The sequence below is a fragment of the Panthera tigris genome, chromosome D3 (assembly GCF_018350195.1).
Source record: "Panthera tigris isolate Pti1 chromosome D3, P.tigris_Pti1_mat1.1, whole genome shotgun sequence".
Taxonomy (NCBI): domain Eukaryota; kingdom Metazoa; phylum Chordata; class Mammalia; order Carnivora; family Felidae; genus Panthera; species Panthera tigris.
In genome coordinates this window covers 4501004-5005231 of record NC_056671.1, presented here as the reverse complement: position 1 = coordinate 5005231, position 504228 = coordinate 4501004, and the positions used below count along the sequence as shown (strand labels likewise).

At 50.2% G+C, this 504228-nt stretch overlaps 1 protein-coding gene, 1 long non-coding RNA gene and 1 other non-coding gene across 6 annotated transcripts; 2 read left to right on the top strand and 1 right to left on the bottom strand.

Moving 5' to 3' along the window:
* Positions 1-43912: 43912 nt before the first annotated feature.
* TRNAQ-UUG lies at positions 43913-43998 on the top strand. The gene has a single exon. It is a non-coding gene; the product is annotated as a tRNA-Gln (tRNA).
* A 16946-nt stretch (positions 43999-60944) lies between these two features.
* Positions 60945-387939, top strand: LOC102961648 (transmembrane protein 132B). Of its 4 annotated transcripts, none has more exons than XM_042961913.1 (9): positions 60945-61362; positions 168890-169781; positions 214545-214691; positions 294640-294826; positions 343499-343642; positions 375325-375530; positions 379120-379390; positions 381434-381625; positions 382553-387939. In XM_042961913.1, exons 1-9 carry the CDS (start codon positions 61311-61313, stop codon positions 383699-383701), a joined length of 3240 nt encoding a protein of 1079 aa, XP_042817847.1. In that variant the 5' UTR covers positions 60945-61310; the 3' UTR covers positions 383702-387939. The 4 variants fall into 4 exon arrangements, with proteins under 4 accessions (XP_042817847.1, XP_042817848.1, XP_042817850.1 ...); XM_042961914.1 differs by lacking the exon at positions 60945-61362 and adding an exon at positions 152040-152109; XM_042961916.1 differs by lacking the exons at positions 60945-61362; positions 168890-169781; positions 214545-214691; positions 294640-294826 and adding an exon at positions 324143-324440.
* Positions 242863-245402, bottom strand: LOC122232504. The gene is made up of 3 exons (XR_006209823.1): positions 245273-245402; positions 243097-243137; positions 242863-243020 (listed from the first exon to the last, which is right to left on the bottom strand). It is a non-coding gene; the product is annotated as an uncharacterized LOC122232504 (long non-coding RNA).
* Positions 387940-504228: the final 116289 nt, after the last annotated feature.

Here is a 504228-nt window from a genome sequence, read left to right as displayed (position 1 = left end):
CTCAGCACAGAGCCCGCTTTGGGTCCTCTGCCCCCCGTCTCTCTCAAAATAAATACATAAATAAAACTTAAAAAAATACTGATTCCCAGGTCCTACTCCTAGAGATTCTGCTTTTCATGGTCTGCAGAAAACGCATTGATGTTTTTATTTTCGTAGAGAGCACGAGCAGGGGAGAGGGGCTGAGGGAGAGAGAGAGAATCCCAAGCAGGCTCGAGGCCGAGTGTGGACCCCGATGTGGGGCTCGATCCCATGATCCTGGGACCTGAGCCAAAATCAAGACACTTAACTGACTGAGCTACCCAGGCGCCCGCAGGCGTTGATGTTTTAAGGAAGACTTGCCGTGAAAAATTTATGATCTGGAAAAAGGGCAAAACCCAGGCGTAGAAAGCCCTCAAGAAAAAGGACGGAGAGATCCAGGTTGAGGCTGTGCGGTCTGTAAAGGCCAGTAGGTCACGTCCAGGGCGGTTTGCTGCTGTAGGGCCCGCCCCCCGAGCCCCCCGCCCCTCTCACCTGGCGGCTGGCCCGTCAGTCAGCGGGGCGGGTCCTGGGTGGTTATGATGGACAGAGCCTCTGCCCTCCAGCTTGCAGCGGGCCTGCGGAGTGAAATAAACACCGACAGGTGGGCTTGACTGTTCCCGCAGCGGAAAAGTCTGCCCTGGCTGGTAGAGGGGCCCCCTGTGGGACTTGAACTTGAACGAGGGTTGGGCCTCCCACAGGCGGAGGAGGGGAGGCCTTTCGAGGGCCGGAAGCTGACAAACCTGGGGCCCGGGACTGTGTGCCGCACGATGGGGACAGGCAGAGCCTAGTAGGGGAGGAAGGGGAGGAGGCCTCCGAGGGGGAGGGACAGAGTGGAGAGGACCTCAGTGCTTGGTGAAAGGTCGTTGGGTGGAGGCATTAATATTTGCCAGATGAAGTGATCTTTTTCTTCATTTATTTCACTCTTTCCTTGACCCTTTCCTGCCTGCCCCCCCCCCCCCCGCCCCGGCAGCTGGGGTCTGTGTGAACCAGAGCGGTGAACGAAGAAGGAGAGAGACAGAAAGGGAAAGGGAGCTTGGGGGGCGGGGGGCAGAGAGAAGAGTTATTTTATAACTTTTACTTAAAAATTTTTTATTATTTAAATTTTTTATAGCTTTTACTTTTTTAATTTTTATTTATTTTTTATAGCTTTTACTTTTTATGTTTTTTTAAAATCTTTTTTTATTTTTGAGAGACAGACAGACACAGAGTGTGAGCAGGGGAGGGGCAGAGAGAGGGAGACAGAATCCGAAGCAGGCTCCAGGCTCTGAGTTGTCAGCACAGAGCCCGATGCGGGGCTCGAACTCACAGACTACGAGATCATGACCTGAGCTGAAGTCGGACGCCCAACCGACTGAGTCACCCAGGTGCCCCTGTAGCTTTTACTTTTTGAAGTCTAGAGCTGGGTGTACAGGAAGACAGACAAAAAATAGGGAAAAAAGCATGATGAGGAGCAGGGTTTCCCTGCCCCACCCCCAGCAGACCAGAAGATTCTCTGGACTGGAGGAGAAGCCGAGAGAGAAGACATTGCTGGGTATGGGGTGAGGGGAGCCTGGCTCCCCGGGTGAGTCCTCTGGCAGCAGATTCCTTATTGGTTCCCCAGATTCCTTATTGGTTCTAAAAGCAGAGGGGCTCTGGTTTCCTGAGGGACGGCCTGGGTGGGTAGCGAGCGGTAGGAGGGCTGGGATGCTTCGACAGCAAGGAACAGAATGCCTAGAGAGTAGGGATTTAACGAGCACAGGCATTTAATGATCTCCTGTAACCTCCTAAGCCGGGATCACTATGAGGCTCTCTGGGCACCGTCTTTGCGAGTTACTTGGCCTTCTCCTCGCGGTCACAAGGTGGCTGCCACGGCGTCGGCATCACGTCCTCACACATCTGTGTCAATGGCAGGATGCGGGGCTGTGGGGCGGCCAGTGCAACAAGAAGAATGTTCGTGGCCCTCCCTGTGGGAATGTTTTCCCCAGAAGGTTCCCCAGCAGCCTTCCCCTCTAATTGATCGGCCAGGGCCATTTCTCAGGGCCACCCCTAGCTACGAAGGAGGCTGGGAAGCAGGTACTGCAATCCTTCTTTTCTCCCCTCATTTTTTGCTTTGACATAATCTCACTAGAAGAAAAGTTGCAAGCATTGCACAAAAAAAATACCCATATCCTTGACTCACATTCTCCAAATGTTAGCATTTGCTTTATTCTCTTTTTTCTCTCCCCTCACATGGGCGTGCGCGCGCACACACACACACACCTTTTTCTTCTGAATTGCGTGAGTCAGTTGCAGACATAATGTCCCTTTATCCCTAAATACTCCATTGCGTGTTTCCGAAAAACAAAGGCATTCTCTTACGTAACCGCGGCGCAATGATCAGAATCGGGGAATTAACATAGAAACAATGCGATGATCCAATCTGTCGACCTTTTTGCAGATTTCACCCGTTGTCCCCGTAATGTCCTTCACGGCAGAACAAAACCCCGTATCACACCTTACACGCAGTTGTCATGCCTCCTGAGCCTCTGTTAATCGCACACACTGCCCGAAACTTCCTTTGCCTTCCGCGACACTCGTCTGTTGAAGAGGACAGGCCGGCCGCTTTGCCGCGGGGCCCCTTGGATGGAGCTGCCTGGTGTGATTCGGTCGGGAGCTTGCAGCAGGACCGCATGGAGGTGATGCTGGACGCTTCTTGCCGCGTCGTATCTAGGGCCGCGTGCTGTGGACTGGTCCCATTTCTGGCAGCGTTAGCTTTGGCCCAGTGTGAGGCCGGGTCTGCCAGGGGGCCCCGCTATGAACGTGCTGTTGTAGCGGTAGGCTTTCCACCTTGAGAGTGGGAACGGGTGTGGGGGTGGCCAGCGCGTGACATGACCACGGTCTTGCACGTCTGACTTTGTGAACTGCCCCCCCCCCCCCCCCCCGCAGTCATTGCGGATCTTGAGTTGACGGGGAGGAAGGAGGTCCTCAGGAGACGCAGAGTTACGTTCTCTCCTCTTAGCTACACTTCTGAGGACCTACTGTGTGGCAGTCTCCTGGGCAAGACCCCATGGGAGGGAGGGAGCTAATATTTCTTGCACACCTACTATGGGCCACACTTTGGGTGAGGCGCTCACATCCACTCTCTCACTGAAATTAGCATCTCAGCTCTAAGGGCTGGTACTGAGTAGTGATTTGGGGGAGGGGGTGGGACTTGATTCATTTCGAGAACCAGAGAAACCATTCACAGCTTCCCCGATTTCTCAATCTGCCTCACCTCACTTGAGTACAGTTTTTTTTTTTAAAAAGCATCTGAACTATTTTCCATATCAAGTGTTTCAAGGACCTAATTATGAACTTCATTATAATTGTTCATTAGTTATATTTTGTTCAATTACTTTAACAAGTTGCCAAATGGAACACAAAGCCGGCAATTAGCATTATATAATTGTAACGAGGCACTCAAATTGGGTTATAGAGCGTTGTTTTTGCCTGTGTGTTTTCTCCCCAGAGGAAGACAGACTGACGGAAGGTGATGGCTGGCCGTCTGTCCGCTCATCAGCTTCGTCCAAGCTATCAGGGGTGGGAGCAGCCTTTTCTTTTGTACAAAGGTCAAGTTTGGAAAAACGGCGATGTATAGGGACGGTGCTCAAAATGTTCCAGAGCACGTTCTATTATATTATGTTATCGATGATGATTATATCATCGATGACGAGGTTTATATGACGTTACGTGGCAGTCACTGTTTTAGGCACGTCTATATTCAAGAATTCGTTGAATCTTCCTGTCAGGTGCCTGAGGGTGAGTGCTGTCATTTCCCCATTACACAGATGGTGAAATCGAGGCACAGAGTCTGGGCCACTTGCCCGAGGTCACACAGCCGGGAAGTGCCTCCAGCTCCAAGGTCTGCAGTCTTGACTACGACTTTCTATTGGTTATTGAGTCTCAGAAAAAATCGTATACTTGGAAAAATGTTGGTTACCCACTTTCTCCGATGGGAGACCATCAGCGAGAAAAAAAGCGACACTGAATTTTAGCCGCGTAATTGTTAATGTCTGAATGTATTTTAGAGGTAGGAACATGAATGCAGCCTTCTACAGTGTGTCCTAGAACGAGTCACACGCTGTCTCCCGTAGCTGCCCTTGACCCAGCGGCTGTGGCTGAGGGGATGGACCGGGCTGTGTCTGCAGGCTCTGTCCCCTGCTCACTTTGATCTGTGAAAGTTTCCACAGGATTCCATTAACTAAAATATTCACTTATCAAACTTAAAGGAGCTGGCTTGACCAAGAACTTTAGATTCTTTGGAGAGCAAGTGAAAACACCCAACCCATCTGGCTTTAGAAAAGGGAAGATCTGGGGAGCCTGGGCGGCTCAGTCGGCTAAGCGGTTAAGTATCCGACTCTTGGTTTCGGATCGGGTGGGTCAGGATCTCATGGTTCCTGAGATCGAGCCCTGCGTTGGGCTCTGTGCTGGCAGTGCAGAGCCTGCTTGGGATTCTCTCTGTCCCTGCCCCTCCTCTGCTCATGCACTCTCAAAACACACAGACAGACAAACAAACAAACACACAAACAAGGGATGCTCTGTTGGCTAATGCCACCAAGAAGTCTGGGTATGGATTTCAAGCATGGCTGTATCCAGGACCTCAGACCAGGTCCTGGGTGCATCTCGTCTGTCCCACCAAGGGTGCTGCCGCCCTCTGTGTCCAGTCACCGTCAGGCCACTGTCCTTGCCAGGTAGCAAGAGGCCACCGATGTTCCGTGTGCCCTGCCCCGGGGCCACTGCTGTGTCTCCCTGCGAGGAGACCTTCCGTGGCAAGCGACAGGTCAGTGGGCAGCCTGTGGGGTCTCCCTGTGCCTCTGAGCTGCACCCCGCCAGCGACCGGGACTTGCACCAGGATGGGGCAGCAGAGGGGAGGGTGGTCGGGGTGTGGGCACCTCTGCTCAGCACCTGTGCAGGTGTCTTGTGCAGTCATATCCACATGGGGGGCTCGAAGCCCCGCCCAGCTCCGCCTCTCCCCCCGTACCTTCCGCAGGGGCCCCCCAGTCAATCTCTTGCTTTCCATCAAGTCATGTGGAAACGCCTGATTTCATGTCAGCGCCCGATTCCCCGGTCGCCCGACGTGCATCCTTGTTATCTAGGAAGCTGGTCTTCGCAGGGCCTTTCCCAAGAGTTCCGGCAAAGTCCGCGGGCCTGACTCCCAGGGCTTGATATTGCAGGAGCCTCCCTGTGGAGGATTGGCCAGGCTCGGGTCATGTGGCCCCTTGTGGGTCTGCAGCTTGACTCCAGGAGGGAATGTAGCTCCCCAGAGGAAAGCCTGGGCCCTCTGCGCGGAAGGGAAGGGGAAACGCTTCTGGTCAGGCTCAGATAGCAGACCGGCCTTGGAAGGCCGTGAGTTCAGAGGGCCCGGCCCTTAGCCAGCTTGTCCCGTGGGACTCAGTGTCCACATCTGGGAAGTGGGCATATGGCACGCGGATCTCATTCTGTCTCTGTCGCTCCGTCTTTGTGTCTTTCTCTCTCTTCCTCTTAGCTGGTCTCCGCTCACAGCTCTCCTAGCAGCGTCCATCTGGGCTCCGTGCTGTTAGCAACAGCCTTGTCCAGATGGCCGGACGGGTTTAAGTTGATGGCCCGGTGTGCTAATGACGCAGAGCTAATGCCTAATAATGATGAAAGGCAGTAAAACCTGCGTCTGGATCAGATCGAGATCCCTGGTCAGACCGTACTGCCTGCTGCGGTCCTGGCCGCCGTCACCAGGACGGTAAGGCCTCAGACTTTAGAAAGCCAGGGTTATCTGAATCCAGGTTGCGAAGACCAGACCCCCTGGATCTTAGGGATCAAGTCACAAGGGAGCTAGCTTATTGTCAGCACAGCGGCCGGAGGGCTCGGGTCACAGATGCAGCGGTGCCTCGGACGGAGCTGTGTCCGCCAAGACACCCGGACGTGCACGGAGACTGAGTCGTGGCCTCAGGCCGAAAAGGGCTTTACGGAAACGATACCGGGGGTGATTACGGTGCTGTTGGGAAGTGGCAGAAAAGATGCTCCCCGAACGGGTAGATCGAGGACGTCCAGACCGAGAAGCAGGCACAGAATTAGCCTGCTGAGGCTGCCGGCCCCTGAATCCCTGGACAGCGGACACGGCTCCGTCCCCGGGGTCGCGTCTCCCTGCCTCTCTGCCGTCAGGTCGGCCCAGGCGCACAGCACTGTCACGCCCTTGTCATGACTCCCGGCTCGGCCGGGCAGTGTCTGTGGGACAGTGTCGGTGCGGCCGGGCACATGTCTGTGCAACATGTGTGCCCCAGTTTGCTCACTTGCATTAAAACAACTGTGTCCACCTCTGCAGGGCTGTGTAAATGACAGCATATGTGAAACGTGTTGAAGGAGCTCAAGCATTCTGAGTTTTAGCTCTCACCATTCTTCGTTTATTTACTTAAAAAAGTTCTTTAATGTTTATTTTTGAGAGAGACAGACAGAGACAGAGTGTGAGCGGAGGAGAAGCAGAGAGAGAGGGAGACACAGAATCGGAAGCAGGCTCCAGGCTCCCACCTGTCAGCACAGAGCCCGACGCGGGGCTCAAACTCACGGACCGCGAGATCATGACCTGAGCCGAAGTCGGACGCTCAACCGACTGAGCCACCCAGGCGCCCCTCACCATTCTTATTTTAAACTGATCACGGGGCACCTGGCTGGCTCTGTTGGCAGAATGCGTGACTTGATCTCCGGGTTGTGGGTTCGAGCCCCACGTTGGGTGTAGAGATTGCTTAGATTAATAAAACTTATAAAATAAAACGATCAATTAGCATTTATTGGTGCGAGGCAGCTGCTGTTTTTCGTGAGGACGCACCCAGCGGGGAATCCCCCACATGCGGACAGGGGACTCACAGGACAGGCGTCTACCACGATAATTCACGTTCCTCTTTCTACTCAAATTTCCTTTTGACCCGAGCCCCGATTCCCCTGTGGTTTCCCGAAATCTCGTTCAGTCCTGGGATGCACCCGCCTGTTCACCAGGACCGCTTCTTAAAAATAAAACCTGGGGGGGCGCCTGGGTGGCTCAGTTGGTTAAGCAGCTGGCTTTGGCTCAGGTCACGATCTCGCGGTCCGTGAGTTCGAGCCCCGCGTCGGGCTCTGTGCTGACAGCTCAGAGCCTGGAGCCCGTTTCAGATTCTGTGTCTCCCTCTCTCTCTGACCCTCCCCTGCTCATGCTCTGTCTCTCTCTGTCTCAAAAATAAATAAACGTTAAAAAAAAAAAATTAAAAAAAAAAATGAAACCTGGGGGTGCCTGGGTGGCTCCGTCATTTAAGCATCTGACTTTGGCTGAGGTCATGATCTCGCGGTCTTTGAGTTCGAGCCCCACGTCAGGCTCTGTGCTGACAGCTCAGAGCCTGGAGCCTGCTTCAGATTCTGGGTCTTCCTTTCTCTCTGCCCCTCCCCAGCTTGCGCTCTGTCTTTCTCTCTCTCTCTCTCTCTCTCTCTCAAAAATAAATAAAACGTTGAAAAACATTAAAAAAAAAGAAAAGAAACCTGCATGTCTGTATACGGTGTGTGTGTTCTTCCATTTGGCTGCAGTCTGCACCACTCCCTGCTGCCCCACACCTGCCCTATCTTACTCCTTTACGTGACTTAGCTTGGCCCCCGTGGACATCTGTGTCTATGATCCCAGAACCATAGAGCCGGGGGTTTAGGAAGACAAGACATGAAAAGTTCACACTTTTGCATGTCTTTTCACGGAAGTCACGTTCCGCCCTGAAATTGTAGACCCAGGGACTATGGTCTGTTAGGTGGGGCACAGAGGGTAAGACAAGTACGCAGAACCATCCAGCCCCCTGTGGATACAGGGGCCTCTCCTGGGCCCCACATGCAGGGCGTGGGGTTGGCTTCGTGGGCCCCGCGCGGTCATGGCCGCTTTGTCTCTGCCGCCGGTTTCTTGTCTCTGCCCCTCTCGGGGCCGCTGACTTTTTCCTCGTCCTTGCAGCGAATGCCTTGGGCTGCCTCTCCTTTGCTGTGAACTGAGGTGCTAAGCTCTACTCCGGCAGGCTTCCCATCTACTTGATTCCCAGGGGCCCTGGGACGATCTGTCCCTGTCAAAGACCCCTGCAGACCAAGGCACGTCCCGCTGCTCTGTATGGCAGACGGGCTCACACCGTCCACGGTGGTTGAGAGCTGATGCTGGCTTTCCGCGCTGGGGCCCCGCTCGTTTCTGAGCCTGGGCCACCGGATCCTGGGTTGGTACGTGAATCCCAACGGTTTTCTCTTAATCTAAGAGACATAATCTAAAGCCATAGAACAGAGGTTTGTAATGATGGCTGGGGTTCTTTGGTTTGTTTTGTGCTTGTTGTTGTTGTTGTTGTAGGGATCCTGTTTTATATCATGGGTTCTTGTCTTCCCGTGTGTCGGACTGGGAATCTGGAAGTCCAGTTTTAGTCCTGAGTTCCAGCTGTCGCCACAAAGCCGTGTGAGGCTCGGCAGGCCCCTTGACCTCTCTCTGAGTCTCAGAGTTCTCATCTGACAAGTGGGGAAACTGAAGTCTGCCCATCCAGTCTCTCAGGGGTGTTGAGTCGATGAGATGAGGTCGTGGCCGTGAAGTTGCTTCGACAAGAGACAAAAGTTTGTTCGGTTCTGTTGAGCTAACAGGAAACTTCAGTCTTGTGGCTTAAGAAGGATTTACTTTAAAAAAAAAAAGAATATATCTATACACACACACACACACACACACACACACACACCCCACAATGTGTATTCCAGAAGTGGTCATCTTTGGGTGATGATAAAGCTGCTCAAGGAAGGGCCAAAAGCCTCTGTGATTCTCCTGGTCTTCTCTTCACAGCCACAAGATGGCTGCCGTAACTCCAACAATCACAGCACTGTTTAAGGCCAGAAGAAGGGCTGGGGCCCGATTAGGCTCCCCTGTTCCCTTTCTGGTAGGCAGAGGCACTCCCAGACCATTTCCAGACCATTCATCTCACTGGACAGAAGTAGGTCTTCAAGAAGGCCCGGGAAAATAAGTGTTCAGCCTTCCCGTCTCTAGGCGGTGAGGCGGCAAGGCAGAAGGAAGCTGGTCATGAGTGTTGGGTTAGGTCGGGCACAAACGGAGATTGTTCTGCAACGGAGGGTTGCAGAGCAGCCCCCGAAACCTCCAGGGAGGTTTTGATCTGCGCCCCTGTGACTGCTGCCCCCTGTTTAGCTGAGCCCTTTCCTGGGGCCCGGCCCCATTTGAATAGCTCACATTTTACTTTGGAGGTGGAATTATATTAAAAATCAGATGCTTGTCATTATGCAAATGGATGTCTTGCTATAGCTCAGGATTTTCATTTTTCTATGAATTATTCCTTCTTCACTGCTTTCCACCCTCCTTCCCCCCCCCCCCCCCCCATCTCTGGGAGGAAATAAAAACAACCTCTGACTGATCAGAGGAATTTTCCAATCATTCAGTCAGTGGATATTTATTGAACGTCTCTTATGTACCGGGAGCTGTTTTCGGTTCTGGGAAATGGCAGCGAAAGGCACGGTGTCTGCAGTATTGGAGCTTACGTTCCGGTGGGGGAGACCGGCGACGTGTAAATTAATAAGGGAGATAATTTTTGAGAGTGATACCCGCGAAGAAGACAATAAAACATGGCGGGCAAATAGACGTGCAGGTGGGGAGGGCTTCTTGGGGGGGGGGTGGTTGGCAGAGATCTCTGAGGAGGCGATCCTGCGGGAGAAACTGGATACATGAGAAGCCAGGCGTGTGATGAAGGAAGTAGCAGGTGCAAAGGCCCTGAGGTGGGAACAAGCGTGGTGTGTTGGCAGAAGAGGAGGGCCAGAGGCCTCGGCACAAGGAGAGAGGAAGAGAGCGGCGGGAGACGAGGGTGGAGGGGTGGGCCAATCCCACAGGGCTTTGGAGCGGCCACGTGGCTGAGGCTTCTGCCTGGTGGGGGTTGGTTTGTGGCACGGGCCCCACTGGCTGGAAGCCTCGCCCGCGGTCCGGGTCCCAGGGCCCCATCTTTCAGGGATCAGCATTGCCGCCCCCCGACATCATCCGGTTTGTTTCCTTGCTCGCCGTCTACTTCCCTAATTTGAATATAAGCCCCATTTGCGGAGGGACCTGATCTGTCTTGTCCACGGCCGTGTCTCCAGCACATAGTAGGTAGGTCCTCAAAAACACTTCATGAGTGTTCCTTGGTCTCCTGTTGTCGCATTACAAATCACGCCAGACTCAGGGCTTAAATGACTTCCTCACTCGCAGCTCTACGGGTCAGGGACCAGACACAATATGCCTGGGTGCCCATCGGGACCTCGGAGCCTCTTCCAAGCTTAAGCGGCGGTGGTGAAGTTCAGTTCCAGCGGCGGCAGGCCTGCGATCCCCCTTCCTGGCTGACCGTTACCTGGGAGCAGCTCGTGGCGGTTAGAGACCATCCACATCCCTTCTGGGGCCGCGCCGTCCAGCTTCACAGCCGGCGACGGAGAACGGCTCTTGTTCCAAATATCTGACTCTGGGAAGAGCCCGGCCTCTTCCAAGGGATCACGTAACACCGTGTGCCTTTCTTAACGTCAAGGGCACCACGTAACATAACCTGTCCAGGAACAAAATCCACCACAGTCACAGGCCTGGGGCTGCGCAGGGTGGGAATCTCCGGCCATCTGAGAATTCTGCCTGCCAGACACTGCAGGGATGAAACAGCTCTCACCCCCATCCCTCCTCCCCCGGAAGCTGTCTCCCTGCCCCGCCAGCCCAGCACATCTGCTTCCTGGCAGCTGCATAGTTTGTCTTCTGGCCACGGAGTCTGCGAAGTTCCCAGTCCGGGCCGTGGGTCTCCATTTATGCCTTTCTGCCTGTGGCACCATCCGACCCCAGGGCCTTGGCACTTGCTGTTCTTACTGTGTGTCTCCCCGGTGTGGCTCATTCTCTCATCCCTTCAAGTGTTTGCTCAAATGGCGCCTTTTCAGGGGAGCCTTTTCTGACTCTTTTTTCTTCCGCTCTAAACATATTTTCTTCGGGGGCACCTAGACGACTTTAGTCAGTTAAGCATCTGATGTCGGCTCAGGCCATGATCTCGCGATTTGGGAGTTCAAGTCCTGCAGTGGGCTCTATGCTGACGGCACAGAGTCTGTCTTCCTCTCTCTCTGCGCCTCCCCAGGTCATGCTCTCTCTCTCAAAAATAAATAAACATTAAAAAAACCCCACAAAAACCTTTAAAGATACTTTGTTAGGGCTCAGTCAGTAGAACACGCATCTCTTGATCTCAGGGTCGTGAGTTTGAGCCCCACACTGGGGGTAGAGTTTACTTTAAACATTTTTAATTAAAAAAATAATCAAAACAACACATTACAAAAAAAACAAACAACTTTTGTTTTACTTTTCTTCGCACCGAGTTTCGTCTGACCCGCCATAGGTTTTGCCTGCTGACTCGGTTTACGATCTTTCTCCCCACACGAGAATGTCCGCTTTTCCACGAGCTTTCCAGAATTCGGTCTGGTTCTCTGGCCCAGCCCCGGAACGTATGGCGGTGCCTGGCGCATACGAGGGGCTCAGTAAAGATCCGTCCAGAGAATAACGAATGAGTGAGGCTTGAGGAGGGCAGGTTTACCTTTTTTTTTTTTTTTTTTTAACCTGTTTTTCCTTTTTTTGCAAACCCTGAGCAGGCACAAGCGTTCCTTCCCCGGGCGGCCTCATTACATAACCAAGGCCTTCGTTCTTCAAGGAGCTGTCAGCACAGCTTCAAGCGGTTTTGCTTAGTGTTTATAGCTTCTTCTCTTAGCTGCGTGCACAAGCTCCCCAGAAGAGCCCTGGAAACAAGCCTCGCTTCAAATGGGACAGAGGGGTCCTGACACGGCGTGAGGAGGCCCCTGGGGGCCGATGGGGCACCTGCGGGCGGCAGTGGACCTCAGGGTGGGCCCGTGGCCGGTGTCACGCTCTGGGCACCCACGTCTAGGGACGGAAGCGTAGCTTCGTTCCGTAAATCACAGAGAGACGCCCCTAAGGGATTCAGGTAGGACAGCATCCCGCCGAAAAGTGCCTTCTGTCTTGGTGGGGAACTCGTGCACCCTGCCTGGGGACCCACCCGGGCAGGAGGGTGGGCGCTGGCCTCAGCTGCCCGCCCGGTCCTCGGGCCCCAAGGGTCACGAGTGCGCAGCCTGCTTCCACGGCCCAAGTTTCTTGGAGGTCGGCAACAAAGTCAGCCTGGTTTGTTGTATTTATTCACTGTTATTATATACTCTCTGTTTGGTACAATTAATAAAAGATTTCCACTTCAGGTGAGCTCATTATACGTTATGAATTTGCAAATGTCAAGATGATCGCGGTGAAATGTAGATGGTGTGGTTCCAAGGAGGCGATACCCAGGGGGCCTTTAACCGCTGCATTTAATAAACTCAGCGGCACCCCCTGCCCCCCCCCCCGCCCCCCGGAACAGGTGCGGGCTGCCTGGGGGCTGCCGCGGAGCTCAGCACTGTGGTATCTCGACCGCGCATGAATTTTCATGGCAGGGATCCGAATGCTTTGGGGCCCCCGCCCTCCCAGACACGGGGTTTCTGTACGCGAGGCTCTATCTGTTGGTCCTGAGAGCCCGGGTCTCACCCCCCAGTTCCAGTCCGGCGCTGGTGGGAGAAGCCGGGCAGCTGGTTGTCCCCACAGCCGTGTGGCTGTGCCAGCCGGGCCCCTCATCTGGGAGCAGCCTCTCTGGGGAGGATGTGACAGAGGCCGCAGTTTCCCACTGGCAGGCAGCTCGGCATCTCTCCGTCAGGAATGGCCCTCTGAGGGGCCCGAGGAAGAACTCGGAGAGCTTTGGGGACAGTCTTGCCTCCAACCCCAGCGGTGCCATTTTCGTGATTTCAAGCACACGGATTCACCCCCTGAGCCTCAGTCTCCTGATTTGTGAAATGGGGGTGAAAGCACCCCCTCTGATTTTACTGGCATGGTTCAGTGGCCCATCACACACCGGAGGGTCTTAAGCAGTAAGAGAAAGAGGCTCACATTCAGTCGATCAGGTGTTCAGGGGCGCCCGTAGCCGGGGACCGGAGCTGACGCCGCGGCGTGTCCTTCCCTAAGGCGGGAGCATAATGTCGGCGCCTGGACATGCTGAGGACTCATTGGTGATGCTCCGCGTTGGGCTTCTGCCCCCTTACTTAGAGGTGTCGACGGTGAGACACTGGGGTGCCCCGGCTCTAGGGTCCAAAGTGCAGGGATTTGTTCAGTGCAAACGTGCTTGAGGAAACGTGATTGCATGAAAAATTTTAATTTATATTCTTTTTTAAAAATGTTTTTATTTTTGAGAGAGAGAGAGAGAGAGCATGCAAGCAGGGGTGGGGCAGAGAGCGAGGGAGACACAGAAGCCCAAGCAGGCTCCAGGCTCCGAGCTGTCGGCACAGAGCCCGACGCGGGGCTCGAACCCACGAACCGTGAGCTCGTGACCTGAGCCGAAGTCCGACTGAGCCACCCAGGCGCCCCTAAATTACATTCTTAAAGGCATAAGCATCATCTGTGTCTTCTGCCTGCTGAATGAAAGTGTGTTTTGGGGCTCCTGGGTGGCTCAGTCGGTTGAGCTTGAGCGTCTGACTTCGGCTCAGGTCATGAGCTCACGGTCTGTGGGTTCGAGCCCCGCGTTGGGCTCTGCGCGGACAGCTCAGAGCCTGGAACCTGCTCCGGATTCTGTGTCTCCCTCTCTCTCTGCCCCTCCCCCGCTCATGCTCTGTGTCTCTCTCTGTCAAAAATAAATAAACATTAAAAAAAAAAAAAAGTGTGTTTTGGGAACGTCCAAGGGCGAGGAGGGCGCTCTCTCATCGGTGGAGCAGTGTTCTTTCTGGGTCTGTTCTTAACATTGAACCCACTTACCCTGGACGTCTGCCCTTGACTCCCCAGGTACCCGGCTCTCAGGCTGTGGGGTTTGGGCAGGGCTGATGCTCTCCCTGAGCTGGGGTTGGGCACGTGACTCCAGCCTGGCCAGTTAGCTTATCCCATCCCCTGAGCCCAGTGATTGGTTCAGGGATGGGCATATGACCTCTCTGAGGCCAATAATACTTTTTTTCTGACATTCTTCAAAAATGTTTTTAATGTTTATTTTTGAGAGAGAGAGAGAGAGAGAGAGAATGAGTGGGGGAGGGGACAGAGAGGGAGGGGGAGTCACAGATTCCAAAGCAGGCTCCGGGCTCTCAGCACAGAGCCCAACGTGGGGCTCAAACCCACGAACTGCGAGATCATGACCTGAGCCGAAGTCGGACGTTCAAGTTCAACCGACTGAGACTGAGCCACCCAGGCGCCCCTGCCGTTCTTCTTCTGACACGGAGTCCTGAGGACATTGGGTTCCTGGAAGCAGCCAAGCCTGAAGCCACGAACACTGCGGTCATGCAAACCCATCATCCCTCTTGGCTTTGGTTTTTGTCATTATCAACTATAACACTGTTCTGAGCCCTGTGGTTCCAGACAAGAAGACATCTCTTGGTCCTTTGTAGCTAAATGCAGTGGTTTAACAAGCGATCAACTCCAGTTTGGGTGCCTCACCCTGTCCTGGAGAAGCTAATGCACACTAATCCCAGCGTGATCTGGAATGCCCCCTCGTTTTCCCACAGGAAGCTCCCCTAAACAAAGACCAAAGGATACATATAATTTGTGAGATAAATAAAAAACATTTAAAACTGTAAAGGCAGATGTGCTCAGAAGAAAGAGCTCTGCAGATGGGAAAAGCCCCCCCCCGCCCCGTTTTGCTGGCAATGGCACAAGACCATCCCTCACACCCCTGGTTTACCGAAGGGCTAAACCAAAACAATTACGGTAAGTGATGGAAAGATTGTAACTAGTGATGATTTCATTGAATTTCTAAATTTCATTGTGACAGTCTCCTGGATATTTACAAATTCATAGTGTATAATGGACTAACCCAAATGGGAAATCTTTTATTAATTGGATAAACCAGATTGTATATTAAAAATGAATAAAACAGATGAGGTTGAATTCATAGACCTCAAGTTAAGATTTGCACGAACCGCTACGCACTCCTAGGAATTTGAATTGGCACAACTTTTCCGAGAGGCCCTGGATGCGAAAATTCCTGAATTGTACCTGCTTTCACTTGGTGATCCGTCCTTCAGGGACCTACCTTGAAGAACTACACGTATGAAGGTGCAGGGACAAGACTGTTGCTTTTTGAAAAAAGGTTTTATTTTGTTAGGTGATGTCTAACACCCAATGTGTTTTATATATATATTTATATATATATAAATATAAAATATTTATATTAAATATTAAATATTTAAATAAACAAATATTAAAATATTTATATTAATATTTATAAAATATATATTATATATATAATTATATTTATGTTTATAATATTCTAATATTTAATTATATATATATTTATGTGTTTGTATTTTCCACCTGTTGACTTGAGATATTTTGTTGAGTGGTAAATACATATCACGGTCCACTCAGGGCTTTTCCTAGGCCTACTTCTATCCATTAGGCTGCTTTTGGTTACCGGTAGTTAATATCCGAGGTGCTGTGTTTAAACAATTCAGCTTATCACCTCAGTGAACAGAGCCTCTGGACTGGAGGCTGGCGCTGTGGCTCAAAGATGTTGTCAGGAGTTCTCTTTCTGTTCGGCCATCTGTAGTCCTGTGATGCCTCAAGGCCAAAAGAGGCTGCCAGGGCCCTCCTATCACACCTTCACTTCCTAAGATGGCAAGAAGGAAGGGGTGGAGGGCAAAACAGGCCCTTTGCCTCTCTCATCTGTTCTAGGAAAGCAAGCTTCCCACAACTACCTTCTACATGGATCGCATTGGTCGGCACTGGGTCACAGGCCTCCTCTAGCGTGGTCCCTTGCCAGGACCGAAGGTGATTGGCTGACACCTATCAGGACTCCTCCCCCTGCCCAAAGGCTTGAGGTTGCCACTTAAGCCAGTTGGGAGCTTGCTGGGAAGGAGAGTAGGCTGCATCTGGCAGTTCTGGGGGTCTTGGGCTGTGCTGAGGCAACAGTGGGTGGGAAAGACACATCCCACCCACCCCGGGCGGCTAACAGACCCCAGAGTCAGACTGGATCAGATCTGATCGTGCCCCTAGCTGGCCGGCAGTGTGCCCACAGGTAAATTGCTTCAGCTTTCCGTGCCTCAGTTTCCTCAGCCTTTTGTGGTTTATGGAGCAGATGGTTGTGAGGGTCCAATGAACTAAAAATGGGTTTCAGCCCAAACCTGGACTGAAAACAGGTGACAAAAGGTTGTAGACAAGTGTTCAGCCTAGCTCTGTTCACAGTAGCAAAAGGTGCCGACAACCCAAACGCCCAACAGCGGATGAATGGATACAAAAATGTGTCCTACCCACACAGTGGAGCATTCTTCAGTTAGAAACGAGGAGTGAGGTACTGATTCATACCACAACCGTGGATGGGCCTGCTCTGGGTGCGGAAGCCAGGCGCAAAAGATCCCGCTTGGATGAGACGTCCAGGAGCGGCAAAGCCATAAAGGCAGAAAGTCGCTCCGTGCTGGCCGGAGGCTGAGGGGAGCGGGGGAGTAGCTGGGCACAGGGTTTCGCTTTGGGGCGACGAGAAAGTTCTGGAACCGGATATGGGTGATGGGTGCACGGCACCATGAATGTCCGAAATGCCACGGAATTGTTCATTTTGAAATGGTCAAAAGGGTCAGTTTTATGTTATGTGTACTTCACAGCTATAAATTAGAAAACATTTACTTTACAGCAATAAATATAAGCAAATAAAAAATAAATTAAAAAACCCGAACCGTGGAAAGCCCTTAGAGCAGTGCCTGCCTGGTGTGTGTTAAATGTTTGTTCTGCCCCAGAGCGGTAAAACTTGTTCCAAAATCCCCTGCTGGGGGGTGGGGGAGGGCGGCTGGGGGGTGGGGACCAACCACCCCTGGAAGCCACTCTTCCCTGGGGCCTCCCCACCCATTGGGGCTCTATCCGAAAGTGGACTCAAGCCCCTTCTGCCCTCAGTTTTCACCGGCTTTTTGGGGTTTCTGCCACCTCCCGAGGGCTCAGCTCTTAATCGCGTGCCCTTTCACTCGCTCACCAACTTCACCACCATTTACTGGACTTTCCCCTTGCGCCCAGCCCTGTTCTGTCACCAGCCATTTGGTGAACAAGACAGGGGCTGACCTTCCAGTGGGGGAGACCAGCACTAATGAAGTTCGTCCTCCTGGACGCATGATGCCAGGTAGTAACAGCTGCTGTGCAGAAAATACGGAAATGGGACGGAGAGATACGAGGTACTTGCATTGGGGGGGTCCCGGGAAAGGGACCCCCTTCCTTCCATCACTTGTCCATACATCCAGGTGTGCTAGCAATTGTATCCTTCTTGACTTCCTATTCAAGGGAGCCCAGCTGCTATTCTGAGAGGCCCTCCTCACCCACCACGCGGCCCGAGGTGGTGGAAACCGGAGGGTGGCTTTGAGGGTGTTCCCCGGACCATCCCAGCTAAACACGAGTATTTGCATTGGAAAAGGACAGTCCGTCTTGGCAAAGAACATCTTAACTGACGATGGATGGGTCGCTGCATGTGTGCTGGAAACGTTGGCGGTGCCAAGGATAAGGGGGGGTGGCGTTCCAAAGCCGGGGCAGGGGTGGGGAAATCCCTCTGCCCAGGGCCCCTCGTATCCCCCTTCCTTCTGCGGTTCGGGCCAGGCCCGCAGTGCCAGCATAGCCACGAGATGGCAGTGTCGCTCTACGCTTGCGGCCGGGCGGGCGCGTGGGCTGAGTTGAGCAGAGATGGGGGCGGGGAAGCGCGCGAGAGGGCCCGCGTGGGGGCACCTGCCGGGCGGGTAGGGGGTGCGGGACCTGGGGGAAGCTAGCTCGGAGCAGAGGGCCTTGGGCTCGCTTTTAATTGGATTGGCCTCAGTTTCCCCATCTGCACACGGCAGGGCGGGGCGGGGGTTTGGCTGCGTAATTCTTACGATCTTGTCTCGGGCTATGAGGCCAGCAGACTGGGGGTGAGATTCTAGGTTTGCTGAGTGGGGCTGTGGGGTAGGCTTGAGAGGAGGGCTCTGCCGGGCTGGGGGGGGGGGGCAGTGGTCTTCTAGGTCACTGCTGCGGGTCGCTCCTACCTTCTCTGACCCCTTCAGGAAGTCCTTTTCCCTGCCCAGAATAATGCTGGAAATACACCCATTGTAATACAGACTCTGGGGCCTGGTTAATATGCGGAGTCCTTACCCAACCACAGGACAGGTTGAGGGAGGGCTGGAATTCTCATCTCACATAAGGAGCTCAGAGGGGTTTAGGGGCTTGTCCAAAGTCACACAGCCGTGTGGCAAAGCCACCCTCAAAAAACAGATCCCTGCCCACAGCCATCATTAGCAGCGATCCGCTGTGGGGGGGGGGGGGACAGAACTATGCCTGTCTACTTTAGCTTTGTAACAGCAGTACTTAGAACGATATATGACCAGAATGGAGAGCTAGGGAGGGGTCCATTTTATTTTTCAATAATTTTTAATTACTTCTAGAAGTTTTTTAAATTTACGTTTTAAAGTAACCTCTACACCCAACATGGGGCTCGAACTCAGGACCCCGAGATCTAGAGTCTCCTGCTCTTCCAATGGAGCCGGCCAGGCGTCCCGGGAGGGGGTCTGTTTTAGATGGCTGGTCTGGTCTGGGAAGGCCTCTCTGAGGATGTGAGGGACTCACCAGACCTATTCACCCCCTCCCCGTGCATCCCGGCCAGAAAATGACTTGTCTTTGGTCACAGACCACCCCCCCCCAGACCTGTCGGCAGTCAAACACGTGGGCACCTTGCCTAGAACACCCCAGGTCTCCCTGCTGTGAGCTCCCCAGAGATCAGCTCTGTATGCATTTCCTCCTTTTCCTCCTTTTGGGGGCGGGCAGGACCTGCATTCCATTCATTTTTTGTTTCCCCATCTCCCTCCCCAATCCCCAAGGCCTGGCACATAGTAGGTGCTCAGCTCAGCAAACACGAATGAGTGAGTGGGAAAGAGAAGACACAGAGGACGCAATCTGGGCTCAGAGGATCTCAGGCCGTGCTGACAGCATGTGGGGATCATGCTCCCAGTCGGGGGAACCGTCATGGGGGGGGCAGAGGGGCCCTTCCCAAGGGCCACCCCAGACCCGAGGAGACCACCCCTTGTCCATCCTGGTGTTTGGTTCTCCACGTTTGGATCGCAGGCCTTGCCAGGGAGCCCAAGGGGGTTTGGCCAGCACTTGGGTTCCTTGAAAAGGAAGCTGTTAGTTGCGACGGGAAATTCCCTTTCTGTCTCGCAATTAACCTGGCCTAGAGACTCGTCACCTGCCCCCGGCTCCTTCTTCCTTCTTTTATCTAAGAAGAGCTGAGCGCTGCCTCTGCTAATGAGCTTGTCTGTACTAATGAAGCAGGTGCCCTGTCCCCCGCCGGCCCCCCTCGCCAGCTGGGAGGGGGAGGACTGTTCTTCAGATGTGAGCTCTGGGCCCACAGAGGAAAATCAGATACATGAGAATAATGACCATAATGATGAGAATGATCATGTGGACAGTGGATCCCTTTAAATGAGCTCTCCCTTCATAGGTCGGGGGCTTTATACGCCTTATACGGACCCCAAGTGGAGGGTGCGGTGGCTTCCATTTGTCAGATGGGGACACTGAGGCCGTGGAGCCTAAATGACGGGGCCCAGGTGGCATAACTGGGGTGGCAGGGCCGGGTTCTCAGCCAAGACTCTGGGACTCGGTTTGCTCACCCCACTGCTGCCTTATTGACGTTTCTAAACAGTTTGACCCACTTTTTTTATGGGAAACCTAGACACTGGAGCCAGTGGCTGGTACACGGGAGCCGGGACGGGGGTGGGGGGGTGGGGGGGGGGGAGGACTCCCACCTCAGGTGCCTCCCCACCGGCCCCCAGCTGTGTAGGGCTAGTGTCCGGGCATCTGACGACTGCAGGAGCCCCCATGTGACCCCAGCCTGATTCATTCAATTGCTGAGCCCCCGTCGCCCGGCCCCGGGTTGGGGTGAGAGGTGCCCCTCGGGGGGATAATAGCTACTGTGACCCCCCAGTGAGGCCCGTCTCCCAGGCTGGAGGAATCCGACCACCCACCCAGTCCCGGTCCCTGCCTCCATTACACCCTGGCGCAGTCGCTGTGACCCTGCCCCCAGAGCCGTCCCTCGCCTGGTCGTGTATGCCTGACGCCTGGGCCTCCTCCCGCTCAAGTAAATAAGGGCCCCCGAGGGCCCCTGCCTCACACCTGGGTAGACAACCCCAAGACGCCTTCGCTTTCTTTCAGGGCCCCGGACCGCGCCCAGCCAGGGCACCCCCATCCCTGTCCTAGTGCTTGGTGGAAATTCCTCAGGTAGCCCCCCCTCCCCCCCCCCGACTCCCCGAGGCGACCCCACGGGGACCCCCAAGCTGGGCCGAAAGTATCCCAGGACCTCTCGTCCGCACTCAGCCTCGCAGTCCCTGTCCCCCGCGGACACCCCTCCCCCCATTCCGAGGACCATCCCCCCCCCCCCCCCCGCGACCTTGGGAACTCCCGCCACTTGGCCCGAATCCGCCCCATCTATCTGCTTTCGGCCGGCAGGTGCCCCCTCCCGCGGCCCCGTCCGCGCGCCCGCCCCAGACCGCCCCCGCGGGGCTCTCTGGGCCCGTGCCGCCGGCGCCCTCCCCCAGGGACGCCCGGGAGTGGCACGTCCCGCCGCCTATGGCTGGGCGGCCGCCTGGGGCCCCGTCTCCACGGCGGGCCCGCCCCCTCCCCGGCCCCGCCCTCCCGCCGCCGCCCCGCCCTCCGCCCGGCGCTCGCCGCTCGCTCACTCTCTCGCGGGCTGCGGGGCGGCCGGCAGCTGGCGCGGGCAGAGGCGGCGGCGGCGGCGGCGCCACGGCGATGGGACGGGCGCTGGGGCGCAGGAGCCGCGGCGGCGGCGGCGGCGGCGGCGGCGGCGGCGGGGCCCGCGCAACTCGGGCCAAGTGCGGGGCCGCCGGCGCGGGCGCGGGGCGCTGAGACCCCGCGGCCCCCAGCTCCCGGGCCGCGCACCGCCGAGCCCCGGAGAAGCGCGCAGGGGCGAGCGGAGGAAGCGCCGCCAGCGCCGGCCGCCTGCGTCTGGGGAAGAGCGGCGCCCCGGGGGCGCGCCATGCCCGGCGCCCGAGCGTAGCCGCCGGGGGCCGCCCCCCACCCCCGCCCCCGGGAGCCGCGGGCCGGGCCGGGCGCGCGACAGGAGCAGCCCCGCGCCGCGCCCACCGCGCGCCGAGGACCATGCCGCCCCCGGGCCGGGCGCCGCCGCTCGGGCTCCTGCTGGCGCTGACGGCGCTCCGGTGCCCAGGTAACGCGTCCCCGGACCCCATCCCCGACCCCGGCCGCGGCGCACAAAGTTGGCTTCCGCGCGGGGCGGCCACCTCCTTCGCAAGTCCCCGGCAGCTCGCACCTCCCGGACTCGGGTCTGGGGAGACCCCGGGAACCCAGGGGTCCCCGGCACGTACCTCTCTGCCCGGCGCGAGAGCCCGCCAGCCTTCCGCCCCGGCTCCCCTGCGGATGCCTGCAGGGCGCACGGGGGCAACAGACCGGAGGCGCTCAGCGTCTCGAGGCGGGTGGGGGCGCGCCTCCAGGAATCTAGCACCCCCCCCCCACCGCCCCGCCTGGTCCTGGTTTCCCCGGGGTTTCGCCGTGACGGGGCGTCGGTGGACCCCCTTCTCCCGGTTTCCTGCTGCCCGCGGACGACGCACGGCCGCGCGTTCCCAGGACACCTGCGGGGCCCCAGCCTTGAGGTCGTCTCGGTCGGCGCAGTCTGTCTGGCTTGTCCGCAGCCTCTCCCCGCTCCCCGCCGCACCCTCCTGCTTTTACACCCCACCCCCCCCTTCCCCGAACATGTCCCCTCCCCGAGTGGCCTCCCCTTAGCCCAGGCGCAGCCTGCTGCTCGCTTTCTGGAGACGCGTGCTGCCCCAGCGCCCTGACCCCAAGGCGGCCGGGCAGCCCCGCGCGCGCAGGGCCGCCTGGAACGCGGTGATGCCCAGAGCCATTGCCTGGGTACCATGGAGCCGGGCTCCCTGCTGGCACCGGCGCAGCTGTCGCCAAAACCCAGTGAGTGGGAAAAGCAGAACAGTCGTGTATTTTCTCTCTCTGCTGGAGTTTGGAACGCTTTTACCGCCTTGGCGTGGCTACATGTTGGTTCTAGAGGAAGGCCACCCTAAAATGCCAGTCCGTCCCCTCCCCTTCCCCCACCCCCAGCAGTAGAGACCGTCCTGAAGGCTCCGATGAACCCGGAACCGTCACGAGCAACCTGCGTGTGCATTTGGAGAGCTCGGTTCTCCTCCAACCCTTTCAAAATCAGGACCCATGATTGGGGGAGCAGAGAGCGTTCTCTTTAGAAAAAAATTCTGCTCCTTTTCTTAACAAACAAACCGCACAGACACCCAGAATGCAGGAGAAAAATAGAACTTTAACTTTTCAGCTGCAACTGCCTTAGGGAGGTTGCATTTAGGAACAAACCTCGTATGCCAACTTAACGGGTGATGTATTTGCGTGGAAAAAGTAAACATTGTCTGCCTTCGAGATGCCCTGAAGTGACCCAGAATATTTCATAAAACCTTCCACTCGGAAAAAACCTGGTGTCGGAGATCTCCGTCGGCGTTCAGCTCTGGCTTCACGTGTGGATGGGTCTTCCCTCTGCTGGGCTAATGAGCAGCCATACCGACCGTGTCACCTGCTCTCGGTGTCCTTCCGTGGTTCATAAGGGGGGGGGGGCTGTTGCCGGGGTCAGGGCTGTTTCCTCTTAGCTGAAGCCCTCCCTGGGACCTGTTCCCCAAAGTGCAGTTCCCTGGACTTGAAAATTGCAGTTGTGTCTCTATTTTGTTTCTCCACGGGGGTCAGCCTTTGCCTGGATGTGCTCGGAAGCCGGTATTGGAAGTCTCTCAGAGAAGCTGCCTGCCTGCCGCTTGTAGGAGAACATGGAGAACCCCCCCCCGCCCCCCCTCCCATCCCCTAGCAACGGAAGAGCTTGTGCCTGGCTCTGGGAGGAGGCCGGGTCCTGGCAGGGAAGGTGTACCACGTCTGAAACCTGCTGTTGGCCCCGGCTCCTAGCCCTGCTGTCCCTGCCGCTCCCCGAGGGTCTCAGCTGGGCAATGCCTCATGCAGGTGCCATGAGGCAGAGGACCCCCCACCCCCCCTTGCCATCGTCAGGTTCTCGGGAGCACATGTAAGTCTTTTCACCGGTCCCTACCAGGGACATAAAGAGAGACAGTTTGATAACTCTATATTTAGCACCAGTTAGGAGAGCTAGGAAAAAAAACAAGGCTGCGATTCTTGAAAGATACTTAGCTGCCTACTGTCGGTTGAAAGGTTCAGAGGAATTAGCTACAGTTTCCTTCCGAGCTGGTTGGATCTTCTGGGTCATTTCTGGCATGATTTAGCGATCGCATGCGGCTGAGGTTCGGGAGAGGGGCTGGAAGGGTGCTGAGGGAAGGAAGGACGCCCTCTCCCCCGTCACACGCAGGGACTGTCTGCTCTGTGCCCCCCCCCCGCCCCCCCCGCGTGGGCAGCTGCCATGGTAAAGAGCGAGGTGGGCGTACTCAGCCTTGTAAGCGCTTAAACATATGGAAGTGCACTGGGTAAGAGCACAGATCCCCCGGCTTAGCGACTAGGGGGCCCCCATTATTCAAGGCACTTTTGTGCGAGCTACGGCTTTGCAAATTAGCGGCGATGTTACAGTCCCTGCTGGGGAAAATGGACGCGCCTTGCTTCATTGACCCATTGTGCTCAGGGTCTATAAAATTGGGGTGGGTGGAGAGCCCCCAACAGAGGGGCCTTGTGACTGACAGGGACTTTGTGTGTGTGTTGGGGGGGGGGGTGGCTTTGGCCCCAAAGCGGAGATACTCGTCGCCCTGCCTGGCACCTTGGCATGCAATGTGGTATATTTCTTTCTCCTGACAATAGTGATTTGTGGGGGGGGGGGGGGGGGGCTTGCCCGTCTATGGTGTTGCTCTGCAGAGAAGTCTCGTCCGGAGGTGCTGGGGGGTGGGATGCAACTGCTGTCACCTCCCCTGAGTGATTTAGTGGCGGTACGGTGGAGGTTCCCAGAGTAAATCATTTCAGCACCCCCCCCCCCCACTACCGGATGCGGGGGACTTGGGAGGCGGGAGGCTTCTGTGTGAGCTGCAGCAGTCACAGCCAACAATGAGCACGGTGATTGCCATGACCCAAGAGAGCAAAAGGACCCCCTCGCTTGTCGATGTGAAGTCCAGGAGGGTGGTCTCTGGGCTGGCAGAGCCCTTCCAGGGGCCTTGTTCCTGGATGAGCCCCCCCCCCCCCCCCCCCCCCCCGCCGGTTGTACGCGGCTGGGTGGCTCCTTTCTTCTCTCCTGGGTCTGACATCGAATGGGCACAGAGAGGGGACTTTCCCTTTGTTGCCGTGGGGTTGAGCAAATGCACGCGGCCCGTCCCCTTGGGGATATGGAGGCACCCGGGCGCCACGGACGGCTTCGTGGGGAGCTTGGTCCCCCCAGATCTTTCTTGGAGTGAATGAGTGGTTTTGCAGAGCAAGAAGGCGTCTCGGAGCACCTGGCCCAACCGCCCCCTGTGCAGATGGGAAAAAACGAGACCCAGACCAGGGGAGAGACTTCCTCAGGGCCACACGGGTGAATTGGTGTCAGGTCAGGCGCGTGGCTCACACAATTGTTCTTTGTAAAGAACGTCCCCCAGGGGTTTCTCACTGTGCTCAGGGGAGGCTGAGCTCTACTGGATGGGCCTTTGAGGGACTGTGGCTCCATTTAAGGAGCCCAAGGTCAGGAGAACGACAGCGGTTTGGTGATGCTCACAAAAGCAGTGAATCATCCCAGTGGTGCTGATGGGACGCGGTGATAGAAGCAAGAGCTTCTGAAGGCGCCCCCCCCCCCACCCCCCGCCGTGTCGCAGGCCCCGGCCCAGGCCTTGCCTTGTGTGAACACAGTGGGAGACACCCAGCTCCCTGGCGGGTGGACACTCTCACTATTCACCGTTTATAGGTGAGGATATTGAGATCCAGAGATGCCAAGTAACTTGCCTGAGGCCACACAGCGTCAGATTCTAGCCCAGGTGCTGGCCTGTGCCTTACCTACCACCTGACGCAACCAGGTACCCCCGCGCAGAGTGGTGTGGACGGGCCTCCGCGGACGTCCACAGAGTAGTGTGGACGGGCCTCCGCGGGCCAAGCTGGGGGGTGGTGATCGAGCCCCGTCCAAGTGCCAGCCTCTGCTGGGGGCTTGTACTTCTGTCCTGCAACACATGCGTCTGTGAAGGGGAACTAAGGTTGCGAGCCTTAGGAATCGACCAGACTGGGGGGTCAACTCTGCAGGCGCCTGGGAATCCTTTACGTTTGGTGCCCTCGAGGGATTAGATGGTTACGTTCAAGGCCGAGACTTGGGCGGACAGACTCCCCCTCTTTTCCCTTTGGTCTCCTGCCCTGGTCCTTCCATTTCAGTGAGCCTGGGAGTCTGAAACAGCTCCGTAACTAACCCCCGTCGACAGCTGTCTGTGTGTTCTGAGCCCTTCGCGGATTTCGCTTCACTGGACCCTCAACAACCCCATGGGGTAAGGACTGGTACTTGTCCCATTTTACAGATGAGGAAACTGAGGCCGTGGCTTATGTGAGGTCACACAGAGGGAAGGGGGACGGATGTGAACCCACAGCGGGCCTGGTTCAGAGTCAGTGCTCTTGAAACTGTTACCGTCTGCGTGTTCCTGGCACCAGGGTTTGTGGGCGATGGATTGGATTTTGAGGCTCATCGGGGCCCAGGGGATTCAGGGATTTGGTTCTTTTTTGAGAAAATCGTTCTGGGAAATGTTGGCAACTCTAGAGCTGTCCCCCTCAGTCAGGAGCCCTGGGGTGTATCTGCAGGGAGGGCTTGGCGTTTTGGGTAACTGAGCCTGCGTGGACATCCAGTGGAGGACGACTTCTGTCGCCCTTGTGGCATGTCTGGCCTGCAGACTTCACTCGTCAGTTGCCAGCATTTAAAAAGTGGGACGTGTCAGTATCACGTTCCAGGTTTCTGGCTTCTCTCAAGAAATTGGGAGATCTCGTCTAACCCTTGACCGCTCTGAGACTCAGTATCCCCATCTGTAAAATGGGCCCTGTCTCAGTCCACCCGGGCTGCTGTAGCAAAATACCCCAGGGTGGGTGCCTTGTGAACAACAGACCTCTGTTTCTCACAGTTCTGGAAACTGGGAAGCCCAAGATCAAGGCCCCGGCATGGCCACGTTCTGGCGAGAGCCCTCTTCTCCTCTCCCCGTGTTCTCATGTGGTGGAAGGATGCGGGAGCCCGCGGGGGCAGGGGGGTCTCTTCTGTGAGGGCACCCACTCCACTCCTGAGGCCCCCCCATCGTGACCTCATCACCTCCCAAAGGCCCCACCTCCTGATATCACATCGGGGGTGCGGTTTCAACCTAGGAAGGCCAGATGGGCTCTTTGCTGTAACAGTCAAAGCTGTGAAGTGAAGGTTAACGGAGCCTTGGTGCTTACCGTGTGGCTACTCACTTCGGATTTCCCTGGATTCTTGGGCGGCCGCCCAGGGAGAGGTTAGGGGCTCAGATGTATCCCCGGTGGGGATACTAAGGTTCAGAGGAACACAGGGACCCGATCAAGACAATGCAGATTGTGAGTGGCAGGGCGGGGTCTCCTCCCCAACGAGCCTGACTCCTGTCTTTCCTGCCTCTACGGTGCCCTCTTATCCTGGAGTTTTCTCTCATTTCCCAATCTCTCTGGCTTAGGTACCTGCGATCTCAGGGGCTTGCATTCTAGGACAGGTTCGTGTGATGGAGAGACAGGGAGCCAGCAAATTCACAGACAGGAAAGTCCTAGCCAGTAATTTGTGCCCCTCGTGTTTAACACAAGGCTATGGGATGGCGAGTGACTGGGTGATCCAGGAAGACTTCCTGGAGGAGGTGGCAGTCATCTTGTCCAAAGACCTACATGATCAGAAGGAGCCCACCTGGAGAAGGGTGTTCCAGGCGGGAGTGGGAATACTTGCAAGGTGGTTTGCTCAGTGCCTGGCACACAGCAGGTGCTCACGGACCACGTGTTCATTCACTCACTCACTCATTCGTTCATTCATTCATTCATTCATTCGTTCAGCAAACATCTGTTCATCAGCTCTAAGCTCTGGGGACACAGCAGGGAACAAAGGAGACACGTTCCCCATTCTGAGGACTGTCATTCGGGCGGAGCGAGACAGTAAGAAAACAACAGACAAACAAATACATAATTTAATGGCAGGCGGTGATAGGTGCCAAGGGGAGAGACAGAGCCGCCGTTGTCCCCTTTTCTCCATCCATGCACTTGTTTTGCTACTTGAGTGCAGGATGGACCCGTGATGCCCGCTGCCTGCCAAGGGAAGGAGAGAAGAAAGCCTAGGTTCTTTGGACTTGAATTCCGACGTCCTCCTTTGCTTAAAGCACCTGGGTCCACAGTCAGGCTGCTCCGAACTCCCTTCCCTGACACCTGGCTCCTTACCTGATCAATACCCTCTCCTTACACTCCAGTCCGAAAATAGTTACATAAAAAATCAATAGAGTCCAATTTGATTTGCTGTATTTTATTACCGAGGGTGATGGAGTGTGTGTAGCCTCCTGGTGCTTCTGAGCGCGGTTGTTTTGCGGTGTTAACCTGAATTCACCCGTTGGGGGACCTAACTCATCGTGGCTGTGCTTTGGTGCCCAGAACGCAGCGCCCAGGAAGGGTGACTCAGTAAATAACGCATCTCTAACGTCTGCTCTGTGCTCGGAATGTCTCCCACCAGGGCTCCTAACGCACCGGACAAATGGACACGTAAAAATAGCGCTGTGGCTGCAGCCGGCGCTCCCGGGGCCGACCCCGCGGGCCTGCTGCAGGGTCCTGTCGTTCCTTCCAGAACTCCGGAGCGGCAGGCTGGCTCTGCCTGGTCCCCCGGCTCTCGGATTCCGTGGCTTCCTTTGTTTGCCTGGTTCTCTTCGTGTTGTGTGCTGTCGACGTATTTATATCCTTGGCTCGGTATTTTCCCCTTCTGTGGTCGTGCCGTCTGCCTTGCCGGTTCCCCCGGGGAGCCGGGGGGCCAGATTGGGGGGGCTGGGGGGCGCCCGGGCACAGGGACGGGGGCTCTGCGGGAGATGAGGCTGGAGGGGGTGGCCAAGCGGGAGGGGACCCTGTCCTCGGGCCGAAATATGGGGCAGGGGCAGTGGACGGGGAGGGGCACGGTGTGCGTGGAAAATGCCATTTCGCCAAATAAGTTTTCTGGGGTGGCGGTGACTCGGAGCTTTTCCAGGCCAGCGGGGAGCCTCTGGCTGCCTTTGGGCCATAACTGGCCTGCAGACTCGTCTCGTTAGTTGCCAGCGTTTAAAAAGTAGCAGATGTCGGTATCCAGGTTTCTGGCTCCTCGCAAGAAATCGGGAGGTCTGGGACCCCGGTCTAGCTCCTTGAGCTCTCTGAGACTGTTTCTCCACGGGTAAAACAGGTCTCGATCTCCCCTCCTGCCGATTTTCTTCCTTGAAACTCCACCCCAGTCTGCTTCCTTCCTCCTTGCCTGCCTTTGTTTATTCTAACACATTTTTCTTGTGCGCCTGTGCTGCGATGGCACTGTTCTCAGAGCTGGTGACACAGCAAGGACAAGACAGACAAAGGTCCCCGTCCTCGTGGGATCCGCGTTAAGGTGGAGACAGACAAATACTGAACTAAACAAATAATCGAAATGCAGTTTCTTAAATGGTAGTGAGTGCTACAGAGAAGCACGGAACAGGGCAGCAGAGAGGGAGCGCCGGGAAGGGGTGTTTTGCAGTTTTATTTTATCTTAGTTTTTCAAATATTTTTGCTTTAGTACGTAATCTCTACACCCAACGTGGGGCTCGAACTCACAGCCCCGAGATCAAGAGTCTCATGCTCCATCAACAGCCAGCCAGGTGCCCCTGCAATTCTCAATAGCAGCATCTGGCAGGGTGACATTTGAGCAAAGGCCTAAGCAAGTAAGGGAGTAAGCTATTCGGTGGCTTTCTTGGGGAAGGGTGTTCCGAGCAGAGGGAACAGCCAGTGCAAAGTCCCTGAGGTGCTAAGGACTGTTTCCTCTGCATGAGGAGGCAGCTGGTCCAGGTTTGACAGAAGAGGGCTGTGCTCTGACTCCCAGGAGCAGAAGCAGGGAGAGCTGAGAAAGTCTACTGCACGAGTCCGGGCTTGGACCACGAGTGGTGGCTGTAGACGAGGTCGGAAGCGGGATTCGGGTGCAGTTGGAAAGTTACGCCGCAGGACCGGCTGACTGATGGATTCGTTCGGTAAATCTTTACTGGGTGCCGACTCCATGAGTATCACTGTTCTTGGAACTGGGGCCAGATCAGTATTTGTCAGCGATGAAATTAACAAACAGAACTTACATCTGTGGGTTGGGCCTTTGCCTTTTGTGAGTTCTTCCCCGACGGCCCCGGGGAAGAAGGTTGGGGTGGACGACCCCGTGTTCCTGCACGTGTGAGATAATGCACACGACTGGCGAGAATCCAGTTAAGGGGATCCGAGGACGACCCTGGATGCAAAATGCTTACAGCACAGTTTTCCTGAACGCTCAGTAAATGGTGGCAGTTATTAAGAACACTGTTAGGACAGTTGGTGGAGGTTGGATTTGACCTATGATCTATCAGACTCACTTTGGTGTTCATTTTTCCTGCCGGAACCAGCAGTGTTAAAAGGAAAAAAGTTTCCGTGCTCACGATGTGATTCTTCTGGCACAGTTTATTGTCCGTGGCCACTATGGGTATACTTGCTTTACCTGGTGATGTGTAGGCGAAACGTGTGTCAATCAAATTCTGTCTTCTTCATCAACGTCCACTGCACTTTGGAGATGTGTTGAAGCTCGATCCGACCCCGGGCTGGCTTTGGCTCCTGACAGATTGCTGGCCGGTTTCTGCAGCCCTTAAAGCGGCATCACCAAACTATGGCCCGTGGGCTGAATCTGGCCCTCCACTTGTGTTTGTAAATAAAGTTTTATTACAACAGGGCTACGTCCATTTGTTTACCTACTGTTCGTGGCTGCTTTCTCACGACAGTGAGAATTGAGTACTGTCGGAGATCATCTTGCCTGCAGAGCTGAAATGAACGATGCACCACCTAGTCCTTTTGCAGACAAAGCTTCCCTTAAATGAAGGTCAAGCAGCGAACGCTCCGTAAGTGTGTGTTAATAACACACATTTGTGGTCAAGAACGAGTGTCCCTTCGTAATGTCAGGAAAATTGTCCAGCTCATCTGAACGAGAAGAGTTGTGGGTATGGTATCTCTTGGTTGAAAAAAACAACACAAAACATATTGATTGAAAATTGCCATCAATTCAGTAATGCTTTTGAACGAGTGGGTTTGGGTAATTACAGTCGCATTTATGTAACATTTTAAAAATAGTAGCACATGTGTGTGCAAGATATTTTTACTCTGTAGGCAAAGCTGGGTGGCTTACAGCTCAGGAGACCCTTGTAGGGATGCTGTTGGAGATAGCCAGGATTAAAGGAGCCCGTTGGTTAATTATTTTATACTTGGAATGGTGCTGATCAGTGGATCTCTTTTATGGCCTTGTGTTTTTTCTTTTTGGGTTGTAAAAAAAAAATTTTTTTAACGTTTATTCATTTTTTGAGAGGCAGACAGGGAGTGGGTGGGGGAGGGGCAGAGAGAGAGAGAGAGGGAGGCATAGAATCCGATGCAAGCTCTAGGCTCTGAACTGATGGCACAGAGCCCGACACGGGGCTCGAACTCGGGGATCATGAGATCATGACCTGAGCCGAAGTCAGAAGTTCATCTTTAACACAGTCCAAAAGGGGGCGCCTGGATGGCTCAGTCGGTTGGGCGTCCGACTTCGGCTCAGGTCGAGATCTCACGGTCTGTGAGTTCGAGCCCCGTGTCGGGCTCTGTGCTGACAGCTCAGAGCCTGGAGCCTGCATCGGATTCTGTGTCTCCCTCTCTCTCTACCCCTCCCACACTCACGCTCCGTTTCTCTCTGTCTCTCAAAAATAAATAAACGTTAAAAAAAATTAAAACAAAAAGATGAACATAACCTTCTGTATATTTACTTGTGACACTCAGGTCCGTGATGCATTAAGTTTTCAATGCTAAGATTTTGAGTTCACTTACGGAGATGAATGTGCCAAATGCAGAGTGTATGTCCCTATAGTCGTCTGGATTCTTATCGCAAGGGACAAAACTGGGCATTTGCTGGACTCTGGAGCTAGGAAGTTCAAGGAAGCAATGCCTTCAGGCGTGGCTAGATCCAGGTGCTTAACGCTCCCAATGAGTGAGCGCTTCTGCTCTCTCACTCTGTCTCTTGGTTCTCTTTCCCTCTGTGTTCATTTAATTCTCAGACAGCCTTTCTCCACCTGATGGCAAATCTGGCCACCGTCAGCCCCAGGCTTTCCTCCAAAATCACTTGTCTCTTCTCTCATTGTACCAGCAAGGACCCCTGGACTCACTTGCATCATGTACGGAGCCCTCACCCGGGGACTGTGACTGTGGATGGAATCCTTTATGTGATTAGCCACACTTAAGGCAGAAGCTCGTCTCTGGAGTTGGAATCGGAAGCACGTTGCCAGAGAGAGACAGGAGATGATTTCCCCAAGAAGGAGTTGCCTCAGCAGCCTACCGAGCAAGTGAGGTGGGGAGAAGCCTCCCAGGCCGGGAGAGCCCTCACCCGTGGGCTGAGACCTCTGGTGCCTGTCCCGCACGGAGCCGAACACTCCCTGCCATCGTTGTGCGTGCCCTTGGCCGCCGCTGGAACCGCTGGGCTGCGTCCTTGTGACTTCAGTCCGGTGACTTCACACGTCTTCCGGTTGCTTTGATCGAAAACACGGAACATTTGGGATGCGCTCTGCGCGTAGCTCTGAAGAGAGAAGCTGGTCTCTGACCCCGCGATCCCACTTCTGGGCCGCCTGTGGTTTTCGAAGTGAGAGCACCACTGTTCAAGGTCGTAGGGTCAGGGGTGTTTCTAGCAGCGTCTTCGCTGGCGGCAAAAAAGAGAACCAAGCGGCCCGACTGCCCCATCGGTAAAGTAGCTCTTGACTTCGTGGCATTTCCACGTGCACGACCGTGTAACTGCTAAAAAGAGCAGCTGGGACGTATAGTCTCTTCCCCTGGAAGGATGACGTGGGCTTGCCAAGAGAGAAGAGCGAGTTGCGTGGTAACTTACGCTGTGCGATGCCATTTCAATAACCACCGTGAACCTGGGCGCCTGGGGGGCTCAGTCGGTTCGGCGTCCGACTTCGGCTCGGGTCACGATCTCGCGGTCCATGAGTTCGAGCCCCGCGTCAGGCTCTGGGCTGACAGCTCGGAGCCTGGAGCTGCTTCGGATTCTGTGTCTCCCTCTCTCTCTGCCCCTCCCCCGCTCACACTCGGTCTCTCTCTCTCTCTCAAAAATAAAAAGAAACATTAAAACAACAACAACAATGAACGAAAAGTCCCCTCTGTGTATAAAATAGTTAGTACTTACATGGTGCTTTCTACATGCCAGTCACAACTTTAAGTAATTTGCATGTGTCAGCTCACCTAATACGAGTCTGGGTGTGTGGGTGTTATTACTATACCCCTTTTAAAGAAGGGAACATCGAGGCACTGAGAGGTTAACCAGAGTTACATGACCTGAATGAAGGCGTGAAGGGGGTGGGGTGGTGGGTGGTGGGAAAGGAGGGGGCAGGAAAGGCAGGACATCTGGAATGTTCGAGGTATTTTAGCCACACTAATGCAGAGTTTTATGTAGACAGCCCCACTCTTTCCTGTAGGGTTTCGGGGGCCCTGTTGGGGCTGGTGAGAGTGCCTTAGTGGGGATCCTCTGAATTTGCTGCTGGGCTTTTCTGGTGCTGGGGGCTGTGGTGCATGGAACTCGGGTCACCCGGGACGGAAGCTGCTTTCACTGGGGGAAGGGAATCCCGGCTGTGTGGTGTGATGGGCGTCTGTGGAGAATGGGTTCATCAGCGAGTAGCACACACTTACGTGGTGGTGGCTTAAAAAGTAGGAGATTGTTTCCATCCCAAATCAGATTCTGGTGCTCTGTACTTCAGCTGTAGGTTGGCTCTGTTCCGTGCAGTCCTCATGGGCCTTTGCTCCCTTCTGCCATTTCCAGTTTGTGGTCTTTGTCCTCACGGCCCAAGATGGCAGCTGTGGGTACAGCAGTTTCGTCTCCATTCCAGGCACCAGTATGGGGGTGCAGACAAAGCGAGGGTGAAGGATCAGTTGTCTTTTGTGGAAGAGTCCTGGTAGTCCCACGATGCCTCCACTTGTGTCCCATTGGCTGTGACTAAATCACACGGCCCCATCTCGCTGCAAGAGAATCTGGGAAGTCTTCATTTTAGATCGCCAAAAATCAAGAGTTCTGTTACTGTGGAAGGACAGAGTGGATGCCAGGGGAATAATTAGTAGTTGGTGATAAATACCTTAGCAGGGATAACACAGTGTTTGGAGAGAAGGCATGAACCATCAGGATCCTTTATAATCGTGTGTGTGTGTGAGAGAGAGAGAGACAGAGAGAGAGAGAGAGATTGATTTTATTCTGCGTCTTAAGGGGGGCCTGGGAGACATAGTTTTTCTGGGTGCCAGGAGGAAAAGAAAGCAGTTTCATGAGTGTGTAACACCATCTCTGTGAAAGATATAAATATGGCTTGAAGAAATATTACGGATCAATCTGAAGTGTCTTTTGAACAGTTTCATATCCTCCCCAAAGGTGACCATCCATATCAGTTTGCTGTGTATTTTTCCTGTGGGAAATACACACACACACACACACACACACACACACACACACACACACACACTTAAATGTTTATTTATTTTGAGAGAGAGAGGGAGAAAGAATACACACACGTGGGGGAGGGGCAGAGAGAGATGGGAGAGAATCCCAAGCAGAACCCCGACGTGGCTCAATCCTACGAACTGTGAGCCGAAATCAAGAGTCAGAGTCACAACCGACCGAGCTACCCAGGCACCCCAGAAATAAATATGTTATAACATAGTTTTAAGTTTGTTTTAAAAACATGCTTCTGGGGCGCCTGGGTGGCTCAGTCGGTTAAGCGTCCAACTTTGGCTCGGGTCATGATCTCGCGGGTTGTGAGTTCGAGCCCCACATCAGGCTGTCTGCTATCAGCACGGAGCCTGCTTCAGATCCTCTGTCTCCCTCTCTCTCTGCCCCTGCCCCCTCCCAAAATAAATAAATATTAAAAACATTTAAAAACATCTACTTCTTTGTCTCTTCCCCAATATCGACCTGCATATAGAACTGTTTTTTTGAATTGTTGCTTAGCAGTCCATGGTATAGAAATATCAAGGAGTATTTGGTGATTTCCCGCTGCCTCATGAAATGGGGATTCTCCAAACACAGAAAAGGGGGTCAGAAAGTAGGCGTTCGCCCACCAGGAACACTGTGCAGTGATCAGCACCCAGTCAGGATCTGCAGACATTCAAACAAAGCCGGGGAGGGGGGAGGGACTGGGGGAGAGCAGACAGAAGAGCTGACACCTGAGGAAGTGGAATTAACACAGCAATGGGGACGGTGGGGGACTGGCTGTTGGAGACCTGCCGAAGCTTCCCAGCGTCCTGTTCCCGGTGGCTCCCACTGTGGGTGATTCCCGAGGACTTGGAATGCCAGCCCATCTACTCACGGCATTTCTCCAGATCGTGGGAGCTTCAGTCTCAGAAGAGGGACGTCCTCCCGTTCTCTGGTGTCTGCCTCTGCAGCCCGTGATGCAGACCCATTTGTCTCTAATGGGAAAGGCTCTTGAGAAAGCCCCATGGATTTATGATGAGATTTTTATTTCCTTACGATATCCTCTTCTCCTTCCACCCACCACCCCCTACGCCCAGGCCGGTTGAAGTGTTTTTCTCTTAAGTTTATGGGCTGAGCTGTTGGGAGGGTCTGCGTGTTTCAGGAAAGGTATCGGGGGAGGAGGTGTCAGCCTTGCTGTTCGCACCAGCCTCACTCACGCAAGGTCTGAAGTGGCCTCGTCTTCCCACTGGACCAATTTGCCTGTCAGCTCAGATCGTTTTGGGAGGGCGACTGCATTCTGCTTCTCTGTCACCGTGGCATAGAGACACCGTGAGGGAGGAAGGTGCTGGGATTCTTTTCCCAATATTTCCCGTCCCTCAAGGGTCCCTCCCTCCTCTCGTTCGGCATCTTGCTTTGTGAGTTTTTAATACGTGTTCGAATCAGGGGGTGGACGTGTATCACGTCTCTCACTGCTTAGTTTCGTACCGTTTGCGGCTTCCCCAGCTGCTTTCTTCTTGCTAACCGTTTCAAAGGACCTCACTGAAACTTAGGGCATGAGCTCAGGCAGGCTGACTGCCTGGGTTTGAATCCCAGCCCCGCCACTTGATAGCTCTGTGACCTCGGGTTGGTTGCTTAGCCTCTCTGTGCTATATAACGTTCTCTTCCATGAAGTGGGGACGCAGGGGCTCCTACTCCTTGCGCTGCCGTGAAGACGAAGAGAGATGTTGTGTAAGAACTCAACACAGTGCTTGAATTCCCAGGATTCCTTAACGAATGTTCGCACGGCTTTACCTGTTTCTCCATTTACTGAATGTTTAATTGAACACCTACTGTGTGCTCTGGTGCTCCTTTTTGTGGTTTGGCTCATCTCTGCTCCGACATCATTTCATCTCCGAATCCTGTCGCGTGAGAGTGGTGGTCTGCTATCTTTGCCTTCCTCGGAGAGTAACACCCATCTTTTTAAAATCTATTTTTAAAAATTAAGATGTAATTGGCAAACAATACTATATTAGTTTCAGGTGTACAGCACAGCGATTCCTTATTTATATACATCATGAAACGATCGCCATGACCGTTGCAGTTACCATCTGTCACCGTGCAAAGTTTTCGCAATATTATCGACTGTCTTCTCTATGCTGTGTATGGTGTCCATGTGTCTTATTTATTTTATAACCAGGGGATTGTACCTCGTGATGCCCTTCACCTATTTTGTCCACCCTCTGTCCCTCTCCCCTCTGGCCACCATCAGTTTGTTCTCTGTATCTGTGAGCCTGTTTCTGTTTCGTTTGTTTGTTCGTTTCCTTTTTTTAGATTCCACGTACAAGTGAAGATTCCGCAGATGGGTGAAATCGTGTGGTGTTGGTCTTTGTCTGACTTATTTCACTTAGCATAGTACCTCTTAGCTCCACCCATGTTGTTGTAAGCGGTAAGATGGTAAGATTTCACTCTGATTGTCGAGTAATATTCCAGTGTGTGTATGTGTGTGTGTGTGTGTGTGTGTGTGTGCATACCACATCCATCTATTCATCTATCAATGGACCCTTAAGTTGCTTCCACACCTTGGCTATTGTAAATAATGGACAGTGAACGGAGGGGCGCATATATATCTTTTCCAATTAGTGTTTTTGTTTTCTTTGGATAAATACCCAGAAGTGGGATTGCTGGATCATTTGGTATTTCTATTTTTAATCTTCAGAGGACCCTCTGTGCTGTTTCTAGCAGTGGCCTCCACCCATTTACGTTACAGCCAGCCGTGCATGGGGGTTTCCTTTCCTCCACGTCCTCGCCAACATGTCATTATTTCTTGCCTTTCTGATAGTAGCCATGCTGACAGGTGTGAGTTGATATCTCATTGTGGTTTTTACTTGAATTTATTTGATGATGAATGATGTTGAGCATCTTCTTGTGTGTCTGTATGTCTTCTTTGGAGAAACATCGATTCAGGTCCTCTGCCCATTTTGAAATCGGATCTTTGGTTTTTTGATACCGAGTGGTGGTAGGAGTTCTTTATATGTTCTGGATGTTAACCCCTTATCGTATATGTCATTTGCAAATATCTTATCTCATCCAGTAGATTGCCATTTCACGTTGTTGGTGGTTTCCTTTGCTGTGCAGAGGCTTTGTATATTGGTGTAACCTCAGGAGTTTATTTTTGCTTCAGTTATCCTTGCCTGAGGAGACAGATCTAAAAAATTATTGCTGAGACCAGTACCAAAGAGCTTACCACCTATGTTTTCTTCTAGGATTTTTATGGTGTCAGGTCGTATCTTTAAGTCTTTAATCCACTTTGAATATCCTTGATGTAAGGAAGTGGTCCACTTTCATTCAGATGCGTGTAGCTGTCTAGTTTTACAGCACCATTTATTGAAGGGACTGTCTTTTCCCCATTGTATATTCTTGCCTCCTTTGCTACAGATTAAGTGACCATATAAGTGTGGGTTTGTTTTTGGGATCTCTGCTCTGTTCCACTGATCTATGTGTCTGTTTTGGGGCCAGTTCCGTACTGTTTCGATTACTATAATTTTGAAGCATAGCGTGAACTCTGGGAACATGATACCCCCGACTTTGTTCTAATTTCTCAAGATTGCTTTGGTTATTTGGGGGCTTTAGAGGTTCCGTACAAATTTTAGGATTGTTTGTTCTAGTTCTATGAAAAATACCAGTGGTATTTTGATAGAGATTGCCTTGAATCTGTAGGTTGCTTTGGGTACTATGGACATTTTGACACTATCTATTCTTTTTTTTTTTTAATTTTTAACGTTTATTTATTACTGAGAGACAGAGAGAGACAGAGCATGAGCAGGGGAGGGGCAGAGAGAAGAGGAGACACGGAATCTGAAGCAGGCTCCAGGCTCCGAGCTGTCAGCACGGAGCCCAACATGGGGCTCGAACTCTCAAACAGCTAGATCATGACCTGAGCCGAAGTTGGACGCTTAACCGACTGAGCCACCCAGGCACCCTGACGCTATTTATGCTTCTAAATCACGAGCACAGTGTATCTTTCTGTTTATTTGTGTTGTCTTCGATTTCTTTCCTCAATGTCATATCTAGTTTTCAGAGCACAGGTCTGTCACCTCCTTGGTTAAATTTATTCCTAGGTGTTTTATTCTTTTTGATGCAGTTGTAAATTTTATCTTAAAATTTCTCTTTCTGACAGTTCACTCTTTGTGTGTAGAAACGCAACACATTTCTGTATACTAATTTTGTGTCTTGCAACTTTATTGAATTCACACTTATTCTAATAGTTGTTCGGTGGGGTCTTTTGGGTTTTCTATTTATTGTACCATGTCATCCGCAGATAGTGGCAGTTTATTTCTTCCTTTCCAATTTGGATCCCTTTTATTTCTTTTTCTTGCCTAATTGCTGTGGCGGAGACTTCTACGACTATGTTGAGTGAAAGTGGGAAGAGTGGAGATCCTTGTCTTGTTCCAGATTTTATAGGAAAAATGTTCAGCTTTTCACTGTTGAGTCAGATGTTAGCTCTGGGTTTGTCATATATATGGCCTCTATTATGTTGAGGTATGCGTGTTTCCTCTGCACTGAGTTTGTTGAGAGTTTTATCATAAATAGATGTTGAATCTTGTCAGATGCTTTTTCTGCGTCTGTTGAGATGATCATATGATTTTTTTAAATGCTTTATTTATTTTTGAGAGAGTACAAGTGGGGGAGGGGCAGTGAGAGGGGGACAGAGGATCTGAAGTGGGCTTTGTGCTAACAGCAGCTAGCCCGATGTGGGACTTGAACTCACAAACCGCCAGATCATGACCTGAGCCAAAGTCGTCGCCGCTCAACTGACTGAGCCACCCAGGTACCCCTAATCATATGATTTTTATGCTTTGTTTTGTTAATGTGGTGTATTATATGTTGATTGATTTGCAGATGTTAAACCAACCTCATATCCCTGCAATATATCCCAGTTGATCATGGTGTATGATCTTTTTAATGTCTTGTTGAATTTGGTTTGCTAATACTTTGGTGAGGATTTTTGCATCTATGTTCATCGGAGATACTGACCTGTAATTTTCTTTCTTTCTTTCTTTCTTTCTTTCTTTCTTTCTTTCTTTCTTTCTTTCTTTCTTTCTTTTTTTTTTTGTAGTGTCTTTGTCTGGTTTTAGTATCAGGGTAATGCTAGCCTTGTAGAACGAATCTGGAAGCATTCATATGTCTCCAATTTTGTTTAGAGTAACTTGAGAAGGATAGGTATTAACTATTCTTTAAATGTTTGGTAGACTGGAAAACCAATCAAGACAAACCCAAAGCAGAAACAGACCCGTAAATATGGGGAACAAACTGATAGTTGCTAGAGGGGAGGAGGGCTGGGGGGATGAGCAAAATGGGTGAGGGGAAGTGGCAGGTAGGGCTCCTGGTTGTGGAATGAATAAGTCACAGGGGTGAAAGGTACAACATAGGAAATAGAGTTAATAGTATTGTGGTAGCATTGTATGGTGACAGATGGTTACTCTTGCGAGTATAGCATAATGTATAGACGTGTTGAATTTCTAGGTTGTGCACCTGAAGCTAATGTCACACTGTGCCAACTGTATTTCAATAAAAATAAGTAAGTAAGTAAGTAAGTAAGTAAATATTTGGTAGAATTTACCTGTGAAGCTATCTTGTCCTGGACTTCTGTTTGTTTGGAGTTTTGTTTTTTTTAATTAAATTAAATAATTGAATTAAATTAAATTAAATTTAACTTAATTTAACTCAGTTCAATTCATTTTTATTTTATTTTATTTTACTTTACTTTATTTTATTTTATTTTAATTGTTTTTTTAATGTTTGTTTATTTTTGAGAGAGAGTATGAACATGAGCGGGAGAGGTGCAGAGAGAGAGGGGGACAGAGGACAGAAGCGGGCTCTGTGCTGAGAGCAGAGAGCCTGATGCGGGACCTGAACTCAAGAACCGTGAGATCGTGCCCTGAGCTGAAGTTGGATGTTTAACTGATTGAGGCACCCATGCGCCCCACGGGGAGTTTTATTTTAATTGCTGATTTAATTTCATTGCTAGTAATCAGTCTGTTCAGATGTTCTATTTCTGTACATGACTTAATCTCGGAAGATTGTATGCTTTTGAGGAAGGTATCCATTTTTCTAGGTTGTCCAGTTTGTTAGAACACCCTGGTTTTCATTTGGGAAAAACTATGGCTTCCCTGCTTTGAGGCCACGTGGTTTGGATCCTGCCGATTTCCTCCTCCTCCTTCAGGGGCTGGCTTCTGACTTTCTGACCCATCAGAGCATCTCAGCAAGGCCTCATGGATTGGATCACGCTTGGGCACATGACCCGAGCTGGGCCAGTGAGGGCTGGCCCTGGGATGTTTGTTGCAAACATCGGGTAAGAGGTCCTTCTTTTCTGCTGCTAAGCTCGTAGGAGGTGAGCCTGGCGGTATCGGTTAGCATTGCTGTGTAACAAATTATCGTAAGCTAATGGTTCAAAACAATACACTTTTATTATTGGTTAGGGACCTGCGCGTGGGGTCTCTTCTGCCTCCAGATCTGTCGCAGGGCTGCAGGTAAGATGTTGGCCAGGGCTGGGGTCTCATCTGAAAGCTTGCCTGGGGCGGGGGCAGTGTCCTGTTTCCATGTTCACATGGTTGTTGGCAGGATTCACTTTTTGTGGGTTCTTGGACCCTGGTCCTCAGTTCCTTGCCACGTGGCCCTCTCTCCATATGGCAGTTTGCTTTATCAAAGCCACTACATGACCGTCTCTTGCAGCCTAATCATGGAAGTGTTCTATCGGTCAGAAGGCATTTACTCAAGGGGAGAGGACTGTACAAAGCTGTGCATGCCAGCAGGCCGTCTTAGAAGGTACCGACTGTTCTGGATCTGCGTGGGAATGAGGCGCCACGGGGCAAAGATGAAACCGAGAGACAGAGCAGGAAGCTTTCCTGGGGACCATAGCCGAGTGCCTCGAAGTAGCTATTTCTGAGATGAGCTTGATCTTGAACTTCCCCGGTACGTGACCCAGGGTACTTTTTTTTCCCTGAAGCTACTTTGAGTCGGGTTTTTCTCGCTTCCAACCGGAAGCGTCCCGACGGAAGTCCCGCGGAGGCTTCTCAGATTCCCTTGCCTGGCAGTGACCGTCCTCCTTGGAAAGCCTTTGGCATTCTGTGTGCTCTAGAAAGTCTGCACATACCTCACCTCCCCCTCCAGACTGAGCTCATCGAGGACAGAGTTGTATGGATACATATTTTTTTAAACCTTCCTTCCTTGCTTTCCTTACAGTGCCTAGAATGCCGTCAGACACAGTAGATGCCATCTGCCAGTAATTACTGGTATGAGAGGTTCTTCCTTGTGCCTCCCTCTCCCCCTCCCCTTGCCAATCAAAAGTGTTTCAAAAATGATCTCAATCTCCTGCACCTGGCGTAGGGTTGGAACGCTGAATGTCAAAGACGAAAACGTCGATGCCACCCACGAGAGGTAGCACACAGCTGCGCACAGAAATCTTAGCCGAAGGGTGCATTCCACAATGTTGGGTGGGGTCATCCTAACAGCAACGAAGGGTCACAAGCGACAGACCTGATGGGAGGTGGTGCTGGCCTAATTGCCTTAACATTCTCGATTTTAATCCAATACGTCTGTGACAGCCCTGCCCTTCGGAAGCATTTGCTGAGACCAACATATTTATCTTTGGTGACAGGGCTTTATAGTTTTTTTTCTAGGCTTAGTGGAGTTTTGTCGCTTCTCTGGAACTTATGATCTCTCGGACGCCAATATGTACCGAAAAAAAAAAAAAGTTTTCTCCACGAAGCCACTTTAAAACGCTTTTCATTAATGCATTCAGTCGCCTGCAATGACCTAGCCTCCGAAGTCACTTGGGGTGACTTCACTGCATTTTATTCATCAGATGTCAGCCCATAATCAAGGGAAGGGGAATTTGACTCCCTCTCTTGATCAGAGAAGTGTCAAAGAATTTGCAGACATGTTTTCAAGGTCCTCTGACCAAGGACAGAGTGGAGGGGGTGGGGAGGGAGGAGCTCCTTGGCTCCTGGATTCGTCAGGAAGGCTGTGAATGCTGGTGAAGGATGGCCGACCCCCCAGCTGGCAGGTGGGGGTCTCGTGGGTTCACTTTCCCTTTAGTTTCTTCCAAATGTAGTGATGTCCTTCCTACTTGTCTTCCTCAGGGGCACCGGATGCCCCAGGCCCTCTTCTGATGCCTGGCCTTGGGGCCCTGTGGCTTTTTAAAGAAGTGATTTATTTTGAGGGAGAGAGAGAGAATCTCAGGCAGACTTTGCACACAGAGCCTGACACAGGGCTTGAACCCACGAACCGTGAGGTCATGACTTGAGCCGAAACCAAGAGTTGGATGTTCGACCGACTGGGCCACCCAGGTGCCCCAGGGCCCAAGGATTTAAAAAAAAATTTTAATGTTTATTTTTGAGAGAGAGAGAGAGAGAGAGAGACTGAGTGTGAGTGGGGGAGGGGCAGACACACACACACACACACACACACACACACACACACACATGCACAGAATCTGAAGCAGGCTCCAGGCTCTGAGCTGTCAGCACAGAGCCTGATGCGGGACTTGAACCGACAAACCGTGAGATCACGATCTGAGCCAAAGTCGGACGTTCAGCTGATGGAACCACCCAGGCGCCCCTGGGGCCCTATGGTTTAAACGTGGCCTGTCACACAGTCCGACCTGACTCCTGGACAGCAGGTTCGACGTGGGCTCCTCCCGGCATCGGGTCCTGCCGCTGGCCTTGGTGCCCAGATACTCCTTCCCCACAGCCCCCGCCTCCGTATATTTGCCCCTTTACTCCCTTGAAAAGGGTCATCGCGGGGAGTCAGCATTCCAGGACAGCGGCAGTGGCTGCCTTCATCGATGTGAGATGTGAGACACTGGGATTAGAATATTAATTCCACCCGGGGCTTCGGCACATTGTTTCTGCGCTGGCTTCTTCCTCCCGTGTCTCTTCTGGATGCTCCTGGGGAGGTCAGTGGGAAGTTTTAGAGTTTCTGTGACCTGCTGGGTTCTCTGTGTCCGCGAGCCCCTCTCCTGATGCGCACAGGTGGAGGGAACCTTGGCCACCTCTTCATGCAGCGGTTGACAACCAGCACCTGTCTCGTGGCCGTATCCTGGCCAGGGGCAGACCCGTTTGGCCAGCGCAGTGCCGTGATAATTTTCGAGCTCATGTTCCAGAGATATAGAAGATTTAGTGTGATAATTTGGGTGTTTGGCTTCCTCTTGAAGAACCGCAGGGCTGGGACCACTGGTTTGCAGCGACGTGATCTCTAGTTTATGCATAAGATAGTCAGTGAGCGCCCACTATGTGCCGGGCGCTGTTGTAGGGACTGAGTTTATAGCCCTTCCTGTCAAGGGGCTTACAACATTCCATCTAGAACGTGTTGCCTGTCCAGCCCTCCGGACCAGCGCTGTCCAACTTTCTATGACCATGGGGACGTTTGCTATGTGTGTTCTTCACTGGGGTAGCCACAGGCTACTGTGGAGCATCTGAGATGTGGCCAGAGAAACTAAGGATCTGAACTTATGATTCCAATTCATTTTGATTCACACATATTTAATTTTTTAAAAGTTTTTGTTTATTTTGAGGGAGAGAGCACGTGGGGGAGGGTGAGAGAGAGAGAGGGAGGGAGAATCCCAAGCAGGCTCCGTACTGCCCGCGCAGAGCCCGATGCAGGGCTCGAGCTCATGAACTGTGAGATTGTGGGCTGAGCCGAAATCAAGAGTCTGGTGCTGAACCGGTTGACTGAGCCAGCCGGGTGCCCCTGATTCATGTTTGCTTGTTTGTTTGTTTATTTCATTTATTATTATTGTTTTTAATGTTTATTTTTGACAGAGCGAGAGACAGAGCATGAGTGGGGGAGGGAAGAGAGAGAGAGAGGGAGAGAGAGACAGAACCCGAAGCAGGCTCCAGGCTCCGAGCTGTCGGCACAGAGCCCGACGCGGGGCTCGAACTCACGGACCGCGAGATCATGACCTGAGCCGAAGTCGGATGTTCAACAGACTGAGCCACCCAGGTGCCCCCATGTATATTGAAATATAAGTTTCAGCTTATATTTGCAGCCACAGCTGCACGTGGCTACTAGCTGAAGTGTTGGACAGGGGCGATCAAGATACGTGAATCTGCATCTCCCATGTACCAGCTGAGCCAATGCCCTCATTGAACAGTTGGGGAAACTGAGGTATGTGCATTGTGCAGACCCAGGACTGGAACTCCTTGATGGCTCATCTGGGATGTCCAGTGTAACCAACATCAGCGAGGGAGCAAATGGGCCGAGGTAACATTAGATGTAGCCGGAGAGATGGACAGGGCTCAGGTTATGCAGGGCCTCGCAGACTGAGAGAAGGAATTTGGATTAAAACAAACCTACGGGGCGCCTGGGTGGCTCAGTCGGTTGAGCGTCTGACCTTGGCTCAGGTCGTGATCTCACGGTTTCGTGGGTTCGAGTCCCACGTCGGGCTCTGCGCTGGCAGTGTGGAGCCTGCTTGGGATTCTCTCTCTTCTCCCTCTCTCTCTCTCTCTCTCTCTCTCTCTCTCTCTGCCCCTCCCCCACTTGTGCGCTCTCTCAAAATTAAATAAACTTAAAAAAAAATTAACGGAGGTGAGATTCACATACAGATGAATCATTTTAACAAGTCAGTGGCATTTCGCACATTCAGTGCTGTGCAACCACAGCCCTGTTGAATGGCAGAACATTTTCATCCCCCAAAGGAGACCCCATACCCGTTACGTAGCCACCCCCCTCCCCCCCAGCCCCTGGCCACCGCTGGTTTACTTTCTGCCTGTGGGTTGCCCGTTCTGGACATTTCCCAAAATGGAATCATACCCTTCGTGGCCTTCTGTGTCTGGCTTTCACCCCGCATGGTGTTTTGAGGTTCGCCCATGTTGTAGCAGGCGTCCGTGGCTCTTTCCTTTTTCATGGCTGAATTGTATTCCACGGCAGGCATCAGGACTTTGGATCTTACCTAAGAGCAGTGGGGAGCCGTGCAGGGTCTCCTTTCTGAGCGTCGCTGGAAGGAAGGCCCCCTTCCGCAGCCCAGTGGTAAACAGGGTCTCCTCCTCTGGCTGCCACAAAGCTGGTTTTCGGCTTCGTGTGGGGGTTCAGGGCGCGGGCTGCCCCACCTCCCGCACCAGGTACTCGATGCCCCTGCCTGCCATCGCCGTGAGCACCCTCCGAATTAATTTGGTCTCTGGGGGGAGGATCCCCGTCCGGGCTGCAGCGTCTCTGTCTGACTCAGTGCCAGGCTGGCTCGCTCAGGGCAGCGGCCATCTCTCAGCAGGGTCCGGGCTCGGGGACTGCTTGTCTCCAGGGGAGGGGGTTGGCCCAGTGGCCAGCTGGGCTGTGTTGTCCCAGCCTGGACAGCAGGTGCCGGCCAGGCAGAAGAGCAGCCTGGTCACTGGGACAGTGCTGCCCAGGGTATGGGAGGCTGTCCTGTTTCTGTCCCTTGTCACCCTATGCTGTGGGTGGCCCCGGGAGGGGCATTTACTTGGTTTGCTGTGCTGTGCTCCAGGGTCTGACCGCAGGGCCAGGAGCAAGGACGGCCGTCTCCTCTGGGGCCCCTCTCGTAGCCCGCTCCTCCCGGCCACCACTGCTCTGGACACGCCCGGGAGCGTGGAGACACTCGTCCCTTGTTTCTCAAGCCCTGTCGGTCATTGGCCTGAACCATTTGGCAGAGCTGAGTCCCAGTGACTCAGACAGGCTTCTGTTTTGTGGCAGCTCTTTGTTCCATGGGTTTTCTTTCCTCTTTTATACTATGGAATACAACGGCTATTGATTTTATTTAAGAAAATGTAACGATACACGTTGTACATATATATTCTCTCCTAGTAGAAAATTGAAACGTTCCCCTGTACTGAATTCTCCTCTCCTTCCCTGGAGCGAACTACCCCTAGAACTGTCGTGAGGGTCTTTCCAGACTTCTTTCTGTGGATTTAATCTGTACCTGCTCACTTGCTTGAACACCCATTTTTTTCATTCAACACGTAGTAATTTATTGAGCGTCTAATGTCCATGTCAGGCACCGTTCTAGGCTCTGGGGACATATCAGTGAATGAGGTAGACAGAAATCTTGGCTCTCTTGCGGGGTGGAGATTCTCATGGAGGAAGCGAGTGCTATGAGGGAAGATTACCCAGGGAGGGTGTTGGGAATTCTGGGTCGGGGAGCTGACTTTGTACGGAGGGTGGTCATGGTCAGAGGAGAGCTGGCTGAGAAGACAGCGCTTGAGCAGAGATCCCAGGAGCAAATCTCGAGGCTTTCTAGGGGGAGGGGTGCTCTAGGCTGTGGGAGCAGCAAGTGCAAAGGCCCTGGGGTGGGAACAGGGGTGTGTTAATGGAACAGCAGAGAAGCTGGTGTGGCCTGAGGAGGACACACTAGGGCCGAGGAGACCCTGTTGGTGATGAGGGCAGATCACAAAGGGCTCAGTGGGTCGCTGCAGCGCTTTTGGCTTTTACCGTGAGTGGAATGACCACCGGAGGGGTTGAGCAGCGAGTGGTCTGGACCGATTCCCACTCTAAAAGGTTCCTTTCCCATGGTGTCGAAGACAGAGCAGTGCCTGGTGGGGTAGGATGGGGGGTCAGGGTAGAGACCAGAGAGGAGGCCAGGCCAGTGCTGGGGACTTGGATCTGGGGCGGTGCAGGTGGGGAGGAGGGAGGGGCCAGAATTTTGGGCTGAGCTCTTAGAAGGGCTGATTTGCACCAACCCTTCCGGGGTGGCCCAAGAACAGGTGCAAGGGCATGTTTGACTTGCGACGCTTGCTTTCAGTGGGGATCTCAAGTGCCCGGCTGGATTTCTGGGTCTCTGTTGGGAATTTCAAATGCCTCCTGCTCCAAATATTCGTCCCCCAATCAGCTGTCCACCGTGTTCCTGTCCCCTGCCCCTTCCCCAAAGACAGCCTCAAACTCCCCAGACTTCCCTGAGCTCAGCACTCTGTGTGCCCATCCCAGCCCCCGGGAGTGCACCTGTTCCCTGAAGACCTGTTCCCTGAAGTTCCTCTTGTCTGGGTTTCCGAGCTGCCTCCAGTGCACAGCCCGTTGGTCCAGCGGCCTGGAGGCTGAGTCCTGCTGGGAGAACTCTGAGGAACAGGATGGGAAACCAGGGGATCCAAAAAATAGGAGGGCAGCATGCACATCACCCTCCGCCCTCCCTTGAAACTGCCCCGCACCATCCACCTTCTGAGCGCTCGGCCTGGCTTCCTCTGTCTCCAAATATGAACCAACGTCTTGTTTTCCTGGCTTCTAGCTGGCGGGGGTGCGTGAGGGATGGCCCCTCTCTTTCCTGTGCCGGCCCCCGTCCCCCTTTAGGTCACCATCGTCTCTGGGAATCTGAGCGAGCTGGGTTCCCCTGCAAAGCGAGCCCCGGGGGTGGGGGCGCCGCGGTGAAACGCGGCCGCTTCCTTCATTCACGGCCGGTAACGACGCACAGAGGAACGCGCGAATCACTCGCTCGTTTCAACAGGAGAGCGGATTCACGGGTTTGGTGCTCCCTCTTTCCTCTCGGGGGAAGCCCCTCCCCCAGCCGCTCTTCCTCCACTGTTGTTCTTAAAATCGAGGTGAAATTCGCGTCGCGTAAGATTAACCATTTCAAAGTATACATACAATCTAGTGTTTCCCAGGACACGCACAGTGGCGTGCAACCACAGCTTCTGTCTAGTTCCAGAACGTTTTCCCGGTTCCCGCCCCCTGCCCCCCCCCCCCGCCGTCTCCTCTTTGCCTCTATTCTGGACTTTTCCTATAAAGAGAATCGTACGCTGTGTAACCCTTCGTGTCTGGCCTCTTTCACTGACACAACGTCCCCGAGGCACATCCACGTTGTAGCAGGTGCCAAGGTGGGTCCTGCTGGGCTAGGGTCGAGGTGTGGGCCGCTCTGTGTTCCTTCCGGAGGCGCCGGGGGGTCCTCTGGGGGAGCTTCCTCGTCTCCTCTGCCCTGCGCTGGAGCCCGCGTTCCGTGGCCGGGGGCGCTCCCCTCCACCTTCAGAGGCAGCCCCTTCCGACCTCTGCTTCTGTCCTTGCCTCTCCATTCTCTGGCTGACCTCCTGCCTCCCTCTTACAGGGACCCCTGTGATCACACGGCCACCCTGATAATCCGGGACAGTCTCCCCACCTCAGGATCCCTTTCCCTCCATGAGGTCATGTTCCCCGGTCCCAGGGAGGAGGGGTGGACGTCGTTGCGGGAGGCGATCACTCTGCGCGCCACAGCCCCCCTCGTCCACTTCTTACAGACCTCTCTGACCTCTGACCCTGGTCTTCCCTGGAAGCCTGATGCCACCTGCCTGCCCCGTTAGTCGACTTGGGCCGCCTTAACAAAACACCACGCAGGGTGGTTTAAGCCTCAGACGTTCCCTTCTGGAAGCCGGGTGTTAGAGATCAAGATCTGGTTTCCGGTGAGGACTCTCTCTGGCCTGCGGGCGGACACTTGCCCTCCATCCCTCGTACGGGGAGAGAGAGCGAGACACAGAAAGAGCTGCAGTGTATCCTCTTAACAAGGACACGCGTCCTGTTCGCTCGCATCCCACCCTTTCAGCGTCATCCCCCCTAATCGGCGGCGTAAAAGCTGCCGTCGCCAAATGCTTAACACTGGGGCTGGGGCTCCCACATATGGATTTTGGGGACACAGAAGTCAGCTCTTAACACCCCCCACCCCCCGGCTTCCTTCTCTAGCCCTCAGTCTCGAAGGCCTCTTTGTGTCTTTGCCGAGAAAACGAGAGCTGAGATCCTTTCCTCCGTCCTGCGTCGCCCCTGAAATTACTCTATTATCGCAGCCGGATTCTCTCTGCTCTGTGAGTGTGGGCAAATTGACAGGATGTTAAAGGATGTTCCAGAAAAGGTCACCGATAACACGCCTTTCTTTGCTTAGTTCCCGAGAAAAGGAGCCGGTGACTCCTTCCCTGGACGGGAATGAAGGGTGCGGCCCGGGGACCGCACAGGTGTCTGCACAGGAGGGGCCCGGAGCCCACGGGAGCCATCGCCTGCCCACCCTCCCTGCCCCATCACCCACACGGGCCTGCCTCGGCGCCGTGGCCGCTGGCTGTGGTCCTGCCGTGGCCGCTGGCTGTGGTCCTGGCGTTTCACAAGCCGGAGCCGTCGGGCCCCTGAGCCGCCATGCGGATGCCTTCCCCGTGCGCTTCAGTTTGTAATTAAAACATGACTCGCCATTCTGATTAGATCGAGTGGTGACCTTCATCTGGAAGAGTTTTGTGTAATTAGCGACATATGATGCTTGTATTAGCGCAATTAAAAGTTATGGTGATTAATACGGGTATCAGAGCAGAACCATAAATCAACAGATTCTGGGCACTTGGAGTTCACGGGCTGGAAGGCAGGCTGCCAGCTGTGGCCCGGCCCGGCGCTGTCTGACTTCTGTGCATCCTGGCAGGGCCGCGGGGATGGAGAGGAGAGCCCGGCCTGGGGGTCGGGTACCCGACCGGGTTACTCGCTGACATCTCTGAACCTCAGTTTCCCTGTCCTGAAAGCCGGGGTATCAGCACTTGCCTCTCGGATGGTTCTGAGATTCAGTGCTTGGGATATATTTTACATGTAGTTGATCTCTTTCCCCCACAGACTCTCCATTCCCTTCCCTTAATTCCAAAGTGGGCTGAAGGGGTGCCTGGATGGCTCAATCGAGCGTCCGACTCTTGATTTTGGCTCAGGACATGATCCCAGGGTAGTGGGATCGAGCCCCACGTCAGGCTCTGAGCTCAGTGAATACCCTGCGTGAAGTTCTCTTTCTCTCTCTCTCTCTCTCTCTCTCTCTCTCTCTCCCTCTGCTCCCCTCCCTGAGGCTCTCTCTCTCTAATTAAAAAACAAACAAAAAACACAAAATGCACTAAAGGTTATTATCTGTTATAACTAACCCCATACATACCTTTGACCCAGGATCCCACCCTGAGATATTTATCATTTAAATACATTTTCCATGTATGCAAAATGTGCCAGTGCAGTCATTGTTCCTACCAGGAGAGATTTGGGATAGGTCTAAGCTGATTACATAAATTATGATGTATTCAAGTAAGGAAATATTTTGCAGCTGGTTAAAAAAAAAAAACAAACAAAAGAGGCACATCTATTTATAGTGATAAAGCCCTAAGGGTGAGCTGGTAGGTGGATAAAGAAATGGAGAACAAGGGGTGTGTGGACAAAAGGAGAAAACATCTGTCTGTTTGCAGATGTGCGGTCAGGGGTTCCTGTGACCCTGGCAGGTCCTCTTGGCTGGGGGACAGGATGGGGGTGGTCATTTGTGCCTTTCTCGTTTTGTGCCACATGCGTTTATTATTTATTTAAATAGTTTAACTTAAAAATATTTTATTGTTTAGGGGCATCTGGGTGACTCAGTCGGTGAAGGGTCCGACTCTTGATTTTGGCTCAGGTCATGATCTCACGGTTTGTGAGTTGGAGCCCCGCACCAGGCTCTGTGTGGACAGTGTGGTGCCTGCTTGGGATTCTCTCTCTCTCTCTCTCTCTCTCTCTCTCTCTCTCTCTCTCTCACCCCTTCTCTATCTCTGCCCCTACCCCGCTTGTGGTTGCTCTCTCTCTCAAAATAAATAAACTTAAAAAAAAGTTTTATTTTTTAATTAATGAGCTTAGAGAGAGGGAGAGATTGAGGAGGATGAGGGGCAGAGGGAGGGAGAGAGAGAATTAAAAAAAAATTTTTTTTTTTAATGTTTACTTTTTGGAGAGAGACAGAGACAGAGCGTGAGCAGGGGAGGGGCAGAGAGAGAGGGAGACACGGAATCTGAAGCAGGCTCCAGGCTCTGAGCCGTCCGCACAGAGCCCGACGCGGGGCTCGAATCCACGAACCAGGAGATCATGACCTGAGCCGAAGTCAGACACTTAACTGACTGAGCCCCCCAGGCGCCTCAGGAGAGGGAGCATCTTAAGCAGTTTCCATACTCACTGCAGAGCCTGATGTGGGGCTCGATCCCACAGCCCTGGGATCATGACCTGGGCTGAAATCAACAATTGGACACTCAACCGACTGAGCCACTGAGACTCCCTTCAAAATCTTTTAAAAGAACAATAAAAAAGGCAGCCGCCCCACCCACCTTACCCACCCTTAAAACAGGGAAAAAAGAGCCTGGTGTCGCACTTTGTATAAATTCTTTCTCATGTAGACCTTGTGACTGAGAGCTTCCAGAGTGATTTTTCTCTGCTGGGCTGTCGTAGCATTTTGTAGCTGGCTTCTGGATTTCTAGTGCAGAAATGAAGTCTAGAAATCTCAAGCACCCACGCCATGGCGTTCTGGGGCGGGAGAGAAGGAGCCCTCGCCCTGACCGTGTCCCTCCTGGTCGGCCGTGCCCTGGATTTGGGCAGAGACTGAGACCGTGATTATCGAAAGGTCATCCTGAGCTTTTGCCATCAGCCTGTGCAGCTGGGTCCCTGAGGACCAGGGCGACGCTCTACAGAGCTTTTTTTTTTTTAAATTAGAATTACTCAGCATTTCCACGTGTAGGTTTATACCGAAGAGAATTGCAAACAGTTGCTTAAAGAGAACCCTGTCTGTGGATAGCCACAGTGGCACCACTCGCAACGCCCAAAGTTGGAAACGACCCAGGTGTCCATCAGCCGATGGATAGATAAACAAATCGCGGTCTGTCCACACAAAGCAATATTACTGAGCCTTAAGAAGAATGAAGTAGACTCATGTTATGCCACGGATGAGCCTCAGAAACATATCACCGAGTGAAAGAAGCCAGAGCCGAAAGGCCACATACTGTAGAATTTCATTTATATGAAACGTCCACAACAGGCAAATCTCTCGAGACAGAACCTAGATCGGGGCGGGGGGCGGGGGGTCCCAGGGGCTGCGGGGGGGGGGGCAGCCACGTGGGGAGGGACAGCGAATGGGCGTGGGGTTTACTTTCGGGCTGATGAAAATGCCCTGGTGATTCCAGGACACTGAATGCGCGAAATGACACTGAAACGTTCACTTTAAAATGCTTAACTGTATGTAATGTGCATTTCACCTCAATTAAAAAAAACCGAAAGCCATCTGTAGCGAGAGGCCCTGACCCTTTTGATTATTCGGTCATTGTTCAAGAGATCAATATTTGGCATGTTGTGATAAATTGAACTGTAAAAAAAATTTTTTTTAATGTTTACTTATTTTTGAGAGAGAGAGAGAGAGAGAGCATGAGCAGGAGAGGGGCAGAGAGAGAGGGAGACACAGAATCCGACGCAGCTCCAGGCTCCGAGCTGTCAGCACAGAGCCCGATGCGGGGCTCGAACTCACAGACTCTGAGATCATGACCTGAGCTGAAGTCGGACGCTCAACTGACTGAGCCACCCTGGCCCCCCCCCCCTTTTTTTTTTAAATACGTGTCGTGAATGCTAAGGTTTCCAGCAACCCCAGGGACTTGTAGCACCGATGTGAAACGCGTCCTCAGAGTTGGGACAAATGTCCTGGATGGCCTTGGCAGCACGTTACAGTCTTTGCTCCGTCGTATGTGGTCGAGGGTGTTTGTCACTCCTGTTTCCCCGTAGCGTTTATGCCCATCCAAGCAGCTACTAATGCATGTTTTTATTTACTTTTCTTCTAGGAAAAGCAGTAGGCTTTACGTGTTGTCCTTGGCGTGCTTAGCCATACGTCTTGGCAGATGGCGGTGTTTTGCATCAAGGTTTGGGAAGCGGCCTCCTTCCTTCCTCAGGTCACCTGTTAGGGACGGAGGCCGTTCTTTGCGCTAGACCAGGTCGGTGTGGGCACCAGGGGTGACCCAGCCTCACCGCCTGGAGGTACGGAAAGAAGTCTGTGGGATTTTGTTTGGCAGTGAACCTTTCCCACGCACCCAAGATGATGCTGTTTCATGGAGGCCCAGCCGCTGCTTAGACAAGTGCAGAGCAAATCCCTGTGCGTTCAGTATCGATTCGGTCTGGGCGTCCTGCGAGTCTTGGAGAAGGCCACGATGGGGACGCAGACTCTTCAGTCCCGGCACCTCCGAGAGGTCTAGGAGTCAAAGCTGCCCGGGCTCGTGTTTTCTGACAGTGGGCGGGGGCACCACTGGGCTCCCGGCTTTGATGTTTTCTTGGTTGACTGGTCGATCAGCAGGTTCTGGAAGCTGCAGCAGTCTCCTAGTGGGTCCCCATGCCTTTTCCCTTGTCCTCCTGTGTCTGTCTTTCAGGATGTAGCCAGAGTGAGCCTTTTAAGATATTAAACCTGCTCCTGTCCCTCCTCGGCTCTAGGCCCTCCCATGGCTCCCAGCTCATTCAGATCATTCAGAGTAAAAATCCCCTTACCTGGTCCCCCTGGCCTCCTTCCTGGCCCTGAGAGGCCGAGCGCACACCTACCACAAGGCCTTTGCACGTGCTGTCCCATATGTCTGGAATGCTCTTCCCTGAGGTTTGTATGGCTCACTTCCTCAAGGCAACATGATTGTCACCATCTGTCGTCACACCAGAGGGCATTTCTGGCCATCCTGCCTGTCATAGCACCCAACACCCTTTCTGCCTTTGTTCCTGCTTTGTTTTTTCTCATAGCATCGACGGCCACCTCACGTAGGGATATAATTATCCGCTTATCTGTGTTTTGCCCTGGAATATTAGCTTCAGGAAAAGCAGTGGTCTCCTTTGTCTGATTCATGGATGTGTCCCCAGGGCCTGGTACGCTGCCTGGCACAGAGGAAGTGCTCGTTAAATACCAGTTGGGTGAATGTTTAATGAGCACTTACTCTGTTCTGTACTTGGCACATAGGGATTCAGGGAGAATAAGGCATGTTCCTTCCCTTCAAGAAGCACCAGATCTACTGAGAGAGACGAATGAGGTCATTTTGTCCATTAGGTTTTCAAGGTATAGTGTTTAGGCCCATGAGTGTATCTGAGATTATACCTCAGTAAAGATGCAAAAAAAATCTTGCAAAGTGCGTATTCAAATCTTACCCTTGGTAGACGCGTTGTCCTTGTAATCCACCCTCCTTCATTTTAATGAATCGGTGGACATCAAGGTTCTTTCCAACTTTCTGCTATCCTGCATGCAGAGCTGGAAATAACTGCCTGGAGATAAATTAGAAATAAAGAGCAAAAGGGGCGCCTGGGTGGCTCAGTCGGTTGAGCGTCCGACTCCGGCTCGGCTCGTGATCTCACGGTTTGTGGGTTCGAGCCCCGCGTCGGGCTCTGTGCTGACGGCTCGGAGCCCGGAGCCTGCTTCACCATCTGTCTCTCCCTCTCTCTGCCCCTCCCCCACTCATACTGTTTTTCTCTCTCTCTCTCAAATATAAATAAACGTTGACAAAAATTAAAGTTAAAAAAGTAAAGAGAAAAAGAAAAGTTTGAGATCTGAGAAAGTTATTAGTTTCCAAACAGTGAAAGAAAGCGGTAATCCCGAGACTAGTGTTCAGGAAACCGCACAATAAAATATAATGTTGACCAGCCAACCTCAATTTGCCTTAACTCTCTTATAAAATAATTCGATGTCATGTGAATGGTGGGAGCGTTTCTGTATGTTTGGTAGCGTGGAAGCCTGTAAAAGGAAGATTGCCCGGGACCTGGGAAGCTCCTAACACTGATGTGGACAAGACTGGATTGCCGGAAACAAGGCGATTCCACAGGAGGGGGAACAGTAGCGATTCAGAGGAGAAGGGAGAGCCGTGGGCAATTCTGGGAAGACTTCCCGGAGGAGGTGTGACTTGATTTGGGCCACGAAAGTCTGGTAGAATTTGGAAACTTGCGGTGGGAGGGGAGACTGGAAGGAAGGCTCGGTTTCCTGACTATGGTGCAATCCAGGGAGGTTGGGAACATGGGGCCCTCCCTGAGAGCTCACTGAGTCCACCAAGGGCTGTGGCTCGGGCTTACGGGGCGACGCGGTCTTTTGAGGTGAGTGAAACTGCCTTGAGGTGGACCCCCCCCAACACCTTCCGAACTCTGAACATCCGTGTAAGAAAAACCGGACTGTTGCCAAAGCCTCGCTGTTATTCTGTAACCGGGCACCTGCTCTTTTGGGCAGAGGGGGAGGAAGCCACACCACACAGCCTCTACCGGGATGGGGGTGAAGGGGGCGCTGGTGTTTGTGATTCTGAGGGGGAACGTGCTTCTCTCATTCCGAGCTGCTTCTCGTTGCTTACGTATCCCGCTTTCCTCCATCGTGGACTCGGCGGTGCACACGAGTAAGATGAAAACAACTGGGGGGAAAGGAAAACGAGGGACGGTTGCATAGTTAGTGTAATGGTGGGGTGGGGCTGTGTTAGGAACGTATTCCAAGGGACTGACTGTAAATTTGGCCCCGGGCATCCTGGCAGCCAGAGCAAGTAAGGAAAGTGTCACAGCAACCAGGCTTTCCATAGATGGCGAGCCAGTAGAGCAGCTTGGGGGTCCCTTGACATGGGAATATTCGTTATCGAATTCCTGCTGTTATGTGGCCATCTGGAAATTCAAAATTGTCCCAACATGAAGTGCTCTCCAATGAACTGACCATCTGTACATTTGGTTCCCGCCCCACCGTCTTTGTAGGAGTGTTTCTCAGCCTCGGTGCTGCTGACGTCGCGAGCTGGATAATTCTTCGTTGGGGGGTCCGCTCTTTGCACCACAAGATGTTCGCGGCATCCGGGGACTCTGTCTTCCAGAGGCCAGCCGTGATCTCGCGCTGCCCCGACCCCCCAAGCTGTGACAGCTAAAAATGTCTCCAGGCGTTGACCAGGGTTTCCTGGGGGGGCAAAATTAGTCCCCATTTGCGAACCACAGTGAGAGGTAATGTCTATCCCTGTCCATCCCATTTTATTGATATTTTTGAAAGATCGGGCAGGAACTGTGGATTCAATAAATTATAACGAACTGTAACTTCAGTGCAGATCATAAAGCGAAATCGCGGGTCTTGCAAGAAATGTAGGGTTTCGGAAAGTCAATGAAGGTGATGTTGGCAACCTGCCGGACCCGCGGCAAGACCATTGACCGAGGACGGCCTCTCAAGAGTTAGAGCAGTTGGCACTTGAGGAAAAGGAAATCGACCACACTGCTAATTTAATGGATGCCTCAAAATAGAATGATTTGAATATCAAAGGATTAGCAGATGACCTTGGCGAAATCAATGATGCCCTGATATATTTTAGCAAAAACTGTGCATCTTTATGGTCATGTTCCTGAAGTCAGACGAGGAGGGAAGGACATTGCTTCCTGTTCCTAATGATTTTGTTGGATGAATTACATGGTTACTCTCAACATTTTATTCGCCTTTCATCTAAGGATTGGGATACAGTCGCGGCTCTAATTTGCGTTTTGTGAACGGTAAGCAAGTCTTATTTGCAAAATTTTTATTTTACTTTTCTAGATCAAGTCCTCATTGTGCCTTTATTAAAAAAAATTTTTTTTTTTGGTGGTAAAATTCACATAACCTAAAATTCACCATTTAAATCATTTTAAAGCATACAGTTCAGTGGCATTTAGATTTACCCTGTCATGCAACGTCACCTCTATCAATGGTCACCAAAACATTCTCATCACCCCCAAAATAAGACCATACCCATATTTCCCCTTCCCTCCAGCCCCAGGCAACCACTACTCTCTAGACTTTCTGTCTTTCTAGATTCGCCTGTTTCATATTTCATATGGCAGAGATCATACGCTACGTAGTCTTTTGACAAGCTTCCTTCACTGAGTGTGTTTGCAAGTTGATTCATGTTATAATGTGGGTCAGAGCTTCATTCCTTTCTGTGGCTGAATAATATCCCATTCTATGGACGGACCATAGCCTTATTTATTCATTCATCCGTTGACAGACCTTTGAGTTGTTTCTACCTTTTCGGCCATTGTGGTCAATGTTGCCAGGAACATTTGTGCACAATGTTTTGTTTTGTGTAAACACTTGTTTTCACTTCCCTTGGGCGTATCCCTAGGAGAAGAGTTGCTGGGTCATATAGTAACTCTTTGTGAATCATGTGCTATGTTAACTGCGTGTTTATTATAATGGGGTGAGGCTACAATAATTCTAAGTCATGCCTTTAAAAAGTTTTTTCCCCCATTTTATTTATTTGAGAGAGAGAGAGAGAGTGTGTGAGAGGGGAGAGGGGCAGAGGGAGAGAAAATCCCAAGCAGGCTCAGCGTGGAGCCTGATGCGAGGCTTGATCCCACAATCCTGGGATCATGACAGGAGCTGAAATCAGGAGTCGGACACTCAACCGACTGAGCCCCCCCCGGTGCCCCTACGTGTTGCCTTTTTAAAACTGTGGTCGGGGCGCCTGGGGGGCTCAGTCGGTTGAGCGTCTGACTTCGGCTCAGGCCATGATCTCACGGTTCGTGGGTTCGAGCCCCACGTCGGGCTCTGTGCTGACAGCTCGGAGCCTGGAGCCTGCTTCGGATTCTGTGTCTCCCTCTCCCTCTGCCCCCATCCCCACCCCTGCTCATGTCTGTGTCTGTCAGCCTCTGTCTCTCTCAAAAATAAATATATAATAAAAAAATTTTAATATGCCAAATGTATAAAAGAGGTATTTACCAGAAGGTAGGTTTTTCCTCCAATCCTTGACTCCTACTTCCCCCATGCCTTCTGGCTGTGCTATGCCTTTTTTATATTTTGGATTTCTTTCTTTTTAAAAAAGGAATTTTTAAAAAATCTGTATTTGTTTTTGAGAGACAGAGAGACAGAGCATGAGTGGGGGAGGGGCACAGAGGGAGGGAGACACAGAATCCGAAGCAGGCTCCAGGCTCTGAGCTGTCAGCCCAGAGCCCCACGCGGGGCTCGAACTCACGAAACGTGAGATCGTGACTCGAGCCGAAGTTGGGTGCTTAACCGACTGAGCCACCCAGGCGCCCCTATATTTTGGATTTCTATCACGTTTCCGGAAGAACTTACTCTATTAGGGTGGGCTTAGGCCAGTAGAACTTGATCTCTTTCCTGTGTGAGGGTTCAGCCGGGTACGAAGCCGGCCTTCCATGTGGTGATTACAATCTATGGCTCATTTACCACCCTCAGTCTCTGCAATGGGGAAAAGAGCACGAGAGCATCACAGGGAGTTTTTTAAGGGGCAAGCCCTGGCGGGAACTCACCTCTCTTCTACTGGTATATTATTAGCTGGAATTCAGTCACGTGGCCACTCCTAGCTGCAAGGGAGGCTGGGAAATGTAGTCCAGCTGTGGACCCAGCACAAAGGACCAACGCATCAGGGAACAGCTAGCTTATCTATAGCAAAATTACAGTAGCACTGTGCACTTTTTTCTCAGGCGATGCCTACAAAGACTGGGCTCCCCTGGTTTTACACCAGACTCAGGGTTAGTGTGGCCAAATCCCCATCTCAGGGGAGAAAATGCACACAGGGTCTGGGTTTTCCAGTACAATATAGATTTTGTTTTTATTATTTATTTTATTTTATTTCTTAAAAAATTTTTTTAATGCTTATTTATTTTTGACAGAGAGAGAGAGAGAGAGAGAGAGAGAGAGAGAGAGAGAGCATGAGCAGGGAAGGGGCAGAGAGAGAGGGAGACACAGACTCTGAATCAGGCTCCAGGCTCTGAGCTGTCAGCACAGAGCCCGACGCGGGGCTCGAACTCCCGGACCGTGAGATCATGACCTGAGCCACAGTCGGATGCTCAACGGACTGAGCCACCCAGGTGTCCCTAGATTTTGTTTTTAAGTGATCTCTACACCCAGTGTGGGGCTTGAACTCACAACCCCAAGATCAAGAGTTGCATACTCTACCGACTGAGCCAGCCAGGCACCCCTCCAGTACAATATTTCTGCTCTTAGCTTGCTGTCAGTCCCCAAATCCCACTTTACCCTGTGATGGACATTTGGGCTGTTTCTAGTCTTTGCCTTATGGGAAAAAATGTAGCAGTGTGAGAGTCCTAGTATGTGCATCTCTGTGTGCAAGTTCAAACATACCTATTTGGTTCTGATTGTAACGCAATAGGGTCAACTCTCCACCCGTTTCGTAGCTTGCTCCCAGCTCAGGGTGGCAAAGTTGCACGTGACCGTGGAGTCCCACAGAGTTCTGTCGGACCACATAAAGGGCCCAGACCTGGGAGTTCGTGCCCTGGCTTCCAGAACCAGCTCCTCCTTAGACCAGCTACTTAACCTCTTCACGTTTAATGGGATCGATGGAACACGAGCTGACGTTTCCTATACCTGTTGCGTCAGGCTCTGCTTTTAGCTCTGGTGCACATCCACACATTAAACCCTCGGCACCACCTCCTGAGGGAGGTGCTGTGGTCCTTGACATTTTGCAGATGAGGAGACAGTCACGGAAAAGCTCAGCAACTCGCCTAAGATTATGTAGTTAGTGAACGTGCTCTCTGTCTGGTAGGGTGATTGGGAGGGTCCCGTAAGAAGGCTACATGGGTGCAGTAGAAACAGCCAGACTTTGGAATCAGGCCTGCCCTTCCCCCAGTCTCAGTTTTCCCCTCTGTAAAATGGGAGTAAGATCTACCTATTAGGGTTCCTTGGATTAGTCATTCCTCTATTTATTTAGCCAGCCCTACGCTCCATTTAGCATTGGAAGGTGATGGAGAATCATTCCAACAAGGTCCTGGCTCTCAAGGTCCAGTCTAGAGGGAAGGTTCTCTAGGGTTAGAGTGAACGTATGTTTGTTGCCTGACTGTGCCCAGTGCTCTGCAGGCCTTTGGGGACTGGTAATCATAATAATGGATCATCATATGCATCATAAAGTGTTAGAGCCTGACGCGGGGCCCAAACTCACAAACTGTGAAATCATGACCTGAGCCGAAATCAAGGGTCAGATGCTTGACCAACTGACCACCCAGGCACCTCATCTAAAGCTTGTTTTTTTAAATTTTGTTTAACATTTAAAAAAATTTTATTTATTTGAGAGAGAGAGAGAGAGAGCGTGAGCACGTGAGAGGGCATGGGGGAGGGGCAGAGAGAGAGGAGAGAGACTCCCAGGCAGGCTCCTTGCTGTCAGCTCAGAGCCCAATGCAGGGCTCCAACTCATGAGCCGTGAGATCATGACCTGAGCCAAAATTGCTGTAATCAAGAGTCGCATGCTTAACCGACTGAGCCACCCAGGCGCCCCTAGAGCATGTGTGTTTAATCACTGCTCTGTGGGGCTCCTGTGATGGGGCTGGAGATGCCGGGACCCCATCCCTGGGGTAGGGTCAGAGATGGCTTCCAGGCAGCAAAGGGCAAACTCCTTCCAGGCCAGTGCAAGTGGTGTTGTGGGTGCTGCAGGGACCCCTTCCACGGTGGGTTCTTCTTGATCCCATGGTGCCCTTCTCACAGGATCATGCAGAGTCAGCAGCTTGGGCACCAAGGCAGATTCCGCGAGTGTAGAAGGCACCCACCCCTCGCCGTTTCTGTGCTGCCCAGTGTCCCACCGCTGACACCTGTGGGCCATTGGAGCCACCGTGCTTGTGTGCAGGGCTGTCACTTTAGTGACAGGAATTCCAGGAGTCCTTGAGTTCTCCTTGGGGTGGGATAACTCCCAGTGTTTTGTCCACCGGTCCCGGGGCTGTCCGGCAGGATGGAAGGGGGTGGCCCCCCGTGTTGTGTGCGGCAGGGGTGCCCTGGCTGGATCACACACCCTCTGTGGACTCCTTGCCTGCTTCTCTCCTCCACTCCCTGCCTGATGTTTCCTGGGGTCACCTCCCAAATCGGTTACCTGCACTCTAGTTCTTTTCAGATCTGTTTCTGGGGGCCCCCTTGGCTGGGGTCAGCCACCTGGTCATCTGGAGCCAGGGACACAGGAGGCCCACCTCTCCCTGCCCTTGGTTTCCGAGCCTCATGACACGGACTGTGAAACTTCGTTGAGCTGGACTGGCCAGGATTTGCACGGCCCTGTCCCCGGCCTGCTGCCTTCATTAGCGCGTCGGGGGCTCCCGGGACCGGAACACATGTGTGCGAACAACTGCAGATGGTCGGCGGGTGAGGAGGGATTTTGCTTCTGGATCGTGATTAATGGAGAGTTGTGGAGGTGGGCACCTCTGGGGCGGGAAGGCTGCGGCAGCTCTCTCAGCTGCTGACCCCGAAGAGATCTGGGGGAAAAGTCGAACAGTTTGGGTCACGACGCCCTCCCGACCTCAGCATTTCTGACACGTGCCGTGTCCACCGCTGCCGCTCAGGCGGAACGGAGCTCAGCTGCTTTTGCAACTGGGCTCGTGGTCAGGGCGGAACCGTTTCGAGCTCGGAAGGATCACTTCCGTGGTGGGAAAGCTGTGGTGGGTACGCGGTGCGCGGAGGGATGGAAGGACAGAAGGAATACTCTCGACAGCAGCCGTCACTGGTCCCCCGCCCAGCAGCCAGGTGGCTTCTTTGCTAGAGTAACTACATTCGTTCTGGAGGCGCCGGGCCTGGCTCCAGCGGTGATTGGTCCTCGCGGATGTCAATCAGCTCCATCTTTGCCAGCGATTGGTCTAGACGCGGCCATGTGACAAGGGTCTGGCCAATGAGGCGAAAGAGTGGTGTCTTTAGAAATGTTCCCGCGAGAGGAGAGCAGTGTGGTGGAGAAAATCCTTGTGCCCTCGCTTCTCTCCCGCTTGGGACGCAGTCGCGTGAGGACTCGAGGGGTGGCCTCCGGGGCCCGGATGACGCGAGTGGGCCTCCGAGGCAGCCCCGCTGCCGCCCGCGCCTCGGCCTCTCCTAGGAACACGTGTCCTGCTGGCTCAAGCCGCTTGCAGGTGGACTTCTGCTATTTCAGCCGGAGGCATGAAGGTCGCCGTGTCCGAAAAGCCTTTACTATTTTAACTCCTGATCCAGGACCTGCTTTTGAATTCTGACGACTTTGCCAAGTAAGAACTTACACATTTTGCTCCTGTGATGTGTAAGTGCATGGAGCCCTGACCTAAGGGGCCCTTGATGTCACTTGGTCCATCACCCCTCTTGAGGTCCCCTGCTTCTTGGAAGACCGTGTTGAAATGTGTATTCGGAATCCTGTGGTTGCCATGGAGAGAAACCCCAGTCCAACCAGTTAAGTCAATTCCCTGTCTGTCTGTCTGTCTGTCTAGGAATCAAAAGATTTGACTGGGTCTGCAGTGGAAAAATCAGGGCACAGAGTTTCTACTATGCAGCTTCAGGTGTAGCTGCATCCAGGGGCTCAGACGGCAGCACTGGGAATTTCCTCCACAGCTCCTGGCTTTGCTGTCCTGTGTTGACGGCGTCCCTGGGCAGGCTTTCCTCAGGAGGTGTCACAGAAGCTGCTGGTGTCCCCAGCTTGCTATGCTCCCGTCTGCCCAGCCTTGCAATCCTAGGGGAAAGAGAACTGCTTTTTTTCAATAGTGTCATCCTTCTCCCAGAGTCTCATCTCAGGGGCTCACCAAGTGCCCATCCTGGAACCAGTCGCTCTGTTCTGTTGGCCCGGATCACGTGCTAGGTGGCATCCATCGTCCCCCGTGGGGTAGGGGTGGAGGGAGGAAGGCTCCCCAAAGGAAAGCCGGGAGAGATGAGCAGAAGGAGGCCTGGAGCCCGTGCAGGCAAAAACAACAGATGTCTCCTACGCAGTCTAAGGTATTTTGGGAGGAGAGGAGACACTGTAGATTTCCTGAGGTTTCTTTTTTAAATTGCTGGTTGTAGAACCTTTTGTTAAAAAAAAAACAAACCTTGCACGTGAGGCTAACCTGTAAAGGAGAAGGAAGTGTCGGTTCTCAGGCGGCAGCTTCCGGGAGGGTCGCCCTGGGCTCTCATCTGTTGGCAGCCACAGAGCTGGGCCTCTTAAAGGGCGGTCCCTGGGCCTGCAGCTTCTGCCCCTGGAGACCTGTGCAGGGTCTCGGGCCCCCTCCCCACACCCAGGCAAGCAGAAAGCCTGCAGGTGGGGCCCAGGAATCTGTGTTTTAACAAGCCCTCCAGGTGAATCTTGGACAACTGTGCGATAGAGAACGTAAAGGTGGAAACCTCTTTTGGTTTGGACGTCGGTCCGTGGCCCGTCCGCATGGTTCTTTTCCTTCCCTCTTCCCCTTGCGAGCGGCTTCGCTTCCAACACGACCGGTTGTGACAAATCTGGTGCCTCTAAAACTGGGGTCTCTTCACTTGTTGGCGCATTGCCCCCATCTCTGCCTCTGTTGTCACCTGGCTTTCTCCCTTTGTGTGTTTCTGTGTCGTGTCCTCTCCTCTTCTCCTGAGGTCACTGGTCCTTACATTCAGGGCCCACGCTCATCCCGTAGGACCTCATCGTAACCAATTGCATCTGCAAAGGCCATATATCCAAACAAGGCCACATTCCGAGGTTCCAGGTACACATGAGGGGTGTGTGTGTGTGTGTGTGTGTGCGCGCACGCGTGTGCGCGATGCATGCGTGCGAGGGAGAGACGCTGTTCGTCTTACTACTGGATAAACCTCGGTGATTCTAGCCATGTGCATTTCAGATACGTGGACAGCAGTTCCTGAGAATTGAATAAACAGCCTTATTTTAAGTCTGTGCTGGAAAACTTGGGCACATTTTTCTCAATAAAAACAATGTAAATAACCTTGCACGTTAACGCTGCCCTTGTCCCAGTGGTTTTTGAAATGTATTTTTTAGTGGTGGAACTCTTTTGTTCCTGCAAGAAATATTGCTCAGGAACATAGGCTGTAAAACACAGCTGCTCCAACTGGTACCAGGTTAGCAGTCCTGCCCACTCCTTGCCCGACATATTTTTAAAATTCTAGGATTCCAGGGAACAGAGTTTGAAAGCAGTTGCTGATACATTTTTTCCCCTCAAAAAACAAGTTAAAACAAAAAAGGCTTATAACTCTTGTACCAAACCCTGTTAATCCTTAAAAAAAAATACACGTATTTGGTAAAAACAGTTCAAATAGTACGTAAAGATACAAAATGAAACGTCTTTTGTGTCCCCCTCCCTCAACCAAAACTTGGTCTTTCCCTCTAAAGATACCAGCTGTCTGTCTTGCCAGAAAGATCTTATGTGCACATCCTACTCTCTGTGTGTGTCTTCTTTTTAACTCTGTGGAGGAAGGCATAGTGCATGCAATACACTCTTTTGTACTTTGATTAAAAAAATTAGTTTATATTCCAGCGCTCTTTCCACGAATGCACATAAAGATCTGCCCTATCCTTCAGTATAGCTACGTCATATTCCACTGCCTGCATAGATCATAATTTACTAAAAATTCTCCCTGTTGATGGGTAATTATGTTTCCATTTTGTTGGTCCATTATATACAATGCTGGTGTGAACGTATTTGCATTTCTCATGCATTATCATCTCCGCAGTCCCTTGCCTAGATCCTGTCTTAATTCTGTCTGGGGCTTCCCCATAAGGGTGTTTCCCGTTAGAAGGGGATGGGAATTGGAAAGAGTCCAGGCACTTGATTTTTAAAAAATTTCCTCTTCCAAGGATGTCTTCTCAAAAACAAAAACAAAAACAAAAACAAATAAACAAACAAAAAAACCCCCAGCTTGCTTTTTAAGCTTCTCACTTTTTTTTTTTTTCTAGACAGATGCCTGCAATAGACTACCCCTGGTCATGGAATTTTCCTGATGAATTCCCAGCCAATAAACATCTCCTGATTAGGTGAATGATAAATTGGCTGTAGGAGAAAGTTTCAGGCACAAATATAGAATTGACACCTGCTTGCCAAGACAGACAGGAGCACACTGTAAATATTGGGACAGGGTTAAGTGTGCAAAGTCACATTATGCCTTTTTTTCCCTTCTCATAAATATATAAATAGATTCCGTGTTGTTCCTAAGGACCCGAGCTTGACTTCTTTGGGCAATTAATGAATTGAGATGTTCTGTGAAGTTGTTTTGTTGTTCTTTTCTGTTTTTAGATCTGGCAGAAGTATGAGGATGGACTCCTTTAGTCAGTGAGCAGATCTTTCTGATGAAAGTTACGTTAGTATAAAAAGTCCTAGCCTGGAGAGGTTGGGAAGAACTCTTTCCTGCTGAGGGTCTCGACTTCTTCCTCATCTGTCAAATGAAGTTGCTAGGATCAGAACGTCTACAAGACTTTTCCAATTCCATAGCTCTTTGAGGATCCCCCTCACGAGTACGTGTCTGTGATATCACCAGCTTTAGGTGTTTTTTGTCTCTGTTGGGTCAGTGTGTTAATCTTGGGAGAGGAGACTTATCCAGGCCAGGGCTGGGATTCTTACTTAACCAAAGTGTCTGGTAAAACTGGTTAATTGGCCCTCAGGAGTCATCCAGGAGTAGGCTTGGCTATGTAGAACAGAGAAGACAAAGAAAGGGGGCTAAACAAGACAGCAGCTCATTTTCATCTCTTACCACTGGTGTGGTGCCTCCATGTGTCAAAACCCCAGGGGCTCCTCTGTGTTTTTGCTTTGCCTTCCTCAGCTTGTGACCTCTGTCCATTTGGTCACCTCGTGGTCCCAGGTGGCTCCCACAGCTCCAGCTGTCACCTCCACCTTCCAGGCGGCAGCTGTGGGAAGCAGGTGTCCCCACTCACTAGCCGTTTGAACTCTTTTTGAGTTCTGAGAAGCGTCACCCTGAGCTGATTACGTTCAATGCTAAGGGTCGTCTTCAAGCAGACATAAGCGCGTATCTCCAGGTCAGGGAACAATGGTCTCCCTACAGAATTAGGCACGGTGCTGGCCAGCAGCAGCCATGTAGGGAGCACTTATGGTTCGGTAATTGAATTTCTGCTCGTGTTACAGTGGCTAGGAACGTCTTTTACTGACATTGTCGCAGAAGTATGTGGAAGGGTCTTTTCACTCACGGGAGACCAAAGGATCTTTGTAGTCAGGGATGTGGACCCTTTCCCCGGCAATCCCTTAGCACAGTTCCTGGCCCATGGCGAGTCCTTTGTAAAAACTGCTCGGATTGGATTCTGTTTGGGGTGAATGATTGTGACCAGGGACAGTCTGGGCCACCTGTCCAGTGGGTGACGTGTCTTGTGTGCCCTCCTCTTGGATCTCAGCCTTGGCTACCTCCATTGCTTTGCTTTGCTTCTCCTGATCACGAGGTTCGTGTTGCTCTAGTTGAAATCCTGCATTCTGGGAGGCCTGGGGGGCCCAGGCGGTTGAGCGTCCCGACTACGGCTGAGGTCGTGATTTCACGGCTCGTGAGTTCGAGCCCCACCTCGGGCTCTCTGCTGTCAGCACAGAGCCCGCTTCTGATCTTCTGTCCAACGCCCCCTCCCCTGCTCATGCTCTCGCTCTCTCTCTCTCTCTCTCTCGCTCTCAAAAATAAATAAACATTTAAAAAAAAAAAAGAAAGAAATACTTCATTCTGTGTCTTCACTCCAGAGGACCAACACTCTGTATTCTGTGGAGCTCACTCACCAACCCGATTACATCAACCCGATGACTTCATCCCTGTGAATAGGAGAAGGTGGGTGTTCCCGCCCCCCCCCCCAGGGCCTTCCCCTCCCCTCTCCGCAACCCCCAGCCCCCACCCCCTCCGCCTCCTGCTGGTTCCGACTCCTGATAATATAGCACAGGGCTTTCTCAAAGCGCTGCCCTCCCCAAGCCAGCAGCTTTAGCTTCTCTGGGGAGCCTATTAGAAATGCAGAATCTCGGGCCCCACCTGCTGAATCAGGAACGCTGGGGCTGGGACCCAGCGACGAGTGTTGTGACAAGACCTTCAGGGGATTCTGGTGCTCAGGTGTGAGCGCTGGATGGCTTCTAGGTCCACCTGTCACTCTGGGAGCCTGGCAGCGGGACGTGGGCACTGATGAGCTGTTTAGGGGACGAGCGTGGCCAGCAGGCTGTTTTTCAAGCAGTGCCGATCTGTGCTCCCCTGCCCGGGTACTCCCGGGCGAGAATTTCCACCGTTCCGTAACATTTGTGGACAGGTGACAACGGTGCTTCCCTTTTGGCTCAGAGCTGGGATTATTTGCATCGTTCTCATAATAAATCCGTGGATTTGTATCGTTTTGGTCTTGCCTCAGCTGCTGAATCTGCACGTCGGGGAGGGAGCCTTGTGATCAGGCCTGTGGTTCTCAAGCTTTGTTGTGCAGTGTCTTCTCTGAGGTACCTGCTGAAAAATGCAGATTCTGGGGGGCCAGCCCGTCTGACTCGGAAGGGTTAGGCCCGGGAATCTGTATTTTCAAGCAGCAGCACAGGTGATTCTGACGCAGGTGGTCTGGCGGTCGACAGCCCGAGGGACACCTATCCCGGTGGAGTCTTTGGTCTTGAGGAGGGATCATGCGGACCCCTGCGACGTTCAGGAGAGGGTTCCACGTGCTGCGTGATGCCAGGATCCCCCGAAAGGCGGCCTCTGGGTAGACTTTCCCGCTCCGTGGGAGACGAGGCTCCTCTTGGAGTCTTGATGTTACGGGTTCCCGTTGCTGTATCACGGGGTGCGGGCTGTTACGGTGACGGACGTGGCCTAATTCCGAGCCCCCAGGCTCCCGGGAGGCTGCAGCCGCGCGTCAGTGGCAGCGGTGGTGCCCCCGGGGGCGGGGACGTTGGGTCTCTCCCCCGCCCGGTAAGGAGTTAACGGGAAGTTCGGCTCGGGAGAGAGCGCCCTGCTCCCTCACCCGCCTTCTGCCCACGTCTGAGGCCGGCCTGGCACTGGCGCGGTGCGTCTCGGTGGCCCGTTCGCTGGTTCCCGGCTGCCGGCTGCACCCCGGCTGGCACCACGTCGGGCCTGGAGCTCCTGTCCCTGCCTCCCCGCTTCCCTTGTCCACCGGGGAGCCAGCGGGGCCCCCGTGCCCTCCTCCTGCTCCTCTGAAATCCACGTGAGCCTAAACATGTCACGCAGAACAACTCAGTGGCGTTTGATTCGTGCGTAGCATTGTGCGGCCACCGCCTCCGTCTCGTTCCAAACGCTGTCATCAGTCCAAAAGGAAACCCCGTACCTGTTAGCTGTCCCTCCCTGTTCCCTCCCCCTGGCTGCGGGCGGCCACCGTCTGCTCTCTGTCGCCGTGGATTTGCCTACCCTGGACCTTTCACGTGAGCGGTCCTACAGATAAGTGGCTCTTTGTTCTTTCAGCTGACATCATGGGTTTTGAGGTCCATGTTGTAGCGTGTGTGAGCCTTATTCCTTCTTTTGGCCGAATAGCATTTCATTGTGTGGACGGGCCCCTTCTGCCCATCTGTCTGTGGGTGCAGACCTGGGGCCAGTGGGGCATTTAAAAATTTTTTTTATTAAATTTTTTTAATGTTTATTTATCTCTGAGAAAGAGAGAGAGAGAGCAAGAGTGAGGGAGGGGCAGAGAGAGAGAGGGAGACACAGAATCCGAAGCAGGCTCCAGGCTCCGAGCCGTCAGCACAGAGCCCGACGTGGGGCTCGAACTCACAGAGTTTGTGAGATCATGACCTGAGCCGAAGTCGGTCGCTCAACCAACTGAGCCACCCAGGTGCCCCCTGCATTGGGATATTTTGAAGAGGTAGTTGGATCGTGTCCCCCTCCCTGTCCCACCCCCCCCATGTTACCATGGTGCTCTCCTCCATTGTCCTGATCCTTCACCAAGAAGCCTGACCAGCCTGACCCCAGGGGACCCATCTAACCACCTTGTGCCACCACCCCGGCTCACTCCTTGTCTGCATGTGGCCTTTCTGTCCTTTGAAAAGCTGAGTTCTCTGCCCTAGAGGCCTTTGGACAGGCTGTTCCTTTCCGCTCTTCTTTGCACGGCTGCCTGGGTTTGGGTCCCCCCAGAGCCGACCCAAGACAAAGATTTGGGTGTGGGTAGGTGGCAGGCAGTGGGGGCACAGAGAAGGAAGGTGAGAACAGCAATCAAGCTGTGTCAGAGAGCAGGTCCCTGGGGCTCACTGCCCCCGAGTGGCTGGCTGGAACGCACCTCCACACAGTTCTGCAGGCGCGAGGAAGCGGGATCTTCATCACCGCCTGTCGGCCCCTCTCGGTGGCACTGCCTGCATCAGGTAGGGCTTGCTCCAGTGGCGAGGGAGAGAGAGAGGTGCAGCTTCCCGTGGAAGTTGTCCGTGTCCAGGAGCCGGCCATCAATGCTGCAGGTGACCTCCGGGGGCACCCAGGGGATGGGGCTTTTCTTTGATGTCCCCATTTCAGACAGGCTTTCTTGGGCCACCCGGACGTTCTCTGTCTGAGGACCCTGTTCATCTCCTGCGCAGACATCATCTCAGCTTGTCGGTGCAAAGCTGGCGCACTTCCTTCAAGTTGAGTTCACGTCCCGCGTGGCGAACTTCACCCTTGCAGGGCGGCGCCCACCGTTTGCGCACGGAAGATGCTCAGCGTGTCCTGTCTGGTGGACGAACCCGTGCTGCACCTGCCCGTTGCCCTCCCCCGTCAGTTCTCCGGGAGGGCGTGGCTCCAGGAGTGTGGGGGCCCCGAGGACCACCTCTTGGGCGCCGTTCACCCGAGGACGCCACCAGAGGCTGAGATGCAAAGACCATAGAGCGACTGCTCGTGTTTATTTTTCGAAACCAGACTTGATCGTGTTTGGATTTTGTTCATCTTCTTGTTTCTCCTGAAGGGGCTGGTGGAGGAACGACAGGTCTAAGAGGAACGACGCGGGGGAATTTCTGGGAGGTTATTACCGGTTTTCTCTCACGCGGCCGCCTGTGTTTGTCAAAAGCATCTCAGATTCAAGCTTTTGCTTTCTCTGCCTCACGCAATTTGGTTTTCTCTCCCTGTTGTTTCTCCTTCAAGCTCCGGGCTGTACTGCGGAGTTAATTCTCAGGAGCATTAGGTGTTGATTTTGTATTTGTTCATTTATTACAGTGCATTCAAAGAGCTATTTTTATAAGTCTGGTGGAGTCTGGTGGTTGTGTTTTCTGGGCCTCATTTTTGAGAAAGATTTTCGTTTGGGAAGCTCTGAAAGTCAGCGAAATGACTGGAAGGAAGGGATGAGGAAAGGTGACGGACACAGTTAAGAGAGACGCAGGGCTGGGCCCACGTGGGGGCTTTACAGTTTCACAGGCCAGAATTGATTGGTTTCCTCTCAAACCTCAGGCTGCTTACGTTTGAAAGTGCTGAGAGTGGGGCATCTGCGTGGCTCAGTCGGTTGGGTGTCCGACTTCGGCTCAGGTCATGATCTTGCAGCTCACGAGTTGGAGCCCCGCATTGGGCTCTGTGCTGATGGCTCAGAGCCTGGAGCCTGCTTCCGATTCCGTGTGTCCCTCTCTCTCCGACCCTCCCCCATTCATGCTCTGTCTCTCTCTGTCTCAAAAATAAATAAACGTTAAAAAAAAAATTGAAAAAAAGAAAAACAAAATCTTTCCTTTTGGGTGTATCTGAAGGAGAAGTTCAGAGTTCTGGCTTCAGGCACAGTTGGATCCAGGAACTCAGGGCCTTCCGTTGGAGCTCAGTTTCTTTGTTTTAGTCTCTTGGCTGTGCTTTTCTTTTTGTTCTTCTCACAGTGGCAGGATGGTTGTCAGGAGTCTGAGCTCCTGCGTTTCCATAGGCCCAACAGAACAGCATTCCTCTTCCTCGATGGTGCCAAAGCCCCAGCATTGAGAGTGAGTTGGCCCAGGTTCACACACACACACATTTGGAAAGTGGAGGTGAGGCCTGGCCCCCCTACTGCCGTTTCTGTTGTGGAGGTGCTGGGTTTCGGGGGCGGAGTCTGCTGCTGTCCTGCTTGTGGCCTTGTGGGGTGGAGGGGCGGGCCGTGGAGTACCGGCTTGGATGGGGCGGACTGTGGCAGGCGTGGCACCTTAGAGGTGGCGCGTAGATGGTGGCTTCCCGTGGAAGGTGGTGGCTTTCGTGCGGCGCTGCCTTCCAGATGGTGTGGAGTCAGCAGCTGCGATGGCAGCTTCCCAGTTCAGCTGGCGGCTTCCCGATCCCACCGGAGACAACCAGTCCTTTGTGGCCTGGCCGTGCACGGCACCCGGAGGACCCGTTATGAAATATCGACCTATAGAGCTTGTTTCTCCAGCCTCCCCAGTGATCCCTCAGCCCTTTGCTTCCCGTGTAAGGGCTCCAGCTCGGGGCGCCTGGGTGGCTCAGTCGGTTGAGCGAAAACTCTTGACTTCGGCTCAGGTCATGATCCCGGGGATCAAGCCCTGCTAAGATTCTCCCTTTCCCTGCCCCTCCCCACCCCTTAAAAAAGAAAAGAAAACAAAGCACTTGCACCTCACGCTGATTTATTTCGTTTTACTTTTTATATATAGAGAGAGAACGAGCAGGGGAGAGGGGCAGAGCGAGAGAGAGAAAATCCCAAGCAGGCTCCACACTCAGCGCAGAGCCTGATGCGGGGGTTCGACCCCACAAGCCCAGATCAAGATTGGGACGCTCAACCAACCGAGCCGCCCGGGTGTCCTTGTGCCTCACTTTTACAAAGACGTGTTCCTGGGAAACTGAAGGCAGATCTTTTCAGTTCAGAAGCCACATCCTGGACTGTCCATCATCCCTCTCCCAGACTGCGTTCGGTTTCTATACGGCAATCTCCCTTGGCCCCTCTGTGCTTTGTATTCATACGCTCATTGTAGTTCGCAGTTAGGGAGCGCTTAGTGGGATGGCGTGGTAAATGTCTGCCACTCCCACCGGGCTGGAGGCTCTGAATTGCCAGGCCCTTGATGCTGACTCGAGGCAGAGCGTGTGCACGTTTGCCGAACGAGTGATCACACGAGCGAACGGGTGGGTGCGAACCTGTGCAGAGCCCCAGAAGCAGGCGGCTGGTGGTGGGCTGGATGGGGTGGCCCTTCCTTTAAAGCAGGGTGTCTTAACCCATCAGTGGCTTGTCAGAGCTGTCCCAGGACAGTCTCTTTAAGTGCACACAATAGGGGCGCCCGGGTGGCTCCGTGGGTTAAGCGTTCGACTCTTGGTTTGGGCTTTGGTCACCTTCTGACGGTTTGTGAGCTTGAGCCCCGTGTAGGGCTCTGTGCTGACAGCGCGGAGCCTGCTTGGGATTCTGTCTCTCCCTCCCTCCGCCCCTCCCTCCCTCTCCCTCTCCCTCTCTTTCAAAATAAATAAATAAACTTAAAGAAAGAGAACGTTTTATAAGCACACATAATAAAATAGACGTGAACACAAAGGCACCAGTTTTATTGAAATCCAGATACCAAAATATAAGGGCAAAGAGTTTTGTGTTCTGGCACTTTGCTTCTCTGACATGTTAAATACTGAAGTGCGGCTGTGGATGTAATACGTGCCATACTTCTGAAGTCAGGGGACGTGTAAATGATACTTCGGGATCGTGGGGACACGGTCTGGAAATCCCTGTGATTCTCTCGGGGGCAGGAGCACGTGGGCTCCGCCACGTACGTCATGGTGGATGGCGGTGCTCTGTTTCCGTTGGGGCTTCGCGTGGTGTGAGGTTTTCCCAGCCGTGTTCCTGCCTCTGTCCATCCATGCACCCCGCCCTGCTCTCCCTGTCTGCAGGGACGTTGCCTGGACCTACCCTTCCCGCCCAGTCTCTGGAGGCTGTTCCAGGGGCTGCTGGGAGGCGTGTGCGTGCACCCCTCTCCCCTGATCTCTTTGATAAATGGGGGGTGGTTCCTAAGAGTTAGTTGATGAAAAGAATTTGCTGCTAAACCGAATAGTTAAAAGTCACTGCTGTGGACCCAGTCATCTGGGGATGATGCCTGTTTCCCGAGGGAGGGAGTCCTCTGGCTGTCAGTGTTCCCACCTGCCCACCTGGGCACTGGATGATCTCTGTACTGGGTTATCCTCCCCCCCTGCAAAATTCATGTCTACCAGGAACCTGAGAGTGCGACCTTATTTGGACGAATGGATGAGGCTTTTGTGGAACAGGGTGGCCCCGAATCCTGTGACAAATGTCCTTATAAAAGCGAGATTTGGGGGCACCTGGGTAGCTCAGTCGGTTGAGTGTCTGACTTCAGCTCCGGTCACGATCTCGAGGTTTGTAGGTTCAAGTCCCACATCGGCTCCCTGCCGTCAGTGCTGAGCCCGCTTCAGGTCCTCTGTCCCCCTTGTCCTCTGCTCCCCTGCTCGTTCTCGCTCTCAAAAATAAACATTAAAAAAAAAAAGTGAGATTTGGACACAGACACACGGAGGGAAGAAGATGTGAAGGCTCAGGAGGAGGCCGTGTGAGGACAGAGGCAGAGACTGGGGTAACACCTACGAGCCCAGGAACCGTGTGCCAGGGAGCTGGAAGGGGCAGGACGGCTCCCCAGAGTCTCTGCAGGGAGCCCGGCCTGCCCACACGCGAATCTTGGACTTCTGCCCTCAGCATCAGGAGAGGACGCCTTTCTGTTCGGAGCCACCCAGTTCATGGTGATTTGCTACGGCCGCCCCAGGGGACTTGCCATCTCCAGGTCCTTCTGGCTCTCAGCGTTGACGAGCAGAGATTGATGACTGAGGCTTGCACGCTTTTCTAAAGTTGGCTGCACTTGGGCCTATCTGTGGCCTGTTAATCTCCTTCCTGAAACATGAGACTCGGGGAGCCTGGGTGGCTCAGTCGGTTAAGGATCCGACTTCGGCTCAGGTCGTGATCTCACAGTTCATGAGTTCGAGCCCCACGTCGGGCTCTGTGCTGGCAGCTCAGAGCCTGGAGCCGGTTTCGGATTCTGTGTCTCCCTCTCTCTCTGCCCCTCCCCTGCTCATGCTCTGTGTCTGTCTCTCAATAAACATTAAAAACAAAACAGAACACGAGACTGAACTAGAGGGCAGACGTGTGAGGAGCATCAGAATGTCTACAAGCTCCAGTGTGACCTTCTCTTTAATGTGCGGTAGGTCCTCACGATATTCATTGTCCGTGAACATAGCGACAACAGACGTTTGTTGAGATACCGTTAGATGCCAAGTCCAGTGCTGGATTCTACAAGAATTCCCTCTTTTTTTTTAAGTTTATTTATTTATTTTGAGAGGACAGAGAGAGGGAGAGTGAGAGAGAGAGAGAATCCCAAGCAGGCTCTGCGCTGTCAGTGCTGAGCCCGATGCAGGACTCGAAGTCACTAACTATGAGGTCATGACCTGAGCCAAAACCAAGAGTCAGACGCTTAACCAGCTGAACTACCCGGGTGCCCAAGAATTTCCTCTTTTAATCCTCATAACAACCTGGCCGAGTCGGTTCTGTTATCGTCCTCACTTGACTCTTCAGGGGACGGAGGCCCAGAGAGGTTGAGTAATTTGCCCCAAATCACACAGCCGGTAGATGTCAGAGCTCGGCCTGGTTAGGTCAGCTGCGGGACCCATCTTGGTTTTGGTGGAGATGTAAAGTCTAAGGCCACACCAGGGCTGGGGTCTCCCGTTCTCCTTCCTCCCCCTGCCCTCACTTTGAGGAAGAACTCAGAGCATGGGAGGGTGTCTGTCTGGGGCATCTGCACCGGACAGGGGAGGCATCAGAGGGACCTCCAGCAGCTTCTTTGTCCTTCAGCGTTCCCGGGTAGGTGGTCCCAGGTGCCACCAAAAGGCACTGGTCCTCTGCTGCCTGTCCCAGAGGCCTTTCCAACGCTCCACCCTGTCAACGTGCTTTAAAAGAAGAAAATCATGGCAAAATATACGTAACAAAATTTAACGCTAGTGACACTGCATCCACACTGTTGCGTAACCATCGCCACCGTCCAGGTCCAGAATTTCTCATCACCCCAGAGGCCATCAAGGACTCCCTCGTCGTCCCCCCCTCCGCCCGGCCTCTTGACAGCCATCTGCTCGCTGTGGATCCGCCTCTTCTGGGCTTTTCCTACAGAGTGTCAGTCCCTTGTCCTCTGGCTTCTCTCACCGAGCGCCACGTTTCCAAGGTTTATCCGTGGCGTATCGGTTCTCTGCGTGGCCGGACCGTGTTCTCTTGTACTGACGGACCACGGTTCCTCGGGGCGCGTACGCAGGCACAGAGCCGCTGAACTTCCCCGGGGGCGCCGCCTGCTTCCGAGGTGAGGGCGGGCGTGGGCCGAGGTGGCTTCGGTCTCTAGAAGGCGAGAGGCCTTCGAAGCCCTGGTCTGCCCGCGAGCCGCTCTTGCCCGGCGAGCTCCCTCGGGCGCTGAGTCGGTGGGCTGGCTCCCGGTCCCAGGCCGCATCTGTCCCCAGCGCTGTGCGTCCTCTCCGCCAGCCTGGGGCCGCTGAAGACCTCCCTCCCCCACCTCCCTGAACAGAGGTCCGGCCAGCCAGGATCGCCGTGAGCCCCCCTTGAAGAACACGTTCAAAGCCGCAGGGACCGCGGGATGGCTCTAGACTGGGGACTCCCCTCCTGGATGAGAGCGCTGGTTACAGCTCCTTAACTGTGAGGGAGGCTCCGGGAGCCCCCAAATGCCCCGCCAGCCAGCTGCCAACCCAGGCTCGCGCCTAACGTCCGCACCAAGTTTCTGGTTCCCCGTTTGTGCAGCGAGGGGGTGGAGCGAGATCCGTGTTTCCCAAACAACGGTGAGCGCCAGCTGTCCCGACCAGTTTTTCACTTAAATATACTTACTGACAACAACAACTGTATGGTGCCAGCACTGATGGAAAACCAGTCCCCCCCGAAACGATTCAAAGGCAGCCACTACAGCCCTTTTGTTGGCTTCCTTTTGTTTCGCTGGATTTCATTTTTATCCTCTCATTTTGTTGATTTCTCTGCAGAATCCTGTTATGGACGAACAGTGTTGAAAATCTAGGCCCTGGAAAGAGGATGGAAAGAGGGAGCGGACGCTTCCTTATTCCCAGGAGCCCTGCCCCGCCCCCAGCTGGGCCACCGTGCAGTTACGCGGGTGGAAGCCTTTCTCCTCTTACCCCCCACATGCTTGCCAGGGAAAGGCCCCCCCCCCCCACAGACCCCCCAGCCACCCCTGGCCCTTGCCTCCTGTCTGCAGGTTAATCCTGGTTACAGGAGGCCGTGGCAAGAACCGGGGTCTGTCAGAGTTCTCCCCAGGAAGGCACGGGCCCAGGGCACAGCTAGGGACCCCCTGGCAGCTCGCTGCCCGAGGCCAGTCTCTGGGCCCAGACGGGGGCCTTACTGGGAGCTGGTGCAGGTCTGTGTGACCAGACTTGGAGGGTGGTAACCGGCCCCGCAGCGTGAAAGGCCAGCATCTGGTTGGCTGGTCCGAGCTTGTGAGTTCAAGTGCACTGGCATCCTGCTTACTTGGAATGTCCGGGGGACGCGGCCTTAATGTTGCTTCGCCATGTGCGCGGACGGCCCAGGCGGCGGGCCTGGGGGACGGTGGGCAGTGTGCCACGGACCAGCTCAGCCTCTGGCTCGTTCCACGTCGTGTCCATCCCACTGCCCTGCCCCCCAGCTGCACCTCAAGGTCTCGGCTCTGATGGGGGGGTCATCGGCCCCGGGTCCAGGCCTGCCCTGCGGTGCCTGAGTCGACTCACCCAGACCCCTCTGCAACCCGACGCAACCTGGGGTAGCCATAACAGTGATCGAGGTAATACCAAGTAGGATGCTTGAGTGCTTCCCCCACAAGGCGGGCCAGGCATCCCACTGACCACAGGCAAGTGCGCTGACCGGCAGGGGACCCCGGTCCTGGCGGTGACCAGCGGCCCCTCTCCTGTGATCCTTGCGGCTTTCTGCTTGGCGACAGGCGATAGCTCAGTATCGATTGGAAATTGCTCTGTGCCGAATGGAACGTCGACCGTGTTATATATACCATGAAGCACGTGCGGCTGTCAGCACGAGCCTGGGCGGTAGGTACCCCGCCCCCTGCCCTTGCCCCCCACAGGGGCTGAGAGCGGTTTGGAGTTAGGGAGAAAGTTGATCCGTGTGGACGGTGCATAGGGTTACGGATAGGGTTAGGGCACATTAGATTCGCGAGGAAGCCTGCTTCCTGGGCTGTGTCTCGTGCCCTGTTTATGAACGACGCCACACCAGCTCGGATGCCGTGTTTCGAAACAGGATGCCAGTGTTACAGTTGTGATTACTGTTATTATTTGTACGGCATTTGCATGATTCTTATTAAGTGATTCCCAATTACCTCGGCATGAACGCACAACACTGGGGACGTCAGGACATGTTCAGTGTCTCCAGTGCACGAGGAGGAAGCCCCAGATTCCGTTCCTTGGTGTGCATCCTCCTTTTTCCATTTTGGACCCTTTTGTGACACGTTGGAGCCCCTTGATTCTTAAACCAGAGACGGCCCAGGCATGCTGCATATTGCCCTTTGTTCGTGGGTAGGAGTGATGGATTTTGCAGTCTCGGGGAGTCCGTCTGGAGGGGTCTGTCTGTCATTTTCGCTCCATCTGCTTGTTAAGGCATCGCCAGGGTCTCTGATGTGACACTGGGGTTTTAGCGTTTCATCACGTCTTCCACTGGGAGAGCCTGGCTGGATGGCAAGACGAAGGGGGCAGGATTTTCCACTTGTTTAAAGTTATTACAGTCTTGGGCTTGGGATGCATAACTTTATTTATTTATTTTATTATTTTTAAAGGTTTTATTTATTTACTTTGCGAGAGAGAGTGCATGCATGAGCAGGGGGGAGGGGCAGAGAGAGAGGGAGAAAGAGAATCCCAAGCAGGCTCCACACTGTCAGTGCAGAGCCCGCTGTGGGGCTCGATCTCATGAACCATGAGATCATGACCTGAGCTGAAATTGAGAGTCAGATGCTTCACTGACTGAGCCACCCAGGCACCCCAAGGATGAATGTTTTTAGGACGCATTAAATCCAGTGAAAGAAATACGAGTGACCCTCCCCCTGTGCAGGGATGTGCCTTCTGTGTGCTGTTTGATTACTCCCAGTGATGAGGCACTCACTACTTAAAAAGGTAACCCATTGCATCAAAGCTCAGGTCTGATTGTTAGAGTTTTTTTCTGCTTCCTTTGTGTCTCTTCTCACCCACAAGTCTAAGTATGCTCACCTGTTTGACAAACAAATACTACGTTACGTCTTCAGGCTAAACATTCTCTGTTCCTTCTGCCTGTAGTTTGATGACAGCTTGCCGGGGGCATGTCATACAAAAGGCTTTAACTAGTCCAGAACCTTCTCAGAGATAGGTTTTGGGGGATCCCTTCAGAATCCTGCCTGTTCACAGAAGGTGGGATAGGAGCTAAGTCAGAGAGAACATCCTGGCCAATCAGAGCATCGTCTCCTCTTGCTGTCCTTGGCTCTGTCTGGGACGGGCCTGACTTTGGTCCTAATCTCCCCACTGTTGCTGGGACGATGTGAGAATGTGGTCCTCCGCCTCCAGGGGGCATCATGTAGGACGTCCCCCTTACCTTCTCATTTCCTTCAGCCAAGAAACTCCCCTTTTCCACATAAGCCACCTCGAGTTAGTTTTCTGAGATTTGTAACTAAGAAACATCCTGAGACACTTAATGCTTCAGGGCACATCCTTCAGAGTTACTTTGGATTTGCACATAGACTCTGTGCAGCCGAGACGCACAGCAGAAGACTTTAAATAAAATCCCAACCAGCATGATTTGGATTCCCAGAGGCACATCTTGAAGGTGGTGGCCAGGGAAGGGGATCTGGAAGGAGAGTGTAACTACCCCCCGCAGGCGTGCTGATTGATACTCGCTGCTAGTTTGAGCAAGGGTTTTGGAGTTCCAGGGTCCCCCGATCTTATCTTCCTCCAGGGGGGGAATTAGGAGCCGTGAGAGACACATCCAGGAAGACGGAGCCTTAGAAACGCCTGAAGAAGCATCTTTATGAGTGTAAACCAGATTAATTCAATCTAGCCTTATTTAAATATCTTAAAGCTCAGAACAGGTTTATCTCAGGGGAGAAAAAGAGAATGAACTCTCTGTGTGGAAACCTGAGTTACTGTAATATTTTAGGTGGGTTACCAGGGGGCACCAATTATTACATCGCCTTTGGTCCTTTTACTACACTAACTTTATTACCTTTATCTGGGTTTATATAGCGTTTGATAGAGTTTATATCGCCAGATGCATAAAAAACATTTGAATGTGTTCACAGCTTTGTATCTGAGTGTGCCCCATGGAAGGGCCAATAAATTATAAAGCAATCTATCAATTCCGCTTAAAGTTATAAACCCAGTTGACTCAGGCTGCTTTATTTATGTGTTGGCTTGTGCTCTAGACTGTTGTTTTGTGGGAAGGCATCTGACTGCGGGGAGGGGGGCCTGAAGTAGGGGAACGTCTGCAGAAGTTATAGTCGGTCGTGGGCTTGTACTACCGTTCACCCCTGCCTCTGCCCGTTCCTGCTTCCCCTCCCTCCCTCCTTCCCTCCCTTCCTCCCTTCCTCCCTTCCTTCCCTCCTTCCTTCCTTCCTTCCTTCCTTCCTTCCTTCCTTCCTTCCTTCCACGGCACTGTGCCAAGGGTGTGTGCAAATGTCCTGTACTCCCATGTCCGCTTCTGCCTCCTTCCTGGGGAACCCAGCCCGGGACACCTCCCTCTTGTTAACCACCTGCTTAGCCCCCCGACTGGTAATCACTGGTTTAGGGCAGAGGTGAGGTCTGGGCGCCACTGAGTCCCTTGAGCTGCATGCCTTCGAGGTAGAGCAAAGGGGGGGGGAGTCCATAACCCCTCGCGGCTGTGTTTCTGGTACTGTGAGGATTAATATACGTGCCACCCTTTCCCATCCTCGGACCCCAGGATCTGAAGGTCTTAGCAGGTAAGGGACAGCGGTGAGGCCTCCATCAGCTCAGTGCTTCTCACACTGGCATCAGAGTCACCTGGGGGGCTCGTCAAAGCGCATCTGCTGGGCCCCGCCCTACGCGTTTGGATTCAGTGGGTCTGGGGTACACCTGAGAATCTGCATTTCTGGCAAGTTCCCAGATGCTGCTGGTTTGAGGACCATCCATGGGGCACCACTGAGTCAAACAGAAGGAAGATCCACACAAGGGCAGGAGCTGTTTGACCTTTCTTTGAACCGTGTTGTTGAGGAATTGTCTCGAAGGTTGACCTATTGAACGTGATGCGGTTGGGAGGGGGCACAGAATGCTCTGCCATGTCACCGTCAGCCAGATGCCACAAGAGGCTCCTTTTGCTGTGAGATGGTGATAGAGACGAAAGAGGGTGTAATGATTTCGAGGCCTTTCAGACTTGCTTTTCCAAACGGAACTGTCCCTGACGTTTTGAGGCAGTTTGACCGCTGTCTTCAAGCATTGGACGACCGGTTTATCGGGTTAGGAGCCTGCAAGAGCCCCTCACACCCTGTGGCCTGAAAACAGGAAGAAGTGGGGCAGGTGCCATGAGGCCCGTGTCACAGTTAGAGAAACAAACCAGAGAGGTTGCGGGGGACCCCCTGGCCCCGGGCCACACAGCTCACAGGGAGCTCATTAGCACCCAGACCTCACCCTTGCCCTAAACCAGTGGTTACCAGTCTGGGGGCCAGGCCGGTGGTTAATAAGAGGGAGATGTCTTTTTGTTTAATCTTTTTTTTTTTTTTTTTAACATTTATTTTTGAGCGAAAGGGAGACAGAGCGCAGGCGGGGAAGGGGCAGAGAGAGAGAGAGGGAGACACGGAATCCGAAGCAGGCTCCGGGCTCCGAGCTGTCAGCACAGAGCCCGACACGGGGCTTGAACCCACGAACTGAGAGGTCAGGACCTGAGCCGAAGTTGACGTTTAACCGACTGAGCCACCCAGGCGCCCCTAAGAGGGAGATGTCTTCAGCTCAGGCTGCTGTTGGCTCCAACAGCAGACATGCATTTCTCATGCTCGTGGAGACTGGGTGCCTAAGGTCAGTGTGCCAGCACAGCCGGGTTCTTGGCGAAGGCCCTTCTGGCTTGCAGAGGGCCACCTTCTCATTTATCCTCAGAGGATGGTGAGCAGAGAGAAGAGGCAAGCTCTTCTATGCATGCTGATCCCATTCGGGACGGCTCAACCCCATGCTGCGATCACCTCCCAAAGCCCCGCCGCCTAATATCACACTGGGGGGTTCGGATTTCAGCATATGAATTTCCGGGAGACACAGACATTCAGTTTGTGAAAACGGGAGGTGTTGAGGTTGGGTTCTGAGGAGGAAGACTCTTGGAGGTCGAGGTTAGAGTATGGGCTGTCTGGTTGGGAGCGTCTCCCTTTGGGCCGGGATGGCTGGGCCTTCACTCCCTGACCTCCATCAGTCGTTGGCAGGGGCCCACCCCGAGAGTGGGCATGACCTCAGGCTCTTTGGCCTAATGGAGTGTGCACCCCACATGCACGGCAGCTGGGGCAACAGGGCCCATACAGAGGGGGGCACCTGGGTGGTGCATTCCCATGTGAGAGCCTTAGACGAGGTCTTTGGTGAGCTAGTCTTGATATTTCAGAAGCCTGCAGGAAACTGGCTCATTTGCCTGCGGTGACTCCCCACTGCATAAGGAAAACGTCAAGTTCCTCTGCTTTAGATGGAAATAGTTTACCTGGAAGTTCTGTCTTGTGCTCATCAGACCTTCTCTGGACCCTCTGATGCGCTGGTCTTGGGCCCGGCTCACCTCCGCCCTCGTCCTGCGCCCTCCCCCTCTCTTGTCCCCACGTCTGGGGACCTTGTGCGGTCTCCGGGAGGGAAGCTTCGCTCCTGCTCGTTACCTATTCCTTCAAATCTCCTGTCTAAATGCAGGAGTACTTAGTGCGCCCCGCGAGGCTCAGGCTTTGAAACTCAGAAGCCAAGCCTCCATTCTTTTTTCAGCTCTCTCTGGGTCCCTCCTTCCCCGAGGCAGTGAACACAGAAGGCCCAGAGGACTGGATGGGAGAGGGGCTGAGAGCGCAGAGAACGCGCTGGGCCTGGCGAGCGCATGATTTCCATTTCAAAAATACCATCCCAGCTTTTCCTAAGAATGTAGGTGTTGGGTGTGGCGTGGTAATATCAAAATTGGGGCCATGGGAAGAGACAAGGACGAGGCTCGGAAATGCTCACAGGAGGCTCCAGAGACGGGCTCACCTCATGCCTCGCGGGGCCAGGGGGTGGGTGTGTGTGTGGGGGGAGACCAGGGTGCTCAGGAGGCAGACAGGAGCAGGGAGAGGGCCTAGGCCAAGCCTTTATTAGGATTTCCGTGGGAAAGGGCAAAGTGAACCAGTAAACAGCTTAGCACTGGCTAGTTTGACGAACTCCAGGGGGGCTCTCATGGCCTGGCACATGGTCCTGGGATTACTTAGGGCAGGGACGGTATTGGCTGGGTGTGTGGGAGGCAGATGATGAGGTGGCCGGGGTTATGGATCAGGGATTGGTTGCTTTGGGTGTGAAAGGGGTGCTCCTGGGCAGGCTGTGGTTCTCTTTAGGAATCAGCTAGTCCGGGGAAGGACAGCCTCTCCCTGGGTCTGTAGGACTCCCAAATCCAGAGCATGAAAAATCTAGAATATAGGAAAAGGTAGTTAATATCAGTGGCTCTGTAATGAAACAGATGCCAAGTAGACAGAGACAGGATCCGAGTTAAACCCACCTGCACTCATGATCCGGAAGGACCCTGCCTGAGGTCTGCTGGGAGAGCGTCTGCTGGGTGGCTGTCCTCACCCCTTCCTTCCTGGAAATCTGGGTCTCCATCCGTTCCCCTAAGAAGCCCACACTTGCCAGCAACTCCCAGGGTGACCTTCAGCATTTCCTACTTGAACGCCTCCATATCCTTATTTGATTTTGTAGTGACATTTAATGAGATTTCTCTGTCTACGAAGAAGAGATCATTTCCAACTACTGCTAATTTAGTACTAAGTGCAGCGGCAATGCTCAGGAGTGAGGGGGGCCCCCTTTGATTTCTTTAATTCCACATTGCCGGTTTCAACGGATTTCACTCGGGTGGAGGTGTCTTCCTGGGCCTGGCCTGGAAGAATCAGGATTCAGTGACACGGAGGAGGGACTTGAGAGTTTTTGGTCAGGGATGGGCCTGGGTCCGTTCCTGGAAGTGGTTCTATGAGCCTTTAAACCAGGAATTGCAACAGTAGAACGTGCAGGGCTTAGAGAACAAGGGTTCGCTGGAGGGAATGAGGCTCAGTGTAAGACATTTGCTATACTCTGCTTATCTTAATTCTTCTTTTGCTTGGAGCTTGGGTACAGGGAACGATTGCCAGAGGAAGAACAACAGTGCCAGCGTGACTCGGCAACTGATACCCAGATGCAGGGTCGATGGGGCAACAGGGAGTAGAGAGGATTGTGGCAAACCGCAGTCTACATGCTCCAGAAAAGGGTGATGGTGACAGGTCAGCCCTAGCTGACTGGATTCACGTGGGCATAAGGGCCCGATGTTGTCAGACCTGATTTTCCGAGAATGGCCCTACCTTTGGGTTTTCGTGAGGAACTTCCTAATGATACGTAATATTAACAGTTCCAAAATGTAAAAAAATAGGTGGGCAAAACAAAGGAATAACAACAACATTCAGAACACATCTGTATACCACGTCTGATCTGAGACCTGTATGTGTGCATGTCTGTGTGTGATCTCTATGCCCCGTGTGGGACTTGAACTCAGGGCCCCAGGCTCAAGAGCCACATGCTGTACTGACCGAGCCAGCCAGGGGCCCCTGATCTAAGGTCTCTATATATGATCTCAAGTTTTCTAAAATTTGCAAGGGGAGGGTTTCTAAGGCACACTGAATTCAACCTGCCACCTAATGGAGGAGAATTATTTGTGTGGCCTTCTTACACAGAGGTGTTCTGACTCCTGGTGGACCCACCGCCTAATGAGATGTGATTTCCCACCATTGCCTGGCCAGAGTTGGAAGAAATTCTCTTGGGTGGAAAGGAATGGAAACCAAGGCAGACCCAAACGAGTCTTGGAAAACCACAGGGTAGAATGCAGCCAGCTGGAAGGGACTGGAGTCAGGAAATGGGAAATCATCAGAATGCCTTGTCTCTTTGCCTTGCTTCTCTCCACACTTGCTTTCCTCTTCTCTTCTCTCTGGGGGAATGCTCTGCAGTCCCCATGGTGCGATGTGGTCACCTCCTAGCTTCTTCTCTTAGGCACTCCTGTTCCAGCATTCTGTAGTGACCCACACAATCTCTGCTTCTCAGTGCCGTAGGCCTGGGTGAGGGGATCTGATTGGCCCGCCTGGAGTCAGCTGTCCGGTGCTGGTCCCATCAGCTATGGCCAGGGCCAGGTGGCACAGAACAAAGAAGGCTCTGGCGTAGAGCTGGCCAACTCCATGGTGGGATCATATTTGTGGCTCCCGGAATGGCCAGGATGGTTTCAAGCCTCATAGAACTGCTTTTCAGAATGGCCAGGAGGCCCAGAACGTGTCCATACGATTCTGTGGAGCTGAACTTAGTTTCGGGGTGATCTTCTTAGTACTGCCTCCCAGGTAGGCTCACAGAGATGCACCTGCCTGTTGCTGAGGGCCCGCGTCTCCCCCAAATGTTTGCCTCCTGGCTTGATGTTCGTGGCCTTTCCACCTGTGTCCCAAACAGTGAGGTCCCAAGGTCCTCCTCTGCCCTGGGCGCCCCCTCAGGAAAAGCTTTCATTGGTCAAAACAGTCTTTTCTTTAAAAAAATGTTTATTATTTATTTTTGAGAGAGAGAGACAGAGTGCGAGTGGGGAAGGGGAAGAGAGAGAGGGAGACACAGAAGCCAAAGCAGGCTCCAGGTTCCGAGCTGTCAGCACAGAGCCTGATGTGGGGCTCGAACCCACGAACCCTGAGATCATGACCTGAGCTGAAGTCAGATGCTTAACCAACTGAACCACCAGGCCCTCCCCCCCCCAAATTTTCTTCAACTGTGTTGTCCCATTCCAGCCCTGGGTACAGTTGTAAAAATAGCAAGATTCCTAAGAACTCAGAGGGGTAACCAGAAGATGAAAGCAGCTCTAAAAAAAAAAAAAAAAAAAAAAAAATCCCCTGCTCTGTGTCTGGAGCCTGTGGAGCTAGGAGGGAGCCTCCTGCCTCCCCTGCGAGCTGGGAATGTGAGCTGAGTCTGAAGAACCCATCTGTCATCACCAAGGAGCTTGGCAGAGGAAGTGGCCCTCTGGCGGAGGCCATCTCTGACCCTCTCCTCCCCAGGCAGAATGACCCCCATGGTAGGGTAGCTGTGATCCTGTGGAAGCATGGCCGCTCGCGGTCACGGTTCTGGAGCGTTCACCGTGAGCCGGGCCCCGTGCTCCGTCCCTCTCAAGGAGTGGCTGGTTTCTTGGCCAAAATGTGCTAATCAGATATTCGTAGCAAGAACGACAATTTTTCGAACACGGTGCCAAGCGCATTTCATACATCACTTCATTTTCTCTCCCCTCGCGGTAACCTCCCGGGGTTGAATTACTCTCTCCGTTCTAGAGCCCCAGAAAGATAAAAGAGTGCACTCCAGGTCACCCAGCCATGGAGTGGTGGGGCTGGGATTGAACCTGGGTCTGAGCCGGGCGTGTGCGTGTGGCGCGGGTGGCTCTCCTGCAACTTTGTGTTCGTCCTCGTTGCTGCGGGTCTTGGGCCACAAGGAGGCGCTGGAGGGAAGTAGGTGAAGGGGAGGAGCAAGGGGAAGCAGAAGTCACTTTGGGAAGAAGGGCGAGACCCAAAGCTGGCGGGCGACACCAGGGGGCGTCTTGGGGAGACCCTGGCCACCCCCAGCCCTGGCTCAGAACGGCGGGGGCGGCCGCGGAGAGGGCCGGCAGCTTGAGCGCGCGCGTGTGTGTGTGTGTGTGTGTGTGTGTGTGTGGGAGTGAGTGAGTGGGTGTGGGATTGTGAGTGTGTGAGCGTGTGCGCGTAGGTAGTCAAGCCACAGTTGCCCACGGGGGCGGCATGGCTGTGCTGTATGCTTTAGGCAATTACCAGTTCTGTCTCTAATTCTGTTCAAGGTGACTGTCAGAAATCCACAGAAGACTCTCCTAATGAAATGGAAAAGTGTGCAAATTTATCCTCCTGCATACAGATGCCTTTTCTTTTTATCTCCTAATAATTGTTCCCCGAGGTTCAGCTTCATGATATTAAAGGGTCTTTTCTTGTTCGACAATTAGTGAAAACAGTCCACCTCATGTGCTTTCTGGAGTCTGGATTTTGGAGGTTGGCCGGCGGGGACTGGGGGCCTGGAGTGAGGTCTCGCCCTGTTTCTTCCTTTCCCTTTTTCGTTTCATTTTTTTTTTTTTTTTACTTTATCTTACAAAGCGGTCTGAATGCAGGTGAGCTGAGATGTTCTCGAGAGTAGATCTATCTGAGGGAAAAATAACTGAGGGAAAAATAACATCTTTCAACAAGTAAAGATGAAAAGACGGCTGTGATAGCACATGTTCTGGTTGAAGTTGTCACAGAGGCTGACGGTGAATTTGATGGGACTCGTGTCTAATGCTGGGGAACAATTAGCAGATTCACCTGAGCTCTGTTTCAGGCGTCTGTTGTCAACCTGAATCACTAAGTTTTAAGTCATCCGGGGTTGTGTGTGTGTGTGTGTGTGTGTGTGTGTGTGTGTGTGTGTGTATTTAAAGCTGCATTTGAATTTCTCCTCTCTTGGATTTCACAGAAGTGATTCTGGGTCAGTCGGTTCATTCATGTCCTGGCACCTGTCATCAAACCCCGAAGATCTTCCTGCAGCTGAAAAATGATGAGCTTCCTCTGCAAGGAGGCAGAGGCCAGTTTCAGGAATTCGCTGCTCTTTTTTCTCCAACAGCCCTGCTAGGAAACAGAGGTGGTTTGAAATCACAATAGAGTCTGTAAAAGAGGGGGTGTGTCGACCTCCAGGATTCACGAATATTTAATACAACCTCACGAAGGAAATGCAGAAGCGTCAGCGTCAGCGTGTGGGGTCCCGCAGAGCTTGTTTTTAGGTTTTATTGTCTGTCAGGTTGGAAGACAAAAACTTTGACTTAGGGCTCAGGTTGGCAGACTCAAATCTGGCCCCCAGCCTGGGTTTGTAAATAAAGTTTTATTGGAACACAGCCATGCCCATCATTTACGTATTATCTGCAGTTGCTTTCCGGTTAACCCCGGGGCAGAGTTAAATGGATGCGACATGCAAAGGCTGGAATACTTCCTACCTGGTACTCGACCCACTGCAAAACGTTCACCCTCCCCTCTGTTAGGGGATTGACATGCGCGAACCTTCCCCAAGGTGAAAATGAAGGCAGAGGCAGTTAGGTGGTGCAGTCGGCCCAGGGCTGTTGAGGACCTGGTCACTTACCTTTGTCTCACCTCTTGCGGGCAACTTTTCTCTTCTCCCAAGGGGGGAGCAGGTGACAAAACGGGACACTCTTTTACAGGGATTTCTGCTTCTTGGTAGCGGTTCTGACGAGAAGCGTCTGGGGCAGACGTTGGACGTCTTTGTGGTCGTCGGGCCTGGGGTTGATGAGAAACTGCGGTATTTGTAGGTAAAAAATTGGTCAGATAGCAGCCTTTTCACATGGTTCCAGCTTATACTTGTGCATTTTATACCTAGAAGCTCCCATTTTTGCCAGAGGTCGGTGGAGGGAGAATAAGCCTCCGAGCTGGCTTTCTCTGCACTATTTAGTCCCCGCCCTGCTTCTGCAAACACCAGGGGTTCCGTGTTTCTGGGTGTGGTATCTGCCAGCAGGTGTGGTGCTGGTGGTCGCGTGGGGTGCTCGGGGGGCGCTGTGTTGCCAGGGGTCTGGATCTGCTTCCTTGGGTGTTGTGGCGGGCCGAATGATCCCCCTCCCTCCCGAGGTGGTTCTGGCTCTTGGGACCTGTGAATGTTCCTTTACCCAACGGAGACTTTAGAGATGTGATGCAGTAAAGGATTTTGACATGGTGAGATTATCCTGGTTATGTGGGTGGGCCCTCAATCCCAGCACAAGTGTCCTCAGAAGAGGGAGGCAGAGAGAGAGGTTGGACACAGAAGAGAAGGCAGTGTGACCCCGGAAGCAGAGCCTGGGGTGGTGTGGCCACAAGCCAAGGAATGCAGGCAGCCATCTGAAATTGGATGGACTTTCCCCCAAGAGCTTCTGGAGAGAGTGGGGCTCTGCTAATACCTCGATTTCGATGTAGCGATGCTAATTTTGGGCTTTTGGCCTTTGGAATTAGGAGAATAAATGTGTGTTATTTTAAGCCACCAAGTTTGTCTTGCCACAGTTTGTCCCAGCAGCCGTAGGACATTAATACTATGGTTTTCAAACTGTGTTTGAAATGGCCTATGTTGGCCATTGTTTCCCTCTCTAGTTGTTCGAGAAATAGGTACTGAGAGCCCTGTGTGTGCCAAGCACTGTTCAAGGGGTGTGTACAAAGTGCACAGTTCCTGTTTTGTGGAATGCTGCACCCCGTGCACAAGGCAGAGAATCAACAAATAAATGAGGTGATTTCGCATAGCGGTAAGTGCTGTGTTCCAGGGACGCTGCTGCATAAGAAATTGCCCCACACTCCGTGCCTTAGCAACAACCGTTTCGTTACGTTAGCAGCTTCTGCAGGTTGGGAGCTTGCGCAGAGCGCATTGGGGGTGACCGCTCTGTCCCACAGTGTCTGTGGCCTCGGCGGAGAAGGCTCAAAGGTTGCGGGTGACTCTGGCTGGGCAGGAGTCACCGACGGCTCGCTCAGTCACACGTCTGGCCCCTGGGCTGCGATAACCTGAAGACCAGGACTGCTGGATAGAACATAGTCATGCGGCCTCTGCCTGTGACGGGGCCTCCTTACGACATGGCAGCCTCCAGCGTCCGTGTCTGAGAAGCTGCATGAATGGCCTTTGAGGACCCTGCCTCCAAAGTCACACAGCGTCACTTGTCCTGCACTGTGTGGTCGAAGCAGATACGAGCCCACCCAGCTTGAAGGGGAGGGGCGGACATAGAAGGAGTGACAAGACTACATTGTAGGCGAGCATGTGGGGAAATGGTGTTGCTGCCATCTTTGGAAAACAATGTGTAAGTGATAAAACAGGAAATGGGAAAAATAGTGGCTGGGATGTGGGGGCTGCTGTAGATTGTTGGATGGTCAGCACTTCAGCCTCTCTAGAAGGTGATGTTTAGCTTGAGTTCCGAATGGGGAGAAGGAACCAGCCTTGGCAGGGTCCAGGAGGAGGACTTGTCCCGGCCAGGGGACATATTCATACCCTTACCAAAGGTATGGTATGGGCATTGGCCAATCGGCAGGAACACCTTGGCCTTTTGGATTGGATGCCTGCCGTGTGCTGTAGGGTGACTGCAGACAGTGTCCCACGCAGAGAGAAGACCACAGGCGAAGTCCCTGCCATGGCGATGAGCTCTGCTTCCCCTCGCTCTACCTAATCATCTCTGTCGTCCTGTTGTGATTGCCGTCTACGCAGTCCACTTTCTGAAATTATCCACTTCCTGATAGTATTTATTTTTGCACTTTTTAGGTAGGTGTCACACCCAACATGGGGCTTGAACTCACGACCCTGAGGTCAAGAGTCACATGCTCTACCACTGAGCCAGCCAGGCTCCGCTGAAATTATCTTAATTTTCATCTTGTCGATGCTTTGTTTTCCCCACTAAATTAAAGCTCCATGAGAATGGATCCCTTGTCCATCTTGGGACCTGAGTGCGTGGCAAAAATAAGGTGTCAGGTAAAAATTTGTTGAGTGAGTGGTGTGTTTCAGAGGGGGCTCATCTCCTAGGCACGGGCTGCCTGGCACAGAGTGTCTCCTTGGTTTCGATGTCGGTAGCTGCAGTAATTGTCTCAAGATTAAGTAATTAGAGAAGAGCCCGAGAATGTCATCAGCCTTCTGGACAATGGAAATTTGTCATTGGGTCGAATTGGAGCCAGTAATGATGCTACTTGTATGGGCCATTGGTCTTTTAAATGAAATTCTCTTTCCTTGGTTTGAAAAATACTCCAAGAATCAGGAGTGAACCCAGCCTAAGGAGCCCCTCGTAAACGGTTCCTGTAATTAATCCCCCGAGACTCGTCGGCAATAGCATCGCGTCCATTACTTACGCACAGAAATAAAGATAAATGTGGCTGGATAATAGCCCTGGGAAGGTATAAATCTCGCTTGTTTATGGGGGAAGGCAGCCCACGAAGACGTGTCGCTGTGATCCAGGTTCCTTTCGATTTATGAGAACACGCAGACTGGTAGGAGCGGAGACTTGGAATGTTACAAGAAAGGATGGGCGTGTCCAGCCACTCTTGTGGCTTCAGGCCGAGTTCTCTGCGGCGCCACTGTCCTTAGGAAGGACTTCTTGGAGCCACAGGAATTACGTTTTGCTTGTGAGTGAGCCGTGGATGCAGGCTAATTTGGTAGAGCTGTGGATACCCATGGAAGACACGGTGTCAATCAGGACGGAGCTGTGATAGGGATCAGAGTGGACGTGGGTGTCCAGGGACGTGTTTTGTTTGGTCATCAGCCGTCACGCATTTACATGCCGATCGGTATTTACTGAATTCCTGCTCTGCGCGGGCCTCATGCCGGATGCTACAGTTCCTTTAGAGTGGGTGTTGGTCTTGTAGCTGAGACACATGCAGGAGGCCCTGACTCCGGGGGTCCCAAACAGACCAGACTCGGCCACGCGCCTCTGATAAAACCCAAAGACAGAGAAATGAGTGCTGGCAAAACAAAAAAGGCATTTATTTCAGGGAGGCCAACCCTGGGAAGACGGCGGACTAGCGTCTCAAAGACTGTCTCCAAAATGCTGCAGATACTTCCAGGTTTCCGTAAGGAAAATGTGGGACAGAGGTGGGTACATGAAGCTCAAATCTGTCCCCGTCTTGGAGTCCATCACGGGTGGGGTCTTGGTGGCTCAGAGAGCTCCTTGTTGCTTGAGGGAGTAGTTTTGGCTCAAACCATCAGGGAATGCTTTGCCCTCAAGGTCTTCTGTCTCAACCAAGAGACAAGTTGGGAAGAAGAGCCCAATAAAAAGTTTGAGGTCAAGATGGAGGGAGCCGGAAGTCCTGTTTGGGTCTGGGGAGTGCCTCCTTCCTCAGATTGCGTCTGGCGATTCCCCAAACTGCTGTTACTTCCCAGCCGCCTTGTCAGCAAGTACTGACGTTACTGTGACTTAACATTTACCTTTAAGTTGACCTACCTGTTTGGAAACTTAAGTGCCACGTTTAGCTTTGTCCAAAGTTGCAGATCCTACTGGTTTGTTCATGCAGTCTGTTACGTCAGGTCCATTTCTTTCTAGCTCCTATTACAATAAATGTGAATGTTAAAAATTTCCCTTGTTTCCCACCTAAGATGTTGTGTCTCACCTAGCCAACCTTCCCTAGTGAGGGTAGTTTGCATACCTCACTTCCAGAAACAAAATGTTTGCTTTGGCGGAATGTCTTATTTTTGGCAACTCCGTGAAACGTGTAACTTCTACCCTTTGTTTCCTGGGATGGCTGATTTTATGCATCACCTTGACTGAGGCTGTGGGATGTCCCAATAGGTGGTAAAACATTATTTTCAGATGTGTCTGTGAGGGTGTTTCTAGAAGAAGTTAACATTTGACTGGGTGAACTGAGTAAAGATTGCCCTTCCCAGTGTGGGCAGGCATCATTTCATCCATTGAGGGCCTGAATAGGACAGAAGGTGGAGGAAGGGTGAATCCTCCCTCTCTGCTTGAGCTGGGACATCCAGCTTTTTCTGCTCTGGGACATTGATGGTTCTCAGGTGTTTAGATCAGACTGGGACTTACAGTGTTGGCTCTCCTGGTTCCCAGGCCTTTGGGCTTGGACCAGAACCCTACCACCAACTTCCCTGGGCCTCTGGCTTGCTGGTGGCAGATTGTGATGGCTCAGTCTCAATAATCATGCGAGCCAATTTCTTATGATAAATCCCTTTCTGTATATCTGTTTGTTTCCTTCTGGTTCTGTTTCTCTGGAGAACACTAATACCTATCCCCAGTGAGAGGTTTGTGGCCTAAGGTGTTTTGGGGGGCAAGGATAGGCCTTAAGTTATGTGATTGTTTTCATTGCCCGTTTTCTGTTTCTTTTTCTGCAAAACGATGGAAGGGCATATAAAAAAAATACCTTCTCAGGTCAGTGTTGACTACTGACTTCCAGAAAATTCGAAGTGATTCTTCCCAGATGATGACACCTTCTCAGGTCAGTGTTGACTACTGACTTCCAGAAAATTCTAGGTGATTCTTCCCAGATGACGACACCTTCTCAGGTCAGTGTTGACTACTGACTTCCAGAAAATTCGAGGTGATTCTTCCCAGATGACGACACCTTCTCAGGTCAGTGTTGACTACTGACTTCCAGAAAATTCGAGGTGATTCTTCCCAGATGATGACACCTTCTCAGGTCAGTGTTGACTACTGACTTCCAGAAAATTCGAGGTGATTCTTCCCAGATGACGACACCTTCTCAGGTCAGTGTTGACTACTGACTTCCGGAAAATTCAGAGTGATTCTTCCCAGATGACAGATTGGTTTTCATGGACCTGAGATGCAGTATTACCTTCTTCATGCTTCTCTCCTAGTGCTTAGAATGGGACCATGTACTAAATGGTCTTTGTTGTTCTAATGTCATTGTCCGATTTAAAGGTCTGGGGGAGCAGACTAATAGTCAACCGAAAGGTAGAAATGCTGCTTACTGGTGATATTTGGTGAAGACGTGAGCTAGTATGCATCATGACTGTGTTTTCTAGACAGACCCCTGATATTTTCAGGGTTTATTATCTGAATTTATTAGCATGTAATGCCCCATGACAGTTGGAAAACCAAATCATCATCAGCTGTGTGCTTAACCAATGGATTTTACTGGAAACATGACGTTACACGAAAATGTGATGTACGTTCAGAATGTATATTCTGAATGTAGACTGAGCGGAGGATTTGTCGCACCAGGAGGCCAGGGAGGGAGGGTCCTGTGTGCTCCCAGACACTGAAATTTGTTTCTGTCATCATAGCTCCTATTTCTCCCAGGCAAAGGATGCAAAATGATGCTTCTTGGGCTGAATCTGGCCGGCAGATATTTTTTGTTTTGCTCAAGGAGCACTTGGGAAAAATGGGGGCCACCATAAAACATTGGACGTTGCTTACAAGCATCTGGATTTTTGGTCTGTCTTGAAAACAGAAGTGGCTGGAGATGTTGGCCCTGCATTCCCACTTGGGCATAGACTCTTGGAATGAGGCCGATGAGTGCATGTCCCCTTTAGACAAGGCCACTTTGCCATAGGTACCATCTCTCCTCTTGTACACACACACCAAGGCTGTCGGTGACCATTTATAATCCTCCTGGAACTATCGTTTTTCTTATGGTGGACAGTAATTCTCAGACACTGTAAAAAATGGGAGACAATCCCAGAGGGTTGTTTGTGTGTTTCGAGAACAATAGAAGAGAACGTCTTTGCAGAAGTGGAGAGCATTCCTGCATACTTAATACACAAGCAAAGTGGCATTGGCCGCCTCTGTTCATTTACTGTTGTTGGCTGGTCCCTGCAGGCATTTGACTTTCTGACCCCTGCATCCAGCCAAGGGGTCAGGGAGGAGCCCTTGGAGGCAGACAGTCTATTGGGAAGGCCCTTGCAGTGTCTGGTGCCCCCACATGCAGTAAACTGGTCTCCGTGCCCCTTGGGGATGGAGCGGATTGGAGTCTGTTTCATCCTTAATGAGTGAATTGAATAGCTCACAGCAGGGGGAAGCTTTTACCCGGCAGTTTTCCACTTAGAACTATTCTTTCCTTCTCTCCTCAGCTAAACAACTGAGCTTGCTTTTGTATATTATCCCGTGGTATTGGAGGTGTTAGTTTTACATCTGTGGGGACGCTCATCTCCCCAGTTTGAAGTCAGATTTTCCTTCCATCATGTCTCTGTACCCTCTGCTTCACCTAATGCAGAAGGCAGCACAGAGAGGAACGAGAAGCTGATGGGAGCAGGTCCTTTCCTGCTGGACTGTGTAGAGAGGGGAATGAAGGCAGACTGCTCGGGACATCAGGCAAGCTCTCTAACCTTTCTGGGCCTCAGTTTCCCTCATGTGTATAGGCGTAATAATGGCGACACTTACCTTCCTAAGATCGGTGGTAGGTTCTTACCTGTAAAGTGCTTAAGTGCCTGGTGCTCAGCAAGAACACGGTTCGCGGTGGTAACCCTGGCGCTCGGAGCGCTTTGTTCTCTGTGTAACTTCAGCACCTAGAACAGTTCCCAACCCTTGGTTCCTGGTCCATCAATAATTACCACAAGAAAGAATGGATGCATGGTTTCAGGATAGTTTTTGAAGCCAGTGTGCATCTGAGATATGGGTACCAAGACACAGCCTCCAAACCAGAAGTCAGACCAAAAGGGATTTGGGTGTCCCTTCCAGATACAAGAGGTGGCCAGGGACATATAATTTGGATGCGAATTTGGGTGTATTCATGTTTTATGGGGAGATGGGACTTTTTCCAGAAAATTGTGGGGTAGGTTTGCCCCAGACGTGGCCCTGAGTGCTGATGTTTGGGGACCCTTGTCTCGTGTATTAGTTTCTTCTACCCGCTGACAGGCTCTGGGGAAGAATCTGTTTCCCTGCCTTTTCCACTTCCAGAGACACCTGCATTTTCCTTGGTTCGTGGCTCATTCCTCCAACTTGAGGGCACATCACCCTCAAATCTCTCTGACTCTGACCCCCCTGCCTCCCTCTTGGAAGGACCCTTGTGATTACATTGGGCGCTCCTGGTAATCCAGGATAATCTTTCCATCTCAAAAATCCTTAACTTTAACCACATCTGCAAAATCCCTTTTGTCCTATATAGTAACATTCACAGGTTAGAATGTGGGCATTTGGGGGGCCATTATTCTGTCTGCCATGCTAGATGGGGCCCTGGGGAGTTAGTGAGGGTATGGTGCTCTGGTGGAGCTGTTGCAGTCAGGAGGGGCCCATGCAAAGCCAGGGGGACCATTCTTGCAGGTGGGGTGCCAGGCCCAGGATCCGGGTGCACATCCACAGGTGCCAGGTGAGGGCTCCGATGGTGGCTGCTGGCGTAGGAGTCCTGACGCAGCACCTTTCCCCAAGCCGGGGAATGTTCACCCTCTGCACGCACTGCCCGAGCGAGTGGTGCAGAAGCACGCAGGGGGTGAGCTATCTTGGGCAGGTGGAAGGTCTTCGGTCATTCCTAGCCCGGGTCTGCGGGGGTCTGAGGAACAAGGAAAGGGAAGCAGTGACAGCCAGGGCAAACTTGATGGGTGCCAAGCACATTTTAAATAAAAGCTGCACACCTTATTCTCAAAACATGGTGTTAAATGGCCTAATTCATCTTCCAGTCTGTTTTCCCCCCTTTGATTGTAAAGGCCATCTGCATTCATTGTGGAAATTTAGAAACTGCAGCAAAGTAGAAAGAAGAAAATAAAAGTCCTCCAACACTCAAAATCCTAGAGATTACCACTTACGGTGTCTTTGTTCTTTCTGGTCCTTTTGTCCTGTGTGAATGCATGTACCCACATGCATGCACATAACTCACATGTTTCCCTGTGAAGTGCATTGATTCTTCTTATTATTTTTGCTGAACTCTAATATGTATACAGAATACACAGATCAAAAGCACGTAGCTCTCTCTATAACTTGTACAAAGTGACACATAGATGTGTCCACCTCTCTAGAATCCTCTGCAGCCTGCTCCTAACCACTACAATGCCCTGTCCCCAACCCCTGGTGACTCCAACCCCAGGTAACCACTATTCTGATTTCTAACAGCATTGATTGCTTTTGCCTGTTTTTGAACTTCATACACGTGAAATCACGCAGTAGGGCCTCTTTTGCTCAACTTTATGTCCGTGGGACCTGTCCACAGCGTTACCCATTCATAGCTGTGGTCCATTCATTCTCTCTGCTACAGAGCAGAGGTTTGCAAACTATGACCTTGTGAGCTAAGAATGGCTTTTACTTTTTTATTTATTTTTATTATGTTTAAATTTATCAAATGTATATTTATTTTTGAGACAGAGTGAGACAGTGCAAGTGGGGGAGGGGCAGAGAGGGAGGGAGACAGAATCCGAAGCAGCTTCCAGGCTCTGAGCTGTCAGCCCAGAGCCTGACGCAAGGCTTGTTCAAACGAGCTGAGAGGTCATGACCTGAGCCGAAGTCGGATGCTTAACCCACTGAGCCAGTTGCCCTGGTTTTTACTTTATTTATCTTGAGAGAGAGAGATAGAGAGAGAGAACAGGGGAGGGGCAGAGAGAGAGGGAGAGAGAGAATTCCAAGCAGGCTCTGCACTGTCAGCGCGGAGCCCAATGCGGGGCCCGAACCCACAAACCGTGAGATCATGACCTGAGCCAAAACCAAGAGTCGGACACTTAACCGAATGAGCCCCCTAGGTGCCCCTCTATGGTTTCTTATTAACATATCTGATATTTGGAATTTATTTTAGTGTTAGGGTGAATTAGGCAGGGCTCCACGTCTGAATCCCAGTAGCTCCTCAGTTGCGTCGGTGTGAATGATCAAATCAGCCTTTTCTGTTTTGAGTTGGTCATTTAATCTGCAGTTGAATATGCACATGGCACCTGGAATGAGCTACCTCGTGAGGCCCACACTGGCGAGGAAGCCTGTAATCAGGCCTGGGGGTGGACAGACGCCCTACAAACCCAGGGGCCTGCAGAGGCCAGGCAGGCAACCTAAATGGTGAAGCAGGCGGGGTATTTGCAGGTTCAGTGCTCTGGAATATTCTACCTGTTCCCCAAAACATGCTTTCTCTCTGTCTTTGGGAATAGGAGAAGCTGCCAAATCATGGAGACTTCAAGTCCAGTGGCTCAAACAAGATGGAGTTTTTTCTTTTCCTTTAACCATCCTGATGTAGGCGGGAGGTCCCGGGTAGACAGTTGCTCTGGTCTCTGAGGTCATCCTGGGACCCAAGGGTTTCCTATCCCTGTTCCGTCATCTGCCAGGATGGTGTCTGTATCTCATGGTGCCGTTTGCCATCCCTCCCCCCCACCAACATTCCATGTAGGGAGGGGAAAAGAAATCGGAAGTGGAGCGTGGGAAATTTCCTTTTCAAAGGTTGTGGCGTAGGAATTACGCACATCACATCAGCTTATGTCCCTTATGTCCCAGAGCCCGGACCTGAGTCACGTGGCCTCGCTTGGGAGGCTGGGGAAAGTAACTTCCGGCCTCGTGCACAGCCCAAGCTTCAGGGGTTCTATCACCACAAGGAAGAAGGGGAGAAAGGAAACTGGAATTAGCCATCTTCTGCCCTATCCTCTCTTTTTCGCTCTTTCTGATAGGCACACGGGTATAGAGGAGTGTTTCTGTAAGGGAAGTAGCTCTACAGGTGGGGTGATGAGAGGTTACTGAAACTTGCACTTGTAGCTAGGGACGCAGTTGGGGGCCGTGGCCGTTGTATCTCCTCGGAGAGCTTGAGCACGGGGTGGGGGCTGGCCTCTGCCAACCAGCCTCTGCTGCTTTTTGCCCTGCGGGAATGCAAGTTGAGAGTTAACAGGTTTCATTTTTCAAGAGACGCCAGACATCGGACTTTTGTTTTTAAATGAGAAGTTGCGTGACTTTTCAATCTTAGTTCCATTTAAGAAATGCTGTGTTGACCAATCAATATAGGTACGTGAGACACATTTGGCCTACGGACCTCCGATTTAGGATTTCTGCCCCAACTATGCCAAGTCCAGACAGTACTGTCGTCTGGACCGGCAGAGCCTGGGGATGCCCTAGGACTCTCAGCTCCATAAGCGGGGAAGTTGAGACTTTTACACGCCAGTGATGGCCGTGCTGGTTCACTTTCTAAGAAAGGGCAATTTGATATTGTCTATCAAAATTACACGTGTGCATACTCTTGGACCGATCAGTTCCTCTCTTGGGAACATACCATTCAGGGAGACTGTACATATGTACATGAACTTATGTACGAGGTGATTCATTGCAATCCTGCAGTAGCAAATGGGCTGGAAGCTACCCGAATGTCCCATCAGGAGGGACTGGTTAAGTAAATGTCGGTGCATGCGTACAATGGAGTGGTATGCAGCATAAAAAAGAGCACGGGGCACCTGGGTGGCTCAGTCGATTGAGCCTCCTACTTCGGCTCAGGTCATGATCTCGCGGTTCACGAGTTCGAGCCCCACGTCGTGCTCTGTGCTGACGGGTTGGAGCCTGGAGCCTGGAGCCTGCTTCCGATTCTGTATCTCCCTCTGTCTCTGCCCCTCCCCTGCTCACGCTCTGTCTCTCTCTCTCTCTCTCAAAAATAAATAAAAACATTAAAAAACAAAAGAGTGAAAACACTCTATATTGGCTGTAACCATGGGATATTGCTAAGTGAAGACCAAAACAGAACAAGACTCAGCAGGGGGGTATAGTATGCTGCTATTTGTGTAAAAAAAAAAAAAATACAGGGATGTGTGTGTTGTACGTGCATGCTTCTGTATGTATAAAATATTTCTGGAAGTTTCATTAGAAACTGGAAATTCGAAAGGCTGTCAGACAGCAGTGGAGGGAGATGTTTTACTCGAGAATCTCGGACTTTTGAAGTTTGAACCAAGTAAATGTTTTACTTAGTTAATCAATAAAAAAAGCTAAGATCGCCAAACCAGCAAGATTAGTGGGTCCCAGGGAGGGCAAGACAATGTGCCGAATGTCACGCAGACGACAGCAGGTCGGACTTGGAATCCGCATCCATTTCTATGTCTCTCCACATGTGTCTTGTTTCCCTGGCGATCTTCCCAAGCTGCTGGTTCCTGCCCTTCCAGGCTGTTCAGAAGAATCTCTACCGTATTAACCAGCAAGTTGCAGTTTCGTTCGCCAGTTTATATAATTCATTTGGTTCTGAGCTGCTCTTTGCCTCTGCCTCAGTAAGAACAGTCTTGAAGCAAGACTGTCTTCTTCAGGATCTCGGGCTCCCAGGTACCCCTCAGATTTTATCCACAGCTACTCTGCCGTTCACAGAACAGACCTGAGCCAGGTTCTCTGTGTTGCCTTCACCACCCGAGTGCCAGCCGCCGTAGCAGCTGGCTAGGGGGTCAGGCGCCGCTGAGTGTTAGAATTCCAGTACCTTGGAGGGTCTCTCTCTGCCCCTTCACCTTCTTCCAGTGCTGCCAGGAAAAAGAGTGATTTCTCGGCCGCGGAAGGCGGGGGGGGGGGGGGGGTGGGGACAAATGCAGGGCCTTTGTGAAGTGAGGCGGGCAGCCTTTCTGGTTCCTGGTAGGGGCGCGGTTTAAGTGACACGTGTCGCGGAGATTAGAGAGAGATGTTGGGAGCTGCATTGGGACCGGAGCCTGCTAATTAGCTCCTTACCTGTGTCCTGAGGATTCTCAGCCCAGTCGCTTGTCAGGGGATCTGGGGAGAGGATGTATTGTGTTCTGACCCAACATGAATTAGAATGTACTTCTTGTTTAAACAAAGCGAGAAATCCAGGTGTCTGGGGATTGTACTGTCACCTTAAATTTCCCTAGTGCGCTGGGACCCAGCGTGGAGCATGATTGATCACTCACATTGTATGCGTTAGCTAGAATATAAGTTTGGCCACAGATAACTGGGGCCTTAAATAGCAGTGGTTTAAACACAATAGAAGCGTGTTTCTCTCTCATATAAAAGGGCATAAATAAGCAGCCAGAACTGGTACAGCCGTCAAGTTCAAGTTCCTTTCTGTTCACCATTCCTGAGGGATGGGTCTCTCTGCATGGTCCGAGCCCCAGCCATCCCTCCCACGTTCCGGGCAGCAGGACAGGGAAAGGCCGTATGTCCGTCACTTTTTCAGAACTTGCCGGCAGACCCTTCCTCGTGTCCCGTTTCCAGAACTTAGTTATGTTAACTTGGCTTCCCCTTGAAAGTAGAACCTGATAGAAGGACTGAGGAGCAGGTGACCTATTTTGGGAATGGATTCGGGGGGAAGCGCCATGCGGTACCTGGGAAGAGGAAACAGGGACGGCGGGGACAACCGAGGCAGGGCCCCATACTTAGCTGCTCACCACCTGAGCAGGTGGGGCTCGGCCCTGCGGAGATGGCTTCTGAGAGCAGCGTGGGGGACACCTTGGGCTGTTTGCCTGAGATGCAGCGGAGGAGAATATTTACCCCACTGGTGGAGGGCTGCTCCCAGATGGCTAATTCCCTTGTACCCGCAGTTCCACGCACGTGCAGAATGCCTGGAAAGAGCCTCTCCTGAGACGCTGGCCAGCGAGGGATCCGCGATGCCACTGGGGTCTGTCACGCTACCTGTGTGCTCACCTGTGGCTGCGCGGATGCGTGACGGGGTGTGTGTGCCTCCCTCAGCTGCAGAGGAACCTGGGAAATGTAGTTTTTGCTCGTAGTGGTCACGAGCCTCCACCCGACCCCAGCAACAGGGGGGGTGATTATTGTCGAGAGGATGTTGGAGAATAAGCAGTGGAAGCCAGCACACCGTGATCCGTATTTGTCCGTGAGTTAGGGATTTGTCATTCTCAGTGGTCGGGAACTCAGCTGGGGGTAGACGGAAGCCCCGAGTGGCCAGCGTAGCCGTCCAGGTTCTGATGCACGTGTTCACAGGGTGGCCTCCCAGACCCTGCTTGAGACCTACTCTTACTTCGGACGCAGTTCTGACGGGCATCGTGGTCTGTCTTCCCGGGGGCAGCACGTGGGAGCGGATTGACTCGGGCAGGTTCCGGAGGGTCTGTCCACGGATGGACGCTAGCATCTCCCTCCAGCTCCTCTCCGTCCTTTGTGACTTCTCTTCTTCCTTGAAAACTTCTCAGTGCCCTTGGGTGCTTGCCGCCTCCACTCTCTTGTCTTTCTCCCTTGGAGCCACGCTCCACGCAGAATTTCACGTCTTCCACTGCCCTCCGCACATCACGTTTCCTCTTGTCCAGACTCTTCTTCCCCATCCTGCCCCCTGGCCACTCCTTACCATCCTTCAGTTTTCTGCTGAGAATTAGATCGTCTAGGCCCTTCCAGCACAGGCTCTGATGGCACATACACAATCATTATTTCTTGTTCAGTGGTCTTTCCACTCGACTGGACTGTGTGCTCTGTGAAAGCAGGGATGAAGCTGTGTCTGTCCTGTTCGTTGCTGTATTTCCAGGACCCTGCACACAGTTGGTGCCCGTGAGTCTCTGTGGAGTGGATGGAAACACACTATATCTCTTTCCAGTGTGTGCCCTTGATTCCTGGGTGAGAGAGGGTGTTAGAGTTCATGCCAAGCCTCTCCTACTGTTGGGGTGCCATTCTGAGCTCATGCTTTATTGCGGGGGTGGGGTGGGGGGGGGCGCTGAAAGGCCAGCGTGTGGCTCTCTGTTAGAACTGTTCTTAGTTGCTGCTGGTACCCAGGGCTCCACACAGATTTACACAAGAGGGAGCTGAGAGCAGGAGTCAATTATCTAACAAGTCAGTGGGACTCACAGTGGGACACTGCCTCCTACTGGCTCTTGGGTGTGTTGGCGACCAAGGTGCTGGGCGTTTGCAAAGCGGGTTTTCTTCAGTTCTTACTGGCATCTCTTTTGCTTTCATTTAAAAATATCCACAAACTTAAGCTATTTCCCCCCAAATATAAAACAAGCCCGGTGAATATTAAAGCTAAAATTTGTAGAAAACTTTCTTCCTCCCAATCCTGGTTTCGAAACTAGTATTGAAAATTTAGAGAGGGGCACCTGGGTGGCTAGTCAGTTAAGTGTCTGAGCCTTGATTTCAGCTCAGGTCATGATCTCACAGCTGTTTGATTGAGCCCCGAGTTGGGCTCTGTGTTGGGCGCGAGACCTGCTTGAGATTCTCTCTCTCTCTCTCTCTCTCTCTCTCTCTCTCTCTCTCTCTCTCTCTCCCCCCCCCTCCCCTGTCGCCCCTCTCCCCCAGTCATTCTGTCTCTCTCTCTCTCAAAATAAATAAAGAATAAAAGGAAGAAAAGAAAAAAGAAAATGTAGAGAATACAGAAAAATCTGGAGTAAAAATAAAAGTCATCCAGGGAAAGTCACCATTAATGTACTTCTCCAATCTCATGTAAACACACACACACACACACACACACACACACACACTTACTCACACACCCTGAGATGATTATCCTAAATGTAGAGGTTTATACCTTGATTTTTTTTTTCACTTTTCATGAGATTTTGAAATATTCTTCAAGAATGACTTTTTTCCTTCAGGAATGACTTTTGAAGATGGCAGAGTACTTCTGTGTAGGGACATACCCTTCAAAACTTAACCACCCTGTGTTTTTGAGCAGTTAGGTTGCTGTGGGCTTTCCCTCACTGCCGTGGGTTGATTGGGACGAATTGTCTCGTTATCTCTGAGTGTTTCTTATAGATGCTTAGGAATATAGTTCCTAGGTTAAGGGTATAATTATTTTTCAGTCTTTCGATTCGTGTTGCCAAATTAATCTTTAGAAGGATTATCTGTTGACATCCACCAACAATGTGTGTTTTCTTCTTTAAAACTGCACCTTCGGCAGTAGTGATTATTATAAATTGAAAACAAAGTCAACTTGATAGTCTCCAAATTACCTTCTAAACCTCCAGGATTGGATGGGTTTCCATGGAGCTCTGATCAGTTGTGAATAAGGCTGCTTTCTCTCCTTATTAAAGTGTTTGCATGTCACCTGTTTCCAAAACAGGAGGGACAGCAGTCCACAGCAAAAATACAGAGCTATGGCACGATGGTTCACTTCACATTTTATGAAAACGTTTCGGGGTGTGAGAAATAGTCACATACACGCCGGTGTGAGGGGTGGCTGGTGTGGGAAGGGGCTCCGTGACTGGGTGGCAATGTCTGCCACAGGTGTGGCCGTTGGGGGTGGGGGTGGAGGGTAAAGGTTGTGTGGAAAGTCTGCTGGTGGTGCCCGTGGCCGAATGCAGCCACTCACAGCTCATCAGCTTGGAGTGAAGAGCGTTTACAAAATTGGTCAGAGTGAAGTGGTAAGAGACCCCGAGCTGTACCTCTTGTTTCTAATGTCTCTGGTCCTCCTTTATGTTTTCAAGTCTTGAGCTGCAGACCTACTGTGTGCACAGTCGGCATGGGGGTAGGTAGAAAGGACAGAGGGTGCACCGAGGAGGCTCTGTTTCTCCAACGTTGGTCTTTGACGTATATTACCTTTGCGATTTTTCTTCTTGTTGTTGGTTGGGGTAGTCCTGTGCTATTTTTAAGTTTAACGTGTTATCCTAAACTGGACGCACGGATTTTACTTAAATACACGTCTTTTAAAAAGCAGTCTCTAGGGGCGCCTGGGTGGCTCAGTCAGTTAAGCGTCCGACTCCGGCTCAGGTCACGATCTCGCGGTATGTGGGTTCGAGCCCCGCGTCGGGCTCTGTGCTGACTATTCAGAGCCTGGAGCCTGTTTCAGATTCTGTGTCTCCCTCTCTCACTGACCCTCCCCCGTTCATGCTCTGTCTCTCTCTGTCTCAAAAATAAATAAATGTTAAAAAAAAAAATTTAAAAAGCAGTCTCACTCGCACAAGCAGAAAGCCATTGTGACTGGCCATAAACAGATGAAAACCTTCAAAACAATGACAATGACAACAAAACAGTGGTCGTAAATTCCAACTAGATATGGTTGCTTGCCAAAAGTTTTCAGCTCAGACAGAGGCGTGCTGTCTCTTGGCTAACAAGGGCGATAAGCCACGTGTTAGAGACTCATTAGCACGAGGCTTTCTCTCTTTAGGGGAAGGGTTGCAGAATGAAGGAGGGAGTGACTTTCTAATTGTGGGGTTCCGTGTTCCTGAAAACATTTGATAAGTAGCCCTCTGCACTGGTGGAGGGGCCTTGGTAAGGGCCGGGGAGGGCAGATTGGGGAGGACATTGGAAGCCAAGCCAAAAGAGAGTGGGGTGCTGGCACAGAGTCTTCTGGGATACTTTTGGGGGATCGTGTGGGGGCACGGGAGTAGTTTGTTTCAATACCACAACTATTGATGGATGAGGCTCCCCTGTCCCACGGTGGGGTTGTTCCCATTCTGGCAGACGGCTCCCCCTTCGATCCAGTGGTTGGTGAGAGGAAGGCCCGCCCGATGGACGTACACCTGTCTCTAAACAGGCACCAGACAGCATCCGTTCCGCTGGAGGTGTCCCGTGTTGCTTGAGCTCCGAAAAAAAAAAGAACAGAAGCGAGTTGGCACCCCGTGCCAGTGGCATGTGGCAAGGGTGTGTGCTCTTGGATTATTTTTATTTGTGACAGCTGATTCACGACCGTGTCTCCATGGCAATGGGGGAGCCGGAGGCTGAGGGAAGAAGTCATTTGCCACATTATTAAATGACCCAATGAAAGGAAAAAAAGCCCTCCAACACATTAAGGATCAATTTAACGTCGTGGCCTTGCCTGGTGGGCCGTTACCCGTCCCTGCTGCAGATGTTGGCATTTCTATTTCCAGAGTGTTCTGAACAGAGTGTGGCTCGTCTGTTTGCATTTGAATGTCACTCTTAGCTCAGATGCGGCCAGATGCTCAGGGTCAGGTGGGTCACCAGCGACCTCATCGGGAGATGCTCTCTGCCAGAGAACATTTGGGAAGATGTCATTCTCGATGCGTTTGTGCGCGCGCGCGTTTCTCGGTTCACTGGAATGCATACGGAATCATATGTGCAAATTATTTGTAAGAAATACAACCATAGCTACCACACGGGGTAGAAGGGTGACTGTCTCTTGATTCCCCCAGGCACTCCCAGCTCTCTCCGGTCTTACCGCACTCCTGAATTACAGCCCTTTGCACTCTCAAAAAGCGTATTCAACGTGGGGTGGTAGAGTGTGCGTCTGCTGTCCTTTGAAGCCTCCTCTGTGTTTCTCCCCAGCCTTGTTCCCTCTTGCCCCCCACAAACAACCTCTCTACCTACCAAGTGTTGCTTTCTCCTTCCTTTGCCATTCTGTGTTTGCATCCCTCACGGATGCGTTACTTTGTCATACCCGCGTGTTCTCTCGTGTCACTTCTCGCTCACCGAGCCCTCGCGCTTGGGAGATTCCCCCACGTGGCCATGGGTAATGGTAGCTCATCCGCGTGTACGGCCGGGTCCTACTCCACGGGTACTGACGCAGCCCAACTTGTCCATTTTGCTGCTGGCAGATGTTCTGGTGGCTTCTCGCGTTTTGCTCCGGTGAACAAAGCCGCTGTGACCATTTTTGTGCGTGAGTCCTCGGGCGCTCCCGTGCGCCTCTTCTTGGCTCCGCGTCCAAGTCGCCAGTCCAGAGTCGCCGCGTCGTGTGTTTGCCGCGTCTTCAACTTGCCTGGGTGACGCCGAACTGTTTCCCCAAGTGGCTGCACGGGTTTGTGTCCCCGCCGTCCACGTGGAGGTGTGGCGGTTGCTCTGTGCTTGGCCCCAGCCTGGGCAGTTTTTCCCGTTCTCGTGGGTGCAAAGTGGTGTCTCATTGTACGTTTACATCTCCAGCACGAGTACAAGCTGTCGCCAGCTTGCCCGGCTCCGGGGTTCCGATGACAACGTTCGCCCTCCTGTAAATAGGAGCCCAGTATTCGCCAATGTTACCTTTATAGCAGTGAAGTTGTTTGGATGTAACCAGCTTTACTCTTGAAAACATGGGTGGGAAAGGGGGGCGCGTTTACAGGTGTTGAGAAGGAAAAGCTTTCGTTTTTCTTTCTCCCAGAGCACTTCTAAATTTCTTTTACTGTAGTTATATATTTTTGAGAGGGGAGGGGAGGGGCGGAGAGAGAGGGAGACGCAGAATCCGACGCAGCTCCAGGCTCCGAGCTGTCAGCACAGAGCCCGACGCGGGGCTCGAACTCATGGACCGCGAGATCCTGACCTGAGCCGAAGTCGGACACTCAACCGACGGAGCCCCCCAGGCGCCCCTACTTTCAGAGCACTTCTGACATCTGATGTTTGGGACTTTTTCCTGCACTTGAACTCCGTTCTGACCCTGGCCACCAGGGATGGCGTCAGATCCCACAGGTTAAGGACTCAGCCCCACAAGACTGTCCCCACTGCAGGTTCCAGTCACAAACTCAGACGGTCCCCTGTGCTTCTGACTGACTGATTGGAGGTTTCCCCGACCCCCTCCTTGCGTTCCGCTGTCGGCGAGAATGGCTCCCGGAACCCAGGGAGCCAGTTGGGCGATTAGCCTGCCAGTTGTAAAATGATAACAGCTCACGAACAGCCGGATGGCAGAGATGCAGAGGCCAGGGTCTGTGGGAAGGGGTGAGGAGCTTCCCGACCTGTGCTGGGCATGCCACCCGCCCCCCCCCCCCCCCCCAGGAGTTCCCCGAACCCTGTCCTTTTGCATTTTTATGGAGGCTTCATTGTGCAGATGCAGATGAAATCATTGGCCACTGGAGGTGAATTCAACCTCCAGCCCCCTCTCCTCCCTGGGGGTCAGCGGTGGGGCTGCAACATCCAACCCTCTGATCACTTGGTTGGTTCCCTTGGCAACCGGCCCCCAACCACTGGTGGTTCTAGAGCTTTCCACCTTATTAACATAAACTCAGGTGTGGCTGAAAGGGGCTTGTCTTCTTTACCAAGACACTCACCTTGACGCTCTTAGCGCTCAAGAATTCCAAGGGCTCGGGGCGCCTGGGTGGCTCAGTGGGTTAAGCGTCGGACTTCAGCTCGGGTCATGATCTCACGGTTCGTGGGTTCGAGCCCCGTGTCGGGCTCGGCCGTGACAGTGCGGAGCCTGCTGGGAGCTGTCTCTCTGCCCTCTCCCACTTACACTCTATCTCCATCTCAAAATAAATAAATATACTTAAAAAAGTTACAAGGACTTTAGGAGCTCCGTGCCAGAAATGGGGAAGAAGACCAAATGTATATATCTTATCGTAGATGACGTCGCAGGTGTCCCAGAGACCACCACACACAACTAAGAGCACTGTCTCTTGTCACTACAATTTTCCCGTGCCTCTGAGCCACCTGTCCCAGACCTAGCCGGCCTGGAGCCCCAGCTGGAGTCTTCACCCCCTGCGTGGGGCTTCGTGGACTCCAGCTACTCCAACTCACAAAGCGGGCCCTGCACTCTGCGTTTGTAGGACTCGTTTGTCCTATTTCATGATGCTCTGTTGGCCCTTTGTGGGCTGTTCGTCCTTAATTTGAGGTCTTCCTAAGGTTTCCTTGTCTTGACACTTCCCTCTGAGACTCGCACAGTGTTTTGTCCAGGCTCATTCTTCTAGGAAATGTTCGGCACAGCCCGCTGTGTGCTGCTGACGGTGGCTAAGTGGTCAAAGATAAAGCAACTGAATTCCCTGCGCTTGTCAGGGACGTGCTTTCCAGAAGAAATGAAAGAAACAAACTGGGGCAACATGATGTGACTTTGGGCAGGAGGAGTCTCCAGATTATTAAGGAGACTCTTACGTTGCCCGGAGGAGTTGGGTGAAGTTTCCCAGATGAAGGGGAACTCGGAAGTAGGTTTTGAAGGATGAGTGGGAGTTGAACAGATGGCCAGATAGCTGGCAGGAATCTGCATTGGTAAGTTAAGCATGTCCCGCCTCCCCAGCTTTGGGGATTATCGTGGTTCTGTGACTTTGCACCCTTGAAAACCTTTGGCTGGAAAGTCCTCTTAAAGATAAATACTAATGAAAATGGAAGGCTGTCCTTTCAGGATCTATGGGGTCTTGACTCTGGCCATTAATGCAATGGAAATGAGGTAAGAAATCGGTTGCTGGTGGTGACTTTTATTCATTCAGTCCTTTACCTGAATGCAGACTTTGCATCTGTTGGATGTTTGAATAAAAGATCAAGGGAAAGAGGGGCGCCTGGGTGGCTCAGTCGGTTAGGTGTCCGACTTCGGCTCAGGTCATGATCTCTCCGTCCATGAGTTCGAGCCCCGCATCGGGCTCTGTGCTGACAGCTCAGAACCTGAAGCCCACTTCTGATTCTGTGTCTCCCTTTCTCTCTGCCTCTCTCCCACTCGCATTCTGTCTGTCTCTCTCAAAAAAATAAATAAACATTAGAAAAAAAAATCAAGGAAAAGAGAAGGAACCACATTCTCAGAACTGTGAGTGCTCCCGCTTCTGCTCTGACCTCACTGGGGTCCGATGACTCCAGCCGGTGGTGGCAGCTGTCACCACCGAGGTGGCTTCTCCCAGCATTTGCAGCCACTTAGATCAGACTGTGGGTCTGATTGCAGTGGCCGGGATTGCACACAGTCATTCTGGGCATTTGGCTAATTAGAATGAAACCATCAGGTGAAATGAACTACTTGTCCCAGACTTTGTTCTAATGATCATTAGACAGGATCTCTGATGAGCTGGCCCTGGGCTGTGCTTGGTTCTGGGCGTCTCAAGGCTCTTTGGGGGTGTTAGTCAAGCCTGAACGGCTGGGCAGGAGTTGGGAAGGAGACGTTTTTTCTCAGTGGGGAAGCTTCGAGAGAACGTCTGGATGGGTGTTGCGTCCCTCAGGCCTTTGGGGGCTGCCTGTCTGTGAAGCAGGGCTTGCTGCGTCCTTGGCCTTGACCTGACCCTTGGTGCAGCTGTCAGTCAAATAAACAGAAGCACCGGCATGTCCCCTGACAGCTGGCGCGGTAACGACTGTCAGAGAGCTGGGGACGTCGGCTTGCCTTCTAAAAGGCTCGTGTGGTGTTTAAATCTGGAAACAGGACCGACTGAGGGATTGGACTGGTGGAGAGCAGGCAGGGGTGCAGGTGCAATCTGGGCACAATTTAGGGTTCTAGTAAAGTCTGGCTTACCGCATTAGATTTTTAAAAATTTGTTACTTTTTAAAAACATTTATTTATTTTCGAGGGGGAGAGAGAGAGAGAGAAAGAGAGACAGAGGGCAAATGAGGGAGGGGCAGAGAGAGGACGACAAAGATTCCGAAGCAGGCTGCAGGCTCTGAGCGGTCAGCATAGAGCCTGGCGCGACCATCAACCGTGAGATCAGCCATCAGCCCCATCAACCACGAGATTGTGACCTGAGCCGAGGTCAAGAGTCGGTTGCTTAACTGAGTGAGCCACCCAGGCGCCCCTAGATTTTAATGTAGAGGTTGCAAACTGGAAAACCCTGAACTAGGTTTGCAGGTGTTGTGGGTTGAATTGTGTCTCCCCCAAAGAGCTGCGTCCAAGCCCTAATCCCCGGTACCTGGAAATGCGACCTTCTTTGGAAATGGGGTTTTTGCAGATGTGGTCAGGTTGCCGTGCGATCGTTAGGGTGGCCCTGATCCATATGGCTGGGCTCCTTATGGGAAGAGGACAGAAGCACAGGGAGGAAGTCTGTGAAGGAGACAGAGCTTGGTTGGAATGACGCGGCCACAAGTCCAGGAGCACCGAGGGTGGACAACATCGGGAGTCAGAGAAAAGCACGGGACAGATTCTCCCCTGCAGCCTTCAGAGACAGAAGGTCCTGCTGCCATCTTGCTTTGGGACTTCCAGAACACCGAGAAAATGAATGCTGGTTGTTTTAAGTCACCCAGTTTGTGGTGATTTTTTGTGGTCGCCCTTAGGAAACGAATACAGTGGTTTAAAAAAAAATTGGACTAATTTGAAAGCAGAGATTTCATGTAAAAAGTGGGATTTGTGTGGGTGCCTGGGTGGCTCAGTCGGTTGAGTGTCTGACTTTGGCTCAGGTCATGATCTCGTGGTTTGTGAGTTCAAGCCCAGCATCGGGCTCTGTGCTGACAGCTCAGAGCCTGGAGCCTGCTTTGGATTCTGTGTCTCCCTTTCTCTCTGTCCCTTCCCCCCCGCCCCGTCACACTCTGTCTCTGTCTCCCTTAAAAGTAAGGAAACATTAAAAAATAATTTAAAAAAAAAGTGGGATTTCTGGCATCTCTAGAAAAATCCGCTCTGCCCATATGGGGCCGGCATTGTGGAGGGGTCCATGTGGATGCCTGAGGCTCACCCAGTCACCACCGCTCCCCACGGTCTGCTCACGAACTGGCTTCTGTTTGGGTTTCCCTTCGAGCCCCCGAGGTATCTGAGTATGTGGCCCCTGCTTTTGTGACAGGTCTGCGTGAAGGGTTGACAGGGGCTTCAGGTCTGCGCGAAGGGTTGACAGGGGCTTTCCAGCTTCCAGAGCTGGGGTTGGCCAGCTGTGGCCCGTGGGTCAAATCCAGCCCGTTGCCTGTTCTGATGAGTTAACTTTTCCTGGAAAACGGCCACGTTGTTTGCTCATGGACGGTCTGGCGTCGCCTTCACATCAGCACAGCACAATTGAGTAACAGCAGCAGAGATCACGGGGCCTTCAAGGCGGAAGATTTCCTCTGGCTCTTTATGGGAAGATGCTGCGATCCCTGTTTTAGAGAACCGAGGAAAACAGATTTTTATGAGATTTCCCCTTGTTTTTAAGCGAGGGCAACTAATTCATACTGGTTTTTATTTATTATTGTTTAACTTTTAAAAAATTTATTATTAACTTTTTAGTGAAAAAATTTAATTTAACACAGTGTTAGGGTAGGTTCAGGCATACAACATAGTGATTCAACTTCTTTGTTGTTTTTTCTCCATTTTGAGTTTTAGATTCAAAGAATGTATCTGAAAATCCAGGGTATCTTTCCATGTCTGTAAATACGAATCTCACTGGAAAAAGATTTTTTTTGCTAGTGTTTATTTAATTTTGAGAGAGAGAGAGAGAGAGAGAGAGAGAGCACGAGTGGGGGGAGGGGCAGAGAGAGAGGGAGACACAGAATGTGAAGCAGGCTCCAGGCTCAGCTGTCAGCACAGAGCCCGACGCGGGGCTCGAACTCACGAACCGCGAGATCCTGAGCTGAAGTTGGACGCCTAACTGACTGAGCCACCCAGGTGCCCCTGAATCTCGGTTTTTAAATGCACCATGACTTGTTGAACCAATTCTTGACTAATGGGTACTTGGGGGTTATTTTTTAACTTCACGTGAACCTAGTCAGGCCTGGCTAAGTAGTCCCACACTTGGGCGTTGAGCTTTGATTTTGGGGGTGTGGAGGGAGGGTGTGATGGGGGTTAGTTAGCCAAACTGTAGACAGCCAGAAGACTGATCACTCTTGCAAGATGCTCTCATTTCGTTTTTTAGGGCAGGATCTCACACTGTGGTCCTCCCTGTCCACAGAGGACCGTGCCGGAGAAGCCAGAGCTAACAGCAGGAAAGGGCCCGTTTGGGTGTAGGGAGGGAGCTTTTGTCAAGCTGGTAAATTCTAGAAAGAGTAGCTGAGGAACTCCACAGACTGCCCCCCTCTCTGAAAAGTGTCTTTTTTTTTTTTTCAAGTTTATTTATTATTTATTTTGAGAGAGAGCGAGAGTGGGGAGAGGGGCAGAGAGTCAGAGGGAGAGAGACACAGTCCCAAGCAGGCTCCATGCTGTCAGCACAGAGCCCCATGTGGGGCTCGAACTCACGAACCCTGAGATCATGACCTGAGTCATGAGTCGGATGCTTAACCGACTGGGCCACCCAGGCGCCCCTCTCTGGAGACCTTCTAAGACGAGAGAGCTCTGTCCAGTGTGGATAGAGCCCAAGGCTGGAAGGTGTGGTTGGCACAGAAGGCTGCCAGCAGCCCAGCACTGGGCAGAAGGCTGCGGCTTGACTCGCCCACCAGGAGGGAGAGCCGTGCCGGTTAGAGACCCGGGTCACTGGAGGTGGGAACATTCGGGCATGCAGTCATTTGCTTGGAGGGTAGCGGCTAGCTCAGTGGAGGCCGTGTCCTTCTGACCTCTGGGCTCCTCACCTTGGTCGGCTGGCTCCGTCCCTCTGTACAAGGCCAGTTAGGTCCACTCCAGGCTGTGTGGCTGTTGAGAGGGTGTGAGTGCCAGCAGACAAGGGCCAGCACTGCAGACCTGAGGCCATATCCTTAGAAGGGCCTGCTTGCAGGTGGGACCGTTGGCCGGCCTCAGGGAACTTGGCACTTGAGCTGTTCCCTAAGTGCTAAGTGTGGTCGTGATCCTAGACCACACAGACAACGGAGTTGTGGGGGACGCTTGCTTTCCTTGCGAGCATCCGGAATTTGGGCGCGTGCTAGGCAGAGCGCCTCCGGGCCCAGCACCCAGCAAAAACCTGAGGTCCTGAGTCTCCCGGGGGCTACTCTGGGCAAGGCATCACGTGTGTCAGGCTGTGTTTTTGTGGCTAGAGAAGGGTGCGGTGTGTGTGATGCCCGCTGGAGGGAGAGAGTTTGAGGAAATGCCTGCAGACCCTGCCTGTGTCTTTTCCCCTTGCCCATCCTGTTGTATAATAAACCTTGGCCACCAGGGCGGTGATAGGCCGAGTCCCGCGAGTGCTTCTAGTGTATGGCCAAGGGTTCGTGTGTTCTCCCAAACAGGGTGTCTCACTGTGAAGTCTGTGCAGGATGACAAAACAAACCTTGGAGAGCGCATGCCTCGATGATAACGATACTGATGAGAAGGGCCAGTGATTACACTAACAGCCAATACCTACGTAACGCTCACAGGGTGCCAGCTGCTGTTGGAGCCGCAGGTTAACTGAATCATCCTCAGACTGTAGATACCGCCTTTTCTCCCCAGTCGACAGATGGGAGGTCTGTGGCACAGAGGGGCTAAGCAGCCTGCCCTTTATCACCTAGCTCATAAGTGGCAGAGCTCAGCCTAAAGCCCCCAGACGGTGTTTGGCAGATCGCTTGGGAGCCCCCGGAAACACAGGACCCTCCTCGGCACGGTACCTGGTACTCTTGGAAACAAGCCTCAGTCTAAGGGGACTAAATACCTTTTTCTCTTCCTTCTTTGATTGGGGGTTGGGGGACGTATCGGTGGGGACAAGCTGGGGTAACCACTCATCTCAGAATTTCAGTGGTATAAAACGGCAGCGCTGAGGTTGTCTGTCCGTCCCGGGCTGGCTGGGGACTCTGCCGCGGGCCGCCGTCACTCAGGGACCCAGGCTGCTGGAGCGCGTGCCGTCCTCCCTCGCTGCCGGTGCCCTGGCAGAAAGAAGGTGTCCCATCTGCCAGGCTGCTCCAGGCCAGCAGGGACCGCTCCTGCCCCACTGGCCAGACGAGGCCCAGGATGCTGCCCCCACGCAAGGGAGCCAGGAAGTGAGTCCTGCCCGGACCCGGAGGCAGAAAGAAGCGCGTTTGGTGAGCAACAGACAGCACGTGCAAGACTCCAGCGAGCCCGAGAGACTCTTCACCGGGTTGGGGGAAGATTACCCACCGAAGGGAGAGCCAGAGTTGAGAGCAGAGGGGTGGGAGGAAGCTGGATATTGTCAAAGGCAGAAGTGAGAAAACAGGGGGCCAGAGAGTTAAGTCCTTTGAGAGCAAATGAAAGTGATTTCCATGACAACAATTCAATTAGAGAGCGACGTGAAGTTCTCCTCTGTAAGGGAACACGGGGGAATTATCGCCACAATGAACCTTGGGGGGGTGGAGTGGGGAGAGAAAGGGCCCCAGCAGGGCCCCCCCCCCACAGGGTCCCGGATGCGGGAGACGCCCCCGCCCCCACCCCCTCTTTGGAAGCCACCCCCGTCACTGAGGAGGAGGCCCGGGCGCACCACCGAGGAGGAGGCCCGGGCGCGCCGAGGGAGAGCGGAAGGGTGTTGGCCAAAAAAACAAGCAAATGGGAGAGGGGGCGAGAAGGAGGGGGGCGGAGAGGGCTGGGATGGGTGGGCGACTGGGGGGGCACCTGCGTTTGGCTTTTGACGAAAAGTGGGGTGGCTCGGGCATATGGCTGGGCTGGTAGGGTTGCAGAATAGGTGTTGAAATGTTTCCCCATAGGATTAAAATTCAGACTCGGGGGTGGGGTGGGGGAGAGCGAACGAGGCCCCAGGCTGGGGTGGGAAGAACCTGGCTTTGCAATCAGTCCCACCCTCGCGGTGTGGAATCCGCGTTTTCTTTTGCTTTCTGTGTTGGACGTTAAGCTCCTGAGCCTAATCCTCTGAGCTAAATATGCCTGTTAGTAGGATGATGCCCAGGCGCACAGTAGGTCCCGCGTGTGACGTGCGCCTGCTTCCCTCTCTTTGATCGGGGGTGACGTGGGAGAGATCCCGTCTCTGGTGCAGACTCCCACCCTTCAGGGGTGGGCTCCCCGGAGCCTGTGTTCGGCAGGACTCTGAAACTCGTTGAGAGAGGGGGCACCAGTGTTGATGTCCCTCTCGGGCACTGGGGACGGGAGATGGTGGCCTGTGTGCCGCGGAGTCGCCATCCTTCGTTTAGCTGCCTCTCCCTCTGAGCCTTATCCTCACCACCTCCTTCCGCGCACCCTGTGCTGCAAAGTGGGCGGTGGGCCACTCGGTGCCCCCCTCCTCCCCCCCTCCCCCCCCAGCAAGCTGTGTGCCGACTTCTGGCCTCTGGGCCCTGGTGCCCCTGCCTTCTCTGGCCTGGAGCCGCTCTCTCTTCCTCCCCATCCCATCCAGAGGTGTCCTTCCCTTCAAGGATCAGCTCAGACTCCTCCCCAGGGAAGCTTTTTCCCACCCAGTCCCTGCTCCGTCATCCCAGGACCAAAGGATGTCTTCTTCCACATTTGTGTTAACACTCGCCTCTTCCTTGGTCTGTGCACAGACACCCTCACAGCCTCCCATGTGGGCAGTGCTGTCCTTTCCTCGTGAGTGTGGCTGGCCCCTCTTGACTGTAAGCCCCCCGGGGCAACCCCGTTGTCTGCTGGTCCTCCCTCATCCCCGTGCCCCACGCCCACGGACTCCCTTCCTCTCCCTGTTCAGGGGATGCGATTTGGGCCATTGCGCCGGCAGAGTCTGGAAGTATATGAGGGCCCGGGTTTGGCCGTCAGAGATTCTGGTTAGGACTCTGAGCACTGCTACTTTAGGCCTGTGTGACCTTAGAGAAGTTCCTTGACCTCTCTCAGCCTCGGCTTCCCCTTTTTTTTCTTGTAAGTTTCTTTATTTATTTTGAGACAGAGAGAAGTGGGGGAGGGGCAGAGAGCGAGGGAGAGAATCCCAAGCGGGCTTCCTCACCGTCAGCGCAGAACCCCACGTAGGGCTCGAACTCGTGAACCGTGAGATCACGACCTGGGCCGAAATCAAGGGTCAGATGCTTCGCCGACTGAGCCGCCCAGGCGCCCCCTCCGCTTCCTCTTCTAACAACACTGAGCATCATCAGGAGTGTTCGGTGAGATACCGCGTGTCTGGTGCTGTCTCCCTTCTGGGCACGTAGCAGGTGCCTGCCGAGTGGTATCAGCCACGGCTCTTCTCCCGTCTCTCGCCTTCCCTCTGCTCCCTCCTGAGCCCTGTTCTAGGACCACCATTTCAATGTGGTCTTTTCATCTTCTGTGCGGCTGGTCCTGCAAGGATCGCTTGGGCATCACCGGAGTCCAGCTGGTACAGCCTGGGTGTCATGGGGGGCTTGGTGCCGGAGAAGGAGGATGTTTTGTCCCCAAGTCCAGGGCACTGGCGACCCCTGCCGTGGGCAGCAGCCGCACTGTGTTCTCAGACAACCGTGTGCAGTTTCAATTTGATTGGCTTCACCATGAGCCCCTTTTCCGACTTGCCAATTAAAGACTTGTCTGACAGGTCCTTTTGTAAAATCCAGAGTCACCACATTATTCTGCTTTGTGATCCTGGATTCGTATGTATTAGGTTTTTCTTAGTGCAGGTACCGTTTTAGCAGCAAAACTTCCTTATCGTATTCCAGCCAAGTTTTTGAGCTTCAGCAGTCAAAATTAGTATTTATTTCGACCCGTTGAATATGTATATTCCGGAAAGATATTTCCAACTCAGGAAAATTAAGTGAGAAAACTAGAGTTAGCAGGGTTCGTCTTGTGTCCCCGCTATGTGCTGACTCTCGCTGGGGCATTACTGGCAGATGCTTGGCTGTCCTTGATAAAGGAGCAGGGGCGATAAAAAAAAAAAAAAAAAAAAAAAAAAAAAACCACCCAGGAAGAGGCTGTGGATGAATAATCTGGCCGAGGAAACACATAATTACCACGAGTGTCAGTCTCCATAATGAAGCATTGATAGGGCCCAGTCCAGAGCCCAAGTTCCCGGGGAAGGGGGCGAGGTAATATGTCAAGGACAACGATTTAGCCTCTGACTAGCTCCCGACAGCAGTCCTGTAATGCGCCCGGTGCAGACCAAGGCCAGCGTCACAATGCAGAGATTCAGAGCTCCCCACCTCCCAGGGAGCCCACCCAGACTGCTGCTCCCTTCCGGGGAGATGCTAGGTTTTTAGGACAGACCCTGAGATCACGGTCTGTCTCGTTTTACAGATGAGGAAACTGAGGCCTACAGAGGGGGGTGGAACTGCCAACATCTCCCAGGGAGTCAGCAGCCACCGTTGGTCCCGAACTCCCCTCCCTTGGCTGTGGTTTGCCTGCACCACCCGCACTGTTCCACCCTCCTCCCAAGGATGCAGAGCCCAGACCAAGCTTGGCTCACAACCCCGTTTCCTAGGGGACGTCGATCTCTAGGGAGAGACGGGATTTTTCCCTTCCACGAATAGATGGCATTTTGTCTCGTTATTTCCTTAGCTAATTTCTCTGGCTGGATGTCCATGGACATGGTTCAAAAGTCGAAAGGTGTATGTTGAAAATTGGGTCTCCCTCGCTCCCATCTCTGTTGCCCAGCCCGCCGGGTCCCCTTCTCAGAGGCACGGAGTATGATCGGATGTTTTATGTATCCTTTCTGAGACTTTCTGTTGCATATATGGACACACGCATGTTGGCTGGTTCATTCACTCATTCAACAAGTATCTCGTGAGTACCTTCCACGTGCCAGGCTGCAGCCTCAAACAAAGACTTTGTTGCCACGATGCTGACACTAGACCTCAAAATGTCCGCGCCCCCCGCCACCCCTGCCCTGCCGTCTCACTCTTTGTAGCATACACATGTACACAGAGATCTGTGCTTTTATTACCCCGTAACTTTATAGCTTTGAGAGTATTCCATACCAGGGGCGCCTGGGTGGCTGAGTCGGTTGAGCGTCCGATTTCGGCTCAGGTCATGATCTCACAGTTCGTGAGTTCGAGCCCCGTGTCGGGCTCTGTGCTGACAGCTCGGAGCCTGGAGCCTGCTTCAGACTCTATGTCTCCCTCTCTGTCTGCCCCTCCCATGCTCATGCTCTGTCTCTCTCTGTCTCTCAATAATAAATAAATGTTAAAAAAAAAAAAGAGTATTCCATACCGGTTCATGGCAAGTTATCTCTCTCTTTTTAACCATGCTGTTGCATTTCATCCTATGGATTTACGGTACTTTTTTCAGTCCGCCCCTGATCGAGACATTTACGTGGCCTCTGTTGTTTCTTCGCTACTGTAAGCAGTACGGTAGGGTCCTTGTACACGTGTTTCGATTTGCACACGTGGGAGCACATCTGGCAATTTATCGACCGACGTGGCCATAATGCCCCAAGGGGTTGGTATTCAGGCACGGCTAAACCCAGGTGCACAGACCATTTGGAACTGTTCTCTCAGTCTTGCTCCGCTTAAGTTGATGCTTCATCCTCGGAAATAAGCCTTGTGGAATTTTTATTCGGTAGTGTTATTTGCACGCCTCCAGGTGTCCTAGGCCCTGGGGATACAGCAGGGAAGAAAACACTGACATCCCAGGCTTAGGGAGCTGATATTGCCAAGATACTCCGCCACCATCAAAAGTTTCTATTCTCCCACGTGTTGGAAGAAGAAACCTCCTTCCTTCCAACAGGAACAAGCATCAGGGTCAAATCTCATTGGACCGGTTTGTGTCATGTGACAGTTTCTAGCCCAATCCTATTGGCTGGGGTGGGTGGAACACAGTGATTGGCCAGGCCTGGCTCTGGGAGAGAGGGGCTGGAGTTCTGTTCAGGAGAGACCATGTGGTCTGGGTTCCTCGAAGCAAAGAGGCTCGGTTATCCGAAGGAGGGCAGTACTTTCCCGGGGCGGGGTACCATGTTCGCCGCAATGGCAGATAATATGCAAAGACGGCCGAAACGCCACAAAAAGAGCCAGAAGGGGGAGAAGCCAGCGCCGTGTGTCTGCACAGGAGCTCAGACCAGGCCTTTGCTGCTTATTGTGTGGGGCCTAGGGAGGTGGAGGAGGCCGGGAATGGGGATCCTTAGACCTTACAGAAGATAAACATCTCGTCCATCTCCTTGGGTGCATTCACCATTATTCACACTTGCTTATGGCAAGAATATTCCATTCGGCACCCATTTATGGAGTAGCAGTCACGGGAAAAGACCACGCTAAGAGGCTGCATTACCTGAAATTAATTATAGTAATGATATTCACTTTTATTGAGATCATTTTAGTGCTGGGACTTCACAGGCATGAATTCATTTTTGGAGGCGAAAAGAGTCACAGAGAGATTAATTAACTTGTCCAAGATCACACAGCCCGTGAGGGGCAGAGCCAGCACACGAGCCCAGGCGGCCTGGCCCCGGAACCGTCCCGTGCATACAGCCGTGCTCCGTCTCTGTTCCAGTCTGTGTATCGGGGAGAGGGCTGTAGGCAGGGGATTGAGCTCCGGTGCTGGCCGTGGTGCCAAGCTGCATGGCTACTGACCTCTCTCTCTCTCTAATAGTTTGGTGCCTCAGTTTCCACACATGCAGAGTCGGGTGTCAGCCGGACCCAGGGTTCTTTAAGAATCAAGTGAAGTATTTGGCAGGGGAACCTTTTCTTAATTTAATTTAATCATGCCTGCAAAGCCCCCTTTGCCATGAAAATATTCACAGGCTCTGGGGATAAGGATGTGGACAACCTCGGGGGGCATTTTATTCTGTTTACCACGGGACACTTGCTAATCTCAATTATATCATTGTCTGGTCCGTGTGTCATCCAAGTGTACCATTTTTCAGGCTTTTAAGACACATGTAGATTGATACTCAGAAGAAAACAAAAACAGGCCTTCATCTCCCTGCCCAGATAACCCCAGGGGATAATTTCTCCTGTTTTGACATTTAAACAAAATGCAGGTAATGTTAGTAGAAGGGTAAAGGATGTGAATGAGGGAACCATGCACGATACAAAGTAACGCTGTCCTCCCTCCTCCCCCAGGTAACCAAGCCCTTCACAGTTCTAGAGGAGTCCTTCTAGAAAAACACCACAAACACACAGACCAGAATAAACGCATCTGTGGACACCTTCCCTTCGAAAACACAGTACAGACTACGTTATTCACACCATTAACGTATCTTGCTTTTTCACAGGCTTTTCTACCTTTGAGATCCTTTCGTCCCAGCACGTACGGCTTCTTTCTCTTTGAAAGAATTCTCAGCATTTCCCTGTAGGGACAGAGCCCCATTAATTAATTAAGTGATTCATTAATCATAAAACTTACTTATTTATTGTTTTTGTAACGAGTCCCCTATTGTTGGTTACTTTGGCTGGTCCTGGCCTGTTAATACAGACGATGCTGTATGAGGATCTTTGAATCCCACATCTAAGACGACGTCTGTGATTATATTTGTAGCATTTCGGGTTCCTCAGCTGTTGGGGCAGGATACTTCTCGGTTGCAGGGACTGTCCTGGGCTTTGGAGGGTATTAAGAAACATCCCTGGACTGAACTCACTAGGACCAGTAGCATTCCCCCCCCTTCCCCCTCATTGTGACAACTAAAGATGTCTGTGCCACTGTCTCCTGGGCAGAAGTCACCCCCTTTGAGAACCGCTGTCTTAGGGGCGGGCATTCCTCCAAGAGGGTGGTAGAGGGGAGTTAGTGTCATAAACCTGCCCCAAGCTGCGGACGGCAGGTGGCCAGGTGGGCGAGCCCACAGGGCAGGTGGGGCCGTTCAGAGTCAGCAGGAAGTTTGGAAGGGAGATCTGCTCGGAGTTGCCAGGGGTATGATGCTGAGCCTCTTTAACCTGGCTGCCGGGAGGCAGGCAGTTACTGGCACCTTGCCTGTTCCCGAGAGAATTTGTTCAGACTGTGTCTGGCTTGATCTGGAATGTTCTGTGGGTGATGCTTCCCACACTCCCGGCTCAGGAATCCACCTTCTCTCCACCTGCCCCAGCTGAGCCCCTCTGAACTTGATGTATTTGTATACTAGCTTTATGTAATAAACAACTCCAAACAAACATGATAAAGCTAGGCCCTTTGAGAGGGTTTTTTTTTTTTCCCCTCCTTTTTGAGATCAGGATAGACTAGACCTCCCAAAAGGAGTGGCACTAGGCACCCTTGTGTGGGCTTTGCTTGTATTAATTTATTTAATCCTGCTGTTAATCACCACCCCCATTTTACAGGGGAGTAACTGAGGCTCGAGAGGGCAGGTGATTTGCCCTGGGCCCCTTTGAGCCCAAGGAGTCTGGCTGTGGCGTCACTGCCCTCAGTCATTGTGTGAGGACTACACTGTTTTGCAAGGAACCTCGGACAGACAATAGCAGAGGCCGGCACCCACACGTGTCCGCCGCGGGCCGGGACTATTCCAGGTGCTGTACGCGGGTTAACACGTTCAAGCCCCGAGCAGCCCTGCGAAGCAGTTACTTTCATTGTCCACGTTTTGCAGACAGAGAACCCAAGGCTCAGAGAGGCGAAGGAACTTGATCAAGGTCACACAGCTAAGAAGTGCCAAGTGTGGATCCAAACCCAAGAGGCTGCAGGATGCGTGGGTACCACCATCAGACTACCCTGCCTCCGGACAGATGGAAGCAGATTTCTGAAGCTTCGGTCGTCGTCGCCTTGAGAAAATCCCCGAGGCTCTTGGAAAATCAATCCCTTAGCCATGCTGTTGACGTATCTGGGCACTCGTCGACCCACCCCCACCGCCCACGAATTACAACCCATCCTGCTTTATGCCCCGCCTTAAATCACGGATGCACTCTGGTGATTGTCTCTTAATAGAATCGGCAAAGTTGGTTTGTTTTAAAATCCCAAACAAATGCAACAAAACGGAAGCCGTCGGTGAGTCTTGGCTGGCGTGGGGCCGTAATTCATTCAGGTGGCTCGTTACGCATCAGAATCACCCAATTGCCGAGGCTTCTGAACAGCAGGCCGTTCTGGAGTTTGGGTTTCAACTTTCTGTCCTCACTGATTTATGAAACCTCACTGCCTTGAAAATCATGAACTTATTCCAGACATGCAGGCAGAGCTTGAGAGTAGTTTAACGAACACCATGCACCCACCACCTAACTGGAGAAATGAAACAGTGGCAGTTACCGTCCTTGATTCGGCACCCTCCTCCTAGTTCTCCCTGCCTCCTCTCTCTCCCCAGAGGAATTTGCTGGCGAATTTTGCATTTTTCTCTTAAGTTTGCCATCTATATGCAATCACGAACTACGTGAATCATTGTGCACGTTTTTAAACAATATAAACAGCATCTTACTACACACGCCCTTCTGCAGTGTGTTTCTCTTGCTACGTTTGTGGGAGTCACCCGTGCCCAACACGTGTGGCTCCTTTTCACGGCTGTATAGTATTTCGTTGTAGGAATATGTCACGGAGTATCTGTCGGTTCTCCTGTCGGCGGGCGTTTAGGCTGCTGTCTGTCTTCCATCATAATCAGCAATTCTGCAGTGAGTGTGCTCGTCCATCTCCTTGGGTGCATGTGTAAGAATTTCTCGGGACAGGAAACGTGAGATTGGAATTCTGGGCTTGAGGACACGTGTGGTTGACAGAACTGAAGGCGGTAGTCTGCAGGGTTTCCCACTCCCTGATGGGGAGGCCGTGAATAGGAGGGACATCGTTCCCGAGATTAGGTTATGTTTTACGGCACAGCCGGCTTTAAGAAAGGGCCGTTATCCAGGTGGGCGTGATCTAAAGAGTGAACCCTCTAAACCAAGGTCTGTGGGTGAGAGACTGAGAGGTTTGAGAGATTTGAGGTGTTAGAGGGGTTTCCTAGCAGGGAGATTCCGTCTTGCTGGTTTGAAAATGGCGGGGGGGCATGTAGGAAGTAACCCGGCTGGCCTCGCGGGGCCTGGCTCACCACCAGCAAGGACGTGGGGACCCGAGTCCCACGGTTGCACAGAGCTGGACTCTGCCAGCAGCCCGAGTGGACGCGAGAAAAATCTTGAGCCCCAGACAAAGCCAGAGGACACATTGGTTCCATCCTTGTGAGAGCTGAGAGCCCGAGTAGGGAACCCAGACGTGCCACGCCTGGACGTCTGCCCTACAGAAACCGTGAAGCCCATCTGCATTTTTGAATGGTGGCAAAACGGGCTGTTTGCGGGCGTCCAGTTCAGGGACATCAGGTACATTCGCATGGTCGTACAACCGCCGTCACCGTCCGTCACCAGAACTTTTTCATCCGAGAAAAAGACCGATCTCAGACCGAGATCCTGGACCTATTAAAATGTGCACTATTTTCAGTTGCTGTGTTTGTGGTAATTGGCAAACAGCCACACAAAATGAATACAATCCAAAGCCATAGTGTTTTGTTTCTTTTTTTGTTTTTTAACAGAAAGCATTTTATCAGGGGCACCTGCGTGGCTCAGTCGGTTAAGCCTCCGACTTCGGCTCAGGTCATGATCTCATGTCTTGTGGGTTCAAGCCCCGTGTCGGGCTCTGGGCTGAGAGCTCAGAGCCTGGAGCCTGCTTCAGATTCTGTGTCTCCCTCTCTCTGCCCCTCCCCTGCTCCCTGCTCCATTCCTCCCTCTCAAAAATAAATAAAGACGTGAAAAAAAATAAAAAAAAAGAAAGCATTTTATCCGAGAAGTGTCACTCATTTGCGTATGCTGAGTATCACTATTCAGATATTTTCAGGGTGCATTTATTCCCGTTGTATCAAAGAACTGAAATAGCTTCACCTCTGTTTCATTCTCCGGTGGAGGTTTCGCGCAGGTAGTGACTTCAGGAAGAAATGGAAATAGTTCCTAACTAGATTAAACCTTCTAATTCTCCTCCCCCTCCTCCATTACATATATAATTTGTTGCTTAGAAACACTTTTATTCCCCATTTATTTTTCAAATTTCTGTAATAGAGCGTATGGGAAGGAGATGTTAGGTGTTAGCTTGAAAGGTTTTATGAACTGGAACAAATGTGAAATGTTTCCATTTCTCTTGTTTTGGAACCAGTGGCCTGCTGCCAGGGAAGACTTCATTCCCCCCCCCCCCCCCCCCCCCGGGCATAAGAGCAGGGTCAAGAAAATGACTATGATGAGACACTCAGTGTAGTGGCTAGGAATCTTTTGTCGGCAAGTGACAGAGACTCAACATAAAACTGTCCTAAGGAAAGAAGAACATTGGCTCAGAAAACTGTAGTATCTGAGAGGAACAGCTTCAGGCATGGCTGGATCCAGGGGCTCCAATGAGGCCATCGGGACTTGGTCCCTTTCCATCCATTGACTCTCTATTGGTCTCTTTCTCAGTTGCTCCTTCAAGGAGTAGCCTGTGGGAGTGCAGGTTTACATCATCCTTCCAGCTGCTGATGGGAAGAGAGCTTCTGTCGTCCGGTTATTTTAGCGGAAGTCACAGGACTGACTCTGAGTGGATTTTGGGGGCTCATTACCGTGGACGGAAGTTTAGACGATGCTGATTGGCCAGGTCTGGGTCCCATGCCCAACCAAATCAAAGGAAGACTGAGGTGTTGCTCATGAATGTCCGGGGGTTGGTTCCTGGGCAGGGGGCGAGGACAATAGCTATGTGATTGAGCCGTAGGTGCTTAAGCCAAGGTCATGGGTTTGCTGCTTTTGAGAGAGCTGGGGAGCTCTGCACTGAGGCCTCCAGCTGGACTCTGGCTGGGCCGGCCTTCTTATGAACACGCATCGCTGCGATGGAGAGAGGGGAGAAGGTGAAGGTGGTGGGGAGACTCTTCCTCGCTACTGGCCACATCTGCCAGGCTGTCTGCCCGTTGGTTGCTCATCATGGGTAAGAGACGTTTGCCTTGTATTTCTTTATTGAGCCATTTCATAGTCAACGATAGTGCAGCTGTTTAAAAACTGGCCACAAGTTCTTGATATTCCTTCCACTGTGTCTCCTCCCCTTGAGTCTGAGCTGACCTGTGTCCGCTCTGACCTCTAGAGTGTGGTGCTAGTGACACTGTGTGACTTCTGAGGCCGGGTCCTCAAAGGCCACACTCTTGAGTCTCGTTGAAACTTCCCTCGCAAGACTCTTTCCTCTCCGAGCCTCGTCGCCAGGCAGTGAGGATGCCCGGGCTGCGTGGAGAGGCCACGTACAGGGGCACTGGTTGTCAGCTGAGCCCAGTCGCCCAGCCATCCAAGCCAGGGTGTAGACATGTGAGTACAAGCCTCCAGATGCTTTGAGTCCAAATCTGAAGGTCAGCCCAGCCATTCAAGTCTCCCGACCGAGGCTTGCTCTTTGGAGCCGACAGCCATCCCCTCTGTGCCTGGTCCGAATTCCCGGTCCACAGAACCCGTGAGCTATCATAAAATGATGTCAGTCCGCAGCACGGAATGTGGGGTTCTTCCTTACACAGCAGATAACTGGAACAGTCATGCTCGCATTGCCGGCAAGATCTGTTGGACAAAGCAAGCCAGAAATGGCAGAGATCTGAGTGTTACCCGTGTACCGTCTGACCCAGTAGTTCTGCTGGGAATGTATCAAAAGGAAATAATCTCAAATGTGGAGCACAGATCCAACACTATATACACAGAGATGTTTATTACAGTGCTATCTATAATAAGAAATTTAAAACAACCTATTTTCCAACGATGGGGATAGGATTCCTTGATGACATAATTATGGCTGCCACTGAGCGTTTGGTACATGATGGTCTCTGTGGAAGGGCTGCCCATATATCATCTCTTCATCCTTCCAGCAATCTTTGAGGTAGGAATCACGATTCCAAGCGCCTCACTGTACGAAAGCACAAATTGAGGCTTAGAAAGCTTGTCACTTGCCCAAGTTTGCAAGTAGCCGCCCTGCTGGCCCAAGAGCCATGCTGTTCAAACTAGATGTGATCTGATGGAAGGCAGGAGAATGATTTAAAGAAATCTGTGGCGGAGCCATTCGGCAGCTTATCAGGTAGTCTTTATAAGTGACGTGTGTCAGGAATTTTTAATAATAGGAGAAAGTGTTTTTGCTAAGTAAGTGGGAGGAAAATGCAGCAAGAAAGCTGCATATACAATAAGATTATCGGCTGATTAAAGCCAGGCACAGAAAAAAAGAAGTATGCAAAGCGTGAACCATGTGTGGGAGGATTGTGGATGTATGGGCCACCCTGAGCGTTTCTGCATTTTCAGCTTTTCTACCATAAGCAAATGCTGCAGAAGAAAAATACACAAAAAGGAAGTGAACCGAAGTCAACCATAGTCAAGCATAATTAAACAATGAAATGACAAAAGAGAACTAAAGTTGCTTGTTAGTTTAAAAAAAAAAAAAGCCCCCTACGCTGACAGTTATTGTGCTCTGTTCTGATAAGTCACCTGGGGGCGCTCTTAGTGGCTGGGCAGAGTCACGTTCCCCAGCCGGGGTTCCACGCGGGACGTTCGCTGGTATTGCCTGCCGTGACTCAGGCGGGGATCCAGCTCGTCCGGACAGGAGCTGGGAGGGAAATGATGGGGTAATAGAACAGAAACACCCGTCGTGGACTGCCGGAGGAGGGGGTCTGAGCAGATCCTGGTCATGGGCCTTGTGCACGTGTGTGTTGGGGACAGACCTGGGTGCTTCGGACAGGCTGCTGTGCCCAGTCAGTGTCTGTGTCTCTTTAGAGTTCTCCATTCGATTAATTCTTTTCTTTTTTTAAGTTTACTTATTTAGAGAGAGAGTGCATGAGCAGGGGAGGGACAGAGAGAGAGAGTGAGAGAGAGAATTCCTAACAGGCTCTGCTCTGTCAGCACAGAGTCCAATGCAGGGCTCAAACTCATGAACCAGGAGGTCATTACGTGAGCTGAAATCAAGAGCCAGGTGCTTAATCGACTGAGCCTTATTTTTTTAATTAAAAAAGTGTTTATTTTTGAGATAGAGAGAGACAGACAGAGCATGAGCAGGGGAGGGGCAAAGAGAGAGGAAGACACAGAATCTGAAGCAGTCTCCAGGCACCGAGCTGTCCGCACAGAGCCTGACATGGGACTCGAACCCATGAGCCGTGAGATCATGACCTGAGCCAACATCAGCCACTTAACCGACTGAGCCCACAGGTGCCCTGAGCTTGTGACTCTTTATTTATTTATTTATTTATTTTGATGTTTGTTTATTTTTGAGAGAGAGAGAGAGATAGAGCGTGAGTAGGGGAAGGGCACGTAGAGAGAGAGGGAGACCCAGAATCCGAAGCAGGCTCCAGGCTCTGAGCTATCAGCACAGAGCCTGATGTGGGGCTCGAACCCACGAAATGCGAGATCGTGACCTGAGCTGAAGTCGGATGCCCAACCCCCTGAACCACCCAGGCCACCCCCGGATTGATTCTTAATAGAGGCCCAGGAGTTGCTGGTAAGGCGCAAAGTGTAGGAGGCCAGTCTGCATTACGTGTACGGCTTAGATTTGAATCCGAGACTTGACTCCATCACAAATCAGTGGCTTGGCCTTGGGCAAGACAGAGCTTTAGTTTTGCCTTCTGTGAAATGGGAACAAGAATGGTGCCTTCTTCTGGGTTCATCTCTGGGATGAAATCAAATGATGCATCATCCAGGCGGGAGGCACTCAGCCCCGTGCGGATGTCGGCACTGAGAGTATGTGGTTGCAGATGGCAGCAGTCACCCAGAGCAGCGTGGTCCGATAAGAAACTAACACTCCCCGAGACCTATGCGTGTAGTTTAATGTTTTCTTGTAGCCGCATTAAAAAAGTAAAAAGAAACAGGTGAAATTTTATTAACCCAATCTATCCAAAGCGTTATTTTTCCAGCAGGTAGTCAATATAAACATCCTATTTATGAGATATTTTACAGACTCCGTGTTTGAACTCTGGTGAGGATTTTACATTTATAGAGCCTCTCAATTTGGACGTTCGGTTGTCATCGGAAATGCTTGATCTCTGTTTAGATTTCATAAAATGTGTCATTGAAAGAAGAGATTTCCACCCAAGCAGCTCCAGTAACTGAATCGAGTATTGGGTTGTAGATTTGAATTAGCTGAAATGAAATAAAATTAAAATTTCAGCCTCTTCGCTGTAGCAGCCACAAGTTTGGGTTTCCTGAACCCCTGTGTGGCTGGTGGGGACCGTGTCAGACAGCACACGGGTGCAGATCACCCCTGCGTAAAACCAGTCTGCCTGGCTTCCAGTCTGTACCACTTTCCAGCTGTGTGGTTGTGGGCGAGTTACTTAACCTGTCTGTGCCTGTTTCCTATCTGTCAAATGGGGATCGTGACAATAATTCCTGAACATCAGCCCTAGGAGCGGTGCCTGACACATGATTCAATCAGAATATATTGTTTATTAGCTGGGCGCACCAGTACGTTGCAAAATATGGGTCAAATTGAATGGGTCAAATATTGGTCTAGCTTTTTTTTTTTAAGTTTATTTATTTTGAGGGAGACAGAGTGCAAGTGGGAGAGGGGCAGAGAGAGAGAGAGAGAGAGAGAGAGAGAGAGAGAGAAGGAATCCCAAGCAGGTTGCACGCGGCTGGCCAGTGCTTAGAGCCTGACACTAGGCTCAAACCCACGGAAACGTGAGATCATGACCTGAGCCGAAATAAAGGGTCGGAGGCTTGACTGAGCCGCACAGGCACCCCCGGGCCCAGCTTTGACTTAGTTTTTAAGTACCAAAAAGAGCCAGTGTTCATAGATCTACAGACAGCAGCTGTGTCTAGGGCAGCGCAGTACAGTGACTGAGGGCACAGATTGTAGGCCTGGGTTTTCAGCGTTCCGATCCCTGCTTTGCTACCTAATATCGGTGTGACCCTGGGGACATAATCTCTGTGTCTTGATCTTCATTTGTAAAATGGGGCTAACTGATTGCGGAAGATTTAAGGGGACATACATGTCAACACCTGGTACCTGGGAGATGTTGTATAGACTCTGGCTCCATTGTTTATACTAGTATCAAAAGTCATTCTCTCAACCTATTACTATTCAGATATGAGGTAATTCAGATATGAAGCCCTTTAGAACCACAACAGTCTTTGGAACCTTTATGTATTTATTTTTGATTTTTTTTTAATGTGTATTTTTGAGAGAGAGAGAGGGGCGAGCATGAGTGGGGGAGGGGCAGAGAGAGAGACACACACACACAGAATCCGAAGCAGGCTCCAGGATCCGAGCCGTTAGCGCAGAGCGCGACACGGGGCTCGAACTCACAGACCTCGAGATCATGACCTGAGCTGAAGTCGGACACTGAACCGCCTGAGCCACCCAGGCGCCCCTCTTTGGAACCTTTAGAACGAAGTTGCAATGGGTGGGAATGTGCCTAATTCTGCCTGTGGATGTGATTTGTGTGGCTTGCTTCCTGTTTGGCCCACAGAGAATGAAAAGTGGAACTAGTTGCCAAACTTTAAAAGTAAAAGAGATATCAAGTAAAAATCCAGATTTCTAGGATTTCTCTTGAAATATCATGAGTGTAAGCCAGCTGGGGCTGGTCTTTCCACTTGGCAACAATGGGCTGGAGCTGATGAGCTGCCCCACCTTGATGGGGGGAGGTGAGATCTGCTATTAACCACAGTCCTTGCTACTCCCTTTTGCCTCATTGTCCGTGACAGCACAGGCTTCCTGGCCTACAGTCTGTCCCAGACATTCTCATCGCGGTGCCAGTTCTATCCCCCAGAATCCTGCAGTCATCTCCGACCTCTCTTGATCTTGGCTGTACCTTCAAAATATGTCCAGAATCCTTTATTTCTCCCCCAACTGCCACCTGCTTCCTCTGTGTCCCCTGGTCTTTTCTCAACACAGCAGCCAGAGGAATACTTGGGAAAGAAATTAGCATACTTATTTTTTTTTTTTTTAGATCTCGTTTTGTGTTTACAGACAAATGAGCAGAAAGCACAGAGAATCCCCATGTATCCCTCTGCTATTACTAACACCTTGCATTAGTGGAACATTTGTTACAATTGGTGAACCAATGGTGAAACGTTGTTATTAACTGAAGTTCATAGTTCAGAGTTTGCTCTTTGTGTTGTGCATTTTGTGGGTTTTGACAAATGCATAATGTCCGGTATCCATCATGACGGTGTCTTACAGAATGGTTTCATGCACAGATCCTCTGTGCTCTGCCTATTCAGACCTCCTTCCTGCCAAACTCCTGCAACCACTGATCTTTTTATTATCTCCATAGTTCTGCATTTTTCAGAATGGCATACAGTATGTAGCCCTCTTGGATTGGTTCTTTCACTTAGCAGGGTGCATTTAAGGTTTCTCCATGTCTTTTTTTCTCCAGCTCATTTTTATTGATGAGTAATATTCCATTCTGTGGGCATACCACAGTTTGTTTCATTTACCCACCGAAGGACATGTTGGTTGCTTTCAAGTTTGGTAGCATCTACCATATTTGTTACTGTTTCTATTTGTTGCCCTTGTTTTTTGTTTGTTTATGTTGGTCATCCACTCTTTTCTGTTTCTCTTGTTTTACTTGAACATTTTATATGATTCCAGTTTTTCTCCTTAGAGATCAGTCATAGTGTTTTTTTTACTTTGTGGTTGCCTTTGAGTTTGAAATCTAATTTATAGCTACTCCAACTCAGAAGGAGCCTTTTAAAGCCAAAGTCAGATCATCTCCTTCTGCTCAGAACCCATATCGCACTCAGATGAAAGTCCTTCTGGCAGGCTCAATTCCTTACCATCTGGCCCTGGAGCTCTCTGAGAGCATCTCCTCCCTCTGCCTTCTTGCTGTAGTCACACTGGCCTCCTTGCTTTTCTTCAAAACTACAAGGCACCTCCTATCTCCTAGCCTTTGATCTACCTATTCCCTCCACCGGGAGGGCTCCTTCCAGATATTTGTTTGGCCAACTCCCTCACCCCCTTCCAGCCTTTGCTCAGATCCTGCCACCCAAGTATGGCCTTTGGTGACCTCTCTCTCCACATGGCCACACAACCTGCCCCTTAACTGCACGGATCTTTCTTGATCCTCCCCTATTTTCTCCATTGCTCATGCCACCTTCTGACAACCTATGTAATTTCCTTGCTGTGTGTATGGTCTGCTGTCCATCTCCCCACATGTGAATGTTCACCCCACGAGGCAGGGACAGTGTGGGTCTTGTTCTCTGTTGTGTCCCCAATACCTGGCCCCGAACCTGACCCTTAGCAGGTGCTCAAAGCTGTTTGTCAAATGAATGAGCACACAGGTGAGTATTGGCTGCAAAGTGTCTTTGTAAACAAATCCTTTAGTACTGTGCCAAGAATCATAGAATCAGGACCAGGCTGTTTGGAGGACACCAAGACTCACCAGGGCCCTGTGCTAAGGCAGGAATCAGAGCAAAAGGAGCCAAGGAAAGGCGTTAAGCTGGCACTCTGGGCTGGGAAGTCTCTTAACTGTGCACAGGAGGCCCCACAGATTACCAGCTGCTGTGGAGAATGTGCGTTTGTCCCTCCTTGGTCCTTGTGATTGGCCTGACTGTTGATCAGCTCTTCTGGGGAGGGGGAGCGGGAGGAGCGGGAGGAAGGGCCTTACTTGGTCTCTGTGATGTAGACCCATTGGAGGGGTTTGAAAAGAGGGTGGTGGGGCTGGACGTCGCTGTGCTAGAAACAACTCAGAACATTTGGGTCCCCTCTTCAGTGCTGCCTGGGTCAGTGCTGGATGGCTTTTCTCAGCCAATGGAGCAAGCATCCTTCTCTCACAGGGTGGACGGGAGGGGGGACCTGCCTCCCCTTGGAAGGGGATTATCTCCTGTCTTGAGCAGGTGCATGGATGACATTGTTGTTTCAGGCTTCCTGCCACAGATGTAGAGCTGACATGTGCCAAGGCGTTGATGAGGTCCCTCCTCTGAGTACTTTCCTTGGTCTGCTGTCACTGGATGGCCTTCTGCCGGGATCCTCGGCATGCAGAGCAGTGGGCTGGGAGGACGGCCGGCCTTTCAGCTTGGCTGCTGCCCCATCTGTCCATCCTCCGCATCGTAAGAAGCAGAGCAGGACCGTTTGGTGGTCACCTGTGCTGGCTGTTCATCACATCAGCAAGTAGGGACACCTGCCACGCATCATGCATTGTGCTCGCCGCTGGGCTTACCAGGTGGCCCAGTTGTAGTTTCTGCCCTCACTTAGTGCTGCCAGATGTAGGATCAGGAATCGAGATGCTCAATGGTGAGATCAGCCTGGGCACTAGCCTATCAGAATGATGTGTCCTTACGCACCTAGTGTGGTTTCAGGAGTGTGAGCCCCGGAAGGGCTAGGGGTGAGGTCTTCCGGGAGCGGTCAGACTCGCCAATGTGGTGAGTGTCCAGCAAGTCTCACGTGTTGGCTCCCGTCCCCTCCCACGTATCCAGGATCCTTCTCATTAGTTCTTTCTCCTGTGTTATTGATCCCCAGCGGCCGACAGGCTCCGTCTTAAAGAGATACCTAGGGCCACCCCCACCCCCAAGCAGCTACTGCCTGAATTGCTCTACTCCGTGTCATAGGAAACCTTCCATGACAATGTCGCCTCTTCTCTCGGCCCTCATTTGTCTGTTTGTTTATTTATTTACTTCTTTTTAATTTACATCCAAGTTAGTTAGCATATAGTGCAACAGTGATTTCAGGAATAGATTCCTTAATGCTTCTCACTCATTTAACCCACCCCCCCCCATCCATAACCCTTCCAGCAACCCTCAGTGTGTTCTCTATATTTAAGAGTCTCTTCTGTTTTGTCCCCCTCCCTGTTTTTATATTATTTTTTCTTCCTTTCCCTTACGTTCATCTGTTTTGTGTCTTAAATTCCTCATATGAGTGAAGTTGCATGATAATTTGTCTTTGTCTATCTAATTTCACTTAGCATAATACCCTCCAGTTCCATCCACGTAGTTGCAAATGGCAAGGTTGCATATGCTTTTTGATTGCCGAGGAATACTCCATCGTATGTATAGACCACATCTTCTTACTCCATTCATCCGTCGATGGATATTTGGGCTCTTCCCATACTTTTCGGCCCTCATTTCTTTGATCTCGTTCTCTCCCGAACCCACTTTGGTCTCACTTTTTCTCCTGCTACATGGAGCAGGTCCCGTCAAGCTCACCTGAAGCTGTCCGTTGCCATTTCTCTAACATTCGACTCGGTCACCAGCTCCCTGCCTCCCGGTCACGTTCTTCCCCTGGCCGCCCATCCCCAGTCTCCTTGTAGCTCTCTGTTCATCTCCCGACCCCCGGATCTGGGAGCAGCCCAGCCCCTGGTGCTCGAGCCTGCCTTGTCCACGCTCCCACCCCAGGCCGTGTCTTCCAGCCGAGGGGCTAGAGGTGCCCTCGGTGCTGCTGGCGCCCGTTTATCCCCAGGGGCCCTTGCCCTTCCCTGACCTGTGCACCCACCATGCACCTGCTCAGCAGCCCCTCGGAGGCTTCCCGGAGCCGCCTCTAACTTTCTGCCACCTCCTCTCCCTTTCGCCTTCTCCGTCTCCGAAGGTGGCACCTTCACCTTCACCCCCAGACCCTGGGGTCATTCTCAGTGTCTCTCTTCCAAGCCCCCGTCGCCACTCCAGCCTCATGAGCACACGTCGGGTGCAGTCCGCCACCGCATCTGCCTCTCTGCTTCCAAAGTACGTGCAGCGTGCAGCGTCTTCTCCCCGGGGCCTAGGTGACGCCTCCCACCCCGGGACGAGGGCAGTTAGATTCTTCAAGAGGACGGTGTCTTGTCAGTTGCCAGTCACATCATGTCGGGAGGCCCTGTCCCAACTCCCTGCTGGCTTCTGGTCTCGCTCAGAGCCAAGAGCCCAAGCCCTGGTCAAGGCCCTCGAGGCCCTGCAGGGTCTGGCCTCTCGGCTGCCTGTTCCTCCAACGTGACAGGCGTGTCCCCACCTCAGGGTCTGCGCTCGCTATTTCTCTGCCAGGAACACCTTTCCTCTGGATACTGGCATGGCTCCCTCCCTCTCTTTTTTACATCTCTGCTCGGATGTCACCCTCTGTAGGAGGACTTCATTGGCCACGCCCCCCAGAGTGCCCCCCTTCCTTCCCCAGCCATGCTCCCTCTCTTAGCCTGCTCTGTTTCCTTCCTATCCCTTATCAAGCTCAGTAGCCTGACACCCTTCCAGAGCCAGGAGCTGTGGGGAAGCTGAGTCAGCCCCCAGCTGGCATCAGACAGCACCTCGACCCCCATGTGTGGTCCAAGAGGAGTGACCCAGAGATTCCATTACCCACTCCTTGTCCCCATCCTATGTGACGCCGAGACTCTTTACAACAAAGGGAATAATCTCTGTAATAACAACATCCATATAAACTATCATTTATGGAGTGATTTGTGTACATCACGACTCGTTCCAAGCACTTAAGGCTCATTAAATCCTCACGGCAACTCCACGAGGTAGGAGGAGGTACAGACGAGGACACTAAGGCACAGAGAGGTGAGGGTACTTGCTCAAGGTCACACAGCTGGGAGGGGCCAGGCTGGGATCTGAACCCCAGCCTTGTGTCCAGAGCCACAGCATAGAGGAGCTTGGTTCTGAGTGTTGGAGTGTCCATCCTGGGATCTAGCGGTTGAGGATGGGGACATGGAGGAAAGTTCACAGAAGCCACAGTGTCACCCCATGGTCCTGGCAGTAGAGAGAATACGTTTCTCTTCCAACCATGATGCCTCTCTGTTCTGCTCCGTTCCTGTTTCTGCTGGGCACCTGAGACTCTTTCCAGCAAACTTCTGGGGCAGACGTGCCTCTCCAAGAAGCCCCCCTTACCTGTCTGATGGTCTTCCCATCTTTCAGGCGTTCCTTCTCCCAATGCCCACAGTTCTCACTGCTTTCTACATCTTTCTGGTGGTTGAGGAGGTCATTTGTTCAACCCAATGACAGCCGACTTTAAGGAGAGTGCTTTGTGTATTTGCATCCTTAAAAGGCTGCAGAGGGCAATGCTAAAGCCAGTGATGTTGGGGCACACACACTAAGCCTCCTGAAAGTAGAAGCTATTTGGGAGTGGGGGATTCTTCTGCACCCCCAAAACATCCAGCTGATGACTGTTGTATCTCCCATCATGATTTCCACTTTATCCAAACACTGCATGTACTTATGATTTACTTAAGGCCGTCATGAGATTTCCTAGCTCCTTTGCACTCTATTCACCAAGAGATAAGACCTGGTGTGGAATATTTCATAGCTACAGCATCATTCTAGAATGACCTAACAATGCAGGCAGTCGCTTTCTGTTTAAGAGTTAAAATGACCTTGATATCTAGGAATGCTTTACGAAAACTTCCAACTCCTAAAAGTACAGTATTTTTGGGTCATGTTTCTGTTGATGACAAAATTTACATCTGTGGTAGCTTTTGGGAATCCTCCCAGTGAAGGATGCTGTTCCCACATTGTGCTCAGTGAATCTGGGACAGCACACCTGCTAATCCGAGGCCAGTCTTTTCTGTATATTTCTTTAAAGCAACTCAACTCACTTTATTTTAAAGTGTTTTTATTTAATGTTTATTTATTTTTGAGAGACAGCGATAGATGGCGAGCAGGGGAGGGCCAGGGAGAGAGGGAGACACAGAATCCGAAGCAGGTTCCAGGCTCTGGGTTGTCGGCACAGAGCCCGACGTGGGGCTCGAACTCGCTATCTGTAAGATCATGACCTGAGCCAAAGTCGGACGCTTAACCTACTCAGCCACCCAGGTGCCCCTCAGGTCACTTTTTTATTGATAAACGAATCCTTCTCCACCCTAAGCAGTCATCTCTGTGAAATCATGACTTCAGGTTGACTGCAGTCAGAGAGACGTCATCCCAAATAGCTCTACTGTTAACGATGGCTGAAATCAATACAGGCACTTACTTGTCTCTTATGTAAAAGTCTGGTGGCGGCAGTCCATCATTGGTGGACAGCCAGGGACCTATGCTCTTATCTTATTCCCCATCGCTAAGTAGTGCCCTCAACCACGCAGTCCAAGATGGCCCGCCTCCGTGTCAGTCCAGCCAATGGGAAGGCACAAAGAGAACATGAGGGCACGCCCTCTCTTGCCATCACTTCTGTTCAAATTCCTTTGGCCACAACTCAATCACATGGCCATACCTAGCTGCAAGGGAAGCATGGATTTGGGGAGGCTAAATTTTGGGGCTTCTATTGATATCCAGGAAGGGGAGAGAGGGGAGATATTTGATAGTCTCAATCGCAGTAGGGTGGTTATATATTTTTTGCAAGAGGCTGGTTATGTATCTTTCTAATAGACGTTAAAATAAATATTGCTACAAAATCTGTTGAAGTTCATTCATGTGTCGCCTGCAGTTACTTGGTATGCTTATCACACTTGAGAACACAGTATTGTAAGTCACTGTCTCTGTGACCACCGCCCCGTGGGAACTGTCGCCTTTTTGGAAGTAGGACATAGGCTTTGCTGTTGCAGGATGTGGGACCTGATGCTTTTTTCTGGCAGCTCCAGGAGAGGCTAGACAGCCCTCTTCATGGGGTTGGAGAACTCCCCAGGGCTGCGAATATGGTGGGTGCTTCTGAGGCCTCACAAGTATCACTTGCCCACCTTTCAGTCCGTCCTCCGACTTTGTCCCGGAACTCACTGTCATGGTGGTCAGGCACGGGTAGGACCCAGGAGTGCCGCTACATTTCTTCAAGGCCCGTGTGATGGGATGTCACCGGCACCTCTGAACCTCAGCATGCCATACCGAGTCTGGGATTCGCCTTTGTGCGGAAGCACCAGCGGGGGCCGTCACAAGACCTGACGGGAAGCAGGAGTCCCATTTTAATGACTTATCTGCGCTATGCGTGATGGCAGCCACATGTCCCAAAGCCGAGGGAAGCTTGTCTGTTAAAAGTTAATGATCTAAGAAGTCCTGATATAAAGTAAAACCTTGAGTGAAATTCCAGGGTGTTGCGGACAGTTAATTCTTTATTGGGTTTTCCTAAGACTGAGATAAAAAGCGTTTTATCCTTTTTAAGGTTTGCGTTAACATGTCATTGCATTTTATAGATACATTGATCTCCATTTGGCTAATCCGGGACAGGTAATGGGAATCTCCGTGCTGTGGGACAGCAGACAACTTCCTGACACTTTGCCGGCCTGTTTTTGGCTCTGGTGAGGATGTCAAGCCGCGGAGAGGAGGCAATCTAGAAGAGACACATGGGGACCGACGGGCTGTTTGTGTTTATTCGTAGCTGGCTGGGGCTGAGTTTCTGTCATCCGCTGTTGCCGTATTTAACAGTTGCACTGACGTTAGGGCTCATGCTAGGCTGTTTGGTGTGAGAGAGCCTCATAAATGGGCTTTTGGGACAGAGAAGGAGAAAAAGTCAAAAGTTCTAGGCTTCCCTAGCTTTGTGCCACAGCTGTCGACTCCATGGAGAGTCATTTCTTAGAGTCTGGTGCCGGGCGTGTAAACTCAGACGCCTGGTGGGGGGGGGGGCAGGCAGGTGAGGCCAGGAGGCCGGCTGGCCTTCTGGGGGCTGTGGCCAGTGGCAGTGGGGGAACTGCCGTGCCAGAACTTCCGACTTTTCCACTGGGGTCGGAAATATGGACTCTTTGGAGAAATAGAGGAAATAAGTCTAGATGAAAACATACTCTGCAGGCTTAGCAAAACACACCTGTAAGCCTCATTGGCTTTTGGAAGCTTAGGTTTTAGCGGATGGTACATGAGGCTTAGTCATTGGATGTGCAGTCGGGACTCCCCAGGGCTTGAGACTTCTCTGATGGTCCACGTGACATCTCTCCCTGGGTGTCTCTGGGGCACCTCCTACTTCCCTGGTCTGTGCCCTGACTCTGTTCTCCTGGCAGCCCTTCCCTGTTGCTGAGGATGGCAACTCCATTAGGTGGAAGGGCCTGGAACCCTCCTTAATTCCTCTGTTTCTGTCATACCCAAGCCGTCAGCAAAGGTTGAGGCTCTACCTTCCAAGTCTCTCCAGAATCTGGGCCCTTCTTCCCACCTCTACTGCCCCACTGTGCTCCCGGCTGCCCTCGTTCTTGCCTGGACTATTACAGGAGCTTCCTCTCCGGCCTCCCTGCTCCCTGCCCTCACTTCTCCCTCATCCTTTCTCCCAGCAGCAACCAGAGCAGCCCTGCTAAAGGTGAATCGGACCCCCTGCCCCCTCGCTCAAATTGTTTCAATGGCTGTCATCTCCTTCCAAGTAAAAGCCGACGTTGTTAAAATGGGCCAGAAAGTCCTGAATAATCAGGCTTCCCCATTACCTCTGTGACCTCCTCACTCTTGCTGTCCTTGGCACTTTTAGGCACGCTCCTACCTCAGGACATTTGTACCTGCTGTTCTGTCTCCCTGGAACCTCTTCCCTCCTGCCTTTCTCACCGCCTCAGACTTTGATCCCGATGGCCCTTGCTCAGAGAAGGTTCCTGGCCATCCCATCCAATACTGTGACCACTCGTATCACTCCTGCTGACGTTCTATATCCCCCTCCCCATCTTTGTTTTTCTTCCTGGCACTTGGTGCTGTCAAACATACTACACATTTCATTTCTTTCTCCTGTGGCGCCCTTTATTTTTCCCACTAAAATGTCAGCTCTACGAGCCCAGGGATTTCTGTCTGGCATCTAGAGAGGGCTCATTTTTAAATGTTTTTTATTTTGAAAAATTTAAAGAAATTAAAACAATTTTTTTAAATGTTTATTTTTGAGAGAGAGAGAGAGACAAAGCATGAGTGGGAGAGGGGCAGAGAGAGGGAGACACAGAATCCGAAGCAGGCTCCAGGCTCTGAGCTGTCAGCACAGAGCCCGACACGGGGCTCAAACTCACGAACCGTGAGATCATGACCTGAACTGAAGTCAGACACTTAAACGACTGAGCCACCCCAGGGCTCATTTTTAAAGAGTGAATGAATGGTGTAGATTTAGAAAGGTTTTGTGCATTATTATTACAAACTCCCGGATTTATATGTAGTTAATATGTTTCAGTCTATCACATTTGTTACTCTTTTTGATTTAGGTAAGCTTCTTAACCTCTGTACCTTGGGATCCTTCCTGTATAACAGGGATAATGATAGCACCCAGCCTCACAGGGCTGTGGTTGGATTAAATGGATTAACATATGAAAAGCACTTAGAGCAGTATCTGGCAAATAGGAAACACTATATAAAGGTTTGTATTACGATTATTGTGACTATTTATCCAAAAATTAAAATATTACAAATGGGGCTAACGTCCATTGTGATCAACACCACCAACCACACTTCTCCCCACATTCTCCGCAGAGGTAACCACTTATTACCCTTTTTTCTTTATTTCAGATCCCTTCTATGCAGTTAAGTATAAATATATAAACCCATAGAAAAATATAGTACTTAAAAAAATGAATAGTACACTTCACATAAATTTTTGGCAAGTTGCTTTTTTTCCTCTCTCTCTCAACAATACATTGTGGAGATGGTTGACTTTATCCTTTGCCGCTGCTCTGTGTGGCTCCAGGCTATGGAACCGCTCTCGATTCGGTGGCTCTTCCCCACGGGCAGACAGCCAAGCTCTTTCCAAGGTTCTGCTACCACGGACAGTGCTCCCGCAGTATCCGGGTATCTGCCCCATGAGGACTTACGCCCTTCTTCAGGGCGGTCCCCAGGGCATGAGGTTGTATTCAGGGGTTTATTCTGCACCTGCCAGTTTAATAGACACCGCATGTCGCCCTCTCCAGTGGTGTTGCCGCTTACGGTTCTCGCCAGCGGGATGTGAAAAGCCTTTACTTTCTTTTTTTCAAATTGTAATTTTTATTTGGAGGAATGAAAAAAAATATGAAAAGTACAAAGTATAATAACATAACAAATATCAGTGTACTTAGCACCTAGAAATGTCAGCTTTTAACATTTTATCACATTTGCCACAAATCTTTTGTAATGTAACTTAACAAATGTCCGAACATCACGGGCAAAGTTCTCCTTTGCACAATTTCATCCCTTTCCCTAGAGGCAATCACTGTTATGAATTTATCATGCATCCTTGCAAGCCACTTATATATTTTGCTTATCTGTAGAAGTGTGAACAACATATTATTTTTGAGTGTTTAAAATTTTTCTAAGTGTTGTACTGGCCATAGGATTCTGCAGCTTGCTTTCTTTCAGCCAACAGTACATTTTGTAGGCCTGCCTCGGTCTTTTTACCTGCTATGTAATATTCCATCGGGTCTCAGTTTACTTAGCTCTTCTCCAAATGATGGGCATTTAGGCTGAATTCCAGTGGTCCGCCATAAGCCAGTGCTGAGATAAACATCCTAGTCAGGAAACATCCAGATTCTTCTTTATGTATTTTTATAACATTTTGGTTTTGTATACCATACAGGACGAGGTGTTATCTTTTCATAGACACAGAAACAACCTTGAAAAGAAAAATATAATTATATCTTTTTTTCCTACCTGTCAGATGCCTGTTCTTTCAAGGATGGGAAGATCGGCTATTTGTAGCTTGCAGTATTAGTTTGGTTATTGTTGTTACTAATGTACCTCAAGATGGAAAATTTCTAGGGGCTCCTGGGTGGCTCAGTCGGTTAAGCGTCCGACTTCGGCTCAAGTCATGATCTCTCAGTTTGTGGGTTCGAGCCCTGTGTTGGGCTCTGTGCTGACAGCTCAGAGCCTGGAGCCTACTTCGGATTCTGTGTCTCCCTCTCTCTCTGCCCTTCCCCTGCTCGCACTCTGTCTCTCAAAAATAAATAAACATTAAAAAAAAAGATGGAAAACTTTTACACTCTAGGATCTTAATTATTTGAATCTTTTCCTGTTGGACGTTCTTCATTCAACTGGGATTTGAGGAGTACCTCGTCTGCCAGGCAAAGTTCTCGGTGGTCCTTTTCATCATGGATTTCCATTCTGGGGGGAAATGGACAATACAGCAGGCACAAGTCAGCATCTTCTTTTCCCATTCCAGAGTTCGTTACTGAAGAGCAAAGGAGGTGTGTTTCTTTGGCAAGGTCTGCTCCCTGGCTCAGCCCTCAAGGGGATTTATAGTGAGCGGTTGGAGCAGGACTAAACCTAAAATTTCCAAGAGTCGTGTTCTGATTATCTATCGCTGCATAACAAACCACCCCAAAACGCAGTGGCTTAAAACAGTGATGGCAATTTTTTTTTTTTTTTTTTGCTTGCTAATCTGCAGTTGCGATGGGGCTTGGCAGGGACAGCTTTCTCTGCAACGTTTGCCATCATCTGGGGCAGCTGGGAGGAACCCTCTGAAGACTCATTTACTCGCGTGTCTGGCGGTTGATGCTGGCTGTCACTGGGACCTCAGCTCCCCTGTGGCCGGAATGCTTCCATGTGGCCTCCATGTGGCCTTCCAGTGTGCCTGCCTGAGTTCCTTACAGCAGGGGGGCAGGTTGCAAGGCTGAGCATCCCAGGGGGCCAGTCAGGAGCTGCGGTGCCTTGTAGGACTCAGTCTCAGAAGTCACACGGAGTCAGTACTGCTGAGGAGACTCAACGGTGGGGGAACTCCTATCCATGGAGGTGTGTTGATGTCCTCTGTAAGAAGGACACATGGGGAGCGCCTGGGTGGCTCAGTCGGTTGCATTTCTGACTTTGGCTCAGGTCGTGATCTCTCAGTTTGTGGGTTCGAGTCCCCCATTGGGCTCTGTGCTGACCACTGGGAGCCTGGAGCCTGCTTCGGATTCTGTGTCTTCCTCTCTCTCTGCTCCTCCCCTGCTCATACTCTGTCTCTCACTCTCTCTCTCTCAAAAATAAATAAACATTAAAAAAAAGAAAAGGGCATGTGGGATGGGTACATTTGTGCACTGGAAGATACCATCCACGCAAGCTGTGCAAAGCCATCCTTAGTCCAGTACACGTGGTCGGCCCCGTCTTCCAGTGGGAGGTGGCCTGGCTTGTGTGAGACCTGCACAGAGGAGGCTGTGTGGACACTGGTTGGGATTGGAGCGGAGTCTTGGAGGCCGACCGGATGCATCCAGTTAACTCCCCACAACATCCGCTGTCCCTCTCACTTCACTGGGGATGAGGACGCTGAGGCCCGGAGACGTGAGCCAGCTCCAGGATCCACACAGTAAAGGAGCAGGGAAGCTTGGGTTGGAACCCAGACGCTTGCGAGGCTCCCTGTCTCCGTCAGCATCACCATCCCCTCCCTGCAGGGAGGCAAGGCTTCTGTTTGCTCAGGAAGCTCTCCGTCGTGGGGCTCCGTGGGGCCGTCTCTCGGTGGCCACTTGGTCTGCTAGGCCTCTGGTTACCATGGTGACGGTGGCCGCACACACAGAGAGACACTTTTGACCTTTCTTCCTTTCCCCCACCCCCCACACTCGGAGGTTCTGGCCCTTAGCGGACAGAGGGACGCGATGCATTTAGAGGCTTCAGAAGGGCACCTCCTATCCGCCCACTGATGGGCTTGTTGATTTGAGAAATGGTCTTAGGATGTCTCCTTGACTCAAGGCACAGGCTGGGCAATTATAAACATGAAATACGATGTCATGTCAGGCGGCCCATCACCAAGTTCCGGTGTCTGAGACCATTCAATTATCTACACCTGTTTCCAGGGCTTCCAAACTCATCAATAAAAGACCTTTCAGGGTGGAATTTTTTCCTGCTTTCTCTCCTGGGCTATCTCAGGATGATGGGATAAGGCATACTCACATTTTCTTAGACATAATTGAGCATCAAAAGGGGTGTGTGTGTGTTTGTGTTCGCAGAAGAGTTCTGTAGCCGGGGGCCCTTTGAGAGGGAAGTTCTTACATGAGGATGTTACCCTGTGTGGCATCTCTGTGTGTGAGTCACAGGGGATCTGGGCCACCGTTATAGCTGGGAAACGTTTGTTTATTTTTGAGAGAGAGACAGAGTGCAAGTAGGGGAGGAGCAGAGAGAGAGGGAGACACAGAATCCGAAGCAGGCTCCAGGCTCTGAGCTGTCAGCACAGAGCCCGACGCGGGGCTCGAACCCACGAACCGCGAGATCATGACCTGAGTCGAAGTTGGACGCTTAACCGACTGAGCCCGCAGGTGCCCGCAGCCATCTCAGACTGGAGTGACAGGCACATGGCGTAAAGGAGTAAAACGGGTGCTTATATGGAAACGAAAGGGCCCCTGGCGTGCTCTCCTGGGTCGGGTAATAGGGAGCGGTAGGGAGTGTGGCAAAGGGGGACCCTGTGCTCTGTCTGTAAGAGACAACCTGGCCCCAGCCCAGTGTGGTCACATGACAGTGCAGGTCTGATGCTTCCAGATCGTCGGTTTTCTCAAGAGAAGCCAGCAGTCCAGCCTCGTGGCCGCTGCCTGCTTTTGGTTTTGCGTAACCCGGTGAGCTCATGGGTTTTAACGGACGTGACGTGGTTCAGCTGTTGGCATCCGTTGTTCGGATGCTCTCAGTCATCCCAGATTCGCAGCTGTGGCCAGCAAGCACGCCTTCGGGCTGGCTCCTGTGTCCTTTTGACACGTCCCTGTCAGTTCTGGAGTGCTTTCCCGGTCCCTGGCACGAGCTACTCCAGGTTTATCTGGTACATTTCCTGCTCCGGAAGGGGAGCCGACCGTTTCTCCGAGAAGCCTGGGTTTGAGCTCTGTTTTTTTTTTGTTTTTTTTTTTTTTTTAAATTTTTTTTTTCAACGTTTTTAATTTATTTTTGGGACAGATTTTTTCTTTTTTTTTTTTTTTTTTAAATTTTTTTTTTCAACGTTTTTAATTTATTTTTGGGACAGATTTTTTCTTTTTTTTTTTTTTTAAATTTTTTTTTTCAACGTTTTTAATTTATTTTTGGGACAGATTTTTTCTTTTTTTTTTTTTTTTAAATTTTTTTTTTCAACGTTTTTAATTTATTTTTGGGACAGATTTTTTCTTTTTTTTTTTTTTTTTAAATTTTTTTTTTCAACGTTTTTAATTTATTTTTGGGACAGATTTTTTCTTTTTTTTTTTTTTTTTTTTAATTTTTTTTTTCAACGTTTTTAATTTATTTTTGGGACAGATTTTTTCTTTTTTTTTTGAGCTCTGTTTTTAAAGGCTGGCGGTAAGCCCCCGTTCAGGATGAAAGTGTGGCCGCAGCCTGCTCTGTTCCCCGGGGGGTGGCCCTCCGCGGTCTCCGGGTCGCTGTTTCGGCACCATGGGGAGAGCCCCAGGCTGAATGCCACCATCTCCGGAGAGACTGGCCTCTGCTCCCGGGGCCTGCGGGGCTGATGAACAGCCCAGCTAATGCGTCCGGACGGTTGCATTCTGCTCGGGGCAACCACCCAAAAACTGTCTGAAATGCACTTTCCCGGGGAGCCGCCCTCACAGGCTTCATCTTGAAATCTGCCAAGACTCGGGTGTGGATTCCGAGGCCAGGTGCAGGTTCCACGGACCGTGTTGATCTCCCCATTCCATTGTCCATCGTCGCGGAGCTACGTGTCTGGAAGGGGTCGTCCCCAGTTAGACCTTCAATTGACAGAGACATCTTCCTCTAAACCTTCTGTGTCTCCTGGCAGCCACTGCCCGTCTCTCGGCCACATGAGCCTCTGGTGCTTCCTGTGTTTATCGAGAAGACTGTCCATGCTGTGGGCACGAAGGCCACGTGTGGTTTCCCTCTTCCACCTCAGTGCGAGCTCGAGGTCAGATCGCCGGCGTGCTGTAGTCCTGGCTTGGCTACGCACCGGATCGGGAAGCGCGGGCAAGCTGCCTCGCCTTCCGGTGCCTCGGTTTCCTTCCCTTGAAAGTGGAGACGGTAGGAGTATCTACCGCACAGGGTTGCCATGACGCACAAACGCGTTAATGCATGTAAATCCCTTGCAACGGTGGCTGAAAACACAGCGAGGCTCAATAAACATTGACATTTATGCTTATTGGAATCTCTGTGTCTAGGCAGGCGTAGACAGTTCCTGGATGGTGAGTGGCAGGGGCCGGTGTACATTTCTCTTTCCCCCTTTCCTTTTTTCTTGGCTTTCCTCTCTTTCTTGACTCCCCTCCCTCCCTTCTTCCGTTAGTTAGAAGTATCTTTCCGCCATTTGGAGCCCGGGCTGGCTTCATGGCCGGGGGCCTGCACAGTTGTAGAGACAGAACAGAAGTGTAACTTTGTGTAATGCTTTGTTGTCACTCTCTTGAAATTCTTAAGTTTTGAACAAGGACTCCTGTATTTTCACTCTGTACTAGTCCCCGCCAAGTGCGTGGCTGGTCACCAAGGCGTTGCTGGCCACTGGGGCGTCTGTGTTTCTCCGTCTCCTAACGCATGGTGCACCCTGAGTAAATGCTGATTGCGTGGAATTCTCACCCACCGAGACCCGGGCATCTGTTATCCTCTCCGTCTCTTCATCCAGCACCGGCCTGGGCAGTGTGTGAGCCTGTGCGGGATGGTGCACAGAGGACTTTGTCCCAGCCTGCCGAGGGGATTCGATTTTCCTCTTTCTCCGAGTTTTCCTCCACTTGGCGGCCTCCGGCCCTTTGTGAAGCAGCCTGCACGTGCCAGGTGGGCATCTGAAGCAGTCCTGGGGGGCTTGTGTTCTTGGGACACCCGTATTTTGACAAGAATCGGCAGCCTCAGTGTAACTGGAGGCTTTGCTACAGTCTGGTACCCGCCCTGGACAGCGGTGGGGTGGGGGCGGGGGGGAAGGCTCCCTCCTTGTGTAGACCCTGCCTCCTGCCCTGGTGGCGGGGGCAGGGCACCGGTGACCCTGTGGGTGGGACCGCTCGCCCTCTCTGTGGGCGTCTGGCTCCACACTGCCTGCACTGAGTGGGTGCCTCCTGCACACAGGCTCACGGGGGCTCAACCTCTTCCTGCGGGCGCCTGAGCCAGCAAATTCTCGAAGCTGGGAACAGCGGGGTCGCGAACCCTTGCAAGGGAGGCACAAAGATCTCTTCTTCCAGCCCAAATTAGCGGAATTGCCAGAGGCTGTTGCCATTTTTCAGCTCAGTCCGAGGGGTTAGGAGTTGGGATGAACTTTTCTTTCTTCGGTGCTAATGACTAGGTCGCCCGCCTGTCCTTTCATTAGATTAGAATCGAAATGAACTGAGAAACAGCTTTGTGCGAAGTGGCTTCTCCGTGGCTTGGTACTGGCTGGGAGGTCTGCAGAGCCAGCGAGGGGACACGGCTCTGGGAGAGGTGACACGGGCGGCGTGGGCGCGGGTGGGCGCTGTGTTTGCAGGTGGGGTTGGCGCCCTGGCCGTGACCAAGCCCCTCCTCCTTGCCCTCTGCTCACTTAACTCTGTACCGCCTACCGGCCCGGCTCCTGCCTGGGTTTGCGGTCCCTGCTTCCCAGTTATCCCTGGGTTGTTTTCTGTTCCCCCCCAGGGGGAGTCCCAGACGTGGTTCTCAAACCACATCTCCCAGAAGCCAGTGGAGGCTTAGAGCATGTGTGTCCTACACCTGCCGGGGTTCAGATTCTGGCTCCACCCCTGCCCGCTGTGTGGCCTTTACCTCTCTGTGTCTGCGTTTCCTCCTGCATCGGACTTGGCCATGAACCTCAGGCTGTAGGGATGGGTGCAGGAATGGAACCTAGCACAGAGTGAGCGCCAGGTGAATATTCAATGCTTATATACTCAAATTCTTCTGGAATGTTCCATCGCCTCGCATGTACCTGCGCGGAAACAGGCTCCCTGTCTCCTCCTCCCATGAGTCACTGATGTGCAGAAGCACTCGTGGGGCTTGCTGGCTGGCAGGAGCCAAGCGGGTGACGTTCTCTCTCAGCCCTCGCCCTCGCCTTCCTTGGGCTGAGAGCAGGGCACTGGGTTTGTGTCCGGGTCCTGACATTTCCAGGATGGCTGTTGGCCAGTCACCTCGCCTGCCGGCTGTGCCCTGGGAGCCTTGACCTTCTGGGGCTGCTGAGAGGGGTGGGCGGGCGTGACACAAGGGCTGGCCTAGAGAGTTCTTAGTGGTTCGCGTCATTGGCTTTCCCTGTGAGGAAGTTGTTCTTTCCCTAAACAACTCAGAACACCACTTCCAGGAAGTGGAAATGCAGAGGTCAACAAGGAGACATCTACGAGGATTGTTTCTTAAAACAACGTGTATCATCGCAGAAACTTGGAACCGACTTACATATCCAGCAGGAGAATGGGTCCATATGGCATTTCCATACAATGCAATGCTATATGGTAGCCGAGTGAGTGGGTGACACAACGTGCATCAGTACCTGTGAACTTCACGAATGTGTTGTGAGGATGATGCGGATGCCAGAGGAGTGGAGCATAATATTATTTATACGAAGCTTAAAATTCCGGATGTGGGACAACATATCCCAGCGTAAGGAGACATTATATCCTGTAATCCAAGTGAAGACAGACGCAGCAGCTCTGATTAACTCCCAAGTTCAGGAAAGGGGTTGCTTCTGGGGTCAAGAAGGGAATGCCGGAACGGCACTGGGCGGGGCATCCTTGATGTCCCCCCCCGGCACTGACCCTCCAGGGTCCCCTGAGTGTCCCCAGAGGCCATCAGTGACCCTGGTTTTCCAGGCAGCCGGGGAGGGGCGCAGGTTAGGGAATCTGACAGCTGGTGACCTTGGACAAGAGCCAGCCCCCCTCTGGTGTCGGTGTCCTCACCTGTGAGCTGGGGAGAGTTCAGTTCCCACGACCAAACCTCCCGGGTTGATGCAGGCTCTGCCGAGGCGGCGAGGATGTGGCTCAGCTGGGTGCATGGGGACAGCAGCGCGCAGTAGGGGCCGTTAGTGATGGTGACGACAGGCGGTTTCATCCACAAAGCGAGAAGGACGGTGGAGGGAAGGAAAGGGGGAAATAATGAGGCCCCCCAATAGACCCCTCTGCTTTCGTAGTTCCTAACTCTTCCCCGTCGAAGAGGGTGCCGTCTGAGGTCCAAAGCCCCATGAGGACCATTTGGTTCTGAGTCACACTGCTTCTCTTCTGGTTTGGTCACACTCCCTGCCTCTTTTCTCCTGGCCGCAGGCTGACCTTGACCCATCATAGATCCTGCGGCTAATGGGGACCTCAGACCTCTCTTCCTGCCAAGATGGCACTCACCCTGTGCCACCCAGGGTGGGGCTGGGCTGCCCTCCTGTTCACCACTGCTCGCGGGTGGGCTTTCTCTCTGAAGGCAGAGAGGCTGGACCCTGAGGCGGGAGCTCTGTTCAAGCCACAAAAGAGCAGGAGGGTGGGATTGTTGTCCACTGGAACAGCCTGGGCCTGAGATTCCCCAGAGGGAGGGCTTTCAGAACCTCGTGTGTTCTTTGTCACTCAGGCTGGATCTGTCTGTCTGGCCACTTGTTGTCCACTAGGGTATAAGATGAGTTCTCCAAGGTCACAGGGTTTTCGGGGGAAAGAGGAAACTTAAAAGCTGGGGAGGAAGAAGGGAGATAAAGACCAGGCCCCGTCTTCCCGTGGGTCCTGTGGCGGGACGTGCAGGGTCCTGGCCATCAGGCAGTGTGGGGTTTGCATCTCATGGAGGGATGCTGCCCAGGTTTGCTGGTCAGAGAGGGAAGCCTTGTTAGTGGGGGAATCGTCAGGCTGTTTGGTACCAGGTAGGATGGCCCTGGAGTGCCAGACGTTGATCAGAATTGCCTGGGAATGCCAACAGCCCACACCTGGGAAGCTGGGGCTCCCTTCTGCTGGAGAGCAGAACCCCTGGTCCGGCAGGAAGCCGGGCTTACTGTCTAGGTAGCCCTGAATGCCCACCCACCGTGTCCATTGGACAGCCATGCTCCCCTGCTTTGTCATTTGCCTGGGACCTAGATCTGGGTGTGTGTCCTGGTGGGTGAAATCCTGTTTCCCCCAGCCCTCTGAGGATGCACAGAAGGCCCTCTTTATTATCACAGAGGGCCCAGTTTAATGATGGGCTCATTTTCCTATGAAATACTGGGAAGTGATGATATCAGGAAGAACATTTTTGGGTTTCAAGACATCATTAAACAGGGACAGGAGGAATGCATTGGCTCATATAGCTGAAAAGCAGAGGGGCAAAGCTTCAGGTATGGCTTGATTCAGCAGTTCAAATAGTGTTTCCAGGACCTAATATCTCTCCTTGTCTTGGATTTCCTCTGAGGACGGGCTTTATTCTATGCATCCTTCTGGGCGTGAGATGGCCTCACTGAAGCCTGGAGAGAAGAAAGAGTCCTTGCCAAATATTTAAAACAGAAGTCCTGTGCCTCATCAGCTCTGGCCTGTCCTGGCTCTCTGATCGTCCAGGCTTGGGTCAAATGCCAAGACAGTGGAATTGTCACTACCTGAAATGGGGGGCGAGGGAGGAGGTATTATTTCCCTACAGAAAGCTGGAGTGTGGTTACCAGATGGGGTATGGATGCCGAGGGGCTGATCATCCCACCTGTCCGCAGCGGTCCAGAAGGGAGCTCCTGGTCCTGGGGCAGCACAACTCATTTTTCCGTCTGAGTCCTGAACTCAGCCTCCAGAACTTGGATCCTGGCCTTCCTCCTGGAGCCCCGTGCTGGAACCGTATCGACAACGGCTCAGCCGGTGAGGGAGTCTAACCCCACGGTCTCATTCATACAGGCGCCGTAGAGGAGATAGGAGCAGAGAAATCGCTGGCCTGTGTTAAATTTAGATTTATTCTGTTAGGCTAATTGTAATCTTTATTTGGTCCCAAGTGATTCATTCTTATCGTTCTTATTATAGCTGAGAAAATTAATTTTTATTCTACCATAAAGGTGGCTGTAATAATCTGGGTTCAGGGAGGGGGATTACTTTAATAAGATTTGCCAGTAGCTTTGAAGCAGTCAGCTTTTATTAGTGCGTGGGGCCGCCTGTGGGGCTGGATAGGAGGCGAGGGGGTCCGGGCGGGATTGCCAGGGTGAGCTCAGCCAGGAAAGGGGACGGGTGTGTTTGCTGCGTAAAGAGTTCGGGCGTGTTCTCCTTCCTGGCTTTAAGTTCAGGGAATGTTCCGACTCCCGGGAGCTGAGTGGATCTCGGCATCACTGACCAACTTAAATAGAAAATAGATGTGCGTGAACGAATCACAAGCCTGCTTGAATAACACAGTGTGCCTCGGTGGGACATGCGAAAACCCGTCCCCGGGGACTGGATGGCCCACCCCCGCTGGGGGGAGAGCAGGCATTTTGACCCATCATTTCTTGTTTGCAACTCCACATCCTTAAAGCGCTGAAAACTAGCATGTTTTGGGTAAACTTTCAACAGACTCGTTTGGTGATAGAACTTATCTGAACTCATTTAATAACTTTATTGCACTAAGGATGAATGTGCATATCTTCTTATTTTTAAAATTTGTTTATTGATCTTGAGAGACAGAGAGAAAGCAAGAGCAGGGGAGGGGCAGAGAGAGAGGGAGAGAGAGAGAATCCCAAGCAGGCTCCGTGCTGTCGGCACAGAGCCCCGTGTGGGGCTGGAAATCGTGAACCGTGAGATCACGACCTGAACTGAAATCAAGAGCTGGACCCATAACTGACTGAGCCACCCGGGCGCCCCGAATGTTCACATCTTTGACTTTAGAACCATTGACGTGTTTGATGAAAGGCACCCCAGACCCCACTAAGGATTTTGCTCACAGGCAGTGTGTACTCTGTATTGCCTTTCTAAGTCAGAAGAGTCAGAAGCCAGGAGTTCTGGAAGAGAGGTGTGGGGTCTGCATGGAATGCCCACCCAGGATTGTCAGATTTGTCTGATTTTGGGGAGAGAAACCAGAGTTCCTGATTTTTATGTGAGATTTGTCAGTTTCTATATGTTGATTTCGGATTCACACTTTTTTTTTTTTTTAAAGTTTATTTGTTTATTTTGAGAGAGAGAGAGAGAGAGAGAGAGGTGAGGGGCAGAGAGAGAAGAAGAAAAAGAGAATCCCAAGCAGGCTCCGGACTGTCAGCGCAGAGCCTGATGCAGGGCTTGAACTCACGAACCGTGACCTGAGCTGAAGGCAAGAGTTAGACGCTTAACCGACGGAGCCGCCCAGGAGCCCCTCAGACTTCTTTTAAAGTTAATTTTCCCTGTGGCAGAACATATCCTCAACATGATTAGTCACTGGGGAAATGCCAGTGAAAACCCTAGCGGGTCACGGTCACACAAGCAATGGAATAGCTAGAATAAAAAAAAAAAAAAAAAAAAAGGCTGACGAAACCAAGTGTTGGTGAGGATGTGGACAAACTGGAACCCGCTTACACGGCTGGTGGCAGTGGGATAGCTTGGGAAACGGTTAAGCAAACCCCCACCTTATGGCTCAGCCCTTCCGGCCTTAGGTGGCTACCGAAGAGAAACAGACTTGGGTATAGACGTTCACAACACCTTTATTCATCGTTGCCCCAAACAGGAAGCAGCCTAGTTGCAGGGCCAGTGTGGACCGTGGGAGAAAAGAGAAGATGGTGCTTCTGCCTCAGTGACGTGGTTGCCTTGCACACAATCATGCTGAGTGAAGAAGCCAGACACAGAAGTCTGTGCACCAGGTGGCTACGTATGTGCAGGCATTTCTAGAACAGGCCAGACTCCAGAGACACTGCAGATTGGCAGCTGCCCGGGGCTGTGGGTGGGAGTGGGGGTCGGCTGCCGACGAACTCTTTGGGGGTAACGGGAGCATTCTAAAAGGGGATGATAGGGGCCCCTGGGTGGCTCAGTCGGTTGGGCGGCCGACTTTGGCTCAGGTCACGATCTCACGGTCCGTGAGTTCGAGCCCCGCGTCGGGCTCTGTGCTGACAGCTCAGAGCCTGGAGCCTGTTTCAGATTCTGTGTCTCCCTCTCTCTGACCCTCCCCTGTTCATGCTCTGTCTCTCTCTGTCTCAAAAATAAATAAACATTAAAAAAATAAAAAAAAAAAACATTATAAAAAAAAAAAGGGGGATGATGGCCGGGATGGTTGCACCACTGTATAAACTCACGTCGAATCGTACAGTTCAAATGGGTGCATTTTAGGGTAGGCAAAGTATGCCTCAACGAACCTGTTCAAATAGGGGAAGACGAGATACGTTCTCAGAATGATTCTAATGAAAACAAAAAGTGATTGTAACGGTTGTAATAATAAAAAAAAATCCCGCCCTACCTTTTGGCCGTCCAGTAATCCACTTTCCTTTTGCTCAGGCAGCCCATAGGTGCCCCCCCACCCCCACCCCCACCCCCGGGTGTTGAGAGAGACCTCACCCTTGCAAAAACATGTCACTGTATTTTTCTATGTGTAAAACAGTGCTGCATATACTTTGCGTTTTCCCTCTCAAATCGTGGTAAATGACGAAGACTGTTGGCACCTTGTTTTTCACTCCGCACGGGGGCCGTCGTGGAGACCGGTGTCTCTCACATGATGCCATTTCACATTCTATCGCGTGATGGCTCACGACCGACGTGGTCACTGCTCTCCTGATGGGCACCTGGCTTGGCTCCAGGCTTCGGTCACTACAGAAGCGCTTGGCCAAATGACTTCACCTCCCCGTGCCTCGCAGTCCCCTCGTCTTTCAGGGGGGCTGAGGGTAGCAGTGCCTTCTTCCATCTACGGTGGAGACTCTGGAATGAGCTAGCACACGGAGGGCGCTTAGACAGTGCCTGGCACAGAAGCTGGTTCACTCACCTCCAAGAAGGGCCTTGTGTCATTTCACACGTGTGCGGGCGTATCAGTGGGATAAGTCCTGACATGTGGTGCCACTCAATCCTGGGCCATGTGCACATTAGTCTTGGATGGGTTTTCCAAATTATCAGTTTTATTCCTGCCAGGGGTGAGTGACCTCGTGTCCCCACAGCCCCACCCGACCCGGACCAGACTCTAAAGTCTGGTCCTTTGGACTTCGGTCAACCTAAAAAATAAGATGTGGCATCTCCTAATTTGGGGGGGGGAGTCCCCCCAACGTCAGTGGGATTCGAACAAAACTCCTTCGGGCCAGTTCCTGTTCTGGGCTTGTGGGTGTGCAAAGTTTATCTGCCAGAAGCGCAAGACGGAGGGGACGTGTGGGGTCCTGTCCGCGGAGGTAGCTCGTCACCAGCCCGCGGCAGCTGCTCTGTTGCATTTGCAATCTGTGCAAATTGCGGAAGGAATGCAAACGATTTCTCAGGACACATGTGCCAGTTGCTTTTGATTTTCATGTCCTGGCAACATATGGGTAAAGGTAAAAACACACACACTTGAAGCCCAGAGGAAAGCACGATATCGCAACTGATGAGAAGCCTTTTGAATGCTCATGAAAGCGCGAGCGTTTTGATGCTCCGTAGAATGAGGGACCGTGCCGGGAGCCTCTCGCACCGGCCAGGAGCAGGACGACGGTCACAGCACCTGCTTGATGGAGACGGGAGCGATTTTCCAGTACAGATGGGCGTGTTTTGGGTCTGAGTGTCTGGAAGAAGTGGCAACATGGGAGAAATGATTAGAAAGTAATCTGTTTGTCAATGTATTTATTCATTAGACATTCAAAGAATTATTATTTGAATGCATGGATGGTGGCATTTGAGAGTCATTGATCAGGGATGTGACATTTTTTTGCAAAGAATTCCAGAACCGTGGGGCCTCTCTTATCTGATCTGAGGCTGGCTCACGTTTATGACGCAAGAGGGTGTTCACCTCTTGTATTTTGCTCCTTACCCTTTTTGTTGTTTTTAAAGGACCTTTCGGTTTTCTTTTTCCGACTTCTGGCTCACTGGCTTCTGAGTAGGAGTTTCTCTCTCTCTCTCTCTCTATTTTTAAATTTTTTTTTTAACGTTTATTTATCTTTGAGACAGAGAGAGACAGAGCACGAATGGGGGAGGGTCAGAGAGAGGGAGACACAGAATCTGAAACAGGCTCCCGGCTCTGAGCTGTCAGCACAGAGCCCGACGCGGGGCTCGAACTCATGGACCGCGAGATCGTGACCTGAGCCGAAGTCGGACGCTCAACTGACTGAGCCACCCAGGCACCCCTCTCTCTTTATTTTTAATGTTTATTTTTGAGAGAGAGAGAGAGAGAGAAAGAGAGAGCGAGCTCGAGTGGGGGCAGGGCAGAGAGAGAGGGAGACACAGAGTCTGAAACAGGCTCCCGGCTCTGAGCGGTCAGCACAGAGCCCGACGCGGGGCTCGAACTCACGGACCGCGAGATCATGACCTGAGCCGAAGTCGGACGCTCAACCGACCGACCCGCCCAGGAGCCCCGGGGAGTTTCTCTTTATACACAAGTCATGGAACCTCACAGGGTGCCGTGGGCTCTTCTTTTGTTGTTTTTAATTTAAATCCAAGTTAGTTAACACATAGTGTAATAATGATTTCAGGAAGAGGGTTTAGTGATTCGTCACTCGCATATAACACCCAGTGCTCATGCCAACAAGTGCCCTCCTTAATGCCCATCCCCTCACCCAACACCTGACCAGCAGCCCTCCGTTTGTTCTCTATATTTAAGTCTCTCGTGGTTTGTCTCCTCTGTTTTTATCTTATTTTTCCTTCCCCTATGGTCCTCTGTTTTGTTGCTTAAATTCCACAAATGGGTGAAATCATATACTTGTCTTTCTCTGACTTATTTCGCTCAGCATAATACGCTCTAGCTCCATCCACGTTGTTGCAGATGGTAAGATCTCACTCCTTTTCATCGCCGGGTAAAATTCCATTGTGTATATACACCACATCTCCTCACACAGGAGGTGGGGTGGCTTGATCGCAGCTCAGACTGTATCCCTAAGGGCCTGGTTTCTCGCTGGCTTCTGGCTGGCTTTCCCGGTGTTGGCTCCAGCCCGTGGCCCTGGGTCCCGCTCAGTGTGGTGACATCCCTCGGTGGTTCCTGAGCTCGCATCCCCCCACCACAGTGTCCCTGGGATGAGGGGAGGACTCTTTTGGGAGCCTCTGCACACGTCCGAGTGTTTCTAGATTCCTTAGTGCTACTGCGTTGGGTCACGGGACCACCAAAGTTTTCCCCAAAGGGAAAGGAGAGAGATAGGTATTGGGAAGGCAACTAACAAATACCTAATTGTAGGAAAAAGACTGCGAAGGGTCTGGCACTTGGCCTACGCCTGTGCCTTTGAACTTCAGAAGAATCGATCTGAGATGTGTTCATTATCTGGGGGAGAAGAATTACTCTTTCCTTGAGTGATTGGTCTTGGGCTCCACATTCTCTCTTTCAGTATTTCAGATTCTGCTGGAAAAGCTACGTGCCCTCCTCATTGACCTGTTTTCAGCGAAGACGGTATGAGCTCAAGATGGAACACACTCTGACATTCCGTTGTCATGGCAACCTGAGTGGTAAACATCAGCCTGATGCTGTTTGGAGGGGGTGGCAGGAGTTAGGGATTGGGAGATTGGAGGAAAGCCAAAGGCTCGGGGCCCTGAGGCTGTGCCCCAGATTCCGCAGGGAAGGCTCAGTGGCAGGCCCGGGAGGGACTCCACCTCTGTCTCCACCGGGGATGTCAGAAAGGAGTGATCTGGAGCCAGCAGGAAGGTTTGGGACCAGACCCGCTAAGTCCTGTTCTGACCGTCTCTTCACGGCCTCAGTTCTGGGACACCGTCTGCTCTCGGTGCAGCCCTTCCTTGCGTTCTGCACCATCACCATCGTGCCTCTTGCTGGCACCCCTCTGCTGAAACTGCCCCCACCCCCGCCCCGGGGGTCCTCGGAGCTGCTTCTCAGGGACAGCTCCCTCCGCCCCCGCAAAGCCTGGCTCTCACTGCGCGGCCTGCTGCTTCCTTTGCCCGTCCCAGGACGCCTCTCTTGGTATTCTTGCAGGCGTCTCGGCACCTGCCAGACTCGTGCATCGCAGGGCCTCCCCCCCCCAGGGAGGGCCCCTCTTCCCACTCTGCAGGCTTCTTGCCCTTTCTTCCAATGACCTCAGTCACCACCTCCCTCTGACAGCGCCCCAACTTCTCGTGCTCAGGGGCTTCCGTATCTCCCTCACATCCCCATGGGCATGGGGGCTCACACGTGTTTTGATATCACTGTGCCCCACGCAGAGCTCAGCTTCCCCGGTGCCCTGTCCCCTCTCAGGGACCGCCCCGGCCTCGCCCTTGCCCACACCGAGCCGAGCCCTGACTTCTTTCTCTCGCCCTCTCCCCTCTGCCACATCCAGTCCGTTTCCACGGCCTGCCACCGTCTCCTGCACCTTCCCTCCGTCCCGGCAGCCTTTTTGCAGAATAGATGGCCGCGAGTTTGGGGATATCGGCGCCCAGCAAACAAAACCACGTGACCGTGGGATGGCAGCACCCACGAGCTTTCTTTGGTTTGCACTCAGCCAGGATGCATGAGCGGGGAAGTCCCCCACTGTGGGAGACCCTTCCAGAAACAGAGGCCCCCCCGCCCAGGTGGAAGGAGGGGATGAGAGCTCCTGGGGAGAAGGGGAGATAGGGAACTAGACAGCAGCACGGTGGGAGTCTCCGGGTCCCGGGCTCTGAAGGACGGCGGAGGCTTGGGGTCTTTTATAGCCCAGGGTTGGTTCTTATTCATGGGTAGCAGATGTTGGGTGCAGTTTCACGGGATATGCAAAGCAAGCAGGCTCCGAGTGGCTAAAAATATGCCGATTTGGGCTATATTTAAAGGAACTAGAGTGTAAGAAATGGAGTTTCGCACCAGCCATCTTTGAGGTAATGGGAAAGATATGGAGGCCAACTTTCGGGGGCGTCTTCGGGTCACTTACGTAACAAGGTCGCCCCCCTCCTTGACCAGCAGGACCTTTGGCATTCCGGCTTATTTCTGCTTCTGGTCCCTTCTCCATTATTCCGGGCCGATGGCTGGCTGAACTGCATTGAATGATGCCACGTTCCCCTTGCCCTGACGTCAGCCACTTTGGTGCCTTCCCTTTGCCCCTGGGATGGAGGCCAGGCACCAGCTGGCCCTGCGTGGCCCGGATCTTGCTTCCTCTCCAGCCCGGTCTGCATCTCTCTCTCCTCCTCCCACACCTGCTGCAGCCACACTGCCCCTCAGCGGGTCTCCGTGTCCCCCACCTCTGCCCTTTGCCGGCACTCTTGTCCTCCGCCCACAACTCTCTTTCCCACCCCTTGACCTGCTTCATTCCGTTTGTCCTTTGGACGCTGCGTTAGATTCCTGGAGCCGCCGGACCAAATGACCACAAACTGGGGGGCTTAAAATAACGCAAACGTATGGTCTCACAGCTCTGGAGGCCAGAAGTCCAAGCTCATGGTACTGGCGGGGTTCATTCCTTTTGGAGGCATGGAGGGAAAGTCCCCCCGCCCCGCCCCATGCCCTTCCCTGGCTCCTGGGGGGCCCAGACATTCCTTGGCATGGGGACACATCCCTGTGATCTCTGCCTCCAGGTCCACACGGCCGTCTTCTCCGTGTCTGTGATAATCCCTGTCTTTCCTTTTAAAAATTCACCAATCATTGGATTTACTCCAACATGACCTGATTTCGTCCGCAAGGCCCCTGTGTCCAGCTGAGGTCACATTGTGAGGTTGCAGCCGGATGGGGGTTTTGGCAGACATGAGTTAGCCTTGCCGGTAGGGTTCGATCTGTTTTGGTTCCGTCAGGTTGCGTTATGTGCCCTTCCTCCGTGCATCCAGCTGTCACGATGCTTGCTTTTCTTTCTGGAATGGCTCATTTATGCTCATGCCCCAGGTGAGACCGAGCTCCAGCAGGGCGAGGCTGCGTCAGGCCATTGTGCACGGTGATCCCAGCGCTCTGCCCAGGACCTGCCCACAGCGGGCGCTCAGTGAGCTCCTGAAGGATGAATGGCGGTTATGCACTTGGTGTCTGTGCCCCCACCCCCGCCCTCAGAATTCACAGATTGAAGCCCTGACCTCCCGTGTGACAGAATGAGGAGGTGGGGCCTGTGGGGGTGTTTCGGGATGGATGAGGTCATGAGGGTGGGGCCCCCATGATGGGATCAGTGCCCTTATAAGGAGCTTCCTCTCTCTGCTGTGTGAGGACGCCGGGAGAGGCTGGCCATCCACAAGCGGTGAAGGCAGATGAACATGCCTGACCCAGCCCATCTGACACCACAAGCCCTGAGGACCACACTCCTGTCTCCCTCTCTCACATGTTCCTGGGGGAGGGGCCAAGGTGCTGGCCGTGGGCACCAGCTGGCGGAGAGGCAGGCTGATTTTTCCAGCCCAGGTGGCCTGCTCTGGAGATGGGGCTCCCCTGCCCCCCACCCCTCTGGTTTGGGGGGTTTCCAAGGAAGCCAGGAGCATGGGCTGGGCCTGAGTGGCCTCAGGCTGGATTGAGGCTGGGTGATGAGCTTGTTAATTCCATGGGGACAGTTCCCTCAGAGCCGGGGGGCTGTGCGGTGGCCGCAGGCTGGATTCATCTCTACTGGGACGGGCGTTTTCACATCGAACCCCACCCACTCCCACCCTGGGGTGTGGGGACCTCGGCACTCAGGTGGTCTGTGAGAGGAAGAGCAGGGACAGGTGGAGGTCAGAGAGAGGGGTTTCCTCTGCGAATGCAGACGAAATAAAGGAAGAAGAGGCCTTTTGGTAAAACCACCAGATTTCCCTGGAAGGCTGCGACCCATCCAGGCCCCAGTCGTTTCCTGGGCGCGGTGAGATTCGTCGGGGAGAAAGGAGGTGGGGCTGGGCAGGATTGCTGGCCCATTGCGGGCCGCGGGTGTGCGCAAGGTCGCGGGGGCACGGGTCCCCTCCCCAGCGTGCGCGCTCCCCTCCCAGGGCTCAGCGGCCGCCGCAGGGGTCGCGGAGGAGGAGACACCCTTGTCACTGGAGTCCGCCTGCGCTGGGCCGTGACTTGCCAGCAAGAGTCCCGCGATGTGGAGTCACCGTGCTCGTTTAAAGGGCGTTGCGTGAGGAAGCAGCGGTGCGCCCAGGCGCGCATCCCCAAATCGCCCCAAGGCTGGGTTTCCCATCTGGAAACGGTAACCGACCACCTGCTGTCAACCGGCCGCGACAACCTCGGCCGCTAGGTGGCAGTGTTGCCGCGCACGAGCCCCTGGTCCCTGAGCAGGCGACCGCAGAGGGGCCCGGGGGTCAGGGGGCAGCTGGGCTGGGGGCGGGCGCCCCGGGGCGTCCCCAGCACCTGCCGCCACCTCCAGAAGTGCCGTCCGGCCCCGTGCCCCTTCCTTCTCAGGCTGACTCTGCCCACACCGAATAAGCGCTGAATTAAATCCGAGAAAAGAGGGGCTGAGAGGTTTTTGTTTTTGTTTTGTCCCCATTGGGCCCCCCAGATCTCTTGTTGAAAAGCGAGTTTACCTGTGACAGGGGCTCCTTGCATCGCCCCCAGGCCACTGTGGGGAGGAAGGTTCCATTCCTTCCATTGTGTTCTTTATAGGTTTTACCCTGCAGACTTCTGAGTCATATTATCAGTCAAAAGCAATAATGGAGCCCTTATTTGCTTTGGGAGAAAGCAGGTGACTGAGTCTGTGCCATTGCAGCCGTGGGACCTAACCGGAGGGAAATAAGCAGAAGCATTACAGATTCCAGGAGCCTGGACTCCACCCCTTATGTGCTGTGTGACCCGAGGCATGTGTCTTGACATCTCTGTGCCTTTCTTTTTAAAAAAACCTGTAAAATGGGTACAACACTACAAAATGACGTCAATGATTGTATTAATGATAAAACATTATGAGAATAATGCCCGATCTCACAGAATCGTGTAAAGAATAAATGCGTAAAGAGCTAATACACATAAAGCAGTTAACCAGTGACTGGCCCGTTGTGGGCACAGGACAGTCCCTAGTTATCACTATTATCACCAATATTTCATTTTTGGCTACTACTAATGATAAACTTGTGCTAATTTCCCAATCAATACTGATCTGTTCTTTCTCTGAGAGTTGGCAACACATATGACCTCCATCTGGCAAATGAACAACGATATGTACTTATTTTCATTGTTATCAATTCTTTAAATGTGGATTTGTTCCTCAGAAGTAGGCTGTACCCGCTGCTTGCCTTTCCCGGTCACAGCTCTTCACTCCCTGCATCCGGGCGATCATTTACTTGCTCGATTGTTGCGAGAAATTAGTTCAGACAGAAAATGGGCTCAAGTTTGTTGTTGTACAGGAGGCGGAAAGGGGTTTTCAAGCAATCAGATAGTCACGAGGATTGTGGGAGAGACGTTTAAGATCATGCTGTTCAAACCCTTAACCCTTAAAAAACAGTCTTAACGATTCGTGAAAACAGAGTCTCGAAGGACCAGCCATAAGGACTAGACATTTGTTTCCTTTCCTATAGGTACTTGGCAGGTTTGAATAGTAGCAAAAAATAAGAGAGAGAAGGAAAGATACTCCATGAATGATTTGGGGCGGACCCACGCCAGCCTGTGTTAGTGCTGTTTCACTGTGTGCGTTCAGTGCTTTTTCCGCATCGGTTGAGGTAGCCATAGGATTTTCTTAAAATAATTTTTTTAATGTTTGTTTACTTTTGAGAGGGAGAGAGCGAGAGCGAGCGAGCGAGCCTGAGTGGGGGAGGGGCACAGAGTCCAAAGCAGGCTCCAGCCTCCGAGCTGTCAGCACAGAGCCCGACGCGGGGCTCGAACCCACAAACCGCGAGGTCATGACCTGAGCTGAAGTCTGATGCTCAGCCGACTGAGGAGGTGGCCGTAGGATCTTTATCTTTCATTCTGTTAATGCGGTTTGCCACCCATGTTTTGATTGCACGATGCCAGTTGCAAATGCAAATATAGCAATGGAAACGCTGTGCAGAACTAACTCGGCTGCGTCTACTTCACTCGACAGGCACACACTCACTCTACAGCACTTGGCTCTTTTTTTCTGCATTTGAAGAAAGTTCTGGTTCGAATGTAGAACATAGCTTCTCTGAGCTGTCAGCGCCTCTGCCTACGCGTCTCAGATGCAACCCGCTTATCCGTACTTGCTTTGGGTAACTCATTTGGGGGTGCCTCAGTCGGTTAAGCATCTGACTTCGGTTCAGGTCATGATCTCGAAGTTTGTGGGTTCGAGTCCCATGTCAGGCTCTGTGCTGACAGCTCAGAGCCTGGAGCCTGCTTCACATTCTCTCTCTCCCTCTCTCTCTGCACCTCCCTCGCTTGTGATCTGTCTCTCTTTCTCTCTCAAAAATAAATAAACATTAAAAAATAAAAGGCCAGGGTAATGGCTAAAACGCCTGGTTTGTGACCCCAGGTGTATTCCTGATTTCTTTTCTTCAACACCAACTGTGTTGAGAAGGTTTAAGTAAAGAAATCAGCCTTGACCTGGTGGAGATTGTTCCATTTGGGTAACTGAGTGGATTTTTGTGTTGCTTCTTACAAAAAACACCCTTGTTCTTGTCAAAATGGTACCCCTATGATGCTTTGAGGGAACCCCCTCCATCTACCTCCTTCCAGGCTCCCCGGAAGAGACACATGACTTTGGCTGAGCCAATCAGAACAGGCCATTCCTCCGGCCATAGTGATTGGTTCAGGGATGGGCATGTGACCCATCAGAGCCAAGGCGATGCCCCACTGCCTTCTTCCCGGAAAACTGGGGGAAAGAAAGCCTCGCTGGTCTTGTTGGATGTGAAGGAAGGAAAATGTGAGGCTTGGTGATGCTAATTGTGCTCTGCTGTGCAGATTGAGAATAAAACCAGCTCCACAGAAAAGAGCAGAGGGATGGATAAAAATGCATCTTAAAAAAACTTTTAAAATTAACTTTCAGTAAAAATTTCCCTTTTTGGTCTATCGTGCAGTGAGTTTTTGACCCATGCATAGCTTTGTGTGACCACTGTCACAACCAGCATACAGAACGGTTCCATCAGACCCATCCTGATACTTAAAACAATGTTTGGTTGCCACACCCTCCCCATCCCATAGTTCCTAGCAGTCTGTGACCTATTATTCTCCATCTTTCCAGTCGTAATGGTTCTAGAATGTCACATACGTGACACCATAGAGTAGGCGGCTTTCTGAGGTTGCCTTCGGACTTTCGGAATCATGCATGTGAAACTGACCCAGGTCGTGTATCTGTCGGTTCCTCTGCTTTCTTTCCTGCTGAGTAACATTCCATCCAGTGGGTATACATTTGTGTAGCCACTCACCCGTTGAAGACATTTGTGAAAACTCACATTGATGACATCGTCGACATGCCGGATCCAGGCAAGCCTGATGCTAGCCTGCCTGTAGACTCTCCAGCCCTGACCGCCATTAAAATCCACTTTTGTTTAGACTCCGTATGGGTTCTCTGGGACTTGATATCAGAAATGACTGGAGAGAGGGAAGTCGGGGCTGAGCAGGTGAGAAGTCCCAAGCAAAGAGGGTCCTCATACGACACTCCTGTAAATGGAGTTATACAGCAATGAGTCGCATACTGGGGTTTCCCTCCAGGTGGCAGGGAGGGTGGCAGGAGGTGACACCCCATTTGCCACGGAGGGAAATTGAATCTCACAGGGATGAAGTGACTTGTCTCAGTACATCAGCTGAGCCGATGACAGGCCTGGGGGTCCAGCCCAGTAGTCCCTCTGCCTCTAGTAAGTGAGGATCAGCTGCCTCCCAACCAGACAGGGGCTGACCTGTCAGCATCACTTAGTGAATTTCCCTTTTTTATTTAAATAATCTCTTGAGGTGTGCAATTTAGAATAAATATAAATGGAAATTAGAACAAGGTCATCAACATTTCCTACTGTTTAACAGCTGACGGTGCCTATAGGAGGTCAAAATTACTGTCACTAAGATCTATATAATCCGTTTAACAATGCTCTTTCTACATCTGGTGCCCCATGGAAACTTCTCATGTTGGCCTAACAGCCCCTCGCTTTGTTCCTCTGAACGTCTTCCTCCTTCTTGCTAACAAAAGCCCAGTTTACATGAAGGAAGAGACGTGTGATTTAAGCAGGATCACAGCTCTCCAGATTGTCAGCCTGTACCGTGGTGTCTGGGCGAGGGGTCACTGGCTGCTCTAACAAACAAATGTCAGCACTGGCTTAGCGCACTGAGCCAGTCCTCGTTCACATCCAACGTGGGTGTTCCTGGTTGGCTGGCTGTCCTCTGGGTGGAGGCTCGGGGGGGCCCAGGCTCCTTCCAGCTTGTGGCTCTGCTACAACCGGGGGCCCCAGACCCCTCCTCTTCTCCCGGCTGGAAGGAAAAAAATGTCATTTTGGCTTCAGCGTAATATGCAGCACTTACATTCTTATTTCACTGGCCAGAGCTGGATACAGATGCAGAGAAGGCTGGGGAGGCTCCTGGCTGAGCAGCCCATATGCAATTTTATGGATAGAAAGACTTTTTTTTGACAGGTGGCCATCTTCCCTGCAGACACGACGCCTCGTTGTCTAGGCTAAAGCTGCTCTCCCCTCACTCCCCTGCTCTGGTTTCCAACACTGTTCAATGCTTCCCTCCCCTCCCGTGGTGAATTCCGGGTTTGTGCAGACAAAGTCTACTCATCATCACGGTCCTGCGTACATAGGGGGGAAATAGAATGGAATGGCGTAACTTCCAGAGAAAGGCGATAGTCTTCTATCCTTCTGTGTCTTTGATCTCCCTCCCCAAAGTCAGCCACGTCCGGCCATTTCCACGTTCAGTTCTGCTTGTGATTATTTCTATAATTCTATGCACTATTCAAGCTCTACACCTGGAGTGAACACATTTGGACAGCAGGGCGGTCTGTGTAAGAGAGGACGATGAGGTTAATGCACACACCCTCCTACTTGTCTTTCTTACCAGTTACCATTGCATTTGGCTGCAGGTAACAGAAACTCCTGGCCAGCGGGGCTTAGCAAGTAGGGGCTTACTTTGTTTTCTTTATTCTTGTATGTCATGCCGTGGCCAGCTCCTTCTGACATCCCGCATTACTTTCTCGGTGTGTAACTTTGGTCCCCATGGTTGCACAGGGCTGTCCCACCTATGTCCCCTCTCAGGGGACATATGTGTCCTCAGAGAAGCGTTGAGTCTCAACTGGGGATCACTATTCTGCCTTTACTCAGGGTGGGGGTCTGTCTGCAGGGGGCGTCCCATCTACAGAATTCAGTTACGCCCCTGGTTTTCAGCCTCAGTCTCCCCCTGTCCTTGCTGCGTGTGCCAACATTGAGCCTGGGTCCCAGTGGGCACGGTAGCCCGAGACCCTCCGCGGCACACACACAGAATGTTCTAGGGCAAGATTTCCTCTGCTGTCTTGCCCCTCCATCAATGCACTTTCCTCCACTTGTTGTCTTCCAGAGATTTGTTGAAATATTTTATCTTCGGATGGCCTTCTTCCATTTCTCTAGATAATAGGCTTATCCCTGTTTGTACTTGTATGCTTTTATTTCTGTGGAGTCTGTGCGGAGATGCGGGGACATGAGTGTGTTCAGTCTACCACTTAAAATCAAATTCCGCATCTTTCTTTCTAAAAGGAAAAATGTCAATATTTCTCTTAGCTTTTGAATAAGCGAGACATGTTCGTTGTAGGAGAGTCGGAAACACACAGAAAGATCTATCAGAAAGTTGAAAGGCGTTCCTGACCCTCACGCGCAGAGCCTCGCCTCCAGGTACGAGTCCGCTTGGGCTCTGGGGTGGGCAGTTTGACGCAATGACTCTGAAGTTAACGTGGAAGGCAAGACACAGGCAAGTCCAGCTGCCAGGAAGGGCCGCCGTGACAAAGTCCCACAAACCGAGCGCCTTAAACAACAGAAATTTATTTCCTCGCAACTCTGGAGGCCAGCTGCCCAACATGATGGTGTCAGCGGGTTGATTTCGTTGAGGCTTCTCTGCTCGCCCTGTAGACAGCTTCTCCTGTGTCCTCACACGGTCTTTCCCGCGTGCGTGTATGCACGCGTGTGCACGCACGGCCGTGTCCATATAAGGACACCAGTCATACCAGATTAGGGCCCACCATGGTGACCTCATTTTAACTTAATTACTTCTTTAAAGACTCCACCCCCAAGTTTTTCAATACCCCTCCCTTAAACTGCGAATTCCACTTAAACTCCCACTGGCAGATTCAATGTCTGCCGATTACCGTCACCAGATTCTCACTTCGCGTGAGACAGCATGAGAGATTCAAGAGTTAAATGTGGTTCCCGAAATCTGCAAAGAGGGTGGATCTACAATGGTCTCACTACCCAAAAAAGGGGGAAAAAAATCAAGCTAATTCACATACCCAACACCCTCTGAGGCGAATTAGCTTTTGTGATGATTATTTCACAATTGTATATGCGCATCCAATCATCGGATTGTGCCCCTTAAACATATACAGTTTTAGTTGTCAAATATACCTCGTTAGAGAAGAATTAAAGGTAAAAATGTGGACCCACACGCGCATACCCAGACGACCAGCTGAAAGTCTGTGAGCGTGTATTTGATCTTGGGATACGGGGAGCGCTTTCTCGGCGTGAAGGCAGTGGTAATTGTCAAGAAAGAAAAGACGGATATTCTCGGCTACGTTTTAAAGATTAGATTGGGCGTTGGCCTTTTTTCACCTCCGTAGAATATTTGTACCCCCAGATTTTGCCTGAGGATATAATCTCCAGGGTCCTGCCACCTACCTCCTTCTAAGACCTGGGCTGGCTGGGTAAGAAAGCCTGTTCGTGGAGGGGAGTGCGAAGGGTGGGTTTCTCTCTGGTCAAAAGCTGGAGTTCACTCTTCTCTCAGGCTGGACTTTCCACCAGCTGTCAGCTCTGTCGGCCCACGCTCCGTTGGTGTTGTCGCCTGCAGACTTGCTTTCCCTTGATTGTCTATCGTCGCTGCAAGCCACCTTGCGGGGAGGGGCACCGCGGGAAGCGTGCTGATGCGCTCACGGTGGGTTGTCGTGGGGCTGTGGGGGTGCTGTCGTGTCCCTCGGGGGCCCTGCCGGAGCGCCCGGCGGAGGGATTTCTCTCAGAGCCAGGAAAAGCTTTGCTCCTTGCTTTCTCTCATGGACAGTGTCCAACTAGTGACCTCATCCTGTGCTTTGAGAGCTGGGCGACCCAGAGGCCCATTGGCCGTTCCTTTGAGTCATGGCTGGCACCCTTGCAGTGTAGATGTTCTTTGCCGAGCTTTTCTCTAGCAGCAGAACGTGGTGACTGGGACGGTGAGCTCTCCCTGGAGCTGGCCTGCCTGGACAGAGTTCCACCTCTGCTGCCTACCAGCCGTGTGATCTCAGGCAGGTCCCGTAACCCCCCGTGCCTCAGTTTCCCCCTCGGCCAGTGAGGATGACAATCAAATCCTCCTAACCAGTAGACTGTGAAGATTAAGAGTCACTGCCTGTGAGATGCTTAGAATAGTGCCTGGTGCGTCACAAGGGTTAGGTGAGTGGTGGCCACGATGATGTCTCTATCTTTTGTCTTGCCACTGTCTGAATAGTCATATCTAATCCTTAACGGACTTGAGGGCATGTACCCCAAGCCTTGCCCTCAAGGCAACGAATGATGTAATTTTTGCAAAGCACCTACTGTGTGCTCAGTAGTGTCTTTGACTTTTTAGCGCAGTGCCTCTCCTCGTTGCTATTCCATCGAATTATCCAGGGCACGTAGAGAACGTTGGGCCCCGCCCGAGCCCATCTGGATCTATTTGGCGGGCAGGCCCAGGTCCCATATATGTGTCCTCTGCCACGTGCATCGGTGGAGCCACCTGGGTTGAGAACGACCGGCCATTAGGACCACACTCCGACAGGTCAGTGAGGAAGGTCTCTTGCGGGTGCTTTACAAAGACGTGGCCACCTGGCACCCTGGAAAGAGAGCCTTCGACGCCTGGCCGTGCGTGCCTGGGTCGTGTGGTGTGAATTGGGAATGCCACAGGCCGGGACCCTCAGGTGGGCGACCAGCGGCCGCAAGACTGACAACAAGCTACCAGGTAGACTGGCGACGGGAGCGAAAATACGAGTCTGTCGTGGAAACAGGTTCACGCTGCATCGCCTTGGGGCTCGGGACCGTAGGTCCCACCGATCCTAACCAAGGCACAGGCCCAGGGATGTTTCTCGGGTGCCAGACGCGGCGGTGATGCGATGTTCCGTGCACTCAGGTCTCAGGGTCCCCCGCCGGAGTTCCCGGTTTGCTGTGGATTGCGTCGTTCTGGGAGGTTCCCGGCCAGAGGTACAGAGCGTCCTTCTGGCATACCACCTCGTGCTCTCGGCGAGCCCGTGCGGGAGTCTCCTCCCGGGTCATAATGAGGGCGGTGGAGACCAGCCCTGTTCGGCTGGGCCTCATAAGACTCCCTCAGTTCATGCTCTCAGGACCCACGTCACTCGACAGGCGGTGAAGAGCCCTCGAGGGAATCAGCAGCCTGAATAGGACCTCATTTCACATTCAGAGCCTGGGCCACCTGGTCTACCTGCCAGTGGGGAAAAGAGCGGTGACAGGTAGACACCTGACGCCCCAAGAACGGTGACACTTGGGGATTAAAGCGAGGGGTGGTCGCTTCTCAGGCCATGGATGTGTTTCTTAGGGCACTGTCCCATGGCTTTACAGGACACTCCTGAATTCGGGTATCATATTTTGTTGCGATCTGGTTCGAGGACAAAATGAGGCCCTGCCCGCTGATTTTTATGGCTCTCCATATAAGCTTTCAGACAAAATTCGTGCCGCGTTTTGCTTGAGTTATGTTGGGGCAGGATTGTAAACCCCACACTGTTATTTCAGATGAAATGCACGCTTTGGCCACAATAAACAAGGGAGGAGGCACGGCTTTACATCTCCTGTGAATCAGTTCTTGAGAGGTATAAATTAATTGGCACAAATGATTAAAAAAACACAACAATCCACAATGAAAACAGAGCCTATTAAAACCTACATATATTTTTAACTTCCCGTTCCACGCGTGTAAATAAGCCAGAATTTAAACCTTGCCTTGGGCTTCCCCTACATTTTATAAGAAGGTAAAATTTGGACTTACCTCTTGCTTCCTGAATCTGGTCGGCCGGGTGCCCACTTGGCTCCGCTGAAGGGGACCGTCATGCTGCGCAAGGCAGATGTTCCCTTTTTGCCCATTATTTCATGGTCAGGTTCACCTAGAATTTAAATTCCTGGTTTGGAGACGGGAAATAAACCAACAAGACACTAATTTAAATTTCATATGAAATGGCGCTTCTGCACGGCTTGACGTTGTCGAAATATAAATTGCCCCTTGGTGGTGGCAACAGCTAAAACTTTCCTTACGATGAGGCTAATTCTTGAAAGTCAGTTCCCGCCTCCCCCTTCTGTGTTCCATCCAAATCCTACCCAGTCCCACAGGACACGTTTGGGAGGACGCGGAGGTCTGTAGCCTGAAAGTCAACATATGGTGTGCGTGTTTACGTGTGTATGCGTGTATGTTCTATGTGATACATATTATGTATTATAATACATATTACATTTTAAGCAGGTTTGGGATAATTTAAGGAGAGTTTGGATGTCTGCTTTTTCACTCAACACAGCGTAAGCATTTTCTCGCGACGCTCCACGTTCGTTGAAATCGTGGTGCTTAATGTCACACACACAGTATGGCTTTCAACATTTGCTTAGTTGTGTCCCTCATGATGGGTTTTTACTTTGCTTGCAGTATGTTGCCGTGACAAGTCTTGCTTGTGACAAACCTACTTGCCACGTTGATCTCCTTTCTGATTTCTGGATTATCTCCCCAGCACGGTTGCTAGGTGGGGAATTACTGGGATGGGTCTTTCTTTCTTTCTTTCTTTCTTTCTTTCTTTCTTTCTTTCTTTCTTTCTTTCTTTCTTTCTTTCTTTCTTTCTTTCTTTCTCTTTCTCTCTTTCTCTCTTTCTCTCTTTCTTTCTCTCTTTCTGAGACAGTGAGTGGGACAGTGGCAGAGAGAGAGGGAGACAGAAGATCTGAAGCAGGCTCTGTGCTGACGGCAATAAGCCCGACGCAGGGCTCGAACTCATGGACGGTGAGATCACGACCTGAGCTGAAGTCAGATGCTCAACTTACTGAGCCACCCAGGCACCCCTGGGATGGGTATTTCTAAGGGTGTTAACACTCAGTTTCCTAATTGTCTCATATACATTGGCTGTGCCTGCCTCCAGACTTTGCCAGCTCCTTGGGGCAGAAATCACATCTGTCTTGTCCCTGTGATGGCCCTACACGCCACAGTGCTGGAACTATGACAAATGACTAGTAAGTACAGTTTGATAGATAATCAGAGGAGTAAATGGGTAATAACTGCTTCTCCAGTAATTAATGTGACACGGCACTGGCCATATTGATGGCACTTGAAAAGACCTTCCTTCCTTCCTTCCTTCCTTCCTTCCTTCCTTCCTTCCTTCCTTCCTCCCTCCCTCCCTCCCTCCCTCCCTCCCTCCCTCCCTCCCTTCCTTCCTTCCTTTCCTGAGATAGCATTGACATATAAAAAGTGTATGTATTTAAGGTGTACAATTTGATGTTTTGATATAAGTACTCATGTATATATAATCACCACAAACAAGCTAATTAACACATACATTACCTCTACCGAGCTACTGTGTGCGTGTTTCGATTTGATTTAAAATCTGTGCTCTTAGCAAATTACAACGTACGATACAGGATTGTTAACTGCGTCACACGCTCGACGTTAGATCTCCAGAGATTATTCATCTTGGACGGTTGAAAATTTGACTCCCACCCCCCACCTCATGCCCCCAACCCCAGCCCCTGGCAATCACCACTGGAACTCTGCTTCCATAACTCTGACTATTTTAGGTACACAAGCAAGTGAGATCGCACAGTATTTTGTGGAGAACTGGCTTTCTGAACACCTTCTTGGGGAAATGATGCATCAGCCCCTACGTGGTTGTATCTTTTCCCTAATCTCCTCATTATAATTTTGTCATCCTCTGGGCCAGGAAGGCTCACCAAGGACAGCCCTGAAAAGGCAGCCCAAATGAAATCAATAGAAAAGTCTATTTTGCAGGGGCACCTGGGTGGCTCAGTCAGTTAAGTGTCCGACTCTTGATTTCGGCTCAGGTCATGATCTCACGGTCTGTGAGATCGAGCCCTGTGTCCGCTCTGCGCTGACAGCATGGAGGCTGCTTGGGATCCTCTCTCTCTCTGTCTCCCTCTGCCCCTCCCCTGCTTACACACATGCTCGCATGCTCTCCGTCTCAAAAATAAATAAACTGTAAAAAAAATAAAAAGAAAAGTGTATTTTGCAGAATTCGTAATGGTTGCAGAAAACAATGTTACCAGGAGTCAGAGTGTATGGAGTGGTATTTGTTTGCCTTTTGTCAACCAGGGAGGCTACGCTAAACCCGCCCACCAGGTTGCATTTCTTGCCCTGGCTTTAGGGCTGGAGATTTATTTCAGGGCAGGCGAGAAGCCCTGTTTGTTCTTGGCTTGATTTGCCAATCCTGGTTCCTGGTGGACTCTCCTTATTTATTTATTATTAAAAACATGTTTAATGTTTTTATTTATTTTTGAGAGAGAGAGAGAGAGCGAGCATGAGTGGGAGAGGGGCAGAGAGAGAGAAGAGAGAGAGAGAGAGAGAGACAGACTCCAAAGCAGGATCTAGGCTCTGAGCTGTCAGCACAGAGCCCGACACGGGGCTCAAACTCACGATCCGTGAGATCATGGCCTGAGCTGAAGTCGGACGCTTAACCAACTGAGCCACCCAGGTGCCCCTACTGGTGGACTCTCCTTAGTTTGAAAAAAGCTTGTTGGGTCCGTGTTTTCCCATTTGAAAGTAACATACACACATGCCTATAGGGATACATACACACATACACAGGCTTATGTATATGTATATATTTTAATTAACAAAATAATACACAGTTGTCACAAATTTAAAGAAAGTAGATGTTAAAAGGTGAAACCTTTTCTCTTTGGTTCTATGGACACACAAACATAAATATACTAAATACATGTGTATATATACATAGGGAATCTTGAAATAATACCCAAGTAGGATCATATATGATACATTTGTAATTTTTTATACTTATTGGTACATGGTGGACATTTCCCCAAGTATGTTTATGTAGCTCTAGCTCATTTTTCTTAGAGCTGCCTGTTATCCACTGTAAAAATGTGCAGTTTAGGGGCGCCTGGGTGGCTCAGTCGGCTGAGCGTCCGACCTCGGCTCGGGTCACGACCTCACGGTTTGTGGGTTCGAGCCCCACGTCGGGCTCTGTGCTGACGGCTCGGAGCCTGGAGCCTGTTTCAGATACTGTGTCTCCCTCTCTCTCTGCCCCTCCCCTGCTCACACTCTGTCTCTGTGTGGCAAAAATTTAAAAAAATTAAAAATGTGCAGTTTATGTCATTCTCTGTGAATAAATCCTTAGAATGGTTTCATTGAACAGGTAGTGGTAATAGTAACAGTAACAGGCAAAGACTGGCTGGTGTTTATGGGGGTCAGCACGGTCCTGAGCACTTCATGTTTACCGACTCATTAATTCCTACAATAACCCAGTAGGGTAGGACTTCTGTTTACCTCCTACTTTATATGAGGACATTTGAGGCACAGAGAGGCTAAAGTCACTTGCTCAGGTCCATCAGTCAGGACGTGGCGGCTTCAGGATTCACATCCAGGCCCCTGGCCCCAGCACACACGCTCCTCAGTTTGTCCGCAAAGTGTAGCTGCAGCCAACATCCTTGTAGATAAATCAGCGTCTGTGCATTCTCCCTGGTATTTCGCGAGGAGAGCTTTCTAGAAGCGGGAGTGCTGAGCCATAGCTTCGCCCTCGTTTCAGTAAGAGTCACGGAGACGTCGGGGCGCCTGGGTGGCGGCTCAGTCGGTTAAGCATCTGACTATTTTGGCTCAGGTCGTGGTCTCACGGTTCGTGAGTTCGAGCCCCGCGTCGGGCTCTGCGCTGACAGCGTGTGGAGCCTGCTCGGAATTCTCTCTCTCTCCCTCCCCCCGTCTCAAAAATAAATACATAAACACTAAAGACTCCCCTTAAAAAAAGAATCATGGAGATGTCGGAACGTCCGGCGCGTCTGGGAGGGATGGGCAGAAGCGTAAGTATCCGAAGGACGCAGCAGGTGGAGGTGCCACACGATGGCACGTGGGCTCGGGTGGGCATCGCGGGTGTGCGGCCTCCTGTCTGTGGGGCGACCCCACAGAGAGGTCCTGTGAGCCCGCGGGCTGTCGGGTCGGTGGCAAATGGGCTCCTTCCCACTCGACACCGGCTGCTTTGGGGGAGTCCCCGAAGAGCCCTGTGCTGGGGCCCCGCGTGGCCGGGGGGCGGCGTGGCCGGGGGGCGGCGGGGGCAGACCGTGCCCCTCACGCTGGGGCCCGGCCTTCATTCTTCCTCCGCTTTCCTCTCCCGCACAGAGACCGAGAGCCGAGGGATCGTGGACAGCCTGCAGAGGTTCTCCTCGCTCCCTGCCTACCTGCCCACGAGCCTGCGCATCGCTGACGCGGAGGAAGCCTTCTTCCTTAAAGAGGCCAACCAGGACGTCACGAGGAACTCCAGTCTGCAGGCCCGGGTAGAGTCACTGTTCATCTACCGGGCCCGGAGCCCCCCGACCGTCAACGCCAGCTATGGCCCGTTTTCAGCGGAGAAGCCCATCCCCCAGGACCTCTTGTTGACCTCCACGTCCTTCGGCAACACGGAGAAGTTTCCCTTCAACTGGAAGCTGAAATCTCACATCCTCGACAGCTCCGTCTACTCCAACAGGCCCAAGGTGCAGACGCTGTTCTACGTGACTGGGACGCACTGGGATGACAGCGACCCCGAGGAAGACCTCCCGTGCGTCAAGATGTTCGCCTTCCCCGAGGCCAGAGAGGTGGCGGCCAGCTGCCGGCTGCGAGGGGACCCGGGGCTGTGTGTGGCCGAGCTGGAGCTGCTTCCCGAGTGGTTCAGCTCCGGGCTGGACCTGGAGCCCGAGGAGGAGATCCCTGCCCTGCTGGGCGGCACCGCCATGGACCTCTTCTTCTCGCTCTACCCGGCCGACCAGGCCGGCCAGTGCCTGCTGGAGGAGGACGGCAGGTGGGAGAACAACATCCACTCCGGCCAGGACGGCCCCCAGCAGGCGTCTCCGGCCCGGGAGAGGATCGGGAGTGTGGTGGTCTACCCGACTCAGGACGACCTCAAGTGGTCCCTGGTGAGCCTGGACGAGAACGTCGTCGTCTCGGTGCCCCTGAACCTCGTCCGGGAAGGGGACACGGCCACCTTTTTGGTCTCCCTGACCAGTGGCTCTGTGGCAGACCACTTCACTCTCAGGTAAGTGGCGTGGCCGGGCCGGGTCGGGCGGGGGAGAAGTCAGCTTGCGGTCAATGAACTGTCCGTTAGTAATGGGGTGTTGGTCGTCTGCTGAGTGCCCAGGATAGCGAGGAGACTGACGGACACGGGATGGGGACCCACGCAAGATGACAGAGTAAAGCAGGATATTTGGGGGTGGGCCCTGGGCACCTGCATTTTCCATAAGCTCCCTGGGTTATTCTGCTGTGAAGCCAGGAATAAAAACAGGTGCTCTGAGAGCAGCATTTCAGGCTGGGAGCTAAGCTGTCACATGATACTGTGAACCTGTCACTGCCGGCCTTGACTTGGCGGACAGAACCCTGTCTTTGCTGCCCGTAAGGGGAAACTTTGCAGATGAATTCCACCTTCTGACTAGGCGACCGAGCTTTCTGAGATAGTGTCCCCGACCTCTCAGGCTTTCGTTGGTAAAGAATCCTTTGGTCAAGCAAACAAGCAGTCTCTGTCTGTACGATGAAGACGCGGTTTTGGGGTTGCAAAAAGTGGGGAGCTTCTCTGTGCCGGGGGGCAAACCTGTCTTCAGCTTGTTTTGCTCATGAAGCTTCGTGGGGTACCGGTCGGATCTGTGGCTCCGTCCTGGGGCAAGCCTTCTAGCTTCTCTGGGCTTCTGTTTCCTCATCCGTAAGGTCGGGATACTGACGGGCCGCGTCTCTCGGGGTTGCCGTGGGGGTTGATCAGGTTAGTGAGGCTCTTGGCACAGTGCCTGGTCTCAACACCGGAGGCTAGCCTGTGGTTATCCCCTAGTGCTCGGAGGCCAGGGGGCTGCCCAGCAAGGCTTGCTTTGTTTGGTTGCAGGCGAGACGTGGGAATGAATCGTTAATGCCGCACTGCAGTCCTTCTGATTCTGATGGAGGCCGATGTGCCAGACCACACCTGTTGGGGAGTGTGTTCGTTCGAGCCGAAAGGATCCCGAGGCTCTGGCGGATCCCAAGAGGGGTTTTAACCTCCTGCAGGAAGCAAGGTTCCTATTTGGAGCCGCTTGAGTTAGTCTTGGTGGCAACGAGTCAGAACTTAGCTTGGACCCAGTCCTGTGCCAGTCACTCCAGTGTGGGGCTGGCGTGGTCTAAAGCCCGGCTCTGGCTCTACAGAGATTCCTTTAGCTTCAGATGCTTGCGATAGACCCAGGAGGGCAGGGGTCTGGCTTCTGCACTCATACCACAGAGCGCACGCCTCCTGTCCGGGCAGACATCACTAATCGACCGCAGCTCTTCAGCACTCCCTCTGCCGTGGCAGACAGTGTTAATGGACTGCAGCGTCGAGCCCAGGAGTCCCTGCAGCCCCTACCAGTCCCTGCGAAGGTGGAGTGGTTGACATTTAACTTATTTGCCCTCCTTGGTGTAGAGAGAACATTGTTGGGTGAGGAGTTTGAGGAAAGGGAGAGCTGATGGTCTGGTGGCCAGGGGAGCCTGGTTGGGAAGCCATTTCAGGCCAGGGAAATGACATAAATGATGGGGGACGGAGAACGGTCTGGGCCACATTCGAAGTTGTTGACACGCACGGACTCACGGAATTCTGCCAACAAACGACTCAAGGAGACGAGTACTACCATTATCGCTATTTTTCCTGAGGCACAGAGAGGTTAAGGAGCTTGCCCGAGGTCGCACAGCCAGAGAGTGTTGGGTGTGCAGTGGTCGGCTCTGGAAGGCCCTGGGGGCCCTTCACTCCCTCACAGCACCCCCTCCCCGCCTGGCAGACAGGACGGGCAGCGGGCGCACCCGGGCTATGCAGCCCACCAGCCATCCCAGAGCTGAGGGTTAACTTAGGGAGGCGGAGGCCGATGCGGCGGGAAGAGGACCCCACGTGGAGAGTGCAGGGGGCCCCGAAGCGTCATCGTGGCGGTGAGCAGAAAGCCTTGAGTCTGCTTCCCTCCCGCCGAAGTCGATTGGAGCGCTGAAGTGGGTTCTCACAGGGACTTTGCCTTGGGAGGTGGAGCGCGAACTGTGGGCGTGGAAAGAGACTTGGAGAGTTTCGGGGTTACCTGCTGAAGTCATGAGTTGGGCGAGCACTGGGTTTCAGGCACGGGTCTGCATTTGTGAGCCAGGAACCCCCATTTGAAACACTCTTCTGGGCCGTCCTCCATGTCCCGATGGGGACCAATCTCCATCCGTTGAACCGTTCTGGGTCAGCATCGAGTCTCTTGTCATCCTCTGTCCCTACAGAGGACTGTTCTTTTTTAAAACAAATTTTTAAAAAATGTTTATTTATTTCTGAGACAGAGAGAGACAGAGTGTGAGCAGGGGAGAGGCAGAGAGAGAGGGAGACACAGAATCCAAAGCGGGCTTCAGGCTCCGAGCTGTCGGCACAGAGCCCGACGCGGGGCTCGAACTCACAGACCGTGAGATCACGACCTGACCCAAAGTCGGTCGCTCGACCGACTGAGTCCCCCAGGTGCCCCAGGACTGTTCTTTATTATGCTCTGTTTCGTGGCCGGAGACACAAGGCGCTGAAATTGTGCCTCATCCAACTGAGAACAAACGAGTCAGAGCTTCCTATGCCAAGGGAGCCAGTCACCATCACCTGTGTCTGGAGGAGACTCCGGGGTGGGCGGGAGTCGGGGGGCTCCTGGTGGAAGCCAGGCAAGGCTTGGGTCTGCTCGGGTCGGAGGCTGCCGGTGTGGGGAGGCTGGAGGTTGGTTCACGAGAAGTGAGGATCCTCTATGGTGGCTTTTTCTGCTCGGCCCAGAGCTAGAAGCAGAGGCAATAACAAGGGAAGCCAGCAGCCACACCCCAAGTCCAGACCTTTCTGGGCTGGCGACTGACTGCAGAGGCTGTGTGGTCCGGCCTTTGGTCCTGGTCGCTGCAAGGTGGCGGGTCGGAGTTTTGTTACTGTGCTCGGCCCATTCGTATATTCCATCTTTCAGAATAAAACACTGTTTTTAGGCCTGGGGAAACGTGTTATTTCCCAGCATAACCGGTTGTCTGTTCTAATCGTGTCTTTTATGAATGAAATGTGACATATTTCACCCTGGCTCGGATGAGGCCTTGGATCAGAGCAGGAGCGTGCGAAAGATTTGCCGAGATCTAAGTGCGGAGCCGGAGACGCATGGAAGGGGGCGGGGGCAGATGTGCGCGTCTTCACTCGTCACGTTGCTGTGCTTCCGACGGCACGTTGTGTCGGGGCCAGTTTGAACAACGCTCGAGTCGATTAATCTCTAATACCGAAATAGCTTCTGTTAAACATCAGTATCTGAATCTGGCCATGCCTTGCAAAGCCTTTCAGCAAAGGGGTAGTAAAGTGGTTGGGAGGGGCCGGGGGCTGCCGGGGAGGCAGTGCTAGGCCGGGCTCAGGTAGGTCTTTGTTACACTTCCAAGAAAGGTTGAGATGCCCCGAAATCTTCCCCGCTCCAAATATAATGTCCCCGAGAGTCCCCGGAGAATTTATGCCTGATTTATTAAAACAGCCCTTTCTCAGCTCCCACAGAGAGCCCCTTGGGCCGACCTCCCGTCCCATTAAGCAGTGGTTAAGATCACGGGCTCTGGAGCCAGGCTGCCCGTGTTTGAATCCTGCCTCTGCCACGTTCCAGCTGTGTGACCTTGGGCAGGTTGCTTAATCTCTCTGTGCCGTAGTTTCCCCTTCTACACATGGGGACAGCATATGCCTTGAGTGACTATGAAGTGTCATCTTTGTGCTCAGACAGGTTCTTCCATCATCGTCTGGTTGCTGAGGCCAAACCCCTCAATACTGTGATTGGCTTTTCTCATTCTCTGACACTCTACGTATGAGTGACAGCAGACCGTGGGGTGCTTCCTTGCACATATCCGGAATCAAACTTCCTCCATCGCTGTGACCCAGGTGCTAGCCAGGGTCCTCTCTTGGCTGGACCCCTACAATAGCCTGCCTGCCTCCTCCCTTGTCCCCTCAACTCTCTTCTTGTGCAAAAGCCAGAGTCCTTCCACCGGCCTACAGGCCCTGTGTGATCTGGCCTCATCATCTTCTTGAGCTCATCTGCTATGACTCTCGCCCTCACTCTGTCAGCAACAGCCACCAGTGTTCTCAAGGACCCAGCCCCCTCCCAATTTAACACTCGACCCCTGTCCCACTACCCCCTGCCCTGCTCTGATTTCTGACATATCACTTGACGTGTCGGTGACCTAACATATCATTATTAATGGTTCACCTCTTCTGGCTAGAATGTGAGGTCTATGAGGCAGGGACTTTGATCTCCTTTGATGTGTCCTGAGGATCTAGAACAGTGTCTGGTACATACTAAGTGCTCAGCAAACATTTGTTGGATGAATAAATGAATTTGGAGGTATTGCAAAGCACTGTTCTTGGACATAGGGTATGAATTGTCAGGACTGTATGAATTCATGATGTAAATAAATAACAGCTTCCTAGCTATTGAAGGCTTCCGCTTTGAGGCTCCAAGTCTGGCAAGAGAGTCCTCTTGGCTATAACGTGAGAAACGATTCACCATTTCTAATCAGACATGGTCTGTCAGTAATCACTGAACTTCCGTAATTCACACATCACGTTTGGCATCTTTTTGTCACGTTACGTGCCACCGTGTTCCTCCTTCGTAAGTCAGGTCATATCCATGTGCCTTCTTGTACTTTTTATTTATTTTTTTCTTTGAATTAAAAATACTTAAAAAACATATATATATTTAAAAAGGAAAGCTAACATTTGGCACCGTAAATAGAACCCAATATAACTTGTTCCTGTGAAAGGGTGTTATAAAAATAAATTTCAGGAACAACAACAAAACACTACTAAGTTCTCAGTACGTATCCTCAACCCGCAGAAAACTGTGAACTTGCAGCCTGGCCTCTATTTGAATATATATTTTTTTTACATTTATTTTTGAGAGAGAGAGTGTGCGAGCAGGGGAGGAACAGACAGAGAGGGAAACACAGAATCGGAAACAGGCTCCGGGCTCCGAGCTGTCAGCACAGAGCCTGACGTGGGGCTCGAGCTCACAGACTGTGAGATCATGAGCTGAGCCGAAGTCGGATGCTCAACCGACTGAGCCACCCAGGAGCCCCCAACCTGGTCTCTATTTACAAGGGGGTTGAGCATGTGCTGTAGGGAATTGAGTTCACACTCCCAAGTTCAAGTTCACATTCTCAATGGAGGAGGACAGTAAAGAAGCAAGTGAGCAAAATTATACATGACTGGAACCCATGCTAAGTGCCGTGATGGAAACAAGCAGAACACAGCATATTTACATTTTATTTCATTTATTTTTAAAACATTTTGTTTTGGAAGAACTTTAGACTTAGGGGAAAGTTTCAAAAGCTCCAGTGTCTCCTAAGGCTGACTTTGCACATAAACACAGTGTATCAAAGCTATAGGAGATGAAATCTTGGAAGAAACAAACAAACAAAAAGTGGGAAATTAACGTGGGTGTAAATTATTAACCAACCTACAGGCATTATTAAAAACTTCCAGGGCGCCTGGGTGGCTCAGTCGGTTAAGCGTTGGACTCTTGGTTTCAGCTCAGGTCCTGATCTCCCAGTTTTATGAGTTTGAGCCCTATGTCAGGATCTGTGCAGAGCTTGCTTGAGAGTCTCTCTCCTTCTTCTCTGCTGCTCCCCCACTCATGCTTTCCTCTCTCAAAAAAACAAAAGTAAATAGGGGCGCCTGGGTGGCTCAGTCGGTTGAGCATCCGACTTCGGCTCAGGTCATGAACTCACAGTTCGTGGGTTCGAGCCCCACGTCAGGCTCTGTGCTGACGGCTCGGAGCCTGGAGCTGCTTTGGATTCTGTGTCTCCCTCTCTCTCTGTTCCTCCCCTACTTGTGCTCTGTGTCTCTCTCTCTCAAAAATAAATAGATTAAAAAAAATAAGCTTAAAAAATCGTAAAAAAAAAAAAAACCAAACAACTTTCAGTTGTTCCCATAATGCCCTTTTTCTGCCCCAGGGTCTAGTTCAGGGTCCTACATTGCATCAAGATGTCCTGTCACCTTAGTCTGCCGAATTCTGTTCCCTAGTCTTTTTTTTCTCTTTCATGACCTTCACAGTTTTGAGGCATGCCAGCCAGTTATTTTTGAGAATATTTCTCAGCTTGAGTTTATCTGAGGCTTTCTCCTGATTAGGTCAAGGATGTGCATATTGGGCGGAAAGCCAACGAGGGGCTGTGTCCTCAGTGCGTCATACAAGAGGTAGGTGATGTTGTCTGTGTCTTATCACCGGTGATGTTGACCTTCGTTACTTAGCTCTCCACAGCAAATTTGTTTTCCCACTCTTTGTAATTAGGAATAAAAACATCTGGGAAGATACTTGGAGACTATGCAAATATCCTTCTTCACATTATACTTTGGCTCATGAATTTCGGCATCTATCAGTGATTCTTGCCTAGAATGTGGTAATTTTGGTAAAAATTTATTTACTTATTCATCTGTTTTATCAGTAAGCTCTACACCCAACGTGGGGCTTGAACTCATGATCCCAGGATCAAGAGTCACATGTTCTACTGACTGAGCCAGCCAGGAGCCCCTAATGTGGTAATTTTTAAAGAAATCAATTCGAAATGAATATTATAGAACAGTCTTGGTTCTTCCTGATCACGTCTTATTTGAATGTACATAAAGAAGTGAGCCGATAAGCAACTCGTTAAGACTTTGTCTGCTGGGTTCTGGAACTAAGAAAGAAGATTGTCTGTGCCCTCAGGGGCTCTAGAAGGCTTTGAGGGGACTGAACGTTCTTGACTCGAAGCATCACCTAGAAATGCAATAAGCCCCTGAGGAAGCTGTGCGGACAGGGAGTGAAGCCAGAGAAGGGAGATCAGTGCAGTCCGCAGGAGTTAACCAAGGCAGGCTTCCCAGAGGAGGAGCCTACGGAGGATGGGTAGCTTTTGACTAATGAAAGGAAAACAGGAGGATGTACATGGATGGGGCAATGTGACCAAGGAGTGTGGTGTTCCCAGGACACTCTTGGGAGGCACGTTTTCCGAGTGGTTAGAGTTAGTGAGGCTTGTGGTCAGACCTGAGCTCCTCCTTACTGACTCTGCGACCTTGTGCAAGTTACTGCACGTCTCTGAGCCTTCCCTTCCTGTCTTGCGTAATAAGACTAGTCATAGCACCTGTCTTTCAGGAAGGCTGCGAAGAGGAAACAAGGTCACGCAGGAAGGCACTTGGCTGTGATTTTGCCGTGATGTTTGGTGCCACTGTCGGCAGCATCTGAGTAGATTCTGGATGCTTCCTCCAGTACCCGCTGTGGGGGACCCGATACTCACCACAGCTACCGAATGAGCGCCTGTCACGTTCCAGGCTCCCCATTAGACTCTATGAGTACTATCTCCTATCATCCTCAGGACAGCTCTGGAACTTACCTGTGTCCACTACTTAGAGATAAGGAACGGGCTCCGAAGCACTTGGTCACTTGCCCGAGGGTCGCAGGGCCAGAAGGGGACAGAGCCAGGACTCCAGCCAGGTCTGCCCGCTTCAGAGCCCATACCTGTCTCATGGTCCCCCATTTCGGATGTTAATAATCTCAGCGCTTACTTTCACGCTTAAAAAAAACCCAGCAACCTGTTTGGTGAACGTGACTCAGGTGCGCCACAAATCCGGGCTTTATTAATTTCCTCCCCAAGGAAAACTCCGATGTCCCAGACACAGGAGCTCTGACACCTGCGGTCTTGAAGCCCAGATCAAGTCTAGAGCTTAGGGCTGAGATTTCGGCAGAGCGTAGGAAGGAGGCAGGTGATCATTTCCCAAACAAACCGTGACTTGCTCAGCATGTTTGACTAGCCCCGCTGAGTTTAGTCAGCCTGTTTCCATTACTTAGTACATGGCTCGTGGCCCCACCTCTGCCTTGTTTTCCCTCCCAAGTGCGCTGGAGTCTGGGAGTTCTGACGGAGGCTGGCAGGAACGAGTGTCAACGTCAGAGGCTTGAGGATTCTAACTACAAAAGGGGATTTCGATTTGCGCAGAGAGCTTTAGCCCAGGTCGCAATTTTGGAAAATTGGAGTATACCCAGATCATAGTGGTGCCTGAAAATGTAGTGAACGATGAGCCGGGCCAAGCCACGCTTTGATGTTTTGGGTTTTTTTAAATGTTTATTTTTATTTTTGAGAGAGAGTGAGGTGAGGGGTGGGGGCAGAGAGAGGGAGGGAGAAAGACACAGAACTTGAAGCAGGCTCCAGGCTCTGAGCCGTCAGCACAGAGCCCGACGTGGGGCTCGAACCCACGAACCACGAGATCATGACCTGAGCTGAAATCAGATGCTGAACCGACTGAGCCACCCAGGCGCCCCTTGAACTTTTTTAATGTTTATTTTGTTTTTGAGAGAGAGAGAGAAAGAGAGAGTGAGAGAGCAGAGAAGGGGACAGAGAGGGAGAGGGAGACAGAATTGAAGCAGGCTCCAGACTCTGAGCTGTCAGCACAGAGCTCGACGCGGGCTCCAAACCCATGAACCGGCAGATAATGACCTGAGCTGAAGTCTGACACTCAACTGACTGAGCCACCCAGGCGCTCCCGATACTTATCACTGATCCTGGAAGTTGTGCTGGGAGGTTGACATGATTATCTTCAGGATATTCTCTTGCCCGTGGGCATAGTGGGGCAGCAGCGGTTGCCATGGGTGTTCCTTGTGCCAGGTTTTTGTCTACAAGTGGCTGGGATGTGACTGTGCCTGACCTTGTCACTCAGACTCATGACCCTCTTTCCTCTCCCTCCTTAGGGTTGCCTTGTCCCGGGCACTAGCTCCCTGATCGTAATGTTTGCAAGGCGTGGCCCCATTACATCCAGTATATCGCTGGATGATTGTTTCTGCATGTGTGTGTGCACATGCACGTAGGGGCGTGTGTGTGTGTGTGAAGGTGCATGTGTCTCTCCTCTGGTTTGGTTTGACCAGTGGTGGGCCTTGGCCAGAGATTGGGCAGTGCAAAGAGAGAAGGGGCAGGACAGCTGGTCTCCCTCATCCCGTCCTGCGGAGCCTTGGAAAGATATGTGATGTCCTCAAGGCCCTGAAGCCACGAAGTCAGGATCTGAACCCAGGCCTTTCCATTCCCAGAATCTGAGTACTTTGCTACCATTCTCTGCTCAGAGAGGCCACATCTTGATACGGTTTTGCTGAAGCATCCATCAGACAGAATGGATAAATAACTAAGCTAAATATATATACAATGACTTCTTGTCCCAGTTGTTGGATAAGTCTCTAAATTCTAAGTTGAAGGGGAAGAGGAGAGCAAATTATCAACTCATACCTACAGCAGGATACAGTTCGGAACATGCAGTACAGTTCTGTTTGCTGTGTGTAAATGCGTTCGTATGTAGTCAGCGGCACAAAACACGCGTGGGCATCGTGAACACCAGCAGCAAGGGAGCTGGTGTGAACGTACCCAGGGAACTTCAGCTGTGTCTGTGTGTCGTAATTTGTCAAGCATGTTGGTCGGAGTTCTGAGTGTTCATTTGTTCATTTCACCATTCCCCGTGCTCTTTTAGATGTGGGAGATATTTCGTGATTGTAGTTTCCCCAGCATTTTATTGTCAAAAATCTCAGACGTAGGGCAAAGTTGAAAGAAATTGATGGGGAGAATCCTGACGCCCACCACGTAGACGCTGCCATGACTATTTCACCACACTTGCCTCATCACTTACATCTCCATCCATCAATCCATCTTATTTTTGGATGCATTTGGAAGTAAACTGCACATATCCATCCCCTTTCTTCTACGTAGTTCAGCATGCACACCATTAGCTGGGATTCAACATTCACGCGATTCACGTATAGACCAACGTATGGAAAATTGCCATCTTAACAACATGGACTCTTTCAGTCCACGAACATGGCGTATTTCTCCATTTTATTTACGTCTTTAATCGTCTTCAGAAGTACTTTGTAGTTTTTAGGGTATAGGCCTTGCATGTTTTTTATTAACTGTATTCTTTAGTATTTTAGTTTTAAATAATATTATAAATGGGGTTGTTGATCTTTTTTTTTAATTTTTCTAATTTTTCATTGCTGTGTGTACAAATACAGTTGGCTTAAAAATTTTTTTAAACTTTTACTTATTCTTGAGAGACAGAGACAGAACATGAATGAGGGAGGAGCAGAGAGAGGGGGAGACACAGAAACCAAAGCAGGCTCCAGCTCTGAGCTGTAGGCACAGAGCCTGACGTGGGGTTCGAACCCACAAACTGTGAGATCATGACCTGAGCTGAAGTCGGATGCTTAACTGACTGAGCCCTCCATGTACCCCAAATACAATTGGCTTTTATGTTGTGTCCTGCAGCCCTACCAAATTCACTTATCTTTGTCTTTGTCCTTAAAGTGTGTCTCCTGTAGACAGTATATAGTTGTGTCTTGTATTTTTATCTACTTTGGCCGTGTCTCTTTTGGTTAGAGAGATTATTCCATTGATATTTAGTGTAATTACTGATGTGGTTAGACTTAGAGACACCATTTTATTATTTGTTTTCTATTTGCTTTGTCTGTTTGTTATTTCTCTGTTCTTTCCTTCCTGCCTTTTTTGGGGATGATTTGAATATTGTAAAGAATACAAGTTTAAAATTTCTATAGGCTTTTTAGCTGCACTTTCTGGAATTATAGTCCTAGTGGTTGCTGCAGGGATTGCATTGCATACACTTTTCACATTCTACTTTGAGTCACCACTTCTTGTAAAATGTAGATAGTGGGTCCACTTAACCATCTCTTATGCTAACGTTATTTTATGTAGTTACATTTTAAATGCCCTAGAAGACAATGTCATAATTTTTGCTTTAAATAGTTTTATGTATTAAAAGGAAATTAAGAGGAAAAAGCAAAAAACAAAAAACAACAACCCCCCCCCCCAAAAAAAAATAGCTTTTTGTATTCATCTAGACTTTTGCCATTTCCGATGCTTTCTTTCCATTCCTTTCTGGGGGTCTATTTTTTCGTCTGGTGCCATTTTTTCGCAGCATGAAGGGGTTCTCTTGGCTGTATTTTTGGAGTACATATTTGCTGGCAATTAATTCCCTTTGTTTTCTTTTATCTGAAAATGTTTCTTCTGTCCTCATTCTGGAAGAGTATCTTTGCTATTTATGGAATTCTAGATTGGAAAGGTTTTTTTCCCCACTTTTAAAGATGTTTAGCACTTTATTTTTTTAAGTTTATTTATTTATTTTGAGACAGATAGAGAGCATGAGAATAGGGGAGGGGCAGAGAGAGAGGGAGAGAGACAGAATCCCAAGCAGGCTCTGCATTGTGAGTGCAGAGCCCAATGTGGGGCTTGAACCCACGAACCATGAAATCACGACCTGAGCCGAAACCAAGAGTCGGACGCTTAACCGACTGAGCCACCCAGGTGCCCCAATGTGTTGTTTTTCTTTTTGTTGCTTTGTTTGTTGTCTCTGCCTTTCAACAGTGTGACTATGATGTGCAGAAGCATGGCGTTTTCAAGTTTATCTTGCCTTGGGTTTGTTGTGTCCTTGAATTTGTACATTTATGTCTATCTCCCACCTTTGGGAACTTTTCAACCATTTTACATTAAAGAATTTTTTTCTGTCTCTTTTCCTCACTCCTTTGCATGTCAATTATAGGATATTATTTAGATCATTTGCTATTAGATAACAGTTCTCTGTGGCTCCCTTCATTTTATCCCCATTTTTATACTTGCTCTTTTCACACTTGGATATCTTCTACTGACTTATCTTCAAGTTCACCGCATCTTTCTTTTTCATCTCTCTTTGGCTATTAAGTTTATCCAGTGAAATTTCACTTACAGATATTGTAGTCTTTAGTTCTAGATGTTCAATTTTGTTCTTTTATTATAATTTTTATTTATCTGCTGAGATTTCTTGGCTGTTCATTCACTGAGAGCATGTTTTCTTTTCCATCACCGAGGCCAGTTATAAACTAGTTTTAAAATCCTTTTCCTGTCATTCCAACGTCTAGTGATCCCAGAGTTGGTCTCTGTTGATTGTCTTTTCACTCTTGAATGGGACTTCTTTTTTCAAATCTTCAAATTTTGAGCAATTTTGGATATTAATCTTGGATATTAAGAACGTCATGTCGTCATGACTCTGGGTTTTGTTATTCTCCACTGAGTGCTGTCTCCTTTGTCTCAGCAGACAGTTAATTTGGATGGACTGGACGCGAAAATCTTTTGGGTCACAACTCCAGTCTCGGCATCAACCTTTTGTCTTGAGCTGAGATGTTCTGAGGCTGGTCTGCATGTACATTGTTCGGGGTTCAGCCACAGATATTGGCAGGTGTAATTTGGGCGTGCCCTCTCCTGCTCTTACCCTTCCGTGATTCCCTTATCTCTCTTTAGCTGCCTCAGAGACTATAGACTCAGTCCTCTGCTTCCCCCTGCTGCCCCAGCCACCTCCTCCACCCCCATGCAACAAAACAAAACAGAACAAAACTCCTGCATCCCTCCCATGGGTGGTGCTTCCTCGGCCTCCCACAAGGATGATTGCACTATCTTTCAGGCTAAATGCAGCAAAAATGGGAGAGTCCTTTCTTAGAGCTGTCCTTCTCTGAGTGTGTGCTCCCCACCGTGATCGGCCAGTTTCTCTTCTCTCTCCAGTGTCTTCAGGTAGCTGCTGTTTCCCTTATGCCTCACTTGCTGTCCGCAGGTGAGTGGGGTTTCCTCCGTCCTTCCCAGGAGTACGTGTAGCCTGTTTATATTTCTTGTAATTACTGATAGGACTGGATTTATGTCTGTTCTTCTGCTATTTGCTGTTCATTTGCCTCATCTTTTTTTTTTTGTTTTTTTTTTGCCCTTCTGTATTCCTTCTTTCTTGATTTCCCTTGAATTAATCAAATATATTTTGTGATTCCATTTTAATTAATCTGTTGTGTTTTCTAAAGCTGTATCTCTGAATTTTAAGTGGTTGTTATAGGGATTTAATATGCATCTTTAACCTTATCACGATGTGATTGGAGTTGACATTTTGCTACTCTGGGTACAATGTATTTACTTCGGAGCAGTGTGGTGTCACCACCCCCCCACCATCCTTTTGTGCTTTTGTCCTACATATTCTATCAATACAGGTTGCATTTGGATACTTTGAAGATTCCCGTTATTTTGTAGACGCTCGCTTGGATTTGTCTGCTGCTTCCTCGTAATTAGATTAAGGTTCTGTGTCTTTTGCACGAAGGCCACGGAAACGGTGCTGTGTTCTCACTGCGTCCTGTTATGTGGTGCATGGTTTTAATTCGCCCTGTTGCCAGTGAGCTTACTTTGTTCACCCAATTAAAGTGGTATCTGCCAGTGTTTCCTGCTGTGAATATACTGTTTTGCTCTTTGTAATTAATAAGGATTTTGCGGGGACTTACCATGACTTTCTAAACATCTCCTTCCTCACCAAGCTTCCAATGTATCACTTGTGAATCTACATTCACACCGGATTATGATTTCCTTTTGTTGAATGGCTTTGCCCCGTGGAGGCAGCAGGGAAAGAGTGCAGGGTGGGCAGGAGTAGACAAACCAGGGTAATTATTTTCCTCTGTGGCTGCACCTTCTGTAGGACACATGCTCTCCTCCCGTTGACCCTGCCAGGATTTTAGCCCCCAGTGATGGCCACGGTCCTGGGATTTTGGGTCACACCGCCCACTGCCTGTATCTCTGTAGCATAGGGGTGGGATTACTTCCTGCTGTTGCTAAAGCATGGGCTGCTTGGCCATTCACTGGTAGGTTTTTACTTTTCTGTCCTGCATAACCAGTTCTCTGTATTAAACCCTCTCTGTTGAGGTACAAAGAGTTGCTTCTGTTTCCCTAGCTGGCCCCTCTTGGTATAGAGCAGGGCCATCGTTTCAGTTTGGGGCACTGACTTTGAGGTTGCCTGTGGGACATTTAGATGGAGAGGTGGAAAGGCCAGGTCCAAATGTGGGTCTGAGGCTTAGAATTGAGGTCTTTCCTGGAGACACAAATTTAGGTGTCTCTGGCAGTTTGATCATAATAATGGAAGCCTTGGGAAGGATGAGATTTTCTGAGTGAAAATCATGAGAAGAAGTGACAAGGTGAGCCTTCAGAAGAGCAGCCAGAGAAGGAGCAGGAAAATAGGGGACTGTGACGTCACATAAGCCAAGAGAAGTGACAGGAAACAAAGGGGCGTCAACAGACTTGAATGCTACCTGGAGGTCAGGCAGGAAGGGAAAACGATCCTTTGCATTTTACACTCAGAGGTCACTGGTGACTTTAATGAGATAGTTGATGGATTCGTGTGGATTAAAGCCAGACTGAAGGGATTTGGGGGTACAGTTCTGACTCCAGTTACAATGTGTGGGGTTTTCCCCACACCGAGCAGTTCTGCTTGGCTCATGAGGGTCCCACACTCTGTTGTTTATCACAGTCCTCTTTGCTCCCCACTGCTGCCCCAAAACTGGGTAAAAATTCCGAACCTAATTTCAGTGTGTGTGTGTGTGTGTGTGTGTGTGTGTGTGTGTGTGTGGCAGGGGGTGTTCCCACCACCGAAAAACAACCCTCTGACACCAGCTGGTATCCTACAATTCAACTCAGTTCTCACGCTTTCCACCCAGAGAGCATCAGTCAGATCCTACAGGCTAAGGGTTCGTTCCCACGAGACTGTCCCTCCCCACTCCAGACGTCACCCAAGTGCAGGTGGTCACCTGTGCTCCTGACCGCTTGGATCTAAGCCACAGGTTCCCACAACCCTCTGCATGGATTTGACACATTTGCTAGAGTGGCTCACAGAATTCAGGAAACCAGTTTACTCACTAGATAGCTGGTTGATTTCAAAAAATATTAAAGGGTACAAATCAACAGCCAGATGAAGAGACACATGGGGCAAGGTCTTGAACAAAGGAGCTTCTGTCCTCATTGAATTTGGGGCCCAGTATGGTGGCCAATACATGTGTTTTGTTCAGCATTCTGGAAGCTCTCCAAACCTTGTACTTTTCGGGTTTTGTGGAGGCCTCATTACACAGGCACGGTTGATTGAATCATTGGCTGTTGATGATTGAGCTCAGTCTCCGGATTCTCTTCCCTCCCTGGAGGATGGGGTAAGACTGAAAGTTACAACCTTCTAGTCACATGGTTGTTTCCCCTGGTAACCAGCTGCCATTGTTAGATGCTTTTCCAAAGTCACCTTATTAACATGAGCTCAGGTATGTTTGAAAGGAACTTGTTATGAATTATCAAGATACATTTATCACTCTCCCCACTTATGAAATTCCAAGTGTTTTAGGAGCTCTGTGCCAGAAATGGGGACAAAGACCAAATGCATATTTCTTTAAATTTTTTTTTAATGTTTATTTATTTTTGAGAGAGAGAGAGAGACAGAGAGAGAGCACGAGCAGGGGAGGGGCAGAGAGAAAGAGGGAGACACAGACTCCAAAGCAGGCTCCAGGCTCCAAGCTGTCAGTACAGAGCCTGACATGGGGCTCGAACCCATGAGCCGTGAGATCATGACCTGAGCTGAAGTCACACCCTTCACCAACTGAGCCACCCAGGACCCCCATATGTTTCTTAGTATAAGTCACAATATCACAGACGGTGAGTGATCTGTAAGGTATATTATTTAGGGATTCAGGTCAGCTCCATGTAGAAACCCCAAAGAACAATGACCTTACCCTCCAGACAGGGACAGATTTGGAGAAAGGCAGGAATGTTTACAAGTAGGTATCAGTGGATGTCAGGGCATCAAAGATTGTGTGATTCTCTTGACCTTTACCTCATTGTCACAATATGGCTGCCACGGTTGTGGTCATCCTGTCTACATTTCATGGAGAAGGAAGGAAGAAGAGAAGGGGGTGGCAGTCACGTGGTCCTGAGTCTGCCTTTCTTTAAGGAGCCTTCCCAGAAGCATCAACCAACATCTTTTGAGTAATACTCAGTGGTCAGAAGCATTCTCATGCTCAAGCCGGTCCAGCATGAGTAGGGAACTGCAGGTGTTTAACTGGGTATGTTGCCAGTTCCCTCGCCCCAAATCAGGGGTTTCTTGACAAGGAAGAAATGGAGGAAGGGTGGGGTCTACCACACATGATGTGATGGATACAGGGAGGGCGGGATCTTCTAGCATCATTCCTAGTGTTTCATTGGGAAGAGGAGGGGAGCGTGGAGAGTAAACTGGGGACCCCCTGGTATCAGGGGGCATTCTTCCCCCTAAAGCTGAGGGAAGCCTGTATGGGTTCTAATGCTGGAGTAACGCCCCAAGTCCTGGTGGTAACGTGGACCGATTTCCAGGGGCCTGAAGGGACTCTTCAGGGTACCTTGTCAGTTTCCAAGACATAATTGGGCAGCTGTCTTATAGAGTGGTAGAGAATTTTACTTAAAAGGAAACAACAAATAATTACGTGCACAGTAGGTCTGCTCCACGTAATTAATGTGGAGCTGGTTTAATGTGCTCTTTCCGCATTTTGTCGTTGCCTGCCGATGACTTGGGCAGTAAATCGTTTTAGAGAGATTCCAAAGAGCGGTACTGATCAGAGACACGAGCTGTGCTTCCTGATCTTTTCATTCTGACGGGTGGGGTATTGTTTGGTGCCAATTTGACCAGATCTCCAATGAAAGTGCCGCGTCGTGGTCATCTCTCTGTTGGTTCCTTTAAAAGGAAAAATGCACCTCTGCCTCCATCGTGTTAAGGTTGACTACCACTCACTGTCATTTAGATAGATTTCATAAAACCAGGAGGAAGGTAGGGAGTTATGTAATGGTGTAACCTCTAATCTATAATGTTAAGGTTAGATATAATTTTTAATTGCATTTCTTTCTCTCTGGTTGGTCTAAATCTACAGAACTTTCTTTTTTTTTTTTTTTTTTTTTTTTTTTTTTTTTTTAAAAAACGTTTTTTATTTATTTTTGGGACAGAGAGAGACAGAGCATGAACGGGGGAGGGGCAGAGAGAGAGGGAGACACAGAATCGGAAACAGGCTCCAGGCTCCGAGCCATCAGCCCAGAGCCCGACGCGGGGCTCGAACTCACGGACCGCGAGATCGTGACCTGGCTGAAGTCGGACGCTTAACCGACTGCGCCACCCAGGCGCCCCTCTACAGAACTTTCTGTAAGAAATTCAGTACTCATGCCTCTTTGTGCTTGGGGTATTGTATTCAAACTTCTGGTCCAGCGTTTAACCCAGCACATTACAATTAACTGAATTTGTGTCAGTCTCTTTGATTGTGAGCTGCTTAACACAGGGACTGCTGATGTGGCAGTCTGTGTCCCCAGCTAGGACTGTCAGCCTGTTCGAGCTCATGAAGCCTCCCTTGAGTCGAATTAAATTTGAAATCCAGAATAAGAAAACTTGCCAGTTACCTCCAGGGTCCCAAGTAATGATTTTTCCTCACTTACGGCAACATAGTTGCACTTGCTAGTTAATAAATTCCCTCTAAATGGGAAAACCAAGATCTTTCCCAGTACCCGTGCCCTGTTGGGTTTAGCGGAAGGAGCTTTCTGCCTGCCCTTGGAGTTGGGAGGTCAGGATCAGTGTTTGGCGGTGTTTTCCCCCCCGGAGGGAAGGAGTAGAAATGAAGACGTCCATTTTGCATTGGTCGGGATCGCAGTTGGGGATACTTGACGCACAGTATTTGAAATTCTGGTTGGGTTCAAAGTGGAAAGACAGGTGGAGGTTAAAGGCGCCTCTGTCGTTGCAAATGTGCGGCAACTGACTGTGACCTAAGGGGGCAGGAGAACACCCGGCCAGAGGTTCGTAAGGTGCTAGTCTGCCTGTCCTGACCCATCTCCCACCACACGCCTCTTTGCTCATCTTGGTTGTTTTCTAGAAACCACCAAGTTCACTCCCATCTCGGGCATTTTCTTTGTCCTTTCTGCTCCCCCATGGTGAGCAGGGCTGGCCCCTCCTCACCATTTCACTTCATCCCTGGAATACCCCGCTTCGCAGAGAGGCCTTCCCGACCACCCCCGAGGGGTCCCCTATGCCAGCCAGCTTCTGTTATCCTCCCGTGTCCTTCATGGCACTCATCAGTCACCACCTGCGATGAACTGAGCTATGGATTCGTTCACTTTATTGTCCGCTTCCCCCACACTCGAATGTCGGCTCAGTGCAGACAGGGACCCGTGTCCCCTGTGCTAAGAATTGTGCCCGTTTTGTTGTTGGAACTCAGTAAATGGGGAACACATACACCTTCACATCTTGGATATGGCAGTTAACTCATGTGGGTCAATGCCTGTTACAGGCTGAACTGTGTTTCTCTGCTAAATCCATATGTTGAATTCTTAACTGCCCCCTCCCGCTCCAAACAGGGTCTTTATTTATTTGTTTGAAAGTTTATTTACTTACAGAGAGAGAGAGAGAGAGAGAGAGAGAGAGAGAGGGAGAGAGGGAGAGAGGGAGAATCCCAAGCAGGCTCCAAGCTGTCGGCACAGAGCCTAACGTGGGGCTCAAACTCACGAACCGTGAGATCAAGACCTGAGCTGAAACCAAGAGTCGGACACCGACACCCAGGGGCCCCCAAACAGGGTCTTAATTTAAAGGGATAAAACGAGGTCATTGCGTGGGCCCTAATCCAGTATGACTGGTGTCTCTCTAAGAAGAGGAGCGGGGGACACAGGCACACGTGGAGGGAAAGAAAACCATGTTAGGACACAGACAGAAGGTGGCAGTTGACAAGCCAAGAGAAGAAGAAACCAACCCTGCGGTCACCTTGATCTCGGACTTCCAGCCTCCAGGGCTGTGAGAAAAGAAATTTCTGCTGTTCAAGCCTCCCAGCCCGTGGCGCTTTATTCTGATAGCTCTAGAACCCGAATGCAGCACTCTGCGATGGAAGGAGTGGAAAAGCCGTGGAAAGGCCTCTGCTACAATCGGCTCATGATTCTCGTTTCTCACCTTCCCGAATCTGTGTCCTCTCCTCCCTGAGTCCTTTGTTTTCCATTCTGTTGCAGTTTCAGTGTGAGACTTCCAGGAGCACAGATTTTTTTATCTTTGGAGTGGATTGATTTATTGGGGCCACTGCTTGGCCAGATGTATGATCCCCAAGGATCTTGCTCTGGACGTTGGGTTTGGGGAACACTGTCAGGGAGTGGTTGGCCCAACATCTTACTGAAGTCCTCTCCCTGGAGCTATTTCCTGCATGTGAGATGACTTTTCCACTGAAACTCTCCCGGGGCGTAGGAACTTCTCCGGCATTCTTCAGATTCTCTTGAGGGTTTGCAGAGATGCGCAGACCTTGCTCAGCTCACCCACAGACACGTTGCTTTCCTTGTTCAGATGTATAAGGTGGCTGTTTTAACTAGTGATTAGTCAGTCCCTTGAGTCCTAGATGTTTCCTGCCAGGGTTCGACTTGAAACAGGCAGACGTGTGGAAGGAGACCTCCTTTGGGGCTTCTGTGGCGTTTCAGCCAAGCCCTCCTGATGCCCCTTCCTTTGCAGAACCCACCCCCTCCCCCGACCGACCCCCGCCGTGCTTCTCTTTCTTCCTTGCATGTCTAGGAGCCTTTACTCCTGGTTGGCAATCTTGAACCCCTCGGTGCTCTCTAGCTAATTGCAATTATGTGCTGTTAAAGAGAATGGAGAGAAAAAAGAGACCGTTTGTGGCTTGAATGAGAAATGAGGAAGAATGGATATTTCCAATGCCGAACACAGGAAAAACAACAAAAACAACCATCGGTTTGGGGGGGGGGGTGGCTTCACGCTGCGGGAAAATGTTGAGAGTTAAATTTCACTTTGTAGCAGGCCTCGATTGCACAGCCGAAATCCATAGGATCAGATATAACATTTCTATCACTGAGCAGGTTAATAAAGCCCCTAATAGGATCTGCTGACCATAAGAACCACAGACCAAGTGGCAGGAAAGTTTTATTTATTTGCCATCTGTATGTAAATTTTGCTATTATGGAAATTGTGTCGGAAATTGGACTACAAGTAGATACTGCACAGGGTACTATAATATTTGAGCTAAGATACAAAAAAAAAAAAAAAAAAAGGCCCCCTCTGTGTGTGCATGTGCCTATGAATAATCCAGCTCGTTGCGGCTTTCTCTAAGCAACTCCATCTCAGACTCCAAATCTCACCTGTGATCACGGCGGACAGGCTCATTTGCATATGCAACAGTCCCTCAAAGACGAGACAGCGCTGAGTTTTCATGGGAAAAGAAGTGTGTCTATGCCTGGTGTTATTATTAGCTCTCCGAATCCAGTGCCAATCTGTCTTTTGGTGGCTCCCGGGTGACTGCAAAGAGACCATTGCATTGCTAAGGGACAAATATTTTTGGAGTTAATTATAGCCAGTCATGGAAGAGAGGAACACCTCTTTGCTTTTTGTTCCGAAAGAAACTCAACTGACGTGAAGAAATTAAACCAGGTTGGTGGATGTCAGCACTGTTACATAATTAGCGTCCTGGGGTGGCAGAACGAGTGGCTTATTGTGCGGCCAGAGGCTGTCCTTAAGGAGCGGGCATTACACTCTGTCATGCCCCCTTACGAAGTTGGCCTCCCACCGCTTCATGTTTCCATAGTAACGTGACGGGAGTCCAGAGAAAGTGGCCGATTCGCTTTGGTGAGACCCACACGTAAACGAAATCACCTTCTGCGTTCCTGTGAGTTCTGAATTTCCTTCCTCCAAAAGTGACGCGGTTCTAGAATGACTTTGGACACCTAAAATCAGCCTGTACCTCGCACTTTTGGAACCACTCGTGCAGGGAAGAAATCACTTCGGGTACCTGAGGCGAGCGTTAGGTGACCGACTGCCAAATACGGTTGTGCGGGGAACATTGAATTACCCAGCGAGACTAGACGCCTTCTGCGGCCTCTGCCGCGCTGGGCACCTCAAGGAGACTGCCTGCGTTCGGTGCCCAAAGTCTCTTGCATCCTGAGGCTTGCTTCTTAGTTTGTTTTCATTTTGAACGCCGCGAGCCCACGCCCCAGGCTGGGAGCCTCTGGCACGCCGTCGCATCTGGCTGGAATTTAATAACATTGTCTTGTTTTTATCGTACTTATTTTAGGGATTTCTTGTCTTCATGGAAAGGGATATTGCTTTTTGCTTTTTCATTTAAAGTGCTGATCTGTCGCTTCTTCCCCAGATGTATTTATGTAAACCCAAGGAGCAGATTTAAAAGGAAGTATTAAGTAAGGAATACCACAGACGGCACCCAGGGTAAAGCGGGAGACAGTGGCGGGGTACAGGGATCCCCGCAGACAAGGGGAGCTCCGTGGCAGCATGGAGCGAGGCTCCGGGGCTCCTGTCTTGGGAGTGGCCGGGGTGGTTGGCTGGGAGGTGCACTTGCTTCGCTCGGCAGCTCTTTAAGCTCAGCAGGGGCTGCCTGACCTCCCCCTGCTCCAGCTCTCCCTCTCTGTCTCTCTGTCTCTCTGTCTCTCTGTCTCTCTCTCTCTCTCTGTCTCTCTCTAAAACGGGGCCATACCAGCTCCTGAAGGCTATGCGGTGAGTCTAGAGGGAGTCCCCTGCAAGGGTGAATCACCCAGGCTGAGGGAGGTGTTCAGAGAGGGCGAGTTTATCCCCCTCTCCCTCTGAAAGCTGAGGATGCTTTGGGACATCTGTCACGCCACAGGGAAGCGGAGTGGTCCACGCAGGGATCGTAGGATCGCACGGCCTCCAGCGAGCCGAGCTGACACCCACGGGCACACCTGTGCATGCAGTGCGGGCGTCAGGATGCTCTGAAAAAGTTCATGTAAAACGAATGCCCGCTCTGCTGTGGGGAGGGGAGGGTGCACTGAGTGACCCGCTGCCCGGGGCACCCCCACCCTCTCTCCGGGTTTCTCCGAGTGCTCTGGGGGCCTCTGGCAGCAGAATCCCTTGGGGGAGGCTGTTAAAATGCAGAGGTCCTGGGCCACATTCGGAGCCACCGAGTGGGAGTCACTGGGGGCGGGGCCGGCAAGCTGCAGCTCAAGTGCAGCTGCCTGCTCACCTCCTCCCTGTGCCTCCCCCCTGCGCGCCGTGGAGGGGACGCGCCTGTGCAGGTGTGAAGGTTGTGTTTCTTGAGGGCGCCTCTACTTCGGGCGGATGGGAGCTGCCCCCGCGGGTGCAAGATGGAGGTTTCTCACAGGTGGGACTTATCATGAAGGTCAGGGAACCAAAGGGAGACTCCGGGAGGAAGCCCAAGTCAGAGGTCAGGGGGATTCGGATGTGGGATTACGTGGGGCCAGAGCAGTGCAGGTGGGGCGGAGGTTGGGTAGGGGGGCCTTAGCTAAGGAAGCCTGGAGGACAGAGCGGACGGCGAGGCCACTTCTCGTGTGTGCTCATGCCTCAGTTTCCCTTCTATGAAATGGGGATGATGAAGTACCCCCATGAGGGCCCTGTGAGGAATAAATAATTTGTGTATATTATATATACCAGGGCCTGGCACAGAGCCCTAATTAGGATCACTTTCCTTGTTATTATAATTCTTTTCCACTTACGCAGACCCAGGGTGTATCTCGTGGGACACAATGTGCATTCTCAGAGGATCCTCACTGAGATGGGCAGACCCTTCAGGGAAGGGGAAGGCACCATTTTCTTTAAGGACCACCTCCTTGGAATATGCCTGTAACTCTGGCTCCTTGCTATGGGTTTCAATTAACAGACGTTCATTGAGTACGTGCTTGGCTGGTGTTTTATTTCTTAAGTTCTTTATTTATTTACTTATTTATTTATTTATGAGAGTGGGGGAAGAGGAAGAGAGAGAAGGGGAGAGAGAATCCCAAGCAGGCTGTTAGCACAGAGCCCGATGTGGGACTTGAACTCACCAGCCTCAAGATCATGACCCAAGCCAAGTGAGACACTTAACCGACAGAGTCACCCAGGCGCCCCTCACCTGGTGTTCTAGAGGTTACTAAGAAGTCTTGGATGGGGCGCTCACCTGCCAAGATCTTAAAATTCTTTGGGGGGATGCAGTGCATGAATCCAAGCAGATGAGCGACGAAGCAGGGCTTGATGCCTTGGGCGTTTCAGGAGTGTTTTGTAATGTGCGTGTTTAGGGAGGCTAGAAAAGCGATGTCGCTTGATCTTGACTGGTAAAGTTTGGATAAATGAGGGCATGAGAATAGGAGGGGAGAAGGCATTCTGGATCTGGCAGAGATGGTAACACTGAGTATGGAGCGTTGGGTGGCCCAGGTGGGAGGGATGTTGGGGTTGTAGTCAGGAGGCTCCTGAGACTTGCATTGTGATTAGCCTGGATATGGGGTGGATCCCTTCGCTCAGCTTACCCCTCATTCCAGGAAGCTGTGTGGTCTCACAGAAATAGCATGGACCAGGAAGCATGGAAGACTGGTTTAAATCCCCACTTAGAAGGAATGCAACCCCGTTGACATCTTGATTTTAGCCCCTTTTAGACGTCTGGCCTCCAGAATAAGACATTCGTGTCGTTTTAAGACACTGAACTTATGGTCATTTGTTATAGCAGCAATTGGAGACTAATACGGTGCCTTATCCAATTGCTTCAGAAAATAGGCAGAAGACGGTTTCGTCGGTGAGTGGAACTCATTGGGACAGGGAGAAACTGACTGAAGTGAAGATAATCATCATGCACATTGTCACTGGGATATTATTCACCACCTGGAGTAAATGCTCCTGGCTCCAGAGGTGGCTTGCCACTGTGAATAAAACAAAGACGCTCCCTACATGCTGCCATTACAGGGAGAGGCACGCGGACTTTGGGGTTTTGAGACATGAAGGCTTTGGGGATTATAATACCACATACAAGGCAGAGCCTTTGGACTTCTAGCTTGTTCCCGTCTTCCTGATTGAAGATCTGTCTTCGTCTTGGAAGGAGAGAATGCTGTGGTCTAGAAAGACGGAGCTGAGGATGGGTGTATTCATTTCTTGGGGCTGCCGTGAAAAATTACCGCAGACTTGGCGGCTTAAAGTAACAGGAGTCTGTTGTCTCTACGTTCTGGAGGCTAGAGTTTGAAATCAAGGCATCAGTTTCAAGGGTTGGTTCCTTTTGGGGGCACTGAGGGAGAGTGCCTTGTTCATGCCTCTCTCTTGGGTATAGTGGAGGCCAGCAACCCTTGGCATTGCTTGGTTTGTTGCTACCTATTGCTTCTGTCTTCACATGGTCTCCCCTTCTGTGTGTCTCTGTCTTTTTTGTCTCTTACGAGGACACTCGTCATTCAGTTTAGAGCCCAGCCTCATCCAAGATGATCTTATCTTGGGACCTGTACCTTAATTACTTTCTCCAAATAAGGTAGCATTTACAGGTTCTGGGTGGATATATCTTTAGGGGGCACCATCCAACCCTCTACAATGGGCAAGGAGTCGGGTGCATCCTTCAAGGCTCAGACAACTCATCAACCGAGGCACTGAAGGGATGTGTGGTTTGATCCCAAGCACAGTGACTGGAGTAGGGCATGTGCTGGTGCCCTCAAATCCAGCCCGTGCTCTTTCTTTGCCTGTATCACAGAGGGCTGATAGAAACCCTCTACAATGGGCAAGGAGTCGGGTGCATCCTTCAACCTCAGACGGCTCATCAACCGAGGCACTGAAGGGATGTGTGGATTGATCCCAAGCACAGTGACTGGAGTAGGGCATGTGCTGGTGCCCTCAAATCCAGCCCGTGCTCTTTCTTTGCCTGTATCACAGAGGGCTGACCCTGCAGGTCCCAGGTTCCCTTCATCTGGCTGCAGCCAGGGGGAGGCCCTGGCAGAGGATTGCAGGGCAGGAGGAAAGGAGCAGCTGGGGTGTTCCTGCCTCTCCTCTGTTCTCTGACATCTATGGCAGCAGCTACATTTCTGATGCTTGATGAGCCCACTGTGCTTTTATCACCCTCCATGTGACCCTGGTCCCTGGCTCTAAGAATATTATTTCCTCCTTCTGTCCTAGTTTAGGGTTCTAGTAGCTTCTTGCTGGGATACTGATTTTATGTGCCAGCCTCACTACTAAGCACACACTATATATATAAAACCGAGTTCTGCCTTAATTCTGTCCCAGCTCAGGGGAATCCCAGCACGTCTTTTTAGTCCCTTCTGGTAAGATTTTGGAAGGTTTATATTCCATAAACTTCTGAACCGTTGGGGGTCCTAGGCCCCATCCTTCTCTGCAAGACATTGCATGGTGCACAAGTATGTGCAAGATGTGCATGTGGGCCCAAAGCAGATTCTGAGACAAGGAACTGGGGCACAGGAAGTTTATCTAGAAGGTGATGCCGAAAGCAGAAGTATGAGGCAGGGATGGAGAGACAGGGAGACAGGAAAAGCTGATAAAAGGCAGTGATGAGTCCTTGGGGCTTTGTCCGTTGGGGCTCCCCCTTGGAACTGTGGAGAAGGCGTCTCAGAACTGTTCCACTGGAACACAGAGCAGTGGCGACCTCTGTCTACTGACTTCCATCCCAGTTGGCTGAAGGTTGTCCCTGGGGAGGTAACTGGGAGAGAACAGCAGAAGAGCCAAGAAGGGCTTTGGTGAAAGCCACTGGTCAGGGCTCACGGAACTGTCCACCACAGCAGTGCTGAAAGCAGGTGGGCTGAGGGGCGGTGGGAACATGCTTTTCAAGTTTCCATTGCTGTTCACGTGTGTGTTCACATGCATAGTCCGCACAGGGACTGAGTTGGGTGAACAGGCAGGTTCCTCCTGCTGGCTAGTGCATGGGTGGTGTGCCTCTGCTATGGAGGTAAATTCTCTCTGGATGCCAGTGGGAAGTGCAATTACCATAGGTCTCGGGTGCACAGGATATTTGGTGCCAGCTGGAGTGGAAGCTAGGGGGTGGGGACTGGTGATTCTGATTAGGTGGTCTCCATGGGAATCCTGCCAGTAACCTACCCTGGATCTTGGCTCCTTCCTGGCATTGGGTTTCCAGCCCTCCCCTCCCTTCTACGAGATGCCCTGTATCTCTCGTACAAATCCCTTTCTCATATGCTGGCCAGACTGGGTTTCTGTTGTGTGGAAGCAAAGAACTCTAACTAACGTCCATCTTTCCTTGAGTGTTTGATTTTTTAGGTTATTATCACATGGTTTTATATTAAATATAAATAATTTCCATCACACACCCAATATGTTTAGACTCCTAAAACGCAGACACAAGTAGGCTCTGACTCATCCTTTCTTCTACGACAGCTGTCGTGTCTCTGTGCAGTCAGTGTAGCGTCTCTTTCTCATTGAGATCACCTGCTTTTATCTTCTTCATTCCAAGAGGTGGTCCCAGGATACTGAATAACCCCGAACAGGATGTTTTGTGCAAGAACATATAGAAGGTGCTGGAGGGTGCTTTACTGCACTTCTGAATGAACCGTGACACGGGATGATGGAAAGAAAGGAGAGCTTTCCATCAGTTGGGGGTCTGGGTTCTGGTCCCGGCTCTTTAGAACCTCGCTTGGGCCATTTCATATCTCTGGCTCTCCAGTCCTTAATCATAAAGCCATGAAATCAATTGAGATGTAGCCAAATGCAGAGGCCCTTGAGAAAGTTTAGAAGTCTATGAGCCACGTGTGGTTTGATCATTGCAACCAGAAGCCAGAAAATTACATTAGGCTCGGCTCGGTAACATTGTTCTTTGAAATGTGTCTTAGGCTTGAGCCCCTCAACGAATTATTCTAGCTCAGTCTATATTTGTGAAAGTTGTGGGTGTTTTGCTTTTTAAAAATCTCTTTTCTTTGCCTTCTCTTTGCTTGAAATTTCTTCCTGTGTGTGGCTTCCCATTCTCAGTGGCTCTGTGGACCGCCAGCGGCAGAGACAGGAGGTGTGGGCAGGTGAAGGCGGGGGGCTGTGTGTTCCACAGCAGAGTGTTTTTTGACAGCTGAAAGGTGAACTCTGAGTTCTTTCTCGGCAGCTTGACTCCTCCTCCAGATGTGGTTTTCTTCTTTCATCTGAGCTGTTGAGCAAACCCACCCTGGTGGAATTCTCAGATCGAGGCACCGACTGCTTTGCTGAATTGAGCTGGATGGAGACGCTCTTGTGATACAACAGTTGCTTCCTTGATCTGCAGCTTGAAGGCCTCGGGGGTGTTGCTGCTGGGGTGCGGTGCAGGGGGAGGCCGCCCCTGGAAGCCGGTCCAGGCCACCTCCGGGCCTGGAATTTCTCAGTTCCAGTTTTTACACGCCACTTTTCCCTTCCTATTTTCTTTTTTTTTTTTTTTTAATTTTTTTTCCAACGTTTTTTATTTATTTTTGGGACAGAGAGAGACAGAGCATGAACGGGGGAGGGGCAGAGAGAGAGGGAGACACAGAATCGGAAACAGGCTCCAGGCTCCGAGCCATCAGCCCAGAGCCCGACGCGGGGCTCGAACTCACGGACCGCGAGATCGTGACCTGGCTGAAGTCGGACGCTCAACCGACCGAGCCACCCAGGCGCCCCTCCCTTCCTATTTTCATTGCAATTGGTCACACAAAAAAATTTTCTTCTGGCAATACATTTATCTTAAAAGAAACTTTTACGTCACTCCCTTGAGGTAGAAGATCAGACTCTCATTTTTCTGGTTTTATTTTTCTTCTAGTACACATTAAGGTAAATGTGTAGCTTGGACGGTAATGAATTTATCACCTGGACCCATCTTGCATGGGAGCCATGACCTCAGGGGCTGAGTGGTCAGTGCTGTGTCTTTACCACATTTCAGTATCTTGTCCCTATATATTCATTGCCATCATGCTACTATTTAATTGGTATGCTTCTTTAGATCAGCTTATATTTTTACTGAATTAAATTTACCTACAACAGAAACTTTATTTCTCTTCTATAAATGGGAAACCCTGCATCATCGCTGTAAATAGGAGGCAGCTGTTACAACAGTTACACACAGAAGCCAGTGTTAATAATATTCAAGCTAGATAGTTGAAGCCTCCAAAATGCCTTGATTTTGAGGCTCATTAGTTCTCTTTGTTAAAGGCAGAGATTTGGGAGCGTTAGAGAAGGTTAAAGACGTGAACACTCAGCTACAGCTTTCCACTTGATTTAATCAGAAGGGTGGGGAAAGATTAGAAACTCTCTTTTTTCAACTTAATGTTGCTTAATATTATGTCCTTGTCACGCCGCCTGAAATTTTCTCATGTACCCTTAGGGATAGGGTGGGTGTCTGCCACATTCTGAGAACATTGCTTGCTCTCTATTTGTTAAAAAAAAATATTTTTAACATTTAACTTCAGGCATTTAAAAAAATGGAATGAGTTACTAGCATTTTAAAATATGGCCAAAAAAAAAAAAAAATCATTGGCCAGATGCAGGTTTGGTGTTTTATTTATCACTGTTTCTTCCTGACATCTACTGTTGTAAAAACAACTGTGTGGTCTCTTGAGACTCGCATGTCCAGGGGGGAGGGGACCTGGCCCCTGGCCCTTGGCTCCCCCGTCTCTGGCCTCTTGAGGGGCAGCTCTACAGCGCCCCCTCATGGCGGTTTGTTTGCCATCCTGCCAAGGGGCTCAGCAGCTGGCAGATTTTATTGCTGGAGGTGGTGGATGTGTCCTGGGCTTCTGTCCAGAGGGAGCCTTTTCAGTGACAGGGAACCGGAATATTCTAGGTCACATGAGAACAGATGCTGATAAAGTTTGTGTTGGGCATAGACCTAAAGTAACTCTCAGGCTACAGTTTCCCAGGGAAAAGTGACTTTATTTTTGTGACTTTCCTGTACTCTATAGTAGTTTTGGCAACTAAAAAAAAAAAAAAAAAATGACCAATTGATTTAAACGAGGTTCCTAGGAATACCAGGGTCCTAATATCCTATTTTTAATTTAACCGATGAGAGGCAGACAGTGTCTGATACATTTCTCTTGTGGGAGATTCATTAATTTGTCAATTCAACAAATATTTTAGTGTGTTTTGTTTGCCAGATACTGGTTTTTACACGGACTCTGTAGTGGGAAAGGGTATAGGTTTCTGATCTCCTGAAGCTTATATTGTAGTAGGGGAGGCATAGAGAAATCTTTGGTGTTTTGGAGTTCATGGTGCCCATATTTTTTGAACCAAACAGGTACCGGAGTACTTGTTGATTTTGAACGGAGCAAATTCTAGATGGACACATACTGAGAGGGCGGGAAGGTCAGTGGGCTGGTGAGAAGAAAGAATGTCTGGGCAAGTACAGTCTGGACATGGGTCAGCATTGGGGCCACTGATGTCTTTTATTTATTTTTAATTAATTTATTTTTTTGGTGTTTATTTTGAGACAGAGACAGAGTGCAAGCACGGGAGGGGCAGAGAGAGACGGAGACTCAGAATCGGGAGCAGGCTCCAGGCTCTGAGCTGTCAGCACAGAGCCCGACACGGGACTCAAACTCACGAACCACGAGATCATGACCTGAGTTGAAGTTGGACGCTCAACCGACTGAGTCCCCCAGGCGCCCCCACTGATGTCTTCTAAATTGGGTAGTGGTGGGGGGGCTCCTGGGTGGCTCAGACTGTTAAGTGTCCAACTCTTCTTGATTTTGGCTCAGGTCATGAGCCACGGTTCATGAGTCTGAGCCCCACATTGGGTTCTGCACTGACAGTGCAGAGCCTGCTTGAGTTCTCTCTCTCTGCCCCTCCCCTGTTCGCTCTCTAGCTCTCTCTCAAAAATAAGCATTAAAAAAATAAATTGGGCAGTGGTGAATTGAAAGTGATTTTTGTAGCACTGCCAGCTAATGAAAAAACAATGTCCATCACACGTGAGCAAATTAGTAGATTCTGCCTGCTTTTGCACTTTCGTTCTTTACATGAAGGTTTGTCGCATTTTGGTTTTCTACCTCATGGTTTGTTTGTTGCAATTGAAAATGCCTAGGGTGGTACGACAAGGTGACGAGACTGTGATTGGGTGAATATTCAGTGAGCGAACAGGCTGGATGAAGTTGGGCAGTCACAACCAAAGAGCCGGGAGAGCAGGAGACTAGTCATTGCAAGGACTCTGAGGTGGGCATAACCTCGGCTTTAGGAGGAACAGAAAGGTGGTGGTTTCTGGGGCGCCTGGGTGATTCAGTAGGTTAAGCATCTCACTCTCGATCTCGGCTCAGGTCATGATCGAGCCCCACGTCGTGCTCTGTGCTGACAGTGTGGAGCCTACTTAGGATTCTGTCTCTCCCTCTCTCTCTGTCTCTCCCCTGCTCGTGCTGTCTCTCTCTCTCTAAACAAATAAATAAAAACGTAATAAAGGAGGTGGTTTCCCTTGGATCCAATAATATCTGAGTATGTTTCTGAGTTTGCAAAGATAAGAACCAAATGATGCAGGCTGGCGAGGCTGTTCAGGCATCACACAGCAGCCAGTGTCGTGACCTGGCTAATATCACACAGGGAGCTGGTAGCCCAACTCGAAGTAAATCTCCAGCTCTCTAAGACCCAGGGGTATTTGACTTCTATTCCTCTGAAGACTGTCTCTGAAGTGATGACCCACAGTTGAGGAGTCTGAGGCACAGGGGAGACGTTGCCTAAGAAAGATGTTTCTGAACATCTGTGGCTTTGGGTATCCCAGACAGAAATCTGGTCTCTTTGTAGCGCTTACCTTTTTTTTCTTTTCAGGTTGTATTTGTGACCTGTTACATAGGCAGTCTCTACTTTATTTTTTATTTAAAAATTTTTAATTTATTTTTGAGAGAGAGAGAGAGAGAGAGAGCGAGCGAGCGAGCACAAGCAGGGGAGGGGCACAGAGAGAGAGGGAGACACAGAATCCAAAGCAGGCTCCAGGCTCTGAGCTGTCAGCACAGAGCCCGGGGTGGGGCTCGAACTCACGAACTGCGAGATCATGACCTGAGCCGAAGTTGGATGCTTAATTCACTGAGCCACCCAGGGGCCCCAGGAAGTCTCTCTTGAGAAAGAAGGATTAAGAAGTATTTCTGCTTCTCATTTCCCAAGTCTCTGTGTATGACACTGGAACTTACGTCACAAACACAGCTAGAAATACTGGATCCTCGAACATAGGTACCCAAATGGGTGCTCTGATTATTCACTTGTTCAGGAACAGATGGGTCTCTGGGCTGTGTGCAGAGGACAGAATTTTCCCTTGTAGGAAGGCCACGCAAGGCAGTGTCCACTGGAGCTTGGTCTCCGTGGTCTTTTGTGTGTCCCTCAACAGGTAATTGAGGCATTACCTTTTGTCCTTTCCCATCTTAGGATCTGCACCAATGAGCCCTTTTCCCCCCAAAGCACGAAAGAGCACTGTGCGTGTGTGCACGTGCATGTATGTATGTGTTTGACGTATTTACTGTGTCCCGTGTGGTCTTGGGAGATTAATTTCCTGGACTGAGGAAATGGAGCAAAATCGTTAGCTTCGTGAGGAAGCAGAAACTCCTTCGAGAACGCCTCCTCCAGGGTAGCCTTGGGCCTGCAGACCTCTTGCAATGAGGAGGGTCCAAAGTCATGTTGCAGAGCGGGCGGAGCCCCCCAGGTGGAAGGTCTTGTCACCAGAGGGCTACCTCTGTAGGTCGAGGTACAGGTTGCTCATGGGGCGTCCCCTTAGACCAGGGCATGTGTTGGGGACCAGTTTACAGTAGTCTGTCTACCTGCTCAGCTATTCACCTCTGTGTTACCTGCCTGGTTCCCGGGGACAGTTGGGCTGGTCAGAAGTGACACAGATTTGCCATATGCTAGGCATTGGGCTGCATGATGTGAATGCATTCATTCATTCCATACCCAAGGATACCATCCAAGCAGACGTGGTTATCCTCATCCTGCAGAGAAGGAGGCTGAGACCCAACGAGGCTAAAATAATTGGTGTTGGGTTATGCGGGTGGAGAGTGGCAACATTTGGCTTTGAACCCAGGCACTGGGGCCTGGAGATGCGTTCTTTGCTCCTTTGTTGCATTGCATTTGCAGGCACTTCCTGTGCTGGGTGAAAGGGCCCCTGGAGAGGACAGGTTTGGAGCACTTCCCCTTGGGGCAGTCAAGATCTTCCCCAGCCAGGAGGGCGCAAAGCCCGTGTGGGCAAGGCTGGCTCGCCTCCTCCCGGGAGGAGCCGTGGGCTGGGACCCGCGGCCACGGGGGTCCAGCTCTGTTCTGCATCTCCCCCCTTGTGCGATCGTGGGCGTGTGAATAATTCCCCTGCAGCAGCTCACAGGTTCTCATGAGGAACAAACGGGATGATATGTGTGAAAGTCACTTGGCAAGTATTTGGGCGGTAACTGAACGCGAGGTGCTGTTTCTGCTGCCACTACTGAGTGACGCACGACGTTGGGTCCACCGGCGTCCTGGGGCCTCGAGGTCCATGCCGGCTTCCCTGCCACTCAGCCTGCCTTTAGTGCCCAAACTTCCTACATAGGGTCTGACGCAAAGTTTGGTCAGGGAGCATTGGTAGTTAGCAGCTGTGTCGATCACCGAGACGCGGCAGGTGTAACGATCTTCCGAGAGCACCTCTCTTCGGTTGAGAAGCCACCCGAGCGGCTTTGGGCCATCAGCTTGCATCGTTGCTTCCTGCATTGGACAAAGCCTGGGCATTCCCGTTGCAGGACCTACAGATTTCCGTTGTTGGACTGTGTGATTAATTCAACAAGTGCGCCACCGAGCACCAAGTGTGTGTAAAGCATTGTGTGAGATGGGGAGTATAATGAAAACAAGCAACATGTCTGTCCTCTCTGCCGCTATGGGTCTTACAGTCAGGTGAACGATAACGTGTGTAAAAACTCACACGGATCATTATTTGGTACTAGTTGTGATAAGTGCCGAGAAGGAAAAATCAAGATGCGATAAAAGAAAAAAACAAAAACAAAAACTAACCTGGTCCCATGTATCTGGGGAGGCTTTTCTGGGGTGTGGATTAAGTTGAGTCAAAAGCGGGTAGGAGTGATCCAGATAGTTGGGAGGGGGAGTGTGGGAGGGAAAAAGCTTCAGACATAGGGAACAGTATATGCAAAGGCCTGAACCAATCAGGGTTCAGGCGGGAAAGAGCTGGCATATCCCGAAGAGAATTTAATGAAGGGGGGCTTTGGACCAGGGTAGGGGCGGGGTGAAGGGAGCCAGCAGAGGGTGGGAAGGCACCAGGATGGGTGACAGTGGTAAGCAGTTACCACCCTGGCCCAGGAGGCAAGGGCAGGGAGGGGAATCACAGGAACCAGGAGAGCAAACCTCGGGGGCACCAAGGCTTGTCCACTGGAGCCGTGTTCACAGGGAGAGGAACGCAGCAGCCACCCTCACCCGCAGGGAGAAGGCAGGGCTGTAAAAACCACAGGCTTTTCTCTCACCACCTCGTCTCCTGCTGTGCCTTCTGTTGCTTGGACCCCCCTGGAAGCCAGAGGGAGGTCAGGGGAGCACAAGGGAACCCTTGGCCACCAGCCCACAGCAGTACGGATAAGAGGAGAAGGCTAGAAAACCCATCTGCAGGACAAACAGAGAATGAGCAGTAAAGCCAGGTGGGGAAAAAGTTCTGGGCTTCTGAGGAATAGAGAAGGGCCAGTAGAGAAGCGTGGAGCCATGAACTTAGAGAGGTAACCAAAACAGCACCTACTAAGTGCTTATAATTCAGTCCTCATCCGACACCTGTAAGATGGCTACAGTGAGCTACTGTGAGTCCATTTTACAGACGAGGAGACTGAGGCTCAGCGAAGTGATATAGCTCGCCGAGCAGGCAAACGGAAGAGCCGGGATTTGAATCTAGGAAGCCTGGTTCCAGAGTCTATGTAGCCACTAAATGATCAGCATCACCACTTCCTCCGTTAGGCAGTTTCATCACGGTCCAGACCAGGCAGGGCCTTGTAGGCATTTGGATGTGTCCTCACACTGGTGTAAGCAGTGGGTTTTAAGCTCGGAGCTTTGATGACTCAGGATTTTGAGCAGCTCACCCTCATGGAGGTGTGGTTTGTAGCAATGGTTGTAGATGTGTATTGCAGCGACACACGTGAGGAAGACGCAGGGGACGTGGAGAGGGGCACGGGGAGGCAGTCATCGAAAGGAAGGTGCCAAGGGTGGTCCCCAAGTTTCTAGCTTGAGCACTTCGGCGGACGGTGGTTGCTATGGACTGAATCTCCTCCTCCCTCCCCCCATCACTGTGTGGGTGTGGACACCCTAATCCCCAGTGTGATGGATATTTGGATATGGGGCCTTTGGGAGGTACGCAAGCCACGAGGCTGGAGCCCTTATGATGGTATTAGTGCCCTTATGGAAAGAAATAGGAGAGAGTTTACTTCCTCTTTCTGCTTTCCATAATGTGAGGACACAGCAGGAAGGCAGCCGTCTACAAACCAGGAGGAGAGCCCTCACCAGGAACAGAATCTGCCAGCACCTTGACCGTGGCCTTTCCAGCATCCAGAACTGTGAGAAATGCACTTCTGTTGTTTAAGCCCCCTGCCCCCTCCCCAATTGGTGGTATCTTATTACAGCATCCTGAACAGACTAAGACAGTGGTTCGTTCCCAAGGACGACAAGAGAAGCAAGGTGGTTGTTTTTATTGTGGGGTGGGTTCTGAGTATGTTGAGTTTGATTTTCTTTTGAGACTTCAAAAGGCAGGCTGGTTTATGATACTCTTGTCACCACCCGCAGCATAATGATGTCCAGAGGTGATGTCAAGGTATTCCCTTGGCCATGTATCTGAGACTTAGGGGAGAAAGTTCTGTGTTGCAAAAATAACTCAACTCCGGGCGGTCACATTGTAGACGGTAGATAAAGTTGTGAATATGGATTTGCGTGTGTGTTTCTTGGTGTCTGTGAGCACCCAGGTTACTGACAAGTCTTCACGGACAGGACATATCCAGCTTGTCAGGGTGAGCCCTTGACTATGTCTGGGTGGAGAGGAGGAGATGGAAAAAACTCATTGTGGCTCACAAAGAGCTTTAAATTACTAGGGAAAATGATTCTTTACCAGGCATTGGAGAATTTATATCACCAAATACTGTACAAATAGCAGGTCTGATGGAAAATGAGTTTAGTTCCATAAAAGGTCAGGTTATTTTTGTGTTATGAATTGAATTTTTTATGCCTTAGCTTTGTTTATTAACATTTAATGCTGAAATGATGGGTATGGCAAAGGGAGAGCATCTTGGACTGTTTCCATAGATTCCTTTTATTTAATATTTGCTCTCAGTACTCACAAGGATGGTTGACATGCTGAACGTCCTTCCTCCATCTGTTCTTTTGTCCTTGGATTGCAGGGGAACTCTGTATGTGTATCTTCTGTGAACTTTGCGATTTTATTTGGTCCTCTGAGCGGCAGAAATGTCAGCACCTGTGGGTTTTTGTCAGTTCACTTTCAACTGCAAATAGAGGAAACCAAACTCAAAGTGGCGTGAAGGAACTTTCCTGGCTCCCCTGACTAAAAAGTGCCGAGGCAGCCTCAGGTCTGGCTGAATCCAGATGCTCGGCCAATGCGGCTGGGAAGCCATCCCTTTCCACCTGTTGGTTTCGTGCTCAGGCAGGAAGTGGATTCTTGCAACACTTGCTTGCTTAGTGAACCGAGAGCTGAGCCCCACTCTCCCCAGCAGATCCTGAGTCCTACGTGTCTATTCGCCAGCCCAGCAGCTGTGGGGCCAGGCGATGGGCTATTTCCGATTGGTGTGGTTGGGTCATGTGGTTTCTGCTCGGACCAATCCCTGTTCAGGAGGACACCGTGCTTTGATTGGCTACACACCAACCAATCCCTGAAGCCGAGGGTGGAGTCAGCACGAGGGGAACATCGCGGACCCGGCATGCGCGGCTCCCAGTGGGCAGGCCAAGTGTTGCCTCAAGAGAGGGGGCTGCCTGCCGGGCTGACCCCACCAGTCTGCCTGGTCTTCTGTGGGTGGGGTGAGCAGGGCCGGGAACTTGCTGGATGGCTGGCACAACAGCTTTAATGCACTCTTTTTTTTTTAATTTTTAATGTTTGTTTATTTTTGAGAGAAAGAGACAGAGCGTGAGCAGGGGAGGGGCAGAGAGAGAAAGAGAGAGAGAGAGAGAGAGAGAGAGAGAGAGAGAATCCCAAGCAGGCTCCAGGCTCGGAGGTTCCAGGCTCGGAGCTGTCAGCACAGAGGTGACACGGGGCTTGAACTCATGAACGGTGAGATCATGACCTGAGCCGAAGTTGGAGGCTTAGCCGCGGGAACCACCCAGGCACCCCACTTTTCTGTACTTTTTCATCTGTCCCTGAAACATTTTAGCATCAAGGGATGATTCTTTGTAATGTCAGCATTTGGGGGCAGGCTGGTGCCCCTCTTGTCACCACCAGCAACATAACAAATGCTGCATTGTCCTTCTTATGTGCAGGCTCTGCTGTGAGATGGGTACTGTCATTAATAGTCCCATTTTACAGATGAGAAAACGGAGGCACAGAGGAGCTAAGTGACTTTCCAGGGTCACGCAGCTGGAGTTTGGATTTTAAGCCAGACAAAAATGTAGCTTCCAAGTCCGTGGTGGCTTCACTGTTCTGTCTGTCTGTCTCCTAGGACTGTCCATTTGTCTTGCACAGAGGAGATGGTTAACACCTCGCATGTCATAGATACTCAGTGAATAGACCCTAAATTTTTTAAAAATGTTTTTATTTACTTCTGAGAGAGAGAGAGACAGAGCGTGAGCAGGGGAGAGGCAGAGAGAGAGAGAGAGGGAGACACAGAATCCGAAACAGGCTCCAGGCTCTGAGCTGTCAGCACAGAGCCCAACACGGGGCTCGAACCCACGAGCTGTGAGATCATGACCTGAGCCGAAGTCGGACGCTCAACCGACTGAGCCACCCAGGCGCCCCTGTTACTTATTTCTTTTTTTGGCTTTTGTGCCTGTAGAGAAGGTGTCGTGTCCCCCAAATTCACGTCCCCCTGAAACCTTGGAATGGGAACTTACTTGGAAAGAGGATCGTTGCAGATGTAACGGGTTGAGATGAGGTCCTACCGGATTCCTGCGGGCCCTAAATCCAATGACCCGTGTCCTTGTAAGAAGAGGAGAGACTCCGATCCACACACAGGGAGAAGTCGTGGGAAGACGGACGCTGAGTTTCGAGAGAGGTGTCCACAAGCCGAGGATGTCCAGAATCTCCGGAAGCTGGGGAAGAGGCATGGGACGGATTCTCTGAGAAGGAACCCGCCCTGCAGCACCTTGAGTGGAACTGAGAGAGAACAGCTTTCTGCTGTCTTGCGCTCCCCTCCGCCCCTTGTGGCCATTTGGTACTGCAGCTGCAGCAGAGTAGGGGGGACCGGCAGGAACTTTCGGGGCAGACTTGTTCTGTTACATCACCTGTGGAAGGCATTGTGATTGGAGCTTGGCCACATGTCCCTAAAGCGCGAGTCAGGGAAGAAATGCTTGTACGGCAGAAGCCAGCATTCGGATGGGGAAACGATGTAATTACAATCTCCACGAGGCACAGCAGAGCAGGCTTCACAGGCTGAGTGGGGCTTCCTGCAGGAGTGAACCCACTGGCATTTCCATACCCTGGGCTGCCTTGGCCAGAGTGGAGAATAAATTTCCAGAATTATAGTAGAAATAGTAGAAATAGCAGAAAGCTTTCTTATTTATCACTGTTTCTTGCTCCGAGGGCCCCCGCTGCTTCGCAAATCGACTTTCCCGATACCTAGTTGTCTCCCAGGAGGTAAACAAACAAACAAACACCGTGACGAGATCAAGGCACCTGTTGTGAGTGAAATGTTGCCATCACGAAAACCATTGTCTTGCTTGTAAAAACGTTAACTTCCCGATTTGTCAGAAGCTGTATGTCGGGTTCGCTTCGAAGTTGACTGTCCTAGACAGAAGATGGAACGGCGGTACGAGAGAGGAGAGAGAGCTCCAAGGAGCCAGCAGGTGGCTTGGGGAGAGTTCTCGTGCACATCCAGATCCCTGTTTGCGTCTTCCTGTGCTCAGAGCTGAAACGCTTATCCCGCGACTCTCCGCTCGGAAGGACTGTGTGCTCTTTCTTCCAGCATGGGTTCCGTGTCTGTCCTTCAGGATGATTCTTGTTCTCTTTCAGACTCGGAGACCCAAACTCTCTATCCTCAGCGTCCTGGATTTCAGCCACCTGGGTAGGAGGGGACCCGCACCTGTCCTGTGGTCCTCTTGGCAGGTCCAGTGTGGTGAGCTGCCTCCCAGACCCTCGGCCCCGCCCTGCGGTCTTTGCAAGCTTAAATCATGGTCTGAAAGGAGCTCTCGGCAGAGCCTGACTTTGCCGGCCTCCAGGTGCCTAGCGGGACACGCATACATCTCTCTCTCTCTCTGGCTGATTCATCACGGAGAAAGTGGTTTGCTGGGCGAATCCAAATTAAAAGTATCTTTCCAGTCTTCCTGAATCACACCCTGAAAGTGCTTCCAGTGCCCAGGGCTGGGCTTGTCTCAGAGAGTATGTGGCACACCAGATGTTCCCTGGCTTCACTCTCCTTGACACAATGTGATCCTCTGGAACGGGTCCCACACGCCGTTCCCCGAGGAGTGTTCTGAGAACCACATATATCATGACGGCAGCTTGTTTAAAAACACGGCCCTGTTGGGTCCTGCCCCAGACCTGGTGAATTACGGTCTCTGGAAATTGGGTCTAGGCGTTTGGAACCAGCGGCAGGTGATTCTGACGTGCTTGAAAGTTCAAAAGCTTCTCGTCCACAGCGTACCAATGCCTGCCTCCCTGCCCACGCCCTTGGCAGCCTTTGTTTTCTCTTAATTTCCCATTTGCCCACACCTCAAGATTAGGGAGAAGTTCCTGGGGGGGCTTTCAGGCACAGGGACCGACAAGAGCAAAGGTTGGAAGGCACACGTTGTTCTAGGAACCAGAAGGAGGCAGGTTCCCCACCAGTACAGAATGTGAGTGTATTTTTACACACTCAAAATATGCATTTTTTTAGAGCGTTGCTATTCAGAGCTACAAGACTGTTAGGGGTTTTTCTTTCATCTGAGAATATTTGGCCAGCTGAAACGAATCTGCTGATGGGAACATAAAGTCTCATAGACAGTAGCCAGCAAAAGGAAACTTGATTGGGATTTTTTTTTCTTCCTTGAGAAATGAAATCGAGGTGACGACAAGTTTATTTTATCTTATATTAAGCAAACTTTAGGTTCAGTCATTCCCACTCTGTGCCACTCAGAGCAAAGCACGCATTTCCTGCTGCCAGTTTGTTCCTTTCCTCCAATTTTACACAACGGTGCGACACCACATTTTTCGCGTCACACTAGACATTGTCGTAGGATCACCGCAAGGATCAAGTTAGCGGAGATATTTGAGGGCTTCCCCAGTTTCCCCAAGAGCGTCACTACGCTTTGCTATTCAAACTGCTATTCTCCTTGGAAGAAACTATCATTTTTGCTGGTCTTCTCTGGTTCCCTTGTTAACCGTCCGTACGGATCTCTTGAGCGGCCGTTGGCGGACTCCTCTTGGGTTCTCTTTCTCCGTGGCTTTGCTGGCATCGGCCAGTCCTCCAGTATTACAAGATCTGCAGTTTTCACGTTGCCGTCGATTTGCATTATATTTATGGCTGACAGCCAGCAGCACAGGACCAAACCCAAATGGCACGGATGAGGGAGCGGTGGGTGGAGACAGGTGCTCTGTCATCCAGGGGCCACGCGTGAGTGGGGACTCTTTACCTGAAGAGGCGGCTCATCGACAAATACGAGTATGCCAATGTATTCTTCCCGGTGTGATCCCGTAACTACAGGCATGCAGATAAACATTCTATAATGAGGGTCCTATGGAAGTAGAAACGTAAGTTGTTGATGAATATCAGAAAGTAGTTGTTACAGAAAGGAGCCAAAGACGGTCCCTGTGTGTTGGCTCCCGTGTTGTTTATTTCTTCGCAACAGACTGGGACTTGTTAGCTCAGCATCCTGCCAGCTCCAAACTCCAAATTTTTACGCATCTGATTGTTACAAAGATATCCCAAATAAGCATATTTTTAGCCATTTGGAGCCCGCCTGCTTTCCATACCCTGCAAAACTGTGCCCAACGTCTGTTAGCCATAAACTCTGGTTAGAAGACCCCAGGCTGCCACTGCCCTCTGGGGCTCTGTGATCTGTAGATGTGCCGCCATGTTGCTTAGTGACATCATGTAGACACAGAAACCCGCCTCTCTGATCCTCCTGTTCCCCGCTCCTCTCTTGCCCCCCTCCCCTTTGGGGTGGCGCCGTATCCTCTGGAGAAGCTTATGCTTAGGAGGGACTCCCCCAGGATGCGAACCTGTCCAAGCCTTGCCCAGATCGGGCTTCTTGTGTGCTCCTGCGACCTAGTGGTCACACCTTGTCCTCGCTCAGCCCCCAGATCCCCCAAGCTCATTAGCCGCGCGGAGACCGTTAATAGTTTCCACATCGTTTTAGATATTGTTGTTTTTATACATGACAAGTGTTAAGAATATCACCGAGCCTAAAAATATTTCTCTAAAACACATGTGATGAATATTCAGGACTTGGATTTTTCTGGGCTCAGATTATTCTAACAAAGATAATCTAAAATCGGGAAGGATTTGGACCAAGAACTGAAATTTAGAACAGTTTTATAACTTGTGCTGGGGGGGGGGTAGGACCTCAGTAATTGGCCTTTAGGCTTGTGCTTTTGATACGCAGCTTTCATTTCTTCCGTTGCCACTTGAGTTTCTTTTTAGGAGCCACTTATGGTTACTGCCATGTGATTCAGATGGGCTTAACTTTACCCCCTTTTTTTTTTTAAATACTTAATTATTTCGGGGAGTGTGTGAGGAACAGAAGAGCACAGACTGGGGGACAGAGGCTCCAAAGCAGGCTCTACACTGACAGTCTGACGGCGATGAACCCGATGCGGGGCTCGAACTCACAAACCACAAGATCGTGACCTGAGCCAAAGTCGGACGCTCAACCGACTGAGCCACCCGGGCACCCCGGGCTTAACTTTACCCTTAGTGCAGGGACGGTGGTTGGCTGGCTAACCCAGTGAGCCTTGTTCGTCTACCCCCTAGGCCACAGTTAGTGGTCCAGGGGGGACTCCTCAATCTGATTCAACCTATGAAAACCTAGCTTCAGGATTTTGTTCTGAGGGAGAGAATCTTGCTTTTCCTTTGGTGGATGAGTATGTGAGATCTGGAGCTACTGCAGCCACGTTGTGATCACAAAGAGGAGAGTCTGTGAGCGCAGAGGATTAATCCTTTACTGCACCTCCACCGTGTAAACAACCAGACGGTCAAAACTCCTGCTGAGGTTTGAGTAATCCTAAAGCGGTTGGCCTAAGTATAAGAAACAAAGAGTCAGATGGACTCACCGAGCGAGTTGTCTTGTGCCCTGCTAGACGGTAGATGCTGTGGGCTGGAAAGTTACAGGGGGAATGAGGTGCAGAAGCTGTGGGTGTCTGCCCTGTCTCTAGTCCCTGCTGGGCGGACACTGGCCTGGAAGCCAGATGTCTTTCTCACTGCTTATGTCCAGCAGCTGGGATGTCACCTGCTCCTGCTTCTGCTCCAACCAAGAGGGATGTTCATCGGGATTCTAAGACTCTTCCCCATCATAGACAAGGTCAAGGTTTCGGATTACTCTGTGTCCCTCAGAACAAGGGTGGGGCCCCGGGCACCTCAAGGGGTGGAGGAAGTTGGGGGAAGAAGCCCGTGTGTGTGTCCAAGGTGGCGAGAGTCTGACTCATCCTGAGGCTGGACCAGGGGCGAAGTCACACCCCCCTGGCTGCAACGTGGCATCCCCGTGAGAAGCATGAGGTCTGCCTGCTTTATTTGACCTCGATACTGAACTAGGATGTGTGTACGAGGAAGTGCGCAGAAGTGAGCCCGGCCCGGAAAGTTCTCAAAACTCACCATGCAGTCACATCCAGAAGCCCCCCCCGGGGACCCCTTCCCGTTACTTCCCGGAAGAGTAACCACGATACAGACTTGGACCTCATGGACCCGTTTGCCTGTTTCAGACGTTCTGCAAACGGGACTGTGCAGTTTTTCGTATCTGGCTTCTTTCGCCCGACATTATTTTTGGAGGCTCGTCATGTTGTTTTGCGCGGTGGTGGACTGCTCACCCTTGTTCCTGCTGCACCGTGTTTCACGTGCTTTGTCTGTTCTGTTGTTGGTGAGCGGTGTAGGCCGTTTCCATTTGGAGCTTTAAGGGGAACACGTGCCTGCGTTTCTCGTGGGCATGTATACGGCCAGCAGTGGAAATGCCGGGCTGTAGGACCCATAGAAATCCAGGTTGGGAGACGTCGTCCGAGAAATGGAACCAGATTCACTCATTCCAGCGATGCGGACGCGTTCCAGCCACGTCTGCGTCAACACTTGCTGTCTTCTCTCTTTGTCTTAGCCATGCCAACGGGCAAGTGTCTGTTTTTTGCTACAGTGGATGGTTGCTGGGGGTAATGATAGTGATAATTCATAATAATAGTCGAAATGAGAAGCTGAGAAGAACACGGGGCTGCAGTGCCTCTGCCCAGCATGGCTTTCTGCCCTGATGTGGTGCTCACAGTTGCCGTTCCTAGTGTGTATGAAAGTTGCCATGTCTTTGTGGCAGTTTTGGAAGGTACTTTGGCAGCTTGAAAGTCCGTTTCTGGGGGAGGGGTGGACCCTAGAAAGCCTGGAAGGGGGCGAGGTTGGTATTCGTTTTCTTGAGACTTCCTCTGTGCCCAGAAATTAACTGCACTGAAGTTTCTGGATCCCCTTGTGTTCCAGATTGCGGATGCCGCAGGGTGACCCTCTCAGGTCTGACTTTGCTGCGGCTCGGGGGTGGGGGGCGGGGAGGGGGAGGGCTTCCAGAACCAAAGGAGCCTGGGACTGCAGGAGGGCACTGGGTCAGGCAGGAGGTCAGGACGCCTAGGTGGCTTGGGAGGAGGATGGGGGACAAGGAAAAAAGTGACAGTGTTTGCAGCCCTAAGGCCAAGCCCTCAGAGCTTGGCATCTGCACCTCCTGGGGGCGTCGCTGGATGGGCAGGGATTTCTCCAGAACGCGGGGCTCGAGGGCTCGCAGCTGAGTGTGAGAGCATCTGTGTAAGGACCTGTATGAAGGAGAAGAAAGGAGGCGGAAGCATTTCTTTTCTAACTGGGTCTGCAAGGATTTGAATCTCCTAATTCCACCCCCGGGCTCCTTAGTTGGCAGCAAAGCCAGGAGCTTTAGGACAACCCTTGAGTCCAGAACTCTCTCTCCTGCTCGTTGAAATTCTGCCTTCATAAGTTCCCTTCTTCGGATCTCAAAGATTTTTGTGTGTGTGTGTGTGTGTTCATAAATGATTATTTATTTATTTATTATGTTTATTTTTGAAAGAGAGAGAGAAAGAGAGACAGCACGAGTAGGGGAGGGGCAGAGAGAGAAGGAGACACAGAATCTGAAGCGGGCTCCAGGCTCCGAGCTGTCAGCAGGGAGCCTGACGCGGGGCTCGAACCCATGAACAATTCATATAACATAAACTTGGCAGTATCTAAGGAAGCAGTTCAGTGGCATTCGGCACGGTGCCACCACCCTGGCAACCAGCGGTCGGCTCTCTACGGACGTACCTATTCTGGACGTTTGACGTAAACGGAATTGCACAGTCTCCGTACTTTTGCGGCTGGCTTCTTCCGCATTGATTGATGCGGTTCAGGTCCATCCACCCTGTAGCCTGTGCCAGTGCCCCATTCCTTTTTTTGTTTTGATGTTTATTTATTTTTGAGAGAGGGAGGGAGGCAGGATCTGGAAAGGGCTCTGTGCTGACAACAGCGAGCGTGACACGGGGCTCGAACCCGTGAACTAGGAGATCATGACCTGAGCCGAAGTCGGATGCCCAACCGACCGAGCCGCCCAGGCACCCCACTTCATTCCTTTTTATGGCTGAATCGTGTTCCTTTTGATGTATCTGTGGAAAAGGGGGCCCAGGGCCTCGGTGAGCATTGCCTGTTGGTCCACAGCCTTCCGTCTGGGAAGCGGAGGGACTTCAGGCTCCCCGGTGACCCCTGCAGTGTTCATCCCTGGACTCGGAAGTCCAAGCATGTCCTTTTTTTTTTTTTAATTTTTTTAATCTTTTATTTATTTCTGAGACAGAGACAGAGCATGAGTAGGGGAGGGGCAGAGAGAGAGGGAGACACAGAATCCGAAGCGGGCTCCAGGCTCTGAGCTGTCAGCACAGATCCTCACGCAGGGCTCGAACCCACGAACTGTGAGATCATGACCTGAGCTGAAGTCGGACACTTAACCGACTGAGCCACCCAGGTGCCCCCAAGCACGTCCTTTTGTGCTCACTTATACCTGTTTAAGGCACTGCAAGCAGTGGGCGGTCGACGGATCTGCCTTCCCCCTGATTGTTCCCCAGACATGTCCCCAGTGTGTCCACGGGCAGGTCCCAAGGCTGCTGAGAACTTGGGTGATGCCTTGGGATCCCCGCTGTCACTGAGGAGACATACTCTGGTTAATTGCAGCACAGGTCATTTGAGGAGCAGGGAACAAATGCAAAACAAGCAGGCTGTGAGAGCTCTTCTTGGCCTTTTCTCGGTGAGCGAGCAGCTGGGTCCCTTGGTTCTTCCTTGGGGAACTGAGTTCCAATGCTGTACAACCCATGCTGTGCCAGGCGGTCCCTGGCCACACTGTCCTGCCGGGATGCGGTGTTTATTTTTCTCCCGAGGACAGTGTGCCCCTCCTTCTCTCCTCCCAGTGTGGCCCGGACTGCCCACTTCCTCCTGGGTCCACTGGCTTCCCCAGCCCCCAGTCTTTTGTGCTCCCTCCGCCTCGTGGGGGCCCCTCCCCATCTCCAGGTCCCATCCACACCTGCCTGGCCGCCTCTGCCTCATTCCCATCACTCGCGGTCCCGGCAGCGGACAGAGGTCTGGTTCCCAGCACGTCCATGAAACACTAAAGTAGCATGCGCTTGGCAAAATGCTGGGGCTCCTACTCTGGGGCACTTGTAAAAGTAACAGGAAACTGAGGGGCGCCTGGGTGGCTCAGCCGGTTGGGCGTCCGACTTCGGCTCAGATCACGATCTCACGGTTCGTGAGTTCGAGCCCCGCGTCGGGCTCTGTGCCGATCGGAGCCTGGAGCCCGCTTCGGATTCTGTGTCTCCCTCTCTCTCTGCCCCTTTCTGGCTTGTGTTCTCTCTCTGTGTCCCTCAAGAATGAATAAACATTTTTAAAAAATAACAGGACACTTAGTTTTCAAAGGAAAGCCATTCCCTGCCTGTCTTCCCTCCGTCTCCCAGAGGAAAAGGGAGATCTGCTCTAGCTCTGTGTTTTTAGCACGTGTCTTGACCTCAAGCAGTGTTATACATGTGTACGTCTTTTTCCCACCCCACAGAATTAAGGCAGCAGCAGGGGTGAGGATAACGGCCGTTCGAGTCACCAGCGAGCAGCAGTGGGCAGTCCAGGAGGAAATAGACAGCAGTGGCTCTCAGACCACGGCCACGCTCACCTGCGTGGGCCACCACCCGGACCCGCAGAGCAGGTAAGCCGACATCCCCCAGCGGCCTCGGCGGCGGGGGCCGAGGGTGGCTGCGAAGCTGATCGCAAAACAACGTGCGTATCGATGAGCTGATGCCTCTGCCTTTAATGGGCAATGTGCTCCTTTTGCCCGTCGGCTTCCCGATGGTTCCATCACGGGGCTGAGCCGCTGCGGAAGGCTTTTATTCTTTACGCTCTTTATACGCCAGTGGCCTAACTAGGTGAGCAGTCTCAAACACGACCCGCACTCACATACGTGCAGGGTTTGAGAACTGTGTTTCGAGAATTATGTTTATTACTGTTACTGGTTGCACTCAAGATTGAAGAATGAAGTGGGCAGCATGGAAATGATCTAAGAGGCAAGGGGAAGTGGACTCATTTACGGGCAAACAGAGGGTAGCTGTAACAAGCGAGGAATCGTCTCTCGGTGCTTCAAGGCAGCCATCTCGCGGACGTCACCCCTGGGTGCTGGCACGTGTCCCCTCCAGCTCAGACGCCGGCTTTGGGTTTCACGGGGCTGCGCTCACCTGGAGGTCATTGCTAGGCCTCGTGCATCGGGACCCCACTAAGGCAGGAGGTGCTGTCCCCACGGTTGTGACCACCTTCTCTCTTAAAGGGTCGGGCGAACGAGCCCTAGACGCACACCTCTCGCCCCTGACTCCCAGCCTCAGTTTGGCAGGAAGCGTCTTTCAGATCTGTTACGTATCACCTTGCGGGGTCACCCCCTGCTGTCTCTTCTTTCTCCTCTACTATTTAAACTCATGGAGGCCCACCGCTTTGGGCCTGGGGGGCACTCTGTGAGTGGATGAGGCCGTGGGTGGGTGGGTGGGGCTCCCGACCTCGGAGAGACTGGGTGCAGCTTGCCTCTTCCCATGGAGTTCTGGTCCAACCTCCGTCCGCTAGAACGCCGTCCTGCCTGCTCTTCGAGGACCTCGTTCAAAGGGAAAGAAGGGAGTCCAGCTGAGGGGCCGCGAGTCTTCTGTTAGGAATACGATCGCTCCAAACTCAACAATCTGGTTGTCCCCCTTTACATCCATCCCTGGCCGGCCGTTTAGTCTGCGGCCTCACGTGGCCCACGGTTTGCCTGGGAATCTGTCTGCCTGCCCGCTGAGCCTTCCCACATCCGGAGTTGTCAGTATATGGGGAGAGCCCAGGATTTTTCTATTGGCTCAGGTGTTTCCGTGTGCGGTCAGTAGGGTACCCGCCAAAACGTGGCTGCAGCAACACGGTTTTATCAGCTCACCTGCCGAGAAACTCGGGCGGGTGGTTCGACGAGACTGGTTAATCCGGCAGTGCGACCGTGTCACCCAGGCGTGTCCCGTCTCCCCGTCTCTCACACCTGGTCCCCAGCTGCCATCCTTCTCCCGGTTCCCACACGGTTGCAAGGTGGCTGCAGCAGGTGCAGCGACGGCTAACTCACCAGTTGTGCACCAACACTGGAAGGGCGGGCCGCTTCCCCTCTGTTACCGCCTTTTATCAGGGAAGGGGACCTGGACGTGGACCCTTCCGATCTCATGGGTGAGCGGTGGGTTCCCTGCCTCTGCCCAAGAAGCCGGCCAGTCTGGGGAAGTGAACGCCTGGCACTGTTTCCGGGAGCCGTAGTGGGAGGTGGTCTTTGCTGTAAAGGAAGAAGGGTGGGGCGATGGCGGTCAGCTAGCAGTGTTCCACTCTCTTCAGCGTGGTGCCTGCCGAGGGTAGTGGCTTCGCTGGGGCCCGGACTCCCTCTGGGTTGCCGTGGCGTCGGTCAGCTGGCTTTGTCCAGTGGCTGCCGTTCGGTGCTGTGCCGATGCAACTCAAGCAAAAAGGGGACTCGGGCTCCTCCTGTGGATGGAGACGTGCAGGGGGGCGGGGACCAGGGACGTCAGGGTGCAGGTGTCCAAGCAGCGTCCTTAGCAGCCTGTCTCCTGTCTCTCCTCTGGGTTGGCATCGTCTCCAGCAGGATCTTCCCTCCTGGTGGCGAGTTGGCCACCAGCAGCTCCCAATGTCCGTCCCGCCATTGTGGTCACTTCGGGGAGGACACCGTTCTTCCCTGTCTGGTCCACTGGCTCTGTTTGGCTTGTCTTGCATCACGGACCCACCGGAACCCATCACTGTGGCCGGCCCGCCTGAACGACATAGGTTTAGAGGATGAGAGAGGTTCTGGGGGATGGATGCTGCGGGGAGAGGAGAAACGAGAGGGGACCTTGCAGTTACCTCAGTCCTGGGGCGCTGGAGGGGCCCGGATGGGATGCCTGGACTTAACAGCCTCCGGAATCATCATGTGGGTGGTGAACGTCTTGGGTATAGATCTTGCTTGGCTCATGATGAGGTAACCTCCCTATAAACCCATTGTCAGTTGATATCGTAAGTCAACAATGCATTTAACCACCTAGCCCAGCAAACGCCATAGCTTAGCCTGGCCCGCCTTCGACGTGCTCAGAACACGGACATGAGCCTCCGGTTGGGCACAGTCGTCCACCACAAAGCCTGTTTTATAATGAGGTGTTGACTATTGCATGCCGTTGACTGAATCCTGTACTGAAGGTGACAAACGGGACGGCCGTGTGGGTGCAGGTGGCTGTCCGCGTACTGCCCGTCGACCCTCCTGACCGCGTGGCTGACTGGGAGCTGCGGCCTCTGCCCAGCATCGCGGGAGAGGGTGGGGCCGCAGGTCGCTGGTCCGGGACAGGATCCAGACTCAAGATTCCAAGTACAATTCCTACTGGCGGTGTATTGCTTTCGCACCACCATAAAGCGAAACTGAGTCAAGCCGTCCTGAGTCGGAGCTGACTGTGTGAGGGCGGGATCCATGGTCCATGGGTAGGAAATTGATTTTCTTGAAATATTTGGCCGATCAAGTGGCGATGTTTCAAACTGAAGAAAAAGCATAGGCTGTGGTTATCACTGTTGGCTTTGTGAGAATCAATTTTGCATTTTCTTTGGAGATAAAAAAAAAGTTACAGGAGAGAAAAATTCGTTACCTGAGCAGAGTTACAGGATTATGAGGCGCTCTCCCTGTTCCGGTGTCCCCTGTCTCCTTGACCCCAGTGTGTGACCTCCCCCCAGGCTGTGAGAAGGGCAGGGATTAATGCTTTGGCATGATAATCTATACTTATCTAATATCCCTCCGAAATTCATTCCATAATCTAAATAAATAATTGCTTCCCTTTGTACTTTGCTGTTGAATCGCGATGTCAAACGAGGTGTGAAATACAAGCTCACGGACCGTGTTTGCTGGCTAACAGAGTGAATATATGAATATATCCCTAACAAAACATCCGTCAGAAAGCTGTAATCTCCGCATTGTGACAACCTTGGGTGGAATAGAGTTTTTAATAGAATATAATGTACAAACTGCCTGAAATTCTGTGATAAGAATTAAAAATGTGTTGTACGGGCAGACCCGACGTGCTCAGTTAGAAAGGCGGTAAAGGTCTTAATTTAAAATATTTTAATGAATGCTCGTTGTGAGGAAATGTGAGTAATAAAGATGAAAACCACAAGATAAAGAGTAGTGTTACCAAAGGAGTAGAGAAGAGATTAGAAAAATAAGCAAATTCGAAAGCGTGCAGAACAGATAACACAGAACCACAGGGAACGGGAGGTAGGTGACAGGCGGGTTGCACGGAAGCCACATGCAGCCAGAGGACTTGAGACAGGCCTGCTCCTTAAGTGGTTCCCGTGGTTGTTGGGACCCAAACCTCAGAGGAAGGGAGCCACAACTTTTTCTGCGGTCAGAGGCCACAAAACAGAGCTCACTCTCGCCTACAAATGGGAGGAAACCTGGACGGAGTATCACAGAAACGGGCGTGTGCCTCTCCATAGGATAGAAGGGCAGAAACGCCAAAATAGATTTCTTTCTTTTTTTTTTTAATGTTTATTTATTTTTGATAGAGAAAGAATGTGAGCAGGGGAGGGGCAGAGAGAGAGAGGGAGACACAGACTCGGAAGCAGCCTCCGGGCTCTGCGCTGTCAGCACAGAGCCGACGCGGGGCTCGAACTCATGACCCGTGAGATCACGGCCTGAGCCGAAGTCGGACACTCGACCAACTGAGACACCCAGGCACCCCGCCAAAATAGATTTCTTAAAGAGATAGACACATCCCCACATTCTTGTAAACCCAGCTCAAGGTGAAGTCAAGGTCAAAGTCAAGTGTTTACTGTGGAGAGCTCCCCTGCTTGCAAATCTGGAATCAGTCTTCCCGGAGTTTTGTTTTGCCTGCTCTCTTCCAGAAAATGTTATAACCCGCGGGGCAGACGAAGAGATCACCCTTCTGAATAACCTGACAAACTCTTTGCTTTTTCTGAAAAAATTTTTTTTCTAAGTTTATTTATTTTGAGAGAGAGAGAGAGAGAGAGAGAGAGAGAAAGCAGGGGAGGGGCAGAGAGAGGGAGAGAGAAGATCCCAAGCAGGTTCTTCATTGCCAGCACAGAGCCTGATGTGGGGCTGGAACTCACAAACTGCAAGATCATGACCTGAGCTGAAACCAAGAGTTGGACGCTCAACTGAGCCCCCCAGGCGCCCTGCTTTTTCTGAAATTTAACTGTTCAACGTTACGCAGCAAGCGATGTTGATGTAAGAAAGTCACCATGTCCAGTGTCGTTTCATGGATTCAGAAAACACGAACCAGGGTAAATCATTCATTGCACTTCAGGTTTCTTATTTATTTATTTATTTATTTTTAAATGGTTTTTTTTTTTAATGTTTTTATTTATTTTTGCGACAGAGGGAGATAGAGCATGAGCAGGGGAGGGACAGACAGAGAGGGAAACACAGAATCGGAAGCAGGCTCCGGGCTCCGAGCTGTCAGCACAGAGCCCGATGCGGGGCTTGAACCCACAGACTGTGAGATCATGACCTGAGCCGAAGTCGGATGCTTAACCGACTGAGCCACCCAGGCGCCCCTCTTATTTATTTTTTTTTTACAAGAAGGACAAAGACCGTTCAATGGTGGTAGCCGCCCCCAGTTTCTAAATACGAATGGTTTTTCCTATGTGACTCAGTTTATATTGGTTCTTTCCTTTTTTTTTTTTTTTTAAAGTTTATTTATTTATTTTGAGAGAGAGTAAGAGACAGGGCATAAGTGCGGGAGGGGCAGAGAGGGAGAGAGAGAATCCCAGTTTGCACTGACAGAACAGAGCCTGACATGGGGCTCAGTCCCACGAACCATGGGATCATGATCTGAGCCAAAACCAAGAATCAGATGCTTAACTGACCGAGCCACCCAGGCGCCCCTGGTGTCTTTCCTGCTGTAGAAGGTTTAACAGCAGGTAAAAGGTAGAACACACAGAACGTCTTAGTTGTGTCTGTGAGGACAATTCTGTTGTCTATTGCTATTTTATTTTAAAAATCTTTTGAAAAACCCCACAATGCCATTGTTGGTGTCAGATGCCGTGGTAAGTCTTTTAGGAAAGTATGTTTTCCAAGTCGGCAGTGTTAGAGCCTCGGGAGGCAGATAACTGTCATTACTGCTGCTTAACGGATGTGTAAGCTGACCAGTTTAAATGACTTCCCAAGCTCTCCGAGCCGGTGAGTAGCTGAAGCAGTTCAGCCCTTAGAGCCCGTGTCCTCATCCCCGGAACGTGTCAACGTGGCCTTACTTGGAGAAAAGGGTCTTCACAGAGGCACTTAAGTGAAGAATCTTGGGGGCGGGGGGTGTGTGTGGCTGTCAATCCAATGACAGGGGTCCGAATAACTGGGACACAGAGGAGAAGGCCATGGGGCTGGAGGCAGAGATTGGAGCAAAGTGGCCACAAGCCAAGGGAGCCAGTGAATGCCTAGAGCCACCAGAAGCCAGAAAAGGCAATGAGTGGATTGTCGCCTATGACCTTAGGTGGGAGCGTGACTCTGCTGGTACCTTGATTTTGGAACTCTGGCTTCCAGAACTTCTGCAGAATAAATATCTGTTTCCGTAGGCTCTTAAGTTTGTGGTAATTTGTTACAGCAGCTGTTGGAAGCTAATACAGGGGCTGAATGACTGCTTGCTGAATAGATAAGTCAAGGCTTCTGAATCCCGGATACACATCAGAATAGCCTGGGGGGTCTTAACAAGCACCCATTCCTTAGACCTTACAACCCATTGGGTCACGGGCGTTGATATTGCACAGAAAACTCTCCCGGTGATCTTAATGCAGAGACAGCATTGAGAATTAGTGGGATATAGGAATGAATGAAATAGTAATGAATTCCAACACCATAAGAAGATAAAGGTATTTTATTTTTAACAATTTTAGGGTTTGAAAATAATGGATTTAGAAACACACAGTTCTTAGCTTTAAAATGAAATTTGCCATTGGACACCTGGAGATCTCTCAGCACCAGCTGCCACAATAGTTCAAAACCAGGATTTAAGGTATAGAAATACATCATGTCCTGGATGTGTCTGTAATTCATGTTACAAAGTGGCAACAGGGTTGGCCTATGGGAAATGAAGGGCCCCTCCCCACCCCCAAAAAAGGATCAGGCCCCGAAAGAAAAGAAAAAGGGAAATATTTTAAAAATACACAGCCTCTTTTTCTAGCCAGTGTGAAACTCTTTTGTGAATTTATGCTGCCGGCCAGGTTCAGCCCAGGTATGATAGAAGTCTTCTTACTTCAAAAGTAACAGATGTTCAATTGCAGGAAATGTAGAAAAGACAGCGGAATAAGACGTAGAAGATAAAAGTCACCCCTGAACCTATGTATGATTCAGAGGTAACCATTGTTAATATTTTGAGGAGTGTATACGTATGTATGTGTTCACATGCGCATCGAGGTACAAAAACATAGGTTGTTTTCGCTAATACTTGAATTTGTTTAGCTTTGAAAGCTGTTTTCTGTAACAGTGTAGACTAAATATTTGGCAACATCTTTTCAGGTTGTTAAATATTTGAAACAATAATTATCAACTGCTTTAAAAAAGTAATGAAAGGGGTGGACTCTCTTTCTCCCAAAATACAAATATGCACACATGAACAATTTTTTCCCAACAATTTAAACATCCACAGAGCCTTTCAATGAACTTGTAGTTTTAAGGGTGATATGTAATAGTGGTATAATATTTTATTAATATTATAGATTTCCCATTTATTCACCACGTTTCATTTTTTCCTCCCTTTAAACATACTTTTTAAACATTTTTTTTTTTTTTAATGTTAAAGGTCGGGGCGCCTGGGTAGCCCAGTCGGTTAAATGTCCGACTTCAGTTTAGGTCATGATCTCATGGGTCTGTGGGTTCGGGCCCCGCGTCGGGCTCTGTGCTGACGGCTCAGAGCCTGGAACCTGCTTCGGATTCTGTGTCTCCCTCTCTCTCTGCCCCTCCCCTGCTCACGCTCTGTCCCTTTCTCTCTCAAAAGTAAATAAACATTAAAAAAAAGTTTTAAAAATGGAAAATGTCCGCTGAGTTCTTCTACAGGTAAATCTTCAGGAGAAAGTGCTCGAAGTGAATCGGTAGATCACAAGCCATGATGAAGTTTAAAATTTTCGATGGTCTTATAAAATTTTTCTGCCAGTTTACACTGCCAGCTTTGTGTGAGAGTGCCCTGTTCTTGGTCCCTTTGCCAACTTCGGGCATTGCCTCAAAGGATCATTTTGTAGTTGGGACAAGGCTGTGTTCTTGTGGGCTTAATTTCCGTTGATTTGATTTTTGGTCAGATTTAAGCTTTTCAAACGTCTCTCCTTACTTCGTTGCTTCCTTTTTTATTATCGTATTGTCTCCGTGGCAGTGTTGTAGGTTTTGTGTTGTCAACTCTCGTCATGATTGTTATTCAGGAGAAGGACTCCCATCTGGGGGAGGGGTGGCCTCAGGTAGAACAGGACGCCTGAAAACCCTCCCATCAGCCTGGCCTCCGAGTGACGGCAGCGAGGACCAGAGCCAGATGCCAGCGCAGGTGGTAAAGATAGATTTTGTTCAGAAACTGTTGCAAAAAAAGGGAAAAGAGACCCTCGGTGTAACCTGTAGAGACGTGGGGGTTTATAGCCAAGGAACAGAGTGGGGGTGGGGCCAATAGATGGCACATGACCAAGAGGAGTTGTCAGGGGTCAGGGGTGACCCCGGCCAGACTGACCAAACCAGATTCTTGCTGAGGGCAGGCCACGGTGATGAGACATCAAGGGTGGGGATAAGGAATTTGGTTAGAATGTGAAGAGTGATCAGACATCAGGGATGGGGGAGGGGGTATTCCCTCTCAACTGACTTGGCAGGATTCTTGCTGTAATTGGGCTCTGAAGGCATGGCCAGGGCAGAACCAAGATGGAACCAGTCTGGTTAGGCAGATGGTCTTGGTCAGTGACTGTGTGCAGCAGCGCCCACTGCTGGCCAAGATGGGTAGCGTGAGTGACTACTGAACCTTTGTCATCTTCGGCCACTGATTTTTGGCCTCACTTGTTACCAGGCAGAACGGAGTCTATGCTGACCGATACAAAGAGCTTCAGATACACATTTTGCAAATATTAAGACTCTTCTGAGCAGCTTTACATTACAGAGGAATTGAGCAGAAGTTATAGGGAATTCTCCCCCGTTATTAACATCCGGCACTAGTGTGGTGCATTTGTTTCATTTGATGAGCCAATACGGAAATATTCTTTGGCAGCGTTCTGGATGTTGGCCGTTCTCGTTGGGGTGCAGTGGTGTTTCGTTATTGCTTTAATTTTCAATTCCCTGATAACATAGGATGCTTAGTGTCTTTTCATAGGCTTATTTTCCACCTGTATATCTTCTTTGGGGTGTGTTCAGATTTTTTTTTTTTTTTTGCCCATTTTTAAATTGGGGCTGTTTGTTCTCTTACTCTTGTGTGTTAAGACGTCTTTGTGTATTTTAGGTACCACTCCGTTATCGGTTATGCGCTCTGCAAAAATCCTCTCGCTGTCTGAGTCTTTTCTTTTCATTCTGTTACTCAGACGAACGTTTTGAGTAGTGATACCATGTCTGGAATAAGTTCATAGGTCTCAAGGCGACTGACTCAGAAGTTTCCTTGATTCCCAAGATGGCTGGTTGGGGGCAGAAAAGCCCATATTTGGGTGTTCTGATATGGCTGGAAAAAATGTATCTTCCTTTATCTGAGTCACCTGCTGACCAGGAGGGGCCTCGCTGGTTGAGGACTGTATCCCCAGCAGTATATAGGCTCACACAGCTCATTCCTAGAATGTCCGTGTGGCCACCTGTGGCCTCTCCCCACGAATCCACTCTGCTACCAGCTGCCAGACTAATCTTAAAACATCATTTTCCTCGAGACCTAGTGGCTCCCTGTGGCCTGTCTCAGCAAGCGTAAGCAATTGGCTAGACTTTCACAGTCCTTTTTAGAAGCCGGGCTCCGTCAGGATGCTCAAAACTCTGGCGCGAGAGACAGATGCCGAGACAGCCCGTGGGCGGGGCTCTGCACGGTAACAGGATGGGGACCCAAGTGCAGGGGAGTAAAGAGGACACAGTGGGTTCTGTGGGGAGGGATCCTGGAAGTCATCTCCGAGGAGGTGACATTGGAACCGGTCCTTGAAGGATGAGTAGGGGTTTAAAAGTGTTTGAAAGTAAACATTTCTGGGAAGGCGACCTGGGAAGCCCTTCTTTATATATTCACACTGTGTTGTGTCAGACTTCCAGAATTGTCTTTAATACAAGAATTTGATAGCTAGCGGTTGGGTAGTCTTAGGGAATGGGGCTTCTGTGTTGGGTGGGACGCTTTGAGCCGTCTAGGAGAGGCGCCAATGTGGGAGGCATTTTCAGGCATTTTCAGCAGATCTTACAAAGGACGATGCCAAGGCTATGCACCATCCCCCTTCATTACCAAAACACCCCTGTGAAGCAGGCGGCACTATTAGCCCCACATACAGATGGGGACAGTGAGGCTCAGAGCTATTAAGGGCCTACTTAATAGGGCATAGCTATATCTGGTGGGTCTGGGATTTGAGCCCGGACTTCCGGGTTCTAGAACAGGGCCTGGCACTCAACTTCTCAGGCAGTATACAGACATGTCCCTATCCGTTTGCCTGGTTTTTTCCCTCTTGATTAGACCAGGGTTATAGGTTTGGGGAGGAAGATATCAGAGGTAAGGTGCCAAATATATATCAGTAGCTCTAAGCTCAAGGCTCCTTTCTCAGCATCAGAGTTACCTCAGAAAAAGGAGGGGATGGGGCCAGAGAGAGACACTGCCCAAGTCAACCCTTTGGCAGGATTCTGGTGCCTTCTCCAGATCCCCAAATTTCAGCTACGCTGTTCAAGGCTGTGGGAAGCCCAGCCTTCATCGCCACATTGCCGGATTCGTGCATTGTAGCTCCTTTGTGAAATGAGAATGGAGAAGAGAGTTTCTTAGAAATTCAAGTGTCATTTGGGTTCTGACGTGCCCTTTCTTAGCGCAGATTTTATTTCTACTGTGAGGTTTAACTTTGGTAGTCCCCTTATGCAGGCAGAAATTGAGCCAGAGGAAGTTGGAGGTTTCCAAGGTCTGTCAGGACGGTGGTTTTAAACCGGGGCCCTTACACCACATTTCTGATGGGCAGTTGGTGAAATCCACCAAGGGTCATTGGCAGAGTTGATGCTAACGGGGGCTACTCTTTATTTGGCCTTTTAAATTGGTGCACGTTTGTCAGAAACGTCAGCTGCTCTGTCAAATTATTGCATCCGTGTGTCATTATGTTGATGTATTTATTTACTTATTTTGACATGTTTATTATTAAGACATGACATGTGTCGTTGGAAACCATGAAGTCCTCCTCAGATCTGGTGCACGTCTTTGACAGAAGCAAGCGCATGAAGCTTTGAGGGGTTGCCTCTTCCTCCGATCCCCCCCCCCCAAAACCCTTTCTTCCTTGAAGTTTCTGGAGGCAATTTTCTGTGCTTTGAAAGTAGGCGTTTAATGCAGCCTGCCTCCATGAAGCATCATTTCTTGCATCGTGCCTTTAAACCTAGATAAAAGGTGATATGCCCAGGTATCGAGAGGAAACCTCGGTGTCTTTTGAAAGGGCGTTTTATTTGGTTTTAACCAGTCCCAGGGCCAGTCCCCTGTGCTGTTTTTCATAGGCACTGGCCCAACATGGCTGCCTGTCCTATCGATGGTGAGCAGTTTGCAGCCTGTATCTGAACATGGCCATTCAGACAACTTGATGCTGATGGCAGCTGGGGGGGGCGGGGGGGGGAGTCCAGCCTTCCACACTGAAGATCTTCCTCTGTGTTACCAGATGATCGATCCACTTGGTCTCGAGGAGGACTAATCAGGTCGTATACAGATGTCTCCCTATCTGTTTGCCTGGTTCTTTCCCTCTTGATTAGACCAAGGTTATTGGTTTGGGGGAGGAAGATATGGACCCATAATGGGTCCAGAATTCCTATTCTACGGCCCATAGTAACAAGGATTCAGGTTGCAAGGGCGCCTGGGTGGCTTAGTCGGTTAAGCATCCGGCTTCGGCTCAGCTCATGGTCTCACGGTTTGTGAGTTCGAGCCCCGCGTCAGGCTCTGTGCTGACAGCTCAGAGCCTGGATCCTGCTTCGGATTCTGTGTCTCCCTCTCTCTCTGCCCCTCCCCTGCTCACGCACTCTCTCTGTCTCTCTCTCAAAGATAAATAAACATTGAAAAAATTAAAAAAAACCTCACATGTTGAAATCCTAACCTCGAGATGGTGGCATTAGGAGGTGGGAGCCCCCATCTGTGGGGTTAGTGCCCTTATCAAATAGACCCCGGAGAGCTTGTGTCCTCCTTCTACCACGTGAGGACACGGTGAGAAGGTGCCCATCTCTGAGCCAGGAAGTGAGCCCTCACCAGACACTGAATCTGTAGGCGTCTCGACCTTGGATTTCCAGCCTCCATTACCTTGAGAAATAAATGTTTGTTGTTTACAAGCCACCCGGTCTGTGGTCTTTCGTTACAGCAGCCTTGAACAGTCTAAGACAGATAGATACCTTTCTAAAGATAGTGTGTCATGTTTTCAAACTTTTTATAAATGGCGTTGTGCCATAAGGATCATTCTGCAACTTGCCTTTTTGCCCAGCACAACATTGCCCGAGTTAAACCCTGCGGACACACGTGTACGTCTTTTCCCCGCTGCTGTATAGTATCCCGTAGTATAGACATTCCATAATTTATTCATGCGTTCTTCTCTTGTTGATGGATGCCTGTTATTTAAAACTTTGGGCCCCTATAGATCTCAGTGTCCATTCTTGTGCGTGCAGTATGAAATATTTGCACTAGGTCCTTTTGGGAGAGTGGTCTTTAAACGGGGGATTGCAACCCACTAATGAGTCATGACAAGCGTTAAAACTGGAAATTGAATCCATTAGCACAGAATAGAAAACATTGGAGTCCATCGCGCGTAAATCAGGGAAATGTTTGTGAAACTTCAGTGTCCTTTTTATGTCTGACTTTTCTGAGTTGCCCTGCAGAGTCTAATCTTCAGCGGAGGCTGGAGTGAAAACATGCCGTGTCTGGGCTCTAGGGTCCGAACACAGCGGTGGGATTGAAGACACTCGGGGATGTACCTCTTCGGCTTCTGGCCTGTCCCCAAGCTGCTCTCTGAACTGGTTGTACCAACTGATGAGTGGTGTTTGAGGTTACAAGGTTCCTTATCTCTCTTAAGTGGGAGGGTGTTTTGTTTTGTTTTGTTTTTTTTCCAGAAGCTTGTTCTTGAACGTCTCATTTTGGGTTGATTCTCTTCTGGCTTGATTATATGGAGTGCTGGTGGAGTTCTGTCGGAGAACATGCCATTTAATTTCCCCTGCTGTCAAGAGGCGGAATTAAGTTATTCCTCTTTTTAAAAGAACGACGTAAGGAGGAAATAATGAATGCAAAATGCTGTAGTTAAACATCAGCAGATACACTGATGGATCGGCTGTCACTTGGGTCTTTGCTATAAAGGGAAAGAAAATGATATTTAATCATTTTCAAAAAATAAAAACAGCGATGATGAATTCGATACATTTGGACGCTGAGTGACTCATTAGGGCACACTATTATTTTCCAGTTAATAAAGGAACCTTGCATCTCCCCCGTGATTAAACAGTTGCGAAGCAGAGACGTCTTTGTTTCGGGGAGCACGCTGGGTCTCCCGGACTGTGTGAACACGGGGAACTCTGGCTACCTGGCATTTTGGTTCCCTTGGCACATCCTTCATCCAGGTGGCGAGTTGGGTAGTCTAAGTTTGACCGGCTGAGTGTTTCTGTGTGTGTGTGCGCGTGTGTGTGTTTTCCCCTTCACTTTGGGCCAACACTAAAAGAATCGGGAGGTTCAACTAAAAATACACAATTTGGGCATCTCTGGAGAAAGTGCAGACAGGACGGATGGAATCTGATATTGAATGGTCACACCCGCCAGAGCTGACCGGCTGCTCGGTTCGGAAGGGGTCCCCCCGCGCTGTGTCGCTTACCACAGTCCTCTCCGCTCCCCACTGTCCCCCCAAACCGAGTACAAATTCTGAACTCAGTTTCAACGCGTGTGTGGTTGGGGGGCTCCCCTCCCCACCGGGCAACACTCCAGCCCCAGCTGGGCGTCCTGCGGTTCGACCCAGTGACTCCTCGGGGCTGATTCTGTCCACCTGGAGGGAGGCATCAGGTCCCACAGGGCGAGGACTCAGTCCCGCAAGACAGCTGGCACCCCACTTCAGAGGCCAAGTCCAAGTCTAGACGGTCACCTGTGTCTCTGCCAGCTAGCTATAGGTCGGAAGGGTCCCACACCCCCCTGCTTGGGTTTGGTTCATTTGCTAGGGTGGCTCACACATCTCGAGGAACAGTTTGCTTACTGGGTTACTGGTTCCCTCTGCAAGAATAGAACTCAGGGCCGGCCAGGGAAAAGAGAGGCCGCAGGCGTGGGGAAAGGGCGTGGGGCTCCCACCTGCTCAGAGAATGCCACCTCCCCCCCGAGTTGCCATGGGTTCAGCAGCCCAGAAGCTCTCTGAATCCTGTCCTTTTGGGTTTTTCCGGAGGCCTCATTACAGAGGTACGATTCATTGGATCCATTGGAATATCATGTCCATTGGTGAGCGGTTCAGTCTCCAGCCCCTCTGCTCTCCCCGGTGGTCAGGGATTTGGGACTGAAAGTTCCCCCTGCAGCCCTCATCCTCAGGCGTGTCCCCGAAGTCACCTCATTAACACGACAGGAGACACCTTCATTGCTCTCAAATAGCAAATGCGTACAGAGGTCCCCCTTATCCAGGGTCCGTTCCCTGTGGTCAACCACGGTCCAGAAGCAGGTGACCCTCCTGACCTAGCGTCACAATGCCTGCGTCATGCACCCCCGCCATCGCTTCACGCATTTTGTCGTCTCACATCACCCCAGGACGATATTTGGAGAGCGGGAGAGAGAGCACAGTCACACAGCTTTCATTACGTCAGGTTGTTATGATTGTTCTTTATCATTGTTATTGTTGCTAATCTCTTACTGTGCCTCGTTGAGAAGTTAAACTTCATCATAGGTGTGTAGGTACAGGAAAAAACTTAGTACCTACTGGGTTCGGTACTATTGGGGTTTCAGGCATCCACTGGGGGTCCTGGAACGTAACACCTGCAGACAAGGAGGGGACCCTGTATTTCTTTTTGGAAGACTCTTTTTTTTAATGTTTATTTATTTATTTGGTGAGAGAGAGAGAGGGAGAGCAGGGGAGGGGCAGAGAGAAAAGGAGAGGGAATCTCAGCACAGGGCCTGACGTGGGGCTCAAACCCACACACCATGAGATTATGACCAGAGCTGAAATCAAGAATCCGATGCTTAGCTGACTGAGCCACCCAGGCGCTCCCTGTGTTTTTTGTTAGAAATCACAATATCACCCTGGGGTTGGCTGTTTGTTGGCATTTACCATTAAGCACACAGTGGTATTTTAGGAAAGAAGTATTTCTTTTTTTTTTTCCTTAAGTTTATTTATTTATTTTGAGAGAGAGAGAGAGAGACAGTGCAAGTAGGGGAGGGGCAGAGAGAGAGGGAGACAGAGAAGCCCAAGCAGGCTCCGCACTGTCAGCACGGATCCTGATGCAGGGCTCGAACTCATGAAACCGTGAGGTCACGACCTGAGCCGAAACCAAGAGCCGATATTTAACCCACTGAGCCATCCAGGCGCCCCAGGAAGGAAGTATTTCTTGGTATCGCTACTTATTAACTATGTGACCTTGGACAAGTTATTTAAACCCTTGCCTTCATCTCCCCAACTTTCAAATAAGGACAGTTGGGGCATTTACCTGACCGATGGGGATGATAGGGGGTTAAACTCTTTTATCTATGTAACCTGCTTATCCCAGAGCTCGGCACAGAGTAAGTGACCTGGGAGCCTTGCCTGAATTAACATTATTAGTATCCACCTCTGTATTAAGACAGAGCTCTGTGTTTCAGGATGAATGAGAAAGCCTATTCGTTTGTAACAAAGAAGAATATTCCTATATGATTAATACGGAAACCCAAGAGTTCCGTGTTGAAAGAGACAGTGTAAAACCCCCATCGGACATAGACCTTAGCACCTCTGTGATAAATACACCGAAAAGGTATATGATGAAAAACTTAATGAGCTGATAAGAGAGCTTAGATTTTTATTTTATGTTTTAAACATTTATTCAGTTTTGAGAGACAGTGTGAGCTGGGGAGGGGCAGAGAGAGAGAGAGAGAGAGAGGGAGACACAGAATCTGAAGCAGGCTCCAGGCTCCGAGGTGTCAGCACAGAGCCCGATGCGGGGCTCGAACTCACGGACCGCGAGATCATGACCCGAGCCCAAGTCGGCCGCTTAACCGACTGAGCCACCCAGGTGCCCCTGATCCTGCTTTTCAAGCAGACAGCTGGGTTCTGGGTGGCTCCATCCGATGGCCCGTTCCACCCCACCCCTTCTGTGTGGTGGCGATTCTCCTGCAGGCTCACCAAGGAGATTAAATGACATAAAATATAAACTTTGCAAACGTCCTCTTAATGCTTTCTTCTTGGCAAACGTTCCCTTGAACGTTTCTTCCTTGCACAGAAAATAAACGTTCCCTTGAGCGTTTCTTCCTTGCACCGAAAATCGCCCTGAAGACTTGAATCCAAATGCGGTCTTTTTGAAGATATTTTCCTCTCAAACTGATGGTCTTCACCCAACACGCACAGTTAAGGTGAATGAAAATGGATTCTTAAAGAGAATGTCAAGGCACATTTTGTTTTTCTCCTCAGAAACTCTATTAAGTTCCACGATCCCCTGTTCCGAAGGCAGGGGCTCTGCCAGAGGACTAGACCGTGGCTGACCGAGGAGCAGAAAAGGCAGGAGGTGTCCCCAGTACCTCGGGGGGAGAAATCTGCCGTGAAATCCTGTATCTGCCTCTGGGCACAGGGCTGGGAGGTCTGAAATGGGGAAGCAGTGGGTTGTGTGAGTTGCACACCAGCCAATGCCCCTAGGATTGAGAATCTGAGTATTCCTTCTGGCTTGGGGATATTTTTGTGGTTTGCCTGGGTACTTTCCAGGGACATAAATCGCACATCACTAAAAATTACGTGGTCAGGGGGGCTCCTGGGTGGCTCAGTCAGTTGAGCGTCTGACTCTTGATTTTGGCTCAGGTCATGATCCCAGGGGCGTGGGATCAAGCACGGCATCCAGTTCCGCACTGAGCGAGGAGCCTCCTTGAGGTTCTTTCTCTCTCTCTCTCTCTGCCCCTCCTGTACTCGTGCGCGCGCTCTCTCTCTCTCTCTCTCTCTCAAATAAAAAAAATGAAAAAAAATTATGTGGTCAAATTTGGGGTCACATTTGATCGTTTCCTAGCCGTGTGACCTCAGACAGGTGACTCAACCCCTCTGTCCCACCATTTCTCATCTGTGACATGGGCACAAGAATAACGCCCATTCTCAGGTTTGCTGTGGGAATGAAATGAGATAGTTCAGCTGGCGTGTTCAGTGTGGGGCTGGGGACAAAGAAGCACCCGGGAAATGATCTCCTCAACAAGAGAAAAGAAGTTCTGACCGGGAGCAAGGATCAAATGCCCAGTAAGGGGATGCCACCCCACCTGAGCCGAGACCGCGGGAAGGACTCTTTCTCTGTGGCTCCTTTGATTATCGTGTGTAGAATCATAATCTATCCTGTAGGCAGAGTTGAGTTTTGGGCACAGAGGAATACATCTCTTTGTGTGACATCGCCAGAGGTTAACTTCCGTTTTGACAGATGTTGGTGGGGACATGGGGCTGGTTGCTAATGTCCGGGTCTGTAAGGGGACATGTATGAGCCCCCGTGGCCGTAAAACTTCTGTATTTGGTGCCAGGGGGGCGGAGGGGGGGGCGCTGGGGCTGACCTGTCCCTCTGCGGACTCTAGCAGAGCCAGAGGACTTCGTGAGGATGGGGAGGGGACCCCGATTCGATCTCCTCTGTGACTCCATGACGTCCCTGAAAGAATAAAGTGGCAGTTCTGGGCCCCCTGCCGAGAAGCACCGCCTGGATTCTCTGCTTTGAGAGAGTTTCAGCGAGCTGAGCGACGATCACTGCTGTGGATATTTTTCCCCTCTGTTTTCTTGGTAACAGTTCTTAAGATAGAAAGTGAAGTTATCTTAAATTGAAATGGAAACATTATAATTAAACATTTACAACCCAAGCAGATTTATAGCTATGGTGGTTACATTTTTCATTGTCAGCAGATGCCATTGAAACTAAATAACCCATTGAAATTGTAAGAAAAAAAATATTTTTTTGTTTTTTTTAAACGTCTGTTAACAATGGTAGTCTTTATTCTATTTGTTTTCCCTGGTGCCTTAGTGACAATAAAATAGGAGGCAGTCGTGCACCGTGAAATTGAGCTGAATCGAGAAGGGCAAGGCTGGTGAAGTGTATTCTCCTCCCCCCCACCCCCCATGGTAATTTATTATAGTTTCCCCTGCACAGTGGTTGGGAAATGTGTATCTATTCGAGGGGGCTGCTGGGCTGAAGGAGGTGTCACTTTTTTATTCTCATTTCTCTCCTTTTTCTTAAAGACGAGGATAGGTCATCGCCCCCATTTGCATTCAGGACTAGGGGTCTGCACCAGGATGAAATGCTCCTAATTACCGAATGACACCTCGCTTTCATCTGTGCTCTGTAGTTCGCTGGGTGCGATCGTCTTTATTTCACTCTGTGGAGTTTTGAAACTAACGCAAGGTCATTGTCCAAAATTGAAAAACAGAAAATATGAAGAACTGCCGTTAATGTGTTTTTTTTTTCTTTCTAGTTCCACTTCGCACTCTTACTCTCTGAACTTATTACATTCTGTATAAACAGTTTTCCCTCCTGCTTTTCTTGGCTTTGTATTTTATCGCAGGCATTTACGAATGTAATTGCAAACTTTTTGTAAACCTTTCAGTGGTTCCGCAGTATTTCTTCATCTGAACGTTACATAATTTCCTTAACGGGGCCAGTTAGGTTGTTTCAAATATTGTGCTGCTCTCAATAATGCTTGAATCTTTGTCCTTTAGATAATTTCCTCAGGTGCCTTTCCAGAAGCCAAGGTGCTGGCTACTGATGTTTTTAAAGGCTTTTCACACACTTGGGGACATTGCTTTTAGGGAAGGATCAGGTAATATTTGCAACGGCCAGTTTTGTGCTCTCACTTGGCTGGGCTGCGGTGCCCAGTTATCCAAACATGAATGTAGGTGTTGCTGATTAATGTTCATAATCAGTTGATTTGACGTAAAAGATTATTTCAGATAATCTGGTGGGCCTGGCCCAATCAGTTGAAGTATGTTATGAGCCGAACTGAAGTCTCCCGGAGGCAAGAGGTTAACCCTGCCTGTGGACTGCGGCCTTGGTTCCTGTCTGAGACGTTCCAGCCTGTGCTTCCCAGAGGCCCGCCCTATCGGTTTTAAACTTGACTAGCCAGCCCCCTGCGGTTGCTTAAGCCAATTCTTTCCGACACATCTCCCAACGTTTATCTCCTACTGGTTCCCTGGTTGAACCCTGACGGATACACTGCTCCAACAGAAAGCATAGGCAGTGCTTGTCTTGCCTCATTTTCACAGTGTCGAGTGTTATCATACTGATGTTTTTACTTACTTGCTTAGCATAAAATGTATTCAACTGTTTTCTAAGTGCTTTTCTATCTAATGGGACCGAGAGGCTTTCGGGTGCCTACTGATCATTTGTATTTCTGCTTTTGGTAACTGTGCTTTCACATCTCTGGTGATGCAGCAGAGTGGTTGAGAAGGCCGGCTGTCTTTCTCCAACAGAGTCTGAATCTCAGCCTTATGAAAGCCTCCTCCAACCCCTTGTCATTGTTCCACTCTCCATCAGGTCTAGGGTGTTCTTTTGAGTTTTTTAAAAATTATTATTACATTGATAACTTCTTCCCTATTGTAGTTAATAATTATTTGTATTAAAATTTTCTTGCTCGACTTACTGATCGGACCCTGACTGATACCTTACATCACAGAATTGCTGTGAGGATTTTACGAGATAATTTTGTATCGCTGGTCTGTAAATAGGGCTCAGTGAATTCTAGTTATTATTATTGATTTCTGTGAGCTATTTATATACGAGGGGTGTGAACTTTAAAATAGAACTTTAGAAAGGGAATATCACAAAGTGACCGGTGAACTATCTAACTAGAAGTTCTGATTTTGTATTCATTAAGAAGTAACCAGACTTAAGTGTAACTTTCTAGTAAAAGAGACTCGGATTTGAATTCTGGCTGTGTAATTTGCTATCTTTGGGAAAGTCATTTAGCCTCTTCGGGGCTCTTGTTTCCCACTTGTTAAAAAGTGAATACAAAAAATGACTACCTCATCGGGTTTCTGGGAAGGTCCCATAAAAGAATCATACAACCTCTAGTGTGTTTTTTCCTGCATGGTATGCCCTTCATAAATGACTTCTTTTCCTTTCCCGATTCACATCATCCAGTTCCACCGGTAATGAAGTATGTCATTTGGCATTCATGATCAACCTTGTGAAGTCATCAATGTGGCTATTATTTTTATCTAGTTTTGCAGATGAATGAAAAAAAGGAACAAAGTTATTGAAGTATTTAGCATGACACAGCCTGTTAGTAGCAAAGAAAGGACCACAGTGTTGCATTTGGGACTTGATTTTACCCTACTTAGGATTTAAAAATTTTTTTTAATGTTTATTTTTGACAGAGAGAGAGAGAGACAGAGCATGAGCGGGGGAGGGGCAGAGAGAGAGAGGGAGACACAGAATCCCAGGCAGTCTGCAGGCTCTGAGCCGTCAGCCCAGAGCCCGACTTGGGGCTCAAACTCACAGACCGCGAGATCATGACCTGAGCTGGAGTCGGACGCTCAACCCACTGAGCCACCCAGGCGCCCCGGCCCTACTTAGGATTTAATAAGTTACCCCATCCTCCATGGATTCTTGGTGTATTGAACCTTTCGTCACTTTGAAGTCACCCTGTTTATCTCCTTCTGTGCTTTTTTGTCTTAAAATCTACTTTGGTATTAATATTATACCAGTTTTCTTCTGGTACTGTTCACATGGCATATATTTCTCGAACTTTAACTTCAACCCAGCTTCAAAATATTTTGGTTGGGTCTCTTGGGTTTTTATTTTTATTTTTGCCAGTCTGTTGATCCTTGTTTATTAACTGGCATATTTTGTCCATTTACATTTGATGCTATCCCTGATGCTATCTGTGCTTTAATCCATGATCTTACTACCTGTTTTTTCTTTATCATTCCTGTTCTATATTCCTTTCTTCCTTTCTTTTGGATTGATTAAGGGAAATGATGGAATAATAAAAAAAAAGTTCTTAATTAGCTATGAGTTTGCATACTTTTACTGTTTTTATGGCTACTGTAGAGAATTCAACGTGTCACTTTTGTTTATCAACGTCTAATATTTGGCAATGTTGCCATACTTCCAAAAAACTCATCATAATACTTTCATTTCATTTATCACATTCCCTGACTATTTTCTATTGTTGCATAGGTCAATACTCTATTAGTGTTATTTTTTATAGTCAGTATTCACTTAGAGTACCCATACATTGGCCATTTTCTTTGCTTTTTTCCTTCTTTCCTTCCTGCATCTCTATTGGACCATCTGGGCTCACCTTTTCTTCTGTTTTCTTTAGCATTTTATTTAGTAGTGCCTGCGGTAGGTGAAATGTTACCAGTTTTTGTTGGTATGAAAATGGCTTAACTTCACTTTTGTTGTGGAAGAACATTTCCTCTGGTTATAGAAATCTAAGTTGGCAGTTACTTTCTTTCAGCACCTTGAATACATCATTATACTGTCTTCTGACTTACATTGTTTGTGTTGAGAAGTTACTGTCAGTCTAACTATTTCTACTTTCAAGGTAATAATCTTTCTTCTTTCTGTGTCTGCTTCATTAAAAACCAGAAATTCTTGAGGTATAATGTGGATACAATAAAAAACACCCACTTTAAATGTAGATTTTGTTGAGTTTTGACAAATGTTTTCACCTTACTAATCAGTACCACTAGCAAGATGCATAATGTTGCCATGGCAACTAATGATTTCCTTGTGCATTACCCCAGTCGACTCCCCCCACCCCTGTTCCCAGGCAATCGCTGACCTGCTCTCCGTCTCTATAGATCGGGTTGGCCATCTCTGGAGCTTAACACAGATGTAAAGATGGGTCTGTTATCTTTTGCTCAGCATGATGGTTTGAGATTCATCCATGATGTTGGTATATTAGACTCTGTTCCTTCTCCTTTTTCCAGTGGAAGATTGTGGTGTCGATACAATTTGTTATCTATTTGTCTGTTCACAGACATTTACATTTTTTCCCAGTTTCGTGCTTGCGTGAACAAAGCTCCCGTGAACATTCACAGGCAAATCTTTGTGTGGACATATGTTTATGTTTTATGTGGTTAAATCCCCAGGATTAAGATCATTGAGTCGCATTGCAAGCACATGTTTCATTTTGTAAAAAAAACTGCCAAATTGCTTTTCAAAGGGACTATATCATTTATGCTTCTTATAGCACTGTAGGAGTTTCAGTTGCTCCTTATCCTTGTCAACATCTGACATCGTCAGTCTTTAATTTTAAGCATGCTAGTGTGTGTATAGGAGCATCTCACTGGGGTTGTATTTGCGTTTCTTCGGTGACTAAATATTTTGAGCATCTTTTCTTGTGCTAAGTTGGCATTCATGTATCTTCTTTGCCAAAATGTCTGTCCAAATCTTTTGTCCATGAAAAAAACCCACCAAGTTGTTTGTTTTCTAATTATTAAGTTGTAAGAGTTGTTTTTGTATTTTGGATATCACTCTTTTATTACATACATTTTTTTGCCAACCTTTTCGTACTAGTCTGTGCTTTCCTTTTTATTTTCTTATCAATGCAAGAACAAATGTTTTAGATTTTAATGAAGTACAGTATATCAATTTTTGATTTTATGGGTCATGATATTTATGTCCTATCAATTTTTTTTCCCTACCTGAATTCCTAAGGATTTTATACCGTATTTCCTCGTAGGGGTTTTGTACTCACAGTTCTAAAATGCTTAGGCCTAGGGGTGCCTGGGTGGCTCAGCCGGTTAAGCGTCCAACTTCAGCTCAAGTCATGATCTCATGGCTTGTGGGTTCAAGGCCCACACTGGACTCTGTGCAGACAGCTCGGAGCCTGGAGCCTGCTTCAGATTCTGTGTCTCCCTCTCTCTCTGTCCTTCCCCTGCTTGCTCTCTGCCACTCTCTCTCTCTGTCTCTCAAAAATAAATAAACATTAAAAATTTTTAAAAATGTTTAGGACTAGAATTCATCAGAGTTTATTTTTGCAAATGGCATGAGGGTAAAGGTCCAGCTTCTTTTCTTTTTCTTTTGGTCTCTCTTTTCTATTTTTCCCTTACTTTCCCCTTATTTCCTACCATTGATTTTTTTTGCCATTTGTTGAAAAAATTCTTTCCTTATTGAAGTACCTTGATACTTTTCTTGAAAATCAACTGACTATATATTTTTTTCCAGTCTATTTCTGGACTCTCTCTTTTGTGCCATGTAGCTACATGTCTATTTGTCCACATTATTTTAATTATCTTGAATCCAGATAGTATAAGCTCTTCGGTTTCATCTTCTGTCTCAAAATTGTTCTGCTGTTCAAAGTCTTTTGAATTTCAGTTTAAGTTTTGGAATTGGTTTATCAGTTTATACAAAAAAAGCCTACTGGGATTTTTGACTAAGATCACATCAAATCTGTAGATCAATTTGGGAGAGAATTAACATACGTTTTAACAATATTGAGTGTTATGATCCTGAAGAACCATTAATTTATTTAGGTCTTATATATATTTTTCTCATCAGTATTTTATAGTTTATAGCATGCAGATATTGCAAATATTTTGTTGCATTTATTCCTAAGTATGTTTTGATGCTACTGCCAATGCTATTCTTATTTAAAATTTTAATTTAGAAATGCAATTTTTTTATATTGACATTATATTCTGTGGCTTTACTAATCTCACTTAGCTGTCCTAATAACTTTTTTTGATAGTTTGCTTAGAGCTTTCTATTTAACCATCAATTATGTTACCTGTTAATGAAGACAGTTTACCTCTTTTCTAATTTGAATACCTATTATTTTGTTTTCTTACCTTATTAATTTTTTAAACATTTTTTAATGTTTATTTTTGAAGGAGACAGAGACAGAGTGTGAGTGGGGGAGGGGCAGAAGAGAAGAAGACACAGAATCTGAAGCAGGCTCTAGGCTCTGAGCCGGCAGCACAGAGTCCGATGCAGGGCTTAGACTCATGAGCTGTGAGATCATGACATGAGCCAAAGTCAGAACTTAACTGACTGAGCTACCCAAGCACCCCTTCACACCTTATTATTGAGAACACCAGTACAATGTTGTTTAGAAATGGTGACTTCGGGGGTGCCTTGGTGGCTCAGTCGGTTAAGCGTCCAACTTTGGCTCAGGTCATGATCTCGCAGTTTGTGGGTTTGAGCCCCATGTCAGGCTCTGTGCTGATAGCTCAGGGCCTGGAGCCTGCTTCGGATTCTGTGTCTCCTTCTCTGTTCCTCCCCTGCTCATGCTCTGTCTCTCTCTCTCTCTCTAAAATAAATAAAGATTAAAAATTAAAAAAAGAAAAGAAAGAAATGGTGACTTTGGATAACCTTCCCTTCTACCTGATCTTATGGAGGAAGCACTCAAATCTTTCATTATTATATATATTATTAGCTGTAGCCTTTTGGGTGTTTGTGTGGATATGTTTTATGAGATTGAGAGAGTTTTGTTGTATTTCTTCTTTGCTGAGAGGATATATTGTGTTGAATTGTGTCAAGCAAACTATTTCTCCATCTGTTGAAATCATCATATATTTTCTTTTTAAACTTATTACTAGGGTGAAGTATGTTGATTGATTTTCATATGTTAAATCATAGAGAGCAAGGGAATACACAGGCTTGAGGGCGAGCAAACAACAATGTAAATGATAAAGCAGATAGGGTAAAATGTTAGTAGGCAAATCTGGGTGTTTTTCATAATATTCTTATTCTAGCAAGTTTTCTGTAAATTTGAAGTTATTTTCAAAATATTAAAAATTTTTTTAAGTTTATTTATTTTTGAGAGAGAGATGGAGAGAGCAAGTAGGGGAGGGTCGGGGGAGGGGGGAGAGAGAGAGAGAGAGAGAGAGAGAGAGAGAGAGAGAGAGAGAGAGAAGGAAAGAGAGAATCCCAGGCAGGCTCCACACTGTCAGCACAGAGCCCACCTTGGCGCTCGAACTCACAAGCCATGAGACCATGAACTGAGCCGAAACCAAGAGTCAGACACTTAACTGACTGAGCTGCCCAGGCGCCCCTAGATATTAAAAAATAAATCTAAGACTGTGACTGAGAATTGCAACATCACATGCCCGTGCAGGTGCATTTTTGTAGTCTGTTCTTTTGAATATTCATGTTTTGACAGTTCCTACTGGGTTGTCTCCTCATGTGTCTGGTTATTTTTTGTTATATACCAGACATTGTGTTTTCAGAACTGTGTGCAAAAATGATTGGAGTCCTTCGATGAATTTACCTTTCTCCAAGAGGGTTTATGTTTGCTTTTGTAGGTGGCTAGGAGCACTAGCATTCTAGGACACCAGAGAAAACTCAGATCACCTTGATACGTACACTTTCAGGGACTGACATGATTTGAAATCAAACTGAGTGGCGGCCCATTTTTGGTTCTGTATCATTCCCATGATATGGCCCTGGGCGTTCCCAAACAAATTTAAATGTGTGTGTGTGTGGTGTGTGTGTGTGTGTGTGTGTGTGTGTGTGTCTTCAGTGTGTGTCCACAGCCCTATAAGGTGTCAAAAGCTATCATCCTCTCAGCCGCCCCCTCTGATACTCACAAATGTCATTGAGGGAATGAAACCTCCAATCCCTGGCCTCTGTCATCTCTTGCATTCTGGTTCACTAATTCTTCATGTTTTGTTCTTTCACTTTTTTGGGTTTCCTTCAGTATATCATCCTTACATTTCGATCAGCTTTTCTTGTTGTCATCTGTGGGAGGGCTGGTTGGGATTATCCAGGCAACCATTCCGGAAGGCAATGGTTGTCCATCTCGGTTGTTTCAACTGCTATAAAAGAGTCAATGATAGGGGTAGATTATGGCTTATGTAGCCATTCCTGCATCAATGGACACTGAATTTGTTTACAAATTTTTATTGTTTCCAATAATGGTGGGTTCATTGCAGTCGCACATGTCTCTTGTGAACATTTGTACGTACTTTTCTAGAAGGGTTTCCAGTCACGGGGTTTGCATATTCAGAACATTTTGAAGCAGCCAGTTGCTTTATGAGATGGCTGTACAAATCCAGTAATGTGTGACAGCTTTCATTTCCCTGCATTCTCCTCAGTGCTTGATATTATAAAACCTTTTGAATGTCGTCACTTTGGGGAGTGACAGTATCTTCTTATCGTTCTGATTTTTCATTTCAGTGATGGCTGGCGATGTCAAATATCTTTTTCTGTGTTTATTGGCCATTTGCATGTCCTTTTCTGTGCAATCCCTTTTCATATTATTTGGCTATGAGCTTATCTTTATTGATTTGTGGGTGTCCATCATCATGTATTTTGGATGTTAGGTCTTTACTTATGGACCAGATATTGTCTCTAATTTGTCTCATCCATTCATTTTTTTATGGAATCTTTTGTCTCACATATGTTTAAAATTTTATGGTGCTCACACTATCAATCTTCTGTTCTGTGACTGTGTAGTTTATCTCTCTCACCAAAATCTTTAAAAAAAATTTTTTTTACATTTATTTATTTTTGAGAGACAGAGAGAGACAGAGTACAAGTGGGGGAGGGGCAGAGACAGAATGAGACACAGAACCCAAAGCAGGCTCTGGGCTCTGAGCTGTCAGCACAGAGCCCGACGCGGGGCTCGAACTCACAAACTGTTGAGATCATGACCTGAGCCGAAGTTGGACACCCAATCGATTGAGCCACCCAGGTCCCCCTCTCTCACCAAAATCTTAAACCTTGTCTCCTATATTCTTCCTAATAATTCTATTCAATTTTTGCATGTCAGCGCCTTACAGCCCAACATTAAAAAATGTTTTTTTGCTCATTCACATACTTTGAGTTTTTGCTGCTTGCATTTTACTTTCAGATTTCATGGTATCGCTTTTAAATGAGAGCATTTGGTGACCTTTTCGTAGACTATAAAAGTTGCTGCTTTTTCCCATCACACTTCTTTTTCCTAGGTTTTTTTTTTCTTTTTCCTAACGATGACAAGAAGCTTCAGTATGAAATGAGGCAGAACCCTGGGTCGAGCATCAGGGGGAAAAGAGATCAGAATTTTGGCTGCCACCCGGCTTTCTGTGTGTCTGTCTAGGCACAGACATTTTGTCCCTTTGAGCCTCAATATCCTGTCTCTCAAAATGAGAGCATTAATCTGCAAACTCCAGGGGCGCCTGAGTGGCTCAGTCGGTTAAGTGTCCGACTCTTGGTTTCGGCTCAGGCCATGATCTCATGGTTCAGGAGTTTGAGCCCCACATCCGGCCCTGTGCTGACAGCAGGGAGCCTGCTTGGGATTCTCTCTCCATCACTCTCTGCCTCTCCCCCACTCATGCTCGCTCTCTCAAAAATAAACAGACATTTAAAAAAATTGGCAAGCTCCAAATTCTTTTCCAGCCCTCATATTTTTATAATTCTATCTTGATGAAATTTAATCTTTTAAAAGATGTGTATTGTTGTTGCTCGAGACCTTTGACCTGAAAGTAAATTTTACATTGAAAACCAGGGCGGGGGGAAATCACTGAAAAGCTTCTCTCGCAGAGTTATTTCCCAAATGTGATATACAGTATATTAGGCTGTTTGGAGGCCTTCCGCAAAACAACATAAAGGACAGGGGACCAAGTACATTTGGAAAATACCTCTTGTTGCCTGCCGTATTCAGATTCAACTCTTGGAGATTGCAAATGCACGTTCGTTTCTTAAACTCTGCCAGTGCGTGGGGGCAGGTGACTGTCACCGGGCCCCGGAGAATGCTGGAATTCTCAGCCTGTGCGTGCCAACCCCTGCTTGTCTCTGTGCCTCGGCCAATCACACTGCCCTTCTGGGTTGTCCCTGTCTTGTTAATTACTGTTTGGGCAGCTGGTCCTAATCCCCCAGCCTAGGAACAGGGCCAGGCCCAACAGAAGACATCTCTTGTCTTTGCTGAATTTACTATTGTTTTGCTTCTGCACATGGCTCTGGAGAGCTGAATGGAGCTTTCAAGTAGGGCTCGTTTGAACAGAGACTTTTGGGTTCTGGCTTGGACCCACCTCTGCCGATGCTGCCCTGTTGTGAATGCCAAATTTCCGTTTTCAGGAACAGGCAGCAAAGTTATCATTATGGCAACTTCACAGCCCCAAAGCACCGCAGCCTAACTTTGCTCCGGCATCGAAAACAAAACGAGACGCGTAAAGTAAGATGCTGGCATTGAATTCCTTGCCTTCTCTCCTCAGTTTTCCGCCGGGAACCCCTTCATGGTGGCAGGTGGTGCAGAAGGTGCCTGTGTCAACCAGGAGTGTGTGAGTGTGTGTGTGTGAGTGTGTGTGTGTGAGTGTGTGTGTGGGGGGGCGTCTCTGGTTTTTCCCAGCAGCCCGCTGGATGTGAAGGTGATGGAGTGAGGACTCCGTCTGTTCTGAAACCAAGGGCTAGCAGTTTGGCCTCCCAGCAATCGAAGGGCTTTCAGATAGGCATTTCCAAAGACAGAGCTGTGACAGCAAACATCTTGCTTAACGCTTCAAAGAGAAAACATTTCTGTCATCCAGAAATCTGCTTATTTATCTCTCAGGGAAACATTTATAAATACAGTTTTAAGGAGACAGAAAGCATTCCATTCTGGGTGATCTTGTGAAACTCCTCAGCGTGTTTACTTCCCGCTTGAACACTTTCCTGTTGCCTTTGCCGCTGCTTCTCTTTAGCGAGTGGATGCGGGGCCTTCCTGACGCCGATTTTCGATCCCGGTGGAAACTGAACTATCTCTAGGTGAAGTGGCGAACGCTGTGAAGGCCGGGCACCGATGCTGCTTTCTTTTTTTCCCCCTCTGTGAAGCTAATAAGGAAACTTTAAATGTAGAACTTAAAATGAGTCTGCACTGAATCGGACTCATTAAAAACGTAAAATATACCTCGCCGTCCAACGCCCTCCAGCAACTTGAACAGAAGTGCTCTATGTATTAAAAGAAGAAATAAGCAGTTTGAGTTTTAATAGCCACAAACAGCCATTGAGGAGTCCGGGGAGTTCTGGAGGGATTCCTAATTGGGGGTGGGGGAGGGGGAGGGGGAGTCTGCCGTGGTACAGAGGCCACTGCACATTTCAGGAGTGGGGACAATGGGGTGGGAGGAAATGGAAGGGATGGGAGGAGCGGGAATAAAGCCCCTTCCAGGGGGAGAGAAGGGGAGGCGAGGAAGTGAGGAGCCGTCAAAAGCGAGTGGCGACCGCTCTCTTGGGAAAGGAGGGACTCGGTTCAGAGGCCAGAACAGAGCGCTGACAAGGATAAAGCCTGTCACGGAGGGACATTCGTGGGCATCCCCGCATGTACTTAGAAACTCAAGTAAATCAGATTTGAAATTCTGCCCAGCCTGGGAAGGCGCACAGAACTCTCCTAAAGGGTTTGAGGGAAATCTGCAAAGATGTGCTGGTGCCTGAAGGTTTGAATAAGAAAAAATACTAATCGAAGAAGGAAGAGTGTGTGTGTGTGTGTGTGCGTGTGTGTGTGTGTGTGTGTATTTTTTGGAGGGGTGTCCTTATTCTTTCTTTCTTTCTTTCTTTCTTTCTTTCTTTCTTTCTTTCTTTCTTTCTTTCTTTCTCTTTCTTTTTCTTTATTTGAGAGAGTGAGAATAAGAATCTTAAACAGGCTCCATGCTCAGCACAGAGACTGATGTGGGGCTCCACCCATGACCCTGGGATCATGACCTGAACTGAAATCAAGAGTCGGACGTGTGACCAACCCAGCCACCCAGGCGCCCCATATTCTTTCTTGACTGTTTTCTGAGTTTCCTGATTGCTTTCACAGATGGTTCTCCTGGGATGGATTGTTTTCAAGGGTTTACAGAATTCTTTTTTTTTTTTTTAAAGGGAGGGGGTCGCCTGGGTGGCTGAGTCAGGTGAGTGTCTGACTCTTGATTTCGGCTCAGGTCATGAGCTCACGGTTTGAAATTGAGCCCTACGTCGGGCTCTATGCTGGGCATAGAGCCTGCTTAGAATTCTCCCACCATCTCTCTCTCTCTCTTTCTCCCTCCCCTTCTGCCCTTCCCCTGCTCATGTGCACATGAGCACTCTCTCAAAAAAGAAAAACATCTCAAGCCCTTCCTGATCCCCATTAAAAAAAAAAAGGAAGGAATCTAAAAGTGTGTATGGTCACTGGTGAAGCTCCTCAATAATTTGATTACCACCTCCAGCCCCCTTGTGGTTGAGGAGAGCCACACGAAGATTTCTGGCCAGTGAGTCGTGAGTGGCAGCTGCATATAATTCACTTGGAATTTCGGGTCAGAGCATTTAGTTACTGCCGCAGAACTTTCTGGAACTCTTCCCCAGGTGATGGGTCCTGGAGTGAAATGACCTGCGGCAGACCAAGGATTGACACACGTGTTCTGGAAAGGGCTGGATAGTAAATAGTAAATAGTTCTGGCTACGTAGGCTTTGCACAGAAGCAGTAAGTGAGTGAGCAAGGCTGTGTGCCAGTAACCCTTCTGTCGTGAGAACAGGTGGCAGGCACGGTTTGGCCACCCATGGAGCGGGGCACCCAGATAATCCCTGCTCGATGTGCAGCATGGAAACAAACTTAGCTTTGAAGCGGTTCTCAGTTCCCGCGTGGTTTGTTGCCTCAGCAAACCCAGCCTAGCCAACTGATAGAAGGCGAAATGGGGCCGATTTCTGGTTGATCAAAATGAGACACTTTCCCGGGAAGATGGTCAGGATGAAACCCCAGACCATGTCAGTTATGGTCCCCAGCTGTGGGGTCCTAACTGCACACTTTTCTTTTCTTTAATGTTTATTTACTTTTGAAAGAGAGAGACAGAGTGTGAGCAGGGGAGGGGCAGAGAGAGAGGGAGACACAGAATCCGAAGCAGCCTCCGGACTCTGAGCTGGCCGCTCATAGCCTGATGTGGGGCTCAAACCCACAAACCGTGAGATCATGACCTGAGCTGAAGTCAGACGCTTAACCGACTGAGCCACCGAGGCGCCCCATAACTGTGCACTTTTCCGATGCCTCCTAAAACTGTGCCCAGGCAACAGCCTAAAGATGTCTCCTTGTGAGAGGATCCAAGAGCTGGGGTCTTAAAGGGCTGTGGAGGACTCACCTTATTACTGGGACCTGGTCTCTGGGACAGAGAGAGCATTCTCTTCTCTTCTGTCCTGCCCCACCCTCTGCCGCGGAGCTATCAGCTACCAGGGGAAGATGGAGGTAAAGGTTTTAGTGTGTTTTACAACCTGCCTTGTTAACATTCATTCCTCTGTGCACCGTCCCTGCCCCCGTGTCCTGTGCCTGGTGCAGCCGTGCTGTCCCCACTCCGCGTCATATCACGTCTATTCATGGGTCTCTCCCCCCAGATCACTCTGCCCTCCTGGGAAAGGACTGGTTCTTATTCATCTTTGTGTGCTCGGAGCCTGGCACATGGCAGGTGCTTGAGAAATTCTTTCAGATCCTATGTCTGAACTTTCTGGATTTTATTTATAATTTCTGTAGCAAGCCATGTATTTTCTAATTCCTCCTCAAAATCTCTGCTCTCGCAACCGAGAACCCCTCTCCAAAGCTGAATCTAGTCCACTTCCTTACAGTTGTCTCATTTTCCCCCTGCTGAGACACACACACACACACACACACACACACACACACACACACAGACACACACACGCCATCTGCACTGGGCCCGGGGCCCCCTCCCCGCCCCCCGCAGGCTCCGGGCTGGGCAGTCCTCTGCCCTTCTGAAGTTCATGAGCATTTTGTGGCTCAGAGGGGACTTTTGATTCTCTCACTTGCTTATAAAGCTGCACATACAGCAAGTGACAAAAAGCTGATCCCTGGGACTGGCGGCTGCGAAATGGGTCTTCAGCTGCTGCTTTCTCCTCTTCGTGTTCTCAGAGATTCATTAGTTCCTCCCTCAAGACTGCCTTTTTCCTCCTGATTTTGCTTGGCTTGAACGTTTTCTTTCCAGCTCGTGTTTGCCAATTTGGCTCTGCCATTTTGGGTTTGAATTGGGGCAGAGGATGAATTGGTCTCCTGTGCTCAGAGCTCGGAATAGGGGGTCCCCGATTTCTGTATTAATTACGGTTAGCTCTTGCTGCGCACGGGAGCACAATTCTGTTCAGCCAGTTGTGAGTGTTTAGTTTGGGTGGGGACCATCGCGGGAGCCGGGACGGAACAAAAGATAAAATGCAGTTCCTTCTCTCTGAGTTTCTACAACCGTCAGCCAGCCGCACAAGGTGTATGCAAGGGGAGGGCAAGAGAGACGAGGGAACAGGGGCTTTGTCCAGAGCATCGTGTCCACGACAGTGGACCCTCCAAGGGCTCCAGTGGGGCTCTCCAAGGGCAGGGCTGGGGGAAGAGCATCCTGGGGCAGAGGAAGGGGCGGAGCAAAGGCCCCCAGGTGTGCACACGCAGGTGACCGTGGTTCAAAGGCACGCAGATGTGTGTGTCCGGGTGAGCACGGTTAAGGGGCCCCCAGGTGTGCACGTGTAGGCACGTGCGATGGGACTAGCAGGAGCCGGGCTAGATTGGCAGGTGCAGACAAGTGGCCGAGTGTCCTCCTAATGGAGCAAAGCCAGCTTTGTGCACGGGCTGGGGGCAGGGGTTTGAGCGGCATGATGCGGTGTGTGTCTCAGGACAAACTCTGGGGTGGGGGTGTGAAGAAGGGGGCGGAGGCCTGTCATGAGGCAGTTTCAGTAAGATTCGCTGAGTGGGAGCGGGGAGGACAGAGATACAAGAGAGGAGTCTGGCCGGAACCAGCAGGACTCGGGGACAGATTCTCTGTGGGAGACAAGAAGGAGGTAGGAGGTGGAGGTGTCCCTGAGGCTTAAAATGTGGGCCGTGGGACGGGGCTCAGATAAAAGCCCTAGTTGGCGTGTGTTTATTTTAAAGTACAGCTCACGGCTGGTGTCCGCCCGATGGCGCTGGCTGGTCTGCCCTCCCTCTGCGAACAGGGAAACCTGGGCAAAAGACGGCTTATAGGTGTCACAAGTCTGGGATCCCGGAGGGGAGGAGGGGAGGGGGCTGCACCCCCCAGGAGGCCAGCGAGGGCCATTCAGGTGGGACCTTTCAGGGACTGGCGAGCCATGAGCCGCAGACACCCCACAGCTGCTTCAGGGCTGGTGACGGTCCAGTGGGGGGCCAGCTGGTGGAGACTGGGGTGCCACTGAGCCAAGAGGATGGACCCCTGGAGGTGAGGCCTGTGTTTAAGGGCTCGGCCGTCTTTGGTGCCCCCCTCCAAGGATGGCTGGGGCTGGGAATCCTGACAGAGATAAGTCCTGCCCTTGTCACACGGGGCAGCATCGCGGGGGTGACCTGTGGGGTCCTGAGGGTCAGAGGACAAACAAGAATAGAAGAAGGGGGTGTTGTGTTCACAAGAGCCACCCCGATGGGAAGAATGAGCCCTCTCGTTGCTCACCTGGTTGTCTTGGTTTTCTCTCCATGATACCCCTAATGACACAGATGAGGCAGTGAGGGTTCGAGAACGTTTAAATTTTCTGCGTGCCCGAAGACCACGTCGGCCACAGATATAGTAAGTATGTGGCCAAAGGCTCATGGTCGTCCTCACATGCAACTGACATCTTCTCAGGACCTCGCCATTTGGCCACCGCCCAGCCCCTTCCGGAACACCCCGTCAGTCTTGTCCCTGCGTGCAGCCCGCTAGGTCCCCTCAGCCTCGGTGCTAGTGACCCCTTCCATGGGGCCATCAGATGTGGTTTCGTTAACGGGGGGAGAGGCCACAGCTAGGAAGGCTGCCTCCCGGGTCCAGCATAGGGACCCTCGTCCCCTCTTGGGGAAACACCAACTTGTGGTGTCCTTGGCTCAAGTCCGTCTAGAGGCCACTTCTCTGCAGCCCCCTCCTGCTTGCCCGAGGGTCTCACTGACCAAGGCTCATCTTTCTAAAGCTCCTGAGAATGCATCTGAATCAAACCACGGACATCCCCTCTCCTCCAGTCCAGCCCATTTGCCCTCTTGGGCAGTTATTGTTAAGTGCTTCCCTCTTTTTGAGCAGTGAACATTCCATTGTTTCAGCCCACAAATAGCCCAGAGTCCAATGACTCAATAAAACCGAGTCCCTCGGAGTCCACCGGGGCCACCATCGCTGGTGCACGTCAGTGGTGCTGGGTCTGAAGAGAAACCACTTTGTTTGAAGACTGGCTGCCGGCTGCTCACTCACAAGGAAGGAGCTAGAAGTTTTTCACAAAATCTCATCTTGGCCGTTCTTCGTAATCTTTGAATTCTGCTCTTTCTGAAGACGGTGCAACATCATGTTTGTTTGTTTCTCCCTTGGCAAGTTTTTAAAGAGCTCTTTAAAATTCTGCGCCTCTCCGAGTGTTATTTTTGCCTGCCTATTTTCCCACGTCTCCTGTGTTTTCCGTGGCAAGGGGCGTGGGTCTCTTGAGTTACGAGTCTGTTCCTCGCCAAGGGCTTCCTCAACCATTGACTAATGAAGGCGACCAGGGAGGTGATCTTAGTGGGAACCAATTTCAAAAGTTACACCAGAAGGCTCACGGGGGGGAGGCATGGGCAGTATCCAAGGCAGTGAAAGTAAGACCTTCTTTAAATGGGGCTGTGGGGGGCGCCTGGGTGGTTCAGTGGGTGAAGCATTTGACCCTGGATTTCGGCTTAGGTCATGACCTCCCAGTTGGGGAGATCGAGCCCCGCGTGGGGCTCCACGCTGACAGTGTGGAGCCTGCTTGGGGTTCTCTCTCTCCCTCTCTCTGTCTCTCTCTCTCCCTGCACCTCTTCCCCCCCACTCCCCACTCTCCGTGTCTCTCTCAATAAACATAAAAAAAAAAAAAAGGCGCTGTGGATTCTCCGAATTCAAAGAGACAAAAATGGAGCCTGGGAGTCTGACCGCAGGGCGAGATTCCTCTCTGTCAGGGTCGCACAGGTAACGCTCACGTGGCCAGGCTGATGACGTGGGGACAAGCAGTGGGTCCTGTGACCCAGTGAGGCAGGGGTGGCGGGCTGGGGGGAGGCACCCATCTAACCGGGAGATGCCGGCAGCGTTAGCCCCCGGTTGTCACGTAGGAACGCGGGCTCGCGGCCACACAGTCAGTCTCCTGTTGGTGGTTTCAAACCCCGAAGTCTGGCTTGGATGCAGCGTGTTGTCAAGTTCCAGATGCGGACACCTAAACGTCCCCGCGAAGGGCAGCGGGTCTCCGTTCCAGTTTGCAGGCTTCGCCCATAGAACTGCTTGTAAGCGACCCTCCGCCGGCATCCGCTGCGAGTGCTTGTGACCCTCTGGGTTTTTTTTTTGTCTCCGGAGCCTCGGATCTCAGCCTGCGCCCTACGCCCGGGGCGCGTTCTTGCTGCTCTGCCGCGCGCGCACCACCTCGTACCGCGTGGGTCTCCTCGCCGAGTGGGGCGGGCTGCCCCCTCGCCCCTTCCCCGTGCCGCGATCCCACGCTTTCCGCCGCGCTGTTCTCCTTGCCGCCAGCAAAGGCCGCCTCCTCTCGCTGCCCTTCTGACTCTCACCCGCCTTCAGGGCCCGGCCCACCCCGTCCTCTTCTGAGAAACCTCCTTTGCCTGGATCTTACATTCATTTTGCCCTTACTGTGAGCGCGAGGTGGTTTGACTGAAAGTGCACTTGTCTCCTGGTCCCCAGCTCCTTTGATGTTGCACCCAATCCTGTCCCCAAGCAGCAGACACCCGACTCAAATGGCTTAATCCAGACAGGCAGTCAGCTCACGTAGTAAAATCCAAGGTGACATGTGACATCAGGCACAACGGGATCTAGGTGTTATGATAATATCCTCAAGAACCTGTTTCTCCATCTTTTGGCTTTTTGTCGGCCACGTGAACTTCCTGTGGGCTGACAAGCCAGTCTCAGCAGCTCTAGACTTTCACCCTATCAGTTGGGGAATCCGCTCACAAACAGTCCTTCTCCTTCCCAGTGATCCCGACAAAAATGGCTGCTTGTGCTTCATTGGCCCAGCCCGAGTCACGTGTCCACCTCTGAACCAATAGCTGCGACCAGTGGAATAGGACACACCGATTGGCCTGGCCTGGGTCACGTGGCGACCCCAGACTTTCACGTAGTCTGAGCTGCACGTGAACCACGTCACAGAGAAGGAAATAGATACCAGGTTGGCTGGAATCATATATGTTCACTGTACTTGGGTCTCCAACTAAATGAGAAAATTTAGCGTTTAGAATTTGTAAATCAGAACTCTTAGCCAGTTTTATTCCTAAGTAGGTATTAATTTATTTCTTTAAACAAATAAACAACTTCGTAAATAACTTTGTTTCGACTTACCACGTGATGTGCTGGCTGGTGGGGTGCTATGTGGAACGGAGAGAATAAGACAGTTCTGATGAGTCTGGCAGTGAAGCCGGGTCTGAAAGAATTATCCAAGCGGTTAAGGAGAATTATGAGAAATGATGTGACGGAGAAATATTAGGAAATTTGAGTGTAAAACAGGGAGGTCTGGTACAGTCTGGGAGGTCGGACGTGACTTTCCGGAAGAGGGGACACCACGCCAGATCTGGAGAACAAGTGGGTGTCACCCAAGGGAAGCGTGTGTGGGTTTGGGGGTATGGATATTGTTTCTATACGCTCATTAAACTCAGACTGGATGTTGAATGTTAAGTTTCTATAAAGGCTTCTTTTTTAAACACTTTTTTTTTTAGTATTCATTTTTGAGAGAGAGAAAGAGAGAGCCGGGCAGGGGCAGAGAGAGAGGGAGACACAGAATCCGAAGCAGGCCCCGGGCTCCGAGCCGTCAGCACAGAGCCCGACGCGGGGCTCGAACTCAAGATCATGACCCGAAGTGATATCAGACACTTAACCAACTGAGCCACCCAGGTGCCCGTATAAAGACTTCCTAATAAAAAAGTTCTTGTGACTTTCCTGAGGATGATTACCACCAATAAAATATGGTTCTTTCTTCTGGAAGAGGACTTGGCTGATTCACTGTTACCGACCTGTGAACTTTTGGTCTACACGGTTGTCTTGGTATTTGTGGTTGTTGTTAAGCCATTCACAAAGCCCCAGGCCCGAGGCCCAGAGGCCCATGTTAATGAGCTAGGCTTAGGGATGGAGTTTGGGACTTAAGAATGCAGGTTCCCTCTAGAACTCTAACTGGGCCCATGATGTTGAGACTTTCAGTCTTAGTGTTCAGAGTATCATGTTCCATGATACCTTAAGTTGTAGGGTAAGAATTTGTTTCCCAAATATTAAGCACACCATTGAACTTCTTCCTCTGGACTTGATGACACTTCTAATTGTCTCCTGACCCAGACCACTTTACTCAAATCCTACTTATAAGGCAAATGGGTTTTCGTCAGTGGGAGGATAGTTTTAAAGTGCAACATTCATAATCCTCTGTGGGCTGGGCATCCCCTGAGATCAGAGTGGAACTCAGGCTGTGGTCCGAATTGCTACGTCCTTTTCTTGCCACAATAGGGCTGGATGGTAATGGGATTGGGTTCAGAGTGTGATGTGCATTTCAGAATTAATTTCCTACTGCCTTTTCTAAGATAAACACTGTTAGTTATTCATAACTTTCCCTCTCTCTGTGCTGATCATCCTGCATTTTTGATTTGCAAAATCAATTTTATTTTGGCCCATTTTCTCTATTTATTGTTGTGATTGCCTGGACCGATTGTCTTTGGAAATCCATGACGGTGCATGTGAGAAAAATCCGGTCACTTCACGGGAGAGTCCTTGAAATCTGAACTCTCCCTGCTTTGAAAGGAAGTTCTGGAGGACAGCTCAAATCCAGCTTTCTTTTGCTGAGGGTGGGAAATTTGGAGGTGGTAATGGAGAACGAGGCCCTCTTTTCCTTCTTGGTCCAGGATAGTCACGGTTAATATGTATCCAAAGGTTGGGGCGCCTGGGTGGCTCAGTCGGCTGAGTGTCTGACTTCAGCTCAGGTCAGGATCTCGCCGTCCGTGAGTTCTAGCCCCGCGTCGGGCTCTGTGCCGACAGCTCGGAGCCTGGAACCTGCTTCGGATTCTGCATCTCCCTCTCTCTCTGCGCCTCCCCTGCTCATGCTCTGTCTCTCTATATCAAAAAAGGAATAAATGTTAAAAAGAAATTTAAAAAAATGTATCCAAAGGGTGACCTGATGCTAATGGTAAAAAACCAGCCCAGCCGGGGGTCACCTCTGTCAGGTGAGAGGTGCCTGCTTGCACTCTCTGGCCTTCTCCAGCTTGGTCCAGCATGTCAAATGTCTGCATGGGGCGGGGCCACCTTTCTCTTTAGCTTTCGGATTGGGGGACGGGCAGGAATTCGCCGTGGCTCCCCTTTCTGGTGTTCATAATTAAAAACCAGTCTGAACATTCATGACCCATCATTTGCATTGTGGGGTCTGAGGCGCACCAGGCAACTTTGGTGTTCACTCTAATTGCCCTGTGCAAGTTACCCCGTGCCCCGAGCGTGAGTTCTGGAATTGATTTCCAGGCCAGACTGCAGGAGTATTAGCCCAATACTGAAGTTAGCAATCGGCTTCAAGGGCACAGGCTAATTATTTATTTTGCTAAATAGCGCAGGCCCACTCTGGCTTAATTACAGCAGTTTTGCCGTGAAAAAGAATTGTGGTGTTTCCACGTCACCATATCTCATTAATGAGACTTTGCTCACTTTTATCGGCTATGCTCTGCAGTGCCCCTTGGTTTGAAATGATTTTCTAATTTGCTAGTGTCATTTACGGAAGAGGAACATTTCCAAACTGTCTTTGGTAGGTGAAACGTTTGTTGTTTGGAAAAGCCTTAATGTTAATCTCTTCCCGGCTTTCAAGACCCGACTGTATACAAACAGATCATCGTTGCCGTCTTTGTGCGTCTCACAATTGGCATTCGGTTCAATCCCAGCATCAAGGATCCCAAGTGCCAGGACCCTGGCCACGTGTCCTAAGGATTGAGCCCACCAACCATCAAGGGTCCTATGTTTGAGTCCTAAGTCTGCCGCTAGATAGCTGGGTGGCCTTAGACAACTTACCTAACGTTTATGGGATTCAGTTTACTAATATGTAAGACAAGCGGGTTCATCCTTGTATTCGGATATAACCTGAGTGGCTCCTGTGTGCCAGAGAGCGTTGCAGGTACTGGGAATATAACAAAAAACAGGATTAGACAGGATTCCTCATCACCAGGAAAAGACGACGGAAAAGACAGACGATGAACACGTATGTGAAGAAATGAGATCATTTAGGTGAGTGATAATTCTGTGACTCAAAATGTAATGGAGACAGCTAGGGGTAGAGGGGCTGCTAGAGGGAGGGACACCAGGGATCCCCTCTCTGGGAATGGAAAATGGCGATATTAGAAAGTTGAATAAAGAAAAGGAGCCAGGGGCGCCTGGGTGGGTGGCTCAGTCGGTTGAGCGTCTGACTTCGGCTCAGGTCATGATCTTGTGGTTCGTGGGTTCGAGCCCCGTGTCGGGCTCTGGGCTGACAGCTCAGAGCCTACTTCAGATGCGGTGTTTTTCTCTCTGCCCCTCCCCACTTGAGCTCACTCTCTCTCTTTCTCAAAAATAAACATTAAAAAATTTTAAAAAAGAGAAACCTCTTGTGAAGCCACATGTCTATCCCTCTCCCGATGATCAGAAATTGTCCGAATATAATATGCAATTTGAGATTGTAGTTTTCCTGTTCTTTTCAGTGAGGTCCCATGATGCGAACTGCAGGAATTTTTAACTAGCATTGATATTTTGCTAATTGATGATTTCTCCTAAATCAATTAGGAGAACAGGGCAGCTACCAAATAATGGCTTCAGCAGGTGAGGCACTAACTCTTCTAAGACAAATATATGATGGCTTTGTAGGTCTTGCTGGTATCTAGACATGAACTATTCAGTGACTGTGTTGTGCAACTCAATATATTGCTCAAGAGTTAGCAGGAAAGAGTCTTAGAGTCTGGTTCACATAATTCCAGGCAGGGCTGGACCTGGCTCCCCACTCCCATGGAGCCCACTGGCCCAGGGATTCCCACCTGGATGGATGACTCTGACTCCTTCCTCCTTTCTTCCTTCCTTCCTTCCTTCCTTCCTTCCTTCCTTCCTTCCTTCCTTCCTTCCCTCCCTCCCTCCCTCCTTCCTTTCTTCCCTCCCTCCCTCCCTCCCTCCCTCCTTTCTTCCCTCCCTCCCTCCCTCCCTCCCTCCCTCCTTCCTTCCTTCCCTCCCTCCCTCCTTCCTTCCTTCCTTCCCTCCCTCCCTCCCTCCTTCCTTCCTTCCTTCCTTCCTTCCTTCCTTCCTTCCTTCCTTCTTTCCTTCCTTCCCTCCTTCCCCCCCTCCCTTCCTCCCTCCCTCCCTCCTTCCCTCTCTCCCTCCCTCCTTCCTTCCTTCCTTCTTTCCTTCCTTCCCTCCTTCCCTCCCTCCCTTCCTCCCTCCCTCCCTCCCTCCTTCCCTCTCTCCCTCCCTCCCTCCCTCCCTCCTTCTTTCCTTCCTTCTTCCCTCCTTCCACCCTCCCCCCTTCCTTCCCTCTTTCCTTCCGAATGGGCACTGTGCTTCAGTGCCTGAGACATGATATAATGATACCAACTTTAATAATATATAATGAAACAAGGTATAATGAAATTAGCTTCAACAATATATAATGAAACAACAATACAGTCCTATCTAGACTCTACACAGATCTTTGCATGGCTGGCCCCTTGTGGTCATTCAGGTCTCTGCTCAGATGTCCCCTCCAAGAAGCGACCTTTCTTGGCCACAAATCCAAAGTTGTCCTCTCTGCCAGTCACTACCACACTGGCCTGTTTTCATTCCTCTGTAGCAATTACATTTTGAAATTATATTCTGATTTATTTATCATTTGCCTCTCTGTTCTAGAATGTGAACTCCACAGGGGCAGGGACTTTGTTGGTCCTTTTACTCCTGTTATATCCCCAGCGCCCAGAGAACAGTCTAGTGCATCATAGGTGCTCTTTAAATCTATGCCAAATGACTGAATCCACCTCAGGGGGTCAGTGTGGGAGGGTCAAATGCCCCGCCAATGTTTGCGACAGTGTTTTTGTTCCTTCCCAAGCTCTATACATCAGTGAAGGGCAGGTACTTGGAGAACTTGAGCCCAACAGTCTTTGGGGAAAGTAATTTTAGCTCTCAGAATCTTTGTTCTCTCGTCTGTAAATGGCCATGACCGTAGTATGTGCCTCGGGACTGTTGGGAGCATTAATTCGTAAGAAGTGCCTTATTCATGTAGCATTTAGCGGGACTAAGTGTTAAGTTCACTGGGGCGTGAAGACTTCATGGCGCCAGCCTCCATTTTCGCTGAAGTCATGGGATCACCGAGAGTTTCTTTAACATCCCATTAGGGATTTTTTTTTTTTCCATTATCAATTGATCCTGGCCTTTTAAACCTATTGCAGTGTGAATTAGTTTTCGTAGTGGTTAGTTTTCTGAGTTCACCCTTTGGTTGTTAGGTTGGATCTTTCAAAAATTCATCACAAACCTCCAGGTGTGATTTCTGCTCTCACTGGGCTCCTCCCAGGTCTACAGCCTCGTCCTGTGCTGGGGCTTCTCTCTCTTTTGTGTGCTGTGCTTTCCTTTGTTCATTCAATAATTTTTTTAAGTTTATTTTTGTTGAGAGAGAGAGAGCGAGAGAGCGAGTAGAGGAGGGGCAGAGAGAGAGGGAGACACAGAATCGGAAGCAGGCTCCGGGCTCCGAGCTGTCAGCACGGAGCCTGACGCGGGGCTCGAACCCATGAATTGTGAGATCATGATCTGAGCCGAAGTTGGATGATTAACCGACTAAGCCACCCAGGCGCCCCTCATTCAATATTTAAAAAAAATTCTTTTTTTAATGTTTATTTATTTTTGAAGGAGGGAGAGCCAGAGCGTGAGCAGGGGAGGGGCAGAGAGAAAGGGAGACACAGAATCCGAAGGAGGCTCCAGGCTCTGAGCTGTCAGCCCACAGCCTGACGCGGGGCTTGAACCCACGAACTGTGAGATCATGACCTGAGCCGAAGTCGGACACTCGACCGACTGAGCCACCCAGGCGCCCCTCATTCGATGTTTTTTTATTGGGCACCCCCTTGGTGCCAAGCTCTGACCTTGGGGCTGAGGGTGTGATAGAGTACAAGGTTGAAAAGGTCTGTGTTTTCCATTCTGTTGATGGAGAAGTAACAGATACGTGCGTACATAAATGTACAAGCACACGCACACACGTAAGCTGTTGGGGTTAAGTGCTCTGAAGAAAAGTGAAAGTACAAAGTGACAGAAGGGGGGTGTGCAGGCTTGTGAGTGGGGGTAGGCGGATGACTGTTTTACCTAAGGTGGCAGAGAAGCCCTGCCTGAAAAGGAGCACTGAAGGAAGTCGGGAGGAGCAGGCATGTGGTTAAGTCCAGAAAGAGCGTCTCAGGCAGAGGGAGGTGCCGTTGGAGAGGCCCAGACGCCGGGCTGGCCTTGGTGCGTTGAAGGAGCGAAAGGAAGTCGACTCCGTCACTGGAGCCGAGAGAGCAAGTGGGCAGTGCTGGGGCACGAGGCAGGGCGATGGTGAAGCCTTCACCTTATGGGGCTACAAGGCCATGGTCAGGACTCTGGATTTTATTCTGAATGACTAGGGGAATGATTGGAGGGTGCGACACGGCCCGGCTTACATCTTCAAAGGACATCTTTGCCTGCCTCTGGGGGGTCGTTTGTGGGGAGGGGGCAGGCACAGCGACACTGGTTAAGAGGCTGCCGTGGGCGTCCAGGTGAGAGATGCTTCTGGCTTGGGTTTGGGTGCCGTAGAGGAGGCCGCTCAGAATCCGGGCATGTTTTGACGTGGAGCTGGCGGGCTTTGCTGATGTTTTGTGGCCCTCTTGTTTGAAAGAGAGAGAGAAACCCAGAAGGGTCAACAGTGACAGCGGCATTTTACCGGAGGGACTGGAAGAACGGAGCGGCCATTCCCGGGCAGGAGGAACCGGGTCTGGGAACTGCGTGGAGCTCCGGCCACAGCAAGTGTGGGGTGCCCGGTAGGCCTTCACGCAGGCGGGTGGACAGGGCTCCGGGGTTCACAGGACAGGTCCAGCCTGGAGACAGGGCTCGGGAGCCGCGCATGTAGAGAGGGCGTTGGAGGTACCGTCACTTGACAATTCCTTAGAGCTTCCCCACCATCCCCTAAATGCAACTTTTCCCACAGGGGCTGGGCCACCCACTGGCTCCTCCCCCACCATCCCACTGCTTGTCAGGGTGAGGTCAGGCCCCACTCGGGCCGGCGGACGGTCAGTGCAGCCAGGGGGGAGCTGCTTAGCGGGGTGAGTGGCCACCGGCATGATGAAGGTTGCCTTGTCCCTTGTTATTAGTGGGGTGGGGGGGAAATGAACCCGGTCTTTGATGGGTAGGTCTCTCCAGGACAACCCGAGCTCGAAAGCCAGTCTGGTGATGGATTTCACTTCCTGCCCTGTGGGGCTTCCATTCCTCTTTGGAGCACCCCTGCTCTGGTCCCCAAGAGCAACTTATGTGACTCACGTGGGGCAGCCACGTCGGATACCAGCCTAGGGCTTCTGAGTCATGAATATTGCACAGGCTAGTGGCTGGAAGTAAAAAAAGAGGTTCTTGTTTTTTTACCTTTATTTATTTTTGAGAGAGAGACACACACACACAGATATGAGCGGGGGAGGGGCAGAGAGAGAGGGAGACACAGAGAATCCCAAGCAGGCTCCGTGCTGTCAGCACAGAACCCGACGCAGGGCTTGAACTCACGAACCGTGAGAACATGACCTGAACTGAAGTCGGGGTGCTTTACCGACTGAGACACCCAGGCGCCCCTCTCTGTTGAACTATTTGAGGCATCACCAAATCGTTTTCCACGGCAGTTGCCACGTTTGACATTCCCAGCAGCAAAGGACGAGGGTTTCAACTTGTCCACATCCTGCCCTGGACTTGTTCTTTTCTTTTATGTTTTGCTATTTATTATTATTTTTTTATTGTTAATGTTTATTAAAGCCACCCTAGTAGGTGTGAATGTCTGCCTGTGCTGAAAGCATTTTAGCTGTGTCTTCTATCCCCTGCACTGGAGAGTTTCATTTGGTGCACCTTTGAAGGGTGAGCAGATTCTGATGCGCGGTGATGACGGGGAAAATAACAGACAGGAGGGGCCCCGGAGCGAAGGCACGGAGGCGGGAAAGCCCGATGCCTGTTGTAGGCATCGCACGGACCTGTTTGGAATACGGTGTGTGAGCGGGAAGGTCAGGCTAGGAAGTCAAGGTGAGGGGTTATGACGGGGGGTTCTTGTCTGTCGGACACGAGGAACCAGGAAACATAGTGGCTTTATGGATGGATGGATTTAGTTCACTGCAGTAAGTTTCTTTTGAAAAAAAATTTTTAATGTTTGTTTATTTTTGAGAGAGAGAGAGAGAGAGAGAGAGAGAGACAGAGTGTGAGCAGGGGAGAGGCAGAGAGAGGGAGACACAGAATGCGAAGCAGGCTCCAGGCTCTGAGCTGTCAGCACAGAGCCCGAAGTGGGGCTCGAACTCACGAGCTGTGAGATCACGACCTGAGCCGAAGTCGGACGCTCAACCGACTGAGCCACCCAGGCGCCCCACCGCGGTTAAGTTTCTAACCAACTTCTGGATATTGAATGAAACAAACAAACAAACAACTGAACAAACACAAACTAAGAACTGTGGATAAGCGCCGTGGGAAGATCTGCCTGTCTCTTTATCTGGTTTATCTGGCTCTACCCCATTAACTGGGGAATCTCGTGTGTTCTGGATATTGTCGTCTTCTTTTTTTAACGATTACATGATGTCTCCTTTAGTTATACAACAGTACGATGAAACCAAACAAATAGCACAGAAGAAACAGACCTACAGCCCTGTCTTTCTAAACAATGAAATCATTTTCTTTCTTTTTTTCATGTTGTTAAAATGAGCCAGCCTATGGGGCATGTGGGTGGCTCAGTTGGTTAAGTGTCTGACTCTTGACTTCGGCTCAGGTCATGGTCTCATGCTGTCAGCACAGAGCCTGCTTGGGATTCTGTCTCCCTCTCTCTCTCTGCCCCTCCCCTGCTTTCTCTCTGTCTCTCTCTCAAATTAATAAAAATAAACTTGAGAGAAATGAGCCGACATATGGGATGTAGCTTGCCTGGCACCTGCAGTAAACCGCAGGTCACCTGGCCACCTCTTCCAGTCCACACCTGTGCACACACGTAGTTTTCCATAAAACAATGTGCCTTTGTGGTCTACCTTTTCACTTGGTATTCTTTTTTTAAATTTCTCTTCAGAGACAGAGCGTATGTAGGGGAGGGGCAGAGAGAGAGGGGGAGAGAGAATCCCAAGCAGGCTCCATACTCAGTGAGGAGTCTGATGCGGGGCTCAAACTCATGAACTGTGAGATCACGACCTGAACCAAAATCAAGAGTCGGACGCTCAACGGACTGAGCCACCCAGGCGCCCCTGCAGTTGTTACTCGATCATAAGAAATGTCTGTGGTACTACAGTGTCCAAATACCTCTTTAGTTGCTGCAAATGTCTGTCTGGGGAGCTGCCAGAATGTACCTGCTTCTTTTCTGTTGGACATTCACAGGGTGAAAGTCGAACACAGGGTTGACTGCTTTTACCCAGTTCTGTATCCTTCATTTTTCTGGCATTCACATTCCTACTGTGTTATGGGAGCCATTTGCCCTACCCTCAGTCTGTATCGTTTGGGGTAGGGTCACAGCCTTCCCTGTCCCCAGCGTGGCCACATGTCCCGGGGCTGGACACTCAGATGACATCATTCCTCTAGATGTAGTGTGGTTAGGCTTGGGAATGTCATCCAAGTCTCACCAGTGAGACTCAAGCATGGGGCTTTCATGTGAACGGCTTGGAGAAGGGGGTTCTCTTTCCATTGAGGTCACCAGCAGGAACATGATGGGGTCTGGACCAAACTCCCAAACACCACTGCATGAAGAGATGCTGTTTGTATGTGGAGTCAAATCAGAGAGAGAGAGAGAGAGAGAGAGAGAGAGAGAGAGAGAAAGAGAGAGACACTCTGTCCTGATGATATTACTTGAGCCCCAGATCCAGTCTGTCCACCTGGGAATATTCTGTCATATGAGCAAATACATTCCCTTTGGTTCCTTTTTATATTATGGTAAAAGACTGCTAACATAAAATATACCATGATAACCATTTTTAAGCATATAGCACAGTAGTATCAACTGCATTTACTTTGTGCAACAGAAGTTTCTAGAACTTTTTCATCCTGAAAAACCAGAACACTATACCCATTGAACAACGACTCCCCTTTACCCCTTCCCATAGCTCCTGGAAAGGACCACTCTGCCTCCCGTTTCTTATGAGTTAGACTACTTTAGAGAGCCTCCTGGGTGGAATCACACAGTCCTTTTCTTTTCATTTAACATAATGTCCTCCAGGTGCGTATCCATGCTGTGCACATGGTAGGACTTCCTTCTTTTTAAAGGCTGAATAATATTGCACTGTATTTACATACCATGCTTTCTCCATCCATCCATCCATCCACCCATCCATCCATCTATCCATCCATCCATCCATCCATCCACCCACCCACCCATTTATTCATCCATCCATCCATCCATCCATCCATCCATCCATCCATTTATCCATCCATCCATCCATCCACCCACCCATCCATCCATCCATCCATTTATCCATCCATCCATCCATCCACCCACCCATCCATCCATCTATCCATCCATCCATCCATCCATCCATCCATCCATCCATCCATCTATCCATCCATTTATCCATCCATCCATCCATCCATCCATTTATCCATCCATCCATCCATCCATCCATCCATCCATCCATCCATCCATCCATTTATCCATTTATCCATCCATCCATCCATCCATCCATCCATCCATCCATCCATCCATTTGTCCATCCATTTATCCATCCATCCATCCATCCATCCATCCATCCATCCATCCATCCATTTATCCATCCATCCATCCATCCATCCATCCATCCATCCATCCATTTGTCCATCCATTTATCCATCCATCCATCCATCCATCCATCCATCCATCCATCCATCCATTTATCCATCCATCTATCCATCCATCCATCCATCCATCCATCCATCCATCCATCCATCCATCCATTTATCCATCCATCCATCCATCCATCCATCCATCCATCCATCCATCCATCCATTTATCCATCCATCCATCCATCCATCCATCCATCCATCCATCCATTTATCCATCCATCCATCCATCCATCCATCCATCCATCCATCCATTTATCCATCCATCCATCCAACTGTGGACACTTGGGTTACCTCTGTCTCTTGAGTATTGTAAATAAGGCTGCAGTGGCCATGGTTGTGCAAATAGTCTAACACACCATTTTTCAATTCTTTTGGGTAAATGCCCGGAAGTATGATTGCTGGACCGTATGGTAATTCCATTTGTAATTTTTGGAGGAACCTCCATACTGTCTTCCATACCAGCTGCACCCTCTTATACTCCCACCACCAGTGCACAGGGTTCCAGTTTCTCCACATCCTTGCTCGATCTTGTTATTCCCCTTGGTTTTGTGTTATTGTTTTTTTGCACAGTGGCCTTCCTAGGGGGTGTATGGTGACATCTCACTGTGGTTTTGATTTGGCCTTTCCTGATGACTAGTGATACTGCACAGCTTTTCATGTGCTCGTGGGCCATTTGTATGTCTTCTTTGGAGAAATGTCTATTCAAGTCTTCTGCCCATTGTTTAAATCGAATTATGATTTTGTTCTTGTTGGGCTAGGGGGGTTCTTTTTATATTATGGATATTAACCCCTTATCAGGTACATGCTTTGCAAATACTCTTCCACGGCATAGGCTGACCTTTTACTCTGTAGGTAGTTCACTTGGCTGTGCAGATGTTTCAAAATTTGCTGTGTAAAGGTAAAGTTTTACAGTGCGGTGTCCCCTGGAACTCAGGTCAGCCGGCTTCCAGCCTGGTGTCTTTTACCCTTGAAATGGCGAACTGCTGGGTTTTATTTCCTGCCATTTCAGGAGAAATCCTTCAAGTGGAGCTGCTTACGGAAACATCTGCCTGGTAGTCGGGGCGGACGTTCAGTTGTAAAATAAAAGCAGTCTTTCTCCGAATCCCACGAGGGAATTGCGTGCGATGTTGTAGGATCAAGATGCACGCATCATTCCGTGCGCCTCAGAGGGAGAGCCTTTTTCCGTGGCCCCCAGAAGGCTCTCTGGTGTGCCGTGAAGCCAGCTTGCTCTCGGAAACATTGTCCAACAGCGGGCTGTAGCCAAGACAGGGGACGTGGTGTAACTCTCCAGCATTAAAATATGATTTATCTTGTTTTCCAGTAACTGTTTTTGAAAGGTCTATGTAGCTCGAACATCCCCTTTGCTGGTTGGAGCGGGCACCTGTGGCAGAGCAGGACCCCTGTGTCACAGGTTGTACACACAGGCTGGTGACAGCATGGAGGGGCTGTGCCCTCGCCCTTCAGGGGAAGAACATGCTCTTTGCTGTGAGGAGTTCGGTGTGTGACAGCTGCCAGCTGTTACCACCCTCAGGGTCCCCTCAGCTGCCAAGCTCAGTCGAGGCCCCTCTTTCCCCAGGCAGCCCCCAGCCGTCGACCATGCATGGGGGGCATTCTGGGCCCTGGCATCCCTGCCCCACGAGGGACTTGTGTACCAGGCGGTCCCTCCTCCAGATCTCCTTTGAGAGTCATCTGTCAGCAGCATCGTCAGCTGGTTTTCCCGACTGGAGGAAAAGAAATAGGAAAGTCCGGTTGCAAAGAAAAGCTCCAAGTTGGTGTCACTTTGAAAATGAGGGTGAGGAGCAAGCCCCAGACGGCACGGGTTGTACATGGGATTTGCTCGGGGGTCAGAGCAACGAGGTGGTTTGATCCCTTGGCGACTTGGAGTCTGCATTCCTCTCCGGATGCTGGTCCCCTGCTTCAGTCATCTAGTGTCCCTGTGCTTCTGGGTTTCTCCCCAGGCATCAGGCTACAGTGGGGGCTCTGCAGAGCTGGTGGGCGCCCCTCCTATCACCCGGCCGGCCCCGGGTGTGCCTGAGGTGCGGCCAGCTTGCAGGGCCTGGGAGTCCCCAGGATGGGAGTGGCTGCGCCCTGGGCTGCCCTGCCAGGGTGTGGGCTGCCATGATGGGCACTGAAGATCTGAGTGCAGACTCTGCTTTCCTGGAATTACAAGAAATGCCATGAAACCCTCAGCCAAGCCAATGGACGCCAAGAATTCACCAGTACGGGGCCATAGCAAATAACCAACCCCGGTCGTTTCTGGCAGTGGGTTTGGATAGCCCCTTCTCCCTCTGAGGCCTGGATGACCCGAGATGGGGACTGTCTGGGTTTCTGCTCTAGGGCAGTCCCCCTGCGCCTGGGTGGGCACGGCCTGCTGGGAGTGCTCAGCAGGTGGCGCCTGCATGGGCTCCGCAGCGCCCCCTCAGGCCGGGAGAAGCAGCGCGTCTGAGTCAGCTGGGAGCCCGAGCCTTCCAAGAGCCGTGGATGGCAGTCGCGAAAGCGGACGAGAGTGGACGTGTCCCCGTGCTGAGGCGCCGCAAGGTGGCCCCTTCAACCCTCGTGACAATCCGCTGAGGCCCGTGTTGTTAGGGCCCCCTGTCGCTTATGGGGAAATGGAGGCCTGGGGAGACCCAGTGACTGGTCCAGCCCCCTCGCAGGGGGAGGGTGCAGGCAGGATTCATCTCCAGGTCTGAGTGCAGAGCTCATTGTCTTACCCTCGGCTCTACAGTGCCCCCCAGGCCAGGGGCCCTCTCTGGTTCATCCTTGTGGTCTCAGGCCTAGCAGAGGCCGCGACACCTAGGTCCTCTCAAGGGCTTGTTGGAGCTTCAGACCTACTAGCTTCCAGGTTATCGGGCAGTGAGGGCAGCATGTGTAGAAATAGCCCCAGCAGCATCGTGGGGGTGATTTCCCCGCGTCCGAAGGTGGACAGCCAGGAGCGTCCTGCTCACAGGCGTTAGTAGGTAGGCTTGCTCACAGCCATTGTCTTCTGGGGTAGATGGGGTTTCTTTAGCACCTCGTTTAGGGACCCCCATTAGAAGAGCTTGCTCTGTGCCTGAACGTGTTACTGAAAGCCGACGTGAATGTGTGTGTGTGTGTGCGTGTGAGTGTGTATACCCCGCCCCCCGCCCTTACTCATGCCCCATACACATTGGCCTTTGCTCGTGTTTCCCTGGCATGCTATTGTGTGACCGTAGCATTTGCTATGGGGTTTGTAAGCATATGTTATTGTAGGTCTGTATTTGTAAGTATATATGTTATATACTACTCGAAGTATTTGTCATTTACTTTTTTTTTCTTTCAGAAAAGTCTGTTAGCTCCATGAAGGTAGGAAGTATGCTTATTTTTTTACCTGCTGAATTCCCAGCAACTATCCAAGTGTCTGGCCTATAACAGGTAACTGATAAATATGGAAGGACTTAAATAAATCCATCTTTATGCATTGTGGTTGCACAAATTGAAGGGAATTTGCATTCCGTGATGTTGACTGAGTCCACATCTCTTCGTGAGAACCCACGATGGACCTTCCATTGTCATCGTCCACACCCAAGCTTTGAGCAAGACATCTCTTCACATGCTCCACAGTGTCTGTGAGGCTGGGCACTATCCCCTGTGCTCGGAGACATACTAGTGAGACATTGGGCGTTACATGCTCTCAAGGGACCTGTTCTGATAAGGTGACTGCTAGACATACCGTGGGGGGAGGGGAGTTATCTATAGCCTTCTAGCAAAGAATTTTTTTCTATACATCCCTAAAAGACCTCTTTGCCTTAGCACAGAGGGTTAAGCCAGAAACTAACCTGTGACTTCCAGGAACTAAAGAGAAACCCAGGTTCCTTATTCTGACAATTATTAAAACAAACTAAAAAAAAAAAGTTAGGTCTTTATGAAACCAATTCCAAGATTGAGTAGTTTCTTTATTGAAAGAAATATCCACTGCTTTATTGGCTAGTCTCTGTTTCCATCTGGATTCTTTTCAGGGTAACAGAAAACTTAATAAAACCGGCCTCAGCCCAAGGGGAAGTGATTGGCTTATGTAACTGACAAGTGCAGGGGGCAGGGCGGCCTTCAGGAACAGCTGGATCCAGAGAGACCCACTGTTGCTGTCAGGACACAGCCTCTGCCAGCCTCTGGGTGCTTTTGATCCTGGGTTGCCCCCCACCTCCCGCCGGCCCTGCGGCAGGTGGGCTCTCCCCCAGGTGTGGTAGAGGGCTGCCATGACTCTAGACTCACCTCCTGGCCTTGGACAACCACCTGGGAGAGGTGCCTGTTCCCAGGAGCTCCAAGTCAAGTTCCAGAAATGGGCTGTGATTTGTTACCACTGGGTGGAGCTGGGGCCGAGTCAGCACCACCTCAACCTTGCGGACCGAGCTCGGGAGGAGTCGATCCCTAAAGGAGGCTGCATCTCCTCCTCCTGGGGAGGAGGGGGAGGGGTGGGTGGCAGGCAGGTATCCCCTCACTGGGGTTACTTGTTTAGAGGAAAGTTTGAATGAGAGTAAGTGTGTGTGTGTGTGTGTGTGTGTGTGTGTGTGTGTGTGTGCACGCGTGCGCGCGAGGGAAACCCCCAGGACAGCGCCTGACTGATAATCAATGCAAGTTGTAGCTCAGGTTAGTATGATTAGCATTGCCATCATCATTGTTATGGTAATTCATTTCATTATTTTTGTATAACAAAATGCATCCCCTTAAAAGTTTTTTTTAACATTTATTCATTTTTGAGAGACACCGTGTGACTTGGGGAGACACAGAGAGAGAGGGAGACCCAGAATCTGAAGCAGGCTCCAGGCTCTGAGCTGTCAGCACAGAGCCTGAGATGGGGCTCCAACTCATGGACTGTGAGATCATGACCCGAGCTGAAGTCGGATGCTTCACCGACTGAGCCACCCAGGCGCCCCACATGCATTCTCCTTAAATAGTTGCTGAGAGGGGAAGACAGAAGAAATGGGCTAATTCTCCCTCTGCCTTTCCTTGGATGGTGAGGAGAAGTAAATGGTCCTATTTCCTGTTTTTAGAACATTAAGGAAACACTTGAGACGTGGATGAAGCTTTCTGTTAATGAAAGTGCAGCTGCTATAAATCTTTTTTTTTAATGTTTTATTTATTTTTAAGACAGAGACAGACAGAGCATGAGTGGGGATGGGGCAGAGAGAGAGGGAGACACAGAATCCAAAGCAGGCTCCAGACTCCAAGCTGTCAGCACAGAGCCCGACATGGGGCTCGAACCCATGAACTGTGAGATCATGACCTGAGCCGAAGTCGGACCCTCAACTGACTGAGCCACCCGGGTGTCCCAAAGCTGCTATAAATCTTGAGCGTAAAAGTGCCTGGAGGACTTAGCTCCGGTTTTCACGCTGACATTAATTGGGCCTGTCACCTTGTCACCTACTTTTGTGCCTTATACTGAAAACACCATGTGTTAGTTAATGTTTGGAGAGTGGGGGTGATTGAGAGGTGTTAAAAGAAGACGGTTTTGATGAGCCTGTGTATTGTAAGTATGTAAAAATGGGAAGGATTGATTTTTTTTTTTTTTGGTAAGGCAAATTATCAGTTGTTTTTTTTTTTAATTGAGGTGAAATCCATATAACATAACGTTAGCCACTGTAACGTGAACAGTGCAGTGGCATTTAGCATGTCACAGTGTTGTGCCACTACGATCTCTGGTTCCAGGACACTTTAAACATATGCTTCCTAGTTCTCTACCCTGCCCTTGGGACCTGCCAATGTGCTTTTCGTCTCCGTGGATCCTCCCGTTATGGATGGGTAGATGGAAGTATGTAATATCTGGCCTGTTGCGTCTGGCTTCTTGCACTCAGTGGAGCGTTTTCAAGTCTCATCCACATGCTAGCAGGTGTCAGCGCCTCATTGTTTTTTATGGCTGCATCGCACTCTGTTGAGCGGATGAACCACGGTTTGTCCCTCAAGGCAATTCCATCCACCCGTTGGCTGTTGTAAATAATGCTGCTGTGAACATCTGTGTACAGATATCTGTTCGAGTCTCGTGTTTTCTTTTTGTGGGTGGGTGGGGGTAAACACCTTGGAGAAGGGTTGCTAGGTCGTATCGTAAGTCTGTGCCTAACTTTTTGAGGAAATGCCAAGCGGCCTCCAGAATGGACTTCGGAAAAGAATAATGACACATAGTTGAATTCCCAGACTTGGACTCCAGCTGGGACAGGCCTCCCAGGAGGCAGACTTGTCTAGGGCTGGCCTTGCTCACAGACGCAGCTCTGTGGGAGATGAGAACAGGGTCTGAGGCCCATCCTCATCGTGGAGGCTCCGTTGGCGAGTGACGATTTGTGCAAAACATTCGTAAAGTGGCATCTTCCTCTCCACTGAAGTCTGTAGCTGCTCGCACACGGCGGCCAAGTGTAGATGGGGCGCTGAGTGTACTTCCGGGAAAGATGGCTGCAGACGCGGGAACCAGGCTCAGGAAAGCAGTGGTGCGGTCCTGATTGGATACCGGATCTGTTAGCACCAAGCCCCCATCAACTCCGTGCAAATGATAACGTATGTCTTCATCGGCTACACACTCCACTCCTCACCAGCTTGCGAAACACACCTGGGTGTGCATCCCTTTTTTTTAGAGTACAATATATTTCACTTTCACTTAGAGGTGTCTGAATGGATTATAAAAAGATTCAAACTCCAAACTGATCTTACCATAATTTAAAAAATTTATCGGGAGAAAACTGAGCCACGGAGACAGCCAAGTAATGCAATTATTCTGATTTATGGCGCATATTCTGTCTGTCTTGCTCAGTCCGCCCCTTTCCTTATGAGAGAGAATTCCGAAGAGCCTTTTAGCTAAGGTGGTTAACTCTTCCTTTTCTGGGTTCTTCTTTCACAAGAAAATCCCTGCATTTTTTTCCCCAAGAACCTAACTTTTTTTCTCTTCCCACTCTGAGGCAAAATTATGGTATATTTGGTACTGGGACACTTCTGTTCTTGCAGCTTTAATTAATATTGATCAGCTACGGAGGTCTTGGCAGGTAAAGTTCAAATGTCTTATCTGGGCATTTTAGATTTTTAATTTGCTTTCCAAACCAAGAGTATTTACAAAGCCTTCGTGGAAGGAATTCCTGGAATCTGATTTCAGTTTGAGGGGTTCTGCCCTCAATATTGTCTCACCTCTCAATGTTACTTTCTGGGTCTTTAAACATAATTTATCGGAAGAAAATCTGCTTGGCTCTCTGCTAACCCATGGGCCAGACATGGTCCAATCAGGTGTGGGTGAGGGGGAGAGTCACCCAGTACAGACATAACTGCTGGAGTCCAAATCTATAAAGAGTCTTTTTCAGGGAACCAGACTCTGAGCTGAGCAGACCCTCCCCCTCACCCCCCGTCCCCCACCCCCATCCCCCTCAAAGTGCCCTCTCAGCCTCTGTCTCTTGTTGGGCAATATCTAAATAACCTAATGTTCTCTGCCTTCTGCGTGCACAGACTGCATGGTGAGAACATCATTAGGTTTGGGGCCACCGGGCATCCATACCTGTTTCCTTCAGTAGCATCAACTTGATTTCCTTTTGAGGGCTTCCTTTCTCTTATCGTGAGCACCATGGATGGGGCCGTGATGTCCCGCCCTGCACTGACCATGGGGTAATGGTCAGTCAACCCCGTGCTCTCTCTGGGACTCTGAATCTTGAGTACACCTGATGTAAGATGCAAGGCTGGAGAAGACAGTTTATGAGTGTATTCATCTTGTCCGTACAACTGATGAGTCTGTTACTTTGTTATGCTATCCACGCCCCTAGGGCTTCCCCGGTTTCTGTTGTTTCTGAGACATACTTTTTCAGCTTTTCTCTTAAATCGGTGAGCTACCTGCTGTCCTCCAACAAATTCAACACATTCTGCATAAATTATTCAGATTAAGTGTCTGTTGCTTACAACCAGAAATCCCTAACCGACTCACTGTGGAAAGTCCGGATAGTGGCTCTGAAACCTTGTGTGTGGGGTTCCCTTATCAGGAAGGGAAGTACCAGTTTAAGGTCACTAGACTGTTTCTACTAAGGCCAGAAGATAGGCTCTGGGCAATGTCCAGAAATTATTATTCATCAAAGAAGAAAAAAAGGCTTTAAAAAATTCCCACTTAAAATCAATCTGGCTATTTCCTACTCGAGCACTCTGGTTAATTAAGGTTCTATAAAATCGCCTTCTCTCTTAACTGCGTGTTCATATTTTTGACTGTTGCAAAGTGAGAGGGTAAAGCGAGCTGCCTCTGTCCATTTTGCCCTTGACAAAGGTCCCCTTGACGTGCACTCCCATTTTGCTGCCGCAGCCCCCTGCCAGCAGCATTCACTACTGTTGTTTTCTGTGCTACCTGCACGTTAGTACCATGATCAGAAATATTAGCAACCGCAGTGAGCTTCACTGGGACGAATTCCCTTCATGTCTTGGTGGCCGACCCGAGGGCTAGACCTGGACCTCATTCCTCCTCTTGCCTGGTATGCCAACCCCAGTCCTGAGCACTTAGTGGTACTACACAAACCTTCATCTAATGAAATTACATTACTACCACTTTACCAAAGACCATACCTCACATGCCATTTGAGAGTTCTTTGAAGTTACTGTAGACCCATCCATCGAGTGAGTACAGAGATCTGGGTCTCTGCTGGGAGAGTTCTGGAATCTGAATCTCGAGCACGAGATGTGATGAGCTTAGGCGAGCTGGGCTGGAAGTGAAGAGCCCGCCCACCTCCCTGTGGCTTCTTGCTGAATCTACAGTACAAATGGAACGGCTCTAAGCTTGTTCTCTCTATCTTTGGTTCTGAGAACTAGTTACAGCCCAGTTACAGTTAGCCTTGCTGTCGTCTTTTTTGTTTTCCCTACTAGCTTTCAACTGAAGAATCTGCTTGTCATTCAGTTTAGGTATTGGCAACAATATCGGGGTTTTCTTGGGACCTGGACAATAATGTGCACACGCGTGTGTATGTGCGTGTGCGTGCGTGTGTGTATGTGTGTGTGTGTATTAGGGCAGATATGGGCAGAGCAGTGGTAGTAAAGGGAATCATAGAATTACGTCTGGAAGGAATATAATTGATGGCTAGGTTATGCTATATTCCTGTAAGTCCTGAGACCTGTCCAGCTAAAAACACATTTTTGAGCAGGGAGAAGCTGGTCAGGAGACCACTGGGATGTTTTCTCAGTCAAGAGGGCATGGGTGTAATATCACACGTGATCTTTGCTTCGTTGTAGGTGCTGTCGCGTTGTATTATATTATTAGTGTGTTGTCGTATCAGTGCATTGTGTGGTTAGCGTATTATTATATCATAATGTGTTGATATCAAGAGAGAGTAATGGTGGTGTTCAACTGCTCAGGGGTCAAATCTCGACCCTGATGTCTGCTGGCCGTGTGGCCCTGGGTAAGTCAGGATGGTTTGACCAAGAAATATGTTTTTGAGGTTTTATCGAACACAGTAGTGAGTCTTACATCAGTCTTCTGCAGATGCAAATAGTCCTGGGCCTGTAGGGTCATGGCGTGCACTCTGGGATTCCGTTGGAAGGCCTTGAGAGTTGCTGTCCGAGGTCTGGCGTGCAGTGACCATTGCTTTGGAGTCTCTGCACCCCAGGACATTGCTTTGCCATTGAGTAAAATTGTCTTCCAAATATGAAGCTTTCAGCTACTCTAAGAACCTTCTGAGGGTGTGGTCACTGTTAAATTTCTATTTTCTGGTGTCAGGAGAGAAATATGCATCATTTAATTGCGGACTGTCCTAATTTTATTTTATTTTATTTATTTTATTTTTTTTACTGACTGACTTATCACCTTCATTGGAATTAATTACTGTCTTCCTTGGCGACGGGTCCGTTTTGATGGGTCTTGCTTATGTTTTTCCGCTAGCTGAAGGTAAGGGGTTGAGTGGAGCCTGGACAGGCTGAAGATCTCTCCGAGGAAGGTATCCAACTCCAAGTAGCATTGCCCTGTCTCCCCTTACTGGGTCGTGGGTGTTGTTTTAAAATTTGTGTTGAAACCGCAGGAAGCCTGGATTCCGGGACCGAGCTCGCTGGATCTCTCTAGTCTGCTTGGGTGCAGAAATCTTCAGCCTGGGCTCTCCCGTCTCACTTTGAAAATACTATTTAGCATATGTCTCGTGACCCGGTTTTCAACAGCCTTTGGTGCAAGCAGGTTCATCACAAGCGCGCTACTCTTCCCAGGAAGCGCGATACAGTTCTTTCTCCCTGAGCTGCAAAAATGAAGGCTGTCTCTGAAAATAGGAAGTCGAAGGCCAGAAGTGCGGGCCAGTGGGTCTAGCTCCGAGCAGCTGGTCACCGAGGAGTGCGCCGGGATACTCAAGTTATTGGATTCTTTGAACTCTGCCCTTTATAGCTCTTTGCATGAGTGAGGATAATGAATGTTAGCTGTTGTAACAAATAACATCATATCTCAGTGGCTTGACACAGTCCGGAGAGGCCTGGATGGAGTTTCTGTACTACGTCCAAGTTCAATTAGTGATCAGGGACCCTGGCTCCTTCCTGTGCCATCTGGAGACTATGCTGGTGGCCAGGCCACCCTTGAGGTTTCCATGGAAACTCTGGAAGATCTTGCAGGATGTTTTCAAAGGCCAGGCCTGGACGTGGCTCAGATACCCCGCAGCCCACATTTCGCTGGTCAGCGTGGGGAGACATAGCTTCAGGGGAGCCTGGAAGGTGCAGCTTTCCTACGCGCCCGAGAAAAAGCGGCAAGCGGACTGTGGAGGATGCCTCTGAGGCTCTTGTCAAGCATATTCTGCCGTTTCCTACCCTCAGGCTGTGTCTTCTTCTCTTGCTTTGCACTCGCCAAAATGCTTCTTGCCGTTGCGTTTCTGTTGAACTTGAGCTCATGCCTGTCGCGTTCATCGTCTGATCATCGCTGTCCTGTGTCATCGTGCAGGCCCCCTCTCCGCGTTGTTGCTCTCGTCTCCTGCGTGGTGAGCTGTTCCGTATGTTCCCGAAGCGGTCCCGCTAGACGAAGGTTTCCGCTCGTCTGGAAGGGCTGCTCAGTGCTCACAGAACGAGAGCACTTTCCGCTTTAGCTCTTCATTTCTGCCAAACCTCCTGGCAAAGTGGACACGGGAAGGAACTTGCCTCCCTTGACAGTAGCTTCCAGAGCTCTAAAAGAAACATGATCTTCAGTGGGAACGCAAAGTTAGGAAGAAGGAGGAGGGAGTGTGCTTTATCGCCGCTCTGGCGCCGAACCGGATGTCTAGCCGAGGCGCCCAGACAGGGGAAAGGAAGCGGTGGCAGAGATGACGTGTCAGTTTTTGCCGTAAAACACATCACCCTGAAGTGAAGTTGTCCAAGATAACCGTTGGCCGTACAATCGTCCGTGTCTGCAGTTTTGCTTGGGCTCAGCTCGGCCGGGCGATTCTTTCTCCGGGCTTTGCTCGCACCCACGGCCGGCTGCCGGGTGGCGAGGTGATGTTTTCGCCACTAAGTTGGGGACGCTTCACTGCGCCCGAGCCTGACTGATACGGCTGGAAGAGGAGGAAACACTCTCCTTATCTGGAGGTGATATTCCCATCTAGTAAGACGATTAGCATTAGGAACCAGACGGAATTGGAGCAGTTGAGCTGATCACATGTCAACATGTACTTATATATACCAGTCAGCATTTTTCTGGCCAGATGTTGGTTCTGAGAGACTTGTTTCCTGAAGCGATACGTGTACAATTCCTGTTGGCGTCTGTGGTCCTCTCTTTCTTGTCTCTGGGTTTGTCTGCGTGAGCTCTCTCGTTATCCGGTCGGCTAGCATGTAGCCCAAAGCATATGCCATTAGTCTAAATATTCGTATCACCCTAGACGCTAATATTTTTGGTGCCCGCGTCAGCGCTCCTATAATGTCATACTCGCAATTTTCTGACTTATTTCTGTTGAAAAAGGACGCCACCAGGTTGAATGGTTGTAGGTGGAAGAGGGCTGAAGTAGAACCCTCAATGTTCGATGACATCTTTTCTTTTAATTTTGTTAACGTTTATTCAGTTTTGAGACACAGAGATAGAAGGTGAGCAAGGAGGGGGAGAGAGAGAGACACACACACACACAGAATCCGAAGCAGGCTCCAGGCTCTGAGCTGTCGGCCCCAAGCCCGATGCAGGGCTCGAACTCACGGGCCATGAGATCATGACCTGAGCTGAAGTCAGACACTTAACCAACTGAGCCACCCACGTGCTCCTTTCTGACGTCTTTTGAAGGCTGAATCCACCTGTGAACTTTTATGAAGTTTGGATATTGATTGTGTCATAGTACTAAGAACATCTTGTAAACATCAGTGACCTTATATCCTGTTACTTTTAGGGCACTAGGTAAAACTTACCAGGGGCACCTGGGTGGCTTAGTCGGTTAAGCATCCGACTTCGGCTCGGGTCATGATCTCACAGTTCATGGGTTCCAGCCCCGCGTCGGGCTCTGTGCTGACAGCTCAGAGCCTGGAGCCTGCTTTGGATTCTGTGTCTCCCTCTCTCACTTCCCCTCCCTCACTCATGCTCTGTCTCTCTCTGTTTTTAATGTTTATTTATTTTTGAGTGAGAGAGAGAGAGAGAGAGAGACAAAGCACAAGCAGGGAAGGGGCAGAGAGAGAGAGGGAGACACAGAATCGGAAGCAGGCTCCAGTCTCTGAGCTTGTCAGCACAGAGCCCGATGTGGGGCTCGAACCCACAAACCGTGAGATCATGACCCGACCCGAAGTCGGATACTTAACCGACTGAGCCACCCAGGCACCCCAACATTAAAGAAATTTTTAAACTTACCAGTTATAAATTTATTTTACTTTGTAATGTGTATTTGTTTATTTTGAGAGACAAAGGGCACGGAGGAGGGGCAGAGAGAGGGAGAGAGAGAATCCCAAGCAGGCTTCACACTGGCTGCTCAGAGGCCAGTGTAGGGCTCGATCCCATGAACTGTGAGATTATAACCTGAGCCAAAATCAAGAGTCAGATGCTCACTTGACTGAGCCACCCAGACACTCCATCTAGTTGTAATTTTAAAAGAATTACTGTGCAGCTACATAAATCCATCTATGATGTTTTAGTTATGTTATGGTGAGGGTCACACCAGAGATTAACTGTGTGAAGAATCCCAAATGGTTCTCCTTTACTCCTCAGAGTGATTAAGAAATATCTAAGTCATGATGAATTGAATTTTTTCTATGGACCAGGCATTGTGGTGGATATTTTGCATGCTATCTAATTAGACTCTCACAGAAACTAGGCAGTACAGGTACTGTTATCCTCATTTACAAATGAGGGAACTGGGGTGTAAAGAGGTTGAGCCCAGGTAAGTAAGCGAGAGCAGGCTGATGTGAACCCAAGTATATCTAACCTCAAAGCTCCGAGTTCCAGGCCTGATAATGTTTGCTCGGAGGCCTTTGGCGGTTTTAAAATAGGCAAACACATTCTTGTGGCACTCCTTTCGTGAAGAGGCGGGGCTTAATTTCTCTCCCCTTTAGTGGGGACGACACTTAGTGACTCTCTTCGGAAGAATTCAATATGGCGGGAATGTTGATGTGTGACTTCAAAAACTAGGTCCTAGAAGGCATCACACCTCCCTCCCTTGTTCTCTTTGGATCTTGCATGTGGGGGAGGCCAACTGCCATGTCCTGAGGACACTCAAGCAGCTCTCCGAAGACTGCTGATGAAGAACTGAGGCCTCCAGCCAACAGCTGTGTGAGTGCGCCATCTTGGAAGTAGGACCTTCAGCCCCAGGCAAGCCTTCAGATGATGTAGCCCCGGTGGACATCCTTATCACAACCTCATAAAAGACCCTGACCCAGAACCTCTCAGCTCAGCTGCTCCCCAATTTCTGATCCAAAGGAACTGTGAAATGAGTTTACTGTTTTAATCTGCCAAATTTGGGGATAATTTGTCATGTGGCAATAAATAACTAAGTGTTGGGGCGCCTGGGTGGCTCAGTCAGTTGGGCGTCCGACTTTGGCTCAGGTCATGATCTCACCGTTCCCGAGTTCGAACTCCATGTCGGGCTCTGTGCTGACAGCTCGGAGCCTGGAGCCTGTTTCAGATTCTGTGTCTCCCTCTCTGTCTCTGCCCCTCCCCTTCTCATGCTCTGTCTCTGTCTCTGTCTCTCTGTCTCTCCCCCCCCTTCTTTAAAAAATAAACATTAGGAAAAAAGGTTTTAAAAAAATAACTAAGTGCACATCCCTTCCAAGGTAAAGATGAACCCAGGTACGCTCGTCTGAGTGATCACAAATCCTGAGCCGGTGGGTCTGTATGAGTCGAGTTTCTGTTGAAGCCACGGCTCACCGAGGCTAGTTTGGCTTTGCCCCACATCATAATGTTCAGGTGATGCCACTCATGCTGTTGGTCCACACATCTCAAAATCCTTCCCTATGGGTTGAGAGCCCTGTATCTCCCCTTGAACCCATGCCGGTGTGGCTGCTTGTCCACCTGTGAGTCAATAGCAGTGTGGGGTATTCTGCCATGAGCGACCACTGGCCGGTGTGAACCCAACTGAGCTCTGTCCATTTCGTAGGTGCTGTATGGCCGACAGATTCGGCGGGTCAGTAGGTGTCTGATTCAACCGCAAGGGCCGGACCTGGGCGGAAAATGCAGCCAATTTTCTCCCTGCGTCAAAGACCTAGACATTTCTCTTTTGCTTTTACCTGAGGCCACCTTGGAAGATGTATTTAAAATAGACCGACCGCCTTGGGGCTCCTGGGTGGCTTAGTCGGTTGGGCGTTCAACTTTGCCTCAGGTCATGATCTCACAGTTCGTGAGTTTGAGCCCCGCATCGGGCTCTGTGCTGATGGCTCAGAGCCTGGAGCCTGCTTCGGATTCTGTCTCCCTCTCGCTCTCTGCCCCTCCCCCACTCGCACTCTGCCTCTCTCTCTCAAATATAAATAAACATAAAAAAATTAAAAATAAAATAAAATAAAATAAAATAAAATAAAATAAAATAAAATAAAATAAAATAAAATAGACTGCCTTTAATGAGCAGGCGTGGAAAAGTCAGCCTCTCTCTCCTGGAAGCAGGGTTGGGGTAAAAGGGAGTGTGCAAAGCCAGCTATCAGAATGACAGACCAAATTACTAAACTGGATTACTAAACTGGGTTCCAGAGAGTGCCCTACCCCTGTTCCCCCACCGCCTCACCTCTCAGGACTGGGGAGCAGAACAGGCTCTCTGACCATTTGTATGAACTGCAGTGTGCTCAGTTAAAATCCGGGGCCTTCATCGATGCCCGCCGTGACTACCGGGCAGCTTTGAGTTGCTCTTCGCGATGTCCTCCAAATACTGCCTCCTGTGGCTTATGCAGCTCATTGCACGCATCTTGAGTCTTGGGTGCAGCAGTGTGGACGCGTCTCTTGAAACCTGAGGGGAAGGGGGGGCAAAATGTGGGCTGCTGCTTTCCCTACACCACATCCCTCGACATCTTGTGCCCCCACGTCCCCCAGCCTTTCCAAATTGCCCCCCCGAGATGATCCCTCGCACCTCCGTGCACCACAGCGGGGCCCGTGGCCAGGACTTGGTGGGCACAGGCAGGGGCACAGAGGGGATTGTGATGTGTGTGTCACGGAGGGGAAGAACAGAGCGAGCGTGAAGAGGAGAGCGATGCTCACGTCGGGGACAGAGCGGTCCGGGTCTGCAGGTGGACATCCGTGAGGCCCGTTTCCTGGGTGCTGCACACGTCGGCTCATTTCCTCCTTGAAACAGCGCCGTGAGGTCTTCACTCCTCACACTGCTGGGACCGTGGCCGGACCCCTGTGAGCATGCTGTTGGGGGACGTTCTCAGGCCAGTGGCTGCCTAGGCTCGGGCAGAAAAGAGCTCTGGGAGGACGTTTGCAACAGTAAAACTTGCAATGGAGCGTATCGCCGTGTGTCTCCCTTTTGTCCACCAGCAGCCCCCGGCATCTCCCTCGTGGCCCAGCCGAACTGGAACCACGCGTGAAAGAGAATCCGGGGAGGGTAGGTCAGCCTAGCCAGGTTGGCGCGCTCCAAAGCCCACGCTGCAGGGCACGGGGGATAAATCTGGAAGGCAGCTTGGGGGCACACCAAAGCGAACCCTGAATCCCGGCCTTGCTCCTTCTCTGTTGGCCCTCACCCCTACTTTCCACTCTGCTCCGCTGTGCACTTTGTTGGGGGGGCAGTTCATGCCAACGGGCCGCTTCGCCTGGGCTCCGTCGCTGCTGGCTTCCGGCTGGGCTCAGCCAGTTCGGGGCCCCGGCGGGAGACCGGAAGGCAGGCAGAGAGGGGTCAGGGTGTTTGCTCCTTGCTGCACAGTCCTGGCAATGGCTGCGTCCCTCCAGGGCCCCAGCTCTTCTGGGTTGTGCTAACAGTAGTTCCCCCCACAGCCCTGCAGACTCGGCTGGTAACAGCTTTCCTCTGGTGCTCATTCTGAGTTCCCTAACATCCCTTCTGAGTTCTCGCTCTTTTTTTTTTTATAGGTTCTTTAAAAAAATTTTTTTTTTAATGTTTATTTATATTTGAGACAGAGGAAGACAGAGTGTGAGTTGGGGAGGGACAGAGAGAGAGGGAGACACAGAATCCGAAACAGGCTCCAGGCTCCGAGCTGTCAGCACAGAGCCCGATGGGGCTCGAACCCACGAACCGTGAGATCACGACCTGAGCCGAAGTCGGACGCTCAACCGACTGAGCCACCCGGGCGCCCCGCTTCTGAGTTCTCTTGATCCTGCTAGTGCCTCTGCACAGCATGGTCCCTTTGTCCAGTTCTGTTCCACTGAACCAGTATGAGTGGGACCCTGCTAACTGCAGGGATGCTGGTGACCCACCAGCCGACAGTGCCCGGGCTCCCCTGTGTGAGTCGTGGCAGGAACATCTGGGTTTGCTCATCCCTTCTGGAAACAAGGCCCCTGTGGAGGACGCCCGGCAGAATGGAGAGGCCATCCCTTCCCGTGTCACATGTGGGCTGACGTCCCTATGTTTTGAACCATGCTGGGGCCAGCAGGACGTCGAGCCTTCGTTGGTGGCGGTTCACGGATACGTCTTGTACTTTTAACCAAAAGTCCTGTGAAAAATGTAATACTTTACTGCAGTTGCTGAAGAGACTTCTTTGAACATTTGAAGCACAAGAGGGTTGGGAGGCTGCTGGGGATGATGCACCTGCTTCGATCCCTCTGGGTTCTAGCAGCACAGTGCCGTGCCCTTCTGAGGCTGCGTTGCTCTTTGCCTGTTTGCGCTGCGGTGGGATGCTAGCCGCTTAGCTCTGGATTTTGAAACAGGAAGACAAAAATGGGGAAATGGTCTCGCTGGGTTTTTGAAGATGAGCTTGTCGGATGGGGTTGGGAGATGGGTCCTTGTGAGCGGTTGTGATTTAGGCATTTCAGGGAGGTTTCGCACTGGCATGGGGTCCGTTTTCTGGAAAGATTAGGCTGCCCGTGGAAGAAGGTACTGGGCTTTAAGAAGAGAGGTGTCTTGGGCAGTCGATACGGACTTACTGCTCTGTTGATCTCTCCCCATATGTCAGTTGAAATATGCTTAAATGCCAGTGCAAGTCACGACAGTTGAAATTATGAGGCAAGAAAAATCACGCCACTGATGGATCATAAAACACTGCATCTCCTCATGATGGACTTTAATGCTGTCATATTCTATCAGCGTTTTAGCTGCAAGCAGAAAGAAGCTTCAGTCAGCCTCGCCAAATATCCGAGGGGATGCTGTGGCTCGAGCACTGGGTGGTTCAGGGGTGAATGGGGCACACTGGCCGGGTCCAGGACCGCCCGCCACGTCCCCGTCCCCCCTGCTCCCTGCCCTGTCTGCGCCTTGCCTTCGTCTCCGTTTCCTTCCTTCCCTTCCTTCCTTCTTCCTCTTCACGTGCAGACGCTTAATTCTGGCCTTTGAGAACCCCCTCCACACAGGGCGCAAGTTTTCCGTTCCCTCCGCCCCCCCCTCGCTTTCTGCGTTTGCAAAGACCGTTTTCTGGGTAGCAGCACAGACTCTCTTTGGGGTGCGAACAGTAGAATTGACTAGGCCTCTGCTCTTTTCATAAAAGGCATATTCCAGGCACGACCTTGGAGCCCGATCTTGCTTTGAATCCTGGTTCTACCACATTCTAAGTGTGACCTGTGGGCAAGGGACCTCACGTTTCTGAAGTCATCTCATCGTGTGTAATTTGGCGATGACGGACCCTGCACCAGAGGGCTGTGACAAAGTCACAGCAGGGAAGCAGGTCCCCAGAGGGGGGCAGCTATAAACACACCCGGCCCATGGCTTGCAGAGGAACTGGACCAGGTTGTCCAGCTGTGACGCCCCATCCTTCTCTGCTTCTCAGTGGTTGGGACTTCTTTGTTTTAATTTATGCTAACAGGGAGCCAGATGGGGTAGGTCCCTGTAGCCGGGGGTGGGGGGCCCGCACTGCAGCTGGTCTTTGGGAAGCCCTGTCCCTTTGCTGGGACAGCAGTGGGAAGAGCCTGCGTCGCTGGCCGTCTCTCCAGGGCGGAGGCTGACCCGTGGAAGCACCTGCGAGTAGACTGTGCGGCGGCCGCCCATTCACCCTCCGCCTCCTCCTGCTTGTCACTCCCGCCGCGAGTTTGTGCCAGGGTTTGTGTGCGTGCGTGTGCACCCGTGTGCAAGGGTGCAGGTGTGCATGTGAGTGTGGGCATATGTGCGTGTGTAGGACACGTGTGCTTGAACTTGGCAAGCTCATTACCATCTCAGAGCCTTTGCCTCTGCTGTTCCCCTTGTCCGGAACACTGATCCTTGTCCTCCACTGAAATCCCAGCCTCAGATCTCTCTTTCACACTCTGTCCCCACCACCGTCACATTCTGCCCTCCTCTCTGCATAGCTCTGCGTCGGTCTGGTGGGGCCAGCTGGTGCTCTGAGAATAGCCCACCCCCAGCCTCTGTGGTTTAAAACCACAGAGGTTCATTTCTCATTTCAACTGTTTTCCCACCGAAGTACAGTGGGGGGGGACATCTGACCATCAGTCTCTCCGGTGACCAAAATAGTGCCTCACCTTGGAAGCTGCTGGTGGCGGTGGCAGTGAGCCACAGAGACATGTGCCCGTGAGTAAGTGCTCTTGCATGGAAGGGACACAAAATGTGCCGGCCCCTTGGCTGTGCCCCATGGCACGTGAGCCAGAAGTGCAATCCTCTCCCGTGTCCAGAAAATGTGGAGCTGGAAGGATTTAGGGAAAGTCATTGATGACTACCACATCCACCATTTAATAGTTGCCTTATTGTTTTCGTATCAGCTTGTTAATTGCTTCCTTTCTCTAGAATATAAATTCCGGGAGAGTGAGAACCTCACCTGTCTTGTCCCGCCCCGTGCCGAGATCCGAGCGTGGCACCCAGTAAACGCTCAAATACATTTAATTGAACGTTTAAGTGAATGAGTTATAACCCAGAGCTTAGAGACCCAGACAAAGAGTGTAAGTTTGTGAAACACTGGCAGAATTAGAGACCGGGTATAGACAACGGCTTCTTTTTACATCTTCCTAGGCATGCTGACCTTGATGTTGTGGGACAGTCCCAACTTCAGATGTTCTGTTCCCATGAGAAGCTCACACATTTCCAACCACGTGTTCTCATTGTGTGTTCAGAAGGTGTGGTCCCAGACTCCCAGCGTCTCTCATGAGGCTGAATCATCCAGCCTACATCTGAGAAAGCAGACAGACAGATTGTTCCCTGAGGACTGAATGGAGTTTTCAAGGAAACTGGCTTTGCGGGCACTGACCTTGAAGGTTCGGAGCTGAAGGAGGGATTTCTCCTCTTTGGTTGGATGTCAGGCCCGAGTCCCCAGCTGTGCTCCGTCTCCCAGGATGCCCACGCCCCTCCCCAGTGGTAGTGGGAGTGTGGGGGCATTCTCAGGGTGCCAGAGGTCAGCCGTCACACGGCCACAGAGCCCCTCATTAGTGCAGAGTGTACTCAGCCACCAGGACAGATGTCACCTTCTGTTCTATTGTTTTAGGCCAATTAATGGTCGTTTTCCTCCAAGGGTCTGACCTGGTGCTGACTCCCATCAGATATCATCATTACCTGGAACCGTTTTCATTCCTAGAGGACAGGCACAAGTGGGCCCGTTTCCGAAGCTGAGATTGATGTAGGGCGAGTGCAGGGCGCGTTCAAGGTGCTGGTACACCAGTCCTATGGGAACCCAATGTTCCCTTCCCTGGAACCCAGGTGTGGAGGTCTCCTCCTGCCCTGAACTGTCTTGTTTGTACATCCTCTAACCGGGTAGATGAACTGCGTCGTGAGGCAAACAATCCAGCTTTTTACCAGTTTCCTGTTATTTCATGCCTGATTCTGGTTTGTACTTACTCCTCTGGACCGAATTAGTCTCTCTCTTTTTTTCTTCTTGTTTTCTTTTTAACGTCTATTTATTCTTGAAAGAAAGAGAGCACAAGCAGGGGAGGGGCAGAGAGAGAGAGGGAGACACAGAATCTGAAGTAGGCTCCAGGCTCCAAGCTGTCCGCACAGAGCCCGACGCGGGGCTCAAACTCACAGACTGTGAGATCATGACCTGAGCCAAAGTCGGACACTTAACCGACTGAGCCACCCAGGTGCCCCCAAGTTAGTCTCTCTTAATCAAAATATAGCAGGATAGGTGCAGCCTAGTTCTGTGTAAAGAATTTCAGGGGTGCTTTAATAGATATAACCAGCAGAAGGAGCAAAGACGTTACATGCATATAATCCTTCTTAATTGTGGTTGACTTAAGACTAAGACCTAATTACTGCAGAGTAATTGGTCTATAAGAAAGATTTTGAAGCTATTGTAGTTAATACAATGGGCCAAGTAGGGGATGGGATGGAATCATCGGATTTTAATTAATTGGTGACAGGAGAATTCCTGTTTCCTGAAGGAGAGCTCCTCGTTTAGGGAGATTTACACACTTTGGGATTACAGGAGCCTGCAAATCACTTCCGTTGAATTTCTGCCCACCTGACATTTATTGAAAAGCCGCCAGGTAAATTGAAGGTTACAGGAATTCTAATCTGATTTTTGACCCAAGCGGTATTCAGGATGTCACTGTATTTGTGGGTTCCTCTGCACTCTCCTCAGTTTCAGGGTTAATGAGGTTAAAGACTCTATTTGGGTTTCTCTTTTTTTCTTTTTTAATACCCCAAGGTGCCTGTCTGTCTGTCTCCTTTGTCTTTAATTTTTTTGTTTGCTCTTGTGGTGTTGAAATAATTCCGGGTGATTTGGAAGCACCATGAACTTTGGGAACGTCCAAGTCAAGGGTGAATGTTGTACCTTCTTAGAGAAAGCTGATAATCATTTCATTTGTGATGCTCCTTGGAAAAATGGTTCTCCTGTGGAGCCCTTTGCAACAGTGCCTGCCTTCTAAACATTAACACTGGACGTGAGAGGAACATGTTCTGGGTGTAGCATATAGCATCGTGCCTGTAGTTAACGATGCCGTATTGCCAACTTGAGATCTGCTAACGTTAGAGCTCATGTGAGTGTTCAAACCACAATTTTAAAAAATGGCATTGATGATTCCCAGTCCGGTGATGGCTGAGGAGTTGCTCTCATGTTAATACTCTCGCCGTGGACACCCTCGAACTCTGGAGACACTGCCGAGAGCGACCTAAAGAAACAGACACTTGGGAACAGAGAACAGCATGGTGTGATTTTCCCATTTTGTGACTTATAGACTGATGGACGTCCCCATGCAGGGAAGCTGACGCTCTCCCCACCCTGTTATGGAGGACAATAAAGATGCCACAGACAGACATCTACATTGAGGGAGAGTGGCAAATGAGTGGGTAGATCCAGCCAAGGATGGACAGGAGTGACCTCATGCTCAAGGATCACCACGAACATACACGTGTACTCATACGTGAACGCTCAAGGTTGCCATAGAGGTATGGTGTCAAAGCCTGAACTCTGAGGTTCCCAGCTCGTTCATTCATTCATCCATGACATATTTATGGAGGACCTACTGTGGGCCAAGTGCTTTTCTAGGTCTTGGAGGTATCGCAGGGAACAGAAAGAAAAACCCCTGGCCCCACTGAGTTTACAGTCTAGTAGACAGAAACAGCCAATAGGCAAGGCTAGTAAATAAAATCTAGTGTGTTTGTGGTGTTGAGTGCTATGGAGAAAGAGCAGGGGAGGGTGACAGGAATCGCTGGTGGAAGACATGGGTCTTTCAGCAGGGTCACTAACGGGGACCTTGCTTGGAAGGCAACATTTGAGGCAGGTCCTGACGGTGAGGGGGTAGGTGGTGCCGATATCGCCGGGCAGAGGGGTCCAGATGGAAGGGAGAGCCGAGGCAGCTGTGTGCCTGATGCTGGGGGAGCCGCGGGGACAGGGGACAGCAAAGGTGTCACGGACGTAGCAGGCACGGGGGGGGGAGGGGGTTCCGGGGTGTGTAGGGCCTTAGAGATCCTTGTAAGGACTTGCGTTTTTATGTGGATGAGATGAGAATTTTTGAAGGGTTTTGAACAGAAGAGTGAAAATACCAGGGGTGCCTGGGTGGCTCAGTCGGTCAAGCATGCAACTCTTGATTTTGGCTCAGGTCACGATCTCATGGTTTCGTGGCTTCCAGCCCCGCGCCAGGCTCTGTGCTGACGGTGTGCAGACCCTGCTTGGGGTTCTCTCTCTCTCCCTCTGTCTGTCCTTCCCCGATTCATGCTTTCTCTCTCTCAGAATAAATAAACTTAAAAAAAAAAAAGGAGACTGAAGATACCTGACCTCTGTTTTAACAAGACTCGGGCTGCCATGGAGGGAAGTGTGGCAGTGGGGACCCGTGTGGCAGTCGAGGACACGGGAAGTGAAGGCACTGCAGATGTATGTCTCCCAGGCAGAACTGGAGGGCTTTCTGGACAGATCGGGTGTGGGTAGCCAGGGAAGAAGGGTTCAGGACGAACGAGGGGTCCACCTGAGCGTCTGGGAGGGTGGACGGAGTGGCCTTCAATGGGAGAGAAGTGTGTGGTGAGGGTGTGTGTGTGGTGAGGGGCAGAAGCTCAGGATCAGGTCTGAGACGTCTGTTAGACACCCAACGGGAGCTGTCCCGTGTGCAATTGGAAAAGGGAGTCTGGAAGTTGGGAGAGAAGGCCAGGCTGTAGGTGAAACTTCATGATTCGTACACGCCACCGCTCTGTCTGCGGGCAGTGACTTCCCCTGGTGCCGACGGGCACATGTCTGTGACCTTGAAATCTTGCCGTAGGTGAAGGTGGGCATTCCTCTGACCCAGTGCCGCAGGCAGCCCAGTCCGGCCCGATCTTTGCTCGGTCGGCCGCGAACGCAGCCCCGGTCATCTAATTGTGGCAGTCCCCGTAACGGAGAGCCCCGCGTGGTCCTTTGGGCAGGGTGCCGCTCCAGTGTCTCAGCAGGGAAAACACCAGGACCAGGGATAAATTGGCACTGATTGTGGCTGCCGGCTGGCCCCTGGTGACCAGGCAAGCCTGCAGGGCGCGCGACTTGTAGATGGTCTTCGCGGCCACCTGGAATAGCCCGCTAACCAGCCTGAACAGGGCACGACCCCGGGACCTCATTAGCAGCTGCTCTCACTGGAAGGAGCCAGCCCTCCCGTCGGCAGGAGAAGAATCCCCGCTTAATGAGGCCCTTCCCAGGGCAGGTGCAGAGTAATCCTGAGCAACGCGTCAGGAGGAAGGTTTCGCACTTAGAAGCAGACTCTTGGCACAGTAACTAGAGTTTCCCCGAGTGAGATTCTGCTCTGCGCTCTCCCCTTGTACGCGTAACGGGGCCTGGCACAGAGCTGGGGACCTTGTCGTCTCTCAGTGATGTGCGGGCCCAGGTTAGTGACCGGTACGTGTCGTGTCTTCTGCGTGGACTCCGGAGGCGGACGGCACCGGGTCCTGGAGGCTGCCCTCCCCGCTGCGTGACCTGCCTCAGCCAGGCTGTCCCTGTGCCAAGGGCGGGACCGCGGCTCCCCACGTGCCTTCTGGGGGATTGCCCTTGCTGGCCGCCGTGGTCGGATGGGGCCATGTGGCCGGTGCCGCCATCATCGGGGAGGACCACCAGAGTCCGCCCGACTCAGAGGACTGGGGCTCAGAGAGCGGCGCTCTAGAGGCGGACCGGGCATTCGGCGCGCCCCGTGCGCGTCCGAGCGAGGCGAAGCATCGTGCGTGTTCGTGCTCACACATGCACCGCTATCTCTGGGGGGGGGGGGTGCAGTAAGAAAATGAATAACTTTGGTTGGCAGAGGGCAGAGGGGGCTTCACTGTTGTCTTTTTTAAAATACTTTAAGTTTATTTAAACTTACTTAAACCAGAGATGGTGCGAATGCGGGGAGGAGCGGAGAGAGAGAATCCTAAGCAGGCTCCCAGCTGTCAGTGCAGAGCCCAGCTCGGGGCTCAAACACAAAACCACGAGATCATGACCTGAGCTGAAGCCGGATGCTTAACTAATTGAGCCACCCCGGTGCCCCAAGACTTCTTTTTTAAAGTTTATTTATTTTAACAGAGAGAGAGAGAGAGAGAGAGAGAAAGCACGTGCACTCGTTGGGGAGGGGCCTAGATGGAGGGAGAGGGAGAGAATCCCAAGCAGGCTTCGCGCCGTCGGCGCAGAGCCTGACACGGGGCTCGAACTCACGAACCCGCGAGATCACGACCTGAGCCGAAGTCAGACGCTTAACCAACCGAGCCACCCAGGCGCCCCCTTGGGTCGCTTATATAACAAGCGTTTCCCTCGAGGTTGGCGATAGGAGGACACGGGGGTGCCGACTCAGAAAAGTTGTATTTTGGAAATCGGTGTGAGCTGGTTTCAGGGATGTCAGAAAGGCAGAGGCAGAGGGAAGAAAGAGCTAATTGTGGCGGTTGTCTTAGAGCTGTCTCCGGGCTTGTCACGGTGACGTTGACAACATCGAATCAGCTGGAAGTGACGGGCGAGTGTTAGCGCGAGAGACAGCCCTGGGTTTCGCGCAGGTGCCTGAGTGTTCGCTCGTTTCCGAGATGTATCGTTTTCAGCTCTGGGAAGCTGCTGGGAAGCAAAAATAAGGTCGCCCGTACCGGTCTGTGAGGTGCTTTAAAATACTTAAAGGCAGAAAAAGAAGACGACTCTCCTTTCCTTTTCCTGCGGTTGGAAAGTGGGGCAGTGGGTTGGTTCTTAGGAGCTGTTTTAGGAGTCAGATGCAGAGTCTGGGAACTACGGATTTGAGAGTTAAGCCCAAGGAGAAGAAACTAGATGCGACAGAGAGAGGGAGAGGGAGATAGACAGTTGAGGGTGGTAGCTTGCTATTTTTTGTAACACTTATTTATTTTTGACAGAGAGAGAGAGAGAGAGAGAGAGAGAGAGAGAGACAATGAGCAGGGGAGGGGCAGAGAGAGAGGGAGACACAGAATCGGAAGCAGGCTCCAGGCTCTGAGCTGTCAGCACAGAGCACGACATGGGGCTCGAACCCACCAACCACGAGATCATGACCTGAGCCTAAGTCGGATGCTTAACCAACCGAGCCACCCAGGCGCCCCTCTATTTTTAAATAAATGTTCATTTTTAAATAAAATTACAAAACATACAAAAACATATGGAAAATAAGGTAACACACATTCATTTATCCATCACCGGCTTCATTCACTCTTACTTACTATCTGGCTTTATTTTCTTCAAATTTTAACTTTTTAATGTTTATTTGTTTTTGACAGAGAGAGTGAGACAGAGCACCAGCAGGGGAGGGGCAGAGAGAGAGGGAGACACAGAATCCGAAGCAGGCTCCAGGCTCCGAGCTGTCAGCACAGAACCCGACTTGGGGCTCGAACTCATGAACCGCGAGATCATGACGTGAGCCGAAGTCAGACGCTTACCTCACTGAGCCACCTAGGCGCCCCTATTTTCTTCAAATTTTAAAAGAAATCAATATTCCACATCTAATCGAAGCCTTTACATACCCCTTGCTGGTGTCCTCCTCTCTTTCCCTCCTCCGAGGGAGACATTATCATTACCATGCCTGTGTTTATGGTTTTTAATATAAACTGTATAAAGAGTGGTTGCACATGAGTTTACCATTTTTATAAAAAATATCATGCCATACATATCCTTTTGTGACTTGATTTTCCCCTCTCATTCTTTTGGTTTTTTTTTTTTACTTAAGAAAATTAAGATATAATTAACACACCATAAAATGCCTCCTTTTAGAAGTATACCATCGGTGGTGTTTTTTCTTTTTTTAGTAGATTCCTAGATTTTTTTTTTAGTAGATTCATAAAAGGGAATCGTTGCCACTAATTTCAAAACATTTTCATCACCCCCCAGAGAAGCTCTGTACCCATCGGCCGTCAATTCCCACTGGCCAGTTGGGCTGTTTTCACTTTTCGACTGTTACGGAAAACGCCACAACGAACATCTGTGTACGACTGTTTTGGGGACACTGTGAACTCTTCCTGTGTCAGGTTGGGAACCTTCGAGGAGGATCTCACACCTGCCAGGAAGTGTTCTTCACCCAGTCGAGGTCAGAGTTTAGCACCGAGGCCAGGGCTGTGGCTAGAGACTGGACCTCACGTGAACACCCGGGCAGGAGGGCAGAGGGAGACACGTTCCCAGGAGAACAAGGAGTCATTTGTGAGCTGGAAACACAGCTCGCGAGGTGTTTACTAGAAGCTCAAAAATGAAATGTGTTTTCTCAGAGATCACAAATGTCTACAGGGACCTGAGGGACACGATACATGAAGAAAGGAGCTTATCGTGGACTTGCAGCCCCATGGGTAGGGGTGGCATCCCGTTGCCCCTGCTGACTGTGCCCACATGGGAATGTAGCGACCCCGTTTCCCCAAAGAAGCCAGAAACCCCATTTCTACGGGGGGTGGGTGTGGATGTTCTGCTTTTAAAAACATCGGCAGCTGGGGCACCTGGGTGCCTCAGTTGGTCAAGCGTCCGACTGTTGATTTCGGCTCAGGTCATGATCTCATGGTTCGTGAGTTCGAGCCCTGCATGGAGCTTGTTTGGGATTCTCTGTCTCCCTCTCTTTCTGCCCCTCCCCTTCTTGTGCTCTCTCTCTCTCTCTCTCTCTGTCTCTCAAAATAAATAAACTTAAAAAATATTCGTAACTAGGGGTGCCTGAGTTGCTCAGTTGGTTGAGCATCCGACTTCGGCTCAGGTCATGATCTCACGGCTCGTGGGTTTGAGCCCCGTGTTGGGCTCTGTGCTGACAGCTCGGAGCCTGGATCCTGCTTCAGATCCTGTGTCTCCCTCTCTGCCCCTCCCCAGCTTGCACTCCCTCTCTCTCTCTCTCTCTGTCAAAAGTAAATAAAAACTTAAAAAAATTAAAAAAATACTCGTAATTAGTTCAAATTTTATAAAAACAAGGTAGTGGGTCAGTTAATGAAGTGTGGCTCTGGCCACCTGCAGCTCAGTGGACCCCGTCGTAACCTCTGTAGCCTTCGTAGTCCAACCAGGAATGCAGTAAAGGAGCCTCTATGCTTGGACTATTCCCATTCGACATCGTCTCAGAATTTGTTTTTTCAAAGTTCTATGTAGGAATTTGATGATGGGAAGACAGAAAATCAAACCAACGAGGAGAGACTGTTTTGAGACCGAAAGATGAGAAGTCCCTGCTCGAGACTCATGGCCGTTACATATTTTTAGACCTCTGACTGCCAACCACTGGCTGATTCGTCAGCCTGAAACATCCTTTCCACAGCGAGTACAGGCCGTGCTGCCTTTGACAAAACAGCAATGAGGAGGTAGTGGCTGGATTTTATGGGATTGCAGCAGGAGATGATTTATTCGCGCCGGATTCTGAGAGCTGGCCCTTAGCTCGTGATGAGAAGAGCTGCAGGGCAGACAGAGCCTCTGCTCCATCGATGGCATTGATGACCAGAGATTGTTTCTCTCCTCTCCCGGAGGGCTGGTGTTGGGGGCAGGTGGGGAGTGGGAAGGGTGTCTGGAGGGGAGGGGAAAGGGTGTGATGAGAGATCCCAAGCAATGGGGCTGTAGTAGTTACCTGTCTTACTAACCTATTGTTCAAAGATCAGCCCTAGTCTAGCCTCCTCCAGGAAGCCTTCCCTGACTTGCCAGTTTCTGTCTCCTTCCCGCATCTGGTCTCTGGGTTCCCTAAGCACATATTCCTCTGAGATATCGCTCCCGCTGTTGTTTGGTATTCATTGATTAATTCATTCAGCAGATGTTTAATGAGCACCAACTATGTCCTAGGCAGGGTTCTAAGTGCTGGGGACACAGAGCAGGCAAAGAACCTACATTCATGTGTGTGTGTGTGTGTGTGTGTGTGTGTGTGTGTGTGTGTGAGAGAGAGAGAGAGAGAGAGAGAGAGGGAGAGAGAGGGAGAGAGAGCCAGAGTGAGCAGGGGAGGGGCAGAGAGAGAGAGAGAGGCAGGAGAGAGAGAATTATAAGCAGGCTCCATGCTGCCAGCACAGAGCCCGATGTGGGGCTCAAACTCACAAACTGTGAGATCATGACCTGAGCTGAGATCAAGAGTCAGGTGCTTAACCAACTGAGTCACTCAGATGTGCCCCCAAACCATCCATCCATCAATCCATCAATCAACCAGTCAGTCAGTCACTTGGTAGGTTAAAAGGTAAAAGCTATAGAAAACATGGGTCTGGCTAATGGGTCGCAACTGTAGGGTTGGGGGATGAGGGGTGGATAGTGTGGTCAGAAGAGGATTTACTGAGCAGGTGGTGTTTGAACAAAGACTGGATGTTCTTTTTCATTTAGCACCTTGTGTTCATGCTGATGGTTTGGGATAAACTTTCCCATGACTTTTTTTTTTCAAGCTCAAAATAGATTTAGTCATTTATTTGACAAACATTTGCTGAGGATCTGTTTGGTTCTCTTCATTCTTTCGGGTCTCAGCTCAAATGTCAGTTTCTTATAGGGGCTGGTCCTGAACAACTTTCATTGTCTCCAGTTGTGATCTGTAGTCTAGTCTAAAGTAAAAATGGGAGTGCTTGGGTGGCTCAGTCGGTTAAGTGTCCTACTTCGGCTCAGGTCATGATCTCGCAGTCCGTGAGTTCGAGCCCCACGTCGGGCTCCGTGCTGACAGCTCAGAGCCTGGAGCCTGCTTCGGGTTCGGTGTCTCCCTCTCTCTCTGCCCCTCCCCCACTCGTGTACACACTCACTCTCTCTCAAAAATAAGTAAATGTTTAAAATTTTTTTAAAGTAAAAATGGACTATTTTAAAATTGTACTTAAAATTTTTTAATTGAAAAAACTTTAGCTTTTTTTTTTTTTAAGTTCAAGTCTATTTTATTTTTAGGAGAGCATTTTTCATGACCAGGACTTACCTTATTTATTTACCTGATTAGTAAGACAGGGGTCTTATCGATTTATATATGAATGAATGAATTCTCCGTGCCTGACACATCATATCAGCTTAATAAATGTCATTGGGTAAAACGAATGTGCCAGGGACCGTAGGGACTGTGGTGTTATAATAGGTTTTGGCCTTTGAAGAATTAGGTTCCTACCATCCAGCAATGATGCTCCTTGGTATTTTACCCAAAGAAGTTGAAAACCTAGGTCCACAAACCAAGATGTCCTTCAGTGGATGGATAAACAAATCACGGTCCATCCGGACAGTGGAATGTTATCAGCACTAAAAAGGAATGAGCTATCGAGCCATGAAATATGTGTAAGAACCCTGAGTGCATATCACTAAGTGAAAGAAGCCAATCTGAAGAGGCTGCGTGCCGTAGGATTCCAACGATAGGACATTCCGGAAAAGGCAAAATCATGGAGACGGTAAAAGATCAGTGGTTGCCAGGCATTGAGTGGAGGAGCGGTAAATAGGCAGAGCCCGGAGGATTTTTGGGGTGGTGAGAATACTCTGTGCGTCACCATATGGCAGATCTGTGTCATAAGTTTGTCCGGACCTATAGAGCGAACCATAACGTCAATCATGGACTCCGGGTGATTGTGATGTGTCAGTGTAGGTTCATTGATGATGACAAATGTACCATCTGGTGGGGATGTTGATAACAGGGGAAGCTTGTTGGGGGGCAGGGGGAATATGGGAAATCTCTATACCCTCCCCTCAATTTTGCTGTGAACTTAAAACTGTTGGGGGAAAAAAACGACAACAAAGTCTTAAAAAAAAAAAAAAAAGAAGAGAATTACATTGTAATGGTGGAGACAGACATACCTTCTCAAAGCAAGGAGTATATAAATATACTTACCAGGCAGGCATAAGAATATAGCTCAGAATTCAGCTGACTGGTAGCTCCTTGTGTCCCAGAAGGCAAATGACACCCCCCGGAATTTTACGGGATGGCCTGCTGGGCCTTTTAAGTATGTTCGATGAATTAAACAAATACGTATTGAATCCCTACAATTTTCTAGGTACTGTGCCAGCTGCTACGGGCACATCCTTGTCCTCACGGGGTGAACAGTCTAGATGGGATGGCAAATTTCAGTCTCCTCGTACTTACTGTGAGTAACCAGCAGATCTACTCTGGGGCATTTGTTCATTGCAGTCATGGGTCAGTATGTTCCTTGCTTTGTGGTCATTTAAAAAGTAATGACCAGAGAAAGGCTCTTAAGACAGAGACCCTGACAGAGGTCAGCCTCTCTTGCTCCATTTCTAGAAAAACTCATGTGGGGAAGGCTTCAGCATCTCAGCCTGGTAGCTCAGAACCATCTAGAAGTTTGTGGGGATTGTGGGGAGGGGTAAAAAAAATCTATGTAAATGGCACAGTGTACTGGAGAGTTCAAGCTTTTGGTTAAAAAATTTTTTGTGTGTGTTTATTTTTGAGAGAGAGAGAGAGAGAGAGACAGGGTGTGAGCAGGGGAGGAGAAGAGAGAGAGGGAGACACAGAATCCGAAGCAGGTTCCAGGCTCTGAGCTGTCAGCACAGAGCCCGATGCAGGGCTTGAACCCACGGACCGCGAGATCGTGACCTGAGCTGAAGTCAGATGCTTAACTGACTGAGCCACCCAGCGCCCCAAGAGGAGTTCAAGCTTTTGAACCCCCCTCCCCACTTCATTCCTCCTTTCCCATCCCTGTCCCCTTCCACCACCAACCAAACAAACAACAAAACAAAACAAAACAAAAAAACCCAGCTGTAATTATTTGTCATCTTGGGTTATATGCTGAGAAATGGCTGGGTGTGGCTCCAGGGGAGCCTGCTGGGTTGGGCCCCCATTCCCCTCTCCTGCCCCATCCCTCCCTCTCCTTCTTGCTGACATGTCTGAGCTGTAGCCACACTGTGCATTTAAAAGCTGTCCCAGCCCCACTTCTGGGGTCCCAGGGTCCCAGGAAAGAGGCTCAGCTTTTATTGAAGCAGTTTCTACAGGACTTTGGGAACCAAGTCCTTTCGGGAGGATGCTGTGTGCTCTCACTCGAGGGGAGAAGCTGCCGAGCCCCATTTCCTGCCTGACCTCTGCCAACACACACATGCACACGTGTGCACACACGTACGCACACACACACGCACGCGCTCACTTCTCCACCCCGGGGAAAAATGTCTAATGAATGTCTCATGGCTGAAGTACTGATCCAGGTTCCTCAAAGGCAGTTGGTAATTATTAAGTCGAGAGGATCGTGAAACACTGTTCTAAGTTTGAAAGGCTTATCAAGAGTAGATCAGGAGCAGGTAGTTAATAATTATAAACCCATTTCCATGGAAATGGCCTTATTAGCAAGGACGCCAGCTGCTTGAAAGTAAAAGACCGCCTTTCCAGTTGGAGGGAAATGACCTAAAATAAAAACTTGTGCATAAAAGTGACTCTGAGTTGGTCGTTGATCCGTTTCTAGCTGGACTTGGGCAGAGTCCCATAGCTGGTCCAGCTCATGGGCTGGACAGTCAGAGAGGAGAAGGAAGGACCCATGGAGAATGGGGCTGCCCTCTTTGCCCAGAGACCGGCTGCTTCTGTACCCCGAGACCGGAGTGCAGATTTAGCAGGATTAAGCTGCCAATAGCAGAAAGTTATCACTTTCTTGGCGTTCACTTTGCTGGGATCCACTGAATGCTGAGAAACCAGGAGGTATTGGAAGCTGCCCTCCAGTCGTGGTGACAAGCACGGCACACGGTCTAGAGGGATCGAACATCTGGTCTGAAAGGACCGAGCGTCTCTTACAGGAGGACACCCAGCAGATGGAGAAGTGAGGAAATCCTGTGACCAGAGAGGAGATTTTTCAGGCCGGAGTGTGGTGGGTGGGGAACGAGGGTCGTGGAGTGGGTCCCTAAGTTCCTGAGACCCTGAAATCCCTTCGGCAGCTCAGGGTCAGCCCTTAATCTCCCCCTTCTGTGCCTTCTCACTAAAGATGCCCAGTAAATCAGGGTCCCCTGGGTGGGGGTGGTCCCCATGTGTGCCCACTGTCCACCTTCTCACAAGGCCTGGGATCTCTATGCAGCAAACACTGTCCTCCCCGTGCAGAACAACACGACAAATAGATACTTGAGGACTCACAGCTTGCAAGTCCCACACCCAGCCTCAGCTCAGCTGGGAACACCCGGCTGTGTTACTTTAATAAAGTTATATTTCGGTTTAAGTAGCTGCTTCTGGCTAGTGGCCACTGGATGAGACAGAGCAACATCAGAGTTTCTTAAGCCCTTGGCTGCGTGGGAAAAGGTTAGATGCGACCAATTCTGTGTGGAGTCTGGTGTGGTTCTGATTTGTGTGGAATTCTGTACGGGGCAGGTCAGTTCTGTCAATACTATTGCTGTGTCTGAATGAGGTCTTGGGTGCCTGGATGCCTCCCTCTCGCCAGCCCCCTGTGGTTTTGACCCCCTTCGGGAGTTGGCCGGGGGAGGGGAGCTGTCCATGGTAGCAGACTTCTGGGGGCCAAGCAGCCTGCCCAGGTTCATTTCCAAACTCTTTCCTCACAGGTTGCGCGTTGGGGGTTCAAACTGAAGACCCTGTCCAGACCCTAAAAGGCAGGGCAGAGGCTTCCAGGCCCACTTGGGTCCTGGCAGGCCCACTGGCAGGAAAGGAATAAGTTGGTTCGTGTGACTCAGGTCTTGGGCGACTGTGAATCCGTTACTCTGCCGTCATATTCCTTGGCTGGGGATAAAGCTAGCACCAGGGTGGGAGGAGGCTACAGCAGGAATCGCTCACAAGTCCTGTGCTGGCTGGCTTCTGTTTTAACTCTGTTCGGTGACTTATGTTGGTACAATAGTCAGCCTATAATTTACAATGTCCCTGTCAATGATAAGACGCTCCCTGTGTACAGAAATATCATTGAGAATGGCATTGGTCTTTTTCACCTATAAACGCCCCATCCACCTTCGTCCCCGCTGCCAAATACACATGCAGCGCTGTCGCTCCATGAATTAAGGCGGGTGGATTCTTTACATCTCATCCCATTTCGGGCTCACGAAATGAACAGTCTACTGTACTATCTTATATGTTGCTCATAGTTATGTAGCGAACCAGGAAGTTAGGGAGTCCTTCCCACGCTTGGTCTCCTGATTCTCCCACCAGCCCATTCTTCCCGAATCCTAAAGCTCAGAGTTTGAACCACTGGTCCATAGACACAGCTAAGTAAAAGTAGAAGTAGCCAGAATCCCGGACTTGCCTCAGGACTGGAACAATGGTGACACCAGACGGGAGGCTCAGGGCGCCTTGCCGTGTGCGGTGCTGGATGGTGGCATGGGCATGCGTTGGGTGGGGGCGACACCAGACAGGAGGCTCAGGGCCCCTTGCCGTGTGCGGTGCTTGGAGGCTCTGTCAGCACCACCGTGTGCTCTGTTGAAGTTGGCAGTCACCCTTTCGATTGGCAAGGAGGAGGGTGGCAATTTATTACATTCTTGATGTTCTGCTGAGTGTCAGGTTTTAAATGGCACTTTCGCATGTGTTTGTTTTCCAGGACAAATGGCTCCTTCTATGAGATCTTGCAAGTGGACTTCGGGGTCGACAACAGCAGCGGCCTGGCCGGGGCCCAGCCCATCACCTGGCAGGTGGAATACCCAGTGGAGGACTCCATGAGCGAGCTGGCCGTCTCCGAGATCTTTGTCAGCCAGACATCCTTCGTGGGCATTGTCCCTCTTGCGATGGTGAGAAATTTGAGCTTCGGAAGGGGGTCACCAGGAAGTTTTCTTTGAGTGATTTAATACTCAAAGAAACATGAAGCGTTTTATAATCTGTTATTTTTTATGCTCTTGATGAAGTTGTTGAAGCAAAGGAAATGCACTTAGATTACATTTTATTTACCTACTTCCCATAATGCCTTCCGGGAAACTATTTGGGGTCTACTGTAAATCTCTGTTCCTTGTGGATATTGGGAAACGTTTCCCGGGGAGCCCTTGTCCTTTATCGTCTCAGTCTGTGCCCACATCAGGACTAGGTGCTGTATCAGGGGTCTGCGTGGGGACAGTGCTTTGCATTTGAGCGAGTGGCCCGGGTCACTCGACTTCGCCGGGAAGTTCCCAGGGATCGTGGGGGCTGGACAACTGAACAGTGCAGCTGGGCTGAAGGAGCCTTGTTAGGATCTGACCAACTGGGCCTGCACAAGGTCCTGAAGTCCACAGAACCTGTTGTGTTTCTGTGCCTGGCCTGGAGTGACCAGATTTTTCTTCTGACTTTGGTTGAAGCTCCCTTCGCGACCAGACTCGGGGACCACACCAGAGCACAGGGTCATGCATGAGGTTCCAGAATGTAAAAAGGACAGTGCCAGTGGGCCACATGGATGATCAATCCGTGGGGAACGCTGCATTCCTAATACCCTTTTCCACACCGGAAATGTTCAGTGGAACATGAAAGATTCTGCATTGCTTTGACCTTCCTGTCTGGGACCAAAATGTGGGGGTCAACACCCAGATATTCTAGGGCAATCTGTGGGTGCTTCTGTCATTCATACTCAAGTTGGATACCAGGGTTAAGATCCTTGTAAACGAAACCCTACATCCTCCAATTAATTCTGCAATTCTGTATCTGTGTTCTTACTCTCGTCTGTGCCCGAAACACTTTCCCAAAGTCTCCCCAAGCCTGGCTCCTTCTCTTCAACTTGACTGTTCAGAGACGCACCCTTCCCCAGCCACGTTGGCCAGAACTGGCTCTCTGTCCCCCTTTGTATCACTGTCTGCCCTCATCACCACGCTGTTTCACCTTCTTCATAGATGTCATCGGTGTTGGAGGTGCAGGGCTCACTGCCCGTGTCCTCCCTGCAAGGTGAGATCCGTGGAGGTAGGGTTCTGGTCAGTCGTGTCCATGTCTGTGACCCCAGCACCTAGAACGATGCCTGAGACAGTTCATATATGCTGGGAACGAATGCTGGTGAAAGAACCCCATGCTTTAATCCAGGCTACTGGGCTCATCTAATTCTTGAAAGTTAGCCTGATGGAGTTTACCCCCATGAGCAACGATCTGCATGGTGGTTTTGGGGCAGAGCCACAACCAGCGGGAAATGGCCCTGCAAAGGGGCAGAGATCGATGGATGTAGATTTTAAGGCAGAAGGAGGCCGTTCTGATTCTCCAGATCAACCTAGATCTGGCTGAGGTTGGGTTACATCTTTACGCCGAGTCCTTACAATTTTGCTCTATGCTTAATGTGTAGCAGTTGATTCACTGGGGATCCCGCAGCCTCCCATTGCTTCTGAGGACGGAATTTCAAGGGAGGGCGTCATGCTCTCCTCTGATGGGCAGGTGCCGGTTCGGAGAGGAGCCGGAAAGGAGGCTGGAACCAGGCAGGGAGATAGACTCCTGGTTGGCCGAGTGCAGCCCACAGACCAAATCCAGTCTGCTGCCTGTGTCTGTGGAAAAAGTTGTGTCAGAACACAGCCAAGTGATGGATGGTGATGCGTCGTTTACGACTGCTGTAGGGCTGTGTTGGCACACTTGCAACGACGCATCCTTGGCCAGAACTTGAGTTTAGCATCTTGCCGGAACTACCCTTCTGAGCAGAGTACCTGGCGGCGGGGACAATTATTCTGTCATTCTGGGCTTCAGGAGATATTAGTCTCGTCTCTTGGGATAACCTTTCCTGATGGACCTTTGCTACAGACGCTCAAATGCTCTTCGGCTGTGGTGACAGCTTCTCTCATGATGCCTGAAGACCTCACTGATGGCTCTTGGCTGAGTGGGGTGTCCCTCACGGGGACAGGACAGAGTCAGGGGGAGGGGAAGAGAAGGAGATGGTGAAACCCACACAGGAAGGAAGAACCTGGCAGATCAGGAAAAGCAGGTGGGCTTTGACCGTCTCTGCAGGGGCCAGCCTCCTTGACCCTGTGTCTTCCTGACAGGTGCCTGGGCTCAGCACCGGGGGTGGGGGGTGGTGGGGGAGGGTGGGGGGGCCGGGGGGGGGTGGAGGCATGTCTCTGACTATGAGATGCTGCACGTTGCTCCCCATCTGGTCAATCTTTACTTAGGGAAGGTTTCTTGCTTTTGGGCTTTAATTCCTTTTGTCAGGAAAGCGTTGGATCCTTGAGTGGTGTTTTGTATCACAATCTCTTAAATCACTGTGAGGAGCGGCTTCAAAATGACCCCAGGGGACCAGAGCTATTTAGGAAAGTTTGCAGTGGGATGGTGGGACCGAGGTTGGTAGTTCATCTTTTTGAAATCGGTTGTTTGAGCTGCTCTCCAAACCCACAACTGCCAAGGGGTGGCCTTCGGGGTGGGGGTGGGGGCGTGGGGGTGGTTCTGCCTACTTGCTTAGCAGGGAAGTACCTTCTATGTGCTCCTTCCCTTTCTCCTTTCCTGCCAGGCCCCTCCCCTCCCTCTTCTCTCCCCTCCCCCCCTCCCCCTACCTCCCCCTCCTCCTCCCTCCTCCCCCATCCTCCTCCTTTCCCCACCCCTTCCTTCTCCTTTTCCCCTGCTCCTCCCCCTCCTTTCCCCTCTTCTCCTCCCCCGCCCCTCCCCTTTCTCCTCCCCTTCCCTCTCCCACCTCTCCTCCCCACACTCCTCCGGTCCCTCCTCCCTTCTCCTCCTCCCCCCACCTTTCTTCCTTCCCCTCCCCCCTCCCCTTCCTTTCTCTTCCCCTCCCCCTCCCTTCCTCCCCCAAACCCCCTCCTCCTCTCCACCTCTTTTCTTCCTTCTCAGTGGCAACTAACTCTGGACAACTTCTGCTGCATGATGTAAAGGTGCGATGAGACTTGTCCACAGGCACGAACAAAATGGCCTTGTTATTGTATGGGGTTGTACCCAGAAGCAGAAACCACTTTCCTAGTTCAGACAGAGTCATTTCAGTGCAAGCCCTCGGGTACGCGGGAATTAGGACAGATAAGAAGCCAGACACAGAACAGAAGAGAGTCGGGAAGCCTGGCAGGAGCGAGGGCCCCCCCACCCCAGGCTGGAGGCAGGGCACCGGGGCTGGGTCACCTAAGGAACCAGAGCCCGTCCGGGGAACGGACGCCGGCTCTGGTTTTATCGCACCATGTGACTCTGACGTCCAAATGTGTCCTGTTCACCAGAAGCCTGTGCGCTCAGAACCCAGCCATGCCGAGTCGCAGGCCCGGCCAGAATGCTCCACTGGCTGGTTTCTCGTCTCTTTTCACCTTAAAGGTCACCTTGGAGAGGCCTCTCCCGGCCGCTCAGACCAACTTAGTTCCGTCCTTATATTCTTGCTGACTTGTCTCTTGTAGATTGCACCACTGTTTGCATTTCATGCTTATTTATATGTTTGTGCACATCTGTCTTGGCCTGGCTCCGATCAGGAGAAAGAATTTGAACAGGGAAAGTTTGATTTAAAGAGTTATTAATTCTGACAAGGACTGGAAAACGAGGGGTTGCTTAGTGAGAAGTGAAGAGAACGCTCAAGAACGTCTGGATGGAAGACATCAGGAGTACCCCCCGCCCGAGGGCTGAGAGCGCGTGCCCAAGGAAGAGGTTCCCCCCACCCTGAGATCCAGACCTTAACCGGGGAGGGGGTACAGTCACGGCTCACTGAATGTGGAGAAGTTGCTGAGGTGGCCGATCGGTGGAACTCACTGGAATTTCGAGGACCGCACTTTACAGGGACGCGTCTCCTCAGAGGCACTTGCTGTCGAGGCGCTCAAGGTGGATGCTGGGCAGAGCTGCGGGCTGCCGGCTGCCGCGGGAGCTGCCCATGAAGGCAGCCACCTGTGCCGGAGAAGTCACGGCGTGGGCACGGCAGCGCCACAATCAGAAAGCAAACCCTTTCCCTCTGCAGCGTCTCTCCGGCACCCTTACGGGCGAAGCTCCACACCTTGCCTTTCGGCGAAGGAAAGATGTTAAGGACTCAGATCCATTTTCACAGAGCAGGTGATGAGGGGCACATTGGAGCTGGGCAGCAGTAGACTGCTAAGCAGATACTGGTCACGAGCTGCTTGATGGGAGGGACCGTGTTTGCTCCGACCGCCAGGCGTTTTCTCAGCACGGTGCATGGCGCCCCACGTACGGCATTTGCTCAACAAGGGGACGAATGGTTGTATTTACCATCGGAAGCCAAGTCCACCGGCTGGAGCTCTCATTTGCCGTGTTAATTCCCTTTTGCCGCCGTAACAAATCATTCCAGACTTAATGGCTTAAAGCAACACAAGGTCACTGTCTTATAGTCTGCGGGCCAGAGTCTGACATGGGTCTCCCTGGGCTACAATCAACGTGTCAGCAAGACTGCGTCCTTCTCGAGGCTGGGAGGGAGGCGGATCCATTCGCTGCCCTTTCCAGCTCCCCGAGGCCGCGCGCCTCCCTTGGCTCCTGGCTCCGTACCACTCAGACCTCTGCTTCTGTCATTATGTCTCCTTTCTGAGCCTCTTGCCTCCCTCTGTCCCTTATAAGGACCCTTGTGATGACATTGGGTTCTCTTGGATATGAGTCAGGAAAATCTCATCTCGAGAGCCTTCACTTTCCCTCTTGCCGTGCAAAGTGACATACCCATCGGTTCTGGGGGTTATGACATGGGCATCCTTGGGGGGTGTTAATTTTCCTCCCACTCTCCCTGCTATGGGACACCAGTCTCCCCTTTCTGGTCCTCCTCAGGCTGTGTACCCCGAGCTCTCCATCCTTCTTCTCATGATTCGTTCTTCTGTTGCCTCCCCAGGCTGCTTTCCGAGCAGCTTTCTGGACCTCAGTGTCAACCCCAGCCAACCCACCACCTCTGACAGCTCCCCGCCCCTGGGGACACTGCTTTTCTGCCATCAGGAAAGCACTCTGCACTCTGCTCTTTCAGAGGATCCCACAGGAGAGCCACCACAGGCCTGGCGATCTTCGATCTTCGTTTACACACAAAGCCTTTCCTTCTGGAGGATATGGCCCCCCCAGGGGCTGGGGCTGTTGGCTTCCTCCAACCCCTGGGGCCGGAAGAGACCTGAGGGCAGAGCCCAGCTGGCCTCTCCTTCTCCCTGTGGCCTCCTGGGGTCAGTTAACTTGTCTTTGCTTTCATTTCTCACCTGTGAATTTCCAAGTTAGAATCCCAGTCCCGTGTATCGCACAGCGGTGTTACGCGGACTGAGATCCGACAGATACGAACATGCTTACGACATCCAGGCAAATGGAAAGGTCACGTATGCAGTTGGAAAGCAGCCCAGGAGGACTCAAGCACCTTCAACTCTTGTGTAGAGTTAGCGACTCTCTACCTTTCCAGCTTTTTTACCCTGTTGCTTTACTGGGGTGATGTACATCCTGGGAAAACGTCAATCATTTCCACCTTTCAGGGAGTTGGCAGTGAAACATTTTGCTCAAGAGTACAGGCTATTGGGTGAACCTTTCTAGACTGAAATTTGAACTGTTAGCTTTGTTATCGTGGGTACGTCACGTCTGTGAAACTGTTTCCTCGTCTGTGAAATGGTATTTCCTGCCTTATAGAGTTTTGTGAGGATTCAGTGAAATCCTGCAGGGACGGTGTTAGCACGTTGGCCTGGCACGTTGTAAGCACTCTGTAATATTTAGTCATCCGTATTTTCATCATGGCCATTATGCGCTCTGGCCACATGCAGTCCTATCTGTCAAACTTTGCGGGAAGGCCAAACAGAGGTTCGGTCTCAGGGCAGGTGGTGGGTTCTCCTCCTGGAGGAAAGCAAGAGTTTGATTTCATGAGTCAGATATGGCCATGGTGCAGAGATGGGACCTGGGACTCAGCTGTGACAGGGAGGAGAGGAGGGAAGACTGCTGGGTGGGCAGTCAGCGGGGACTGCCCAGTCTCACAGCCCCTTCTGAGGGGGACTGTTACCCTGCAAGGCAACCCCAAGCTTATGATTTAGAACTTTGCTACTACAGTTGCGTGACCCTGGGTAGCATTGGACACTGTGGGCACCTTTTGGGTGATGAGCCAATCACTACTTCATGGAAGTAAATTTTCAGCTTTGGGGGATGCCTGATAGAACTGACAGACCCCAGGCATAGAAGCCAGGGCAGGCCCCAGTGCAGTGATCCAGGCAGGAGGGCTTGCAAAAGAACAGTGGCAGTGGTGATGTACCCATCCATCCCCCTTTCCATCCATCCATATATCCATCTGTCCATCCGTCCATCCATCCATCCATCCATCCATCCATCCATCCATCCATCTATCCATCTACCCATCCATCCATCCATCCATCCATCCATCCATCCATCTACCCACCCACCCACCCACCCACCCAGCCACCTATCCATCTATCCAGCCAGCCACCCAGCCAGCCAGCCAGCCAGCCATCCCTCTGCCCATCCATCCACCCATCTTTCCATCCATCTGTCCATCTGTCCTTCTCATCCATCCATCCATCTGTCCATCTGTCCATCCATCCTTTTGCCCATCTATTTGTCCATCTGCCCATCCATCCCTCCATTCGTCCTTCTGTCCATCTGTCCTTCCTTCCATCCATCCATCCATCCATCCATCTGGTCAATCACTATACAACAGACATTTATTTAGGGTACACTGTGTTCTGTATTCATTATGTTTTGGTACCCGGAAAGGGGGAGCATGGAATTGATGGAAATTTTGGAGTTGGAAACCATTTGTGACTTGATATTTCCATTTCTAGCAGAACAGCACAGATGGTCAAAACTTTCAAAAATCCCATCTTAAAAAGGGCAGTCTAAAAAGAAGAGTGTCATAACCCAGGGTAATAATGATGTTTTCTGCATCATCTTTAAAATCTACAACTTAAAAATAGTCTTTTTGCTGTCCCCTCCATGCCTGGGAAATGCTAACTCAGTGCCTGTTTCTTTGCTTTATGAAAGCACAAGTTTTCTGTCTGTCTGCCTCCGCTCAGTCTTTTCTTCCCTCCCCTTCACTTCTCTCCGGCATTCCGTCCAATTACTGAGCTTTGAGCTTAGAGATTTATTTCCAGGGGTAGCTTGGCGTGCAGGGCTGGAGTCCACTCTTCAGCCACAGTTCTTAAAACTAAAAAATGAGCTCTGCGCAGGCAGATAAAAACACATTATCTTTCAATAAGGTTGGCATAAAACAGTGAACACGATTGGTGAGTTTCTAGGCAACTGGGTACATTATTCCGCATGGGAAAAAAAAAGCAACAGATCATCAGATTCCTTTTCAGCTGTATTGGCCCGAGACTTTACAAGACTGGGGCGCAAATACTTCTTTCCTTCTTGTGTGTTCTAGCCAGTGGTGACAAACAGAGCCCCAGCTCTCGTGGTGCTCACCTTCCAGGACAGCAGGGTGCTGAGTCCGTTCCGTCATTTCGGGTGGTGACAAACTTCTGATGGTAGCGGAACAGAGAGGCTGGGCAGAGTCAGAGGCATCAGGAAGATCAGGAAAACATCTTTCCAAGGGCCTGGTGTTTGCCCCGAGAGGGAGCAGTGGGCATCGTACAGCAGAATTAGGCTTGGCGTGTTTCAGGACCTCGGAGAAGGGGGTGGGGGAAGAGTTGGGGAGGAAGGCAGGGCCGCTCCTGGGGGCCTTTCTGGAACAGCTAACCTTGCACGGGCCTCCTGGCGCCCAGGCCCTGTTCTTGGCATCTGTGCTCCTCTCCTGTAGCTCCTATGGCAAATTACCACAAACTTAGGGCCTTTAAACAACACAAATTCATCTTACGATTCCCGAAGTTGGAAATTCCGTACTGGGTCTACGGGACAAAAATCAAAGCATCAGCAGGACTGTGTTCCTTCTGGAGGCACATGGGGAAGATCCGATCTTTGCCCGTTTCCAGTTTCTAGAGGCCACCACATTCCTTGCCTTAGGGCCCCACGTCACTCTGAGGTCCGTTTCTATCACCGCATCTCCTTGGACTCTGACCCTCCCACGTCCCTCTTTCACTTCCAAGGACGCTGCGGTGACACTGGGCCATCGGGGTAACCCAGGACAACCTCCCCATCTCAGGATCCTTCACTGGATCACGTCTGAAACCCCTTTATGCTCCATATTCCCAGGTTCTGGGGCCCGAGCAGGGTCACATTTGGGGTTATCTGTTCATATCTCCACCCACGCCGCGAGGCTGTGAGGTCCTGGAGCCCAGAGGCCAGCGTGGTTGTTCGTCAGCTCTGTCGCCCAGCACGCAGCCCACCATCGGATGGCAGATGGCACCTGGTCAGCTTTGGTCAGAGGGCGCACTCCACGGCCTAACTCGGTGTTACTTCGCTGCTGGTGTTTGCAACACAAACCAGACCGTGTTGCCCTTTCTCACTCATCCCACTTTTAAAAGCATCCAGTGACGTCCCATTGCACACAGAGGAGGATCCAGGGCTCGTAACCTGGGGTCTGCAGCAGGTGCCTGTTGTTAGGATTCAGGGGTCCATGACATTGGAGGGGGAAAGAAACACACACATTCATACACGTGCGCACACACGCACACACACAGATGTAGACACCTGTGCACACACATGTGCATAAACGTACATGTAGACAAGTGTGCACATACACATGTAGGCAGTGAGCGCACATACACACGCGCACACACACATGTAGGCACATGTGTGCACACGCACACAGATGTAGACACGTCTGTGCGCATGCATATGCGCATGTACACACGTGTGCACACACATGCACGCGTACATGCATGTAGACACGTGCGTATAAACACGTGTGCACGCACATGTAGACACGTGCACACACATGCGCTCAAACCCTTGTAGACACGTGTGCACACATACACACATGCACACACAGATGTAGACGTGTGTGCACATACACACACACATACATGTAGACGTGTGCACATATACACACGCACACCCGCATGTAGGCACACATGCACGTGCACACGCGGATGTAGACACGTGCGTGCACACACATATGTGCACACACATGCATGTATGCACACACACACCCAGGAACACTCAAGTGCTGGTCTCTGCCCTCCGGGAGACCTGGGGGGTGAGGCGGGGGTACGCACAGACGGGCTCAGTACAGTGTGCTGAGTGCAGGGATGTGCCCCCGCTCAGCGTCCGCGCTGCAGCCCCACCCCCCTGCTCCCCACCCCAGGTCCCCCCCACCCCCGGCCCCCTCTTGGGTGGCTGCCTCATCTTCTGCCTCCGCCCTCGACGCCGTGCAACCTACTGTCCATGGACACACAGAGCTCTCTGCTTACACACTTTAGACCCTGCAAACTCCTGTCCAGAGCCCTCCGGCGGCTGCTCAGAACTCGTGCAGTGTGATTCTCCCTCCTCACTGGGGTATCCAAAGCGCAGCGCCCCCTCAGACCTCACCTCGCTCACTCCAAAGCCTCCTCTACCCCAGGACCTTTGCCTGGGCTCCTCCTATTCATTCAGATGTCGGCTCAGATGCAGGGAAATTCTCTCTGAGAAGATGATGGTGGCTTTTTTTGTTTTTTTTGGGGTTTTTTTTGTCTTCTGTAAACAGACCCCCATCTCAGTCCCTCCAAACATTGGGAGTAGAGTGGGGGAGGGTGGGATGCCTTTGAATGTAGGAAGAGGGGGGCAGAGAGAGAGGGGTTCCCCAGGCTGGAATGAGGATCCGTGGTCTCCAGAGTAGGGAGCACCCACTGTCTGCTCCCTGCCTGTTCCTCTGGGGCCGCAAGGAAGCCTGGAAAGGTGGGGCCCTGGGCACGGAGGTCCCAGCCTTTGCCTCTGTCCAGGATCCGTGCCTAGCTTGGATTTGGACCAGGAGAGTATCAGCGACAGTCACAACAGACGTGGAGCTGGGGACGCTTCTTTTTTTCAGCGGTAACCCAGACCAGCAGCAGTTTCGAAACGATTTGAGTGGATGGCAAACTCAGATCCCCGAGGAACACGCCCGGTAAGCAGACTCAGAGCTGCGTTCAAATCCCGGCTCTGACTCGTAGCAGCCACATGACGCTGGGCGAGTGACTCACCTGCCCTGACTCAGTCCCCCCATGGGCGCAATCGGCCCAGAACTGTGGTGAAGTCACGTGTGGCGACTGTCCGGGATAGAGCCTGGCCTGAGACCGCCCGTCAACAGCAGGAGTTTAGAACAGTGGTGCACGGTGTAGGGAACACGGGGGATTTCTGGCACGGGGCTGTTTCGACGTCGTTGGGTGGGACGAGGCACAGGTGTGATGTCTAGAGAGGTGTCATCACGGTGGAGGCCTTCAGAGCAGAGAGGGACCACAGACGCGCTCCCAGTCTAGCTTAGAGCTGGGGGGCCGGGGGACTCCGTTTCTGAGAACCCCGTTTTCCTTTGCCCTTCTCCTCCTTCGTGCTCGGGGACGCTGGCTCTTGCTCCCACGGGAGGGAGGGCACAGGCCACCTCCCTCCCCAGGCCAAGCCATGGAACTGCTCTTGTCTGATCTGTTGGCTCGGGCTACCGGGCCCCTCCCTCGCTGTAAGCGTGCGTGGGCCAGTGGCTGTGGCTTAATCCTCTTGCCACATTGAAGCCTCTTTATTTTCTTGGGCTGATCGTGTCCGATGGCACCCCAGAAGCAACGGGTGGGGGGACTTAAATCTCGTGAAGCCCTTGTGTCCTGTCGTGGAAGGAAGGAATCTGTCTCCCTCCCGGGCTGTCGGTATCTGTCCCTTGCCTATCTGCACTGTAGATGGCTGGGCTTCGGAGGGGCGACCCGCGTCCTCGGAGCCCCCAGCCCTGAGCCGGCTCTGAGCACGGTCGGGTTGGCCCCCAGGAAGGTCCAGCAGGCATCCGTGGCCCCTCGGGGGGTCTGTCATGGCTTTGGGAGGTCTTAAGTGGGAGGGCAGTTCAGAAGGTTGTGAAGGCTTGTGAGTGAGTCTTTTTCTCGTCCTTTGTCTTTGGTTTCAAACTTAAGACATAAGATCTAATAGTGCTTGACTGCATCCTCCCGAAACATCCCAGGTCAGGCGTAAGTGTGACCACCCCATCCTGACCCCCCTCCGCCAAGTTCACTAAGGCTTATCATTTTCTGTTTCTCATCCGGAACCGGGGCTGCGTTCAGACCCACGTATGCGGCTGCAGAAAATACGCGGTGTTGTCTCGTGCGTGGCTGTGTTTTAAAACAAAGGGTGTTGTGTTCCGTATCACATTCTTCACAGCCAACAGTATGTCTTGGAGGCTCTTGCATGCCCATGCGAATGGAGTCGCCTCATCCATTTTTTAGAAACTGCTCTGTAGTATTCTGTGGTGGGCTATTCCATAGTTCATTTCCCTACTGATGAATACTTACGTGGTTTCCATTTCTCCCCCCGCCCCTCTTCTTTTTGTTACTGTGGTGCATCCTACAAAACTCCATCTGGTTTGGGGGTGGGAAGTGGGTTTATATCATGTGCCAAATGGTCGCATGCCCGAACACTGCCGTGTTGAGGCAGGAGTGAGGGCGGCGATCAGTCAGTAGTCCGTCTTGGGTGCTTCTTTTCCTGGGGCCATAACTAATCACCGCCAACCAGATGGTAACTACTTTCTCAGTTCTGGAGGCCAGACCTCCGAAAGTGAGATGTCAGCAGGGCCACGCTCCCTCTGAAGGCTCCAGGGTTCTGGATCCTTCGTTACCTGTGGCTCCAGGCATTCCTTAGCTTGTGGCCACATCACGCCCACTCCCTGCCTCTGCACCACAGGGCTGGCTGTGTGTGCCTCTCTGTGTCCTCTCCTTATGAGGACCCCAGTCATTGGATTCAGGGCCCACCCTCATCCAGTACGACTTCGTGTTAACTCATTACATCTGCAAAGACCCTCCTTCCAAACAAGGTCACCTTCTGAGATTCCAGTGGGCATGAATTGCCCGGGGACACTAACCCATCGCAGTTGCAGGAAGAGTGAGTAGCTACATATATACCCCGGATTAGCCAACGTACCTGTATCTGGATGCCATTGGGCGCAGACCCGTCCCACCCCGTCTACACCTCTAGCCAGAGCGTACGTCTGGATGGTTGCTTACAGGGCTGGGAGATCTTCGGTCATTGAGCCAGTGTGTTGAGTCCTGTTGACTGGACTCCCTTTACCAGAACAAGGATGAGACTGAAAAGCCTTTCTGTTGACTCCTGACCTCACAAGTCCATCCAGGAGGCCCCCTGGGCCTCTCCTTCCCCCAAAACAAATTTGTTAGCATCCTTACCCGTTGGTGACAGCACGTTTGGCAGTCGCTATCTGGAATAAACTTACTGCCGTTCTTTTAGGTTCTTGTATATACAAGAAAGAGCAAGATGTTCTGCAAATAGCTGTTACCTTGGTTATATACACACGGTTTCACTTGATTGATCCGACGCAGTCACCGCTGAAAGGAGCAATTTTAAATTGTCAAGGAGAATGTGTGTCCAGTGGGTACACTTTCCAAATGACCAGAAATAACCATCTTTGTCGGATGAGATTAAAGCCACGCGCTTTGTAAGTGCCGCTGTATGAACACTTCTAATGTGCCAGACACAGGTCACCTGTCCGCGGCTCGCATGTTTCCAGGGCGTGATGCCAGGGAGTGCATTCAGTAAGCCTGTCGCCCCAGTGGCCCCATCATTGGATTGAGATGTTATGTCATTTCCTAACTTGCATTAAAAACAAATAACAATATAGGGGGCGCCCAGGTGGCTCAGTCGGTTGAGCGTCTGACTCCGGCTCAGGTCATGATCTCACAGTTCATGTGAGCCCCGCGTTGGGTTCGAGCCCCGCGTTGGGCTCTGTGCTGACTGCTCGGAGCCTGGAACCCGCTTCGGATTCTGCGTCTCTCTGTCCCTCCTCCGCTCACGCTCTCTGTCTCTCTCTCAAAATAGATAAATAAAAAAAATAATAACATCAAAAGGATTGCTCTTGGAGAGTGAACCGGAGTCAGCTAAGTGGAAAAGGAGAAGGGAAAAAACCCATTAAGACGTTTAGTTCGGTTGACCTACGTCTTTTTGGCAAACCTTTGCTGCTGGATAATTTCTGAAGGTGAACAGGAAAGATAGACCCAGTAAGCAAGTCCAGGAAAAAACTGGTGACTGTCCGTCAGAGGAATAACGAGTTCTGGGCTCTTTGGTTGCCACAGGACACGTTTTTAAGGCTCTGTCAGTACCATTAATATTTATAACCTATCTCACGAAGACCTCTCTGCTGAGCGGAACATCCATCAACGACTTCTTCTCGGGAATTGTTCTGTTTTGTTGGGTGATGAGCCCCGAATGACAAAATTGAGAGCAATTATGTGAAGGGTTTTATTTGCTTCTGTTTTACACACACCCCTTAAAGGTGGTAAAATCGTCAGGAGGCTGTATTCGGAGAACATAATTTTCTTTCTGGAAAGAAAAGTCTCCTTTACTGTCCACGTGTGAACTGGGCTGTTTGAGTGACGGATATGCAAGTCCCTGGGAGCGCGGGCCTTGCAGGTGCCTCCACCAGAACTGGGGTTCCCTGCTTGGAAATGACACACCAGAGGCCTCACCCTCGAGGACTCCGCCCACCTGCGTGCTGGTCAGCGAAGGGACAGCGTCATGTCCGCAGCCAGGGAGACAGGGAGACGTGCGCACCTATGCAAAGTCAGGCTGTCTCAGTTCAGACCTGCCTCACCCCTTCCTTAAGCTTTGTGATCTTCAACACAGCCCGCCTTCGTGAACCTCTGTCATCTCATCTGCAAAAGGACAATATAATTCCCCCTAGGATAGCCTCATCCAGGCTGTGGGCGGCAATGATATATGTCCGGGGTTTGTCCCATGACATGGGCCCAGTGAACGTTAACCGCCGCTTCTCTTCAGCATACCAGTGCCCTTAAAGGGGGGACCCTTAAGAGTAGTGGTGACGTTGAAAGTACTCTGTAACCAGGGGGCCAGGGTCACTGACCAGCTGGATTAGATGCGGCTGTAAAGAATCCTTAGGCCCCCGCCCTCCCCGCGCACCCCAGAGGGAAACGCGCAGGAAATGTGGCAATGCACTCCCCCCTCCTTTTTTTTTTTTTTTTTTTTTTTTTTTTGCATAGCTTAGCGCGGAGCCCTGCACACCTCTCCCCAAAGGGCCTTGATTTCACAACCGGCAAGACGGCGATTCTGATTGGCTCCAGCGGCTCCTGCCCAAACCGACCGTCCCCGGGGCGCCCACTAGATGGCGCGCGCAGACCAGCTTGTGGCCACACCTGCCCCGCGCTCCCCTCCCCCTGGAAGGTCCCTGCACACCTGCCCCTGCGCAGTCTTCTTCCCACCTACCTACCTACCTGCCTCCTCAAGCCCTTGCCCCCCCCCCCGCCCCCGGGGGCCAAGTGGGAGCCAGGAAGGCGCCCCCCGCAGCCCCACCCCGCACTCAGCGCGGCCCCTGCCGTGGGGCACCTGCCTCGGGCACCTGTCAGCCCGGAAAGGTGTGGCCTCCCTCCGCCAGCCCCACCCCCGCCCTGCCGCTGGATGGAGGCCCTGCTCCACGGTTGTCACGGAAAAGGACGCATGCTCGCTGTAAACATTCCAAAGGGCTCCAGGAAACCTCAGAATCCCGGCAGCCCCGGCAGGGCCTTCGCTGACATTCTAGACGCGTCACTCCACGTCTAAGTCCACGACCCTGCACAGAGATGGCCGGACGAGTGGACGGCAGATGACCTCGTGCTTTCTAACAATGACGTCATCCTCCGTGCGCCGCTACTTTCTCAAGTGCTAAGTTTCCCGTTTCGCTTAGATTTAACAGAAGGCAGTGAATCCAATGTGAAATGTCTGAGCTTCAAAAACCAATCGCTACAAGATACGCTGATCGTTGAAACACCTCGCTGTGGCCCGGCGGAAAGTTCCAGGCGAAACGAGTCAATGACTGGAGCTCCACCTTATGTCTATTATTATACTGTTTCATTTATTTATATGTCTGTATTTACTTATTTACTTATTTTATTTATTTATGTTGTCAGATTATTGGGGCATAAGTGACAAATAAAAATTGTGGGCATTGATGGTATACAGGGTGATGTTCTGATGTACACATACATCGTGGAACGATTACCACCATCAAGCTAGTTAGTAGCAGGGACCTCACGTAGTCACCATTTTCTGCGTACGTGCGCGTGCGTGTGGCGAGACCACCTAGGATGTACCCTCTTAGCAACTTTCAAGTATACAACACAGTATCGCTAACTGAAGTCGGTCCTGCCCACTACATCCCCAGCATTCACCCATCTTATTCATAACTGAGACCTTGTGCCCTTGACCAACATCTCCCCGTTTCCTGCAGCCCCCACCCCCTGGCAAACATCACTGTGTGTTTCTACGCATTCAGCTCTTTTAGATTGCACGCAAAAACGAGATCAGTGTTTGTCTTTCTGGGTCTGGCTTATTTCACGTCGCATGAGGTCCTCCAGATTCATCCATGTTGCTCCGAATGGCCGGGCTTCCTTCTTTTTAAAAGATGACTAGTGTTCGTCTATCTATTCCTATATATCACATTTTATTTGTCGGCTCATCCATTGACCGTTTAGGTTGTTTCCCTACCTTAGCGGTTGTGAATAACGCTGCTGTGAACGTGGGTGTGCACATACCTCTCTGACACAGGACAGCATCTGAGCTGTCCAATGTGGCGGCCATTGGTCACATGTGGTTATTTAAATTAACATTAACCGACATTAAATACCATTAAGATCCAGTTCCTCAGTTGCACTAGCCGCGTTTCAAGTGCCAGAAAGCCACGTGTAGCTGGTGGTGACCTTATTAGCACAGATAAAGAATTTTCTGTCACTGAAGACAGTGCTGGTATTAACTGACTCCCTTCTTTGACAGATGCGTGAACGGTACCCTTGGACTCCTTCCCACTTTCCTCTGCTTAGATATTTATTAGTTTTACATATATTTTTGTGCTTAAATTTGTCACATTTGCAGAAGCTGACGCCTCACTCCAATGCTAATCCATTCTTCACATCCTCCTTTAAGTACCCTCCTTACTTCATCAGTCACCACGGTTCCAGAAAGGATGGGTCTGATCTTTGATCACCGAAGGCCCCTTTTTGTTGAGGGCTTTCCACTTTTTCTTCCTTTAGTTTCAGTTAATGAGGTCCCGGGGGGAGAAATGAGCTAAACCAAGTGGTCAGCCGCTGTGTTGGACCAGAAGTCCTGAAATGCTTGGTGAACTGGGGAGTGCCGTTCAGATTTGGGGGACAGGTGGCCAGTCCTTCCTCCCACACACCCGATGGAGGGCCCGTGTGCTGGACTCCATGGTGGGAGCCGGGACGGGTGAGGGAGACTCAGTTCTTGGCATCGGTGAAGGCAGCAGGGACCTTCCATCCAAGGGGGAGAATTCTCCTGCTTTGGGGGGAAGGTTCTTTCATGGAGGAGGATGTATTCCGTCCCACAGTCAAAGACCAAGCGAAGCCACTGACACCCTTGGGTGGAGCTACCCTTACCTTCATTTATTTATTGAGACCCAGCTGGAGAAGCTGCTGGTTCTCTTCTGAGACCAGGAGCCGGGCCTTTGGAGCAGACCCAGGGAAGAGGTGCTGTGGCCTCGGGGGGGAGGTCTGCCACCTCTCCCCCTTCCCCCCTTTCCCTCTTGGCCTTCCCTGTAGAGATAGCTGCAGTAGTGAGTGATGCCTTGGCCACGTGGTTGAGTTTCAGCCTGTTAAATAATCATCTTTTTATCTGAAAGGAAGACCCTGGCATCAGAGGATAAGGCGTTAGTGACGGAACCCAGAGAGGAGAAGTCCGAATAACAAAAACATCAAACAGAATCTCGAAGAGATATCGGCACTCCCTGTTCAGCTTAGCATTGTTCATAGGAGTCAAGGTTGGAAACAACCTCAACGTCGCCCCATGGGTGAATGGGCGTCGAAAATGCGCGTGTCTATACAGTGGAATAGTCTCCCACCTTGAGAAAGAAAGAAAACCCTGCCGTGGGCACCACTGTGGGTGAACCTGGAGGGCATGATGCTCCGTGAAATAAGCCAGATTCGGAAGGCCAAATACCGCGTGACTCCGTGTGTACGCGGAGCCCGGCAGGGTCACCCTCATGGAGGCGGAGAGGAGGGTGGTGGTTGCCAGGGTGGCGGAGGGGAGAGTGGCGAGGTGCTGTTCCGCAGACATAAAGTTTCAGTTGCACAGGTGGAAATAGCTTTAGAGATGTGCTGCACAACATCGTGGCCACAGTTAACATCATGGTATCGTACACGGAAGAACTTGTTAAGAGGGGAGATCTCAAACCAAGAGATCTTATGACCAAACACGAAGAAACTGTGGGAGGAAACTTCTCGAAATGAAGGATACGTTCATTACCTTGGTTGTGATGATGGTTTTATGGGTGCCTGTGTATGTTCAGACCCACCAACTTGTATGCGTTAAATAGGGACGGGTTTTTTGTATATCAGTTATACTTAAATAAAGCTGTTTTAAAAACAAAAGAAGACACACACAAAAAACCCCCACCTAGAACCAATAGAATGCCTCATTGATAAACCCACCTTTCCAAATGAATGAAATGATCAAATAGGCCCGTAAACCAGGTAGGGAATTGCTAAATCAGGAGAAGGTGGGAGGGAAGCTCAACCCAGAAGCCATGAGCCAAGGGGGAATTAGAGACTTTTCGCCACAGCTGGTGAAAAGCCCTGCGGTGGGGTCAGAAACGGGGGCTCCTTGCTCAGCTAGGTGACCCCACAGCTGCGGGACTCTGTGCAAACCAGGGAACCTGGTTTCAATGTTCTTGCCTGCAAAAAAGAGACAAGGATACTGGTTTTACAGGTCTTCTAAGATTACACAAAGAGATTTTAAAATGTAAGCAAATGCTTTGGAATTTCAACAGGGTGCTTTAGAAATGTAGGTATTGTGTGGAATCAGCATCTGGGCATAAATAAAACGGTGCCCCTGTGCTCTTAGCATTTTGTGCTTTTCAGCCTCTCAGAGACAAGCGTGGACGGCCGCGTGCAATCCTGGGGAGTTGGCAGACATCATCCCCTTACGCACCGGGGATGTCTGGATTTGGGGGGAGGCTGTGTGACCACTGTCCCCCAGCCGCCTCTCTGACAGCCATCCAGCCCCCTCTGTCTCTGTCTCCCTGGGCTTCCTGCACATGTCAGGGCTTCTTAGAAAGGAACTTTCCATTTGGAAGTGTGCCCTCCTTGGGTCTCTGTATCCCTTCCCTACCCAGAGACCCTATGTGTGTGTGAAGGAAGTACCTGTTCATTTATGCATTCAGATATTAATGGAAAGTCTGTTACACCCCAGGCAGGTGCAGGGTATTCAGTGATGCAAATCGTGGACACGGCTTCTGGCCTCAGGAACAGATAGTCTTGGGGGGGGGGGGTGGCGGGAGGCGGGGAACAATCAAGCAAATGCAAAGAAACAAAGAGGTAAACAAAACTCACGTTGAGTGCTGTGAACAACATGATGAGGTGCTGTGGTCGAGAGCAAGGGAGGACTGGCTTACAGGAACTGTTCAGCCATGGCCCTCAGGGAGGGGATTTACGACCCATTCCATAAACATTGGGACCGTTTGACATCAAAACCCAGGCATCATGCACATCTATATATAAAACTGAAAGTTTAATAAAAATGATATTTGCCCTTACTATGCGTGATGTGCTGTGACGTTTGTCTCTTCTGTTCTATTTTATTTTATCGTGTCAGGATAGGTAGGGTTATGCTGCTTTAGAAATCATGTCTCGGGGCACCTGGGTGGCTCAGTCGGTTAAGCGGCCGACTTCCGTTCAGGTCATGATCTCACGGTCCGTGAGTTCGAGCCCCGCGTTGGGCTCTGTGCTGATAGCTCGGAGCCTGGAGCCTGCTTCTGTTTCTGTGTCTCTCTCTCTCTCTCTCTCGGCCCCCCCCCATTCATTCCTTGTCTCTCTCTGCCTTTCAAAAATAAATAAATGTTAAAAAAAAAAAAGAAATCATGTCTCATCTCTCAGGGGCTTAAAATAACACAGATTTATTTTTTGCTTGTGCCAGGCAGCTCATAGATTGTTTGGGCCAGGGTTTGGCAAACTGTAGCACACAGATCAGACCTAGCCGGTGGCTTGTTTCTGCAGAGCACAGAAGCTAAGAATGTGTTATGTTCTAAGAGTGAAAGAAAAATGAAGAAGCGTATGTGACAGAAAACATATGTATCCTGCAAATCGTTTCCAGAAAAAGCTTTCTGACCTCTGGTCTAGTGGCTTGGCATGATCCTTATTCTGGGAACTCATTTTGGGGACTTGGCCAGTCTCTTGGCCCCGGCCAGTTACTGTAGCAGCAAGAGAAATAATAATTGGAGAGTCTTGTCCTGGCAATTAATTGCTCTGGTTCGACGGTGTCACATGCCAGTTGCTGTCACAACTCTATGCTCGTGACAGTGACAGGGCTCTGTCCAACCCCTGGGGCTCCAGGAAATGCCATCTTGTTAGGTGTCAGATAAGGGCACCCGTCTGGAAATATTTGGCTGTTGACGATTCCTCCTAATAGCTATGAAGGGATGACCACTCGCCATTTTGTTAACTTCAAAAACACTTGTAGACCACCACTCTGTTCTGTGACTCTGTTGAGTTCCAGTATTTTAGTTTCCACACAGAAGTGAGATCACACAGTATCTGTTGTTCTGTGTCTGGCTTATTTCATTTAGCATCATGCCCTCAGGGTTCTCCTGTGTGGTTGCAAATGGCGGAACTTCCTTCTTTTTGAAGGCTGAATATCCCTTTGTGTTTGTGGGTATATATATATGTGTGTGTGTGCGTGTGTGTGTGTGTGTGTGTAGGTATATGTGGGTGTATATATATATGTGTGTGTGTGTGTGTGTGTGTGTATAATATGTATAATTTATAAATGTTTATATATGCGTGATATATATATATAATATCACACATACACGTGATTACATATACATATATATCACATTTCATTATCCATCCATCCAGAGATGGATATTCAGGTTGTTTCCGTATCTTCACTACTGTAATGTGAGATTTAGTTCTGGAGATCTAACGTACGGCACGATGACCGTAGTTAACAATGACAGTTGACTGTATTGTACACTTGAAGTGTGTTGACAAGGTGGATCTTAAGTGTTATCCTCCCCCCCCCAAACACACACACACAACGGTGAATCTGTGCGATTGTGTTCATCGTGTCACATTGTGTACATATCTAAACACATCACGTGTACGCCTTAAATAACACCGTTTGTATTTGTCAGTTACGCTGCAATAAAACAACGCCTGTTGGGGTCCACTAAGTTGATTTCCTGACCCGCTAACAGTGGGTCACCCCGAGCGTGACGTGGAGCGTGGCACAAGACGAGGTCAGAGGACGCGTTTGGATTTTCTGTGAACTGCAGGAAGTCACAGGAGAGCTTCAGCAGGGGATCTGATCTGATTCATGTTTTAGAAATAACCCGGAAGTCTGGCTGCTGTGTGGGCAATGGGGAGCCCCCAGATGGTTCCTTGTGCTGCCTTGAGAGAAAATAGTTTGGGGGTTCTGATCGATTTCAAGTCAGTTTTTTTTTAATGTTTATTCATTTTTTGAGAAAGGGAGAGCAAGCAGGGGAGGGGCAGAGAGAGAGAGAGACACAGAATCCAAATCGGGCTCCAGGCTCCGAGCTGTCAGCACAGAGCCTGACGCGGGGCCCGAACCCACGAACTGTGAGATCATGACCCGAGCCGAAGTCGGACGCTTAACCGACCGAGCCACCCAGGTGCCCCCCACTCCCCCCAATCACCTTCACTACGAATTTGGAAGAAAGTATTGACGATCAGCTACAACTGTTATTGCCATCAGACACCCTCTTTACAGTTGCCTACAGCCTACAGGAAATGGTTAGCCCTGAGGAAGTTTCTAAGAATAAATGATTGGCTCCGTTTGCAAATGTCACTATCAGCACTTGTGAGCATTGTTGATCATCCTGGGGCGAAATTATGCTCGTGGGGATGACAAGCAGTGAGCTGGAACAGCTACCAGGCGTTTATCAGGTGGATCTCCCGGATTCTAGAAGGCTGAGATTCCCGGGTGAGTGTGCCTCCCGGCTCTGGGGGACCCACTCACCCTCTGAGGGCTCGGGAAGCATCTCCCTTTCAGACGCTGCTGTGGAACCAGGGGGAGGTTGACTTCTCCACAGTGGAGGCAGGGCACACTGTCTTCCTTCTGCTGGATGGACGTGTGAAGGCGGGAACCAGCTGGCAGTCCCTTCCTTGACAACGAATTTCAACGCTCTCTGCTCCGTGGGGACACAGCACAACGCTTTTTAGAGTCTCTCGTGTGCAGAGGAAACAGATATGATGGAAAGGCTTCAGCACCGGCCTGGGAGACAAATTTTATTTTCTAGTTCATTCCTATTTTGCTGTGTGATGTGAAACACGTTACTGGGCTCCTCTGTTTTCATTTCCTTCCCGCCCCCCCCCCCCCCCCCTAGCATTCAGACTCTGGGAAAATCAACTGTTGCAATCACTTAGCAAACCTTTTCAGACGGGTTAGTGGATCATTGAGCCCGGATGGAGAACGCCCAGAACAGGGAGAGCAAAAGAACACCATAAATAGTGTTGTGGGGTCTGAAGGGAAATCCTAGGTACAGATGCTCTCCAACCTTCGAGAGCTTTTAACAAGCCCCGTGCCCGTCGTCAGTTGATCGCACCTCCGCCCTTCTCTCCCTGCTTTGTCATCTTGGAGTTGGACCCTGCAAACACCTGTCCTTTGTCAGCCGCCGTGATGTGGGGGTTTTCCAGTGGGGTCCGCCAGAGGGACAGGGCAGGGCACTCCTCTTCTCAGTGAATGAAAGAATAATAATTTTCTATCAGCTTGTTAGAAAGCAACACGTACCTAAAAGTAATAACACCATCGTTTTGGAACTCTGGAGAATTTAGATTGACTGCAGGTTCTGACTCCAGCCTTAGCATCTTGAGGGGGCTGGTTTAAAATGCGGAGTCTTTTTTTTTTTTTTTTTTTTTACATTTATTTATTTATTTTTGAGAGACAGAGAGAGACAGAGCACAAGCGGGGGATGGGCAGAGAGAGAGGGAGACACAGACTCCGAAGCAGGCTTCAGGCTCTGAGCTGTCAGCACAGAGGCCGACGTGGGGCCCGAACCCACGAACTGTGAGATCATGACCTGAGCTGAAGTGAGATCATGACCTGAGCTGAAGTCGGATGCTCAACGACTGAGCCACCCAGGCTTCCCCCCCCTCTTTGTTTTTGATGTGGATTCTTAGGCCTCACACCGTGATGCCGAGCTACTCTGATTTAACTTAGCATTAAATGGCCTTTTGGTACACGTTTGTAATGCACAATTCTTACAACAGCCCTTTTAAGTACCTTGGCCTCATTTTATTGCTTTGTGGCTCGGAGAAAGCTCTGGCAGGTAGACTGGAGGTCGGGTGGGGGCAGAAAGCAAGGCCTGATGATATTTCCTTCTCACTCATCTGCTTTTCTAGCATAAAATGAAACCTCTCCTGTTTCTTCCGTACAAGTGATGAGGAAATTGAGTCAGGCAAACAATTTCATTTTTCAAATATTTTTTTTTCCCATTGTAGAAAATTTGTTAAACACAGACGTTTATAAAGAAGAAAATAAAACGAATCTTTCCTTCCACTGCCTGGAGACACATTTTGACACTTCTATTTCCAGCTTCCTTGCTCCGCATCTATCTTGATTTTAACAAGATGATGATCATATTTTTACTTTTGCTTTTTTCATTTTACCGTTGGATTGGTTTGCTCCTGGTGCATAATAAAAGCATCCCAGAATTCAGTGGCTCGAAACGACTGTCATTTGCGACCACTCATGCAGTGGCCGGGCAGCCGGGGCGGCTGGGCCAGGGGCCTTCATCCCGGGCGGGCGGCTGGGGTGCTCGGGGCCAGAGGGCATCCTGGCATGTCCTTTTCACAGCCGTGGCGGGATCACAAAAGGGCAAGCAGAAATGCGTGCCATGCCTGACGGCCTGGGCTGACAGCAGGAATTGCCCCAAGAGGTCAAAGGCTTTCTTTTTTTGTCTCTTGCCCCAGCCTCCTACGTGCAAAGAAGAAATCATCTCTCAATTTCTCTTGAACTCCTCTCTGTAATAGCTCCCATCACTGTGCATTATATGGGAACACTCCAGCCCGTTTAAGACACTCTCCGATAACACAATCTGGGTAATTTCCTTCGCAGATGAAGACGAGGAGAAAATTATGATTACATTATTGGGTCACGTGATTGTATTCGATGCCTTGCGCCAGCTCCCGATGAAAATGTGGGAGAGTTTCAGCTTCCCACGTGAAGGGAGAAGGATACGGCTTGTGTTCTTTCCCGGGGTTCACGCAGGCGATGGTCGGGGGGCAGCCTGGAGGTCCCTGCTCTCCCCTGGGTGGTGGCTGGATTTCTTCTCGGCGGAGCCAGAGAGGGCGGGCCTCTGCTCTGAGGTTTGGGGAGGACAGAGGAGGCCACACGGTGCTTTGTTGTGCCGTTAACGACTTGTCTTACGCCATGTTTGAGAGCCATATTCTAGACAAAACCAGAGGGTTCTTGTGTGAGGTAATCAGTCACGTTGAAGGAGGATCAAAACCCACACACCCCAGGCCCCCTCCTCACTCTCCCACACGGAGCCCCCTCCCTTTTCTTAAAATGCCACTGTTTGCTTTCTCTGTAAGATTCCTCGTGTCTGGTTTTTGGACCACGGCTTAACTTCACAATGTGCGTAAACTTGTAGATCACTAGTTTCAGTGTTTTCGTTGTATTATTTTCTTAATTTAATTTTACAGTTTTATTTGAGGGGCGCCTGGGTGGCTCAGTCAGTTGGGCATCCGACTTCGGCTCAGGTCACGATCTCGTGGTCCGTGGGTTCGAGCCCCGCATCAGGCTCTGTGCTGACAGCTCAGAGCCTGGAGCCTGCTTCGGATTCTGTGTCTCTTCTCTCTCTCTCTGCCCCACCCCTGCTTGCATTCTGTCCTCACTCTCTCAAAAATCAACATTAAAAAAATTTAAAAAAATAAAATAAAATAAAATTTGAAATCCCTTTCTTTAGTTTTAGATTCTGGAATGTATTTGTTGATGAAGCCACTCTGGTTACTGTATAGGGGATGACGGGCACATGATATTCTAGGCCAGCTGCAGGGGAAGATCCAGGCTCGGCTCCTACCAAGTAGCCACCCAACTCAAACGTGCCTGACCGCACTCAAGACTACTGTGTAAGGCTGTACAGGTTGTGCACTGCACACGGGCATGCCCAAGGCAGTATCATTCACACCTTAGACATGTAGGTTCAGGGACTTAGTAGGACAGTCATATAGCAGATGGCAGTGAAGTGCCTTATTCTAACCCATTATGACGTATGGGTATATTATGATAACTTTCTGGGGGAAGAAGGAGGCACTGTTTTCTTTTTCTTTCTTTCTTTTTTAAACGTTTATTCATTTTTGAGAGAGAGAGAGAGAGAGAGAGCATGAGCAGGGAAGAGGCAGAGAGAGAGGGAGACACAGAATCCGAAGCAGGCTCCAGGCTCCGAGCTGTCAGCACAGAGCCCGACGTGGGGCTCGAACTCACAAACCGCGAGATCATTACCTGAGCCACCCAGGCGCCCCAAGAGGCACTGTTTTCCAATTTGCACAGGGCTCACTGTGGACTAATGATAGCTTTGCTGCGTGAACATTTTCAGGGAACGTATCATTTTCTGCAGTATTCCGAAGCAGTACTTCATCCAACGATATTCCACGAGTCCTTAATGAGCACCGACTGGATGCCGGACCCACAGCTAGGCCCGGGGGACAGCGAGGGGAATAAGGAGCTACGTCCATACAGGGAAAACCAGCGTGAGACGGCCAAGGACACACGTGGTTGTGCGGTCACTGCTGTGGCAAGCGCTCTGACGGGCAAGCAGAGGAGTCATGAAAACCTACAGCGCAGGCGTGAGCTGGTCTGCTGCGGGCTCCCGGAGGCTCTGATGCTCGACGAGGGCCGTGGTGGCCGGGAAGTCGGGGTCTGTAGGAGGAGAGAGAGCCGTGAAGGCCGAGGGCTTCCCAGGGTGCAACACACAGATCCCCTTGTGTGTGATGAGTTTACACAGGGCACAAAGCTGTGTTAAGTAAAATTGGTTTACATAGGAAATTACTTCCTTTTAGTTCTCTTTCAACCTTTTTGATTAGGTCAACAACAGAGTCTCATTTGGATTCTACGGTCTTTTTAAACAATTCTCCAATATTTGCTAATTTCCATTTTTAATAGAGAAATAGTGGGCCTTTTGCCAAAGCCTCGGACAGGCGGCGGTCTGCAAATGGAATTTAATAATCCTGCTTTGTTTCAATTACAAGCAGCCTTGGCTTTGCACAACAGCGTGGGGCCACAGCCACGACTGTGTGCTGAAACGAGGCAGAACCCAGATTGAAAATCTAAATAATCGATGGGGAACGTTGTGGACTTTAAATAAACTCCTTTTGGGGTCGCCTGGGTGGCTCCGTCGGTTGAGGGTCCGACTTCGGCTCAGGTCACGATCTCGCAGTTGATGAGTTCGAGCCCCACGTCGGGCTCTGTGCTGACAGCTCGGAGACTGGAGCCGGCTTCGGATTCTGTGTCTCCCTCTCTCTCTCTGCCCCTTCCCCGCTCATGCTCTGTCTTTCTGTGTCTCAAAAAAATAAAAGATAAACATTAAAATAAATAAATAAATACATAAACTCCTTTTGTGAACTTTTAAATAAAGTTTTGTGGGTTACTATTGTTCATAAATGTAGAGGGAAATAAAAAAAACCTTGTAAAGTCAATATTTAGTACATTGTAACTTGAGCATTAGCAACATTGAGAGCCGAAGGGTTTTATTGTTTTATTTCTTCCGGGGGAAACTTACCAGCAATCGTGTGAACAGTGTTTACTTTCTTGTTGTGTAACTTTCTAGACCGCCATACTCTGTACATGTGGAGTCCGTTCCCAACGTTTCATTTTCTGTTCCTTCAGCGCGGGGCCGGTTTCTCCAAGAATTGCTTTCTCCGTGAAGTTGTTTGGCTGGGTCAGTTCCTCTGGGACACCTCTGCCCTCCCTGTCATGACCACGTTCCCCCCCCCCCCCGCCCTGTATGGCGACCAGTTTCCCCGATGAAGCCCCCGCGGCTGCACCTCAAGGCTCTCCTGACCCACGGCAGGTAGTGTCCCCCGTCAGCTGGTTCCGCCATATCTCCATCTACACTTTTCATTTCTTTCATTTCTTTGCGGCATTTTCAGCTCTGTTGGCCAGTTCCCTCTGTGGATGATCTGTTTTTGCCAGGTGGTTTTATCCCTGGGGGACAAAGGGAGACATGATGACACGCTTTGCTGACTATGAACTGAATAATAGAGGCACCGTTATCCGCCACCAACAGACTGGGAAGTAATTGATGTGACTGGTCCCTCAGCATGAGATACATCTGTTTATTTGTGCACTAACTTGTGGGCTGAAGAGCCAGCCGGGAGTCCGTACGTGATGCACTTACAGATAACACGGTACACCTTGGTTGTTGTAACCTGTTGTAGGGAGATTGGTATTTCTTAAACAGTGGTGACCGAAATCTGTGCATAGTGGGGCCTTGCTAAGAGAGGACTGCCTGTATATTTAGTTTTAAGGTTCTTTCTATTTGTGGCCAGTGACACAGACCCTTTCCATTTATGTTACGGAAAGCTTCTTTCTTAAAAATATGTATTTAGTTAAGTCAAATCCTACAAAGTGTGGATCGATTCAAAGAAGTATCCGTGATGGCCACAATTTGGGGAGAACTATGCATGAAAGACCAGGGTGGGGAAATGTTGCTTGGGCACCAGCTGCTGACCGCAGGAGGGGTTGTGTTCCCGAAGGTCGTATCTGCTTGTGAACGACAGATGGCTTTCTCTACGTTCTCCCCAAAGTATCAGTGCCGGGCTGTCCTGCTCACGTCTAGCACTGGTCCCCAGTATCCCTTCCTCCAAGTTGCATCAACTCAGAACAGAGCTACATGGGGACACGTGGGAGTATTCTATGTATATTTCTTTGTAATATCACGACATATCGCTAAGTCAATATATGTAGACTAAAAGCATTTTTCCTTCTTAATAGCCGTATGATATATCGTAGTGATCAACCCTCTTTTGATATTTAGACGGTTTGTTTCCCTTTTTTGTTTCTTTCTCTCTTCCTTTCATGTTTGTACTACAAAAAGTAAGGCAATGAATAAACTTTATAGAGATCGGTTCGTACAGTTGATAAAACCGTATTGTGTAATTGAAATTTGCTAAGAGATTAGAATTCAAATGTTTCCAACAAAAAAGCCCCCCAAACCCTGAATATGTAATTAACTTGTTGGGGTGAAACCCACCACAATGTATATGCATATCAAATCATCACTTTTTACACTTTAAATGCCTTACAGTTTTTTTCAGTTAAATCTGCACAGTGCTGGGGCGCCTGGGTGGCTCAGTCGGTTGAGCGTCCAACTTCAGCTCAGGTCATGATCTCGCGGTCCGTGAGTTCGAGCCCCGCGTCGGGCTCTGGGCTGATGGCTCGGAGCCTGGAGCCTGCTTCCGATTCTGTGTCTCCCTCTCTCTCTGCCCCTCCCCCGTTCATGCTCTGTCTCTCTCTGTCTCAAAAATAAATAAACATAAAAAAAAAAATAAAAAAAAATATGCACAGTGCTGAAAAAAGGAAGAGAAAGATATTAAAAAACACAGAATGGCTGTATTAACATCAGAATGACATGTTAATAACAGGTCAAAGGATATTACCAGCGATTACGAAGTACAATTTATCATGATAAAGGAGTCAGTTCATCAAGAAAACGGAACAGTCTCAAATCTGTAAGCACTCAGTAACAAAGCTTCAAAATACAAGAAGCAAAAATTTACATAACTGAAAGAAATAAATATAAATTGACAATTGTAGTTGGATGTTTAAACTCTTCTCCCTCAGTAACTGATAGAACAAGTCAGCAGAAATTTGGTAAGTTGGATCTTTGAGAAAATAAGTCATTTATTCAAGTCCACTCAGTGAGTGGGAGATCCAGGATTCTGGGTCAAGAATGACTCCAAAGTGTTCTCCGTACTACACTGAAGGTATAGTGTCTGAAAACAAAGTACATCGAATCCTTATTTATTAATTTTTTTTAATGTTTATTTTTGAGAGAGAGAGAGAGAGAGGGAGAGAGAGAGAGGGAGACAGACCGCAAGTGGGGGAGGGGCAGGGAGAGACGGAGACTGAATCCAAAGCAGGCTCCAGGCTCTGAACTGTCAGCACAGAGCCCGACACAGGGCCTGAGATCATGACCTGAGCTGAAGTCGGATGCTTAATCAAGACTGAGCCCCCCAAGTGCCCACATCCAATCCTTATTGAAATAAGTAATAACATAAATGTCCCAGTGAAAATACCTCCTTCAAGATAGAAGGCATAGATTCCTGCCCAGGGAAGATTTCATAACCAGCTCTGAGACCTGGGCAGGCCAGGTGCCCTCTCTGAGCCTCTGTTTCCCCCTCTGTGTGATGGTAATGGGTGTACTTTCCCTGATGACCTCCCAGGGGTGTTGAGAATCTCTTGGTGTGCTATGCGAGTAAAGTCACAATTACTTTCAAGGGTGGGAGGAGAGTGTCAGATGTGATGAGGAGAGGAGACTGGTTGGGGCTCGTTGTGCACGTTGGTGTGGTGGCCCCAGGACTCTGCTGTGCACAGGGGCGTTAGTTTGGTCTGTAATTGGGACTGGTGATTCCTCTCTAAATTAGGCAGTAACTAGATTTGGCTCAGTACTCACTAGGAATGTGTCCGAGTCTGCCGAAGATCAAATGAGAGACAGGAGCCCGTGTGATAGGCTCCATTTGTGAGCAGCCACTGAAAATGACCTGGGGCTAACCAGTCCTCACCGGGGATCCCAGCCCTCTCAGCTTCTTAACCACTATGTGAAGAAGTTAGTCCCAAAGCAGAAGTAGGTGGAGAGGGTCAGCTCTGAGCCTGGGTCTGAGTCACGGGAGGCCCTGATTTGCAAGTTACAGAAAGCCCAATCTGATTGGATCAGCTGGAAGCACCTGCCCAGCCCTCCGACCAATCACGGGTCAGAGGGATGCCAGATGCTGATTGGCTGTAGGCCTGGTTGCCAGGATGCATTTCTGGAGCTGGGGGTGGGGTCTGAGCTCCCCAGCGTTTGTGGGGGTCAGGGGTCAAGTTCCCCAGGGGGGAGAGAGAATCAGAGCGGACTTGGGGCTAGTGCTTATCTGACCACCGGAGTCTGGGCGTAGCCAGCGTCCCTCCTTCTGAAATAATAAGTCACTCCGTTTGCTCTCTATTTGGGGTTTGGATGACCCTTCAAAACTAATCTCCAAATCCACCATGACATATAAATGTAGAAATTAGATTAACTCTGGGCATCGGAGTACATTAAGCTATCTAAATTACTGGGTTCAGTGACTCTCTTTGCTTCGGTCATGCTTCACCTGCCTTCCCAGTATCGAAAACAACTCCTTAACAGAAGTATCGAACGAAGGCACAGAATTTTTTTTTTTCTTTGCTAGTAACAGGATTAGTTCAAATCAAATATCCAGAACTGCTTATGTGCCCTGCCCCCCTCACCCTCAAAAGGAGTTGAGAGGAGGATGTGTCCGGTAGGCAGCAAGCCTGAAGCAAATGGTAAGTAGCGTCATTTTCCTTCTCCTAAGAGGCCGGCAGAGTAGAGCCATCACGCGCCCCGTCATCCCGGCTGCTTGGCCAGCCCCTGCTCACGCATGGCCTGACCGGGGTCCTGTTCAGCCGCTGCCTCCGACCTTCAGTCTGCTGAGACCTGTGTCCTAGCCAGTGGCATCACTGGAGAAGAGACAGGAACTTTTTGAGGACAGCGTTGTTTTCTGGCCGTTTCATCGGTCTCAAGTTGGCTTCATCAGTTCTTTGACAGAAAAAGGGAAACGTTATGGTCGTCCTGAGTGTACAGATGACAGGATAGGATGATTTCTATTTCTGTTTCTCTTAGGTGAGGAGGTCCTGGCAGTAAGCAATCGCTTATTTTGCAAGTTGAGCTTGTTATGAAAACGGAAAAAACCATCCCACTGGTTTCTCCAGAGTCATGAGGGAGGGATTTGTTTGTTAAAGAATAGAAACATTGAACTTTTCTCTCAATGCAGGTGAGAGCCAGAGTTTTTGTTTTTGTTTTGTTTTTGTTTTGTTTCTTTTCTGGTGACATGGGCCAAGGCTGGTCCCTTTGCATTTACTTTCTACAATCCTAGAAAACAAGGCCTGTAGTGGGTTGAATAGTGTCCCCAAAATGTCTCAGATTCTAACCCCAGGTATCTGTGAATGCGACCTTGTTTGCAAATAAGTCCTTAGTAGATGTAATTGAGTTAAGGTTCTTAAGAAGAAATCGTGCTGGGTTTATGGTGGTCCCTAAGGCCAGCAACTAATGTCCTTGTGACAAAAAAGGAGAGAGAGATTTAACACACACAGACACAGCGGGGGTGGGGGGGGGCCAGGGGTGGGATAGACGCACAGAGGAGGAGGCCATGTGACGATGGAGGCAGAGACTGGCGCGATGTGGCCACAAGCCAAGGGATGCCTGGAGCCCCCAAACCGGAAGAGGGGAGGAAGGATCCTCCCCTGGAGCCTCTGGAAGGAGTGTGGCCCCATGGACACCTTGATTCCAGATGTCTCACCACCAGATCAGTGAGAGGATAAACTTCGCTCTTTGTGGTCATTGGTGGCGGCTCTAGAAAACTAGTAAGTCAACTACGTGCTTGAAGATGCAGGTGAAGAGAGAAGGCACTTGGGGTTGGTCCAGCACAGCCGGGGAGACACAAAGAGATTTGCAGCCGGCGACTGCGTTGATCTGAACCCTGACGCGCCATTCACAGGTGCTGGGGCCGCACCGCACGGTGACTTTGAATTATAATAATACTAAGCTGCTAAGTGATACATTAATCTTAATACCGAGGTATATTAAGGAAAACATGGAAACAATTTATCGCCAGATTGGAAGGATGGCTTCTAGCGTGACGTCACATGTGTCCCCCGTGTGGGAAAAGTAGACACGGGGGGGGGGGGGGGGGAGGAGGGGAGGGCGGGGGGCGTGGTCTTCACAGAGTTGGGCGCCTGACTGCCTTCTTCCAGCCGCTCCTAACACAGAAATTCTAAAAAGCTTTCGGGGAGGAAAGTGTAGTTTGGGGTCAGGTTTGCCGACGAGGACATGCCTTTTCCTTTGCGGACAGACTTTATGAAAGTTTCCCGATTGGAAAGCTCTTCTGAACTGAATATCAGTTCTTGAGGGAGATAGGATAGGCTCAGGATTGAAGGCCCTGCGAGACCTTCCCGAATTGTGTCTTGCCAAGGAGGGGACTTCCTGCTGTGCCCTCCCCCCAGGTCGCCTGCCCTTAATACCACGCTGTGTAGACTATGTGAGTTGTGGTACACGCCGGGCCTGTTGGTATTTACTCACTTGTTCAAGCACCCGAATGACTCCAGCATGGGTGGTGTTTGGACAGTTGTGCTAGAATCTGAGCCTTCCGTAGCGTATCTGAGAAGCAGCGTGTGAACTGTGCTGCCATGTGCTAAAAGGAAGCGTTTTTTTAAGTTTATTGATTTATTCAGAATAAAGTTTATTTTGAGAGAGAGACAGAGAGAGTGCATGTGCCAGCAACTGGTGGGGGGGCAGAGAGAGAGAATCCCAAGCAGGCTCCACACTGTCTGTGCAGAGCCCGATGCTGGGCTCGATCCCACGACCCTGGGGTCGTGAGCTGCGCTGAAATCAAGAGTCAGACGCTCAACCGACTGAGCCGCCCCCGCGCCCCTGAAAGAAGGCATCTGTAAAGCACTATAGGGACATAATTGAGGAAGTGATTAATTCCGACTGGGAGGAGATGTCATCTGGGAGGGTTTCACACAGGAGACCACACTTTACTAGCATCTTGAAGGATGAGTGGAGGTTTTCCATGAAGCCAATGTGGGAGCGGTGAGGCTGGTAAGTGACCTTTGTCGAGCACCTACGATGGGCCGGGCAGTGATCCCCGTGCTTCAAAGGCATCACCTGAATTGAGACCCATGACTACCTTACGAGGCAGAGGTGGAGTTACTGGCCGTCTCTGACAGGTGAGGAACCCGAATCGTGGAAGGAAGGAAGGGAGGAAGGAAGGAAGGGAGGGAGGGAGGAAGTTGGGTTTCCATGACTTTCCCGAGTGACCCAGGTGTGATTGGGACCAGGGGGTCTGGCTCCAAGCCTGGCCCTGCACCCATGCACACTGCTGCCCCGCCCCCACCCCCGGCTTCTCCAGGCAGCAGGTGCATCGGGAGGAAGGGCACACACTTGCAGCCCGTGACCAGTTAAGGAAAGCGTATGCGTTTCCTCTCCCCCGGGCGATGTGTGACACCAGTCCTGGGCCGTGAGGAAATGACCAAACGCTTCTGAGCTTCAGTTTCTTCGCCAAGTGGGATCTGTGGCGCATCTGACATTGGTAATGGACCCTCCTGTGTCCCTCTGTCTTTCCTGTGCATTGCTTCCCTCTCGTCCCCTCTTCTTCTGAACCAATAGTTCTTGAACGGAAGACACGAGCGATGCGGTAATGAACAACCAGCAAGTGAGATCTAAATTTGTGTCATGTTTACTGAGGTGTCACTGACGTGCCGTGACGCTCACCTGTTTGCAGTTTGTTGAGATTCGTGGAGAGTTACACGACCATCACCCCACCGCAGCCACAGACGGAATATTTCCATCATCCCCCAAACTCCTTCTAGCCTCTGCCTGCCAGTCCTTACCCCACCCCACCCCAGCCTCTGACAACCACCATCTAATTTTTGTCACTACCATTCTCCCTTTAAAAGAATTTCACATCAGTGGGGTCCCATAGCATGTACTCGGGCTAGTTTCCCTTGGCCTAATTGCTTTTGGGTTCATCCACATTCCTGCATGTATCAGTGATTTATTGCTGACTGATATCGCATCGTGTGGGTGTGCCATACTTTGTTTATTCATTCACCAGCGGACGTGGGGATTCTTTTCCAGTTTGGGGCTGGTAGGAGTAAAAATTCTGCATCCCTACATGGACATTCGTTTTCATTCATCTTGGGTGAGCACATAGGAGCCATTTCAGTGTCCGTTAGACCGAATATTTTCTGTCTAGGCATATTTTTTTTTACCCCCTTTATACACAATTCCATCGTCTCCAGCATTTCTGGATCTATTACTTGATTTTTCTCCTGGTTACCTATTTTAGAATGGCTCCTATCCATTGTGAATCTCACCTTGTTGAGTGCTAGGTTTTGCTCTATTCTTCTAATCGGTGTGAATTTTGTTCTAGCATCCAGATAAGTTTGCTTCTTTCAAGGTTGTGTTTAAGCTTCTTAACGGGGCTCCTGGGTGGCTCAGTCGGTTAAATGTCAGACTCCCAATTTCAGCTCAGGTCATGATCTAACAGTTTGTGGGATTGAGCCCTGTATCTGGCTACACGCTGACAGCACGGAGCCTGCTTGGGATTCTCTCTCTCCCTCTCTCTCTCTGCCCCTCCCCTGCTTGCATGCTCTTTCTCTCTCTCTCTCAAAATAAATAAATAAGCATTTTTAAAAAAAGCTTCTCAGGGGCAGGTCTACAGCAGCCTTTACTGGGTCTAATTTAGCTCTACTGTTAACGGCATGACCCTTCTCAGCATTCTGCCCGGTGTTCCCTGTCTTATGTGGTTTCTCCAGTCTGGCTGATTGGAACATGGATGGTTTCCAGCCCTGTGTGTGTTCCCGAATCGTTCAGCTTACTGCTTCTGGAGATTCTGTCCTCAGCCTTGCATGTACAGCCACGTACTGAGCCAGAGACCCCAGAGCCCCTTCTGAAGATGTTCGGATTCTTTCCCCACACCGAGCTCCTTTCTTTCAGATAAACTGCCTCCAAATTCTAGCTGCCTTAACCCTGATCTCTGTCACCTGATCTCAACAAGAGGGTGGAGTTTTATTTGAATTTATTCTTCCTATGGTAACCCAGGGACTCGCCTTCATTTTTCCTTATTTCTACCTATTTTCATAGTGTCAGAAAACGATTGCTGCCTGTATTTTGTCTGATTTTCTGAGTTACAGCAGGTGGGGTATTTCTGGGTCCTGAATGGAAGCAGAATTCCAAGCATTAATGTTTAGTGGGCGAGGCTGATCAGAAGCAAGTTAACAAGTTAATTTCCAAATTGTGGCAATTCCTGTGACATACAATTGGGTAATGTGTAAAAACAGAGCGAGAGAGACTAGTCAGAAAAGACCCTCCCTCTGGGGATTGATGAGAAACCATACAAAGGGCTTTGCATTCTGTCTGGCACAGAGTGTTATGATTTGCCTGTATTGATATTATATTATTCTTTTCTTTAAGTTTATTTATTTATTCTTGAGACAGAGAGCATGCACAAGTTGGGGAGGGGCAGAGAGAAAAGGGAGAGAGATTCCCAAGCAGGCTCCATGCTCTGGACTAAGCCAGATGCGGGGCTCGATCTCACGAACTGTGAGATCATGACCTGAGCCCAAATCAGAAGTCAGACGCTTAACTGACTGAGCCACCCAGGCACCTTGATACTATATTACTCTTCCAAAAAAAATTTTTTTTGGATGTTTACATTTGAGAGACAGAAGGCCAGCAGGGGAGGGGCAGAGAGGGAGACCCAGAATCAGAAACAGGTTCCAGGCTCTGAGCCATCAGCACAGAGCCCGATGCGGGGCTTGAACTCATGAACCGCGAGATCATGACCTGAGCTGAAGTCGGACACTCAACCGACTGAGACACCCAGCCACCTCGATAGTATATTATTCTTAACAAGCAGAATAGCATGGTGGTTACAGGCCTAGACTCTAGAGTAAGATTTTCTGGGTTTTAGTTCTGGGTCCAGCATTCAGTATTGAAATCTGGGATGAGTGTTTGTGACTCTGTTTTCTCATCTGTAAAATGGGGGTGATGAGGGCTCCTCCTCATGGGCTTGTTATGAGAATTATGTGAATAAAAACATGAAGGTATAAACAGTGCCTGCATATCATGACTCCACAGAAACTTCTGATTCTCGTTGTTTCCCCCCTCACTTGTATGCTCAGCAGTGCCCTGAGCATTTGCTGAACAAGTGTTTTTGCTCTAGTGTGTTCCGTAGGGAAGTCCCCAGGGACATGACCGTGTTGAGAATCCCTGGCAGGTGCACCCCATTTCCCGGGGCGCTTTGCCAGGGCCCTGGCTTCTGAGGACGATCCTCTGTGCTGGGGCCGAGCCCAGCAGCCTCAGCTGCAGACAGACACAGGCTGCGGGAGTCAGGGCCGGAGCGGGCCGGGCCAGCCCCACGGTGGACACAGAGGCATGGTTTGTACAGAGCAGAGAGCCACGTGGCTCGGGTGTGAGGTCCAAGCACATCCTGTTCTCTTTGTCGCTGCCTCTGTCGTCCTGCTGCCCAGCTCAGTCCCCCTTGAATGCTCCCGCTTGTTAGCTTGCTGTCTTTCTCCGCTTGAGTCCCTCGTTTGTCTCTGTCCCTCTGCCCCTTCTCATTCTGCCTGGGTCAGTCTGTCTTTGTAGATCTCCCTGTCTGTCTGTCTGTCTCCCTCCCTCTTTAGGACTGTATGTTTTCGGTCTTTCTGTCTGTCTGCCTGTCTGTCTTTTTCCCTTTTGGACAGGAAGTTCTTCCTCTTCCTCCTCTCCCTCCCCTCCCCTCCCTTTCCCCGCCTCCCTCCCTCCTCCATCCACCCTCACTTGGAACTTGACTGTGGGACTGAATCAGCCCCAGCCTGCAGCAGCCCTCCCCCCCGCCCCCCTGCTTGCTGCAGTCACAGGGCCCCGCCACTGTATGCAGGGTTGTTTATATCAGGATGGAGTTTTCCTCGTGGGCTCGGGTCTCAGAGATGCTAAGCTTTTTCGGGAACATATGTCTCAGAGGTGCCATCAGATCTGCTTTCGCTTTTAATTGGACAGATGTCATTTGCTGGCGGTCTTCTGGCAACCGGAAGCTGTGTTATGTTTTAACGCAGCTGAGCTGCATGGGAGGGTTTTCTTCCTTCCCTACCCTGGGCAGCGAAGAAATACAGCTGACAGGTTACGGTTGGGACTGAGGAGGTGCTGATGGTTAGAAGCAGGGCAAACACGGGGAAATGTGCTTCCGTGTTGGAGCTGGGATGTGGGAACAAACAGCGCCCGCCCTAAACCCGCGTGCATTCTGTGTGTGCCCCTCTCACGCGCACGTTTTTCCCCGACGCTGCCTTTCTCTTCCCTGAGCTGCCGTGTTCTCTCCTTTTCTCTCTGCCCCCGTGTCATTGCCTCTGTCTAGCATTTTAAAACTGTGTGTGTCTTTTCTTTCTGTCCGACCGAAGCTTGGCTGTCACCTGTTGGTCTGTCTGGCTTTCCGTCTGGCCCTCAAGTCACCGTGGGCCGCGTCAGCTGCCGTCAGCGCCTGGGATCTTACATCCCCCCCGGCAGGGTGGGACACAGTGGACGTAAACCTGACCGTGAGGCCCGCTGGACAACCACGTGACCCTTCATCTGTCTCATCCATGAAGTAGCCTTTACCATCTCGCTGCCCTTGGTTACCAGCGTCCGTGAGCTTGCCCTGCGCGCTGGGTGACAGCTGGTCCACGTCCTTCCACACGGTTTCAGCTTCTTCCCTCCAAGCTGCCACCTGGGAGACAGCTGGACCGGACTCTGACTTAGACACATTCTATCAACTCCTTCTGAGTGCCATCCGACTCGATAGGACTTTCTCCATGTATTCAGGGACTCATAAGGAGCTGAATTTTTGAAATCACTCACTGCTTTGTGGCTAGTAAATTATTAGAGTCCAAAAATAACCATCACATGGAGGGAAGTGGGCCGATTCCAGAGTTATGTAATACACAACAAGTGGGGTTGAAAATCATTGTCTCAGTTGGAGCTGGCAGGCATCCTTGTTTACTTCTGAGTGAAGTTTACATCTGTCTTACAGCTCTAGAAATCAGAAGTCGGGGTGTCCGAGAGCAAAACCAGGTCAGAGTTAGAGTCCCGTTCAGAGACTGACACCCCTGTGCCAGGGACCAGAGGAGGTGGGCTGCTGGGCCTTGAGGACTGTGGTCCACACGCTCCCACGCTGGGGGAGCAGCTGGAATGGAACCTTCTAGAAGCCACATGTGGTCATGTCATGGGGTTTGGGGGCTGCTTGGCTGTTTCTGCTAAATCTTAAACCTTTTTGTTAAGTTTATTTAGTTACTTTGAGAGAGACAGAGAGAGCGTGAGTAGGGGAGGGGCAGAGAGTGAGGGAGAGAGTCCCAAGCAGGCTCTATGCGGTCAGTGCGCGCAACTTGACTCGGGGCTTGAACCCACAGCCGTGAGGTCATGACCTGAGCCGCAATCAAGAGTGAGACGCTCGACTGACTGAGCCACCCAGACACCCCTCTGCTAAATCTTAAGCTTTACATTTGTGAGATATCTACTTACAAGGTGTTAAAATCAAAGCTGAGAGAAATCTATCTTTTGTCCTTGAAGCGTGTGAGTCAGGCAAAGCAATGGAGTGTTGGCTGTGCTTCACAGGGGAGAAGCTAGGAGAAGCACCAGGGCAGCCAGGGTGATGGGCTTTGGTGTGTACGTGATTTTATTTACATCCTGGTTTGGCTGCTTAGCAGAAGTGTGATTCCGGCCAAATTAAAAGACCCTTTCCAGCCCTGGTTCCCTCATTCACACAGTGAGGATAAAAACAGTAATCCCTGGGTAGGGACATTTGAGGATTAAATGAGATGTTAATAAGACTAATGTTTATCAAGAACTTACCATGTAGCAGGCTCTTCTTTAGGGTGACTTTTCTTTTTACATATCAGTACATATTACACTGTGTTTATTATAAATATGCATTATTATTAGCAGATAATGTGTGTAAATCGCTTAGAACAGTGCCTGGCACTTATCTAAGTGTTTAAGAAAAGCTAATTGTCGGGGTGCCCGGCTCGGTCGGTTAAGCGTCTGACTCTTGATCTCAAGGGTGTGAGTTCGAGCCCTGCATTGGACTCCGCAGGTGTGACGGCTACTTTGAAAACAAAGCAAGTTGTCATAAATGATGTTCATTAGGCACTTACCATCCCTGTATCTTTATGCATTTATTCCTTGATTTGTTTGTTCTTTTGCTCCTTCATATTATTTTAAAATTTCCTAGGAGTCTGAATAAATGCATTTCTCAAATACCTTCCCCAAATTCCCCAGATGACAACATCCTCCCCCTTCTACATGAACACACCTTGGTGCTGTGTTTTATGCAGTGTTTCAGTTCCACGCACGCTGATCCTGTATCTGCAAATGCTTCAGTGTGAATTTCCCAAACATTCTTGCAGAGGTAGAGTGAGATTATCAGTTAACAGTTGGTACGAAGAATTACCTCTACTCCAGACCTTATTCCAGTTTTGTCAGTTGTCCACTAACCTTCATTACAGCAAAGGGAACGTACTTTTTTTCTGTTTGAGGACCCGGTCTAGGATCACATGTACATTTGTTATTGTATCTATCAGTCCTCTTCCATCTGGAAATTTCTCGGTCTTTGTCTTTCAGACTGTGATGCATTTGAAATGTACAAGCCAGTTGTTTTGTAGAATATGACCCCCGATTTGAATTTGTCTGAAGGTTGCTCATTATCAGATTCCATCCCCACCTTTTTTTGGAAACATATCAAAAGTGACGTTATGTCCTTTTTCAGGACACAGGGTGTCTGTTTATCCCAGTAAGTGACGTTATGTTCGATCACGTGGATGCCACGGTGTATGATGGGTTTTGGTTCCATATAGTTCCTGTTTTTCTCTTCGAAATTAACAAATCTCTTGCATGGAGATACACTAACACTATATGAATGTCCTGTTTCTTATCATACTTTTAATTACTGGTAGCATTCATGCTGATTCTTGCCTGAAACAATTATGGTGATAAATGGTGGTGGCCAGATGGTGATATGCTAATTTCATCGTTAGTTTTTACATTTATTAGTTGGAATTCTACCCTAAGGATGAAGTTTCCTTTCTCCCCTGTTTGTTTGTTTATATCAGTATGGACTCAGAAGCTTATCATGTATTATACTTGTTGTATAATATATTATATTATTATAATTGGCTGTTACAGTTATTTACAGTGCTGTAAAATTGTCCCAGATTGACCAGTGGGAGCGCCTTCAAGCTGTCTCCTGTGTCCTTTTGACATTTGTTCAAGCACTTTTTTATCTTCTGGCTCTACAATATATTTTAGGCTCATTATCTTGTGCTTTCTGTGCTTTGGCCCTAGAATTAGCCATTTTTCCCAGGAGCTCTGTTTCCTTTTTTTTTTTTTTTTTTTTTTGGAGAGGGTATTTAGAACCAAATCTGGGTCTGGGTGTGCTGATTATTAGGGTATCATTGCATCAAAGCTCTCTGAGCACAGAGAACTAGGGAAACACACCTACATTTGCACATACATAAACACGCATACACCTGCCATCTGCCATAAGTTCATGGCTGTACCTCTACTTCCAGTTCATGAATGAAGTTCACTCTTACCCTTTTTTTTTTTTTTTGCAATTTTAAATTCATTTCTTTAGCAGTGAGAAACCTGTCTCTCATTATTACCAACATATCTTACTTGCTCAATCCTAGAATTCACTAAAGTAGTTTTGGAACTGCTAACCTATTCTGTTGTGGAAAACACACCTAACTAGCATTCAGTATGTGTTTACACATATTTTTATCTTTAGCCCAAGGGTATAGGTCAAAATAGTATGCTGAAAGTTACATGCAACTCCTAGATTTTAATAGCTTAAAACAACAATGGTTTATTCTTCCTCTCACTACACGTCCAACACCCATCAGCCAGGGACTGTGCACTGCCTTGTCCTTTCTCTGGACCCAGGTTTACCGAGAAACAACCCAAATGCCCATCAACTGATAAATGGGTAAACGAAATGTGGGTATATCCATATAACGGAATATTACTCAGCCATAAAAAGGAATGGAGTGCTGACACATGCTACAACATGAATAAACTTCAAAACCATGCTTTGTGAAATAAGCCAGACACAAAAGGGCATGTGTAATATGGTTCCATTTACATAAAATGTGCAGGGTAAGGAAATGCATAGAGAGAGGAAGCAGATTGGGGGCTGGGAGGGGCTTGGAGGGTAAGGGGAGGATGGGGAGTGAGTAGCGTGTGCACATAGTATAAAATATTATGCAGCAGGTCAAACAATGAATGGGAACCATATATTGGTTAGCAATAGTGTGGTGTGCCTCAGTTTCCTTCCTTGTAAAGTGAGAAATTTTTTCAAGACATGCCCACCAATTCTCTTTTTGGGCACATTGTTTGGCTGGATTTCACTGTCCACTTGAATTTAGGTATGGCCATGTACCTTGATTTGGGCAATGAAACTTGTGACGAGTGATGAGCTCACTTCCAGTCAGAAGCTCTAAGAGCACAAGACCTTATGCTCTCCCTTCCTCTGTCACAGTGACAAGTGGCTACTTGGTCAACGTGTGGGTCCAGAGTGAGGACAATGCAATGCAAAGTCATGAAGATTTGCACCTAAGTATTATTCTAAGAGTTTTATAGTTTGAGCTCTTATATTTGTGCTTATGATCCATTTTGAGTTGATTTTTTTTATATGGTGTGAGGTAGGGATCTAGTTTTTTTTTTTTTTCTTTTCATGTGGATATCCAGTTATCCCAGCATTTTTTGTTGAAAACACTCTTCTTTGAAACCTTTGAATTGTCTTGGCATCCTTGTCAAAAGTCATTTGGCTGAAAATGGAAAATGTGAAGGTTTATTTCTGGAAAGCCAATTATATTCATAAAAGGGTGAGTCCTCTCAGCTTTGTTCTTTTTAAAGACTGGGTTTTTTGGGGCACCTGGGTGGCTCAGTCAGTTAAGCATCCGACTCTTGATCTCAGCTCACGGTTCGTGAGTTCAAGCCCCACATCAGGCTCTGAACTGATGGCATGGAGCCTGCCTGGGATTCTGTCTCTCCCTCTCTCTCTTCCCCTCACTTGCTTGTGCTCTCTCTCTCTCTCTCTCTCTCTCTCTCTCCCAAAAATAAATAAATAAACTTAAAAAAAATAAGGAATTTTTGTTTGTTTGTTTTTGTTTTGGATTTTGAGAGGGTACCAGAGTATGAGCATGGGAGAGGCAGAGGAAGAGGGACACAGGGAATTTTTTTTTTCCTTTTAAAGTTTTTGTTTATTTATTTTGAGAGAGACAGAGTGAGAGAGTGCAAGTGCGGGAAGGACAGAGAGAAGGAGAAGAGAGAGAGAGAGAGACAGAGACAGAGAGAGAGAGAATCCCAAGCAGGCTCTGCATTGTCAGTGTAGAGCCCGATGCTGGGCTTGAACTCACGAACCACGAAATCATGACCTGAGCCAACAGAAAGAGTCGGATGTTTAACCTACTGAGCCACCCAGGCGCCCCTAAAGATTGTTTTGACTGTTCCTTCATTTCCATATGAATTTTGGAATCAACTTGTCAATTTCTGTGAAAAAGCAGCTGGGATATTGATGGTGATTGCATCAACTATGTAAATCACTTTGAGGAGTATTGTCATCTTGACATTATTAAGTATTTCAATCTATGAACACAAGATGCTTTTACATTTATTTAGGTAGTCTTTAGTTTCTTTCAATGACATTTTTTAGTGTTCAGTATAAAATTCCTGCACCTTGGCTAAATTTATTTTAAGTAATTTGTTGTTGATTCTATTGTACCCAATAAATTACTTTTGCTTTAATGTCATTGATTTTCTATACTGTTTTCTATTCTTTCTATCATTCATTTCCACTCTCTTCTTTGTTTATGAAATTGTATGACAGACGCCATCATAAACCAGCAATACACTGAAAAAGAATTTTTTTGAGATACAATTTTAGTGACTCTAATATACAAATACTCTAAGAAATTCCTTTTAAAAATACAGACAAATAGAAAAATGAAAGAATCATTAGAAAAATAACAGAAGCAAACAATTCACAGAAACACAGATGCAAATAGACACTAAAAGTCTGAAACAAATGCTCAGTTTCCTTTTGAGTTCAGAGAAATATTAAAGTAGCAACAAAATGCCATTTTTTTTTTACCGTTTGATACTGACAAAAATTAAACAGATTGATCACATAAAATGGTGGCAAAGATATGGGGAAACAGTCTCATGTATTACTGAGAGATGTGAAAACTGCTACTATGTTATTGAAACACAATCTGGCAGTACTTATTAAAATGAAAAAAATGTGCATGCCCTTTGGGTTTTTGTTTTTGTTTTAAAAGTTTATACATTATGGTATGTTTGCCATAAGCGAGCTACCATCGGTCCTGTTACGTGCCTATTATAACATCATTGACTGTATTCCTTATGCTGTGCCTTTTATTCCTTTGACTTACTGATCTACTCTATTCTTCAGTCCTTTCTTCTTTCTGCTTGTTTGGGGTTTAGTTTGCTCTTCTGCAGGTGGAAGTCTAGGTCATTGGTTTGAGAGTTTCCTTTTCCTTTTTTATAATGCAGGCATTTACAGCCGTAAATGTCTATGTGCTACGTTCTCTGCGTCGTGTAAGGTTTCGGTATGTTGTGTTTTTGTTCGCAGTCATCTCAAAGCATTTCTGCAGTTTCCCTTGCGATTTCTGTTTTGAACCATTTATTGTTTACAAGGAGGCTGTTTAATTTCCACGTTTGTGGATTTCCCACGTTTTGTCCTTTCCTCCTGTTGTACTTTCACTCCATTCCTATAGGAGAACATACTAGTGAATTTTCCATTTTCATTCTTGCACTTTTCAAGTCCACAATTTCCGTTTGTTTCTCTTCATAATTATTCATAATTTGTATTTCTTTATTGGAATTCACTCGCGAGTCACCTTTCTCACACTTTCCTTTGGTTCTTTAGGTATGATTTTGTTTTAATTCTTTGTATTTGAAACAGCTGTTTAAAATATTTGCATCTTTGTCTAGTAAGTCCAACGTGTGGGCTTCCTCAAGAATAGTTCTTTTTTCTAATTTTTTTATTTAAAAATTTTTTTTAATGTTTTTATTTATTTTTGAGACAGAGGGAGACAGAGCATGAGCAGGGGAGGCGCAGAGAGAGAGGGAGACACAGAATCCGAAGCAGGCTCCGGGCTCTGAGCTGTCAGCATAGAGCCTGACATGAAGCTTGAACTCACGGACTGTGAGATCTTGACTGAGCCGAAGTCGGAGGCTTAACCAATTGAGCCACACAGGCGCCCCTTTTTTAATTTGTTAAATGTTTATTTATTTTTGAGAGAGAGACAGAATGTGAATGGGGGAGGAGCAGAGAGAGAGGGAGACACAGAATCCGAAGCAGGCTCCAGGCCCTGAGCTGTCAGCACAGAACCCGACACAGGGCTCAAACTCATGAACCTCAAGATCACAACCTGAGCTGAAGGTGGACGCTTAACTGACTGAGTGACCCAGGCACCCCAACCACAGTTCTTCTTGATTGCTTTTCGTCTTGTGACTGGACCATACTTTTTTGTTTGTTTGCTTGTCTCCTAATTTTGTTGTTGTTGAAAAGGGGAAATTTCAAATAATGTCCTGTACCAACTCTGAAATTGAGTTATCTCTTGTTCCTTGGGTTTTCATTGTTGTTTATTGTAGTAGTAAGTTGGTTTATTTAGTGACTTTTATGAAGTCTGTAGACTCTATTTTTTGCTGTGTGTGGTCGCTGCAGTCTTGGTTTGGCCAGCTTGGTGGTCAGCCCCTGATTGTAGAGATTGCCCTAGACACTTGGAATCAGTACGTGCCCCAGTCTTTACCGAGAGTCTCTTTGTGTGTGTTGGGACACAGTTTCAATACCAGCCAGGCATTTGACAGCCCTGCCTTAGCTTTCACTTCCTGCTTTAACAGAACCTCAAAGTCAGCCCGTGGTGAGAGCTTAGAGCCTTCTCAGGTCTTTTTTGAGTATGAACACAGCCCAGGACGTACACACAGCCCTACGTATAAGCATAGTCCTGTAGGCTCCCCAGGATAAGCATTAGCTTTCCAAAGTACCTCTGGATATCTTACTCCTCATGTTTTCCTTTTAAGCTTTTGGGTTGGTCTATTTTTTTTTTTTTTTTTTTTTTGCACCAAACTTTATTCAGTGCCTCCAGGCAGCTATGAAGTTAAACAATTGCCGACAATGGCTTTGAACAAATACCTCTAGGGATAAAGCTTGTCACACTGGGTGAACTCAGAGCAAGTCGAATACTGACAGCCTTGTAAGTGGGATCTTCCAGGGAGCTATCAGACAAGTCAAATAACGGCAGTTCTTTGGGAATTAGGGTCTGAAGGCTCTCCAGTGCTGATTTGCTCTCTCCAGTGGCTTTCGTCCTGCGAACCCAGGAGTTTTTATTGTTGACAGTGAGCTGTAATTTTTTTAAACCTACTACGGAGCTGGGAAGTAGGGGATGGGAATAAGTCAAGTAAAAATGCCACAAACTTCGCTCTTTTTTAACCAAGATTTAGCTATTTTTCTTGAATACATGCTCTCCTGGTTGCATAGCCTTTATTTCCAGAGTAGTAAAGAAATTGATTTTGACTTTTTCTCCTTTTTTTTGGCCAGTTTTCTCCTGGCTTTCTGGAGAGAATTTGTGGATGTCCTTACTCTGCCATTTTCACTGATGCTGCTGTGGTGTGCAACATTAATGGAAACTCATCTTCATAAAGGAATATAAATATGTTTTCAAGGCATAAAACCTAGAGCTTGCACAAATAGCAGAATAAAAGAGTTGTATTTTGATAGATGGTGGATTTTTAGCAGTCTGTGGCAACAGGGGATGATTTAGATGTAATATTTCACAAGATTAAATTGCTTTCTTATTGTGTCAGAGGCAGGTAGGATTGCCTTTGGGATTTGGAGGAGGCCATTGATGGCCACTGGAAAACACGGTTGCAAAAATCTCAGCCACACATGTAAGACTACAGGAAGAAACATGGTTACAAAGGTATTTGGGATAAAAACACAAGCTTGGATCAGTGGGGATTGGTTGTTACAAGAAACAAAGTCACCTGCCTTGAAACTCCGTTTGATAAAATTGTTGTGGTGTCTTCTTGAAGCCTGTGAGTTTCTACAGAGTAGAGATTGGTGCTCATTTTAGAGCCTTGCATGTTGCTTATTCTCACATGTATTCGTCAAGACTTTCAGGTGTAAGTTGGCTTACAGTTAAAATCAGCTTGGGGCGCCTGGGTGGTTCGGTCGGTTAAGTGTCTGACTCGATTTCGGCTGGGGTTCGTGGGTTCGGATCCTGCGTCGGGCTCTATGCTGAGGGTGCGGAGCCTTCTTGGGATTCTCTCTCTCCCCCACTCTCTCTCTCTCTCTCTCTCTTTCTCCAAAATAAATAATGAACATTTTTTAAAAATTAAGAAAATAAAATAGGCTTAAGTAAAAGTTTTTGTATGTATATCTAAATTTCCAAAGATAGCGGACATTGATGTGTCTGGATTCAGAAACTCAGAAACCTTCCAGGAATCTGCCCTGTCCTGCTCTTGTCTTTGATTTCCTTTGTCTGCATTTCGCTTGAATCAGTCTCCTCTGTGGAGCCTGACTCAGTGGTCTGGGGTCAGCACCACCTAAGCCACATTCATTGGTAGCAGAGTAGGATGATACCCAGAGGAAAAACAAAACGTTGTCATTTCAAACAGAAACTTGGGTGGATTTTTCAGCATCTGTGAACGCTCATCAGGCAGAATTAATGCCTGCCCGTTACACACGGCAAACACCCCCGTATCGAGTTTCCCAATTGCGTTAGGAGCAGAACCTAGCCATGTGTTGTGGAATCACGATACCGTCCCTCACCTTTCACCCGTGGTGATTTCGTCCACACCCACACCACTGTCCCACCTTTGGTGAGTTCTCGTCTCAATTTCTGCAGTGCTTCCTGCTTCCTGTCCTTGATGTACACCTGAAATATAAAGGTGCCTATAGCTCATGTCCCTGGGGAGAATGGAATATTCAGATACATGGACTGTAGTTATGTGGTTTTGGACGTAACTCCTTGAGAGTCCGTCCAGGGGAGAGGACATACGTAAAACCAAACACCAACTTATTTTTTTTCATCTTTCTTAGATTGGGCTGGCACTGTTTACGAATACTCACTACAAAGTTGGCTTTTTTTATTGATGAGTAGCTATTGTTTTCAGGTTTAATTTCGGTGAGTAACAAATCATCTATGAACCGGGAATAACAGTAAGAACTATCTTGGAAGGGTTGTGGAGTAAGCTGAACAAGCAATTAATTACATGCAAAGTACTTAGAGTACTGCCTATTAATTATTATTATTATTATTATTTATTACTCATTGACTCCACCTCTTACTGATCTTCAGTTTTAAGGTGGATAATGAGGGGGTCATTTAGAAAACCAGGTACAGGACCCACTTAGTGCTTGAGCTGAGACTAGGGGATCCAAGACTGAGAAGAGAATGTGAAGCAATGATCCGTTGGGTAGAGTCTGGTGGAGGCGACCGTGTCGTTCGGGGGACCTCGCTGCTGAGCGGCATTTTGCCCGGCTTCCACCGGCTTCTCTAGTTGACTTTCACTCTTCGGACGAGTGTGGAAGGAGCGTCTTTCCCAGAGTCCCTTTGTGGACCTGCCTGGTGGCTCTTTACTTCATTCCTGGAGCAAACCTTTCATAGCATCTGCGGCAGTAGCTGCACGGATGCAGCCCTTGTTCATTTGCCGCCAATTCCGTTCCGAGCTCTGTACGTAGAGAGTCTCGTTAAGCCTTCACGAGGTCACCACGCGGTGGGTACCTTTGTTCTCCCCGTGTCCCACATCAGGGAACTGGGGCGCGGGGGGAGGGAAGTGCCTTGTGGCGGACCCGGGAACGGACTGTGAAAGCCGTTTGCACGCCCGCACTCCACCGCCAGCTTCACTAGGGACGCCCGCTCTGCCAGCCGCCTCCGCAGGTGGCTCCCCGTGCGACAAGCCTTGGACTTCCTGGCGAGGACGAGCGGGTGCACTCTTCCCCCAGCCTGCCTCCCCCTGCTGAGACAGCGGACAGATGGCCGGTGTGACGGGCGCCGTCTGGCTCGCTTGAGGGGGTGGCCGGGAGAACAGCAGAGAAGTAGCCCTGGCCTCGCGGGGTCACTGGACCAGGGTCGGCGGCCAGAACCTCTGGAGTCCGGTCGTGCGACAGGTGCAGTAAAACCCGCGATGGGTCTTTCACTGGAGTCGGACCTTCTGGGACTTGGGATCCACTGACACGGGGCCGAGCCAGGCCCAAAGCCAGACCGTCCAGTCCCGGAGCCTGTGCGCCAGACGTCCCCCCGCACAGCTTCCCACGCACCAGGTTCCGTCCCCGGTTCCGGGGATGGGACGAGGTCAGAACAGAGGGGGCCGAGACCTTGGGGAGTCTACGGTCTGATGAGTAGTTAGACATGGAAACACAAGCACCGGATGAACACGGGGTGAGCATCGGGGGTGGGTTCCCGCAGGGCAGACCGGGCGCGCCGTCCACACCGTGGCGGGCAGAGGAGCCCCGCTCCCCCCAAGAAGCGGGTGTGGAGGCTGAGGCGCGCGGGTGTGGTGAGGGCTCTGCGTGGCTGCGAGCGGGGGTGAGGGTGAGGACTGGGGAGAGGTCTGGGGGGCTCCCGTGGGAGGGACAGTGGGGGGGCGAGAGAGCCGGAGGCGGGGTCAGGGTCAGATGGCCGCGGGCCGCGAGTGTGGACTTAATCTTAAGAACAAACGGCAGGAGGCTTTCCAAGGGTTGCAACCTAGGGGAGAAACGCTGCGAGTTCCGTTTCGATACAAAGGATGCTCTTCAACTGTCGTGGGGGGTGTGGACACGGGAGGTGGGTGGGCAGCCGTGGCGGCTGTCCACGCGGCAGGACAGGGTCTCCGTGGCGGTGGTCGTGGGGGCAGCAAGAATGTGGCAGGCGGGGGAGCAGTCCCGAAGGTGGCCCCCGCGGGACCCCGGGGATCAGCAGAGGAAGACAGACGTTGCCGAGGCGCCCGCGGATCCCTGGGCTTGGAGGGGACCCTGGTGACCGGGAGGCCTGGGGGAGGAAGGGGGCTGGCGGTCGGCTCCGGAAGGCAGAGGTTGCTTTTCCTTGACCGGTTCTCCTTGTTCTGTGTGTGGTTACTTTCCTCCTCCTCCTTCCCCTCCTCCTCCCCCTCCTCCTCCTCGTCCTCCTCCTTCTTCTTCTTTGTAAAGAATCTTTTTTCTCAATGTTTCTTTTTGAGAGACAGAGAGAGAGAGCGCGTGTGAGCGAGCTAGTGGGGCAGGGGCAGAGAGGGAGAGAGAGGATGCAAAGCGGGCTCTACGCTGACAGCACAGAGCCCGATGTGAGGCCGTGAGATCGTGACCCGAGCCAACACTGGCCGCTTAACCGGCTGAACCGCCAGGCGCCCCAGTTACGGGTCTTCATTTGAAACTACAGCGAGGGCCGCGTTCACGGTCTTGATGAGCTGGGAGGACAGGCGGCCGCCCACCGAGTGACCCCGGAGCGGAGATCTGGGGACCGTTGGAGAGCACCCCGTGTGGTGGGGGAGCCCGGCCGCAGGCTGGAGCGAGGGGGCTGGTGGCAGGAAGGGTCCCGGGAGGGGTGACCGTGCCCCTGTCCCTGGGGGCGGAGGAGGGAGCGCGGCTGTCGGGCTCCGGGAGCTCAGCCTGGGATGCACTGTCCCCGGCCTCCCCGAACTGCCGAGCCGCGGGGCCTCCGCACTGGGTCCGGGCAGACGGAGTCTCGATGGCAGGGGGAGGGGGACGGTGGCAGCGGCCTGCTCACGGGCTCCCCTGTGTGTGACCTGCGCCCTCTGCTCTCCCGCGCAGGACACGGAGGTGCTGAACACGGCCGTCCTCACCGGGAAGGCCGTCTCGGTTCCCGTCAAGGTCGTGGCCGTTCAGGAGGACGGCTCCGTGGTGGACGTGTCCGCGGCTGTGGAGTGCAGGTCTGCGGATGAAGACGTCGTTAAGGTACGAGGGGCCTCTCCGCTGGGCCTCCCGAGGGTCCGGGCCTCCGGGGGGGCCCCTCCCGCTGTCCCAGGGTCCCGTGGGGCTGGCGCCAGGGTGACCACACTGAGGAGTGGGGGGCCTGGCTGGACCTGGAGGGGCCGTGCAGGTGCGCTGCTTCCCTCCCGGAGTGGGGACCCCCGGCATCTCGAGCAGAAACAATTTTCGTCCCCTCCTTTTGTTCATAGGACAAAATTTCCCTAATTTTAGCAATCCGCATGTCATCTCGATGTTTGCCAACTTCTTGTGTAAATAACATTATTTACTCTGTATTTTCTTTAACTGTCCCACTTTTTCAAAGTTAAATACTAATTTAGCCTCTGAGGGGAAGGAAAAATTCTTCCTCTACCCTGCAGATTCTTCCAGCTGGACTGAGAATTAAATTGACATGAGACAGACCAACGGGAGGGGAAAAAACCAAAGTTTTTTCACATCGGCGCAGAGGCCCAATCATGAAATTGAGGCATAAAGGAACGACCAAGGCAGGCAGGTTTTGTCCTTTTTTAGACAAAAAGGCAATGAATCTGTGAGGATTTGACAGGACAGAGAAAACTTAACTTTGGGGGCTTCGGCGAGTAAGGAATTCTACCAGACAGCTCAGCTAAGCACCTGGTAAGGAATTCTATCAAGAATGAGGGCTGGGGCGGCAAATGAGCAGAAAGAAACAAGGGATGTTTATACTGCTTTCTTGTGTTACCACTTTCTCTAAATTTCCAAGCTCCGTGATAAGGATGTCTCTTTACCTGCTGACACAGGGAGGGTACCTTTCACTTGAGATCTTTAGGGTCCGAGAGGGGAGGAGCTGAGTGTCCTTATACAGCCTGTCTCTTAAGTAACTTTTATTTAAAATAACCGATATGCCCCGGGACCTCATCATGAAGACACTACCATCCACGATCTTGACGTACTAATTTTTTTGTTAACATACATTAAAATAAAAGTCCCTCCATGTGCCTCCTAATGTAATTTGAGCACCAGTGGGCTCCAGCTCATGGCTTGAGTGATCTGGCCATGGGGCATTTCCTCTGGATTCTTCGTTCTAATTAGCTGTGTTTCTGACTCCAAATTCAGCCAGGGATCAGCCCGTGGTTTATTTCATGTTCTTTGCAGGGGTCTGGTTGAAGCACCAAATTTAGAGTTTCTGCCTGTTTTTTTCTTGGCACACTGGTTGGCCATTTCCTTTTGCAGCAGACGATTCATGGAGAAAAGACTTAAAACTTCAGAAGGTCCTTTCTCCGTTAACTTGCTAAGGGAGCCCCCGGGGCCGTCCATTCATTCATTTTAGAAAACCAAGGCACGGAGTTCTGCCTTTCCTCGCCTGTCACAGGTTCCTGTTTAGAGGTTAGATGAAACTTGGTCCCAGGCTGAAGAACCTTGCGGTCCACAGAGAGGCCTCCAGCTTCTCGCCGGGTAGAAGTGACCTCCAGGAGGCTGTGCCTCAAGCCTGAGATGGTTTTGATAAAGAAGATTTGATGTGTCTGTGAGCCCTAATTAAAAAAAAAAAAAAGTTAATCCTTAGGAAACGCAAATTTGGCACAGCCTGCTTCCTGGGCTTGGAATGCTAATTCTCCCTGGAGACAGAAAGGGGATTAGCTTCAAAGCACACGCCGCCTTGCCCCGGGGCTCCTGGCGGGCCTTGTACTCTGTGGGCAGGTCTGATTAAACAAATCTAAGGCCTTCTGTATTCACAGTTTAGGAAGATCTGAGCCAAGTCCTACGAGCTCATCTGCACGGAATGAGAAATTCTGATGGTGCATCGCCCTTGATTGCCTTTGACAGTGCACTTCATTTACTGTTCCCATGTCATTCCAGAGGGAGACACGGGGCCGTGGCATATGGAGGTGGCGTCTGGGTGATGGTGGCCCAGACAAAAGGCCTGTGTCTGCAGCCCCTAGATGTGTGTTCCTTCCCGAGAGCCTGGGGGAGCTTCCCAGGGTGGGCTCCCTCCTCTGCCGCCTTGGAGTATGGCCTTTGCTTTGTTTCCCCTTCGCAGAGGTAACCTAGAAATATCTTCTGATAAATTGCTTTGGAAGACAGTAGTTTGGGTGGTTTTTTTTGTTTGTTTTTTGGATTTTTTTGGTTTTGTGTTTGTTTTTAACTTAGCTGTCACTCTCCATGGCCCCATGAAGTTGGAGCTCTCTTCCAGAAAATTATGACCTGATCTTCAGAAGAACAAACCAGAGTGAGCAGACCATCCAGCTTGGAGCTGCTTTTGAGACTTTTCTAGGGGAGCCCAGGCTCTGTTGCAAATCCGGGGGCTAGAATCAAGGGAGGGGTATTAATGAGTTGGATGTGATGCGTTTGTCATGGGTTTAGTGTCACTATTTGTAGGAAATGTCGCCTCAACTCTGAGATGAACAGTGTCACCTGCAGAGCTGTGCCCTGGCCTCAGTGTCATCCCAGGGGCATTTCCCAAACACGGGACACATTTGTTAGCACCCCTTGGGGAGACCCCCTAGCCTCTACGGTTGCAGAAAACACTATGATCCCCAGGGAGAATCTTGCAGGGCTCACCAAAGATCTTTGTGCCTTGGAAGCTCTGTTCATTGGGACCGTGATTTAGGTAATAAGGGGAAAAGTATAAATTTAGGAAGATGTACATTGTAAACAGATCGCCTTCTTTGACTTGGGATTCAATGATGTTGGAGGGACAGAAACCGAGGACACAAATGACTTTGAAAGGCTGGAAGCTTGGCCAAATTTGGCAAGATTGGGAGGGATAAATTTTACGTTGAGAACTTCTATGTAAAAATCCACACACAGTAGAGGATGCGTCTTAATAATAGAGAGTGTGTGTGTGTGTGTGTGTGTGTGTGTGTGTGTGTGTAATATCCAAATTTTGCCATCCTGTAAAAATTGTCAAATTCACGTAGAAATCTGGTTTCCAGCTCGTTATGAAGTCAAAAGGTTAGGTAGCCGTCTGCCCACGTTGCTTCCTGGGACCCCCACCTGGAGCTGGGCCCTCCAAATCACGACTGCCCCCCACCCCCTCTCGCTCCCACACGGAGGCTTGCAGGGCATTTGTCATTTCTTGTCGCCCTCTTGCTGCTGGTTTTCTGAAAGCACATTTCGGGGGAAAATGAGGTATTTCTCGTGCCCTGGATTCTATAAAAAGTCAGCCACAAATGCTGATCTCACTCAGTCACCCTGACCGGAATCTTGTGTCTTTCTAGGCAGGGGTGGCAGCACTGGACACTGGACTGTATTCTGCTCAAGGGTGTTGGTAGAGGGGAGGTACCTGCTGTTGGTGACAGAGGGGTGGTCGGAGCCCGTGTGAGCGTGGGACCTGGTGAGAAGGAAAGGGACAGGGGTGGGGTGAAGAGGGACACAGGACAGCTCTCTCTAAGCCTTCCAGGGGCCACCGTTCGGGAGACAGAGTACATCTGTGCCATTTAAGTCCCCAGAGTGGAAATCAAAAGGAAGCCGTTCTAGCTCAGTCGAAAGACAAAGAACTCAGAGGCAGGGAATCCTCTGGTCAAGATTTCAGTCCGACGATGTCCGCTCAAATCCCGACTCCACCTTCCTCTCTACTTGACCTTGGACAAACTGCTTAACATCTCTGAGCCTAGCGTCCTGATCTGTAAAAAGAGGGCGATAATGATACAGTGTGGGATCTTCTGCAGGGATTTGTTCTAAAGTCAGCGTGTAGGTCAGAACAAACGGTAATCAAAGTAATCCTTGAAAATCCTTGACAGAAAACCTGGGTTCACAAAGTTCGAAAGATAGTTGATGTATTTTATTTTTAATTAAAAAAATATTTTTTCAAGTTTATTTATTTATTTTGAGAGAGAGAGAGAGAGAGACAGACAGACAGAGGATGAGCAGGGTAGAGGCAGAGAGAGAGAGGGAGACACAGAATCCCAAGCAGGCTCCAGGCTCTGAGCTGTCAGCACAGAGCCTGATGTGGGGCTTGAACTCATGAACCGCGAGATCATGACCTGAGCCAAAGTCGGATGTTTAACCGACTGGGCCACCCAGGTGCCCCAAGACAGTTGATATTTTTTTGAATAAATGTCTCCTTGCATTTGAGCTGTGGCCAAATTTTCGGGGGGCATTATCGGGCATAGTTCGTATTGAAGGGAATGTTGGGGGTATCTACGTAAGTTAGATTTGAGCAGAGTTGATGGTAAGATATGTGTCTCTCTTTTATCCTCCTCTTACGTCTTCTGATGCAAGTGTTGTCAGATGGCAACCTCCAGTTATTCCAAGCACGTATAATTGAATTCTTGCTTTTCAAATCTGTGCATGATAGAATCCCAAGATGGAATTTTGGGGATGATTAAATAAGAGTGTATATCTAAAGGAAGCCACGTGATGCTTGGTCTGCAATAGATCAATCAGTGAATGTTATATCTAAAATACCAACATCCATATTCATATCTGCGTATTTTATATTTTAGCCCCTCCTTGATTGTGGGCTACAGAGGTCTGTGGGATACAGCTCTACAGAGTCCATGGCTTTGTTTTGGTAACGGTGCTTTCCCAGTCCTGTGCAGAATCTGGAACACAGTGGGGGCTCAATAAATATTTGTCGAATGTATTAACGAACGAAGGATGAATGAATGCTAGACCTTCCCAGAGATGGACCTGTCTGTGAGGCGAGAGTGGTTGCCTGCCTCGTCTTTCTCGGAACATCTCCACTGAATTTCCTCTTCCTGGAAATCTTGAAAGGGAGCGGGGGAGGTTTTCCGCAGTCAAAGGGACGTGGCATTGGGTAATGACCTGGCCCGGACACGGTGATCCAAGCCTTCTTGGGTTCTCAGGGGGAGGCTCTTGTTCCAGGAGGACTTACCGATGATCAGCGTGGGGGCAATGCATAAAGAGCTTTGGGAGGTACGAAGGTGGAACGCGCATGAATGAATTCTGTCGCTGGGGACGGACAGTCGAGCTACTGGTATTAATAGTTAGCCTGTGTTGGGAACGTAGTAGGCGACAGGTCCTGTTAGAGTGAGGACGTTAGAAATGTTGGCCCATCTAGTTTTCACAAGAAGCCTTCAAGGTAGGTGACACTACTATTGTGCGTGAATACACGAGGAACCATCACGTAGACGGGTGAGGAGCTCCCTGGGCAGTGAACGTGGGGACACAGTCCCCTTCAGTTCATCTGGGACGTTGCGTAGGGCAGGGGAGCCCTCCCGCGAGCCAGGAGCAAAGCATCATTCCATGGCTTTCTCATCTGGAAATCTGTGCTAATGGACTTTTCCTGAATTTGCCAGACTTTCCTTTTCACGTTCACCCCCTGGAAGTTGGTAGATTAGTTTCCTCTTGCTGCTATAACAAACTACTGTCACCTTAGTAGCTTCAACCAGTGACATTTGTTACCATGTCATACTGGGTGTCAGGGGTCTAAAATGGGTTAGTGAGGGGGGCACCTGGGTGACTCAGTTGGTTGAACGTCCGTCTCTTGGTTTCGGCTCAGGTCACGATCTCACGGTTCGTGGGATCGAGCCCCAGGTCAGGCTCTGCGCTGACAGCACGGAACCTCCTTGGGATCCTCTCTCTCCCTCTCTCTCTGCCCCTCCCCAGCTCATGCTTTCTCTCTCTCTCAAAATAAATAAATAATAACAAGATTTTATAAATGAATGAATGAATGAATGAATGAAATGGGTCAGTGGGGCTGTGTTTCTGTTCCTTGGCTTCTCCGCCTTCTAGAGGCACCTGCATTCTTGGCCGTGGCCCCTCCACACCATCTTCAAGTCAGCTGTCGTAGCACCTTTAAATCTCTCTCTCCCTCTCTCACCCCTGGTTCTGTCATTGTGTTTCTGACTCCCACCCTCCTGCCTCTCTTTACTAAGGACCTTTGTGATTTGGGTGTAATTAGGCCCACCTGGATAACCCAGGATAATCCTTTCACCTCAAATGCTTATCTCAACTACCTTTGCCCCGTATATTAGTTTTTTAGAGCTGCCGTAACAAGTTCCCACCAACTCTGAAGTTCAAACAGTATACATTTAGGGGCGCCTGGGTGGCTCAGTCGGTTGAGCGTCCCAACTTTGGCTCAGATCACGATCTCACGGTTTGTGCGTTCGAGCCCCGCATTGAGCTCGCTTCGGATCCTCTGTGTCCCCCTTTCTCCCTGTCCCTCCCCCACTCTCGCTGTCTCTCTCTGTCTCTCAAAAATAAAAATACACATTAAAGAAAAGACCACAAAAGATCATAAATTTATTTTCTCCCAGATCTGGAGGCCAGAAGTCTGAAATCAACCTATTGGCAGGGCTCTACTCCCTCCAGAAGCTCTGGGGAAGGATCCTTCCTGCCTCGTCCTGCTTCTGGCGGCTGCAGGTGTCCTTTGCCCGTGGCTGCGTCCCTCCAGCCCCTCCATCTTTGCTCGGTCTTGCCCTTGTGTCTCCGTATGACCTTTTTCTCTTACAAGGACACTTGTCAGGGGATTTAGTAGCCACCCTAATTCAGAGTGATCTTGTCTCAAGATCCGTGCTTACAAGAGCCCGTTTCCAGATAAGATCACATTCACAGGTAGCAGGGGCTCGAACCCTGGACATACCACTTTGGGCCACAGGTCAACCCCCTACACCATGCAAGGCAATGTATTCACAGGTTCTGGAGACTAGGGCATGGGCACATCCGGGGAGGGGCTCTACGCTGCCCACTACAACACGTTTTCTTTTCTTCGCGAAGTTTCTTTTAAAGTTCTACAGAAGAAGGAAGAAAATGCAGTTTCCATGTTGTAATTATGACTTAATCTTTGGATTATCTATCCTCCCGACTCAGTGATGGCCTCGTGTTCTCATGTGTTGGTGACTGTACTGTTTGTCAACGAACTGTGGTCTCTGGAACCACAGTAGCCAGCCATACATCGTCAGCGGGGGAGGCACTGACTCACGCTTGGAGAGAAATGTGTAAACTCATGCTGGTCTTGAAGACGGTGCCCTCCATCTTTTGGCTGCAATAATTACGTTTCCAGCCTTCTGGTATCAGCTGGACTTGTCATAATGAGAGGCTAAAGGCTTCGGGAAAGGGCATTAACATGTTAAAGCCTTCTCTGCCCCAGGGAAGGATTTTCTTTCCAGAGTTGGTCTGTGAGGGGTATTGGAAGACAGTGGATATGCTGCAAAAAATATGAAGTTTTCTGCTGCTTGCTCAGCAACGTGTGGGGAGCTGGTCACTAAAGAGAACCCGATGTCCCCTCTGGAGGGTATCAGCTTTGATCGAGCACCTGTCTTTCCTGGGTCAGGCAGCACCTACAGAGGCTGTGCGAGCCCACGCTCCTTGAGTGGTTGGATGTATAGAGAGGACCCAGGGGAAGGTAGGTGTGTCCTGATCTTGGGCTTTGGGGAAGCACATCTGAGCTGGTTTGGACTGGTGTGGTAGGTCGGGGGTAGTGGGCAGGTAGTGGTGAAATCCTGCATTGGTGAGGTTTTTTTTTTTGGTTTCATTTGGTTGTGAGTAATAGAAACCCAAATCCACTGTCTTAAGCCCCAAAAGGGGCAATATATTGACTTGTACAGCTAAAAGAGCCAGGTGACTTCGGGCAAAGTTGGATCCAGGAGCTCATCTGCCTTTCTCTCTGTGGTTCTGCACGTTTTCTCCCTGTGCTGCTCCTGTTCCCTGTGCCTGGCACCTGCTCCCCAAGCCCTGCACCTGTGGGCATCCCGGTGTCCTCTGGGGGCCCCGACTCGGTGCGGCCACCTCCTTCCTGCCGTCGTGTGCCCCCTCGGGTCCTCACCTCTATGTGTCCCTGCGTGCATATACGGATTCGGGACTCTGCACGCTGTACGTCCTCGTGCATGTGGAGGGCAGGGTCTGTGTCCCACGGGTGTCCCTGTCCCCAGGGTCCATCAGAGTGAACAGCCACAGCAGCACACGTCTTAGGCACACACGACACCAGGCCAGACTCCGCTCTGCTGGTTTCAGAGAAGGCACAGAGTCCGGCCCGCACGACCCCACGCGGTGGGTGTGGGCGTCACCGAATCTTACAGCTCGAAACCGAGGAGCTGTGCTCGGTGGGTTTTGACCAAACATCAGCCCGCCGCGTGTCCAAATTCATCGCACCAAAACGTGGACGGACATTTCTTCCCGTTTCTTCGCTCACCTATAGACAGACTTAAAGACGGATGTGTCTGGAAGTCCAGACCTTTGGGTAAGAGTTTTGAGTTTTAAGTGTTGGGAAGTCATTCCGTTGAAAGAGCTCCGTAAGCACGTCTTGCCGGGGGCTGTCAGTCTGGCCCTCCCGCCCCCGGGACGGCAGGTAAATGAGAGGAAGATGCGCCCCAACCCCAGGTCGCGGGTGGGGGTGGGACGGGGGACGCTGTCAGGACCCCCCAGGTGCCAACGAGGCGGTGGGCTCAGAACAGTCTCTGCTCTGACTTCTCCTGAAAGGGTCCTTGTCGGCTCTGGGCTGCAATGGGCTCCCAAGAAGCTCTCAGACTGATCCGAATTTTATTTAGCAGGAGACACAGAGAAATCCAAAGGAGGCTTAAGGCGATGTCTCTCTCTCTCAGCGATGCTTGGCAAAAATTCCTACCGAGAACACTGTTATTCTATTTCTGGGCATGAATTTCCTTCCTTTGCCCACCACCAGGAGCCAGGCGGCTAAGAATAAGTTGTCAGGCAGCTTGGATGTTATTGCCTCATTTTGTCCTTCTTTGTGCTGGTGATTTGGACTTGCACTGTTCCTTCCTAATTGGGGACGGGGCATGAATTTCCTGTTGGCCGGAGGATGGGTCCTGCTGCATTCCCAGCACTGTGTTCCCATCAGCACCACTGTGATTTCAATATTGATTAGCTCTTTTGTTCATTTCGGCCTTTGCATCTCTGATGAAGAGTGAACATTCTGGAACCATTTCTGCATAATGCAGAGAAGTCTCAGAGTGAGCCAGAGTCCGCCCGCCGACCTCCTGGCCTCACCCCCTCCATCCACGTGGCCACGTGCTCCCCACCCTCCTCTCTTGGTGCCTCCCGTCTGCTCTCCTCCACCCTGCCCTGCTCAGGTCCAAGGTCCGGGATGTGCTGGAGTCTTGGGTCTGTGCATGGGCCTGGGGCTCCTGGAGACATATTTGTTGTGCGTTCAACGGGAGGGGAAGGGACCCTCGTCGGTGGTGTGGGGCTTGGTTCACGATTTAAACTCCCACCGTGCAGCTTTGATGGTGGGCAGAGCGTATCAGCTCCATAGTCAAATTCACTGGGTTTCCCGAGGAACTCAAATCAGTTACACAGACTTTAATAGTTAACTGGGTCACTTACCTGCAAGTGCTAGGCACAGGTATGAATGGATTTAGGCACACAGGCGATGTGTGGCGGCCGCTATCGCAGGCTACCGTTTTTCCAGAGGTACGATGCATATTCAACAAACTGCACATATTAAAGCATACAAATTTGACGTTCCAAATCGTCCATCATCAAAATCAAGATAGCAAACGTATCCTCAACCCTCGAACATTCTTCCTGCCCGTCTGTAATACGCCCCTCCTGTCCCTCTCCAGTCCTCCCCAGACAAATGCACTTCTTCTCTCTGTCCCTGAAGATCAGTGTTCATTTTCTAGAGTTCTGTATAAATGGGATCATGGAGAGCGTGTTCTCTTCTTCCTCTGTCTGGCTTCTTTCACCCACACGGTTCATCTGAGAGTCACACATGTTGTTGTATAGATCGGTAGCCCATCCGTCCTTACCGCAGAGGAGTGTTCCATGGTGTGTACTGTATTACACTTGGTCCATCTGGTGGTGGACATGTGGGTGGTTCCTCGTTTGTGGCTCTCACAACTATTGCCGCTACGAACGTTCATACGGGTCGTTGTCTGGGTATAAGCTTTTGGATTAGAAAAGTTGAATCATATGGTAAGTAAACATTTAACTTTTGAGAAACTGCCAGACTATTTCTAAAGTGGTTGTGCCATTTTACATTCCTGTCACCAGAGTCGGAGAGTGCTGGTACCTCCATATCCTTGTTGACACTTGGTGTGGCCAGCCTCTTTAGCCAGTCTACTGGGTGTGCGTGAGTGTGCTGTTTTAGTTTTAACTTGCACGTCCCTCTGGATTAATGATGTCAAACACCTTTTCATGTGATATTTGCCGACCACAGACCGTTGGTGAAGTGCCTGTTCAGATCATTTGCCCATTTTTTTTTTTTTTATTGGCTTGTTTGCTGTATATCATTAAGTGTTGAGAATTCTTCTTTTGGCTTTAGGTCCTTTATCAGTTTGAAATCATGGGATTTCAAAATATTTTCTTCCAGTCTGTGTTTGTTTTTTCATGACTGATAGGGTCTTTTTTTTTTTTACTTTTTTTTTTTAAGGGTCTCTTTTTTTAATGGGGTCTTTTGAAGAGCATACGTTTTTCGTTTTGACGAGGGCCAATTCATCCATTTTTTCCCCTTTTGCTGTTGTATCTAAGAAATAATTGCCCACCCCACATTCACAAACATTTTCTCATATATTTTCTTCTCACAGTTTCATAGTGGTAGTTCTTACATTTAGATTTATGATCTATTTTGAGTTAATTTTTGTGTATCATGAGAGGTAGGTGCATAAACTCATCTCTTCTGCACATGGCCATCCAGCTGTCCTGGCACCATTTGTTAAAAAGACTGTTCTTTCCCCCTTGAATTTTCTTGGTGTCCCTTTTTGAAAATCAATTGACCATAAGCGTAAGAGTTTATTTATGCATTCTCCACTCTATCCCAATGAACGATATGTCTCTCCTTATGACTGTATAAATGTCACCTTTTCTGATTACTACTGCTTTGTAGAAAGTATTATAATTGGGATTGGCGAACCCTCAAGCTTTGTTATTCTTTTTCGTCATTATTTTGATTATCCTGGGTCCCTTTCCATTTGATTTTCAGGATGAATTTGTCCCTTTCCGCCCAAAAGGCAGATGGAATTTGGGAATTTTGATAGGTTTCACATTAAATCTGTAGATCGATTTGGGTAGAGTATCACCATCCTAACAATGTTAAGTCTTCTGATCGTGGACATGCGATGTCTTCACATTTGTGGGGTCTTCTTTAATTTCTTTCAACAATATTTAAAATTATGAGAGTGTAAGTTTTTCGCTTCCTTTTTTGTGTTTGTCCCTAAGTATTGTATTCTTTTTGGTGCTGTTGTAAATGGAATTGCTTTCTGATTTTTATTTTTGAGTTGTTCCCTGCTAGTGTGCAGACACTTATTTGAGTTTTGCATTTTGATCCTCTCTCCTGTAGCTTTGCTGGATTTGTTTGTTGGTGTTATCAGTTTTTTTTAAGCGGATCCCTTAGGATTTGCTGCATACAAGGTCATGTCACTTGTAAAGAGTGACAGTTTACTTCTTCCTTTCCAATCTGGAAGTCTCTTATTTCATTTTCTTGCCTAATTTCCCCAGCTAGAATCTCAGTAAAATGTTGAATAGAAGTGGTGAGAATGGTTATTTTTGTCATTTCTCTGATCTTAGGGAGAAAGCATTTTGTCTCCATTAGGTATGATGTTAGCTGAAGGGTCTCTTCTTGGTTTTGTTTTTGTTTTATTTTGTTTTTTCTTGTTTTTGTTTTTGTTTTATTTTGTTTCTTTCTTGGACATGCCTTTTATTGTGTGGAGGGATTCCCTCCTACTTCTAGTTTGTGGAGTGTTTTTAGCACGAGGGGGTAGTGGGTTTTGTCAAATGCTTTTTTTGCATCTGTTGAGCTGATCATGTGGTTCCACCCTTCTATTGCTAGCAGTGTTATAAAGCTATTTCTGTAGAAGAAAAAAGTTTTGGAATATTTTGAAGCTCCCAGTGCTCCTTAGGTCAGGAGATAACAGCATTCTGGGCCACCTCCATTGGGTTTTTGGTTTTTTGTGTTTAAATCTCGGTTTATAAATTTGTGTGCTCAATTATTTCTCAGCTCCACACACGGATGTAGAAAATCGCAACAGCATTGCTCTGTCTTAGACTGAAGAATAAGCTGGTTGCCATCCGTGCATCCAGAGTCTCAAGCAGCGTGGGTGGAAGGAGGCTTCTAGTTTGAAGCTTTTGTTGTATAAATAGAAGTTATTAACCATGGGGGCGCCTGGGTGGCTCAGTCAGTTCGGTGTCTGACTCTTGATTTCGGCTCAGGTGGTGATCTCACAGTTGACCTGGAGCCCCGTGTTGGGCTCTGTGCTGAGTGTGGAGCCTGCTTAGGATTCTGTCCCTCTCAGGACACCTGGGTGGCTCAGTCGGTTCGGTGTCTGCCTTCGGCTCAGGCATGATCTCGCGGTTCGTGAGTTCGAGCCCCGGGCTCACTGCTGTCAGTGCAGGGCCCGCTTAGAGTCCTCTGTCCCCTCTCTCTGCCCCTCCCCTGCTTGTGCTCTCTCTCTCGCACACAAATAAAAATAAGCATTAAAAAAAAAGATTCTCTCCCTCTGCCCCTCTCTCCCCTCACATTCTCTCTCTCTCTGTGTCTCTCTCAAAATGTTATTAACCACAAGCCAGGTTTAGGGGCGGACTTTCGGGAGTGCCTGGTATCCCTGGCAGGGATGCTAATTGGGGCGTGAACCCTCATTTGATTTGTCTCCTCCTGATGAATGTCCAGTGCCGTTGACCCTGAGCTTGATTTTAGAAGCGGAAGCCGCTGAAGTTCCTAGACGTTTGTTTAGCGGGGAGCACATAGGCTGGTCTTGTACGTCTCCTACACAGAGACGTGAACCTCGGGTATAAAAGCGTTCCTCCTAGCTCGGCACGGAGCCGGGTTCATCAGGAGGCACGTCTCTCCTATCCACGCGCAGATCCCCGGCGTTTGCACGCAGCCTGTGAAGGGGCATCGCAGGCAAGGGAGCTGGGCCAAGTTATGTTACATCATCTTCTCTGGTAGCGTCTTACTCTGGTAAGTTTCTGTACTTGTTAAATCCCTGGGAGCCTTCATCTGGGCTGAGGACGGATGTGTCTCCCACACCTCTTATGTCCCGTTGATGTAACACGGCTGGCAAGCAGGTCCGAGGAGGGAAGAATCAGAGATCAGGTGCCAAACCGGGGATGCTGCCTCCATGACCCGTACGTAAACGATAGACACAACTGCCTTTAAGCCTTCTGGGTTGGCCCCTCCGGGAGTGCACGGGATTTTGTCTATCTTGTTCGGTGCTGATTCCTTCCTGGCTGGAGAGGCACTTGGCACACAGTGGGCCCTCAGCAAATATTTGCTGAATGCATGAACGTCGAGAACCTCTAAAAAGTAATCTCCCAAAGTAACGAAGATCAGCGCACGGTCACTTCCTCAAGCCTCGCGCTTGGTTTGAGAGAGGAGAAGAAATCGAATCCCGGCGGTGCGTCTGGCAGTGGGGCGAGCACAGCTCCCGGGGGATGAGACCGTCTCCTCCAGCTCTTGGCTGTGGATCTGAGAGTGCATTTGCTTCGGAGAGCACTGCAGGGGTGGCTCCTGTGGGTCCCTGCGCCAGAGAGGGGCTGCAGGTCTGCGTGATTCCATTGCAGCCGGATTGGGACTTTCTACAGTTATTTAATGGCGACAGTAGAAGCAAACGCTTTTGTGATGGTTGTTTGGAGAGACAGATGGGCTTCCTGAGGGCAGCAGCCAAGCCCGGTCCTTCTGTCCCAGTGCCAGCACCTCCCGCAGAGCCTGGAGAGCTCATTCTCAGCAAACGGGAGCCGAGCCCTCAGCAGGTGCTTGCAGAGTGCACGACATCCTCCCTTGTGGCCGAAGGGAAAGTGCCGCAGGGAACTCAGGGTGGGTCAGTCTTTCCTTAGATTCTACCCCTTCCCCCTCGCCCGTCTCCCGCGTGCACTTACCGAGTGAGCGCTCTTGCAGGGCGCTGTTTTTGGTGTCGTGGGGGAGGTGTTAGAACGTGTTGGTTTAATGGTTTGTTGATCCCTTCTCTCCGTTAAGCTGGCAGCTCCATGAGGGGCTGGGACCGGGCTGAGCTTGCTTGTCGTGTATCCCTGTCACCCAGCACCGTGCCTGGCAGGTGCTCTTTGAACGGGCGGCGAATGCAGTCTCGTGGGGGCGAGGGGCTTATTGGTGCCAGGGATGATGCCGCCGCTCATGGAAGAGGGGCAGGCTTGGTGTCCGGCAGACGTGGGTTCTAATCCTGCCCCAGCTGTCACTCTCTGGGGAGTTGTGGGCAATCTGCTTTCCAAAATGAGCCTCAGAGACTAGCGTTTATTGAGCACCTACTACGTACTGACGCCTAAGCTCTTCAGGTATAGCGATTCATGTAATACTTAAAATAGCCCCGTCGGGTCTGACTTACAATCTACGTTTACAGATAAGAAAGTTGACGCAACAGGGAAGCAAGGCACTGTCCCCTAAATGAAGGTCACCGAGTTGGTAAATGTCAGGGCTGGGGTTTGACCTTGGGCAGCTGGACTCCGGGCCAGGGCTCTGGGCCCCTGCTTCGCAGAAAGCAGAGACCACTGTTTCACAGTGAACGCGGCCCCACTGAGTGGTCAGATTCTTGTTTCAGGGGTAGGCAGGAATGCCGTCTTCCACAGCTGCTAGGAACATAAATTCCGTCTCCGCTGAAAACAAGGAACCAGATTTCTCCGAGGGGACGGAGAGGATCATGCCTGTTACTGAAACGGACCCTCATCGCTTCCATTTCCAAGAGGATAGGGGTTTCCAGCAGGAAAAGATCATGTATATTCATGCAGTCGACTTACTCTTTGCTGATTACATCTTCTAAACCGCTCTTGGATTCATTTGCCATGGAGACATTTAAGGCTTAGCTTGAAATGCTAAAAGAAAATCTCAGATTTCAAACACTTCTGTTGACTTCTGTTCCCCCTGCGGTGCTGGGTTAGCCTTCTAGAGAGCCCCCCAGCCCAGACGTGCCATACTGTTTTGACCACCTCTAAAGCTCAGTCTAACAGGCTCTTTTTAACAATTAAAGACCTCAGCCTCAAGCGATTGCCCTAATAAAGTCATCTCTTAACGCCCTGGACAACTGAGTGCTTTCCATCATCAAGGGCGTCAAGCGTATCACTCCCCAGGGTGTCCGTTCCCAAGAGGAGAGAGATGAATATATCGAGTTCCTGACATCCTTTGTGTTGAGCATTTAGTAAATATTTGGGTTACACCCTGACTTCTTTTCCTACGAGCGCAGTTCTGCCCAGAGCATTAGATGGCCCTGTGCGAAGGCTGTCTGTGTGTGTGAAGGTGACCCCCGGGGATGGCTGGTTCCTCAGGTGCCTTTCCTGAGAGCCGCGTTGAGGGACAAAACAGTACTGAGACGCTTGCGGGGGTTTCCAGCTCTGATCTCTGTGCTTACACTTGGCCCTGGTTGGGACAGCAGGGACTTTGGTCCAGCCTGTTGGGCAAGTGAATTTTGGTTTCATAAATATATCTAAATGATACAGGATGAGTGACACATGAGCCGAGACAGTACTTCCTCGTCTGTGCCCGTGTAGACGTCACCAACCAATCCTCAGCACTTCTTGCCGGCTCCTTCTCAAGACAGAGCTCCCTTGAGCAGCTGCTGTGTGTTCATTTGCATTGGCAAGTGAGACGAACCTGTTTCCTATTTCTGGTAGAGTCTGGGGCACTAAGAAACGTTTTGCTGAGGACTGAAGAGTGTGGGGATGCCTGGGCGGCTCAGTGGGTTCAGCATCTGACTCTTGGTTTTGGCCCGGGTCGTGATCTTACGGTTTTGTGAGCAGAAGCCCGGAGTCAGGCTCTGTGCTGCCAGCTCGGAGCCTCTGCTTCGGATCCCCTGTCCCCCCTCTCTCTCTGCCCCTTCCCCACCGGTCCTTTCTCTCTGCCTCAAAATAAATAAATAAATTGAAAAAAATAAAGTCTTTAAAAAAACAAGATGTTATTAGGAAAATCATAAGGAAGAGAAACTGCATTTATCGTACGTACTGTATTTATGAGAAAAAAAAATCCATAGTGGACGTGCGCAGTTCAAACCCGGATTGGTCAAGGGTCAACTGTCTATCAGGATGTCCTTAGGCCAGAGGCCGTGAAACGACAGGCTTTGAGGCAAACATAGCCCTCAAGACATGCTCTTTTTGGCCGGGAAAGTACTTGACAATATAGATACTTGGATGCCAACATTCACAAATTAGTTGATTTCACCCAAACGCCGGGCTGCTCATTTCCCTCGGAAAGTGAGATCTCCAGACGCAGCCCCAGTGTCCCTGAGCTGCAGTGGTAGGCTGGTGAGTACGGCTGTCCCCTCTGCAGGGGGTTCGGGGGTCTCCCCTGAGTTTCTCACAGTCCCCAACTTCCCCGCCATTCACAGCACACCCGCCTCGCTCCCTTGTGTCACCTCCCCACTGCGGGAGGGATTTGGTTATCGGGCCAACCCCAGGCCAGTCGTGCGGAGATAAATAGCTAGCTGTATGAGTAAATTGAGTTCTATTATAAACACATTAGGTAAGTTGCGTGTATCCGGTCTGAAATAGTAGGACAATATACGAGGCGCAATTATGCGAATTTATTGCTAGTGTCAGGAGGGGTTTCTGCAAAGCTGAGTCACTTCACGGAAGAACTGCTATAATTTCAGCAAGCATGGGGCTACCTCCCGGGCTGGTCAGAGCACAGTTTTTGTACCCGGAATTTCACACAGCCCAGGCCCTGCCGGGATGGGCGCAGAGGCCATCGGGGTGGACCCCGGTGACGCTGTGCAGCCAAGCATTGAGTTCGTGTCAGGTCGTCCCCTGCGGCTGCCAGCCAGGCTGGGCTCCCATGTGCCGGGCTCTCTGGAGATGGTCACTGGGCGCCGGGACGTCCAGCCCCTCTCTTCGCGGCACTGAGCGAATCTCGTCTCGGCCAGCGCCCCTCAGCACGGACCTTTCACACCCCTCTCGTCTGCATTTCGGTTTTGCAGCGGCCGGAACATCGTCCGTAATTCTGCTCTCGCTTTGCCTGGAGTCTCAGAGAGAACACCCCTCGGCTGCCGGTTTTCGTACCCAGAGTTCACGATTCGCGGTGTTCTTTTATAGGAAAGTTTCTTCTCTAAAAGAGATTTTCATTAAGTGCTTTCAGAGTAAGTTTGGAAAACACGAACCCTCTCTTTCCCCTGAGAATATGCTTATCCTGCCAAAATGCTTTCCTTTTATGCGACTAATTTATGTGCAAGCCCCGAACACCTAAGCTTCTGACTCTGGCATCCGTGCCAACGGAGCCTAATTAACAGCGCGTCTCTCCAGCAGGCCCAGTGCGTGCAGAGCGGGCGCAAGAAGCCGGGCACAGCCATATGCTGGGCTCTCACCAGATAAACACCTCCTAATCCCTTCTGGGGCACCGTTCGATGAATGTGAAGTGCTTGGATCTTTTCCTAAGCTAACGAGCATTGGTGGTGCTTTTAAAATCTCCCAATGTCAAGGGATGAGACGCTAAAATGAAAACATTCCACACATAAGCGTATGCTACACTTCACATCAGATCGTCATCGTGGGCCTCATTTGCTGGTGTAGTTTTGTTTAAGGGGCAAAATTCTGGAAGCACTTGTTTGTTTCTTAGGATGGGATCAAACCTTGTTGAGTATGATTCGGGCAGAGATTTTCCTCTGTGGAAAAGGACCAGAATTCTTTTGTTTCTCCATAGACGTGGCCCAACAAGCAGATTGCAGAAAGTGTCCCTTGTGCTAGTTTTATGGCGAGAGCGGGAGACGAGACCGGACGAGAGTGGGCATCAGTGGGCCTGTTGCGCAGGAGCTGATCTGGGCTCCTCAAACGCACATGACCAGCAGCATCTCCTTGCAGGTCAAGTGGACTAAAGCCAGGGAGGCCTGACCATCTTCTACGTACGTGTTCGACCAATCACTGTATTTGACTTTGTTTTGCGCACGAATCTGTCTCCTCTGCTCAGTCGGGTCTCCCGGGCAGGAGCCCTTGGGGTCATTTTGTGCCCTCGCAGTCTTGCCCAGAACCTGCCATGTACCATCACTGGCTCCAAGCTGGGCCTGAGTGTTAACCCCAGACTCGTGTGGACTCTCTGTGCCTTTAAGACAAACTTGTCGCCCGACCCCCGGGCTGCACCCCTGTGTGGGGTGTAATCAGACAATCTCTGAGGTCTCTTTTAGTACCAAGACTTAAGGTTCTGAAATGAAGGCGTGGGTTAGATGGGAAAGGACAGAAGCAAGTGGCCTCCGTTCTGCCCACACGGGCCCCGAGGTCTGCACTCGCCGAGAAGCCCCGGCTGGCTCTGGACAGACGGACGGCTTGGGAGAGACGAGGAAACGCACGTGCCGGGCGTGGTCCGGCTCGGAAAGCCAGACCCGACCTGCGTGAAAAAGAATGGATGGGAAGAAATGTGGTTGAGTGTAAAAGGTGTCACGGTCAGGCCTGGAAAGGCTGACTTGGGGCGTCCCCCACGAGCGGGGGCCTCAGAGGTGCTGTTGGTGCCAGTGAGGGCCTGTTGGCGGGATGGGCACGGAGAGGCTCACAGACCTTCCACCTATGGTGCTGAGCAGGCCCAGTCAGTCTGTGTCGCTGACCCTGCCCAGTTCTGGTGTATCTGCAAGGCCCCAGGCCCCAGGCCGTGACCCTGGCTGCAGAACATCAAATAAGGCAACACGCTTGTCCTTAAAACACCTGCCTTACAATCCAGGGGGGCAGGCAAGTAAGTGTTCATGGAGTAAGTCTTGGCACAGGAAAGTAAAAAACGGATTTTTTTCTCCTAGTGCGCTCGAGGATGATGTGACTTGGCATATTTATTTTTTATGACAGTCTAAAGACTCTATAAGCAACCTGTATAGCACTGGGGATAGAGGCAGGCTATCCTGATTTCTGTCCTGATGTTTGCATTTATCTCTGTGATCATACGAGGGCCCCGGAGGGCTCGGTCCTGTAGCACGTGAATATTTAACTCTTGAGAATCCAACGCGTGTATTCAACTCTATACATTTGGACGTTTAGCCAAAGAGAACCTGTACTCACGTTTACATACATATACATGTCTATGGTAGGAATTCTGCATCTTTAATTTGGCTCTTTGTTACTCTGCCTGGGAAAGGGTAAGTCCCGCGGGGAGAACGTGCGCGTGACCGTAAGCGTCGGCCCACCACGGTCAAAGCTGTGTGGTGCTTTGTTCTGAGGGCGGGGCAAGTGGGTCGTGACGGCTTCATTGACCTCTTCCCCTTCAGGAAGACACTGAAGAATGTGCTGAGCCCAGCGAGCAAACCCTCGACCAGTGAAATGTTAGAGGGACTGGAAGGTATCTTCACGGAAGGCGGAGGTGCCGGCAGACTGGGGCACCCGGTTCCAAAGTGCGCTCGCGTGTTCCAAGGTGCACTTCTGCACCTTGATGCCATTTTACCTCGGTGAACGTTGGAACCCACCTGCCATTTGCACGGGTCCTTGAGAACAGAAGGACACGTTTTATATGCAAGTGCTTATTTGCGCCAAGTGAGGCCAAATGACCTTGCGGGTGGGGGAGCTGGCACTCAGGTATTGCTGCTTGCTGGCTTAAGCGTAGCCCAGGAATGTTCTAGGGAGAGCGAAGACGGTCAAGGTCGTATGCTAATGCTCACTCATCGGAGGGAAGGGGGAGACGACGATGTCAGAGAGGTGGATGCGTCAGATTCATGAAAGCCTAGCATCATCTGGGGACCCGCTGGGGACAGGTGCACATTAAATCCTAGGGATTGTTACTCTGTACATTTCTTTGTTGTCTTCCCTTCCCTCTTCCCTTCCCCTCCCTTCCCCTTCCCTCCCTTCCCTTCCCTTCCCCTCCCCTTCACTTCCCCTCCCTTCCCTCCTTTCCCTTCCCCTCCCCTCCCTTCCCTTCCATTCCACTCCCCTCTCCTCCCCTCCATTCCCTTCCCCTCCCTTCCCCTCTCCTTCCCTTCCCCTCCCTTCCCTCCTTTCCCTTCCCCTCCCCTCCATTCCCTTCCCCTTCCCTACCTTCCCTTTCACTCCCCTCCCTTCCATTCCACTCCCCTCTCCTCCCCTCCCCCTTCCCTTCCCCTCCCTTCCCTCCTTTCCCTTCCCCTCCCCTCCTTTCCCCTTCCTTCCCTCCTCTCCTCTTCCTTCCCTTCCCCTCCCTTTCCTTCCTTCCCCTTCCATTCCCTCCCCTCCCCTCCCCTCCCTTCCTTTCCCTCCTTTCCCCTCCCCTCCTCTTTCTTCCCTTCCCCTCCCTTCCCTTCCCTCCCCTTGCCTTCCCTCCCTTCCCTTCCCCTCCCCTTCTCTTCCCTTCCCTCCCTTTCCTTCCCTTCCCTCCCCTTCCCTTCCTTCCATTCCCTCCCCTCCCTTCCTCTCCCCTCCCCTCCCCTTCCCTCCTTCCTTCTTTCGATTTAAATTCAAGTTAGTTAACATACAGTGGAGTCTTGGCTTCAGGAGTAGAACCCACTGATTCATCACTTCTGTGCAACACCCAGTGCTCATCCCAGCAGGTGCCCTCCTCAGTGCCCATCACCCATTTCGCCCATCCCCCCCCCCCCCTTTCCAGCCACTCTCAGTTTGGTCTCTGTACTTAAGAGTCTTTTATGGTTTGCCTCCCTCTCTGTACTTACCTTATTTTTCCTTCCCTTTCCTTATGTTCATCTGTTGTGTTTCTCAAATCCCACATACACTCTTACTGTGTACATTTTAACATGAGGGAACTTGGTCACCCCGAGCACGTGGCTGTTTGCCAGAACAATGCGGGAGTCTTTAATGAAGCAGCTTAAACTTAAGTCAAACGGATGACTTTAGATGCAGTGGATTCCACTCGTGCCCGGAGCGGCAGCTTTCTCAGACTTCTTCCTGAAGAGAGACCCTTGTTTGCAGGGCTGGTGCAGTCTCCACAGTGGCTGCTACAACCTCCCGAGCCAGGCCCCCCAGGGAAGCTGCCCCAGGCCATTCTCCCGTCTTCCCTCCGAGTGCCTGGTGGGACTCCCAGAATTCTCACAAGGGGTACAGACTCCCCTACCTTTACAGGCCCCAGTGCCCTCACCCTCTCACAGCAGCCTATACTTGGTCTTTGGCAAGTCAGTAACAGTTTTCACCTGGATTCCTTTGATGTGGCTTTTGTGGCACCCAGAAGTGTCTGCCCCCGGGGAAACACACGCTCAGTGTCCCTTTCTCCCTGCAAGCACACGTCCTTTCTCCAGATTCCGGGTCTGCAGCCCCGTGGGGCAAGTTTTAACTCTGCAGTCTGATAAGGGTGGGAAGAATGTCTTTGCAGCCTTCTCCATCTGTGAGTTGAAACTGGAACCTGGCTGACGTGACTCAGTCTCTGATTTTTATCCAGCAGAGAAGAACCCAGGCCCCTTGTTCTAAGAAGACTTTAAGTAAAAGGTAAGAATGAACGGAACAGAGAGATGGGATCAGAGGTGACTGCAGCCCCTGTATGATCAATAAATCAGGAGGGTATTGGGTCAGAACGCACAGCCTGGACCACTGGCTGCCCATGACTAGGCAGGCGACCTACCTGAGCCTTAGTTTCCTCATCTGTAAAATGGGATGAAGAATAATTTTCCCGCAGTGCTTAAGTGCAGGATTGTTCAAATTAAGGGCCACTTTTTATGGGCTCTGACTAGCATTTTGTAAAAACTGACAGAATGGGGGGGCGCCTGGGTGGCTCAGTCAGTTAAGTGTCCGACTTCAGCTCGGGTCATGATCTCGAGGTTCGTGAGCTCGAGCCTTGTATCAGGCTCTCTGACCTTCCCTGGCTCGTGCTCTCACTCTTTTTGAAAAAAAAAAAATTAAACACTTAAAAAAATGATGGAATAGGATGGCTCAGAGTGGAATAAATGGTATGGAGGGCATCGGAACAGAATAAAAAATTCCGAGTGACAGGTAGTGAGGGTAAGTACTTTTTCACGGAACTTTAGTTTCTGTCCCTTGTATATACATCTTGTGGATTGGTCATAACGTAAGATGTATTTTCTGTGGTGGCTTGGGATTCACAGCACTGTTTGAGACACACTGTCATCGAGTGCATCAATTAGTTACTCCTACGTAACAAACGGCCCCCGTATCTCAACCGCGGGCCACCATAAGCACTTCGTCATTGCTTGCGGGCCTCCAGGTCTGCTGGGGTTCAGCTCATCCAGGCCACAGACACCAAGAGAGCAAACCCAATCCTTTAACTATGTTTGGAGTGTTTCATTGTGGCATTTTTGCTAAAAATTCTACGGCACAAAGCGAGTCGTTTGCCCAAACCCAATGTTACGGAAGAAAGTATGTTTTGCCTCCGGGGGGCGGGGGGAACAGCAGAGTCGCATGGCAAAGGGAAGGGTGCTGTGCTGGGCACAGTCTTGAAATCTGCCACATGAGGCCACTGAGAATCTCAGATGCCACAGTATTTCATAAATTGTAAACTGCAGTCCGTTAGGTTTCGTCTTCCTAGCTACCCACCGGGGACCAGAAAGGTCATACCTGTGTTAAGAGAATTCCTCACTGATCCCCCCTTGGGCCCTGGAAAACTTCCCCCGATCCTTCCCTGTCCACTTGCTTGCAAACTATTCATTTGCACTTCTGTGTACGTAGATTTTCGTCCTGTCTCCTTGTAATGCCTGAAGTTCCAAAACCTCCCACAAAAGACCACCAGAGTCGTAAGTCAAAGCCAAGCGGCAAGGGTCGTTTATTGCAGGTTCGAACCTGGTCCTCTGCGCACTCGTCGCCGGTGACACGAGGCCACGATTAGGGTTGGTATAGCGTTTTTATAGACAGAGACAAATAGCACAGGGGAGGTTTTTACTTGTGGCGAGAGGAAGAAAGGGGGAAGGGGATAGGTGAGGAATGTGCTAAGCAAGCAGGTTTACAGAAGCGAGAAATGCCGGTTAGTTTGTATACAATCACTCATTCCATTACATATCAGACTACATTTAGGAAGTTTTACAGCCCATTCTACAGTGGGTTACAATCAGGAAAGGTCTCACAATGCTCATAGCAAACAGCAAGCAAAACAAACTTCTCAGCAATTGTATTTCTTATCAAACATCCATAATAAGCAGAAAAGAGATAAGGCGGGGCTGTCATTTGGATTCAAAGCTGTTCCTTTCATCCTATTTTGGTGGCTGGACTGAAGAACCTCCCTGACGAGGTCTGTTTTCCTCTCCGTCTTGTTACACAGCAGGTTACCGCTCAGGGGTGCTGGAGCGTTACAACACGGTATTCTATCAGCCGCTTGCATCTAGCGCTCACTCAGGAAGTGTTGATTCTGTGAGCTTCTCTTGAGCCGTGAGTTCCAGGTGGTCAGGCGATGAATTTCTCCTCTGCCCCAAATCCTGCCCTGAGCCTCCCCCGCCAGGTGCGGGTCTGTTCCGCTGCCTAGTGCCCATGTGTCTCCAGGGTCTCCTGCAAGGTTGGTGCCTGCACTCAGGTTCTGTCCACGCCTTACTTGACCTCCCCCCGCAGCACTGATAACCGGTCACAGCGTCTTCGAGCACCTCCGTCACTTACCTGCCAAGACACCTGCTCTCCTGTGCCTTCCCTTTGTAACAAACCGGCCCCATGTTTTCAGTGTCCCTTACTGTGTCCGTTCGTGACCTGGAAGTGTTGGCCCGCCCGAGGCTCACACACGGGGTATCCTTCCGTCCCCTGGCTCTGAACGTGGCATGTTGGTGCCGGCATAACCCAAATGTATTTCCTCAGACCGAATCTCTCATGAGCTGTACGCTCGGGTCTCCAACTTCTCACGTCACATCTTCATCCGAATGTCTAATAAGCATTTCAAATGTAACATTTTCAAACCCGAGCTCCGGACTCTTTCTCTCCGCCTCTCCCGCAGCCTCCCCTTGTCTCAGGGATGCCGGTGCCATTTTTTCCTGTGTTCTCAGGCCCAAGCCTGAGACACCTGTCTGTGTCTTGCCCACGTCACCCAGGGCTACCTGCACGGCACATCCCGCGTCGGACCACTTCTCACTGCCTCCCTCCCTCCCACCCTGATCCGAGCCACCCTCGTGTCGCTGTTGGAGCGGCTCAGTGGACCCTACACGGTACCCTGTCCTTCTGATGCTGCCGGAGGCTTCCTGTTCACACTGTCTGACCATGCCGTTCCTTTCCTCCAGACTCCTCACCTTCTCGTTATCCTCGCTTAGTGGGGTCACATCCAACCCCCTGGCTACCTTTCTGCCCTACTTGCCCTCTTTTCCTGGTCCCTGAATATGGCAAGAAAATCCCTGTCTCAGGGCCTTTGCACTTCCTGTTTCCTCTGCTTTCAGAGATGTGCATGTTCTCACGACTCCCTCCTTGCTGCGTGTATGTCTCTGCTCGAACGCCTGCCCGTTCCCACTGGACGGGCCCCTCCGTCACCACCGCCTGTGCTCCCACCTGCTCCAGCTTTCTTTCAACCCCCCCCCCCAGTGACCTGATGTGTATTCTCTATCCACATGCTGCGTGGCTGCTCTGTCTGTCAGACTTCTGCATCTTTAACAGCAGGGCCTGTGTGCCCCCAGCTCCGTCCCCAACACTGAGGACAATTCCCAGGTCTTAGATGATATTCCCGAAACACTTGTTTTGTTTTCTTAATGTTTATTTATTTATTTTTGAGAGAGAAAGAGGCAGGGAGACAGGGAGGCAGAGAATCCCAAGCAGGCTCCACACTGTCAGCGCAGAGCCCAGCGCGGGGCTCGAACTCACAAACTGTGAGATCATGACCTGAGCAGAAATCAAGAGTTGGACACTTAACCAATTGAGCCATCCAGGGCGCCCCCCCCCCACCCCGCCTCACAAAATATTTGTTACATGAGTGGATGACTTATTCTTATTTTACAGCTGAGGGATCTCAGGCAGAGAAGAGTTACGTTTTGTCAAAATACACTGTAGCCCTGAGCTCTTGTCTCTGAATCCTCTAAATGACAGAACGGTGAATGTCAGAGCTGGAAAGTTTAGTGTCCTCGGCTTCACAGGTGCGGAGTCTGGCCCCGGAGGACGGGGAGTGATGTTCAGATGTGAGGGGGGAAGGCTTTGATGGAGGACCTTGGTCTCAGGACCTCAGTCTGGCTCCCTCTCCCTGGACTTGAGGACTAATGATCAAGCTAGTCTGAACTAGTCCATACCTAATGCTTGGTGACACAGAGCACATCCGTGGTGCCTGGAGCCAGGGACAGTGGGCCAAAAAGAGGCACAAGGGGTCTTCTCTTCTGGGACCAGGGGAATGTTCCGTGTCCGAGCGTGGTGGTGGTTTCATGGGTGCGTGCACCACCACCCTCCTCCGAGTGTGCCTTGAAACAGACACGGAACATAAATTAGACCTCAGTAAGGTGGGCATGAAATCCCGGCGTGCGTATTTGGGTCTTGCTTTTTGGGGGCAGGACCGTGGGGTGGTAACAGTGCTGAAGAGCCCCTGATTCAGGGGGGTTGAGTGCAGACCCCTGCTCTGCCCTTCACCAGCTCTGATCCCTGGAGAAGCAGCCCCTCCTGGGCCTCAGTTTCCCCATCCATGCTACAGGGACAAAACACCTAACATATGTAGTCTTTGGAGGATTGAATGAGTATACTTCTACTTGTAAAGTTTTTGAAAAGCAACGCATGAGGGGCGCCTGGGTGGCTCAGTTGGTTAAGCGTCCAACTTTGGCTCAGGTCATGATCTCTCAGTTCATGGATTCGAGCCCCACGTCGGGTTCTGTGCTGACAGCTCAGAGCCTGGAGCCTGCTTCGGATTCTGTGTCTCCCTCTCTCTCTGCCCCTCCCCTGCTCATGCTCTCTCTCTGTCTCAAAAATAAATAAAAACATTAAATAATTAAAAAAAAAAACAACAACACATGTACCTAGTAAGCAGTCAGTACAGGATAGCTATTATTGCTTTTTGTATTTTTGGAAGTGTAAAAACTCAAGGCAAAATAAATGTTTTTTGAGTACCTATGGTTCCTCAGACAGTGCATTTTGCTAAACATGGTAATAAATACAAATGGCTTGATTCAGATGACAGTAGAATGTCAAAGCTTTTTTCTTAATTTCCTTTTGCCGATCCTAATGTGGGATTTCAGCCCTGTGTGTGTGTGTGTGTGTGTGTGTGTGTGAATTGTGAGAAACATACTATCTGCCTGTATGCTTTTTTCCTTTCTTGCACTTTGTTGGCATGGGGGAGGGGTCTCGAGGGAAACCTTATGCGCAATCCTTCTCCCCAGAAGGATCGACAGTGTGGCAAACTCACAGGGTGGCTGAAATACAGACTCAATTGTTTGTCAATAGGAAATGAAGTCGATGATCTATCTTATAGGATCCCCCAAGGAAACCTGTTTTCATCCGGAGAGCCTGTATTTTCCTCTCTTACTTGAAAGTAATGTAGCTGCAAAAGCGTAATTTGACAGTGAAATATTAACCTCTGAAGACAGTCTTCCCAATATGACATTTACAAGCCATCTCGCACATGCTCACAGAGGAACGCGGCCCAGGGTGTCTGCTTCCAATGTCCACCTTCCTGTCGCCAGCTCCTTACATTAGGATTCATGGCATTTGGTGTTCGATGTTCCTTTGGGGGCTCAGAGAACCCTGAAGGTATCACTTAGATGGGTGGTGGGAACCCGGCTGATCTTTATCTTGCCGTGTGCTCCTGTCCCCTCCTGACACAGACGCACACGGGTGGCATAACACAGAGATCTCAGGTGCTAGCCACAAGGCCATATTCATAGTGGGAATCCAAATTAATCGGATCTTTGACCTGCAACTTTCTCAGCTTTGCTCTTTGCTTCTTCTACTGGTCTGTCTCCTCTCACGATCTACTGAACGAACTTTTGTCTGAACGTTATTAACCTGATAACCTTGCCTTTGGTACCTCTTCCTCCTTCTTACCCAGACATGCTACTCCTGGGCCACAGGGATAACCGCACCCAGAGGAAACTATGGAGACACGTTGCCATTGAGTGTCTGTCTGCTGAACACCTCAGTTTGCTATGCGCTGTACTAGACCTAGAGACACAGCGGTTAAGAGGGGACAGGTCCAGGGGCTCCTGGGCGGCTCAGTCAGTTAAGTGTCCAACTTCGGCTCAGTTGATGATCTCACGGTTCATGAGTTCCAGCCCTGCCTTGGGCTCTGTGCTGACAGCTCGGAGCCTGGAGCCTGCTTCGGATTCTGTGCCTGCCTCTCTCTCTCTGCCCCTCCCCTGCTCTCTCTCTCTCTCTTTCAAAAAATAAATAAATAAACGTTTAAATGTTTAAAAAAAAAAGAAGAGGGACAGGTCCCCGTTCTCAAGCAGATCACCTCCAGGTGGGAAACAGAGAAGAACAAGAAAGTAAGCAGGAGCATTCCAACAGGGATCAGTGTCGGAAGGTAAATTGTCCCGCATTGCATAGCTAAGAGCTACCCAGTGCAGTCAGTACAGCGTAAGCCACAGGACATGAGCACTACGCGTGTTGTGGGTGATGCGCTGTAAATAATGCAGAAATATTGTAAATACAGTCTACATAGGAGCACACCCAGTAAATCAGAGAATAGGGTACTGGGGATGCAGAGTGACCAGGCGAGCAGGTGCCAAGTTTAAATTAGAAATGACTCAGGGGCCCCTGGGTGGCTCAGTCGGTTAAGCCTCTGACTTCGGCTCAGGTCATGATCTCACGGTTCATGGGTTCGAGCCCCGCGTGGGGCTCTGTGCTGACAGCTCGGAGCCTGGAGCCCGCTTCGGATTCTGCGTCTCCCTGTCTCTCTGCCCCTCCCCTGCCCTCACTCTGTCTGTCTGTCTCTCTTTTTAATTAAAAAAATTTTAAATAATAAAAAAGAAATGACTCCGACAATACCTTCTGTGGAGGGACATCTGGGCTATCCTGCAAAGTGCATGCTGCTTTCGGTGGCCAGTGACAAAAAAACCATGGACTGAACGGCTTTAACCCCAATAGATCACCTGTGCCAGCAGTCCCAGGGGTGGGGGTTCCAGGTGGGCTGGTCCAGTGGTCCGTCCAGCGCACGCAGGATGCGGTTCCTCCTGCCCTTCTGTGCTCGCCGTGTCAGCCTGCTCCTTGGCCAGCTCCCTCCCGGCTCTGAGGTCACCGCTGCAGTCCCCGTCGTCGTCATCTGCGGTGTGACAACATCCGGTAGGACAAGGAGGGCAGCTTCCTGCGCGTCGCAGAGCAAGGAGACCCTTCCGGGTGTCCCAGGCGGCTTCTCACACCTCATTGGCGGGAACCGTGTCACGTGGCCTCCCCTAAACCAGTCACTGGCAAGGACGGGGGTTGGCGTAACTGCCTCAGACGCGAGCGACCCGCAGGTCTCAGGCACGGGAGGATCGGGGATCGAGGAAGGGGATGGGGGCCGGGGGGGCCCCAGGGCGAGAGGGTAGGCCGGCTAGGAGGGAGCCTGTGCAGGGGGCGGGGTGTGTGCCGGGGAAGCCTGGGGGAGGCGCGTCCAGGAACTGTAATCGCGACTTTGCATTTTGTCCCGCGTGCCTCGGGAAGTCGCGGGAGAGGCCCGACGTGTGAGCGGGCGGAGGAAAGAGCCCTGGGCCAGGGTCGCATTGCTGCGCGCGCACCCTCGACGCCCTCGCACGTGACGCTCCCTTTTCTATCGAGGATTCGATGCAGGTGGGGTGAGGGTTGTGCTGCCTGGCTCGCATCAAGAGGGGAGAAGGCCGCAGGCGGAGAGGTCCGAGGCAAACACTGGGTGCCTACTAACCAGCCCTCGTTATTCGCGCAAGTCGTATCCTGGAAAAGTCCCCGCAAACACTGAATTAGCAAATGCGAACCTTCAGGGGGAGATACACACGCATACACACCTCCCGTAGGCTGTCGTCTTGAATCCTAGAAACAACTCATCCTGGGAGAGCCTCTTCGTTTTGCAAAAGAGAGGATGAGGTTGGGAAGCGTGCAGTGGCTTGCCTGAACCACCCCCACCCCCAACTAACCGGGAGCTAGCGCACGGATTGGAGCCCCGTGCACCTGCCCCCCCAGCCGGAGCCCTGCCCCCCTCCCGTGTCCAACCCCTGGTCGTCTGTGTGTGAGGGGCTGAGACAAGAGGACAGAGCATCGGCCGCTGGGAGCCTGTGCGTGGGGCAGGTGACTCAGAGCTCACGCCCCGCCAGCTTCCACACGTTGCCGGGACAGTGGTGGGAGCGGTAGGTACATTCGAGAACACGGAGTCCACAAATAATAAGGCTTATCCACAAACAAACGTCTTTCTTCGCGGTTTTGAAAGCTGGGGAGTCTGAGATCGGAGTGTGGGCGTTTGGGGAGAGCCTCCCCCACCCTGGTTTACAGACCGCTTCTCCTGGTGGTGTTCTCAGGTGAGGGAGCAGAGGAAGGAATTCAGCTTTCTGGGGTCTCTTCTTGTAAGGGCGCCGATCCCCTCACGGGGGCTCCACACTCATGACCCCACCGCCTTTCAAAGGCCCCATTTGCAGATAGCGCCATATTGGGGGTTAGGGGTTCAACATGGGAATTGGGGGGGCACCAACACGCAGTCCAGAAATCTGCTATGTCTTGTACACATTACGACGCACCTCACAGCCTAGCACTCAGCAGGACCGACCTCATCTGAGCTGTTTTAATTGAATTAATCAAGGACGGTGACACACACTTTCTTGTAAGGATAGGCACGTCCCAGGAGAAAGAAACCAAGTGCATTTCGAAGGCCTCTGACTTTGTTACATTCTTCATTTAAGTTCGTCCACTCAGGCCATCCCTCACTGCCTGAACGATGAGGCAGGTTGAAGTCTGCATGAGCCCCGAAGGGGTATATAGACTGTCACTGTGTCGACATTTCATTTCTTAGGCACAGAAAGGGCCTCGCGGTTTCCAAAACAGGTGCGTTCCTGATGGTGGGATGTGTTTGGTTTTTTTTTTTTTTTTAATGTTTTATTTTTATTTTTGAGACAGGGAGAGACAGAGCATGAGCGGGGGAGGGTCAGAGACAGAGGGAGACACAGAATCTGAAATGGGCTCCAGGCTCTGAGCTGTCAGCACAGAGCCCAGCGCGGGGCTCGAACTCACAGACAGCGAAATCATGACCTGAGCCGAAGTCGGACGCTTAACTGACTGAGCCACCCAGGCGCCCCTTGAGGTGATTTACAGGGGGCATGAGGGTGGGTGGAAAGCCAGAGCCAAGGGGAACCTGAATTTTCCACAAATGCGGGAGAGTTGAGGTCTATTCTGTAGGAGGTAGGACCGGGAAGGTTCTAGAATCAGTGCCGTCCACCTGAGCCAGCGGTTTCTCTGAAATGGGGCTCCTACCCCTTTCTGAGTGTCTGAGGGAAGGGCAGCCGGGCCCGGCATCGTGTCAGCGTCACGGGATCTTGAAGTAAGAACGAGTTTTAACCTTCTATTTCTGCTCTCATCGAAAGTCTCGCTCTCTTCGAAATCCTGGGCACAATCCTGCCGATTTACGTTCCTCGGGCATGCCCCTGGAGACAGCTGATTTGCTCCCGTCATCCTTTTTCTTCTCCCTTGTCCCTGGAGGGCACAGACTTCAGGCTGCCCAGTCCTCACAGGAGCCAGCTTGACACGGCCACCCTGCAGCACCCCGCTCACTGCTTTGAGGACCAGGGTTACCCAGTCAGTGTCACTGGGATTTCAGCCCATGTCTCTGCTAGTGGCCGTGGTCAGATCTACTTAAAGATGGCTGAAGGGGCGCCCGGGTGGCTCGGTCGGTCAAGCGTCCGACTTCGGCTCAGGTCATGATCTCACGGCCCGTGAGTTCGAGCCCCGCATCGGGCTCTGTGCTGACGGCTCAGAGCCTGGAGCCTGCTTCGGGTTCTGTGTCTCCTCTCTCTCTGCCCCTCCCCTGCTCACGCTCTGTCTCTCTTTCTCCCAAAAATACGATAAAACATTAAAAAACAACAACAACAAGGAGGTTTGCTCTTGGAGTTTGGAAGTTGGCACTTCTGACCTTGCTCGGGACACGAGCGTCTGGGGCTCGGAAGGGAGGCCTGGGCTGTGGGTACCGACTCAGGTGAGGAAGACGAGGTCAGAAGTAAGTCCTCGTTTGTGGCTCGCAAAACACACTGCCCGGTGGCACTCAGGTCCGCCAGCGGCTCAGACTGACGCGGGACCCCGAAAGCAGCGTGTGGCCCGAGCCAGTTGGACCACATCCCTGGCCTCAGCCCCTTCACCTGTAGAATGAGACTGTGGACCCCTCGCTGTTGCGATTCTGTGGTGAATTCTTGGTTTCGGTGTCCCCTGCACCTGGAGGTGACCCTTGCCCCCTCCACGGCCTCCCCACCTACAAGCCTCAGTGACATTTTCCGGAAGGTCCAGGAGAGACGTCATCAACATTTTACTTGTTTATCCGGAAGGGGTGGAGTGAGATAGAGGCTTAAATCGTCCGATACGTAACCTGCTAACACGTGCACGTTAAGAGGGTGCCCCCCCCCCCCGCCGCCAGGTGCCGAGTCAAAAAACCACAGCAAAATGCTACACCCTCACTTCCAGTCTGCAAAAGTGCAGTTTAATGGGGGCACAAATAATTATATCCCCGTTTCGGGAGTATTTCCTACAAGGATTTTAACGCAGTGCCAAGCTTTCTTGGTTTGTATGGCTTGAATAAAGTCGTTTTTCTAAAGCGACATATGGCTACCTTTCATGCATCTTCAAACATGGTGAAGTGAAATATGTTGCACCTGGGGTTTGATTAGTGGTGGTTTGAGTACATAAAGAAGGTGAGGTAGAGGGGAAAAACAACCCACAAAAGAAGCAACAAAGGTTATAGAACTCCATTAAATTATGTTTATGGTCTTACTTGTCAGTATTTCGTAACGCAAAATGGTTTTCCTGGAGTCTGTTTATCAGTATTTGTCGCCAATTAGTGCCTACAAATTACCTTTTGTTGGAATTACCAACAGATGAGACGCTATTGTCTCGGCGACTAATAAATCAGAGTCTGCGAACTTTCTCTGCCTCCTTGCCGCCGGTGTTTTCCCGGATGCAGCTCGAGACTCTCACTTCTCCCAAAGGTCTCCAACCACTGTGACTCCATTTTCGTGAACGGGAAGGAGGTGAGGAGCAAAGTGTACACGACCGTGAACTTCACCCACCAGCACTTCACGTCTCAGCTGGAAGTGACCGTGTGGGCGCCCAGGCTCCCCCTGCAGATTGAGATCTCGGACACGGAGCTGAGCCAGATCAAGGGATGGAGGGTCCCCGTGGCCTCCAACAGAAGGTGAGCAGCCGAGGGAGGGCCGGGTCCTGGCGCCCGGATCCCCGGGGAGATGCGCCCGCAGGGGGTCACGGCGGTCTCGGACTGGGGCTCAGCGGGGTCTGACTTTGGGCACGTACTAGCCTTCGACGTGAGGAGGGCCTCACGGAGACACGGGTCGTGTCCAGCTCGTGGCACAGTTGCTGGGACTCAGTATAATGTTGCTCTGCACGCAAAGCACAGAACACGGGGTGTAGGCGTTTCTTTCTATTCCCCGCTGCCCCATCGTTCCTTCCTGTGCTGCTCGTTTTCAGTTCCCTGCTTATAAATGTCGACCTCCATCTGCGGAGCCTGGCGCAGGGGTTACGTTGTGGGCCCTGGCATGAAGCTGCTGAAGTTTTCACCCTTGCGAGCTTTCCCACTTAGAGCTGTGTGACCTTGGGCCAGTTGATGAACCTCTCTGTTCCTCAGTTTCTTCATGTATAAATTGGAGGTGACGATATCACTGAAGAGAGTTGTCCCAAAGACAAAATGACGAAGTGTAGTACCCAGGCTTCTAAAGACGACCCCTCTGTAACATTCCCACCTCCTGGCTGTTCACTCAAACCCCAACCTGGAACGTCTACGAAGGGATTTTACAGATGGAATTAAAGTGCTGAATCCATTGACCTTGAGATGTGGGGAGTGTCCAGGTGGCCCTGGAAAGCAGAGGTTTCTCTAGCGGGAAGGTGGTACCGTTCAGTGTGTGACCTTTTCGAATGGACTTGTTTTTATCCAGCAGAAGTCCCTTGAGATCCACCCCAGTTGTTGGCGGTATCGAGCATTCCTGTAGTTGTATTGTTGAGGGGTGATCCGTGGGGGGTATCATCTTAGTGTACTGAATCGTCCACAGGAGGCCACGCATGCTGTCACCAGGCGGCGGCTCTCATGGATGGAGCCGCCATGACCCTCCTGTGCAAGCTTGTGTGTGAGCATAAGTTTTCTGGGGAAGGTGCCCAAGGGTGTAACTGTTGGGTCACGTGATAAGGGCGTAGTTAATTTTAAAAGAAACTGCCGAACTATTTTCCAGAGGATGTACCATTTCACTCTCCCAGCAGCCACATGTATGTCAGCTAGTTACTCCATTCACACCCTTACCGGCACTTTAAGACAGTACATACTGCATGGTCCCATGTAGAATGATCTAGAAAGTGGAAAACAGACTGGAGGTCACCGTGGATTAGGGACTGCATAGACTATCAAGGGGTAGCCCAGGGCATCCCCGTGGGGACGGACTAGTTCTGTCTTTCGGTCGTGGCTGTGGTTCCGTGAATCCTCTGGTGATAAAAGTGCATAGAACCACACACGCGCACGTGCACTGGTTAAACTGTGAAAACCTGAATGAGCCCTGTAGTTTGTCCCAATGTCCGTTTCCTGGTCTTGGGATTATACTGGGATCATGCAAGATGTTAGCAGAGCAAAGAGCATACGAGAGAGAACTCCCTGTACGTGATTTTTTAACTTACAGTGAATTTCTAATTAATGAAAAATTTAACCTTTTTCAAGTTATTTTTTAGAGAGAGAGAGAGAGAGAGAGAGAGAGAGAATCCCAAGCAGGCTCCGTGCTGTCAGTGCAGAGCCCAACTCAGGGCTGGAATTCACACACCATGAGATATGACGTCACCCAAAATTAAGAGTCTGCCGCTCAACCAACTGAGCCACCCAGGTGCCCCAAAATTTAAACTTAAAAAAAAACTAGAATGCTATCTGTCCCAAAATGACAGAATGGTTTGATTAATACAGTATTTCTAATTCTTCATTTATTCACTCACCACTTTTATGATATTGCCCCTTTTGAATGCCACCTATAATGTATACTTAATATTGTTCTTTTTTTCGCTTTTATTCACTTACTTAAGGGAAATTTTACATAACTATCAAAAATGGCCAACTGGTAGAAATTAATGCGGAGAAAAGAAAACGTCGGTGTTACATTCTGTATAGATACTGCTGTTTGTATGAGTTGGTCTTTTTTTTTTTTAATTTATTTCTTTCTCTTGAGAAAGAGAGAACAGGGAAGGAACAGAGCGACAGGGAGAGAGAGAGTCCCAAGAGGGCTCCCCACTGTCAGCACAGAGCCTGATGTGGGGCTCCATCTCGCAAACCATGAGGTCGTGACCTGAGCGGAAACCAAGGGTCGGACGCTTCACCAGCTGAACCACCGGGTGCCCCTGGCTGAGCTGGTCTTTCATGAGCCGACCAGCAAGTGTCACATAAGCGTCAGGGACAGCCCAGCACCCCAGAGGCCTTCATTCCCCATGATCAAATCGGAAGCACTGAAAAGTAGAATGGGAATAACTTTGCGCAATGTCATTGCGTGTTTTTGGTGATATGTCCCTTTGCCACTAAAGCCATCTCACTTACCAGCACAGATATTTACTCCTCGCTTTGGGAGACCACAACATGCTTCTTTATGGATGCTGGTTACACACCATTCCTTTCCAAATGGTCCCCAGACCTTTCAGGGAGGCAGGCGGGTACATTTTAAAGAAGGTGGGTTTCCGAAGTCAAACGGAACTCTGTAAATTTGCTGATCGCCAGCTGTCCAGGCCGTGTGTTAACCACTCCGAGCCTCGGCGGCTTCGTGTAGAAATAGGAACCTCTTTCATGGCTGTTTTGAAGATGCAGGGAGGTCACTATAAGGAGGAAGAGGGCACCGAGGGGCACAGCAGCCCCTCTAGGGGCGTGGACCCCGCCCCTAGATGGCTAGCCCTGTTAGCTCTATGATCCCGTGAGTGGGTAGACCCAGACCCAGTGCATAGTAGGGCTGACTCGATGTGTCTGAATTACAGCCACTGGCTCCCCTGCCACCCCTGTCTGCCCACGGTCGTAGACCCTTCCCCAAGCAAGGTGCTCTCGCAAAGGCACACAGGACCGGTTCCTCTCGAGGGGAAGGTCCTGGAATAGCAGAGTCAGCGAGGGAGGACTTTTCCCTGGGGCCGTGCACAGGCGGGGCGGCAGTTGAGGTCCTCTGAGCCAGGGCGCCTGAGATTCCCGCAGGAACCCCTCAGCAGCTCTGTGACCGGGTGCCACGGGTGGGCCAGGGGGTGAGAAAGGGCACTCTGGCCTCCCTGTCCAGGGCCAGCCGGGAGACAGTGCTGAGCCATCCTCAGGGGCCGTCCCCCCCCCCCCCGCTCACACCTGACCGCACCCCTGGAGGGAGCAGGGGGGCAGCCAATCTCGCTGCCTGGGCCTGTGTGGGACTCGCGTGAGGGGCGAGAACTGGGCCCAGCAGCTCTTCTGACCCGGGACCTCACGGTTCCCGCAGCGGGGACAGTTTCAAACCACAGAGTTCCAGAACGCAGGGCGGGGACTCAACCTCTGCCTGTTTGGGGGCGGCATGTCCCGCGGTGCTGGGCGCGTGAAGGCAGGGGCGGCGCTCGCCTTCCGTGCTCCAAGCAGGTGCACAGGGACCACCGAAAAGGAACAGACGGGGGACGAACCAACGGTGCGCGGGCCCGGCGGGTGGCAAGACCACGCCACGTGTTCTGACGCTTCCAGAGAAGCTGGAAGGCGAGGTGTGCGAAGCTCCTCCACGGCCGCGGCGTTGATCCTGGTTGGTCTGTGTCCCCAGGCCCACCCGGGAGAGCGAGGACGAGGAGGACGAGGAGAAGAAGGGGCGAGGCTGTTCCCTGCAGTACCAGCATGCCACGGTGCGTGTCCTCACCCAGTTTGTGGCCGAGGCGCCCGACTTGAGTCAGCTGAGCTACATGCTGGGCCCCGACTGGCAGTTTGACATCACCGACCTGGTGACGGATTTCTTGAAGGTGGAGGAGCCAAGGGTCGCGCGGCTGCAGGGCGGCAGGACCCTGGTGGGCCGGGAGCCGGGGATCACCACCGTGCAGGTACGGGCCACCCCCTCCTTGCCAGGGCCCCGGCCCCAGCCCCGGCCCCAGTCTGCACTGACGAGCGTCCAGGTAGATGCCGCCGTGCAGGTGTGTGTGTGCGCGTGTGCGTGTGCGCGCGCGCACGCACAAGAGAATCATGACCGGCTGTAGAACATTCACCAGTTTTCATAATCTAACTTAAATTAATTTTTGCGTTTCAGGGAGAGTTGAGGGGAAGAAAAAAATCCCTAATTTCTTTTACCGCCAAAGCTAAATGAAACGCACGGTGGAAGCCACCTTTCCCCCAGTACGATAACTTACCCTTCATATACCGCTAATTAGAAGACGGTCAAACCCGAGAAAACTAGTTTTATTTTCCTAACCTTGAGGGTTAACCACTTAGCTATATGTTACACTTTGAACAGTGGACAGAAATTTAAAAGAAAGTTTTTTTAATGTTTATTTTTGAGAGAGAGAGAGAGACACCAGACAGACAGACAGACAGAGCATGAGTGGGGGAGAGGCAGAGAGAGGGAGACACAGAATCCAAATCGGGCTCCAGGCTCCGAGCCGTCAGCACAGAGCCCGACGCGGGGCTCGAACCCACGAACTGTGAGATCACGAGCTGAGCCGAAGTCGGACGCTCAACCGACTGAGCCACCCAGGCGCCCCGTGGACAGTAAATTCTTCAATAACATGTTTGCACTAAAAAGAATTTAAAAATCCACAGTGAAGTGCTCTGTATTTTACTAGAGGAAGAGTAAAACTATTTTCCCGGTCAGTTTGAATGGCATAATTATGCAGAGATGCTGCAGCACGTTTTCTAGCAAAAATTTAAAGTGTTACCACTCGTAGTTAATTAAGTCATATTTTAGGTGGTGCCACAGCCAATGTTGACGAAACTGGATGAAACGTGCAATATTTTGTGTTATTCTCCCGTGGCTCTCTAGCACGTTATCACAGAACGAGCGGCCAAAGGCACGCCTCATTTATGAACTCAGTTCTGTAGGTCGGGAGTCGACGAGAGCTGGGCTGGGTTCTCTGCTGAGGCTGTCACAAGGCTGCGGTGAAGGTGATGGCCAGGCTGGGCTTCTCTGGGGCCTTTGGGAAGGATTTGCTTCCCAGCTCATTCAGCTTGTTAGCAGAATGCAGTCCCTCACGGGTGTGGGACTGAGGAGTCTGTTTCCTCGCGGACTGTTAACAGGGGCCACTCACTGCTCCCAGAGGGGCCACCCACGTCATGTCTCATGTGGCCCCTCCATCAGCAGTAACAGCTGGGTCAAATCCTTCTCACACTTTGGATCTCTGTGATGTTCATTACAACCCCCCCCCCCCGATAATCCAGGATGAGCTCCCTGTTTGAAGGTGCACCTGCCGTAGAAACGCCAACATAATCATGAGAGTGATTTCTCATCACATTCCCAGGTTTGAGAATTTAGTGAGGACGTCTTCGGGGCGGCGGGGAGGGGGGCAGCTCTGGAAATTCTGCCTGCTGGATATTCCTGTCCATTCGTTAAGCACCACTGGTTGCAAACTAGATGGTAAATTAGAAGGAGTGACTTCTCAGTACGGTAACAATCCCTCCTCCACTTTGCTTACGTGGTCTCTCCAGGGGTGGCACAGTGGCCCGCGCCACGATCACTGTTGTCCCATAGTGCACAGCTAAGTGCCCACTGGAAGGATGTGAGCAGGAGAAGATGGCCCATTCCGCCATTTTCACATCTAAATGTCAGTTGTTGGGAAACCGTTGCTCTTTGAGTGCCTGGTCCCAAGGTGGGCAACTTTTAGCTCTTGTCTCTATGTGAAATTGAGCTCTTCTCAGAAAATACACTGTGGTTGTCATGGCAGGAGTCAGAGGCAAGGAAATGGACCGACGTGATGTTTGTCAAACTCCTCCAGTTGGCGAGTGTCACTGGACCATAGCATAACCCTTCCCTACAGAGTCCCCCAAGCGCACTCACTTGGCAGACAACTGAGGGAACACGCTGATGGAAAAGGTCAGTTAGGAGTTTAAAACCATTGAGTGGAGCACACACTGGAGCTTGGTCGCTTCCTTTGAAGGTCCTCTCCCCGCTCTCTGACTCCATCCTGGCCGAGAAGACGGTGATCGTCCTGGATGACCGCGTCACCATCGCCGACCTGGGCGTGCAGCTGGTGGCTGGCTTGTCTCTTGCCCTGAAGCCTCACAGAGCGGACAAGAGAGCCATCGTCTCGATGGTGGCTGCCCAGGACGTTCTCCGAGCCCCGCAGCAGGTGGGATCCCAGAGTCCTTTTGTCCCCGGTCGTTTGAGACCACTTCCCCCCTCCCCCGCGCATCTGCAGAGGGCATCAGTTGAAGCTAGGATGGGTGGTCCGTGAAGCTCCTTCCTGCTTCTTATCCAGATGGCCCTGCCTTTTTTCGAGAAAAATACCAGCGACTTAGATACGTTTTCCTCATACATGGTCTTATACATCAACCATGCGTCCATACTCCACTTGCTCTGCAGCAGCCTTATCTGTGCTTGGCACACTCTGCTGTCCCATGACCATAGGATCACAGGCTTTTCCATTTGCCAAAGCAGGTGGTTTTGGTACTTGGAAATTCCACGTCAGCTGCTTGAACAAGCGCGGCTGATGGGCCCCAAATCGCTACCGTTTACAGTCATTGCCAACTCTGAAGCTCTCCTCCATCTTTAAACTCATAACGAGTGTTTATAAAGACACCAGGGTGCTGTGCCTTCCCGGTGAGCTCCTTCCCATAAGGCATCTTTCCCCAGGCTCCTTACCCAGTGCGTGTTTTGCTTCATCAGCACTGGCTTCCTAATAAAGAATGTTCACAGCGATATTATCTGGAGCAGTAGCCTGATTAGTTGCACCTGATCTTGATTCAGATAAATTGCCTGATCTTTCAAAATGTTTTTTAGAAAGGTCAAAGTCAACTTCTGTTGTGCGGCATGCAATAAATTCATATGCACCTTAATGCATTCATTAAAGTATATTATTTGCTTCGCATATCAGTGGAGCAGTAGTATGTTATTGATGTCAGTTCAAGGCATGCCAGGAACGGCTCAAGATTTAAACCATAGAAGTTTATTTTTCTCCATCTGTATATTTAAATGATATTATATAGGAAGTCGTATTTATGTTTGCAATGTGAAGGAACCTGATTATAACATAATGCTTTGGTTTCATTTTTCTTAGGAAGCAATAGTCAGTTCTTGGATTTTGTTCAGTGATGGTTCGGTGACACCCTTAGACATTTATGATCCCAAGGATTTTTCAGTTACTGTGTCATCATTGGATGAAATGGTGGTGTCTGTCCAGGCAAACCTTCAGTCCAAGTGGCCGGTTGTGGTTGCACAGGGTGAAGGGCAAGGTCCCTTGATTAAATTAGAGATGATGATTAGCGAACCCTGTCAGAAGACCAAGAGGAAGAGTGTTCTTGCCGTGGGTAAAGGAAACGTCAAGGTCAAATTTGAACCAAATGTTGATGAGCACCTAGGAGGCACCAACGATATCGAGGGCATCGGTCGGGAATACAAAGACCACTTCAGTAATTCCATACAGCGTGAAGGAAACCAGGAGAGAGCGGTTCAGGAGTGGTTCCAACATGGCGCCTCTGTCGGCCACGAGGAACGTAGCAACAAAAGCACAACCCCACAGTACCCCCTGGAAGGAAAGGATAAGAAGTTGCTCAAGAGTGGTGGTCCAGACTCCTTCACAAGCTTCCCCACTCAAGGGAAGTTACCGGAACCCAATAATCCCAGTGACCTTACAGTGACCTCAAGGGGGTTAACTGACTTGGAGATCGGCATGTACGCTCTGCTCTGTGTCTTCTGCTTGGCCATTTTGGTCTTCTTAATCAACTGTGTGGCATTTGCTTGGAAATACAGACACAAAAGGTTCGCTGTGAGCGAACAAGGCAACATCCCCCATTCCCATGACTGGGTCTGGCTTGGGAATGAAGTAGAACTTCTGGAAAACCCCGTGGACATCACCCTCCCGTCGGAGGAGTGCACAACCATGATAGACAGGGGGCTGCAGTTCGAGGAGAGGAACTTCCTTCTCAACGGCGGCTCCCAGAAGACTTTCCATAGTCAACTACTCAGACCCTCTGACTATGTCTATGACAAAGACATTAAAAGTGAGCCTATAAACCCATCGGGCCCAAAGAGGAAGAGAGTCAAGTTTACTTCCTACACCACCATCCTCCCGGAGGACGGTGGCCCATACACCAACTCCATCCTGTTTGACAGTGAGGATAACATCAAGTGGGTCTGTCAGGACACCGGGCTGGGGGGCCCCCGGGACCTTAGAGACTATATGGAAAGGCTGCAAGACCAGATGTGAACTCCTTTCTTACGTTTGTATTCACCTTTATGCCTTCTGTTTTTTGAACGGTGGAGCAGTGAGTTTGTTCAGCAATAGGGGGTGATTTAACAAAGGTTAACTTGTGGAGGTCTGGGAGGGATCCCTTTCTGAGCAGGTGTCAGAGGCCCGGAGAGCTACAGCAGCTGGGTGATAAGCCGGGAAATGTCTCTAAAGCGGCCACACATAGATCCTGGAGAAGTTCTAAGACAACAGTAGTATCTGCAGCCTGATACTAGCTCAGTTCAAATACAATAAACCTGACCCCACAGACGTTGTTAGTCATCTCGCGACAAACGGCCGTGTGGATTTAGAAAAGGCTTGGGTGTTGATTTTTCTATTCCTAGAACTTTTAAAGCACAGTGGACACTCCTTGCCCTTGGCCCGAGATTGGACGTACGCGAAAGATGCCGAATGTAGCCGCCCTTATTTGTTATGAGCGCTGCTCGTTATTTTTATATACATTTGCACCTGCACCTGGTTTCCTTTGGCCTCTGGAATTCTTTTTGAAACATGAAGAAAAGCAGTTGTGGTCTTCTCTCTGAGATGTTTGATTTACACATGAGTTTGAGTCGCTGACGTTTGCCGCGTCCGTGCAGGACGTCAGGTGTCCTCCGGTTTTCCACACTCCTTACCTGATAAGGGGCCGTATCTGAGAAACTTATCCTCACAATGTCCTTCCTTCTCTTTGTTGTGAAGCTTCCTTGTATCAGGACTGGGGACATGGGGTTTTACACAAAATATTAATATACTGTGAGGGAGGGCCATCTCTTTACAGTTTTCTATATGAAGCTTAAAAACTTTGGTGAACACTTGTCAACCACATTTATTTTTTATCTTCTGCCTGTGGAAGATTCACGGGGAATCCCTGGAGTGCATTTCTGAGGGCTTTAGAAAAGACCCCGAAATAGTTTGTCTTTATACTGGTGCTTTCTGGTCAACGCAATGTGTTATCCAAATGGAAATCAAAATCTTAAACTAATATACACAGAAAGGAAATTGCATGGGAAATGCATTCAGATTAAACTTCCGTTTTACTGGAACAACCACCACAACAATTTGAAAGTAGAGTGATGTCTCCACTTAGCAATATGTAGAAATCCTTCCATACAATGACCCCCAACCCTTACCCCCCCCAAAACCCATCAGTCGCGACTCTGGCAGAGATAAAACCTATACAGGGTGTGCTCTGATGGAGAAAAGCAATGGGTTTGCCCCCAAACAACATAAAATAAATGGCCGTTCAAGAGTTTAAGCAGTTATGCTGAAAAAACCATAGCTATTGGAAAGTCAAAGTGGCAATAGGAAAAAAAAAGCATGGCCCCTGCATAAGTTTTAAATACAAAAATATTTTTCAAGGAATTGCATGAACGGTTTCAGGCAAAGCAAGAATTTCAGGTTAGATTAGAATTTCTCATACTCACAAGAACATTCTACTGAGATGGGATAGAGGTGAAGACGGACAGTGCACTAGGCCACCAATTCCGAGCTTTCTGTTGCCACTTACGTCCCTAGGAAATAGAAATTTAAAGTCCAGGGCAGCAAAGGCGCGGGGAAGCGGTTTCTTGACTCCTCACGGCTGCTGAGCAAGCTGTTAGAATGAGAGGCGTTCGGTTGTTGTTGGGAAGTGTTCCGTGCGTGGGGGCAGGACAGCCCAGCCTCCTCTGACCTGTGTCTCCCGCCCACAGCACTGCGGTGGGTTTGTAAACCGCGCATACGTTACCAGGGACGTGGACCTGATATTGAGAGGCCAGTGTTCAGTTGATCTTGTGTTTAAGTTGGGGGTTGAGGAGTGAAGCTGGTAAAGTTGCAAAAAAATCTTTCAACTCGGTGGGTGAACGAAGCCAGGAGACCCAGGCGTTAGCTTCAGAGGGAGTTTGCAAAGAGATGGCTGACGTCTGGCAGGAAGGGCACCTCAGGGAGCCCGGGGAGACTGTCACCAGGGGTTCGAGGCAGGGGAGGTGGCTCAGAGCTAGCTGGGGAGGCCGAAAGGAAGTTCACACGCTAATGCAGCATAGCTGTCTAAATGAGCCCCACTCCTTCTGTAAGACGTTCTCAATTTTCTCTCCCTTTGGATCTTCAGCAAAATCCCAAAAATAATGGGGATTTCATGTCTGAAACGGAGGACACTCAGCTGGTATAGGGAGCCTCCCGCACATTCTCACACAGCAGGCTGCCCCCCACTGGTGCAGTGAGGCTCTGGCAGGGGGGTGATCTGGAAAGGAAGGAGGACGTTACCATTGCCATGATTAGCGTTACTGACAAGCTTGCAAATCAGAGCATTCCCTGGGGTCTGAGCGTTTGATGTGGGCAGAGCGCAAACTCGGGGGCCCTAGAACGTAGAACGTGTCAGAGGTTCTCAGGAGTCGGGAGCTGTCCGCGGTCCTGAAGATGCCTCCCGTGGCTGATCCAGGCTCTGCACAGTCTCCTTTGTCCGTTTCCGCTCAAATTCAGTTCAACGTGAAAGTCGAATGGAAGGTCACGGAGGAGGGGTCCCTCTTACCACACAGCACACGCTCACACGCACGCACACATACATACGTACATGAGTGTGTTGGTAGTGAAGAGCCAGAGAGAACGGTATGTAGCAGGAACCAGCACGGTCCGCGGTCCCCCGATTTGCCACGGGCATCATTCCGCTATCCAGGATTTCAATGAAGTTCTTTTTGTTCTAAATATCTCCCGCTGACCAGCAGCCGTGGATTATACCTGCCTGATTTCCAATAGATCATTTAAAATGAATAGGAACTATGCCTCTACATATCTAAACTTAGATGGGGAACAGACCTAAATCATGAAACCTTGGAATACAGTTCCCTGGGGACCTGCATGTGCCTGGATTTTCCAGGTTTTTATAGCTGACATATCCAACTGATCGGTGTGAGTAGTAACCTGAAAAGAACAGCATTGATAAAGTCCCTTCCTCTCCCCAAGAAGCGAATGCTTAGACCTCCCTCCGACCCCCGAGGCGGACGCCAGCAAGCCTTGGGACACAGGCTGGGAACTTCGCGGGTCACAGGGAGGGCGGCCCAGGCACCCTCGAGGACCGGGCCACCTAGAACGGGGGAGGGTGAGGCCAGTGTTCCCAGCGGCCAGATGTGCTGCTCTCCACGCCACACCCAGGGATTGAGGAGCGGCTGCCGCAAGACAGAAGCGCGGTGTGAGCACACACGGGTTGCATCGGAGGGAAAGCCAGAAGACACGTCAAGTTTCCCCGAAGGGCGCCACCCAGCAAACCTCGGGACACTCTGCACGTGCCAGCAGAGGACTGACTGACTTCCTGTTTTGTGTTGCACCCTGGCCAGGGTAAGCTCCCAGACTTAAACTCCAGGCAGAGCGTTTCTGTGTATGAACGTTAATGCAGGGAAAACACGGATTAATTTCTGTACCATTGCCACATCCGTAGACAGGTACCTTGTACTTCGCTGATTTTTAAGTTTTAGGAAGTCTGCCTTTGTGCATTTTGTTGTTTGCACCCTCTTCTCCCCCTTTTAGAAAGGCATCTTCCCATGGTGGGGTGTTGGGACCAGCCAAGGCTCTGTCAGAGAACTAAGCAGTCCCCCTTCAACGACCACACAGAGTGGTTGCACCTGCTTCCTCCATATCACCAGGACCATTGTGTTTTCTACTCGAATCATCTCACAAATGGCTTCAATCCTTCATGCTCGTCTCTGTAAATGACACGACGGATGGTTTATAAACTCAGTAGCCGTCTCCTCCGTCAACAGTATACATGTGTGATGTACCGAGTATCACCTGTTATGTGAAGGAAGGGACGGGATGGGTGGTTGAAAGGCTATGCTAAGATACAGAAAGCAGATATTTTTGTATGTAACAGAGGCAGTTCCCTGGGGCGCTGAGAAGTGCGCAGGAATAAATACATTTTATAATAAAAGCATGCAATGCTGTAGCTTTTAAATGTACAGACATCCCCGCTCAAAAATATCCAAACCGATGGTGGGGAAAACACCGGGCCTAACCTCCTGCGGGGCGCTGGTTAGGACCGCTGCCTGGAGAGGACATGGCTCACGGTGGCATCACGGATGGAATCTGCCAGAAGATCTTGATCTCACTCTTCATTACTTCTGGATTTTTTTTCCTCTTTTTTTTTTTTCCTGAAAATACTTCAGATAAAAGTGACTACATTTTCCAGCATAAAGGTATATTCTAACCACAGGGTAACTCCTCATTTTTAACGTGAAAATAAACGCTTAAACATTCTTCGGTTGTTTCCTTATTTTATGCACATATTCCCTCTTCAATTTCAGCCTCTGTACGAATTCACTCTTCTTCTATATATTTTTTCTTCTTAGCCAGAGATTTTTAATACAATTGATACAGCAATAAATGGAAACCAAAAGAAAATGTTTCTTAAAAGTTGCAAACAGCTTTTACCTCTGGAAAGCTTCTCATTTGTTTTCCCAGCTGGGGGACACTTATTCCGGGATGTCTTAGAAGGTGGGCTTGTGGCGCTCACGTCCCTGTCGAGGGCCACACCATCTTGGAGTCGGTGCTGACGTGCAGGACGCAGTGGCCCCTGACCTCAGTCTCCCTTCTGGTCTTCCCTTGTCAATGGCTCCCTTGTGTGTATGTGTTCGGGGCTGGGTGCTGAGGGTCCAGAACGGGCAGAGCTCTAGAGACATAAGAAAAACACAAGACTGTCAGGCTCCTGCTTGGGAGGTTGACGTAAGCATTTCAGCTGACTGCTGGCCAGGCATTGCCGAGCCCCCGAAGTTCCTCAGTTGGCATGTGTGTCCTTCCCGACACTGCCAGCATCATGTTTGGTATTTTGGCAAATGCCGTCCCTTGCATTCAGGAGGAGGGGATACCACTCTGGCAGTAACTTGACACGTCACGATAAATGCCCCCTAAATGGGCTCTGCAGACATCATTTTGAGGCACTGGGTATACACATGGGGTTGGCTGGTGAAATCGACTCTGTGGAGTAGCAGGCATCAGATGCGCCCAGGGGCTCTCCCAGGTGTGGAGGATTTTCCACGTTCTGGGCAAATGCTTCTCACCGACCCCCTCCTCCTAGACCTCATCCTTGGAACATGGGAGGACGGAGCCACGGACCCCGCAGGCTCTCCCCAGGTCCCAGAGTGCGTGCATACAGTTAGTACAGTTGGTTTCTAAAAGAGAAGGAAAAAAGAAAAAGGAGCTTGAAATGAGGTCCATAAAGGGACTTTTGAGTGTGTGCAAAACGCAAACGCTGCGTTTCAAGTTTTGGGGGTAGTGGACTCCTGAATGCCTAATTTAATTTCTTTATGGTTTGACACAACTTAGGTTGGTTCTAGAAAGCTGTCTGCTTTTAGAAATGTGAAAAAGTACAAGAAGGTGCAGAAGCATTATAACCACAGTTAGTGTTTATAGACACGTCTATGACAAGGTGAGCAGGACACTGTCACTTTCCAGATGGGAAATAACAGTTCAAGTCCAATAGGACAATGGCCCTCCCCACCCAGGCCAAGAAAGTGATCACACCGTCCAAACTGGACAATCTTTAAGTTCCATGAGATGCCTTTATGATTTCTTTGGCTTTAATTCTTGCCCTCGGTCAGTTGTTGAAGAGGAAACCATTTAATTTTATCTTGGGGGTTGAAATCTCTTTAGAACCTGGAGAAGCCAAGAGACAGGTGATCTTTTTATGCACCTACCACTGCCCGTTGGGACAAAGCACTTTACAAACAGAGAGATGGATGTTGCTTTGGAATTCGGGGTCCATGTGATACTGACTGCTCTATTTGAAAATATTACTTCTCTAGGATCGATTAAATCACTGTTGACCTGACCCTTCTTGTTTTTCTTCCTTTGGCCAAAGAGCATGCACCATTATAAGGTTGGAGCTGAAATAATCTGCTACTTTATGATCACCTCCTTTGTAGGAATCTGACTTGCTAAATAACACCGATGCCAGTGTAGACACTGCCTGTACAATGTAGTTTCTTCACTTAGAGATGCTTCCTTGGAGAGTGTGCCTTTTTTTTTCTTTGTCATAACCACTGTAGGATCTCTGTTTTATCTGGGTACATTCCCACATAGGGCAAACATACTGTAATCCCATGGATATTTTAGGCTGACACGGGGCACCCATCGGGCACTGGTAAGCACACCCTTCTAAGTACTCACCACTGTAGCCCACTCTTCTAGCTGTGCATTTCTACTGGCACATTTGTAAGCTTGTGCGGGACCTTTGACTGTCTCAGTTGGTCTGGTGCAGTAACTTGCTTACCACTGCCAGTTGACATCCCCAAAGATGCCAAGACTCGCCAAAAGGGAGAGACCAAAGTGCTTCCTCTTGGCGCAGACCACCGAGTGGGTGACCTTTCCCATAGCTGTCGTCCACTGGGAGCCTTATTTTGAACACCAGTTTAAAATTCAATGCAGATTCCAGGAACAAATCTGTTGCCCACCCCCGCCCCGGCCCCCCCCCCCCACGACAGTTGATGTTCTAGGCATCACCATGGGTTGAAACAAATGCCAAAACGATGAAGGTCAGGAGTGGAGTAGAGAAGGAAGGAATAAGTGGTCACCCCAGTTGGCTGTAAGACAAATGTGAATGACAGTGGGGATCATACAGCAGATCTGTGGTCTTGCGGGGGGTGGGGGGGATCATGTCTGTCTCCCTGTGGCAAACAATTCTTACAATGCTGCTTACCTACAACATGTGTCTAAAGAGCATGCTGTTTGCTCACAATTACCTGTCAGTTGCCCAATTCCAGACCCTTCTCAGGCAGGAGGATCTGATCTGGGCTGCAGAGCGCAGTGAGCGGCCAGACCCACACAGCTCACTTCCCGGTGGCTTCTGGGCAACAGCGGGGATATTTTGTCTGGCATTTGAATCAAAAGGGTGTTATCCCCTACTTTCTATCTTTCTGAGCTGGGTTCTTCTTGCCTGGGACATGCCCAATATTATAAACAGAGCATGCTGTGATAACATTGTGCTTCTATATACTTTTTTGGTTGTATAATGTCTTTCTCATATTATGGTTTTCAGTATGATCTGTTGTATATGTTTCTCAGTATATTTAACATCTCTGTAAAGGCACTTCCAAACATTTTGAAAATGAAGAAATAAAACGTGTTGGATGATTCCTTGTTATAGTAAAACAATCAATGGGTAGGTTCCAGGAAATTACCTCATCTTCAAATAGGTGTTCAAAGGAGAGGGTATTAAGAAGACGTTAGATCTGGCATAGAGGCAGCTAGCTGTGTCTTCAGGGTCTTGAGGATGGCTGTTGGCCATGACCTTGAGAATTAGAGAAAAGAATGCCTTATTTAAATATGAGAGCAAGATTCCAAGGGAAAGAAGCTTGCTCTGTGCCCTGGGGGAAGTATTCTGTCTAAAATGCATGTTGAAATAGCTCCGTTGGGGTGCCTGGGTGGCTCAGTCAAATATCCAACTTCAGTTCAGGTCATGGTCTCCTGGTTCATGGGTTCGAGCCCCACGTCATGCTCTGTGCTGACAGCTCAGAGCCTAGAGCCTCCTTCAGATTCTGTGTCTCCCTCTCTCTCTCTCTCTCTCTGCCCCTCCCTCGCTTGTGCTCTGTCTCTTTCTCTCTCTCTCAAAAATAAATAAACATTTAAAAAAATGTTAAAAAAAAAAAAAGGAAATAGCTCCATTAAGAAGGTCTGTGAGTTTCTGTAGTTAAGACATGCAAATTCAGTTCCTGGAGAAAGCCAAGAAAAGCCCATATTTCCTTAAAGCTTACAAAGGTCAATTTTAATGAAAGAAAAAACTTTACTAAGATGTGTCTCTGTAAGCCAGGGGAAAGTGAGTTCTACTTACACCAAGTTGAGCCCCAGGAAAACTAACTTAGGCATCAAAAATTCCAGTTCATATTCATAGTCTTGGGATGTGTTGCATTTAACTCCAGAACCGCTAAAACATTTCCATACCTTGGGTTTCCACCGCTCTGCAAAGTTTAAGAAAGGGACCCCATCACACCACACCCACGCCCTCCACAGACAGTTGGCTGCAAGGGCTAGGTTGCCTGAATTAAAGTCGTCCAGGCTAAGTCTGTGTCAAAAAGCAGCTTTAGCAAAGCAAGTGCCTAGTATCAGACTGGCTACCTCAGGGTCTGTGACAACCGTGGGCCAACACCAGTGCTCCCAGTTCACTGTGATAGTTCGAGGAGTCTGTGACAGCTTCGTAACCAGGGGCGTGATCAGCACTACTCTAGACGTACAGAGGTCTCTACAAAACTCCCTTTCCTTCCTGCAAAAGGCAACAGCTATAAAGAGAGAATGGCTGGGCAACACATTGCACCTGTTCTGTGCCTTGATTCTCCTTTATATGAGAACAGAACTCAAGAAGGCAGCGTCACCGAGACATTGGAAGCCACTTTGGGGCGAGATCAATCTGCGCGAAGAAATACCAGGTGAGTGTCCAGGGTGGATTGGACTGACCTGCGTGGGAAGGAGAATCCTGCTTGGTGCCACAGATCATTAGGGGCTGGGGTGTTGAAAGTGGATATTTTTGTATTCTAAGTTTTTTTTTTTCATGGTGCTTGCCCTAAAAATACTTCGCATGAACTTGAACGTTGTGTATCCACATATTCTTGTTTTAACTCTGCAAGATTCATAATGGATAGCATTGAAGTTGACACTCTAATAGCATTATTTTTTCATAAGTCGTACAGGGGAGCTTATACTTCCAATTTTTCTTAACCTACTAACATGTTCCGACTGTCTTTGACCTAGGAGCTTTCCGGTGGCCCTTTTCAGCAGGAATCAGAATGTGTATTTGGATTGTACAGGTTGTGAGTGGGTAATGTTCCTGTCTGTGTGCACTAGGAAGGCAGTCAGGTAGAAAGTGAGGGTGTGGGGAGGGGGGGCAGGGAGCATGATCACTGTTCATTGTGGCTCCACGTGGGTCAGCTCTGCCCATGGGGGAGACTCCTTCCTGTTCAGTTGGGAAAGGTTAGCCCTTGGAGCTCGTTTGAGGGCGTGATACATCAAGGATGTCTAAACTAATGACGTCTTTTGTCCTAAACTTTACCTTCTTCTCAGGGAGGTTCTGAACTGCCTGCCCTTCCTTCCGCGATCTGAAATCCAGGTCTGACCTTGGGAGACCTGTGCGAGCCCTATGGCAGTCCTCACCCCATCCCCAGACTAAAATACAAAGAGAAAACCGCCAAATTCAAAATGGCTACAGGAAGCCAATATTATGTCAACTTCACTCACTGTTAAGTACAGAAGCCATGGAATGTCTGTGGCTTTTGGAAACAATTCACAGGTGAGACTTTCTAACTTGCCAAGAATTTCCAAATGCATATAGTGATCACCAAGAGATGGTAACCGATTATAAGTAAGGAGGTAAATCCAGAGATTTTCAGAGGCACAATAATTTCATTAAAGAATTCTATTTCCTATTTATGTGTGGTTGTATTATAAATGTTTGATCTGCTTTGAAGTAGGACCTCTAGATGCAGGGGCATTTGAGGGTCTCCAGGGGCCTTGAGAGAGTCCTGGTTCCAGGGACTGCCAAGGAATTTTTCTCATCCTGGTGATGAGATGTATGTCTCTGAGAAGGCCTGAGCCACAGAAGACCTCTTAGTAAATTCTGGAAACACTAATACTGTTCACCTTACATTTTATTTGCCTTTTTGTAACAGTGAGTCCGGGATTGGAAGATTATGAAATACTTTTCAAAAACTTAATGTTACCTTAGCCTGCAATATTCTTGATATCAAAACCACCAATATGCTTGATTGGACATTAACATAAAAGTACAAAACAAAGCAGGAAAACTCTAGGCTGGTTCTCACATTGAAAAGAATATTTCTACTCATATGAAATGACTGAGAGCCCAAATAACCACTGATCTAATTAATGTGGGGAAAAAAGCAGCAGAGGCATCGACTTGGTCACCAGGTTCATGGATCTGGTAGAAAAGACTGTAAAACCCCATATCTGCAGGTCTCGAAGATTTCAGAAAGAGAGAATACTGGCCAACAGTGATCGGGTGTGGGGTCTTGATGGGCAGATAAAATCAAGGGTGTTCCAGGTTGAGGGAACGGAACATGTGAAGGCAGGAAATTCCATGTGCTTGAAGAGTAAAGGGCAGGGGTCCCCTTACAGCCTAACTGCTTGGGGGCCTATGATTCCCATGGGGAGGGGTCAGTGGCCCCCCGAGCAGGAGAGAGATGTGTCCTGAGATACATTCTTAAAATAAACCTAAGGCGTACAGACCACACACAGGGCTCTGCATTTGGGACCCGAGTGCTGTGATAGTCCCTGCTCCAAAGTGTCCACCGTCATCTAGGAGGTGGGGAGCAGAGCCTGAGCACATGCAGCCAGATCCTGGTAAGTTCTAAACAACAACAAAAAGTCTAGAAAGTGTTGCTGGAGTACTTGGGCTAAGCAGGTACACTCGGAGGCATGTTCGGACTGCATGGCGGGAGCAGGAGATGTGGCCAGTTCATGTGGTAGGAAAAAGAAAAACAAACAACAAAAAACACTAAAGAAAGCATTCTGGGAACACATCCTGGGATGCACAATGGTTCTTAAGCTTCCTCCTTGAAGGTTTCCACATTTAAAGGGTTGGGGAGTCTGCCCATAAAGAAGCATTTCAAGCATCCCTTAACTTACGTGTTCCGTATTATCTATTTTCATTTCCCCCTTTTTTCCATTGTAATTCGTTAATTATGAATTTATTAGTTGCCTACTTTTGCCTGAAACCTATTAGACCCCCTAACCGTCTGCACCACACGCTCTGAGGACCCATTTCTCTAGAGGATTCTCTCGGTTCTGCCGGAAATGCAAATTCTGCTCTGTTTTCGGCACTGCTGGTGTTGCCTGGAAATCACGTACCGATGCATGAGGCTGGGACACAGAGGAAGTGACTGCTGAGTGATTTTAGAGCGTCAGCCTCTCTTTTGATCTCGATTCCTTACTGTGCTTGAAATGCATGTCTGGGGTCAGTGTGGCTTTGGAAGCTCAGAGATTCACAAAACCCATCTGCAAGGGAGGGATGCTCAGGCACTGCTCAGCCTGAGGAGCTCTGGGTCCTGCTCCAACTAAGCAAGGGAAACAAGGTAAATGCTTTCATAAAAATCCATTCTGTAAGAACAAATCTGTCTCCCACTGGCCAGAACACTGAGAAGACACTGACACTAGGAAACTGAAACCAGCTACTTTTCCTTGTTCACAAGTATGTTTGCCAATAAAAACTGTTTAGATATAATTCTCATATGACCCAATTCACGCATTTGAAGTGCACAATTCAGTAGCTTCTAGTATATTCACAACTTCACCACAATCTGTTTTAGAACAAGCTCAGCATGCTTCCAGAAACCCCATACCCCTTCCCGGCTCACTCCCATTTCCCCCAACCTACCCGCCTAACAGACCGCTATCCACTTTCCATAGGCAGAGTTTTTGCCTTTTTTGGGTATTTCATATAAATGGAATCATGCCAGATGTGGTTTTTGTGACCGGTTTCTTTCATTTAGCATAATGATTTCAAGGTTCAGATGTATCAGTCACCTAAGTGTAAAAACCAAAGTTTACAACTCTTGAAGAAAACATAGAATATTTTTCTTTCAACTTTGGGGTAAGCATACATTTCTTAATCAAGATACACAATCAAAGATACACACAAGCAAAAAAGTGATAAATCATACTTTATCAAAACGTAAAACCTCTGTGTCTCAAAATACATCATTATGAAAATAAATAGGCGATCCACAGAGCGGGAGAAAATGTTCCCAGTTTATATAGAATGCTGTGTTCTCAGAATTTAGAAAGCACCACCACGCATTAATAAAAAGACAGACAGCACAACTGAAAATGGGTAGGAGATCTGGATAAAAGCTTCCCCCAGGAAGAAGTGTGACCAGCACAGGAGTGAGTGCCTCCCATCATTGATCATCAGGGAAATGCAGGCATCACTGATAATGAAGCACTCCTACCTTCTGACTATCGTGGCTGATACCAGGAAGACCAGAGCACCCGTTGTAGACATCGTTGGTGGGTCTGTAAAATATCATCACCACTTTGGAAAACAGTTTATCCATTTCTGGTTCAGTGAAACACACACTCAACATATGAGCTACGAACAGCATTCTTTGGTACTTACCCAAGAACAATGAGAGCATGATTCTTCATAGCGGTTTGGTCCATAATAGACAAAAAAATGGAAACAACCCAAATGGCCATCCACAGGAGAATGGATGAATAATAGTCTCTTTTCAAACAGTGGGACGCTGCTGGGAAATAAAAAGGAACACACTCCTGATTTATGCCAAGCACTTTATCAAGGCAATGCACTGGTTTACGAAACGCAATTTATGCATCTAGTAGAACGAAAGACACAGCCCTCAAGAGGACACTCTGTAAGATTCCACTAACATGAAATTCAAGAAGAGAAAAAAACTCCCTGTGACTAGATATCAGAGCACTGCTTGCCTTCATTGGGGGTGTGTATTGAATGGAAGGGGCCATTGACTTGGGCGACGGAAGTGTTCTTTGTCTTGAGCAGGAGCTGGATTATGGTTCACAGAACTGCACACTGAAGACCTGTCCCTTTCTTTGTGTGTAAATTATACTTAAGTAATTTCATGGGGAAAAAAACCCCAAGTATCTCCAAAAACAAAGTGAGTGAAACCCAAATATTCTCACTGAGATCCTTCTTGCTTCTGTCCCAGCACTTGTGGGCAGATTCCCCCCAACCTCAGGATATCACTCCCCACCAAAAAAAACCCAAAAAGAAATGGAAGAAGGAGGAGGAGGAGGAGGAGGAAGAGGAAGGAGAAGAAGGAGGAGGAAGAGGAAGGAGGAGGAGAGGAAGAGGAAGACTTGGAGATCTTCATGACCTTTGTTGGCGGGATGGGGGTTCGGGGTTGCAGAAAGAAGAATTTAAATCGAGAGAAGGAGCAGCATATGGAGACATGGCACATGCCCTTTCTACCGCAGAGGGTCCTGCCTCCAGTCCCTGAACCATGGGGGCAATGAGAGACCAGCTTCACTTTGATTCTCTTCATTTTCTGTGGGACCTGTTCTGTGGTCTGGAGTAGCCAGAGTCACGGGCTGGTCACCTCTGGTTTCAAGCATCCTTATTCATTGCCACCTTTTAGTACACAAATGTTTCTGTTACCCGGGTGCCTTGACAGGTAAAGGTCGGACGACACTCCTTCACTGCATTCTCAGCCTCAAGCATGGTCTTCCCTCGTAGCCTTGTTCATGTTCTAAGTGGAACACCCAACACTCCGTGGGGTTCCGTGTGGCCCGCTGTGGCCCAGCAGGGGACTGGTAACCCGAGGCAGATTCGCAGGGTCCTTCTGTGCTGACTGCCACACCCTACCAATCCTAATTCATCCCCGAGCAGCTGTGCAGGACCTTGACGGCTCGAGACAGGGCTCAAAGCTCCGAAGGCTTGAGACGGGGCTCAAGCCAGGGTTTCCCTGGGGCGTGATGGCAAATGCTGTTGATTGTCTCATTGTAAATACACAGATGATTTTATGAAGGGAGAAAAAAAGCCCAAAGATGTTCTGCACAAATCTGAAAATACTGTATCACAAAATTCATAAGCTTTGCCTGATTACACAGCTTATGGAGACCTCAAGTCACCTTCAACTGGGGCTATGGCTTTGAATGAGTTAGAGACACTTCATTTGGGAGCAAGTAATAAAATCCTGAAAAGTCCATTTCTTTGGGGATGAAAGAAATGGAGAAAGCCCACTAACCTTTTCTTTTAACTGCTTATGGCTCATACTCAAGGAGAGCTATTGTCTCTACAAATAAACCTTCTCCAATCTCAAGGGACTGAAGCCAAAAACAAACAAACAAAAAACCCACCCCCAAAGGCCCCTTCACGACCCGCAACGACTTTCCAATATTGCCAATGACTGGTTTGGGTGATTTCGAAAAATCCAAATCTTGCAGCTTTTAAATGCCTTTTGTTTTTTTTATTAAAAAAATTTTTTTTACATCTATTTATTTTTGAGAGACAGAGAGAGCACAAGTTGGGGAGGGGCAGAGAGAGAGGGAGACACAGAATCCGATGCAGGCTCCAGGCTCTGAGCTGTCAGCACAGAGCCCGACGCGGGGCTCGAACTCACAGACCGTGAGATCATGACCTGAGCAGAAGTCGGACGCTCAACCGACTGAGCCACCCAGGTGCCCCTTTTAAATGCCTTTTAAAAGCTTTTAAATGTATTTCTCACCACAACAGTGGACATGTGACTCGGTTTGTTGTCACGTCTGGATGTGCACACATTCTGCTGATAATGTCTACCCCGGCTCGCTGATGAATTAGGGAGGGCTGCGTGGTTGCATTCCTCCCTTTGCACCCATGCCTCTTTTTCAGTATAATTGGATAGCTAAGATAGAGTAACGGTGAGAGTGCACACAATAGGGGTCTTGGGCTACTCATGCTTTTTAGAGGCTACTTCTTTTTTGCAAAGCAAGTTCTGGTTCAAAAGGGAAGCGAGAGAGATAGGGGCCTTCACCACCACCCTTGCCTTTCTGTTGTAGACAGAGTCGCTTACCCTGCACTCACATGGGAGCTCCCGAGCTCTCCTGCGTCCTGAGCCACCGTGCGGTAACACGGACGCCGTAGGTGACGGGCTGGGAAGGAGCTTCGGGCACACATGTCGCATGGATCTCCTCTGCTCACACGCACGGTCCGTTGTCCTATCTGACTTCACGTACAAACTCAAGTTCAAGTCGTGAAGAATCTCGAGACGGTGATGGCAGAGCATTAAAGCACCACTGGGGCCCTTGTGAGCCTGGGGCTCTGTGCACCTGCCCAGGTCACACGCCTGTGGAGCTGGATCCGTCTGCAGGGGCTCGGGGAAGGGAAGGTTGTTGAGACCTCATAAGAGTGGTGGCTTCTGAGACGGTGAATGAGAATTAAGTAGGTACAAGGGAGGTTATTTGGGGGAACTGAGTGTGTGAGAACCTAGTGGGACGAAAGACAAATCCAGCGGTCTGGTGTGAATCTTCCGCGGGGTCAGAAAAACAGGGCTGTGAATCCAGATGTGGTCACGGAAGTGGCACAGAACGTTGGACGCGTGACCTCATCTCCCCGATCTGAGCCCCATGTCCAGCTCTGCGCTGACAGTGCAGAACCTGATTGGGAGTCTTTCTCCCTCTCTACCCCTCCTCTCCCTCTCTCTCTCTTTCTCTCTCCCTCTCTCTCTCTTTCCCCCCTCTCAAAAATACATAAACTTTAGTGCGCCTGGGTGGCTCAGTTGGTTAAGTGTCCGACTTTGGCTCAGGTCACGATCTCACGGTTGGCGAGTTCGAGCCCCGCGTCAGGCTCTATGCCGACAGCTCAGAGCCTGGAGCCTGCTTCACATTCTGTGTCTCCCTCTCTCTCTGCCCCTCCCTCACTCACATTCAGTCTGTCTGCTGTCTGTGTTTCTATCAAAAATAAACATTTAAAAATTTTTTTAAAAAAAGAAGGTTACTTTTTCATATGTGTTATTTTCCTCCTGGATGCAATGCCATGCTGGTGGTTGGACTCAACACATCACTGTTAAATATCCAGTTAAGTCCATCCTGTCCCAGAAGGCACATGCTGGAGACCCACCACAAGGACGCTGTCCTCCTGGTGGGACGCTGGGGGCTAGATCAGGCGTCCAAACACCCTTCGCTGCCACGCAGCACGCTATCCCAACCGGCCACACGTTCGTGGATATTTTGAGCTTTACGTGAACACTGAAAGGGAGAAGAAAATTCAGAAAACATACATTCATCATCATAAAAGCTGCCAGTCATTGACTTAACTGAATGCTCCCTGGCAAGTTAGATTCTGGTTGGCTTCCCATCTTGGAGTTGAGAAATTGAGGCTTAGGCACTAAAAGCACCCGACAGTTTTGCGTCCACGCAGCCTAACTCCGAACCCCCACACGGACTGTGTCGTGCTCCAGTTGTGTGAAAACTCACCCACTGCAAAGCGAATCAGAGACGGAGGTGACACGGCACTGTGTGCCATAGCGGTCCTGTGCGGAGATGTGACTGCGCGGAGGGAGCTTCTTAAAGGCCACTGGGAAGGGACACTAGGCTGAGTTGTCAGGAGCCTCCACCGATCGGACGCCAAGGAGAAATGAAAATAAAACTACGTGAAAGTCCGAGTGATATCTGCCAGAGGACGTGGCCCATTCTGGCAATTTCCGCAACAGACTGCTTTGGAGAACACCTGTTTACCTCGAGCGAGGCCCACATGTGCGTGTTCTGTCCTGGTTTTAACCTGCTAAAAATGGATATCCTGTCATCGCTTCCCCTGACTGTGCCCCCCTCCCCTTGTCACATTGCCGGGCATCTCCTCTGGGCCACCCGCAGGTGGCCAGTGACATCCTGATGGTAAAACGTGAGACGCCAAATGTACCAGAAGCAAGAGAAGAAGATACGAGCCTGGCCCGCCCCCCAAAAAACCATTCGCTTTAACAAACTGACAATTCCATTTTCCTTGGAAAAGATGGAAGTCTGCAATAAATTACCCAGTAATTTTTGAAATGGAAAACATGGTCATTACCCCAGAATATCTGGGTACAAACATTTGTAGGAAATTTGCGTTCTCATTAAATCTCCATATGGCGTGTTTGGCCTCGAAACGGAGTGAATCACGATGCGAATTTTACTGCCTCTAAATGTGATGCCACAGGACTAGATGTTCGATTTCGTCTGTGATTGATGATGTAACGTGTGGATTTTACTGGGACGCAGACTTCACCTGCCTTGGGGCGATTCACTCTCTATGTACTACAGTGGGCACATCTTGGCCGTTGTCACGACCTGTTTTTAGCGTCCGTGCCTTCATCAACGCACCTGCGCGCTCACACACATGTGAGGTTTACGTCGGTCTTGCCTCCATGTACAGAATCGAACTGCCACCAGCTTCCTGGTCACGACAGCTCCGTATGGCCCCTCTGGTCATGAGCTTGGTGGAGAGGTGTCCCTACACATCTCTGCTTCTGCCTCAGTAGTTCCTATGCTGCCTTCCATCGAGGAATGACGAGGCTGATGACGATGTACAATGATGATGGTGATGAGGAGGAGGAGGAGGAAGACCGTGGTGGACCGGTGGTGGCTGCAAAGGTGGGGTGCAGTATTGGCTCCCTTCCATCAGGCAGCACACACATCCCACTCTGTTGCCTTTCCACTTGGTCATGGGAGCCGCTCGAACAAAGGCATGGCAGTGGGGACGAGGGAAGGCCACTTCCAAGAGGACCCATGAGGAGTCAGGGTGGCCTTCCGTTTGCACACCAGGGAGACAGCAGCCCCCAGACCATCCTCTCCTACGGGAATGTGAGGGACCTGGAGAGCTGAGCCGGGCACAGGAGAGCCAGCCAAGACGCCGGGGACCCATTGCCACACGTGACGTGAGCAAGAACGTCATGTGGCCACCGGCCACTGAGATCTGGCTCCGTTGCTGCTGGACAACCAGCTGACGGGTATGGCTGATAACACCCACGGAGGCCCTGCCACGGGCCAGGTCCCACGCTAAACACCAGGCAACGATTCTGTGTTCAATCCTCATGAAAGCTCATGGGAGCAGAAGCTGTTATTGTCTCTGTTTTAAAAACACGGAAACTGAGGTAGAGAGAGGTCATGGAGTTGGTCCAGGGTCACCAGCTAGCATGTGAGATCACCAGGCAGGATGCAGTAGGTGGGTAGAAGCATCAGCCTTCCCAGTGGAGCATGTTTTTCTTCATCAGTCTTGGGGTGTGGGTGGGGTAGGGGGTTCCCTCCATGTTGCCAAAGAGGAAACAGGTTCAGAGGATGTTGGGTCTCCATCTTTACCTGTAACCACGGGGCTGCCCACCTCCTCCTTTGCCCCCCAGTCTGTTGTCAGTGGAACAGAAATGACCCCCTTAAAACCTAAACCGGATCGTGTCTGCCCCCCAGCCCTCCATGGCTCCCACCTCTCAGAGTAAAAACCAGAGTTCTCACCATGACCCACAAGGACTTCCATGCTCTGGTCTCCTCCCCAGTCTGCCCTTACTTTCTGCCTCTCACTGGCTGCTCCAGGCACACCAACCACCCCCCAAGTGACCCTCAAACACCAGAATCTTTCCTGCCTCAGGGCCTTGGCACCTGTCCCCTCTGCCTGCAATAGTCTACCTGCAGGCAACTGCATGGCTCCCTTCCTCCCTCCCAGAGGTAACGCACGGCTCCCCACCTCATCTTTTGGAGGGAGTACGGGCTTCCCCCCACCTCCGGGAGGCCACGGCCCTCATTCCTTGTACCCCCAGTTCACCCCAGTTCACGCCTCTTTCCTGGTCTACGTGCCTCCAGAGTGCTCACCGTCCCCTCACTCACCGTTCCGTGTCCAGCTTTGTTCATTCTCAGTCTGCCCCTTCTGGAGTCTCAGCCTCTTGGTCACTGTTGTGCCCCCAGCACCTGGGCAGCACCTGGCCCACAAAAGGGCTCGGTCCTGTTTGTTGAGTGGGTGGACAGAGGCGAGGGCCGGCACGCCGCCCCCTCCCCTGCAGGCTCAGTGCTCTCTCTTGTGAATGGTGGGTGGCCAGTGGTCCATGCACGGCAAACACCTACCAGCAGACCGTGGCCCCGCTCTCAATACCTGCTTGGGCGCTAGGAGTGGTGCCGAGAGGCAAGGACACTAAGAACCGTTATCCATGAAACATACCATCTGTCAGTCCTCGTGTCAGACGCGGGCCATTCGCAAAAGATGCCAGCAATCCTGACGACCAGCTGCAAACTGGGTTCATCACACCCACTTACGAGGAAATGGAAGTTGGCCGAGGTCAAGTCTCTGGTGTGAGGCCACACCACACAATGGTGGAGCTGGCGCGGAGGACGAGCTGAGCCATAAAACTGGAGATCAGCACCTGATCACAGAGAGCGAGCCCCTGCCGGCTGCCCTGCTCCCTGTTATCACCGTGACAAGACCCGTTCACAGAGTCACTTCCTGTCGGCCTCGGAGGTGGGACTGGAAGCAGGGAGGGGCTTCAGACAGGCTTCACGTGGCCGCGTGTATTTATATACTTTAGCCCTTAATGGCCAACACCTGGAAAATCCGGTTTTGCGTTTAAAAAATCGAATTCCCTCGCTTCTCTTGAACACAGGTGAACGGGATCCCAGCTCGCCAGGATCTGATTTGGGTAGAGAAGGGGAAGCCAGACCACCAGCTGGCATGAGCTGTGGGTCTGTGTGGTGGGCATTTATTTGTGCTTTCTTCCTTCCAACGAATACTTAACTGAGCACCTACTATGTGACAGTCACTGTTCCAATCCCGCTGGGGACGCGATGGTAAGCAGAACTTACATTTCCGAGGCGGGAGACAGGTAACAGGCAAATACGTAAATGAGAGTGGGTCAGGTGGGCTAAAGACCCACGTGAGGGGCGCCCGGGTGGCTCAGTCCGTTGAGTGTCGGCCTCTCGATTTCGGCTCAGGTCATGATCTCAGGGTCGTGGGATCGAGCCCCATGTCAGGCTCCGTGCTGAGCATAGAGCCTGCTTAAGATTCTCTCTCTCTCTCTCTCTCTCTCTCTCTCTCTCTCCCTCCCTCCCCTGCTCATGCTCTCTCTCTCTCTCTCTCTCTCTCTCTCTCCCTCCCTCCCCTGCTCATGCTCTCTCTCTCTCTCTCTCTCTCTCTCAAAAATAAATAAATAAAAGAGCCACATAAAAACAGTGAAGCAGGGCAGGGGCACAGCCGGGGCCTGGTGGCCGAGACAGGAGTTGGAAAGGGGACAATCAGCAAAGTTCCATCAATAGGCTGACATCAGAACGTGAACCAGATGGAAGCGACCGGGTGGGCCGCACGACAGGTGGCAGATGGGAGTGCACCGGAGACAGGAAACAGCAGCCACAAAGGCCCCGAGTCGGGGGCATGTGTGATGTGCTGGAGGTACGGCAAGAAGTCAAGGGGGGGACGGGGCCAGGTCACGAGGTCAGGGATGCTGAGGGACGGGCTCCTGATGGTGCCGGAAGTTCGGGTGACATTAGCAGCCATGCCGTCCCCGCGCACCATGGATTCCCCTCCTTCCTGTGGCCCACGGTGTCTCTTCTGCTCCAGCCCGTTGGACCCCGAGGGTTAAGAATAACCTGGAAATATCAGGGAAACCGAACCAACAGCTGCTGTGGTACCCGTGTGATGGGTGTGAGCGCAAACACCGTCACTAATGAAAGCGCACAATCAAAACGACTTGAAAGGCCCACGCAGCTACTCCAGCCTGAGGATTTTGCAGTCAGGTAACGATCTCCAGCGTTCCTGCTGTGACTGGTGTTGAGCTTTGGGGAATTCTGAAGCGACTTGCATCCTGCTGACCGACTCGGCGGCGGTGAAGTCCTAAAGCCACACGGCGATCGAGACTGCATCACACGTGCTGGGGGTGGCAGTCCCACCTCGTCTGGCCGCCCTCCCCTTCCCCGCGCTTGGGCAGAGACACAGGATATCACGGCCTTCCCGGTACCTGGGTGTCCAGAGTCAGAAGCCAAACCAACCGCCGTTTCTGCCACGGAGGGGCCATCGCAGCGGATTCTTCACGCCTGCAAATACGTTCTGAGTGATGCTTTAGATTTGTAGTTATATGATGCGGCAGGATAGTGGAACTCGTGTTTTAAATGTCGTGCCCTATTGAAAGGACAGTTCAAGGTTTGGGTGGATCGGGAATCGGCACATTGTTTCATTCTGTTGGGTAAATACTGATCAGGCTGCAAAGGCACCCTGTGATTACCTAGGGCTTGGGGTGGGGCGGGGTGGGGGTGGGGACGAGGCTTCCTTTGCCACCTGTAGCTTTAGCCCCTTGAGGCCCCCTTTTTGGTCCCCTTGAGGCCAGCTGGGGGGAATCCCTACCAAAGCCGGTGTCCCCCGCCTCCAGGCAGCTTGTCAGAGAAGCTGCCAACAACTGCTCAGCTCAGGGTTCAAGGCTTAACTCTAGACCTGGAAAACTGGATTAACAGGCAGATCTAATCACCAACAAATAACGGAATGAGGTTCAGGCTGATTCGCTGCGCAAAGCCATTACTTGGCTTAACGGAAAGTGCAGATGTCTTATCACGAGCAGGATGTGCTCACCGAGCTGAGTGTGGTTCTCTCTCGTGTGCGCATGTGCGCACCGGTGTTCTGTGGGCTCCCTGCAGGATCTCATTTGATTTCCCACCTGTCTGACCTGGGCACGCTCACCCCCATTTCAGGGGTGGAGGGGACTGACGTTCAGAGAGCGCTCTCTGTCCATGGTGGCACGGTGAAGGAAAGAGCCGACATTCAAATTCAGCGATACCTCCCGACAGGACTGCCTGAGGGGTCTCGCAAAGAGGGCGGGACACTGGCAACATTCCCTCCAACCCCTCGCCCTCACCCCCGCCCGCGCCCAGAGCAAAAGGTGGCTTCAGGATTTGTAAGAGGTGGGGGCGGGGGGGGGGGCGGTTCTATTCCCGGTGCGCAGGGAAAACCTGCCTCTAGCTCCGTCCAGCGGCCCCAGCCCCGCGGGGCCGAGCTCTGCGTGTCCCAACCGCCCCTACCGGCCCCCTGGAGGCGAGCGATCTGCGCCCTAGTCTCCGGAATGGGCGCTGGGCGCGGTGTGCCCAGGCGCGCCCTCTAGCGCCAGCGGTTGGGAAAGCACCGCGCGGAACGGACTCCCGCAGGTGGGGCGCATCTGGGGGCGCACCTGGGGCGGAGCACCCGGACGGAGCCACCACCCACCGTCACAGCGCGGCCTTCCCCTTCTGTGTCCTCACCTCTTGCCCTCTTCTTTCCCGCTCTGCCCTTCCCTGCCACGTCTAATCCATTTTAAAAAATGTTTAATGTTTATTTATTTTTGAGAGAGAGAAAGACACAGAGCACGAGTGGGGGAGGGGCAGAGAGAGAGAGAGAGAGGGAGAGGGAGAGGGCGACACAGAATCTGAAACAGGCTCCAGGCTCTGAGCTGTCAGCACAGAGTCCCAGGTGGGGCTCAAACCCACAGACTGTGAGATCGTGACCTGAGCTGAAGTCAGACGCTCAACCCACAGAGCCACCCAGCGCGTCTCTAATCTATTTAAATCAATGGACCCTGTTCTCCCCCCGCCCAAGACGCACAAGTGTGCAGAATTCAGCTCAAAATATCAAAATTCAGCGAATCGCTGGCCCTCTTCGCAGGTTGCCCACAAGACGCCTGGCCGTATTGGGGCCTCAGCTGGGCTTTGCCGATTGAGAGAGAGGGCCAGGCCACTTAAATTCACCCCCCCCCCCATTTCTCTACTTAAATAAATAAATAAATACAGTCAACACGGGATTTCCAAATATGTGATGTATCTTCAACACTCCCATTTGAATAAGCAAATGCTCCTGAGTTGTAAAAGATATGATGCATCATGCACAGAACGCAGGATTCGGGGACATCATTCCCAGGGCGATACAGGAGATGCGGACCTTCTCGGTGGATGAAGGTCTGTTTGGCTGCGTCTTATCAGCGTGACCCTGTCACTGGACGTGTGGCCGTCTCGGGACATGACATTAAAAGGCCGGAGCTGATTCTGGTTAGGAGCGCAGGGCTTGAGCCCAAATCTTTGTTCCCCTTGCTCCCACGGAGATCCCCAGAGGGAAGAGTCTGGCTTCTGGGTCCTGTGTCCAGCGTGTGTGTGTGTGTGTGTGTGTGTGTGCGCGCGCGCGCGCGCGCGCGCGGGTCGATGTGTGTGAACGGGCACGCACGTGTGTGGGCGTGGGCGTGTGCATGTGTGCGCGTGGAGGGCAGGCAACGAGTGCTGTGTGTCCCCGCACTGGGATGCCTCCCAGGGTTTGCGCCAACAGCAGGGGCTCCTGAGTGGCCCGGCGATGCGGGGCCGCACCCTCCCCGAGAGCAGCCCCTGCAGGAAGGATTTCTGACTCCGGGTCTGGGGCTGGGGGGGCAGGGGAGGAGCACAGAGAGGCAGGGACCAGCGCTGGGGGCATGAGGTCTGGGGCCCGTTGCCTCTGGGTCAGGAGTGACCGCTGGGCTATCCGATTCTGTGCGAGGAATACAGAGGAAAGGAGCGAGTCGGCAGGAAGCAGGAAGGAGGCACAGTGGGGGCTTCCCACGTGGGCCCACATGTTTGCAAGACTGGAAGATTCTTCTGATGGCGGCACACAGCCCAGTGATGCTTGGACGGGTCAAAGGCAGGACTCTCTGCTGCTCACGGTGCCAGGCAGGGCCCCTGGGGGACCGTCCCAAGACAGGTAGCAGCAAGCTGGGGCTGCAGGGGACAGCTTGGGCACAGCCAGCGGGGAGGCTTTGTGGGCTCCCTGTGGACTGGCAGTGCGAACAGTTTCGTGGGCTCCGGGGCGCGGGGCCTGGGGAAGAGACCCTCCTATGACCGAGGCCTCAAAACTAGGTCAAGACAGCATCAGAACAAAACCCAAACCAAAAACAACACGAAAAAACCAAAACACAAGCAAACAAACCGTATTACACCGTCCGGTACTTGGGAGGACCAAGGGCTTTCTCATCGGGTGGGAAAGCTTCCGGAACCTTCCAGAGCAGTTCCCCCCGGGGTGTCTGTGAGCTGAGCCGGTGGACAGATCACCTCCTCTGCTCCCCAGTGGAGAAAGGCGAGGCGCAAAGTGGGAAGGTCTGGCTGGAAGACGTGAAGGGGAGCCAGGCCGGCCGCGGACCCGTGTCCTTTCTCCCACGTCCGTGGCCGGTGGCGTGGTTGGCGAAGCCGCCGTTCCCGTGAGCGCTCCTGCCGTTGTTACTGCCCTAACGTAATTACTGTGGGAAGCAGCTGTTGTCGAACACAGCACTGTGGGCAAAGCCACGCCTGATTGGTGTCTATTAATTCCGTTCATAAATCACGCATTAAAGTGGCTGCCGCCCAGAGGAACGCGGCTCGACTCGGGGACGGTGACACGGCCGTTGCAGCTTCCACGCAGGGAGGGACGGTGCTGGAACTTCCACCTCCCGGTCGGCCGCTCCTTCACGGGGTTCAGACCTGCTCTGTGCTCTCTGAGGCTCCTGCCCGACCCCGCTTCCTCCCCCTTCGTCTGTCCCGACCTTCTCCCCCCCCCCCCCCCCCCAGGCTCTCGGGAAGCCTGTGGCCACCACGGGCTTTAGTGACCGTATCTCTCCACCGCTCCAGCCACGAAACCGCGTTCGGCTGCAGGTGCGCGGCCGGTACGTCCCGAGAGGTGGATGCTTCTTCACCTGACATCTGGGCTGGGAATATTTGTTCCTCCCCTTGCTCTTGCAAAACGCAGCCTTGGCTCGAGAAAAAATGCACTCCTTCTCGCGTACCGGCGGCACTTTCGGCTCGTGGGGTGGAACGCTGTGTAAATTGTTCACCCCGCTGCACCGTTCGGGAACATTCTGCCCTAATGAGGCATTCAGTGACGAGCACGATAGCGATCCCAGTGTTTTCCTCCAGCTACGGTGTCTGTCGGTAAATAAGCGGAATAATAATAATGAGCACTTTATTCGGCAGGGCTCGGGGTCAACTCTGACCCTGTAGATGTGCTGTGCGTCCCGGCCGGCCGACGGGCCTCTCCGAGTTTGGCATCATCAGCCGCGAAACGTGGGGCTTGGTCCCAATCAGGGGCTACGAACCCAGCCATTCATGAGCGGAACATACTGCTTTCGAATCGTGCCTACGTTTCCCCCTTTCTTAGGGAGGTTTAAGCTCAATTAATAACTTTGAAGGGGCAGGAGGAGACAAAGGAAGCTTGCGTTTAGACCACGCGCAACGAGCTGTACCTTCGGTGTATCGGATAGCTGGGAGGCGACAGGGGAGGACGTGCGGTGGACAGCATCACGGTTACAGAATTGTCCCCGGGGTTCCCTCCCGGGTCCCACCTGCCCTGTGTCTCTCCCGGGGAGGCTGTGGCACGGCTGAGCGGGGCTCTGTCCCCTCCGTGGGCCTCGCAGGGTCAGGATCATGAGCACGGGAGGAGGGATGCTGGCTTGTGGTGCAAGGTGCTTCGTGCTGCTCGCGCTGCTTCACCCGCTTCGCTCCATTTGGTCTTGCAAGACGCTCAGGGCGGGCAGGACTGGTGCCATCGGCTGTATTTTGTAGGTGGGGTCCGGGTGGGACCCCCTCCTCCGCCCCCCAGGAGCCCTGCTGCCCCTTCAGGACTCACAGTGCAGACCGATCGCTGCCCTGGATGCAGGAGAGCGAGGCTGCACGGCTGTGCCGTCAGGGCAGCGGGTGACTCCGCGCCACCCCGGTGCCATCCGCGAAGTGCTTCGGCCGGAGGGAGGGCTGGGGCTGTTCTCACGGATGCAAATCAGAGGAAACCTCAAGTTGCCTGGCGTGGAGACGCTTTCCCCCCCACTCCCCGGTCAGCTCTGCCTGAAAGCGGGTGCCAACCCCACCGATCCCACCCCCGCGAGGAGGCGGGGGAAGACGCACTGGGGTCGGCGCGGGGCGCGGTGGCGTTTCACGCGGTCCCGAAACCGCAGGCTCGAGCCACTGTCCGGCTCAGATAAGCGCTCATCCACCAGCACGGCGGGTTGCGGCGCGGTTAGCGCGACCTCCGGAGCCCGAGGAGGAAGGGCTCCGAGCGCTCCTTCCGGGGGGGGGGCTCCGCCGGGTCTGGGGGCGGCTCCGGATTCATTGGCGCCTCGTCGGACTGATAATGTGCACGCGCTTCCCCGAGCGCGGCCACGAGGCTGCCTCCTGGCGGGGGGCTGGCTGGCTGCTCATCGCGGGGAAGAAGTGAGTTATTTTTAACCCCCCGCGGCGGCCGGAGGAAACGCACGCATCCGAGACCCCCGCGGAGGCACCTCTCCGCCGGCCGCTCGGCTGCGAGGTGGTCGGGCGGCGTTTTCCAGCCCTTTTCGTAGTGGCCGCTGCGGAAAAGGCGTCTACAGTCCAGCCCATTGAAGCGCCCCACATCGTGCCCTCCCGGCCTGTCCTGCAGCGATTGTTTAAGGGAATCGCGACTCTGTTTAACGAAATCGCGACTCTGATCCGGCAGTGAAGGAAGGGGCGTGGCAGTCTGAGGGGGGCGTCCGCCCCCCCGTGGCTGCAGGGGGAGGCTCAGCTCGGGGCGGGGGGCTCCCACTCGGGAAACGCCTGCGCTTTAGGTCAGCCTGGTCCTGAGAAGGGATGGAGATTTCTCAACTGGAAAGCAATTATTTGTATTCACAGTTGGCTAATGGGGCTTGGAGCTTTTGGTGGGGGTCACTTACCAGGTTGACAGAAGGACGTTTCGTTGAGTATTTTCCTTATGAATTTCCGGCTGACGGTGGTATAGGACTCTTGCACGTCCTACGTGGGATGGAAAGAAGTCAGCCAGCTTCCTAGATGCTTGTGATTAAATTCCACACACCACGCTCTGACTGTATCGGCTGTCTTTTTTTTTTTTTTTTTTTTTATTGCAACTATCCACCCCATAAACCTAGGTGAGAGCCTTGCATCAGAAGTGTCCATCCACTTTTGCGAGTGTGTTATGGGAACACACACGGACACCTGCACAGACTCACGGAGGCAGGGAAAGCATTTGGAAATTGCCCTGGAAAAGACAGGGCAATTGTGTGCCCCTTAATTTCATTTTTTTTTTTAATTTTTTTTAACGTTTTATTTATTTTTGACACAGGGAGAGACAGAGCATGAACAGGGGAGGGTCACAGAGAGGGAGACACAGAATCCGAAACAGGCTCCAGGCTCTGAGCTGTCAGCACAGAGCCCGACGCGGGGCTCGAACTCACGGACCGTGAGATCATGATCTGAGCTGAAGTTGGCCGCTTAACCGACTGAGCCACCCAGGCGCCCCTTAATTTCATTTTAAGTGACAGGAGCAACGCTGTTCATTTTGTATCGTTGGGACCTTGAGGAAAGATACGCCCAATCCCAGAAAACATTCTCCGTATGTTTATCATGGCTCTTGGAATGTCACAAATAGAATCTCAGTTTCTTTGCCTTCCGAGTCCACCTTGCATTAGTGCCAAGAACAGAATGTTCGCCTAGAAGACGTTAAACAAGAGAGGTTATTATGTCATACGCCAAGAAGCCTAAAGTTGGCTGACTTGGGGGTTGGCTTGGGACTTCTCCCACGTTTCCAAGGAACCCAGACTCTCTCTGTCCTCTTGGCTGCCCCCGTCATATCTATGGTTCTTAGTCTTGTCCCCTCCTGGTCACAAGATGGCTATCAGAGCTCCTACCATCACATCTTCATCCATACACACACAAAAGCAGGAAGAAGGCAAGTTTTGTGTGTGTGTAGTTGTGGGGCAGTGGGGGTAGTGGTGGGAAGCTCCGACAGAGGTGAACCTTCCCACGTGTCTTTTATTTATTAAGAAGGAAACTTCAGGGGAGCTTGGGTGGCTCAGTTGGTTAAGCGTCTGGCTCTTGATTTCAGCTCAGGTCATGATCTCACGGCTCATGGGTTCAAGCCCTGCATCGGGCTCTGCACTAATGGAGCCTGCTTGGGATTCTCTCTCTCTCTCCCTCTCTCTCTGTGACTCCCTCTAAATAAATGAATACATACATACATAGCTTTAAAAAAAAGAAAAAGAAAAAAGAAGGAAACTTTATGGAAACCCCATCTTGGGTCATCTACAAAGAGCCTGACGAAGTGAATCGGTATCCAGCCTCTATTACGGGATGGGGCCGTCAGCAACAAGGGAGGAGGAGGGGGCCATTGGCCGGCACTCGAAGTCACTGTTGTCCCAGAAAAGGCCTTTGAATCCCGGATTCTCCGGGGGGAGGCCGCTGACCGAGCTGCTACCGACCATCGCCTCCTCTGGGCATTGATTTATCCCCTCCCTTTCCTTCTGGGAACACCTGCAGGTCTGGTGGGTGGGAAAAGGGGCTTGGGGGGGCAGCAGATCGCCGGGGGGTGTGGGGAAGCTCTCAGGCAGAAGGACAAGGCCGTGCGGAGCGGGGCCGGTGGCCCGCGGCCTGAATTCAGCACGTGCACCTGCCGTGTTCAAACTGTGCACAAGTAATTTGCAGATTCTTTCATTTTAAAAATTCAGGAGGTGTCATATAAAAATCTCCAATTTGGGTCTCCCATGAGAAAAACAGAAGACCAAGGACCCCGGGCCCGCGTTCGGGGAGCGGCGCTGGGAAGGGATGTCCGGCCAGGCCCAGGTTCCTGGGGCCACGGCCCCGGACTCTCCCGCTGCTCACGCCTCTGCTGGGTGCTGGGTGGGTCGGGTCAGGAAAGGGCTGCTGTTCTGTGGAGGGCGGAGGGGGGGCAGCCCAGGTACGCGCGCTGCCTGCAGCCGACCGTCCTGTCCGTAGACCACAGAGTAATCTCGGTGTGGCTCACAGAACCGCCGAGGGAGGCGTCTGTGCCTGGCCCCGAGCTTCCCTGCAGCGCTGATCCTGCGACCCTGCGAGGTGGGCACTGTGGTCACCCCCGCGGTGTAGACGAGAAGACAGGAGTGGAAAGCTGAGTCACCTCCCAAGGTCACCCGCCACGCAGGAGGGCCTGGTGCTGGGGTGTCCTGGGGTTCTCTGTGCGTGGACTCCCTCCCGGTTAGTAGGTAGTCTGACGGCACCCCACCCACCAGGAGAAATGGAGAGCAAGTTCATCCCTCATCAAAGGGCCTCCTGAGGAGGGCCGGGTGGGGACAGCCAGGCCTGAGCCAGGAGGGCAGGGTGGGGCGGCCTTTCTCATGGCTCGAGGTAGGCCTGGGGAAAGGTCCCACGTGGGCCTGGGTGTGCGAGGTTTGAATTTCCAGTGGCATCGAGGGAGGCAGGACCACCCGGTTTTCTCAGGGATTGTCCACGTCCTGGCTGAGAATCCAAACCCGGGCCGGGGTCAGAAGCCCAGGATGCCGGGGAGGATGCGATGCCCCGTGGCGCCCCTCAGGATGGTGAAAGGGCATCGATGGCTCTGGGGAGGGGGTGCTGCTGCGTGAGGGAGTAGAGCCCTGTCGTGCCCTCCTGCAGGAGCCATCCACCCGTGCGGGCTCTGACAGGTTCCTGTCTCCCGGGGTGATGAGCCCTGAGCCGACCGGGCAGAGGTCTCAGCTCAGAGCTCAGGACATGACAGGGGCTCGCTGATGGTGGCCCGAGGACCGGCTACGTTTCTCATAAGACACAAAGTGGAAAATGCCCTTTCTGTAATTTTCCGTCAGGATAGCTAATCTTCCAGCAGAGAATTCCACAAAGCCCGCCAGTTCAGATGCTCTTAACTTGAAAGGCACCTGCATAGCTCAGTTGGTTGAGTGTCTGACTTGGGCTCAGGTCATGATCTCGTGGTTTGTGGGTTCGAGCCCCGTGTTGGGCTCTGTACTGACAGCTCGTAGCCTGGAGTCTTCTTTGGATTCTGTGTCTCCCTCTGTCTCTGCCCCTCCCCTGCGTTCTCTCTCTCTCTCTCTCACAAAAGTAAATAAATAAACATTAAAAACCAGATGCTCTTAACTTGAAAGTCGCAATAACTGGGATGCGGCCGGTGGAAAGCTCATTAGGAAATATTTGATGAGCCAAGAAAAGCACCAAGCTAACAATATCAATATGACTGACTGAGCATGGTTATTGCAAATGCTGGAAGGAAAAACGAGAGCTACATACAGCCCGGGGCCCAGGCTCTGCTTGTCCCGACAAGGTCAGGACAACCCAGCATTACTCACATAAAATGCTCGATGCCTGATGTTTGTCAGCGTCATTGAAACTGTCTTCCCGCAGTGAAGAAATGGGCAGAAAACATGAATAGACACTTCTCTAAAGAAGACATCCGGATGGCCAACAGGCACATGAAAAGATGCTCAACGTCGCTCCTCATCAGGGAAATACAAATCAAAACCACACTCAGATATCACCTCACGCCAGTCAGAGTGGCCAAAATGAACAAATCGGGAGACTATAGATGCTGGAGAGGATGTGGAGAAACGGAAACCCTCTTGCACTGTTGGTGGGAATGCAAATTGGTGCAGCCGCTCTGGAAAGCAGTGTGGAGGTTCCTCAGATGGGGCAGGGGCTGTGAAGTTGCCCTGTCTGGATGTGCAAGGTGATCGCTCTGCTGTGCTTGGTGCCCTGCGCAAGCTGGTTTCCTCTCAGTGTGTCACTGCATGTGCCCAGGACCCCTTCTCAGGATTCGACAAGATCTGCTAAGTCGTCATGAAAACATCTTTTTTTCTTAAAAAAATCTTAACTTTTTCAGGGTGCCTGGGTGGTTCAGTCAGTTAAGGGTCCAACTTCGGCTCAGGTCATGATCTCATGGTTCGTAGATTCAAGCCCTGCATCAAGCTCTGTGCTGACCGCTCAGAGCCTGGAGCCTGCTTCAGATTCTGTGTCTCCCTCTCTCTCTGCTCCTCCCTGCTCACACGTTCTCTCTCTCTCTTCCTCTCAAAAATAAATAAATACTAAAAATAAATAAATAAACAAACTTCTAAAAAATCTTAACTTTTTCTTAAATAAATGTATCCCAACAGGAAACCTTGGATCACCGCCATCAGTGGAAAACCTGTATTGTTTGCCACAAATAGCAAACAACCAGAAGTGTCATAAACACAGAGGAGGTTTATTAAATTCTAGCTGGCTCTTAGACCCTGAGCTTGAGGCCTGGTTTCTCTTTGATAAAAGGAAGATTTTTCAAGGAAACTAGCAGCAGGAAAGTAAGATATTTTTTTTTTTAGTGTAATCAGAGAACTTGCAAGAGAATCAAAAATAAAAATCTTTATTGAATACATGTCTTCGTCAAAAGTGAGGAGACAAAAGCTTGACTCAGAAGCCCGGCTATTTCCAGAGAACTGGGGAGCTCCTATTTCCTTGTGAATGTCGAGAGGCTTCCTCTTTGTGAAAGAGACCAGAAAGTGTGGCCCCGAGAAAATCACCAGCGTGAATCGCCCACCCAGATTAGTTTGTGGCGCCTGCAGGCAGTTGAGGGGGAGACCCTGGCCCCACATTTGGCCTGACAATGGGTTCCATCCCAGAGAGAACCGGGGGTCTTAGCCACTTCCCCTCGTGCAGGCGTGGAGCACGGACGGAGAGGTGGCCACAAGGTCAGATCAAGGTCAGTGGTCCCCATTCTTCCTGCTCTTCTGAGCTTGGATGAACGAACAAAAGGCTGTTTGGGGGATACCACTGTCTTTGAATAAAATGTTGGAAGCTCATTCGACCCCCTGAGCAAATTGGAAGAGGCAGCTGTGGTGCCCTCTGTCTAAACTCAGCAGAGTCTCCCAAGTGGAAACTTGCGAAATTGCATTATTTGTCTGAAGTCTTTATTCCATACGATCTATTAATGAACATAAACGGGAAAATAAAATTAAAGTCGTGTGAAAGATTAAAGCTGCCTTGTACTAATGAGAGACATCTGTTTATTCCTGTTTGGTAAATGTGCATTCACCCACTAGACAGGATTTTTTTTTTTTAAGTTAGACATAAAGGTTTTAAAAAAACAGAAGTAAAACAAATCAAAGATAGTTGCTGGTACTCTGGGAAAACGGACAGAGTTAAGGCCAAGTTGAGTTAGAAAAGCTGTGCTTAGAGGAAGGATCTGGAGACTTACTTCACAGTTTCTGATGCACATGTTTGAGTTTCATCGTCAAATGCTCAGGATCGTGCTCACCCCGACCATCCTTCATGTGCCTATTTGACAGGAATTAGTTGGATGTCTCCTACGAGCTGGATGGTGTGCTTGCTGAGGACAAATTAGTGACGAAGCCAGATGTGGGCCCTGCCCTCAGGGGGACTGTGATGTGTCAGATGAGGCAGGCATGGATGGATAACCCTTAGTGGCTAAGAGTCACCTAGCCTTTACCGGGAAATGGGTACTTTCCTAAGGGCTTTTCCAATGTATTTACTTTTAAATTAAAAAAAATTAACATTTATATATTATTTGAGAGACAGAGCATGAACAGGTGAGGGGCAGAGAGAGAGGGAGACACAGAGTCTGAAGCAGGCTCCAGGCTCTAAGCTGTCAGCACAGAGCCCGACACGAACTCACAAACCGTGAGATCATGACCTGAGCCGAAGTCAGATACTTAACCGACTGAGCCCCATCCAATGTATTTACTTTTAAAAATCCTTTGATAATTCTAAGAGGTAGCGGTTCTTATTATATGTGTCCCCATAACACGGATGAGCAAAATGAGGCACAGAGAGGTTAGGAAACCAGCCCAACGTCACACAGTAAGTGTCTAGAAGCAGAAAGTGCCATGAATCATCAAGCAGGACAAGGCAGTAGCATGTGAGTGGCAAGGAGGACCCTATTTCAAATAGGTGGTCTGGGATGGCCTCTCCAAGGTGTTGCTATCTGAGCAGAGTCTGTACCAGGGATCAGCAAACTACATCCCAGGGGACTTGGATCACTGCCTGTTTTTGTGTAATCTTCCAACCAAGGATGTTTCTTTATTGTTAAATTGTTGGAAAAAAACTTACCCTGAGGTAGGCGAGGCAGAGGAGGTGGAAGATTGGGCTCCACTCTGCAGGTAGAGTTCACAGCACCCATAGACGGTGTGGGTGTGAAAGAAAGACGACAAGAGGAGGATGGCTCCCTGGTTTATGGACGGTGGTGTCAGTTCCTGAAAGGAGGAGGTTTGGGGAAGAACCTGAGGTTCCAGGTTTAGGAAGTCATGGCCTAGAAACTTGTGTCTCTGAATGTTAGAGGGCAGCTTTGATATTAAAATTCTTGGTTTGCAGCAAGGCCAGGAATGTGTATATTAATACTATTTTCTGGAAAATGATGACAATGATGGTGATGATGGCGATGATGATGGTGGTGTTGATGGTGATTGTGATGGTGGTGATGATGGTGGTAATGCTGATGAGGATGGTGATGGCGATGATGATGATGGTGGTGATTGTGATGGCGGTGATGATGGTGATGTTGGTGATGGTGGTGATGGTGATGGTGGTGATTGTGATGGTGGTGATGGTGGTGATGACGGTGATGTTGGTGATGGTGGTGATGGTGATGTTGGTGATGTTGGTGATGGTGATGTTGGTGATGGTGGTGATGGTGATGATGGCGATGATGATGATGGTGGTGATGATGATGGTGGTGATTGTGATGGTGGTGATGGTGGTGACGGTGGTGATGATGGTGGTGAATGGTAATGACGATGGTAATAGTGGTGATGATGATGGTAATAGCTAACCCTTACACTGCTCATCCTGTGACTGGCTCTGCTCCAAACCCTTTACATATACGAGCTCATTTCATCCTCACGACAAACTCAGGAGGCAGATCCTGTCATTCCCCCCGCTTGACAGATAAAGGCATTTGAGTACAGAGTGGACAAGCATGACACTCATGGTCACACAGCCAGCAGGGGCTGCGGCAGGATCTGAACCCAAGGTTGGGGTACAAGCATCCATGCTTATTTACCACCCAAAAATAGTTGATCAATGACGGCGGGCTCTGGGTAAAACATTTTGTTCAGAGGAGGCAAAAGGCCATCTTTAACAAGTTTCTGAAAAGGCCACAGCACAGGAAATACAGAAAGAAATGTGCGTTCAGGGTTTCAGACGTTCAACCTGAACTACTGACACAGACGTGTAGGTGCCTCTAAGGAGAGGGCGGGTGACTAGCAGCGTCACGGGACCTTCCTGGACAGAGGACGGCCCACGTCTGCTCTAAATATATTTTAGCTAAACAAGATACGCACGAATACAATCTAATGTGAGAAACGAAAACATTTTATTTCCTCGACACCTGTCCCCTCCTCCATCCCAGGGCTCAGGTAATCTCTGCTTTGGGGTGAACCCTCCCTCACCTTGGGTGTTTTCGCACATGCGTGTAGATCCGTGGGGAGCACGGAGGCTTGCTGTTGCCAGCGTGTTCACAGGGCACCTCCGTCTCCAACGCCTGCTGCAGGCTGGGTTGGCGCGGTCAGGAAAGCCGCGTGCATTCTCTCTGTGGCTCCTTACCCTTCCCAGCTCGGCCTTGGTGCTGGGCGGCTGGTGTCCGAGCTGTGTCCTTCAGTCGTGCTCCTGGCTTCAGTGCCGGGCGGAGGGCTTGGGCTGGAACACAAGGGTGGACGCACAGGTGAGCAGACTGTGGGCCTACGGGGCTTCGTGACACCTGCCGGTTCTCCCCACCACCGGAGCCCCCAGGCTGAATAATAGGTAATAATAAGTGAAGTCTATGATAAGCAGAACAATGACCCCCAAGATGTTCACATCCCGATCCCTGGAACCTGTGAATTTGTTACCTTCCGTGACCGAAGGGACTCTGCCGGTGTGATTAAGTCACGAATCTTAAGACGAGAGGTGAGCCCCGGGGCCGTGTCAGCCTGGTGGCCGAATGTCATCTCAAGTGTCTCTATAAAAGAGAGGACAGCAGCCAGAGTCAAGAAGGATGTGATGCCCAAGGCAGGGGTCGGAGGGATGCCGGGACCAAGGAACGCGGCTGGCATCTGGAAGCTGGGACGGAGGAAAACAGATGCTCCCTCAGAGCCTCTGCAAGGCACTCTGGAGCAGGCGAGGCAGGACTCCTCCCTAGAGCCCTCAGGGGGAGCACGGTCTGGCCTCCAGCGCTGCGAGAATGCATGGCCCGGGTTTGCCGCAGTGTATACGGCAGCCCTGGAAAGGAACACGGGCCCTCGCTGCCCTCGCAGAGCCCACGGCCCCGGGGAAGAAATGGGCGCACAGAGAAGCATCTTGTCTCGGAAAGCTCGGGCTTTGTGGACGGCTTTCCAGCTGGCCGGCCTAAATCGTGCATTTAGGTGAGGCTGTGACCCCCAAAACCGAGCTGGCCTGGATGTGACAAACTCTGGTCGATTCCCGGCAGGCGGCCCGCCGCTGAGGCCGCGGCCGTTGGCGTCTCCTGGGGCCTTGACATGGCCCGCAATTAATTACGGCTCTTTCACCCAGGGCACCTACCCCAGGGGGGAACAAATAAGCCTTTTATGTCTGCACTCTGTTTGCTGTGAGGTTTTCTGCCTTCTCTGCTCTCCGTTGTTGGTTACCTCCTGAGAACCCCGTGTGGGTCTTTGTGTGCAAAATTCTAATTACCCTTCCCAGGATCCGCAGGCCTCTTTTTCTTCTCGAAAGTTTTATTTCTTGGTTATTTTTCATTACAGCACAGAACAAGGCGGCTCTTGGCACGGGCAGAGCATCAATTATCACTTGGGAACATGCCAGAGCCGCTGAGGGGGGCACTTCGAGCACCGGTTGACTTTTAAGGGCAGAGGGGCGTCCGTGCGGGAGGAGAGCCGAGAAGTCGCGGCCAGGCGGGTGCTTTGGGTTGGGGGTGGAGGAAAAGCCTGGGCTTGGTTTCCTCGGATGGTGGCTTTGACCGAGTGCGGAAGGGGCCCCGAGAGAGGGGTGGCTCTCCAGGGGCTCAGCCGTGGCTCCCGCAGGGAGCACTGACGTGGCCCCAGTTACACCTTACAAACAGTGAGGCGGTGAGGCTTCTCCTTCTCACTCTGCTCCCTGAGCAAGAGCTTGGCAACCTCCTTCTCTCTGGACCCCCTCCTTCCCCTCCTGCAAAACAAGAGTGTGGATGAGGTTGGAGATCCCCGTGCTGTACCGAACACTCTTTAGGGATGTGCCTCTGGGAGAACCAAAGCCGTTCCCCAGCCAAACAGTTTGGAGAAGCCTTGAAGGCAACATCCTTTTTAATTTAATTTTATTTTTTTAGTTTATTTATTTATTTTGAGAGAGAGAGAGAGAGAGAGAGAGAGAGAATCCCAAGCAGCCTCCCCGCTGTCAGCGCAGAGCCTGATGTGGGGCTCGATCTCAGGAACCGTGAGATCACGGCCTGAGCCCAAGTCAAGAGTCAGATGCTCAACAGACTCAGCCAGCCAGGTGTCCCCACAGCATCTTGTTTTTTAAGCGATTCTCAAGGCACAACAGGATATAAAAGCTCTGTTTCTGGCAAACCAGAAGCCCGTTGGAATTGGCCAAATTCTGTCACCTCCTCTGTATAATCGTCGCCGGAACTGCGTCCGAGGGCAGCCTAAGAAAAGAGCCCACGGTGTACTTTCATTGAAACGGACGTTCACGTACGTGCACATCCCTCCAGGTCCCTTCCGTGCCTCCCCCTTTCGTTCTGTTCCCCCTCCCACCGCTCTTGTGCTACCAACACCTCTTGCACAGACTAGAACCTTCCAACTGGCCTCCCCTCACCCCCTCCCGGCCCCTCAGATCCATTCTAGGTACTTCGGCCGGTGGGATCCTCTTAAATGCGAATGTCCTCTTAGATCCTTTTCTACGTGGTCCTCTCTGTTGTTCTCGGGGCAGGGGGACCCAACATTCACAATCTTCCCACCAAAGCCAGGCCCCCTCCCGCCCTGCCGCCCCTCCAGCCCTCCACACCAGCTCCCCTGCTCTCCACGCCCGCCCCCCTGCACTGGCCTTTCCTCTCACTTCCTTCCCCTCCGCCCTGAACATTTTCCACCTGCTGCTACCTGGCTGCTTCCGCTTCACCTCCCAGGGGCCCTGGCACACCGCTCGCTCTCTTAGGGAAGCCTGTTCGGATTCTGCGAAACCCCGTCAGAGCATCCCGCTTTACCCTGTTAGGTGCCCACGCGGGTTTTCCCCCGAGCTCCCACCTCGATCACACTGTTGTCTGTGATGACAGGACCCCGAGAGCTGCTTCTGTCCACTGGTCCTCTTATTATCCACCTTCTTGCGAAGACGCGGCTCGTGTTTGTTTGCCCCACAAACCTCCAGGGGTGGGGGTGGGGTCTGGTGTCACCCCTGTTACAATCCCAGCTTCCCCCACGGGGCGGGCGTTGAAGGCATGGGCTGGATGTAGGAGTTAATGACCGTGCCAGGCCCTACACTGAGTACTGGAACAGAAAGAAGGGTGGATAAGACATGATCAATAAATAGCCTCCAGATTAATCATTAAAGTGTGTATTGACAGATATGTGTACAAAGCTGGAATGTACCCAAGAGAGGCGTGGAGACTCTAGGGACGAGGAAACAGGGAAACGTCCCTGGTGGCAGCTTCCTCCGAGCTCAGCCGAGAGGACTGGCCAGTGCCATGGTGACTATATTTATTTATTAGTTTATGTGGGTAGTATCTCTTCTTGATTTTCCTGGTATCAGCTCAGCTTTGTTTTTAAAATTTTTTTATTTATTTTTGAGAGAGAGAGAGAGCGAGAGAGCGAGAGACAGAGTGTGAGTGGGGGAGGGGCAGAGAAAGAGGGAGACACAGAATCCGAAGCAGGCTCCAGGCTCCGAGCCGTCAGCCCAGAGCCCGACGCGGGGCTCGAACTCACGGACTGCGAGATGATGAACTGAGCCGAAGTCGGACGCTCACTTAACCGACTGAGCCGCCCGGGTGCCTCTCAACTCAGTTTTTATTCTTAGTCTGCGTAGTTACAATGAGTCCGACCCAGGGTATCAGATGGTTTGTGCAGGCCTCACATGTGTAGAGTCAGAGCGAGGATAGGACCTGTTTCACTGGGTGAAATGAATAAATGAGCTATATCTGAGCTATAAATGAGCTATAAATGAGCTATATTCTGCAAGAGGCTTAGCAGGGGCCTGGGGCGCCTTATTCCCTATCGGTGTTGGAAGCCGGTGTCACTAGAAATGTTAAGAGTATCTTTGTACCCCGGGTGCTGAACCCACTGGGGAAACTCTGCTTCAGAAAACCAGGAGGCATCAGAAAAGGGAGGCAGATGGATACAGACGAGACCCCATCAGAGGCCCACTCTGGCGATCCTCTGGAATGTGCCGGATGGTCGTGAACGGTGCCTACGGTTGCAGATAACGAAAGCCCCGTGAGCATCGGAGCTGTGGACAGCAGCCACCCGCCACCTTGGCGTGGGTCTCGCCATGGCACGCCTTTTCCTGGGTTCAGGTCCAGCGGCGGACGTCCGCTGTGCCGTGCCTCGGTTTCCCCCGTGTGTCTGAGGTGGAGGAAGGCTGGGACGGAGCACATGCCCTCCTGAGCGGGGGCGCCCTGCAGGCTCGCCCCGCGGGGCACAGCCTCCCGAGAACACCTCGATCAACGCGATCCCGGCCCCCGAAAGGGAAGACAGAGTTTCCCCTGGAGTCCGGGATGCTGCTGCCGGAATTCTGCCTGGGAGCATCCAAGATGGCGATCTGGAAGACCTCCCCCTCGCTCCAAGATTCTGTAAGTGAAACCATGGTTTGGACAAGAATCTATAGGGGGCTGTTGTGCAAGCAGTGTAAGTTTTCAGAGAAGCATGACCTTCATTGAGTGATGGCAAGACCACTTCTGCTCTGGTTTCATAGTTTCACTGATCAGACCGATCCGACGGTAGGACCAGAACCGCTGGGCACCTGTGTGAGGCAGGCGACCTCGGCTGCACGGAACAGGATCCGTCTTGAGTCGGCTTGCGTTGGATGGACGTCCATTAAAAGGAAGGCGACGTGTCTCTTGCAAGAGGGGTGCTGCCCTGGGTGTCAGAAACTGGGACCTGGAGGGACCCTGGACCTGTCAGCTGCCCTTTCTCCCTGCTCCCCCTCCCTCCATCAGCCCTCCTGCTCTGCCAGGTGGCTTGCTCTGTGGCGGGCGGAAGACGACGTTTGGCAATATCCACATCAGCGTGTCTTAGTCGTGGCCGGGTCAGACCTCACCGTGATATCCATGCTAGATTTAATGTGTTTATTGGTTGCGTGAAGACCAAACCAGCCACACGCCAGCCTCCAGTTTTGAAGTATAAAGATGTCCTCTGTGCCCAGGGCCCCCTGGGACCCACACTTCTATTGTAAAAGTCAGCAAAGTTGGGATCAAATTATCCCTATTAATGGTTATAAGTGAATTTTTATCAGAACTAAAGCGATGTTCTTTTACTTTCCGCCAAGTTGAAACTAACACCTTTATTACGGGATCGCCTGTTTGATGCTGGGATGTGTGATTGACTTGACCACTTCTGACCTACGAAGGAGAGTGGGAGACAGTTTCAAACTGTTCTCCATCTATTTATGCCACAATGTTAGATTCTTCTCCACGAGGAAGTGAAGAGCACACGGTCTCTTAAGAATAGACTGAGAAGAGGGAGACCTCTGTTTTGTTCTATAACGCGTTCATTTACATAGAATATTTTTTAAAAAGAGCATGGAGGATGTCTTGAAGTTAAAGCATCTTACGAAGTGTCCCTAAGGGTTTGTTCTATTTTTGTGTGTGTGTGAATATTGAAAGGAGCCAGATGCTGGGTGAGAAAAATGGCAACACAGATTGAGGTTTTCGGTGCGTCCATGCGTGTGCATGTGTGTGTGTGCGTGTGCACGTGTGTGTTTTGGTAGTGGCGAGTCTTGCCCTGGGCTAGGTGCCTATCTCCACTTTTCACATATCGTTCTAGGTAGGAGCTAAGCGCCTTCTGACATGGGGAGGAAAGGGTGAGCAGAAAGTGTATGTGATCACAGATTCGTCACCCCAGAAAAGGACGCACATTTGTGCGAGCTTTTAGGGATGGTCACAAAAGACTGCAATTGGAGTCTGACCATCTACAAAAAGGAGAATGTGTTATGGAGGCGTGATGAGAAAGAAGGTGGTGGAAAGGAGGGAGAAAGGAAAGGGAAGAGGAATTCGGGGGGGGCGGTTATTGAATGAGATGTTTTAAAGGCAGAGTAAGTTCATTAATGGCGAGAGATCGGCATTGCTGGAGAAGGGTGTTCGGCACAGATTTAGAGACGGGAGAGAAGACAGAGCTGCACAGGTGTTTGATCGCCTGGATCCAGGGAAGACAGGGCAACGTCAACATGTGAGCCACTCGCAAAAGCAGCCTTGAGCCTCGTCCACAGTCCTGGGGTCCTGAGGAGTCCCCAAGCTACGATGGCAGGAGGGTGCCATGGTGGGGGATGGTTCCTGTTCTATCTGGAAGCTGGACAGACACTCCCTGGTCTCCACTTTCGTCTGTTATGTGTGTGCCAGAGTAGACAAGCCCTCTGCCCTTTCTCTCCGTCCCTCGTTTTCTCCTGTAGAGCCACCTGACTGTGCTCCTTCGCATCAAAAAGAGACAGAACTGCTCCTAGACGAGCCACGGGCAGAAGTGTGTCTTTGTAGGTCCCAAATCCAGATAAACGCCCGAACTTCCGGACCCTCATGGAACAGCATCGTACTGTCGATGCTCCAGGGCATAATGTGTCATTACATCTAACTTCATAAACCTGAGACCATTATGTCTCCGGTCCGGGCTTCGCCTAATGGCTGTACAACGATTTTTGTTACTGCGTTGCACTGGGAGAGAGAAACTTTTGAGCAGGTATTATTAAAAGGCTTTTAATCCATGAAAGCCTAACCCGCTCAGATGGGTTGAAAGCACCATCCCTGGCGACACGAGGCATCTTTATCGACTCTCCACCATTTGCCGTAATGAAGATTTTGGACCAAAGCTGATGAATCAAAATGTGTTCTTTAAAATCTGTTTCTGCCAATAGCTTCAGACATTCATAACCTCTTTTCTTGCCTGCCCCTCCTCTGAGAGCTGGAGGAAGGATGTTTTGTTACCTCCAAAATCCCTCCAGCAGCAGAATGGAGTTCCCTTTTTTCCCCCTCCACCTGTAAAGAATGCCTTTAGCCTAATCCCACGGGAATGGTTTTGGGGTTGGTGGGAAACAGGAAATCTCGGTTCTGAGTTCCATTGTGTGTTCAGAAGAAGCAGCTCCAAAGGAAGCTGCGTTTTCACATGGTACCTTTTTTTTTTTTTATCCATTTGTGTCTGGAGAAATGATATCAAACAATTCTATGCCCATTTTTCTTTTCAGGAGAAAATGGGTTGCTCCCACACCCGGCTCGCTGGCTTTACAGGAAAGGGTCCCTCTGCACGTCGTCTGAAATAATGACCCAATAATGAGAAGAGTGACAGCACATGCTTATTGGCCAGCGGGCCTCGTGCCGAGAGTTTGCAAATATTTTCTGATCTTTCCGGTTTGCACACCTAACAGAAAGAGCTGGTCCTGAAGAGATGATGAGCCAGGCCCAGAGCAGAGGGCTGCACCTGCTGTCCAAGCGATGTTAAAGGTTGGTGGGGCGCCTGGGTGGCTCGGTAGGGTAGGCATCCGACTCCGTTAGCATCCAAATCAACCCGACTTGATTTCGGCTCAGGTCATGATCTCACGGTCGTGGGATTGAGCCCTGAGTCCGGCTCAGTGCTGAGTGTAGAGTCTGCTTGGGATTCTCTCTCCCGCTCTCTCTGCCCCAACCCTGTCCTGTCTTTCTCTCTCTCTCTCAAATAAGTAAACATTTTAAGAAAGGTTGGTAATGTTATTATGGTAGAAACTGGCTATTTGGTCACCAAGCATTGCCCTTGCCTCCTGGACATCTGGCCCAGTGACCTTGTCCAGCAACCACACGTGGAGTCTTGGCTCTTGTCCTTAGAGCCTCCTGTCAAGTCTTCATGCCGTTCCTTCCCTCATCTCCTGGCCACATGAAGAGGGTCAGGTGTTGGCCTGGATGCCCCGGAGGATGGCAGCTTTGAGTTGCAGAAGCAGGGGCCCCTGAGTGACCGCATGGAGCCCCCTAAGGATCGGAGTGTAGACACAGTTCTGGTCATGAGCTGTACTCTTCAGCTCAGGCTGCCACGACAGACTGGGTGGCTTAAAGAACAGCAATCTAGGGGCACCTGGGTGGCTCAGCCAGTTGAGCATCTGACTTCACCCCAGATCATGATCTCAGCGGTCATGAGAGTCAGAGAGGTAAAGAGTTCGAGCCCCGCATCGGCCTCTCTGCTGTCAGCATGGAGCCCGCTTTGGATTCTCTGTCTTCCTCTCTCTCTTTCTCTCTGCCCCTCCTCTGCTTGTGCTCCCTCTCTCTCTGTCTCAAAAATAAACCTTAAAAAAAAAAAAAACTCACACAAAAAAGAACAGAAGTCTATTCTCTCATGGCTCTGGAGGCGGCAAGTCTAAGTTCAGGACGTAGGACACGCTGTTCCCTCCGGAAGCCCGTCCTTGGCCTGCAGGTGTTCACCCCATCATAACCTCTGGTGGCCTTTCCTCTGTGCCTTCTCCTAGTCTTACAAGGACACGAGTCCTACTGTATTAGGACCCACCCCCATGACCTCATTTAACCCTAATCACCTCTTTTAGGGCCTTGTCTTTAAATTCGGTCACCTTGGAGGGTAGGTTTCAACGTGTGAATTCTGTGGGACACAATTCACCATAACCTTCAGCGTGGCCCCGCCTCAGATAATGACTTTTCTGGGAGGTAACGGAATGCAGTCACACAGGAGAGAAACATGGCACCTGGTGTCCCAGCAGATTGTGACACATCCGTTTGTCCTCGTCTTCCATCCTAAACACCGGGCTAAATCCTTAGCATTTGAGCCTTGGGTGTATGTGTTTGGCTACAGCTATTACTTAGTGGAAGCCTGGTTGGGACGGGTGAGAAAAAGCAGATGGGACACCACAAAGCTTTGGATTGTCAGGCTGGACTCCTGAGAGCTACGGACACCACCCGACAGCTTTACGAATAACTTCAAAGGCAGGCGAGGGTCCGAGGCACAGGTGAGGCGGATGGTGGTCCAGCACCGTGGACCCACCTCGAGAAAGGAGGCCCTTTCTCGACTCCTAAGGACACATCGTAAATCAGACTTAAGCAAATGAGGTCTCCCAATGGATGCGTTTTTGTGAGAGCTTGGGGCCTCCAAAAAGCACATGGCCAAAGGGACTCCACGGAATGGGTTTAATGGGGGAGACTCCCACGAGGTGGGAGAAGGCAGGGGTGTCTTCTGTCTATGGACACTGTCTGAGAAAGCTGGTGGGACGGAAGGGTCCAGCAGGCAGGGTCAAGCCATGCTGCGCTTCTGGGAAGGGCCTGACCCGGCCACTAGCGAGTCTCTGAGCCAGGGATGCCTGTCATAGGAAGCCCATCCCAGGCAGGAATGGATGGCCAGGCACTGTGTCGTGCTCCTCAGTGACGGGGGCCAGTCTGGGGGAGGCACGGCCTCATGGGAAGACCACAGTGAGTGGGGCGTCTGCGTGGCCACCAAATACGTGGCCGTGATTGGTCACAAAAGGGTGGTGTTCACTCACGCAACAACTTTATCGTTCAACAGTTTTGAAACTCAGGAGTCCTTTTTCAAGGAGTCAGGTCTCATAAATCTATACATTCCAGATATTTTTAGCATATGCTAGACAGACCAAGTTAACGCGCTAACAGATAAGGTTTCTCCTGCTAATGGGGGCCCCCGGGTGGCTCAGTCGGTTAAGCGTCTGACTCTTGGTTTTGGCTCAGGTCATGATCTCATGGTTCGTGAGTTCGAGCCCTGCATGGGGCTCTGTGCTGACAGTGAGAATCCTGCTTGGGATTCTCTCTCTCCCTCTCTCTCTGCCCCTCCCCTGCTTGCTCTCTATTTCTCTCTCTCAAAATAAATAAATAAACATTAAAAAGAAAAACACTTCTCCTGCTAGCAAATACTCTTGTGTTGGCCAGAAGATATCCTGATCAGATTATCAGACAACAAATGCAAACATAAGGTGCCTAGTTAAGGCTTGGTTTCAGGTAAGCACTTTTTATCTACCTACCTATCTATCTATCTTATCCATCCATCCATCCATCCATCTTATATATCTATCTATCCATCTACCTTATCCATCCGTCTTATGTATCTATCTATTTATATCCATTTAGTGTATGTATGTACCATGCATTATTTGGGATATACTTATAGTTTTAAAAATGTTTTTGGGGTGCCTGGCTGGCTCGGTCAGTGGCACCTGTGACTCTTGATCTTAGGGTTGTGAGTTCGAGCCCCGCGGTGGGTGTAGAGATTACTTAAAGATACAACCTTTTAAGAAAATGTTGTTTACCTGAAAATCAAATGTACCTGGGCATCTCGTGTTTGTATTTGTTAAATCTGACGATACGTCCTGTATTTCATGGGACAGTGCTCTCCGTTAACAGCATGTTTATTAGGAGGTGTGAGTGGGTCTTCTTCCTTTTTCCCCGGGGTGTTCCTAGGGGAAGGGAGGGCGTGGATTGTTAACCTGCTGCTCAACTGTCCTTCCTGATGGATCTGTGAGCTGCTCTCTCTCGCTCCGGTATCTATGCTCCTCCCACCCTGTCGCTAACACACATAGACTGGGGAGTCTGCAGTGACAAATTCAGGGAGAATTTTGAGTGGGGGAAGGGCCTTTCTGGGAAGGAATAAAGTGGAGACCCCAGGAGCAGCCGGCCTCATGTTCTCTCATGCTGCGTGTCTGAGATGCCCTTGGGTTCACTTTCCACTATGCCCTTTAAGCAAAACTTTGTTTCGTTCCGTTTTCACTTTCTTCATGTGCCTCCTCTCTCTACAGTCAGAGCCCTTCACCAGGTGACGTGAACAGAAAATGCACCCTCAGTTTTGCAGGAAGACCGCCCATCACAAGAGCCTGAACCTTTCCGAAAGGCCCGGTGATGCTGGACGTGGACCTGTGCGGGGTAGGGTACTGTGGTCACACCTGGCACAAATCCCTCCTCAGTCCGACTTAGACAATGGACAGAATTGATTGGTGATTCCCGAGGCGACAGCGCACAGCAGGGAAGAGGGGGAGCCTGGGCTTATACCCAAACCATCAGAACCCAGAACCCGAGCTCCTAACCCGTAGGCCATGCCCAGGCCGGATCCTCGGCGCGATGCCCTTGAACGTCCACTGCCCTCCATCAAGATGACCCAATTACAAAGGTAGCTGAACGGTCTCTCCTGGAGCCTGGAGCAGAGAAACACTTCGGCTTGCGGTTATAGGAAAAAATATATTTGAGACTCATGCATATTTATATTAAATCACATATAAGAATAAATGTCAGATCAATTTTTCTCTTGTTGGCATAATACACAATAAAATAAATGGCCCATAAAGAAGAAGGAAAAGGTTTCTTTAACAAGAGAAGGCTTAAATATGCAAACATTTTGATAGCCTACAGGACAGGTAATAAAAAGAGTTTGATGCATTTTCTTGATAGAGGGTTTACAAGGTTTTATAAGAATTTTTGTTAGTGCTTATATTTAATTTTTATTCTATTACCTCCTGTGACCAGACTGTCTGGTCATTCCCACTACTATTAATATTAACACGCTTATAAATATTGGAGAGTGTTGTGGTTAAGAACGAGCACCAGGAACTTTTAAAACTCTTAATGACTGCAAGTTGGAGATAATGGAATTATCCTTTTCATAATTTCTGCAGGGTTTTTATTATTTAAAAAAAGTTTTACAGGTAGAAGCTGAATTTCATATTGAAGGCATATTGCTTCCGTAGGGGATATCTATGTATTATTCAAGGCTGCCCTGTATCAGTTAAATTAGCGCTAGCTTTGGCAACAGATAACCTCCAAATCTTAGTGGCATGGCCCAGGGGACGTGTACTTTGGTGAAGTTTGTTGCTAACCCAAGTCAGGTGCGATCGGCTGGGTGCCAGGGGCAAGGCATAGGCAGTTAGTCGGGGGACCCGGGCTCCTTCCATCTGGAGGTTCTGCGGGCCCCTAAGGGTGAGTCTTCTGCTGGCCTTGGCCGCTAGATGGATGAAAAGACCGGTGAAGGGCACGAGGGAGGGTCCATGGGTCATCTCGCTCACCCTGGGGCACACTCTGCCAGAGCTCACCCATGTCCGTCTCCCCCTTCTTCCCGGCACACTGCTCTCCTCCCCTGCAATCCGCTGGGACCCTGAGACTATTCCCTGCACGTGAAGTGAGAGCGGAAATGACAGGTGTCGCCTCCAGGGGATGCAGCATGAACAGACAGACCCCCGGATTTCCCCTTCTCTCCTCCCCTCAGCTGGGCCACAGAGAAGGACACGGTTTAAGTGGATAGCAGAGGTGGTGGGAGCTTAGGTCTCAGAATGACACAAGGGGGGACAAGCCCCCCGCATCATACCTTAGTGGATGGCGTGCTTTCTAGGGTTTACAAGTCCGCAGGTGCAGGGGAACTTTGCCCCAGGTGGGCAATGCCCACCCTTCACTGATTTAGGTACCATTTGGCACTGTGGGTTGCTGTTGCAATGAGGTACTCTGCCTATGGGAAGGTCATCCATTTTGGAGCTTAGGGGCTGAATTGTGCCCCCAAAAGATGGGCAGTCTTCACCCCCAGCGCCTCCGTATGTGACTGTATTAGCCAAATTCTCCAGAGACATGATAATATAATGTAAATATTAATATATTTATAAGTATGAGTTTACATAAATTAGCTTTTGTGACCATGGAGGCCGAGAAGTCCTGTCATCTGCCGTCTGCAAGCTGGAGAATCGGGGAGGCCGGGTCACCTGACGCAGTGAGACCAGAGGCCTGAGAAGCAGGTGCTGGAGGTGTGAGGTCAGGAGAAGGAGGATGTCCCAGGTCAAGCAAAGAGAACAAATTCACCTCTTTGTTACATTCAGGCCCCAACAGGTTGGATGGTGCTCACCCGCGTCGGCAATCAATTCCTCTTCTCAGTGAACTGATTGAAACGCCCCTCTCTTCCAGAGACGCTGACGCGGATGCTCCGGAAGTCATGTCTCATCACCGGAAGTCATGTCTCATCACTGGAAGTCATGTCTCCTGTTACCTAGGCCCCCCTTAGCCCAGTCAAGGTGGCACAAAGTTAACCATCACAGTGACCCCATCTGACCATAGGGTCAGTGGGGGAGGTAGCCAGTTAAGTAAGGTCATACGAAAGCAGGGGGAGCCCTGCCCCCTGGTGACCATTTTCCTTATAGAAGACCGCCAGCTGAGGGCAGAAACATGGAGGGAGGCGCCGTGTTGTTACCGAGGCCGGGATCCACGTCCCGCAGCCGAGGCCAAAGCACGTCCCAAACTGCTTGGGAGGTTCCAGAAGCTAGAAAGGGGCGAGGAAGGATTCCCCCTACACGTCAGAGGGAGCGTGGCCCTGCCCACACCCGGGATTGAGGACTTCCGGCCTCCAGAACGGTGGTCAAGTACGGTGGCCCGGGGTTGGGGGGGAACCAACACCATTGTTGGGCGCCGGTGCCCAAGGACTTCTGAAGGCAGAAGAACAATCTCACCCGTTTACCCGTTGGATCCCGTGGGGGACGGGGGTTCCCTTCGGCGAGCGATCTCATAACAAATTCAGAACCCTAATAGCGGCCAACACTGACAACTCCAAGAATCTCACCTAAAAATCTGAATCTTTGGTATTTCTTGAAAACTCTGGCAAATGGTGAGACCCATCTCAGCCTGGTACAGAAATTATGTGCATCGAAGTAGAAGCTGCTGAAAACGGTAAAGCCGTGACCTGGTAACGCATCAGCCCCGCGTGGTGCCCAGAGCTACCCTCGGTGACCCCCATGCTAGCTATGCTGTCCCACCCACCGCCCACGGATAACGTGGAGGTGGTGGGGAAATTTAGGAATAAGGTCTTTGCGGAGGTAAGGAGTTAAGGTGACGTCTTACTAAAGAAGGTGCACGGCTGTCCTTTGAACCTGGCCTGTCCCTTAGGAGAATAGGATTGCTGCCCAAAGTGTTTCATTCAGTGTATTTCCAGAGTAATCTATAGACAGGTTCTTGAAATTTGAGATTGGCTTCTGCTTTGGGTGTGTGTGTGTGTGTGTGTGTGTGTGAAAGTTTATTTATCTGCTTTGAAAGAGACAATGAGAGAGTGAGCTGGGGAGGGGCAGAGAGAGAAGGAGAGAGAATCCCAAGGAGGCTCTGCACCGCCAGAGCAGAGCCCTATGGAGGGCTCGAAATCAAGAACTATGACATTATGACCTGAGCCCAAATCTAGAGTCAGACAATTAAGCCACAGAGCCACCAAAGTGCCCCAGCTTTGTGTGTTTCTGATCCTTAACAGCAAGCCGAATATATTCATACCTGGGGAATGCTGTCTTCAACGACCTCCTTTCCAGATCTGGATTTCTGAGTGTCAGACTCCTCGAAAGCAACGAATACCTCCACGTTTCAGATTCTTAAGCCCCGGTTTTGTCTTAGTGCAGTCCTACACCCTCTGGTCTACTTTTTTGGTGTGTGGCCGGAAGGAAATAATGTTCCAGGACTACAAAGAACCTTCTTCCCAAATAATCACCCTCAACCTTTCAGCAGCTGGTTTTTCCTCTGTGGATACGGAAGGCTTCCGGCTCTAGATCGGGCTGTTTGTTTGATTTTGCTTGGCGTGTTCCTGCATGCAGGAACCTACCCATCTCTCAGGAAAAGTGGCCTCTGGAATCTTCATTCATGGGGCTTTTCTAGGTCTCCTAAGTCCCATAAAGGCCAGTTTCCAGAGGGAGGTTGGAGCCACGGTCCTGGGCTTCCGGGCTTATCTGGGGAGGGTCACAATCTCTTCCATCTGGGTCCCAAGGGAGGCCAGAGGCATGTAATTTCACTCAGGATTAATTGCTTTCGAACTGGTTTTTCTAGCGTATCAGCTGAGAACAGGTTTGTTTATCAAAGTCCACTGGTCTGTGTAAGTCACCATCCCACCAAAATGACTTAAATTACGTTCTTTCAGAAGAGTACGATTTTTAAGGGCGGTTATTTAGTTACAAAGCACCCACAGGGGAGACACATAAGCCACACAGAGCATTTTATTTTGTGGGGAATACCACGTGGGATGCAACGCCACGATGTTTTGCGGGGGGTGGGGGAGACGTGAAGATCGCTTTCCTATTTCTCAGATGAAGCATTCCCCCTCGTGCGTGCCCTCAGTGTCCCCGACGTTCTAGATGCTGTTCGACAAAGATTAGCCAAACGCGGTCCTGAATTTATGAAATCTTACCAGTTTGGCCTCATGCACGAATAGCAGGAAGTCCGATTTAAATTGGCTTAAAACCCCCGAAAGGTACATCTGATGTAGCTGAAGTATTCAGGGAGTAGTGGGGCTGCAGATCCAGCTGAATCCAGGGGCTCATCAGAATACAGTTCCTCTAACCTCATTTCTTAACCTTCTTCTGTGGGTTCTGTTGTCAGGATCTTTCCTCACGGAGGCAGCAAGGACCGCCTGCAGCCTGGGGGGTGGGGGTGGCACGTCTTGGCATCGAGCTGATGGCTCCCGTCCACAGAACGGACGTAGCGCGCCATGGCGAAGCAGCCGGGCAGCCGTGACGTCCGGTCATACTGCTCCGTCTGTGGACGGTGGGCGGCACGGCCTTTGCCAATGTGGTTACTTCCAGGGACTGTCTCAGGCTGCTGACAGTGTTTCATAAACGCATCGGGTCACCGTGTCAGGGTTTTGGAATGACGTCATTGGGGAAGTACGAAGTTGGGGCACCCCACTCACCCGGTGGACGGGGCCTCGCCACGGACAGGTGGACGTCCTCACCGAACACCCCAGCCTGATGACGTCTCCTGGAATGTGGCCAGTTTAGGCTTCTTGCCGTGAACTTTAGCTTCTGTAGAATCGATGCGGTGGAACGCCCGTTTCCCGTTGGCCACTAACCTCGTGGGGCTGCAGGAGTGACTCACCGGCAGAGCCCCTTCCTCGACGTCCACAGAAGCATCGTTCACAAAGGATTTGCAGGTTCCAGGGACTCCGCTGAACGTGGGAGGTGGTTGGGGGCCGCAGGGGTGGGGGTTACCCTGTGGCCCAGCCCACGTCACACGGAACGTAGAGCCGCCCAGCTCTCAGGGCTGGGCTTTTCATGACCGTGGCTTCTCAGGCACAGGGGCATTTCCAGAGAGCCCCACCCCCGCCCCCCACCGCCCCCTGACTTGACTCCTCTCTCCACCGGGTCCGCTGCCTGCCCATGTGCAAGGTGGGAAGCAGAGGGAATCCTGGCCGAGGAGGGGTCGGGGGCCTGGCACGTAGCCCCTGCTCTGCCCACGGGGCCATGGTCCTGCGCTGGGGCAGAGGAGCAGACCCCTCGGGAACCCACTCGGGGGGCCTGGGGACCGGCAGCCGATGCCCCTCTCCCACCTCTCTCCGCCCTCTGCGCTCTCTGCTCATCTAGTTTTTACAGTTAGTAGATGAATAAGAAATTCCTCTCATTTTCTCATGAAAAGCAGCTAAAGAATGATTTTTGATCATTTTCCCTTTACACTCAAGAGCTCTGTTTTCACCCAAAAGTCCTACCCGAATCCCGTCTCTAGCACTGGGTTTCCTCCTTAGAGAGCTGCCACCGGACGTTAAGATGACTGACCTTTCCGTTTCTTTGTCTTGCTTTCGCTACACCTGTCTTTTCCTCCTTTTCTGCATTATTTGAGTTGGACTATTATTCTTTTCCTCACTGGCTGGTTTGGACATTTTCCATTCTGTGGTATTAAAAAAATTTTTTTTTGGAAATGTTTATTCATTTTTGAGAGAGAGAGAGAGAGACAGAGACAGAGCACAAGTGAGGGAGGGGCAGAGAGAGAGGGAGACACAGCATCCGAAGCAGGATCCAGGCTCTGAGCTGTCAGCACAGAGCCCAATGCGGGGCTCGAACTCACGGACCTCGAGATCATGACCTGAGCCGAAGTCAGCCGCTTAATCGACTGAGCCACCCAGGCGCCCCTCCCTTTTCACATTTCAGGGAGGAAGCTGAGAGGCAGGTTTTATAATTCTGTTCATTTAAGCGGAAAAAAAAAATTGCCTCTTGTGTTCTTAGTATTATGATGGGAATGACCCAGGTCATCCACACCCTGGCCACCGTGATGCAAATGGTCGTGTTTCCACTGTTAGAAGGAAGGCTATCCTAAAACATTCTTGCCTACTTTAAATCTGGTTGTTTCTTTGGATCGATGTAATTGTGCAACTTTAGAAATCTTTTTTTAAGATTAATTTAAACATTCTTTTTTAATTTAATTATTTTTGAGAGAGAGAGAGAGAGAGTGAGAGTGAGAGAGTGCGAGTGTGAGTGGAGGAGGGGCAGAGAGAGAGAGGGAGAGAGAGGTTCCCAAGCAGGTTCTTGCCGACAGTGGAGAGCCTGATGTGGGGCTCGACCTCATGAACCATGAGATCATGACCTGAGCTGAAATCAGATGCTTAAAGGACTGAGCCACCCAGGCGCCCCACTTTAGAATTTTTTTAAAAACTATTAAGGTGTTGAAGCTTCCCCAAATGTCCCCCGTGCACACACACCCCGCCCAATCTTTGTCCTTCTGAAAATGTGGAGTGACCATCTCAAAAAGCACTGTCATCCAAGGCTTCTGATTATATGTTTCCACCAGAGGATTCTGCCTTTTGTCTTTTTCTATCAGATTTCATTTCTGGGAGACTGGAAAGATCAAACCTTGCATTAGAATGTCAGGGCTTTTATTTATTTATCTATTTTGAATAGCCTGTCGGGCCTTTTTTTTTTTTTTTTTAATATATATTCCCAACTCATAAATTCCAGTTTTCAAAACCGGCATGTATTCAAGGAAATGAATATGGTTTTGCGTCAGGCATTGGGGTTATGCATTTATTTCATGGTTTGATTACGCGGGTCTCAGCTCTCATAGGAAAATAAAATCAATGTGGTCAGGAATTATGTGAAATATTTCCCCACTGCGTCTCACTTTCTGATCCAGTCAAGACTTCTAAAGAGGAAGAAGAACATAAAATTAGGTGGCAGTAATAACGTAGACCCTGTCACAGAAAGGAGGAGGGGGGAGGGTGTACTGTTGGGCAGAATGGTCAGATTTACCAGATAAAAAAAGCAAGCCCCCAGTTACATTCAAATTTCAGATCAATAATAATTTTAATAAAAGTCCTGTAGGGGCGCCTGGGTGGCTCATCTGGTTAAGCGTCCGACTTCGGCTCAGGTCATGATCTCACGGTTCGTGGGTTTAAGCCCCATGTCGGGCTCTGTGCTGACAGCTCGGAGCCTGGAGCCTGCTTTGGATTCTGTGTCTCCCTCTCTCTCTGCTCCTCCCCTGTTCGTGCTCTTCTCTCTCTGTCAAAAATAAATAAATAAACATTGCTTTGTATCCAAAGCAAGATGTGGGACATACTTATTCTAAAAATTCACAATGCATGTGAAATTCAAATCGAGTTGGTGTCCCCCTGTCACCCGGCAGCCCTGGCTACGAGGGGGTGACGGCGAGGACAATGTAAGGGAAAGACAAGAATGAGTTGGCATCTTTCACCTCGACAGGGACTCACCAGATGGCCTGAGAGCACAAAATAGCTTTATGAGAAGTGAGAATATGGGAGTATGAAGAAAATATGGGCGGAGAGAATAATAGAATTAATGTCTCAGGGTGACGATCGCATTTTTTAATCACTGCCTAACACTCGCTTCCTTGGGATTGTCTCAGAGATCGTGAGGTTATGCATGCACCCATGGGGCGTCTGCCTCGCCTGTGATACACAGCGGGAGGTGGTGAGGTGCAGAAGCGGGGGGCGGTCACACTCAGGGTGACCTGAATCACCTGGACCTCAGTGCTGGACCTCAGTGGTCACACTTGGAAATGGCACCCGGAGCCCTTGCCCTGCCTCCTTTGAAGCGGTGTTGTGGGAATTAGGTGACTCAATGGACGGGTTGAAAGACTACTCATGCCTTTTACACCATAAGTTCTAGAGGATCGGAGACTAGATCTGTCCTGTTCGCTGTATCATCCATAGCTTCTGGCAAGTCCCTCGCAGTTCCTAGTAGAGTAAAACAAGAGTTTGTTGTGGAAATAGATGGACCCCAGTATATGTTGTTAAATGTACCCAGTCCCATAGAATACAGAAATGCCCAGTGCGTGTGTGTGTGTGTGTGTGCGCACGCATGTGTTTGTGAGTTGAGTGACAGGGCCCCCTGTAACCACACAGCAGGCAGGGAGTCTGCGGGTCGGCTATTCAAAGCCTTCCTGATTTCCCCAGATGTCAAGGCTGCACATAATACTGGACCTTAATTTTAGGACTGACTCCAAAGCTGTTCAATGAAAAGAAGTAATTCCATTGAAAGTAACAGGATGGAAACACACCGGAAAGGCACATAAAATAATCATACAGGAAATGTCCGCCTCATTTGCTAGAACATTTCCTCCCACGTCTCCCCTCTCAGTGGTGAGCTTGTTTCCATAACAAGACTCCAATCAACCATCAGTCGTGTGCAAACCAAAGGAATGTTAACCCCTTTCTGCTGTTGATAACCACATTGGCATTTCTTGTATATATGTAAACATGTTCCTGCACTTCAATTTGGTCCGGAGCGTGAAAGTCATTGACGTGTGATTAATTACCATTCATCATGAGATGAAACAGAAGCCAACATGATTGAGTCGATTGTTCGAAAGGGCTGAACGTTCCTTTTCTGTTTAGTGAAAAGGTGATACATTTGAGCCTAATAAAAGCCTGGACACCTGAATTAAGCCTTTATTTTTCAATCTTTCAGAAGTTACAGAATGAGTGTTCTCTGCTCCATACAAGCCGGACACAGAGATACAGGTGCAGGACCAACAGGGACCATTAATCCCAGCGGGGGCTCCTTCTGCACATTTACCTGAATGCCTGAGCTAGAAAAATACGCATGGTTTTGTTCAATAGGCTTTGTAATGATAGCCCAGAATATGTTCATTTTTTTTCCTTCTCCATACTGGGAGAGTGTTACTGTGCGCTGTTTCTCTTGATTAAAAAAAAAAAAAAATCCCCATGTGCTCACTTTAAAAAAACGTTCATAGATTTTCTCCCACTACTAAGTAAACTGCTAGTTTGTTGTAAACTAGTTTAATCTCTCAGGGTTTTATCTTCTGTTTCTCTGTGCCCATGTCATGTGCAGGGGATTGTTGGGGCTGTACCCAAGTTCTGGTATAATCTGCATTTCTCAGACTGTCTTCCAGACCCGTGGGGGGTGCTCTCCGGCTGGGCATCAGATCATATCTCTTCTATTCACAGTAACTTTTAACATGTAGAAGCATGATCAAGTCACGGTCATCGGTGATGTCACTAGCATCCTCCATCCATGTCCAGTTGCTTAACTTTCCCTTTGAATTCAGCTCCTGGCTCTCTGGCATCTGTTACTTCCTTTCCTGATATGACACAAGTTTCATCATCTGGAACCGAGCTATTATGATGGACTCATCACAGAACTTCACATCTTGATTTTTATCTGCCCCAATTTGTCTTACGTTTGCCAGCAAATTAATTTCCCATCGTATAATAGATCTATCCAGTTCCAGAATCTGCGCACCAGCCATCCTGAAACTCCATACCCATTAAACAATTACTCCCCAGGCATTGTGACCCACATCCCACAGAGATGGAAAGGCGTTACTGTAACCCCTGGGAATGATTCACAATCTACTCTGAATCACAGACATTGGCATAAAAACTCTTTAAATTATTCACTCCTTGGACACGGTGTGCTGGCTCCCAGATGGCACCATGTGGTCAGCCTAAATTACCTGGCATCTGAGAATTAATACATTTTGGGTCCTTATTATTTGGGTTTTACTTGCCCACAGCCCTTTCACGTTTCGTGCATCTCCCCGTGTGCTGGTGAGTGGGGAAGCAGAGGCCACTGGCATCCCCTCTGCAGACCGGAGGTTGAAGGCCAAGGGACTCACACTTCAGCATCATTAGAATCACCTTGCAGGGCTTCTAAGCCACTGGCCCTTGGTTCCCGGACTGCCTCACGATTGCAGGGGTTCTTTGAAAATTATTGACTTCTGGTTTCCACCCCAGACGATGTGCTTTAATTGGTCTGTGGCAAAACCTGTGCATGAGAGAAAGAGAGGAGAAAAATAGGGAAGCATTTTATTTGAAAATCAAACAATTATAACTTTCCAATTCTGCAATAAGCCTGTGCTGCTGGGTTAGATTAGCGTGGGGTGGGAACATACTCAAAATCCCGTATATATGTTGATTAGATAATTACAGTGATGCTTTTTGGTTTAGCCAGACAATGATTCTTTTTTTTTCTCAAGATTTTTTTAAAGTAATCTCTATACTCAACATGGGACTCGAACTTACGACCCCGAGATCAAGAGTCATGCACTCTACCGACTGAGCCAGCTAGGCCCCTGCCCCCCTTCCCGTAACTATTCTCAAAGACATAATATGGAGGGTCTGCTATTATGTTCTCTGGTCCTGAGTTCCCAGTACTCACTAAAGCCCATCTCCATGAATAGCGCTGTGCTAGGACCAGAGATTAAAACAAAACCAGCCCTTCATCCTCAGGAATTTTATATAATAATAATTCCTTCTGTTTGAAAATGCTTATTAGTACTGTTTAATAATGACAGCGGTTCCTAACCCAGAAGCACACTTGAGGGACAGTAGCATTTCTGGTTACTTTATAGCTTGAATCCTATAAAGTCTTTCCAACAATCCAGTAGACCAGGTACTATCATTTCTTCTGCTTCATGCATGAGGAAATTAGAATTTCTTAAAAGATGACTTTTACTGGGGGCGCCTGGGTGGCTCCGTTGGTTAAGAGTCCGACTCTTGGTTTTGGCTCAGGTCATGATCTGACGGTTCCTGAGTTTGAGCCCCACGTCAGGCTCTACACTGACGGCACAGAGCCTGCTTGGGATTCTCTCTCTCCCTCTCTCTCTGTCCCTCCCCTGTGCTCGCTATTTCTCTTTTAAACAAACTTTTTAAAGAAAAGATGAAAGTATCAGACTCAGGAATGAAACCCAATCCCCTATGACTCAAAAGCCATGCTGGTCACTGCTGAAGATAGAGGGAGTCTGCCGGGGTTCACATGGGATGGCGGTGAAGATGGGATACGAGTAGGACTATTTTGCCTGGTCCTTCCCTCAGTTGAAGATCTTTAACATTGTCCAAGAGGAAGGCAGAAACCCTGCAGAAAGGCCCACCGAAGGATGGGAAGAAGATCCACGATCATTAGACATCTTCAAGCCACATCCCATCACCCCAATGCAAATCTGCTGTTGCTGTAAATTAACATTCTATAAATGCCATAATTATAAATGACTGGTACCATTATATCACAATATTTTTGCACGTGTTGACAGCGTTTATTTGGAAAATGTCAACATTTACAATACTCCACAATTTGTCAACTCGTGTTGATATTTCTCCTTTGGAAATTAGAAAGAATTAGCCGGGCTTCCTGTGTCTGAGGATGGGCCTTCATCTTGTAAATTAATTGCTGCAGGTGTGAAAGAGATGGTCAATGAGAAGGGATGTCGGTGAGGGTGGGGGGCTCCCATCCAGTGGGGGTGCCTATGATGGTGGTCAGTGTTTGTCTCTCCAGTTATAATCTTGTCTTCGTAGTCACACGGAAACACATAAACCCAGGAGAATTAACAAAATGACTCCTAAAGGCCCAAACAACATCATCCTCTCTTGAAGACCTGTCTTCTCCTGTGCTGTGGCCACGTGGCCCTCCGGTGACAAGAAGAAAGCCACTCTCTCCCAAATTAGAACAAGGGTCAGAGGGAAGGCTTCACACCTGTCCGGCAGCTGTGGTGAGCCCAGAAGCTAGGGGTGAGGTGGTCCGTGACGCAAGGAGGCTGCACTCCCAGCGACAGGTAAGGGCACAACTTCCCAGCTCTTGTGACTAGCTCTGACGCACCTGCTGGGCACCTGTTGGTGCATACGGTTCACTCTGGCCATCGGCCCTTGGCGGGTGCGACCGGTCCAGCCCCATGTGTATTCCAGCGAACCTTCAGTGTCTCTTATTGCAAAAATTAATACTACCGTGAGTCCCATTTTAACAAGAAAGGCCCGTTTGTCAGGGCAATGGTCACCATTTCAAAATAAATATTTTCTAGAAACATATCGCAAGAGTGTGGATTGAGCCTGGATAAAGAGGAGTCTGTTGAAAAGTTGACTTTTAATGGTATTCTACTTTATATTGTTCAAAAGGATTTTATCTCCTAATTCTGCAGAGTGCATTGTCTAAGATTAGCCAATGACTTCCGAGCATGGAAAGCATCACAAAAGAATAGCGTTAACCGATTTCAAAGTGTTCAGAGGAAAACATTTTCTGTTTGGGACAATAGAGCTTGCAAGCATTTAATAAATATTATCTCCTCCAGCAAAATGTCCTAGCAGCCCAGATTCTTTCTTCTAAAGGGGAGCATTGATTTTGGTATCAAATGCTTGCTACATTCTCTGTGGCTTGCATGGGCAGAAATAGCATCCACGTGCTGGGGAGGCTGAGCCCTGGGCCTTTAAGGATGTGCAGCGCCCCCTAGTGGGAGCACATGTAACAACCTCCACCTGTTCTAAGGACGCTGGGGACGCAGTTGTCCCACACCTGGCTGGAGAGTAACTCCTTCAGTTCCTTACCCCCATCTTCTTCCAAAGTCACACGCAGACGCTCACAGCCTACAGATTCCCAGACACACCTATCGGGAGGCCTGAAATAAACTGAAATTCCTCGCAAAAATGTTTTGGGTGCTTGAGTCACACACTGCCACAATCAAAGAGCCTAAACTTCCATATTTCTGCTGAAATAGGGAGCATCTGTTCCCCTTATGGTTCGCCGTGTTTGCAACACACATTTTTGTTACTTTCCTAGCTCTGCTGTCTTCCCCCCAGGGTGACGTTGCCTTCCCCACGTTAAGAGTGTAGCTGACGATGCTGAGGCGATACCCTGAAATTAGCTAAATCAAATCTTATCATTAAAAGGAAATCATTTTTTATTCAAACAAACTTGCACTGGACAGGATTTAATACCTTGTTGTATTTAAATCAATAATAACCGTGAATTATTGATCATTTGCAAGGGGCAAAGCAAAATTAGCTCTTGGGCCTGTTTCCAATGTTTGGGTAAATTTATGACAAATGGGATATTGACTAATAATATTTTAAAAGCCTTTTAAATTTTTCAGCGCTTCTGGTTGGAGGGAATTTATTAGACCAAATACTGTAAAATAGAATGAAATAGATTAGTTCTCTTTTTGAAATATGAGTATACACTGTGCTAGGCAGCAGTAAACATAAAACTTCTCCTTCGTGTATGTTTCTACTTTAAATTATGGATGATGCTTTCAAGCTTCCAGGTCAAGAAGTGCCCCAGACACCCAAGAGTAAAAGATTAGCTCTCAAATAGCTTATAACAAGTAAACAATCCCGATGCTAAATGAAAGTTTACGTCTTAATTCCTTGAATCGTTGTCTTTGCAAAGCTGCATCTTGTGGTTATTTGAGAGTACGTGCACGCACGAAATCCCAGAGTAGAGACCGTTTGAACTTTGTCTCAAAAGCGATGCCAGGAGCTGTTTTCTTTACACCAAATGTCGGTTTGTTTCTGTCCTAGTTGGCGTCTGTTTCTCTATCAATGTTAAAACAGCGTGTTCGGAAATTACCCTTACTTTTCTTTAACGTCAAGGGTCAAAGACCAAACTTCCGATTCCCCACCCCCCCCCCATAATTTGTGGCGTTATGGGCACTGTCCATTTTATTTACTATTTAAGTCATTTCTTTGCAGACAGACATTCATTACTGGAGGAGAAAGAGCTGTGGGCTCATTTTACGAGGGACAAGCTGGGGAAGACGTATGTTAGCATCACTATCAGAGGTCCTGGGGCTTTCTTTCGACTGACCTCAACTTCTTTTTCTTAAATATGGAGTTGTAGGGGGAAGTTCCGTCAGTGTGAGTAAACAGATGCTAACAGAAACTCCAGAAATGTTGCTGTTTGTTGATTATTTTTGATTTTTTTAATTTTAGAGACGGGGGGGGGGGGCATAAGAAGAGAGAGAGAACCCTAATCAGGTTCCACTCTCAGTGCTGAGCTGAATGTGGGCTCGAGCCCTTGACCCTGGGAACATGACCTGAACTGAAATCAAGAGTCATGGGCTCAACCAACCGACTGAGCCACCCAGGCTCTCTTTGTTGCTGCCATTTTTATTAACAACTATTTTTCTTCCCAGAAATCTACATTTTAATGACCATCAACATGCCATCAGAAGAAATACAAAGATTTGTTTATGTAGGATTTTGTCTCGTTAGTCACCTTATTATACATACCTAGGCCCACAGCCCGGGAAGCTGCAAAACTTATTATTCCAGAAACTTCTCTTTTGCTCACGTTTTGGAAAGAAACCAAAGTTTCAGCTCAACTCCCAAAAGACAAAACCATTCACGTTGTCAAGATAGTGGAGAGCAATAGTGTCCTCAAAGTGGTAGTGATTGTTTTTCTCAGCCTCTTGCCTCCAAAGGAAAGAACAACAACTTTAATTTCTCTTTTGTTAGAGCAAAACAAACAAACAAACAAACAAACAAACAAAAAAAAAACATGTGCCCAAACTGAATCAGAAACAAGCACATGTGGGTCACAGAATCTCTCTCATGTGTGAATAAAGTTGTCTATCCGTGGAAGGGAGGGCAAAGCCAACCCTCTTCTCTGGGGCAAAGCAAGAACCACAAAATCAGTGGCTCTCTGCTCACACCTGTGTCCCCTGGACCCCGGACAAGATGCCACCAGCTCTCTGGGCCTTAATGTCTCCAACTACAAGAGGGACACGATAATGCTTCTGCCTCTGCAGAAGCCATGGTCGGGTCGGATGGGAGGAGGGAGGTATTTCATTGGCAATGACATTTGATCCTGAGACCCCTTGCTAGCTGCCTGGGGGTTTGAGGCTCTCTCCTTCACTGTTGAGGTCTAATCTTCTAAATCAGATGTTTGCTATGAGAAGATCCTGGAATCTTACCTTCTTTCTTAGAAATTTTACCTCCTTTTACTCCCAAAATCTATGTCGCTGAGGCTCCATCATATCAAGAATCCCAGATGGCAAGTCGGATTTCCAATACTAACCTCCCCATTGGCTTGCCGTGTGATTTAAATCCACTAATTTCTAACCTTGACAGTTTTCACGTGGGATTATTACTGTGTGCTTCATCTAGTATGGAAATAGATAATCAATTTTTGTTTATCTGAGTCACTGGAAACATTATGCATCCATTAAGAAATAAGCATGTAAGGGTATTTTTTAAATGAGAAGTCTCAGTCCTCAGGGATAGTCTCCTCTAATTCTCTATTAAAAAACAAAACAAAACAAAACAAAACAAAACAAAACAGATGGGAGTCAGTATCCCAGAGAAAGCAACTGCCTGTCTGAGATGCTCACCTTCTACCTGTGGAATCATAACCTCTAAGTACCTGAGACTGTGACCTTATTCGGAAACAGGGTAATTTTATAAGTGTGCTTGGTTAAGATGGGGTCATACTGGAGTATGGCGGGATCCTAATCTGTTATGATCTGCCACCCTACAAGAAGGGAAATATGAACATAGACCTGCACACAGAAAGAATGTTCCATGCAAAGCTGGGAGGTGCACTGCCATAAGAAGAAGAACCATTAGCAATGGGAGAGACATGCCCTGGACATACCCATCCCTGGGGCCTTCAGAGGGAGCACAGCCCGCTGACACCTTGATCTCAGGCTTCTGGCCTCCAGAGCCGTGAGACAAGACAGTCTGTTGTTTTGAGCACCCCCCGCCCCGCCCCCCGTTTATGTGCTTTGTTCTGGCAGCTCCGGAAACTAGAGCACTGGTCTGTTCCAGATAATCTTCACTCTTCCAGTCCTGCCCATCTGATTTCATTTGTCACCATGGATTTCCTTCTGACACATCTCTCCAGATGACCAGCTGCCGGTGGCCCACGAGAGAACACGTTTGCCGTAATCCCTGCTGTGCCGGAGGCAGACGAGAGCACGGGCTTGGAGTATAGGAACTCAGACTTGATCTCTGGCTGCTACTGACTACTGTTGTGTGACTCGGGGAAAGCAATTTATCACCCGTAGGCCCCAGGTTCCTCCTCTGTGACATGGAGGAAGTTGCACCTACCTCACGGGATGGTGGTTAGGATGAGATGAAATCATGCAGAGAAGCACTTTAGCAGAGAGCCCGGCACACAAAATGGTCCAAGAGCAGGTGGCAGGTATTACTTGAGTATTTTACTTGAAACAACTCGAGATTTGCAGGATACCTTTTGTTTTTCTTACTACTGCTCTATTGCGTTCACGAGGATGCCCGTGTGTTTCCTCTCAAGTAAGACTGCTTTGGTAGCTGGCATTGATCATCGCTGAAGGCTCCCAATCCATCTAAAGTCATGAGGGACCCGGGCTCTTCCTGTCGTATCTATCAGCATCCCGGGGGTGTTGCTGTTGTCCGTTTGGTCCAGACAGTGTACCCGTGCATCCCAGGACAGCCAGCAGGGAGGGGCTGTGGGAAGACAGGAACATTTCCTGGAAGAGGCCCATATTCCATTGGCCAGAACTTGAACACGTGACCGCATCAGGCTGCAGCGTAGCCTTGATCCCGAGCAGCCGATGGAAAATGGGTGTTCAACTCAGAGAAGCGGAGGGTGGAACTTGGGACAGCTGGCTGTCTCAATCCCAATCAAACATCGGTGCACAGATGGTGGTCAACCAAATACGGTTAATGCTTTATGATTTTCTTTACTATTATAATGATGATTAATATTTGATATTGCCAGAATATCTCTTGTCTTAAACAAAGAGAACAGTTGTCATAGCGTTGCTGGGGAGGGAAAATTTTTCTGTAAACTTCAAGGTCATTTTAGCTGCCCTAAGAATTAAATGGACATGAGACAGATAAACAGGAGAAACAAAAATTAATTCCATACATCTGGGAATCCATATAAACATTAGAGATTCCAAAAACAGGCAATTTGATGTATATATGTCATTCTGGACTAAGGAGAAGGGGGTAGGGGTCTGGGACGTCAAAGGGAAGGAAGGAAATTCATAGGAAGAATGGAAAGAGTACATGATTAGTGAACAAGTGCTTACTGAGCCATCCAGAAACAATGGGACACAGAGAGGACTTTTGATAAAACAGTATTGGGGAGGAAAACTTTTTCTCAACATTTCAAGATTCCTCTAGCCGGTCTAAGAATTAAATTTACATGAGATGGATTAACAGAAGGAAAAGCAAAGTTTAATTATGGGTACACAGAGACCCAGTAATGAGATTGCGATCTGAAGAAATGACCAAGGCAGGGAGGCTTTATATCTTTTAGACAAAAAGACAAACAATCAATCTGTGAGGAATTGACAGGATATAGAAAACTTAACTTTGGGAGTTAGGTAAGGAATTTGAAACAGAATGCAGGCTGGAGTTGTAAAGCAGTAAAAGGACAACGTTTGTTTAAACGGCCCTCTTGGCTCTGACTTTCCTGTCTCTGGTGATCAGGTTTCTCTACATCCTGGTTCAGAGTACCTGCCACGTGGGAGTTCTTATTTCCTGCTTTCTGGAAATAAGGGGGTGGTGGTGGTTCAGAGTGTTCTTGCCTCAGCTGTTCCTTAATTCACTTTTAATTCAAAATGATCAGAGTACCAAAGTGGCACATTTTGGGGTGGCAAGTTTTGCTCCCTTATACCATCAATCAAAGATTTTGTAGGATCACCACATTTTTAATAAGGTTTGTCACTTTGCGTTACAATTTGCTTTATAGCTGGGGGGAGGTTTTTACCCCTGGCTCCTAGATGGTCCTGTCATGGTTTCTATGTTCGGAGACTGGTTGGTGCTATGAGAAAGCCTTCCATCATGCAACACAACACAGGAAACTTGAAAAGGAGTAATAGTTGTCTCCATGCAAACCCTTCCCCATACTGCAGCTATCACTATGCTGCATTCTATAATTTTAAAATGATGAGATTTAAGGAAGCAGCTCAGTATTGCTGAACCCAATTTTTTTGGTTTTCCTCCAACACCAGAGTGAAGTTACAAGACAGGAGAAAGCTAAACATGAGGGATGATGCCTAACAGACAGAAGGAGCAGCTGAGAGAATTCTTGAGTCTGACTTCCACGTGACTCTCCTCGATTTGGTTTCTTAAATGATCAGAAAAGCTGCTTTCTGAAAAAAAAAAATGTGTGTCTGGGAAATGAGTCATTGTCCCTATATGATACGTAGTGGCTTTTATTTTTATCATCAATGCAAAATCTGATTTGTATGCTAAATTATTAATAGTTTTCTCTCCATATTTTGGAAAACGCTTTAATTTTAAAGATGAAAAAGCACCATTGAAATGGGAGAAATAAATTACTGAATATGAAAATATCTGTAACTAGGGAACAGAATTGCTTATCTGCCAAAGACATGTGTCAAAAATAAGGGAGCATATCAAAACAGCCAATTCACCTGTCAGATTAATACTTTTGATAGGCTGCACGTTGCTAATGGGGAAAAAGGGAGCGTTTTTAGCTTTGGGTGAGTTTGTGAGTTTAATTCCCCTGCTTCTTTGGAAGCATGATTTTCCTCTGTGTAATTGCATAGCTGACCAATCGCCTCTAGAGATGAGGTGAACCAGCTCATAGCAGCAGCGACGGGAGAGAGGGGCTGCTTCTCTGCTCTCCTCTGATGGCAGATGCGTGAATCGCGGGGACCTGTTATGACAGAGCCAAGAGTAGGAATGTCGGTCTGGGGATATTTGAAAGGAGGGCACCTGGCCAGAGCAGGAAGCCCACACTAAGAGGGGCCGGGCCATTATTCTACCTGGGACAGAGGTGGCCTGCCCTTGGGCCCCATTAGAAACACCCAGTGGAGGGGCGCCTGGGTGGCTCAGTCGGTTAAGCGGCCGACTTCGGCTCAGGTCATGATCTCGCGGTTCGTGAGTTCGAGCCCCGCGTCCGGCTCTGTGCTGACAGCTCAGAGCCTGGAGCCTGTTTCAGATTCTGTGTCTTCCTCTCTCTCTGACCCTCCCCCGTTCATGCTCTGTCTCTCTCTGTCTCAAAAATAAATAAACGTTAAAAAAAATTAAAAAAAAAAAAAAGAAACACCCAGTGGGGTAAATGGAACTGGGTGCCAAAGGAGGTTGAGCGCAGGTAGGGACAGCAGAGGGGCCTCTGGGGAATCGTGCAGGCATCCATAAGAAAAGGAGTCAGCTTTTAATACTTTTCAGGTCCAGAGGTCGTCAAGCCACCGTATTACTATGTTTACTCCGTGTCCCTCCCTGGGGGTAGTAAAAGCCTTAGCTAGCAGCTCGGGGGAGGAGGGACCATATTCAGTGAGGAAAGATACAGATCCAATCTGGAAAAACATTTTATTTATGTCACATACCAAGTTTTTATTATATAATTAATATAATTAGTTTCAAATTACACATTGAGCCTGTATTATCTTAAAGATAAGACTGCGTGTGTCAGACTGTGTTAGCGTAAAAATACTGAGCATAACAAGGGAACCCTCCGATCTCAATGCACTGACACAAGAGAATTCTTCCCCTCTCCTCCAGGCCCTTGGAGGCCCTGCCAGGTGGTACGGAGAGCTGAGGTCCTTCCATGCTATGTATGCTGGTAGGAAAGAGAAAGCATAACGTAGACACTGCCACCCACTGCGCATCTTGGCCCAGAAGTGACACATCCCGGCTGCTCACACCCAGTTAGTGACAAATAAGTTACACATCTAGATGCCAGTGGGCGGCAAATGCCACCCTAGGCCAGACAGCTGCTTCTCTGTGACAACTCAGTCCGTTGGAAGAAGCATAACACATTGTTGGCAGAGGGCAACGTCTCTACATCAGAAAGCGTGAGCTACAAACCCATGGGACTTCCTAGTCCTTGGGCAGGAGGAGGAGACAGGCTCGTCCCTCTGAGAAGGAAGAAAGGGAAGGGAAGAGACAGAGAAGAATGGCTTCTTTTAAGTCCCAATGGCCCAGTGTGGGAGGTGCACATGACACAGGGGTTCCCCAAGGGACACAACAGGTTCCCATGGGGGCCACCTGAGGGGATCGGTGCAAAGAAGTGTCTAAGCAGACGACTCTGAGTTGAAGAGGGGCTAGCCAGAGATCCAGGCAACCATGGCACCCTTGGAGAAGCCCCAGAGGTGGGAGAGAGCATGACACTTTCTAGGGTGGGCGTGGTTCCCGTGGTCCGTGCAGGGCAAGGGGGATGGGGCCGAACAGCCAAGCAGGGTGGGGTCCAGTAGCTCCTGAGAGCAGGTGGAGGCCAAGTGATGACTGACCTTGTTACCCCACCGGCCTCTGGGGCTTTAGCCTGAGGGCAATAATGAGCCACTGCAATGGCGGTGGCATAATTCGATTTGCATTTCGGGAAGACCCCAGGAGCCGTAGGGAGAAGAGCCTGGAGAAGGCAGGATGGAAGGGGCAGGAAGCCCACTCGGGGCACAAGACTCCAGCCCCTCATTTCTGCAACATACCCCAGCAGAACCTCACCCTCTCTTCACTGGCTGGTTTTCAACACTGGTAACGCTTGAGGTTGTGTAAGCGTATCGCTACGTCTCATTCTCAACTCAGAGCTCAGAAACAGGTAACTCGCTGTTCTTACTGATTGGCCATAAATTGTTCTTCATCATGGGCTTAAGTGGACACCACGTCCCTTAAGTCGATTGTTAGCAGGAGCTAAGGTCAAGTTTCATCCAATGAAGACCTCATTGTGGAAAATGGAATTCAGTTACGGAACACTCCTGCTCTCCACACACACCAATTTAAAGAAATACATTTATATGCACACAGGGAAGCTGGAGAGAAGAAATGATAAGCCAGTCATGTAAAAATTCACATATAGAAAGTGAGAAGGGAATTAACTCTGATTTTCTTGTCCCTTAATGTCTTTTTAAAAATGGTTCAGCATGGGGGCGCCTTGGTGACTCAGTCGGTTGAGCATCCAATTCTTGGTTTTGGCTCAGGTCACGATCTTATGTTTCATGATATCGAGCCCTGTGTCGGGCTCTGCACAGACAGGGAGGAACATGCTTGGGATTTTCTCTCCCTCTCTCTCTCTGCCCCTCGCCAGCTTGTTCTCTCTCTCTCTCTTTCGAAATAAATAAACACTTAAAAATAAAGCTTCAGGGATGCCTGGGGCTCAGTTGGTTAAGCATCTAACTTCAACTCAGGTCACGATCTCATGGTTCATGAGTTCGAGCCCCATGTCGGTCTCTGTGCTGACAGTGCGGAGCCTGGAGCCCGCTTCGGATTCTGTGGCTCCCTCTCTCCACCCCTCTCCTGCTTGTGCTCTGCCTCTCTCTCTCTTAAAAATAAATAAACATTAAAACTTTTTAAAATCTCTCTCTCTTAGAAATAAATAAACGTTAAAACTTTTTAAAATAAAAATAACGGTTCAGCATGGAAGCAAGGGGGGCCGGCCATCTTCGTTCAGTCCCCGTGAATGCAGGGGCTGCTCACACACAACGGGCCATGGGATGCATGAGATACTTGAGGACCAAAGCAGGATCGCAATTGCACGGATCTGTCACTGAAGCCCAATTCATCTGTAAAGTCACTTGAGGTCGTACCTCTAACTGAAATGTCCATACTGAGTGCAAAGGACTGTAAGAGCATCGTGCCGCACCCCCCCTTCTCCAGCTGGAAGGCGTGATTCCTGAATGTGCAGGATCAGCTGTTCACGGTTGGTTTTCTTAACTGTGGTCTTTGAGCCTAACGCAACGCTCCCACGTCCGGGGGCAGTGGGAGCACTGGATGTCGGGCTGTGTGGGCACAAGGACAGGTGTTGAGCCCTATCGACTGGAAGAGGCAAAAGGCCCTAGGCCATCCGCCACTGTGTGAGCATCAGATTGGGGCCATTAAATATTGTAATCCACATCGTGCGTGTTAGTTTTGTCTTGTGTCATTGGAAAAGAGAAGCTTGTTATTGGATGCATGTGTACATATCTATACGTACATGCTGTGTTTTACACATTAGGCACTAAGGATGAAATTCATTTTCACTTCGGGCATTTATGATACATAAATATTCATAACTGTGACTGCTTGGTAGGTTAAAGACCTAAATCTGGTGGTAAGAAAAATGAAATAACTTTCACATTCTCCTGCAGGAAGGAAGGGTCTGGCCACCAGTTAAGCCACTTAGCAAATATTGAAAACTATGACCCCGGGCAGTCAACCGAGTCAGGGGTCCCTTGAGTGAGCTCTGCTATTTGTAAGCATCACGGACAGAATCTGGTAAGATTCACTCTGGATGAGCCATATTTCAAAGTGATCCACTCCCTGAAACCATCCACCAATCTATGTCCTCATGAGTAAGCAGGGCTGACACCCCATGGGATGTGAGGCTGGAAATCCCCAGCCAAGCCCATTTCCTTCATTTTCCTGCCTTTGAGGGCATGGCAGACAGTCATGGCTTAATCAGAAAATGACCATCATTCAATAATTCATGCATTCAGTCAAGAAATCTTTGTTGGGCATTAAATATATTTAAGCCTTATTTCATAATCTCAGACACGAATATCCCTATCCTTGTTCTCAAGAAGCTTTAGTCTACTGGAAAAGATCTGAGTTTGTGGTGGACTGACCTTGAGAAATGACATATGGTCAGATAACAAGAGCATAGACTTTGATGCCAAATTCTAGCCCAACCCTGCATGGGCTATGTGATCTTAGGCCAGTCACTTAACCTCTCTGGGCATCAATTTCCTTATGTGTAAGAGATGTTCACTCACAATAGCCTACATCCTAGGTTTGTGGTGGAGATTAAATGAGATGATGTATATACAGCAGGGTTGGCCTCATTAAAGAGTGCTCCGTGATCATTGTAATTTCTATTCCTCTAGAGGCTCCATCAGTGATTCGCGCAGGGGTGGGGGGTAGACGAAACTCTCTGGAGGAAGATTCATATATGTCTTAGCAATTCTCTTCACTATTATGAAATAGTTAAGTAATAAGGCACATTTAGTAAAACCTTGTTTTCATAATACAATCTAGAGAAGGCAGAAGTCTATGTACGCTTGGTGGGAGTATGAAGAATATAGCAATCGTTCTCAGTCTGGAAAAGGGTATAAAAGAGGGAGTCTCTCCACCTCGGCCCAAAGCTGGATGGAGGAATAGAACGTCAAAGGCGTTTGAATGTTTTGGTGAAGAAGGCACGGGTTAAATTAAAAACTGGGGCATACCAGCCTACACCCACTTGGATCAAGGAAGTCCTTGGAAATAAAATGAGAAGGGGTGCCTGGGTGGCTCAGTCAGTTGAGTATCTCACCTTGGCTCAGGTCATGATCTCACGGTTCCTGGGTTTGAGCCCCACGTCAAGTTCCGTGCTGACAGCTCGGAGCCTGGAGCCTGCTACGGATTCTGTGTCTCCCTCTCTCTCTGCCCTTCCCCCACTCATGCTCTGTCTCTCAAAAACGAACAAATGTAAAAAAAAATTAAAAAAAAATAAAATGAGTGGCAGAGATTTCAGGCATGGGTGCTGAGCAATGGGGCAGGAGTTTAGGGCAGGAGTTATTAGAATGGTTCTATCCTATGGCAGAAGGTCTTTTGCATGGGGGGAAGGCTGATTTGAGAAGTAGGGGACACAGTTAGCAGGATAAATGAAACAGCTGGTATCTCTATCCCAGCATGCCACACCTCCTCATGGTAGGTGCCCAAGCTTGGGCTGACCGAATCCCAGGATGCATCCATGGCTTCTGTGCGTGGAGAGGAGCGAAGTGTCTTTATTCAGGCTAAGCCTAAAGAATCGGTTTTGTTCCAACCAAAATCGTGTCTATTACTTACAATTGCTGGTGTTTGCCATCTAAAAAAATGGTGGTGCCATCGTGGACCAGGGGGTCCTTGGACAAGATGGCGTACTCTGAAAAGACACCAGGAAAGAGGAGGATCCTGGGATTCCTGGGGCTGGCAGCCCTGTTCCTGATCTTTAAAGTCTTTTCTGTAACTCTTGGAGATGCCAAAGGCCAAAGAGACCCTTGTGAACAGCCTTGTTTCCCATACTGATTTGAATTCATGGGTATGATATCAGTAAGCACAGTTAAATTAAAAAGAAAGAAGGAAAAAAAAGTTTGAAATATGAATCACTCTTATGAACAGAATCTGCCTAATGCCTAAATATTTTTTTTGCTGTTGACTTTGCCTTGATCTGATTAGTGTTCCTCAGCCCTGACTACACAATGGAAATGAATAATCTTAGGAACTTTTAAAACTCATCATGCCTGGGACTCCACCCCAAAGCTTCTGACATAATTGTTGTGAGATGAGATGAGATCTAATCGATGGTATTTTAAAAAGCTTCTTCGGTGATTAGACTGGGCAGCCAGAGCTGAGAATCACGGGCTAACTTTGGTGATCTCTGCAAGGAAAATGGACCATTTGCATTGGAATGTGTGTCCAGGCATCTTCAGGACCTGATGGGCTAGGGAGGATTTCTCCCATGCGAAAGTGTGGCGATGACAGAAAACTTGAGGAACGCTCTGCTGTGGCCATTTGTTATGAGAACCAACATGTATGTGTCACCTGGGTTATGACTCGTGGCAGAAGATCCTTCTGAGTTAGGATCTGGGGAGATGTACTTCCAGTGATAAAACAAATATTCTAATGTCAAAGTCATGCCGTGATGCAGGAGAGTGAATTATAGCAATGGGTTAAGTTTAAAGTCCAAACTAAACCAGAAAGTTGGGGGGGAGGGGCATTGATTTTCCCGCACGCTAGACTGGAGTTGTTATGGGTGACTATAGGAAAATAATCAATTCTTATTAATTAGGATTCTCCCCATCTTAGGTCTCCTCTTATCTCTTGTGGCCAAGATGTGCAGAAAAAAGGAAGCTCATAAAAAATAAATTGTCATGATTTAAAAAAAAAATTATGGTGATTTAAAAATATCTATTAGACATGCCCTTCGGTGTTTTTTTAAGGACAGCTTTCTTGAGATACAATTCACATGTGAATGTACTCGTATGATAAAATGGAACAAAGAAACCTACGATACAGTGATAAGTGGAATTATATGATAGCCTTTCGTGGCTGCCTTCTTTCACTTAGCATGTTTTCAAGATTCATCATGTTCTAGCCTGAATCAGTATTTCACTCCTCTTTAGGGCAGAATAATATTTCATTGCAAGGATATGCCGTATTTTGTTTCTCGTACCTCAGTGGAGGGACATTTCGCTCCCATTCTTGGCCACTGTGAATAATGCTGATATAGACATTTGCAGTCACGTTTTTGTGTGGACATACGCTTTCTGTTCCGTTGGGTATACATTTAGGAGTGGAATTTCTGGGTTATATGGTAACCTTCATGCTTAACTTTTTGAAGAAATGCCAAAATGTCTTCCAAGCAGCTGCACAATTTTACATTCCCACTGTAACGTGCAAGGGTTCCAGTGTTTCCACGTTCTTGCCAATACACATTGTTTCCAACTTTGGATTACAGCCACCCTAGCGCATTTGAAATGGTACCTCATAGTGGTTTTGATACTCATTTCCCTAATGACTAATGACGTTGGGCACAGTTCCATGTGATTATTGGCCATTTTAGTATCTTATCTATTCAAATTCTTGGACCATTTTTAAATTGGGTTGTTTTTGATGGTTGAGTTGTAAGGGTTACTTGGATACAAGTCCCTTGTCAGATGCATGATTTTCAAATATTTTCTCCCGTTATGAAGGATGTCATGTCACATTTTTATGATGGTCTTTGGTACACCAAAGTTTTAATTTTGATGAAGTCCAATATCTGTTTTTTCTTCTGGCACTTATGCATTCGATGTCGTATCTCAGAAACCATCGCTTGATCCAAGGTCATGAAATTTGACTTCTTTGCTTCCTTCTAAGAGCTTTCTAGTTTCAGAACTTACATTTAGGTCTATGATCCATTTTTAGTACATTTCTATGTGTGATGTGAAGAAGGGGACCCAACCGTACGTGCAGGATAGGGTGCCGGTCCTGCCATGCCCCATAGTGTTTACAGAGAAATCTGTGGGGCACTTGTGTGGCTCAGTCGGTTGAGTGTCTGACTCTTGATTTCAGCTCAGGTCATGATCCCAGGGTCGTGGGATCAAGCCCTGTGTTGGGCTCTGTGCTGAGCATGGAGTCTGCTTGAGATTCTCTCTCTCTCCCTCTGCCCCCTCCCTTGCTTGTATGCTCTCTTGCTCTCTCCCAAATGAATGAATGAATGAATGAATGAATGAAGAAATAAATAAAATAATAAATAATAAAGGGAAATGAGCTTTTGTTTTTAATAATTTTTATATATATAATTTATAGTCAAATTGGTTTCCATACAACACCCAGTGTTCATCCCAACAGGTGCCCTCCTCAATGCCCATCCCCCTCTTTCCCCTCTCCCCCCACCCCATCAACCCTCAGTTTGTTCTCAGTATTTAAGAGTCTCTTATGGTTTTCCTCCTTCCCTCTCTGTAACTTTTTTCCCCCTTTCCCCTCCCCCCGGTCTTCTGTTAAGTTTCTCAGGATCCACATATGAGTGAAAACATATGGTATCTGTCTTCCTCTGACTGACTTATTTCACTTAGCATAATACCCTCCAGTTCCATCCACATTGCTGCAAATGGCAGGATTTCATTCTTTCTCACTGCCAAGTGGTATTCCATTGTATATACAAACCACATCTTCTTTATCCGTTCATCAGTTGATGGACATTTAGGCTCTTTCCATAATTTGGCTATTGTTGAAAGTGCTGCTAAAAACATTGGGGTACAAGTGCCCCTATGCATCAGCACTCCTGTATTCCTTGGATAAATCCCTAGCAGTGTTATTTCTGGGTCATAAGGTAGTTCTATTTTTAATTTTTTGAGGAACCTCCACATTATTTTCCAGAGCGGCTGCACCAGTTTGCATTCCCACCAACAAATTAAAGTCTGTAACAAGAGATGAAGAAGGGCGTTATATAATAATTATGGGGTCTATCCATCAGCAAGAGCTAACAATTATAAATGTCTATGCGCCAAATATGGGAGCCCCCAAATATATAAAACAATTCATCACAAATATAAGCAACCTTATTGATAAGAGTGTGGTAATTGCAGGGGACTTTAATACTCCACTGACTATAATGGATAGATCATCTAGACACAGGATCAATAAAGAAACAAGGGTCCTGAATGATACATTGGATCAGATGGACTTGACAGATATATTTAGAACTCTGCATCCCAAAGCAATGGAATATACTTTCTTTTCGAGGGCACATGGAACATTCTCCAAGATAGATCACACACTGGGTCACAAAACAGCCCTTCATAAGTATAAAAGAATTGAGATCATACCATGCACACTGTCAGACCACAATGCGATGAAGCTTGAAATCAACCACAGGAAAAAGTCTGGAAAACCTCCAAAAGCATGGAGGTTAAAGAACACCCTCCTAAAGAATTAATGGGTCAACCAAGCAATGAAAGAAGAAATTAAAAAATATATGGAAACAAATGAAAATGAAAATACAACAACCCAAACACTTTGGGATGCAGTGAAGGCAGTCCCGAGAGGAAAATACATTGCAAACCAGGCCTATCTCAAGAAACAAGAAAAATCCCAAATACAAAATCTAACAGCACACCTAAAGGAAATAGAAGCAGAACAGCAAAGACACCCCAAACCCAGCAGAGGAAGAGAAATAATAAAGATCAGAGCGGAAATAAAAAAAATATAGAATCTAAAAATACTGTAGAGCAGATCAATGAAACCAAGAGTTTTTTTTTTTTTTTTTTTTTTAAATAAACAAAATTGATAAACCTCTAGCCAGGCTTCTCAAAAAGAAAAGGGTGAGGACCAAAACAGATAAAATCACGAATGAAAATGGAATTATTACAGCCAATCTCTCAGAAATACAAGCAATTATCAGGGATTATCATGAAAAACTATATGCCAACAAACGGGACAACCTGGAAGAAATGGACAAATTCCTAAGCACCCACACGCTTCCAAAACTCAAACAGGAAGAAAGAGAAAACTTGAACAGACCCATAACCAGCAAAGAAATTGAATCAGTTATCAAAAATCTCCCACCAAATGAAAGTCCAGGACCAGATGGCTTCCCTGGGGAATTCTATCAGACATTTATTTATTTATTTATTTATTTTTTAAATTTTTTTTTTCAACGTTTTTTATTTATTTTTGGGACAGAGAGAGACAGAGCATGAACTGGGGAGGGGCAGAGAGAGAGGGAGACACAGAATCGGAAACAGGCTCCAGGCTCTAAGCCATCAGCCCAGAGCCTGACGCGGGGCTCGAACTCACGGACCGCGAGATCGTGACCTGGCTGAAGTCGGACGCTTAACTGACTGCGCCACCCAGGCGCCCCCTATCAGACATTTAAAGCAGAGATAATACCTATCCCTCTCAAACTGTTGCAAAAAATAGAAAGGGAAGGAAAACGTCCAGACTCATTCTATGAAGCCAGCATTACCTTGATTCCCAAACCAGACAGAGACCCAGCAACAAAAGAGAACGACAGGCCAATATCCTTGATGAATATGGATACAAAAATTCGCAACAAGAATTTTTTAATGTTTATTTATTTTTGAGAAACGGAGACAGAGACAGAACATGAGCAGGGGAGGGGCAGAGAGAGAGGGAGACACAGAATCCGAAGCAGGCGCCAGGCTCCGAGCCGTCAGCACTGAGCCCAACATGGGGCTTGAACCCATGTAGTGCGGGATCATGAGCTGAGCCGAAGTCGGAGGCTTAACCAACGTCCCCCCGGATTCGGCTTTCTCCTCCGAGTCTATCAGCGACGCCCAGCAAGTCCGTGTGCCCCCCCGGGGTCTCAGACCTCATCACCCGGGCACGTCTGAACACGAGATCCCCTTTCTTGGAGGTGGGAAGTGGCTTTGCATCCGATAAACAGCCTCAGTGACTGTGCACAGGGAGGAAGGGGGGTGGGGCACCGCTGAAGGGCGAGGGAAGCTGGGTGGCGGGGGAGGGGGCACCCAGGGCCTCAGGGCCACTCTGGGGATTCTTTATATACACATTCTACACATGGAAATGTTTTTTGTTTTGTTTTGATCATTTCTTGACTTGGGCGGCAGGCTGCTTATGCTCAGGGCACAGGGTGACATGTGACAGTATTGTGCTGGAAGGTGTGGTGAGCAGAGGTTTGGATCAGCGTGGACGGTGGGGACAGTGACCCTTCTGCACTCTTCACCCCCGGCTAATTCTCCCCCTGCACTTAGAACCCAGCGTACGTAGAGAGAAGTATACCAAGAATGGGTCGAGGTACAGGCTGCCAGTCATGAGACAAAGTCCTCCGGGGAACCGAGTGCAGCATGGTCCCTGCAGGGAACAACACTGTCTCGTGTGTTTGAAAGTTGCCCAGGGCGCAGATCCTACAAGTCCTCGTGCCAAGGAGGTGTTTCCGTAAGCGTGTTGGCTGACGGATGTTGGCTGAGGTCGTCGAGGCGGACATTTCACAACACGTGCAGATATCAGACCGTCCTGCCGGGCGCCTGACATCACGATGCTGGCGTCTTCATTTAATAAAGAGGGACGTGGTCGGGGGCCTCGAGGTGGGAGAGTGGCACGGCTGATTTGCTGTGCGAGAGAGATGCTCTGGCAGAGACACGAGAGGGGGCAGGGAGGCAGCGAGGGGCCCTCGTAACGGTCCAGGCAGGAGAGATGCTGGTGTGGACCCGGCTGACTCCAAGGACGGGGTACCAGCTGGCGGTGAGTCTGCAGGCTGCTGTGGGGTCTGTCCTCGCTGCTGTTTACGGGTCTGGGTGACAGAGGTCGTGGGGCTTTCTCGGCGGAGTCTCCTTGCATCCGGGTGAGGGGAGGGGGAAGAATGGCCCCACATGTGACGTCCTTCCACCTCCGGGCCGAGGGGTGGCCCTGCGTCACCCTCACTAACCATTTGGCTTTGAGGAAGTTAATCCCAAATGTATCTGTCCTTCGATTCCCGGCTTAGCAGGGCGGCTGGGCGTGGCTGGGAAGGGGTGCCAGCTCTGGAGAACCGGAGGGCGAGCCTGTGGAGCAAAACCTAGCCATCGCCGTGCGTTGATGACTGGGGAATCGTGTTGGTAACAGGCCACCTTGGGGACACCTAAAGGAGACAGCACCCCAAAACCGTCTTTCTTAAAAGCAAAGGTAACCCAAGAAATAGCTGATTGCCACCTGGGGGGCAGGTGCAGTGCCTTTGTCCTCAGATTGGAAAAAGTGGTCATTGGGTAATGCAATCCGTTATCTAACTCCCTTCCCTGTGGTCACCTTTCAGTTGCAGCGGCCGAATTTTAGCCAACGAGGCAGAAGCAGAACTCTTTGGTAAAAGTTTTGTAAAAGCGTTTGGTTTGCCGGTGATCGCTTCCTGTTCTGGCTTCCTCCTTCTTCTTGTCTCGGACACAGCTGTGACGGCTAGGGCTGCAGCAGCCACATTGTGAACATGAGGCCAGGGCCTCAACATAAAAACTCCTGGCCCAGACATCATTGGGCCCTTGAGCCAATGCCAGAGTCATCTGCTCCTAGACACCTTGCTAGATGCCTCTGATGCAAATAGATGTCTAGATGAAAATACAACCTGTTTATTATTGAGACTACAGCGGTCAGGTTGTATTACCTGTAACCAAACGTATTTCTCACGGATACACACGTTACGTCATTTCATCTTTAAATAGCTCCCCTTGTTCCAAAGGAGAAAATGTTTGCTGCTGACAGTGGTTCAGCAGTAAGTAGCAGATCCATGATCTGTGCCCAGATCACACTAACCATTTCTATTTCTGTTTTGTCTTGTGGTTTCACTGGAAAACGTTATTCTCAGAGAGTAAGTTCTCAGTATAGCGTGCTGTGGATTATTTATAAAGCCAGTCCGAAATAGAATAGAATTGCCCATAATCCTACCTCCCAGAGATAACAACTATAATTTTTTTGTGGGGGCCACCGTGTTCTGTTAGATCTTTCCTGTTATTTAAAATCACCTACCTGCTCTAAGCTCTCTTTGCCCAGCCTTACTTCCTATTTTTTTTTATAGCACTTGCCACTTTCCAGTATCCCTTATAATGTGCTTACTTATTATTGATCTTTTTTTTTTTTTTCCTACCAGCATATAACCCTCACAGGGGAGGGATCTTTGCCTTTACCGAGCACATTCGCGTGACCACGTTGACGACTAGAAGCCTCGCGTGCTCCCCCAGCTACACGGAATGTTTCGTAAAAACTGTCCCATTTGCTTTCTTGAAATAATTGGATCCCTGAATAAATGAAATGTAATTAATACACGCATAGATCTTAGAGCCGTGCTGTGTTCAGCACATGGTTACCGCCGAGTGTTAACTATTATTTCTGTATTATTATAAAATCGGTCCCTTCTCTTTCAAGTCCGGAAACGAAAACCCGTTGCTCTGTCTCTCTCCTGTCGACGCTGCGTCTCACCAAGCTGCCCCCTCCCATTACAAAACCGAGCTGTAAAACACACGCGTTAGCAGGTGCAATGGCTTCTGTGTGTGAGCCTACAGAGCAAAGTTGTCTGCACCTACCCCAGCCGAAGCAAGCTTTCAAGGAGACTATTATTCCAGCGTTATTCTTTATAGTATTATATAAAAACCATTTTACGGCAGCTATTAAAACAATCTGTGTAAACATAATTTTTATGGCTGAATGATACTCCAACATATGGCTACACCATCATTTACTTAACTATTACTCTATTGTTGGGTGTTTAGAATGTTTCTTGTTTTTCATTATTATGAGCGGGGTGATGATATTCCTCTTGGAACATAAAAAAGAAAGTCCTCCTTGAGGGGAACCTTGATGACGGCATTAAAAAGACTAAACTCGGCTCTAACCGTTTGCAGTCGAATGATTTGCAATGGCTGAGATTAAAAGTGCCTTTGCAGGGGAGGGGTTCACCCGGGCCCTGGGAACAGAGTCCGGGCTCCCCAAGGCCTGTGCGATCTGAACTGAGATCCGTGGAAAAGATGTGCTGGGCTGAGGGCACGCCGTCGGGTGTGCCCCGGGGCTTTGCCAGGAAGCAGGAGATAACTCACAGCGTCCACGCCTTTACTAATTTAACAAATATTTATTAAGCACCTACTATGCGCCGAGAATTCGTTTTGAGCAGTGGTTCTCAAAGTTTGCTTCCTAGACCAGCAGCATCAGCATCGCCTGGGAACTTGCTGGAGACGCAGATTTTCGGGTGTCTCTTTGGGTGTTTCTGGAAGTGACGAGTGTTTGAGCCAGTAGACTGAGTGTGGATCACCCTCACCGGGGTGGGGGGCATCGTCCAGTCCTTCGAGGGCCAGCATAGAATCAAAAGGCAGAGAAAGGGCCAATTTTCTCTCTGTCTGAGCCGGGACGTCCATCGTCTCCTGTCCTCGGACGCGGGTCTTCTGGCTCTCGGGTCTTCGGATTTGGACCGAATTTGAACCTGGTTCTCCGGCTCGGAGACGGCTGATGGTGGGACTTCCCTGTCTCCATGATTGTGTGAGCGTATCCCTCACCATAGATCTCGACACCTCCACGTATCCCGATGGTTCCACTTGAGTTTACACGCCAGGCAGAAGCTGGTTGCCAGTAGGGGGACGCCGTGTGTGAGCATACATTTGTATGTGGAGAAAGGAAAAAAAATCCCCTCCATTTGGATATCGAATTTGGTTCGGTACACGGGCCTGGGGCAAAATCTGAAACGTCCTCCATGTCTCCTACGAAACGGCATCTGGGAAACTCTTTGCAGCAGCTGCTGATATAAATAATTCACTGTTAATTGATGGCAGGGGTGCTCCTGAAGCCGGCGTGCCAAGCTGAATAATAGGGCGATGGTGTAATGGAAATTGATAACAGGATAAATGATCACATTTATTCCCTTCCTGCCTCTGCAGGTTGTAACGGGAAGAGGCCCAGGCTCCTAGGGCCTCGTCTGTGAATCAATCACGGACAGAGGTTCAAGGAAAGAGCTTGCTCTATGACCTTCACGTTCTGAGTAAAGATGTTACGGTTTTCTTTTAGTAATGACTTACTCTCCTTTAGATTCTGGTTTCAATCAGCGATTCTGAAATTATATCTCTTTGGCAGAAAGTGACCCAATTTGAGTCACGGCTAGGCTGCTCAACTGTCTGGTGCTTATCCCGGGGTAGGGAGAGAAGGAAGGCAGAGAGGGGACATGTGTCCAGGTCTGAAGCACGGGTAAGGCCTCACGCGCGATCACTTGACTTCATCTCAATAGATCATTCTATTTGGGAGTGTGTGTTTGAGAAAACATTAATTTATAGGCATTTGTTTGATTTTGTTTTTTAGATTTTATTTACTTATTTTAAGTGATCAGTACACCCAATGTGGGGCTCGAACTCGCGACCCCAAGATCAAGAGTCGCCCACTCTGCCGGCCGAGCCACCCAGGCGCCCCAGTATGTAAGCCTTTAAAATGTTACATGACTTGGGGCGCCTGGGTGGCTTGGTCGGTTAAGCGTCTGACTCTCGATTGTTGGCTCGTGTCATGATCTCGCGGTTCCTGAGTCTGAGCCCCGAGTCAGGTTCTGTGCTGAGGGCGCAAAGCCTGCTGGGGATTCTCTCTCTCCCTCTCTGTCTGCCCGTCCCCTGCTTTGTCTCTCTCAGAAATAAGTAAATAAACTTAAAAAGTGAAAAAGTGATATGAGTTTTAAGAAAACAAATAATCAAATATTACACGATATTTGTTACCTTCCGTAAATGGTAATAAGATACGGACACCCGCCCCGCCACGAGGGGCCTGCCAGACGATAAGGGTACAAATGGGGTTGGCCCTCCACAGTCACGCTCTGCCAGGTCACTCTACAGTCTTTGCCACCGCCCGTCTCTTCCTCGGGTTAGTGTGTCTGTTTCTTTGCTAACTGCTTGTGGTCATCTCCCTCCCTTTACGGGACGAGCTCTAAAACAGAGAGAATCAGATGGAAACTGATAACAGGATAAATGGCAGTGGCCTTGATTCCAGACTCCCGGCTCCTAGTAGGTCCTCAATAAATACCCGTTCACTGAAAGAAAGAGGTCATGGTTACTATACAAATGAATATTCATCGTGTCTACTGAATGGCTAATGTTGCCTTGCGCAAACACTTGTTCTGACGATGTTTTTCTGCAAACGATGCTGCGATAAATATCCTTGTGAGCATGGTTTTGGTGGCTTGTAAAAATATTAATGAGATACATTAGATTAATTAGCCTGAAAGGCCGAGCCTGCGTACATCCTCGTGAGAACGAGCAGCAGGACTGATGTCATAGAAAATGCCAAAGAATCTGCAGAAAGCTGCTGAACGTCCCAGTGAGTTTAATGTGGTCATCGCGTGTAAGATCATTATGCAAAGACTAAGCGTGCTTCCTCATTCCGGCAATGGCCGTTGGGAACTGAAATTGTACGATACCCTTTACAACAGCACAGACTCACGAGATCCCTAGGTGTAAATCTGGGAAACAGCAGCCGTTTCTGCAAGCTGAGAGCTCGAAGCACTGATCAACAGAAGAGATGAAACCCTAAAAAAACGGAGGCCTATTTCCACATTCCACATGGCCGTCCGTTCTCCCCGACAGGGTCCGTGGGTTCCATGAGACACAACTCATACATCAGCAGCATTTTCCTGAGAGGTTGATAAAACGGGTCTAAAATGTATTTTAAAAGGCAAAACCAGGGGCGCCTGGGTGGCTCAGTCGGTTAAGCGTCCGACTTCAGCCAGGTCACTATCTCACGGTCCGTGAGTTCGAGCCCCGCGTCGGGCTCTGGGCTGATGGCTCAGAGCCTGGAGCCTGCTTCCGATTCCGTGTCTCCCTCTCTCTCTGCCCCTCCCCCGTTCATTCTCTGTCTCTCTCTGTCTCAAAAATAAATAAATGTTAAAAAAAAATTAAAAAAAAAATAAAATAAAAGGCAAAACCAAAAATTTGGAGATCCCCCCCAAATTTTTCTTTAAAGAACAAAGTCAGAGCACCCACACTATCTGATTATACAATTTATTATGAGGCTGTATCTGCAGAAGAATGTGCAGGCCGGTCAATAGAGCAAAATTGAGTATAAAGGATGGCCTTTCCACACATTGTTCTGGAACCATTGGACGTGCATGATGTCCCTCAGCCCTTACCTTACCCCATATAAAACCGTAAAATGAATCACAGATCTAAATGTAAAGCCTAAAACCATTTCCAAGTCTTTTTAAATGTTTATTTATTTTTGAGAGTGAGAAAGAGGGAGCAGGGGAGGGGCAGAGAGAGAGGGAGACTCAGACTCTGAAGCAGTCTCCGGGCTCCGAGCTGTCAGCACAGCCCGACGCGGGGCTCGAACTCATGAACCGTGACATCATGACTGAGCCACCCAGGGACCCCGCCTAAAACCATTTCTAAGCAACTGGGTAAAGATGACAGGCAGAAACAATATAAATAACTCATTAATTCGTCACCACCACCCAATGGATGGGTGTTATTTTCATTTCCATTTGCGGATTAGAGAGGAGGACAGAGAGGTCGAGTAACTTGCCCAAGGTTGCACAGCCAGGACATGAGAGTCATGTGACACATGACCGAGGCTGGGCCTCTAGCTGAGGTCCCTTGAGAGTCCTGGTGGGCCAGGCTTGGGTACCTTCCTCCGAGGGCCTGTTGGGCTGTCTGCTGGTCCCTTCTCTTTCTCTCTTGAGGTGAGTGTTTGGGGACCAGAGCAGAAGAGCAGTCCTCACGGCCAGTCGTAATGGGAAGCGTTTTGCCAAGGATGCCTGTAGCCCCATGGTCTGTCGGCCGTGACCGCCTTCAAAGACTGGGGACGGCCACCGGAAGACTCTTAACATCACAGAATGGTGAGGTCAGAAAGGACAAAAAGATGGGGCTTTCACATCCTTTTTATCCCCCTCGGGTAACCGGGGCACCCCACAAGCCCGTCGCCCATCCCCTAGCAGCCCTGCCCACAGCGAGCGGCCCCCGTCCCGCCTGGCGACGAAGGTCAGGGAGGCGATCGCTTGCAGGGAGCCCGGGGAAAGGGGGAGGGGGATATTTTGCGGCAAGGGCCCTGGGGACGGCAGTGGCGATAAAGGAAGTCACGTGGCGGCCTCGGAGCTGTGCGCACACCGCGTGTAGGAGGCTGCAGGTGTAGACCACACTCCGCCAGCCCCCGGCCCCTGTGACTCAGTGCCCGGTGGCCGAGGAGCCCCCTGACGTGTCCGGGGAGGGGTCCCCTGGTGCAGCCACGGGAGCCACAGAAGGGCATGTGTTTGGGGGGAAGAACGGCGGAGATTTCACCAGGCTGGGGGAGCTCGTGCGGGCTCCCGTGGGGGCTGCTGTCCAGCAGAGAGCAGAAGGAGTCTGGGGGACCAGGACCCAGCTGGGCCCCTGCAGCACCTGCCTCCTATCTTCCCGCTCTTCTGCATGGGCCCTTCTCAGACAGGCCGTCCCCACGTGGGGACAAGCAGGCCACCGGCAGGAAGGACATCCATCCCGGGAGCTAAGAAACTGGGGTGAGGAGATGGCATCTCCTCCAGAATCTCAGTGCCAGTCCCACGTGGGACCCAGCGACCTGGAGGCTTGTCCCTGAAGTGGCCACCGTGGCCCGTGCACCCAGCCTCGTGGGCATCTGGAGCTGGTGCCTCCCTGAGCTCTGGGGCGGTGCTGGCCCACAGAGCCGGACGGATGGCGTCCAGGGAAGGGCCATGTCCCCTGAAGAGACCAGGTGGCCCCCAGAGAAGGGAAGTGGCTTGAAGCGTCAGACGCTCGTCACACGCACCACTGGAAGGTGAAATTGGAAAGTAATTTCGGGCCATCGTGTGATCCAAATTGAAACCCGGGGGAACACACATTTTAGAGGCAAGGGACAGGATGTCCAAGGGCCGGGTAAATCGTTCTCTGTGTCGAGTTTTGCTCTATTGTGAAAACAAATAAAATATGGAAGCAATTTAAGAAACAATTTCTTCTCTTTGGGGCAACACTCTAGCCTGGCTCGGAAATACCATTTTTATTCTCTGCCCACCGTTTGCAACGCTACGAGAACACTTTACCGCAGCGACGTTAAAATGAAATGCAAAATTTTTATTTGTCCCCAGGTTTATAGATGGAAGAAGACGTCGGGGGTGGGGGTAGGTGGTTGAGGGGGGAAACTTGAGCACACAGTTTAAAAGACAAAGAGAGCAGTGGGGAGGCAGGGGGGGCAAACCCTCTTCTTGGTCTGGGTACTCAGACCTCCCGTCCTTGCAGGAACCAGGGCCTGGCGTCTGAATCGCAGTGATAAAACTGCCCCCAGCCTGGGGCCGGGGGCCACTCCTTAGATAATCCAGGGCTGGTCTTGGTCGAGTTCAAGGAACTAATTATTTAACTAAGGGAAAGATAGGAAGGCACTGGTTGGAAAAAAATGTGTGGGCTCCCTCTCCACACCTTATCCTCTCTTTCACGTGGGATCAGAGAAGCTTATTCAGCTGCGGCCCGGAGGGGCCCAGGACGAAGGAGGTAGGGGCCCCCTGTCTGATGCTGTAGGTCACACAAGCCTGTAGTGACTCTTGCCTCGGTAGGAAAAGGGGACGCCGAAAACATGTCACTTTGTCTTTGGACACCACCTTGGTCGCTTAATTCTGATGAAGTGACCAATTAAACAGGAGACAAATTAGCATCTTCGAGTGATCAGAAGAAGTTCAGCTCCCTTCTTCCACCAAGTGTTCATAGGCTTCGTCAACCTTCTAACTTTGGCCAAATTGGAGAGAATTCCCACAATCCACTGATCCCCCCGGAATGAAAAAATTTCCGCCTGTTCTGCCCTGAGAGTCATTGAAATAAGCGCAACGTTTTCTGTTATAATTTATTCTTTTTTAAAACGTGTATTTATTTATTTTTGAGAGAGAGAGAGAGAGAGAGAGAGAGAGCACAAACCAGGGGAGGGGCAGACACAGGATCCGAAGCAGGCTCCAGGCTCCGAGCTGTCGGCACAGAGCGCAACGTGGGGCTCAAACTCACAAACTGAGATCGTGACCCGAGCGGAAGTTGGACGCTTAACCCACTACGGAGCCCCCCAGGCGCCCCTGTCATAATCCATTCTTTATCCTGTGTCTCCTGTTGCTGAATGGTGCCATTTTCAAGATGGTGGAATGGCTCTGTAATCAGATGGTCAACTGCTAACATTTCAGGTTTAATCCAAAGTCCACCCGCCTTAGGTAGCCGTGACTTTATTTAGATCGTATATATTCATTCAATGTGATAACATGAGTATTGGGTAAAATACTCAGGACCAGCTTCGCTAAATGTAAATATCTAATATCCCTGGGATGAGACCCTAATGCTCTACTCGTGACAGCTGTATTGGGAGGTAGGGTCGTCATCAACTGTCAATTGTCCCTGCTTTGCGGCCACCACGGGGTCCCGTGGAGACAGAGAAGCCGAGGGCTTTACTCCCCAGGGAAGTGAGTTACCACCGCCAGGGGCAGCCGGCTTTGCCGCTGGTCTTCAGGGGATTCCTGAGAACGTTCCCGACTCCGAAGTGAGCCTGAAGAAAATTCACTGCCTTTACAGACTTACCCCCATTAAAACGTGGGGATGGCCTGTCTGAGAAGGGCCCATGCAGATAGTGAACCCGGCCACCATCGACCCGCTGGTCAACAACAGCGACGGCAAGTTGGGAGCGATGCGGCTTTTCGGTGAGAATGGACGTCCTGCCACGAGAAGGGACACCGTCCTGGAAGGCGGATCTTGCAGCGGCCGAGTCCCTGTCCCCCTCCGCCAGACCCCTTCTCAGAAGACGCTCGGTCCTCCAGCACTGTCGCCGCTGGGTGGCTGTCCTGGGCTCTGAGAATTCTGCTGCCTTCCCCGGCAGCTCAGCACAGCCGTACCCAGATGCGAGATGCTCACTCTCCGCCATGGAGGTCACGCAGCGTCACTGTGCGTGGAACCAGAAGACAGGAAGAGTGCCAGTCGTGGGGAGCTCTTCTGTGCGAGAAGGCCCGCCTCTCCCCCTCCCTTCTTCAGGAACATCACAGTGTTGACAGAGGACGATGTCCCGTCTGTCCATGTGACATCGGCCCCTCAAAAAAAGATCCGACGTGTATGTGACCCTTGGGCTCATGTTCAGCGTAATGACAAATACTCTACCATTTAGCTGGCAAAAATTTTTAGAGGGATAAGGAAGAGAGAGGGAGAGAGAGAGATCTAATACCTAGTTAAAAATCATTAGCATTATTTAGAGTAGGACCCAGGGGAGCCCAGCGGCTACTGTTCAGACCGGTTCACAGTTTTGTCTTCCGGGGACCTCCGCGTTATTCTGTGTCCTGAGAAGCACCCTGAACTCTGCCTGTAATTTCATCGCTGCCCCGGGCCTGCCTGGGGCTGCTATGAAATTTGCCGCCTCTGAGCCCCGTGCAGGAGACAGTGATAACGTGTCTTCTGCCCCAGAGCCAGCCCCTCGGTCACGGGCACGGCTTCGATTCAGCGGCAAAACCCAAGCAAACACGCCCCAACGTTCTCTCTGCTCAGCTCAAAGGACGGACGGTCCCTGCGTCCTTCAGTCTGGGGAGCACCAGAGCGTCAATTTCCTCCCTGGAGCCTTGGAAACCAAGATGAGGGTGAGGGACGTTTTGACTTCCCTTTTGCTTTTGTGACACCCGAGGAGCATCCCCGTGCTTCCGTGGAAGTGCTGACACAGAGCCCTGAGACGGAAACACACAGCGTGTCCTTAATTTGACTGCTTTAGCTAGAACCAAGTAAGGTCTCCGGCTCTCAGCCAGCGGTGCACCTGGCGCGTCCATAAACGCACCCCTCGTTCTGCGACGTGTGACGGTGCCCGCCGGCGTGCCGAAAATGCAGATTCCCAGGGAGCCCTGAGCGCCCTGACCACCTAAACGTGCCCCCCACCGCACCCCCGGGGGAGGGCTGCTAGAGGTCTGGCACAGATTTGCAGCAAGGGGGCAAGCTGGGGAGACACGAACCCAAGCACTGCCTCTGTAGATGTCTTTTTCTTTTCCTTCGTGCATGTTTCCTTCACGGGATTTCACTTCCCGTAGCAAAGCGGAGGGCGGGAGGATGGATGTCTTCGAGGTGCGGACCTTGCGAGAGACTCACTATGAAGCGACGAGGGAGGGATCGGTGGCCCGGGCGGAACGGCCGGGATTTCGGGCGACAGGGGGCCGTGAGGAAAGGACGGGCAGGTCTCTTTCCTCTGATCCACGCGGGACAGACGGCGCCCGGGGCAGCTCTCTGCGGTCGGTAGAGAGTAATCGCTGTGCTGTAAGATGTTTTACCGAGAGCAATGATCGCCACGGCTTAAAGTCGGAGGGAAGAAAAACCGTCCCGTGATCAACACTCTGGGTGAACGGAGGGCAGCAGTGAGTTGAGACGCAACCACTCTGGGGGCAGAAGGACGCTTGGTGATACCCGGGCGGGCCAGGCCACGCTTCCCGGAGAGCCCTGCGGCTCTGCCCCTGGGCAGGCCCCCGCGACGAATGAGGGCATGTGCCAACAGAAAATGCACACACGGGTGGTCACAGCAGGTTCATGAAGAACGCAAACCGGGGACAACGCGGGGTGGATGCATCTGATCGAGTGCCACCCAGCCGGTGGCTACAAGGTTACACTATATTCGCTGGATGTGCCTTCCCGCCTGAAGCAACACCCACGAGAACAAAATGGATAAAAAGTATAGGGAGCAACATTCTTTCAAGACACGGGTCATCGGGAGCTCTTACAACGGACTCCTGCGACATAAGTTTTCCCCTTCCTTCCTCCCTTCCCCCTCCCTCCCTCCCTCCCTCCCTCCTTCCTTCCTTCCTTCCCTCCCTCCTTTTCTTTCTTTCTTTCTTTCTTTCTTTCTTTCTTTCTTTCTTTCTTCCTCCTTCCTTCCTTCCCTCCTTTTCTTTCTTTCTTTCTTTCTTTCTTTCTTTCTTTCTTTCTTTCTTCCTCCTTCCTTCCTTCCCTCCTTTTCTTTCTTTCTTTCTTTCTTTCTTTCTTTCTTTCTTTCTTTCTTTCTTCCTTCCTTCCCCCTCCCTCCCTCCCTCCTTTCTTCCTTCCTTCCTTTTCTTTCTTTCTTTCTTTCTTCCTTCCTTTTCTTTCTTTCTTTCTTTCTTTCTTTCTTTCTTTCATTCTTTCTTTCTCCCTCTCTCTCTCTCTTTCTTCCTCCCTCCCTTTCTTTCTTTCTTTCTTTCTTTCTTTCTTTCTCCCTCTCCCTCTCTCTCTCTCTCTTTCTTCCTCCCTCCCTCCCTTTTTTTCTTTCTCTCTGGCACTGCAACATGCTCCATTATCATCTTGTATGTCTCAGGTCCCAGTCCTAGAATCAGCTTTTCTCCAAAGATCCCTGGTTCTTTTCACTGAAAAATGATATTAAAAACCAAGATCTAGGGGCGCCTGGGCAGCTCAGTCAGTTAAGTATCTAACTTCAGCTCAGGTCATGGTCTCGCAGTTCCTGAGTTTGAGACCCCCCCCCCCCCCCCCACCCATAGGGCTCTGAGCTGACAGGTCAGAGCCCGGAACCTGCTTCGGATTGTGTGTCTCCCTTTGCCCCTCCCCTCCCCCACTCATGCTCTGTCTCTCTCTCTCAAAAAAAAAAAAAAAACATTAAAAAAATTTTTTTAAAATAAATAAACGTTAAGAAAAAAACCCCCCTGCGGCCTAGATGTTTGGGTTGTGTATTGCTACAGGGTGTTATTCCTTTCAGCTCTTTGAACTGGCAGGGGAAGGAGACACACGTATGCATACTAACCCACAATAAACATGTGTGTTGATACATGCGTCTACATGTAGCCGTCTGTTTCTACATAAAGGTAAACATCAGTTCATACCGTGTCCAATTCTGATTCATTATCCCATGGATGACGCTGGCCTTCTCCTCCTGCCGTGCCAGGACTCAGAAATCTGGTTCCCACCATCCACCATCTGTTTACTGAATTGTTCAGTTCTACATGGGCGCTATTTTAAAAACAACTTTTTGAAGTAAATTTAGACTCACATAAAAATTGCAAACAAAGTGCCGAGTGTTCCTGCATACCCTCCACCTGGTGATAACACCTTACGTAACCACAGTGCAATTATTAGAACCAAGAAATGAGCATTGCTGCCCTTAACTATTGACTTCCCTACAGACCTTACTTGGGCTTCACCCGGATCTACGTGCACCTTTTCCTTTGCAAGTACTTCTGGGAAACTTTGTCACAGGCAAAGATCGTACGGCCACTGTCACAATCAAGAAACAGAAATATTCCATCACCCACGGAGATTCCCTTGTGTCAGCTCTGTGTGGAATCCCCTTTCCAATCCCGAGTCCTGCGCTCCAGTAATGTGGTCATTTGAGCCACACAGCAAGTAACCTTCCTGGATGAGCTCTATTCTCCTCCCCTCACACAACGCTCTTACGCCCCATCCGGGTTATTTTGTGTATCCGTGGGTCATCCCTTTTTATCGCTGAAAGGTATTGCCTTTCACCCTCTGAAGGACATTCGGATCGTTTCTGGCTTGTAGTTATCACAACGAAAGCCTCTATGAACATTTGGGTGCGGGTTTCTGCGTGAACACAAGTTTTCTTTTCCGTAGGATAAATACCCAGGAGTGGGATTGTTGGGGTACAGATTTGCTGAGTGAGACACATGGTGGTGAAGGAACGTGCCTGAGCTCACTCGGTCTGCGAGTAGACCCAAGATTTGGGCTTGAGAAGTCGAACTACAGGGGCACCCGGGTGGTTCAGTCTGTTAAGCATCCGACTCCAGCTCGGGTCATGATCTCACGGTTCGTGGGTTCGAGCCCCGCGTCAGGCTCTGTGGTGACAGCTCGGAGCCTGGAACCTGCTTCAGATGCTGTGTCTCCCTCTTTCTGTGCCCCTCCCCTGCTGACACTCTGTCTCTCTCTCTCAAAAATAGATAAATATATTAAAAAAAAAAGAAGTCTGACTCCAGATCCCCTGTGTTTTGTGCCACCCGATGCTGTTCTGTAACGGCCAGAATCACGGTCAAATGAACGCCTACGTTCAACTGAACATTTGTCATTTCCTGAGTCTGGGTGACACTCGCACTAAACCGTCTCTCGTACTCACAGCACCCCTGTGTGCAGGGGTGGGGGGGGTCCTGCCATGATAAGTGTATCGATAAGTAACTTTATTTGTCGACAAGTAACTGAGGTATCAGGAGGTTAAGGAGTTTGCCTAGCATCAGACCGATGGCCAGTGGTACCAGATCAGACCCAAAACAGGGGCAATGGCCTTCTTTAGACTGAAGGGGATCTGGCTTTGTCCTTGGCCGTGCAGTGGCCACCACACGCATAAAGACAGCCAATCCTGGTTCCGTGACGAGACCAGGGGCCATGAAGCTTCTAGAACAGTGCATCCCTCCAGGAAGCAGGCAGGCCAGCTCACTCTTAATGGTGGCATATGGGAACACGGTGGGTCCCTGCCAGCCTTGTTGCTCTTTGGCCTTTTTGGGGACAGTTTATTAGCACGCTGACAATTCCATTTCATGTATTTCCGTGAGCACTTTGGGCCGTGAAGTGACTCATGAACATCTAGGACTGGTAGCTATTTATTCTGACCAGATGATGGATGTATCTGGAGCCTCCGCGATATGCTTCTTCTGTCCGGACCCCAGAAGTCATCTCTGGCTCTCGGGAGCAATAAGGAAAGGGACGGGAAGGGCATCGGGTGTGTCTGTCCAGGGTCTGCAAGGAGACTGCAGAGCAGGACTCAGATGAGGAGGTTCTCGAGACCCGGGTACAAACACCCCAGCTGTGCTTAGACCGTTGCTGCCGAAGGAAGCCCGACTCCTTTCCGAGCCCTCCTCGGATCAGACCCGCCCTGGATCTCTGCCCCCAGTGTGACTGCCGCGTGAATGTGGATTCCGATTCTCTCTCAGGGGCTATTTACACGTTTATGCTCATCTCTGTGTATGCGTTGAAAGCTCCAGGTTTTCCCAGACTGAACATTTCCTTTTTTTGTTTTGTTTTGTTTTTTTTGTTTTTTTTACTCCAATCGCAGCAGGTGGGAGCTGGATTTCTAGGCAGGAAGCTTTTCTTCTAGGTACAAATCTTGCTCCTTCGACCCCTCCCCGGGTGTCGGCGTTTAATTGCAATATTGGCGTCCCACAGAGGGGACGACGTTGATCCCCGGGGACGAGGAGGCGAAGGGAAAGGGCCTGCAGATGCCACACCACAGGCCCGTGTTGCTGACGCTAACCGTGGCCTGGGCCCCGCTCCTCACTCAGGAAGAGGCTCCCGAGGCTGCGGTTCAAGGGTTGAGATCCGTCTTCCGACTCAGAGTCGGCCGTGTGCCTGCCGTCACCACTCACGTGGGGAGCAGGTGGCCCGCCCTTCCGGGTTCTGAGGCCAGAGCTCCGGTGACCAGCGGCTCCGCCCTCTTGGGCAAGAACGCCCCAACTCAGGCCTCAGCCGGAAGGACACGTTTACGAGAAGAGCCCACGCCCCCGCCACAGGCTTTTCCAGCAACTTCCCCTCCCCACGCCGCCATGTAGTGAAAGCCCATTCCTGCCTCAAAAGCCTCGTGGCCTCCTCCTCCATAGAAAGCCTGCCCAGAAACCCCTCGTCCCACTGCCTCTCTCTCCAATCAGGTCATGGATCTCAATCATGGCACAGAGAAAAAAGCTGATTTTTCCAGAAGGTCTGTTTCCACCTGGAGGTCAACTGCAGGAAAATGCTGTCCCACGGGAGCCAATACTTGGCCCGAAGAGCTCCACACAGAGTTACCTTTCCCTTCTTCTTGTAGAATGTTGTTGGCCAGGCACCTGCGGGGCTCAGTCGGTTAAGGGGCCGACTCTTGATGGCTCAGGTCATGATCTCATGGTTCGTGGGTTCGAGCCTCGCATTGGGGTCTGTGCTGACAGCACAGAGCCTGCTTGGGATCCTCTCTCTCTCTCTCTCTCTCTCTCTCTCTCTCTCAAAAAATTAAATATTAAAAAAAACTTTAAAAGGATGTTGTTGGGCATTTCTTAAAAGGGGAGGAGGGTACACTGGGGGAGAGTTTGTCTCTGCTTACTGCCCCTACTGTCTGTTGGAGAATAATTTTTTGAAGTTTATTTGTTTATTTTTGAGAGAGAGAGAGCGAGCACAAGTGGGGGAGGGGCAGAGAGAGAGGCAGAGAGAGAATCCCAAGCAGGCTTTGCACTGCAAGCATACTGCCCAATGCGGGGCTTGAACTCATGAACTGTGAGATCATGCCCTGAGCCGAAGTCAGACACTCAACCCGCGGAGCCACTCAGGCGCCCCGAGTTGGAGAATAATGCATCCACTGCTCCTCTGAGTCTCTGGGCCATGGTGGAAGTCTTTAATATTTCCCGTGGTCTGTCTTTCTAGACACACCGAGCAGCCAGGCCACTCTGGAATCTCGTCCTTCCCTGGAGCGAGGGATCGAGGCGGACCCCACAGCCCTGCCTGAGGTCTGGTGACCCGTAACGTCCCATGCTCCTCAGAGATGGCTAATGTGCGTGTCTGCTTCCCCAAGTTCCAGAATCCCTGATCAGAGGTTTGGTTTCATTTTGTTTTGTTTTCTTGGTGGCATAAGGAGGGAGGGGTGAAGGGTTTGTTTTGACCCAATACGCATTCTTCCAAATTTCCTTCATTATCTTCTTTACGTCTCCCATGGACAGTTTAGACTTTTTATTTATTTAAAAATTTTTAATGTCTATTTATTTTTGAGACAGAGACAGAGAGCAAGCTGGGGAGGAGCAGAGAGAGAGGGAGACACGGAATCCGAAGCAGCTCCAGGCCCTGAGCTGTCAGCACAGAGCCCCACGCGGGGCTCGAACCCACGAACCGCGAGATCATGACTTGAGCCGAAGTTGGACGCTTAATCGACCGAGCCACCCAGGCGCCCCAAGTTTAGACTTTTTAAGTGCAAAAGGCGGGAGAACACTTTTGTAAGTGTATGTCCCACTTACCCTGAAGCAACGCACATAGAATGTTCTAGCTCCTTCCTAAGTGTAAGGACGAGCCACGAGACAAGCTTAATACGTGGGTTCATATTTCAAAAATGCAATTCCACCACATGGGCCATATTTTAAAAGATGTGATCACAAGTGGAACGGCGGTGCACGCGAGGGGAGCTTGTACGTCAGTCTGACAGGTCTCGTTACCTGTTTCCTCCTTCCGTGTTCTTGCTATTTTGCCACCTTTCGGTGACTCAATAGTCCACAGAAAGTGTGATTATTTGCCCAAATGAGACGCCATTTCCATGCCTGTGGCTTCCCTCCCCCCCTTGTGCTGGCCCCTGCCCACACTCACCCGTGTGTCACCGATGCATCGAACTCCCCTGCCATCAGTCACATCTGATCTATCCCACTCTGGGAACACGCGTTGCCCTTGGGTCTCTCCTCATTTTTTAAAAGTAACTTCAATCCATTCCTTACTTCTGGTGCTAGGGAGTCTCAAGGCTCAGTCCCGGACCTCTCCTCCTCCACTCCTTCCTGAGGTGACTGCACTGAGTCCTGCGGCTTCCAGCACCATCCGTACACGAGTGCCTCTCAGACGTGTGTGGACAGCCTGAGTCCCTCTAATTCCAGAGCCTTATACCCAAGCCTGCGTTTAACATCTCTCATGAAATGTGTAAAATATTTCTCAAATTGAACACAATCCAAAATTAATCTCCATCCCTGCTGTGTGTCCTACCGTTTTCTCGAACTCATTGAATGGTGCCATCATTCACGCCGTTGGCTCAGGTTAAAATCCTTGGAATTGCCCTTGACTCTCTATCTCTCATAACCCAGAATATTCCCCTATCTCTGCTATGACGTTCTCAACAAGAATGCAGGCACTGTGAAGGCAGAGACTGGGGTTTGTTTACTTCTGAATCCCACATCTAGAAGAGCATTGACCCGTATCAGGAGTGCAAAACATATGTGATGAGTGCACGAGTCCTTCCCATAGACTATCGCTCTGAGGTTTCTCCTTTGAGAGGAATCAGATCACTTAAAAAAAAAAAAAATCCCCTCCTACAAGATTTGAGCATTTGTGTGTTTTAGGACCAACAGTGTTTGACATTTTGAATTTCCATTTTCCCGGTTCTCGGAGGACAAGAAGATTTGGAGGGCTGACGCAGGGTATATTCTGGGAACAGGGGATTCGTGTGAATAATTTATATGTATACCATAACCTTGTCCACGATCACCTACAGAGAACATTGAACTCAGGACATTCTCTAGAAAAGCCTTTTCAGTTGGCATCAAAATCTAGACTCTCTCAAGTTTTCTGTTGTCTCGAGGGACAGCACAGTATGCTCAACCAAAAATACACTGTTCCCTTAAAGCCACTGCCTTCATAAAACACTGTTTAAGAACACAGGTGCCACATCATATTTTTAGCTCTTGGTTTTGGATGAAGGAAGCAACAAGAAATGATTTATGTGCCTGTCAAACCAGGACAAGATAAAGCATATTCTGCCGGTGCCTCATATATTTCCCTCACATATTTTTAGCCGTATATTTTGTCCGTGGTGCTGGTGATATTCCCTTCGTTTGGTGTCTGCCTTCTCACTCTGCTTTGATTCATATTAATTACCAGGAGACAAAGATGTCACCGATGTGGGCGAGACAAAGAAACGCACGAGTGAAGGAGGACAGCATTTTCTCTGGTGGGGACTTTTCTTTCTCGTACAATCAGTTCTCAGAATGCAGTCTGTTTGTGACAGACTCGGAGGCGCGCCATGCACGTAAAGTCACTGTGCGCTCGCTCGGGTTTTTTGACTCCCTGGCGGTTCAAAGGAGGTCTCCAGGGCTATTCCTTACTGACCGCTCCCAGTGATTCCACACCAGGCAGAGTGGATGGCCATCTGGATTCCCATCTCTCCGCACATCTAAATGTTTAATTTGCACTGTGTCTGAGCTTCCAAGAGCCGTAAAAGATTTCAGCACCCGTCGGATAAATCAGACCACGGGTTGATGTTTTTGTTGCCATGGCAATTGATACTGTCGCCATTTCAATAACCTCATCAACCAGTCGGTCACAATGAGGTACCTCCATACAATGTAACAACAAAAACATAACACCTTGGGAGCTCCATTTGGGAACAGTCCGGAAAAAAAAATCAAAAGCAGATAGAGGTAAATCATCTCCAGCCTGACACGTGTAACTATTGAGCTGTGAGGGTGGACATTCCCTGAAAAAGATTTTGTGATTGGAAGTGTCATTTCTGGTACACGGTCCAAAACCATGATTGGTTCTTAAGGCCAGTCTATGGCTTTGTGTCCAGACCAGTTTTGCCCCTCACTTTCAAGTAGCCAAAGGGAAGTACGTGTTTGCTAATCATTAGGATAGGTGGGGGGAAGACCTTTTGCACAGGCTTCAGCGATGTGTTTATAGTCACTGAGCACTGCACAATGAAACGTTAGTTTTTGGCATAAATACTGGTATTTAAAGATATGATTAGTATAGACTAAATCTGTGTCCAAAATCCTGCCAGTGGGTTTAATTATTAGCAGTGTTAGTGCTGACCACATGACTACATTGTTTTTATTCCTGTATACGATCTTAAAATTTTTTAATGTTTATTTATTTTGAGGGAGAGAACATGACGGGGGGAGGCGCAGAGAAAAGGGGACAGAGGATCCGAAGTGGGCTCTGTGCTGACAGCAGAGAGCCTGATGCAGGGCTCGAGCCCATGAACCATGAGATCATGACCTGATCTGAAGTCAGACATTCACCTGACTGAGCCACCCTGGTGCCCCTATTTCTGTATGTGTATATATATATATATATTTTCCTGTATATATATATTCTTGTATATATATATTCCTGTATATATACATATTCCTGTATATATATATATTCCTGTATATATATATATATATATATATATATTCCTTTGTGTGTATATATATATATTCCTGTATATATATATATATATATATATATATATATTCCTGTATATATATATATATTCCTGTATATATATGTATATATATATATATTCCTGTAGTATATATATATATATATATTCCTGTATATATATATATATATTCCTGTATATATATATATATATTCCTGTATATATATATATATATATATTCCTGTATATATATATATATATATATTTATATATTCCTGTATATATATATATATATTCCTGTATATATATATATATTCCTGTATATATATACATATATATATTCCTGTATATATATGTGTATATATATATATATATATATATTCCTGTATACATATATATATTCCTGTATATATATGTATATATATATATATTCCTGTATATATATATATATATATTCCTGTATATATATATATATTCCTGTATATATATATATATATTCCTGTATATATATATATTCCTGTATATATATGTATATATATATATTCCTGTAGTATATATATATATATATATATTCCTGTATATATATATATATATATATATATGTTCCTGTATATATATATATATTCCTGTATAAATATATATATATATTCCTGTATATATATATGTATGTATATATATATATATATATATGTGTGTGTGTATATATATATATATATATATATACCCTCAGATGCATTTTGTTAAGAAATCCACATGGATATTTTTCTCTAGTGTGTCAGTTTTACTGGGATGAACCACACAATCTGTTTCTCATTATATCGATTGTACCCTAATGTTGATGCTTCCCTGGATCAAAGGGGGGTATGTGTAACCAAAGAAAACCCTGGGGTTGCAATACATTTCAGAGGTAGGAGACATGTCAGCTCTGCACCATACCTTGACCATGAACTTCCCCACTTTGCACTTCACCGCCCAGGACTGTGTAAGAGGCCTACTGGTATACCACAAGTGTCCTTGTAGCCGAACAGGCCATTGACAGCCTGCATACAAGTATCGTATTTTGCTTGCAGAGTCAAAGCCAGAAGATGCTGTTGGAATACTGAGTGAATAGCCTTTACAGGAACGAGTCGGAACTGTTTCCGCTCTCTCAATTTGTCCACACTGTTCAATCTTTCGACTCGACCACACGTGAAGCTCTGCCTTGTATGTATTAAGAGTTAGTTATGTACGTTGCTACTTTTAGATCCAGAGCTCTTGAAAGAACAGCTGATTTCTCTCCTCGCGTCTCGTCTCCCCAGCATCTTAGCCCGATTCTTTGTTGTACGCAGCAGGTTCGCAGTCAACATGTTTGCAATCACTTATTGGGATTCCAGGCTTCTTGGGGTTTCAAAGAGTAATGAAGTGGGCCATGGTTTCTTTTTAAATGGACTCTACCTCGTTATTAGATGTGAAGTGAACATCTTTGCTCCAACATGCGTTGTGAAGGGACACAATAGGAGAACAATACAACTTGTCATCTTATCTTAAAATCTGAAACAAGTAGGTACGTCCATACTCATCAAGTTGTTTAAATCTCCTGCGTGTAAGAGAAGCATACGAAGCATCAGCCCAGTAAATCTTTTCTCGTCTTCATTAAGAACAAACACAAAATAAGCACACATTTCTCAAAATCTCTGATTAGCTCCTTCCCTTGTGTCCATGATACCACCCTCTGGTGACCAGCCGGCCGCCATGCTGGAGATTAAGCAATGTTATCAGAATTTCTTGTTGGGGCTTTGAAAAACTGAAATGCCCTGGACTGGTTTGAAGCTTATCTGGTCTTGAACAGCATTTTGTGTTAATCAAGGGTCCCGTTATGGCCCTGCACAGTTAGAGACGTTGGGGACCTGGTGTTGTACATGGTACCACACTATTTTTAATTATCCCACTTGCCCCCTTCCTGGCTGTCTTCAGAGAGTCTGCGGCCTCATGTTTTGCTGAGTAGGTGGTGGGTCTACAGATGCTGGCCTGTTATGTAGGTGACAAGGTCAAAGTGAGCCCCAAGACCAGAGCTGAGGCAATTAGAAGCCTTTTCCTGGGAATCTGAACCTCAGTCTACTGGATGGTTTCGAGGAAAAGTGTGACAAAGCCAGGGTTGAGGTGGCCAGGTTGGTGCACTTGTGCAGGGATCAGAGAATGTCCACCTGCATAAGGGGAAAGAAAAGGGCAGAGAGTCAGAGAGAAGCAGAGAAAAGATCACGAGCCTCCAGAAACAAGGATGGAGAAGGTCCATCTCGTTTATCGTGAATAGTTACCTGCTGAATCCAGGCTCTATCCAGGCTTTTGTGACGTTCATTTGCATCTTAATTTTTAGGGTGTGAGCCACACTGTCGTGTCTTTCCAATAAGCCCCTGGTTGCCACAGCAAGCCGCACAGAGTTCCTGGAACACAAAACAGTGTGTAGCCAGGTTGGATCAATTTCTAAGATAAACCTCTGAGGCATGGCTCCTCGATCCTCAGGGGGCCTGAAGGGGACCTGATACCTTTTCATGGATTTCCCGCAGGTACTGGTTACAATTTCTTTTCAGAAAACTGCCCGTGGGTAAAAAGTAAAGGACGGCTTACATATTTAAGGAAGTAAGGTTGTTTGGTGTTCAAGCCAGTGATTATCCTTTCCGTTTTTTTTTTTTTTTTTTCCTATGAATTTCCTTGGTGAAGATACAATATACTTTGGGGGCAAAATGATCATTATTTTCTGAATAAGAAAAACCATACAAAGTATGTCACTTAAGTAGTCCCACCTGGCCTTAACTAATGATATGATTCTTAAAACATTTCTATTTTTAGAAAGAGAGAGAGAGAGAGAGAGAGTGGGGGAGGGGACAGAGAGAGAGAGAGAGAGAGCAAGAGCGAGAGAATCTTAAGCAGACTCCACACTCAGTGCAGAGCCTGATGCAGGGATTGAGCTCACGCCCCTGAGATCAGGACCTGAGCTGAAACAGATCTGGGTGCTCAACCAAATGAGCCACCCAGGCGCCCCTTTGATTTTTAAATAAAAAATTTTGGAAACCAGTTTGAAACTGCCTGAAAGTTTCCATCATTTTACTGAGAAAACACCACCATTGGTGTTTTTGCCATTTCTGTTTAGCGATGGCTACACATGAAAAGGCAACTATATACTGCATATATATATATAGGTGTATACAATGCCAATTAAGAAGTTTCTTTTTGCTGGGCAGTATTTAATGTAGCAAACAAACTTAAAAAACTAAGCCCAGAAGAGTTCATTTTTACTAAGTTATAACGGAGAATTAATGAGGAAGCTCATGCTTCCGATCGGCCATTTTCTAGAAGTAGCCAGAGTTGTTTGATAAATTAACCCTCCTAAGAAAGCTTCCACTCAAATGGGCAATCAGCCTCCTCTTCCGTGGCGGCCCCCTTGGGTGATCACAACTGTCAGATATTGAGGCTGAGATACACTAAGAACAAACGCCATAATAAAAACGTGGCAGCAGCAATTTTCTATCATTAGAACAGCCGTTTTCTCACAGTGTCTTCAGAAGACGAAATCTGTGCTCGAGGTTTACATGGGATACTTTCATTCAACGCTTAGGGATGCAGCCCCCAGAGCGTGTGTGTTTAGATATGCCGGTAGGAGTGACTCCAAGACCTGGGACATTTGCAGGTGGAAAGCCCTGGAGAACTGCCGGGGTTCCTTCTCTGCACGGACCAGGAGGTGGGCGACCTCACCTCAGGGCGGAGGGAGCTTTAAATAGGAGCACGGGCAGTTCCCAGACTCCCCGGGAGGGAAAGGCAGCGAGCGCTGGGACAGATGCAGAGTGGGCGGGAGCTGGTGAATAACGTGCTGCTTTCTATTCTCAGGGAAATGGGAAGCGATCCGTCAGTACGTCGTCCATCACAAAGGTCCCGAGGAGTGGCCCCTGTGCTCTCAAGACCCGCTGTCTGGGAGTCTGTGTTCTGGTCACACATGGGGTGCGGAGAGGGACGTGCTCCCAAGCGGGGGAGCAGGTGCACCGATGGCCTCCGAGGCCGACTCCTTCCCGTGTTTCCCGGTGGGGGGGCGCTTGCTTAGTTGGTGTCTGAAGTCTGGCGTGTCCGGCGTCGCCCTCTTTCCATTTCAACTGCAAGCCCCTCCTCCTTCCCCTATAAGGCGGCGCCTGCAAAAGAAGGGGGAGAGGCAGCCTCTCGGGAGGGGGCACCGTGGATCCGGGCAAAGGGTCCTCAGGACCCACACTGACAGCGTTTTCCTCCTGGTTTTCCATGCCCCTGCCCCTTCCTCACAGCCGGGGGATTGGGCGGGTGGGTAGCATCACTCCCTCACTGGCCATTTCTTCTCCAGGCTCCACCCGACTTGGTGTGCGTCTCCCCCTCCAGACCCAGCGCAAGTCTACACTTCCAAGCCCGGCGGGGTCTACACCACGGGACACAACACAGGTCTACACTGCAGGGCCCAGCAGGGGTATGCACCGCAGGCCCGGCGAGGTCTACTCCATCCAACCCATTGGGGGTCTACACTGTGGGTCTACCTACACTGCAGGACCCAGCGAGGTCTACTCCGTCCAATACAGCGGGGCTACACGTCCGGGCCTAGCCCGGGTCTACACTGTCCCAACCCGCGGGCCGTGGGCGCATTATTCCTCTGCGCCGCCAGGTGGCTCGCGCGTCTTGCCTCTCCAGTCATGAACCATCGGCATCCCACCCTGGCGGTGCGGAGACACGAGGAGCACTGACCTCGTGGGCACGTACCCGTATCCGTGTGGGTCCCCGGGTGGCCTGCGGTTAAGCGTCGGCGCGGGACTGCCCGCCCCCGCCACGGGTCTCGGGGCGGCCAGGCCCGATCTCCAGCGATGGGGGAGCGGAGTGGGGGGAGTAAGGGTAGACCGGTAGGTGCAGAGTGGAGGCCTGGCGGCCCAGGAGGACCGGCGCGCAGGCGCACAGCAGAGGCCTGGCGGCCCAGGAGGCTCCTCGCGCAGGCGCACAGCGGAGACCCGGCGGCCCAGGAGGACCCACGCGCAGGCGCACAGCAGAGGCCCAGCGGCCCGGGCGCACCCTCGCGCCGGCGCAGAGCGAAGGGAGGTTGGAGAGCAGAGTGGCAGGTCCTTGACTTTCTGGCAGAGAGTGGGATGGATCATGGCAAAATTTTAAGAGGCTCTTTGAACGTTCTGTCTGCAGATGTCGGCATTCTGAAACAAAACGCTCCTGAGAAGAAAGACTTCCCTTTCAAAGTGGAATATCACTGCTCACTGTAGCAGGGACGCTGCCCAGTTAGTAACTCGGCCGAAAGGCTGCAGAGAGAATTGGAGATTCTGTCCCCAAACGGGGCAAATTGGCTCTTCCATTGTTTTTTTGCTTTTCCAGTAATTATTGATGAAGCCTCAGGTTGGCCCTTTCTGCCGTGTTATCACCCTTTCGGTAACATTTGACTCCGCGACCCCCACCCGGGACGTTTCCTGGGGTTGGGATGTAGTTGAACCCAGGTCACCTCTCCAGGCAGGGAGCAGAGAAACGGTCTCATTGTTGAACAGGAGCCAAACCAGCGTGTGATGCGCGTCACAGGCCGTGTGCCAAGAGATCGCAAAGACAGAACCATGCTGCCCTGCTGTTTACCCAGGGAGATGCGCCTGTCACACTAAGTTCATCCTAACTCTCTGGCATTGGGCGCCCAGCTGCTTTAGCTAGTTGCCTTTATCCGGAGGAAACGCAAACTTGGTATCTTTATGGCAGAGGGTGGTTTTGCCACTTGGAGAGAGGTGCCTGCCTAAGTTAGATCCCTAGCATCCCACAGAAACTGGGAGGCGAGGGCGCTCTCCTCTCTGGTGTTCACATTCCACAGACATGCTTCTCGCTCTCAAGAAACATTTGTGGGGCACCTGGGTGGCTCAGCTGGTTAAGCGTCCGACTCTTGGTTTTGGCTCAGGTCATGATGTTATGCTTTGTGTGTTCAAGTCCCGCGTTGGGCTCTGTGCTGGCAGTGATGAGCCTTCCTGGGATTCTCTCTCTCTCTCCCTGTCTTTCTTAATATAAATAAACATAAAAAAAGAGAACATTTGCAGGAACTACCACTGGTACCCATTCTACAGATGAGAACACAGGGTTAAGTTAGTTGTCTGAGTTTCATCTTTGGTAAATGAGAGATCCAGGACTTGTCTCAGGCTCTGTGTTTTTTCTGCTGCATTTCTCCATGCGATAAATCTCCCTGACTTGGGGGAGGCCGTGGCCGCTCTTACAGGAGGCACAGTGAGCCTCACTCCTGCAGGAACAGAATGGCCATTACTGTCCTTTGCCATCCTGGGCACGGCTTTCAGTCCCTCTGCCTCTGACAGCAATTCTCGCGATAGTTGCGGGAACCCGAAAGAGGGAGCCCATCATGTTTACCAAGATGATCTGAATCGCTTTGCATTTGCCTTTGTTTTACTGAGGTCCCCATTCCATAGGTGATAAAATTGAGGTCTGGGTGGCCACTGGCTTCAATGTCCAGAGGCATTGAGTGACTTCAGCTCTCTGATAGAAGGAAGGTGGGTGAGTCAGTTAAAGCACTGACTTTCCAACAGCAAGATGTGGGTGAGATTCCGTGCTTTGCCTCCCCCAAGCTTTATGGCCTTAGGCAGTGGCTTAATTTCTGGGAGTCTTCATTTCCTGATCTTCAAAAAGAGGGCGAGAACAATTCCTGCCACAGAGGGCTGCTGTAGAAATTAAATGAGGTAAATGGAGCCGCTGGCCAGAGGGACTCCAGAGCCCATTGGGGGGGGGTCACTGTGTTCCATCCAGCATTGTTCTTAGTTGCTTTTATTGGGGGAGGATGGGTGGGTTAAGTTTCTGAAATCAGTGTGTATATTCCATTGTGTCTATCTCAGTGCATCCAAATGATTTCTTTAAGGTCCGGTGCTATGGACACATGCAAAGGAATATATGTAAACTGTAAAAGATTTTTAGTCATGAACTACAAGAATATGAGCTTGGCATTTATTACAGAAATACCGTACATGGGGGGGGGGCTTCAACAACACACATTGATTTCTCGTAGTTCTGGAGTCCTGGAAGTCCAAGATCAAGGTGCCAGCAGATTGGGTATTTGGTGAGGACTGTCCCCCTGGCTTGCGGACTGATGTCTTCTTGCTGTGTCCTCATATGCCTGGGGGTGGAGGGAGAGGGAAAGGGGGAGGGAAGCAGGGATGGAGGGGGAGGGAGAGAGGAGAAACACTATCTGGTGTGCCTTCTTATAAGGGCACTAATCCCATTATTAGGACCCCACCCACAATGACCTTAGGGATTCAACAACTCAACTGGAGGTGGGGGTGGGGCGGAGAGGTACATTCCATTGTCCACAGTGGGCTTGGGCCCGGAAGGAAAGACAGCACATGTGTGAAAAGTGCTGAAGACTATGACATTTGCAGGAAAGAGTTCGGCCAAGGGTGGGACTACTGTTCCCCAGAGGACACCTGCCATATCTGACTCCTCCCCTCTCTTGGAAGGTGAGCTTGTTGCTGGCGACTGATTAGCTCATGATGGAGCGACTGCAGTGGCCACCTGGAACCGGGGTCTCTGGACCTGCCACCCGTGTAGCTGCAATTTGCACGTGTGACCACCCCAACCCTATATTCAGTCGAAGATGCTGATAATAGCCTCCCAAATGCTGATCCACAAAGCCAGCAGCTGTGAAGGTCGCAAGAAAAGGCTTGCACGGAGCTTGGGTTGTAGGAAGGGGTCAAGGCCCCCACATTGGGGAATGATGTTCGCGGCTTGGGGACGGTCACCGTAGAGCTTGAAATACTAATTAGAGAGAGCATCTGGCATCTGTGCATTAGAGAGACAAACCTTTGAGCTGCATTTGATGAGGGAAAAAGGAAACGCAACATCAGCTAAACAGAGTCATTGCTCATGAAGTGAATGCAAATGTGATATTATTCTCTTTACTCATCATCTGATGCTTTACTAATCGGTAATAAAGATTCTGATAAACTGGGCCGGCTCTGCTTTAAAATTAAACGGAAAGAAAGATAAATGGGGAATGTGATAATTTTGCCTGTATCTTGAGAAGAACATAAAGTATTGTGCTTCTGATTTTGATCCCAACCAGAGTGCCGTTACCAAATCCAAAGGGTGGGTGTTGGTGGGGCGGGGGGCGTTCCTATAACACTGAGCGATTCTCCCAACGCTGGCTGATGTCCTACAATTCAACTCAATGCCGACACTACCTGGAGATCACAGCAGATCCCACAGGTGGAGGGCTTAGTCTTCCAAGACCACCTCCCCGCCCCTCTCAAGTTCAGAGGCCAATTGCATGTACAGGTTGGCACCACTGCCCCTAGCTAACCAGCTATTTCGATGGGAAGTTGCAATGACACCCTCCTGGGGCTCAGTTAATTTGTCACAGGACTCAGAGACACATTTTACTTCTTAGATGACCGGTTTCCTATAAAAGGATATAGCTCAGGAATATCCAGTTGGGAGAGTTGCATGGGGCCAGGTATGGGGACAGGAACTTCCATGGCGTCCCCAGGCACACCACTCTCCTGGCACCTCCACATGTTCACCAGTCTGGAAGCCCTCTGAGCCCTGTCCTTTTGTATTTTTTTTAATGTTTTTATTTATTTTTGAAGGAGAGAGAGAGACAGAGCATGAGCGGGGGAGGAGCAGAGAGAGAGGGAGACACAGAATCCGAAGCAGGCTCCAGGCTCTGAGCTGTCGGCACAGAGCCCGACGTGGGGCTCAAACCCACGAACTGTGAGATCATCACCTGAGCTGAAGTCAGACGCTCAACTGACTGAGCCACCCAGGCGCCCCATGTCCTTTTGTATTTTTACATAGGTCTCATCACACAGGCACAATTGATTATATTATTGGCCATTGGTGATCGATTCAACCTCTAGCCCCCTCTCCCCTCCCCAGAAATCAGGGGTTGGAGCTGACATTTCAACCTCTAATTACCTGATTGGTTCCCCTGGCAACCAGCCCCCTCCTCTGCTGCTTTACAAAAGTCACCTCATTAACATAAGCCTGGTTGTGGCGGAAAGGGGCTGGTTCTGAGTCACAGACACCCATTCATCCCTACTGACTCAGAAGCAATTTTAGGAACTGAAGACAAGAGAGCGAATAATACAACAAAAGATGCTCCGTGGCTCTTATCACTCAGGAAGTTCCAAGTGGGGACAAGGACCAGATATTTCTTAACAGGGAGGTTCTCAAAGAGTCCTAACCCGTTCAGATGGCGGACTCAGAGTGCAAAGCCGGGTTCCGCATCGTCACATGTTACCAAGTCAAGCAATTTTGTTCCCTCGGCTTTTTGCTTCATTGATCCTGTCTCTTGGTTTTTTCGTCTTCCACATCCTCATCGATTTCCATTGTGATTCCTGTGCTTTGTGGAGATCTGGCTTTTCATCTGGCCTCGATTCTTTTTTAAGAACTTCCTTTATGTTTTTGGGGAGCACCAGTTGGGTGGCACTGACTTTTCTCATCTTTTGATTGTCTGAAAGTGTCTTTTTTTTTTTTTCTTTTCTTTTTGGAGGTTATTTTGCTGGGTATAGAATTTCATGTTTGGTTGGCTTCCAAGTACTTAAAAACCACACTTTAAATTTTTGATCTGTGTAGTTTCTGACAAGAAGCGTGCTGTCATATTTTCCTTCATCCATTTTATATGTTACTTATGTTTTCCCCCTTGGCTGCCTTTAAGAATTTTCTCTTTATAGTTGGTATTCAGCAGTTTGGTTATGAGAGGTCCAGGGTTTTGTTTCTTTGTGTCTTGCTTTGGTTCTCTGAACTTCTTGGATCTGTGGTTTAATTTCTTTCATTATGTAGCAATTTTTTTTTAAAGTTTACTTATTTTGAGAGAGAGAGAGAGAGAAAGAAAGTGCATGGGGGAGGGGCAGAGACCAAGGAAGAGAGAGAATCCCAAGCACTCTCCATGCTGTCAGCATGTAGCCTGATGTGGGACTCAATCTCAGGAACCATAAGATCATGACCTGAGCCAAAATCAAGAGTCTGACACTGAACCCACAGAGCCACCCAGGTGCCCCCTGTTTAGCAAAGTCTAAGCCATGATCGTTCCAAATACTTCTTCCCTACTCTTGTTCTCTTCTCCTTCTGAGACTCTAGGGCACATGTGCAATAGCGTGTGATGTGGTTCCACAGCAGTTCGATGCTCTGTTCTGGTTTCCCCTCCGATTTGCTCTTGGCCTACCAAGCCGTCCATCCTACTGATCTGTCTTCCAGCTCACTGAGTCTTCCTGAAGCTGTGTTCAGTCTACACATGGTCTCATCCGATGACTTTTGGACAGATATCACTTTCAGTCACAGTGTTTCCATTTGATTCTCTCTTTCTTTTTACTTATTTATTCTATTTGTTTATTTATTTTTGAAAGAGAGACAGACAGCGTGTGAGCAGGGGAGAGGAAGAGAGAGAGGGAGACACAGAACTGGAAGCAGACTCCAGGCTCTGAGCTGTCAGCACAGAGCCTGACATGGGGCTTGAACTCAAGAACTATGAGATCATGACCTGAGCTGAAGTCAGATGCTTAAGCCACTGAGCCACCCAGGTGCGCCACCCTTTGATTCTTTCTTATGATTTATATGTCTTTGATAAAATTCCTGATCTTCTCATGAACTTCACCCATGTTTTCCAGAAAATAATTCAACACTTACTGTTAGATATTAATATGAACAGGTGACACAAGAAAATCCATAAAACCGAATGGAATATTTTAATAGTGTCTTAGCCACAAGGAATTATTTATTTATGTTTATCATCCAGATCCAAGTGGTGTTTTTTTTCTTCCTTTCCCATTATGTATACCTTTAAGATCATGCCCAGTTGGGTCTAGAGGGAACAGGAAATAGTGAGTAAATCACTAACTGACAAAATGTAGTAATAGGTAATAGTTGCTGAGTGCTTTTATCCCCGCCCCTGTTCTAAGTATTTTACATGTTTGATCTCGTCCTCCTATGGCAAACTAGTCATCAAGTATTTCTCTTATTTGTACTTTATAGATAACAAAACTAGGGCACAGAGTGCTTCAATAATTTATTCAAGGACAAACTGAAAGTTATTTGCTCATCTCTGATTCAAACCGTGATAGCCTAGTATGAGAAGCCACACCCTTACAGACCACATCAGCTGCCTCTCGAGAGGTATTTCCTTAATACCCAAAGCTCTTTGAGCTCTTGGGACAGTGAATCATCTCCCCACAAGTCCCAAAGAGGGGAAGGTTCCAGACATGAGCCTGAAAGGAGTACCACTGGCCTGCTTGTACTGACTTCCTGGTACCTGACACCCGGCTGTCCTGCCCCCTTCTGCCTTTTCACATCATGCTGCTTTTACAGTAAGGCTTCCTAATTACTAGCATTGTAAGTGGTTTTATTATTATGCCCAACCTGCAAATCATTCGTCATCTGTAAAATGTTGACAAAGAATAGCACCTACGTCACACACCTACGGTGGAGATAGAAGGCGATAGGTACTACGGGTAACATGCCTGACCCATAGGAATAAGTGTTAGATATCACCGTTAATTACCGCCCTGTCTGCAAATAAGCCAGCCGGGTCACCGTGCGACACAGCTTTCCTGGCTTACACTGCTAGTGGCAGGATCTGATCCTACATGAGTCCCAATTCTCAGGTGCTCTCGGCCACCACGGGGCACTGCCCGGAATCCCCGTTTCCCCTTCCGCTCCCACCAGGAAGGCTCAGATGAGCCCACTCCCCACCTGCCTCTCGCCCTACCCCAAGGAAGACTGAGGGTCCACAGTGACCTGTGTGTATTTTCCTTTCCCTAACTCTTAGTTCCTTTAGGGAAAGGCCTCGCTATCTTATCCCTGTTGTTCCAGAGTTTAGCACAAGGCTTGCCCCGCAGATAGTGATGAGTAGATGTTGTTTGAAATGGGTCGCCATATACTAATGTCTGGCCCAAGTGGGATGGGGGAGCGCTGGAGGAAATGGGGTACTCACCAAGAACAACGGTTAGAAAAACAACAACAAACAGTGGAAATCAAGGACACGTTGATGTATTGACCTTTTCCTTCTTCATTTCAGAGAATATCAACTGCAGGGGCACCTGGGTGGCTCAGTTGGTTGAGCGTCTGACTCTTGATTTTGGCTCAGGTCATGATCTCACGGTTCGTGGGTTCAAGCCCTGTGTCGGGCTCTGTGCTGAGTCTGCTTGGGATTTTCTCTCTCTCTCCTTCTTTCTCTGCCCCTCCCCTGCTGGCTCTCTTTCTCTATCAAAATAAAATAAACGTGAAAAAACTTGAATAATATCAATTGCAAAAGCTAATTAAAACTTCCTCCCCTTGACTCATGAAGTGGAATAAAGTCTGGACTATAACATGTAAATAAAATATAACCCTTGGGGCGCCTGGGTGGCTCAGTGGGTTAAGCGTCCGACGTCAGCTCAGGTCATGATCTCATGGTTCACGAGTTCGAGCCCCATGTTGGGCTCTGCTGACAGCTCGGAGCCTGGAACCTGCTTCGGATTTTGTGTCTCCCTCTCTCTCTGTCCCTCCCCTGCTCATGCTCTGTCTCTCAAAAATAAATAAATGTTAAAAAAATAAAAAAAATATATAACCCTCAAGTCAGATCAGGAACACAATTATTTGCTTAAGACCCATCATTTGTGTTCCATTCTGACTGCTGAGTGAGGAAGCATTTCGAAGCTTCAGAGACAGCAAAACAGGCTTTCTCGGGATTGTCAGAATTCCTAATCTGAGAGGAAGTGTTCTCAGACGTCGACTGTGGATCAGTGGGAAATTCAAGCTCCTTAAGCCGCCATAAAACGAGTTGGTTGGTCCCCAAACCCATGATGAGTCCCTTCGAGAGGCATTTCAGTATCTTCTCAAGAAAGCAAGGCGAGAGTTCACGGCCATGCAGGGATCGCTCACAGGTCGGGGGACGCGGAGACGGTGATGAGGCACCAGCCAGGACGCACCCCGGGGACTGTGCCCGCCCGCCCACCATCAGAGCTCCCCACACAGACCCCAATGGTCCGGGGTCTAATCCTGGGAGGGCCCCGAGGAGGACACTCGAATACAGTCTGCCTTCAAATATGGCAATTATTCCTAAAATGTCTTTGTTGACAGCTGGTGAGACACAAGATAAACACAGGCCTATTTGCAAGTAAGCAGGAATTAGCATAATCAGCAGCTGCAGCATTACCCAGACATAGAACCATAAAGAACGTTCCTTCTGAAACAAAGTTAGAGGAGGCACCCGCATAGAATAATGAGTTGCCTACCGCCTGCCAACGTCCAGCGAACCACGAGCGAAAACGAGCCATTTGCTACTGGCCTCAAGGATCCTGCAGGGTTCACTTTCCCCATTAAAATAGACACTAATCTTACGATGAAAATACAGCACTCCGGCCATTGAGAGTAAGTGCCGATGTCAAACGATTGGTTTTATCCCCTCATCGTCTGAAACGTAACAGGTGGAGAGTGTCCATTATTTCCTTCATTTTGTCATCCGGGGAGTGATCAAAATGCAACAGCAAATAAGAGAGAGTCTGATAAAAAATAATGGTCTTGTAGTTTATTCCGGGCGAATGCCGGCCAGGGTACCCACTGAGACCGTGTTTTCCAAACCTGGGGAAAGGGAGGCTCTGCGTCCATGCTTAGGAATGGGAAATCACGCTATGTGGCCGTCAGATTTTCTGCACAGCTCAGCTCCCTCCTGGGGCCGGAACGGCTGACCATGAAATTATTTGTACACTCAGGACACACATGAGCTGTCCTCAGTGGAGCTGGCAAAGATTCCTGGAAAAATAGTTTTCTATTGCCCCCAAATCTGTGCTAGCAAGTGGCACGTGAAGAGCAGAGAGCGCTGTCATTAATCTCTCTCTCGTCTTCAAAAACACCATTTCCTGATGGATAAGCCAGGGCATACCTCTTGGCTGCAAATTTCTGAGTTTTGAAACCTATTGCTGGGGGTTCGCTTTATTCAGACGAAACCTTTGTGAAATAGACTTTTATTATAGCACGCTCCATTATAACAGAGGAGCTTCTCTGAAAGCCATTCTCTCAACTCCTTTCTATGAAGACTGTGCCCTGACCCCCCCGCCCCCCACCCCAGGCATGTCTCACGGACCCCACTGGCTGCCATGGATCTGCGTGTGTGCATTTCTCGAAGCTCAGGGTACGACCTTTCCTGGAGCCCGTGTCCTCAGCGCCTTTGTCCCCAGCGCTGCCGAGGCAGTCTGGCCCCTGCAGGTCTTTTCCCACTTGAGCCACGGAAAGTAGGTCAATTTTTAAAAGAAACACAAGTGAGTGGCCCCAATCCCGGGATGTGTGGAGCAGGCCTGGGTGTCGCCCTGGAGTAAGGAAGTGACCCAGCGAGAGGTTTTGTGTTCTCCAGCGGCTTTATTTCCAAATTCTCTGTACTTTTCAGATGCAAGAGAATGAACATCAATTCAAACGGGTTTAGTCTCTGAAAAAGGGCGAATGTGCACTTACCGGGCCACGCGCAGGCCCAGGGCGTCAGACTTGACGGGGTCTTGAGGCTCAAGTAATTTAAACGGGGCCATGGCTTTACTGGAACGTTTGCTTTTTTCTTACTAGGAAAGTAAAACATCTTTATATAGAAGGTTTAGGAAGTCCAGGTAAAGTATAAAGGAAGACATAAAACTTATTAGTTATTCCGGTGTTCAGTGGACACCGGGGTTAAAATTTCGGTGCAATTCTTTCCGGTCTTTTGTTGTTTGCAAAAATGCATTTTAGGAGTGTGGCAGCGACTGGGCGCCTGGGTGGCTCAGTCAGCTGAGCGTCCAACTTCGGCTCAGGTCGCGATCTCGCGGTTGGTGAGTTCGAGCCCTGCGTCGGGTTCTGTGCTGACGGCTCAGAGCCTGGAGCCTGCCTAGGATTCTGTGTGTGTCTCTTTCTGTCCCTCCGCTGCTTGTGTTCTCTCTCTCTCTCTCTATCTCTTCCCCACCTCCCTGCCCCCCACACAAAAAAACACTTAAAAAAAACAACGGAGTGTGGCAGTGAGGATTCCAAGTTGGCTCTATGGCTCCCACCCCTCGGTATGTCTGTCCCCAATAACTTCTGCGTGCGAGTGGCTGGGACCTGAGGATATTACATCATATGACAAAGGGAGAGGAATTTTGCAGCTGGAATCAAGGTTCCAGATCCGCTGGTTTTGAGTTACTCAAAAGGGAGGCTGTCCTCTGGGGAGCGCGGGGGGGGGGGGCAGACCTAATCAGAAGAAGGCTGAAGGCTTCACTGTCCTCTGAGCCCTCAGACAGCGGAGAGACTTTCTCCTACGGGACCTTGTAGAGCCAAGCTCCCGGGAGCCCTGCAGCTGCTTCCAGGGAAGGCACACTGCCAGCAGCCACGCGAGATAAGGAGAGGATTCCACGTCCCGGTAGACGCCAGCTCTGGATGGCACGGGGATTGCAGCCTGGGCGACCCTGAACAGAGGCCCCAGCTTGGTGGCCCCTGGACTCCAGACCCGCCGGGAGATAATCACTGTGTGTCGTCGTGGTCTACCACGTTCGTGATAATTTGTCACTCGGCATAAAAATCTAATTCGGGGACACACAAATGAAAGGGATCATTTCCATAATGATGTGCGACATTTTTGTCACTTGGTTTAATGGCTGACTCACGTTCCATCGTATGGATGCCCCGTTGGCTGCTTAATCCCAGTGCCACCAATAGAGATTCTTACAGATTCGAACAAGTGGAGTAAATCTCCGTACTAAGGAATGCTGGACCTCACGGACAACTGTGAGATAGAAGCCGGTCTGAAGGGGGTAGTTACCACATAGATTCAACCAGAGGTTGGTCTTTGTTTCCTGTGTTTCCAGTTTTTCAATACATTTTTGGTGATGCAATGCCGGGATACAGCATTCCAGATCCTCTCTTGTCCTTGGAGAGGAACCAGCATCTTGGAATTTTATGTGGGAAATCCTTTTTATAAATCTTGGCAGCTAATTCAGTCTCTATTGGACGCACAGAGAGGGCCGAGGAGAAATTGTCAGTTTTCCAAATTTGCCTCCTGGGTTTCCAGTTTGCAAGTTAGGCTAGAACCAATTCTGTATTGTTAAACACAGATTGTCCCCAACATTGGATTATTGTAAACACTGTAGAAGGGAACATATTTGAACCGAATCCTTGCTGGCAATCTGCGATCGGTTCCACAGGGTAAACAGCACAATGTGAGAAACTACGTCACTGTTTGTATATTTTGGGGAAGGTTCTTAATGTACATGGCAAACATGACTCCCAAAAGTCTGTAAAACATCCTCAACGGCCAACACAAATATCTGTTTCTCCATATTTTTGTTTACATATGTGTTTTAAATTACATCGGTAATTTACATATGTGTAAATTACTTTTTTTACATGTGTTTTAAATTATATCAGTAATTTACATATGTGCAAATCACTTTTTTACATATGTGTTTAAATTACATCAGTAATTTACATATGTGTAAATTACTTTTTTTACATGTGTGTTTTAAATTACATCAGTAATTTACATATGTGTAAATTACTTTTTTACATATGTGTTTAAATTACATCAGTAATTTACATATGTGTAAATTACTTTTTTTACTGTGTTTTAAATTACATCGGTAATTTACATATGTGTAAATTACTTTTTTACATGTGCGTTTTAAATTACATCAGTAATTTACATATGTGCAAATCACTTTTTTACATGTGTGTTTAAATTACATCAGTAATTTACATATGTGCAAATCACTTTTTTACATACGTGTTTAAATTACATCAGTAATTTACATATGTGCAAATCACTTTTTTACATACGTGTTTAAATTACATCAGTAATTTACATATGTGCAAATTACTGTTTTACACACGTGTTTAAATTACATCAGTATAGTTGCTCTCTTCTCACGCAATTTGTAAATATTTGGTATTGGTGATATTGAACATCCTTCATCTGTTCATGGCTCATTTGTATTTCTTCCTGATGACTCATTGCTTCGCATTCTTATTTTTTCTTTTTGATATTTAGAGCTCTTTCTATATTGGAAAATTCATGAGGAGTTTGGGTCCTATGCCGTACCGAAGATGGGTTAAAATTTTATCTTGGCATAGATTAATATTTGGCCATATGGGCACAATATGTCTTAGAATAATTGTCTCCTAATTGAAATATTCCAAGAGTTGAAACATGAAAATCGTGGTCTCTAGCATGCTGTATGAGCACTGGGCCATCTGTCAGAGGAGAGATTCCCACTCGTGTGCACGCCGGGTCTTGCCATCAGAACAAAGGCGATAAATAACGTTTCAGTGATCAGAAGAAACGAGTCAGGACAGAATAGAAGCAGAGAAAAAAATAGGAAAAAAAATAGTTCGTTTTCTCTTCCATCTAGGATTTCTCTAGAAAGCAGTAAAGAATGTGAGTCCTGTGCTGATAACGAGAGAAAGCCAGGTCAGCTACAAAATCATAAGCTTCTTGGGCCCATTGGCGAGCTGAGGTTTCGAGAGTACCAAGTAAACCAAATTCAGGAGAAGGACCCATCTTCCAAGGAAAGGCAGGACAGGCGGACCGTTCGTTCACTTTTATCAGATGAGAACAGAAGTACGCTCTCATAAACTCTTGGGGAAAAAAAGAATTTGACGTGCCTCAGTTTACCTTTTAACAAATGTCAAAGCTCATAGAATCATATACTTTGAATGGATACAGTTTGTGTGTTTATTATAGATACGTTCTACCTCATTTGAGTTGATTTTCTTAAAAAGTCAGGTTAGCTTTGGAATGGAAACCGCCCATTCTGAAAACAGACAGCGAACAGAATCAAATACATGGGTGGATGTTTGTATTAAAGGGGGACTTAGCGCTGGGTTCCGACCCCATCGCCGTCACTTTTTCCAAGTGTGGCCACCAGCTGGGCTCACGCTGGCTCACGCCCTTTGCTAACGTCTTCTGATACCACACATCTGTGGCCACGCAGACGGTCCCTGCTCACGCGGAGCTTAAATTCCAGTGGAGGGACAGACAGGAAACCAGTAGATAATACAAACCACGTGCTGCGAAGAAGATAAATTGGGCGACTTACCAACTACGACCGGGTGCAACCTTACGTTGCTGCTTCAGGAAGACGTCTCTGAGAGTGAGTTTTGAGCAGAGACCCAAGTGGCAGAGAGAGGCCAGAGGTGAAGCTTCCTGGGCTGGAAAGAGCTGATGTGCTGAGTGAAGGGGGAGACGTGTGTATACTGGGGAGTAGCAAGCGGGGGCAACAGGGAGAAGACTGGACAAGGAGGATAGGGAGGGACCCAGTCACGGACGCGTGCTAAGGAGCCGGTTCGCTCAGTGATACAGCAAAGTGCTGTCTTTCTTGTCCCACCAACCCCCCATCAAGAAGCAGGGACAAAAAGATCCCAGCCCTCAGCGAGAACTCAGAGGTCACCATCATCTTCCCACATCACCATGGAATTCTTTGGGTGAACTATCACCTCACCCGTTCAGATGGCACCCCCTTTGCACTGAATAGTTCTACCCAAGCTCTGTGTAGGCGTCAGGTAAGTCACTGTCCCCGGGGGGATTGCGGAGTCACCGGAGGGACCGTCAAGGGGAGGTTTACTGGCAGAGCACATAGCTGTCCGCTGGGAAACGCGAAGCTGCTGGCACAGAAATTGAATACAGACACTGCCTTCCCAAGACAACTCACTGGCACTGAAGGGTGTTCCTCAGACAATTGGTTTTTAATATGACATAACGACTCAGTAATGAAATACGTGATTAATTTGATCAGGGAAGACGGAAGTCCCTTGTGACCAGTGCCAGCCTGGATTCTCCATCCGTTCAGGACTTGGGAAGGCTCGTCACCATGCAGGAGGGGAGGGGACCGTGCAGGTGGTAAATTCTGTACTAGCGAGGATCTCCCAGCTCTGCAGACAAGGCTGCTCAGAAAAGTTCCCAGGAAAATGGCGCAAGTAGGACTCGGCCAAGGACCTACAGAAGAAAGCACCCCGGACCGTGCGGAGACCACCTGTCCCTACGGTGTTGGGGTGTTGGCCAGCGTCGTGGGGCTGCCTCTCACTGATGCAAAGGAGATGTTTAAAATTCTGAGGCCCGTGCCATGTTCCAGACGAGGAGAGAAGCACGGAATTTTCCAGGGTCCCCGGGCAGACACTGGTGATGCCCCCTCACAGTCCGTGAAGCAGTGACGTTAACTTAAATCCCCGTCAGGACTCTGGAAGCTGTTCTTTGAGGAATCTCACACGAATCTCCAGCCCGTCTATTCCCCTGGAGATATTGCCTGCCCAACACATATACCATGTTTTTCCAGAACCTCACTTTTTCTTTGAGGAATCACAGTCCTGTTATTTTCTTTTTTTTTTTTTTTTTTTTTCTTTTTCTTTTTTTTTTTTTTTTTTTTTAATTTTTTTTTTCAACGTTTTTTATTTATTTTTGGGACAGAGAGAGACAGAGCATGAACGGGGGAGGGGCAGAGAGAGAGGGAGACACAGAATCGGAAACAGGCTCCAGGCTCCGAGCCATCAGCCCAGAGCCTGACGCGGGGCTCGAACTCACAGACCGCGAGATCGTGACCTGGCTGAAGTCGGACGCTTAACCGACTGCGCCACCCAGGCGCCCCAGTCCTGTTATTTTCAAGTTTGTGGTTCCCATAGGTATCGACCTACCCCTTCATATTAGCCTGGATAATCAGAAAATCATTTTCTCCTGACCACAGTGATTGGTTCAGGGACAAGCAGGTGATTGAGCACAAGTCAGTAAGAGCTCGCCACAGATTTTCCTGGAACCTACAAAACAGCATCTCTTCTTATGGATCCATGTGTGTGTGTGGGGGGGTCTCTGCAGGGATCTGATCAATTTGCCACAATGTAAACCTGGAGCGACTTGGTGACCAAATTTGCTATGTCATGTGGAGATCCTAACTGTACGTCTGTAAGCCCGGCATGGAGAGAAGCACATCTGAGAGATGAAGAGATTCCTATGCACATAGATTGGACACCTGGATCAAGCTTTACCTGAAGCCAGTTTTCTGAATTTTCACTTACAAGAACCTATGAATTCCCTGTTTATGTAAGCCAACATAGTAGGTTTAAGTCACTTGCACCCCATTTTTTATTCTTTAAGCAGCTAGCGGGCACCTCTCTGTACCAGGTTCTGTGCTGGAGACGGACCCTGCCTTCTCAGAGCTCATCACCTACAGGAGGAGGACGTGCCCAGCTGTCAGATATATACAGACACCTGTATGTACATGTATATTTCCTATTGGCTCTGTTTCTCTGGAGAACCCTGATTCCCATAGGGGTCATCCATATGTCAATAAAAGCCATGAAATTTTGGATGCACATCTATCTACAGGCGTATACCTGTGTCTACACTTACTATGAATACATACGTGTATATTTATATTATAGATATACGCGTGTATGTGTTTTCTATCTATAGTTCTGCCTCTCTATTGAAAGGAGGCACTGAGGACCGACCCATACAGCCCTCCTAATAAGGCAGTACAGCATCTCAGGAGGAAAGGACGAGCAGTTTGGGGGGGAAACAGTGGTAGGGTTTTCCCCCTTCTATCAACAACACATTTCACTCGGATTGCCTTATCCTTACTCTACTTCTCTTTGGAGCGGGTGGTGTTTCACCTCCACTCGCAGCTGTGATTTGTTCAAAGAGGCACCTAACCCACACCTGGTCAAGCCGGGCAATCCATCCCCCAAGCCCTGGGGGTCAGGAACTGAATATTGGTAAATCCCTGAATTCCAAGCAGCATCGGTTATACTCTTAACCATTTTATTTATATCAGATTACATTGAGCCCGTCTTTGCTGAATCTCGTTGGAGTGGGTTTTCTGATACCTACAAACAGAAGAAGAACCAGTGGTGTGGCGATTCTGGAAGGAGCCCTCATCCTACCCTAATTCGGGGTTTAGGCATGACAAGGGGACAGGCCATCAGACAGATGAGCGCATACAGCCAGGGAGGGTAGCTTGAGGAGAAGCCTGGCCATGGGGCCTTTCAAACAGAAAGGCGGACAGAGCCCTCTGAACGTGACCGCAGGGAAACCAGCAAGCCTGGGGAGGACGTGTCACAGAGAAGAACTTCAGGACCACCTGGAACCCTGGATCCTTTTCTATCATCCAGGACACTGCATTCTTGGATATTTATGCTGATCAGTCCCCACCAAGCATGTTGAACAACAACCAATGAGGGGATTCAAGGGACATCCACTCACTCTGTTGAGTGAATACGAGTGAATTCACTCGAATATCTAGTCCGACCTTGCACCTGGCCCCCTACTTCTATAAGGTTGACTTAATACCACACACACACACACACACACACACACACACGGACACCACATGGGAAACAAATTTGTTAATACACCTGAAAGAATACAGCCTCTGGATACAGAGGAAAGAGCCTCTTTTAATTTACTAAAGGAAACAGATGTAAATTTTTAGACAGTCTCCGTTCTGGGCACCCGAATGAGGCTTGTCTTGGTGGGCAGAAGCAAGAGAGAGTTACAATCCAGTTCACTCAAGCGGCCATCCAGATGAGCTAGAAATCCTGCTGTTGGCTGCCATCTATGTTGGGAAAGGAAAGAATTAAGTATAGGAATCTGGGGAAAGTGAGAACGATAGACAGCCTCTGTGTATGATTCCCCAGGTTTTAATAGCAATAAAGCAGGACGTGAAAATGGATTCACTAGGACGAGCCTACAAGCCTCCCTCCACCCCTCTGCCGAACCATTTTTTCTAGCAAATATGCTTTTTTTTTGTGGTCCTCCCGCATTCTGTACACTGATTTTTCCGAATGCGGGGTGGTCATGTCACGTAGCTAAGCAAGGACACACGCCCGCCAAAGCAGCCTGTCTGCTCGCAGGTAAACAGATTTAGGGTAACCCCCTAAGGAAGGAATATGAAGCCGGAAGGTGCTCAGAACGGTCCTAGTGGTGGATGTTTGGGAACTTAACCATGAAAGAACTTGGGACAGATTCGAGGTCAGGCAAGTGTTTTTGTTTTTGTCTTGTTTCTCCTGCTTCCCTACGCTTGTGCCTCTCATTCTAGAGAGGCATCAGAAAATAGAACTTTTTTTAGGCTTCTAAGGCCAACGCAGATTCTGTGTGTTGTCATTATGTCCTGCCTTTGTCAAGGTAGTGCTGAGGCAGATTTATTTATTAAAGATCCTGTAAATATTTAGGATGGTGGGGCAGCAAAGGGAAGCACCTGAACCAAATCCGTGAAGAGCTAAGAGTTTTCCTAGTGAGATTGAGATCATTTCTTTTGTCGTCATGGACAAATTAAACAAAGTGAGCTGTAAGATAAGACCGTGTACATTACATGTAAATATATATGACACATATGTATCACACGTGTAGTACTGTGTGTCTAATATGAAATATATATCATGTATGGGTGATATACGCTTTACAAAAACAATACAAAAAATAACACTATAGGGACGCCTGGGTGGCTCAGCTGGCTGAGCGACGGGCATCGGCTCAGGTCATGATCTCACAGTTCATGAGATCAAGCCCAGCGTTGGGTTCCTCGCTGACAGTGTGGAGCCTGCTTGGGATTCTCTCTCCCTCTCTCTTTCCTCCTCCCCTGCTCGCAGGCATGCACTTTCCCCCCCTCTCTCTCTCTTCCCCCTTCCCTCTCTCTTTTTCTCTCACTCTCAAAATAAATAAACTTAAAAAATACCTTAAAAAACCAAAAGTAACACTGTATGTAGCATTACAACATTATATACAGTGTTACAATATGTAGTGTTATTTTTATACTATTCTTTGTATTTGCATATATTTTCCACAAAGATAATGTAAAAATAACATAACATGTACCCATACATCCAATATACAGCTGACCCTTGAACAGCACAGGCTTGAACTGTGAAGGTCAACTTATGTGGGAATTTTTTTTTTTTCAGTAAATATAGTACAATGCTGTAAATGTATTTTCTCTTTCCGATGACTTCCTTTCCTTTTTTTTAAAGTTTATTTATTTATTTTGAGAGAGAGAGCAAGGGGGAGAGCACAGGGGAGGGGCAGAGAGAGCAGGGGAGAGAGAGAGGATCCCAAACAGGCTTCTCACTGTCAGTGCAGAACCCTGAGATCATGACCTGAGCCGAAATCAAGAGTCGGACACTCAGCCAACTGAGCCACCCTGGAACCCCCCGCCCCCACCTGATTTTTTTTTTATTAAAAAAAATTTTTTTTTAATGTTTATTTTTGAAACAGAGAGAGTGCAAGCAGGAGAGGGGCAGAGAGAGGAAGACACAGGATCCGAAGCAGGCTCCAGGCTCCGAGCTGTCAGCACAGAGCATGATGCGGGGCTCGAACCCACAAACCCTGAGATCATGACCTGAGCCGAAATCAAGAGTCAGACACTCAGCCAACTGAGCCACCCTGGCACCCCCCCGCCCCCACCTGATTTTTTTTTATTAAAAAAAAATTTTTTTTTAATGCTTATTTTTGAAACAGAGAGAGTGCAAGCAGGAGAGGGGCAGAGAGAGGAAGACACAGGATCCGAAGCAGGCTCCAGGCTCTGAGCTGCCAGCACAGAGCCCAACGGGGGGCTCGAACCCACGAACCGTGAGATCATGACCTGAGCTGAAGTCGGACGCTTAACCAACTGGGGCCTCCCAGGCACCCCCCCTCCACTGATGATTTTCTTAATAACACGTTTTCTCCGGCTTGCTTTATTACAAGAATGCAGTATGCGATACCTAGAACGTACACACTGCTTATGTTGTCGGTGAGGCTTCCTTCCGGTCAACAGGAGGCTATCAGTAAGGTTTGCGGGGAGTCAAGAGTTACACACAGATTCTCGACGGTGCTGGGTGTGGGTGCCCCAGTCCCGCATCGTTCGAGGGTCATGTGCACATCACACACACACAAGGGCTCCGGAGCTCAGTTTCTGACGGCCCAGATGGCTCCTTCCTGTTCTTTCTGCCCAGCGCACCTCCACCTGCTTTTTTTATTACCCTTTCTTTCTCCCCCTCTCCCCAGCCACTGGTGCGGAGCCCGGGAGCCATTAGTAACCTGTCTGTCACATTTTTCTGTCCTTAGAAACGCAACCTCATCCAACCCAACGGCTTTGAAGTCCAATGTTCATGTAAATGCAAACGGCTCCCTGAGCGCCAACAGTCTGAAAGGAACCTCGGGTCAACTGTAATCACAGGGGGCTGGCGTTTTCCACCTGATTCTTCGCTCCCGCCAGGCCAGGCCGCACGCAGGAATACCTCGTTCACCCAGCATTTCTGCCTCTTCCTCCCTGGGCCTCTGTATCACAGACGGTTCCCCACATCTCACTGGCCGATTGTTTATTTGAATGTCCAGGGGGCAAGAAAGTCCAAACTAAGGCCGGATGATGTGTGTGTGCGTGTGTGTGTGTGTGTGTGTGCGTGTGTGTGCGTGTGTGTGTGTGTGTAGAGAGAGGGAGAGAGATTTCTTATAAGGAATTGGCTCATGAGATGATGGAAGCAAACAGTACCAAGTTCTATGGGATGAATCAGAAGCAGAGGACCCAGACAAGCTGATGGTGTAGTTCTAGTCTGAGTCCAAAGGCCTGAGAAGCAGGGCTGCTGAAATTCCAGGTCAAGTCTGAAAGCAGGGAAAAAGCCAGTCTCACGGGAAACCGGCAGGCGGCAGAATTTCCCCTTCTCGGCCTTTGTGTTCTATTCAGGCCTTCAACTGATTGGATGAGGCCCACCCGTAATAGGAAGGGCCATCTACTTTACTCAGTCTGCCAATATAAAGACTGATCCTAACCAAAAACACTCTCACGGACACACCAAAAATAACGTTTGGCCAAATATCTGGACACCCGGCGGCCGTCTCAAGTTGACGCATAAAATTAACTATCACGATGTCCTAATTCCCAGAACCTATGCTTATGTTACCTTCTCTGGGAAAAAGGGGATTTACCATTCCTGAGAGGCGAGATTATCTGGGTGGACACAGTGGAATTGCAGGAGTCCTTTATTTGAGGGAGGCTGGAGGGGCAGAGTCCGAGAAGGAGGTGTGATCCCAGAAGCAGAGTTCAGAGAGGAGGGAAGGAGCTCGACCCGTGTTGAGCTCTGTGGGGACAGTGCAGAGCCTCTCTCTCCCTCTTTCTCTGCCCCTCCCCTGCCGGTGCTCTCTCTTTCTCTCTAGAAAATAGGTAAATAAACATTAAAAAACAATAGTGTCTCATCAGCAATATCAGCCCTCCCCTGTTATGATGGTCAATGAAACCCTTGGTGTTGACTGCCTCACCGGCCTCATTGGGGCCCATCTCACAGGCATAAGGCCCAGGCCAGGCCCAAGTCCTTCTCCTGGGACTTTACAGTTGCAGCTGGAAGAAAGGCAATGGACCCCTGGTGTCACGGTCTGGGAGGCGAGTGGGGGCCTCTGGACCTCAGGTCCCCACTGGTAAAGGCCCATCTGCTGTGAGAAAGAGGCCCCCCAAAGGGCCAGCAGGGGTGGCCTTGACCTGCAGAGAGTACGACTCTACATCCTGTAACCACCCCCGGGGTGCCGGCTGAGTGGTTCCCCGCCACCCCGCTTCCCTCCAAGTGCTCAAACCCCGTCTCAGACACACAGGCTTGAAACTCTTGGCTTCTTAGCTGTTTCTTCTGGTAGCGTTTCTGTCACTTGCAACCGGAGAAGTCAGTCCTGAGGGGGTAGAATGAAGTTCAGCCGGTACCTTGTGAACGTCAGCCGTTTTCAAGGCGACGTTCAAGGCAGGCCGGTTGTGATGACCAAGATAGAGAGAGACACGGCCCCGTGCTCCCCAGCTGCCATGAGCCACGCTGTCTCCAGAGGGTACTTGTAACCGTTCCTAGACTGTGTCCTTGATGGACCCCCCAAAGCCCACGGCGGAGAGGAGGTGGGGCCAGGCCCTGGTTCGTTCTGCAGGCTGCCAGAATTTCGTAACCCGGTGTGCTCAAAACATACAAAGGAGATTTCTGAGACAAGTGCAGGGAGGTCGCAGCAAATGGCTGGTGTTTGTATACATTCGACGCGTTGGAAGGAAGCTTTCGACACAGGCAGCCGAGGGGAAACACTTTCAAAAGAAAATCCCTCCATGGAGTGAGCTCTCCGTTCATTAAAAATTCTCTGTTGAAAGGAGCAGGTGTGAAGGAAGAAAAGAGTGGAACTTCCCTGGGATGGATTAGCACACCGCTTCGGAATGTGTTCAGAGGCCCTCTGGCTGCTTGGAAACTGATTGGAAACTGATCGCCAGCCCAAGGCTTTTGTCTCACTACTAGGGGGACAAAAATAAAGCCCGGTGGTCCCATCTAACTTAAAACAGCCCAACCCAGCTATTAATCAAAATTCCTAACAGGAACCTGAGCCCTGGTCTTCTGCAGCCGGGAGACCTCGGTAGGAAGGACTTCTTCTCCCTTTCTGTGCCCACCCAGCCCCAACCATCCAGGCACCTGGTGGCGGGATCCCCACGGACAGCAAATCTGCCAGGGCCCTGATGGGGGTCCCCAGGGGAGCCGTTGCCAGCAGCTGCCCCAGGACCTAGGGGATAGTGTGACCCAGACGAGATGCTCAGTCAGGTTTGTAGAAGGAGTGAGGTCATGAGGTGACAACTCCTGTCCTCCCTGTCCAATCCCCACCCCCCGCCACGGAGAGATAACTGATCACCAACCTGGTGGGGTCCTCTCCGCCCAGAGGTGTCTCTGTGACATCTTTTGTCATCATCCCCTAGTTCCCTAAACTGGTTGTCTCCTTTGAAGCCCCCCCCCCCCAGGGTCCCACTGGCACCGCAGTTCCCAGCGTTCGCCTGTGGATCTGACTTCTGACCATTGAATCCCCACCCAGTAGTGTTCTAACCCCTGCGTGAAGAACTTGAAACTTGGGGACACCACGGGCGGTGATGTGAACCTCACCCAAAAAGTGGGCACGTTTCAGGGGGTCTGGCTTCCTGCCCAGGTGTGGAGCTGTCCAGGATGCTCAGCGGGGAGAGGCTGTCCTGCTCTGAAGCCCCTGTGAGGACCACCCAGGGGTTCCTGCAGGAGGGCAAGGGGACCAACAGTGAGTGTGTGTGGAGGTGGACAGCGGGCTGGGCAGGTGCTGGGTGGGATCTGAAGGGACAGTGGGCCAGGCAGATGCTGGGTGGGATCTGGAGGGACAGTGGGCCAGGCAGATGCTGGGTGGGATCTGGAGGGACAGCGGGCTGAGCACACACTGGGTGGGGTCTGGAGGGTGGGGTCTGGAGGGACAGCCGGCTGAGCAGACGCTGGGTGGGGTCTGGAGGGACAGCGGGCTGAGCAGATGCTGGGTGGGATCTGGAGGGACAGCGGGCTGAGCAGATGCTGGGTGGGGTCCCTGGAGGGACAGCGGGCTGAGCACACACTGGGTGGGGTCTGGAGGGTGGGGTCTGGAGGGACAGCGGGCTGAGCAGACGCTGGGTGGGGTCTGGAGGGACAGCGGGCTGAGCAGATGCTGGGTGGGATCTGGAGGGACAGCGGGCTGAGCAGACGCTGGGTGGGGTCCCTGGAGGGACAGCGGGCCAGGCAGACATTGGGTGGGATCTGGAGGGACAGCGGGCCGAGCAGACGCTGGGTGGGGTCCCTGGAGGGACAGAAGGACCAGAAAGTGCCTGGCTCAGGACCCCATTCTCTCTTGGTTTGTGCACCTCTCGTTAATGCAGCGGTTTGCGGGGACTCTGTCCATTCGGACCCGAGCCTCCTGGTCTGTGCCCCCCCGGAGGCAGAAGCCGGGGGCACCTCCACCCTTGTGTTTAAGTGGTCCTGGCAGTTCACATCACGATCTGCTGTGAACATTCCCTTATATCTGTTCTCCTAGCAGTTAAA

What these genes read in the sequence shown, in the direction of transcription:
- LOC102961648 (XM_042961913.1), top strand. Translation starts at nt 61,311, where the DNA reads ATGTGTATTCGGAATCCTGTGGTTGCCATGGAGAGAAACCCCAGTCCA. An exon ending in CACCCGGACCCGCAGAGCAG is followed by an intron (nt 214,692 to 294,639) that starts GTAAGCCGACAT and finishes TTTGTTTTCCAG; the next exon opens with GACAAATGGCTCCTTCTATG. An exon ending in TTCTCCGAGCCCCGCAGCAG is followed by an intron (nt 381,626 to 382,552) that starts GTGGGATCCCAG and finishes CATTTTTCTTAG; the next exon opens with GAAGCAATAGTCAGTTCTTG.